This window comes from Sorex fumeus, unplaced genomic scaffold, assembly GCF_029834395.1.
Source record: "Sorex fumeus unplaced genomic scaffold, SorFum_2.1 ptg000051l, whole genome shotgun sequence".
NCBI classification, from domain to species: Eukaryota; Metazoa; Chordata; class Mammalia; order Eulipotyphla; family Soricidae; genus Sorex; species Sorex fumeus.
In genome coordinates, this window is record NW_026606108.1 from 32,887,501 (window position 1) to 33,464,216 (window position 576,716).

At 49.1% G+C, this 576,716-nt stretch overlaps 2 protein-coding genes across 3 annotated transcripts; one reads left to right on the forward strand and one right to left on the reverse strand.

Annotated features, from left to right (window-relative positions):
* The first annotated feature begins 1,114 nt into the window (after positions 1-1,114).
* HSPA4 (heat shock protein family A (Hsp70) member 4) lies at positions 1,115-44,912 on the forward strand. Of its 2 annotated transcripts, none has more exons than XM_056124310.1 (19): positions 1,115-1,525; positions 13,202-13,259; positions 17,561-17,701; positions 20,719-20,841; positions 23,071-23,170; positions 23,787-23,920; positions 26,282-26,526; positions 27,412-27,488; positions 28,923-29,074; positions 29,553-29,659; positions 32,183-32,316; positions 33,137-33,318; positions 33,996-34,085; positions 35,987-36,139; positions 37,331-37,456; positions 39,179-39,286; positions 40,632-40,751; positions 41,963-42,124; positions 42,784-44,912. In XM_056124310.1, exons 1-19 carry the CDS (start codon positions 1,419-1,421, stop codon positions 42,985-42,987), a joined length of 2,523 nt encoding a protein of 840 aa, XP_055980285.1. In that variant the 5' UTR covers positions 1,115-1,418; the 3' UTR covers positions 42,988-44,912. The 2 variants fall into 2 exon arrangements, with proteins under 2 accessions (XP_055980285.1, XP_055980283.1); XM_056124308.1 differs by having other exon boundaries at positions 1,276-1,525; positions 33,999-34,085.
* Positions 44,913-136,036: 91,124 nt separating this feature from the next.
* Positions 136,037-440,983, reverse strand: FSTL4 (follistatin like 4). The gene is made up of 16 exons (XM_056124385.1): positions 440,726-440,983; positions 430,884-431,019; positions 403,293-403,326; positions 278,496-278,735; positions 226,300-226,493; positions 222,454-222,577; positions 184,490-184,656; positions 172,775-172,895; positions 158,940-159,101; positions 158,493-158,627; positions 157,677-157,703; positions 153,887-154,005; positions 150,075-150,224; positions 144,969-145,076; positions 138,940-139,049; positions 136,037-137,461 (listed from the first exon to the last, which is right to left on the reverse strand). Exons 2-16 carry the CDS (start codon positions 431,007-431,009, stop codon positions 136,765-136,767), a joined length of 2,514 nt encoding a protein of 837 aa, XP_055980360.1. The 5' UTR covers positions 431,010-431,019; positions 440,726-440,983; the 3' UTR covers positions 136,037-136,764.
* Positions 440,984-576,716: the final 135,733 nt, after the last annotated feature.

Genomic DNA, 576,716 nt, shown 5'->3' on the forward strand with positions numbered 1-576,716 from the left:
TCCCCCCACAACCCCCCTTGCCCCCAAGCTAGGAAGCCGCGCACACTTTTGGGCACCGAAAACCCCCCTACACGTCTTTCTCTCGTTCCCGATGCGTTATTAGGGTTTTTATGGAGTTGAAGCTTAATTCATTGTTGAGGGGCCTTTGCCAAAACAGGAATCATAAACGAAAACATCTCCACGAGAAGTCACCCCCGATCACGGGAGAGTGGGCTCCAGGTCGCTCTTGTGACATCTGCGCGTTTCATTAGAAACGCTTCTGAAGAAACTGCGGGCTGCAAGCTTCGGCTTCCCCTTTTCCACCCAGCACACCCTGCTAATTCTCCGCAGCTCCCTGCCCGGCCGGGGGGTGGGGGGACGGGGGCCTTGCAGCCGCAGCTTCTCTAGCTGTCGTCATGCAAACAGCGTGTCCTCTAGCAACGGGCTCCTCGCAACGGGCTCCAGGCCGGAGCTGCCAAACGTGCAGCGCGCTGCGGGACTAGAGGGGAGGGGTGGGAGTGGGGGGGGGGGGGATCGGGTGGACCCTTTCCGAGCCTGAAAGCGGTTTAGGCTCTATTTTAGAGAGCGGTGGAGGAGGCCAGGCTGCAGGAGAACCCGGCGTGGGGGCAGGGGCCGCGGGGTGGGCCGCCCAGTCCCGCCAGAGAGGGCGCTGTCTGTGACTTTGACGGAGCCCGGCCAAGGCCCCAGCTCCGGGCCGCGTTCCAACGGCGGCCATCTCTGCGGGCCAATGTAGCCGGAGCGCGGGAGGACACGGGGCGCTGCGGCTGCACGGGCGGGGACGCAGGTCGAGCCCGGCCGCCGGGTGCTCCTGAGCGAGAAAAGACTAGCGGACGCCGTGGGCTCCCGGAGCTCCCGCGGCCTTCTTGGCCCGAAGCCGGGCCTCCTGCCGCAGAGGCAGAGGAGGCAGGCTCCGATTCGGCGCCCACGGGGGCGCCCGACCGAGTCCCCGCCCTCCCTTCCTTCAGCCGCCCAATCGCTCGCCCGCTTCTAGCGCGTGGCCCTGACGTCTCCTCGTACGTCACTGGGGGCGGGACCCCGCCTGGCAAGGCGTCCGGGCTGCAGTTCTCGCGAGAACCTCTCTCTCCCTGCGCAGTTCTCGCCCTGCACCTTGAATCTCGTCGCCACGAGATCTTTCGAGATCATCTCCGCCCCCGCTACCGGCGCCCAGTCTGCGGCCGCTGAGCCGGAGCCGGCCCGTCGGCGCCGTCCGCTGCGCTCTCCTTTCCGAGGCCCTCGGTGCTCTGTGGGCAGCCACCCGCGTCTCCCCGACTCCGGCAGCAGCAGCAGAGGCAGCAGCGGCGGCTCCGGCCTTTCCGGCCTGCACCGCCCGCCCTCCGCGTGCAAAGCCCCGCCGCCGGGGTCGGTGTCCCCGTCTCGCCGGCCGGACCCGGGCTCGAGCCCGAGCTGTAGCCGGCGCCATGTCGGTGGTGGGCATAGACCTGGGCTTTCAGAGCTGCTACGTGGCTGTGGCCCGCGCCGGCGGCATCGAGACCATCGCTAACGAGTACAGCGACCGCTGCACGCCGTGAGTCGGGGGAGGGGGGCGCCCAGGCCGGCCGCGTGCACGGGCGGGTGGGCAGGGAGCGCCGGCGCGGGCGGGGAGCTGCGGGCCCGGGAGTCACCTTCGAGCCGAGCCCAGCACCCCGCGGGGGGCCAGGCCTCCACCCGCCGTGTGCGGTGGGCGCCGGGGGCGAGGCCTTTTCCCGGGGCGAGCAGGGGCGGGCGGCGGGGACCTGGGGGGCCGGGGTCGGGTCCTGGGAAGGCGGGCGCACCTCGGAAGTGGGATGGAGCGCGGGCCTCCGAGAGGGCAGAGACCAGGCCCCGAGGAGGGGGGCGACTAACGTTTATTGAGCTCTGTACACCGCAGGCGCTTAATAAAAGTTTAAGAATTGAACGTGTTCGGCGTCCGCCCGCCGAACGAGGGTGGTGCGGCCCGAGGCCCACGTGAGTGGGGGCGGGGGAGCCCGGGGCGTGCAGGCGGCGTGGTCCGGCGCTTCGACTTCCCCGGTGCATCCACCCAAGGCCTAATGAATAAATCCGATACCTCTTTGATATCTTTGCTTCCACTTTGCTTTATTTCCTCCCCCTCCCGCCCCCCCCGTCGTTGCAGTAGCGTTGAGGTCTCGTTCTGCGCGGTTATCTGTGCGCGCCTGGTCCCTTGACAGGGTTCCACTTGCACAGGAATCAGCCGTCCCGGGGTGTTGGCCGCGATTGTTTCGGGAGTGACTCAGGGGCTCGCTCTGGCTTTTAGAATGCACCTATGGTAAGTGATGGGACCGGTACAGACACAGTTCCGAAGAACCATGACTCAGCCAAGGCCCTTCCCGAGGCAAGGAATGAACGAACCTATGTTGTGAAGGCCAAGAGGTGGCCTCAGTTCTTTGTCCTCCTCAGAAATAAAAAAAAAAAACTCCCCGGCAGCTTTCCTGCTTGCTAAGTTCTCAGAGTGACCGTCCAAGGGCCGCTGTTCCCAGGGCCATGTTCCACCATGAACTTTTGTCATACTTTGCAGGTTGCTGGCCAAGCTCCCGTTCTCCACCCCCTTGCCCGGTGTGTGCCCAGAAGGTGCACATCCTTTCCCTTTTGTTTGGTCTGTTTTCAGGCCCCGATTTTAGCGATTTTAGACCTAGTCCAGGTGCTTCCCTTGAAAACCCACCCCAGAGCCCACAGTCATAGCATCTTAGCTCGTTTTTGATTTTAAGTCTTCTAATTTCTCTTGAGTTGTAGTTCACATGCCATACAGTTCACCCATTGAAAATGCCTAGTTTAGTGGTTTTCAGTGTAGTCACAGAATTGTGCAGTCATCACCACAATCAGGTTTACAACATTTTCCTCACTTAATAAACCATGTATTAGCAGTGACACATCCCAGCTTTTTATGTTTGTAACAGTTAGTATGTTTTATATTTAATTAGATTTTCCCTGCCTTTTGAGTCTGCTTTTGATTTTTCTAAGTTTTTAATTTTTGTTTTTTGGGTTTTTGTGTCACACCTTGCGATGCTTAGGAACTATTCCTGGAGGTGCCCGGGGGACAATATGGAATGTCGGGAATGAACCCTGTTTGTGTGCAAAGCAAATGCTGTATTTCTCTGGCCCCTGTTTACCTTAACTTGTGAAGATAGTCTTTTTCCCAGAGACTTGAAAAGACTAAAAGTATATGAGTTAGGCCTTGTAGCTTCTTATTTTCTGGTACCTAGCATTGAACATACTTCAGCTCCAAAAGAAAAAAGACCCCAAATAATTTATTCTTATAGACCAGAGTTACTTATATGCTCCATGTCGGCCCCCAGGGTACCTCAAGGTAGTCACAGGTGGAAATGGAGGGTTGAAGTGTAGAACCAGAGGCCTCAGGAAGGAAACAAGGTCAGAAGGGGTCCATGGTCAAAAAAACACTGAAACCGTCTGAAACAGTCAGACTAACATCCTGTCACCTAGCAGCTACTTTAAAACATTTCACAGGGCTGGGTTGTTCCCTGGTATCCTGTATAGTCACCTCCCAACCCTCCAGGAGTGATTCCTGAGTGGAGAGCCAGGAGTAACCCCTGAACACCTGTGGGTGTGGCAGGAAAAAGATTTCATTATTTTCCTGGATTACAATTTGCTCAATGATGGGTCCTCAGCAGAAGTGGTGCTGGACAATGGTAAAGTGTTAAGCATGACACAATGTCAGTAACAGTATTATAAAACAATGTCTAAAATTGGGGGGAAAATGTGCTACAGAGGCAGGCTGGTGGGTGGAAGGGAAACTGGGAACATTGGTGGAGGGAAGTAGATACTGGTGAGGGAACTGGTGTTGGACCGGTATAATGCCCAAATCTCAGGCATGAATAACTTTGTCAATCATGGTTTCTCAAAAAAAGACTAAGAAGTTTTGACCTGGGAGATGACTCTAAGGGCTGGAGCCTGTACTTTGCATGGGGAGTCCTCATTTCAACCCCTGGCACCACATGGGCACCCATTATTAATAGGAGTGACCCCAAACCAATAAACTTTTCTCTATATTTTCCTGTTTTGATTTTGGGTCACACCTGTCTGCTCAGGGCTTTCTCTTGGCTTTGCGCTTAGGGATCACTCCTGGGGATTTACAGGACCCTATGGGGTACTGGGGTTTAATTTGCATTGATTGCATACAAGGAAAGGGTGTTGTCTGCTGCACTATCTTGAAAGCTCCCTCATTTGGATATTTATAACATTTGCAAAGCCTGATCATTTGCCAGGTCCAGAACACAGGAATCATGGGATGCTAGGAATTGAACCTCAGCCATGTGCAAGGCAGATGCCCTACCTGTTGTAATAAACGTGTCAGCTGTGTATTCTGGATTTTGGGTGGTGCTCAGGAATTACTCCTGGTGGTGCTAGGGAAACTGAATGATATTGGGGATTGACCCGAGGTCAACTCCCCCCCCCCCATTTTTAAACTGTTGGTGGGGGCTATCCCCTGGGCTTTGGGAGCCTGGGGCTGCTTCTGGGACTGGGGAGCAGGGTGAGGATCATGCAGTGCCTGGGTGGAACTCAGCCTTGGCCTTAGTCGCTTGAGCCACATCCCAGGCCCCAGGGCGATCTCATTTGAATTGATCTGGGAGGAGATGAAAGGTGCTCTTTTACTGTTTTTTGGCCACATATTGTGCTTGGGAGCTGGCTTTTCCAGATTTGTAGGTAGAGATGGGAAGATGGGCACCCTAAGGTGCTGGGGATCAAGAGATGGGCACCCTAAGGTGCTGGGGATCAAGCCCAGGACTGCAGTTACATTATGTCAGAGTTCTGTCACTGAGCCACATCCCTAGCCCTGGTCTGAGGATGAGTGTCCATGTAAGGGGAAGCAGGTCTCAGACTGAGACGGGTCATAACTTCTTTTGAGCGACAGTGGGGTCTATCAAGCAGTTCTCAGGAGACTTGGGAGTTACTTCTGGAAATCCTTGGTCAGTTGGGCTGTTGGTTCAACATGGGAGCTGAATGAAGGATGCAGTCTGCGGGCCCTGCAGTGTTGGGGATTATCTGGGCCACTCTAGCAGTGCGTAAGGGGCCACTTTGGTGCTGGGGATTGAACTGGGGTCAGCTGCATGCAAATGCAAGCACAGCACCTTTACTTACTCCCATATTCTCTCCCTCACCTCCAAGCTGCTATTGAGGAACTACTGGAAATAATGAATTGAGTTGAACCTAGGTAGTAATTGGACAGGGCAAACTAGATTGTCAGGACTTTGTGAATCAAGTATTTTTTATCTGGGCGCAGCGGGAAGTGATCTACTTAAAAAATGTGCTGGGTGGGGCCCAGGACTTGGCTCAATGGACTCGAGGGCACACTGCACGTCAGAACCACCTCCTTGCCTGGCTGGGTGCTGGGTCCTGCATAGTTTCCACTCCCTCACTGCTGAGCCAGGAGTAACTTGCAAACTGCCCTGTGTGGACCCTGGCTTCCCCTGCAAACACTCACACAAAAAGTCTGATTTCAGTTTTTTGTGGAGAAAGGACTTGAGCACTGGAGAAGTTGGGTGATGCCTGGGCTGTTGCAGTCCATGTGGGAGTTGATTATGCTTAGGGGTGGTACTGTGAGAGAAGAGTGTGGGTTGCTTTAAGATAAACCTTTTTTTTTTTTCAGTTTTCATTTATAAATGTTTGTTGCTTTTTGGCATAGGCTTTGGAGTACAATGGGAAACCTTTTACATTTAAATTGAGATTGTTACATTAGGAAGGATACTAAAATTTTAGTCTGTAAAGTTTTAGGGTAAAAGTACCAAACATCACAGAAGTTAATTGGGTTTCAAGTTTCCAGTTTCTAGTTAGATAGGAGTTATGGAAATTGTTCCTGGATAACAGTATTTATGGCCTCAGTTCCTGGTGAAACAACGGATTTGGAATTTGAAGAGATGAAATAATCTATTACAACTGCCCTTGAGAGTAGAAGTATGTAGTTTCTGGCTTACTGTTCACCATGTGATAACCTTATTTGTGCAAGAAAATGACTCCTTTCCAAAGTGAGTATCTTTACCGTTACACAGAGCTAGCAACAGGATGACTTGTATCTTTTGGATTAAAGAAAGCAGGAAAGTAGATTTTCTTCAGGCTGAAGGGCTTCAGACTGCTTATACCACTTGTCTCTAATCTTTTTAGTTGCAGAGATGATGAAAGTACTTTTTTTCTCCCTAATGCTGAAGTTCTAAACCAGGAACATAACAATGAAAGTCAACTTTTCCACTGTTGACCTACATTCCCGGCCCAATCTGTTTTAACCATACTGGAACATACGTAATTTATCTCCTTTCACTTAGATTTTATTTTATTATTACTATTTTTATATTGATCCACCATGCGATACATAGTTACAGAGCTTGTTAATGGTTGGGTTTCAGTCATACAGTGTTCAACACTCACTCCTCCACCAATGTCCCGATTTCCTCCCACCCGTTGGCCCCCTCATGGCAGGCACTTCTGTCTTCCTTTTCTCCTCCCTCTCCCCTTTTTTTCCCCCCCGGGTGACACCCAGTGTAGCATAGGGGTTACTTACTCCTGGCTCTGCACTCAGGAATTACTCGTGATGCTAAGGGGACCATATGGGATGCTGGGAACCGAACCTGGGTCAGCCGTGTGCAAGGCAAATGCCCAACCTGCTGTGCTATTGCTCCAGCCCCGATTTTAGAACCTTTTTTGGCTTGGTTTTGGGGGGTGCTCAGGGCAGATCATGTGTGTCAGGGATTGAACTTGGATTTCCTACGTGTAGAACATGCTCTTCAGCCCTTTTAAGCGATTTCTCAAGACCCCAGTATTTCAGATCTCTTACCAACTTACATATATAATAGTTCATCTTACTTCAGTAACCTCCTTTTCTCAAACATTTAGGTTAATTTGAAGTTTTTTTCTCTTTTAGTTGTGATTGCTTTGCAGAGGACGTGTGCCATGGTGATCAATCATTTGGCGCTGGTGCCTTGAATGTGTAAACCGATTGCTTTACCTCTTGAGTCACAGCCTCAACTCTGCCCCAGGTTCTTTTCCTCCCTATTATTTGTCTTTGTTTTTTTTTGGGGGGGGGTATTGTGCCACACCCAGCAATGCTCAGGGGTTTCTTCTGACTCCGTGCTCAGGAATTACTCCTGGCAATATTTGGGGGACCATGAGATGCTGGGGATTGAGCCCAGGTTGGCCTTGTGCAAGGCAAATGCCCTTCCCACTGTACTACCACTCCAGTGCAGGCCCCCCCCCCCCGATTATTTGTAAATATTTCAAGTCTTTTTGTCTTTACCTGGTAATACGCTTATTTTTTGTTGAATAGATTTTTAAATCTGAAATAGTTGGGTGCACATATCACATATAAATATACATGCATGTATGTGCTTGGAATTTACTGAAATCACTTTAAATCATGATTTAAAAGAAATTAAGGGTTTTATTTTTTTGTTATTTTTTCTTTTTGGGTCACACCTGGCGATGCTCAAGGGTTACTCCTGGCTTTGCACTCAGGAATCACTCCTGGCAGTGCGCAGGGGACCATATGGGATGCTGGGAATTGAACCCAGGTCGGCCACATGCGAGGCAAACGCCCTACCCGCTGTGCTATCACTCCAGCTCCAAAATTAAGGTTTTTAAACAGACTTTAGAGTTTGATTTTTTTTAAAAATCAGGAACAGAAGTGACATCTTTGAACTTTGTGAAGATGAATTATAATTACATAAACCATTTGATTTGTTTAGTTTTCAGTACACACCCATAGTGCTCAGAAGCTTTACCTGAATTTGCTCAGGTGTGGCCCCTGGTGGTACTCCGGAGGAACCACATGTGGTCATGGGAATTTGAACTGGGGTGGGATATGTACAGCAAGGCCTTAACTAGTGACCCAGAACTATATAAAGTGTTTATAATAGAGCCTGACTTAAATACTTCCTACTGCCCAGTTATTTGTTCGTATCATTATTACTTTGTACTTTTTTTTTGTTTGAGGGGCTACACCTTTGGTACTCAGGTGACCTTATATGGTACCAGAGATCGAATCCAGGTTGGCTGCTTGCAAAGCAAGAGCCCTTCTCGCTGTACTCTTTGGTCCCACTGGTTTAGATGTTGGGATAGTAAAAAGAAAAATCAATGCCTTGGGGTCATCAGACATGTTTAATTTTGTGTGATGCTGGAGAATGAATTGAAGACCTTATACGAGATATGCTCTACTTCTGAGCCATGTAGCTTTACTTTTATTTATTTAATGTATTTTTGGGGGTTCAGATCTGGCAGTATTCAGGTCATACTCCTGGTTCTGTGTTCAGGGTTCACTCCTGGAGGGGCTTGGGGGCACCATTATGTAGTGCTGTGAATCAAAACCGGGTCAGATGTGTGCAAAGCAAACACCTTACCAGCTTTTCTAGTGCTCTGGCCCCATAACACTTTTTATTATTTTATTTAACATTTTTTACTTTTTGGGTCACACCTGGCGATGCACAGGGGTTACTCCTGGCTTTGCACTTAGGAATTACTCCTGGCGGTGCTCATCCTCCCGATTAGCTTTTTTAATGTGCAAATCTTACTCAAGAATTAACTGTGCTTTAGGAACTTAGTATCTTATAACTAGGAGTTAGTTTGGTTGGTAATGGTTTGGGAGTAGTTTTCTAGCTTGGGGATAAAAAAATAATGAAAGGATATTCCTTGATTCACATGGTAACTATTTTTGTGACAGTTTTCCTACATTACTTTTTAACCTACTGGTAGAGATTCTGTGAAAAGCTCATTTTTTAAAAGATAAATAAGAATAATAGCTGTTCTGAGAGCCGTTCTGATACTGGATTTTAAATGATTTGTGCCTGTTGATGCTGATCATAATACACTATTAGAATGGTCATAAATATTGGTTTTATGAATGAAGGAGGGTAAATTAATATCTTTCTCTGGCTTAGAAAGATCATACTTAGGACTTTGAAGATTCGTTGAGAGCAGTTTTGGTTTGATTTTCCTGACTGCTGGTGTGGGTGTCACTTCCATGTGGGTCTGTGTGGGACTGTGACCACAGAGTCAGGAACACATTGAAAGCGCTCCTGAGTGTGGACTCCCGCCCCCAATAAAATAGTAAATAAGTACAATGATGGACAAGGTTATTACATACTGACTCAATATGAAAGTGAGGGATAGTAAGGAGGAAAAACAGATGTGACTTGAGGCAAATAGACTTAGAATAGGAAAGAATTGGGAGGATTGGAAGACATTGAATTAGTAATAAATGTATGGGATTTGCATTTATTAACTAGGACTTGCTTTAGTGCTTTATAAAATTGGGTCAGTGAGAATTCTTTCCTCCGTGGGAATGCTTATCTGTGTAGAATGCCTTGTGCAGTGCTAGTATGTAGACTTCATAGAAGCTATGGGACATGGGAGCTTCTTGCCCTGTCCCACTTGCTGGGTCACATCCCCAGGGTTGTATCTTGTTTGAGTTGTATGTTATATCTTGGAAGGGGAATATAGGGATTGGATGCAGACTGGGAAATAGTTGATTTGTTTCCTTTAAATATCTTGTCATGTTTGTTCCATGTCAAAATCCTAAATAATCCAGCTAAGGAAGACATCAGAGTCTTTGTCAAAGACAGACAATGGGATGTTTAGCTGGTGCTTTTTTTTTTCCCTCCTGGGGGGAGGTTACACCCATCAGCACTTAGAGACCCAGTCGTGGATAGGACCATGCAGTGCCTGCATCTCTGGCATGAGCTGCCAAAAAGGGCACACTAGCCCATTGAGTTCTCTCACCACCCAAGCTTCTGTTTTTTTTTCTAGGTCTTACCTATATTTATAGAAATAAATACTAGTGGAACTCTGTTGTGGGAGGTGGTGGTTGTGGAATTACAGGTAGTTTTTATATGCGAATTATAGATACTTTTTGTTTTCTAATTTTTTTCAGTGGGCTTGCTTTGGGAATTAGGCTCTAGAATAGGTCCTAAAATGGTATTTCTGCAATTTTGGGCTTTCTTCACTTGTAAACAATAGGATTCCTTGTTTAAGTTTTTGGTCACAGCTGGTGGTGCTCTGGGTTTACTCCCGACTCTGCTCAAGAATCACACCTGGTGGTGCTCAGGAAGCATATTTGGTACTGGGGATTGAACTTGAGTTAAATGGGTGCAAGGCAAACACCGTACCCACTGTATACTATTGGTCTGGTCTTCAAGGCCAGTACTGTCCAGTCAAGGTGGTAGATTTTATTTATTTTGGCTTTTTGTGTCACACCTGGCAATGTTCAGGGGTTACTTCTGGTTCCGCACTCAAGAATTACTCTTGGTGATGCTCAGGGGACCATATGAGATACCAGGGATCAAACCCAGATTGGCGGTATGCAAGGCAAGCACCCTACCTGCTGTACTACTGCTCTGGCCCTTGGTAGTGATTTTAAAGACGATTGACAGTTATAGTGGACAGTTTGAGAAGCTGAAACAGAGCTTTGGTAACAAGCCAGTTTAGTGATTTATATGAAATTAAGGACTAGGGCCTCATTGGAGTGATAGCAGCTAGTTAATTATTATGATGTTCCAATCTCTGATTATGAGCACTTGAAACTTGTATCAATAAATTTAATCTTTATAGCCACCTTGAAGTGTACTTTGTGATTTCCTTCAGAGAGGTAACAACAGGGAGGTAACACAGCTAAGGAAGAGAAGAGGTTTGCATAGATCCAGGCTAATTCTTATTTTTATTTGTTTGCTTTTTGGGTCACCCCAGCTCAGGGGTTATTCTTGGTTCTCCATCCAGCTCCTGGTGCTGCTTGGAGACGTACGGGATGCCAAGGGTTGGACCCGGGTCTGGTGTGTGCAAGGCAAATGCCCTACCTATTGTACTACAGCAATAGTACCTGCTGTACTATTGCTCCAGCACCCATACTAATTCTTGAGCTTTACTCTTCATCATACTTGTACAAATCGGTGAGATTGATGGCAAAAATGGAGCAAGCTGAGGGTTCCTTCCTTCCTTCCTTCCTTCCTGTCATAGAACTTTGTAATTAAAAGAACAATACAGGGTGGAGAGATAGCTTAGTGGTGCCTTGTGTGGAGAAGGCCCAGGTTGGGTCTTTGGCACCTCGTGCCCCCGCCGCCCGCGGGCCCACCCCCCCATTGTTTGGGTGCAAGTGTGGGTGCTACTGCTGAGACGCATCCTTGGCCCAGAACTAGTTTTAGAATCTAATTGGCAATTGATGAATATTAATGTGTTCTGTAGTATGGCAAGTAAAGTTGTGGTATGGCAAGTAAAATGGACTTTGGGTCCATCCCCATGTTCCCTCCTCCCATCACCCCCCACCCCCCAGTTTTTTTTTTATTGTGTGAGGAATTGAATTTAGGGCCTCACACATGCAAGGCAAGTGATCTACTACTGATCCTCCCCAAATTTTGCCATACTTGGGATTGAACTCAGGCCTCATGTGCTCAGTTGCTGAGTCACATTCCCAGCCCTGACTTTGTAAGGGTTATTTATATCTCCTTTGAAGTGTAATTGCTGTGTTATTTAGTGTATGTTGACATTTCTTGTTTCTATCCTTTTTTGTTTTTCATGGTGTGTATGTGTGTGTGTGTGTTTGATTTTTAAGCCACACTCTGTAGTGCTCAAGGACTCCTCCTGCCTCTGATCTGGGTTTGTTCCTGGTGGTGCTCTGGGGATCAACCCCAGGCCTGCTGCATGCAGAGCTTGTGCTTAGTTCATTGAGCCTTCTCTCTGGTTTCAGCAGTTTCATTAATGACATTGATTGCTTTGTGAGAAGTTGGGGATGTGGTTCATTGGTAAAAGCACTCACTTTTGCATGCATGAGGAACTGGGTTCAGTCCTTAGCACCTTGCCTCTCTCCAACCACCTGTAAAAAAGCTAATTCAAATTAGAAATAAGGTGGGTTTTTTTGGGGGGGGTTGTTGTTTCACTGGGAATTGAACCATGCGAGGCATTCACTTTACCCTTGAGCCATATCATTGACTGTTTAAAATTAATTTTTTTTAAATTTTGGGCTGTACACAGCAGTGCGCAGGGAGCACCTCTCCTGGCATTGACTGGACAGTGAGGTGCTGGCCTCATGCATGCAAAGCATGTACTTGGCCCACTGAACTCTCAGGTCCTTGCAGTTAAAAGAACACAATGATGGGTTAAATTAGGGGGAAGATTAGATTAACTAGTACATTTAAACAATTTTTGCAGTATTAAACTAGGAAGAGAAGGTTTTATAGTTTTGCTAGGTTGAGGGAGAATGAGATTCTGTAAGAGTTGTCATAGGAGTTTCTGAGTGGTGTGGGTGAATTTGAGCTCATTTTAACTTGATAGAAAGCTACGTGAAAGGGAGACGAGCAATCTTGAGTTGCGGGAACACTGGGCCAGATAAGTGTGAAAGGGGGAAGTTCATGGTTACTGAAGCAACAACTCCAATAAAACTGGCTTTTAAGACTTATTAATCAGTGTTTAAAAGTAGTATAGCTTTTACAAAGATGTCAGTTTTGCTGTATGAAAGAAACAACACATGGTCAAACCAGCAGCTAGGGTATTACTGACTTGGGAGAATTGTGTTTAGAAACAGAAATGAAGATTCTTGTCAGAAGTGAAATCCTTGTAAACTAGTTGCAGAAAAATTACTTTTTGTTTCTATAAAATTAAGCAAGATGGGCCCAGTGATAGTATAGTGTGTGGGGCACTTGCCTTGCACATGACCAACTTGGGTTTGATTCCTAGTATCTCGTACAGCTCCGGGAATTCTGCTAGAAGTGATCCCTGTGCTGAGCCAAAAATGAGCCTTGTGTACAGCCAGGTATGGCCTGAACTCCCTCCACCCTCTTGTAATAAATATGGCAAGAGTTGAGGTTTGAATCTGTCGTCTTGAGGTTATAAGCTGTTTCTTAAAAAAGCAAGGAAGGATACTGAATAGAGAACATGTAACATGTTGATTTTGAGAGTACATGATTTTATATTGAATTTTGAGCACCAGACTTTTTCAGAATTAGGTTGTGTAAGATATGTTAGCCCACGTCTCTAGATCAAATAGATGATGGTTATTATTTTAAATTTGTGCTTCAGTGTCTGAACGCAGGGTTCTCATTCACAGAGACAGCTTGTTCATTCCAGGGAAATTTTATACATCAGGAAGGTCAACATCATAGACTTACTATGTGCTGTTAAGCATGACTTTAAAAAAAAAAGACTCAAATCTTACATGCTGTGGTTTGCAATATATTGTTGAAATAAAATTGGATGCTTAAATGCTTGTTTTATCTTCTAGGGCTTGCATTTCTTTTGGTCCTAAGAATCGTTCAATTGGAGCAGCAGCTAAAAGCCAGGTAGAGTGTTTTTTCTTTTTTTTCTAAATTTCTATTTATCATTGATTTGTAGCAAATTTTGTTTTTCATAAAATGGCTTGTTTCTCTGACTTTTCCATTCTTTCATCCAACAGCTGTATAAGTGCCCATTTACGTGCCCAGCAGTTGGTATGCCCTTGGTATAGAGTTGAGAGAGATGGGTTAGATCTTTATTCTCAAGTCCTTGAGTGAAAAGCAAATAGCTTTGTTGAATAGCAAAATGTTTTAAGCAAACCACTACGGTGTGTGTTACCCAGGTCTGTGGTTATTTTTTTGAGGGTGGAGGTGGGGTGGTATGCATATCCAGCATTACTTGGGGTTCACTCCTGGCCATGCTTGGGAGACAGTGCAAGTACCTAGGCCTTAACCTGGGTCTTCTACTTGCAAAATAATGTGCTCAACCTGTTAAGCTCTCTGATACCCTCTTGTCCCAACCCAAGGTCATATTTAAAGGTGAGACTTGTGTCTTTATCTCTTCCTTTTCCCCATTGCCCTCACACTGAGGTGCTGGGGAATCTTTGGAACCTTGCTGCATTAGAGCTTGTACTCACTGCCCGCTGCCATTCTACCACTCAGCCGTAGCCCCTGCCTTGATATCTAAATGCTCTTTGTCAGTTTCTTTGGGCCTTTCACCTTTTTTTATATTTGGAGTCATTATTACCTCTAGATTTGATTCAGTTAATTAGGGTTCTCAAAAATGAAAATATACATAATAGTGGTACATTAACTCTTCATTAGTTTACTATAACCCAGGTAGCTGGCATAGAGGCTTCACTTCCTTTCCCTTTCCCCCCCCTTTTTTTTTTGTTTATTATTTGGGTGCTAGGAATTAAATCATGGACCTCACATCATGTGTGGCATGGCATGAGCTACAATGTCCAGCCTCATATTTGTTGGCAGTAGGGCCCCACCCAATTATTCCATTATTTTTTTCTGAGGTGGCTGTAACATTCAGAAGTTACATATTTTACCTTAAAGTTTTGGGCCATACATGGTGGAGCCATGTGCCCATGTGGTAGGAGGGAATAAGCCTGGAGATTTGTTTTAACATGTAGCCTTAACCCTTTGAGTTCTTCCATGGCCCTTTTGGACCTCTTTATGATTCAGTCTGCAGCAATTTATACATATAATAAGTAACCTTTGTTTCTAGACTGTGTAGTACCTAAAGTTGATAATCCTAGAGAAAGCACTTGGCCAGTTGAATTTTATTTAAATTTGTGTTTCACAATTTTTTTTTTTAATTTTTGGGTGCTGAATCCCGGGACTGGCATAATCTCATTTTTTCAGCTGTTCAAAATGTTTCTCTTATTTACTTATTTGCTATTTTGAGTCATACCTGGTGATGCTTTGGGGTCTGTTCCTGGCTCTACATTCAGGAATCACTTCTGGTGGTGCTCATGGGACTATATGGGATGCTGGGAATTGAGCCCGCTTTGGCCGCGTCTTCGGCAGATGCCCTACCCACTAAACTATTGCTCCAGCCCCCTGTTCAAGATGTTTTAGAGAAATGTTTTCCTTTACAATAACAATGCATTTCTTTTTTTAAATTTAATTTTTTGTTTTATTGGCCACACCCAGCAGTGCTTAGGGTTTACTTCTGGCTCTGGGCTCACTCCTGGTGGGCTTGGTATTGGGACTTGAATCTGATTAGGCCATGTGCAAGGGAAGTACCCTGTCTGCTGTACTTTCTCTGGCTCCCACAATTTTTTTTTATAAAAAGCTTTAAAAATTACTTGTTTTCAAGTGCTGATTCATTATTGAGGGTATTTATTAAACTGGCTGCCTTGTTCTAGGTGTGCTGAGTTTCTATTTGGCAGCTCACCGAAGTAGGGCCTGAATTTGGAAGTCTCCTTCTGTTCTACAAAAGGGCCTCTGTGAGGCTTTGCCGCAGCTGATGCAGAGGTTCTCTGCAGCTTTTCCTGGAGGGCTTGCTGCATTTATTCCTGGGCGGGAAAGATGAGCCTATACATTTTAAGCACAAGTTCATTCTTGACAGTTTTAAATCCAGAACTTTCCCTCATGTTCAATTATAATAGTTTATGCTGAAAAAAACTAGGAAATACAGGTTTTTTATTTTACATTAAATTTTTTTTAATTGGAAATACCACTTTATTTATTTATTTATTTATTTTTTGCTTTTTGGGTCACACCCAGCGGTTCTCAGGTTACTTCTGGCTCTGCACTCAGGATTACTCCTGGTGGTGGCTTGTGGGACCATAGGGAATGTCAGGGATCGAACCTGGGTTGTCCCCATGGAAGGCAACGCCCTACCCACTGTACTACCACTCCGGCCCCCTGAAAATACAAACTTTTTAAAAAATTTTATTAGGTAATGAAAATACGACTTTTTTTTTCTTTTTGAGTCACACCTGGCTATTCACAGGGGTTACTCCTGGCTTTGCACTCAGGTATTACTCCTGGCAGTGCTCAGGGGACCATATGGGATGCTGGGAATTGAATCCGGGTTGGCCGTGTGCAAGGCAAACGGCCTACCTGCTGTGCTATTGGTCCAGCCCCCAAAAATACAACTTTTAAAGTAGGAATAATTTGGGCTGGAGAGATACTGCAACAGGTAGGGTACTTGCCTTGTACATGACTGATGCAGGTTCTTCTATTCTTGGCATCACATACGAGCCCATGAGACCGCCAGGAGTGATCCCAGAGTGTATATCCAAGAATAACTGTTGAGTATCTTGGGGTGTGGGCATTTCCACATAGGAGGAATTTGGAAATTGTCTGTTCTGCCACTATTTAGAAACTGGGGGTGGTGGAGGTGGAGGGGATGGAGGGGGAAGAGATACCAGACCAGAAATCCAACTGACCTGTATGTATGTATGTCATGTGCTCTGCCACTGAGCTGGATGTTTCTTTCAGTATATAACCTTTTGTACTGTTTGAATTTGTTTTTGGGGGAGAGTGATGCGAGAGACAGGCCTCATGATGTGAGGGGCTACTCCCAGCTGCTGGTGATGGGAACCCATTCAGAGCTAGTGATTGAACCTGGGCCACTTGACTCCTAAGTGATATGCTTTATAGATTTCCTGTCTTCTAATATCCAGAAAAATCTTACATATATATGAAATAATATACTTTCCCGGCCCCTTATCGGCCGTTCAGGCTTTTTTGTCTAGTTTTCTGCTATTATAAATATGTCATTACATTCTGACATTCATCTTTGTTCTTTGTGCCTTTTTTCTTTTTTCCTGTTTCAGTTAGTTTCTTTCGTTAGAATTGCTGAATTTATAAGTATTACCAAATGGACGCACAAATTTGGTAATGTTTAAAAGTAATTTTAAGTGTTGATTAGAATTTTTTTTTCCCCTTTGGGGGGCGGTATTTGGGTTACGCACAGCAGTGCTTATAGTTTACTTTTGGCCCTGTGCTTAGGGATCACTTCTGTCGGGGATAGGGGAACTGGTCCTGTGTTGAGGCTCAAACCAGGGTTCATCATACGCAGCTTAACTCCTGTATTCTGTCTGGCCCTTGATCATTAGAAGTTTTTAGTTAAGAAGATACTGATTTTTTTTTTTTCTCCTTTTGAGAGTTAGGCCACACTTGGTGGTGCTTGGTGGACCTATAGCAGAGCATGGGATTAAAACCCGGGCTCCCGCATGCAGTGCATGTTCTCCAGTCCTTTTTTTTTTTTCTCTTTGGGTCACACTCGACAATGCACAGGGGTTACTCCTGGGTTTGCACTCAGGAATGACTTCTGGTAGTGCTCAGGTGTCCATATGGAATGCTGGGAATCGAACCCGTCTCGGCTGCATGCAGGGTAAATGCCCTACCCCCTGTGCTATTGCTCCAGCCCCATGTTCTGCAGTCCTTTGAGCTATCTCCCTCAACCCAAAAAAACACTTGCTTATGAATTGCCTGCACAGAAAAACAAGGGCATGTTGAGTTCTGGCACGGCTGCTCTGTGACTTATACATATCCCTCATTTCACATGGTAACAGGTATCATTCAGGAGTTATAAGAACATTTGAGGCATAAAAATGATACTAATCTAAACTGTTAAAAATTTTCTTAAATTTCTCTTAATTGCTTGTTATTCTTTTCTTTCTTTTTTTTGGCTTTTGTTTGGGTCACACCCAGCGATGCACAGGGGTTACTCCTGGCTTTGCACTCAGGAATTACCCCTGGCGGTTCACAGAGGGCCATATGGGATGCTTGGAATCGAACCTGGGTCGACTGCATGGAAGGCAAATGCCCTATCCGCTGTGCTATTGCTCCCGCCCCATCTTTTATTCTCATACTCTGATTTTTTCTTTTTCTTTCGGTCTTAGGTAATTTCCAATGCGAAGAACACAGTCCAAGGATTTAAAAGATTCCATGGCCGAGCATTCTCAGATCCGTTCGTGGAGGCAGAAAAATCTGGCCTTCCATATGATATTGTCCAATTGCCCACTGGACTAACTGGTATAAAGGTAAGAATTTTGAGGTGATACCTTATCTTTTAAAGATATTTTTGTAGGGACTATACCTGGTGGTGCCCAGAAGGTACCTGGGCCATATCTGGCAGTGTGTGTGTAAGGCCTGGTGGTATTGGGGATTGAACACGAGGCTTTGCACCTGTTAGGCAGTTGCACCTGCACTGGAGGCACATCCCCAGCCCGAAAGCTGATGCCTTATGATTAAAATGCAGCATTTTTTATTGCCAAGTCACCGTAAGTAACATTTTGATTTCAAATTTGAATGAAAGGGCTTTGGAAAAATGTTTGCTAGTAAAGACTACTTAGAGTCTTTCTTTTTGTTTGGGGAGGGGCTTCACACTGTACTCTGGTGTTCAGGGAATCATATGCAGTGCTAGGGATGGAACCAGCATTGGATATATGCAAAGCAAGTTATTTACCTCTAGCCCAGTGTTTTTGAATGAACTGGTATTTTTTGGTTTTGCGTTTTTGGCCACGCCTGGCAGTGCGCAGGGCTCACTCCTCGCTCTGCATTCAGAAATCACTCCTGGCGGGGCTCTAGGACCATAGGGGATGCTGGGGATTGAACAGGTAAACTGTATGCAAGGCAAGGTACACAGTCATATCTTTATTGCTGTATCTAGTAGTGCCCAGGGCTTTCTCTTGACTCTGCTCAAGATCACTCTGGGCGGTGCTTGGGGGACCACGTGCACTCTGGGCGGTGCTTGGGAGTTGCTAGGATTGGAATCAAGATAGGCCACAAGCAAGCAGAACCTTAACACTCTTTTTGGCCCCTAGTCATTCTTGATGCAGGACTTAGATTGGAATGTTCCTTTGAGGAAAAGGGAGTTTAGACTTAATCTTTAAGATATATAGAAGAATTTATTTATGAAGTGTATAATAAAATGATCACACAAATGATGTGTCATCCAGGGGTGGATCTTTTGATCTCAGGAATGTTAAGAGGAATCTTGGAGGAAGATTGAGCTTTCCAGGCATGTGGATTTTAGAGGGGAATTGGTGTTTGTTAGTACCAGTTAGAGAAATGAGGGTCACAGGACCAGGTTTGAAAATTTAGAGAAAAGATACGGTGTATTACTGCAGGTGGTGATTTTTTTGTTGAATTTCTTAGTGAATCTGATAACTGAAGAATGTTCACTGGGTTTACTTAATCTATGGCATTAATCTCAGTAGAATTTGAATGGCCTTAAAATGGGTAAATTTTGAATGCAGAAAGAGAAAGGTGAGGAAATGGGGGTTACTTAAATAAAGAAGCAGGGAGGCTGGAAGGTAAGGCAGCGAGCTCTGCAACGCAGTAAGGCTCCTGTCCTTGCCGCCAAGTTTGAGCAGTGCTATGAGAAAATGTGTGATAACTGGCAAACACTGCAACTTAAGTGTGTAAGTACCCACAGCTGAGTTCATGACAGCCACATGTGTGACCTTGGTGAACACTGCAGCCAGATTGTGTGGGCATGCATCTCAACTAAAATGTGTGATCATGGCAGTAAAGAGAAGGGGAGAATGAGAATGGTTCCTGGCAGGATTAGCTTATGCATTGCAGGGGCCAGTGTGGATGGAGATAAGGAAGAATAGTTGGGAGAAAGAATATCCAAGTTAAGAGATACCAGGGAAGAAGAGGCAACCTTGAATGAAGTTCACCAGGAGGGCTGTTTGCCTATCTTTATCTTACATAAAGGTAGAAACATTTGCTGTTGTATTCAAAACCAGAATCAAGGTAGTGTGGGAATGAGGAAGTAAGGAGAAGGTGACAGTCTGCCTGAACTTGAGTAGCCTGTGAAAGGAAAGAGTTAGGACTAGAAATATGATTCAGTGGTGTAATTTCTGGTTTGAATTGTATTTAGGGAGTAATGGCATTTAGGATAAAGCTTATCCCAGGCATTTTCAGCACTTTAGGTTTGTTAACTTGTGCCGGCATGTAGTTGATTGGTAGTGTTTTCTTTGCTTGCTTGAGGCACTGAATTCAATTCCTGCACTAAAATCAAAACCAAACAAATTTTTGTCAAAGTTGAAGACATCCATTATCTGGGATTGTATATGTTAGCATATATTTAACCTGTTTTACTTTTAAATTTAACCAGTATTAGTGGCAATAAAAAGAAAAAATGACAAAACACCCTCAGATTATCTTGCATCCTAGTTGGGGAGGTGATAGTAAAGTCAACACAGTAAACATAAACAAGTATATATGTGGTATTACATGGTGAAATAGCTTCTACCACTGATCCCTGTGCTCATATGGGCTTTGGTGAACTACACAAGTTTGTTTGTATGAGGTAATTGTCTGAATCTTTGGTAGTCATGCATAGGTACTGGAGTACATTTTCAAATAAAATACTTGGCAAATATTGAAAAGCAGAAGCTATGGGCCAGTGCAATAGTATAGCGGGTAGGATATTTAACTTGCATGTGGCTGACCTGAGTTTGATCTCCAGCACCACATTTGGTCCCTTGAGCCTGCCACATCCTCTGAGCACCACTGTGTGTGGCCCAAAAATTAAAAAAAAAAAAACAACTAAAAAAGTGGGGAAAGTGGTGCCTATGAGGATCACAGAGATAGCTCAGAGAGCTAATGCACATGTTTTGTATGCTGTAGTAGCATCTCTGGGTACTGTAGCACTGTCCTCCCATTGTTCATCAATTTGTTTGAGCGGCCACCTGTAATGTCTCCACTGTGAGACTTGCTGTTAATGTTTTTAGCATATCAAATACACCTCAGGGAGCTTGCCATGCAGACAGGGTACTCTTGCTAGCTTGCTGGGCTCTCTGAGAGGGACAGAGGAATCGAACCTGGGTCAGCCGCGTGCAAGAAAAACGCCCTGCCTATTGTGCTGCTCCAGCATCTCTGGGCATGATCCCAAAACAGAAACTTAAAACACCTTTAAGCTATTCTTGTTCCCAAAACTAGCTTTCTTTAGTTCTCTCTGAGAAGTATTTCATTGTGAGACATTAGTTTAGCTTTTAGCATTTGTAAGAAAGTAGCAAATCTTCTAGATATTTGTATTTTGTTGCAGGTGAAATACATGGAGGAAGAACGGAATTTTACCACGGAGCAAGTGACTGCAATGCTTTTGTCCAAGCTGAAGGAGACCTCAGAAAATGTTCTTAAAAAGCCGGTCGTGGACTGTGTTGTTTCCGTGAGTTTGATCCTTACTCAGTGTGTGCTTGCATGAAGAAGCCATGAGAAGAAAGCTGTTAATTTCAGATAAAAGTGGTTTTTGTCTTTGGTTGTGAAGGCTATTTTAGATATTTATCAAACGTCATTGTTTTGAATATATTACTGTTTTTTGGTCCATACCCTGCTGTGCTTACTCCTGACTATCTATGCTCAGGGATCACTTCTGATTGGCTCTGGAATTTGGGGATCTAATCTGAGTGGTTGCATGCAAGGCAAATGTCCTGCCTGCCTTGCCTGTTGTTCCGCTGGTCTCATGTTTTGAATATTTTTATCTGGGCTTTTATGATTTTGCTTAGTCCTATATTTCTTTTTTTGGGGGATGCCTGGTAGTGTTCAGGGCTTAGTTCTGGCTCTGCACTCAGAAATTACTCCTGGTGGTTCTTGGGACCTTGTGTTGTTCCCACTCAGATTCAGAACAGTGAAGGCTAAAACCAAGAGAAAAACTTGGAGGAAACCAGTTACAAGCTTCCAAGAGTCCCTTTCCTCTAGTGACTGACATGCGTTAAATGCCATAAAGCAAGGAATTTCTTCCTGAGTCCAGAGTTTGTATTGGGCAGGGAAAGGATTCAGTAACTTGGTGTTCTTAGGCTAAGCATGTAGGAAAGTAGATAATTAGCATGAAATAGATTGTACAAACAGTTCAGTACAGTGAGCTCTTGGTATTATTAGGAAGAAATTTTCAGTCAGTTCAGGAAACTTTATTAGCCAGATTCTTAGATTGCGGAAGGTTTTAAGCCCACAAGGAGGCCTCTCTTTCGGCTCTGCTACAGTCACTAGCACTTGGCAGTAAAATACATTGGACACATGTGTCAACAAGCCTAGGGTATAGTTTGTCTTTTTTTTTTTTTTTGGTGAGTTGATTATTGCGAAAGCATTAATTTCAGAAATTGTAATTGTTGTGACAAAGGGTGGTGTATTTGTAATTTCAACATTAATTGCCCCTTAAAGATTTGTACTAATATACAACTTCGTCAGGAATGTTTGGGAAGGGTTATTTAACAAACCTCATCAGTTGAGTTTATTGGTATAGTAGCTAATTCTGATCAGTGAATAATAGTATATATGAGATAGTAATAACAGTAAACATATAATAATAGATGTGATTTTGATAATTTACTTACCAGTTAAGCAGTCAGTTAGAAATTTTTAATAGCCATTTCTCATTTCTCCTTGGGGAAATTTCTGTCCTTTTCTAATTTTGAGTCTGATCTTCATTTTTATCAGTTCCCCCCTTTATTACAGAGATTAGCCCATGAATGGTGTAAGTTGCATGTATTTTCCCCCCATTAGGTCATGAGAATTTTGTTTGGGCCAGAGAGATGGTACAGGGGTTTAGGCACTTGCCTTGAAATCGGCTCACCCTAGTTTTATCCTTGTCACCACAAAGAGTAATCCCTGGGCATACAGCCATGAGTAAGCTGGATATGGCCCAAAAATAAAATTAAAAAATACTTCGGGGGTTGATTTTTGGAGGCCACATGCATAAGTGTTTGGGGCTACTCCCCGACTAGATACACAGGACCAATCCTGGTGGTGCTTGGATCACTCTTGGGCAGTGCATTGGAACCGTATGTTGTGCCAGGGATTCAGCTGTGTGCAGGGCAAATGCCCTACCTTCTGTACTCTCTCTCCAACCCTATACACTCACTTCCAAACTCAGAATGTTTATTGGGATAGCTTCTCATACATCTTGATTCAAGGTGCTTTTTGGGAAGGAGATGTTTTGATATTTGGGCCATATCTTATAAGGTTCAGGTGCCAATCCTGGCTCTGTTCAGTGCTCAACCACAGGCGTTTGCACTTATTTGCCTTACCGTCTGTCATATGTGGCCAGCCCTGATTCCAGGTGCTGTTAGGGCTGCTTCCATCCAAAAGAAGATCCTTCTTTGGGTAAACCATGGTTTTCTTCCTGTAGCCTTAGAGAGGACAGTACAGCAGCCAACACAGAAAAAAACTCTGTCTGGCTAAACCTGGGTGGTAATTGTGTACCATCTCGGGCATTTCATATCCATGAAATAGGAACTAGGCTTTACTCCAGTGGTTGCTCCTTGTGTTTCCTCATCTGGAGAAGGATGAAGAAAATGCTTTACCAGCGGTGTGTTTCATATGGGGAGGGTGTCACTGCCAGAAGAGGCAGGTACATTTTAAGTGAGGAGTTGTCATAACACGCACTTTCAAATGTGTCTAGGTTCCTTGCTTCTATACCGATGCAGAAAGACGGTCAGTGATGGATGCAACACAGATAGCTGGACTTAACTGCCTGAGATTAATGAATGAGACTACTGCAGGTAAGAGGGATTAGTCGAAGTTTTGATTTACTGAATTTTAAGAGTTGTATTATCTTTAGTAAGTCCCTTAGGCTTTTTGTTCTTTTGGGGAATGCGTGCCATTTGTGTGTTGTGGTATTTTGGGGTACTGCTGTTATGTAAGAAAACTATCTGATCAGTAGTTTTTACGTATCCTTGATTTGGTATTTTATTACATTATTGTTTAGAAAGGAACACACTTATTGTGTGTTTGGAGCAGTGCTTTTGTTTAAAAATAGGCCCTTTGACCTATGGATGGCCTGGTGGAGCAATAGGAATGGGGTGTAAAGCCACATCTTAGGGACAGGATATGTGGGAATGTTGAAATAACAAAAAAAAGGAGGAGAAATCTGGAAAATATTTTTAGACAGTAGGAAAAGGGTTTGGGAAAAAGTCACCAAAGTCATTGGAATTGGAAATGTCAAGGGGGGTTGATGTTCTTCATGAATAAATTATGCAAAGCTTATAATTTGCCTCTAAATCAGCATGATTCCAGCTCCATTCATAAAATACGAAATTGTCTTTTTCTACTTAAGTGAGAATTTAAGCTTATTACTTAAGTGATGTTTATATTGATATTGAATTTTTTCTTACGTAGTTGCTCTGGCATATGGAATCTATAAGCAAGATCTTCCTGCCTTAGAAGAGAAACCAAGAAATGTAGTTTTTGTAGACATGGGGCATTCTGCTTATCAAGTTTCTGTATGTGCATTTAATAGAGGAAAACTTAAAGTAAGTATATTTTTTTCAGAAGACTAGACTGTCTTACAAGTATATGGTAATTAGGATATCCTAAGAGTCAATTTAAATAATTGACTGGAGAATTTAACTAATGGAAACTTGTTAAGAGTTATCTGAACTGGAAATTAGGTATGTTGGGGTGGGGTGGGGTGGAAGCCCAGAATGTAGAAATCCAGAGTCATTTATCAGGAGTTGATACAGTTTTAAGCAAAGGCCAATAGACTAGGAGAAAAGTGCTGAGATTACTATTCCAGCTTCGCTCCTTCCCTCTTTTGGGCTAAGGCTCCAGCCCATGTTTTTTATTATTTTATTTATTTTTTTTGCTTTTTGGGTCAACCCAGTGATGCACAGGGGTTACTCCTGGCTCTGCACTCAGGAATTACCCCTGGCTCAGGGGACCATATGGGATGCTGGGAATCGAACCCGGGTTGGCTGCGTGCAAGGCAAATGCCCTACACGCTGTGCTATTGCTCCAGCCCCATGTTCTTTTTTTAATTTTTTTGCTTTTTGGGTCACAACCGGTGTGGCACAGGGGTTACTCCTGGCTCATACACTCAGTAATTACACCTGGTGGTGCTTGGGGGACCATATGGGATGCTGGGAATTGAACCCCGGTAGGCCGCATGCAAGGCAAACGCCCTACCTGCTGTGCTATCGCTCTAGCCTATGTTCTTATCCATGTGAAACACATGCTGTACCACTGAGGAACATCCACGAACCCTCATTTTCTTTCTCATGATATAGTGAAAATACTTAACCTTTTAATAAGATTTGTTGAGATGTAGTCCCTTGGTTTAAATGAATATCAGAGCTGTTAAAACATCTTTGTGCTTTTTAAGGTTTTGAGTGTTCTGAGAGAAGGATGGAGGGACTAGAATGTGGATGGCCAAAAGAAACCAGAGTAGGAATGCTAGCCCAGATTCTTGGGAAGCTTAATGCCCAAGAGAAAGTCATTTTGTGCACTGAGGATTTTAAAGGAATAGAACAGCCCAGACGGCGATCATTGTTGTAGTTGAATTTTCCAACATAGGCTGGTTCCACCATGGAATATGAACATTTTATCTAGAACTTAAAAACAAGAATTTTTTGGTTTTGTTTTGTGTTTGCTTTTGGGCCATGCCTGGTGGTACTGGGAACTACTCTTTGTCTTTAGGGTTCCTGGTGGTGCTTGGGGGACCACGCTCTGCCAGATACTGAACTGGGGTCAGCCACATCAAGGCAGTTACCTTGTCTTTGACCCCAGAAGACCAAGGCAGTTACGGTGTCTTTGACCCCAGAACAGAAAATTTTTTCTATGTTGTTTTTTTGTTTCGTTTTATTTTTATATTTGGGCCACATCTATCAGTGCTCAGATCTTACTCTGGCCTCCGTGCGTAGGGGTCATTCTTGATGGTGCTCAGGGAACTTTATGTAGTGCTGGAGATGAAACCTGGGTCACCTATGTGCAGTAAATACATAGTCCCACCTCTTGACTATCTTTGGTCTAAAGAATATTTTGTTCTGTTTTATTTTTGGCTCATACCAGTGCCTGGATCTACCACAGGCAAAGGCAAACTGCTATATGCCCTGCTATCCTGTCCCTGTGCCCTTCAGAGAAAGTTTTGGGGGGAGGGGCACACCTGGAGATGCTTAGGCCACACCTGGAGGTGCTCTGGCTCTACACTCAGGGATCACTTTGGCAGGGCTTGAGGGACCATATGGAGTGCTTGGGACTGAAATCTGGTTGGCCACATGCAAGCCAAGCACTCTGGCCCCTTGTGTCAGAATTTTTGGTCTATGAGCTAAAGGAGCTTTCTCTTCCCCATTTCCAGATTGGTAGGACTGAGACCTTCTTAGGAGTATTCCAGAGCATTTATTAGATTTGTGGGCTTATAGAAGCGTTTTTGCAGTCTTGCCTCTGCTTCAGGGGAGAAGGCTCACGTGGCAGCGTTTGGGGGGACATGAAGTGCTAGGAATGGAGCTGAGGCTCCCCATGCAATTTCTGCCCTTGAGTTACCGCCCAGATCTTTGTGCTGTTTTGTGATGGCAGGGAGGCGGTAGCTGTCAGGGGCCTTTACTATACTGGGCCTTGTCAGTGTACTTGCTTGCTGTTTGGAGTTGAATTGTTCTGGTAGAGGTGCTTTACAATTGTTTTGACTTTCTCTTTTACTTAACTAGCTTTGTGATTTTTAAATTAGATCTGTCTGCCTCTAGTATTCCCAGTAAATTGGGGATTACAGTGTTGGTTTGCACAGCAGTTGTAATAATAGTACAATGCGTGTTGACTTGTTCCCCCATTTTCCTCTTCAGTGAAATAGCAGTCATAATAGAAAAAAAAGTGGTTAATTTATTAAATTACCTTTTTTTTCAAAGGTTTTGGCCACTGCATTTGATACCACATTGGGAGGCAGAAAATTTGATGAAGTGTTAGTAAATCATTTCTGTGAAGAATTTGGGAAGAAGTATAAACTGGACATAAAGTCCAAAATCCGTGCATTATTACGACTGTCACAGGAATGTGAGAAACTCAAGAAATTGATGAGTGCAAATGCTTCAGACCTCCCTATGAACATTGAATGTTTTATGAATGATGTTGATGTGTCTGGAACTATGAATAGGTAAACATAATACTTTGGTGTTACGCTGACCTTTTTTGCTTGAAGTAGCCCTAATTGCTAAAATTGCTAAAATTACTATGATGGTTAACATACGGTTTTTGTTGGGGGCAGGGGTGCAGTACTCTTGGGGCCACTCCAGTGAAACTTATCTTGATGTGCTTGCTTGTTCATTCATACCCAGTGGTGCTGGCAGGCACAAGCTCTGTGTCTTTGGGACTGGATGTTGCCAGAGATCCAGCTGGCTCCTGCATGGCTGTAGTCCTTTCGAGCTACCTCCCAGCCCTCTTCTTTCCTATTCCCCAAATATTACTGTATTTCATGCTGTCTCTGTCTCTCTCCCTCGCTCTCTCCCTCCTCCCTCCTCTCCCTTTCTCTCCCGCCCCTACCCCTATCTCTGTCTCTATCTCACTCTCTGGGAGGGCCCAGTTTATAGGGATAGTCACTGTGATCATAGGGACTGTAGGATCAGGGTGTAAACCTGCAGCTCCAACAGGCAAAGCAAAAGTATGTGATCCAGTCTTTTGAGTCAGGGCTTACCCCTGTTGCTACCGGGGGACCATATGCCGTGCTGGGTCTTGAACCCAGGTCTGCCATATACAAGGCAAGTGCCTTATCTGCTGTACTATTTCTCTGGTTATTTGAAAATTTTTGTTTTTGCTTTTGGACCATACCTAGCAATGCTCAGGGTTTACTCCTGTCTCCGAGCTCAGGGATCCCTTCTGGTGGGGCTCAGGACCATATGAGGTGCAGGGGATAGAACCCAGGTTAGGTACCTACAAGGCAAGCACCCTACCTATCAAGTTTTTCTCTATTTTTGTTAATGCTTGTATCTCTTCGATTATAGATACCCATTCAATGAAAAGAATGTGATCTGCTTTCTTTCAGAGGGAAATTTCTGGAGATGTGCGATGATCTTTTGGCTAGAGTGGAGCCGCCACTCCGCAGTATTTTGGAACAGTCCAGTAAGTACTTTTGTCGTTGAATCGTTTGTGTCTTTAAAACTCTTGAAAAGTGCTTATTGCTATTTTTTTCTGGTTGTATTGATTTTTATGTTAGGGACTTCATTACTATATTAAGCATTTAATCTATAGTATTTTGATATGTTTTCAAGAAATGTAATTTTTACATTAAATGCAGTCCTACAAATTGTCACTTTGTAAATGTGATTGCAGTTTGTGGTTTTGTTTTCCTGGGTTTATATCTTTATTTTTTATTTTGTATATCCTTTTTCATTCCTGATATGGAATATGGACTTTGAGTTTGGGAAATGCAGCAAAGGAAAAATAACTAGACAATAAATAATGCTTAATTTCAGAATAAGTGGCAAAAGTTTAATTTAGGGAATATGTTTTTTATTTTTAAAAAGCTGTTTAAAAAACCTTTGACAGTGAGCATTTACTGAATTCGTTGTTGTGCTGGTGTTGACCTATTTCAAGCGCACTATCAGTTCCACATTGGCTCAGTTCTTAAATCAGTGATTAAGAACCAGGCTTGTTCTTCTGACACTGGAAACACCCATTTCTTTAAATAGTGCTTAACGGAGTGCTAGAGTTTATAGCATAAAACGTGACCAGGAAAGCAGGAGTTACTAAAGGGTAGGTACTTTATGAGTGACACCAGAACCTTGGTATGCTCCTTCTTTTTGATAGGCAAAGGTATTCATGTGTTATAATCTGGACTGTTTATGGTGTGGATCCATTCCTGGACTGACTAGATTGCTTTTGAATGCCTTTTTTCATGCCTGTGGATAGTACCCTTCCCCTTCCTATTTGAGCCCTCTTATTTTCCTCATGGCTGACTTAACTATTCCTTAAGCTGTTGATACTTCAGCTTATTTTTGTGTGTGGGATTGTTTTAGCGATTGTTTACAGATGGATATACCTGGCCCTCGTATGTCCTGACATTTTTCCATACTCCCCTTGTCCCATTATTTTTATTTATTTTCAGTGTTTGGGTTTTATTTGAGTCCTGATTCATATCTAAAATGGAAACTCATTAGACCATTAGGGAAATTTTCACACTGACTAGATTTCAGAAATTTCAGAAATTGTTGCTTTGTAGATGTGATAGCAGTTTGTGGTTTTGTTTTCCTGACTTCATATCTTTATTTTTTATTTTATATTTTCTGGTATTGTTTTTAATCATTCAGTGTTGAAAATGGGCTCCATTGGTTTGACCATCAGAACATACCAGCTTGTATCCAGCTTTAATGTGTGTAAATGTGCACATTTGTGCGTTTGTGGTGCTGATGACTAAGTGGAACTTGGGTTTTTGTTACATATCTATTGAGGTCATGATATATTCTCGTGATGAGATGTTATTTTATGCTTTTTAGAAAAACTGTAAGGCGCTTATATTTAAAGATTAAGTAAATCTAAATGTCTATAATTTTTTAGAGCTAAAGAAAGAAGATATTTATGCAGTGGAGATAGTCGGGGGTGCAACACGAATCCCTGCAGTTAAAGAGAAGATCAGCAAATTTTTTGGTAAAGAACTTAGTACAACACTAAATGCTGATGAGGCTGTCACTCGGGGCTGTGCGTTGCAGGTGAGTTTCTTTTCTTTAACAGAATTGTCATTGGTGGTCATTGTAATGGGACAGCAACAGTTTTAGTTACCAGATAATGGCATGTTACCTCAGGAAGTCTGAGGATTTAGAATTTTAAAGTTCTGTTATAAAATAAGTATCAGATGGTATTCATAAATGAATTGTACTCTGTAGCATGTAATGAGATGAGTTCAGTTATTGAGATAAAGGCAAGCCTGAAATACTATTTAAATTTTTCATATTTCCTTATATTTACAAAGTGGTGCTGTGCATCAAATAAAAGTTGGAGTTAATGGGAAAATGATAAGGAATAACTGGAACACATAGGTAATTTGACAAATGATAGTTTGTAAAACTGCTCAGGCATCATTGATTCTTAATGTAAATATTTAAGAGTTACTGATAATGGTCTTTTAAACTCATATGACTTGTTCATGTCTATATTTGTCAAATGAAATTTTAAAAATTACTATTTCAGTGTGCAATCTTATCACCTGCTTTCAAAGTCAGAGAATTTTCTATCACGGATGTAGTACCATATCCAATATCTCTGAGATGGAATTCTCCAGCTGAAGAAGGGTCAAGGTAATAGTAATATCAGTTTGGGAGTGGGGGAGGGGCTGGCACACTGGGTGGCACTCAGGTTCAGTCCTGGGTTTCATTCCTGGGGTTGCTTTAGGGATCTGGTCCCTGGGCTTCCCCATGAGCAAAACATAGGCTCCAACCCTTTTGGCTATCCCTCAGGTCTGGTGTCAGTCTTTTTTTTTTTTTAAATGTAGGGGTACTGCTATTTATTCAGCCACTGATTGGGCTGATTGAATTGTGAATGAATTCCACCTTTTTTTTTTCATTTTTTTTTATAAGCTATCAGTGACGTATTCAATATGCCAAAACACAGTAACAAGTCTCAAAATGGAGATGTTACTGGGCCTGCTCGAGCAAATCAATGAACAGTGGGAGGACAGTGTATGTGTGTGTTTGTGTGTGTGTGTGTGTGTGTGTGTGAGAGAGAGAGAGAGAGAGAGAGACTTATGACTATTGAATCACCACCATGAGAGCAGTTACAAAGCTTTCAGGTTTAAGTCTTGGTCATACAATGAAACACCTCAGGTTTAAGTCTTGGTCATACAATGAAACACCCGTGCCTTCAGTGCCCATTCTCCATCACCAAAAAATCCCCCCAGTATATAATTAAAAGAAAAAAAGTATACCCCCATCCCACACTCTCCCCCTACCTGTGGGGCAGATGATTTCCACATTACTCTATGTTTATTACATTCAATATTTTGACACCAGACCCACCGTTATTATTTGGGATTTTACCCCAATAATCAGATCTGCCAAAAAGGCAACAGTGGACAGTTTTTGTTTTCTATTGCTGGTTATAAACAACATACGATGTTGCGTAGCTGCAGTAGTGGCCGCGCGATTTTGAAATTACAAAATTTTAACAATTAAATCTGGAGAGATTTCTGCCAAAATCTGCTGGGTTCTGAGATTTGTTCCTGAGTCTCTGGGATCGTAGCTTGATGATCAGGAGCCAGATAGGCCGCTTGTGGGCAGCGACTCGGGGTCTCATTGGGGCAGGGAGGAAAGGACCGGCTCTACCCCCATACCATGAAGCCTTGCGTGGCTCGTCACTGAGGGCCCAAACCTCACTGTCCAAAGGCCTCTGAAGGATGGTGGCCACCAAGCCGGCAAGGGAGAGCAGGCGGAGGAATAGCATCCTTTCTCTTCTGGGGTGGCTCGGTGACAGTAACCTACTGCAGGGTCTGGACCCATTTTTGCCAAAAGCCGCTGGATTTCGAGATTTGTTTCCGAGTCTTTGGGATTATGGCCATTAAGCAGCTTGATCAGGAGCCAGAGACGCCGTTCGTAGGCGGCAACTTGGGGTCTCATTGTGGCAGGGAGGAAAGGACCAGCTCCACCCCCATCCCGTGAGGCCCTGCATGTCTCGTCATTGTGGGCCCAAACCTGATTGTCCAGTGGCCGCTGGAGGATGGTGGCCACTGGGCCGCCAGAGGGAACAGGGCAGGGCACGAAACCTATTCCCACCTGGGTGGCCCGGCGCTGGTAACCTACTACAGGGACCGGACGCATTTCTGCCAAAAGCCATTGGATTCCGAGATTTGTTGAGTCTTTGGGATCATGGCCATTAAGTGGCTTGATCAGGAGCCAGAGAGACCGTTCATGGGCAGCGACTCGGGGTCTCATTGTGGCAGGGAGGAAAGAGCCGGCTCCACTCCCATCCCGTGAGGCCCTGCGTGTCTCGTCACTGCGGGCTCAAACCTGACTGACCAGTTGCCTCTGGAGGATGGTGGCCACTGAGCCGCCAAGGGGGAACGGGGAGAGACAACACCCTTTCCCCCCTGGGGTGGTCTGGCACTGGTAACCCATTACGGGAAGCAGACGCATTTCTGCCAAAAGCCGTTGGGTTTTGAGATTTGTTTGTGAGTCTCTAGGATCATGGCCGTTAAGCAGTTTGATCAGGAACCAGAGAGGCCTTGCCTCCAATTATATAGCTGAGCCAGAGGTGGTTTGTGAGTGTGTCTCCCACATACCTAACTTTTGGCCATTTACCTTCTTGGTAAACTGCCCCAAGTTTTTGGGGTCTGGCCAAAGGCACAGCAGCAATTTTGGGGTATCTGGAAGTCTGAGATGCCATCAGGCTGCTGATGCACTCACCTCACACGTATAGATTGACCTGCTAGTGGCACCATAGCTCCATGGTGTCAATCATTTTTATGCTAAGTAAAATATTTGCCCTCCATTTACACTTAAAAGTCGAATACTGTTAACAGTTCATGAATAGTGATCAGCCTGTAATCTTGTTACGGTTCATAAAGCAGGGATTGCTTATTTTAATCCATGGAATGAATTTGTATCCTGAGTTTCTACTTAATTCTACTGAAATAGCTGGTGTTTTGTATGTTCTGATAGAAATATGTTGATTTTTAAATCTTCCAGTAAGCTATCTTGAAACTTGTAAAATCTGGAAATATTGCCAGTTGAGAAGAGTAACTAGAGCTGTGCTAAAATTATAAACTTAATACGTGTGTAAGAGATTGACTATCTTAAATCTGTTTTTTCTCTTTTTCTTCTATTCAGTGACTGTGAAGTGTTTCCAAAAAATCATCCGACTCCTTTCTCTAAAGTACTTACATTTTATAGAAAGGAGCCTTTCACTCTTGAGGCCTATTATAGTTCTCCCCAGGATTTGCCCTATCCAGATCCTGCTATAGGTAAGTTGGTAATGAATCAAAATCTGCATACCTGAGAGAACTAGTAGCAGAGTAGCTAGTATCCTGAAATTATACTTTGGATCACAAAAATACTTCTTGGTTCAAAACCAGCCAGTTGGCCATTATGTAATTGCATCTCCTGTTGTGTGTGTAGCATTTCTTAGCCAGTGTACTTTGTGAATAATGTGCTAGGTTTAGATTCTACAGGAAATTAAATGCAACTCTGACTTCAGTGTACTTCTGAGATGTCCAGCATGTATAAGGTAGAGTTATGTTGACTAGAATATTCTTAGCCTCTAAGAAACTCAGTTCTGGAACAAATGATAGTTGAGTGAGCAATTATAATTCCAGACCTACAATACATGGGTAAAATGGAAAATACACTGAGTGGTACTTAGAAGCTGCTGAAAGTTAATAAAGATAATTCATATTTTGCAGAAGTTTTTACAGATTCAAAACCTTAAGTAAATATAGTAACTGAATTTAGACAAGGCTATTTCTTGATAATTGTAGAAACAGGGTGGAATGATCATTTCATTTTTTTTCTTTACTCTCCGTAGGTTAGTGTGTGACAGATTAGTTTTAGAGATTTGGGAGAGGCATATGCGTATTGGACTTAGAGGGTGAGATGTTGGGATGAGGTTGACTGAAAAGAGAAAGGAGCTGTCTGGTTTTGTAAGATTCTAAAAGTAGCTTCTCAGAGTGTCCTGTTACTTGACCCACCTCTGAGTGTGGGTGAATGGGGCAGTATGGGCATACATTCATAATTGAATTCGCCCTCTCAGGTTGTCTGTTCTCTCTGTGTCTCATGTATCCCTAGCTCAGTTTTCAGTTCAGAAAGTCACTCCTCAATCTGATGGCTCCAGTTCAAAAGTGAAAGTCAAGGTTCGGGTCAATGTCCATGGCATTTTCAGTGTGTCCAGCGCATCCCTGGTGGAAGTGCACAAGTTTGAGGAAAATGAGGAACCTATGGAAACAGATCAGAATGCAAAGGAGGAAGAGGTAATCTGGACATTCAGTACCATTTTACACCAATCAGTGATGGCTCAGAGGTGTTCTTTTTTTCTGGAAATTGTAGCAAATAGATTGGCTGACAAGGGCAAAATGATGTGTTGGAATGGCCAAGAGTGGGTTTGTGTGTGTCCACTTCATAGACCCACCAGGTTTCTCTAATGTGCTTTTGGCATTGAAATCACTGTCTGCAGGTACTCTACAAGCTTCTTCCTTCTTTATTCTTATTGCCAGGCTTTGTTCTTTTAACAGAATTCTCAAGTGTTTACCTCTCCAGGAGCACGCAGTGGCTTTGCTTTTGAGGATGAAAGTCTGATTTTAAAAGTGCTTGAAAATGTTAAGAGTTGAGAGAGATGTACTTATGAGGAAGCTTGGAGAAACTCAACAGCTCTCTTCGGATTCTGTTGTGTTGAATATTGGCACACTGTGTGCTATACTTGATGGTCTCTAAAGCAGTCCTGTGGCCGTTCTTGTTGGTATGAAGGTAGGGCAGGGCAAGTGTCCTCTCCACTGTGCAGATGCATTAACTGAAATCCACAGATGGAATTTGGCTGTAGGTCTTCCTATTGCTGGTAATCAAATTTTTATGCCATTTCACTGTGCCATTAGGTTGCTTAGTCTTTGCTAGTATTTCCAAGTTTCAGGTTTTGATGTGACCTCTTTTTCAGAAGATGCAAGTGGACCAGGAGGAATCACATGTTGAAGAGCAGCAGCAGCAGACACCTGCAGACAGTAAGGTGGAAGCAGAAGAAATGGAGGTATATTTGTGTTTCACAGAATGACATTCCAGCTTTCACATACATAGGTGTTTTTTTTTTTCTGCTTTTTTTGGGTCATACGCGGCGTTGCTTAGGGGTTACTCCTGGCTTTGCACTCAGGAAGTACTCCTGGTGGTGCTCTGGGGACCAGATGGGACACTGGGAATTGAACCCGGGTCGGCCGTGTGCAAGGCAAATGCCCTACCCGTTGTACTATTGATCCAGCCCCCACATACATAGTTTTGAGGGAGACGGTTAATTGTATCTTGGAATGTAGTTACTAAGAATTCATTTATTTGAATGTTTTTTTGGGGGGGGGCGTCACACACGCATACACACACACACACACACACACACACACACACACACCCCTGGTGGTGCTCAGTACTACTCCTGGCCCTGCACCCAGGGATGACTCCTGGTGAGCTTAGGGTTTATGGAATGCTGGGGATTGAACCCAGATTAGTCATGTTCAGGCAAGAGTCTTATCCACTGTACTTATCTGGCCCTGAGCAATTCATTGTTTTTGTTTTGTTTTGGGGCCACATCTGGCAATGTTCATACCTTATTCCTGGCTCTGTGCTCAAGAATTTCTGCTGGTGATTCTCATGGGACCATATGGGATGCCTGGGATTGAACCTGGGTCAGCAGTGTGTAAGGCAATGCCCTGTTTGCTGTACTGTCACACCACCCCCATTGTTTTAAAAATAAAAACTGGGGATTTCTTTTTATTTTTTCCTTCTTTTTGGGTCACACCCAGTGATGCATCAGGGTTCCTCCTCGCTCTGCACTCAGGAATTGCTCCTGGTGGTGCTCAGGGGACCATATGGGATGCTGAGAATCGAACCTGGGTTGTCTGAGTGCAAAGCCAATGTCCTACCACTGTGCTATTACTCCAGACTCAAACTGGGGATTTCTTGAAAATAATTTTACTATTACTATTTTTGTTTAGGGCTACATTCAGTAGTGCTCAGGGGCACTTTGCTGGGTGGGAGGGGAGGAGGACCACTGTGCAGTGCCTGGGTTAGAACCTGGACATGGCAAGCAAAGCATGTGCTTCTAGAAGCGCCTCGCTTTCTCTGGCCCTATTACTGTTTGATTCCCCTTCCTTCCTTCCTTCATTGTTGATACTGCCCCTATCAATGGGGGTTGCACATACATATTCCTGATAGTGTTGCTTTCACACCTTACTTTTTTGTGATATTCACTGGGTGTTACACTCCTTTTGTTATGCTTAACACACATTTCTCAGAAATGGCTTGCAGCACCGCTTGGGTCCTGTGGTATGGAGTATTACTTGGGCCTTGCTAAACTTGATGGGACTCATGAGACCTTGTGGTGCTGGAGATCAGGCCCAGGTTGAAGCATTTTATGCCCCCACTATTTTCTCCTGCTTACTCTGTGGTGCCGTTTCCAGAGCTTGTTTTTCCCATTCCTTTGTTGCAGTGACCAGCGGTCACATACACTGGGTTGGGTTGCTTGCGTATTTGGTTGTGGTGCCAGTTAGGGGTCACACTCCTTTGCCTTCGGCTGTGGCACTTGTATATCTATGTGGTGCACTCTGGTGCCTGCAGACTTTTTATTTTTAAATCTTACTGCTATTTTCGCTGTACCTGGTGGTGCTCAGGGCTTGTTCCTGGCTCTGCAATCAGGGGTCACTTCTGACCTTGCTTCGGGAGACCATATGGAGTGCTAGGGATTGAACGCAGGTTGGTTTTGTGCAAGGCAAATGCCCTGTCTGTACCATCACTCTGCCCCCCTCATTTATATCTTTAACTTTTTTTTATATTCTCAGTTATTTAGATCATCAATACTAAAGGAAAAGCCTTCTGAAAGGGGCCCTGTTTTGAAGTCTAAGCCTTTGTATATTCTTTTTCCTCTAATTTTCTCTGTTATCTTAGACTTCTCAAGTTGGATCAAAAGACAAAAAGACGGACCAACCTCCTCAAGCCAAGAAGGCAAAAGTGAAGACCAGTACTGTGGACCTACCAATTGAGAATCAGCTTTTATGGCAAATCGATCGAGAGATGCTAAACTTATACATTGAAAATGAGGTGGTTATTTTAAGTCTTTTAGAATATTAAGTAAAAAATTAATGTGGCTAAAGGGTTCAGTGATCATGCATTTTTGGTGGTTTGGAGTTGGAGAAATAATATAGGTTTTCGGTTACTATACAGACAAGTAGATGTCATGCATTGTCAAAATTCCTTCTGATGATATGTTACATGTGGCTGTTAAAAGTTTCTCTGATAGTTCTTAGGGGTGGGTATTAGTGGTGATGGGGCACGTTATTTATCTTTTTTAATTTTTTTATTAGATTATTTTATGGTTGAGGTGGTAGTTTATAGGAATTGGTAGGAGAATGGTGAAATAGCAGCCTTAATAGCAGGGCTCTTTACTTTTTTTTTTAAAAAAAAATATACACTGCCACTGTCACTGTCCTCCCGTTGTTCATCGATTTGCTCGAGCAGGCCCAGTAACGTTGTGAGACTCGTTACTGTGTTTGGCATATCAAATCATCACGGGTAGCTTGCCAGGCTTTGCCGTGCGGGCGAGATACTCTCGGTAGTTTGCCGGGCTCTCCGAGAGGGGTGGAGGAATCGAATTCGGGTCGGCCATGTTGGCTGCGTGTAAGGCAAATGCTCTACCCACTGTACTATTGCTCCAGCCCATTTGTACACATTGAACATAATTCTAGTTTACATGTAGCTCTTTTTTTTTTTTAAATTTTGGGTTATACTCCTGGCTCTGCACTCAGGAAATGCTCATGGTGGTGCTTGGTTGACCCGTTGACCATATGGGATGCCTTAGATTGAACCCAGACTGGCCTTGTGCAAGGCAAATGCCCTATCTGCTGTACTATTGCTCTAGACCAATATGTAGAGTAAGGCAAGATTTGGGGCAAACTTGAATTGTGAGATTTCCTATATCTTTATTGTATCTTAAATAATTTTGTTTTACAAAATGTTTATCCTATATGAGTAAATTATATTTCACTTGGTCTTCCAAAGGAATTATTATAGTATAGCATGCTAACTTGTGACATTGAGCTAATAATTTTTAAATCTTTTCCTTTTGTGTTTTCTACATCTTGTTATTTTGCTCTGTTTTTCTAAGTGTATCCCTACAGAACTTACTTGATTTTCATGATTTATTGAGGAATAATGCTCCCATCTTCCTTTTTTTGAAGATATTACCAGTGTTGTTCTAATATCTAACCAAAGTACACTTTATATTATTTTCAGGGTAAGATGATTATGCAGGATAAACTGGAGAAGGAGAGGAATGATGCTAAGAATGCAGTAGAAGAATATGTCTATGAAATGAGAGATAAGCTTAGTGGTGAATATGAGAAGTTTGTGAATGAAGATGTAAGTATGTGCCACATTATTTGTTATCAAGAAGTATCCTAAGATGTGTTAGAGGGTCTGGAGCAATTGCATAATGGGCTGGGCGTTTGCCCTGCATGTGGCCAACCTGGTTCAATTCCCAGCATCCCAGGAGTCATTCCTGAGTGCAGAGCCAGCAGTAACTCCTAAGCATCTCGAGGTGTAACCCAAAAGCAAAAAAAAAAAACAAACCAGATGTGTTAGTAGTTTGCATATAGGTGTATATTGAGATGTGAGATGGTTAGAAGTGTAGTTTTGGGGCTGGAGAAATAGCACAGCGGGTAGGGCGTTTGCCTTGCATGCGGCTGACCCGGGTTCAGTTCCCAGTGTCCCATGTGATCCCCTGAGTACTGCCAAGAGTGACTTCTGAGTGCAGAGCCAGGAGTAACCCCTGTGCATCGCCAGGTGTGACCCAAAAAGCAAAAAAAAAAAAAAAAGCGTAGGGTTTTTCTTGGGGGGAATCTCATGGGACAACTATATTTTACAAAGCACATTTTTCAAAACCCTTATTTATGTAGTAATTTCCTTTATGTAAATATGCAGTAAATTTCTTCAGAGACTATTTCCCTACCCCCATTCTTTGTGGATTTTTTTTTTTTTTATATATCACACTTGGCAGTGCTCAGGGATCACTTCTGGCTCAGTGGTGTCAGGGATTGAACCTGGGTCTGTTACATGCAAGGCAAATGCCCTACCCACTGTATCTTCCCCCACCCATGGTGCTTACAGGCCTGGGGTCCAGTCCCATGTGGGCCAGCAGTTGCATGCTAGGAAGGGGTCTTTTTTGGGTCCTAGTGCCAGGGACCATCAGGATCATGCTGGCAGTGCTTGAGGTCTACAGGGCCAGACCTGGTGATGCTCAGGGACCTCAGAATTATGAGGCCCAGGGGGCCACGTATTGCCAGGGATTACATCAGGATTATCCTTGTATCCTTGTATGTACCCCAACCCTTGTGCTCTTCACCCCAGCCATATTTGTTGCTTTTTTTCCCCCAAATTTATTTTTTAAGGCCACATCTGGTGGTATGCGGGGCTTATTTTCCTTTTTGCACTTAGGGATCATTCTTGGTGGGACTTGAGGGATTATAGGGAATGGCAGGGATCGAACCCTGATTGGCTCTTGCAAGGCAAGTACCCTCTGTACTATCAGCCCCACTCCACTAATTTTTTTTTTTACGTTGTTCATGATTGAGTTTCAATTGTACATTGTTTCAACACCCATCCCTTCACCAGACCTTTCTCTAATTTTTAAAAGTAGTTTTTAATTAAGTTTCCAAAGAGTCTTCTGGTAGCACTATAGCACTGCCCTCCCGTTGTTCATGGATTTGCTCGAGCGGGCACCAGTAACGTCTTCAATTGTGAGACTTATTACTGTTTTCATTACTGTTTTCAGCATATTGAATATACCACGGGGAGCTTGCCAGGCTCTGCCGTTCGTGTGGGTTACTCGGTAGCTTGCCGGGCTCTCCAAGAGGGATGGAGGAATTGAACCCGGTCAGCCGTGTGCATGGCAAATGCCCTACCCCCTGTGCTATCAGTCCAGCCCCTCTCTTCTGGTAGAGGGAATAAGTACTAAAACACCTGTGGCTATCTATCAGTATTTGCTGATCTTGTTTTCTCTCGCCCTCATTTCTACCACTGAGCTGCATCCTCAGCCCTCCCTTACTTTTTACTGAACTGATTCAATATTTTATTCATCTTTAGGATCGTAACAGTTTTACCTTGAAACTCGAGGACACTGAGAATTGGTTGTATGAGGATGGAGAAGACCAACCGAAGCAAGTTTATGTTGATAAATTGGCTGAATTAAAAGTAAGTGACTCTTGGGCCAGAGTGATAGTACAGCGGGTAAGGCACTTGTATGCAGTTGACTTGTGTTTGATCCCCAGCATCTCATACAGTACCCTTAAGTTTCATCAGGAGTGATCTCTGAGCACAGCTGAGTGTGGCTCAAAATCAAAGTGTCCTTAGCCCCATTACAAAGGAAAAATCTCTCAAAATTAGTAAGGGTTTGTAAGTGATACAATGAAGGTAGATTGAAAGTGATTGAACAGCTGTCATCTTAATCATTTAGGTTCGTAATCTTTTTGAAAACTTATACTTAAAGTATTTCACTGAATTGGAGATTGAATACTTCAGCAGTGGCAGGATAGAAAAATAGTAAGATTTTCCCGTTTCAATGCACCTGCAGTGTTCGGGGCCAGGTTGTGTTTAGAACTTTGATTCTCAGTAAAGCACCTGGTTTTTGTTATTAAGGAATCTCATTAAATCTTAGGAATAAAGAGTTCAAAGAGGTATCTAAAGTGGAGACTCTTTGCTTGGAAAGATGCAAGCAGTTCCTCTTTCAGTTTGTTTCTTGCTACATGGGGCTATTGTGATTACCCTCTGGGTTTCCTCAAGGACAAGTACCTGCACTCGTCATTCTGACAAGAAGAGCAAGCCTTCCATTGAGATTCTTACCGCTGATTTTTTGTCTGATTGTACTTTTCATTATAAGAATTGTCAGTTGTGAAAACAGAATGATGGACTTAACTGTTGTCAATTTACAACTAGTAATTTTGTCTTCTAATCACAGTTACTTGGAAGCATTATGCTTTGTCTATATCAAGGGAGGGTTTGAGCCACACTTGGTGGTGTAGGAAATGTTGGCTCTGTTCAGGAATCCCAGTGGTGCTGAGGGGACAGCTGTGTGGTAGTGAAGATTCAGCTTGGGCCTTCTGCATGCAAAGCATGTGTTCATCCTTTTGAGTCATTTTTTTCACAGAACATCCTTCAGCTATTTATGATTTTAAAACATTCCAGTGTATATTTAAAAGAAAGTGTAACCTTAAATTGTACCATTATACTTAAAAGTTTAATTATATATACCAGTTTTTAAGTTCCAATTATTACATAAATGTTCTTCATCTTTAGCATTATATATTGTTATTTGGAGATCAATTTGTGGTTGTCTTCCATTGTACTTTGAAAATGAGGGCTCAAGTAACAAGTGGTGCCACATGAAAATTCTGTTTTCATTTTTTAATGGTGGGGGGAAATAACTGGTTAGTGCATTATACTTAATAATTAGTCTCATTTTAATAATAGATACAAAACTTCTTAATCTGATAGAGTTTTAGTTGTCTTAGTAGTAATTTGCTTCTCTTCTTCGTTTTAGAATCTAGGGCAGCCAATTAAGATACGATTCCAGGAGTCTGAAGAAAGACCAAAATTATTTGAAGAACTAGGGAAACAAATTCAGCAGTATATGAAAATAATCAGCTCTTTCAAAAACAAGGTAATTTTCCTTCCTTCCTTCCTTCCTTCCTTCCTTCCTTCCTTCCTTCCTTCCTCCCTCCCTCCCTCCCTCCCTCCCTCCCTCCCTCCCTCGGTGTCAGGAGAGGGCAGTGCTTTGTAGTCCCCGGGCCACACTGGCTCTGTGCTCAAGGGTCACCTGGAGGCACTTGGGGAACTGGATGCAGTTTCAGGATTGGATTCAGTGTGGCCTGATGACGCTTGGCATGGCTTGTTGGTCCGTATGTAGTACAGAGCACTGCACCTGTGTGGGCCACATGCAAGGCAAGGCAAGGACCTACCTGCTAGACTGTCTTTCTGGCCATTTCAGTGTTGTAAGAGTATTATTTGGAGGGGGCATGCCAGGAGTTTGGGCAGAGTGCACCACCATACTTATCCAAGGTGGAGTTGCCTGTTGTGGGCTTGGCTCCCACAGACCACATTGGGGCTCCTCAGCTGCAGAGGCTCAGGCTCTCTTCTCTGGTATCTGAGTGGCCTCAGGCAGGATTCTGTGCAGCATGCAATTTCCCCGACTGATCACTGGGGAATGCAGCAGTTTCCCTCTTGGGCATTCTTGGCCCTGACCATCTCCTGAATGAAGTCTTTGTCAGGTTTTGAGACTGTTGTTAGTGCTGGTTCTTGAATTTCTTTCTTAGTGTTTTCTCAAGACATTTTTTTTTTTAGAGTTTTTTTTTTTTTTATTAGTGAAACACCATGAGGTACAGTTGTAGATTTACAATTTTTTGTGCTTGGGTTTCGATTATACAATGATCAGATGCCCATCCCTCCACTAGTGCCCATTTTCCACCACCATGGATAATATCCCCCCACCCCCATCCCCCCATCCCCCCTCAAAACATTTTTTTAAGAAACTTTTTTTTCCCCAGGAATCTTAAATAAGTGACTTGGATACATTAGATTATGAAGATCTGTGCTTCATATTTTGAAAGAGTGTCACTTTCTGGGCTGAAATGATAGTACATAGTGGGAGGGCGTTTAGCCAACCTGGGTCCCATCCCCAGAACCCCATCTGGTCCTCCGAGTTCTGTCAGGAGTCATCCCTTGAGCGCAGAGGCAGAAGTAGGCCCGAGCACACAACTAGCTGGATGGGGTCCAAAATTTTTAAAGAGAAACAGTATCACTTTTTGGGGGTAGGCGAAGAACTAAATAACTGAACTTAAAGAGCATTATCATTTTACATGTTTCTGGTTGCAGGAGGACCAGTATGAGCATTTGGATGCAGCTGACATGGTGAAGGTTGAGAAAAGCACAAATGAGGCCATGGAGTGGATGAATAACAAGCTCAATCTGCAGAACAAGCAGAGTCTGACCATGGATCCAGTTGTCAGGGCAAAAGATATTGAAGCCAAAATTAAGGTAATAGATGGATTTTCATAGAAGATTTACTTTTTCTTGCCACTCTTTTTAAAAGTACCATTATTAGTAGTAGTAATGCTAACGTTATCTTGGGTGGGGGGGTATAACTTGAACCTAGGTTCATGTGAAGCTTGTGCATTTTGGGGCAGTGGTACATACACATCCGGCAGTGCTCTGTTTACTCCTGGTTCTGCATCATCTCTCTTGTTACTCTGACTATGTGGTGCTGGGGATTGGCTGCACGCAGAGGCAAACTTGCTGTGCTATCGCGCCAGCTCCCAATGAAACCTGTGCTTTGCCACTTAATTCCATGCCAGAGCCACTCTGGGTAGTCCTTAAAGTGGCATTTAGGAGGAAGTTATTTATATTTGGGTCTTTGGCCATACCTGGCAGTGCTCAGGAGCTGCTCCCAGTTCAGTGCTCAAAGGTTACTCCTGGTGGTACTGGGGACCCTGTGGAGATCCTGGAACCTCGGTCTCCTGCATACAAAATTTTGGTCCAGCCTTCCCACCATCTCTCCAGGCCTGCAAATTTCATGATTGCCTCTTAGCTTCTGATTTGGGGATTGGTGGGAGGGGTCAGGCTTACTTGGATTTTGCACTTGATATGAAAATCGTTAATTTATAAGAAATCACATCTCTTAATTCCTACCTTCTTAGGAGCTGACGAGTTTCTGTGGCCCCATAGTTTCAAAGCCTAAGCCCAAAGTGGAACCTCCAAAAGAGGAGCAAAAAAATGCAGAGCAGAATGGACCAGTTGACGGACAAGGGGACAACCCAGGCACCAAAGCTGCGGAGCAAGGCGCAGACACTGCTGTGCCTTCGGATTCAGAGAAGAAGCTTCCCGAGATGGACATTGATTGATTCCAACAATTGTTTATATTAAAACAGACTATTATAAAGCTTTAAGTTGTCAACTTTGTTCTAAATATCAACTAGAGCAATCAAAATACTGGAGATTTCTTAGTCAGTTTCTAGGGGACTTTCGGGGAGGGGGATATAGGTAATGTATGGAGCATTTGACTTCTAAATAGTTAGATACAGAAATTTAAGTGCATTGTATCTTTTTCATAATGGTACTATTTAGAAGCTCAGTTAGTCTTACTGAACTTATGCTTCACTCCTTTTATGTTTAATCATGCTTCTACAAAATAAGTTTGTTCTGGAAAGTTGAGCTATAGCAATGGTTATAACTAGCTATCAAACAGGCTTTTCATTCTGATACAGTGGCAGGAGCTCTCATTGTGCTCAAAAATCGATTGTGGATATTGCTGAGCAGGCTCGCCCCTCTCGCTGAGGGCTGGAGCATGACCTGGTGTGGACTCCTGGAGCAGAACAAGGAAATGCTCTGCATTTTTTCGCCTTTCACTCCCCCGACCCCGACTCTCCCTCTTTGCCCAGTGAAGGGGCCCCATTTCGGATGCCATATGCTGCTGTGGGGAAGCTTGACCTGGAGCAGGCTGTTGATTGAGGACTTTAGACCCGAGGCTCTTCCTGGGAAAAGTGTGTTGCTGAAATACCTTCACGAACACCCCAAGAACTAAAGTCTGATTAATTTTCTCTTTGGAAAGTTAGAAATGGGTAGATGTATTGTCAGATGTAGAACTGGTAAATTTAACAGAAGATTCCTGTTAATTATGGTGTAAAGATTTGTATTCTGGCCTGCTTCTCAGGTGAAAGATGTTCTGTGTAAATCTGAGGTACAGCTTAAAGTGCTAGGACAAGAGTTCTTTGCTGACTCAGTCACTGTCATCATGTGTTAAGTGTTAATCTGTCATGAATCTGCCAATTTGTATTTTCAACAGCTGACAGATGATATTCAAGACTTAACATACATTGGATTTTCTGGACGAACCTGACTTAGTGTTAACGAGTGTGGTGCAGGACGCGAGCACACCTCACTCTTCCCATGCGCCCGAAGTCAGGAGCGCCAAAGCATTTCCTAGGATGGTTATTTGAGGCAGTATTCAAAGAAATGAGGCATTTTGGGAAATCTAAAGGAAGCCTATATTAGAAGCCAGAGCTGGTACCTGCCTTAGAAACTGTTCATCTTTGTTGGTTATATTCTCTGGATCCTTGTAATAATTGTTATTCTGTATAACAGAGTGCCCCTCTGTTCACTTTGGCCTATGTTGTTAGAAATAAGATTATACCTTGCATATTTAGAATAAGTTTCTGTCCATCTTTGCACTGAAATATTAGCGTGTACATGCTCTGGAGTGCTATGAACATTGCTTAGAGAGAAGGAAGACGGAATTATATTTATGTTGGTGTGTAAGCATGCATGGAAGCCCGTGGCACCAGGACTTGGCCTTGTTCTCAGAGCATCCTCTATCCATCCTCTACCTGTCATGCTTCAAGAGTTCCACCTGACCTGCTGGGAGGTCAGGAGCGATTTGGGAGTGCTGGCTTTAGGGTTAAGCCAATTCTTATGCAACTGACTCAGTCCTTAATGGCCATTTCTTCTTAAGAAAATTATTGTGTGTGTGTGTTGGGGGAGGGTGTGGGTGTCGGGATGGGGGGTGAATTTGAAGTTTCAAGTTGAAATTAGAAATTAGAGGATGCAGTCTGCTTGCTCTCAGTTTACTCAGGCTTTAAGACCAATTGGATTTCTGTGGAGGCTAGGCCAGAGAGTGCGCGACCAGTGGTGACTGTGCAGACAGCATTTATCCAGGTTGTGATACCCAAGTTGGTTTGTTAAAGCTCCAGGTCACATTCTTACACTAAGAAAAATTCAGTAAACCATGAGAAGTTTAGGAAAAATTAATAAAAGAAATCTGTCAAACTCAGTAATCGTTTTCGTAATTTTATAATGAAGATTGTGTGTGTGTGTTGTGTGTGTATGTGTGTGTGTGTTTCACAAAAATTTTATCCAGAGGCAAGAGCCCTTTTAAGCTAGCTATTGCTTGGATGCATTTGCACACATATTCTCGTGTGTGTTTGTATTTTAAAGTCTTTTCTGCAGAGGGAAGACTGCTTAGCTACATTTTGGGCATCAGTTTTTGTCAGCTCTCCAGTTTGAAGAACTGTCAAGGCAGCATGGATGCCAGAATGGGTCATGACCGCGTAAAAGCTGGTGGTGACAGGGTCAATGCCTGCCAGAACAGTGCGCTCCCCACAGGAAATGTTCGCAGGAGCACATGGATCCATGTATGTGGTGAAGCAGGGAGTGTTCAGAGGGCCAGACTCATCAGAAGGGACAACTGAACAAGGATAGGGGCTAGGTGGTAGCATGATCCTTAATCCCTGGAATTGTGCCCTAGTAACGAACTGTGACCTACCACTGGACCTGCCCTGGCTTCCCTTAAGAAACACCTGTAGGAAGGGCTGTTTTCTCCCAGGGCTGCTAGTCTTGGGGTACATAGAGATGCTGCTGCTGAGCCGGACTAGAGCTGTTCAGTAAAGGTGTGAGGGAAGCAAAGGGCCTTGATTCCAGCGTACTGATGTCCTGGGGAAGTGGGTGTTGGTTCTGAGGTGGAGCAGCTCAGTTTACTGCTGAACACTCCTGAGAGCTTCGTAGTTGGGAGGATTCAAGACTCAAGAACTTCAAGATGCTCCTCCGTTGTCTTATGTTCTGTAGGAGAGCTATTGGGATTACACAGGGCATCTGGTATTGGAGTATAGGGCCATGCATTTTTTTTTTTTAAGCCTGAAATTTTTTTTTTTAATTTTTATTAGTGACAAACCCAGAGGTACAGTTGTAGGCTTACAAATTTCTGTGCTTGGGTTTCAATTATACAATGATTAAGTACCCACCCCTCCACCAGTTCCCATTTTCCACCACCACCGGTCCCAGTTCCCTCTTCTCCCCCCCACCTCCCCGAAGCCCACCCTGCCTCTGGCAGGGCATTCCCTTTCCTTCTCTCTCTCCTTTTGGGTGCTGTGATTTGCAAAAGAGGCATTGAGTGGCATTCATGTTCGGTCTATAGTCTACTTTCAGTAAAGCCTGAAAGTTTTAGGGATGTTCCGTTTGCACCTATTGGGATGGACCTGGAAGAAGTTGGGGGGACTCGAAGGCCACATGTGAAGGACTGAGTCAAAGTGGGGAATCGCAGGTCTCAAGGTCTGGAGGCCGAGGGAAGATTACAAAATAATTCTTGTGTAGTTGAGAAGAACCCTTTGGGGTAACAGGGCAGCCCCTGGTTAGCTTGGGGTCCTGTGTGGTAATGCCTTTCTGTGTATTTGGTCAATTCCATTTTTCAATGACTTGCAGACCTTTACATTTTTATATCAGAAACGAAGGTTAAAAAAATGGTACAATTCAAGAGCAGGATATATTGGTATCAAAAGCAAACTGGGGACTGGAGTGATAGTATAGCTGGTAGGGCGTTTGCCTTGCACACAGCTGACCCAGGTTTGTTCCCCAGTATCGCATTTGCTCCCCTGAACTCTGCCAGGCATGTTCCTGAATGTAGAACCAGGAGTAATCCCTGAGCGCTGCCGTGTGCCCTCCCCCCCCTACTTCCTCCTCCCCCCCCCCCCCCCCAAATGGCTGGAAGAATGTTTAGGTTTCCTTCCAAAGGAGATTATTAACATGGTTGGCTGTTGAGGTCCTGGACATTGGTGCCAGAGGTCAAGTGGGACAGTAGATGTTCCAGAAAAAAATAGCTCAAATAGCCAAAGGAGAAGGCACCTTTCTGCATCCCACTGGGAGATGTCCAGATAATCACAAGGATCAGGAGAAGGTGGGCTGGGAGCGCCCCTCCACAGTGGACACTGACTGGCAGGTGAGGGGTTTCTTCTATCCATTCCTGCCCTCAAGTGTTCAGTGCGCTTCAGCTGAGGTCCTGGGACAGCAGTTCTCTCTCTCTCTCTCTCTCTCTCTCTCTCTCTCTCTCTCTCTCTCTGTGTCTCTCTCTCTCTCTCTCTCTCTCCCCCCTTCCCTCCCCTCCCCCCCCCCCCCCGCAGCCTCCTCTCTCCCTCTCTCCTCTCATGCTACCCATTGTGGCCCTTTCCAACCTTATTTTCTTCCTGTGGACCCCTGTCCTACCCATTGATCCCTTAGTCTTGTGCCCTGACTCTCCATTGATGAGATTTTCATTTGTGGACTGTCCTGGGAACCTACATGGGGCCATATCTCTTGCCACCCCCAGATGAGAAACTAGATCACAGGTAGCCCCTTCCTCCAGCATGAAATGTGGAAAGGCTCAGAACACACTGGAACACAGCTATGTGGTTCTTGAACCACCTTCTGCTCTGTAAGTGAGGAAGAGCTGAGAGGGGCATGGCTCGGCCCCTGCTCCGCTCCCGCTTTTGGGAAGGACGCTAATATAGAAAGTTCCATGGCTTGAATATGAGGGTATTGCTCTCCAATTACTTTGTATTTTTTCCCTGAATATAGCATTATTTGGAGGTGCCAGTGGCTGCTTGAGAATTGGATGGCGCTGTCTTGATTTGGCTGAGTGAACTGTAGTTCTAAGGCTGCCACGTGGGGGCGCCATTGCCCTTGGCAGTGGATTCTACTCAGCTGAACCGCCGCTCCCCGCGCATCCCTGAGTTGGGAGAACATAACCAACCGTCTCTTCTGCAGGGTAATGCAAAGCAAAGCAGGAGTTAGCAGAAATCTCAAGCTAGAAAGCAGAGATCCATTTGTTGATCTTTGCTAGTAATCCTCAGTCCTTATCCCTCTAAGTGAGGTGCCACTTGTTATAAACTGATCCAGGGCAGACTCCAGATCTTGGGTGGGATCCTGATCCAGGATTCCTCAGGCCCAGTTGGGATCTGGGCTCCTACCTCATTTTGTAGTTGCAAGTGGAACGTGAGCATCTAGGAGTCTAACAGCCTCGTCAGCAATGCCAATCAGACAAGGAACCTTCGTTTCTTTGCCTGTTGGACGAGGGACATCATTGCATAAGTTGACAGATGTGAGGTGACACATAATGTGAGATGACAAATGTGAGGTGATGAATGTGAGCTGATGGATGATGGACAGATGGACATGAGATAACAGTTGAGATGATGTGAGATGACAAATGTGAGTTGATGGATGATGGGCATATAAGAATATGTGTGATGACTGACAGAAGGTGATGTGAGATGATGATATGAGGTGACATGCGAGGTGATGGGTGATAGGGTGAGGTGACAGATATGAGGTGATGGGTGATGGGTATGAGGTGACAGATATGAGCCATTTAAGACAAGAAGAAAGAGTTTAAGGAACCCCTGACATGTAACTACCAGGGCAAGGAGCTACTGATATGGGCATCTGCAGTTCCTGGCTGCTGAGAAGCGTCCTTTTATTTTGGTGTGTGAGCGCGCGTGCGCGCGCGCGCGCACGTACTAATATTGGGCCACACCCAGGCGTGATATTTGGGGCTGCACCCAGCTGTGCTCAGGAATGACCATTGCTGGTACCCGGAGACCAGGTGTGGTGCTGGGGATTCAACCTGAACGATGCAAGGCAAGTGCCTTAACCTGGTACTATCTCTCTGGCTCCGAGACCCTCTTTCTTGTCCTTACCCGGGAGCCCAGGGTGCTGGGAGCTGAAGGGCGGCCTGGGGAACAGACATGGGCTAGCTTTCCCGGGGGGGGGGGGTTTGAAGGGGGAAGGGTACGCCCAGGTCCTGGCTTGGGGAGGGAGTGTTGCTTCAGAGCTCCCACTGGCTTCAGAGGGGGTGGGGGCTTACTTAGCTAGGGAGAGACTCCCTGGAGGCAGCTGTGGGGCTCTAGTGTGGGTGCCTGCTGCAGAGCAATAGGGGTGACCATGAGCCCCTAACCCCCTTTATCTGTGCTTGTCACCCACCATGGAGAGCCCCAGTCAAGCTGTAGAGATAGGGCATTTCTGTGATGCTTTACAGGATGAGGTGGGCTGGGGCCGGAGTTGAAGAGGCAGGGGAGGGCACTGGCAGAGCCCTTACTGGGGGTCTGTTCTGGGGCAAAGCAGTGGCTCAGCTGGGTCTCTGAATCCCCCTGCCCCTGTGGGGGGACCCCCAGAGGTTTAAATTAGGAGGTAAAAGGAGTCCAAGAATGTGCATTTCTTTTTTTGTTTGCCTTTGGGGTCATACCTGGGGGTACTCAGGACTTGCTCCTGGCTCTGCGCTCAGGGATCCTTCCTGGTGGGGCTCAGGGAACCAGAGGGGATGTTGGGGCTAGAACCCGGCAGGCAGCGTCCCAGGCAGGTGCCCTCCCCGCTGTACTATCTCTCTGGAAGGGGCGTGTGTTTCTAACAAGCTCCAGGTGATGCTGATGTTTTGACTAGCAAGGGACTCTGGGTAATGGGTCACAAGAACTGCTGATTGGCACGCGGCACAGCTGAGGCGGAAGAAATCCTGCTGGTCTGCGGCGGGAGACGAAGACACAAGTACAATTGCTCGCAAGCCAAAGGAGGAAGTGGTCCTGTCTCCGAAGATGAGCAGCCAAGTTTGGACTTTCTCTGAACTGACTGCCACGGTCAGGACAGAGTGCCGCTGAGGGTTCATGCTGCTGCACTGGCTTGGGGCTGACGGGCTCGGTGCTGCGGGGGCAGCTCTTGCCTGGGACCCAGTCTTCAGCTCGCCTGGGCGCATCCCAGCTGGTGCTCAAGGGCAGGTAAGCTGCTGTCTTTTTCCCTGTATGTTTTGTTTGGTCGCACACAAGGCAAATTGTGCCCTCCCTCCTGGCCCCTTGGTTTGTCTTATTGAGTGAGCTGGCTGTTTGCGGGGGGCGCCTGAGTGGTAGAAGGGGAACTGGAGAGGAGTATAGGGCCAGAGCAGGGTCCTGGTCTGTGGGAAATGCTGAGTCTGGGCCTAGGGGCTCCCCGAGAGGTAGGAGGTTGGGTGGGAGGTTTCATGCAGGGATCCATCCTTCCTTCCTTCCTTCCTTCCTTCCTTCCTTCCTTCCTTCCTTCCTTCCCCTCCTTCCTTCCTTCCCTCCTCTCCTTCCTTCCTCTCCTTCCTTCCTTCCTTCCTTCCTTCCCTTCTTCCCTCCCTCCTCCCTCCCCCTTTACCTTTTCCCCTCCCTTCCCCCTTCCCTTTTCCCCCTTTCCCTCTCTCTTTTTCCCTCTCTCCCTTCCTCCCTTCCTCCTCCCCTCCTCTCTCCCAGGGCACTGCCTGTGCTCACCACACACAATAATCCCTGTGGAGTCTCTCCAGTCTTTCCAGTGCTGGTCAGATGCTGATGAAACTCCCTTTTCCTTCTGCCCTACTTGGTTGAGGGTCCCCGTGAGAAGGCTCCTGAGGTCTGTGGCAGAGGAATGCTCTGGTTGTCACCTGTAGGAGCGCTGCACCCCCACACAGTGACCTGGAAATGGGAATAGGGCATCAGAGGGGGAGCGTTCAGGGAACAACTGCCCGAGAGTGGGCTCGTGTGTGTCCTGTGCTGGGCCCCCCCTGGGGAGACCCTTGATCTGAGCAAAGTCACTCCCTGTGTGGGTTTGGGGTACCCTTGGCTGAGGGGTTCTGGGATTGCCCCCCTTACTGCCAGAGGGAGGGTGCCGAGGAGGCTGTGCTGTATTCTGGGGAGGGTCCTACCTGAGCCCAGGAATCCTGAGACCCAGACAAGCCCAATGCTGCTGCGGTGCTCAGGCGCCCCCTCCCCACTTGGCTGGAATCAATGTGGACTGAGGCCGGGCAGGTGGTACGGCGGGAGGGCACTTGCCTTGCATGCAGCCAACATGGGTTTGGTCCCTGGCACCACATATGGCCTCCTGGGTCCTGTCAAGGTGACACCTGAGCACAGAGCCAGGAGCAGCCCTGAGTACCGCTGGTGTGGCCCAAGTATGTGCCCCCTCCCCTAATGAAAGGCAGACTGACACGGTTTTGAGGGCTATGGGGTAGGCCTGCTAGTTCATGGTTGGGCATGAAGTCTGCACTGTGGATGCGCTGGGCTGGTGACCCCAGTGACCTGAACCCCAAGCCTATCGCTTCCTTCCAGGGGACCTGTCTGTCTAGTACTAGAGTTGCAGAACAATGGACAGTTCACAGCCCCCCAGTGAAGCCCGGCTCAGAAACGGCAGCCCCACCTTGCCCAGGTGGCTCTTGCCGTGGTTCACGTTTTTGAGTATAATAAAGGGAAGGTTGCGGTTGTATCTACAGTCAGATGTTCAAACATGGCAGAGTGTTGGGAAATCACCTCGCCACCCCACCCTGCTGCACTTGTCCTTAAGCCACCAGTGAGGCCTCATGAGCTTTATTAGCAACTCTCACGGATTTACCAGCAAACATTTGGGGAGCCTGACACTGCCATGGGGCAGCCAGGGAATGTGAAGGGTGGGCCTGGAGCTGCTCCTGCCTCCCCCAGCCCCAGCTGGGACGCGTGACGGGGGAGGAGTTACACTGAGAGACAGAAGGACAGACAGTCATGCTCTGCAGGAGGCCCCGCCTCTGGGAGAAAAGAAGGTGAGGCTTAATGGCGGGCAACACAAGTGCTGAACCCCATCTATCTCTGTGGCCCCTCCTTGGGGCTCAGCCGTGTCCTGTGGGACAGGCTCTGGTGGGATGTCTCTTGTACCCTCCTGGGACCCAGGCTGACCTCTGGGCTCCCTATCTGCCACCTCATGGTCCCCTGAGCACTGTCAGGTGTGGTCCCCAAACAGCCACATGTACCTATGCATGTATCTTTGTAGATCTATGTATCTGTCTACGCACGTGCAAGTATACACACAACATGTATATACACATACACTATGGAGATCGATGTATCTATGTCTACACACATGCAAGCACACACATACATGTATATACACACACATATATATGTACACAAACATATATACACACACATGTTTCTGGAGGGTTGGCTCAACGGATTGAGGGCTTGCTTTGCTCGTGGGAAGCCCAGGGATGATTTTTGTTTGTTTGGGGCCACACCCAGTGATGCTCAGGGGTTGCTTCTGGCTCTGCACTCAGGAATTTGGCCTGGCAGTACTCGGGAGACCATATCGGATGCTGGGGATTGAAGCTGGGTTGGCTGCATGCAAGGCAAAAGCTCTACCCACTGTACTCTCGCTCCAGCCCCAGGAAGCCCAGGAGTGATCCCCAGCACTGCCAGGTCCTCTGGGCACTGCTGGCAGTGATCCCCGAGCACAGAGCCAGGACTCTGGGCTCTGACTGTGGGTGCCCAGGTGCCAGGGTGACAGATGGGAAAGCAGTTAGTAGGTGACTGTGAATGGCCCCAGGTGGGAGAGGTTGGGGACTTGGCTGGGGAAGGCAGAGTGGAGGGAGGAGGGTGCTGACTTGGCCTGCAGGAGAGCTGCTTGTCTCCAGGGGGAGCAGTGGAGGGCAGCCAGGGCTCCAGCTGGGGCTGGCCAGTGCGTCCGCTTCCCTGGGGTGTCCTTGTCCTTTTCCTCCTCCTCTTTGGGGCTATGGCCTGCAGTTTCTCTTGGGAGCCATTTGTGACCGTATGGAGGAGTACAAGAGGTCATGCAGGGCTGCAATTGGGTGTCCCTGCCTGGAGCTGGGGGGCAGCCCAGGGAATGTGCTGAAGGCCACATGTCCAGGAGGGCAGGAGGCCCCACAGACCCAGGTGCCAGTATCATCCTGCTGCCGGCCTGTGTGTCTGTGCTGTTCCAGAAATGTGAGTACTGGCTGGGGCAGGTGGTTACAGTGTGTGTGTGTGTGTGTGTGTGTGTGTGTGTGTGTGTGTGTGTGTATGTGGGTTTCTTGGTGGGGGGTCCTGCTCATCTCTTGAGAACAATGGCTGGATTTGGTGCTGGTGTCTAGACACCCCTAGAGTCCATCTCTACCTGGCAGTGGCTCCCAGCCCAGACAGGACCCCATTGACATAAACAGCCTGTTGAGTCCAGAGGGTGCTGCTTGGTCCCTCTCTGGGGCTTTTGGTCCCTCTGGTCCCTCTGGGCCTCAGCCAGGAGGGGCCGCGGCGCCTCTTTCATGGTGCAGAGAGGACGGAGCTGTAGGCTCCTGCGGGGAGACCTTGCTTCTCCTGCCCATCCTGGGGGGCTGTCATGGCTCCACCCGGGGTTCTTGCTGATGGGGAAGATCGTTAGTGCTCAGAAGAATAAATTTCTCCGCAGGGCTGAAGATATCCCTTCCTCTTTTCTTTATTCATTGTTATGAATTGCAATCAAAGACAGTTTAATGGTGAAATTGCTATAAAACGGCGGAGAAAACATTTCTTTGGGTATTAGTTTTGTTTTAGTAAATTACAAAGTAGTGATTTAACTTGCCACCTTCAGGATTATTTCTGCCTCTCAGTGGGGTAATATAATCAGCAAGATCTACTCTGGTCTTCATTTTCTAGAGAACACAGATAAATAATTCCCCAATATGTTTTTGAGCTAACTAAATTACCTGTGACTTTTGGTGTCTTACATACAGAGCCAAGGTGGGGGTGGGGTGGGTGCTGGAGGCCTTTTGAGGGTTCTGGGTGGGGAATGAAGAGACTGCGGGGTCCCTGAAAGGCTGCTGCAGGTCAGGCCTGTATGGACACATGTGTGCTGGGGCTCCCCACTGACTCCACCACCTGTGGCCAAGACATAGCTGCCTGGTTACACCAGTCCTGGAGTTGGAGGGGTCGGTCCACCCACTGCAGGTTAATTCACACTTATTAATTGCCAATCATTACTGGTGATTGAATAAACGTCTGGAGGGTCTTGCTGGCAAGGTGACTCGGTGGTTGAGCACTTGCTTTGCATGTGTGAGACCCTGGGTTTGATTCCCAGCACCTCTTGGTTTGGTTTGGTTCTCTCAGCACTGCCATGAAAAACCTCCACATCCCACATTGCTGGTCATGGTCCCCAAACCCCAAACAAGGGCGTTTCACCTCGGTGCTAGGCCCCCTGCTTGCTGGCCACGACTCTGCTCACGGGCAGATGGCCAGAAGGGCCCCCTCTGATGGGGGTATGATGGTGACTGAGAAACCGAGTGGTGGCTTGCAGGGTGCGCGGCTTTGGGCCTGGACTGAAGTGGCTCAGGAAAGCAGAGGAAGTTAAGATTCAGTCTGGAGCCCTCAGTTTCTGACTCTGAGGGTCAGCAAATATTAGCTTTAAGAGGCCCCACATTGATGCCATAATCATGACGCCACACCCTGCACCAGGCTGTTTGATCTGGGGCAACCTGAAAACCTCCAGAACTCAACCACTGCCACGCTCAGGCTGCTCTCCACATGCTCGGACGAGCCTCACCCATGAGTGAATCTGTTCCTGGATTGCATGGCTGCAGCATCTCATACTTTACACCAACAATATACCAAGAGTAGCTACCACATTTGATTGGGTTTAAAGTAGAAGGCAACCAACCTTAGTCGGTAATATATTTATATAGACATAGATACAAGCACACATGGCTCAACCTTTAACAACATGTTACTAACCTCTTAGAGAAGGGCTTATTGCTCCTGGGTGAAATACAACACTCTTCACACACTTTCCTCTAAGAAACGTTTTTTGTCTCATTTTTAGTGGATTATTCATAATAAGCAATACAAAATAAATTATTTTGGTTCTGCTTGGGGGCCAGAGTTTGGGGTTCAGGATCAAAATATGGTGGTGGGAAGGCATAATGGTAATGGTATTGGTATTCAAATATTAAATGTAAAAAATATTGCGAACAACTTTATAAAAAAATTAAAAAAATAGAGGCCCCAATTAACCTAGGGATGGCCTCATGCCTTAGTCTGGCTTTTAAGTGGGGGTGACAGAGCACTCCTTATGGTACCGTCCAGCCACCTGGGCTACTGTGTATTTCCTTGTGGCTGACAGGGCTGGTCTGGATGGAAACAGGCAAGGAGCACCAATGGCAGTGCCTGGAGTTCGAAGAGTTGGTAATAAAAATGGACTAACGAGAAGAGACAACTGGATAAATAAGCTTTGGTATGTCTATGCAATGGAACACCATGCAGCTGCCAGGAAAAATGAAGTCATGAAATTTGCTTTTAAATGGATGGACATGGAGAGTATCATGCTGAGTGAAATGAGTTAGAGGGAGAGAGAAATACATAGAATGATCGCACTCATTTGTGGAATATAAAAAAACCCACACAGTATAAGATTAATACCCAAGGGCAATAGAAATGATGGCCAGGAGGATTGGTCCATGGTTGGAAGCTTGCCCTAAGTGGTGGTGGGGAAGGCAGTTAGGACAGAGAAGGGACCACTATGACAATTATAGTTGAAAATGATCACTCTGGACAAGACCAGAGTGCTAAAAGTAAGTAAAGGGACAAACATGATAACCGTTCTCTACCTATAGTGCAAACCAAAATGCAGAAAGGGGAGGGAGAGGGAGAAGGAAAGGAAGAGGGGGAGAGGGAAAGGGAGAAGAAGGGAGGGGGTAGAGAAGGGGAGGAGAGGAGAAGAGAGAAGAGGAGAGGGGAGGAGAGGAGAGGAGAGAAATCTGCCATAGAGGCAGTCTGGGATGGGGGAGGGGCAGGCAGGAAATTGAGGACATTAGTGATAGGAAATGTACACTAATGAAGGGACGGTGTTGAAACTTGTATGACTGAAGCCTAATCACAAACAGCTTTGGGTTTATTTATTTATTTATTTATTTAGTTTGCTTTTTGGGTCACACCCAGCGATGCACAGGGATTGCTCCTGGCTCTGCACTCAGGAATTACTCCTGGAAGTGCTCAGGGGACCATATGGGATGCTGGAAATCAAACCCGGGTTGGCCGTGTGCAAGGCAAACTCCCTATCTGCTGTACTATCACCCAGCCCGCACAAACAGCTTTGTAACTGTGCATCTCACGGTGATTCAATGAAAAAAAAATTTTTTTTTTTAAAAAAGGGCCCAGTGTGCCTAGTGCCAAGGGAATGAACTCCTCAAACCTTGTGAACCTTGTTTCTCATTGTTAAAAATAAAGTGATGATGTGAGATATACTGGAATAAGTAAGCTATAGTAATTTCTTCCTCTTTTTTTTTTTTTTGCTTTATGGGTCACACCCGATTGATGCACAGGGGTTACTCCTGGCTCTGCACTCAGGAATTACTCTCTGGTGGTGTTGGGGGAACCATATGGGATGCTGGGGATCGAACCCGGGTCGCCACATGCAAGGCAAACTCTGTACTGTATCTCCAGCCCTATTTTCCTTTTCTTAAAAAAATAAAAAAAAAAACTTTGAAGATTAGGCCGTGAAATATGATGCAGCAGCAGAATGCCTGTCTTGATGGGACAGGTTCTGGGTTGGATGCCCAGTCCTGCAAACTGTCACTATCACTGTCCTCCCATTGTTCATCGATTTGCTTGAGCGGGCCCAGTAACATCTCCATTGGAGACTTTGTTCTTACTGTGTTTGGCATATCGAATACATCACGGGTAGCTTGCCAGGCTCTGCCGTGCGGGCGAGATACTCTTGGTAGCTTGCCGGGCTCTCTGAGAGGGGCAGAAGAATTGAACTGGGGTTGGCCATGTTGGCTGCATGCAAGGCAAATACCCTACCGCTGTGCTATCGCTCCAGCCCCTAGTCCTGCATCAAATGGTAATGAACTCTTTCAAAATAGTGGAATTTGCAAAAACTCCCTTCCTCTCTGCCTCCTTCCTCTAAAACTGTTCTAAAAACCGAAAGTCCTGCAAACAAACAAACAAACAAAAAAAAACACATCCAACAAGCCCCTCAGCCCCCACAACAGCTCTGCTAAGTCTTGGTGTCCAAGTATGTGGCTCCGTGTAGGGCTGCTGCCTTGCAGGCCTGAGGTTGCAGATTTGGGCCACATGTGCACACAGTCCTGGCACAGCTTTCTGATCCTGACAGCTCTAGAAACTGTGCTCCAATCTACCATGATTAGGTAATGTGAGCCATGCTCAGTTCAACAAGAGAAAAGGGAAGAGAGGAGGAACATTGACACAAACAAATTAGCCCTTTGGAGCTGGAGCTGTACCACAGTGGGGAAGCATTTGCCTTGCGTGCGGCCAATCCAGGTTCGATCCCTGGCATCCCATTTGGTCCCCTGAGCACCACCAGGAGTGATTCCTGAGTGCAGAACTAGGAGTAACCCAAGAGTATTGCTGGGTGTGGCCCCCAAACAAAGACGAAAAACAAACCAACCCCAGCAATCAGGAATTTGCTCGTGTGGTAGATGAGTAAGGCTCTCTCACAGCCTTTGAACCCTGGCACCCCACTCACCACACAGCACTGCTCTGGTGACCCTTGAACAATGTGGCCAGGCTGAGCACTGCCATTTATACCTCCTTTTAAAAAACAGCAACCCCAGTTCCAAACCCAATCCCAGAACACAGAGCCAGGAGTAAGCCCCCAAGCATTCCCAGGAATGGCCCAAGTCTCCCAAACCCAAACAATAACAACAACAAATAAAGACTACTAGAAGACTCAGCAATGAATCCCAGGAGACAGCAGCTTGCTGAAGTTTTCTCCGGACCTGGTGCCTAGCTGATTTCACCAGGGCAGCTCAGATGGAGCAGGTGTTCCCTCTGTGCCTACTCTAAATGAAACCCTGGGGCCCACAAACTTCCAGAAGAAAAACCCAGGTATGTGGGACCGGGGACTGGAGACTCCAGGCCACATGGTGACAGTAGGGATGGGCCGTGCCTTCCTGTCAAGGCCCACTTGGGGTCTTGACTGTAACACCCATGAATTGCCATGGGTGCCCTATAAACACATCAATGACCTTGATCCAGAGACACTCAAATGAATCTCAGAATGGATTAGCTCCCTATAGGGATGTCTTCAGGCCCCAATCATTTACAATTTTAGAATTTCAGGAGTGCACGACTGCTTTTATGGCCATGTAACCTCCCATGATATTCATAATAAGCAATAGAAAATAAATTGTCTGGCATCATCCAGTGGCAGGCAGTCTAGAGAGGTGGTGGGAAAATTAAAAAAAATAGTGGTGGGTAAGTATAATGGTGGTGGGATTGGTGTTGAAATATTGAATGGAATCAATATGACAACTTTATGAAAATAAAAACCTAAAAATTAAAAAAAAATATGGCTGCTAGAAAACTCAAGCACCTTCTTGAGTGACCTTCTCCCTTCTGTAGACTAGAGATGGAGGGAACCCTGATGTGGACAAGAGCTGGTGTTCCCTGATCTCTGCTCCTGGTCTGGGCACATGCAGCAGCTCTCGGCAGCCCCTTTGGGAATTTGCCTTCTGTGCTGCTGGGAATCATCCCTGGGCTAGACCAGACTTTGAAAGGCTGGGGCAGCCAGGAAGCTCTGCTTGTGGTCCCCAGAGGGCACAGTCAGGTATGTGGGGGCGGTCACTGTGAGGTGGGGTTCACGAAGCTCCTCTCTTGTTCCCCAAACCTGGCATGCATCAAGTGGACAGCAGGTGAGTGGCTGTGTGGAGGAACTGAATGAACCGAGGGATGGAATGGACTTCAGGTGATGGCCCAGGGCTGACGGACAGATGGACAGTGGGGCAGAAAGGAGGAGGAATGAATGCTCGGATGAGAATGGGGGTGAGTGAGAAAGGGAACTGGTGGAGGGAGTGAATGGTGTGAACCAAAGGAAGATGGCCGACTGCCCGCAGGGGGGCCTGAGCGAGGGTAGAGGCTCATGGCAGCCCAGCATCCCTTTGGTTCTCGGGTGGCACCTTTCTCTGCCTGCGCCGGGCTCTGCCCAGACATGTCTGGAAGGTCTCTGGAGGGTTCTTGTCGCTGTGGTTCTGCTAATCAAGGCTCTCTCTCTAATTAGAACTGTCAGCTCCCTGGTGGGCCCCCTCAGTCATTTTTTGGGGGGCAGGCTGGGACATGATGTGTGTGTGGGGGGGTGCTGATGATGGGTATGTTAGATGGTGTGGAGAATTCTTTATAACAGGCCAACCATCTTTCTCCACAAATTTCACAGGCCTTTACAAAAAAAATTAAAAAAAGGAATCAAGATTGTGAGTGAATGAGACAGAGAGAGGAGAAAATGCCTTGAAGGATCCTGAATGGACAGGATTGGACGAGAGAATAACATTCCCTTTCAGGACTCATTCCTAACCCACACAGAACGCAGGTGTAACGTTGTAGGTGTAACCTTCCAGAAAGTGCTGATGCGCCATTCTCCTTTTTCTGTGGTCCGCATAGGAAGCACGTGTCCCCTGGGGGAGGAGAAATCTCAGAGGAAAGGAGCTCTGGGCTGGAGCACTGTCTCTGGAAGAGCAGGGATGAGGGGCTCTAGGACAGGAGTCGGGAGGGTGGAGAAGGGACACCAGGTCCAGCCACCCCTCAGGCTGCCTCACTGCTCAGGCGTGGGAGCAGGAGAGGGAGAAGCCGGCGGATTTGGTTCCTTGCGGCTCTGGTTTTGTGCACCAGCAAAGGCTTAGATCATTAGGATCATCAGTCAACTCATCCCTGCCTGTGGAACTCTGTTTCGGGCTGGATTCCTGGATAGGCCGCATTGCTTGGGATCCGGGAGCACGAGGGAAGCCCCCTGGCCCTGCCCACGCAGCTTCTGCTGCACTGAGACGGGTTGCTTGTTGGACCATGCAGAACCACCAACAGTAACTTCCTGGGCAAACATACCAACATTTTTCATATATCTATATCTATATCTATATCTATATCTATATCTATATCTATATCTTTATCAAGCTTCACCCCCACACTTCGGCAACTCATTCTTTGCCCCCTGTGAGGTCAGCCCAAGCCAGTCTGAAAGACTATTCGAGAGAACACACAAGATGGCTCTGAGGTGTGGCAGGAAGGTAATGAACATTCCTGCTGGTTGAAAAGGGAGGGGAAGGGGGAGAAGAGAGGGATATGCTTTGGTCTCTAGGGGCCCATCCCAGTAATTTTCAGCCAATCCTGGTGGTTCAATTTGAATGTGAGGATGTGTTGCTGAGGGTCACCTGGGCTATCCTAGTGGTGTTTAGAGGTCTGCAGGGCTGTTTTGGGGGATCATGTGCTCAGAGTTGTGCCAGCCACACCCCTGCATCTCTCCAACCATGCAGGTTTTATTTTCCCTTTTTGCTTTTGGATCACAACTCGGTAGTGCTCAGGGCTTATTTCTGGCTCTGCGTGCACTCTTGGCGAGGCAGCTGCTTTCCTTGCTGTATCAGCCCTCTGGGTCCCCTGAGGTTTTTCTTTTGGGACTCCCAACCAGGTATTTCTGGTTGCTTTCAGAATGACCCCCTTTTCCTATTTGTCTCTGTGAACACAGACCTTGGGGAGCTGCTCAGTTCTTCCTAATGTGCCCAGTCTCATGGCAGCTTGCTCCTACCACTACTTCTTTTAGCTCCAGTCAAGATCCTTTAAAAAAATTTTTTTTAAAATTGAATATCATAAGATAGATCATTACAAAGCTGTTCATAATTGGGTTACAGTCACACAATGATCCAGCACTCATCCCTCCACCAGTGTACATTTCCCACCACTAATGTCCCATTTCCTTCCTACCATTCCCCAACAACCCACCCCTCCCCCAAGCCTCTCTCTATGGGAGGCACTTTCCTTCTTGTGCTCTCTCTCTCTCTCTCTCTCTCTCTCTCTCTCTCTCTCTCTCTCTCTCCTTTTCCTTTTGTGCATTTTTTTGCAAAACAGGTTCTCAGAGGTCATCGTGTTTGTTCAGGGCATTCAGTATTTTTATTGGGATGGTAAGGTTGGAGTAGCTTTTTAACTGGGTGGCAGCTTTGGGGTGTGGATATGACTGCTGAGGCTTCTGGAAGTACAGGGAGATGGGGGAAGGTATCCCATCCGAACCCCAAGAAAGCCTGGAGATTTCAGTCACAAAACCTGCATACTTGAATTTTCAGCAGATTATATCCCAGTGCTATCAAATGTAGCCTGCCCACAGGGCAGCGTCTGGCAAACTCCCCGTGGCGTACCAAATATGCCAAATACCAGTAACAATGATGGGTCTCATTCTCCTAAAGAGCCTTGAATATAATCTCAGGGCTAGGATGAAAGAGACGTTACTGGGGCCTGCTCGAGGCAATCGACGAATAACAGGATGATGAAATGAAAATATCCCAGTGAGATCATCCTGAGATAGTGGAGTCAGGCAGGGGGTATGGTAACGATTTTGAATTATGAAAGCAAGCGACTGCTAGGGGCTCTGCTTGGGCAGGCACCAGTCTGCCACCGCCCCCCCCCCCCCTTCTGATTTACCCTGGTCTGTTCAGCCATGCACTGGGCCAAGATTAGCTGTGGCTTTTGATCTCTTTCGAGATTTATTTATGTGTCTCTGAGATAAGGCTGATCAATGAGCTTGTTATAGCCGAGCTGGAGGTGGTTTGTGGGCATGGTTCCCATATACTTAACTTTTGACCACTTAGTTTCTTGGTAAACTTGATCCTTTTTTAAGTTGCTGGGGTCTGGCCGAAGGGACAGTGGCAATTTTGGGTATCAGGAAGTCTGAAGGCACCATCAGGCTGCTGATGCACGTTGGGTATAGGTTGACCTGCTGGCAGCACTGTACCACCAAGTTAAGATCTTTCAAGCAAGATTTTTGTCCATATTTTTGTTGTCACAGCTGCAGCTGCTGCTGCAGGGGGTATGGAGTGGGTCTTATCCTTGTTGTGAGGCTAGAGGTGGAGTGCACACTTGGCAATGTGAAGCGGTGCCAGGGAACAAAGCAGGGGCAGCACTGTCCCTGGATCCCAGCTCCAAAGCACTAACTTTACTTTCAGGGATGACAAACTGATGCATTCTGTGGAAGGTGGCCAGGTGCTCACCAGCTCTCGCCTATCCACCTGGCCCTGCTCTGACCTGCCTCACGACAGCTGGGATCTCACTCTGTGCTACTGTGGCTACATGTGCCAAGAAGGATTGGAGTGGAGATTTGGACTAGGCTGTGCAGACTTTGTCTGGGGTCCGTCTCTGGGAAGGTGCTGTGGATGTCAGTCAGGAATACTGACTGGGAAGCGCCCAGGGCATCTGGCTTAACTTTGAAAGTTCTGAAGAGTAACTCTGCCAGGACTCTATCAGCAGAAACCCCGTCAAACAAGTTAATGGGATATTCAGGAGGACCCAGGGTCTGGAAGGAACTGGAGATGGGGAGGAGCTGAGTCTAGGAAAGAGGATGTTGGGGGCTTTCTGAAGTCCCACCCCACAGCCTCTCTCAAGGGCGCCCAGACCTTCGCTCTTCCTGGGCTTCTGTCACACATGGAACATCTACTTTCTGAATTCAAGTACCTGATCATCCCTTCAGCCAGGAGGCATGGCTGCAGCTGCCCAGAGGCGAGTCTTGGCAAGATGGGAGGATTCATGTGCTGGGCGGGCAACCCTGGCCGCCAATGGGAGTCTCATTGCTGTTTAGTTGTTGATAATCAAACTATGTAAGATTTTGTACTTGAGCATTGTTGTCTTATTTTGTGTTTTGATTTTTGGGGCCACATCTGGCAGTGCTTCGAGTTTACTCCTGGCTCTGTGCTCAGGGACCACTCTTGGTGGGGTTCAGGGGACCAGATCTGGTGCCAGAGCTTGAACCACAGTTGGTCACAAGCAGAGGAAGAGCCTTCACCCCTATGCTATCTCTCCAGCCACCTCTCTCTCTCCCTCCCCCTATCCCTTCCATGTGATGCTGGGGCTAAAACCCAGGCCTAGCACATTCCTTGTCCTGCTTTATTGTCTGAACATTTCCCCCATGTTATTACAAACATTTAATAGACTTCAAGTGGTTTTATTGCAAATTACTTAGTGAGTTTCTCATCATGGAACAACTAAGTTGTTTACAATTTTTTTCATCAGTTAAGATAATGTAGCCATAATAATAATTATTATGTATTAAGACTCATCTTAGGTTTTGGATGATGTTTTTTTGAGATAGATGGCTAGAGGTGAATTATAAACTGAAGTTCTTTATTTGCAAATGAGACAGCCACTGTAGCTAGTTAAGCACAAGGGAATCTTTCAATAATAGACGAGAAGGCTCTGCGGGCTAGGTGGTAGTTCAGCGATGAGAGTTCTATCCTATCATGGAACTTTCTAAAACACCACTGTTGCCATTGCTGCTGGTTGGCACCTATGACTCCCCAGGGATTGGACACTAGCTCTGCTACTGATGCTACTGATTTTCTAGAAGAGGTTTTTTTTTTTTTTTTTGCTACACCTAGTGATGTTCCTGGCAATGTGCTCAGGAGTTATTCCTTGTAGTGCTTGAGGACCTGTATGGGATGCCAGGAACCAAACTCAGGTTGGCTGTGCGCAAGGCAGGTTCCCTCGACTCTGTGCTGTGGCTTCTGCCCTTAGAACAGAGCTTCTCAAGTACCTGTGTTGGCATATGGGGGAAAAAGAAATAACAGCTGCCTTAAATGTGAGCTGAGAAAAACATTTCCTCAAGTTTGGCTTCTATAAGTTAGAATTAAGCATGTGAGTACCTTTTGGGAAAAAAAGTATTAATTAGAGAACCGGGGAATAAACAAGGCCAGAGTCCATGTCTTTGCACATGGAGGCCCCAAGTTTGATCCCTGCAACTACATGAGCCTCTTTGCATTGTCAGGAATGATCTTGGATTCCATTACTGGGATTGCTGGTCTAGCCATTGGTGGGCCTTTGCTGGGCCCAAGCACCAAACCTTCACACAGTCAGGAGTGTCCCCTACCCATTGAACATTGTTTGGGAAGCCCCATGGGATGGACCCCCATATAGTGATAAATACAAAGGGCCCTAATTCACTTTCATTTATTTTTTAATGCACATTTTAAGATTCTTAATATGTATTGCCAAGTTGTTTCTGAAACGTTTGTAGCAACTTACACCTGTCTTGACAAGCCAGAGTGCATGCACACTGGGCTGCTTGTGCTATGGTGAGTGGGAGCGGGAGCGGGATTGTGGTGCCCCTGCCCTACCCCCGAAGCTGCGTGCTTTAGCTATGTTCCCACATATTTGGTTGCAGCACCCTGAAGAGAACACACTTTTTTGTGGCATCCGTTATCCTGAAAGCAGTGCCCCTGGGATAGTGCCCAGCATGTGGAGCAGTGCTAGGCACTGAGCTTGTGGCCTCTGCCACTGTGCTGTCCTCGGCCTATCTCCCCCAGGCTGAAACTCCTAGGCACCGGATCCGGATGTATCTGTCTAACCACATCCTTGCCAACTAGTGAGTGTTGCTTATTTATACTCATTTATATTTTATTTATACTCAAATATTCTTTTTTTTCTTTTTGGGTCACACCCAGCCAATGTACAGGGGTTACTCCTGGCCCTGCACTCAGAATTACTCCTGGTGGTGCTGGACCATATGGGATGCTGGGAATTGAACCCGGGTCAGCCACATGCAAGGCAAACGCCCTACTCGTTGTGCTATTGCTCCAGCCCCTATACTCAAATATTCTCATTTATACTTATTTATGTCTCTTATTTGTTCTGATAAATTTTTTTAGGTCAAATTGTCTTGACTTTTATAGGATTGTATTCTTTTTTGACGCTGCCGTACGCTGCCATATTGGAGGCTCTTTCAGGGTTAGGGGAATGAGGCCCATTGTATTTACTGTTTTGGGCAAATCAAATATGCCACGGATAGCTTGCCAGGCTCTGCCATGTGGGTGGGATACTCTTGGTAGCTTGCCGGGCTCTCCAAGAGAGATAGAGGCTTTTAGGGTGGCCTCTAATCACCCTTGCAGGCGTTCTCATGGTTAAAACCATATTTGAACCCTATCAAATATGGTGCAGTAATCTTGGAAGATGGGTATTAAGTGTCTTATGATGTGTCATGCTGCCGAGAAGTGGCCACGCGGTCCAGAAAGTGGCCTGGAGCGTGGCGGTGGCTGGGTAGTGGAGGTAGTGGAGGTCAGCCAATGAGGTATTTTCTGGTACTGGCAGAGTGGGGCTTCTGGGTGTGATCCCTGGGTCACCGGAGGTTGGTCGGAGCAGGCAGAGGATCTCTGTTTCTGGGTCCCGTTGAGCCTGGAGTCCAAGGTCACAAAGTTCCACTTATCTGGTTCTGTGGGGCTTCACTCATGCATGAGGCAGCAGTTATGTGTAAGTAGGTTGAGAACTCAACATGACGAATGACCTGGCAGGTTGCGCAGGAGGAGGAGAGCGGCTTGGAACTCCTTCAAGAGTGTCAAAGAAATAGCTAAGAGGACGAAGAACCTCTGGCTCCAGGCACATCTCTTTGACTTCACCATTCTTCCTGCATTAACATATGCCTCAGAGACCTGGGCCCTATGAAAACAGGATGAGAATGCTATTCAGGTTTCCCAAAGAGGAATTGAAAGAGCTACGCTTGGAGTATCATGCTTCACTCAAGTGAGAGAAAAAATCCGGAGTTCCGACCTCCATCGATGATTGAGAATCAGGGATGCTGTCTCATTTGCCAAGGCATCGAAAATCAGATGGACTGGACACGTAATGCGATTTTTGAGATGACCGCTGGACTAGAGCTGTTACTGACTGGATTCCACAAGATGTCAAAAGATCGCATGGCCGCCCACCTATGAGATGGTCAGACTTCTTCGTCAAGACCCTGAACAATCGGTTTGAGGCTCTTTGTGTTCCTGGAGTGAGCAGACGCCATTGGGCTACACTAGCACATGACAGGGATGAATGGAGACATTATTGGCGCTCAGCAAATCAATGAGTAACGGGATATCAAGTGATCAAGTGATTCTTTTCTGAGGGAGGGCTTGGGGTCAATCCTGGTGATGATCAGGGAATCATATGGTGAAGGGTCTGGAACCTGGCTTGCATTTGAACTTACTCCCTGACCCCAGAATTACATTCCTGCCATGAGCAAATCAATGAAAATGGGAATATAAGGGCTGGAGAGCTAATGTATGGCCCTATCCCACCCTACCCCGGTTTGTTCTTCAGCACCTCATATGGTCCTCTAAGCACTACCAGGAGTGACCCCATAGCTGGGTGGGTGTGAACCTCCTCTCCCCCAATCCAAAACAAAATAAAAATGGGGGAATAGTCTCTCTTTTATTGGTCGCATATTTTAGAGTAAACAGTGCGCCATGTTTCCGCCCAGTTTCGGTTGCATATTTTAGAATTCCAGTTCTTATTATATTGTTAGTATTTCCAAGCTGTCCTAGATAATGCAACAATGAGCATACCTATCTTGTTCTTGATTTTAATGTCAAAACTCAAGTGTCATTCTGATAAGTCTGCTGTGAGGTATTCATTTGAGGTGTTTTATTTCCTCAAATGTAAGATAATGGTTTTAAAATGCACAAACATAATGATAGCTTAGTGGGAAGGGGACGAAAAAGATGACTTCACATTAGCCTCACACACTGATTGAAAGGTACTGTTTCAACAGTGCTGCTTGTGGAAGAAATGTAGCTTAGAATCTCAGAGTAATCAGGGGGAGAAAACACACACACACACACACACACACACATATTTTTTCCTTTGAAAGTTTTATATAATGAAAACACAATCAGTTGATGTAACCAGCACCATGGAAGATACATTATACAGTTTTGTTCAATTATGTTCAGCAAGTGTTATTCTGTTCTCAGGTTTAAGACTTCCCACGAGGAAAGGACGTTGAAATTAAGGAGCAGACGTCTGAGCATACAGCTCTCTCAAACACATTTGATGTCCTTGTCAGAGAGGGACTCTGTGACTAATTTCCATTTGTGAGATCCTGTGACACCTACCTTACTATGATTTACTGTTCTGTGGAATTTGACTTATGCTATTAGATCTAGGACAATTATACTGAAGAATCCATAGTTTTGGTTGGTTTGTTTACAGTTTCTATCAGAGTTAGAATAGTTTCATGAAATAAATTTGGCTGTTGTCCTCCTTTTTCTATGTGGTAGTCCTTTTGGTTTTGGTTTCGAGGCCATACCTGTCAGTGCTCCAGAGTTCCTCCCCCTTAGTACTCGGGGACCATATGGTACCAGGGATTGAACCCCAGCCTCCCACATGTGCTTCAGCCCTTTGGGCCATCTCCTCGGCCCTGTCTTAGCAGCTATAGTTTAGAGAGTTTAGTTCAACATGTGGACCTAAACTTTTGGGTTGAAATTATACCCTTGAAAACTTTAAATTTTTCTTTGATAATTTATTTTAAAAATTACTATAGGTTGCTGTTGAAAATCAAGATTTTCCCCAGCAACATTCATAATCTTGATATCTTCAAATCTGTAAGTAGAAAATAATAATTACCTCTAACAATTCCCAAATGATATTTGGAAAATAATTCCACAGGCAGGGAGTGGGCTTTGCTCTGCTTCTCTCTGATGTATCCCGAGCACCCACTATAGCTCCTGGTACATGGTTGGAGTGCACTGTGTGTCTATAGCCAAGTGCAAGAGGGAATTTGGGACATGGGTGGAGGTACTGGAAGCCTCCTCTCCCCAGAGGCTTCCTGGGACTCAGGGTAGAGGAGACAGTCCTTGGTGTCTATAATGGGGAGATGCCTTGATGGCACTCCTATACCTTCTCCTTCCGGAGCCACCAGGTCTCAAGAGCAAGGGCAATTGGAGAGAAACAATGAGCCACGGTGTGTGAAGGTCAGTCTGGCTGCAGACCTGGGACCTCTTGATTTAAAAAGACAATTGGAGCTACGACTTAGGATGGTGCTCCTCCCTTTGACCTCAGACACATACTGTTTACCAATTCTGTTTCTTTTCTTTTTTTTTTTTTTTTTGGAATGGGGTAACACTCAGCAGTTGTGCTCAGGCAGGCCTTACTCCTGGCTCTGCACTCAGAGATGACTCCTGGTGAGGCTCGGGGGACCATGGGGGGATGATGGGAATTGAATTGGGGTTGGCTGAGTATAAATCTAAGTCCTAGCCTGGATACTATCTCTCTAATACAAGAACCAAGTCTTTAGGGGTGAACAAGCAAGGGCCCGTTCTTACCTTGCCTTACTCCTCTGACGAGTGAAGCAAGAGCTCTGCTCACTGCCTGCTCAAGGCAAGGCCATCACACAGCCCCTGCCCCTGCCCCCAGCTCTGTTGGACACAGGGAGAAGTGTGGACATGCTTGGCAGGGCCTGAAGCTGGCCCTTATGAGTTGGACAATGGGGGGTTTGGACAGGAGGCTCCCCTGAAGGGGTGAGGTGGGTGAGTATGCCCTCAAGGAGGGGGCAGAGGTTGATGGTAGCTGGATGGTCACCAAGGAGGGGATGTGAAGCAGCTGGATGGCCAGGATCCTCCCTTTTAGGCATAGTCTTAGAACGATTTTCAGAAGCTCCGAAAGACCAAAAGATGATTTTTAAATGTCTGGGATTACTGAGTATCTTATTTGTTACAAAATAAGCTTTGGCTGGTGCTGGAGGACCAGAGATGTAGTTCAGGGACATGCGAAGTCCTGATTGAATCCCTGGTACAGCCTGGTTCTCAAGCATATCTAGTTGTGGTCCTGAACACCAATGGGTGGGGCCTTCACAATTAATGGAGAAAAAAAAAAGTCAACACAAAACAAAACTTGGGGAAGTCAGGAGTGGTAGAAGTTTGTGTTACCCTTTGACTAGACTCATTTATTTCTGGCAGAAGGTTAAAAACTATACAAATAATTTTAATGGACATAATTAAATGTTCCCATCACAAAATAATGTGGCACAGTTCTTCAATTACTCAAAAAATGATCATTGTGTGAACAGATATTAATTAGTGAATAGCTTTGGAAAAAAATTTCAATAGATTTGGAAAGCATTGTTAATAACCCATTACAATGTGTCTGGGGGTCAAATCACTATGTCATGTCAAAACATAGATTTACGGCTCTATTTTTAATCATTTCAAAATAATTAAGAATGTGCTGTGCATCTCACGGGGCTGAGTAGAGGCACAGAAGCCATATATCTGCATTAGGAAGGGAACGGATCATTTCCGTCCGAGAGAGAGAGAGAGCGAAGCTCCTTCAACATCCATTTGGCGAGATCTACGTGTGTTTCATAGTTTTTCAGAAAGTCGCAGTGATTTTAGAGAAAGAGCAGCTGCTTTCTCACTCCGTTTCCCCGCCTTCTTCCCAAGGCACGAGAGGAGAATGACCAAATGTCAGGAACAGCCGACCCTGACTTGGGACTGGGGCTCGTGCAGACATCCGGGAGTTCTGAACGGAGAGTGGGCATTTCACTTGACCCCAGAGCAAGTTGGGGGAAGCAGCACTGCTTACCCATCCCAGGAACCCCTTTATCAGTTGTGGGGACTGAGTGCCAGAATTCCCTTAGCATGGCAGCTGTCCAGTCTCTCTGGAATATAATGGCATTTGGAGTGTGTTGGTGCAACGCGACCTCCTGGATTTCCCCAAGACCTGTTTCCTGTTGGGCAGGAAAAGGGAGGTAAGGCTCTCCGAGCCCCTCCGTATGCCAGCCCCTCAGCCAGGCACATTACTTATGTTAGCTAAGCCCCGTGGGGTGCAGGTATGCCATTCCTGTCTTTTTTTTTCTTTTTTGATTTTTGGGTCACACCTGGCAATGCACAGGGGTTACTCCTGGCTCTGCACTCAGGAATTACTCCTGGCAGTGCTCAGGGAACCATATGTGATGCTGGGAATCAAACCCAGGTCAACCGCGTTCAAGACAAACGCCCTATCTACTGTGCTATCACTCCAGCCTTGCCATTCCTGTCTTACCAATGAGAAAATGGAAGCTAAGAGAGGTAAGGGGTCCTCCAGGGTGTCCTAGGAAGAAAGTCCAAGGCTGGAGAGAACTGTTCAGCCAAAAAGTCACCTGCTATTTGCCTGCCTTATGACTCGCCTATGGGGAGACCTACTTGCCATACTCCCCACCTCTTGTCCCAGGGTGCTAGCTTCCAAATGGACAGGTCTCTGCCACGTGGGTCATGACCATGGAAGCTCATGGTCAAGACTTCGCAGGCATCGAACGGAAAAGATGACAGTTTCCCTCTGCGGCTTGTTCTCATGTTTCAGAAGAAACTGCTATTAAGAGTGTATCTTTTTCAGATATCTCCTTTTGCTGGTGAGCACCTCATTTTTTCTTGTTCTGTGGTGAGGTTCGCAGCCAACGATGCATTGTGGGTGTCTTTTCAGCTGTGTCTCTGCTCCTGCACAGCTGTTCTCCCTCAGCCCTCCCTGCTCTCAGGGGCTCTCCATGGTCTAACCATTCTACCACCTGTCCATGGCCTAGCTCTAACCTGCCTTGTTTGCTCTGTTGACTGCAGACTGACCCCCACTCCCTCTGTTGCTTATGTTGTCTTTGGTTGTGGTTCTTGCACACATTCTGGCTGTGTGCTCGTTGGGCTCACTACTTGCTCACACAGGCTTTGTGGGATCGTGCTCCTGGCCACAGTGCTCACACTTCCTTTTAGCTGCAGTGCTCTCTAGCAGGGGTGCCTTTTAGCCGTGTGCTTATCTTCATCTGATTTCCATGAAGCTGGGAGCCACTGGCTCTGTTGGGGCTCTTAGATGACGCCTGTGGAAGCCACGGGGCTCTTGGCCTTGCCCTTGCAGGCCAGTGCCCTAGCCCTGACCCTCCCTAGGCCCTTGCTCATATCCCAACCTGTGAAGCTTTGCTTTCCCAGGTATTGCGGAATCTACTTTGGAACCTTCTTCCCAGGGAATTAGGTTGCTCCTTCTCTTCCTTCCTTCCAGAGTTTGAGCTCAAAGGTAGTAACCATCTTCCCTGAGTTCCCCTTTATGAATTGATGGTTTCTGAAGGTGGTTAAAAACAAAAACAAAAAAGTGGGTATGCTCTGAGTCAAAGGCAGTGTTATACTTAGTGATGATGAAACAACATAGCTTACTTAGTGATGGTGAAACAGCACAGCTTGGCAGTGCTGAAGGGCCAGCCCATGTCAGTGGGCACTGTTTGAACTCCTGAGATTTCCCCATTCTTATTTCTAGATCTGGGGGCACTTGTGTGTTCCAGGAGAGCGGGCACCCTTGTGGTGAACATGGGGTTGTTTTCTGGTAGATGGGATGCTTTGGCGGGAGCAGGGCACTGGTGCTGGTTGGCAGGTAGGCTGCTGCTGGACAACAGGCCTGCTGCCTGGGGAGAGGCGGTCACTGATGCGCAGCCGTCGCCCGCAGAGCGAGAGCGCCTCCTAATTGCCTTATATGTGTTTTCAGCTCTCAAATGGAAAACCATTTACTGCCGGGAACAGATGTTAAATTCGGGACGCTTGTCAATTGTTGGTGCTGTACACAAAAAAGATGCTTAAAATTAGAAAGCTGATTGCATTTTAAGTGCAGTGATCACAGTGGTTGTAGCGAAAATCATCACGACAGTAAGCAGCAAATAAGTGGGAGATGGGACCGAGTGATGGAATGGCTGAAAGTTTGAGATAAGATATGAAAACTCCCAGGCCCCGAGTGAGGATGAGGGTGGGGATGCCACAGTAACCAGTAAGTTAATTAATACTTAATTGTAATCAAAACACTCTAACAGTACTTGGGGGTGAGGATGCCCTATTGCTCATGACTTAGGTGATGGTAATGAAAGGCCCGGGATTCAGTAATAATTGTAAGAATGATGCTGTCATGCATTGGGCATCTCTTAGGTGCCAGATCCTGGACTTGAATGTTTATATGTCTGATTAATGCCTAGACTCTTGATCATTCTCCAGGATGATTTCCTGTTTGGACAATTTATTTAAAAAATTAAATTTTGTTTTTGTTTTTGTTTTTTGGGTCCCGCCTGGTAGTGCTTAGGGCTTACTCCTGTCTCTGTGTTCAGGGATCACTCCTGGTGGGCTCGGGAGCCATATGGGGTGCTGGGGATCAAACTTGCATCCTACTGGCGGTCCTGTTGCTCTGGAATGGACAGTTTGCTTAGGTTCCCCATTTCAGGGGGCCCGGGATAGATGGCTCCTGCAATGTTTCACTGCTAGTGAGATAGTCTGTGCATGGGATTGGGGGATTGGCAATGTCAAGCTGGGAGGACCACGGGCCACCCTGCTGGTGTTTGGGAGACATCCAGTGCTTGGGATTGAACTTGGGGCTTTGGGCCAGCAAGAGGGTGTGCTCCAGCCCTTTGAATGATTTCCTTGGCCCCTGCTTGAACAATGAAAAACAATGGGGGCTGGAGAGATAGAGGGGTTAAAGTGCTTGCCTTGCATGCATATGGTTTGCTCCGGGCACTGCATAGGGGCCCCTGAACCCCAGTGGGAATGGTCCCTGAGCATTGGGTCTAACTACTCCATCTTGGGAAAAAATAAAAAGGAAAAATAAAAAGGAAGAAGAAGAAAAGAAAAAAAGAAAACGATCGTGGTAAAAAGTTTACAGCATAGAGCTTTCCATGTTGACTGCTTTGATGTGTATACAATTCAGAGAGATAAATGAATTCATGGTATGACACAGTTCTCTCTACTGTGTGTTTTCTTCATCCCAAATAGAAATTCTGTTCCCCTTAACAGTAACTCCCCAGCAACTCCACCAGCCCTGCCCTCTGCCCCTGATATGGGTATTCTTTTTCCGCTCCCATCTCTAAATGAGACGTGGCCAAACTGGCTAGGGTGCTGTCCCCACAGTCTCATCCATGCCCTGAAACTGCCCCAAGAAAGCCTGCTCTGTTGTCTTCACTGTGCTGACCAGGATAGGTTCCCACCTCAGTACAGGGAGGGTACTGTCCCCACAGGGAGACTGGCTTGGGCCACGTCTGGTCTCAGAAGGGGAGGTGTCCTGTATGGCTGTGGTAGTGTCCTTCGGCTCCTAACCCTGCTGGTCTTCCTTCAGCTTTTGCACCCATCTCTGCAGGCCAAGCTGCCTTGGCACCATTCAGGTCCCAGGAGGCCATTTGGATTTTGCTCTTTGTGTGATGGGCTTTGCTGACCCATGGTCCACCCGGAGGCCTCTGCTTGCTGGTATCTCAGCTCTGCTCCCACTGGGCAGTGGCATCTGTCCATTCCGTCTGTGTCAGGGGCTGAGGGCTGTGTGAGGGTCCCTAGTATGTGAAGACTCCAGAGAGCTGGAAAGAGTTGCAGTGGGGTTCTGAGATGTGGAATAAGGGGGTGGAGCACATGCCTGGCATGTGTTGCGTCCTGGGTTTGATCTCTGGCACCACATGACTCCTTACATGTGGCCATCAGCATCTCCAGGTTCTGAGTACTGTAGCCAACCTGGCCTCACATAGTGGGGGGGGGGGGGGGGCTGGTCCTCCTCCCAGCTCAGAACCACTGGGTGTGGCCTCGAAAAAAGGGGCAGAATCAGACCGGAGCGAAAGTACAGTGGACAGAGCATTTGCCTTGTATGCAGCTGACCTAGGTTTGATTCCCAGCATCCCATATGGTCTCCCAATCCCGCCAGGAGTGATCCCTGAGTGCAGAGCCAGGAGTGACCCCTGAGCATTGCTGGGTGTGGCACCAAAACAAAGCTAACAAAAAACTCCCCAAAAAGCAGAATTTCAGTGGGCAGCCCCTTTGCCATCTACTCTTTCTCTAGCCTTGTTCCCTGGCTCCAGTGCACAGACAGCTGGGGTTGAGTGCAAGGATGCAGGCAGCACATGTGCAAAAGTGAGCTGGAAGTGGATCACTGATCGCTGCTCAGTTCTGTGCTCGGGGGCAGTACTGTGGTAGTGGTGTTTGCGCTGGGTGAGTGGTGTATATACAGACTTAGTTTTCCCATGCCCCTCAGAGGTTTGCTCCCCAGTAGGAATTCCTGTCTGCATTCCTGGGGCTTGTTGGGTATGGCCGCCATACTGGGCTATGAGCCAATCAGAAGGATGTTTCCTTAAGCCTACATTGTGGTTTCATTTTGAGATCAGAGAGTCTTTCCTCTGTCTTCCATGTATTTTGCACGGTGAAGGGTTTTTGCATCATTTCATCACTGTTGTGTGTTGGGTTTGTGTCTTGCTTCAGGTTTTCCATGCCAAGGGTCAGCTCTCAGGCCCACCTGGGAAATGGCTGAACAGTCTGGAACATATGATTTGCATGGAGGAGTGGTGCTCAGGGCTTACTCTTGACTCTGTACTCAGGGATCTCTCCTGGCAGGGCTTGGCGGGTGTGTGTGCTGGTCTGGAGATCAAACTCGGGTTAGCCATGTACAAAACAAGTGCCTTACCCACTGTACCATCACCTGGCCCACAAGATGCGGTTTTGATCTCTACTATCACGTGATCCACTGAACACTGCAGGAGCAAACACCTGGCACCCCCCGCCCCCCACCCCCCCACCAAACATGTTTGTATGTGGCAGGGACAGATATAAAGGAACATGATGTAGCAAGCCTGGGGGACTCTCTGCTCACCTCTGCAGGAGAAGGATGCAGGTACTGCACCTGTATGCACACACATGCACATATATAAGTGTGTATGCAATGTGTGCATGAGGAAGTGTTGTCTGTATGTGCACGTGTGTGAGAATGTATGCATGCATAAGGGAGAGTGTGTGTGTGCAGCCAAGTTCCTCCATGCTCGCCCAGGGCCAGGGGTTGTCCCCTTTGGCTGAGGTTGACTTCAGCTGCTGTTGTGACAGATGTTCTCTTGTTCGAAGATTCACTCTGGGGTGGTTAGTCCTCAAACTTGTGAACAGTTACTGCATGAAACCATGCAGTAACTGCGTTGAGCGTTGATGCACAGAGAACAGTCCTGAAACAGACTGGCCCCTTCGAACACTGCAGATGCCCGTGCGAGCACTGGCTGTGTGGCAGCCCTGCAGGGCTCATGAGACAGTCTTGGAGTCTGGACCTCATCCTGGCCTCTCCCTCTGCCCCTGAGGGTTTTGCCAGCACACAGGGAAGCCTGTGAGCAGTGGAAGAGGGAAAGCATGGAGTCCCGCAGCCGGCTCTGCTGTGTTCTTGCTCTTTTTCTTTCCCTGGCCACACCCGTATTGCTGCTTCTCCTACCTGAGTCTTCAAAGGTCCCTCACTGTCCCCTGGCCCCTTGCAGAGAAGTTCTGGCCTTTCCCTTCCCTCTTGCCCCTCCCTCCTTCCCTATTAACATTGATATTTCAGTGTGTACTCTTTTTTTTCTGCTTTTTTTCTTGGGTCACACCCTAGGATGCTCAGGGGTTACTCCTGGCTCTGCACTCAGGAATTACTCCTGGTGGTGTTCAGAGGACCATATGGGATGCCAGGGATCAATTCCGGGTCGGCCACATGCAAGGCAAATGCCCTCCCCGCTGTACTATGGCTCTGGCCCCATCGATGTGCACTCTTACTAACACCAAAGTGCCTACATCCCCCCTTCCGCCACCCCCCGGCCCCCTGCCTCGATGTCCCTTCTGTTTGTCTCCTCCTCCCTCGGTTTGGTCATCCTCGGTTTGTAATCCAGGGCTGAGGGTTCTTCCTAGGTACTGTCTAAAAAGGTAAAAAGGTAAAGGCCCTCCCGTTGATCGTCGATTTGCTCGAGCGGGCCCAGTAACGTCTCCATTGGAGACTTTGTTGTTACTGTGTTTGGCATATCGAATACTCTCGGTAGCTTGCCGGGCTCTCCGAGAGGGGCGGAGGAATCGAACTCGGGTCGGCCATGTTGGCCGCGTGTAAGGCGAACGCCCTACCCGCTGTGCTATCGCTCCAGCCCCCAGGTACTGTCTAGTCCCTCATTTTGTCTCCCTAATACGGGTGAGTGAGGCTGACCCGTATTTGGCCCCCTCCCTCTGACTCTCACTAACACGGTGCCCTCCAGGTCCTGCCTGTGAGCTGCGGTGAGCTGCAAGATTGCCCCCTTCCTTGCAGCGGCATCTGTACTTACCTTCTTTGATAGATTCTTTCTCCTTTTATAAGGAGTCTCACCTCGCAGTGTTGGGATGGGATGTGGGTACTAATAGTCAAAACCAGGCTCTTGCACATGCAAAGCTTGTAGGCTACCACTGTTTGAGCCACACCCCTGCCCTATGTTCTCACTTCTCTTGGTTTTACTCAGGATTTACTCCTGGCTTTGAGCTTAGGGGTGACTGCTGGACGGTCCAGGGGATCACGTGTGTGGTGCTGAAGATGGACCCTGGCGAGCATCTTACCCCCCTGTGCTCTCTCCAGCCCCTCCAGGTTCTTATTTTAACGTAGAAGCTGCAAGGAAGAATCAGAGGCCACAATCTTCCACGGAAAATCCTATTGCTGTAATCAAACCAAGTATTTTTTTCTTTTAAAAAAATCTATTTATTACTTACAGCATTATAGGATTTCAGGAGACTAAACTTCACACAGTGTTTGTGTAGGATATGCTGCTCCACAGCGGGAAGCACCTTTGCCTCCCTCCCCTCCCTCCTGTACCCACCATGTTCACCATATTTCCAGGGATTAGGGTTTAGGAGTCTATTTTATGTTTGCCAGTTTGCTTTTTTCCCCCCATATGAAACATGGGAGTGATACCATCAGTCTTTCACTTGCTCAGTTAATGCTTTGCATACTCACTTCAAGTTCTATTTTGTCCTCACATACACAATTTCATCCATTTATTTTAAAACTAAATTTCATTTTAGCAGAGTGGTAGCCAGCCAAGCACAGACACCACAGTGGTGTGCCAACCTCTTGTTGAATGGGCATTATGATGGACTCTAGGCCAAACAGCAGAGATTTTTGTTTGATTATTTTGGGGGGCCACATCTAGATGTGCTTGGGGCTTTTTCCTTGCTCTGTGCTCAGGAATCACTCCTAGTGGGGCTCAGGGATCGAACCCGGGTTGGCTGAGTGCGAGACAAGCCCCCTACCTCCACTGTGCTATCGCTCCAGCCTCTCAAACAGAACAGTTTTAAGCTTGCGAAACTCAAGCTCCAGCAGATGAGATGTCCAGGTTCAGGCCTCTGAGCCCTTGGTCTGCAGCAGTAACTATTCTCAGAACTGTCACAGGTTCAGCATCTATGAACCATATTGATCCACACAGCTCTTGTGTTTTATTTATTTTTAAAATTTGATTTTGTCACCATGGACCACAACATTATTCATGATTAGGTTTCAGTTATGCAATGCTCCACATCAATGCTTTCACCAGTGTCCACTTCCCTCCACTGATGTCCCCATCCTTGCCTTGTATTTCCTTCCCACTGACCAGCCTGCCTCTACAATAGACTCTTTTTTTCTATGTATATAATTTTGGACACTGTGGTTTACAATATTGTCACTGATCAGGTATTAGCTCTTCTTTTTTAACCCAAAGGACCACAGTGTTCTGCAATTTGCATGCACTGCCCCACTGTATTATCCTCTTGCCCTTATTGCGTGAACTTTTGCCAATAAGTCCCAAGAGTAAATTATTTCGGTGTGTGAAACTCGAAGGTCAAAGTGTGTCCCTGGCTTTATTTTGATAGATGTCATCATGCTGGAACCATTTGGCCTTTGCAGGTTTTTTCTTGTCAACATTTATTGTTCACTTTCTTGCTTTTTCTTTTTGATCTTTTGCAGAAGCTCCTTCTGACAGTACTGTGGGTGGGGGTGTGAGAGGGACACAGGGTTCAGGTATTGAACTGGTATTAGACATGTTCTCTGTCTCTTGATCCATCTCTCTGGCCTTCTCCCCTCCTATCCCCCCCATATTTTTGCCCAGTGTTGGGGATTGAACCAGGGCCTCCCATGTGCAAGGTGAGTGCTCCATTGTTCTCCCATCCAAGTACTAACCAGGTCCAACTCTGCTTAGCTTCCGAGCTCAGAGGAGAACAGGCACCTGCTGGGTAGTATGACCGTAGACCATGCTCTGTTGTTGAACTATATTCCTGCTAATTTATTTTTACTGAAATTTTTTCTTTATTTAATTTGGGGGGGTTCCCATCCAAAAGAGGTGCTAAGGAGATCTGGGGTTCCACAGGCAAGTTTCAGCCAACTGGGCTTGCAGTTCCATGTAGGGGCCTGAGGATGTGGTGCTGCTCATGCCCTGCTGTGCCCAGGGTGCCTGGGGCACCTGCCAGTGCCATGGGGGGGCTCCTCAGGGTTCAGGAAACCACAGAAGAGGGGGGCTAGAGAGGCACCGCGGTCAACATATGTGCAGCACATGCCCTGAGTAACCACTGCACCACAATACCCCTTTAAAAAAATAATGTAGGAGTACTGCTATTTGTTCAGCCACTGATTAAGCCCTGACCCCCTTATTGTGTGCCTGTGTGTCTTGACAAATTCACCAGTCCTCTGTTATATGTATTTCTTCTAAGTTTCCCCACTTCATTCTTTGGGTGTGTAGATAAATTTTAGTCTTCATTCAGTCAAGTGACTCATGCCCATGACAATGTTTAGGGTTAATGCTTTTGCTTGAGTGGCATGTGGCTGTTTCTTCTCTGGGCTGCTGGGGAAATTGATGGGTCTTATGATAAGTGTATCTTAGAATTTTAAGAAATTTCTGGGGGGCTGGAGTGATAGCACAGCAGGTAGTGCACTTGCCTTGCCTGTGGCCAACCCAGGTTCGATTCCCAGCATCCCACATGGCACCCTGAGCACTGCCAGGAGTAATTACTGAGTGCAGAGCTAGGAGTTACCCCTGAGCACCGCTAGGTATGACCCAAAAAGTAAAAAAAAAATTGCTGGACTGTTTTCCAGGGTGGGGGCTTCTTTGTACATTTCCACCAGCAGCATAGGGGAGTTAGTTCCTTGAGCCTCTATGGGCAATGCCATTTCTCTTTCTACCCTTGAGTATTCTAATTTCTACTGCCCTCCTGAAACGCAAAATTTTTTTCTTTTCTTTTTAGACTTTTTTTCTTTTTAAACTTTATTTTAGGCATCATGGTTGACAATATCATTACTGGTAGAACTTCATGGCTCACACATTCCCCTGTCACTCCCTTCCTGGAGTGTCCACTTCCCTCCATCATTGTCCCCGTGTCCTCCTACCTCACCCTGTTCCACCTTCCACCTCTCTCCCTTGTGGTAAGCTTCTTACAGAAGATCAGTTTTCATTTTCTGTTTTTTGACACTTGTTATTTCCTCACATTGTTTCTTTATATTTCACATATGAGAGAGATCTCTCTGTGTCTGTCCCTCTCCTGACTAACCTCATTCAGCAAAATACTCTCCAGATCCATCTGCATAGCTGCAAATTGTATGCCTTCATCTTTTCTTAGTGCCAAATAGTATTCCATTGTGTATATAAACCATAGGTTCTTTATCTAGTCATTTATTCTTGGGCACTTGGGTTATTTCTAGATTTGGGCTACTGTGAATAGTGCTGGCATTAAATGATCTTCTACAAGATTATTGTTGGAGATTTTAATACCAAGATAGGACTGAGAAGATCAGCCAAAGAACTCCACATCGGGACCCATGGCCTAGAATGAAACGAACAGGGTGAGAGACTGAGTTCATCATGTCGACCAAGACCATCCATGGGTAACTCACAGTTCCAGAAGGCCGAATCTAAACGTTGGACATGGGAGTCTCCCGGTGGACAGTTCCACAACAAAATTGACCACATCATATTCAATCGATGGTCTTGCCTGACCGATGTCACTGTTGTCCCAAAGTTCCAAACAGGATCTGGCCACCATCTTCCTTTGTGCAAAATTCTACTTCACAGAACTGGGAGAAAGGGCTGCAAAGTTTTAAGAAGAGAACTCCCAGAATGACCACCAACTGGGAGCTCTTTGGCACTATTGCTGCAACATGGGAAGATGATGTAGTTGACAACATTGAAGAGGAATATGATTGACTGGTTCAGCACCTTCATGATTGTGCGAGGAAGGCCAAGAGAGAGATAGCCACAAAAAAACGCCTGTCTTCGAAAACTCTTGAGCTTATTCGTCAACTTGTCTTGGTACATGCCTCAGGCAACCACAAGCAAATGTCTGAGCTCGCAAAGCAGTGCAGAGATGCGATAAAGGAAGACCTCAAAGAGAGAAGAGCAGCAGTGCTGGTAGATGCAGCAGAAACCGGGTAAAGCATTCATAATGCCTGCCTGTCCTTCGCCAACTACAAGACCAAGATGACTGCCCTCTGATGTCCTGATGGATCTATCATATCTTCCAGAAGGGCAATGGAGAAGATTATCCATGACTTCTACTCAGATCTCTTTGATAGTCATGTCTACTTGTCCACATACCAAATTCCGCAGGATGGATATGTCGTTCCCAGTGTTCTCCCTTCCAAAATCTGACATGCCATTTCGTCGGTAAAGAAATGTACAGCACCTGGCCCAGACAAGGTCAGACCTGAACACCTGAACAACCTGCCATCAGTACTCATCGATACACTGGCTCAGCTCTTCACACACTATCTGAATGCAAGGTTTTGTCCCAGTGGAAAACCAACAGGACTGTACTACTGTACAAGAAGGGAGACATGCATGACATTGGCAGCTATCGCCCGATCTGCCTATTGTCTGTTATCTACAAGCTGTACACTTGAGTCATCCTGAATAGAATTGGCAGAACACTAGATGAAGGACAACCATGCAAGCAAGCCTGGTTCCACAAAGGATTCAGCATGATCGACTATATCCACACGATAACCAAGCTCATTGAGGTTTCTTGGGAGTTCAAGATGCCACTCTGTCTAACATTCATTGATTTAAAGAAGGCCTTTGATTCTGTTGAGATGAAAGCAGTCATTGAAGGCCTAGCCAATCAGGGCATTCAAACTCAATACATTAGGATCCTCCATGAGCTGTATTACGGATTCACTACCAAGATCTTACCATTCTACAAGAAGTGATCATAGATGTCAAGAGAGGGGTTCAGCAGGGTGATACCTTTTCACCAAAACTCTTCAGTGCCACCCTCGAGAACATCATGCGTTGACTGGAATGGGAAGGAATGGGAGTGAAGATAGATGGTCAGCAACTACACCACTTCCGCTTTGCTGATGACGTCGTTCTAATAACACCAAACATTAGCCAAGTGGCACAAATGCTAGCTGACTTTGACTGTGAGTGTGGAAAGGTCGGACCCCAGCTGAATCTCACGAAGACAATGTTTATGAGAAACAGTCTCGTTCCTGACATTCCATTTGCTCTCAACAGAACGACCATCTTCAAATGTAACAGTTATGTGTACCTAGGTCGAGAAGTCAACATGACGAATGACCTGGCACCTGAGTTGCGCAGGAGGAAGAGAGCGGCTTGGAACACCTTCAAGAGCGCCGAAGAAATAGCTAAGAGGACGAAGAACCTCCGGCTCCGATCACACCTCTTCGATTCCACTGTTCTTCCTGCATTAACATATGCCTCAGAGACCTGGGCCCTACGAAAACAGGATGAGGACGCTATTCGGCTCTCCCAAAGAGGAATCGAAAGAGCTATGCTTGGAGTATCACGCTTCACTCAAATGAGAGAAAGAATTCAGAGTTCTGACCTTCGTCGATGCTCAAGAATCAGGGACGCTGTCTCATTTGCCAAGGCATTGAAAATCAGATGGGCTGGACACATAATGAGATTTGGAGATGACCGCTGGACTAGAGCTATTACCGACTGGATTCCACAAGATGTCAAAAGATCGTGTGGACATCCACCTACGAGATGGTCAGACTTCTTCATCAAGACCCTGAATGATCGGTTTGAGGCTCTTCATGTTCCTAGAATGAACAGTCGCTATTGGGCTACACTAGCACGCGACAAGGATGAATGGAGATGTTGCTGGTGCCTGCTCGAGCAAATCGATGAATAACGGGAAGTCAAGTGATCCAGTGAATAGTGCTGCTATGAACATAGGAGTTCAAATGTTATTTATCAACATTTTATCTTTTTTCTTGTTGTTGGGTCCACACCCAGCAGTTTCAGGGCTTACTCCTGGCTCTCTGCTCAGGGATCACTCCTGGAGGGCTCAGGGGACCATACAGGGTGCCAGGATCAAACCCAGGTAGGCAGTATGCAAATTAAGTCTTATACCCACAGTACTCTCTCTCCAGCCCCTCTCCCTGATCTTTTTTTCCCCATATGCTTATTGGGCATCCCCCTTTTTTGTGAAATATCTCTTCCTGTCGACTGTTTTTTCAGTTGGAGATTTTATTCTAGTGGGAAGGTGTGTTGGAAGATACACTTAATTTTTGTTTTGTAGTTTGGACCACACCCTTGAAATACTCAGGGCTGCTCCCAAGGATGGGATTCTTAGATGCTGAGTGAATCCGGAGTTGCTGAGGATGGAGCCCAGGTCTCCTGCATGCAAACGGTCCAGCACTTTGAACTCTCTTTCCAGTCCTTACCAGCAAAAGTTTAAGAACTTTTTATTCCTAGGCTTAATCACTACAACTCAGAGCATGTCAGACAGTGTACTTCAAAGCTCTAGATTCCATTTCTATAGCTGAGAGACATTGTAAGACAGTACCATAAATATTTACTCAAGCTTTGCCTATATCAAGTTTTCTGCTGACCCATGACCAAGGCAAATTACATGGCTAAGCCCAGAGCCTCTCTGGGCAGATAATACAAAAAGGCATGGATTTAGGGATGCAGAGAAATTGAGGCCTCAGTGCAATCCATCTCCCATGAAAGATAATTTTAAAAAGTTTGCTGTGGTTTCCTGTGTGTGTGTGAGATGCTATATGATATGATTATTATATCCTATTTTTGCTCAGTAATTTCTTTTTTGGTAATAGTTTTCTTTTAAGTGCTATAAGAATTTCATTTTGTTGAGCCATTTGCATGATAAATGAGCAGTTAGGCTATTTCCATTTTTTCACTATTACAATATTTCATATAGTTTGAGGTGTATCCTTTTTTAATTTTATCATCTCTGAAATCCGTGCTGGCTTACAATGATTTTTTTACTGATATCTTAAATGGGTGTATAAATTAATGATGCGTTTCTATGAGCAGTGTGATCTTAGATTTGGCAAAATATGGGAAAACATTGATAAGCCTGCAGTGACCTCCCGATCAAGTGCAACCTCTGCCCCTCACTGCTTATTGACATCTTGTTAGGCGTTTAATGTATCGCCACCCTGGTCAAGTGAAGTGATGTTCCATGGCAGCTTTCAGAGCATTTCCCTGACTACTAGTTCATTTAAACATCGCTTCATATTTGTTGGCCATTTTTATTTCTTTGCTGCTAGTTGCCCATTTAAATATTGTAATGGTTTTTCTTAGGAGTGTCTTTTTCTTTGATGCATGAGAATTATTTGTCCATTACAGATTCTACCCTTATTAGTGCATCTCTCAGTACAAAATGGAGCTTTTTCTTTCATTTATAGAGTTTTCTGTATTAGATAATTTAAATGTCAATGGAGTTGACTTTAAAAATCAATCTTTTTGGGGGAACTTCTTGGTTTCTTTTTTCCAAAGTTTTCCAGGGCCAGAAAGAGCAAATAGGTCTAAGTACATACTTTTCAGACAGGAGACCTGGAATTGATCCCCAGCACCTCTTGGTCCCTCCCAGCACCAGCAGGACTTTGAGTACTGAGCCTGGAGTAGACCCTGAGCATTGTTAGGTGTGGCCCTTTCCCAAACCTCAGAAAACAAAGTACTTTAGTACTATTTGATTTTTCTACCAATAGTGACTAGCACTGCTTATTGAGCAGTTATGATGTAACAGACATTGATTTAGAGCTTTACGTATATTTACTGATTCAGTAATTACAACCCTATTAGTTATTTTGAACCCCATTCAATGCAAAACTAGGGTCACTAGCCTTTGGTAGGTTGACCAATGCCCTCTCCATCCCACAAAGAGATTCATACTTGTATTCCTGGAAACTGAATGTCACCTTATCTGGCAAAACGAGGAATAGCTAAGATCATTTGGACACTGTATTTATCTGGCAGACTTTGTGATAAAGTTAAAGTTTTTGAGGTGGGGAGAGTAATCTGGGAGAACTGGGGCCACCTCTTATGAAACTCAGCCTGGGGCTACAGGTTCGACAGTTTTGTGTTCTTAGAGTTTCATCCCCAGTGCTGGAGACTGAATCTGGGGACACCCAGTTAGGGATGGGCTTCACCCCTTACAGCCATTGTTCTTGATACACTGCTTTTGTCATTTGTACTTTTGTTTTTGTTTTTATTTTTTTGGTCACACCTGATGGTACTCAGGGCTGACTCCTGGCTCTATGCTCAGGATCACTCCTGCGGTGCTCAGGGGACTTAATGGGATGCTGGGGATCAAACCCTGGCTGGCTCTGTGCAAGGCAAACATTTTATTCACTGTACTCTGTATCTCAGCCACCAATGTTCATGCTTTTATTTAATCAAATTTATCATTAAAAATTTATGTATAGGGGGTATAGTGCCGCCGGCAGGTCAATCTGTACCTGTGAGGCTAGTGCTTCAGCTGTCTGATGGCGCCTTCAGGCTTCCAGATACCCCAAAATTGCTGCTGTGCCTTTGGCCAGACCCCAAAAACTTGGGGCAAAGTTTCCCAAGAAAGTAAACAGCCAGAAGTTAGGTATGTGGGAGGCACACCCTCAAACCACCTCTGGCTCAGCTATATAATTGGAGGCCTGGCCTCTCTGGTTCCTAATCGGACTGCCTAATGGCCATGATCCCAGAGTCTCAGAAACAAATCTTGAAACCCAATGGCCTTTGGCAGAAATGCGTCCAGTCCCTGCAGTAGGTTACTGGCACGGGCCACCCCAGGTGGGAATATGTTTCGTGCCTTGGCCTGTTCCCCCTGGTGGCCCAGTGGCCATTATCCTCCAGAGGCCACTAGACAGTCAGGTTTGGGCTGCAGTGATGAGACATGTGGGGCCTCATGGGAAGGGGGTGGAGCCAGTCCTTTTCTCCCAGTCCCAAGGATACCCCAAGTTGCCACCCACGAACGGCCTCTCTGGTTCCTGATCAAGCTGCATAATGGCCATGATCCTAGAGACTCAGAAACAAATCTCGAAACCCAATAGTTTTTGGCAGATATGCGTCCAGGCTCTGCAGTAAGTTACTGTCGCCGGGCCACCACAGGGAAGAAGGGTGCTGTCCCTCCGCTTGCTCCCCCTAGGCCGCTTGGTGGCCACCATCTTCCAATGGCCATTGGACAGTCAGGTTTAGACGCACAGTGATGAAACATGCGGGGCCTCACGGGATGGGGGTGGAGCTGGCCCTTTCCTCCCCGTCCCAACGAGACCCCAAGTCGCTGCCCACAAACAGCCTCTCTGGCTCCTGATCAAGCTGCTTAACGGACATGATCCCAGCGACTCAGAAACAAATCTTAAAACCCAATGGCTTTTGGCAAAAATCCCTCCAGATTTAATTGTTAAAATTTCGGAATTTCAAAATCGCGTGGCCTCTACTGCAGCCGTGTGACATCATATGTTATTCATAACCAGCAATAGAAAACAAATTGTCTACTGTTGCCTTTTTGGCAGATCTGAGTGTTGGGGTAAAATCCCAAATAATAGTGGGTCTGGTGTCAAAATATTGAATGTAATCAAAGTAGAGAGAGAGTAATGTGGAAATCATCTGCCCCACAGGTAGGGGGAAGGTGTGGGATGGGGGCATACTGGGGTTTTTGGTGGTGGAGAATGGGCACTGGTGAAGGTATGGGTGTTTTATTGTATGATTAAGACTTAAACCCAAAAGCTTTGTAACTGCTGTCACGGTGATTCAATAAATAACATTATAAAAAATGAAAAAAGAAATAAAATTTATGTATAGATCTGTGATATAAGAAGACTTTCTCTGATTTACACACATTTTCCACTCATAATAATATTGTTGCTTTTTAAGATATTTGGCTTTTGGGGCTGGGAGGATGATGTAAAGTACTGGTGCACATGTGTTGGATGTGGGAACCCCAGCTTCTGTCCCTGACACTCCAATGTTTCCTGAGCACTGCCCAGAGTGCCCCCCTCCACATCTTTAGGCCTTACATCTATTTGGAATTTATTTTTGGGAATAGTATGTAGGGTTATATTTTTATTTTCCTGAAACAAACACTCCTTTCTTTCAGTATTATTATTAAACAGTACAATTTTTCTCTCATGGATTTGAAATGCCTCTATATCCACCTGGATACATTTCTGAGATCTTAATTACATTCTTCTCATGTAGTCATCCACACTTTATTTGATACAAATGATATTCTGATAGTTTTACAAGAATATCAATGTTTTTCTGTTTGGTAGAAGTATGTTGAGTGTCATAAGAAACCACCCAACTGTCTTCCAGGTGGCTGTACCATTTTTTCAATTTATATTTTTACATGCACTTTAGAAACACCTTATGCATTTTTGAAATTAAAAATTGTGGCTATTAGAACTGTGGTTTCCTGAATTTATAGATATGTGAGAAAATTGATTACTTTATTATAATAAATCATCCTATTCTCAAAACTGTTTTCCTTTGCAGTTAGATAAGTTTTTATTAACCTTTACTAAAGTCTTATAGTTGCATTATTTCTTGTACATTTCTTCTGTATATTCCAAGATGTATTATGGTACTGGTATGTCTCTTTTCCTACTATATAGTATAATTGGTTAGTGTGACTATAAAGGAGCTATTGATTCTTTGTCATACAGAAATATGACTTTCTTACTGTCAGATTTATGGGTTTGTTTTCTTCTTTAATTGCTTCTTGGATTTTGAGTCATAGTAAGAAAAGTTTCCCCCACTTTTTCCAATCATGCTTGAAAATCAGTCATATATTTTCTTAATTGCATGGTTTTGTTTTTCACTTTGTTTTGCATGGTAATTGCATGGTTTTGTTTTTCACTTTTATGACTATGACTTGTTGGAATTTATCTTGGGCTTTGGTGTAAGAAACTGATCTAGTTTTATCTTCTTCTATATGACTAGTGTACCAACACCATTTCTGCCCTCCACAAAGCTCATCTTTCCCCTGATGATTGGAGAAATTGCTTTAATATAAATGAACATTCACATTTATGGATTTTCTCTTTTATTACATTAGTTTGTCTAGTCACACACAGCTCCACATTGTTTTAATCATAGACACTGTGTAGTGTTCTTGCAGAGTTGGTGTGTGTGTGCATGCATGTGGCTTGTGTGTATGCCTGCGTACATCTGCATGTTCTTTTGTTTTGTAAACAAATTTTGTTCCTGAAGGCTTAGTTTCTTTCTCTGATTTTTCCTTTGTAGTTGTACATGCAACTTTCATCTTTCTATTCCTTGGTGCTCTGTTCTGGTAGTGTTTCCGGCCTGTGATTTACTCTTAGTTGTGTCCATTCTGTAGCTGAACCCTGATGTTGAGTCTTTTCACTATCAACCGTTCAATATTGATGGACTGGCACTTGTCTAGCGTCCATTATTTTTATTTGATGGATGTGCTACTCTCATGTTATGTGTGTCTGTTTACATTTTCTTTTTGTGGGGGCAGAGTTTGGGCAATACCTGGAAGTGCTTAGGGGCTGCTCCTAGCTTGTTGTTTGGGATCACTCGGTGATTCTCAGGGGACCATGTGATGATGGATATCAAACTAGGGTGAGCGGCATGCCAAGACAAGTGCCTCAATCCCCTTAACCTGCTCTCTTTTCAGAGTATCCAAATGCACACACACATGTATATATATATACATGCACACATGTAAATGGATATATGCATATATACATAAATCATACACATGCACATGCACTATATACTATGTATATAGTGTGTGTGTGTGTGTATATATATATATATATATATATATATAGTTTTTTGGGTCACACCATGCAGTGCTCAGGGCCTATTCCTAGTTTAGTGCTCAGGCTCACTCCTGGTGGTGCTCAGGGGACTAGATGCAGGGGACTAGATGCACTAGTCCCCATTGTGTGTGTCTTGTGGGGGTCAGCATATTGCCTGTGCCCACAAGGGTGCCTTGGGGTGGATCTGCTGCCACCAGTGCATTGGTTGCATTTTTACTGGTGTCTCCTTGGGATGCTGCCCTATCCCTCCCTGTCCCTCGATTCCCCTCTCCCCGTGTTGTGTATCTGCAATGCCTCAGGGCTGCATACACTTTGTCCTGGTGCTCTCTATGTGTTACACACATTAGTTGAGGTGCTTGCACTCACTGGGTTTCAGGGTGCCAGAGGACACACAAATGTGTGGGGGATCTGAAAGAGCAGAGCTGCTGGGGTGACATATGGACATGTGGATGACAGCAGGGACTGAACTCTGGGCCCAGTGTTTGCAAGACAGGCATTCTTCCCAGCTCTCCTGGGCCCATCAACCTGTCATCCCCCCACCCCCCAGTTCAGTTCTCAGGGTTTTTTTTTTTTAGCTTTTTGGGTCACTCCCAGTGATACACAGGGGTAATTCCTGGCTCTGCACTAAGAAATCACCCCTGGCGGTGCTCAGGGGACCATATGGGATGCTGGGAATCAAACCCGGTTTGGCCGCATGCAAAGCAAATGCCCTACCTGCTGTGCTATCGCTCCAGCCCCCACTCAGGGGTTTTTTAGACTTCCTAGGAGGTCATTCAAATTTCTTCTTGTTCTGAAGACAGCTATATATTTATTACTAGAGACTTTATCAAGATTTTTATTGGCTTGTTACAGGAAGATTAAATCAAGTGGCCTTGATTTGGTTCTTCATTTAGAAACCAAACTTCATTCTCAATTTTTTCCTTCCCTTTGGAAGTTGGAAACAAATTTATGTTCATTAGAAGGAGAAGATCAGAAATTTTCCTTCAATATTTGAAGAAAGAAGAGATTATTGCAGTTTATGGGAACTACCAGTTTATTTGTACTTTAAATAATACAAAGGTACTCATGAGTTTCTGTTGTAAAATAGGAAATAGGGGAAAGCATAGAGGTTGGAATCTCTTAAGATTCTTAAATTATCTATGGTCTGGATCTCACTTAAAAATGTATTCATTATAGAGAGCGGTATGTTGTAACTATGAGAATGTATCGTCATCTGCTACTCTGCTCTGTTTAATATCAGTACTTTGCCCTATTACCACTTTCCTGTGCTGCGCTGATGACATCTGTGTGCTGCACAATCTGGTCATGCTGCCCATGTGCATTGGCTGTACAGGCTCTTTGTCATCCTCTTGGCTGCAGTGTTGGGGTTCCCATCAGAGAACTGATGTGATGGTTCTTGGTGATACTGGCCAGAGCTGGGCCTCCTTCATGGAGTCAGATCTCCTGGCCCATTGCATATATTGTTTTCTTTTTTCCTTTTGTCAGATTTTTTTTGTGTGTGTATGTGTGTGTGTATAAAATTTTAAACCATTTTAATGAAGTACCAGGATCTGCAATACTGTTAATCACATTTTTCATGCATACATCATTCCAACCCCATCACCAAATGCCTATTTCCCTCCACCAGTATCCCAAGGACCCCTCCTAAACCACCTTCTCCACATAAGCTCAATTTACTAGACAAAATCTTTAGTTCCAATGACTTTGTGGTCAGGTCATATTTTAAATACAGCAAGGGCATCCACTTATGGTGCTGGAATTTTATTTCCTTAAATCCCTTGCCCCACCTTCTTTATTTTTATTTTTTGAAAACTTTTTTTTATTGAATGAGATTCTGTGATTTGCAGTACTGTTAATGATGGTTTCCGGTGCACATAATTTCAACACTACACTTATTGTCAGTGTGCTCACTTCTGTCCCCCAAGGACCCAAATGCCTCTCCCCTTCAATCCCCCAAACTCAGCTGTGTGGCTTTGTTCTCCCATAGTGTTGCCTTTGGTTCTTTGTTGCTACCTTGCTGTGCATCTTTTAGTCCGACATATGAGAGATTATTCTGTCTCTGTCCCTCTCCTCTGCGTGACCTCACTCGGCATGATATCCTCTAGTACCATCCATGTCACGGCACATTGCATGGTTTTGTTGTTCTTCCCTAGGGCTGCATTGTGTACATACAACACAACTTCTTGATACTTTCATCTGCCATTGGGCATTTGGGCTGTTTCCATGTCCTGGCTGTTGTTCTAAGTGCTGTGATGAACATAGGTGTGGATATATTCTTTCAAATTAATGTTTTGTGTGGATTGAAAAATAATAGAAGCAATGGATATGGTTGAAGTTTCTTCCTGTATCCTATTCTCTTCACTCTCACCCAGGTAAGATGGTTTTTGGGTTTGTCTTTATTATGTATATTTTATACTATTCTTATACATCAGTGTAGCAATGGACAATATATATTTTCCATGTTTTCAAATTTTATGTCATCATATGCATATCTTTAAGTAATTCAGTCTTATATCTTATCTTTTGCCATTTTTCCATGTTGTTAATATGATTTTTGTTTCTGGGGACACAGTAATGTTCAGGCTGCTACTCCTGGCTCAGTGCTCAGGGGTCATTCCCAGCAATTCTTTTTTTTTATTTGATTTTTATTAGTGAAACACCATGAAGTACAGTTGTAGATTTACAAATTTTTGTGCTTGGGTTTCAGTTGTACAATGATCGAATACCCATCCCTCCACCAGTGCCCATTCTCCACCACCACTAATCCCAGTATCCCTCCCACCCTCTGTCCCCCCATCCCACCCTGCCTCTGTGGCAGGGCATTCCCCCTTGTTCTCTGTCTCCTTTTGGGTGCTGTGGTTTGCAAAAGAGGCATTGAGTGGCAATCATGTTCGGTCTAGAGTCTACTCTCAGCACGCATCTCCCATCCTGGGAGAATCCTCCCAACACCCTTTATTTGGTCCTCCCTTCTCTATCTGAGCTGCCTTTTCCCCCAGTGTGTGCATTCCCAGCAATTCTTGGGGGACCATGTAGTGCCAGGAATTGAACCCAAGACTCCATGTGCAAAGCATGTGCTCCGCCCCTTTTAGCCATGTTATTACAAATAATTTTAATTTAATTCACTTACCATTTCTTCTGGGGGTATACTATACTTTATACTTCCGTTGATGGTCATTTAGGTTGTTTCCAATTTTCTTTATTACAAACAGTGGCACTGTAGACATCTTTAAATTCTTTAAATGTTTCTTTGTGCTTATGTACTAGAGTCTCTCCAGGGCATACACTTGGAAATATTACTGCTGGATTACAGGACATACTCATCTTTAACTTAATTAGATTTGGCCAAATTGCTCTCCAAAGTGATGGTGCCAATTTTCACTTCCTCTGGAAGTGAACGAGAAACCCGTTTCCTCAGGAGCTCATCAGCACCGGCTATTATCAGCTTGTTAATTACTGCCACTCTTATGAGGGCAGAATTGTATTGCAATGTAGTCTTAAATAGCATTTTCCTGATGATTAATGAAATTTAGTAACCTTTATTTTTTTAATTGGCTGTCAGGTTTCACTTCTGTAATTTGTATGCTCTCTTTGTTTTTTATTAGCTCACTGTTTAAAATTTTAAGTTAAAGGTATAGAAAAATTATTGTCAGATGTGATAAGAAATTGGTATTTGAGGGGAAACCATGAAAGGAATGATCAGGCATTACAACGGAAGTAGGGGGTTCCTTGTTCCAGTGCTCCTCACCCTCTCCCCATTTCTCCACTCCTGGTTTCTCTCCAGTAACCACCTGATTCTCACCAAGTTTACAAGTTCTATTTAACTTCTGGCTCTGTGCTTAGGGATTACTCCTGGCAGGATTTGGGGAACCATTTGTAGTGCCAGAGATTGAAGCCAGGTTGGTCCCTTTGTAAGGCAAGTGCCCTAGCTGTTGTATTAGCTCTCTGATCAGTATCTCATATTTTAAATCCTGTTATAAATTAATGCGTCATTAAAAAATTACATTTTTTATCAGTCCAAGGGGTGTTATTATATAAACTCCCAAAGGACTCTTCAGGATCTATTGGTTAAGTTTCAAACACATTTCTTCTTAATAGTGTGTTCTTAGAAACTCTTGAAGCTTCCACATATATGCTATAAACAATGACATTTACTTTTTGTTTTCAATCTTATGGCAGTCTGCCACCCCCTCAGCCATCCACGCATCAATATCCACCAACCCATCAATTCATCATTCTTAACACTGTACTTGCTAGAACTTCAAAACCACTCTGAAAAGAGAAAAGATAGGGAGTGTTTCTGACTGAGTGCTGACTCTCAAGGGAATGACCTTCACATTGACCGTAAGCCTGATGGAGAAAGTTTTAGTTACCTTCATTAGTTAAGGCAGCAATTAGTTACTGTAAATGGGAATAAGCCACCAAGCTTCAGTGCTTATAAGCAAAAAAATAAATTTTTTTCTTTGTTTTGGGGGGGTTGGGTCACAGCAGGTGATACTCAAGGGTTACTTGTGGTTCTACACTCAGGAATTACTCCTGGTGGTGCTCAGGGGAGTGGGGGAGCATACGGGATACTGAATATCAAGCCCTGGTTGACCATGTTCAAGGCAAGTGCCCTACCTCTGTACTGTTGCTTCAGCCTCCTCTTCCTCACATTTCTAATCTTATGTTTCTGATATGTGGCCAGTCCTATACCTAAAAACTGCGGGTTTTGCATTCCACAGTCTCAAGTGCCAGCCAACACTGGGAGGGCATTCCTAGAGAGAACCCTGAACTAATTTATTCCTAAGGGAGTTTCCTTCTATACCTAATTTGCTATGAGTTTTTCTTTTTTCAAATCCTGAATGGACGTTATACTACATGCTTCTTCTGTCTCTTCTCTTGTTCCCCCCCTTCCCCCCCCCCCCCCCCGCTTTTTGGGTCACACCCGGCGATGCACAGGGGTTACTCCTGTCTCTGCACTCAGGAATTACTCCTGGCGATGCTCGGGGAACAATATGCGATGCTGGGAATCAAACCTGGGTTGGGGAAAGGCAAACGTGCAAGGCAAACGTCCTACCCACTGTGCTATCGCTCCAGCCCCTTTTTGTTTCTTTTTTTATTAATTTTATTTTTATAAAGTTGTTCACAATATTTGATTACATTTATTATACGAACACCAATCCCATCACCATTACACCTTCCCACTACCATATTTCCATCCCGAATCCCACACCTGCCCCCCAAACAAGCAGAACCGAAATAATTTATTTTGTATTGCTTGTTATATGAATAATCCACTAAAAATGATCCAAGAAAGGTTTCTTAGAGGAAAGCATGTGAAACTTGTTTTGTTATGTTTTTGTCACACCTGGTAATGGTCAAGGGTTACTTCTGGTTCTGCACTCAGGAATTCCTCCTTCTGGTGGTGCTTGGGGCAACATATGGGATGCCAGGGATCAGGTCCAGGTCAGCAGTGTTGAAGGCAAATGCCCTCCCTGCTGTGTTATCACTCCAGCACCCTCTTCTGTATCTCCTGAGTGGATCATAGAATTTTTCAAGTTTAATGTGTGGATCTAATCATTCCATGAATAGACTAGAATTGAATACGTGTCTCATCCTAGGATGCTAATTTTTAAATGGATTATTATTTGAAATTGCTAGAGTTTTATTTAGAATTTTTTGGGTCTTTTATTTCTGGCCCACAATCTTCATTATTTTTACTGTTCTTGTTGGAATTGGTTTTCAGAGTAACTGGTGCTATAAAATGACTTGAGACATTTTCCCTTTTCAGAATCATTTCGTTTATGAGGAAATCTCCTCTTGACCCAGCTGGGTCAGGTGTTCCTGGTTTTGTTTTTTTGTGAGTAGATTAATATTGATTTGTTTTCCTTTTATAGGCTGCTCTAGGTTTTCCATTTCTCCTGGAGTTCATTTTGGCAAAGCATTTTTCTAGGACACGGTCCATTTCATTGACGTTTTCATATGACTTCCCCATTGTTGGTCATTGTAATCTGTTATGTTTCAAAATTCCGCTAATCTGTGATGACTGAACTCTTCTCTTTTTATTCCTAATATTGTTTATGCTCTTTTTAGATCTCTCTTCTGTGACCTTGTTATCTTATGGTGTTTGCGAAAAATCAGTTTTTGGATTATTAACTCTTCAAAAAAGTATCATTTTCTTCCTATTAAATTTTTACTCTCACCGTATTTGTCTACCTATTTTCTGGGGGCTTTTCCCTTATTGTTCTTCTTGTTGCTTATTAAATTGGGGGATCAGATCTCTGATGTTCTGATGTTTTTTCTTTTTTTCTAATGCTCATATTTTCCTCTGTAGGTTTATGTGCATCAAACAGGCTCTGATCTGTGTTGCTCATGCATATCAAGTAATGCATAGAGCTGTGTCTCTAACACATTAATCTGAAATATTTTTACTTTCCATCTTGAATTTTTCTCGGGCTTAGGAGTTATTGACAGTCATACATGTGAGTCTCCAAGTGTATCTTCTCGCTTTTGATTTCTGTTCTAGTGCATTGTGCTCTGATGATCTTGATTCTGTGCTATTTATTGAGAAATACTTTTTGTGATACAGTACCTAGCAGACAGTTTGTGTTTTGGTCTGGTTTCATGTGAATTTTAAATGATTGTGTTTTCCCTAATTGCTTTGTGCAGAGTTTTATGTACATCTACGTATCAGGCTTGCTTATTATAGTGTGGTTTAAATCTCCTTACTCCTTAGCCAATGTTTATCTGCTCAAAAATGATGACTGAGAGAGCTACGTTAGATAGCTCTTGCCATGATGATAGATTTTCAAGTTGGTCCTTGTAGCATTATCAATTTTGTCTAGATATTTTGAGGCAATGTTTTTAGAATCCCTTTGCTCTGTCTGGTGAATGGCCATTTTTATCATGGAGAAGCTCTCGTCATTCTTGCTGTTTGCTGTAAAGTCTCTTGTCAGGGATTAATGGAACCAGAACAGTTCTTTTTAAAACCCTCATATTTGACTTATACTTCCAATTCATTCTTTAAATTTTTTCTTTATTTTTTTATTGAGATATAATTCACATACTGTAAAATCCATCTGTTTAAAGTGCACCGTTGAGTGGTTTATAGTGTATTCACACAGCTGCACAACCATCACTGCTATCTAGTTCCAGAACATTTTCATCAACCCCCAAGGAAATACTATGCTCATTAGCTGTCAACCTCTGTTTTCCTGTCCCCTTGCTCCTGGCAACCACAAATCTACTCTCTTTTTCTGTGGTTTCACATATTCTAGACATTTTGGCTAAAGGGAGTCATACAGTATGTGGACTTTGGTGCCTGATTCCTTCCACTAAGATGTTCTCATGGTTCATCCAGGTTGAGCATTGGTCACTGTTTATGTTTATGGCTGGGCAATGCTCCATGGCCCTACGGTGTCTGCCTCTTCAACAATGTTGAGCATTTGGATCTGCTGGTCTGTGATTTTTACCTTTATATTAACTTGTGTTTCCCTTAAAAAAAAGCAGCAAATTAACATCCAACCCCATCCAAAAATGGGGCAATGAAATGAAAAGAAACTTTCTCAAAGAAGAAATCTGAATGGCAAAAAAGCACATGAGAAAATGCTCTACATCATTAATCATCAGGAGATACAGATCAAAACCACAATGAGATAGCATCTCACACCTCAGAGACTGGCCCATATTCAAAAGAACAAAAGCAACGGATGCTGGCACGGATGTGGTGAGAAAGGGACACTCCTTCACTGTTGGTGGGAATGTCGACTGGTTCAGCCCTTCTGGAAAACAGTATGGACGATTCTCAAAAAATTAGAAATTGAGCTCCCATTTGACCCAGCAATACCACTCCTGGGAATATATCCCAGAGAGGCAAAAATGTATAGTCGAAGTGACATCTGCACTTGTTTGTTCATTGCAGCACTCTTTACAATAGCCAGAAACTGGAAGAAACTTGAATGCCCAAGAACAGATGACTGGTTAAAGAAACTTTGGTACATCTACACAATGGAGTACTATGTTGCTGTTAGAAAAGATGAAGTCATGAAATTTATATACAAGTGGTACAACATGGAAAGTATCATGCTAAGCGAAATGAGTCAGAAAGAGAGGGATAGACATAGAAAGATTGCATTCATCTGGAGGATATAAAGTAACAAAATATGAGATTAATACCCAAGAGTAGCTGAGATCGGCACCAGGAGGATTACTCCATAGCTTAGAGGCCAGCCGGGCATTCTAGGGGAAAGGGCAGCTCAGATAGAGAAGGGTGTTTGGAGGATCCTCCCAGGAGGGGAGATGCATGTCGAAAGTAGACTATGGACTGAACATGTTTGCCACTCAATCCCTCTTTTGCAAACCACAACACCCAAAAAGAGAGAGAGTACACAAGGGATTGCCCTGCCACAGAGGCAGGGTGGGATGGGGGTATGGGGGTGGGGGGGATATTATCCATGGTGGTGGAAAATGGGCACTGGTGGAGGGATGGGTATCTGATCACTGTATAATCGAAACCCAAGCACAAAAAATTGTAAATCTACAACAGTATCTCATGGTGTTTCATTAATAAAAAAAACGCAGCAAATTAAATTTATGAAATTTATTCTGCCTTAACTGACATTTTTTTCCATTGTGATTTATTTCTAGCATCTTATTTAGGCAAGGCAAGTGCCCTACCTACATACTACCTTTCTAGTCCCAACACTGTTTGATGCAAAGCAAGTATTTTTTGTTGAGCTACATCTCCAGACCAGTTTTTAACTTTTCAAATATACTTTTTGTTCTTTTTGGGTCTTAGATGGTAGTGCTCATGACTTATTCTTGGCTCTGTGTTCAGAGATCACTCCTGGTGGTACTCAGGATACCATATGTGGTCCTGGGGATTGAACTGGGGTTGTCTTCATGCAAGGCCAGTGCCTGAAAAATCTTATATTTATTTTCAAAGTATAACAATATTTCTAAATAATATGAGAATTTATAAAAAATTTTAGCTTTGATTACCTTTTTCATGTTATATCTAATTGTCCAGTGTTTTAATTCCACTTGGATTTCATGTCTCACAAGTGAATGATTCAATTTCACTTATTAAATATGCATATCAATTTCTTTTTTTTATAGTTTATTTATTTATTGAATCACTATGGGAAAAGTTACAGAGCTTTCAGGTTTAGGTCTCAGTCATGTAAATATCAAACACATTTCCCTTGACCAATACTTATTTTTAACCGCGAACCCCAATAGAACCCCACCTCCCACCCCTCCCAATTCCTGTGAGGCAGATGAGTTCTAGTTAACACTCTATCTACTTTGACTAGATTCATTGTTTCGATAAAAGATGCACCATTATTATTTAGAGTTTACGACCCCCCCCCCCCAAATCAGACATGCTGAAAAAGCGTTGTGAAATGATTTGCTTTCTACAGCTGGGTTTTAAGAATTAAATGATGTCGCGCGGCCGCGCGGTTTTGGATTTCTGCTATTTTACTTATTAACCCTGGAAGTATTTCTATTAAAAGTTAGATAGTTAAGAGATTGGTTTCTGTGCTCTGGAGTCGTGGCCGTGCCGGAGAGCCGCTCGTGGGGGGCAACTGGTGACCTCGGTAGGGCGTGAAGGACGGACCACAATGACCCCCTTCCCATGAGGTCCCTGCCGCCCCCACCCCCGGCTCAAACCTGCTGTCCACAAGGCTCCCGTGTGGCCGCCATCTTTGCATATCAATTTCTTATGCTTAGGTTAATGTAGGTACTTAAGTAGTTTTTTTTAAAACTTTTTTTTTTATATCACTGTGAGATAGACCCTTACAAAACTGTTCATGATTAGATTTCAGTCGTATTGTATTCCAACACCCATCCCTCCACCAGTGTACATTTCAAACCAGCACCAGTGTCCCCAGGTTCCCTCCCATCACCCCTCCCCCACCCCTGCCTGCCTCTATGGCAGGTATTAAGGAGTTTTTATCCTGGTGATAATTTTAGGATAAATTTTATTTTCTCTAAGCATTATAATACTGTTGACCCATTGTTTGCTGTATTTTTCTATTGCTGTTGAGAAATTGGTCAGTTTGCTGTTTGTTAATAGATTATCTTTTCTCTTTTGTTAGTTTGAAGATCTCTTTGGTGATTAACCATAGCATGGATTTATTTTTTTATTAGTGTATCACTGTGAAAATTTCAGGTGTACATATTAAAGTTTAACATCTGTGTGTATTTCGTCATGATCATCGCCAAAGTTGTGGGTCCCACATGGGCCTCTAGATGCCCTAGAGGGACCCCCCCCCCCGAGTCCAGCATCATTTTTATGTCTATCACTTGGAGGTTCAGGAACCACTGAGATAGTTTAAATTTTATAGTGTCATCTTCAGTGGAGCATTTCCTCCCACCTAGCTTACAGAATGAGATGGTTTTCCTGTTTCCTCTCAGCCAATGGGTAAACCTTTCCCTGGAATCCCTCTTTCCTGGAGGATACATCCCTTTGATGATCTTGGATTTATTCAGAGTGAAAGTTTATGGTTCCTCCCCTTGGTTGAGTCCAAAGCTTGAGTTCCGTTCCCACTCATGAATCAAAACTTAAGCCTAAATCTGTTCAATTTATCTCCTGATTTTTTCCCTGCTAATTTTGTTTATCTCAACTATGCTTATTATCAACTTACTGTTATTATTATTTTTTGATTTTTGTGTCACACCCAGTGATACTCAGGTGTTACTCCTGGCTCTGCACTCATGAGTTACTTCTGGCAGTGCTCCAGGGACCATATGTGATGCTGGAAATTGAACCTGGGTTGGCCGTGTGCAAGGCAAATGCTCTATCCATTGTACTATCACTCCTGCCCCACTTTTAAGAATGTTTGTTCCATTGTTCCATTTTCTCTTGCATCTGTGGAAAATGGGATGCCTCCCCCTTCCTTTGGCAACAGCTTCTCTAACTGCCAGGAACAGAAGTCTTTTAATAATTTTTGTTTTATTGGGAGGTCACACCCAACAGTGCTCATGGCTGACTCCTGACTCTGTAACCAAGCATCACAGGTTCAGGGGACCATATGGGGTGCCAGGGGTTGAACTCGGTTGGCCACATGCAAGGCAACCACCCTACTTGCTGTACCATCTGCAACTCTTGTAATGTAAGAAAGTCATAACCTAATACAGAAAAGTACATATGAAATAAACAGGCAGTCAGATGAATATAACCGGCCCTGGGACAAACAATAGAGCATCACCAGCCCCCAAGAATCTCTCTTTGTATCTTTTTTTTGTTTCTCTTCTCTCTCTCTCTCTCTCTCTCTTTTTTTTTTTTTGCTTTTTGGGTCACAACTGGTGATGCACAGGGGTTACTCCTGGCTCATGCACTCAGGAATCACTCCTGGCAATGCTTGGGGGACCATATGGGGTGCTGGGAATCGAGCCCGGGTTGGCCTTGTGCAAAGCAAACACTCTACCCGCTGTGCTATCACTCCAGCCCCTGTATTTCTTCTCAAGATAAGTCTCTTCCCTTCTCTCATGCTGTGATAATTTTTCCCCCTTTTCATTGTTTTGTTGCTTAAATGTGTTTCTGACCAAATATGATTTAGTTTTGGCTATTATTGAACTGTCTACTCCTTTGTTCAACATTATGTTTATTATATTTCATGTAGCCATCTTTTGTTCATTTTTCTGCTGGACTCCATTGTGTATTCCACGGCTGATCCATTCTACTACTAAAGACATCTGAGTTTCACGTGTTTTTTTCTTTTTTTGCCTTGTACAATACATGCTGCAATGGCTTTGGAAAGGCATGAATCCTAGTAGATGGGGTCATGAGTTTCAAGTGTAGAATTGCTGCTAGGGGTTATACCCTGGAGTTAACATTGCTGGGGCATAGATTATATGTATATTCAACTTTTATTGGGGAGGGCAGTCCAAATGATGGTGTCAGGGAATTCTAGGCATACACTTTACCTCATAAGCTATTTCCCTGGCCCTATATCTTCCACTTGTTAAAGATAATGCTGAAATGTTTCTGAAAGTGGTTGTACCAATGCACTCTCCTCCCAGTGTGGGGAGAGTTCCTGCTGCTCTACAGCTACCATCATTTGTTGTTATTAGTCATCTTAATTGTCCATTGGGTTGTAACTGTGTCTCAAATATGCATGTTGCTTGACTTTATTTCCTTGCTATTAATGTGAGTGAGCATATTTTTATATATTGTTGACTACCTGGATTTCTTCTTGGATGAAGCATTTTTTCTTTTTTTCTTTTTCATTTTTTCTGATCACACCTGGTGGTGCTCAGTGCTTACTCCTGGTTCTGTGCTCAGGGGTCACTTCTGGTAGGGGTTGGGGGAGCATATATGGTGCCAGGGATCAAACCCGGCTAGACTGTGTACAAGGCAAACACCTTGGATGCTGTACCATCTCTCTAGCCCAGGAAAGTGTTTGTTCAACCCTGTCTTATCTCACCCATTTTTTAAAAAATTTTTGGGTCACACCCAGCAATGCTCAGGGGTTACTCCTGGCCTTGAACTCAGGAATTACTCCTGCTGGTGCTTGGGGGACCACATGGGATGCTGGGAATCGAACCCAGGTCGGCCACATGCGAGGCAAATGCCCTGCCCTCTACTATCACTCCGGCCCCTCTCATCCATTTTTTTTTAAAATAAATTGTATGTCTTTTTCTTACCAATTGGTCATAGTTCTTTATATATTTTGGGTTTTTGTCTTAACAAACGTTGGTTATACTAACAAATGTCTTCTTTCACTTTATTCCTACTCTTTACTTTCTTTGTCTTTAAATGAGTAGAAATTGTCCATTTTAATGTAGCTTGGACTTTTTTTTTGTTTAAGGAACCTTCCAAGTGGTGATTATAGCCCTCTTCACCCCCACCCCCCCTGCCCTGGGCCCCTCCAGTGATTCTTGGTTGACAAGGCCTTTTGGTTGAACACTATGACCCAAGATGCTTTGTTGCTTAGGATCTGAGGTACTTGAGACCACCAGAACCACTCTAGCAATACTTTGGAAACTCTGGGGCTACACCTGGTGATGTTTGATGTATATATGAGGGGGGACGTGAGGGGAGGATGTGGTATTGGGAATCAAACTGGGGCTGGGTACATGCAAGGCATACACTTTACCGTCATCCTATCTCTCCAGGTCCTAATTTTTGATTTCTAATCTGTTTCTTTTAGATCTCATTTCAGGAATTCTTACTTGAAGGTCACAAAGATATTCTTTATTTTCTTCCAAACATTCCTTTTTTTTGAAGCAGCACTGTATTAGGACATTATGTGCATCATTACAAATTTGCATCTGTTCATGCTACATTAAGTTCATGACTAAAAGTCCAATTCCATGCCTCACTGTACATTGGCCCCCTTTCACCTCCTTTCTCCACCCCAATCTCGCTGATAATCAGTAATTCATCTTAGAGTTTAGAAGCTTAGTTTTGCTTTCAGTTGGTCTGTTTTTATTTCATTTCATACACCACACATGAGGATAAGCACATTGTGTTTGTCTTTCTTTTTTGGACTTATTTTACTAAACATGATACCTTTTGGGTCCATCCATATAGCTGCAAATGGCAGGAGTTCCTCTTTTTGTAGTCGAGTAGTATTGTATTATATATGTATGCTGCATCTTTTAACCACTCATGTCTTGATGGGCAAGTATGTTTTCAGTTCTGCTGGTGCAAATAATGCTTCATTACATCTGGGGATGAATGTGTCTCTTCAAAGTAGTGTTTTTGTAATTGATAAGTAACAAATGGTATAAGTGGATATTGTGAGATTTCCGTTTTTAATTTTTTTGAGGGCTTTCCATCCCTCTTTCTATAATGATTACATTAATTTACATTCACACCAGCGTGTATAAGGGGCCCCATATCTCCTCTTCAGCATGAGTTCTTTTTTTTCTCTTCTTGGCTAAGAGCCATTCTCATCAATGTGAGGTACCCCTACAATTTTGCCCTAACAATAAGAGAAGATGAACATCTTTTCATGTGCCAGTTGATAAGTGTCTTCTTTGGGGAAGTGTCTGTTTGGATCTCCTCCCCATTTTTAAAATGAGGTTTTTTTCATTGTTTAGTTGCATGAGTTTATTATGTATTTTGGATATGAAGCCCTTCTTTCAGGTGGATGATGTACAAATAGCTTCTCCCATTCAGTTGAGCATCTTTATTTTGATGAACGTTTCTATAATGGTACAGATGTGTTTTGGTTTGCTGTAGTTCCACTTGTTTGCTTTTGTTTTTGTTTCCTTTGCCATCAGCACTGAGTCCTCAAACACATTCAAAAATATCTCTAATGTCATTTCAAGAAGGGCATTTTCTGTTTTATTCTATGAATTGGTGGTCTCAGGTCTTAAACCCAAGGCTTTAATCCATTTTGATTAATTTCTATCAATGGGGTCAATGGTCTAGTTTTGTTTCTCTGTGTCTGTCCAGTTTTCCCAGCACCACCTATTGAAGAGACCTCTGCTGCGCCATTTACGCATAAATTATTTGTCCATATATTATGATCATGATCATCCTCTTGTTCATTGATTGTCTCGTGTCATTGATTGTCTCGAGCAGGCATCAGTAACGTCTCCTCCTACCTAGCCCTGAGATTTTAAAAGAGCCATTTTAATGCTCTTTCAGGATTAGGAGGATGAGACCCATCATTGTTACTGGTATTTGGCATATTGAGTATGACACGGGAAGTTTGCCAGACTCTGCCATGCGGGCAGGATACTTTTTGTAGCCTGCCAGGTTCTCCAAAGGAAAGATAATAAGATGTTGCATGGCTGCAAATGTGGCTGCGCAATTCCGGGAGCTGGGTTTTATAGTCTCTGCATCTTCGCTGTTGATGGGACCAACCTGGCGCTGGCGGCAGCTGGTGGGTGTGATGCCTACCTACTGGAAGAAGGGGGGTCTGGGTGGAGAAGGCCCAGTCCCAATCCGAGTAGGCTTGGAGACCTCAGCCCCGGGACTGCATGCCTGGGTTCCTCTGCCAATTCTTTCATGCATGAGGCCCGTCTGGACGTGTGGAGAGTGGTCCCAGCATGGCCGTGGCTGGCTCTGGAGTTCCTCAGCTGCTGGGGCTCTGCTTGGGGTGGGTGGGTGGGGGGGGGGGGGGAGAGAGAAACTCAACTCCTAGAGACTACCCCTTCAAACCACTTAAGGTTGTCCATATATGTGTGACTTTATTTTTGGACTCTCAACTTTGATTCATTGTCCCGTGTATTTGTTTTAATTTCAACATTATTCTGTTTTGATAGCTGTCACTTTGGAGTATACTCTGAATTCAGCAGCATAGACTCTCCATTACCCCCTTCTTGTTGTTCTTTAAATGTCTATGGGGTCTATAGTTGATTTTGCACATTTGTTTGCTGTACTTAATGAGCTTCTTATATTTTTTCTTTTTTTTTTCCCGCCTATTTTTGGGCCACACTAGGTGGTGCTCAGGGCTTACTCCTGGCTCTGCACTCAGGAACCACTGTTGGCAGGGCTCAGGGCATTATATGCAGTGCCTGGAATCAAATCTGGGTGATCTGCATGTAAAGAAGTGCCTTACCCACTGTCCTATGTCTCTAGCCTCATGGAATTCTCATATTTGTGATGCTTGCACACTTGGTTATTATGTTGTTTGAGTTCACATATGTGGTTATGTTGTACTGTGGGTCCCAGTAGAAGTGGCAATGAGTATATCTGATGGTGAGGGGTGGTAGCAGCAAGGAATGAACTCAGCCTTATGTGTGCAAGGCTGGTGCTAGAATACTGAGCCACATTTTAGACTCACTTCCTACATTTGTTGTTCTTTTTTTCCCCCTCAGAAATAGTTTTTCCAATTGAGGTCTATCTTTGTAGTTTCAATTTCATGAGTTTTTCATCTATTTCTATGAAGAATGTCACTGAGATTTTGATAGGAATTTCACTAAAATCTGTATATAGCTTTAGGTCATGCAGCCATTCATGATGATGTTAATTTTTCTAATCCATGAGCACAGAATGTGTTTCCTTCACTAGTGTCTTATATTTTTCTGTATATGAATTTTTCACTGCTTCGGATAAATTGATTCTAAGGCATTTAAGTCTTCTGTGGTTATAAATGGGGTTGTTTCCTTGATTTCTCTTTCTGCAGTGTTTTATATGCATAGAGAAATAGCAAATTTTTGTATATTAGTTTTGCATTCATGTACTATACTGCATTCATTATTTCTAATGTCTGTTGCTGAAGTCATTGGGATTTTCTATACATATTTCCATGTCATCTTGCAAATAGTGGGCTGGATCGATAGCACAGCAGGTAGGGCATTTGCCTTGCACGCCAGCAGACCTGGGTTTGATTCCCCCATCTCTCTTGGAGAGCCCGGCAAGCTACCGAGAGTATCCTGCCCTCATGGCAGAGCCTGGCAAGCTCCCCGTGATGTATTCGATATGTCAAAAAACAGTAACAACAAGTCTCACAATGGAGATGTTACTGGTGTCCGCTCGAGAGGTGTACAGGAAGTAATGGGGGGCAGGGGTTAAAGGCCTCACATGCATCGGTGGTGTGGAAGGTGGTATGACCAAATATCCAATCCACAGAGTTGACAACACTGAAAACATAGGATCCAAACTACAACAACCAAAATGTCTTTGTCACGGTGGCAGGCTGGGAGGGTGGGAAGGAACCTGTGAATACTGGTGAAGGGAAGCTGACACTGGTGGTGCTGAAACATTGTACATCTAAAACTTGACTATGAGCAACTGTAAATCACAGTGCTTAATAAAATTTCAAAAACATTTCTTCTATACCCATTTTGTTGAGGATTTTTTGTCATGAAAGGATGTTGAATCATGTCAGATTCCCCCCCCCCCCCCCCCCCCCCCCATCTATGGGGCTGGTCATTTGATTTTTGTCCTTTGTGATGGGTCTATGTGGTTCATTGGTTTGCAAAGGGCGAACCATCCTTACATCCACACTTGGTCATGGTGTGTGATTCTTTTACCGTGTTGTTGGATTTGAATTGTTAGCTCTGGGTGGTGGGGAGGGCCTTAGGAGCACCGAGTGGTGCTCAGGAGGCCCAGGGGCCCTACTGGCAGTTCTTGACCAACTATACCTGCCGTTCATCACAAGGGCCTGAGAATCGGGTGCTGCTCAGGTCATGTGGTGCTGGGAATTACCTTTGCCACTCAAAGTGTGCTCGGGGCCCCTATGACTGCAGCTAGCAATGCTGAGGGTCTCTAGGTCCTCGACCAGCCCAAGTGAAAAGAGCTGAAGCAGGGTCAGTGGGCAGGACTAAGAAAAATAGATATAGTAGGGAAGAGCACAGGGCCAGGAGTTCACAACCTTCCATTCTTTATTTATAGCCTTAAACCAACAATTATCTAAAGAACTAGGCGGGTATTCTACAGACATCTGCTTATCTTTGTTGATCTTAAGAAGGCTAAGGCTTCATGGGACACAAAGGGCAAAAGTCTGGAAAGTGGATTAACCTCGAGGGATTTTTCCTTTGGGAGAAAAAGCAGAGATAAAGCTGTTACAGGACAACCAGCTTCCTGCTTTTTTTTTTTTAATTTTTATTTATTTATAATGGAATCACTGTGAGCTACGTTACAAAGCTTTCATGATTGAGTTTCAGCCAAAAATGATTGAATACCCATCCCTCCACCAATGCACATTTTCTACTGCCAATGTTCCCATTATCCCTCCCCCCACCCCTACCTGGTCCCACTCCCTGCCTTTGTGGTAGGCACCTTCCTTCTTACTCTCTCTCTACTTTTGGGCTACATGGTTTGCAATACAGTTACTGAGAGGCCATTATGTTTGGTTCTTAGTCTACTTTCGACACACATCTCCCATCATGAGCTATCTCTCCAACCATCATTGACTTAGTGGTCCCTTCTCCATCCCAACTGCCTTCTCCCCCAGCACATAAGGCAGGCTTCCAAACAGTAGAGTGATCCTCCTGACCCGACCTTGACTCTACTGTCCTTGGGTGTTTGTCTCATATTATGTTATTTTACATTCCACAAATGAGTGCAATCTTTCTACCCTCTTTTTCTGACTCATTTCACTTAGCATGGTACTTTCCACGTCTATACACCAATAAGCAAATTTCATAACTTCATCTTTTCTAAAAGCTGTGTAGTATTCCATTGTGTAGATGTAGCATGGTTTCTTTAACCACTTGTCTGTTCTCAGGCACTCAGGTTGTTTCCAGGATCTGGCTATTGGTAATAGTGCTGCAATAAACATCATGATCACAATCACGATCATCCTGTTGTTCGTCGATTGATTGCCTCGAGCAGGCACCAATAATGTTTCCTTCATCCTAGCCCTGAGATTTTAAAGTGCCATATTCAAGGCTCTTTCAGGGTTAGGAGAATGAGAACCATCATTGTTACTGGTATTTGGCATATTGGGTACACCACAGGGAGTTTGCCAGACTCTGTGGGCAGGTTATATTCGGTAGCCTGCCAGGTTGTCCAAAGTAAGAATGAGATAATAAAATGTCGCGTGGCCGCAAATGTGGCTGTGGGCTTCTGGGAGCTGGGTTTTGTAGTCTCTGGGTCTTGGCTATTGATGGGATTACACAGCGCCGGGGGTCAGTTGGTGGGTGTGACCCCTGCCTACTGGAAGATGGAGGATCTGGGTGGAGGATGCTCAGCCCCGATCTGAGCAGGCTTGAAGATCTTAGCTCTGGGACCCTCATGCCTTTGTTCCTCTGCCAGTACCTTCATGTGTGTGGAGAGTGGTCTCAGCATGGTTGTGGCTGGTTCTGGAGGTCTTCAGCTGCCAGAACGATGCTTGGGGTGGGGAGGGAAACTCAACCTGACCCCCTGCAAGGGGCCCCAGTGAGGACAGCCAGGCGTGGGGGCAGGAGACTCTGCGCTGTTCTCTTCTGCAATAAACATACAATAAACATACAAAGATGTCATTTCTACTGTGCTTTTTTGCATCCCTGGAATATATTCCCAGAAGTGATATTGCAGAGTCATATGAAAGCTCAATTTCTAGTTTTTTTGAGGAATGGACATTGTTTTCCAAAAAGGCTGGACTGATCGGCATTTCCACCAATAATGAGAGTTCCCCACCACCCCACCGCATCTGCACCAGCACTGGTTCTTCTTATTCTTTTTTTCTTATTCTTTTTGATGTGGGCTGGAGCGATAGCACAGCGGTAGGGCATTCCCCTTACAAGCGGCCAACATGGCCGACCCGAGTTCGATTCCTCCGCCCCTCTCGGAGAGCCCGGCAAGCTACCGAGAGTATTTGATATGCCAGACACAGTAACAACAAAATCTCCAATGGAGACGTTACTGGGCCCGCTCGAGCAAATCGACGATCAACGGGAGGGCCTTTACCTTACCTTACCTTACCTTTGATGTGTGCCAGTTTCTGTGATGTAAGATTATAGCTCATTGTCGTTTTGATTTGCATCTCCCTGATGATTAGCGATGTACAGCATTTTTTCGTGTGCCTTGTGGCCATTTGTATTTCTTTTTTGAGGAAGTTTCTTTTCATTTCTTCTCCCCATTTTTTGATAGGGTTGGAAGCCTCTTTCTTATAAAGTTCTACCAGTGTCTTGTACATCCTAGATATTAACCCTCTAGCTTTCTGCTTTTGCCTGGCTTTCCAGATAGCCCCCATAAGTTACCCATCCAGTCCTTCTCAGTTTATCTGACTTAACCCTTTGTTCTCAACATCTAGGGCTGAACACTGCAATGCTCCAGGAGCCCTGTGCGGTGACCGTGTGTTGATGTATGCTAGGTACACACCCTTGATGTAGGCAGGTAGACAGGGAGGGCCCCCTCCCGAGGCAACGACAAAAGCCAGCCCTGCAGAAAATAGCAAAACAGGAACTAAGGCTTGATAAGACCTTAGCCTGGCTCTAGCAACAGACCCAAAGAAGCTCCTCTAGGAACAAAAGGCCAGAAAAGGAATTTCAAAGAAGACCATCACCACTCCCATCCTCCCTGGTAACCTCCTTAGCAAGGGGCATTTACCTGGGAAAAAGCCCCACGTGGGGGCTGGTTGGAGAAACCCTATAAAGGCCATCTTGAACAAAGGAAGGGCGCGCATTTGCTGCCGGAGCCCATGTGCTGCTTGCGCCCACGTGGCCGAGCACACGTGGTTCCCGAGCACATGTGTCGCCCGCATCTCCCCTCTTGAGATGTGTACTTTCATGCTTTCGTGTCTAACTTTACTCTCTCACTCTCTTTCCCTCCCTCCATACCTAAAAATCCTCCAAATAAAATCTATTTACTTCACTGCTTGTCTACTCCTGAAATTCCTTTCTGCGAGGCGAGACAAGAACCCAGCAACCCTGGGTCCCGAGTGGCAGAGGCCAGTGGGGAGAAAGTGACTGTCTTTCTCCTCCCCGCTTCACTTAAGTCACCCGTGGGGCCCACCGACATCACCCTGACCGCTGTACTATCTCCGCTCCCTGACTTGTTAGTATTTTGTTGAGGATTTTTGTGTATCTGTTCATCAGAGATGTTATTAATATATATATATATATATATATATATATATATATATATATATATATATATAGTATTCTTGGTAACAGAGTAACAGGTTATTTGTTACTCTAACTTAACCACCCCGGAAGTGCCCAATATGCTCCTCCACTGTCCTTGTAGTCTGCCCATTCCCCTGCCTTAGTCCACTACTTGATAATATACTTTGTAATCCAAGGCCAAGAGTTTGTTATTGTTTGATATCTGTTTCTATCTGTCTTTTATTTTTGGGGAAAGGCTTTTGATTACTGTTTCAATTTCCTTAGGTGTTATGGGTATATTCAGATTTTCTATGGTCTATTCCCTTGTTTTAGCTCTATATGCCATAGATTAGTGAAATCATCTACTATTTGTCCCTCTACCTCTGATTTTTGTTTAACATTATAACCTTCAGTTCCATTCACATTGTAACAAATTGTAAGACTTTATCTCCTAGTAGCATAGAAATCCATTGTGTGTCTATACAAACACACACAGATGCAACTTCTTTATCCATTTGTTGTTGAACATTTGTGTGTTTTCATATTCTAGCTACTATTGTGTTCATCACTTCAATGAGCATAGGCATGCATATATCTTTTCAAACTTATGCTTTGTGTTTCATGTGTAGTTGCCAAGAGTAGAACTACTAGGTCACATGAAAACTCCATTATTACTTTTTTGTTGTTGTTTTGTCTTGGGACCATAAGCCGTGCTCAGGGCTTATTTCTGGCTCTGCTCTCAGGAATCACTCCTGGATGCCAGAGATGGAACTGAGGTGGTCGGCTTGCAAGGCTATACTATCACTCTGGTCCCACATTATTACTTTTTTGAGAAGTCTCTGTGCTGTTTCCACAGATACTGAACCTGAGAACATTCCCACAAGCACTGAAGGAGGTTCCCTTCTTCACTGCATTCCCATAACAATGGGTTGCTTCCAGTCTTTTTGATATGTATCATTCTCACTGGTGTGAGGTGATATCTCATTGTTGTTTTGATTTGCATTTTCCTGATAAGCAGTGATGATATAAACATTTTTTTCATGTGCCTACTGCTCATCTATATGTCTTCTTTGGAGAAGTGTCTGTTTATTTCCTCTCCACATTTTTTGATGGGGTCATAAATGCACCACTTACTGAGCTTTGTAAGTGCTTTATATTATCTTGTTTATTAGCCCTTTGAGGTATGGTGTGCAAATATTCTCTCCCATGCAGTAGGGCATCTTTTGGCTGTATAGCTTGACTTTTCCCTTTGGAATCAGGTCATCAAGGACCCTGTTGGGGTCTATGTTCTGGAGAGTTCTGCCAACTTTTTTCTCAAACCATTTTATGGATTCTGGTCAAATTTTAAGGCCTTTAATCCACTTTGAATTAGTTTTTTGAGTAAGGTGTGAGATATGGATCCAATTTTCCTGACAAAATTTGTTGAGGCTTTCCTTGCTCCATTTCATGTACCCACCTCCAGAGCTATTATTTTATAGTTTTCTCTTTCTGTGATGTCTTGTCTGGCTTTAGAACCAGAATAATATTTCCTTCATAGACTATATTCAGAAGTTTCCCTTTCATTATGTCAGCCAGTAGGTTTTTAAAAATTTTTTTTTCATACTGATAGACTTGACTAGTCTATCTGACTTTTATATTTTGGAGAAAGGCTTTTGATTACTGTTTCAATTTCCTTAGGTGTTATGGGTGTATTCAGGTTTTCTATTTCTTTTTAAAATATAATTTTATTTATTCCTTTTGACATATGAGATAATGTCATGAAAATGACAACTATGAAAGTGAGAAATTACATGCAGACAAAAAAGCAAGAAAAAATCCAAATGGGGTTTGGAGTGTTTATGGTGTGGTCGGTGAGTCATGAGCAGAGGGGAGGCTGACAGGCATTCGTTCTGACTGCCCTTTGACGTGAGTAAAGGAATGTGCACTTTAACTGTGAGTGCCATTTTATGGTGAAATGAGTTCATATTGGCGTTCTTGCAGAACAACTATGCACTACCAAATATAAACACCCTCTCCCCCGCCCCATGACAATTATCTGAAGTAATTGGTACATATAAAAAGGCAGATTTTGGAAGGATATCAGGACTTGGCAGAGAAAAGGGTACGGGGTGCACTTCTATTTGTTTCTGTCCTGAGGGCCGGACACATTCAGCACAGAGGGTGACTGAAACTTCAGATGAAGACTTGACATCTTCTTGGCCTTGGAAAATCAGAAGAGAGTTTGCGACAATTAGAGCAATTGCAGATTGAAAGGTGGCGTTGTACTTCAGTTGAGACCTTGGAAGCAAGGGTGGTGAAAGTTCTTGGAAGCTATAACAAAGTTGCATGTGCCTAAATATTTAAACTATGCTTAAATATCTTTTAGCCCCCAATGTAGATACATATTCTGGTCAGGATAGCATCCAGTGAAAGATGAAAGAACTGAGAGGAATGTGAGCTACCACCCAAGAGACAGTTTGCAGTGTGAGTTCAACTGAGTTAAAATCTGAAAATAAGGCAACAAAACTAACATTTTCCAGAGGAATGAAATAGGATCCAGAGATTCAGAAGGGACCATATAAAATATCTGGGATACAATCCAAATGCATTCAACAAAAGAATCAGGACAGCACGAGTTATTCTTGAAAGAAAAGAAAATCAATATAGATCACCCCTGATTTGAGTAAAATGTGGATCTGAGCAAAATAATATTAAGAATCTATTATAACTATATCCAGTGATAGAACAGAAGATAGGCTAATAATAAATCTATGTGAAATCTTGAGAGAGAAATAAGATCTGTTTAAAAGAACCAAATAAACACTTTAGAAGTGAAAAAAATGCAATATCTGAAATTTAAAATTGTTTAAATTTAACACAGTGGAGATAACAAGGAGAGAATCAGTAAACTAAAAAGAAATAATCCCCATTACTGCTCTTCTTCTATCCCACATTTGTTTTTTTTGTATCTTATAATTTCCAAGTGGAGTCTTTTTTCCTTTCATAAAATTTTCTTAAGTATTTTGTGCATGGCTAGTTTTAGGGTAACCAATTCCTTTAACTCTTGTTTGTCCGAAAAGCTCTTTATTCCTCCACTGAATCTTAGTGCTAACCTAGCCGGCTAGAATGTTTTTGTTGGAAATCTTCAATTCAGCCTCTTTTTATTTACTTATTTTTTGTTTTGGGGCCATGTATAAAATCTCCGAGAGTAATGCCTATTGTGCCTTGTGGGATTGGTCCCTTTATACCAGAATTAATTTGTGGTGACACTGGGCAGGGGTTATAGTAACTGTATCAGGGCAGGAAATATCCAAGGTTTCCTGCCGTCACTGGCTGCAGCGATTATAATGATTGGAGCTCTGAAACTCCATACTGGGGAGAGGGGCTGCAGCTGGGAACATCCCCTGATATTCTGGGACCTGGGGCTGGCACCCTTGCAGGTTTCCCGAATTGGGGTCAACAGCTGCATCAAAATTGAAGCAGCAATCTCTGGCCCAATGATTTCCCCTCTTACACCTGGGACAGGGCCCAGGAGGTTCAAGTCTGGCTCAGCAGTCTCTGGCCCAGTGGCTTCCCTTTTTACACCTGGGACAGGGCCCAGGAGGTGCTCTCACAGTAGCACGTTTGGGAGATGCCCTGCAGTCCTTACAAAAGTGGCCTGGTGGGACTGGAGCGATAGCACAGCGGGTAGTAGGGTGTTTGCCTTGCACGCGGCCAATCGGCCAATCGGGGTTCAATTCCCAGCATGCCAAATGGTTCCCTGAGCACTGCCAGGAGTAATTCCTGAATGAAGAGCCAGGAGTAACCCCTGCGTATTGCTGGGTGTGACCCAAAAAGCAAAAAAAACGAAACTAAAACATCTTTTCTGAGCTTGTCTTTGTACAGTATAGGCCTCAAAAGCCTTCATCTATGCCTTATGTCTAACGGAACCAACATTCCTGCATGCTTTCAAATACCCCATTATATCTTCCTTCTCTTTGATAGGGTGCAGAATGGCCTGGCAGTCCTCATTAGCATTTTCAAAGGCTAATTGTTTACTCAACTGCTCCTGAGTTTCCTTACCCTTAACCTGCATGTCAATGGCTTCCATCAACCTTCCTATGAAGTCTGCATAAGATTCTGAGGCTCTCTGGACAATCTTTGTAAAACTTCCCTTAAATTCTGCATCTGCATCAGTCCTCTCCCATGCACGCAGGGCTGTGTCACGGACATGAGCAAAAACAGTATGAGGCAAGGTGACTTGCCTTTTTGGGTCATGCCATTTCCCTTCACCTATTAACATCTCATAAATCAATTTAATCCCTGAAAATTTCCATCCAGCATGGCCTAGGCCCTGAAGCTTTGCCTTGGTCTCATCACTGAACCACATCCTCCACTGCATGTACTGAGAACGGCTTAAGCACGTCTTAGCAACCATGTGAAAATCTTGAGGTACCCAGTAAACCTTTTTACTCCAGTCTGTAAGATACTCCCTACAGTACAGAGATGTAGGCCCATAGGAGGCACAGGCCTTTTTGAAATGACTGAGAGAATCCATTCTTAACCTGCGATAAGATGGAAGCCTGGACGGGACGATTGGGAGCATGTCCCGAGTGGTCTGGAGGCCGCTTTGCTGAGCTACTCTCGGACTCATAATCCGAGTAAGTGCCAGCAGACTCATAATCCGCATCACTTTCATCTGATGTACTGGAAGTGGAGCTATATTCACCAGCCTCAGAAATATTTTTACTATGAAAACCCTTTTGAGACTTAGGGACAGAAGGAGCTGAGGCCGTTTTATCCCTAATATCCTCTTCCTCCTCAACTGTGCTTTTCCAAAACAGGAGAATAGAATTAACAATCTCCCATGTAACTGAGAATTCCATGGGGATTTTAGTCCCTTCCTTAGATGCCTGATAGACATTTTATTTACTTATTTATTTTTTTATTAGTGAAACACCATGAGGTACAGTTATAGACTTACAAATTTTTGTGCTTGGGTATCAGTTATACAATGATCAAGTACCCATCCCTCCAACAGCGCCCATCCTCCACCACCACGGGTCCCAGCATCCCTCCCACCCCCCCATCCGGCCCCCCCCCCATCCCACCCTGCCTCTGTGGCAGGGCATTCCCTTTTGTTCTCTCTCTCTCCTTTTCCATCCTGTGGTTTGTAAGAGAGGCATTGAATGGCAATCATGTTTGGTCTATAGTCTACTTTCAGTATGCTTCTCCCACCCTGGGAGGATCCTCTCAACACCCTTTATTTAATGCTCTCTTCTTTATCTGAGCTTCCTTTTTCCCTAGCACGTGTGGCTGGCCTCCAAGTCATGGAGCAAAATTCCTGGTACTAATCTCGGTTAGTCTCCCATTTTGTTGCTTTATGTTCCCCAGATGAATGCAATCTTTCTGTGTCTATCCTGCTCTTTCTGACTCATTTCACTTAACATGATACTTTCCATGTAGTACCACTTGTATGTGAATTTCATGACTTCATCTTTTCTAACAGCTACATAGTACTCCATTGTGTAAATGTACCAAAGTTTCTTTAACCAGTCATCTGTTCTCGGGCACTCAGGTTTTTTCCAGATTCTGGCTATTGTAAAGAGTGCTGCAATGAACAAACAAGTGCAGATGTCACTTTGACTATACTTTTTTGCCTCTCTGGGATATATTCCCAGGAGTGGTATTGCTGGGTCAAATGGGAGATCAAATTCTAATTCTTTGAGAATTGTCCATACTGTTTTCCAAAAGGGTTGGACCAGTCGGCATTCCCACCAGCAGTGAAGGAGGGTCCCTTTCTCGCCACATCCACGCCAGCATCGGTTGCTTTTGTTCTTTTGGATGTGGGCCAGTCTCTGTGGTGTGAAATGATCACTGTATCACTGTCCTCCCGTTATTCATCGATTTGCTCGAGCGGGCCCAGTAACGTCTCCATTGGAGACTTTGTTGTTACTGTGTTTGGCATATCGAATACATCACGGGTAGCTTGCCAGGCTCTGCCTTGCGGGCGAGTTACTCTCGGTAGCTTGCCGGGCTCTCCGAGAGGGGTGGAGGAATCGAACTCGGGTCGTCCATGTTGGCTGTGTGCAAGGCAAATGCCCTACCGCTGTGCTATCACTCCAGCCCATTGATAAGGGGTGTCCAGAAAAAAATTCCTGCTGTCAATTTAGACTATACCAATTAAAATGTAATCTATCTATTAGTATATAAACTTTATGAAGAAACCCTAACCTTTGGTTAGCTTTAAAAATAATCCCTATTGTTTACTTAACTCGAGGATTAAAAAAATAAAAACCTGCTATAATACTGGAATATAAATGCCCCCGTAGGGGGTGTGAAATGATATTTCATTGTTGTTTTGATCTGCATCTCCCTGATGATTAGTGATGTAGAGCATTTTCTCATGTGCCTTTTAGCCATTCAGATTTCTTCTTTGAGAAAGTTTCTGTTCATTTCCTTGCCCCATAAGATGGGGTTGGGTGTTTTCTTCTTGTGGAGTTCAACCAGTACCTTGTATATCCTTGATATCAACCCCTTGTCGGATGTGTATTTGGCGAATATCCTTTCCCATTCTGTAGACTGTCTTTGTATTTTGGTCACTGTTTCTTCTGAGGTGCAGAAGCTTCTTAGTTTAAGATAGTTCCATTTGTCTATCTCTGTTTTCACTTGCTTGGCCAGTGGCGTGACATCTTTGAAGATACCATTAGCTTCAATATCATGGAGGGTTTTGCCAACTTTGTCTTCAATGAACTTTATGGATTCCGGTCTGATGTTGAGGTCATAAATCCATTTTGATCTTACTTTTGTGCATGGCACTAGGCAGAGATCTGAGCCCACTTATTTGCATGTAGCCATCCAGTTTTGCCAGCACAATTTATTAAAGAGGCTTTTCCTGCTCCATTTTACTTTTCTTGCCCCATTATCGAAGATTAGATGATCATATTCTTGGGAAGAGATGTCAGTATATTCAACTCTGTTCTATTGGTCTGCAGCTCTGCCTTTGTTCCAGTACCATGCTGTTTTAATTATTACTGCTTTGTAGTAGAGCTTGAAGTTGGGTAGATTGATTTATCCCATTTTCTTTTTCCCAAGAATTGCTTTAGCTATTCGTGGGGGCTTATTGTTCCATATAAATTTCAGGAGTGATTGTTCCATTTCTTTGAAGAATGTCATGGGTATTCTTATAGGGATCACATTGAATTTGTACAGTGCTTTGGGAAGTATTGCCATTTTGACAATGTTAATTCTCCCCATCCATGAGCAGGGGATATTTTTCCATTTCCTCGTGTCCTCTTTTATTTCCTGAAGTAGCGTTTTGTAGTTTTCTTTGTACAGGTTCTTTACTTCCTAAGTTAAGCTGATTCCCAGGTACTTGATTTTCTGGGGCACAATTGTGAATGGGATTGTTTTCTTCATGTCACTTTCTTCTCTTTCACTATTTGTGTATAGGAAAGCCATGGATTTTTGGGTATTGATTTTATAGCCTGCCACTTTACTATACAAGTTTATTTTTTCTAGGAGTTTCTTGGTAGAGGTTATAGGGTTCTCTAAGTATAGTACCATATCATCTGCGAATAGTGAGAGCTTGATTTCTTCCTTCCCTACCTGGATGCCCTTAATATCTTTTTCTTGCCTAATCGCTATTGCAAGTACTTCCAGTACTATATTGAACAGCAGTGGAGAGAGTGGGCATCCTTGTCTTGTCCCTGATCTTAGGGGGAAGACTCTCAGTTTTTCCCCATTGAGGATGATGTTTGCTGTAGGTTTGTGGTAGATGGCTTTAACTATATTGAGGAAAGTCCCCTCTATCCCCATTTTGGTGAGGGTTTTCATCATAAATGGGTGCTGGATCTTTTTTTTTTTTTTTTTTTTTTTTTTTTATATAATTTATTTATTTATTGAATCACTGTGGGAAAAGTTACAGAGCTTTCGGGTTTAGGTCTCAGTCATGTAGATACCGAACACATTTCCCTTTACCAATACTCATTTTTAACCCCGAACCCCAATAGACCCCCACCTCCCACCCCTCCCAATTATTGTGAGGCAGATGAGTTCTAGTTAATACTCTACCTACTTTGACTAGATAGATTATTTCGATAGAAGATGCACAACTATTGTTTAGAGCTTACGACCCACACCCCCCCCCCCAATCACACATGCTGAAACAGCGTTGTGAAATGATTTGCTTTCTACAACTTGGTTTAAGAATAAAATGAGGTCGCGCGGCCGCTATCGCGGCCGCGCGGTTTTGAATTTCTGCTATTTTACTTATTGACCCTGGAAGAATTTCTATTAAAAGTTAGCTAGTTAAGAGATTGGTTTCTGTGCCCTGGAGTCGTGGCCGTGCCGGAGAGCCGCTCGTGGGGGGCAGCTGGCGACCTTGGTGGGGCGTGGGGGACGGCCCACAAAGCCCCCCTTCCCATGAGGTCCCCGCCGCTCCCCCGAGCCCGGCTCAAACCCGCTTTCCACAAGGCTCCCGTGCGGCCGCCATCTTTCTTTCCAGAGAGGAGCAGGCGGGCTGGTCAACGCCCTTCCCCCTCCGGGCAGGCTTGGTGGCGCGGATCAACACAAGTCCATTTGCTTTTCTGCTCCAAGCGGCTGGTTCTCTGTGCTAAGTCCTTGTGCCTCCGGGGCCGTGGCCGTGCCGGAGAGCCGCTCGTGGGGGGCAGCTGGCGACCTTGGTGGGGCGTGGGGGACGGCCCACAAAGCCCCCCTTCCCATGAGGTCCCCGCCGCTCCCCCGAGCCCGGCTCAAACCCGCTTTCCACAAGGCTCCCGTGCGGCCGCCATCTTTCTTTCCAGAGAGGAGCGGGCGGGCTGGTCAACGCCCTTCCCCCTCCGGGCAGGCTTGGTGGCGCGGATCAACACAAGTCCATTTGCTTTTCTGCTCCAAGCGGCTGGTTCTCTGTGCTAAGTCCTTGTGCCTCCGGGGCCGTGGCCGTGCCGGAGAGCCGCTCGTGGGGGGCAGCTGGCGACCTTGGTGGGGCGTGGGGGACGGCCCACAAAGCCCCCCTTCCCATGAGGTCCCCGCCGCTCCCCCGAGCCCGGCTCAAACCCGCTTTCCACAAGGCTCCCGTGCGGCCGCCATCTTTCTTTCCAGAGAGGAGCAGGCGGGCTGGTCAACGCCCTTCCCCCTCCGGGCAGGCTTGGTGGCGCGGATCAACACAAGTCCATTTGCTTTTCTGCTCCAAGCGGCTGGTTCTCTGTGCTAAGTCCTTGTGCCTCCGGGGCCGTGGCCGTGCCGGAGAGCCGCTCGTGGGGGGCAGCTGGCGTGGGTGCTGGATCTTGTCAAATGCTTTCTCTGCATCTATTGATATGATCATATGATTTTTATCTTTTCTTTTATTGATATGATAGATTATGTTGATTGATTTCCGAATGTTGAACCATCCTTGCATCCCCGGGATGAATCCCATTTGGTCATGGTGTATGATCTTTTTGATGAGTTGTTGAATTCTATTTGCTAGTATTTTGTTGAGAATCTTCGCATCCGTGTTCATCAGGGATATCGGCCTGTAGTTTTCTTTTCTTGTGGTGTCTTTGTTTCCTTTTTCTATTAAAGAGATATGGGCTTCATAGAAACTGTTTGAGAGAGTTTCTGTTTTTTTAATTTCCTGGAAAAGCTTGAGAAGAACTGGCAATAGGTCCTCTTTAAATGTTTGGAAAAATTCGCTAGTGAATCAATCTGGACCTGGGCTTTTGTTTTTAGGAAGACTTTTGATTACAGTTTCAATTTCCTTGATGTGGATAGGTCTATTTAGGTACTCTATATCTTCTTGATTCAGCTTTGGGAGATGATAGGAATCCAGGAATTTATCCATTTCTTCTAGGTTCTCTTGTTTCGTGGCATACAGACTTTCAAAGTAGTCTCTGATGATCTTTTGAATTTCTTTGGTTTCTGTTGTGATATCCCCATTCTTATTTCTGATTCGATTTTTTAGGGTTCTCTCTCTCTCTCTCTGTTTCTTTGTGAGTGTTGCTAGTGGTTTATCTATCTTATTTATTTTCTCGAAGAACCAGCTCATGATTTCATTGATCTTTTGGATTGTTTCTTTGGTTTCCTTGTCGTTGATTTCTGCTCTAAGTTTTATGATCTCTTTCCTTCTGCCCAATCTTTCTGTTGATCCTTTTCTAAGATCTTGAGCTGTGAAGTCAAGTTGTTTATGTGCATCCTTTCTTCTGTCCTGAGATATGCTTGCAGAGCTATAAATTTTCCCCTTTAAAACAGCTTTTGCTGCATCCCATAAGTTCTGGTATCTCGTGTCTTCATTCTCATTTGTTTCAAAGTATCTTTTGATTTCGTCCTTGACTTCCTTCCTGATCCACTCGTTGTTAAGCATTGAGTTGTTTAATTTCCAGGTGTTTGATTTGGTTCTCTGTGTCTGTGTGTGATTCACTTCTATTCTCAGTGCATCATGGTCTGAAAAGATTGTTGATACTATTTCCATCTTCCTGATTCTATTTAGGTATGTTTTGTGGCCTAGGACATGGTCTATTTTGGAAAATATTCCGTGCGCAGTCGAGAAGAATGTGTATTCTTTCTTTTTGGGGTGTAAAGGTCTATAAGTCCTTTCTCTTCTATTTCTTCTTTCAAAACCAGTGTTTCCTTGCTGAGTTTGTTCTTGTTGATCTATCCAGAGGTGATAGGGCGATGTTGAAATCTCCAGCTACTATTGTATTGCTAGCAATGTCCTCCTTAAAATCTATTAGCAGTTGTTTTAAATATTTAGCTGTTCCCTCATTAGGTGCGTATATATTTAAGAGTGTGATCTCTTCCTGTTGTACGTATGCCTTGATGAAGAGAAAATAGCCTTCGCTGTCCCTTCTAATCTTTTTCAACGTGAAATTAATGCTGTCGGATACCAGTATGGCCACCCCAGCTTTTTTGAGGGAGCTGTTTGCTTGCAGGATTGTTTTCCATTCTTTTACTTTGAGTCTGTGTTTGCTCTGGCTGTTGAGATGAGTTTTTTGTAGGCAGCAGAATGTTGGGTTCTGTCTCTGAATCCATTTTGCCACTCTGTGTCTCTTAATTGGTGAATTTAGACCGTTGACATTGAGAGAGATTATTGTTATGGGATTTTGTATCATCTTTCTGTAAGGCTGTGTTGTGGTTGTAGGGTTTGTCTTGTCTTATAGTAGCCCCTTCAGCCCTTGTTTTAGGTTTGGTTTTGAGTTTATGAAGTTCCTGAGCTGCTGTTTGTCTAGAAAACAGTGTACTGTTCCTTTGATTTTGAGTGAGAGTTTAGCCGGATAGAGTATTCTTGGTGAAGCATTCATTTCAGTGAGTTTTTTCACTATATCTCGCCACTGCCTTTGGGCTTGGAGGGTTTCCTCTGATAGATCTGCTGTGAATCTAAGGGGTGCTCCTTTGTATGTGATTTTCTTCTTTGACCTTGCTGCTTGCAGTATTGTGTCTCTATTGGCAGCATTGATCATTCTAACTATGATATGTCTTGGAGTGTTTTTGTTAGGGTCTCTTTTAGCTGGTACCCTTCGGGCTCCTTGAACCTCAATGGCTGCATTGTGGAGCTCTGGGAATTTTTCAGCAATGATTTGTTTAACCGTGTTTTTTTGTTGGGATTGTTTCCCTGAACTTCTGGTAGTTCAATGATTCTAATGTTGTTCCTCTTGTGATCATCTGCTAGGACTCTGATTCTCTGTTGAGCTATTTTGAAGTCCCTTGCCACTGTTTGTTGTTGTCTGTTGGCTTGGTGCAGCTGATCTTCCAGCTCACTGATTCTCTCTTCAGCTGTGGTCATTCTATTGTTGAGAGAAGAGACTGAGTTTTTAATTTCATCTACGGAATCTTTTAATCGTGACATTTCTGCTCTCATTTCTTCGTGTAATTTGTCGATTTTTTTCTGTCATGTTACTGGATGTCTGTGTGACTGTTTCATTGAGTTGATTGAACATCTTCATGACTTTGTGTCTGAATTCTTTATCAGAGGGGTCCCTTAGGTGAGCAGTATCGACAGAGTCTTCTGGATTCTTTTCATTGTCCTCCCCTTGTGGTGGGGATTTGTGTTGTTTCTTCATATTGCTGTGCAGGTTGGGGACTAGGTTCCTTGGGGGCGAGGTTCCTTAGTATGGCTAAACTACCTGCGGATACATGAGTGTTGGCCCGCTGAAAAATAGGCCATGCCCACTTCTACAGAAGCCACACCTACTTGTGAAGAGGCCATGCCCCCACGGAAACCTGGGTTTGGTAGATCAGCGCGTGAGGAGTGAAGAGGGGAAGGCAGATGCTCAGAACTGCTTTTCTCCAGGCGTCTGGAAGGACGCCTGGGGTCTTGCAGGGAGAGATCCAAGTCCCGGGTTCAAGTACCGGCGGATGGACTGACCTGGGTTTGGGATGAGATCAGCGCAGTGTGAGGAGTGAAGAGGGGAAGCCAGACACTCAGAACTGCTTTTCTCCAGGTGTCTGGTAGACATGTTTCTTAACTTCTTTCCAAATCTTGGTATCTAGAGTCCCTTCATCCAGGAACCATGGGTTTACCTCACAAACTACTTCAAAGCAGGACCGGAGCTGGTCTCTGGAAATGCAGAGTTCTGGGTCCCCTTTTCTGTGGGAGAGACACTAAATCAAATCCATAAATGGTTTGGCCTGTTCAGTCTGGTTCGAGAAACTATGAAAGATTCTGGGAAGACCCAGAATCTGCCCCATCTTAGTGGGGAACTGCTTCTAGGATCCTAATTCCAAGCACACTAAAAAATCCTATTCTCCCAATCACTTTCTAGAGTGGGATGCACCAAACGCTATTCTTACCTTTAGTTGGTAGTTCATGGTCACTCCAAGGATGCCAGCTGTATAAAACTCCGAGGGTGGCCAGGGGGTGGCCCCTACAGCTCTTCCCCTGGCCACCCAGGTTCTGGGGGGCCTGGGCCTCTCCCCCCACCGGGGCAGCCCGGGCCATGGGGCAGACTGTGGAGGAAGTGAGGGCCAAGACCGTTTATTGATCAGTTGCTGTTTATTCCATCCTCATTCCCGTTCACTCCTGTCTCTCTCTCTCCTTCTCTCCCGGTCCCCCGATCTGGGACCCTTTTCTCCTTCTGCCTCTGGCTCTGGATCCTAATCCTGATTCCCCAGCCCACTCTTACAGTCTAGTTAAATCCCAAAACCATGAGGGGCTGGGTTTACAGGTCAGTGTGGTCACAATCAGTAGAATTAAAGTTCTTTCCCTCCGGAGGTGCTGCTTCTAGGATAGATTCTCTTTCAGCAGGATGACCCACCCAAGAGTGGAATCCCATGGGTGTGTTTCTCCTCTCCTTGTCCAACAAACATATAAACATTCATAATATTAATCATTTTGTATTTTAACAGTAAGAGATGCATTAAGCTTATAGAATTGCTCTCCTGGGGTCATCCTGATCTCAGACTACAGTGCTCAGGCTAGATTAGTCTTTCCTATCCCTAGCAGGTTCCTAACCTCGTTGTTAATTTTGGATCATGACAGCATTTGTCCATGATCAAGCTCTAAACTTATAGTTAAGAATTGTGGCACTTTGGCCAGTGCCCATCTTTTTTTTTTTTTTTAATAATTTATTTCTTTATTGAATCACTGTGGGAGAAGTTACAGAGCTTTCGGGTTTAGGTCTCAGTCATGTAAGTATCAAACACATTTCCCTTTACCAATACTTATTTTTAACCGTGAACCCCAATAGAACCCCACCTCCCACCCCTCCCAGTTCCTGTGTGGCAGATGAGTTCTAGTTAATACTCTATCTACTTTGACTAGATACATTGTTTCGATAGAAGATGCACAATTATTGTTTAGAGTTTATGACCCCCCCCCATCAGATATGCTGAAACAGCGTTGTGAAATGATTTGCTTTCTACAGCTTGGTTTAAGAATAAAATGATGTCGCGTGGCCGCAATAGCGGCCGCGCGGTTTTGGATTTCTGCTATTTTACTTATTAACCCTGGAAGTTTTTCTATTAAAAGTTAGATAGTTAAGAGATTGGTTTCTGTGCTCTGGAGTCGTGGCCGTGCCGGAGAGCCGCTCGTGGGGGGCAGCTGGTGACCTCGGTCGGGCGTGAAGGACGGCCCAGAACGCCCCCCTTCCCACGAGGCCCCTGCTGCCCCCCCGCCCCCCGCCCCCGGCTCAAACCTGCTGTCCACAAGGCTCCCGTGTGGCCACCATCTTTCTTTGCAGAGAGGAGCGGGCGAGCGGGACAACACCCTTTCTCCTCCGGGCAGGCATGGTGGCGCGGTTTAACACATAGTCCATTTGCTTTCTGCTCCAAGCTGGTGGCTCTCTGTGCTAAGTCCTTGTGCCTCTGGGGCCGTGGCCGTGCCGGAGAGCCGCTCGTGGGGGGCAGCTGGTGACCTCGGTCGGGCGTGAAGGACCCCAGTGCTCATCTTGATGCCAGGGTAGCACATAGCTTACCACTTGCCCTGGTTCCACCCAGTCCCTCGTTGGGACCCTGCTTTTGGGGGTGCTAGGAATTGAGGGCAACTGAGGCTTAAGTTGAGAAAGCAGATGACCGGGAATGAATAATATTTGAAGTCAATTAAATCCCAACTTACAAAAGCATAATATTGTCTTCTTAAGTCTATAGAAAAGGACATTGCCTTAAAGTAAACTATTCAAAAGATCTGACCTTACAAATTAACAGAATCTGATTAGGGGAAAAGGCTGATTAACTGGTTGGGGAAGAGAGTATAGAGAAGTGGTTACAGATAAATAAAAGAATGGGAGTGACTCGGGAGCACTTTGATGAGTGTGAGCCAATAGACCTAAGTTCCTTGTGGCAAGGGAGAAAGGACAAAGCAGTGTTATCCTACAGGGTCACACAACCTGGTACTCAGGGGCTGCTCTTTGTTCAGGGCTCAGGTATTGTTCCTGATGATCCTGGTAGGGGTGGTAGGAGGGACACGTGGTGCAGGGATTAAACCCTGGGCTCAGGCGTGCCAAGCCTGAGCTGCAGCCCATTGGTCTGTTTTCCTGGCATCTCAGCTATCATCCTGGCATATCATGCCACTTCCCTCTGGACTGTAGTTAATTTAAAAAAATCTGCTGATCGTCTAATGGAGTTCCCTTCTATGTGACTCTGATTTAATCTTTTCAAACTTCTTATTATTTTTTTTATTTTTGTCATCTTAAATATAATATGTCTTATTGTTCCTCTGTTTGGGTTTATTTATAATTTGAGTCTTCAGCACCTGGGTGTCTACTCTTTTCTCAACTTAAAAAGCTCTGATCCCTCCCTCCCTTCTTCCCTTCCTCCCTTCCCCCCTCCCTCCCTCCCTCCCTCCCTCCCTCCCTCCCTCCCTCCCTCCCTCCTTCCTTCCTTCCTTCCTTCCTTCCTTCCTTCCTTCCTTCCTTCCTTCCTTCTTCCTTCCTTTAGCTGCTTCTCTCTCAAACTATTTATTTCGCTGTGATAATGTTGGTTTACAAGACTGTAAGTGTTTATATATTTTAGGGGTACAAAATCACCACACCATGCTCACCATCAAAGTACCAAGATCTCTTCATCTGTGCATTGGACCCCTCCACCCATTTTACTTTTGTGTAGTCAGAGTCTAGGATTTGATTTTGTTTGCCTTTGTCTGTTCCTTTGCTTTATTTCTTTACATAACACACGTGAGATCATCCAGCATTTGTCTTTCTCTTTATTTTGCTTAGTGTGGCCCCCTCAGTTCCTGGTGAGTTTCGCATCCAAACTCCAAACTCACTAATCCATGATGTTACAAAAGAAATTTCATATCTTCTTAGAGCTTAATATGCAGCATTGTCTTTAATCACTCATCTTCTATTGGGTACTTGGGTTGGTTTCAGTTCTTGGCTATGATAGACATAGGTGTGGATGGATCTTTGGATTAGTGTGTTTGTTTGGACAAAACCATAAGAGTAGAACTGCCAGATCACATGGCAGTTCTATTTTTGAAGTTTTGAGAAATATCCATGCTGTTTTCCTTAGGGGCTGGACCAGTTAACATTCCCACCAATAGTATATGAGGGATCCTTTGTCACCACATCCTTTCCAGAACTTTTTGTTCTTGGTCTTTGACCCAAAATGACACAGGTCATTTTGTGTCACCATGTGAGGTGACTGTGATTTTTGGTTTGCATTTCTCTAATAATCACTAATGTTGAGCATAAAAAGGTTGAGCATATTTTTTCAAGTGCTTGCTGGCTAGACATCTGTATGTCATCTTTGGAGAATGACTGTTCAGTTCTTTTCCCCATTTTTGAATGGGCTATATGTTTTTATGTTGAGTTTTCTGGGCGTTTAATAGATATTAGTTATTATCTCACCTTGACTGTTATTCAAGTCAGAATTATGCCCCTTTGTAGGCACAGTGATTGAGGCATATTGACACCCTGATGGTTGGTGTGTAAACCTTAAACATTAACGTGAATACAATTATAATCATGATACTTGCAATAAAAGTTATAAAAAGAAGTATGAGCGTTTCTTCTTCTGGCACCCCTGTGATGGGAATATTATTCCTTTTGATGCTGCCCACAGAGATTTTTATGTTATCTCTGTGATTTTCAGTTCTTTCTTCATTTGGAAGGTGTTTCATTGAATGATTTCTACTATTTTATCTCTGAGCTCACCGATTCATTTTTAGCTTCTTTCATTCAACCACTAATCCCCTCTATTATAATTTTTTGTTCAGTGACTATATTTAGTGCGATGATTTGTATTTGAGTTTTTCTCAAACCATCTCTCTGCTGAAGTTCTCTTCCAATCATCTCATTGTGGAACACTGTTTGGGCATCTTGTTCAGGTAATGTATATAATTCTTAGTGTTAGGAATTCTTTTCCATCTTGATCCATGGGTGTAGATTAGTTCCTCTGTCTCTCCATTATTGGTGCCTCACCAGGGCCTTAGAGGGTGAGGGAAATTAGAGTTACACGTGTCTGCCCTGGCTGTGGTGTCAAGTTCAGGAAGGCCTGGGCACTCACCAGGAGTTTGAGATGTACTTAGGGGTCACCAGTTCACCAAGCTCCAGCAAGCCTGGGTGTCCTTTTTTTTTTTTTTCTCTTTGAGTCACACCCGGTGGTGCACAGGGGTTGTTCCTGGCTCATGCACTCAGGAATTACTCCTGATGGTGCTCAGGGGGCCATATGGGATGCTGGAAATCAAACCTGGGTTGGCGGCATGCAAGGCAAATGCCCTACCCTCTGTGCTATTGCTCCAGTCCTAAGCCTTGGTGTCTTACCAGTCTTATCAGACTGGTGTCTGAGAACCTGTAGAAGGGTGGATTTAGGAGCAAGTGGGGGCCTCAGTTGCAGTCAGTGGCAGAGTGCCCACTCCAGGTTCAAGGGCCGGAGTCTGTAGGCAGAGAGCACCCAGCTGATTGCCTGTCCTTTGGGAATTTGCACAGAGCTTCTAGTCTCTATGGGGCGCAACTTTCTTGCTCACACACTGGCTGACCTGGATTGGTATCTTTGAGGCAGAGTCTGTCTTCATTGGTCTCTCTTTCTTTCTGATTCACTCCTAGAATGTATAATTATGGATTTCTAAGGATTTGTCCTTTCTTCTGGGTTGTCCACTGTGTTGCCATGTAATGATCTATAATTCTACAGAATCTGTTGGAACGTCTCTGTTTCTTTGTGAATCTGGCTAACAGTGTTCCCATTGTGATCATCTTTTCAGAGAATCAGTTCTTGGGTTTGTCGAGCTTTAGAATTTCCACCTTCTGCTTATTAATCTTATTTCTGAGCTCATTCATTTGTTCTGAATTTCATTGTGGCTCTTTCTTTGATAATCTTTTCTGTGGCCTTGAATAACTCTTCACTTGCTTCCTAAGTGTTGATCTAACTCTTTGACTTTTTTATCACAATTTTGAGTTTTCTATGTGATGGGTTTATCTGTGTTTTTGAGGTTGGGTTTTGGAGAGTTGTTATTTGAGGGAGGGCTTTCCAGCAGTTCCCAGAGCACTGGGGACCGCTCTCTGTGATATGTGGCATGTCAGTATGGGCCTGATGCTTCTGTGCTCCCAGCTGAGGATGTGGCACTGCTCAAACCACCAGGGCCACTGCCAAGGTGCTCTGGGGGGGGGGGGGAGTCAGGATACAGGGGACTGAACTTGGAGCATGCCAGTGTATGCCTCAACAGTTTGGGTTAGTTACCTCCTCCTGTGCTTAGGATGCCAATTCCTTTGTGATTTGATGTTGCTATGTTACGTTTGTCTATTTGTAAATAGCCCATTTTGCTATTATTTTTTTGTGAGGGGGTAAAGGTCTACCCAGCACGGCTTAGAATCCTCTGCTCAGGGGTCATTCCTGGCAGGGCCTTTGGGGGAACATATACAGTGGCAGTGAACTGAGATAGGCTGTATACAAGGTAAATATCGCAACCTCAGTACTATCCAGCTCTAGAATTAGAGTGCGTGTGTGTGTGTGTGTGTGTGTGTGTGTGTGTGTGTGTGTGTGTGTGTCTGTTTAAAGGAATTGACTTGGGGACGGAGCAATAGTACAGCAGGTAGGGCTTTTGCCTTGCATGTGGCTGACCTGGGTTTGATCCCCAGCATCCCATATGGTCCCTGGAGCACTTCCAGGAGTAATTCCTGATTGCAGAGCCAGGAGTAACCCCTGAGCATTGCTGGTTGTGAACCAAAAAAGAAAAAAAAAAGGAATTGACATGTATAGTTGTGGAGACTTGACAAGTTCTGCAGTGTCAGTCATCCTTCTCAGGAGGTTGGCCTATTTCTGTGATGGCTTTCAACTGATTGCAAAAGGCCCACCACACCCAATATCAGCAAATCTACTCAAAAATTGACTGGGCCATATCATCAGAAAGCACCTTTTTGCAGAATTGTCTAGAATAATGTTCGGCCAAATATCTGGGTCCTATGGCTTAGCCAAACTGCTCTCCCGAATTAGCCAAAGACGTTCAATCTTTTACCATGGAACTGAACATTAGCTTTATTTTGCAGGTGCTTTTCTCTTGATTGTGATGGAATTGTATTTATTTATTTTCCCACTTTTGAAATTAATTATTTTTTAAACAAAGTTGTTTATGGTTGGGTTCCAGTCATACAGTATTTCAACACCCATTCCTCCACAAGTGTACATTTCCCAGCACCAGTGTCCCCAGGTTTCCTTCCATCACCTCCCACCCCCTGTCTGCGTCTATGGCAGGCGCTTTTCTTCTCTCTCTCTCTCTCTCTCTCTCTCTCTCTCTCTCTCTCTCTCTCTCTCCTCTCTCTTCTCTCTCTTCTCTCTTTCCCCTTTTGGGCACTGTGATTTGCAATGTTGATACTGAACGGTTATGAGGATGAAATTTTATTAAGCTATTTTTTTATATCACAAGATCTTTTTATATTTTAAAGCTTGTTTTTTAATATAAAAATTTCCAGTCAAGCCCAGAGATAGCAGTGAGTCCTGGAAGGCACCACAGCACCGGAGATTTCTTCAGGCCCCACACTGAGCCAGTTTCACTGAGGTAACTCAGATGGAGCAGGTGCAGTCTCTCCACCTAGTCCAGATGAAATCCCTGAGACCAAGAACTTCCACAAGCAAGGCTCAGGTATGCGGGCTCCAGGACTAAGTCTCTAAGCTGCATGGGCGCAGCTGAGTTGGGCGCGCCACCCGACTTCCCATTCACTCTTGAGGCAGGATGTCACACCCACAACCTCCCTCAGGGCACCATCTTAGTGCACCAACAGCCAAGTTCAGAAACTCCCAATTGAATCCCAAAATGGATTAGCTCCCTACAGAGATGTCTCTGAAACCTAACCGTTTACAATCTTAGAATTCCAGAAGTGCGAGGCTGCTTTTGTAGCCGTGCGACCTCTCATGATATGCAGAATGAGCAGTGGGAAATAAATGATCTAGCGTCTGCCCCTCGTAGGCAGTTTTGAATGGTGGTGGGAAAATTCAAGCAAAATATAATGCCCCAAAGTGGAGAGAGAATATTGGGTAAATTGCCTGTCATATAGGCAGGGTGAGGACTGAGATGGGGGAGGGGGGATAATGGGAACACCGTTGGTGGAAAGTTTACACTGGTGGAGGAATGGGTGTTCGATCATTATATGGCTGAATCTCAAACATGAAAACTGTGTAACTGTATCTCACGGTGATTCAGTAAAACAATTTTTTTCCCATACATTTCTAAATGTTAAACTAGCCTCCCATTCTTGGATAAATCTTACTTGGTTATGATATATTATTGTATTATCTTTTATTTGATTGAAAATGTTAAAACATGTTGCTAAGGAAGCTTTTAGCTAGTTTTGTTAGTTTGTTTTTGGACCACACTTGGCAGTGCTCAGGGTTTACTATTGGCTCTATGCTCAGGGATCACTCTTGGTTGGGGGTGGGAGATGGACTCTGGGAACCATATGGGGTTCCAAGTTTCAATCACATGAAAGACAAGCACCCTGCCTGCTATACTATCTCTCCAGCCCCCAAATTTAATAACCTGATTTTAAAGCATGTAGAGGATACACCCAGATGGTTCTGTGCTCAGGGATCTCTCCTGGAAGTGCTTGGGAGACTGTATTTGGTGCCAGAGATCAAACCTGGGTTGGCTCATACAAGTCAAGTGCCTTACCTTCTGAGCTATCTTCTCCAGCCTGAAAATTTTTATCTGTGTTCTTTAGAGTTACTGTTCTGGTGTCTATCCGTCCTTCCTTCCCTCCCTTCCTCCGCTTCTCTCTCCTCCCCTCCCTTCCTTTCCCCTTCCTTTTCCTACTTCCTCTCCCCTCCCCTCCCTACTGATTCCAGTCTGGCTTTCTTTGTGGGATGTGTTCTAATGATGAATAATTAAAATATTATTAATAGGATAGAAATTTTTTCAATAGCTATAGAGCTAGACAGGTCATCCACTTTTCTTGAATGAGTTGTGACAGCTTTTCCATTAGGTATTTAAGTGTGAGTATGAATTGTGGAGACACAAACGTGCATTTATATTGACAGTTCTTGGTCATGTTTAAATGACAGGGCTTTTTAATTTTTTGCAGCTTCTCCTTACAAATCTCTCCTTGTATGCTAACCCAGCTCCTGTGACTTCCTGCTCAGTCTTCATGTCCTCTCTGGTGGTCTGTCTTCTCACGTGGCTTCCACAGCTGCCCTACTGTGGTTGGAAGCTATCACCTGACATAGTCTTTGTGCCATTCTGGCCTTGAGTTGTGAGCAGAAATACTATTTCTCTGCTACTTTTCTTCAGTCTCAGCAACAGTGAACATATAAGAGATCTATTTTTTTCCCTCTTTATCAGCCTGGATCCTGCAGAAAATCCAAGGACAGTGCTGCCACCTCATTGCCTCTACAGGCATGTTCGAGAAATAAATCTTGATTTTGTGACAGCACAATCTCATATCCTGATGAACCCTATTTCTTTGTTTTATCCTGACAGATGCATAAGATAGTTTAAAAATAACAATACAAACAACAATGACATTATTATTGCAGTACATATTATACATAATAATATTAGCAATTAAACTAGAGTGGTGCTTGATAGTTTTTGTTTTTTGGGGGGAGTGGTGGGTACATCTGGCTATGCTCAGAACTCCCAATTTGATGCTTGGGGTAACATGTAGTATAGGGGATCAAACTTGGGCCTCCTGCTTGCAAACTATGAGTTCCAGTTCTTCCAGCTCTCCCCAGAGCCTCTTTTGTAGTTATTATTATTATTATTTTATTGTTATTGTTATTTTGCAGTGGGGATTGCTCCAGGGGGTACAAGGAATTGAACAGGTCTCCTGCGTGCTTAGCATGTACTCAGAACCTTTGGGCCATCTTAGCCCTTCTTTTGTGGATCTTTTTGCTCCTAGAAGACCTACTAAGGACGAGCTAACGTTTTCTTTCTGTGACCATGTTACCCGCTTTTGGGGGTTTATTTGCTTTTGGACCACACCTGATAGTGTTCAGGGCTTACTCATGATTCTGCACTCAGGGGACCGTATGGGATGCTGGGAATTGAGCCCGGATCAACTGTAAGTCAAACACCCTGCACTATTGCTCCAGCCCAAGTTACCCACTTTCTATGTTCCCGGATATGAGACTTAGGGATTTTGGATCATGTGAGGAGCTTGGATTTGGATCCTCTGTACAGGGTGGATCCTCTCAGGGACCTTCCCCCTCTGGGAAAATCCTGGGCTGCACGAGTTCAACTAGTTGAGCATCCTGAGGCTGAGTGTGGACCCTGCACTGTGGGGAGAATGTGTCTGTCCCTTATGCTCCCGCAGAGAAGTTCCTGACTATGTCCCTGCCAGCCCCAGGATAGTGAGACTAGGCTTGCCTCTCAGCAAGTAAGGTTCATAGGTCTGCTTCTGGCTCTGGTTCTCACAGGCTTCTTTCTGCTCACTGGGGACAATCTTCCTCCTTAGGAGGTTGAAGAGCAGTACTGTGCGTCATTGCAGTGGTCACCTTTGTGAGTCAATGTGGCAAAGTCCAGCTGTAGTGTTGGATCAGAGAGTTATTGGTCTCATACTATGCTAGATGTTTCTATAAACAAACCTTTTGTTAAAGAAATGAACATTTATTATTTTATTTTGGGGGACCATACCCAGGAATGCTGGTGTGAGTGGGAGGGGCTAATCCTGACCCTGTGCTTCGGGGGTTGTTCTCAGAGATACTTGGGAGACCCTGAAGGACTGGGAATCCAATCTGGGCCTCCAGCTTGCAAAGCATATCCTCATCCTGTTGAACTTGCTCTCTAGTCCCCCAAAGGAACTTTTTGTGTTGGTTTTTGGGCCACACCCAGAAGTGCTCAGAGGTCCCTCTTAGTAGGACTTGAGAGTCCATAAATAGTGCTGGGGTCAAACCTGTGTTGCCCTTGTGCAAGAGTCCCTGCCTGTCAACGTATGGCTCTGGCCCCCTGAAGGTGACATTGAAGTCAGCAGTTGCCCAGCATAGCAGATGGGCCTCTGCCGGGTGGTCAATGGTCTTACTAGAACAAGTGCAGCCCTGCCTGGGGAAGAAGGATGTTGAACCACTTGCCTTTGAACTAGAAAGGTGGTTCCTCCCTGCTTCCCCACTGCCAGACTCTTCCACCTGTGACAGCTTGCAGAACTGTCTTGCCTGTGACAGCTTGCAGAACTGCCTAAGTCAATTGCTGCAACTAAATCTCCCTGGCAGGGTCTGTGTGGGAACCAGCACTGATAGGGCATCGGGGCCCCTGTCCTTCACCCACCAGCCCTCTGCCCCCTCACGTTGCTGGCATCAGGAGGGGCTCTTCATGGGATGCTCGGTGATTATCCAGCACTTTCTACAGCCCGGATGGGGTGAGCATATTGCCCTGGTGAAAACCAGGAGACACTTCAGAGTCTGGGGTGTATGTTGAATTTTTTTTTTTTTTTGCTTTTTGGGTCACACCTGGTGATCGATGCACAGGGGTTACTCCTGGCTCTGCACTCAGGAATTATCCCTGGCAGTGCTCAGGGGACCATATGGGATGCTGGGAATCGAACCCAGGTCGGCCGCCTGCAAGGCAAACGCCCTACCCACTGTGCTATCGCTCCAGCCCTGTATGTTGCATTTTAATGGTTTGGCAGGGCAGGTGGTAAGAAGGCTTAACACACACACACGTGTGTGTGTGTGTGTGTGTGTACATATATATGTATATACATATAATTTAAAATTATTTATTTTTAGTTTTTACTCTTTGGGTTTTGGGGCCACACTCAGTGATGCACAGGGGTTACTCCTGGCTCTATACTCAGGAATCATTCCTAGTGGTATTTGGGAAACCATATTAGGATGCTGGGGATCGAATCCAGGTTGGCTGTGTGCAAGGCAAACACCCTACCTGCTGTATTATTGCTTTGTCCTCCTGGAATTTAAAAAAATTGAATCAAGGTGAATTACAGAGTTACAAAGTTATTCATGATTGAGTCTCAGGCATACCATGTTCCAAAACCCATCCCTTCACCAATGTCCACTTCCTCCATCAATGTTCCATTTCCCTCCTGCCACCCAGCCTGCCTCTTGGCAGGCACTAGTTTCTTTCTTCCTTTTCTCCTCCCCTTTTAGAAACCAGAGTTTATGCTACTGTTACCAAGAGGGTGTCATGCATGTTACCTCCTTGCAACACCTGGTCCTGGTCCAGAGAGACCACTTTAGAGCCAGATGTTTGGTGGTGTGCAGAGACCTGGGGTACTGCCACCCTCCCCCCTCCCCAACACCGTGATACCCAACCTGGTGGTCTGGCAGTGCAGACTTAACCATTTGTGCCTGTGCAGACAGTGTGATACTGTGGCGGGGTGCAGGTGTGTGTAAGACAGAGAAGTGAGCTCAGGGATAGACACAACTCCAGCCTGAGTGTTACCTCCCAGCCCCTGGGCTGTGTATCTGGAAGCAGATTCTTTTCTTTTCTTTTTCTGGGGTCACACCCAGTGGTGCTCAGGGATTACTTCCGGTTCTGCACTCAGGAATTATTCCTGGTGGTGCCTGGGGGACCATATGGGATGCTGGGGATCGAACGTGGGTCAGCTGTGTACAAGCTGTGTACCCTCCCCACTGTACTATTGCTCCAGCCCCAGGAGCAGATTCTTTACCACATGGACAACAGCTTCTGGGTTCACTGGCAGGTAGGGGTGGGCAGGACAGCCCCAAATTCCTGCCTTTATCAGCTCTCCTGAATAGTTGTGGACATACAGGTACTAGAAAACAGTCACGTTTCTTGGGTTTTATTAAAAAATCCTCAGAAAAAGAGCATTTACAGTGACAATACTCAATGATAATCTGTGAATCATCTTTCTATCAAGTGGAGAGACCTGGTATGTCCGCTACTGGGTGAAACATCAAAGTAAACACAAACTTATTTCAAACATCACGTCCGGCTCCTGTGTCGGTACAAATCTCTACTAAAGTTGATGTATTAAAAATAATTTATATATATTTTATAAATAAGGAAAAATTCACATGTATAGTAATTCCAGGAGGGCTTTTGAGAAATACCAGTGATTACAGAAAATATATTTTGGAGTATACACAACTGCTCAAAATAACGTGATTTGCCTTGACATAAGAGATTGGAGATTTCTGAGGTGGGTGGGGTGTTGGGGGGTGGGGAGGGATCTGAATGGGACCTATGGTGTGTATGACTTAGTTAGCTCGAGGGTCATTCAGCAATATGACAGCACGAAGGTGTGTGGGACCCCGCCAGCAAAACTCCATGCCCAGTTCTGCTTTGAGAGCCCCTCACACGGCCTTCCCAAGCACAGGCAGCGAGGGAGAGAGGGGACAGGCTGGGCTGGGGACGGGGTACTGGCTAGTCACAAAGGCCAGCAGGTGTGGGTAGGGGAGCCAAGAAGCGGGTGCTGTGGGTCTGGACTGGGGCACCTAACAGACTGTGGCCCCTCATCTCGGAAGCAGCTGAAGTCACAGAGGACCAAGGACTTTTATGCCTCTGGCAGTGGTCACGCCAGCCAGTGGATGGTTCTGGAAATGTTCTCCTCTCAGAGCTCATGACAGTCTGACTACGAGGGTCAGGTCAGCCTTCTTGGAGACGAAGCTCTGTCATGCAGAGGAGGTGTGTGTGTGTGTGTGTGGGGGGGGGGTGTCTCCAAAGGGTCACGTATACCCCTCTGGCCATGTTGATGGGGAGGGCCTCATGCTACCAGACTTGGGGTCAGGGTGATTCATCATTTATTGCTTTGTGGGGATACAAGCTAAGCCCGCGGAGCCCTCTGGAATATGATGCGTGTCGTCTGGCCCATGTGGAAAAGGGAAGGACCTGTGTCAGTCCAGGTGGCCTCAGGAAGAGGGCATGGGAGCCATGGCTCTGGACAGAGATGCGGACTCCGGAAGTTGACACACTGGGTGTCGTTGATCCTCCCACGTAGCTGCAGACTCATAGGCCGTTGACCTGGTTTGCTGTGCTCCGATCCTCAAGTGGTTTAGCAGGCCCTCTGGTGTAGAAAGTAGGCAGAAGTGGGAGGCCCTCTGGTGTAGACAGTAGGCAGAAGTGGGCATGTTACCAGTGGCTGGGGTTCCACGGTCACATCGTGGAGACAGGCATTCTCTGCCCCTGCTCTTGGATCCTTTAAGCCTCAGCCTGTGAGCACTATGATTTTGGAGGGAAACCAAGGCAGCTAGAGGTTTTCTTGAACAAAACTTGCTTGGTCTACCTTGGTCTGTCAGTTGCGGGGCAAACAGTAGTATTTGAGAGACTTCTAACTTGGACCCCAAAGTGGGGTACCAGCAGGGGCAAAGGTCATGGGCCCTCTGTGGAGGTGAGGTCAGTGTGGCCCTGGATTGTAGGTGCTGTTGTGGCAGAGCAGGGTCAGCTCGTGTCCCCACAGGAAGAGGGCCCGGCTGATGTCATGGTCTCCCCACTCCTGTCTGGCCGCTCCTACCCAATTGCATTTGGTTTCCTGACACTCTCCAGGTCTCCGTGGCCTAACTTGGGGATGGTAGGGGGTTTGGGTGTTGGTGTAGCAGGTGGGACACTGGGCAGCAAGGGGCTGTGTGGTTCTGAGTGCATTTGGAGTGGGAGCTGGCACGGGACTTCCGTGTTGGCAGTCAAAGTCACCCCACATTGCCTCTCTGGCCTACGGCTGGTTCTCATCTGCAGGTGATGTCAGTATGTGAGGTAGATTGTGGATGAGGGGCAGGGGTGGGGTGGGGAGAGAGACGGTCGAGGGTCTGCGGGGTGGGTCTGAGTGAAGCGCAATGGTGAGAGAGGAGTCCATGACGTTTGAAGCCCCTCATAGAAAAATATATCCAGACTGAATCTGTTTCACATCTCAGTTCTGAAATGTCCTTTAGTTCACAGGTTCGTGGTCAACAGAAAACAAGACGTGTGATGCCGGGAGCCACCTCCAGGCTGCTTACTAAAGGTCCAGGCAGGGTGCACTTTGCTTTATTGGGGTTCAAAGCTGGTTCCCAGAACCCGCCTGGGACTGGAGTGTGTTCATGCGCAGAGGAAGGAGTCTCGGGAGACTTCTACTGAGCTGCTTTCTTGAGATTCTCTCCTGCAGAAGGCCGGGGATTAGGGAGCAGGCGGGGTGCAGCCACGGCCTGTGGGTGCTGCTCAGGGCAGCTGCAGCCTCTGCTGGGGCATGGGTTCCTGCCAGGCCGCTCTGCAGTGGTCCGCACTGGCTCACACCTCCAGAACCCCTTCTGGCCGACTGTCCTTCTGGGACCTAGGATCTGCAGGCAGGGGTCAGCTTCCTGGGCTGGACCGTGAAGGCGTGGTTCAAATCCATACTCTCCTAGCAGTATAGATTATTATTGGGGTGCTATTATGAGTGAGCACAATCTGTGTTTTTAATTTTTTTTTTTGGTGAAATTTTTTTTCTAAGGTCATTTTTTAAATTCACGGTGTCAGTGGCTTTGGGGGTGATGTTTGGGCATCAGGAAACCTTCTGTGGTGAGAAAGAGCTGGTGACCACGGACCTTCGGTGTTCATGCTGGGGTTACTGCTCATACCTGCAGGCGTGACTTAAGCAAGTGGTCATCAAATTAAACTGTGACTTGGGGGGCTGCAAAGGAGCGGCGAGGAACCAGGGCCTGACGGGATTTCCTGTGCTGGTGGCACTGCTGAGGAAACTCGACTCTCCTCCATCCTCCAGTCTTTCATAAATTTGTCTCCTGGGCTGTGTCCAACTGCTGTATCCTGGAGCTGGCGGCGACCTGTAGTCTACAGTGATGGTCCTGCCCTTCTTAAGCCACTCAGGAAGGGCAGGGGTGGAGGCTGATGGGCCCGATTCCTCAGAAGCCCCTCCCTCGACAAAGCTGTGTGGGCAGGTGTCGCATCACTCTGGAGCCGGGGGTGAGGGTTCTCTTCACAGGGCCACAGAGACTGTGTCTGCCAGGGGCTCCCTCAAATTTCCATGAGTTTTCCTCCCAAGGGAGAAGTTCATGAATGTTGGAGACTTTTGTTGATGAAAGTAGGGGTTGGGACTGAGGCAGGGATGAGAAGCAAGGCTGGGCCCTTTCTGTCTGTGCCTGCATCTCCTCAGAGGGGTGAACCACGAGTGCTCCCTTGGTCCTGCTCTGGGTGATGGGATGCAGCAGAGGTTGGGGGTTGGAGGGTTGGACAGTCGGGGGGTGGTGGGGGGCTGTGATATTGAGTGTGAGGCAGACTCTGTGCTGGCTTTCCCCGAAAGGGCTCACACCTCAGCTGGGCAAGAAAATCAGGACCACGGTGCAGGGGGGCCCTGCCTGCTGAGGGGTCTGTGGTGGGCTCCCTCTCCCAATGCCAGGTAATCTGAAAGAGGATGATCCCAGCTGGAAAGTGTGTGTGTGTGTGTGTGTGTGTGTGTGCGTGCCTGACCTGAGGAAAAGGGATGTTTGGGAGCCCCAGGGAGCCTCCTTGCCAAGACACTCTGTTCTGCTCCCCAGGGGCTGGGTGGGTATGTGATACTGGGGGAAACTGAGGCCCCTTGGGACATGCAGCTGGGCTGGCCCCAGGTTTCAGGGTTGTTCTGTGGGCTGGAATGTTGTCAGTGGGTCCAAAAACACTGAGACAGGCTCTTTGTATGGGTGAGAGGAGGCAGCGAGCAGCGGCAAAGACATTAGGTTGGAAAGGGTGCACTTAAGAAAACCGTGTACACCCCACTATGTCCTGGACGGGGGTGTTTCTGCAGCCCCCCAGCTCCGTCAGGCAAGCACAGTCCTGAACTGGGGGTGCTGAACCCCACTCAAAGAATGTTTCCCTTTGGTGGTGAAAAGCAGGCCCCTGGGGTCTGTCCCCGTGTCCGCCCTATGGCGGTCAGCCTGAGGGTGGTCAGCGGTGTGGAGACAGGCAGGCTTGTGGACCAGTGGCAGGAAGCTGGACCCCAGAGTGCCTCTTTCTGCTGACTAGCACTTGCAATTATAGAAAATTAATTTTTAATCAAAGTTTGCAAAATAAAGTGATGATTTCCCCACCCCACTGAGGCAATGACCTGCTGGTTCTGCCTCAGGTCCAGAACGAGTCAAAAGGAAAGAGAATTAAGAAGCAGCTGGAGAGGAGAAAGTGGGGCCCAGAGGAGGGCGCGGGTGGTGGTGGAGGGGCGCAGGGACGTGAAGGCCACAGGGGGATAGGTGGGACACTGCCCCTGGGTCCGCAGGGACAGGCAGAGCAGCTGGTCCCTTCCCTGGGCACCAGGGCTCTCGGCACAGAGGATCAGTCTCCCCGGGGGGGCACCCCAGTTTCTCTAGCAGTGCAGGCCTCAGCCTGGGACACTGCAAGGAGACCAGTGTGGAGCCACGAAGTGGAGACAGATTTTGCTTTTGTCTGTGAAAATGTAGAGCGCGCCAGCTTGGGGGTTGGCGGGGTCCGGACCAGGTGGGCCTCCTTTTCTGGGGAGGCAGGGGGATCTTGTCTTCGGGCGTCCCTCATACCTCGCCCACCCACACCACCGTGGTCCCCCTCGGAACGCCGGCCACCTCACACCGCAGGGCCTTCTGCCTCCCGTTGATTAGAAACAGTGATGCCTGGGCCGGTGTGAGGAGGTACTGTCCAAACAACCCACTGTCCCTCACGATCCTGTGGGGCGCTCCCCGGGGCCGGGCAAGGTCCTGGGGTGGCTCCTTCAAGTTCTGCAGCACCCCCGCCTTCCCTGTGGCCAGCTCCACAAACAGCAGCCTGGGCTCGGCCTCCAGCGTGGCGTAGGCGTGGTACTGGTTGCCCTTGGTGAAGGAGCGCTGGAAGGCCACGTCCCCAATACCCCCGCTGGCTCTCAGAGTGTAGAGGGTCCGGATCTCGCCTCGCACGGTGATCTCTTGCACATGCAGCTGGGGGCTGCCGCTGGCGGCACTGACCACAAAGCGCCCATCGGGGGACGTGTGCGGGGTGCCGGCAACGTGGCCGTTGGGGCCCACCACAGAGTCCGTGACGCTGTCCAGGAGCAGCTGCGGGGCACTGCCCTGACCCGGCTGGCACTGGATAAAGTAGTAGCCACCCAGGTGTGTGTGGGCCATGGCCTGGGGCACGCAGCCATGGCCCTCCAGGCTGATGGTCTTGACGAGCACCAGGCTCTCCAGGTCTACTTTGTGAACAGCGGGGTCCGACTTGTTGAAGATGAAGCCAAACCTGTGTGGGAGGAAGGGCTGTCAGGGGTTGGGGGGGCTGCCCTGTCAAGGACCGCAGCCCTTCTCCAGAGCCTGCAGCAGGCAAGCCACTCAGGGGGTCAGGGATGAGTGTCACCCCATGGGCTGCAGTGGTCCAGAGATTTACCTCCTTGGATCATAATAAAGATCTTGAGAAAGGTAAAGGGGGGCCCAGGGGCCTCTTTGGGGTTCCTTTTTTTCTTGTTCTTTTGGAGTCTATCTGGAGGCACTCTGGGGATACTCAGAGGTTGGGGGTCCATGCAGTGCTGGATCTGAGGTTCCTGCATGGGCTCAGTCCTCCGAGCCCTCTCTCTGGCCCAGGGTGCTCTGAGGTCAATCTGTGGGCCTTGTGCTGGAGGGAGAGGGTGAGGCAGAGCAGGAAGAAGGAGCTGGTTCTGCTGAGTAGACAGTGATGGTCTGCTGTGACTGGGAGCTGGGGGGGGGGGGTGTGGGGGCTGTCTGCCTCTAAGCAGGCATGGGGCCAGGAGCTGCTCCCCTCTGGGTTTTGTGAGCCCCCTCTCTGCAGGCTGTGTGTTAGCTGCACAAAGGCCTGACTCTGACAGGACTTCCTGTCTTGCCCATGGATGCCTTTGGGCACTATGTATCCCAACAGAAAGTGAGAATACTCTTGTCCAAAATCACGCAAATAATAGTGCTTCTGAGTGGGGAAAGTGCTCACAAGAAAGTATCTTCTAAGAGTGGGAGAGACGTGCTATGTGCTCCCCTCTGTGCACTCAAGCTTGCAGGACTTGAGGGGTCTCACCACTTACACCTTTGGGGCTCTTCCAGGACTGGTGTGTGTGTGTGTAGGGTGGGGAGGGGCTACGTGCTCATTTTCTTCCCTTGCAAGGATCCACGGGCACTCCCTTCTGTTTGAGCCCAGCACCCTCCTGCAAACAGACCCCCTTTCCTGGCGGTGATTGAGGTAAGATTATACTCCTGGCTTACAGAAGACTTACAGAAAGGGGGGGAGTGGTCTCTGAATGAGGAGCAAGGAAAGATCACGTGGAACAGAGCTCATTTCCTGGTGGGGACCCCCTTCCCCACTGTGATTGAGGTTCCTAAGAGCAACCCCGGGCTGTGGAGAGCAGAGAGCAAGGAAGAAGCAGGGTCAAGCTCTGTGGGTTCATTGTATATGCTTCTAGCTGTGTGATCTGGGTCAGTGTTTGAATGTCTCTGAACCCGTTTCTGCCTCTGTCAAACCCCTCTTTTGGTTCCCCTCATCTGGCAAGCAGAAGGTGAGCCGGGTCCCATCTTGCCTCTGGGTTCCTCATCTCCAGGCCAGGTTTCCTCATCTTCACGGACCTTTTTCTTCACTCTGAACCATGAACATCAGGGAAGGACTCATGCTCTGTCCCTTCCCCAGAGGGCCCAAGGACAACCTGAGAGGAGCAGGTGGGAACAGAGACAAGAGTGGGACCCCGCTGAGGCGTGGGGGACCCCGTGGGAGGCAGCTCTCACCTGACATGGTTGATGATGAGGTTGGTGGGGGGGATGAAGAAATCCTCCACTCCAGAAAAGGGCACACGGACCAGGTGCTGGCCCTGTCCGCTGCTGGCCTCCGTTAGCACCTACAAGAGAGGGAGTCTGGGGTATCCATCTGTCCTATAGCTGCTGGACACCAGAGACTGGGTATGCGAGGGCAGGGGTAAGGCAGCAGGCAGGCTGTCGGAGAGAGGGGAGGGCCAAGCCTCATGACCATCCCAGTCATGAGGGGGTGCAGGAAGGGTGTCCCCAGTGGGTCAGGTCATCAGAGCACGCCCCATGTGGCTTGGTGGGAGGCCCTCAGAACCAGACTAGGACTCAGAGATAAGTGCATGGATCCCTGCCTTCTCAGCACCTGGCCACCTGTGAATTCTTTTTTCCTTTTTCTTCTTTCAGTTTTTGGGGTGATGCTCAGTGGTCACTCCTGGTTCTGCACTTGGGAAATGTGGTGGTGGTGCTTGGGGGACCCTATAGGATCCCAGGGATTGAACCCAGGTTAGGTGCATGCAAGGAAAGCATCTTCTCCACTGGACTATCCCTCCAGCCCAACACCTGTGCATTCTTTTTTTTTTCTTTTTGGGTCACACCTGGCAATGCACAGGGGTTACTCCTGGCTCATGCACTCAGGAATCACTCCTGGCGGTGCTCGGGGGATCATATGGGATGCTAGGAATCAAACCTGGGTTGGCCGCATGCTAGGCAAATGCCCTACCCACTGTGCTATTGCTCTAGCCTCTGTGCTTTCTTGAGGGAGGAATGTGCTGCTGCTCTATGTCCCTTTTGATGTGGGTGCCTGGTGTTCCTGGGACTCAAGAAAGCAGGGAGGCCTTGCAGACTCCCGCAATTAGAATGCAGAATCGTTTCCAGTCCCCCAGGGGTCCTGGCTGGGAAGAGGCCCATCCATTGTACAAATTGGAAATGACAGAGCACGGCTGCCTCGGTTTCCGGGAGGAACCCTGCTCTCCCCTACAGATTAGCCCTTCTTGCTGTGTGCACCTTGGGGAGGGGAAGGTCCAGGGCAGAACAGAGCTGCTGAGGGATGTCTCAGGTTAGACTGGAGGTGAGTTCTGGAGGGTCTCCAGGAAACAGCCTCCTGAGGTCCGGCTGGGCCAGCTCAGGGAAGGGGGAGGTTGTGAGCTACCCCCTTCCCCCTTCACCCCCCCTGCCAGCCTTCAGCCTACACTCAGCCAGGAGGAGGTAGAGACCGAGGGGCTTCTTCTGGTGCGGGGGAGGGGTCTGGTACACACAGGCAGGGGCTGGACCTGCACAGCCTGGCCCAGCCTGTGTCTTCAGGCCTGTGGTGCTGGCTGCCTCCCCTCTTGGGGAATGGCCCTGCCTTCTCATTTTGCTTTGAGGGCCAAACAAACAGCACCTGGCCTGCTGCTCCCGCTAGAGTGGGCTTCTCTCAGATACTTCCCAGGGGGCCAGTGCTGGAATGGAGTGATGAGAGTCGGGACTCCCAGTCCTGGCGGCTCTGAAGCACTAACGTTCCATTAGATTATTTTCCTATGATTTAAAAAAATGGCCCAAAGACGCTTCTCTGGCAAGCCCGCGGGGGGGGGGGGGGGGGGGGGGGGAATGCATAGCATGGGGCGGTCAGGAAACAGCAGCATTAGGAAAGCGGATCTGAGAGTGTCGAGGGGAAAAGGCCAGAGAATTCCATACAGTAACACTGGGCCCTGCTTGATCCCAGGCCTGTCATTTCCACCTCTAATAGAGATGGAGAAGCACAGCTGTCAGCAGCCAGCATGGTCTCACCTCACCACTCCTACACCCGGCGGTTCCTTAACCAGCATGCATTACTCTGGCCACTGACCCCCAGGAGAGAAGCCCAGTCAGCCTCATTTGCCAGTGGGCCATGCACACACCCGTGTCCAAGGGGGAAGTGCTGACCTCCCCTCTAATAGGTCAGCTTGGTTAACACAAGCAATGTGAGTCCTCAGGCCACGTGGCAGTTAGTTAGGGTGGGCTCAGAATCCCCAGAGGAGAAGTGCTGGAGGGGTGAAGTTCCCACAGGCCCCTACCTGGATACTGCAGGGAGTGGGCCCCAGTTACAGGCAGTCGCGAGGACATGGTTTTCAGTGCTTTTCCAATGTAAAGGTGAAAGGTAAAGGCCCTCCCGTTGTTCATCGATTTGCTCGAGCGGGCCCAGTAACGTCTCCATTGGAGATTTTGTTGTTACTGTCTTTGGCATATCGAATACCAATGTAAAGGATGCTGAAACAGGGAGAGTCGGTGCAATCTCTCAGTCTCGGTGATTGGGGCCTTGGGGGGTGGGGGGTTGTGGAAGTTGCTGGGTCAACAGCACTGTCCTGAGGTTCTGGTTCACCTATCCTGGCTGCTCAGAGCACTGGCCCTGCTGGTTGACATTTTTTCTGGGAGCAGTTTTTCCAAGTACTTATTACACTCGCCCGGCCCACGGTGATGAAGGCAAGTTCCGGCAATCTAGTTCATTTTCTTGTCCTAGCACATTTCCTAGTCTTTCTGATTATGATGATGGCAGGCATTATGCTCTCATTCCTAATATTAATGAAAATGCTTTTAGCATTTTGTCATTTAGGCAGAATTTACTCTTGGTTTCTGGGAAGTGTTCTTCATTCTGTTTAAGGAATTTCCTATTCACATTCTTAGGTTTTTTTTTTGGGGGGGGGGTTGTTGTTGTTTTTTTGGTGTGGAATGTCTGCTGTTATTGAATTAAAGGATTTTCTAGCATGTACTGAAAATAGCATAGGTTTTTTTTTCCTCCCTGTTGTTATTTTGAAGAATGTTCCCTGATTTCCTGAGAGTGAATGCCTGTCATTGCTTCCTGGGAATTTGTTCCCTGCTTGGGCATTTAGATACATTACTGGACTATTTCTAATCCAATCTAGTCTGTTTCTGCATTCCTAAGATCATTGTTTTATTTATATATGCATGTATATATACATGCATGTATATAAACAGATACAAATCCCCATCCCCCTATTTTTATGTATTTTTTTAGGCCTCAGGAACAGTGCTTAGAGGCTTGGGGGTCACTCCTAGAAATACTTGGGGGCTGGAGCAATAGCACAGTAGGGCATTTGCCTTGCACGCGGCCGACCTGGGGTTCGATTCCCAGCATCCTGTATGGTCCCCCGAGCACCGCCAGGAGTAATTCCTGAGTGCATGAGCCAGGAGTAACCCCTGTGCATTCCGGGTGTGACCCCAAAAGCAATAATTAAATAAATACTTGGTTTAGTGCTCAGATCCAACAGCTCAAAGGCCAGTAGGGTTATCCTGGCATCAAATTCAGGTCCTTCTTTGTGCATGCAAGGCCTGTACCCATGAGTCATTTCCCTATTCCTGTTTTTATATGTTCATTTATCATTCCCTCTTGTGGTCTGAGACTGTTCCAATAACATTAAATTTATATTTTGAAGGCCTAAGAAAACCAAGCTATACATTTTTCTTTCCTTTCCTTTCCTTTCCTTTCCTTTCCTTTCCTTTCCTTTCCTTTCCTTTCTTTTCTTTTCTTTCTTTCTTTCTTTCTTTCTTTCTTTCTTTCTTTCTTTCTTTCTTTCTTTCTTTTTTATTTTGAATCACACTGAGCAGTGCTCAGATCTTATGCTGGGATCGGAGGACCATATGGGGTGTCAGAGATTAAACCTGGGTCGGCCTCATGTAAGGCAAATGCCCTACGTGCTGTGCTCTTGCTTTAGTCCCAGCTGTACAGTTTTCCATAAAAGCCTTTTCCTGTGGCAATTGCTCCAAATCAGGCTTCCCATAGATCAATCAGTGTTTTTCCGCTACATTTTGTAAGCAATCATCCATTCTTTCTAGGTTTTAAACTGTCCCTCTTGTATCTGTACAGTGCACACTCTCTTTCCTCCTCCTGTCTCTTTCTGTAATCAGGCTTGTGAAAAATTTACTTATGTCTCAATTTGTTCTTTGTTACTTCCAGTCTTTTTGTTGATTTCCCAAGCGACTTCTTCTGCAGGCTTTAAGGCACTACTTCCCCTAGAGGCCCCACATGTGGAGGATGATGCATCCCATAGGTAGCTTCTGAGGCAATTTGTAAGTTCCATTTGTCTTGATGGCCATTTAGGAGTGTTTTCTTACTAGGGCAGGTTTTATGTTTTTGGTCCCCGCCCTGAGATACTCAGTGGTTAGTCCTGGTGGTGGTTGGGGGACCAAATAGGATTTAGGGGATCGAACCTGGGTCAGCTGCATGCAAGTACCTGCTGTACTATTGTTCAGGTCCATGTTCTACTTATTTTTTAATGGTGAGATAACATAGCTGATAATTTCTATTTTTGCAAAATTTGTTGTTTTTCCTTGTAATTCTGTCTATATGCTTCTGCATTATGTGCTCTGTGCTTGTTAGACCCATATTCCTTACTCAACTTTCCCTGACTCTGCTTGCTTTATATATTTAATCGTATGTTTGGTTTAATTGGTCCTTTATCACATGAGGCTCTTATGCTATTTGAAGCTTTCATCATTCCCACCTTTTTAAATGAAATCTTTTACCATCACTTCGCTTTAGGTGTGTTTCTTGTAAACAAGTAGAGCTGTTTTTCACCTTTTAAAAAATTGTGGGAGGCATGTGCTGTACCACCTGAGCCTCATTTTCTTCTTTAAGCCTGAGCTGCTCAATCTGTTTTCACCTTTAAACTGTTTTCACACATTTTGTCTTTTTTACTTTTCTTTCCTCCACTCATTGTGGGATAGAACTATGATACCATGAATGCAAAGCGTGCCCTGCCCCTCCCGCATGTTGACTGTGTTAATTTGTTTTTAGCTACATACAGCCTGGTAGACATGACTCTCCTAATTCAAATATCCTATGTAGCGCTTACTAGATGCTTCTGGATCATCTTCCCTCAAATACCTTTGTTTTAGTTAAGCCCTTCTTTAGGGTCATTACTTTTTTGGGGGGAGCTGGGGATTGAACCTGGGTAAGTCATGTGCAAGTCAGATGCCCCCCGCCCCCCCCCCCCCCCCCCCCCGCTATACTATCACTCCAGCCCCTCAAGGGTCACTAGTACCTTTCCTGAGTGGGACTCGTGGGTGAGATGTGCAATGCCAATCTGGCTGTTTGTACAGCTAATAGCATCTTCCTGCTTGGAAATGTTTTCCCTTTGTTTTGTGGCATTCTGATCTTCCCCCATGTGGACTAGAACTCGATTGCTCTTTTCACTTGCACAGAAACTGCTCTCTCTCAGCTTGGAAATTTTAAATGTATGTAATGTTGGATTCCAGGATAACTGTTAGCTTTGCTCTTTTGAAACTTTGGAGACTCCAACCTCTTCAACTGTTCTATGGTTTGGAAGAGTTTTGTGCTTTTAGTCTCTCGAAGGTCCTCTTTTGTGTTTTGGTATTTTGTGCATTTTTGTTGTTGTTGTTGTTGTTTTAAATGCAGCTACTGCGATTTCAAGGTTGAAACTCATTTTTGATTCCAGAAATTAATTTTGGTGACCTTTCCCCAGGCATTCCCTTAAATGATTTCTTGGCACTGCTACAGGGACCATCAGCGGAGAGTGACCTTGTCAAGGCTCGAAAGCATCTCAGTTTAGAGGAGGTGAAAGGTTGTCCAGGAGCTGCCGTCTGTAGCCTCCTTGATTCTAGGAGAAAGTTAACCCCCAAAATGTCCACTGTCTGTGATTAATATCAGTGGAGCCAGAATGGTTACTGGCCTGGAGCTGGAAGAATTGAAGAAAAGGGATGATCATGCTGAGCCGAGCACAGTGGGGACAGGGGTGGACGTTCCCCATGTGGGCTGCAACCCCCTTTGATGCTCAGTCCTGGCACACCCAGCCTGCGGGGAAGAAAGTTCTGTCTCCCTTCTCACTGCCTGCACACCAAGAAAGGCAGGAATTGGGCGGGGGGGAGGTGCTCCCACAGCAGCCTTTTCACTGCAGGCCAGGCTGAAATACCTGCTAATTATCCATGATGGACTGGTCTTACCTGTGTCTCTCTGGACAGATGTTTGGTAGCAAGGGAGAAAGTCTGAGGGGGCAGTCAGCCCCCAGTGTTCAACTTACCTGGAGGCTTGGCTGGGACTTAGGCCCATCACCCCGGCTCAGGACCCACACTTGGTCATGTGACTTGTCGTAGGACAGCTTATCTGGCACAGGGTCCACACCTATGGACTTGAGCAAAGAGTGACAGGTTGGTCACAGTTGTAGAAGCTAACAAGAGAGAAGGTGGGCCGGAGGGTTCTGTGAGCCTCTGCTGGCTGGAAAGTGCCTCCTGTGTCCTCAGGGGTAAAACACTGGTGTAACTTCTCCTCTTTCTTTTTTTAATCTTTTAATTTTTAATTTTTTATTTTAATGAATCACCGTGAGATACACTTACAGACTTACAAACTTTCATGATTACGTTTCAGTCAAACAATGTTCAAGTACCCATCCCTCCACCAGTAGTGCCCATTCTCCACCACCAATGTTCCCAGTATCCCTCCCCTCATCCTTACCCCTTCCCACCCCCTGCGCCTCTGTGGAGAATATCATGCTAAATGAAATGAATCCTCTCTCTCTCTTTGGCCTAGTTTACTCAAAGGAGACCCAGACTATCACGTCAAAGGCCTCAACACAGAGACTTCCAGCTTTCTACAGTAAGGAGGAGTTTCATAAGTCTCTGGGCAAGTGCTCCCAGCCCCCTGCTCCACATCTGGGTGAGGGGGGAGGGTGACAACAGAGCCCTGAATTCACTTCTCCCACACTCCTTTCCTGTGGGAGCTTGTATTCATCTGGCTACCCAGAGGCCAAGATCCACTGTGCCCTTCAGAGTGTGCCTTGTGCCGGCCTGTCCCTGCTAGACCACCCTGCATAACCTCAGCATTACCCTGCCCTGTGCCTCTGAATCTGGCTTTTACCAGCCTGCCCCCCCCCCCCCACAATGCAGTGATGGAATCACCCTGAAAGAGGCAGCCTCGATTTCCCCTTGCCAGGAGTGGCTCTGTTTTAGCTGTTGCTGTCCTACATTTTTTTTGGCTCGGCTCTTCACATGCTACCTGTCTGAATGCAAGGCTCCATCCCAGTGGAAAACCAGCAGGACTGTACTACTGTACAAGAAGGGCGATATCCACGATATTGGCAACTATCATCCGATCTGCCTGTTGTCTGTAATCTACAAGCTGTTTTCATTCGAGTCATCCTGAATAGGACTGACAGAACATTAGATGAAGGACAACCATGTGAGCAAGCCAGGTTCCGCAAAGGATTCAGCATGATCGACCATATCCACACTATAACCAAGCTCATTGAGGTTTCTCGGGAGTTGAAGATGCCACTCTGTTTAAAATTCATTGATTTAAAGAAGGCCTTTGATTCTATTGAGACTGAAGTGGTCATCAAAGCCCTAGTCAAACAGGGCATTCAAACTCAATACATCAGGATCCTCCATGATCTGTATTATGGATTCACTACCAGGATCTTACCATTCTACAAGGAAGTGATCATCCATGTCAAGAGAGGGGTTCGGCAGAGTGATACCATTTCACTGAAACTCTTCAGTGCCACGCTTGAGAATGTCATGCGATGACTGGAATGGGAAGAAATGGGAGTGAAGATAGATGGTCGGCAACTACACCACCTCTGCTTTGCTGATGACATCGTTCTAATAACACCAAACAGTAGCCAAGTGGCACAAATGCTGGTCGACTTCGACCGTGAGTGTGGAAAGGTCAAACTACAGCTGAATCTCACGAAGACAATGTTTATGAGAAACAGTCTCGTTCCTGACATTCCATTTGCTCTCAACAGAACGACCATCTTCGAATGTAACAGTTATGTGTACCTAGGTCGAGAAGTCAACATGACGAATGACCTGGCACCTGAGTTGCGCAGGAGGAAGAGAGCGGTGTGGAACACCTTCAAGAGCGTCGAAGAAATAGCTAAGAGGATGAAGAACCTCCGGCTCCGATCACACCTCTTCGATTCCACTGTTCTTCCTGCATTAACATATGCCTCAGAGACCTGGGCCCTATGAAAACAGGATGAGGACGCTATTCGGCTCTCCCAAAGAGGAATTGAAAGAGCTATGCTTGGAGTATCACGCTTCACTCAAATGAGAGAAAGAATCTGGAGTTCTGACTTCCGTCAGTGATCAAGAATCAGGGATGCTATCTCATTTGCCAAGGCGTCGAAAATCAGATGGGCTGGACACGTAATGCGATTTGGAGATAACCGCTGGACTAGAGCCATCACCAACTGGATTCCACGGGATGTCAAAAGATCACGTGGCCACCTACCTACAAGATGGTCAAACTTCTTCATCAAGACCCTGAACGATCAGTTTGAGGTTCTTCGTGTTCCTGGAGCAAGCAGATGCCATTGGGCTACACTAGCACGTGACAGGGACGAATGGAGACGTTACTGGTGCCCACTTGAGCAAATCGGTGAGTAACGGGATGTCAGGTGATCAAGTGATCAAGATCCTACATTTTAAACATATCTGCAATTTATGGGGGTTCCCCTTAAGACTGGGAACCCACATTTTTCTGAGGGGCATTCCTTGGACCAAACAAGCTGGGTCTTGGCAATGGTCAAATATGTATGTACTCTAAACTGTCTTAGACAGCCCCCACCAGCCTGAGCGGGAATGCAAGATATTGATCTCATTTTAGCAACATAAATAAGCCCTAAGTTAACAAGACATCTCTGGGAAACAAATGGGAATCTCCAGATACTTTGATAAGAAATACATTGTGGCAGAGCAAGGGATGGTTAAGAGCCATCGAGAGTCTCTGCACTTCCTCATGTGGGGTGTTTGGCAATCAAAGTGGCGATGCAGACTGTGCCAACCCAACAGAATGAACTCATCATACATAGGCTCTCTCAGAGCTCCAAGATGCAGCAGAAGGTGGGCCGAGTGGAGAGGCTGCAAGAACACAAACAGAGTGAAGTGGATAGAGATGTGGGGGACACTAAGGAATGCTCTAACCTGTATTATTATTTCTTTGTTTAAACAGAATTCCCAGAGACAAGTATAAGGCCACAGAATAGCTGAAAGAATAAAGGCTGAGAATTTTTCCTTCAATGGAAGATGAATTCAAGAATGTCTGCAAGCCCCAAATCAGAATGAATACAAAGAACATGATAGTCAGGCACATTATGTAATATGAATGGATCAAATATTCCAGGTAAAAGAACAAGATTATTAAACTAGATAAAACCCAAACCCAATCACTGGAGGCTTTATAAAAAAAGCCCTAACTGTATGGCCAGAGAAAGGTTTAAAGGATAGAAAAATCATGCCACTTTAACACTAATCAAAATAAATCTGACTTAATTATCCCATGCTTGTAGTTAAGACAAAAATAAGACTGAGGTGAGAGGGACTGCCAGAGATGAAGAGGAAAGAATAAAAGAGTCCCTAGGAAAGGATTACAATTTAAGACAGAAACTAACTCAGAGCTACAATCACTGCACAAAAAAAAAACTCACTTTGACGAAGAATCAATACTGTGAGGGAACTGGACCGTATTTACAATATTATACAGACACACAGAAATATAGAGGTGTACAGCACTGCACCGTGTGTGTGTGTGTGTGTGTGTGTGTGTGTGTGTGTGTGTAGAAAACACTGACCATATGTTCATGTTCAATCCAACAAAGTAACTTGCTTTTTGCTAGGGCAAATAGTTCAGATTTAGGATCAGATAATCCTCTCAGTGGCCACCCTGGACCCCCACTTCACTCCTGCTCAGCCACTGTGGGGCCTGGAGTTGACTCCTACCTGATTTAACAATGTGGAAGAGATGGAAGAAGAGGTTAAAAAAATTTGGGGAGAGGGGTGGCAGGTCTCTTAAGTAGGTCCCAGGGACCACACCTGGAGATTCTTGGACTCAATGGGAGGGCCTGAGGATGTGGTACTCTGGATCTTGTGGTACATGCAAGGGATTAATTGAAGGAGTGGGGTAGGGGGCTCAGGCACTGCATATGCCTTAGCCCCTTAGACTAAGCTCCCTGGGGAGGTGGACATTCTCCTTAGATCCTTTTCCCGGTGCATCCAGCTTTATTCAATTTTGCAGCAAAACTCACAAGGATGGTCTGTACTTACCACCTGCACTTGCTCAGACTTGCATTGCTCCAGCTGCTGTGTTCCTGCCAGTGTCAGCCAGCAAATGCCCGATGGTGCCACTGACCACTTCTGTGCCCAAGTCATCCCTCTTCCCCTCCAGTCAGTCCCTTGGAGTCCTTTTGCCTCAGCACCTCACATATCTAACTCTCTTGTTCCAGCAAAGGACACACCTAGTCCTGCATTCAGGGCTAGCCTGGATACCTTCCCCCAGGCCCTGCCCCATTGCAAAGCCATGGAGGTGGACTCCCTGGGCCCCTCCTCGGTCACCTGCACAGAGTAGAGTACTCTGCTGTCTGACAGTTTTTGTTGATGTTTTTAAAACTTAAAGCAAGGATTTCTATTGCTCAGACCTCATATTCAATCCAACAAAGTAACTCTTGGGTTTGGTATATTAAGAAAGAATCAAGAGGGGCCAGAGCAATAGTATAGCAGGGCATTTGCCTTGCATGCGGCTGACCTGGGTTCGACACCCCCAGCATCCCATATGGTCCCCCCCGAGTACCACCAGGAGTGATTTCTGAGTGGAGAGCCAGAAGTAACCCCTGAGCATTGCCCTGAGTGTGACACAAAAATCTTGATGGCTTCTTGCCATCCTTTCTTGCCTGGATGATTTTGGGGACCTCAGCACTGCAGTTAGACTGACACGAACACTTGGGAAATCACACGAGGTCATTCCCCGCCCCCCCACAAATTCCCCACAAGACCTCGGCCTAGACCCTTCTGATCTTTCTGCCCCCAACACCTGGGAATTCCACTTGTGGCCCAGATTGCATATTCAGGCTGACTTAACAATCCATGTCTGGTTCCTTTGTCACACAGAACCAATAAATCCTGTTTATTACACACAACTCCCTGGGATTCTAACTTTGTCTGGGTCTGTTTAGAAGGCGCATCTTGCACAATGCATGGCTAATTTCCTAGAACAGTGCTCACACAGGAGTTTTCTTTGTCCCTTACCCCTGCCCTTCTGGTCAGATGTCCTGGGACCATGCAGAAAGCAGGAGAGTGGCAGGCTGTGTGCATCCCTACCCCAAAGCCCAGCTCCCTCCCATAGAGAGATGTACCTGTAGGACCTTCTGGGCTTGGACGTCGATCACCAGGACTCTGCTCAGTGCCGGCTGGGCCACATAGATGTACCGGTGCCTGACGTTCACGGCTGATGCCCACTGGCATGGCTGGAGGGCCTCACCATCCCCTGGAGGGCAGATTTCTTCCTGCAGAGATCACAGGCTGGTTTAGAACTGTAGAACCAGCCATTTTTCCCCTCTCAGAGAAGTCCCTTTTTTGGTTTTGGGGCCATACCCAGCAGTGTTCAGGGCTTACTTCTGGCAATACTGGGGCGACCATATGCAGTGCCAGCGATCAAACTGGGATCTGCTGTGTGCAAGGCAAGCGCCGGAACCTCTCTTCACTCTCTCTAGCACCTGTGAACATGACCCATGGACCTTCCTGAGCTGATGGCTCCCTCTGCATCGTCTCCAGCAGCCAGGCCCACAGTCTGATCCTCTTGATGCACCTTCTCCCTCACCCCATCACAGAAATCACTCCTGTCAATGTCCAGGTCTTCTAGAACCTTCCCCATGCTCTCTCTTTTCCCTGTCTGCTCATCTGCTCCAAGCCACTGGTTTGAGCACGTCACCTTCCAGCAGGCAGCCTCTTCCCATGGTCCAGGCTGATGCCCTCCATTATGACATGAAAGTCTCACCAGCATGTCATTTGAACCTGGGCAAACCATTGGTCCTTGTGCCTGGTTCCTGCCCTCTGCAGTGACCCCATCCAGGTTGGTGATCAATATTTGAGGGCCCAGGATTCACATTGGACTTTTTTTTTTTCTTCAAAACTCCACCCTACGTTTTCTCTTATCCCCACCATTTGCTCTCCCAAGACACCCTCCAAACCCATATGGAGGGTCTCTAGCTCTTCTGGACCCCGCAAGCCACCAGCTTAGCTGGTGACTGTTAAAGTTGAAGTCTATGTTGGACAGATCCACCTGTTTCAGTGCTCAGGCAGCTGCGCCCGGCACCACCCACCTCTGCCCAAGGCTCGGGTCTATCCCACCGCCTCCCTGTGCCCTGGGTGCCAGACTCAGCTTTACTTCCAAAAACACATGCAGAGTTTGCCTCTCTGCCCTCTGCCTTCCACCCTGTCATCCTGACTCAAGCCACACTGCCAGTCACCAGAGCGAGCGACAGAGCATGTGCACGCTGGTGCCTGCTCCCTGCTGGACAGGCCCCACAGAGCCGCCTGCTGAGTACAACACTGGCCTGCAGCCCTGGGGAGCTCATTTCAGCAGCTGTGCATTCCTCTGTGAAACTCCAGCCCACTAACACCCTATTCTGGGGGTGGGATGGGAGTCCAGGTCTTTCTGGAAGTCTCTAAGACTCTGGCCATTGGCCCCTGGCTTCTCTCCCCCTTACCCTGCACAGGTTCCTTCCCGGGGGCCCTTGGTGGGGCTATTCTTCCGACATCATGTACCCTGCAGGCCTCATAGCTCTGCCAGTGACTCTGACCCCACCAGGCCTGCTGTGCCCTGGACAGCTGCCAGGAGCCTTCTCACGCTGCCCTTCCCACCCACCATGTGGCCGGAAGCCTCTTGGGCTCTGGCTCTCCTTTTTGCCTGTAACAGGAGAGGGTCTCCAGTGCCCTGCTCTGTCTCAGTGCCTAGCACGGAGCCTGGCATGCCTCTGGTGCTGCATGGATTGAAGGCTGGCCAGGCTGTGTAGGGGGCTTCTCTTCCTTAGCCTAACATGGTTTGCTCGCTCAGGCTTTCCCTCCCCTATCTGACCCAGTCCATCTTGTCTGTGGCTGCTCCTGGGCTGCCCCTGACCACAGAGGACTGGAGTTCTGTTCTCAACGACCACATCAACTGCACCCCACCCCCTGCTGCCTCTGCCCGGGGGAGCTTGGCAGCCCCCACTGTGCTCACATCAGTCCTGCTCCCAGCCCAAACTAGCTCAGAACCACTTTCTGCAGTTTCCACCTGGACCGTCCCTCTTCCCTAGATGTCTCACCCATGTGTCACAAAGGCATGAACCTCAATCTGGGTGCCCTTCACCACCAGCTGCCAGGCCCTAACAAGATGCCCTCAATCTCTGGCCTCACTGTGGATCCCCATCTCTCCCAAGAGCCTGCCACGGCAACTGAACTATATCTCCTGTTATCCTTGCCCACCTCTGAGCCCTTGAGGTGCACAGGTGCTTTCCGTGTGAGAAAACCATTCTTTGGGACTGTCCCATGGTCTGATGTTCACAACCTCTCCCTGTCTCCTGTTCTGGTGTCTTTAGCCCAGATGACTAAGCCCTGGTTTGGATTTAAGAGATTTCCCCTGAGTTATGGGTTACTGGCAAATATAGAAGAAATTAGTGCCAAAGTGACCGAGCGCCATTATTTAAGGTTAAGTGCTAGAAATTAACTAGGACCCCATCTTTCGGATGGTTTCACGGTTGTTAGGGGGCAGGAAAGTACATCAGAGGTAATGCTGTAAAAAATGATTAATGCAGATGAAATAGCCTGGAAAACAGCTGTTCCCGAGCTACACACCAGAGAAATACAAAGCCCCGGTGACCCCCCCGGCAGAATGGCCACGCCACACATTGGCTCAGGAATGGCTCAGGAATGTGCTGGCCTATTTCCCCAGCAGCTCCTGGCTCACTGTCTGTGAGGCCTCAAAGAGAGGCCTGGAAGGGCCAGGCTGTGCACACTTTTTTTGGGGGGGGGCGGGTACTGGGCCCCGAGGAGCACCAGGTTCATGCAAAAAGCCATTCAGACAGGCCAAATGGGATAGCAGTTGGAGGCACAGAGCCCCCAGCTGATCTCCAGCAGTGGGGGGCAGGGGACACACAGCCCGGGAGTATATCCAGTCTCCTGCTGTCACTGACCCCTGCATGGGTGGTAGCAATGCCCAACCTCAGCTCTGGGAACATGTGTCTATGCTTTGTCCCTGAGATCCCTGAACAAGCTCCCCAGATCACCATGCTCCCCAACTCTATCACCAGGCAATGCACCCCTTCCTTGGGGACTCTGATGTCTCCCAGCATCCTGATGATTATTTGTGTCCTGCTGGACTTCCAGGGTCCCTCTCCCTGGCTCACCATCCCCCTTTCCTCTCCTGCCTTCTGTAGAGTTCTTATATGGTCCCACAGCCCTCTCCGGCTCAGCAAAGGCCAGCCACATTCTCAGTGTAGGGTGCCCCCCTGTCTGGCACCTGGCCATGCCCTGGTACTGAGCCCATTATGACAAGAATTAGCCCGTTCCCCACTACCCTGGCTTAGCCCTGCTCCCCGCCTGCCCCCAATCATCATGGAAGCCTCTTCCCCCACCCTTGTGCCTTGAAGCCTGGCCCTATCAATGCCCTCCCTATGGCCTGCAACAGTCACCACCAGCTTCCCTGTGCAGTTCCCTTGGGGCTGCCAGAGCTGTCAGGAGTCTATCAGAGCCCACCTCACCCCTCACCTCAGGCCCTTCCCGTCTCCACCCTGCCCTCCTGCGTCACACATACCTTGCGTCTGTGCTTCATGGTGTTTTCTCCCAACTCCATTCCCACATGGAATCTGCACCCTGGCTGGGCACCAGCGCCAGTCAGGAGCCTTCCCTGGCCTTGTCCTCTGTCTGGAGAGCCCCCGGGGATGACCTGGCAGCCCTCACAGGCCTTCCCTCGGCCCTGGGGGGCAGCTAGCTGTTGGCACTGCCTGTCTCTCAGAGACCCAGCTGTCCCTTGTGCGTGGGCACAGAGCAGCTCTCGCCTCCTCTGCCCCAGGCCTTGGATGCCACAGGGTGAGCAGCCCTGGGGGATCAGGAGTCAGGTGCCCTGGGGACAGTCCTGGCTGAGGGAGTTGGTGAGTAGGACAGAGGAACTGCCCGCAGCACAGACACTTACAGAGCTCATGAAGATCTTCTCTGTGGGCCTGAGGTGCCTCTGAATCTCACAGTCTGCAGGCTGGAGGACAACGATGCCATCGTCGGAGAAGACGTAGAACACATTTCCCACACTGAGGCCTGGGAGGAACCAGCACAGCCCCGTCAGGGTGATCCTAGCAGCGCCCCCTGGCGGCCACCACCACTCACCCATCCGCATTCCAGGTGCATCTTGGTGCAGAGCCCAAGTACCGCCAAGGTGGGAGAGAGGTGTGCAGGGTGTATGTGCTGATGTTTGGGGTGTGTGTACTGGTGGTCTGTGTATGTGAGTGTTGTGGGTGGGTATGTATTGGCGATGTGTTTATGTGGGTGAGTGTTGGTGTGTATGTGGGTAAGTGTTGTGTATATCTGTAGGTATTGTGTGTGTATGTGGGTGGGTGTTGGGGTGTATGTATGTATTGTTGATGTGTGTATGTGGGTGAGTGTTGGGGTGTGTGTGTGTGTTGATGGTGTATTTTGGTGGGTGTTGGGGGTATGTGGTGAAAGTGGTGTGTGATATGGCCCAGGGAAGACCGTGGATAGTATGGCACAGCACATGCAGGCCTATGATTCTACCACACAGCACATGCCATCCCTGTCAGCTAGGGCTAGCTTTTAACCTTGGTTCAGGAAAAAATAAAATCACTTAGTGTCCTTCTGGAACTCTACCTTCTTTAAGCAAACAAGCAGGAAATGCCTCTCAATTGTATCTGAGGATCATTCCAGAGCCCCAGGGTGGAGAGGCAGCTCCCCCTACCCTAGGAGACACTACAATGGATGATGCCCCCAAACTAAAGTCACTTATTTATTTCAGTTTAAAACTGTTTTTGTGGTGCATTGGATTCAGCCCAGGGTTGGACACATGCAAATATTCTACCACCATGCTACAACCATGGTCAAAAGCTCTTATTTTTTGTTGGGGCCCATGCCCTGTAATGCTCAAGGGGTTATTCCTTGCTTTGCACTCAGGGCTCACTCCTGGAGGTGCTCAGGGGACTATATGGAATGTCAGGGACCCAACTTGGGCTGGCTGTGTGCAAGGCAAGCGCCCTCCCCATGGTCTTACCTCCTTTAGCCTTACTTCCTGGAATGTGGGATTTTAGGAATTTGTGACAAGTTCTTCTGTGTCCAAACCTGGGCCTGGCCTCTCTGAACCAGTGAACCTCAGCTCCAGGTAACTTGCTCCAACCTCTGTACCTCATGCCCCATCCCCATCCTATCCCCCCACCCCCCACCAACTGTGGGGCATCTGGGAAGAAATCATCTCAGCTGACTCAGACACCTTATTTTAAAGAGAAAAAAAGGGAGACCCATGAGGGGAGTGGCCTGGCGGAGACCAGTGCTCCAGCTGGGGTGGGACCATCCTTCACTCCTCCCGCTGCATCCATGGCAGATGAGAGTCCTCCCTCCTTCTCTTCCTCCTCTCCTTGCTTTTGAAAGTGAACTATTCCTACAGATTTAAGGAAACAGTGCGTGCAAGACCCTTTCATGGCAGGCCTGTGTCCTGATTTCACTGACTGGGTTAGGACACCAACATCAAACAGGAGTTGATCTTCTGCTTGCTGCTACTATGTCTGCAGGCAGTTTTGTGGGTCTGGAGCCCTGGTGTGTTGAAGTACAAGTGTGGACTTCAACCTGATTCCATGAGCAGCCTCCAGGCCTTAGGACTGTGCTGTGTTGCACTAGCTCAGCAACTGCCTCTCAGAAGTTGGGACTGTCTGGGGCAAACTGCAAAGCTCTGCAGAATCTGAAATCTTGGGGTGCTGGTCAGCTTGGCCTCAAGCACCAGACAAAGCTGAGCACCGTGAGTGCCCTCCAACTGAATCTCTGGTGTTCAGAGGGAGGCGTGATGGCAGGTGTTAGCTCTGATTCCTTCTCTCTTCCCCACAGCAGGACCTTGTCTCACTCAACCTGGCAGGCGAGTGGTGGGGGAGGGTGTGTGTGTGAGCAAACTACCCGTGGAAGCCTGGGACCCCAGGAATAGCCTACCAGGGCCCCTTGGGACATCGATCGCTGGAAGCAGCAGCAGAATCTCGCAAGCTTGGCAGAGTGTGCGTGTGTCTTGCTGCAATAGCCCTGGGTCAGGCAGGGCTCAGTGCCTGACTCACAGCAGGCAGCAGAGCCTGAGGCTCAACAAATATTCACTCCACAAATAACTGACTTCCCAGGAATCCCAGCCACACACTCCAGCCCCCAGCAAGCTTCTGCCTTAGCTCAGTGTCTTCTAAGGGACGTGAAGAAACTTTCTTTACTTTAGCTAAGCCCTTGTCGTCTTAGTCCTCCCGTGGAACCTGAGAGTCCACGGTGCTTGCTTTTTCCCCTTCTGCATTTCTGCCTCTCCAGGCCTTGAGTCTGAGTAGCAAAGGGTACAACATCTGGCTGTCCATGCATAGGGGCGTTTGTTCCCCACTGGTTGACATCAGTGCCACATCTGCCAGTCGGAGCCCCTGGGGAGCTGGCGGGTTGGTACTCAGCGGGCATGTGGGCTTGTGGGTCTATATTTCACAGCCTCGAAACTGCCTCATTCTCTGCAGATGTCTGAGCCCTGCTTGCCTTTGCTGCAGCGTCACCTTGAAAGGCGAAGGGAAAGCGTTCTCTGCGTGCAGCAACCTCGGAGCCAAGGGGCAGGGGACAGTCTTCCCATTAGCAACTGGTGCTCTGCCTCATTCCTTGTTCCTCCAAGGACTCCCAATGCCTCCAGACGGAGGCTCAGTTTCCTGGCTCTGCCTTTGTTTGACCACCGGTCTTTGTGAGCTTTTGTGGGGGTGCCTATCAGGAAACTGTTTGGGGTCTGTACATGCGCACACAGGCTGGATGAGAGCTGACATCCTGCCAAGGGCTTGAGGGAAAATCAGAAGGGAAAAGTACTGCGTCAGAAGGAGGAAGATGTAGTGCTTGAGCCCAGAAACCCCTCGGTGCACTCTGCTGCCTGCCTGCCCCCAGCCACCTGCCTGGAGAAGTTCCCAGGGGATTTGGACTCTGCTCTGTGCGGGGGCTCAGGGCTAGAGCCAGGGTTCACATGCCCCCCTGGGGTCACTGCAGCTGGGTCACCCCTCTGCCTGACATGCCTGCTATTCTCTGAACTCAATGGGATGGTGACAATTAGAGCTTTTGTTATTGTTTAGAGGCCACACCCAGTGAGTGCTCAGGGTTTACTCCTGGCTCTGTGCTCGGGGGACCCTTTGTAGTGCTTGAGGTTGAGCCTGGGTCGGCTGTGTCTAAGCCAAGTGCCCTGTTCTCGGTACTATCTCTCTGGCCCAAAAGACCATTTCTGATCCACAAAAATGACAATTCTATAGGACTCAACCTAACATCTAATGACAGATAGGGGCGGATTGAAAAAAAAAATCTATTCCTGGCTGATGTACCTGCAAACACACATCCATGGAAAACATACTCTCTTTAGCGTCTCCTCACACCACATGCGACACTTGGACATGAATAGCAGCAGCAGGAAAAGTGTTTAAGGTTCAGGTATGCCCTGAACCCTTGGCCCAGCAGCCTGAGGCTGGGAAGGCTCAAGGGGCCATGGACAGAAACACCCCCCATTTAAATTCCGAATGGACGCGTGTCCATCAGTGACACTGGAGGGTGACATGCCTGTCCCTCAGCATGTGCCCCAAAGATGGACAACGAGCTCCCCCCTCCCACCTGGTCTGGCTTGGGGCTCCCTACTCTTGTGAGAGCCACTTGGTGTTTACAGAGCTACAGTGGCCCTGGGAAAGGCAGGCTGCCAGCTAGCACAGATACACATGAGGGACATGAGCTCATACCTTCCTCTCGCCAAAGAATGTTTGCCACTGCCCCGGCAGCAGGTTTGGAGAGTGGGAATGCGATGGAGGGAAAAGGGAGTGGGGGAGAGAAAAAGCCAAGTTAGAACCTTTTGTGCAGTGCAACAGTTCCAAGCATAAGGCATCCCACGGGGGCCTCTGAAGAATCTGCCCAGCGAGAAAGCTCGGGGGACGCGGGCAAACCTCCTGGCTCTTAGGGCCATTTCAAGCTCTCATGGAGCTTAGTCCCAGGAGCACAGCTGCTAATGGAGGACTCATGGTCTATGGGCAAGAATGACTCCAGGACCTCCCTCCCCACCTTCTGAGGTCACTCCCAGGAAACCCCGAATTTTCAGCTAGTGTTTCGGGCAGGGCCTATTGTGAAGCACTTCTGATGCGTTCCTTTGGGAACAGTCTTGATGTGGAGTCTATATCCCCTGTGGCCTGCAGGCCTGCTCGGGGATGGACATGTTGGCATTGATTCAGCAGCTCTAAACGAATGGCTTGTGCTCAAGTGCAGAGGCCAGATCCGGGGTGGCAGAACCCTTGGATGGGCAGGGGGAGGCACTTGAGGTCCTACTATAGAACAGAATTGAGGCTTCCCTGGAGTGCTGAGCTATCTGTGGACATGAGTTTCTCTGTCTCCAGAACCATTGAGGTGGCCAAGAAACAGTTGTGCTCCCTTGGGACCCCATCCCCAGCTCTGCAGAGAGGGAGACATTACCCCTTTCTTCAGACCCTTCGGTCCTGATGGGCAGTTCCCCTCCCTCTCCCCGCCAGCCAGATCAATGAGGGGCCCCAGGGCCTGGGAGGACTCACGGGTCTTCCTGGCTGAGTCCTCGATGAAGAGTGAGGAGATATCCTCATCCACGCCCACTTCGTTCCTGGCGATGCAGGTGTAGGCCCCAGTGTCCTCGTACCGCACACTGCCCAGGCGGAGCTCGCTCCCATTGGCTGTGGGACCATCAGACTCAGGATGGCCTGCTTGGTGGGGAAACCCCCCTCCCTTTCTTCACAGGGTGACTGTGTGTACGGGTGTGAAAAACATGGTCCTGGTCAGGGCTGGTGGGCACCCAGGATGGCCACCTGTAGATGCAGGGAACAGGGGCTGGCCTGGACCCCAGGGACCTCTGGGCAGCCATGAGCAAGAGCCATCGGGGAACACTGCCCCCCACACCTGACTTACAAACTTCCCTCCCACCTGCTTCTCTGGGGATGTCTTGGAGTTGAGGGGAAGAGCACAGGGACCCTGCGGGTGGCTCTTACCTAGGAAGGAGAGCTGCTTCGACACGTGGGCCGAGATGTCCATGCCATTTTTTAGCCACGAGATTCTGGGGACCGGAATGCCCTCGGCGTGGCACCTCAGGCTGGCTGCCACCCCGGGCTCCTGGGCCTGAGCCTCTGGGTAGACACGAATGACGGGTGGCACTGTGGGGACAGTCAGCTCTGATCAGAGAGGGCCCGCTGGGGAGAGGGCCTGTGATTCAACCCTGAGACCCGCACCCCCTGTCCCCAATCTGGGTACGGTGTTGGGATGCCGAGAGGCACCTCCGGAATTCTCTTTATCACCAGCGTACAATCGCTCTGTTCAGCAACTTACGCCCTAAAAGAAAGAGCTGTAAAATGGATTGCAGGCAATAAACATGTCAGGCTTGGAACCCTGTAATTCATGGCTTTCATCAATATTCCAAATATGATCAGAAAGACATCCAAATATTTAATAATGTTCAGCTGCTCCATGTAAAGCCCAACAGCCATGGAAATTTATTTCTAAATGAATAAAACTCAGATATATTATTCCTGTTATCAAAAAGTCATTGAATAAGGGCTCACAGGAAGTGCTTTGCCATGTGCTTCTGGGTACCAACTGGCCGGGCTCGTGACAGCATCCCCACCTCGGTAAAGCCCATTTCCCAGGGGCTTCTATTTATCACACCATTCCTCATCCCACAGAACACAGGGGAAAGGTAAGCCTGCTACCCAGGGTCTTGTTTCTTCGTGTATCAAATGACAAGCTTACTGCAAGAGAGTAGCTAGGGAAGTGGAGAGTTCAGATCAGACACATCAGCAAGGCAAAAAAGCGCCATGATCCTAAAGATGCAGGTTTGACTGTCTGCAGGAGCTGGGTATAGGGGAGTCAGGAGCTGCTGGGGCCAGGGCGGCCTATGCATCAAGAACGCGGGGTATGTACTCACTGTCCTTGTCAGGACTGGTGGGGATCTGTGAGTCGAGAGCACCCGTGATCGGGAAGACAACTCATGTTGCATCAGACTCTCACAGAGCAGCTGTCAACTGTCCACAATACAGCCCCCAACCCCCAACAAAAACCGGGAGTCCCTGAAAGCACTGGTGCAGAGAGACACAAGCAGGCTTTGGAAGGATGGGCAAGACTGAGAAGAGAAAGTGGAGACAAACCTTGAATTCCTGAGCAGAGGTGCTTGGGAGCAGGGCGAGGGGTAGCATAAGGGCTGTGGTAGACAGGCTCTGGGGGGCTTTGGCGGCAGTGAAGGCATAGTGACTGCACATAAGGACCATGAACATTCATACTATGGGATTCATGTTACCTAAATCACAATTTTAAAAAAGTAAAAAAAAAAACCCTCAAGCCAAAAGGGTGAAATAATTTCATATGTGATAACTTCGAGGCTCTTTGCTTCACAAAAGAAATCCATAGAGGCAGGTTATGAAAAAAACAAAGTGAATGATGAAATAGAATGAGAGGGAGTTTTAGACTCTGACTACAAAATTGAGGGACCCAGAGGTGACTCAGGACTGGCTCGGGAGATTGGCTTGGGGCAGGGGCAGAGAGGAATCATCAGTGGGATGAGTTCACTGGATGGTGGTGAGCAGAAACTAATCTGGTCTGTATGTTTTGTGAGCTCAGCAAAAGATGAGCTGATGGCACATCAATAAAAACAAAGTAGAAAGTGGTGCATCAGAATTGGTCTGAGTGGCAGCTAGGGTCACAGTCCCTCAGGGCTGGGAGGTGGCCTGGCCCAAAGCAACCAAAGCATGTGCTGCCCAGGCCACAGCTTCCTTCCCCGCACTCTGGCCTTTCACAACCATTGTCCACTGTCCAGTGGGAGGCTCCTGGAGGAAGTGTGGACTGTCTGAGGACCTGCTTTCAACCCCCAGCTCCGTGCCTAGGGAAACTAATGATCATTTTACTATGATCGTTAGTTCATAGGAAAATTAATGATCCTTTTTGATGGAATCAAGAGTTCTTAATCATACATTTTACTTTATAGACTTCCAGAAAAAAAAGCTGTGAGAGCTTTTTTGGGGGCTACACCCAAGGGTGCTCAGGGCTTTCTTCTGACTCTGCACTTGGGGATAACTCCTGGTTGGGCTTAGGGGGCCATCCTGGGTCCTAGGGCTTGAACTGGGTTCAGCCATGTGAAGGCAAATGCCCTACCTGCTGTGCAGTCTCTCTAGCCAGCACCTGGCTAGTAAATCAGAACACTGAACACCTTGGAAAGGTGAGCTCTGGCTTCTTTCTGAATGGGCACTGTACTCCCCAAGTCTGCTGGAGGCTCCTTTGTTCCATAAAGCAAACAGCCAGCACTTTAGGAGTCAGATTTTTCTTGAGACTAGAGTGCAGAATAAGTTGGTACTTCAGCAGCGACAGTGATGGTATGGACCTGGGCCCGAATGAGATTTCCAGAGACCCAGTTTGGAAGGAACAATTCTACCTGCTCCTGCTGAGAAGCCGAGACTGCTGGCTGTGTGGGAACCCTCAGGAGGTGGCAGAAAAGCTCATCCATTTAGCCCATTTCACATCTTTCCTCCTTTTGCCCCATGGGGAAATGTGGGCTGAGGTCAATAAATAGCCAGTGAAGAGCAAGAACACCTGCCTGCCTTCAGCTGCACTTGGCTAGGGCTATTTTCTGAACATGAGCTCACTTTGCCTCAGTTTCTTTTTGAGGTACCGGGGAGAGTTCCAGGGTATGGCAGAGGGCACTGACATCCCCAACCCCCAGGCCACCGTGGCTGCAGGAGACAAAGGGAACCAGCAGATGCGCGTCCAGGGCACAGGACAGATCACCAATACAGAGGCGCTGGGTTCAACGAAGAAAGAAGATTGTTAGGAAAGTTTCCTGTGTCCTCTATGTGCCGGAGAGAAGAGGATTGGAGTTCAAGTGGAGTCGATTGTGGAATTCTGGTGAGGAGACTAGAACTCAAGAGCATACAGAATTAGGGTGCCTGGGAGTCGAGGAACGCTGGTGGTGAGGTCACAGATGCGAGAGAGCCTGAGGTCTGGAATGTGAGTGGTTCTTAATAGAGCACATTGTGTCCATACAAGCCAGCCAGCAGCCATAAAGCAAACCTACAGGAAGTGGGGGGAGGGATCAATAGAGTCAGAAGTAGAAATGAATGACTCAATTAGCCAAAAAGATGGAACTAACAAATCTCAGAATGGGTTGATTGCAAAAACCAATAAAATGGTCATATTTCTGGCAAGTACAATCAATAAAAAATAGTCAGGACACAGTAGAGAATAAAAAGCATGAAGATACCATATTCCATTATGGGCAATAAATGAGAGAACCTCAGGCCAGAGGGAGCTCCCAGGGCTGAGGTCATTCCTGTCACCTCATGCTGCCCTGAGCACCACCAGAAGTAACCTTGGAGCAATGCCAGATGCGGCCAAACCTATCCACTTTATGGATCATTTAATAGGAAACTTCATTTATTGGGGTCCCCAGTGAATGAGGGGCCCCAGGGGCCATGTGCTATGATACTCGGCCAGCTCAGTGCTAGGCTCTGATGATGCGAAGTTGCTCAGGTCTCTGGTGCTGGGGATTGCCAGCATTGCCTGGTTGCATGAGGGTCCCCCAGGACCACCACCTAGCCATGTGAATGAGTCTGTTTTATTTTCAACTTTCGGCACACAGAGCCTCCTCCTGGTGCAGTCCTCAGGGGTCATGTGTTAGGGATCAATCCAGGCTTCTACATTCAGATGTTTAGGTCATATTCCAGACCCCCTAACGGGAAATGTAAAAGCAACAACATTGAATCAAAGACCAAAGATTTAGTAGCAGTATAGTTTGGGGCAAGGTCAAGATGGCCAAATAGACAGAGCCTGCATTTGTATCTTCTTATAATCATGGCAAAATCTATACCCAAACTTACATTAATTTACCTAGAAACCTATTGAGACCCCAACCAGGGAAATTTGATTTCCTGATCAATTCATAGCAAGCAATGATCAGGAAGAGGTTTTTCTTTCCTTCTTTTTTGTTTTTTTGGGGCCACACCCAGCACAGGTATTACTCCTGATTTTGCACTAAGAAATCACTGCTGGCAGGTTCAGGGTACCATATGGGGTGCTGGGGACCAAACCTGGGTTGGCCGCATGCAAGGCAAGTGACTTACTATACTATTTCTCTGGCTTTCAGGAAGAGGTTTCTAAAGGGAATAGTACTAGGGGGTACTCAAATCACTGGAACCCTTGATGCTATAATACTCCACTTCCCACAGTGGAACAGGAGGCAGAAAATTCAGTGGGTCAGTTGCCAGCAGGCACCACCTTGGGGACCTTTCATAACCTCACTGGGCGTGCATGAGCTCTGGACAGCAAAACTCCACTTTGAGGGCTGGTGGTACCACAATCAAAACACAAGTTCAAGGGGCCAGAGAGATAGTAGAGGAGAGCACTCACTTGTCTTGATGTGGCTGACTCAGGTTTGATCCCTGGCACTGCAAATAGTTCCCTGAGCATCACTAGGAGTTACTGCTAAGCACAGAACTAGGAGTAAGCCCTGAACACTGCTGACTGTGGTCCCTAAACCAGATCAAATCACAAGTTCAGCATACGCCTAGGGGAAACCACCTCTCAGGCCAGCACACCAGGGAGACTATCATGCCTATCATGCAAGTCGCTTCTGAGCCACAAGAAGAGACTGTCCCAGGCTTAAGCACATGGAGACAGTCCTCCCCCATGCTGAGTGGGGTATGTGGGGGTCCTATAAGCCCAGACAAAGGGGAACACTGGACCCATTTCTCTTCTGAGTAAAGCCCTACTTGTCTCATGCTTCCAACCATCCTGTTTCCCTGTGAAACATCCTCTGCCTACAATCCTCCCTGTGAATTCTTTCACGAATCTCTCTGTCTCAACAGTGGACACCAGAATGGAAAGTGCTTCCTTAGTGACCGACCCCGCAGGCAAGTCCCTTCCAAGGCTACCAGCTGCTGAAGGGGCTGAGGGACACCCACCCTGATGCCGAAGCCTCACAGACAGCTCTGGTCCCCTCAGTCCACATCTGCTGGCAAGCAAGGAGCTCCCCTTCAAGCAGAGACCACCCTTCAGGTCCCCTAAAGCACAGCCAATTAGCAAGGGTGGCACCAGTGTCTAGGGTGTATGGTCGAGCACCCGCCTCCTAAGGGGCTCCCCAGAACCCAGGTCTGTGTGACTCAGCAGCCTGGAGGCTGCCAGCCATGCCAGAATCATCTGGTCTACACCCCCACCCTGGTCCACTGGCACTTGGGGCAAGGTGCCCCAGAAATCTGCATTCATGCACCTTAGGTTGTGTTCAAATTTGGCACAGCACTGCTACTGGTCATTTGTGACTACACATTCTGTCACCTGTGACTGTCACTATGTGAACCCGTGTAACCCTAGTGTACAGGTATCTCTGGGCCCTTGCAATTTCGAACATTTGTTCTTTTTTGTTTGTTATGGGGCCATACCTAGCAGTGCCAGGGATTACTCCTGGCTCTGTGCTCAGAGAATCACACTTGGTAGTGTTTAAGGGACTATATATGGTGGCAGAGAAGGAACCAGGGTCAGCTACCTGCAAGGCAAATGTCTTATCTCTGTGCTATGTCTCTAGTCCCACAGTTCTGAACTTTAGGTGGCAGCCCAGGGTGACTCATGCTTGGTGCCACAGCTCTTGCCAAGTACTTGTGACCTCTCAACTCAGGATGCTGCCTGGGTCTGCAGGACCTGGCAAGAACCTGCTGCCAGGTGCTGGAGAAAGCGAATCTCCTAGCCAAACAAAGGCAGGACAGCCACACTTACAGCAGACAATAGAAATTCCCAACTGAAGACACAAATAAGAGGCAGGGTTGGTTGACATCAGAGAATGATTAAGGGAGCAATAAGAGTTAGTACTCATTGTCAGACACATACCAAAGAAAGGGCATCAAAATATATGAGAAAACAGCTATTAAAGGAAAGACATAGATAGCAACACAATAGTAGAAGATGTTAACGTCCCTCTCTCACCTCTGGGCAGAGCAACCAGACAGAAAATCAGCCAGGAAACAACTCCTTTAAATAAGTGGGAAAAGCTGAGCTCTTCACCCCATACTAGCATACATGGAATGTTCTCCAGGACTGGATACATGTTGGGCTGTAAAGCAAAAACAGTACTGAAAGAGATGCTCAAATACAAGCTTACAAAGGGAAATAAGAAAATGTTCAAATAAACAATATAACCTCATACCTCAAGGTACTAGTAAAAGAAAAATAAATGAAATCTAAAATCAAAGGAATGAAGAAAAGAAAAAAACTAGAGTAAAAATGAAATAGAAATAAAAAATACAATACAAAGGATCAGGGAAACCAAGTGCTAGATTTTTGAAAAGGTGAACAAGATAGACAAATGTTTAGCATCAAGGCTTACCAAGAAAAGAGAAAAAAAAACCTTAATAGGATCAGAAATGAAAGAGAAGTTAGACGGATACCACAGAAATACAAGTGTTCATAAAAGGCACTGTGAACAATTTGATTCCACTAAATTAGAGAATCTAGAAGAAATGGACAAATACTTAGAATCCTACAACTTCCCAAGATTGAATTAGGAAGTAACAGAAAATTTAAACAAGTAAGTTATAAGTAGAGAAGTTGAAATAGTAATCAAAGTCTCCCCCAGGGGCTGGAGTGATAGTACAGCGGGTAAGGCATTTTCCTTGCATGCAGCTGACCCAGGGACAATCCCTGGCATCCCATATAGTTCCCATGCACTACCAAGAGTAATTTCTGAGTACAAAGACAGGAGTAACCCTTGAGAATCACCAGGTGTGACCCCAAAACAAAAATAAGACTCCTCCCAAAGCCAAGATCCAGATGGTTTTATTAATTTCTGGTGAGGATGTGGAGAGAAAAGGAATCCCCATTCACTGTTGGTAGGAAAGTCAGCTGGTTTCTATGGAAAATAGAATTGAGATTATTCAAAACATTAGAAACAGAACTACCATCTGATCTAGCAATTCCACTTCTAGACTTTTATCCAAAATACACAAAGCACAAACTTAAAGAGATCTATGTACACTTGTGTTCACTGTAGGTAGGAAAAAAATACAAGTACCTAATGATGTAGTGAAGGTGCGAGGGAGGGAGGGAGGGAGAGAGGGAGGGAGGGAGGGAGGGAGGGGAAGAGAGAGAGAGAAAGAGAGAGAGAGAGAGGGGCAGACAGACACATAGACACACAGACAGAGATACACAAATTCACACAAACAACAGAGAGGGAGAGAGAGACAGACAGACAGACTTGGTTGCATGCAGCCAACCCTGGTTCAATTTCTGGCACTACATAGAGTCGGTCCCCCAAGCACTGCTGCCAGGAGTGAACTCTGAGTATAGAACCAGGAGTAATCCCTGAGCACAAGTGGGTGTGGCATAACCCTCCCTCCCTCCCTCCCTTCCCCACCAAGAGGAAGTTGTAGTATGTATACACAACAGAACACTACTCAATTATGAGAAAGGACAAATTATTGCTTTCTGAAACAACATGAATGAAACTAGAGGGCATCATAACAAGCAGAGTTAGAAAGAGAAGGAAAAATAATGGATGATCTCACTCCTGTGATGCACAAATAAAGCAAGAAAAAAGAAACAGACATGGTTCAGTGGAAAAAAAACCTTTGGACTTTGACTACAGAATTAAGACCACCAAGGTGGGGTAGAGGGCTGAAAGGGTCCAGTGTACTATGGCGGGCAGTGATGGGCACTCTGGTGATGGCTGTGGTATGGAGACACTGCACCTCTAATGCATATAAATGTTTTCACTCTGATAAACGTTATTGCAAAAAAAAAAAAGTTCTAAAGTTCCACTTGTCAGTAATGCAAGATGAATAATTTCTAAAGATCTGCTGACAGGACAGTGCTCAGAGCCACCATACTATTTATCACCTAAAAATGCAGAATAGGGGCTGGAGTGATCTCCCAGGGGGCAGGCTGCTTTCTTTACATGCTACTGACTCCAGTTCAATCCCCAGTATCCTATGTGGTCCCTCAAGCACCATCAGGAGTAATTCCTGAATGCAGAGCCAGGAGTAACCCCTGAGCATTGCCAGGTATGGCCCCCAAACAAGCAAACCCCCAAAAACTTACCAGAAATTTTACCAGAAAACAAAATGAACAAAAAAATTACCAGAAATTTTATCAGAAAACAAACAAAACCAACCAACCCCTAAGGCTATCCAGGGACTTCTGGAAAGGATTTGTTCCCTTGAATGTGGCAATGGGATCTTGGGTCTCTGCCTGTATCTGAGATCATCAGATTATGTGCATTAAACTTTCTAGTTTGGTGTATCAACCATTCCTCAAACAGTAAAACTGAGAAAGCACCACTAAAGCTGCAGGTGTCCTGGGCTGCTCTTTTAAGAAAGGTCTTTATATTTAAGTAGTAAATAATTGCTAGAGCATATGACAGAAGATTTGGATGGGGAGAGATTGTCCACACCCAGAGGTGCTCAGGGGCTGTTCCTGGTGGTGCTTGGAAAATGAGATGGGGGAGGAGGTCAGGGATGGAACATCTCCAGCCCAAGATGTTCTAAAGTACACCACAAAACTAGTTATAACCTGGGCATCAAAACCTGACAAAGAGAACAGACAAAAATGACCACACTCCTATCAAATCTGACACCAAGCACCAGCAGATGAAATTTAGCATGATATTCAGAGAACACGGTGTGATACCTATAATACATTTCAATGGCCAATAATGAGGAATCTATCATTAATCATAGCCAAGGCCAAAGGTGACTAAAAATGAAAAAGTCATTTGATTTCTCTTGCTAGAAACTGAAAGTACTTTTGGAAAAAAAAAGACAAACCTAAAATCTATTTCTTGGTGTGTGTGTGTGTGTGTGTGTGTGTGTGTGTGTGTGTGTGTGTGTGTATGAATAAAATAGCAACAGAGGGCTATTTCCTTCCTACAGCGAAGAATCTCTCTATAAGAAGGGAAAAACAGCACGATTCTTTCTAGAACAGTGAAAACGTTAAGCCTGGAAAAAAGAGAACAGGAGGGCAGTGAGTCTCACCAATATCCTGTTGCTATGGCCCTGAAGAAAGGGGGAGACGGCACCTCGAGGATGGGACAATGACATCTGGTCTGCTTATGTGCAAGACAAAATGTCATGGGGACTGGGGAAGGGAAGGTCAGGACACATGAGCAGGGGAATAGCATTGACCAGACAGAGAATATGTGAACCAAAATGAAGAAAATGGTGAAAATCTCACTCAAGACAAAAAAGACCTGCTAATTAAAGAGAGGGAGGGAGGAGACAGAGTGGGAGAGGGAGACGGAGAGAGGGAGGGAGAGGAGGAGAAGGAGGGAGAGGGAGGTTCTTGGATAGGAACACTTACTACTATGAAGAAGCAATTTCAACTAAAATGAACCAGAGGGAAACAGCTATTCTACAGCTCATCTAGAATGTGCAATAACGGGACATGGGCCTGGAGAGATAGTACAGGAATTAAGATGCTGGTTTTGCATGCAGCGGACCCTGGTTTAATTCATGGCACCACATATGGTTCCCTGAGCACCACCAGAAATGATTGCTGAACACAGAGACAAGAGCACTGTTGGGTGTGGTTCCAAACGGACCCCCTTTATACTCCCTCCCCCACTTCCCCATCCTCCCTTCTGAAAAGAAAAGGACATTTTGGGAAACCAGAGTGGTCTGGCATGCTATCTACCATGTGAAAGACTGCAAAAGGGTCAAACCACCAAATGCTATGGGGCTGGGCGTGGGGAGCACATCCCATCTCCGCTGACCTTACACAGCTGAGCAGCTCAGATCTATGCAGTACCAGCCAAAGGTTTGGCATGCTGGACAAAGCTGAGATGAAAAGGAGCCTGTCCCTGCCTCTGGACATGCTGCCTTGGAAAGGCCAGAGAGAAGCACCAGGCGAAGGCAGCTGTGGGTGTGGGCGCAGGGGTGAGGAGGCCAGGCCTGGGCCGCAGTGGGCAGGGAGGTGGCACATTTCCATGGATTCTGTCCTGGGCAAAACAATGGAGGGTCACAGCGACCCTGCGGTGCCCTGGCCTTGGAGCATTCACTGTCTTCCCAAACCTCCCGGGCCTGTTGCCAGCTGGCTGTGCCAAATCCTTGCGTTCTCCTATGAATGTTTCATCACCTTCTCAAGTAGAAAGTGACTGGTGTTGCTCTTCCTGTGGTCTATTTTTTTGGGGGGAGGGGACAGCCCCTTGGTGTTTGGGGGCTACTCCTGGCTCTGTGCTCAGAAGACTTTGCAGTGTTGGGGATCAAACGTGGATTGTGCACATGCCAAGTAGACAAGGATCCTTTGAGTCCCCCTTTGCCCTGGCCCCTTCCTGTCATCCCTGACTTCCTGTGGTCTTCCTGGTTCCTGCTTGCTTCTCTTCTTTCAAGATACTTATTTTGTAAAAAATTTTTTTAAATTTTATTTTCAAGGAGTTGTTCACAACAATTGATTATATTCAATATTTCAACACTAACCCCACTACCATTACACCTTCCCACTATCATTATTTTGAGTTTTCCTACCACCACCCAAGCCTGCCCAAAAGGGATATGCTAAGTAATTTATTTTATATTGCTTGTTATGAATAATTGACTAAAAATGATCAAAAAGGTTTCCTTAAAGTGTGTGAAAATTGTTATATATCATCTTGGAGCCATTTAGCTCTTGTATTAGAGGTCATTAACATGTTGTTGGAGTTTGAGTCTTGCGTGCTAATATATATATTTATGTACATATATATGTACATATATAATTTTAAAAATTAAGATTGGTCTTCAACCTTACACTTCATTAAATGTGGTGTGCTACTCTTGGTGTTAGTTCAAACACCAAAAAGCCTCTGAAATTCACATTTGCTTTCCTTTAAATTGGCAAAACTACCCTGTGACCCAGTGAGAACATTTGGATCTGCACCATCAAGGACCTGACCTCCTTGGGAAATTCCATCCATCATTTCCAAGGGTGTAACTGTACCCCAATGATGGTGCAGCCACCCAAGAGCCACCCTGGAGGAAAGGGGAGATTTGGGCGATCGTGGCTGCGTTTTCAAGGTTGCGTGTGTCGTAGAGGAATGACTTGCTATCGGCCTGAGCCATGGGGAGGTCTCTGGTATCTGGAGTGGAGGAATCATTTATGTTTGAAGTTCTTGTGCCTTCCTGGGAAGGAGGTATGGGAGGTCTGCATGAAGTTTTAAGACATTTCGGGAGTTTGGCCTCCCCCTGAGAGGCCTGGCTGGGGAAGCTGGAATAATTAGTCTGGGGGCAGAGCCCCAGATGGACAATGCTAGCCTGTAGGGGGCTAGGAGGCCCTGCCCCCAGGGAGTGGGGCATCTCTGGGGTGAGGGTTGGTTTAATCAGGGTGAAAGAGTCTCCAAGTTTGATGATGCTCTCATCTGTACCATTTCCTGGAGGCTCTCTGTGGGTGATCAGCACTGACCATCTGTGTCCAAACCCAAACCTCTGCTGTGTGTGTCCCAGCGTAGACCCCACAAGTCATCTGTGCCCCAGCCTCTCACCCATGCCTCCTCTCATTAGGCAACCTGGGAGCAGACAGGAGCACCGTTCCCAGAGTGTTTCCTTGCCCGAGACTAGAACCGAGCTCACGTGTGTCTGGCTTGGTCACGCTTGTGGCCCCTGTCAGAGGCATTGCTGCCTCAGGTGTGTGCTATGTCCTGGCTGGGGCAGCCCCCACCTGGCCCCTGCTCCAGGCTGGGCAGCCCAGGTGTGAAGGCCCCCAACATATCTGCCATCTGGGACCAGCTCCTGTGTGTGTGTCTGAGGTTGTAAGTCCTGGTCAGACATGAGCTGGGGGGCATGCATGGGTCCCTGACCCATGACCCCTCCTCCGCTTTCTCCCCAGCCTCTCTGTCCATGGTGGCCCCTCTGGGTGCCATGGCACAGTCACCCCTCCCCATGGGAAGAGGGAATCGGGACAGACTCGGGGGTCTGCACAGTGACCCACGGGGCCCCACCTGGAATGGGGTGACACCAGGTCACATGTGCAGCCCACCTGCTTCGGGGTAGAGGGGTCAGTGCTGACTCAACACCCACCCACTGCTTTACACCCCAAATCTCCAGATTCTCTGTCAGAGGCTGGCCATGTGCTGGCCTGGGGCCCACATCTGCTTTTCCTGCCAGAATTTGGGTGCTCCCCACCCCGGCCTGTGACACGCTGTGTGGTCCCCATCTTCCTTGTTTCTTGCTTCTTCATTGAACAATGCCACTCCCTCACTCACTGCCATCACTTCTTTCCCTAGATCCCCAACACTGACCTGAACTTCTAGAAAACCTCTGGTCCACTTCCTGGGTTGGCCGACCAGGGCCTTGGGCAGCAAAGAGGGAACTTTAGTCTGAAGTTCCCTAGAGGGAGCAGGTTAGTGGGCACAGACGCAGGGGTGGGAGGGGTCTGGGGGCCAGTGAGGAATGGCATGAGGTGGGGTCTGGCACAGAGTCTGGTGTCCCCACATGCCTATGGCAGTTGACCCTTAAGCCTTTGGGCAATGAAGAGCCCCTGGCTGGCCTCTGGGATCCCAGCAGGAAGGAGTGGCAGCTTAGGGTCCTGCAGGCCCAGGCAACCCCTTTGGAGCAGACATCGCTGTGCTGGTGGTGGTTGGCATTGAGTGGCAATCATGTTTGGTCTATAGTCTACTTTCAGCATGCTTCTCCCATCATGGGAGGATCCTCCCAACACCCTTTATTTGGTGCTCCCTTCTCTGTCTGAGCTGCCTTTTCCCCTAGCCTGTGCGGCTGGTCTCCAAGCCATGGAGTGAACCTCCTGGTACTGATCTCGCACATGCCAGTTTTAAAGGTGACACAGTGTTCTCCCTGCAGAGTTCTTTCCCATCTGTGACCGCACCCAGACCAGCCTCTGAATCCCAGCTGAGTTGGCTCACCCAGGAAGTTCAGAAACCCTGGGCTTTTTTCTTGGTGAAATTCAGGGGTGTTGACATGGGCCTGGAACCAACTCAACACATGAACACATGAAACTGCAAAGGGCAAGTAGGTCCCCGCACAAGAGGGACAGTAATAAAATGTGGTTTAGGCAAGCACAGTTGGAAAATCCCTACCACCTGCCATGGATGGACACAGAGGCCAGGCCAGCTCACCCAGGCCTTGTTAAACAGCTCCTGACCCTGAATCCCAGACATAAGCAGAAAGAACTCTCGCCAGAAAACTACTCCTGATGCTTGGCTGACTTTAGAAGTACAAACCCTGAAGCGGGTGACTGGAACGGGTTGGGGGTCCCGCTGCTGCCGCCACCCTGTGCACTGGGCCCCCTGCCTTACCTGAATTCCACCCTCCACACCATGGTGGAAGCTTCCCACTGCCCTGGGGTAGTGGGGGAGGGGATGTCCCAGGCTGTCAGTGTGAGGGCAGGAGCCCACGGTGAGGATACCTACCAGGGTGTCACCCAGTAGGTCCTTACCCAGAAACTTGTCCCACACAGGAGGGTCACAGTACACTGACTGGAAAGACCCCTGGGCCTGAGTAGCAGAGGTGCCGCATACTCTGGAGGCCGGGACAGTTGGTGTAACTAGAAGGGGCTTGTTCCCTCCAGGCCCCATCTGGGGCAGGGTGCAGGGTGCTGAGAATCTCAGAAAAACCTCCCAAGCCACTTGTGCTCCTCTGAGCTGGGCCTCGTGGGGAGGGAGACGCCAAGGAACCCAGCCGCCAGCCCGGGAGGAGCCGGCATCCCACTACTATCACGGGGTCCACTGCCTCCCATCCTGTGGCACTGGGTGGGGGAGGACAGGCTGTCTCCTTACCCCCGACACCCCCATTAATTCCTGAGAGCCCAGATGTTTAAGAAGACAGATACTAGTGTTTGGGACCGCTGGGAGGGGACATGCATGGAGCCATTTACTAACCATTCACCTGCAGGACGTGGGTCTGGAACAGCTCCTCGTGGCCGGCAGCATGGCAGGTGTAGTTGCCCATGTGGACCGTGGTCACCTTGGTGATGTAGAGGGAGGCATCCTCTCCGAAGTCCTGCATGGCGAGGAGACAGCGATGTGGGCACTCTGCCAGCCCACTGCCTGCTGGACTTTGCAGTGAGGGCAGGGCAGCAGTGTCCCCTCTGCTTCCACGGGGCTCCCTGGGCTCGGCCTCACAGCGTGGCCTCCACATTCTCTCTATTCTGGCCAGCACGCTCTCCCTCACTGACAGAGTTGGGTTCACCTGGCTCCCTCAGCCTTCTGCATCCCCAGAGCCCACCTGCTCTCGGAGCTTAGTTAGAGTCGGTGGCAATGAGCGTTGCCTTAAAGGGCCAGAGAGCAAATCTTTTCTAGGTGTTAGGTCAAATCTGGCTCCTGAATTGGAGTCTGTGGAGCAGAATTATGATGCTACCTGGATCCCCACGTAGTCTGTAATGTGTGGAGGTGCGCAGAGGCCAAGGGAAGAGGAGGAGAGAGAGGAGAACAGGGCAGGCAAGAACAAGCAGAGAGACCAGAATTTGACCCAGGCAGCCTGGGCTAGGGCTCCCATGAGAGAGGAGGGGGCCTGCCTGCCTGGGGAGCTTGCAGGCCCCGTTGGCTATGGGGGTATGGTGTCAGGCATAGTGGGATGCAGGGGGGCATGGGGTGCTCAGGGGCCCTGCAGAGCATGTGGGCCCTACATGTTCCCTGGGACTTACTGGTCTGTATGTCCAGCAGGAGTGGCCAGGCACCCCCTCCCCCAGACACTCACGCCAGAAGGTGGGGATGGAATCAGCTGATGACATGGGGCCCCATCAACAGGGGTGCAGTGTGAGAGGTGGGGGAGGGCCTGAAATCCCTCCCAGCCTTATGGGGCAGCCCAGAGCCAGGATGCTGAGACTTGGGGCTCTGCTGGACCCTGTCACTGAGCGAACACCTCTGACCCTGGTTCCTCATCCTCTACCCTTTGGGTACCTGGCACCTGTTCTGATGGGGGGTGGGGGGATGGCATATGTGAGTGTGTGTATGTGTGTGTGTTGCTACTGGCATTGCTTTTATTTTTTAATTTAATGTTTTTAGAGTTGGGGGCCACAGCTAGTCATATTCGGGGACTATTCTTGGCATGTTGCTTGGGAATCACTCTTGGTAGTGCTGGGAACGGAACCCAGCCTGCCAGCATGCAAAGCCTGTGCTGGGCCTTTGACCTGTCTCTCTGGCCTTGATATTGCTATTTATTTTTTTCTTTTGGGTCATACCTGATGGTATTCAGGGCTTACTGCTGACTCTGTGCTCAAGGTCACTCATGGTGGTGCTCAAGGGATCAAACCAAATGCCAGGGATTGAACCAGGATAAATGACTTGCAAGGCAAGTGCCTTAATGTCTTTTTTTTTTGGTGGGGGGGGGGAGGTCACACCCAGCAATGCTCTTACTCCTGGTTCTGTCCTCAGGAATTACTCCTGACGGTGCTTGGTGGATGGACCATAAGGGATGCCGAGGACCGAACCCAAGTCAGCCACTTGCAAGGCAAACACCTTCCCTGCCGTGCTATTGCTCCGGCCCAAGTGCCTTAATATCTGTCCTATCTTTCTGGTTCTGATCTTGCTATTATTGACAGAACATGCGCCTCTGGTCTCCCTGGAGCTCCCCTCAATTCCTCCTGCCCCATATTCTTTCTAAGCTTCCCTTTCACACATAAGCATTCAGGTGGGAGGTGCCACTAGCCAGTGTCCAAGGGTGTCCTGGGGGCAGCTCGAACCCTTGTTCCTGTCCATCCTCCCTGCCTCAGCCTTGCTCACCACCTCTCTCCTATAAAGGTGCTTCTCTGTGTCCTGGGGCTCAGGTAGGGGCAGAGGCAGGAGGGGGCAGGCTCCAGGGCACATGCCCTCTCCAGCATGCTCTGGGCAGACTCCAACACTGAGGCGGGATGCTGAGACCCTTCTCTGGTCCCAGGAAAAGCCCAGTTGCATTTATGCTGGCAGCCTCCATAGGGAAAACCCAGTTCCAGCTCGCGATTGCTTCAGCATCCGAATCACAGAGGACTCAGAGGTCAACCTTTAGGGAAAGTCAACTGTCAGTTCCCAGGTGAAGGGTCTCTGGGCTAAGTTATTTCTCATGTCCACACCTAAGTCTGAACAAAAGCTTTCCACCCGGAGCCTGGGGTGGAAGGGGAAGAGGGCAGGGAGGTGGGGTGCAGGCCCCACCTTGGGACTCCTTTACCCACTTCCCATGCAGGGCTCTCTGGATGACTCTACCCAGAAGTGCAAACGAGTGATGTCCACCGGAACCCTGCCCATGGCCTTCCATATCACCTTCCGGAGCCTATACCCCACCACCCTTCTTCATGGGAGGCTCTAGGGTGGCCTCGGTAGCGTGTAGCCTGAGGCACGGCCTGTAGTGTGTGTGGGCTGAGACACCCCCAGTAGCCCACTCTGGACATCCTTAGGGGAAAGAAACCCTCCTAGCAAAGGCACCAGCTTCTCTTCGGGGGCCACTTCTGCACACTCCCCACTCACTCAGCCCCGCGCTGGCTCCTTCCACCCAGCATCAGCAACACCCCATGATGGTCTCCCAGTCTGGCCTGCTCCCTGCTGTCTGAGCCTCGCCCCCCAGCCCTCTGCTGGACTTCTCTGAGGACCAGGTAGTCTGGGAGCTCCCGGGAGGCCTGACTCTGCCATGGATGCAACTCTAAGTCAGGGGCAGCGAGGTGCAGCTCATGGTGGTCCCAGGGTTGCCGCAGAGCTCTGAGCAATTCTCTGGGTGTGATGACTGACCAGCTGCGCTTCTATTCACCCATCTCACAAGGCTGATCCCAGAGATGTCTCCACTTGCATTAACATGCATGACCGTTGTCCCCGTGTGGCCATCTCACAGGGTTAAAATGTGGCAGCTGCGGGAAGGGCAGAGACTGGTGTCCTGTCTCAGTCTGTGTGCTCACCCTCCCCTCAGGCCTAGGCATGTGGAGATGGACAGGCGTGAGGCCACGCTGGGCACCAGGCAGTGAAGGAAAACTGCAGCTGTTTGTCTACGCTGCACACAGCCACCGGGGCCCGCCATCTGCCTTCCCCATGCTCTGAGGACCTGAGCGGGGCTTTTAAGTTGAGCAACTCACTCAATCCCAACCTGTGACTGACGCTCTGGGGAGAAACTGACTCTGTAATAAATAAAATAATGTCTCTGGGCTAAAACAAAAGGCATTGTATAATTATAGAACAAAGTGCATATTGTTTTCTAGAACATGAATACTGGCTACAGAAATCAAATTTACCTCATTGGATGTGAGGAAATTACTTTAAAAATTGATTTATAAGAAGCTGCAGAAAACTAAACCTGCAATCTTTTCTCTCCCGAATGTTCTCAGCGATGTGTCTGAATACGGCTATCAATGCTTGATTGCATCTCTGTAATTGTCTTTTTATGGATGGCTTTCTTTTTGTTCTGATGCATAGAAATGTATTAGCGAAATCAAGGTTCCTCTGAGAAATAAACAGATGCCAGATTAGACCATTCTTTGTGCCGTCTGCCCATCCATCTTTGGGAAAGAGACAATTTTACTTAAAGACATGGATTTCACCTTTTAAGAAGCTATTTTCTAAGTACTGGCCCTTAATAAAGTAATTAAGCGAGACTTGAGCATTAAATAATGTCTGGGCGGAGAAGTGGTGGGGGGTTGTCATAGTGACACCCATGAGTCAGATCTGAGTAACGTGAAACTAAGTTGTCAAGGCTGGAAGATTTAGTCACTTAGTCACTAATATCCCACACCGGGATGTGCTGACAGAGGGGTTGGGGCTAATGATGCCATGGCTAGTGCAGGCTCCAGCTCGCTGTAGACACCCTGATTCAGAGTTCCCCTCTCTGGGGACCTCTGACACTCTGTGGGAAGGATGGAGAGTGGATCCCCCAGAGCTAGGTGTATTTTTGGCCCCTAGAACATCACTAACAGCTGACCTGATGGGACAGGGGCACAGAAGATCCTGACTCCCCGTCTGGCTCAGCACTGACTGAATTCGAGCGACTCCCACGACTGTGGTCCCGACCAAGCAAGAAGCAGCCGCACCTTCAGTGGGTGACCACGCCACCCTGTGGCACACGCCAAACACATGTGTGCCTGCGGCCCTGCCAACGCCGGGCTCCCGCTCCCCACCTGCCCTCCCCCGCCCCCCCCACCGCACTCTCGGTCTCTTCCTCCCCCTGCTGGGTCCTGTCCTTCACCGAATGCTCTCAGGAAGCAGCCTGGGCCCGGAAGGGGTCAAGCTCAAGTCACTGGAGTCACTTGAACCCCGTGGTTGAAGTGTAACGTGAGGGCGAAGCTGCAGTGAGGGGCCTGGCATGGGCCTGAAATTTGCTCCGTTCCGGAGTGATGGACAGGAGATGAAGACTGAGGGGAGCACTGCTGGCCCCAGAGAGTATGTGGCCACTGGCCCTCTGGGACTGCCTAAGTGATCAGTCTCCTCTGAGGGGCCCTCATATGCCTGAAGAATCATGGGCTCAGTATGGGCCAGTGAATGGGGCATATTCCCTGGATGTACAGCTTCTGGCAGAGTCCTGCCCTCCGTTACTGAAAGGTGACACTGAGCTTCTGGGCAAATGAGGGGCCTCCTGCCACAGACCCTCTGTGTGGCTTGGGAGGGGGGCTTTGGGCACACTCTGTAAATTCAGACTCCCTGAAGGCTCACAGGTTGGGGCCAGCCAGGAGGGCAGCAAATGGCAGAGGGAGTATGAGTGATACTGCAGGCACCCAGTCCAGGGCCTCTGTGGGGACTTCTCTGTGTAATTCTCTGGCCAGGCTGGGTACTAATGTGTCTCGTGCCACCTCTAGGAGGGGGCAATCGAACTCCAGGGTCTGTCTGGGCAGGAGGGAAAGCATAGCAGGAAAGCTTCCACCCCAGCACCCCAGAAGGTCCCCTGAGCCCCGCCAGGAGTGATTCCTGAATGCAGAGCCAGGAGTAAGCCCTGAGCACCACTGGCTGTGGCCCTACCTGCCCCTCACGACCCCCACCCCCACCCCAAAATAAAAGGAAGAGAGAAAAGAGGAGATGCCAGAGAGGCTTGTTAAATGAGACAATACGCCTTCTGCACTGTGGGAGAACAGGGGAAAAGGGGGCACACTGACTTTCAGGTGCCTCTTTAGCTCAGCTGAAATAAGGGGTACCCCAGGAGGTAGGATGGGAAGGTCAGTGGGGGCGTCAGGGAAGGCACTGCACAGAGAGGGTCCCACACTGAAGTTCTGCCATCTCCATGGAAAAGCAAAGGAGATCCCCTCCCTGCCCCCGCAGAGAGGGCTGCTGTGTGACTACCTTCTCCGAAGCCTCCCTCCACCCAGCCTGCAGAGGAGGACGGGCAAGTCTTTCCCTTGCTGCCTTTTTCTTAGCACACCCAGTAGTGGTGCTTGGGGGTCACTCCTGACTTGGGGGACCATATGCGGGGCCGGGGATCGAACCACAGTCGGCTGCATACAAGACCTGGCCTTAACTCTGGACTGTCTCTTTGGTCCTGAGTTGGGTAGTGGCATTTATTCTGCCTCCTTTGTTGGGACACCAGGCGTCTGAGGCTGCTCCTTAGTCTCCCAGCACACGCTGAGTCTGAGTCCACAGTGGGACCTGCTGCACTTGCAGCTGACTTCACGCAGGAGGTTGTGTGTCTGCCTTCGGAACTAGCGCCCTAACCCAGAGCCCAGGACCCTAAGCCAGGGAGGTGGGTGCCGAGCAGGTGGTTGGGAGCGATTTCAGTCCTCGCAATGCTCAGCTCGGGAACCCTATTCTCATGCTCTGCAGGACCCCCAGGGTGTCATTTGATGGGTGCAGCTCATGGGGTGCCAGACGGGGCCCTGATCCCACATGTGCTTTGGCAGAGCTACGTGACCACACAGGCGGGATGGTGGTGGCACTCAGCTACAGTCCCAAGTCCCCCCAGCCTGCGGCTCCATCTCGGGGCCTGGATCAGCAGTCCCTAGGCCCAGCTCCTGGAGCCCGACCCACACGCAGTTGACAGCCGCCTGGCATTCTCGCCATCCCTGCAGCTCTCCGGGGAGGATGTGATTAACTTTCCTTTCAAGGCTCATTTCAGGGAGCAAGAAGGCTTGTGATCAGGAATTTTCTCCTGCTCTGGCGTTGCAAACTCTTTATCCACTGTGGGTGGGAGCGTGACTGAGCTGTGTGTCTCTGTTCATCGTCTGAGATGCGGCCTTTTTGCAGGGAGATGGTCCAAAGCTACAAAACCCCATGGTTTAAGCAGGTGCCGACCCTTGGGCTCAGCACCCCCCTTCTAAGAATTGCTCTTGGGCCTGTGGGATTTTTGCTTCTGTTTCGGGAGAGGACCTTCCTAAGAGGTCCATGAACTGGACTGGGCAGGTTCTGGCCCCTGCAGGAGTCAGGGTTCTGGGGCTGGAAGCTGGAGCAGGTCTCTCTGGAGGAACCAGGGTCTAGAACTGGTGCTTGAGCCCCAGGGAAGCCCTGAACCAGGACTTGAAGAGTAGGAGCCACTGAGAAGCAAAGGTCAGCAAAGGAGACTGGAGCCACAGTCCATCTGGGAGCAATTGGCTGTGCCTGTGAGCCAGGGGTTTAGACCTGAGCCAGAGAGGAGTGGCCGAAGGCTCCGAGCGCTTCACTCTAGTGTTTTCCCAGATTTTAAAACAAAATGTACCCAAGCGTTTAATGAGATTATTTTAATGCAGGAGCTACGACCACTGTCTGTGGCGTTGCAAACAGCTCTCTGTGCTAATCAAACGCCTCTCATCTTTCTCACAATGCATTCGTGACTGGTGCCGATGAAGACAATAAAAATCAAATGAGTCATGAGCTCCTAAATCATTCTCTTTGGGGCTTTTTAATAACTCACTTCCAAAGAACTGGCTGGGAGCGTATGCTTCATTAGAATTATTTGTTCCTGGTTTTACACCATTTAGGCATGGGGGTAAAGGGAACCTTTTAACACATCCTTCAAACACCAGCATAAATACTTTGTCCTAATGGGATTTGTTTTTCTGCTTTTATCACTGTATTCTGCCTGCCGACAATGCCCCAAACACGGAGGTTTGGTGAAAGAAAAACCAACAAAAAGGGGTGCTTTCAAGTTATTTGAAACACACTGGGATGGCTACAGGCTTTTAAATATATATATTTCAAAGAACACAATGGGAAAACGTTTCCTCACCCATGTACCCCAGCTGACAGGTCTGCGTGCTGGCCCCCAGCCCAGACAGGGACACTGCTTGGTGAGACCTGGAATCCTTCACCCAGTTCAGATTTTGAGCAAGGGGAGCACTTTCAGCCCTGAACCTCAAAGCACTGAGCATAAGGCTGGGGTGGGAACTCTGTTTGGCTCAGCCCTTAGGAGAGGGGTACAGGAGAGGTTTCAGGAGGGGGGGTATGGGGAGGTCTCAGGATGAGGGTACAGGGAGGTCTCAGGAGACGGGTCACCTCAGCCAACCTCAATCACCTCCAGAAAGTATACCAGGTCCACAGGGAATCTGAGGGACACTTGGATGGGAGATCTGCTCCAATCTGAAGGTGCTCTGGAAGAGGTTAGCAGGAAGAGAGAGCTGAGGAGCAGTGTGGGGGCAGTGGGGTGGGGGAGACGTGTTGCTGCCCTCCTTTCTGGGTCCTGTAACTTTGGGTGCATGTTAGATCTGTGACTGGAAGGAGCCCAGGAGTCCCATTAAACACACTGACCTGGCAGCTCCTCTTGGGGTCCCCAGCCCCACAGGAAATGACCTAGATTCTTGATGTTCATGTTCAGGGTCTAGCACATGCCACATTCCCGCCCCCGCTGGCACCCCAGGCTCTCTTAGTCCTGTTCTGCGCCATTCCCCCTCACCCCACTACCCCACCCAGGACTCTTTTAGCGCCGCCCCCCCCACCCCTTGCTATGGAACCTGCCCCAGCAGCCCTGTGTGTGGTCATGAGACCGTCCTTGCTCTGGGGTTTTGTCACAGTGTGTGCGCAGGAATGTGTGTTTCGGGAGGGAGCCCAGAGTCAGGTTCGGGAAGTTCGGGGATGGCAGGTGAGCTGGGGCTCCCAGGGACCCTGACTGCTCCAGGCGAAGGGGTGTGTTTTCCTTCTGATCAAAGATGATTCTGATGCTCGAGGCTTCCTTGATGCTGGCAAGTCAGAAAAGTTTAATTACATGTGTCATTAGGACGGCTTTCTGTAATGGATCTGTGACGGAGTTCATTAACAGAATTCTTAATAGATAAGACAAGACAAATTAATATTTTGTTGCCCAGGAAAGCTTCTCATTAAGAGAGTAGTGGAGAAGTGATTAGTGCGTTGTTGCCAATCAAGGTGTCTCATCTAAGTGACAAGGAGAGGAGCCCCTCACCTCCCTGGCTCTCATGTTCCCGCCCGGGTGTTCTACAGGCTGGTGGGCTTCCTGGTCCGTGGTAATGAAGATGTGCCATGAAGGCTGACTGTCAGCTCTGACAGCAGGGGCTGCGCTACAACGCCTTCATACCTCTGGTGAGGGACGTGGAGATCCCACCCCCCATGAAGTCAGACTCTATCGCGTTCTCCTCGTGGGCCCAGGCCTGGAGCACCTGCTCTGCACGCAGGCACCCAGGGTTAAGTCCTGGGACTGGATGGTTCCCCCAAGGATGGCTGGGAGCAAATTCTGAGCACAGAACTAGGAGTAGCTCTTGAGCTCTTCCTGGCAGGGGCCCTTGAATTGGATGGCCTGGCTGTCTGCTCTCCAGCCTGGTTCCCTCCTCGGAATGTTTCCCTCATGCTCCTGGAGATGGGCTGCCACTGATGAGCATCTGTAGGGGGCTGGCCTGGGGGCACTGTGCCTCTCACACACAGCACCCCCACTCCTACCAGGCAAAACCACAGCTGAGCTGCACTCCTGCAGCTGGCTGACATGCATGCTGGTGTTTGGTCCCCGACTGCAGGCTGAAGGGGCACCCCAGGATCCTATCTGCCGGACTGGGGAGCCTCACTGGGCTGCTGGCTCCTGCTTGCCATGGGGCTAACAGTGGCAGCAATAATAATGAGTGATAATAGCACAGAACGCTATATGCATAGAACCTTCCAAGAACCTCATCATTTCATCCTCACCATAACCAGGAGACAAGAGCTCATGCCCACTCTGCAGAGTGGGGAACTGAGGCTCAGAGCAGACAGCTGTCCTCTTACCAGGCTTAATAAGTGGCAAAGCTGAAACTAAAACCCAGCTCCTGGGGCTGGAGCAATAGCACAGTGGGTAGGGCGTTTGCCTTGCACGTGGCTGACCCGGGTTCGATTCCCAGCATCCCATATGGTCCCCTGAGCACCGCTAGGGGTAATTTCTGAGCGCAGAGCCAGGAGTAACCCCTGTGCATTGCCGGGTGTGACCCAAAAAAAAAAAAACCCAGCTCCTTCTGTCTGTCCCTGCCACAAAGTGCTGCCTCCTGGCCCTACCCTGTAGGGGGCAGGGATGCGTGTGTATGTGCATACATGTGTGTATGTGCACAGGAAGAGAAGGGACATGTGTGTATGGGAATGCATGTGTATGTGCATACATGTATATGTGCATGTACATATGTGTGCATGCATGTGCGTATGCATGTATATATGCACACATGTGCATGAACGCGTGTATGTATATGCATGTCTATGCATGTATATATGTGCATACATGCAGGCGGGGGCATGTGTGTATGTGCATGCATGTGTGTATGCATGTGCATGTGTTTGCATTTACTGTGTGCTTTAATTAAGGACCCCCATCCTTTCTTGTACCTTTGCACGGTGGGTTCTGAGCAGTGCCGGGCCCTGCCTGTTAGCAGGAAGCTGACTTGGCCATGAGCAGCAAGTGTTCCCCAGGAGGTAACGAGAGGCCATTAATCTCCAGTTGCACCCACAATTACCCAAATTGCTAACCTCACTGAGAAAAGTAGAAATGCAATTGAGTTGGTGCTAGAGGCATGTTCGAGGGAGGGGAAAAAACACTCAAAGTAATTTAATTAACTGATGGCAAGTGCATTAAGAGGATTCTGCCTCGGCCTTTCTTTCTGGTGTCTTTAAATAGAACCCCAAGAATTGCCCATGACGCCAGACAGTCCTGAATCCATCACCCCCGCCCAACACAGTGAATGTGGACACTCTACTTTGAGTACCCACCTGTGTGCCCCAACACATGTGTATGCACACCCCTCACTGTCCTCTTTCCGACAGGACACTGCCTGCCCTGGCCAAGACCTGGATGTGCCCTGGTCCCCTAAGGGCCAGATGACAAAACTGCTGGTCATCCTTTTCTGGGCCACAGGTTCTGCTCAGGGACATAGTCCTGTCAGGTGTCAAGGATGGCAGTGGCCCTGCTGCCCAGCTCTGCCAGGTGGGACCTCCAGGGTGGGCCCCTCCTCCCTCTGCTCCCTCCATCTTCTTCAGGGTGCACCCAAGGCCCAGAGAATAGCAGCATCCCAACTTTGGGGGTCCTACAGAGCTCCACACTCTCCCCCCATAAAGCAGTTTCAGGGTGGGAAGACACCCATGGGGCCACGGGGTTGAGCTGCCTTGAGGCAAGCAGCATCCCTGAGCAGGGCACGACTGGTGCTAGTATGCCTCCATAGATGGGGAGCTCACTACCTAGGGTGGCTCCCTCAGGCCTGGTGGCTGGAAGGATGCTTTGGCAAAGTGGCCTGAATATATCTTTTGGGGGTGCACAGAGCCCAGGATAGCTCCTTCTCCGATCACCTCAGTGGTGGTAGCGGGTGCTGGTCACCTGGGTCTTCCTTCTCAGGGCCAAGCTACCCTCTCTGAGGCTGACCTTGAGGATCTAAGGACCCAGGATCTTCACCTGAGACTTGCATGGCTGCAGTTCTGTGAGCAATGGGGAGTCACCTTGGGAGGCCCTATGTGGCCGATATCAACCTGAAGATAGTGGTTGATATTACTATCTTCTAATGTGGGCTTCTGAGAAGCCGTCTCCCCCTCACCTTGTGCCGACCTGGGGCCAGTCAACACCCCTCCGTACTCACGTTTAGTCTTCAAGGGAGTTGCTGCTACTGTGACTTTTCTAACAGATTGACCCATTGAGGGTCGAGTGGATTAAGAAATTGTTCCCCAAAACTGCTCAAAGTCAGAGATCCAGTGTGAGGTGGTGCTGGGGCCCCCACCTGGGCTGCCCAGCTCCCCCAAGTCCAGATTTCCCTGCTGCTTGCCTTAGTCTCATCTCAACCCCACTGTCCGGTCTGGTCCCTGAGCCCTGTCTCACCTGCTCTCCTGTTCTTTTCCCTCCTGCCTGGCCCTGCACCCCACCAGCAGCTCCCCTCTGCCCTCGCAAGGGGACACCTGCTTCTGTGCCCGGCTATCGAGACTGAGTTGCCCCGGGTCCTCTGGCCAGATGATCACTGAGGTTGGAACCTCCAGTGGAGAGCAGCTGTGCCCACCTATGGTGCCTCCCCTTGAGCTGGGGGGCAGGGGCAAGCTGCAACACAGTCCACTCCTCTCACGTCCTACCCCCATGCTAGCTCTTGGCAGAATGGAGCTCTCTAGCCCTACATGTGGGGTCTCCTGGGCATGGGCAGGCTTTTGGCTGCCCCCTTCCCTCTCTCTCAGGGGGTGGCACTCTAATACTCCCAGCACTGCAAGCCCCAAATGAGGCAAGTCAGGACCAAGCGCTGTGGCCTCAGCACGGCACCCGAATTCCCCGCCCCCTTGCTGGTACCTGGGGGCAGTGCCAGCCCCGGGACTCACATTGATGTCTTCCAAGTCCAGGAGGTTGAGGGCCAGCCCGTGGCGCTTCCATATGATGGGGGGCCGCAGGTCTCCATGGATAGCGCAGCTCAGCACCGTGCTCATGCCCACGGTCACAGTGGTCACAAGGACCCTCTCCTCGGGGGCCAGGCTGAGCTGAACCACCTCTGCAGGGGCAAAGGAGAGGGTGTTCAGGCACAGGTCTGGTGTGGGGTCGCCACTCAGGCACCCTCAGAACTGCCCGCGGTGTGGACAAGACAGACAGATGAGACAGACAGGTGGACAAGATGACCAGATGGACCTGTGTCCTGGGGGTGGGGCCAGCACATCTGAAATGCTCTAGGGAGTTTCGGAGCAAAGAGCTCAGGGAGGGGGATTTCTGGGCAATGGACCTAATTCTGGAGTCCAGAACAGAGGCTGCCAAGGTCAGTGGCTGGCCTCTCCGGACCAGGGAGCAGATGTGGTGGTGGGGGGGCTCTAGAGCATAGGCTCGGGGTCTAATGAGGGCTGGGCCTGGCCCGTGAGTGCCCGAGGCCAAGAGTGGGGGTGCTGGTTCCCTGTGCAGAGGTCCATGGCAGGAAGAAGGAGCACATGAGGCGGTGTGATGGATGCGGATGCAGCCACGTGTACTCTCCATGTGCTGCCGTCTGTGGCCCAAGGGTCCCTTCTGTCTGTTGCTGAGGAGTCCCGGGGGCCCTGTAGCAGGCCTGGGCTGGCCACCGCAGGGTGGGGACCAGGGCACCTCCCATAAGGGTAGCTTCTCAGTGAGCTGATAGTCCTGAACCCCAAATTACCTAAGGGAAGGAGAGACAGTCCCCTCCTTTGATGGATGAGTCACACCATGCCTTGGCCCCCGTGATAAGGCTGTATCCCCTGGAAAAGCATGGGACAGGGAACACCCCTCCTTGAAAGAGGAGCTGTGAGGGACAAGGAAGGGACAAAGTTGCTCCAGGAGAGGCACCCCCCACCCCCCGTCCCCACTGTGGTGACCACACAAGGCCAGGCAGCGGTTCCTTCCAGCACCGCCAGAGTCTTCTCTGTTCCTGGGTGACAGGGGGCGGGCAACTCCCCCAAGGTCCCTGGACCCTCCACTTGGGCCATGGGGTGCACTGAAGCTTCCTTTTAGGGGCTGGCAGGGGCTGCCCCTGACCTGGGGGTATCAGAAGGCCCCCTGAGGGGGCGGGCATTGGATTCTGACTGCCAAAAGCTGAGTGTCCAAGCATCCATCCACACACAGTGGCTGGGGATGGAGATGCATAAAGGTTTCATTTTGTGGTGACTCAGGGTGTCGTGATTTTCAGCCGTTGAGTGTGAGACTTGTGGCTGTGCTGCAGCTGGACCCTGCAGTGCAGGAATACCCAGGCGCCGAGACAGTGCTGGGGGCCTGCCCACCGCAGTCCACGATGCTGGGAGTGGAGGGTCATGCACTGCAGGAATCAAACCCAGCTCAGGTGCGTGCCAGTGCCAGCCTGTCTGGTAACTGCCTTGCTATCTCCCGCCCCTGATAAACCTCCTGGTTCTTTCGGATTGTTGTTCGTTTGGGTCACACCTGGCTGTACTCAGGACTTACTCCTAGCTCTACACTCAGGGATACTCCTGGTGGGACTTGGAGACTGTATGGGGATGCCAGGGATCGAACTCGGGTCAGCTGCAAGCAAGGCAAGCACCCTACCCACTCCCCAAAGTGTTTTTCTTGACTAGAAAAGTGAACCTGTCCATCAGCAGGTGGCAGCCTTCCAAGGGCTGAGCACTGAGTTTCCACCTCTGCTCGATGGGGCTGTTGGGAGGCACTGGTGGGTTGGGGGATGGGAGTGGCGCTTGAATCCCTTCTCTGAACTCCTGAGCCCCCCTCCCTCCTATATCAGATGGGGAGGGGGAAGATGGGGGGTGGCAGCTGATCAAAACTTAGACTTTTGCCGCTTGCCCCCAACTCTGATGGGTTAAACCTGGGTTTAACAATGTCTGCTCCACTGAGGTGTTGGGCGGGGCAGGGCCTGCTCACTAGGCTGGACACTGGACTCTCCTTTAAAGCCTGTGCCTGTGCATAGGAGGGCCCCCTCCTGCCTGACACACACACACACACACACACACATACACACACACACACACACACAGGAGGCAGGGTCCCTGACTCAAGCTATATGAACATTCACACTCCCTGGAGGGTCCTGGAACACAGGTGAGCACCGGTGTACTCACAGGCCATCAGCATGCGACTCTGCAGATGTGAGCCTGGCAGCAAATATTTGGATCATTTAAAGTTTAATGAAATGAGTGTTTTATTGGATTTAATTCATGTCAACAGTCCCTAGCCCCTGTGAAGATTCTGAAGGGTGGGATGAACCCATCCCTGATCCCCATCCCTCATCCCATGTTCTCCTGCTCCCCTAGAACCCCCCTCAGAAAGGGACTTCCCAGGGTGGGCCCCCCAGGGGCAGTTCTGGCTTCAAGACAGGGGACCAACCCCACCAGCCTGAGGCTCCAGACTCTGTACCCCTAAACACCCACTCTGCTGGGGACATGCCAAGGGGCCCTGGGTGAGTCCTTCCCCATCCTGGACCTCAGGTGAGCGAGGTCTTTGTAGAATAAAAGGAAAAGGGCCTGGGGCCCCCCACTTTCAGGCTCTGGACTCTGAGCATAAGCTCAAAAAGGGTCCCCCGTGGACAGAATGACTGAGTGGGGACACTAGAGCGTACAGGTGGGCCCCTCTCCTGGATCCTGCTCCAGCTTTAAGGATCTTCTTTGGAAGCTGTTTGGAAGTCAGGAATCCAGGGGTCACTGTGGGGTCTCCATCCTCACATGGAGTACAGGGCTCAGTGTTAGGCACACAGGGGTGGGCTGGAGACTCTGAGGGGCTGACTCCCGGGAAGATGCCCCCTAACCAGAGCAGTGGTTTTACATTGCATTCCTGGTTCCCATCGCTCCTTTTGCATCCTCCCTCCTGTTTTTGACATGGAAGGTGGGGGGAGCCTCCTAAAGGTACAGGGGACCCAGGGGCCACTCTTGGTGAGACCAGGTCCAGCTGGGCACGTCTCAGGGTTCAATGTTTCCAGTCTTGTGGTGGTGCCAGGGATGTCCCTGACCCCCTCCTCCCTCAATTCTGGCAGCTGGGAGAGAGGCGGCATGGCAGATGCGCGTGGAGTCCCCACCACCAGGCCAGGGTTTCAGTTCTGTAGGTGCTATTTCTCACGCTAATCCAGGTTCAAAAAGACGACCCCAAACCCACCAGCATGTGCCATCCAGAAGGATCCCATGCTCAGGGCCTGGGAAATTTCTCAAATCTTAGCCAAGTTGCTGTGAGCTTCCTGGAGTCAGCAACACACTCACAGAACACATCCCTGCCATCTTGCCTCTTCTCTGGTGACATTCCTGGTGTCTCATGCCCACAGTCAGTGTGTGCTGGACGTGGGAGCAGACCAACCTGAGGGCCAGCCTGGAGGTCAGGGCAGAGAGCCAGGCCTGGCATGGAGGTGCATGAATGGCCACAACTCCTTTCCATGCTCGGCTCCTTAGGAACTGGCTTCCCCTGCTATAAACCCTGAAGGTGGCCAGGGCCTCCCTAAGCCAGCGTCCTGCTCTGTCCTGCACCTGTGAACAGGGTCACACAGGGAAAGGGTGAGGTTGTCACAGGCAGGCAGATAGGGACACCCCCTCCTCTTCCACTCATGCCATTGAGCTCCTGGGAATAATAAAACCAACTAAACCCGAGGCTGCCAGGATCCACCTTGTGGGAAACGAGGCCTGGTAAGACCATTAATTGGAACAGGAAGAGGCCCAGAGAAAGTTGGATCCACTCAGAGGAGCTCCAGCAGGAACAAGGTCAGGAAAGGAACTTCAGCGAAGACCTTCCACTGCTCCCAACTCTTCCCCTTGGCAACCACCCTAGCAACAGACATTGACCTAGGTAAAAGCTCCACCTGGGGCAGGTTGGGAGAAACCTACAAAAGCCAACTTGGAGCAAAGGAAGCACATGCCTGTGACGCCCGTGCTCATGTGTGACCGGGAGTGAATGCTACCCCATTTCCTCTGTTGAGACTGGACTTTCATATCTTCATACAACCAGCAATGTGTGCTGGTTCTCTCTCTGTCTCTGTCTCTCTGTCTCTGTCTCTCTCTGTCTCTCTGTCTCTCTGTCTCTGTCTCTCTCTGTCTCTCTCTCTCTCTCTCTCACTCTCTCCCTGCCCCTCTGGAGAAGCCTGTGTTCTCTCTTGAGCGTATCTTTCTCTCTGTCTATCTTGCTCTCCCCTTCCTCAGAACTTCTAGACAAAACCTGTTTTTACTTCATTGCTCCTCTCATCCTGAAATTCTTTTCTGAGAAAAGCGGGGACCTGAAAGGCCTGGTAAGGCCTAGGACTGACTTTGATTTCCTGCAAAGAGTAAGGCTCACAGAAGACTCTTATCGGTCCCAGGTTTCCCAGCCATTTCGGGCGGCAGAGATGGAGAGAGAAAAAGGGGCAGATCTCCTTCTCCAGTCTGCTGCCTCTCCCCTCCCCACTTCACATGAGTCACCTGGAGACCACCACCATCATCAAGGGGGACAGAAACAACGATCTGTGCTCACTGCTGCCCTAGTGTCCCACATCTCCCAAATGCCACAGCTCAGCCAGCAGTTATAGGGAGCGGCTCTGTGTATTTGTGTGTGTGTGTGTGTGTGTGTGTGTATTGTGTGTATATTGTGTGTGTGTGTGTATGTGTGTGATGGTGGAGGTGTTGCTTTGCGCTATCTGGCTTTCATTAAGGCCTCTGTAGAAACAGGAGGGAAGTGCGGCCAGGCAGAGTTGGACTCTGCCTCCAGATCACTGTGCTTTGCCTTTGGGGGTACCCTGTAATACAGGGGGCTCAGAGCCAGCCTGTTTGGCACATAAGCACATCTTATTCTTTCTGAATAGTGGATTCCACTTTCCTGCCACTGTCCCCTTCCTCCACTGGTTTCCTTCTGGAAAGCACAATGCGCACGCTCACCAGTCATCACCTGTAGATCCTCCAGGAACTGGCACTTCCAATTGGCTTAGGTGGCCTGGCAGCTGCAGCTGTTATTTCAGCTCAGTTATCACTGCTCGCTGGTGTAAACAAACACCCTTGCACGCTGCAGACGGAGACCTCTCACGACAGCCCCTGTTTAGCCCCAGCACTGGCTACATTCCGAACGCATGGGAGGGACTTAAATCATAGGTGCAAGTAAGAAAATAATTCAGGTCCTGCCCATTCTATAATGACTTTAACTTGTTTGTCCCCCCCTCCCCTCCTTGCTGTTCTGATGTCCCGAGGTCACACACACACACATGGCCTGATGCTGAATTGTGTTAGGCCCCTGTGGGATGGAGCTGGGGATGGACCTCAACCCCGTGCTTGCAAGGCCAGTGCTCTGCTACTGAGCCATCTCAGGTCCCTTAGTAATCACTCACCAAGCACCTGCTGAGTGCCAGGGTACAGGGGGACACTCTGGCCAGCAGAGCAGATCAGTGTCTGCTAACCTGGAGCTCAGTCTAGCAGGGAGGACAAGCATGAAAGAGGGAGCTTATATTGGGGGAGGAGCATGTGGTGCCGGGGATTGAACCCCAGTACCTCCACATGTGAAGCCTGGGCCCAGCCCTTTGAGCCATCTACCGAGCTCTGATAGAAAGGATTTTGTGCCCAGGAGGTGGGGTCTGATGTGCACACTCAAAGGGACCCTGGCTGCTGTGTAAACTGTTGTTTACAACAGTCTGTTGGCTGTGAGTGAGGAGGGGATGTTGGGCGGTTGCTTAGGAGGCAGGAGAGTGGCTCGGGTACAAGCTGTTCAGGAGATGGGGGGAGAAGAGGGACACATGGGACCCACAGTTTGCAAGGTAAGGGCAGTGACAGTGGTGCCCCTCTTGCTCAATGTGGCTCCATGTTGGGAGGAAAGCTGGAAAGAACTGTCTGGGGGGTCCCCCCACCTCTTCCCCCCTCCCCCCCCGCTAGCACACTTGGGTCTGCACTGATGGCCTCTAAGACTTCCTAAGGCATGTGATCATTTGACCGAGAGGTGGATGACATGCTCTGGGTTTCTCGGCTGAATGGGATTTGAAGATGGCTTCTAGCTGGTAGTAAAAGAAGAAGCCTCAGTTTAGCCCTGCCAGCTGCTGTGAGCAGTCCTGTTTTTGACTGCCCCCCGCCTTTTTTGGTGCCACACTTGCTGATGTTCATGGGTTTCTCTTGGCTCTGCACTCAGGAATTATTCTGGGTGGGCTCATGACCATATGGGAAGTCAGTATTGAACCTGGGTCCACCATCCAAGGCAAATGCCCTTCCCACTATACTATCAGGGGGCCTATATTCTACATTTTTCACTTCCTGCAAATTCCTGGATGCTTTCTGATAATTGGGAAGTTAAAACTTCATAAATTTTGCCCCAGAATTTAGGCTTACCAGAGGCTAAGATAACGGGCACATGTCCAGATAGTCCTGTGGGATCCTTGCATTCTCTGTAACATTCTTGTCAATGGATAATAAGTGCAAAGAGCCCAATTTTCACTTAAAAGGGCCTACAGAAAAAAGAAATCCTTGTCTTTAACTTCTCTGCATTCTCTGCAACACAAAGACCCAGTTTTCCTATTAAAACTCCACAAAACTAGCCATAGTTAACTTAGTCCTATAGTAAGTGATCCTATAGGAAGGATCCTTCAGAAGGAAGTTCTTTTTTCTTTCTCTTCTACTTCACAATTAACTTTCCTACTTTTCAACTCTGAGTCTAGTACCTTTATTATTCAATATTTTCATTCTTGAAAATACTGAAGGTCTGGGAGCTGCAAACCGGCACAGAGCACTGCTGTCACCACGCCTGCACCACCAACACCCCTGTCACTTAGCATGAAGTGACCAGACCAGGAAGATGGTCAGTTAAGCTCCCTCTCCCCACACCCCTGGGCCTCTCCCAGGAGGAGGAGCTCCTTGTATCTGCAAAGCGCCTCGCCTTGCCCTGCACCATGGAGGAATCACTGCGGGGCTCCCTGGGTCACCCTCAGGCTCTGCTGCTGACACCCAGCTTGGGGGTGCCTCAGTGCAGGTTGGGGGGTCTAGAGCAGAGAGAGCCTCAGGAAAGTGGGTGTCATAAGCTCCTGAATGGTGAATGGCGGGCGGGAGGTGAGGAAGCTGCTTCTGCCTTTGGGATCTTTATCTCTCTGTCTTTGTGTGTGTGTGTGTGTGTGTGTGTGTGTGTGTGTGTGTGTGTGTGTGTATGTGCGTGCATGTGCACACGCTCTGAACCACCCTCTGGGGAGCACTCCCATGTGTGCCTTGCCCATGGACAGATCTCAGCGTGTGAGACATATCTCCCGTCTCCTCTGAGCCTGTCATCTGTCAGTCTGGAAGTCTCATCCTGACCCACAGCAAATTGCCTCTGGCTGCTGTGCCTACGTGGTGCCGGGCCTGTGGCAGCTGCGGGCTGGCTGAGTGAGTGGTCCATTTTAGGGATGAATGAGCCCCAATCTCATCCGCCGCGCCTATCTTTACAATTACAACCAAACCTCCTGTGTGTCTTCTGAATCTGTCCCGCTTTCTCCCTCCCCTCCAAGGTGGCTCCCTCCTGGGCATGGCCTCATTACAGGGGTCAGTGGCAGCCACGTCCTGGGGATGGCTTCAGGGACACCTCCACAGGCAGGCCTTCCCCCCCGCCCCCCCCCCCCCCACACCTTAGGACTCTCTTCGCAAGTGCCCAGTCCTTCCCACACTCACAGTTTCCAGGGAGGGGCTCAGTGTGGTTTAAACACCCTTCCCCAGCTCCAGCTCTGACTGGGAAAGCTGGTGGGAAACTCCCGAGAGGGTCTGATGCCCATCTCACCCACTTTTGGGGATTTAAGGGGTGTAGCTGTTGCCAGGATTTAGAGCTGACTCCAGGTGCCATCTTAGCACACCAACAGCCCTGGCCCAGAGACTCCAATTGCATCCCAAAATGGATTAGTGTTATACACCCTACCCACTATGCTATGGCTCCTGCCCCAAAATGAGCACTGTCTGTAGCACTGTCCTCCCGTTGTTCATCGATTTGCTCGATGTGAGACTTGTTACTGTGTTTGGCATATCAAATATGTCACGGGTAGCTTGCCAGGCTTTGCCATGTGGGCGAGATACTCTCGGTAGCTTGCCGGACTCTCTGAGAGGGGCAGAGGAATTGAACTCGGGTCGGCCATGTTGGCTGCGTGCAAGGCAAACACCCTACCTGCTGTGCTATTGCTCCAGCCCCGCTATGTGTCTGCCCCTAGCAGAAGGCTTGAATGGTGGGGGGAAATTTCGAGCAGAACAAATGCCCCAAATTAGAGAGAGAGTATTGGGGAAATTGTCTGCCATAGAGGCAGGGTAAGGACTGGGATGTAGGTAGTGGAAAATGTGCACTGGTGGAGGGATGGGTGTTTCATCATTGGCTGAATTTCAAACGTGAAAGCTTTGTAACTCTATCTCATGGTGATACAACTAAAAATAAAAGTAATGTGGAGTTCATGCCCAATTCAATCAGCTTAATCAATGGCTAAACAAACAGCAGTACTCCTACATTATTATAAAAAAAAAAAAAAGATTCAAGGCTGGCTCCAGGTCTGGCCCTGGAGCAGGAAGGAACTCCAAAGACCCCAGGAACCACCTGAGAACTCCCCTGCTGGGTTTGGAACTTTGGGGTGGGGGTGGGCTCACAGCTCCACTCACTGGGGACTCATAGCTGGGGAGTGGGAATGCGGGCAGATAGGCTTGGTTACCTGGGATCCCTGTAGGCCTCCCTGAGGCCACTGGCAGGCCTGTGCCCAGGTGGATGGGGGACAGAGACTTAGATGGCAGTGCCTGCCTTTTCCAATGGGGTAGGAGGGAGAGGTTTCAGGACAGAAAAGTTCCAGGATAGAACCAGAACCTCATCCTCAAGCAGGAAACACATCCAGACAGAGCACGTCACTTCTGAGCTAACTGAGGTGACCATGAGCCTCTCAAAGCTATCAGGGAGGATGAGGGAGGCCCCGGGGGTGGACACCACTGCTCCAGGCAACATGGGGCAAGTGATGTTCCTCTACCATGTGCTGACTGTGGTTCTGGTTCCACATAAGTTTATGACTGAGGAGGTGGGGTTACTGCAGGGCCATCTGTGCCGTTGGCAGAGCAGGGGGTGGGCACACCTGAGGCTTGAACAGGGGTCAGGCATGGCTTCCCACCTGTGTGGGGTGCTCGAGTTGAGGCTGGGACTACAGCCCGATCCACGCAGGACCACCCCAGGCCCAGTGTCTGTGTCACTGGGGGCTGGGGAAATGGTGCCAGACCTGGGGGTGCCAGCACGTCACATGTGTGAGGCCTGAGCACTGTCAGGGTGACCATGGGGGACCCTAATATGTCCGATCCCAGTTGGCCAGGTCTCACTGGGGGTGGGGGCTGCCCCGCCGGAGGACTGCTTGGAAGCCCCCCACCCTGAGCAAACAACAACAGAACAAAACAGGCTCTGAGGTGTGAGTGAGACACAGAAGATGCTGCACGTAGATACCGCAGGGCCAGCACTGCCTGGAGTGGCAGATCGCCCTCCCAGGCCCTGACCTATATGCAGGGCTGTCACCCAACAGGGCGGTCCTTCTGCAACTTGGACTCCCCCATCTGTGCCAAGTGACCCTCCTTGCTTCTCTTCCCACCCCAGTCAAGCCCAGCATCTCAGCTGCTGCCCTCCCCACCCAAGGCAGTGAGGAGGGAGTGGCTGTCGGGCTGTTCAATCTTTCCTTGACTCTGGAAACCAGAAAACAAAAAGAAGACAGACAGAGGAATGCGGTTCCTCCGGGAGCCTCGTGTGAATGTGTCTGATGGACCTGAACCAGAGCCAGTTACCATATTGTCTGTGGTGGTGAACCCAGATTCAACCTGGCAGGGCTTGAGCACCCCATGCAGAGCTGCTGGACCCAGAGAATGGCCCAAAGCATCACATTCCAGCCTTGAATAGATGTCACTGTCTGACTCATAGAGATAGTTGGGAAACCTACTGACATGACCTGATGGGTTTTAGGTGAGGAAACCAGCCTGAATAACAAGCTGGTGACTGACCCTCAATCATGAAAATATCAGTACGGGTATCTGTGTGTGCCCCAAAGAAAGCTAAGCTGCCCCCGCCCCCAGGTTAATCTTTCAACTTAACATACAGCTATATAAAGTCAGCATAAATTACTCTGAAACAATACACTAGGTTTGACTCTGGAACTCTTGGGGGTTAGAGGCACCAACCTCCCACTCCCACACGGTTGAAAATTCATGTATAGCTTTTGATTCCTCCACGAAGTTTACACTAATAGTCTGTTGTCATTCCAAAGCCTTACTGATGACACAGTTGATTAGTGCTTATTTTATGTGTTGTTTGTAATATATACAGTGTAATTACTAGAAAGTGAGCTGGAGAAAAAAATGCTAAGAAAATGATAGGGAAGAGAAAATAATTCATAGCACTGCAGAGTATTTCTGGATACTGTTGGTTGATGTGATGGGGTGACAGGAAGATCAATGGTAAGTGGCCCACACAGTTCAAACTTGTGCAGTTGGGGTGTGTTGCCTTTCTTTCTTTCTTTCTTTCTTTCTTTCTTTCTTTCTTTCTTTCTTTCTTTCTTCCTTCCTTCCTTCCTTCCTTCTTTCCTTCCTTCCCTCCCTCCCTCCCTCCCTTTCTTTCTTTCTTTCTTTCTTTCTTTCTTTCTTTCTTTCTTTCCCTCTCTCTGTTTCTTTCTTTCTATTGACTTTTTGGGTCACACCTGGTGATGTCCAGGGGTTACTCCTGGCTCTGCACTCAGGAATTACTCCAGGCAATGCTCAGGGGACTATATGGGATGCTGAAGATTAAACCTGGATCAGCCATGTGCAAGGCGAAGGCTCTCCCCACTGTACTATTGCTCCGGTCTTCTGTTGCTTTCAAGATGGAAATGAAACAGCCATCAGGGGCATGTGGCTGTCTCAGATGGGGTCTGTAAAGATTCACACTCATTTGGGCTCTGGAGGAAGTCTGATGATCAGATCCAAGCCTCCCCCACCCCCTTCCATCTAAGGTTCACTGGACATGTAGCTGTCTTCACATTTAGCCTTTACAGATGTTGGTGTCTGCAGAATTCCACAAAGCATGGTGGCATCTTGTGGGGGGTGCTGACTGCAGAGATGATGGCAGAGGTGGTTGGGATGTGGAAGAGCACTGGCTCAGGGAGCATGATAAGTGTCAGGCTCAGAGTTAAGGTGCTGGAGACCATCTGTCATTCCCTCACTCCCAGCTTCCAGCAGAGCGCTCTGACCCATGCCATGGCTGCTCATTTTCAAGCCTTCCTTCAGGTCAACCTTCCCTGAGAGCCCTGAACTCCACCAATGTGTGCGTGCTTTGAGCAGTGCTTCCTGCACCACCCAAGAGACTGGCTAGACTGAGGGATTTCATGGCGTGTTTTCATGATGGATGGCAAATGAACAGTGACCCCAGGTATGAGGTGCTGAGCTGACACTGGCAAAGCACAATCATGCATTTCACGCAGCCCGATTTTCCTCCTTAAATCACTGCGCTGTCGTTTTTATGAGGCAGATCCAGCGATTGAGGCCACGGGACTGTGAAATGTCATATCAAGAAGCCAATAAGGAAAAAAAAAAACCAACTAAGTTGCAGGGAACGTACATTAGCATTTCCAAAATGCCTGGCTGCATTCGCCTGTGGTTCTTTCTCTGTTTTGGGCCCTGAAAACCTGGATTATTGGAGCCTGTCATCAGGAGATAGACCCATGGGATGCATTCACATTCCCCTGCCCCCCAAACAGCACAGTGGCTAAAGGGCTAATGGTGGTGAAGTAGATCCCAGGTTCAACTTGGCAGGGGTCCAGCACCCCAGACAGGACACTTCTGACCCAAGGTCCAAGCCTGCATTGGGGTTCAGTGGGCACAGCCTCCAGGATGGGTGGCTCATTCACAATGGCCTGGGTCTCCCTGGGTCTCAGAGACAGGGAGGCTCTAGAGAAAATTACTCCTGTCTTTGCAGCTCAAACCCTCAGCTCTCTGGGGTCACCCTACATCCTCATGGGGAACAGCCCATGGAAGATTTGCTTCTGGCCTGGACTCTGGGGCCTGAGTTGGCCCCTGCCCCGCCATGGGGTGGAGGCTGATGTGGGAGGAAGGTCCTCGAGTCATGCGCTCACTTCTCTCTTTTGGATAGCTATGGGAAGGCCATTCTTTTCTGTGCCTCTGAATTTGCCAAATTGGGGAAGATGGATCCAGTGCCCTGCAGCTGATTAGACGGAACCACTGAGACAATTGCAGCACTTTATCTGGAACTTTTCAGAAGGCTGACTTTTTCTTTAGCAGCCTTGGACTTAAATGTAATCCCGTGGCACGATGTTCCAGCATTATGTGCTTCAAAATGGGTCTGGTCAGCACTTCCACTCAGGGAATATATTTTCTTTTGAGAAGAGGCCTCTGCTGGGCTTCCTCAGCCCTGGCTGAGGAAACATTGGCTTCTCTATCCCCCTAGGGGGCTGGGGAGCCAGCACGGTGGAGAGGGGTACCAGAAGTCCTAAGCTTAACAACAACAACAACAACAATAAGAACAGGAGCTGGAAAGATAGTACAGTACACAGCTTGCCTTGCACATGGCTGACCTGGGTTTGACCCCCACATTGGCCCCCAAAACCAAAAAAAAAGTGAAAAATAGAAACAACAACAAATGCCCTTATTTTAAAGTATGAGTCCAGCAAGTAGAACTCTTCTGGGATTTGAACTAGATCCTTAATGAGTTTTTATTTGGTTTTGTTTCATTTTGGTTTTGGGGTTACACCTGGAATTGCTCAGGGCTTATCCCTAGCTCTGCATTCAGAAATCACCATGAGAGGACTCAGAGGACCATAAGAGGTGCCAGGGATTAAACCCGGGCCAACCCATGCAAGGCAAATGCCCTACCCGAGAGACTATTGCTCCTGTTCTTGGTGACAGAGTCCTCGAGAGTTTTTCTGAGAGCCAAACAAAACTTTCCACTGTTTTCATAATAACAGCTCAATAACTTTCCTAATAACAGCTCAAGCCATAACCTGAATTTTTATGCAACTAATTATGAGTGTAACTTGGGCATGAAAGATTTATATGATCAGAAAAGAAACGACCCGTGTTATCTCTGGGCAGGCAGGGGGATGCGTCTGGGCAGGAAGTTAATCAGTTTTCTAGGTCAGACAGAAGGCATCCGTGGGCCACAGGCTAGGGAGGCCAGGGGCTGAGGGACAGAGGGGGCAGTGCAAGGGGAGACTCCCTCCGCTGCTCGCTCCTCCTGCACCCTGCAGCAAGGCTGCAGAACCCCCACTTTCTCTGAATATACGGCATTTTCTCTCCTACTTCCTAAGGCTCAGGAGTCCAACTCACAGGGCTGAGCAAAGGAAAGAAGGAGGAGGGGCCCAGTGATGGATAAGTAGGGGGTGTCACAAGAAGTGGGGAGCACTGGGAGGTTTCATTTCTGTGGAGCATGGCAATGGGCACTGGAGCAGATAAGACCCGACCTTGTAAAGTGGTCCTGAAGCAAGGACCCTCAGAAGGGAGTAATTGGACAAAGTTAGCAAAACAGGGTGTCAGCACCAGGTGTCAGACCTTGAGCCTCACTCAACCTCCTAGTCACATGTGCCTAAGACACAGAAATTGTCACGTATGCTTAGCATGTCATCCTAATGGCAGCATCTAGCCTTGATTGGGATTGGACCAGGGCAAAGCAGAGTAGGAAAGGTGATAGGCCCATAATGCTAAACTTTATGTGACTGGATCTTTCTGTAAGCCGAGACAGACCCTCTATGAAAATTGCAATAAAGTGAGCCACCATCAGCTGCTCCTGGGGCGTGTTTCTCCACACACCCATCATCCTTCCCCCCACGTCTGCTCAAACCCAGTGCACAGCGTGTCTGGGCACCATGGGGAAAAACAGTTTCCCAACACATTTCAGTTCAAAGCAGAAAAAGAAAATGACCAATGTGGCCTTTTCTGAAAGTCCACGAGTCAGGGATGAAGTGTTGGCTACACAACAAGCCATTGCCCTCACTCTATCGCTGCAGGAAGAGCTGCTGGCCGGGTGGGAGAGTCAGGACTACAGGAGTGGGGATGCATGAGAGGTTAGGGCCATGAATGGCATGTAGTTACACGGCCCTCTGCCTGGGCCCCAGGCGGATTCATATATACAGGCTTGTTCATTTACTCAGCATTATGTTTAATCATTTAATTTCGCAAGTTTTCAGATCTTTTAATCATCCTAATATTCTTCTTATTGCAACATATTACTAAGCCGTTAGTTCAATTCAATTAAAAAGCGTCATCCAGAAGTAATTTATTCTACGTGCGTCGTTAAGTGGGTACCCCAGATATGTCTGCATTTTAGAGGAATCATAATTCTTCCAGTTTATTAGTCTGTGAACGACCGCACTGTGTTCACACCAAGGCTGGCTGGGTGAGCTGCCAGGGACTCTGCGCACAGAGGTGGCCAAGTTGCTGGGACTGTCTCTCTCCAGTTGGAGCTAACGTGAGGGAGAGAATACGGCAGCTTCAGTCATCGTTGGAGGCTCGGGGGGACTTTCTGATTCTGATTGTATTTGTAAGGGCACAGTCTCAGAGTTCCCTTGGTGCTGTGGACATAGAAACTTGTGCCACAGGCCCCTGGGGCTGGGCGGGAAAAGCACCTCCCATCAGAGAAGGTCAGCCCCTTCTCCCGGGTCAGAACTGTAACTTTCCCATAGGACTCAGGGTATGGATCCTCTGATCTTGCCCAAGGAGAACCGTCAGAGGGCTGCCTGGGAAAAAAGCAATGCAGTGCCCATTAAATATAAGGCCACATGGGTCTGTGCAAATTCCCGAGCAGTTACATGAAAGGTTGGCGGAACATATGTGTCACTGATCTCTCCATGATTCCACTTCATGGAGTGTATGAAGAAGGTGTGGTTTACATGCATGAGGAGACATGACTCAGCTATGAGGGAAAGAGAAAGATAAGATGAAACTTTACTTTTGGCTACCATGCTGGTGGCATGGTGGGTGGGTGGGTCGTGCTAAGTGGAATGAATGGAAAGGGGAAAGACAAATGCAGGATTGTCTCACTCAAGTTTTGAGCTCCTAGGAAACTGAGTGAGAGAGCAGAAGCATCTGTGAAACCAGCCCTGGGACTGGGACAACAGAGCTGAGGTGGCCAGCGAGGCAGGGGGAGAGGAACCGACGGTGGAGGGGGCGAGTTTGGCATGGGACATACACTCTGAAGGGTCGTGAAGTTGTACCCCAAAACATAGTCATGTAAACAATTGTTTTCTCGATAAAAGGTCACTTCCTTATGCAGCTGATGTAATAGATGCTCCACCATGCCTTGGGCCGGCTCCCCTCCCTGGAACCCCGTCTTTTTTCAGATAAGTAGTGCCTGTGGAGTGGTGAATTGGGGTGCAGCTCCAGAGGCCCTGGGAAGGACCCTGCAAAGCCAGGCTGGGCTCCTCACTCTTTTCCTACCCGAAGTTCAGGGGAGGGGTGCAGCCTGGGATCAGGGTTACCTGGGGGATCTCCCTGGGAGGTTTTCTGCTTCCATGGGGCATTGCTGCTTTCTGAGGGCCCAGGAAGGGGTGGCTGATGGAAAGGAAGGAGCCATGACAAAGGCGCCCCTCAACCCATGTTCTTGTCCCTAGCTCTTGGCATAGCCAAAGGAAAGCCAGGAGGAACAGCACAGCTGGGAGCAGGACCCACAAGTCTCCCTCGGGAGGGGCAGGAGCACATGGGGAGCAGTGGACAGGGGGCAGTCCCTGTGCTCCCAATAGGAGACCAGCCCCAAGCACTGACTGCCAAATTCAGGAAGGAAGCTTGGTTCTTAGTCTGCGTGTTCCCCAAAGCAAGTGCACACGATTACATCTCACAGTCTTGGAGATGAGTGCCCTTAGGATTGTCGGATGCACTTTCCTGCCCAAATGTTCCATTTACTTCGGCAGCACCCTCAGCCCAGCCAGGGACTGGGGGACCTGCCAGCAGAGATAAAACCTGAGTCTGGGCCAGTCACCAAGAGCCATTTTCCACACCCTAGAATGCAGAGGGTGAGTGCTCTGGGCCCTGGGTCTGTCCACTTGCTGCATAGTCTTGGGACATCAGTACTAGACCTCAGGGAGACTTCCCCAGCCTTGCGGGCTCTTACAGAATCCTATGCATACTAATATGCCCCTTTTGGAAAAAGCCTAAAGGTGCTGTTTCTCAGTAGTGCAATGAAAGGAAGGAAGGAAGGAAGGAAGGAAGGAAGGAAGGAAGGAAGGAAAGAAGGAAGGAAATTAGCCACTCCCTGTGAGCTTCTAATCCACAAGAGCATCAGCAGCTCCACATTCTGTTAACTCAAACCCCAGCCACTGCCACAGACTTAAGTGATTTCACAGAAACATCAATGTTCTACCCAGCCATATTTTAACTCTTGTTATGCTAAGAGACATTCAGACTGTCCAGGGGTGTGGTGCAGACAGCTGGTCCTGGGTGAGAGAGAGGTCAGTGTGTTGAGTCTTCCCACAGATCTGGAAGACTCATTCCCCTGGCAGTGCTCCCTTCCTCCTCTGCCCACCCCCCTCCAACCCCTTGCTGAGACATCTCCCCCCAGAGCACACTTTGGACTCAGGAGCATGTCTAGAGCAACACCAAGCATGCCGTGGCCTCTCCTGGCTCTGGTGAGTGAGGGAAACTTTGGAAGGACAAGGACAGATGAATACCTAGTGATAGTAGCTGGCAGGATTCAGTCAGCTGGGTGGCTGGACGTGGTGCAGATACTGGTCCAAAACCAAACACCCACAACTAAGTGTCTTAAGATAGCCACAGCCGAGCGTGAAGCTCCCACAGGCCCCCTGGGTGCTGGCTCCTGAGCTGCTCAGTCCGCGAGGCCAGCCCTGACTCTGACTCTGCACTGCAGCATTCAAGGCTCTCCCAAGAAACTTCCATCTCTGCCTCCCAGATGAGCAAGGGGCCAGGGAAATGCAGCAGCTGCTGGAACGAGCTTAGCAGCGGTCCGACGGCATAACCTGGAGGGAGGGATGGTCCCTGCCCCACTGGAGGGCAAGTCATGGCCGTCCCCAGAATGGCTCTAAGCTGCCCCTGAGTTGCACGAGGAGCGCTGACTTGGTTTTCTGAAAACGGCACCATTTGCCCCATTAAATTAATGTGGTTAATTCGGAGTTTATTGGTTTTGCAGTTTGTTTTTTATTTCGTTTATAAATTTGTTTTCTCTTTATGGTTGCAGAAGAGGCTCCTTGGCTACGGGAGGTGTAGCCACCTTTTATGCCTGCATATATTTAGCTAACGGTACACTCGACGTGATTAAAGGCAATGGAGGGAAGCCACAGTGCTTCCCCTTTCAGTGGGACCTGCCCGCTACTCAGGAAGGGAAATGCATTTCTGATCCTCCACTTGGGGAGCCACAGGAGATGCTCACAGCCTTGCCCCTAAGCTGGGTAGACACTGGGGAAGAGGGAAGGAGGAAGGACAAGGCCCACAGCCCCTTCCCTTGACCCAAGGTACCCGTGTGCATGGCTTCTCACAACAGGAGCACATGTGAACAGGAAATGCCATGCCGAGAAACACAGCCCACCCTGGCTCCCAGGCTTCTGCCACACCCCAGCTACACCTTGGATCTGTCCCCACACGGGGCTCTGGGAGGGCGCCCTCTCTGCTGTGACTTTCCTTGCAACCGTGCTCCATCCTGGTTGACATCGCCTGTTCTGTTATGACTCAGACATGTCATTCTGTCCCCCTCCCTCCAATCTAGGGGAGCCAGGCCAGGAGGCCTCCCACAGAGCCCCCGGGAACTTGGAGGAACCAGGAGGTTCTCTGCAGAAACCAGGGCTCCAAGCACGGGATTCAGAAGATGCAGCAGGACCAGCTCTCTGTGGAGCAGGGCAGAGGTGCTTCTGAGGGGCTGCCAGGCCCCCACACCTGCCTTTTCCTAGCAGGTGAGCATCATTCTTCAGATACCAGGGCTGGTGCAGGAGCACGCCCTCTTCCCCTGGAGACGCTTTAGAGTCCCTCGTATTCTCCAGACTTCGAACCCCAGTACCTGGTCAGTGTCTGGGCCAGTCACTGCTCACAGCTCCTGGGGCCCCTTCTGTGAGATGGGGAACATGGTACCAGAGTGGGATCCCTGGGGACAGGACCAGGTGGGCACATGGCAGGTGTCCCATGCCAGCTTCTGCCAGGCCTTCCTAGGTAGAGACTAGTGTGTGCTGAAGTGTCCACCAAATCCATGGTGATGGGGCTCAGAAGAGGACATATCTGAAGCAGGATGCTTGCAGACGGCATGACTTAGGGACACAGATGAAGCCGATTTGACTTAGTGGGGCTTGGAACCCAAGGCCTGAGGAGAGAATGTGCAGACAGAGGAGGGGGTGCAGGGCCGGTGGTGGCAGAGTTGCAGCCCCATAGCTGTCACACAGAAGTGGATGCTCTGGGGGGGAGGTTCCGAGACAACCCCCACCCCCAGAGGCTCCCTGGGGTGGGGGTCTTGGCTGTGGAGCATGCTCACAGTCTGACCCTGTGTGCCCCCAACTCATGTATCTTTCTTTTCCCAAGCCAATTTTTAAAAAATTTTTATTAGTGAAACACCATGAGGTACAGTTGTAGACTTACAAATTTTTGTGCTTGGGTTTCAGTTATACAATGATCGAGTACCCATCCCTCCACCAGTGCCCATTCTCCACCACCACTAATCCCAGGATCCCTCCCACCCCCCATCTCCCCATCCCACCCTGCCTCTATGGCAGGGGATTCCCTTTTTTCTCTCTCTCTCTCCTTTCGGGTGCTGTGGTTTGCAAAAGAGGAATTGAGTGGCAATCATGTTTGGTCTATAGTCTACTTTCAGCATGCTTCTCCCATCCTGGGCGGATCTTTCCAACAACCTTTATTTGGTGCTCCCTTCTCTATCTGAGCTGCCTTTATCCCTAGAGTGTGCGGCTGGCCTCCAAGCCATGGAGGAAACCTCCTGGTTCTTATCTCAGCTATTCTTGGGTGTTAGTCTCCTATTTTGTTACTTTATGTTCCCCAGATGAATGCAATCTTTCTATGTCTGTCCCTCTCTTTCTGACTCATTTCACTTATCCAACCCAAATTTAATTTAATTTTTTCTTTTTCTTTTTTAAATGAATCACCTTGAAGTACAGTTACAGACTTACAAGCTTTTGTGATTATGTTTCAATCAAACAATGTTCGAGTACCCATCCCTCCACCAGTGCCCATTCTCTACCACCAATGTTTCCAGTGTCCCTCCTACCACCCCCACCCCTTCCCACCCCCTGACTCTGTGGCAGACACATTCCCTCTTACTCTCTCTCCTTTTGGGTGTTTTGGTTTGCAATATAGGTACTAAGGAGCCATCATGTTTGGTCTATAGTCTACCTTCAGCACATATCTACCATATGGAGCAATCCCTCCAACCATCATTTACTTAGTGGCCCCTTCTCTGTCCCAGTTGCCTTTTCCCCTAGCACATGAAATCGGCTTCCAAGCCTTGGAGCATCCTCCTGGCCCTTATCTCTAGTATCTTCAGGTGTTATTCTCCTATTATGTTACTTTATGTTCCACAAAAGGCAACTCAGGCATCTTAAATAATCAGCTTTCGATACAGGCAGAGTAAACCGCACTCTCTCTTGGGGAGGCCTGCCCCACGGCTCCCTCATCCCCGCCCAACTCACTGCAGCAAGCACTCGGGCCTCTCTCCCAGAACTGCTGGCCAGCTGTGCCTTCTCTACCTGATGCTGCCTCCCAGGGGCTGTCCCCCTCCTTGACCACCCAGCTCTCATAGGTCTCTATTGCTTTTCTGTCTCTGAAAGATAGCAAGTTCTCTGGGGCCAGAGGCCACATCTGATCTGGTCACCTCTCCTGTGTCCCCAAGTATCTGCACACAGAGCATGCTGATGTGTGAGCATTGAGGCCAGCACACAGGTGTCTGAGTCTGGGACACCCCCAAAATGCTGAATCAGGGTGGGGGACACAGCCTGCCTGTCCACCAGTGCCTTCCACCTGCACCCCCCCACCCACTCACACACACACCAGCCCCATACCCTTTCCCAAGGCCTTAAGCCAGTTAGCACTCCTCAGTTTTGATCCTGGAATCTGGAATCAACATGAGTAGCTCTGTAGCTTCTTGATGTGTCCTCAAAAGGTCCCTGATGATTGTTTCTAGAACATTCTTTCTAGGGCAGTTCTTCCCACATTTACAAGGGCCAATACTGTTGGTAACAAAGGCTGCATTTTCTGCACTTCCTGCCTTATGCTTGTGTAAGCTGTCCCATGCAGCATTTCCCTAGCCCTGGGAGTGACCCCTTGAGGCAGGGCCCCTTAGGACACCCACTAGGCAGAAGGGAACCCTATGGCAAGAGGCAAGGGGAAGCAGCTCTGGACACAGGTGATCAGATGCAGTGAGGAGGGCAAAGAAGTGCCGAGAGGAGGAAGAGGAGGAGGAGGAGGAGGAGGATGAGGAGGAAGAGGAGGAGGAGGGGGAGACGGGGGAGGGGAAGACAGAGGCTTTGGGGCCCATGGGGTTGGGAGTGCATGGTGGTCTCTGCAGGGCAGCATAAGGCTGCTTTCATCCTTCTTACAAGTGGGCAAGGCTCTGTTTAACAGGCAAGTGGGAAGTGTGAGACATTTGCAATGGGCAGAGAAGTGAAAGCAAAGAGAGACACCAAGGGGTCGTGGACCTCAATCCTGTCTGGGTCAGGATCTCTGCTTTGAGCCAATGGGTGGCTAAACCAGGGCAGACAGCAAAATACAAGGAAGGTTAGTGCTTGCCCAGAAAGTTGACTGAGCACCACAGGCTCCGGCTGTTCTGGGCCCTGCCACCTCCCCTGGGAAGCTGACAGAGCTGCCTTGGATTTTCTCTCCCCGCGTGTCAGGAATAAACTCAGGCCGAGGAGAGGGGCTGGAGAGAATAACTGATAGCATCTTTTCTCCTCTGGAAAGTGGCGTCATTGGAGAAAGTTCCCCCGATGGGGGTCCTGTAACCGCTCTTATCTCTGCTACCTCTCCCAGAGAAGACCATTAACTCACTCTAGAGACCCTCAGTCGCGTATTTCCTATTCCCCCTCAGTCAAATAGTTCCTGTTGACTTGTCTTAGCTTAGCCTGGTTAGGTTAGCCCAGAGAAGCAGATGTTTGTAAATGATCACCCTTGCTCTTCCTATGATTGTAGGACAAAGGCAATCAATAAAAAACATAAAGGGGAATCAGGACTCTTGGTGCAGAACTCTATGAGCCCCCCGACCCAGGGTTTTTTCTCTTTCTGTCTGTATTGTTTTCTTACTCCTGGCAGGGCCCCTGCTTCAGACCCACTCACTCGGACTGGTCCCTGGCACCCACAGAGTTCAGAGAATTATCTCCCGGGCCGCTCTGTGTACCCAGGACACAGGTGGAGACTCCTGTCACCCAGAGACTCCTCTTGCAGACATGGCCTTCAGACTCTGGGTTGGGCCAAGCACAGCCTTCTAAGATACAGCTGGAGCAGGGGCTGCCTCGGGTTCCCTGCTGGCCCTGGAAAGGCCCCCCTCCCTCCCCACTGGCTCAGCCATATCCAGGCACATACTGATGATTCTGCCTTTGGATTTTCAACTCTTGGGACTGACCAGGGCACTGAGCATGGAGTCAGGGATGGAAGCTGGACTGGGGGTTCCTGCATTCAGGCTGCCCATGACTTAGCCCATACCACACCCCATCTGGGGGCTGCAGAACCCCGAGGACCTGCTTCCCTGCAGCCAGGGGATAAAGTGTGAGTCGGTGGTGGGGGGGGGGGGGTGGGACGTGGTTGTCATACTGACACTGTGACGTGACCTGGGTCTGATGCTATTCACAAACCCAGCCTGACCCTTCACAGGCTGTGCCACCTTAGGCAAGCTCCTTAATGTGTCTGCCTCTAGAAAGCAGGAACCTTCCTCAGCTGCCAGCTCACTTGTGGGAGGGGGGGGGGGAGTCAGCGCTGTGCCAGGCTCAGGGGCTTATAGTCTGTGCTACTATCCAAGACCCCCCCACATCCAGGTAAAAACACTTAGGGGGCTGGAGAGATCATATAGCAGGTAGGGCTCTTGCTTTGCACTTGGTCAACCCAGGTTCAGTCCCCAGTACCCCATATGGTCCCCTGAGTATCACTAGCAATAATTCCTGAATTAAAAGCCAGGAGTAACTCCTGAAAATTGCCATGTCATCCCCAAACAAAATTAGGGGCTAGAGTGATAGTTTAGCAGGCAGGGCACTTCCATTGCACATGGCAGACCTGGATTCAATTCCTAGCATCCCATATGGTTCCCTGAAAATTACCAGGAGTAATTCCTGACTGCAGACCCAGGAGTAACCCCTGAGCATCTCCAGGTGTGATCCCCCCACTTCAAAGGCATTTGTGCCTCATCTCACTCTCCCTTCAAGTGCTCTTTTAAAATTATTATTAAAGCTTTAATTTTTAAATGATAGTTTAGGGACGCCACTTCCAACATGGTTAAAGCTCATGGACATGGTGCCACGATCCTACTTTTGAAGGCCTTGACTAGTGTCCATCCAGCCTCTCCTCCAAAATTCATCCTCTCCCTCTAGACAAAATCCCTTCCCACCCATAGGCCACCTGATGTCTTTGTTACTGTTCACAAAACATCAATTCTGAGACACTGCTGCTTGGGGTGAATTTGGGATTGGGGGATTGTGGAGGTTGTGCGGTGCTCTGTGCTCGAGAACCCTGCGGCTGACCCCCCCTCCCCGGTCTACAGAACCTGCCTCCTGAGAGCCTCAGGCCCCTCAACCCCCACCCTGGCAGCAAGAAGGGGACAGAGAGGGGCAGGGGCTCCCCCACGAGCCTTCCTGCTGCTTCGCAGACACATCTGGGTTCTCTGTTTTCACTGCAAGCTCAAAAGCGCACGGATCTCCCTGCTGCCCTCAGACCTCGTGCCTCCTTAATCCCATAAAAGGAACACCTAATTCGAAAAGTATTGATTCAATTTTTTTTCCCCATCTCATTTCTTTGAAAACATTCCTCAATCTGGGGTGGCCGCGGCCTCGCTGGGTGCTGTAGACTGGTCACCCCTTCCTTTATCACCCACACAGCCGTACTCTGCAGCAGAAATTCTGGTCTGGAGCACATCAGAGCTTCAGAGGGGAGTTGCCTTGGATGGGGGTTGGGGGCAGGCTGGGGGGCTGCTGGGGCCTCCCTTAGCCCCATAGCTCTTCTTCCTCTGATAATTTCTTTCGGGGTCACACCCAGTGATGCACAGGGGTTACTCCTGGCTCTACACTCAGGAATTATCTCTGGCGGTGCTTGGGGGACCATATGGGATGCTGGGAATCGAACCTGGGTCAGCCGCATGCAAGGCAAATGCCCTACCTGCTGTGCTATTGCTCCAGTCCCTCTCTGATAATTTTTTTTTGAGGGGCAAACTTGGCAGTGTTCAGGACTTATTCCTGGCTCTGTGTACAGGAATCACTCCTGGCGGCTTGGGGAAGTATATGGGGTGCCCAGGTCAGCCGTGTACATAGCAAGTGTCTACTGGCTGTCTCTCCAGGTCCTCAGCTCTTCTATTTTCAAAAAACAGAGAGCCCAGAGAGATAGTACAAGGGTTAAGTCTCTTGCTTTACTGTGGCTGACCCCAGTTCCATCCCTAGCACTGTGAACTGGTCCCCCCAAGCATCACCAGGAATCACCCCCGTAAGAACAGAGCCAGGAGTCAGCCCTGAGTCCCACCGGTGTCAGCCCTAGTCCTGTTTTCAAATAAGAAGCGCAGTCACGGCTGACAGTACTGGTGATGGGCAGCGCTGCAAGGTTAGGGAGCAGACTAAGGACCACACACATGCCAGCACAGCTCTGCCATGTGAGTCGCATCCTGAACCCAGCCCAGCGTTGCTCTGGGGACATATCTAACCATCATGGTCACTTTCTCTTCTAAGATTCAGGCCTGGAAGTCCTATCGTCCAGAGCTGTTCATGTGGCTGCTGGCTGGTCTGGTGCCCAGGACCATGTACTCTGGCTGCCTAACGACCTGGTTCTCACTGTTCCTGCTGCCCTGACCCCAGGAAGGCCGTTTCCCGGGGGTGTTTCGTGCTTCCAAGACTCTGCATCTGTGCTCACAGGGTTCCACCCTCATTGCTTTGACCTCAGGCCTCATCTCAGTGCTGCTCTCTCCTCCAGAGCTCACTCCTCCAAGAAGCCTCCCACCCCTACCACTTCAGATGGGAACCACTCATGTCCCTTCCTCCTTCCTCTCCCTTCAGGAGCCAGAGGTGTGGAAATGCTACCTGGGCTTAACCCAGCTCTGCTATCACCTGACCTTGGTACCCTCCTCTGTAAAACATGGGGCTAAGAGCATCATTCAGGAGCCACACAAAATAATCTGTCTGTGGAGCACAGTGCCTGACACAGAGTAAAGGCTTAGAGAGGAAGATTTTAGAAAAATAATTCTTGTCCTTTGGGCTACACTTGGCAGTGCTCAGGAGATTTACTCCTGGTTCTGTGCTCAGGTATCACTCCTGGCAGTGCCAGGGACCCATATGGGATGCCAGGGACCAAACTAGGGTGCACTATGCACAAGGCAAGACCTCCCCCACCCCACCTCCCTTCTCTGTTCCAACTTGCTAACTCCTGGGTCATTAGCAGCCTGTGTCTTCACAGAGAGAGTCCTGGGTCTATCCAAAGCCCTGAGCTGCTGAGTGGAAGGTGGGGGCACACCATGCACAGGTGGTGGTGGGAGCACCAAGGCCACCAGACCCACTGGACACAGCTCCTTTCTCGCCACGCTCCCCGGCCATTTGTTTACACGACGAGAAACAGCAATGGAGCAAATGGCTTCTGAAATGGGAAAGGATTTGGTCTCAATTGCATTTGTATTCAAATGAATGAAATAAATTCCAGCAGCTTCCCGAGAGTGCCAGGCAAGGCGGGGGGGGGGGGGGGCTCCTGCTTCGGGGTGCTGCCGGCCATCTCTCCTGGAGAGGGAGGCTGGGATGAAAAATGAGGCCTCCGAGCAGACCTTCACAGTCCATCTGTTAGCTGTGGCGGGTGCAGCACCCAGAGGGACCCGGGCTCTGGCCGGCATGGCCCTGTGCCCAGGCGCTGGTGATGAATGAATGCCTGCCTGGGCCCAAGACCGCGTCGAGACAGGAGAATGAGTGAGAGGGAATTTTATCTCTTCGTGCAACGGGTGGGACGCTGGGCCGGCCATTCACTGCTTTGGAGGGACCTGGCATTTAGAGTCATATTTGTCAGAGGGCACATTTGTGTCTGCCAGCACCTACCAGACAATGCAGCTCTGAGGCCCCCAGGAAGCCTGAGGCTTCCCTGGTGACTGGTGGTCCTGCTTCCCGGCCACTTGGTGTATCTGTGAAAGTGGCCGTGCTTGAGGCTGGACTTTCTGTGGGGTCAATGGGGTCCTGGCATTTTTGCTTTGGGCATCGTGGCTGGGCCTCAGCTGCAAGGACACACACAGTCAAGGCCAGGTAGGCTGGCATCCCTGGATGCCTCCTCTAGGGGTGTAAACAGAGGCGGGCCTGGCAGGGAGTGACTGGACCACAGTTCTTGGCTACCCACCCTGTACCATCTCTTCCTTGTGGCCGGTGATTCCCTCCACGGCTGCCTTTCCTTGCATGACAACTCTGTGGGTGCTCCTGGAATCCGAAAGACCCCAACTAGCTTGCTCAATGGCTCACCTGACCCCCACAAGCCTTCAGAAGCAAGAGCCCCACTCATTCCAGCACCTCCGCCTCCTCCTGTACCCCCACACCCAGCTATGTCTCCCTACACCAAGAGCTTCTCAAAAACAGCCCTCCCCCCACCCCCACCACACACACACACACACACACACACACACACACACACACACACAGCTGGCGAGTGAAGTGTCTGAGGAAAACTGTAGACAGTATGCCAGGAGGATGGGGAGCTGGTCACACTGAGTATGTGGTTTCCACAGACAACGACCAAGGGGACCCCAGGGGCCACTGAAGACTGGTGGTGTTCAATGTGGTGACTGCAGGCGTGGGCAGGCTGAGGGATACAGAGGCCAGGAGAGAGGCCCAATGAGTGTCTCAGGAGGGGTCTTGTCAATAAATCAAGTCTTCCAGGACTGGCCACACTTGCTGGTCCACAGTGACACATGAGTTCTGGGTCAGAGGCCAGTGAGGACATGGCTTGTATAGCCAAAAATATTTACTCCCTGGCCCTCAATGTCCAAGGTCATGGAGAAGGTGTAGTTGAGGGAGGCAAAGAGAAGGAAGGCAGCTGGGAGGAGGAGGGGGAGAAGGGCTAGGTGCTGAGGGTCACAGATGGATGGTGCCTGCTGGGTCACCACAAGGGGTATACCTTGTGGGCCTCAGTTTCCTCATCTGTGCCTGTGTGTGGTGAGGGAGGGAGGGAAGGGGATTCAGAGGGCAGAGTCTGGAGTTAAGGGGAACCAGGAGGTCGTGGGGCAGCACCATGGCATCGGGGGAGAGGGGGCTGTGGAGAGGGCGCCCAGCTCTCCTGGCCACTTAGAGCCTAGTTAGAGCTTAGACACAACAGCTTTTCTAAACTAGTCAAGTTTGATTTCTAGCCTGTCCAGTGCACTTCTCAGGTGCCCAATCTTCATCCTCAGAGTGGGAGGAAGATGAGGACCAAACAGATCCAGAGGCAGATGTTGGGGGATGCTCTGAATCCAGCTCTGGCCTTCCCGGGGACCAGTACATGTTGCCCGTTTCCCGTACCAGGGCTGAGTAATGAAGGGCTCTGTCTGGGTCAAGACTCTGTCAGGGCAGCACCTGTGACCTGGGCTTCCCGCCCCTTCTCCAGGGGTCACAATGACCTCTGGTTCAGCTGGCCAGTCCAGGCCCCATTTCTCCTGCCCTGGAATGGTCCCTCCCAGCCCAGAGTCTGCACCCAGTGGAGACTCTGGGGCTTCAGCCCACATGGCACAACCTGAGTCTGCATCCCACCCTGGGGGGGTTCAGGGCACCCTTCAGCCCCTGAGTATGCAATCAGGATCCATCCCAATGGTGCCACAATGAGATGTGAGGCCATCCTGGCCATCACCACAAAATGACCATGAAGTTAAGTAGCAAACTTATTTGAAATGCTCACATTTGCCTGAGATGATTCTCATTAACAGAACACCTTCATTTTAAGAAAAATCCATGTTCACAGCCTGCACTGTAGAGCCTGTGCCCACAAGTTATGATTTATGTTTTATTACAAGGTGGAAAGAGATGAAAAAAAATTCTTCACAACAGGGAGAGGGGAAAAAAAAAAAACAAAACAACAGCCCAAAACCAACCCAGGGACTCTTGAGTGCAACTCCCAGGCCTTTGATTTAAAGGGACATTGTCATCTTTAATGTTTTCATCTGGAGGAATTAGAGAGTACCCTGTGATAATTTAGAAGCTCCTGATTTAGGGGGCAGCCTCCATGGTCTGGTTTCACTGTATTTCCCTTTTTATGGTTCCAGAGAGTATTTTCTGAGAGATAATAACGTGGGGTGATATTTCTCCTTTGTCATGTGGAGGCCCAAGGAAATTACAGCAGGACTCTTCCTCCAGCTAGTGTGGCCAGCACAGATGGGGAAAGACAGTCACCCACCACAGATTCTTCATATCCCCCAGGGCCGAGTCCACCTTTCTGGGCACTCTGGAGACCTGGAGGTCACGTGGGTTGCTGGGAAGTCACAGAAGAATCTTCCATGGATCAGTTCCTTTCTTCCCAGCCCTGCCTCTGACAATCCTTGTTTTCCGTGCCGTTTTTCTGCTCCCACCTCCCCAGTTAGGTCGCGATGGACCCTGGAGGGCACATGGCGACCATTTCTCCTATGAGTTAGGCCAGCCCTCCTCCTTCTCAGTCTTGTTGCTTCTCTTGATTTCTCTGACTAGCCATACTCCAGCCCAAACCCCAGCAGCCTGGATGCGGGGACTTATGTTAGGGCGGCAGCTTGCCCACCTGGAAAAACTACATATCCCAGCTGCCTCCGCAAGAGTGTGTGGTCATGTGACTCATTCTGTCCAATGGGAAAGAAGAACACACAGACCCGCCTCCCTCTCCCCTCAAGTCTTCCATAGGTTTCAAAGACATCCTGCTTTCTGTTCAAAGACTCTGTGCTTTCTGTGCCCCAGGGAACTGGCCCCTGCTTACACGAAGAAAGAATCTGAGGCCCAGGAACAGAAGATGAATGTGCCTGTGTGTTTGTGTCACCCTGTGACAACAAACTGAAGCACAGCATGGAGCTGTCACCTGAAGGAGAACTAAATCTGAGTTACCCCCCAAGGACTGGGCGTGATGTGGGAGCAAAGTTAAGACTTCTAAACCAACACAAGTCCTTGTCCTGCTTATCCTGGCGCTCCCCCCCCCACCTGGATCTCTCTCTCCCTTTCCTTCTCCCCCTCCCTCCCTCCCTCCCTCCCTCCTTCCCTCCTTCCTCTCTCTCTCTCTCCACCTTCTGCTTTTCTCTTAACGAGCTCATACATCAGGGGCAAATGAGCAAATGGTCAGGGGTCTGCCTCCTCTGCACTCTTGCTTAGGCTGCCCAGGACAGGATGCCTTTCTTCATCCCTCATCTGTCTGTGACACTGCCCACCTGTTCTGTGGACACACTGTCTCCGCTGCTGAGATGCTGGGCTGCCGTCCTGTGCAGCCACTGGGGCAGATAGGCCTCCTCTCTGGACATGGCCATGCCTCCCAGTGTCCCCGACTGTGGGTTTGGATGAGGCTGGAGTCCAGGAGTCTTGTCCTTCTGGTGCTTTGGGAGGTTGGGGGACATGCCACCTCCTGGGATGAAGGCCCCCCACTGCCACTGGTCTCAGAAAGACAGTCTGGATTACAGGTACCCACGAGGGCCTGCCCTTCTATCCTTCAAGGGAGCAGGCGTGGGCATGCAGCCATTTTATTTTTTCAGTGGGGGTGCAGGTGCTGAGGGGTGTTCCAAATACTTCTCAGGAGGCCCAGGAGACATTACTGGTGCTATTTGGCCAACTGGGCTGGACAACACGATACCAGGGCTGGAGGACGTGGAGCTGCTCAGGGCCTGCACTGTGGGGACCACCATGGTCATACTTGATGGTGCTCAGGGGCCATGTGGTGCCAGGGTCCCTGTGCTGTCTCACCCTCCCTGAACCCAGGTCCTCTTAAAGTTGGGCAGCCCAGATTTCTGTGGGGATATGAACACTTCCTTTTATTGGGGCGATAAGTGGGGGGAGTGGGTTTATGCTACCATATGGTAGTGCTCAGGGAATCCTAAGTGATGCTGGGGATTTGACCCCTGGTTCGCCACATCAAGGCAAGCTTTCAACCCCCTGCACTCTCGCCCTGGCCCCAGGGCTATGAACAGAACGTCTGCCCTCCCAGGGCTGCCTGTGGAGTACCAGGGGTCCACAGTATGGGGTCCAGGGGCTGTGCCTGCAGGCTGTGGCTTAGCCTTCACCGCAGGCAAGATCAATAATGTCTCCTGACTTCAAACAAGGTGGGCACACGTGTGCAGAAAGAGGCTCAGGCAGGCAGAGCCTGGCCCCACCCTCAGACAGACAGCCCAGCTCCTTGCCTGCCCCGCACCTGGGTTGCTTCTCATTCCAGTCAGGCCTTGGCTAGGAGACCACCGGGAGTCTGGGCATAAATAATCCAAAGTAAATAGGTGGGGTATGAGTGATTTTGTGTGTGTGGGGGGGGGTGGCTGTCTGGGCTGGGGGGATGCTCTGCCCACCCCATTCATTATTCAAAGGGTTCCAGGGGAATATCTGGGGTGGAGGGACCCATGGGTACTCCTGCCTAATGAGATGCTGTAGCCAAGGGCTGACCCAGGAACGCAGCTATCCCTCCTCCCTTGTCCGGGACAGCAAGGGCCCAAACTGGGCCTTGCGGCTGGGAGCTGGCTATGGCTGAACCTACTCAGTAGGTAGAGGCTCCCACTGAGGCCCATGAGAGCAGCCTCAGTTTCCTTTGTGTACCACCCCAACTCCTGTCCTTTTTCCAGATCCCAACCTTCTCCCCAAGCTCCAAAGCCATGAGCTTCATGGGTAGTGCTGACCTTCGGTGGCCTCCATCCCACGGGCAGTGGTTGCCCTGCCCCAAATCCAGAGGCACAGCCTCCCCGTGGGCACCTTCCCCTCTTCTCCATGTGGGAGAGAGTCTGAATGTCACCAAGTTTCCCGTCCACTCATGCATAGAGGTTGGGGGGCTGGGTCTCAGCAGCTGAGGGAGCTCCTGGTGTCTCTAGTACTTTCACTGACTCCAGCCCACCTTTTTGTGCTTCCTGAGGTCCCCTGGGCCCCGAGCACTGGTCACCCCACACAGCACTGCCTGGACAGGTTCCAGCTAGCATCCCCTTGTTGCCTGCCCTGAGTTTTCAAAGAGCCCCTGTTAAATAGTCGGGATGTGGGGGTTCTCTGTTCACCAATAAAGCTATTGAGACTATTGTTGTCTAGGTTACAAGAGGGCTGTAACCCTACAGGTCAATCCTTCCTCATAGGAAGAAAGACAGTGAGGGATCCCCCTCTGCCTCTGCCAGGGGAAGCCAAAGGTTTACTGGAGAGTCTGTGAGAGGCCACTTTCCTTGCGTGTCCCCTGCTGAGACCAGACAAGGAACCCTAAGTGTGGGAGGCAGGGTTCTCATTCCAGCTCTCAGCTGGCTACCATGACCAAGCAGGGGACAACATGAAAAGTGTGGGGCTCCCTGAACCCCAAAATCTGAGCAGCTGGTGCTGGAAGTGCGGCTCAGAGGAAGCCGAACCTCCTTGTCGTCACCCAGTCTGGGAGCCTCAGAGACATTTGCTCTGGGCCCGCCTTGCCCCTGCCCTGAGGGACATGTGGGAAGGTAGTTCTGGGGGACATGTGAGCCCCACCAGGACCACCATCAAGGAAGCTGGCAAGCTGAGGGATGATGGGTGGGGGTGGCACCTCTTTGCCAATCTCTTCTAACTTAGGGCCCCCTGGAAACAATGTGGGCCTTAGCCTGGGCTGGCACCCTCAGGGACAATGGGGCCTCCTCCACCCAGGAGAACCCCCATGTCACTGGAAACTGCCCCAACTGTTCTCAACTTTTGGGCTCCACTACAGTAAAAGCCCCGCATGGTCCTTTCTGAGGTGTCTCAGGCACCCACTTAGGCTGAAGGGTGCCCTTAGAAAAGCATCAGTTCCTGCCCCTGCCCGCTGCCATGCCCCTCCTGCTCTCAGAGGGCGTCCCACTGTCCTTTCATGCCTCCTTGGGGGGGTAGCTGCCTCGTCCCTTCTACTGCCACATGTCCAGGCTCCCTGTGCCCACAGCCTCCACCATCTTCTCTCAGCTTGTGCTCTCCCTCAGCTTCCAGGGCCCCCGGTGTGTGTGTGTGTGTGTGTGTGTGTGTTTGTGTGTGTGTGTGTGTAGGGGGGCACAGGGAGGTGCTGTGTGTTTGCGGGGCATCGGGGGGTGCTCTCTGGGCTGGAGAGGCACAGAGTGACCATCCTGAGGAGGGAAGTGCTGCAGCAGGGCACTGCGAGGAGACCTGAGGGGGTTGACCAGGCCCGGGGGCTCTGAGGACCTCCTCACACATCTCCTGAGGGCCCATGGCAGGCAGGAGTCTGAGCTTGGCTTTCTCCCCCCCAGCCCCAGGACATAAGTCTATTACCCCTTGATCTGGCCTTGTGTCCCCCTGACTCGGTCATCTCCTACAGGGCCCACCTAGCTGCTGGCACTGGGGAGCACGGTGCCACAGAGCAGAGCCCTCTGTGTATGTGTGTGTGGGGGGGCGGGGGGGTATCCTAGCCTTGCAGCTTGTGCTCTGAGCAGCCGCAGTGTGGCGTGGGTGGTGGGCACTCGTGACTTGGAGCCCGAGAAATGAGCTGAGGAAATGGCTGGAATGAAGGAAGGACCTGGAGTCAGAGGAACGGAATCTGGGTTCAGTGCTCTCCTGAGCACCTCTAAGAAGCGTGGGGGTGGGGGTCCGGGCCCCCTTCCTGGTACACTGGGTGCCTGCAGGCAGCAGAGATTGCCCCTTGCCCAGAGGCCCCAGGTCACGGGCACTGCGGGGGCTGCACCTGCTCTCCTGGCCCCCAGCCTGGCATCTGAGGTGCCCCCTTGGGATATGGACTCTGGCAGCTGGGGCACGCACACCCCATGCTCCCTGCAGGTCTTCACCTGTAGGGAGCAGGCTTGCGGGGGGGGGGGGGGGGGGGGAAGGGCTGCAGGGCTTCACTGCATGGCGAAGGTCTCCAGATCCTCACAAAAGCTCAGGGAAAACACTCAGATTTATGAGGATAATTCAGCGCTCACCGGGTAAAAAGCTGACGTTGAAATGTTTCCATGGTCTGTCTCGGTAATGAAATTCTTTGTCTCCTCTGCAGCCTTCTCTGGGCGCTCAGCTGCCACCCAGAGCAGGCTCTGCTCCATGCAGGATTTGGAGCTTCTCCCTAAGGCCCAACCACAGGCTGGCCAGGTGCTGTGAGGTGCCCCCATGTGAGGTGCCCCCATGGGCCCCAGGCCCTGGCCAGCCACGCTGATGGTGGCGGTAGTCACCCAGAATGTGGAGGAGCAAGTGATGACAGTGCCCACTTCCCTCTGAGAGGGGTTGAACACCATCGCATCCCACGCTAATGAGTTTTCTTTGCAATTTGTATATAATAGATTTTCAATAACAACCTGTAATTAGTTCATTTTCTACTATTCAATTGCTCTGCGCTGAGGCCCTGGACAGCTCCCAGCTGGGGTCTTTAAGAGGGAAGCGCTGGAAGATTCAGTTGCAGACAGTGGCCCCGAGGAAGAATGGGGTCTGAGCCCTCCACAGGGAGGGTGAGGGTGGAGGACTGGCCATGGCTGCTTCTGCCCAGCACTGAGCTCGACTCAGAGGAGTAGAGGGGAAGGACTCTCCGCCCAGAGAGACCCCATGACCGTGCCCCCTGAGTGGGGGCTCCATCCTGACCCCACGGCACTCACCCAACACCCCCATCCCAGGACGCTGTCTGTGCATGCAGAGGGTGGTAAGCAGACCCTCAGTGGTGTGCGTGTCCCTTCTTAGCTCAGGGGGAGCTGAGACAACAGCCCTGATGACCACACAGGCATCTTTGGAGTCTGATGGCTTCAAGGCCACGTTCACTCCCCAGCTGAGACTCACTGTCTCCTCCCTGGCCAGCGCAGTCCAGAAACTCAGCAAGGTCCAAGTGGGGGTGGTCTGCCTTCTTCTGGGTCTGGTTCTGCCCTTGGTGCCCCCTGATGGCCCTGCCTCTCACACCAGCCTTCTCCTCACCCCTCCTCACGCCGTTCCTAGGCCTGGACTCTAGTGTCTCTGAGGTCCCCTCCTGTCCCCCACATACTTGGTCATTCTCTGTCCCGGCTCCAGCTCTGGCTGCTTTCCTATTTCCTGCTACCTCCCCGGAGGCCCCAGGCCCTGTGCCAGGAACAGCATGGGCTCAGGGGGCCCACCTCTGAGCCAGTGTGACCCCTGAGCTGCCTGCCCTGTTTCTGGACCTTTTCACTTCTCCTTGTGCCATGGCTGGTCAGTCTTCCTGTAAGTGGACAGCATGCTCCAGGGGTGCCTGCAGAGACGAGGGGGCAGGTCCCATGGAGGATCTTGCCCCTTCCAGAGCCTGGCCCAGCCTGGCATTGGGGGCAGGCACCGCACTGCTATTTCCTTTACAATTTCTGATCCCGAGGGGGCTCAGGTCTCTGTGCTGTGCCTTTGTTCAAAGAACATGCCCCCATCCATCCTGAAGCATGCTACAACCAGTATGGGGGCCCCTGGCTACTATGGGGGGCTCTAGCTACTACAGGGGGCTCCAGCTACCACGGGGCTCTCGCTTTCAGTAGGGGATGGGATGGGCTCTGCTGTGACAGGGCCTGGGGTTCCTCTAAGAGAAACAAACTCACATGTATGCTGAAGAATATTCCCTCCTAGTCGGGCATGGCTACAGGGAGCAGGCTGGGCCTCTCTGCACCCACAGGGCAGAGGTGGAGGAGGACAGGAAGACACTGATGGAGGTTGGTGGCCCCGGGCACAAGAGGCCCTGTGTTCACTTCTGGTATCTCATCTCCAGGGATTGGCGTGCCCCTTCTGGCCTCACTGTGCCTGTCCCACCGTGGAACCTCTATTAAGCCTCTGGAGACACGCAGAGGCCCCCTGGTGCCCCAGTGACCCTAATGTGTGTGGCCCCCTGGGCTGGCCCAAGCACATCTCTGTTGATTTCAGCTCCTTCACTGAGGGACTCTGGGTCAGACCCCAGCAGGGGGAGAACCCAGTGAGCACATCTGGCAGCCACTGAGCTGGGACCTGCAACCAAGGACAACAGGGTTGTGGGGGCATGGGGGAGTTCTCTGCCTTGGAGAATTAATGCTGATGAATCACACCAATCGTGTTTCAATGATGGAGAGGCTTCTCGAACCAGACACTGGGTTCAGCTCCACCTCTGCTAAGTCCCCCTGCTGGCTGTAGGCTCTGAAGTAGCCACAGTCTCAGTGTCTTCATTGGGAGAATCAGACAGAACACAGGGACACCCGGGGCTCCAATGTGGACAAACTAGAACCATACTGACAAGGACTCAGCGCATACTGAGTGGCTTCCGGGTATGGGCAGTGGTGCCACACCTCCTCCTGGAAGCACCCCCCTCTGCCTGAGGAAGGGAGACTCATGGCACCTTTTCCTCCTATGGCCATTTCCAAGATCCCTCTGTGCCTTCCGCATCTAGGGGCTGGAGCAGCCAGGACCCCCTTGGCCTTCGGACTCCACCACGTCAGTGGCTGTACCAGTGCCCAAGTCCTTCCAGAGGGACACTCTCGGGGGGAGGCTTACAGGGACCCTTTTGCTCCTCTCCAAACCCAAGAGCAGAGTCCTAGGAAATGCTGACAGTCCCCTGCCACCTGCAGGCTGGCTACTCACAACTCAGGCAGTAGACAGAGTGGGATAAAGCAGCCGGTGCCTGAGTCCTGTCTGGGCTCCCCTGGAGAGGACAGGCATCGGGGGGTCAGGGTGAAGAATGTCTGTGCTGTGTCACTGTGCTTCTGTCCCTGCTGGTGTGACTCTCTGGCTGTGCAGGCAACAGGTGTTAGCCAAAGTCATGGGGCAGGATGTGTGTGTGTGTGTGGGGGGGGGTGCCCCACACAGATGTTGATGCAAGTAGTGGCAACAATGTAGCACATCTACCAGGCAGAACCAACCTGGGAGCCCCCCACCATCTTCCGCAGTGGTGTCTGGGGTACAGTGGGGGCCTACACACAAGCCCAGTGAGGGAGGGGTTCATGGGGCAGCACCCTCTGCGCAGTCTGCATCTTCCACACGGGGGTCCCTGAGCCCACTCCGCACTACCCTTTATCCCGCGCCTGGAGCTGCTGCACTAACCCAGGCTTTGCCTCCCACCCATTTGCTGGGGCTGCTCTCGGAGGGTTAATTAAAAGGACAAGAATCTGTCTTACAAAAAAGCCGGAAGAAACCTGGAATGAATTTAAAGTCAGAGAAATAGCCTCACTTCAGCAACATGTTTCCCCCATGACCCCAGTCCAAGCAAGCAGGAAAGTGTGAAAACATACATTATTGAAAGGCTTCTTAAAGGGACAGCCTTCCCCTTAACGCCAGCGGCGATCAGGCCAGACCTGCGCGTGAGTGCTCCAGCGTCTCAGTTGCCACTGCAGGGAACTGAGGGGGCCGGGGTGGGGGCGCAGAGATGCCAGGAAGGGGGAGACATGTGCCTGTGGCTCCGAGAATCTTGAAGTGATACGTGCAGAAAGAGAAGATGCCATGACTGCCTTTCCAGGGAGTCAGGAGGGGGAGGGTGCAGCTATCCTGCTCAGCTGGACATGGCAGCCTCTGGCCACCAGCCCATGGTCACCCTCGACCAGCTGCAGACACCCATCAGCCTCACCCGTGATAGAAAATGCGATTTATGAGACTTGCCAGCCCCCAAACTTGTACATGCCACACATTGCTCCAAAGAAAGTGACTCTGAGCCCCACCTTTACTGAAATGACTCAGCCACAGACCTGCCCTGCCTCGCCCCAGCCCCTGGCTACAGAAACAAGAACAGAGATGGCTATTTCAGGCATGACCTCTACCCACACTCTCAGCTCTAGTTTTTACACCTGAACTCAAATGCTATGGCTGGTATTCGGCATTCAGGGGTTTTGGTGAGACTTCTCTAAGGTCCGTTGGTTTAGGGGTAATCTGTCTCATTTCAATGGCCTCGCTAACACTCATAGAACCATAAGTTCATGCCCAGAGTGATGGGAATGTGGTTTGGAGTGGCCGTGACTATGAAAAGCCACTGCGCCAGGTAATCGGAGGGACTGTGAGCTCATTCTGCAGTGTCCCTAATGGCTGTGAGCTTCCTTTTTATTGCATGTCTGTTCCTCGGGCTGGGCTGTGACGAATAGTTTGGCAGCCTGGTTCAGAACCAGGCCAAGGCAACGACGGCAGCATCTAATTTGCTTTAAAGATGATCACAAAGCTCTGCAAAGAAGCCCGGAGTGAAGGGGAGGGATTTGGCATTGCTCTGCACAGGACACATGACCAGTGATGCTGAGGCCACCTCTGGCCCCTCCCTGGGCAGTGCAGACTCACAAAGACTCTATCAGGGGGGCTGCTTTTCCTCACGTCCAGCCCCATGTCCTCAGCCTGGGTTGAAGAGATGGCCAGGAGCTTCCTGCTCTGCTCCAGCACCCAGAGAGGGGCTCCTGAGCAGATGCTCCATGGGGCCAGCGACACAAGATACTGCCCAGTGTCAGTCCCTGCTGAGAGATGCCACAGAGGATACAAGTGCTATCTCATGGGCACCAAGTCCCAGATGCTCAGCCCTGGCCCCTGGCTCCGTGTCCTTCACAGCACCCTCTGCAGCAGGTTCCAGAACCCTCTCCAGAACACAACTGGCTGCTTTCCTGACCTGAGGGTGGAGGCGGGGGCAAGCAAATCCCGCAGGGCCCGACCCCACAGCTCACTTCTTGGCCATGTTCTAGGGGATGAGCATCATTCAGGGGCCCAGGGTGTGGTGGGAATAGGTAGATGCTGAGGACAAGGGCCAGAGGGCTTGCTTATGCTGTTTCGGGTTAGCATGTAACAGTGGGCTCTGTCAGATGAGAAGCCACGACCCCCCCACCGGTTGTCAGAAGTTCAATGGAACCATGATTGCATCTGCATGCACACATGCACACAGGCACGCATGCGTTTACTCTGTAGTAGAGAAACTGAGCTCAGGGGAAGCGCAGGGCCTAAGGCGCAAGGCCCTGCCAGATGGTGCGGACAAGCACTCTTGGCAGAGGAGACTGGGGGGCCCCATACCACAGCTGCCAGTGGGGCGGGGCCTGGGCTGCCCACCTCTCTGGTGAGCTCAGGGTGTCTTCCCGGGTGGCCCACCTTCAGCCATGTAAGCACATGCCCTTCCCATGAGTTCAACTCCCAAGGACCCTTCCTGGTGTTCCTCCCACCCTGGTGCTCAGCAGGTGGTGATGGTTTGGGGGACATCAAGGAGGGTCTTAGGTCAGGCCGTCCACTCATGGCCTATACCTGGGACCCCGGGGGTCCACTCAGACAGAGCACCCACTTTCTCTTCTCTAGAGAACCCCACCTTTCTTCAATGTGGGACCCCATTCTTGAGGGGTAAGTGCTCCCTCTCCTCTGGTCAGGCCTCTGGAACTCTCCTCCAAGTGGGGTCAGGTCACCTCTAAAACCTCTGCCATCACATGTGGTCATCTTGTCCCGTCAACCTCGGTGTGCCTTCCCAGACTTACCTAAACTGCAGTTCTGGGCTCCCCCCAACCACAATGAGGACCTTTATCAGAAAGGAGCAGTGAGACTCCCCATTCCCGCCACATGCCACACTTAATCACTTTACCCCTATCTTTAGGAGAGGTGGTTTGGGCTTACTCAGGGATCAGGGAATCACATGAGGATCAAACCCAGGTTGGCTGCCTGCAAGGTAAGGGCCTTGCCTTTGTATAGATTGCTATACAATCTCTGGCCCCACTTAGCCCTTCTCTTGACACCCCAGGCTTGTTGCAAAACAAAGTCAGCTGCTTTTGCCCCGACAAGCCCTGGAGGGCCTAGGGCAGAGTGCCGAGCCCCAGTGGGTGGGAGCCGTGTGGCGCAGTGTGGACTCACGGAAGGCCGTGTAGAGCTCCTGCAGCGTCAGGGACCCGTCGCTGTTGTAGTCATCGAAGCGGAGGAGATCGCCTGGTGAGCACCCCAGGAAGTCTCCCTCCTGGTCCTGCTCCTTCAGTTCGTGCTGCAGGGAGGAAGGAAACAGGGTGTTGGGTGAGACAGGAACTGGGGGCACAGCTGGGAGTGACTCAGGCATGTGTGCGTGAGTGTGCGTGCATGTATGTGTGTGTGAGTGTGTGTGTGTAGCTGCGTGTGTGTGCGCATGCGTGTGTGTGTGTGTGTGTGTGTGTGTGTGTGCTGAGGACTTTAGCAACAGCTGAGCCAACAATGGCAGCACCCACAGTCCTTTGGTTTCCTCCTCTCTAACTCTCACTCCATAGAAAACAAAACTGAGGCCCAGAGGATGTCCGGGTGGTTACACAGTAGTGGGGCCAGAGCTGGGATGAGAGTTCCATTTCATTGACTCTAGAAGAGCAAAGAGAACTCCCCAGAGCATCCATGATGGGCACATTCACCGGGGGCCAACTGGTCAACCTCTTCATGTGGGGATGGAGGAACCAGAAAAGAAGGGTCTGAGCAAATATACCCACTGAAAATGTCACAAATGAGCTCTGGTGGTAGGAAGGTCACAGATCCATGCCCTCCCGCCCTCATGAGTCTTATCAGTCGAGGGGCAACACCTCTTACACAGCAACCCCATTGTCCCAACCTATGTCCTACACAAGGCACTGATGTCTGCCCTGGGGTCCATTGGTTGGTTCTTGGGGTCACTTCTCGAGTATGGCCGGGGTCACAGGACACTAATGCCTTCCAGCCTAAGTAACTGGAAGGAGGCTGAAGACAAACATCCTGGGAGCTCTTGCCTAACTGGAGCTGGAGGGAGGCCTAAGATTTGCAGGAAAAATGCTCAGAAAGACATGCTTGACTTTATTTTGGGGGGTGGGTTGGTTCGGAGGAGGCTGGGGGAGAGAGGCATTTATTTTCTTTTATCTGTCTCAACTTGGCCTGCTATGTTAAAGGCAATTTAATGTGATAATGTGGTTTTTTTTTTTTTAAGAAAAACTAACAACAACAAAAAAATCCTGGCCCTTCACCCAGTGAGTATGAGCATTCAATAAAAGGGAGATCAACCGTAACGCCTGAAATCAATCTTCCAGAGACGGAAATTTTCCTTTGTCTATTTCTACATTGGAAATTGATTAACTTTTCATGGGTCCAACAAGTTTCTCCTCGACGCCTGTGATTCAGTGTCAAGGAAAGGTCCACTTGAGCTGGGCTCTGCTTGGCAGATTTATGAAATGGATTTTAAAGATGTTAAATTTTAAAGAGGAAATCATCATCCAATTACCACACTGGTTAATGGTCTCGGCTGCCCGGGGGCACATTTCTGCCAGGTTTGAGCAATATGCCCTGGGATGGCTCTGTTTACATGGCAGGATCCTGGGGAACTGAGATGCTGTTCTGCATGCCCAGTCCTGGAGTTGGGGAAGGCCAGTCTGCTCTCCTGCATGGAAACTCAGGCTGCTCTGGGCTAGCTGTGCGGTCCTGGCCCCACTTGCTCTGTGGGTCTTAGCCAAAACTGGGCTGAGTATCGAAGGACAAGTGAGCTGGCTTGGCTGGCTCGGCAGAGATGGCTTGGGTATAGATGAGCTGAGCTGGGGCGGCCAAGGCTTTTAGTCGGGGGTTTCTAGCCTGTGTCCAGAGCTGACTCTCAGGGAGGGTCTGCAGTGGGGGCTGTGGGAGGGGACTCTGCACTGAAAAAACCTCTAGTGATGGCTCCAGATTCTGGTTTTAGGGGAGTTGAGTGTTGCTGCAGACCTGGTGTCACCTCCTCCTGATGGCAGGAATCTGTTGGGGGAGCTGATGTGCCTGGCCACCAGCCCACCCGGGTCAGTGAGCCCCGCTGTAGACACCCTCTCCCTGCCCCCCCCCTTTACAGGCACACAAGAAACTCCACTTCCTTGCTTGTGAAGTGGGGTAACATCAGGCCCTACTGTATAGCAGAGGGTGGCCCAGAGGATAAGAGAAGAAACACTAATCCAGACATTAAAAATGGAGGAGATAACGACCATGATCACTCTGATCTCTTGAGAATGTGGGGTGCCAGGCGGCACACCCATGTCTCAGCTGGTTGAATCTCCTTCCCTGTTTGACCCTAAGGTCTACAGACAGAACTGAGGCCACCAAGAGCAAAGACCCAGAGATGAGCTGGGCCACTAAGATGCCCTAGCTTAGACGCAGGTGGGTGGGTTGGAAGTCCACATTCTTAGGGCCTGTATTCCATCATCGGGGCGCTCTAGGGCATCTCTTTCTTTTTGGGAAGCAGGAATCCACTCAGGAGATGATCAGGAGATATGGGGGACCCACTGGCAATTATCACCCACCTTGGCCATTGCTTGAGCACAAGGGTTTGAGGCCCTGATAGTGATCCGGACCTGCAAGTGCCATAGATACCCAGGTTCTCCCTGTGGTACTGGGGCTTCCAGGACCACACCTGGCAGTGCCTAGGGGTCTGAAGGGCCACACCTGGCAGTGCCTAGGGGTCTTCAGGGCTACACCTGGCAGTGCTGGTGTGTGTAGGGGACCGTCTAGTGCTGGGAACCAAACCTGGGTTGGGTGCATGCACCCTAAATGCTGCACAGTCTCTCTTGGGGGTTTCTGATGTTACACTGTCATGCATACCCTGAGAATCCAGGAAATTCTGGGGTGCTTCTCACCATGCCTCGTGCCCTGTTGTGTTCTGTGGCATTTGGAAGGCCACTGTGCCACATCAAAAATTTCTTTCAGGCTACCCTGTTCCTGTAACCTTTGCGCTAATGGATGCTCTGGGGTCTCTGGAGGACAGTTGCCCGTTCCTGACACCCCGCCTGGGGAGGCCGGCCTCTCTACTTGTAATTCTCTGCACTCACAGGCATAACCCCCAGAGCAGGGCAGAGGGCAAAGGTTCTGGGGTCCCCACCTGTCACCCCACGGGAACCCATGGGCCCACCGACTGCATGACACTGTCCTCATTTGGTTTTATGGCTACATAAAAGGCCATGTCTTCTGCATTTGTGGGTGGGGTGGACCCCAGGACCCACTGGAACTGTCTTTCCAAGTGAAAGAGCAATGCTTGGGGGTGCATGTGGGGCTTCCTGGAAGCAAGCAGGCTGGGATTTGGGACCTTGATCCCTGGAAACCAAAGAACGGGGCATCATTGGGGAGGGCATGGATGGGTATACTGGGGACACTCACATTATAGCTCCAAAGGTATGTGGACAAAACCAAATCTTCTTTTGGGGGCTGTTCCTGCTAGTGGGTGTTCCTGATGGTGCTCAGGGCTTATCCCTGGCTCTGTGCTCAGGAATGACTCCTGGCAGGGTCCAGGGGACCACACAGGGTGCCAGAAATCAAATTGGAGTTGGCTCTGGCCAAGCAAGAACCTTACCCACTGTCTTACAATCTCTCCGGTCTCTCAAACATTTGAACATTTTAACATCTTGAACATTTTAACCTTCCTGCAGAGACAAGGAAGGGGCTCAGGGAGGAAAAGGTGGAGCCCTGAGTCATGGCATCAGAGATAGCCCCAAGGAGTCTACCAGCCAGTGGAGAGTGAGTGTGCTTGTCTGTGAGCAGAGGCTGGAAGTGGCAGTGGGAAGGAGACCCGGCATGGCTTGGCTCATCACGTGGCCTCAGAGGCTTGACCCCATGCTCTCCAGCCCCACTGTGGGAGACGCCTCCCCCGTGGGCACCTGTTACAAATGCCTCCCTCCTTACTGATACTCATCCTGGAAGTGGGAACCCATCCCATCCCACTTTCACGGGGTGGTGGGAGTAGGGGTGGGGAGGCTGTCGTCTTCTTCCTACCTGGGCTAGCTCTGAACCGCCCAGGTGGCCATCACCATCGGTGTCCAGCTGCTGGAACAGCGCTTCCACCAGCAGGCGTTTCTTCGAGGCAGGCTCCTGCCCATGGCCCCCACCCCCCAGGGGTTGCAGGCGGGCCTGGAGCACCAGAAGGGCATTCTTCAGGCGGGCATAGTCAGCCACGGAGCATGGGTCACCTGCAAGAGAACACGAGGTTACACAGACTCACCCTGGCTCTTGTGAGAACATGCCCTGCAGCCCCCTTGCATCCACATGGAGCAGTGCTTGGTGGCATGGCCGCCGGTGAGACCTGCGTGTCCATCTGTCCACATGTCCACCTCAGAGTAGTCAGAGAGCCCAGACCATGTGCCAGGGTTGGAGGTGAGTGGGGAAGGCTCTGCCAGGGGGAATGGGGAACTCTCAGGGCCGAGCCCGGCAGCGGCTTTAGGAAAAGCGGCCCCAAGTCTCCTCGTGAGAGCTGCTCTTTGCTTTAATCCTTCCCCAAACGCAGCTTTGGAATACTTGGGCTCACAGATGAGGGAGTTTTAGTTAACAGGACTAATAAGCCTTGTGTAAGTTAATTAGGTACACTCCCAGGGCTGGATTACTTCAAAACAAACATATGTACACAAGAAAAGAAAGCAGCCGTTTAGGGACTGAAAAGCCACATGCATGGCCTGGCCTGCTCTGGTGTCCCAGAGTGGCCTCCCAGCACCCGGCAGGTGGCCTGGCCCAGACCCGCATGGGATCACCCAGTAAACTGAGGCCCCTTTCCTCCTCCAGCTCCATTTCCCCACGTCCCTGCAGGATGGGGGTGCTTTCCAGCCGTGGCTTTGCTGAATCCTGGGGTTTGGGGCTGAAGTGTTTAGAGCTCATACCGAGCAGAGCCGACCGAGGCCAGCCTGCGGCAGAAGTTCACTGTCCAGGCTGGGCCTTTGTCTCTCCACTCCAGGTAGTGTCTAAAGCAGGGTGCAGAGCGCTGGCTTTGAGGTACCCTGCCTGCCGCTGCCTGGGTGTGTAACCCCAGGAAGGCCCCCTTGACCGTGCTGTGTCCCCGAGGCCTCTCTGAAGGGAAGTAGAGCAGAGCCTCCAAGGCTCGGCACAGCGAGGCACCCCCAGGGGGCACCCAGTGGGAAGGGAACCTGGCTATCCCACCCGCACCCGCACAGCCCCACCACTTCCTCTTAGGCTTATTTGTGTTTCTAGATTTTCTTCCAATTTGGGGTCAATTGATTCTCCTCAGAAACAGATGCTGGGACCATTTCCTTCTGCATGTTTATTTAGGAAAAAAAATCAATTGTTATGTTCGATACAATCAAATCTATTTGCTCCCTGGGAGTCTCTGAGCTCTGCCAAGAATGGTTTACAGTCCCCTCGCAGTGGGCCTTCCATCCTCCTCCCCCGCCGACTCCCCTCGTGCCCAGGCCTGCTGTTCCTGGCACCTCAGAGGACACCCTGCTGCAGCACTCCCCCTCCTCACCCTGTACAGGCCCCAAACCCAGCCACTGCCCTGAGGGAGCTGGGGGCTCTGGGCCCTCCTTCCAGGGCTCAGTTACGCTCACATCTCACTTGCTAGACCCCGCCAGGTGAACTTGAGCCCAGTAAGAGTGGAGTCGGGCTGATGGGGCCAGGCAGAGCATGGGGCTGCGTAGATCTGCAGGGATGGTACTGGGGATCCTGCCAGGTTTTCGTTTCTTTCTTTCTTATTTTATTTTTTAATTTTTACTAGTGAGACACCATGAGGTACAGTTGTAGACTTACAAATTTTTGTGCTTGGGTTTCAATTATACAATGATCAAGTACCCATCCCTCCACCAGTGCCCATTTTCCACCACCACGGATCCCAGTATCCCTCCCACTCCCCATCCCCCCTGTCCTACCCTGCCTCTGTGTCAGGGCATTCCCTTTTGTTCTCTCTCTCCTTTTGGGTGCTGTGGTTTGCACAAAAGGCATTGAGTCTGCCATGTTTTCATGGAGAGGGGGTCTTGGGGAGGGGGTGTGGGCCTGTCTAGAGGCTGCAAGGCCAAGTACACAGTGGACAGACCTCGCAAAGGGAAGGCTCCCGGAGGCCACCCAGCAGGCCACTGAAGGCAGACAGGGAGAGGGTCACTCCACCATCCTGACTTTCGAGAGCAGAGCTGCCTGTTGCCCCAGGTTCTGCACACTGGCCAGAGCTGGGGTCCATGGGTGAGTTACGGATCTCTCCCATCCCCAGCACCCTGTGCTTTGGCTTGGCCGTTACAATCGCATCCAGATAATTTACCCAGAGTTCCCGCATGTCCACAAGGTAGTGTTCCATGCCCACCTCCCCTGCAGGAAGCTCTGCTCACATTCAGAAATTGGTATGCGGGATGGGTGGGTACCCCTGTCTCCAGGGGGAGCTTGCTGAACCCCTGGACTTGCCATTGTCCCTTGTATTTTGGGTGCAGTATTTATTGATACCCTGTGTGCTAAAGGGAGGCCCACGGATGTGTGCGTGTGTGTGCGCATGTGTGTGCATGTGTGTGTCTGTGTGTGTGTGTTTCTTTCTTGGGCTGCAGGCCAAGGGAGTCTGGGAGAGACAGTAGGGCAGGAACAGGAGCGGGGAGTGGGGGCAGGGATCAGAAATCAGGATGCCAGGCTCCGAGCTCACACTGAACAGAACCTCATTGAACCCCCTTTATCCTCCCCTTTCCTGACGGTTGTCATTGTGCCTGGCCTCAGCTGGGCCCTTGGTCCTGAGCTGACCCCATGGGTTTTCAGAAGAGACACTTTTAAATTCCTCGTTGTCCCAGGAGCTCTCAGCATGAAACAAGGCTCAGGAGAGTTTAAGGCTGAGCTACGAGGGGGTGGGGGGAAATAAACTTCATGCCTGAGTCTCTTGGGGGTCGTGGGCACCTGAAGAAAGCCATGCTATGAGAGGTGTATCTGTGTCTCCCCAAGGTGATGCATCTCTGACACCCCCGTCCCACAGACCCCGCTTCTCTGCCCACATTCATGATTTACTAGCCAGCCATGTCCTGGTCTGACTTTGCACCATATGCCCCTGGTTTTGGAAGGACTTGGAGAGGAGCAGATGGCATGTGGGCACTGGTCAGCCACAAGAGAGAGCCAGCGGGGCTGCAAGTGTGCAGGAAAGCCACTCCACCCCGCTAGCCCTGGTATCCCAGTCACCAGCATGGGGTGGGGGAGCACAACCTCTCTCTTGACCGCCCCCCATTTCCCACCTCCAGGTTCCCTCCATCCAGGCACACGTGTCCACACCCAGGCTTATCCTCATCCTGCCCACCACCCTGAATGCTTGCAGGGACTGGGAGGGGCCGCTCAGCTGCGCTGCTCCCTAGCTAGGCTTCTGCTCAGGGACTTGTCCCTTACAGTGCCCTCCATCTGAAACATTCTCCACCCCAATCTCATGAGTGTCTGCTGCTGAGACACCAGTGATCTAAACTGGGGAGTTCCTGTTCTCTGAGATTCCCTGGAGAGGAGACCTGTGTCCCAGGGAGGAGGGGTCCACCTGTCTTTGGACACGGGCAGAATCCAGTCCTAGCCTGGCACTAGGGACCTCAGCTTCTATGGGGGTAAGGTCTGGGGGACTGGTGAAGGATTGGGGGGACCCTGCCTGGCAAGTGGCCCTGAGGGTGGGAAGGGCAGGGCAGCTTCCCCCTGAGAGAGCAAGGATGGTGAGATGTGCAGAGGGGTTGGGGAAGGGGAACGAGGACCACGAGGGGCCAGCATATGGGGGAGGGGCCAGCACACGGGGGCAAGGGGGTGAGTGTTCTGGGGGAGGGGCCAGCACATGGGGGCGCAGGGAGAGCCTGGGGGAGGGGCAGCTGCCAGGAGGTGCCAGGCATCACTGATGCAGCACACTGGTGAAGTCACAAGGCCATTTCCTCTGAGCGTTGGCAGCTTCTAGTCAAGAGAAAAGGGCTTGGGGGTTTCCATAGGATCTTGGAGGCCCTGGGAGCACTCCCAGCAATTCTTGGCCAACAAGGCTGGTAGATCCTGAGCTGGTGTGGGGCTTCCCAGGCCCTGGGGTGCTGGGGACACGGTCAGCCCGGAGGTGCTCAGGGGGCCATGTGTCGCTGGGGTTTGAACTCAGGTCCTGTTGCATGCAAGATACATGTTGCTGGCCACTCTGGCCCCAGGAAAGGATTAGAGCAATTACTTGTCCCAGGAAAGCCTTGTCATAGATCCTGGGAGCATTCTTGGGAGTCTCTGTCCCACCCCATCCTCAAGTCACACTCCTCTCCTGCTGCTCTGAGCAGCACCCCAGGGACAGAGCACCTTGTATCAACCTCTCCCCTCACTTTCCTGGACTCTCTTGGGGGTCACTCAGCCTCCTGGCCCAAAGCCCTGGGCGCTTCTGCTTGGTTCCCAGCCAGCAGGAGCTAGGGGGAGGCTCGAGCAGACGCTCTCTGAATTTGGGCACCTGCAAAGTGTCTCCCCAGACAGAGGTGTGGGGTGGGAAAGCATCTGGTGGTGACCCCCTAGAGGAAGATCACAGGAGGACTTGGGGAGACTGCCCAGCACCCCCGAGAGTGTGGGGAGCAGCACCATCCACCACTGTTCTCACCTGCTCTCTGGGTGTTTGATGAGCCCCTTTGAGTTCCTCACATGAGCATCCAGCACAGGCCTGAGGCCGGGAAGTGCCCCCAGGCTGACAGGGGGTTGCTGCTGTGTGAGTGTCCCTGGCACTGTCCCCTACGCAAGGCCCCACAGATTCTCTGGGGCTGACCAAGTGACTCTGGATGGGGTGTAAGCAGCCTCTCTGCAACCCTCCATGAGACAGCCTAGCCCCACTGCAGTTGCTTGGCACAAATGCTTATTGGACGCAGAGGTTAGTGACGCAGAGTGGCTCAGCGCGGGGTCAGTGCCACGTTCAGCCCCAACCACATGCCCTGTCCTGCCACGCCAGGCTGATGTACGTGTGCTACCTCAAGCTCCACTAAGCGATAACTGTCACATGTGGCAAGCTGGATGGAGCCCACCATGGGGTGTCTACCACCTCTGACCGCAGGACAGGCAGGGTCCTGTCAGCAAGACCATGGAGTGGACTGTGCAAAGGTCCACTGGCTGCACTGTGATTACCTTGGATCAAATGTGCTCCATGTCCCAGACATAGGACGTGACTCTCTTGCCTTCATCCATTCTTGTGTCTGATGCTGGCATGTGGCCCAGGCTCCTAGGACATCAGGGCCTGTTGGGCCACAGAAGCCTGTGACATCCTGCTCTGGTGACAAACATCGCTGAGAGGGCCCATACCTTCCGCCAGCCCAGATGCCCTCCACTTAGCAGAGCCAACCTGGTGTCCAGCCATTGCATGTATGTATATGTACGTGTGTGTGTGTGTGTGTGTGTGTGTGTGTGTACATGCATGTGTGTGCCCTGCCTGTTCCCAGTCCATGCCTGGTCTGGCAGATAAAATATTGATCAGACTGCTGCGGAGCCCAGAGTACGATCCTATTTTCATGTCAGAACTTGGTAATGAACTACATTTATCAAGACCATTCTCCACGAGAAAGGTCAGCCACGGATCTGGCTAAGTTGTTATGACACCTCATTAATCTAGTTCCCTCAATAATTGTCCCTCTTTGAAGATCCCTACAGTTCTCCCCTTCCAGCCCTGCTCCCTGCACGCAGAGGGAGATGATTAGAGAGCGGGCGGGCGGTTGCTGGATTCTTTGAGGCGAGAGATAGGAAGCAGGTAGCGGGGGCCCCTGGAGTGAAATGTCCATCAAAGGACGCTTCCATCGCAAACCACAGGGAAACAAGGGGCCAGCGTGGATGTTTCACTAGCACTGTACATGATGCTCCCTCCTCAAAGAGCCCAGGGGAGCTAGGAAGGGCCTCCCCATCCCGCTCAGCACAGCAGGAGGAGAGCCCCCAGACTGATGGCAGGGACCTCAGGTTCTGCAGTGAGACAGCCAGGTCTCCAGGGGGCCTCAGAACCCCAAGACGGAGGCTCCTGGAGTCTGGAACACAGTTGGCACCTCTTTCCCACAGCCCTGTGCCAGTCCTACACCAAGTCCTTGAAGCCTCAGGTGGGCCCTTTCCTGCCCTCCGCTGGCATGTCCCTTCCCACTGGACCAGGGGTTGCAGGTTGTGAGTGCCCCGCTAAGGTGCCCAGGGCATATCTGTGGGATTCCCATGGAGACGGGCTGTAGGAGTCTCACATTCTGCAGTGTAGGGGGTTGGGGTGGTAATGGGGGCCATGTCACCCATCCTCATCCCCTGGGAGGGGACCTGGTGTAAGACATGGGTATGGAGACATGACATAAGCTCATGGATGCCCTGGACTAGCCCCAGGGAGTAGACCCCCCTCATTGGGCAAGTGACCCCTAAATCTGAAGAGTGGGTTCAGAGTATAAAGGCTGACATGGTGGTGAGCCCCAGGGGCATTCCAGCTTCTGATGGTGCTGTGGTGCTGGGACTTGCTCTACAGGCCAGCTCTGCAGCTTGCCAGGCCTCTACGAACCCCAACACACTAGAGACACAGGACTGGGTTTCTCAACATCCCAAGAGGCTGCTCTCTGGAGGACCGGGGTGTGGACCATGGGGATGGAGTGGAAGGCAGGACATGCCAGGGTTGGGAGGGCTAGGTTCTGAGATCCCCACTGGGGCTAGAGTGATAGTAGATTGTGTAGGGCTCTTGCCTTGAATGCAGCTGACCTGGATTTGATCCCTGGCATCCCTGGCATCCCTGAGCTCTATAGGAATGACCCTGTGTGCAGAGCCAATAGAAACCCCAGAGCATCACTATTGCTGGGTGTGCGCCCCCCCCACCCCCACCAAAGTAAATGTATGGTGTGAGGACTTCACCTCTGCAGAATCCACATAGCAACCTGCCATACTCTCAGCCATAGCTCTGGACCCCAGTCCACCCCAGACACCCTCAAGGCCTCCACAGGATGAGGGAGAGTCTAGATGTGCCTGGGTCTTGTTGGCCAAAGTTGGGTGCTGATGGGCAGCTTCACAGCTTCCTCCACCACCCAAGATCATCTGCATCACTGGGGCTCACATCATCCTTGACAGACAATTAATGTCACTGCTGCCGGCCAACACAAACACGCATGACCTCACTGCCCAGGGCTGATGTCAGAGCTGCCAAAGGTCTGTTCTGAACCCCCAGAGTGGTGCACAAAGCAATAGGTGTTTTACTCCAGATCTACTGTGTGAGTTACTGTGACCTGACCAGAATTTAAGAGGAGCAGATTTTTTTTTTTTTTTGAGCCATACCCAGTGGTGCTCGCCACTCAGGTATCACTCCTGGCGGGCTCAGAGCACCATATGGGATTTCAGAGATCAAATCAGGTCGACTATACACAAGGCAAGCAGGCTACCCTGGCCCCAAGGGGAGAAGATGTTTAATTTGATGTCAATGTATGAACAAGAAAAATCCCGGGGCTGCCATTTCTGAGAAAATTCAATTAACAGTAAATGCCCAGACCAATAAATTAATCCTTTTTTAGATTTTTTTTTTTTCAGATTTTTGGGCCATACTCAAAAGTGTTTGTGGAGTCTCTCTCCACAGTGGTGGGGATTAAATCCAGGTCTTTCGGAAGCACTCAACCCTGAGAGTCATCTCCCTGGCCCCCAACAGGTTTATCTTCAGGAATAAATAAAGTGATTAAGTTTTCCTGATGGTGTTGACCAAGCCATAAAGTTTGACAAGTTCCAGGAGATTGTTATGCATTAATGAGAGGGACTCCCCTCAGAACCCCAACACATGAAGACCCAGGTCTCAGTCAGATACCTGGTGACCCCTGCTGGCTGGCTGTCCCCCTGTGGGGCCCAGGACTTCTGTCATTACTCCTCACATTCGTGCACTCTGAACTGTCCTGCCTGTTACACAGGTCCCGGCCAGCCACAAAGTCAGGCTGGACTTTGCCCTACAAGGCCTGCCCAGCCCGACTCTGCTAGAAGGGGTTTCTCCTGCCCTTGCAGCCACGTGGCCCGGCACCCTGGGGCTTTCTCCTCTCCCTTCTAATGCCTCCAAGGACCAATGGCGTAGACACCCCACTGCTGCCTGCTCTAGGTGCCAGCCCTGGAACCAGCTCCCGTGGCATCCTGCCGGCCTCCTGGGGTTAGCAGCAGGCCCAGCAGTGTCCTTGGTCTACGACTCTTTCCCTAGAGTCACATCCATCGTCCCCAGTGTCAAACATTTTGGGTTGAAGTGATAGGGTCCACTCTGGACCCACAGACAGATCTGAACACTGGACAGCTGAAGTTCCATACGGTCTTCAGCCCTGCCCATGGAGTGGGTGACCCCTCTTCCTTCCCCACTGTTCACCCAGATCCACCTGCACCAGCTTCAGATCAACCTTATTCCCACATCCGGTGGACAGGAAAGGAAGGGACCCCCCCACCCTCCAGACCTTTGTTAGATAAACGGCACATTTGCTCATGAATGTCTGCCTCATTTGATGTTGCTCCACACACCGCAGTTTGACATTTACAATCCTCTCTGCTAGTCCTATTAGAGAAAGCAAAATGGGCTTGAGTCCTGGGAGAGGGAGTCATGGAGTCTCTTTACGGCTGACTGGCACATCCACAGGGCGGCCCCAAGCAGAAGAGTAATGTTTGGAAACACCAATAAACCTGTAGTCTCCTGGAACAAGGGGTTTAATTTTTCTTTTGAGTTCCTGGTTAAGTCACACATAATAGTTTGCTTTACAAGTAACCCGTCTCTCGGGAAGGGGGACCCCAGCACCTGCTGCCCGTCAACCCTCTCACTGACCCGGAGGAGAAGCAGCAGTGCCAGCCTGGGAGGAGTCGCCAGATGCAGCTGAGAGGTACATGGTTCCATTCTCTCTGCTCCCGAGCCAGCTCTGGATGCTTCGGTCCCCCCTAGCATCTAACCATAGGCAAGAGTTACATTGCTGAAAGGGTGAACAACAGAGCTGCCCTCCTGCAGATTCAGGCCTGATGCAGTTCGCCAGTGCTGTCTCCAAAGCGGCCTCAGCGGAGGGCCAGGGATCGAACTCGGGCGTGTCCAGTACGGGCTCTGCGCCCAGGGTGACACTTTCTACTCTGGAGTCATGGCCCTGTGCACTGAGTGCTCTGAGATTGCTAAGTGGAACGGGCTGCGCCTTGTGGGCAGAGGACAAGGGGCGCACCCTCCAAGTTGTTCCCCTCAGCTGTTCCCAGTGGCCCTGGGGTGGTGCTGACCATGCAGCCAGCCCTGTCCTCGGAGCAGCTCCTGTGGCCCCACATGTGTCCTCCAAGACTGGCTTCTCTGGCTGTCATATTCCACCCTGTCCTGTCTCCCATCTCCGAAGCCCCCCTACACGGGACCACCACAGAGCAGGGGGCTGGGGGCCTCTCAGTTTCTCTGGCTCAATGTCTGCCTGGGTTCCTGAAATGCAGGGCTCTTTGGGGACTCTGTGAGGACCAGGGAGACATAAGCTGGACGGAGGCTTTAGGTTTCTCCTCAGTCAACTCTCAGACCCCAACAAGGGCCGGAGCAGAGGGAGGTGCTCAAGGCCTCCACACACGGCCGGCCCACACATGCTGCTGCTGATCGGGCCCTCCCACTGCCCCATAACCCCATTGCAAACTCCGGGGGCTTCATGTGGCCCAAGCTGGACCCACACAGAGATGGTGCCCTCCTGCGTACCCCACCTGGACATCTTGCCCAACCCGTCTGCAATCCAGGTGCCTGCACCTGCCTTCCGGCTTAGGCTCCATAGCATCACCTGACAGGTTCCTCCCTGCATCTCCCTCTCCTCTGAGGTTGGGCTTCAAGAGGAGGGCCCACCCCAAAGAGCCAAAAGATAGCAGTCTGGTCTCCAGGGTCCTTGGGGTAGGGTCAAGCTACTCTTCTGGGCTCAAAGAATCTGGTCCTCACCTGCCTCCCCTCACCTTCCCGCATGCTGGGTCAGGGCTCTGGAGTCGCCTGTGGGGTCCCCAGCAGGCCAGGCTCATCCAGGTGTCATGAGACCACAGCATTACCTGGCACCCCAGATAAATACCTCTTTTCCCTGGGGACCCGGGGGAGGGGCACTCACAAAGTGACTACAAAGCAAACAGAAGTTGTCCAGCTTCCAAGCAAGCACATCAATACTTGGTAACGACTGCCATAAACCCGCTTTCTGCTCCCTGCTAATAAACACCTCAGCCCCACTCCACACTGGCAGGATCTCCAAAGACACTGCGAAAGGCAGGGGAGCCATAAAGCTGCATAAAACACACTTGCGGACGAGCCTCCGACTCATTTCTTTGAAGCTTAATTGATGGGAAAAGCTTCTGGCCCTAGAGAAGTTAAAGGCCCATGGTGCGGAGATTAGATGAAGCGCCCCGAATTGCAGGCCACATGGAACTGGAAATCATTCTGCAGTAATTGCAAACACATTAATAAAATGATGATGTGGGTTTGCTCGGGACATAAAAGTGGGAATAAAATAATTCACTCAGATGACTCAACACAAACCTCTGATCTGGAATCGCGGGCTTTGAGGGCTCAAGCTCAGCTACCCTCTGGGGCTAGGACCTAGGTTGGGGTGTTCCACAGTGTTTTAGGGAGAACACGTGGGCCACTGCTAGGGGCTGGGGCCCGAGTTGTCAGAGGGGCCCCCGAGGCTCCTACATGCATGTGGAAGAGCCCATACCAGGGCCCTGTTCAGGGCCATGTGGAGCATCTTTCTCTGGAGCCATAGCGGAGTGGGCAGGACTCCAACCACGTCTGCACAGATGGTCTAAGGCCTACCCACGGCAAGGCCCCACTGACCTTCAGAGCCCAGGGCTCAGCTGAGAGCTCCACCAGCCCCCGCAGCTCACTTGCACCCTGTCCTAATACTGACTCACTGTGGTGTGTGTGTGTGTGTGTGTGTGTGTGTGTGTATGGGGATTCTGAAACATAGTCTTTTTTAAAAAGTAAAAAAAAGAGGGGATAGAGACAGTGCCTGGGCTACTGCACATGCCTTGTAGGCAGCAGGTGCTGGGGCCGTATCAGCTCCACACAGTAAACCAAGCATCACTGGGTGCAGTTTTGGAGGCCTCCCCCCACCCCCAGCACTGCTGAGGTGGCCTTGGCAATCCACTCACATCATGGGTTGGATAAGAGTTACAGGGAAGGGCCACTGCGCCTCCCAAGCTTTGGAGACCACCCCCGCTCCCCAATCTATCTAGAAAAGGGAAAAAAAACCATCACTATCTCCTCTACCTCTATTTCCACACATTGTCCTTGACAGTTGCATTGTACCTTCAAGTCTGGGGTGTGTATTTGCATGTTTAAACCAGCTTGTGGACCCCCAGGTTTCTGGTTGGTTCCTTATGGATTGTTCCCCAAAAAGGAAGCAGCTTCCTACCGACCCTGAAGTCCCCCCTCCCCTCCCCACCCCTCTAGTCACGGTCCCAGTGCTTGTGAGAGGAGAGGGACCAGGAAGCTGCCACCCACTCCTCATGAAGAAGAAATCCTGCACCACATACGTTACAGCCACACTCTCAGGCCTGATGCTGAGCACATCTGAAGGATCCGCATGTGTCAGTGTTTCTAATGGGGGCTGCGGTTGGGTGGTATTTGGTTGTGTTGCAGGTTGTGAGGGTCATTTGCATGAGGGTACAGATCCCATTCACTGATTCAAACTTACTCTGCAAGTCCCGATTTTGTACCGCTGCTCGGAGTACAATGCCACTGGAATTCAATCACTAAATTGTGAATTTCCTCAAGCCATGTCTGTTTAGTCAAGGGCTGAATATTGGGGAGTGGTAATAAATTCTGAAGTACAGGATTGTGGGGGAAGCAAGATAAAGTCAAATATGATTATTGACCAATGCTGACCTGCCTTAATCATCTGTACGCTAATTCCAGACATATATACGCACATATTGACAGTTCCATTACATAAATGCATTGACATTTTCAGCTGAGAAAATGCATCGAACAATTTAAAATTGCAATCTTTGGAGAACAGTAAGTAAATAAAAATATAGTAAAAGGCAGTGAAATCCTGGAGGGATGAGTGTTGGTGGGTAGAAAGTTAGCTCGGTGCAAGGTCTCAGCTGTTTAATGCAGTTTTACCATAGTTTTGAAAGTAATGCATGCAAACCCCAAACTTTAAGTAATTTATAAAGCCCAATTAAGTGATCTTTCTTCACCCTTCATTGATCCCTCTGACTTAACAGTCCACAGTAAAAAAATCTCAAACTTATTTGCTCCACCGCTCCCTTTATTAAAAAAAATTACTCAGCCTCTTCCTGAAATCCACATTCTTTAGGTGAACAAACAGGAGCTCTCTCAGTTGCACCTGAGGCTACTACTGCTTCCTTGGGTGCTTCCAGCATTAATTTCTTTTGGGCAGGGGAGGCTCCAAGAAGTGCTCAGAGGCCCATGTGGTGCCAGGGCTCAAACTGGCATCCTAGTGCATGGCAAAGACCCCGACGACCACTGAACTTTCTTCCTGGCTCTTACATTAATTTCCCCCTGGAGCGATGGCACAGCGGTAGGGCGTTGGCCTTGCACGCAGCCAACATGGCCGACCCGAGTTCGATTCCTCCGCCCCTCTCGGAGAGCCCGGCAAGCTACCGAGAGTATCTCGCCTGCACGGCAGAGCCTGGCAAGCTCCCCGTGACGTATTCGATATGCCAAACACAGTAACAACAAAGTCTCCAATGGAGACGTTACTGGGCCCGCTCGAGCAAATCAATGATCAACGGGAGGGCCTTTACTTTTTACTTTATTACATTCACCATATGGGTACTGGAGAGATTGCACAGGAATTAAGCCACTTGTCTTGCATCCTGTTGACCCCTATTGGAAGCCCTGGCACCATGTAGGATGCCCCCAAGTACTGCCAGAGATTGCCTCTGAACAGAGAGCCAGGAGTAACCCCAGAGCAATCATGGGTGAGGCCCACATTTTAATGATACACTCATGGTTCAGCCAGTGGCTCATCCTGGCTTTTTCTTCCACATTCTTGGTTGTCTCTGAATGTCTCATACCCCGCCTGTCTGTGCTACTGAACCTGGTTGGGTGTATGAGTGGCAGTGTTGTGCTGCTTTCCCTGGGAGAGTTGGCAGAGAGCTCAGCCTATGGGGATGGTCACCCCAGCTCCTGTGAACACACAGGCAGGCAGGGAACAGACTGACGATCTGCCCTGTTTTATCTGCTGGGATGTTCAGTTCAATTCCTTGACTCACATCAGCACCATAGACTTTCTTCTTAGTCCTCAAGAGGACCCTGAACAAGACATTCCCAAACCAAGCAAACAGCCGACGCCATTCACTGACCCTGGTGCTCACTGCCAGTGCTCACATGTGGATGTGGCTTAATTAGTCCCCATCACAGCTCCTGTGGCAGGGCTTCTTTTCAGAGCCAGGCATTTCACAGTTGCTTTATTTCCATTTATCTCATTTCCTCAAGCAGCCCCTGTCTTTACTCTAGAGATAAGAAAATAGACTCACACAGGTGTAAGTAAAGTGGCAGAACCGGAAGAGTTCAGGGCTTGCATCTACCCACCATGTGTTCCATGCTTGAGGCCACACAGACTGGTGCCCACCACACCTACCCCCTGTCCCCTCCCCGAGTGCATGATTTAAGAGGGCAGAGAGAGAGGCATTGTGAGGATCCTGCAGATCTGATCGTGTGCAGACTCAGTTTCCCTGCGACGGGGAACCATGGGGGAGGCTCCTTACATCACAGTTGACATCACAACCCAGAATTCCAGGTCAGACATGGCACCTCCTAATAGAGATAGCACAGCGGTATCTTGTAAGGTGTTTGCCTTATAAGTGGCCAACATGGCCGACCCGAGTTCGATTCCTCCGCCCCTCTCAGAGAGCCTGGCAAGCTACTGAGAGTATCTCGCCCGCACGGCAGAGCCTGGCAAGCTACCCGTGATGTATTCAATATACCAAACACAGTAACAACAAGTTTTATGATGAAGACATTACTGGGCCCGCTCGAGCAAATCGATGAACAACGGGAGGACCGTGACCATGACCGACCCTCCTGGGGACACTGGCGCCCAGGATTCCTCTCTGTCCTTCAGCAAGGGGTGCTATAGCTTAGAAGATCCTGGCTCAAATGTCCCCAGCATCAGTGCAGACACTGTCCCCCCCAAGTGCCCACACCAGAGCCTACTCTGCCTTATGAATGTCAGGAATCAGAAGATGAACTCTTGGCAGAAGACAGAAAGTGGAATGTTCCAGCGGCAGCAACCACAGCAATAAATGATACAAGAAACTTTCTAGAATTTTTACAAATCATAGTTTACAAGTCAGACTCTCAACAACCCCCAAACTACCTCCCTACAGATGCTGGGGGTCAACTCCCCCTCGAAGACAGGCCCTGGATTGGGGCTGGGCTTGTTCATGCAGACTTAGAAGGCCTAGATGATGCCGGGCTTCCCTGACTTCTACAAATGAGGGGGAGGGGTATCAGAGACAAAGGGGGGGGGAGAGAAAGAGAGAGAGAGGTTCAGGGAGAGATGTGGAAGCAGAGAGAGATAGAGGCAGAAAGAGAGAGAGATAGAAGCAGAGAGAGAAACAGAGAGACAGAGAGACCCATGCTCACATATGTCCATGCTGAAAGGGCCCAGATATCCTTCTGGAACACTGGGCTCATAAGTCATCCTGGCTGGGAGGGATGCAAGAGACACTAGTATGTCCAGCTCCTCACCAGAAGGCAGGCACCCAGGGCCAGGCCTAACTCAAGTCACAGGCAGGCAGGCAGGAGGGCTCTGTAAATGGTAGCTACAATGATGATATCTTTAGTAAGCTCGTCCACCATTAGACCAGACATGAGGCTGTGTGCTGGGGGCAAGTTTCATGCACAGAACTGAGACAGAGCCTATTTGGGGATCCTGAAACTCTGCAGAAACAATGAACTGGAAATGAAGAGTTTCCATTTGTGGAAGATAGGGCTTTGGAAAAACAATTTCTAAAGCTCCAGACTCTTGACTTTCAGTAGCAAGACACAGAGGTCTGGGTGCTGGAGAGAGAGTACAGTGGGTTAAGGTACATGATCGACCAAGGGTTGGTGCCTGGAACCCCATAGGGCTCCCGGCACTGCCAGGAATGATCCCAGAGTGCAGAGCCCTGAACACCACTGGGTATGGCCTCAAAACACAAAAAACGCACAAACAAAAAACAAACAAGACAAAAAGAGAGGGTCTGGCGGCTAGAGGGGCCTTTCCTGGAGGGGAAGAGCAAAGCCCTGAGAAAGTTGGTGGGGCCGGGACAATGGGAGTGTGTGTATGGAAGGTGTTGCCGCCCTCAGAGAGGCACTGTGGGTGCAGGGGAGGAGGGAGGACAGGAGGGGACCTGCAAGAGGCTGTGGGACCCCTCGGCTTTGCCTCCTCCACCTCACTTCCAAGTGACTCAGCTCAGAGCCCAGCTCGGGTTCCCTGCCTCCTTCCTGGGTGGGCAACTTCTCTCTGGTGGGGGAGGGAAGTCCTTGGCAGGAAGCCCACCACAGAGACACTGCCCCAAATGTCACAAACTCACCTAAGTGAGTGGAACTGGGTTCCCCGCTGTGGGCTCATACAAAGGGCTAAGCCGTAGTCGACTCGCCAGCACCTGGTAGCAAGAGCTGAGAGCCAGGACATGGGAGATGGTGGGACATGGACATGGGTCACTACACCTCGCGAAAGTTCCCAAGAATGTGCAGGCCACAAAAAAGAAACCCCATGGGGACAATGTCCTCTTCTCTGCTGAGTGCAGAGCCCTGCTCTGTGGGAGACTTGGGGGCCCCAGAGAGGAGCAGTGAATGGGGCCACTGACCAGCTGCTGGGAGATCACCGCGTGCGTGTGTGTGTGTGTGTGTGTGTGTGTGTGTATGTGTGCATACAGCTATGGGTGTTTGTGTGTATACACATATAGGGTGTGTGTGTGAGTGTGTGTATGCGTGCACATATGGGTGTGCATGTGAATGTGATTGTGTGAGTGTGTATGTGTGAGTGTGTGTGTGCGTGTGCACATATAGGTATGTGTGCATGTGTAGGTGTTTGCATGTATGGAATGTGTGTGAGTGTGAGTGCATGTGTGTGCACGTATGGGTGTGTGTTTGTATGTGTGAGTGTGTGTGCATGTGCACATATGGGTGTATATGTGCATGTGCAGGTATGGGTGTGTGTATGCATGAATGGAATGTGTGTATGAGTGTGTGAGTGTGTGAGTGTATGTGTGTGTGAGTATGCATGTTCATGTATGGGTGTGTGTGCTTCTTGTCATTCCTCCTGCAGCACTCTGTGGAGCTAAGCACAGTGTAGCACTTCTGATGGACAGGACACAGCCCTGCCGCCCAGAGAAGAGGAGAGTGGCAGGGGCAGCTGCCAGACCAAGAGGGTCGCTGGGCACTGTCCTAGCCCCAGGGTCACAAAGGATGGGCCAGTTCTGCCGCACTGTGCATGTCTGGCCAGCTGGAAGGCATGGGCAGGCCCTGGCTTCCCTCTCAGCTGGGAGAACGTGGGTAGTTGCCCACAGCTCTGGTCTCCAGGTGCCACCCGCCAACCCTCTTTCCCTCTCAGGCTTCTCTCAAGAGGTCTGGGTTCATGCAAAGGTAGTTTCGAAGCTCAGATTAGACTTTGCCAGGGTCATGCCCACAGTGCTGTGTCCTGGGGAGAGAATCAAGAGGTAGGGCTGGAGAGACAGGACAGGGGTGAGGGCACCTGCGTTGGATGCAGCTGACCCTGGTTCCATTTGCCGTATTCACGATTCCCCAAGCTCAGAGCTGGGAGTAGCCCCCGAGCAAGGCAGAGTGTTGGCCCACTGCCCTCTCCCCAACCAGGAAAGCCCTGCGACCCCACGGCAGGCCAGGGGCCCAATTCTTGGTGCTGCTGTGCTGGAGCACTCCTTGGGTCTTGAGACGGAGCTGAACAGCCAACACCCTCCTCCTAGGAAGCTGCATGGTGGGTGGCAGGGGGGGCGGAGGGGCACCCTATCCCTCCACCTCCCCATCAGTCATCTTTCTGGCACCTATGGGCACTTAAGCTGTCTCCTGTTACCCAGTGCCCCATGGCAAGGGCAGCTAGTGGGAAGGGCTTGGTGTGGAACACCATATGCCTGAAATTCTGTCAGCAATAACTTTGTAAATCAAGGTGCCTCAACAAAAATACATTTTTAAAATCTGGGATGCTTCCCCCTCTGTACCTTCCACCCCTATACCTCGGGGTCCCTCATAAACAATTACCAAGGGATAAGAGACGGAAAGAACGGCTTCCCCAAAACCCCTCCATGCTGGTGGACCTTAGCTGCAACACTGCCCTTCCCTCAGCCTGGAGCATCAGAGCTGCTCCCCCACCTCCTATCCCCAGCAGGTGGTAGGTTCCATGAGGAGCAGGTTCCTGGATGCTTCCTGGAAAGTCTGGTCCTCCATGAGGTGCTCAGGGATCCCCCATGTCTAGGCAGTCGCATCCCCTCTTTGAGCCCTATCCTACACCGCCAGGACTGTCTCATCTGTTTCTCCCCCAAATGGGGGGAGAATTTTAGGGGAGCTCTCCCACCAAGCACCGAGCCATTCCCTGACCTTTTAAAGCCTGTTTTACGGGCAGAAAGAACGAAGCCGTCGTTTAATTCAGAGCTGCCTCCAACACCTGACCTTATCGCATGGAAATGTGTTTTGGTCCAATGATCGCTGAGCTGAAAGAAACTCAGGTTGAGAATGTTCTTGCCTCCAATCTCCAGTCAAGAAACAGAAACACAATAAGAGCGTCTCTGGGAAGCTGCTCTCTGGGCAGCTTAGGGCTCCGTGGAAGAGCCTGGCTTTCACTCTCGGTGATCAGACCTTCAACCCACTCATGTGGTAGGCAAGGGAAGGAGCTGAGAGCAAAGCATTTTAGAGGAGACGCCTGCTGATTTGCTGAGGGGTGCGGGGAGCGAGCAAGCACATTTGAGAAGGGATTTTCTCTTCACAGCATCCAGGGATGCTCAAGAAGAATAAAAACAAGGTCCAAGAAGAGACTATGCTTTACAAGTCCATTTTAATTCCAGACAGTAAAAAGCAGCAGTGCCTTCCCCCTTCCATCTAATAATTACAGTGACCGCATTGCCAAGAGCTCATCATCTCTCCAGAGATGGCAAGGACCATCTCTCGGGACGCCCGGTCACCTCTGTGAGTTGAACCCTGAACCTGGTGGTTGGGGGCGGGGGGTGGGGTGTTAATTGCCATCTGACCTCCTGGTGCATTTCCACCCCCAAGATAACCAAGTTTAGGGAATTAAATTTCTGCAAATAAAACTGTTCAATCCCAATAACACAATTGTGTATTAACTTTTCTCTCTCCTTGGAGTTTATAAACCTAAAAAAAAATGTGGCCTTGAGCAAGAAACCAATTTTAGAAATGAGTTAAATGACCCAGAGAAAGAGCCTATCAGATTAACTTCTCTCGGGCCTCTGTGGCTGACAATGACACACAGCTCTTCACCTCTCCGGCGCTAATGAATTTTCCAAGAGGGGTGCACATTTCTGGTCTGCTGTGCTGGGTTCTTTCCTGAGCTTTCTAACAACTAGATGAAAACCACTGTGTCCAGATGAAAAGTCCCTGGGGGGACTGGAGCCCCCAACCTTTGACTGCCACAGGTCATCCTGAGATTTTACGGGTGGTAGATGCCAACAATCGCTTCCGTTTATTTCACTCAAATTGAGCTGCGTCCTCCTTCTTGTCCTCTGCTGCTCCTGCCAGCCAAGAGCAGACCTCTTGATCATCCTGGGTGCCCACTTTCTCCCCCTGTTTCCTGCCCCTGCTGGAATCTGCAGGGCATTCATGTCACTGTCCGTGGGCTTGCAAGAACCCCAGTCCAGATTCGAACTCAAAGGTCTGTGTGGTAGGCCGACTGTCCTCTCCCACTCAGAAACATCTGTATTCCCCCTGAAATCCTCCCTGTGCTACTGAGGCCTGCACCTGAGGCCAGGTAAGCATGAGGTGGCAGTGTCCAGGGGGCTGGCCTACTCCCAGCATTTCCCCCCTGGAACTGACCCAAGTACTTTTAGTTGTCCCAAAGTCTGGTGGAGATGGGGGTGGGGTGGGGTGATGGACAAGAACTGGGAACACTGGACACCCCGCACTGTACAGGCTGGTTCTGTCTACCACAAACTGTTCCGTGCCCCCCTTTGAGAAATGTCTTATTGGGGGCTCAGGAAATGGTCTTGGGGTTAAGGTGCATGCCTGGCAGGACTCTGGGTTGTGATTCTGGTACTACAAGGCCTCCTGAGCATTTCCAGGAGCAGCCAGAGGCCCTCCGCTACTGCTGTGTGCAGCCCCAAGGACCTCTGAGCACCGCTGGGATGGTGCTCTGTGACCCTAATCCTGCTGGACCGAAACAGCACATTTTCAGGTCTTTGCACTGAAGCAGTGGGATTGCCCGAGCACCTCGTGGGAAACCCCGCCCCAATTCTGTTCCATTGACTGTTTTTTTAATTATTTGAGCCTAGAACCAGACTTTGATGATCCTTAAATGCAAAGAGTTTTGTGCATGAGCCTTTCTAGGTTTGGGGGTTTCCTCGGGACACGGGTCCCCTGAGGGGCGGGGGGGGGGTGAGAAAAGAACTCATTGCTTTGCTCAGCACTGGACGTGAGGTGTCCACTGCAATTCTGCCCAGCACATGAAGCTGAGTGTGGCCTACCTCTGTTCCCACCCGGCTGCCTCTGTGTGGCAGTGCCTGGGCACCCACCTCCCGAAATCCAGCTTCACAAGTCCCTTTCTGTGACTCTCCCCACGTGGAAATTCCCTGTAGGAGCAGGCTCAGTGGTCTTCTCCTCTTTACTTCTGGCTATCAAGGGGGCCTCAGGAATGTGCCTTGGAAAGTGGGTGCTGGGCCTGAGGGTGTGGGGAACCGTGCTTATAAGGGGGTGGCCTCTGTGCAGGGGCCCACAGGCTGGGGGCTCTGCTGACCGGTCCTCCCCTGTACCCCGCATGCCCAGTGCCAGCTCCCCATGTGTCCGTGCATGAAGGATGTCCGAGATGGACCAGGGGCTGCTGTGTGCTTGTGGATAAAGGGGGGACTTTCTCCCTGAAATTGGCAAAGAAGTGAGGGTATGTCTTCGACCTGCTTCTCCTCATCCTCTCCTTCCCCGGCGACCAGCTCCCCCCGCCCACCCCCCACCCCCCATCCCCCACCCCCGCCCTCTCGGCAACAATTTCTTAACCTTATTATTTTATATTGCAAATCCATGATCTCATACTTTTATTTTAACTTCACTAATTTCCAGGCTTTTTAACCCATCTCCCTTTTTAATACATTTTGAAATTCAGTCTTCCTTTTTTATTCCTCCTGCCCCCACCCTATTTTATCTCAAGTTTAATATCTGGGATTTAAATTCTTGCCTTCTAATTCTCTCTCTCCCATTTCCATGTCAGCTTTTTAAATCTCTTATTTTATAACTCATCTGTTTCCCTGAGTCCCCTCCCATTGAACACTTCCCATTTTACTTGCATATGGGGGTTTTCTGCTCTATGAAAAAAATGCCTAAGGGGAAAAAAATCACCCTGCTTTAACCTCGTTTGGTTTTAAGTTGGGTTGGAGTGATAGCACAGCGGTAGGGCGTTTGCCTTGCATGCAGCCAGCCCGGCCGAGCCGGGTTCAATTTCTCCACTCTCTCAGAGAGCCCAGCAAGTTACCGAGAGTATCTCACCCGCATGGCAAAGCCTGGCAAGCTACCCGTGGCGTATGCAATATGCCAAACACAGTAACAATAAGTCTCAAAATGGAGATGTTACTGGGCCCACTCGAGAAAATCGATGAACAACGGGAGGACAGTGTTTTTGTTTCTTTTGGTTTTAAGTTTTCAGGATGAACCAGTTGAAGACCGCAGGTGGCAGGGCCCTGCTGAGTGGGCACTGGGTGGGGTCAGCAGTGCAGGGACTGGACACCCATAAGAGAGTGGCTGCCCTGTGTGTTCTAGAAAGTTCCAATCCTCCTCCTTTGGGATACATGAGACATCGGACAAGATCATTTGCTGCAGTCCCCACTATCCATCTTTGCTCTCCTGGTTACCCTGGAAAATCCCCCCTAGATGATTTTTCTTCTCCACCTGAGCATGGCTTCTTAGAGCAGAACCACCGAGGGGGACCTTGGAGCCTGGACCTCCCTGGACAGCTGCAAGCAGAGCACACAGGCCTACAGTATTTGCTTTTTGTTGCTCTTATTTTTTTTATTTCAAAACAACATTTGGAGGCTGGAGAGACAGTGCACAGATTGTACATTACTGAACTGGGCTCAATCCCCAGCACCACTTATGGTCCCCCAAAGCCCTGCCAGGAGTGTTCTCTGAGCACAGAGTCAGGTGCACCACCAGGTGTGATCCCCCCCCCAAAGAAAAAACCAAAATAATTTAAGAAATAAAAAGACTCAAAACCAAACTAACAATATCTGGCATTTCACAGGGGAGGCCGGGGCCGTGGCCCTTCCTGGGTCTCTAACTGCTGCAGAGCTGGAAGGAGTCTTGGGCAGGGAGTGGGGACATTTCAGGGAAGAAGCCCTCAAGAGAGCTGCCCCTCCAGCTCAAGCCAGCTGCAATGTCACACACACACACACACACACACACACACACGTGGCCTCAGTGAGGGACATCCATGCCCCTCCCCGCCCTCCTTGCTGGGCACACACGCAGCTCTGCAGGCCTCTCCCAGTGCCACCACTGCCTCCCGCCGGTGCCCAGCCAGGGGGACTGAGGGCATTAAAGGAACCAGAATCTCCTGCCTTCCTTCCAATGAGAATCCACCTCTGGGCTCTTGTGTACATGATCATGAACAATTCTTTGAATGACCCCAGGTTGGGGGCCGGGAGGTGACTTAGTGGCTAAATCTTGTGAGTGTGAGGCCATGAGTTAGACCCCCTGGGCTGCCCACAGGTGCCCACTGCCATCCTGGCTGCTCTGCATTTGTGCCTCGCAGCTCTGAAGCCTGGAGGCCTCACTGCTCTACGAGCACCTCAGCCGAAACTGGTGTGGCCCCTTTGGGCTGATAAAAATAAAGATGACTGATGGGGTCGGGAGATGGCACAGAGGACTAAAGTACATGCCGGAGCCTGAGTTCGAGTCCCTGCATTGCACAGTTCCTGAGCAACATACTGGGTGTAGCCCCTGAACATCACTGGGTGTAGCAACCCCAGAACAAATAACTCCTCCCCAGAGGTCTCCGAGCACTACAAACAAACATGGGCAGTACTACCCAGTAAGCACGCGTGTGAGCACCAAACATGGACAGCCCCTGGTGACCACTCCAGGCCCGAGCAAGTGCAACAGAAAAGGAGTATGACCCGACAGACGGGCACCCCAGCCTGAAGTCCGAGGCTCGTGGCTCCTCAAGGGACACCAAGTGTGCCCTGAGCGGTCAGGGACCCCCATGCTCATGTGGGGTGTTGGGGTCGTGCAGGGGGAGGAGGAGCAACAGGAGCCTCTGACTCCTGTAACAGTCTCTGCAGCCTCCTGGGGAAAATGCACCCCTGAGCCCCGCGCCCCTCTGCGCTCCTCCCAAACACACATTAGCAAGCCACATTTGGGAAATTGTACGGTTATAAGGCGGGCGCCTGAATGAATCCTGAAGGAGATGGTACATTTTTTTAGCCACTTAATTGAATCTGTGGCAGTAAATCTTTTAGTCTTCTCTTAGCATTTAGAATTTCAATTTACTCCATGGATTTTTGTGCCCAACCCCCAGCGAAAATGAGCATTTGTGCCGAAAAGCTTTTAATCAACCGTTCTCAGAATGTCAGTACCCCTTATCTCCGAAGCCGACTGAAATCTCAGGGCTGATGGTTTTAAAGCGCGTCATTTGGTGGGGACGCTCCCACTCTCCCGCCGTCACACCCTCTATCCTGGTCTCATCAGACTCGGTCTTGATGTGCCCCCATCTCTTAATCTTCCTGGATTTCTCTTTTAAGGTGAGATTTCCACTTCAATCTGGCTGCCGCTGATCTATGGAGATTCTCGGCGGCTGCCGTCTCACAGATGGAGATCTGGTCCTTAGAAGCCGGCTCATCCGCATGCAGACGGTGCATGGCACAGCCTTTCATTAAACTGCCACTTCTCTGACGTTTGTGGAACTCCATAATAAAGAAGCCAGAGCCTGTCCTCATCGTTGGAGTCTAAGTTTTGAGTGCTCTCGCTCATATTTATTTATTTATTCATTTATTTTGAGTGGGGGAGGCTTTATGGTCACAGCCAGCGGTGCTCAGGGGTTATTACTGGTTCTGTGTTCAGGAATGACCCCGGTGGTGCTCTGGGGACCAGATGTGGTGTCTGGGTCTGAACTGGAGGGCTGACTGAAGTGTCCACAAGCAAGGCAAGTACCTTATCTCCTGTGATAGCTCTCCAACCCCATCATTCTTTCTCCTGGTCAGAATAAAACTAACTTCTAACAGTATCATAATTGGAGAAGATAGATATTTTTGCTTGCTTTTTTAAAAAAATAAACGGCAACTGTTTGTTTTATTAACTCATGGTTCAGGAGAAGAAACTTGAGGGGCTAGAGGAGGAGTAGGGTTTAATGGTGCTCAGGACTTACTCCAGGCTCTGTGCTCAGGAGTGACCCCTGGTGGTGTTCTGGGGACCAATAGGTAGTGCCAGGGATTAACTGGGGTCAACCACATTAAGGCAAGTGGCTTAATCCTTATACTATTTTATACTATCTCTCCAACCCAGAAAGGTACCCTTTTTTATTTTTTTGCTTTTTGGGTCACATCCAGCAATGTACAGGGGTTACTCCTGGCTCTGTGCTCAGGAATTACTCCTGGCGGTGCTCAGGGGATCATATGGGATGCTGGGAATCAAACTAGGGTCAGTCGTGTGCAAAGTAAATACCCTACCCGCTGTGCTATCGCTCCAGCCGCCAGTAAGGTACTTTTCAACAATTTGGTGACTTACCAGATAAGACCCCCCTGCTATAGTTCATGCATGGAGGCCCTTCCCCACCAGGGGCTCCTTCCAGAGCCCCCCCCTCCCCCCCCCCCCCCCCCCCCCGCAGCGCTCCTCCACATGCTGGTGCCATCAAAGTGACCACCAGGGGGCAGCACGACCCCCCACCTGCGGATCAGCTAATCAGCGCTTCTGCTGCCCTGACCCCCCGCTGGGGGGAGCGGTGCTCTCCCATCGATTTCTTCCTGGCCCTCTGATTTCCGATGAGCCTAATCAGCTGTGCAGCCTTCAGTCCTGTGCTCCTTGATTTGTCAGGAGAATGAGTTATCTGAGCAGACGGTGTCTGTGATTTGTAGGTTGGAGGACTCAGCTGTACTGTGGTGACCTTTTCAATATTCTGTTATTAGATGGGTTGGCTATTTCAACTTCCTCCTGAACAAAGCGTCATCCACATGTGCCGAAGAGGGAGAATGGCCAGTTAATCAGAACACCCGAGGCTGAAAAGGTCGAAGCAGGGCCGAGGGTATTAACATTCACGGCGGCTTGAACATCTTGCAGCCTGCCGAGCTCATGACCTGTGGCGTCTGGGGGGATCAGACAAGGCAGGAGGCTTGGAGCTCCACGAGGACCCATGTGTGTAGCCCTACCCACCCCCAAACCTTGCTTAACGAGGCCCTTCCCTCCCAGTCCTCAACACCTTCCACATTTGGTTGATGCCCCAGCCAGGCTGGTGCCTCCAAGCCCTACCCATGCCAAGCCCATGCCAAGCTCCTCCTCCCTCAGGGCTGGGCAGATGCCAGGCCTTGACTTGAAGAGCCCTGGCTTCACATTTGTGCCTGGAGGCTTCCTTTCCCACACCTGGCTCTCAACTCAAATGCCCTCTTCTCGCAGATGCCCATGTAGGCCGCCCTGGCTGGGAAACGGCCACCAAGATTCCAGTCCCCTCTCATGCCATAGTACAATGTCACAGTGTGTCAATGACTGGACACCCCCACCCCGTGTTTATTCCCTTCCTGAACCAGAGTGACTCAGGGGCAAGGACACTGTCCATCGGGGCTGTCACATGTCCCTGGTGCTGGGCACAATCTCAGATATTCAGCAGGTGTCCCAGGAATGCAAGACTGAGGGTTGGGCCTCCCCCACCCCCTGCCCCTGCCCCAACCCCATTCATTCATATGTTGAAACCCCCAACCCACCATAGGGGGCTGTTGGGAGGTGACCAGGCCATGAGCGTGGACATCCCCAGTGGGCTGGGCCTCATAAGGGGCAGTGTACTTGCCAACTACCAGGATGCCCCTTCCACACAGGAGTTGCAACCCCTTGATCCAGGGCCCCCAAATCCTGGGATTCGTGAGGAATTGAAGTTTCCTGTGGGAACCACTTGATCCATGACCCTGGGTCAGAACAGCCTCCTGGCCTGGACATGTCTTCCACACGTGCTTCCGCCTTTCTCTCTCCTTGGCCCAGGAGCCCCTCCTATGGTGCCTGCTCTCTGCCTCAGTTGGGGGAGATGGCAGTCTGACTCACCATGGGGCAGCAGTGATAGGTCTGAACGTCAGACTCTCCCATCAGCAGACTGCGGTGACATGCAGAGCCATGCCCATGCTCTGGACCTGGCCAATGGGCTCCCCCATTACCCCCCCCCCCCACCAGCCCCAATCCTCTAAGTTCCCTTGGCCCAATTCTGGAGCAGGGCACTCATGCTACAGGCCATGTGTACAGCAAGAATGACATCCAGCCGGGCCAGGCTGTGGGGGAGTCACTCCGGGGTTCCCGGCTGGGGGCACCTCCATTCTTCCTATCTTCAGGAGCCTGTCTGCCTGTCTCAGGACTGAGAGGCCGGGCAGAGCCCCCAGGAGTCCCTGCCCCAGGCATCATGGGTATAAGTGACACCATGTTGTGGGTCCATTTATCGGGTGCCCAGTGAGGTCTGAGACAGTTGAGCCATGGCTCCTGGCTCCCAGGTGGAGCAGGAGAGTGCTCACAGCTGGGAAGCAGCCATATGTCACCTGGTGTCCAGGCAGGGCCAGTGCCAGGAGGTGGAGGGGCTGTAGGACCCTGAACTGGAGGCTAGATTCAGAGCATGAGTGTCGGGGGCTTCCCAGCCTAGGACCATGGGCAACTCTACCACTGGCCCCCATCTGCTATTAGCTATGCCTGGACCCTCCAAACTCCACCCACTCTCTCTACCTCCTGGCTCCCCTTGTGGACACCCTGCCAGGGGTCCAGCCGCTCTCGCTGTGTCGTTTCACCCAGTGGAGACTGGCTGGCAGGAGGGATTTTTCCTGGTGCCAACTGGCTTTTCTGCAACAGGGGATTATCCAGCAGACGGCGCTTGGGGACCTGGATTCTCTTCTACGGGGAGGATTCTCTTCATGGTGTGCCTCAGACGGCGGGAGGAGCTACAGATGTGGTTTCTGTGTAGCCTCGAGCTGCTCCAGGGGCCTAGCTGCTCACCTGCTCAGAGTGCCCATGCCTCGGGCCGCCCAGGTCTTCCCTTGGCTTGTTCACGCTAATCTCTTTCTGTCTCTGGAGCGCCATGCCCAGCTGGCCCGGGAGAACTGGCGGAAGCCAATTGTGCCTCTTGACAAAGCGAGAAGCCAGTTGATGCAGGTCGCTGCCTTTGGCGATAGCGCTTGCCACTGTGCACCAGTGGCCTCCCCTGGGGGGCAGAACGCCATGGCAGGAAGGAGCTGAAAGATGCCTCTCTCCCCACTGCACAGGAGAAACTGAGTCTGCCTGCCAGGCTGCTCCTGGTCCCCACCCCATGGGCACCAGGGCCCCCTTCCTGCAGCTCCCACACCTACTTTCTACCATCCACAGTGCTCAGCTTTGTGGGGCACCTCTACATTCCACATGGGGCAAATGTGGGCACCCTGTGGGCAACTTTGTTGCAGGAGACAGAGGCTGGAGCACAGTTTGGTGCTGGGACCTGGACAGCAGGGCTCAGCTCAGCCTCTGCTGCAGTCAAGGAGGCCCCGCTACTCAGATCCTGTGAGGGGCAGGGCTGCACCCACCCTCCAGGGAGTCCCCTCTCCCCAGGAACTCTCAGGGACCTGGGTGGAGTGAGCACCCCAACCCTCTGGCTGAGTGACACCTTGAACTGGACCCAACTCACCCATGAGACCAGCTCTTGTGCAGAGGGGCGTGGTCACTGTCATTCTCAGCTTGGGGCTGAGGGAGGCCAAGGGGAGTAGGGGGGTGCTGCATTGGGGGGCAGGTGGGGTGCAGGCCGGGCAGCAGAATAGGGAGCCTGAGCAGACAGCAATGCCACTGTAAGGGACAGTCCCAGCCTGTTGCTCCCAGCAGCCCTGCCGGACAGAGACTCCTGAAACGGCAGTCCTGGTGGACTTCGGGAGCCTGGAGGAGGCTACCTCAAGGCCTGTCCAGGTCTGAGGAGGGACAGGGTGTGCCTGTGTCCAGGGCTAGCCAGGGTGTCAGCTGCTCTGGATTCCTGGGGTGAGGAGGGTGGGGAGCAGAGAGCCTGGGGACAGGAAGGCTGCTCGGTGGCTGGTGTGGCGGCTGGTAGGGGTCAGGGGGTGGGCATAAGTCCAGGCATGGAGCAGCCCTGAGGGAGCAGAGCTGCAGCTGGGGGCCTGGGCCTGACATCCAATCTCCATGTAGTGACCATTTGGGGCAGAGTTCACAGCTCCCCCCCTGTCCCCATCCTGTGTGGGAAGTCCTGACCAGAGCCTATTATAAATATATAAAGAAAGCAGTAGCAAAGCAGCAACTATACAGCACCACCAATCAAGGTTTTTCTGCCTTGACTGAAGGAAGAAAGCCTTACGCTAGCTCCCCACCATCAGAAACCAGAGGGCACACGGCAACTTGAAGGGCAGCAAACAGGTGAGGAGCCAGAGCAGAGCTGCTTGGAAGCGGGTGCTCCCTGGTGACAAGAACGAGCTCCCCTCTCTACTTGCTCCCTGGAGACAGCTGCTCTGTGTGGCCGTGACCCCAGCTGCCGACCTGTCTGGAGCTTCCTGTCACGCCATTGTAGTAACAGACTCTGAAGTTGATTGGTGTCCTTCTCATTCACACACTTTCAGTTAAGGTTGACTCTTGTGGGAAAGGAGGGGACATGCTCTGGGAGAGCAGGTGTCCTGCTGGGATCAGCTGACACTCAGAGCAACATCCATGGAGCGACACACATGGTCTTTGTGCCTAAGAGACACTGTCAGATCCAGTCATCAACTTGTCCCCAGGAATGGCTAGTCATCAAGTTGTCCCCAGGGAATACATAGATTCAAAGCAATGAAAATTGAATCCTCAACAGGGTGTGTGCATGAGCTGGCTGACTCGATCCCACAATTTACAGACACAAAAGGCCAAGGCAGCCATACCAGGGTCTGAGAGGAGGACCAAGAGTCTGCCCGTGTGTGAGACTCTAGCACTTACAAAGCTCTATTAAGACTGTGTGGCTGGCAAAGGAATAGAGCAACAGAATGGATGGAAGGGCTCCACAACAGGGGACCTGAAAAAATGAAAAAGGAACATTTCCTCCAGGACAGAGGTGTTATTGTCAGCCTCTGGGGGAGCAGACAGATCAAGAGGGTCAGCACAAGTTAGAATCTATGAGAGAAACAAAACTAGGTCTGACCTTTACACCACACACACACACACACACACACACGTGTGTGTGTGCGCGCACACGCGTAAATCCAGAAAGACTGAAGAAAACCGCACGATCTGATTTTGGTTATAGAAGAATTTGTGTTTTTTAAAAAAAAGATTTAAAAGACAAATCACCAATCATTAGGAAATTTTCCTTAGGGCATTCAGTACATGAAGAAACCTTGTTTTAAATGAACTAAGCCTCAGAAAGAAGTGTGAGCCTCATCAGAGCCAGGGCCCCTTACCCTATCCCAGCCCTGGTCCTGTGGAGAAGGCCTGTTTAGTGCCTTCTCCCTCTCCCAGGCCAATCTCCAGGGAAGGCAGAATACAACACCAGCACATCTCAACACCCAACTCTGCACCACAGGTGCTCAATTCCAGGCCAGTGAGGTTGGAAGAGCTGGAGCTTTCTTCTCTTGTCAAGTCAGTTCCATGACTCATAGGAAGGAGGTTGTGTTGGAGAGACAGGCCTAGGACACTGATACCTTCCCTCCCTTCAGCCCGCTCATGGGATGGAGGGTCCACGCTGAGAAGCAAGCTGAGACAACGAGAGGCAACCACTCCTGTCAGCACCCCACTCATAAACTCAGGTTTCCACTTTGAGCATCTTAGGTCATTATCTCCACCTCGACACCTGAGGCATTGGCTTGGAAAACCTTCCCAGTGGGAGAAGCAGGCCATGAAAATAAGAAACTGATGGCAAAGAACTGGCATTATTGGAACAGAGTGTGGCGAAGTCCAAGGGTGCTCTTATAACACTGGGAATGTTGGTGATAAGCAATGACGAAGAATCTGAATATGGGTGCATTAAACTAGACTCCATGCTTTATAAGAGGAGAGAACAAAGTGAAATGAACAATACCTAAAAGAAATGTGGGACACGATTAGACACACCAACATATGTATAATTGGAGAACGGGGGGTGGGGTGGGGGGGAGGACGTGGGGGCGGGAGAGAAAAACAGAAAGAACTAATGGCTAAAAACAACCCCAATTGACAAAAACCATTAATCTACACAATTGAGAACACAACAAACTTCAAGAAGAATAAACTCAAAGAGGTTCTAGTAAAATGATGAAAGACATAATACAAATGATGACAGAGAAAACTTTGAAAGCATCAAGAGAAAATGACCCCAAGGAACCCCCAAGATATCTAACAGCTGACTCATTAAAAAACAACAGAGGCCATGAGGCAGTGGGATGGCACAGTCAAAAGTGCTGAGAAAAAAAAATCTGTCAACAAAGAATGTTGTAGCCAACAAAACTATTTTTTCAAAAATGAAGGGGGAAATAAGGACATTCCCAGATTAAAAAAAAAAACTAAAATAAGCTGTAGCTATCATTATGTGCTTTACAAGAAATACCAAAGGAAGCTCTTCAGGCTGAAAGCAAGTGGCCCCAGATGGTAATTCAAAGCTATACACACAGGAAAGAGCACTGACAAAGGTAATTATGCAATTACAGATGATGGTCTAAAGCACAGTTCTCCTCCTTGCATGCCTTAGCTGATTTACAAAGTAATTATAGAAAACAACATGCCTATAATTGTACCCTATAACGTGTGTGTCCTTATAACAAAAATATAATCTATCTGGCAAGAACAACGTGAGGGAGGTGGGAGAGAGCAGAAGTCTATTGAGAAAGGAAATGACACCACATGTGACCTGGGTTCACAAACAATGAAGGGAGTCAGGAGGGATGGATAAAAAGGTGAAGGCCCCCAAAAGGAGAGAGAGAACAAAAGGGAACGCCCTGCCACAGAGGCAGGGTGGGATGGGGGTATGGGTGTGGGAGGGATACTGGGATCCATGGTGGTGGAAAATGGACACTGGTGGAGGGATGGGTATTTGATCATTGCATAATCGATACCCAAGCACAAAAATTTGTAAATCTACAACTGTGCCTCATGGTGTTTCAATAATAAAAATTTTTTTAAAAAAAGGTGAAGGCCACACACTGCTTTAAATATCTACTTGTCTCCTTTCTTCTCTACAAATTCTCTGAGTAACATAAGATGATAAAATCAACGATTATAATGATCAATCACTGGGTTCATAATGTAGATGTGTTTAACAATAACAGAAGAAAGATAGGAAGAAAAAATAAAGGTAGACAGGAGTACTATTTCTACATTTCACTAGAATTTAGTATGAATCTGAAGTAGATTCTGATAAATTAAGAAGTATTTGGTTAGCCTAAGAGCAAATACTAAGAATGTAGCTACAAAAATATTGTAAAATTTCACTAAAGGACTTCAAATATTACACTAGAAAATATTTGATACCAAAAGAAAGCAATAAAGGAGAATCAGAAGAATGAAATGATTCAAGGTAAAAATAAGGCAAAGTAAAATGTCGGCTGTAAGTCCAACTGTATCAATAATATCATTAAATGTGAATGGATAAAGCAAGCCAACAAATAAAGCAAAGATTGTAGAAGAATAATCATAATCATAATAAACAACCAAGATTCAATTATGGGCCCTACAGGAATACAGGTATTTTGGGCTACACCTGGAAGTGCTCAGGACTTAGTGCAGGCTCAGTGATCAGGGATCACTCCTAGTGAATCCCAGGAGACCATCTATATTCCCACACATCTGACCCTGAGGATCAAAGTGCAAGGCAAGCACTTTACCCACTATATTACTATCTCTCTCACCCAGAAACCAAATCATTATTTTTCTTTTTGCCACACCCAGTGGTGCTCAGGGCTCACTCCTAGCCCATTCGGGGTCCTGGTGTCATGCCCATGAACTGCCTCCAGGCACCATCTCAGTGCATCAGCAGCCTTGATCCAGAGACTCCCAAATGAATATCAAAATGGATTAGCTCCCTACTGGACCCTAATCATTTCCAATTTTAGAATTCCAGAAGCATGTGACTGTAAAAGCGGACACGCAACCTCTTATGATATTCATAATAAGCAATAGAAAATAAATTGCCTAGCATCTGCCCTTAGCAGGCAGCCTTGAATGGTAGTGGGGAAAATTCAAGACACTGGTGGTAGAAAGGCATAATGGTGATGGGATTAGTGTTGAAATATTGAATGTAATCAATTAATGTGCAAAACCGTTTGAAAATAAAATTTAAAAGTTAGTCAAATATTTAAGCATCGATAAATGAAGTCCAAGAAGTACAAAATTTTTTACATCAAAAACTACAAAAAAGATGCTAAAGATGAACAAAATAAATGAACAGACATCCCATGGTTATGGGTTGGAAGACATAATACTATAAAAAAGGCAACTCCACATACACAGACCTACCTGTTCAGTGCAAAACTTAGTAGAATAGCAAACTTGGGACTATATAGAAAGTAACAAGATGGTTTGAAAATGTATATGGAAATCTAAGAGACATGGAATAACCAAAGCAATCTCACAAAAGTGAATTTAAACATCGGAGGATTCACATGCTTAGTTTCAACAAACTAACAAAAAATACTTTATGTCACATCTAATGGGAAAATCTAAATCTAGAAAACCTAGAAAACATAGAGGGAAATCTTTGTGGCCTAAGGTTAATCTTCTTAAATATAAAACATCCTTCTTATACAAAATATCAAAAGCATAGATGACAAAAGAAAAAATGATACATTATACTTGACCAAAATGGAAAATGATTTTGATTTAAAGGCTAGCCAAACCAAGTGAAAAGAATGGGATGGGAAGCAAGATTTGTAAGGCTTATACCTACTAAGATTTGTACTCAGAATTCATAAAGAATGATTGTTGCTCAATAACAAAATAACAAACTGCCCAATTACAGTGGATAAAAGGACCTGAAGAAATAGTTATTCAGAGAAGATAGATGGCCAATAATCAAATAACCAATAATCACTTAAAGTTATATTTAATAAAATTATGCTCCAGGGAAATGTAAATTAGAATGACATGATATACCACATCATGTCTACTTGGATGACTAACAAGATTATTAACAGTGAGCCTTAGCTAAGATGTAGAAAAGTTGAAACTCTCAGACACTGCCAGTGGGGTGTAAAATGGTGCAGTCACTTTGGAAGACAGCCTGGCAGGTCCTCAGAGTGTTGACCAAGGAGCCACCAGTTCTACTCTTAGATAGATGTGCTTGACAATGCTTGACATGCACCCATACAAAACCCTTACACAGAAAAGTGTATATAAATGTTTCTAGCAGCATATTGATAAATTGCATTTAAATGGAAAACCTCCCATAAATAGTATTTAAATGGAAAAGACCTAGATGTGGTGGATGGATAAAATCTGGAAAATCCAGGTGATAGAATTTGGTTTGATAATACAAAGAACTCATGCCACAACACAGTGAAGGCATGAAAACATGGTGCTAAAGCCAACCACAAAAGACCACACATCACAAAATCATCAATTTGAAAAGATATGTGCTCATTGATGTTGACTGCAGTGCTTAATCCAATAACCAGGACATGGAAACAGTCCCAGTGTTCACCAATAGCTGAATATGGATAGAGATATTGTGGTATATAGTCACAAATACAATACACTGCAGCTTGAAAAAAATTATGAAATCATAAGTTCTCTGCAGCCTGGACAGAACTGGAGGGCATCATGCTGAATGAAGTAAGTCACAGGAAGAAAGGCAAAAACTGGATGTTCTCACTCATCTGTGGTACACAGGCTTGGAACGGAAGACAAAGGAATGGAAGCCATCAATGGTGATGGTGTCAATGAAGTATCAATGATGGCAAACCCTTTGCTCTGGAAATGCAAATACCAAGGAAAGAGACGTGGGAGAACAGAGGAATGAGGCAGTAGACTTGGAGATAACATAAAGGTATTGGTTCCAAGGGCCTTAGATATTTTGATGGTTTGGAGGTGAGGTAACTCTGCATATCAAACCATAGAGTCAACACCATTATTAACAAATGACTCAAATTAAGTAAATTTAAAAGAGATTTCTAAGGAGCTGTGGTGGGGAGGAGGGAACCAGGGGCCACTTGTGGAGGGATTGAATTCTGGTGGTGTGTTTGGAGTTGGAACAATCAATGGCCAACAATTGATGTAAAAAAAAAATTAAAGACCACATACTTTGAGAAATATCTAGAAGGGGAATCTATAGAGACATAATAAGAAGTACATTAGTGGTTGCTAGATAAGAAAGAGAGAGACTGTGTGTGTGTGTGCGTGCGTGCGTGTGTGTGTGTGTGTGTGTGTGTTGGAATGGCAAAAGAGTACTAAAGGTGCAGCGTTTCTTTATGAAAGTGATGGGAATACTTCAAATTGATTACAGCTACGGCTGTGCAACTTAGTGGATATATTAAAAACTACTGAATTGTACATTTTAAATGTTTGAATTGAATGGTATTTGAATTATGTATCAATAAAGCTGTTATATTAAAATGAAATGTGAAAAGAAACATATAAATAAAGCAGATGATAATGTAGAATAATGCAGGGCCTTGGAAGCAAGGGAAGATTTATTTAAAAGGTAGAAAATTCACTAACCACCAGGGAGAAGAATTTTTAGTTTTAATTGAGATATAACTGACATTGCATCAATTTAAGGTGTACAACTTGCTGATTTATACATTAATTTTTTTGTATTTACATACTGCAATGTGAGAGGGATGTTTGATAAATGAAACTAGACTATTAAGAACTTTCAGGGCTAGGAATGTAACTCAGTGATAAAGCTCATGCCTACATATATGCCCTTGATTCAATCCCTAGGAAAACATACAGAAAATTAAGGGGGCTAGAATGATAGTATAGTGGGTAGGGTGCTTGCCTTGTACCTGCCAACCGTGTTTGAACCCCTTATGGCCCCCCCAAGCACGGTCAGGAATGATTCCTGAGTGCAGAGTCAGGAGGAACCCTGCGCACTGCTGGGTGTGACCAGAACAGAACAAAACAAAAAATTAAGAACTTTGAACCTTAAGAAGAGACCTAGAGAAAGTAAAGAGTCAAGTCATAGGCCAAGGAGAAGGCTCAGAGGCTGGAGCACAGTCTTTACACGGTGTGTGGAGAAGGCCCATGACTGGTCATGGCACCTCAGTACCACCAGAAATAATCCCCAAGCAACTCACTGACAACAGCCCCTGAGCACTGGCAGGTGGGTCGATCCCAAACTATAGCGAGCTGGGAGATAGCACAAGGGGAGGGCGTGTGAGCCTGACCCAGGTCCACTTTCTGCTAACACATGGTCCAAGCATCACTGGCTGTATCCTTGGGGTTCCCAGCACCAGCAGGATGACTCAGGCATCCCCAGCACCACACGGTCCAACCAGCATCTCATCCTCAAGTTTTTGTGTTGAACCATTGACCCAGTAGACCGGGAATCACCGGTGGGGGGCCCCAGACTTTCCATGCACTGCTTGGGAGACAAAACCAAAAGCAAACAAAAGTCAAACCAACCATGGAAAAATATATTTGTTATATATATATTATATGTATAGCCGCAAATGCAGTTGTGCAACCTCTTATACTCTAGCCCACTTACTTACCCAAAGTAGTACACATTTGTTCGGTTTTAACATATTGCTGTATTCTCTTATATACGGGCTTAAATGGCTCCAGAATGAAATACAACAAACAACATTCACATACTTCCCTCTCATAGTGGTGGGAAGGTACTCGGTAGTGGGATTGGTGTTTGAATATTATCTGTAATGAACTACTTTTATGAAAAGAAAATATATAAAAACTGCAAAAAAATACATATAATCAGCAAAAAGAAAAAAGAAAGAAAAGAAAAAAGATGCTGAACGCATAAAGAACTCCCACAAATCAATATGAAAAAGGACAAACAATTGAAAAGAAAAAATGTGCAAAAGACTCAGGCAGGCACTTGAGAGAAGAGGAAATAAAAAAAGAATCAGCAAGTGGAGTGGTGCTTAGTCTCACCAGCAATCAGGAAGAACCATTTCACTCCCATCAGCAAGGCTCTCCCCAGGGCCATCCTGAGGGAGGTGGGCGGGGCAGAACTTGTATGCACCACTGTTCTCAGGCTGAGCTGGCCAGTGGTTTTGGAAAACAGTGGCCCAGTTATCAAGTGTGGCAATCAATGCCCCCATTCTAGGTCCTGCCCTGGAGAACCACTTCCGGTGGGGACACAGGACAACGCTGCTAGACAGCATCGAGACAGGAGCCCTGGGAACAGTTGGCGGGGACCCAGGGAGAAGTCATGGTCAAGTCCTTCACCGGGTTCTCCACTCTGCAAACCCACAAGCTGTAGCTCTTCTCAGCACGGTGGAGGTTGGCCAATAGAAGGGTGGATGAAAGAAATTGAGAAAGGATTTCCAGAGCATTTATACAAAGACTGAAACAGGGAGGAGAAAAAGCAAGCTGAGTTTGGCCTCACACGAAGGTGAGCTATCTGTCCAGGAGAAACAGACAGGGTGCTGCCAGAAGCCCAGGGCACACAGCAGGGTCACCACCTGGCGAGGAGGTGAGTGTGGGGGCCAGCCCCTCCAGGAGGAAGTGTTCTCAGGCACACACGACTGGCCAGAGCACGGCTCTTCTCTCAGTGGTTACTCTCAGACTTGCATTTCATATTCCCTTTGGCATATGTAGTGATTAAAAAAGTAAAAGACAAAGATTATGTTTCCGACAAGTAGATTTCCTTCCAGTCCTATAAATGTGAATTGCCAAGATGCAGAGAAATGGGGGATGGGGGTGGGGACCAAGCTGGGGTTTGAGACTTTCTGGAACCCCCAGTATTACCCTGTATGACTGTGGAGCATGCTTTGTGGAGGTTTTCTCGGCCCCTCCGCTCGCTCTTCTCTCCTGCCCCTCCCAGGCCAGGGCTACATAGTCCTGGCCCCCACGCTCCCTGCAGGATTATGATCCATTGTCCTTGCCCACCTGTGGATGAGAGTCATGGTGGGCCCAGGATGCCACAGGAAATGTGGCTCCTGTCCACTCGTGCTGGTGACACCAGCCCTGCTGATACCTCAGCAATCAGCGCATAGTCTCTTAGTTTCATCTATGAAATATTAATATCACGGATCCTCATAAACATTTAGAGGCTGCAGGGAACTGAAATCTGGCGGTGAGGAAGCATTTGTATATGACCAACGTCAGTGCTTTTATAGGCTGAACGTTTCAAATGGGCCCAACAGGAAATATGAAAGAACGGTTTGTTTTTGGTGGATTCATCCTGGCTTAGCTGCTCCGTCCCAGGGAATCTGCAGGGTTAAATACTGATGGAATGGCTGGATTGAATGGACTGAGTGGATACATTGTGTGTGGGAGGCCTGAGTGAGCTGCCTGATCCTCCAAGCACCACCAAGCACCCAGGGCCCAGGGTAGCCCCTGAATACTGCTAGGTGTAGCCCCCAAACAAAACCACATAACAGTGAGTGGAGAATGAAAGTCTGCAAAGAGGCAGCTTCAGAAACACACGCGCTGGAACTTGCTGCTCCAGGTGAGGTGCCATGGCTGAAGGTCCTTACGTTGCTCCGGGAAGGGGCTTCCCAAGTAACCGTCACTGAGTGGGAACTGCAGAGAAGAGTCATGGTGTTGGAGGGGCATGGGGCTCTGAGGGGCAGATAAGCAGCTGAGGGAGCAGCTCCCCTTCTTGGGGTATCTGAGGGGGAGGTCACTGTCCCCTATGGCTTGGCACATCTCGGGGGCCTCCTCTGTACAGAGGGGCTTGTGCCCGCCCCTCCTCGCATCTGGGCAACCACTGGCATGAGTAGTACTGAGAAAGAGGTGCGGGCTTGCCTTCTGCGTGAGCTGTTTCCATCCCCTCCCCACGGACAGCCCAAAACACTGCAGCAAACACAAACCTTACTTGGAGTGGACATGGCCACACACCCTGATGGCAGAGCACTTCTGTCCTCCACCACCATGCTGGGGTCAGGCTGTCCAGGGAAGTGACACAAGTCATGACTTCAACCAGGCCCAAACACGAGTTAGTCAGTGAGGTCCTTCCATAAGAAATCAGGGTGAGGGGACCAGTGTAGTAATATAGTGGGAGGGTATTTGCCTTGCACTCAGTGAACTGGGTTCGATCCCAGCATCCCATAAGGTCCCCAGAGCTTGCCAGGAGTAATTCCTGAGCATCACTGGTGTGGCCTAACTACCTGCCCACCCCCGATAAAAAAAAAGAAGGATGAATAGTTTGGGGGCCTCAGTTACTCATGGTTCTCAGAGGAATGTGTTCTTTTTGGTCATTTATCTTGTGTTCGTTCTCAAATCAGACATAATGGGCAGAAGTGGTGGAGGGCAGTGGGGAGAGAAGATGCAGAGGAAACAGGTAGAGTTGGAGGCATAGGGAAGAGAAGTGAGAGAGAAGGAGGAGGGGAGAACAATTTAGGGGGTAAGAGTGTGGGGAGAGAGGTGGGTGGGCTTTCCTTGGAAATGGTGGGACCTGGGGCCTCACACACATAAGGCATGTGCCCCTCCACGGTGACACCATGAGCCCTCTGTCCCCCGAGCTCTCAATCCTGCAAAATCGGGCTCCACATGCCACCTCGCGTTCTCGACACTCATCAGCCCTTGGCCCTTTGGGAAATCAAGCTTCCTGCTGGCACACTGCCAGATTAGATGGTTCTCAGTGTCCCCCACTGGGGATGACACTCCAGTCATAGCCTACCATCAGGCACTGTGGATGGAGACAGGAGCCTGTCTGAAGGTCAAAGTTCAGGCGGACACAGACCTGAAGCCTGACCAGTGACAGACCAGTGTGTCGGTCCCTGGAAGGGGACCATCTCTGTGGAACGAGGTCACGCACAGCTCATGTGAAAAGGAGCAGCCCTTATGATCTGCTTCCTTCCTGGAGGGGTGAGGCCTCCCTGCTGGCCCCCGCCACCCCACCTACACAGGTTTCTGAGGAGTCTGATGGCTCCTTGCAGATTGCGGGATTCTCTGAAGGTGTCAGGCTGGGCACAGCCGGTATGATCTGTACCTTCGGTGTCTCCAACATCTAGCACCTTCCTCCCACTGATTCCATTTCCCGCCACTCTTCTCTCATTTACATATTTAAAGATCATTTCAAACAGCCCTTGTTTAAACTCTTGAGCTGGTAGGGGAAAAGAGAACTTTCCTAGGGAACAGTATTGGGCCCTGGGCTATGCATTGCATCCCTGGCCCCAAGGCTTTCCTGAGTGCTGGCTGGTTGCAGATCAGGGTGGAAACGCCCCCTCGCCCCAGGTTTCAGCCCTCCAGGGATGTGAGCTGAGACCCCAAAGAGAGAGGCACATCCTGGCCTGACAACGAAGTGGTGTTCCTTTCAAAACCAGCACTGGCTCTCTGATTTCTGGTGTGTGTGTGCACGCGTGTGTGTGCACGTGTGTGTGTGTGTGTGTGTGTGTGTATGTGTCTATGTCTGTGTGTGTCTGTGTCTGTATGTGTTGGGACTGTACTCCAATCACCTCAATCAGGCACAGTCTGGTTCCAGTGCAGATGGCATGCTCAGTTCTCTGAGTGGAGGAGGCATCACACAGTCCCACACTTCACCGCATAATCGCTGTACCCTGCTTTTAGGTAATGCTGGCACAATTTTCATTAGCTTCACACAATGCAATGGTCACACCCTACTTTCCCTCCAACACCAAAAAATACCTGGCATAAAACCTATGATGCGTGCTGAAGAGATTACAGAAGGTGGGGCGCATGACATGTGGTCCCTGAGCTATGCCAAGGGTAAGCCCTGGGCACAGTTGGGTATGGCCCTAACCCCGGTTCCCTTAAATCATGGGGGGAACATTTATTAAGTTAACTTGGGGCAAACGGGAGGTGTACACGGGGAGCAGGAAGAGCGCTGAGGACATGGGGCTCTGTCCACACAGCCCTGAATCTGGGCCTTACAGGTGGAAGGCGTGGGAAGGGGAACCGTTTCCTTCAAATGACTGCCTGCAGCAGACACTACATTCTCCCCCTTCCCTGCTGGGGTGCCACAGCTGCCAGCAGGCGTCCTGAGGCAAGTCGGGGCTTAGGAAGGAGGCAGGGACGCCTTGGGGTTGGGGAAGTGAGCCGAGCTGCCCTCAGCCCTCACGCCGGCTGTTCAGGTCCTGACCACTGTCCAGGGTCAGCTCAAGTCCTCAGCCTACCCGACCTCAAACCCTGTCTGTGGAACCCATCCCTCACTTGATGGGTGCGGTAGCCCCTGGCATTGGGTGACAGAGGGGTGTCAACCTCAGCGCTGGAATGGCCATTTCCCAGCTGAGTTACTGGGCTTGTGATTCAGTCTCTCTGGGGGTGATGGCCCCTGGGAAGAGCCTTCTGTGGGAGGACTGGGGGTGTGGAATGTTCTATGAATGGCAGCCAAGTGTTCCCCTTCCTCACTGTGTAGGCTTCCTCTATGACTCCTGATTCTCTTGGGGTCTCTGCTCACCCCTCACCTCCCACGAGACCAGTTCATGCACCTTCTTTGGCAACAGGGCTTAGCCCCAACCTGTCTCTTGCTGATTAAAGGCATTTTCCCCAGGAATATCAGGGTCAACAGTCCAGGCATTCCCTGTGCCCTGACCATGTCCCTGGGTTCACTCCCTTGGGTCTTATTGCTCATGAGACTCCACCCAGACACAAGCAAGCTTCCTGGGGTAGTACCGAGACCCCTGCACTGCCCTGAGTGTGTGTGTGTGTGTGTGTGTGTGTGTGTGTGTGTGTGTGTGTGTGTGTTGGGGGGAACTCGTCCAGGGTTGATCCTCTTATGACCTGTGGACACACAAAGGCAAGAACAGAGTCTCTGGGGATGGCTGGGAGTAGCGGAGGCTGCATGTTCGGGGCCAGTATTGGGTTCAGGCTGGAGGGAATCAGAAGATCCTTGCTGGGCTGAGCGATGCTTCTTAACAGACTTAATCAAGAATTACGCAGGATCTGTTGGGATTCCGGCAAGTCAGTCAGGGAAATGAACAGCACTTAACTTCATCTTTACGCGTTATAAGTGTTGCTAACTCTATTTGAAGCCACTGTCTAGCTCACTTGTCACGTCAGGGGTCCCTGTGTGCACCTCCAGGCTGCACAGGGAGGATGAGATGATGCGGGGGGGGGGGGGACTTTACTGTTATTTTGCTTTAAAGAAGGTAGTTTTTCAGGGGGGCACTGAGTGATTTTCTCTTCTGAAAAGGGGGAGGCTGGCCAAATACGGTTAGGAAGCTCTGCTCTAGAATCATCTCTGGGGGTTTACCTTTCAGTATCCCCCCGCCCCTGCTCCCCGCCCCACACCCCCACCAGCTCCAGTCCAGAATACACAGGGGTGGGCTTGGGTGGAAGAATAGCAGGTGAAACTTTACCCATCAGGGACATTTCTGTCCGTCAGAAATCACCCCTCACAGGCCATAAAATTCTCAGGCACAGTTTTTATCACTTTAAAGCCCTGTGGACACCCACTATTGGCTTCATGCTTCCTGGTACTGCAGAGGAGTCGAGGGCTGGGGTCATTTTTCCTTCATAGAAAACTAGACACCCCCCCTCCCCCACTCTACTGGGATACTTCACACATAAATATATTTTTAATGTTGTGAAGTCCTGAAGTGATAGCAGTATTATTTGCACTTATTTTAGGAATCTTCCAGCTCAGGGCAATTACAAAGATTCATCTTATTTTTTTTTCCTCTTTTTGTATCCACTGGATGTGCCCTGGGGTCTTTAGCATGACGAGCCCATCTATCATGGCTCTCCTCTGTTATTAGTGTTTAACTCTTTTCCTTTTGCCTGTGTCTCTGGGAGAGGTGATGAGCGGCTGCTCCCACAGGAGCAAGGCAGCTGGATTTCCACTTCATGACTGAGCAGGGCGGTGCAGCAGGTGGGCTGCTGAGCTCCGGGGGGACCCTGTCCTTACCTCCAGCCTCCATTTTAGTTCTGACTGTGACTCGGGCAATGTAGAAGCCCATTTCTCATTTCATTTCAGAGTCCCTGTTTTCTTGACTAGTGCGGAGAGTATGGTGTTGTTGGCTGAGCTTTTGTCTCTCGCCATAATGTCCCCCCAAAGTGTACATTTCCTTAGCACCATGGCTGTGGGGTTCCCAGGCTGTGCTACAGACACCCGCTTCTCTCACACTCATGCCAATGGGTCTGTGCAGGCCGCATCTGCCCTTATTCCTAGACTTGGGAGACCATCCAGATCAGCCAGGGAAATTATGGCCTACTCTGGGGTCACTGCCACCGACGTCACCACGGAGGGGTCCTGCCTGCCTGAAACCAAGCCTGGTGGCTGCATGTCAGAGAGGCACTGCCACAGCCGGAGCCCCAGTCACAGGGGAAGGGCAGGAAGCACCAGGCTCCTTCTACAGAACTGGACTGTGTTGGGGCTGGAGCAATAATACAGAATAGGGCAATTGCCTACACACAGCTGACCTGAGTTAATCCCGAGCAACCCATACAGTCCCCCCAAGCCCAACCAGGAGTGATCCCTGAGGACAGAGTCAGGAGTAAGCCCTGAGCACTGTGGGTATGACCTAAAAAACAACCCCCTTAAAAAACAAACTGGACCCCGTACTGCCTGCCCTACTGTCATTGGCCCCCAATTCCCTCCTACCCCCACCTCCAAGTCTGCTCCTGAAATTGCTTCCTTACTTTGGGGGCATTTATTTATTTCCATTTGGGCAGCTCTGCAAAGAATTCGGGTTCAGTCCCTTTTCCTGGAATCAGCTCATCAGAGGAAAGGTTCAGACGCACCCCTTCCAGCATCCCTCAGTGTCCTGGGCAATATCCTGGGCAGGCTCAGATGTGGGAAGGTCAGTTCCAGCTCCCAGGGCTGCACAGCGCTGGGCGGGGGTAGTGGGGGTGGGAGATAGGTCTCCACAAGCTTTGCGGGAAACATTTTGAGTTAATACCTAGGAGAAGGGTGAGAGAGGGGTGCGGTGGGCTCCTGGGCCCCTTGCTGGACCTACAGACCAAGCCAGGCCCCAGGGTAGGTGGGGTGGGGCAGCACAAGGGCCCAGTCTTGGAAGAGCAGCAGACAGCAGCTCCCAGGGCCCTGGTGACCTGCCCCCCAAGACAACATAGGGAAATAAACACAGGACTCTGCTGGACAGTAGGAGGGGACAGACTTCACAGTGCCCGGTTACCTTAATGGCTCACAAAGCCAAGTAATGGCACTGCTGCTTTCATTTAGAGGCGCTTTGTCAAAGTAGCTTCACGGTGATTATCTTCCCTAACGAGGGATAGAAACGCATCAAAGCAGAAGGAACACAAGAAGAAAGGCAGAGGGTGGCTCATCTCCTGCTCCTGCTCACTCTGCACCCCCATCCCATTCTCCAGGGGTGCCTGGTGTCAATGATGGTTGGAGGGATCACTTGGGGTGGGAGATGTGTGCTGAAAGTAGACTAAGGACCAAACAGGATGGCCTCTTAGTACCTGTACTGCAAACCATAATACCCAAAAGTAAAGAGAGAGTAAGAGGGAACTTATATGCCATAAAGGCAGGGGGAGGGGTGGGACCGGGGATTAGGGATGACATTAGTGGTGGAGAATGTACACTGGTGGAGGGATGGGTGTTGGATCATTGTATGATTGAAACTCAAACATGAAAATTTTGTAACTGTATCTCACAGTGATTCAATTAAACAAACAAACAAACAAAAACAGAACCTGACTCTGGTGGAGATGAGATCCCCCTCAGGGTCCCTGTGAAGCTCTGGGTAGCTGCGACCAGTCTCTGATTTATGCCACAGGCTTAATCAAGTCCACCTGGACCAAACTTCCCTGGCCAAACAGCCTGGGCACAGGGCTGCGGAGAGAGGGGCTGGCGGACCCTTGGACCCTGCTAACTCCCTCCGGCTGGGCTGCAGAGGCCCCTGGAGAGCGGGCAAAGTCCCTGGTGTGTGCAAAGCGGCCCCCTACTAGGCAGAAAGCACTTTCAGGCTGGGACCCCGAGTCAACACGTCTGCGTCGTGGCTGCTCTGACAGCTGCTGAGTTTGTCACACGGATAATTAGATAAACTGCTTGAGCGCAGAGATTCAATATGCAGCGTCGTTTAGCGGCTGCTACGCGGGGGCCTTGATCTTAATTGAAGGCGCAATAGGGGAGAACCTTCAAGAAATCCCGAATCAACTTCCTCTCGCTCCAGTAATTAGACGCTTACCTCCAGATCATCAGCCGACCTCCTGCGCTCGGCCCACGCCTTCTGCCCCTGGTTCTAGGCGGCCTGTGGTGGCCGCACCCTTGCCTACGCAGGACCTTCTTGAGTGGCTGCCAGAGGGGAGCTGGGAGACAGGAGAGTCCATGCTGCCCCCTTCAAGCCTCTTAACTCTCGTTCCCTCAGCATCTTTGACACCAGCCCCTGGCCCGGGGGCTTCCAACTCCTCTTTGAGTGGGGTCCCCCTCTGAATCATTATCCACCTTGCTAGAAGGTGGGTCTCTAGCTTGAGTCCCCCATTCTCTCTCTCTCTCTCTCTGGGGATCCTCTATGGGGTGGCACAGAAGCTGTGTGGCACACAGTCATCAATCCTGTATTCCTCTCAACAGTTCCCCAGGAACACAGCCACATGGCACAGCGGAGAATGGGGAGTGGGGAATGGGGTTAAAAACCACAGTTCCAAGCCCTGCCCACCACTGCGGGAGGAAGTTCAGCTGGCCATAGATGGCCTGTGCCCTCAGGGTCAGGGGGATGGCTCCTGGCAAAGGGCATCTGCCTTTCCAGTTTGAGGCCCTGAATTGTAACCCTAGTGTTGCCTGCGCCAACCAGAGATGGTCCTAGCAGCTCTGCTCTCTGGCATCACAGCAGAGCTGGGTGCAGGCTGGGTGTGGGTGAACACTCAAACCAAAGGCATGAGAGCACTGTGGGACCAGGGGTGCAACCCCAGGTGAGCCCCGCAGCGATGCCCACCCTGTTCTTGGGAGCACTATGGCCAGGGGTGTGCCAGCATCACAGGTAAATGTGTGTGACCCCCACCCCCCTGCTTTGGGCATGTGTGCAACCCCCAGTAAGTATTAGACTGGATATGACCTCTGCCCCAGCATGCATTGCAACCAGTGTTCGAGCCCAACCAACACCATCACGAGGGGCAGGGGGGAGGGCTATCAACAGATACAGACAGTCAAACTCTGGGAGTGCTCGGGCAGATGCTTGTGGAAAAGTTGTTGCTTCCAGTCACATGACCCCCTCACAGAGGATGGTCCCCTCAAGGTCTTCCTGGGGGTGGGGGTGCTTAGAGGATCCATCAGAAATGAACACATGGTTTGAGCCCCCAGTGCCCTTGTGGATGATTTGCATCCTCTGGTTCCTGCTTCACTTCCTCCCTGGCTTCTCCCCAAACACGCCAGGCTAGTTCTCCTTTCAGGATCTCACATTTGCTGTTACTTCTGTGGGTGATCACGCTAGCATTCAAGGGCTCCCTAGAACCCCACATCACTTCTCCTGTGAGAAGCTGCCGCTGGCTTCATTCACTGTGTTCCGAGTCTCCTGCTCTGCCTCCATCCCACACGCTTGATTTCTTATCTTCCATCTGTCTCTCCAACAGGACCCTGTGGCCCTGAGAGCAGGAACCCTGGCCGGTTTATTTTTATTTTCTATTTTTCAATGGAATCACCATGAGATAGACCATAATAAAGCTGTTCATGATCAGGTTTCAGTCATACAATGTTTCTAATCCTATTTGAAACATTATACATTTCCCACAACCAATGTCCCCGGTTTCCCTCCCACCCCCCCACCCCTACCCCAGCCTGCCTCTACATCAGGCACTTTTTTTCTCTCCTTCTCTCTATCAAAAGTATCCTGCATGCATGGCAGAGTCTGGCAAACTCCCCGTGGCATATTCAATATGCCAAAACCCAGTAATGATGATGGGTCTCATCCCCCTGACCCTGAAAGAGCCTCGAATGTGGCACTTTCTAAAATCTCAGGGCTAGGACGAAGGAGATGTTACTGATGCCTGCTCCAGGAAATCGATGAACAACAGGGTGACAGTGATACAGTGATACTTCTCTCTGTGTCTCTCTCTGTCTCTCTCTCCGTCTCTCTCTCTCTCTCTCCTTTTGTGCATTATGGCTTGAATACTGGTGCTATGAGGTCTTCCTGTTTTCTCAGGGAATTCGGTATTTTTATTGGGAAGGTCTTGAGATGACCCTCACTGAGAAACTGATGGGCTGAAAATTTGGGTATGAGGGTTTTGTGACTGAAATCTCCAGGCTTTCTCAGAGGCAGGATGGGCTACCTCCTCCAACTTCCCCATACTCCTGTAAGCCCGGTAGTCACCCCCCTCAAAACAACTCCAGTACTACTATGTAAGCTCTTCTACCAGCCAGGCTCCAGAAATCCAAAAATCTTGAAAGAGATTAAAAAGCTGCAGTAAATCTCATGACTGCCGCACCTGGCTGCCACCTAGTTAAATCCTGGCGGGTTTTGCATGGCTGCTTCCCAGGGTCCAGGGCAGTCCTGTCTGCTGAGTAGAGCCATGACGTTCCCTGCTAGGCAGGGCTATGGTTGAAACTACTGCCTAGAGAATGCGCCCTGAAAGCCACATGAGGTACAGGGGATCCTGGGCAGGAGCTGCGAGCAAAGCTGGTGGGTTCCCAGTTGTTCTGGACTGCCTGACTCAGGAGAGAGCCAACACTGGGGCCAAGAAGGGCAGTCAGAATCCGGGCATCACAAGGGAGGAAACTTGGCAGGTTTTCGATCTAAGGGTTCACCGGCAAGGACTGAAGGATGGGGCAGGCTGTATGTTGCTGGCACCCCTGAGTGGACACTGAAGAAGGAAAGGATGCCAGGGGTAGACAGAGGAGGACATGATGTGGTCACTGGGACACATGGAGCTTGAATAGGCCCTGGGTCTTTGGGGGCAGGTCCTGGGCAGCAGCTGGAGACAAAAGACTGAAACCAAGCTGCAACCTAGGAGGGGTGGAATGGAAAGAGGAAATAGTGGGAAAAGTCAGGAGGAGGGACAGCAGGGAAAGGGGCGGAGCCTGCGAAGGGGCGGGGCTGGCAGCCGGCTGGAGGTGCTGGTTGGAAGAATGGGACCATTAAGGTTGAGGAGAACTTTGGGTTTGGGGTGAGAGAGCCTGAGCAATGAGGACTGTGTGAGGGGGTGCTGTGAGAGGAGGAGGGAACGTGGGGGTGGGGCACGCTGGCTGAGGTCCAGATGCGACATCCATGCAGCGTGAGGCTTTCTCAGTTCAATAACTGATTAGCACATTTTAATTACTGGAATGTAATTAATTCATCCAAAGTGTGGGGCGGGTTCTGGGGAGTGCGGCACAGTGCTGAACTGATAATGTTCTCGCAGGTTTGCTGGGGGCTCACGCCGAGGCCTTTCCTGGCACTAAACCTAAAGAACATATTCAGAGGGCTCAGTACTTGATTGAAACCACGTGTTTCCATGATCCGGAGGGACTGTGAGCTGTGAGTCAGGATGGCAGCTGCACTGGGGGTCTCGTCCCCTCCCTAGTCACCCCAGCCACCTACCCTGAGGCCTCTAGAAGGACCAGGGGAAGGGGTCCAGGCAGGAAGAAGTCCCGTAGACTCTCCTGGTCCTGGAGGTTGTGGCGGTGTCTCTGGCTAGAGCAGCCCCTCCTGATGGCCCACAGAGTTGGGGTGCTGGGAACTGGAGCCAATGCTCTTTGGCTGTCAAACGCACAAGCCTGGGCCTGGCCTCTCCGTCACACTGGCAGCTGCAGTCCCTGCCCAGTCTCGGCTCCAGCCACGTCAGCAAAGCTGAGTGACATGGTGGCAAATGGCCCCTGGAACTCACAGCAAAGGCAGAGGTGGTGCAGAGGGCAGGAGAGGCAGGACAGAGCAGGGTGGCAAGGACAAGGTGACTGCGAGATGGTTTGGCGAGAGAGCAGGAGCTGGGCCAGCAGCCAGGCCAGGTGGGAAGGGACCCTTCCCACTGCCTCCTCTGACTTTCCAGCCCCTTCTTCAGAGTGGAGAGTGTCTGGGGATCCTGGGAGGCTGCAAGCCTCTGTGGTTTCCCTGGCAAGGCTTCTGCGGCTGCCCTGCAGGCTTCCCAGCCTGCAGTTCTTCAGCTCTAAACCATTTTTCTGCAGCAGTCTCCAGGGTCAGGACAGGGCGAGAGAATCTGCCGGTGGGACAGCCCCCAAACTGAGACTGCGGTGGCAGTGCCTAAGGCAGGCCCCAGCCCTCTCTGGGCCTCGGAGTCCCCAAAAGGGGACCAGGAAAAGAGGACCTAGCTTAATGTTGGCTATGGCAGCACAGACACTAAAACCGGAAACTTCCAGAAGGCTCGGCATGGCCCTGCACAGGGATGGCAGCAATTCTGCAAAGTATTCTATATTTCCCTCCCCACAACTAAAGTAGGACTAGCTTACCTGGTACCCCCCCAGGCCTGAGCTCAACCGGCTGTCTTACTTGCACTGACCACTTATCTGTTTTACCCACAAGTGCCCCCGTGCCCCATTGGGTGTCTCATGGTACCAATGACTCACCTGGAGTCTTCAGAACTTCACCCCTTCCTTCCTTGCCTCCCAACAAGCCCTTCTAGGTGCACCTGGTGTGTCTCTTCCTAGCCTTTTCTCATCCTCGGGCAGCTGGATTCCCTCCTTTGCTCAGCTGACAGTTCCCCAGTGCCACACATGCATCCAGAAACTTCCTTTAGATTCCAAATCAGGGTCTGTTTTCTGACTTCTCTTCCAACCCACTGGGTGATCCCTGAATCAGCCAGCACCTCATTCCAAAGAGCAAAAAGGGCAAGTTTTCTGGGGAAAGAGATCTAAATATGACAACCAGGTGACCAAGCCCAGCCCCTCCTGAAACTCTCTGGAGGTCATGCAGCGGCATCCCTATGAACTCGGGCTCCCAGGAGAGCTGGCAGTGTGGCCTACACATGCTTGCATCTGCCCCTGAGACACCCCTGGTGTCGGCCATGGCAGAGCCTCACCCCGAGTGAGCTGGTGTGGAGCTGCCAGCTGACACATGCTCAGAGCTGGTCCACAGGGCTCTGAGTGGAGTGTTCCCGTGTGCCTGGTGCTGCTGGTACCTCCTCACGACCCTGAAAGAGGCTGCCCATTTAAGGACCATTCCCACGTACAGCATGAGTAAGCAAGGTGCAGAGACAAGAGCCTGTGGTAGCCCCCACAAATGATCCCAGGATGATTCCTTGGAAGTTGCAGCTCAGTGCCCCAGTCCAGTGACAATCCCTCTGGTCATATGCCAACAGAGTGACGAGAGCACTCGGGCCTCCTGACCCCAGTTCTCCTGCACCCACTAATCTACCACAGATGGGGGTGCATGCTGGCACTGTGATTGGTGTTCCACCAAGTATGGACGTGCCCAGTCAGTGAGACTTAACTTTCCTCCTAAAGAAATAAGGCACAAAGCAATAACTAAGAAATACTTAAAAGAAAATAAAAAATAAATCCGGTTGGCAGCAAGATCTCTCTGCTCTGCTCACCTGCAGCAAACTGTTGAATTTTTCACAGACTCAAAAGGATACTCATGCACCTAAGTTCACAGCAGCACTACAGGCACTAGGAAAAAGCTGGAAACAACCCAAATGACTAATAACAGATGAGCAGATAAAGGAACTGTGGTCTACACACACAATGGACTATGCCTCAGCTAGATGATAAAATGAAATCTTGTCTTCTGCTATCACATGCCTGTAACTAGAAGGCGAATCCTGGCAAGTGAAGTAAGTCAGAAGGAAAGAGAGAAATACTGGATGGACTCACTCATCCATCGGATATTAAAAAAAAAAAAAGCAAGAGGACAGACAATGCCCGAAGCAAACACCCTTAGACTTGGTGGGTGTCTGCAGATGGTGGGGGAGGGGTACTTGTGCTTTGTTGGAGGGTATGGTATGGGACAATGTAACCCTACAACATAAATATTTATGGTCTTGCAAACCAACGCTACCTCAATAAAAATACATCTTCTTGATGTTTTTAATTGGGCTGGCATTTTAAAAAAAATAAAAGGCAGGCTTTTAATTTCTGTGTTTAGATTTGTTTATCTGTCCATACATTCTTCATGTATGCCTTTTTTTGTTTGTTTTCAAAGATGGAAATGATTTCCTTTGGGCCCATGAGTCTGGGAAATCCTCCTGGAAGGACAAACTGCATCTACAAACACTACGGGAAGCCCAGGGCCTGCCTTGAGCTCAGCCTCTGCCCAGCTCCTTTCTTCCATAATTTCATGGTTTGTTTGGAAAACTGCCCAGCTATGACATGGTATCATCTGGGCTAATACGGCCCCAGCTCAGTGAGTGATTGCTGACAGGCAGGCTTGTCTTCCCAAACAGCGCAGGAGATAAAGCGTGGATTCAAAACCGAGTCAGAAAAATGATTTCCAAAGCACCAACAAGACCACAACGAGAAAGGCTGTGCCATGTGGGGACGTTGAACCAGGCACTGGAGAAGTCGCAGGTTACAAGACGTGTCTCTTGCTGTCCCCACTCTCTCAGGGGCTTCTTGGCACTGAGTAATCAAATAGTGACGCCAGGAGGAAAAATATGACACCTCACTCCCCTCGGGCAAGGCCTTGGTGAGGACTGGCATGAAGCCCCCAGGTATGAGCTGAAGTGATGCTTTAGTTCCATTCTGGTCTCCTTACATGTTACTGATCCTCCGTGATACTGTGCTTTATTCTGCATTCACGAGAAATCCCATCACCATAGCAACCGGAATGTGGCACCAGAACTTTTCTTGTAAATGGGGCTTAGCCTGTGGCCTCTTGTTCCTAGCAGACATGGGGTAGGGGGCTGTGTCCCCAGGCTCAGGAGACCCCACCCCCCCGCTCCCAGGGGCAGGGCTCTGGCTTAGGGGACACACTCCAGAGGGCACCCCATCCTTCCAGCCCCATTAGGGTTGTGTGGACAGTGACTTCACTGGAGGTGGGAGTGGGCAAGGGGCACAGATGAAGGCCCAGAGAATGAAGCCATAGCTAACTTCTCTTTGTAAAGTTTGGCAGGAAGAGAAAAGAGAAGCTGGATGATTTTACAATTTTTCTGGCATAGGATAAACATTGGGTATTTTTCATTTTCTTGTGTCCAAGACTCCCTGAAAATTGGGAATATATGTCCCATGGTCACTGGGAGCTCACAATGGCACTGAGTATTCTCTGGCCCTGGTGCACCCCACGGGAGTTAATCTTCACTCCCTCCTTTCTTCCCAGCACCTGCTGCAGGATGGGATGCCCCAGCTTCAGGGGGTACCTGCAGGTCAGCATCTGGGCCAGAGGCCCAGCATCTTCCAGGTCCTCTACCCGTTTCCGGGCAGGGTCCCTGCTCCTGCTACTGGGCTCCCTCTATAGTATGTGTCTCTGCAGCAGGCCTGAGGCTGCTCTGGGTTCAACCTGTGAGGATGATGATACCATCAGCACCCACTCCCATGCCACCTTGCAGAGCCATGGGCTGAATGTTCTCAGAGCAGCATGGCCCTGGATGCTCTCTACAGCTGGAGAGCAGGTGCGTGCAGCCAACTGCCCCATTTACAGCCCAGGAAAGGACCCTGGGAGGTGAAACGAGGTGTCCAGAAAGAGGAGATGCAGGGCTGCCACCCCAGGTCTCCCCCCAATGAGAAATCATCAGACAGTGGCTGTACCACACGGAGCACGTGGGAATTCACAGAATCTGTGAAACACTCAGTGAGTCAGGCAGCTTCAGCAGATAAAATTCCATCAGCTTGACGCAGCATCAAGCTCTAATCTGCTAGCCCCCAGCCTCTCCAGAAACCCCCCTTACACACACACACACACACACACACACACACACACACACACACACACACATCAGCCCTCACACCCGCAGGTTGCGGTGGCGGTTTGTTCTCTCGCCTAAGATGAGAAATGCTGCTTGAATAACAGATGGGGAGGGATGCAGAAATAAAACCCCTTGGATGGATGCATCTTGGGGGAGTGTCGGAAAGTGTAGAACCGAGTGTGAGTCTATGAAATTCAACACAGTCAAGAAAGCCAGAGCAAGCAGGCTTGTGCCCCCACATGCAGGAGGTGAAGGGCACTCACACCAGCCACTGACTTCGGGCTCATCGGCATCACGCCCACAGAATGCCTTGTGTGCTTTGATGCCCTCTGCACCATCACCCTGACCATGGCCATCTGGGGGGCCAGGACCTTCCAGAGCTCACCCCCAACCCCACCTCTGCAGCCCACCGGGGTGAGAGGGGCCCTGATGTGGGTGAGGTGGCCTGGGTGGATGTTGGGGGGGGTGGGGAGGAAGGCCTGTCAGAGTGAGGCTGGAGCTGGACCCTTGGGGCAGCAGGCTCAGATTTGCTTTTTTTTTTTTTTTCACTATCTTGATGCCCCTATCAGGCCTTGAACCTTGGCCGCTGCACTCGGATGCCTCCCCCAACACCCCTCTGCCATCTGCTCCCCAGCCCTCATGCCTCATGCATGTCCTCACTGTGGTCAGGCCATGTGGCTCTGGGACCACAAGCATTTCCACGGGGGCTGCATAGTGGAATGCTTCAGCACAGGACTCCCAATGCAGGGGTTTCCGTAGGTGCCACAGGGCCTCCTCTTCACATGATGCACTGGGTGAGGCGTGGAGAGCTCCCAAATGCACAGGAGCAAGAGGGGCAGGGGAAGCTCTTCCTCTCTGCTGACTCAGCCCCTGCACAGACCAGGAGCCCTTTAACCCCTCCCCCTCAACCCCTGACTGCACAGGGGCGATGCTCTCACAGTATCATAACTGCACCCCACCCCTGGGGATGGTGCCCTGGGACCACAATCTGTGCCCAGCCTGGCCTCCTGATGGATGAGACTGTCAGACAGGGCAGCGATGCCCTCACTGAGGGCCCACCCTGTGTGAGGGAGCTGGCAGGGTCTGTGTCTGCTGCCCACCAATGCTTCCAGGGTGCCCCTCAGTTATGCATCCCCAAAGGGCCTCTGGACAGCAGCAGTGCATCCCCAGCATCCCCGCGCCCACACAGGCTCCGTGCCTGCTCTCCCCGGCCCTCCTTCCTGGGCACAGTCCCCGCGGGCCCTACCTTTGAGGAAGCAGTCCCTGCTGCGCGCCGCCCAGATCTTCCTACCCTGCAGGCAGGCAGTGCGGTGCAGCTCACAGTGGTTCTCATAGAACCTGCCGTCGGAGCCACACACGGGCACGTAGCTGGGCCGGCAGGTCTGCAGACAGCGGCACTCGGGCCGGCCGGTCTCTTGGCTGCGCACGCAGCTGCTCCCTCGGCCACAGAGCTTCCCGCAGGTGGTCGGCAGCCCAAGGTCGAAGCCTGCAGGCACACAAACACACAAACACAGCGGGTCACTGGGGCAGGAACATGGTGGCTGCTCTCTCAGCTCGCTGCACGCACAGCTGTTGGCTCATGAAACTGAGACCCGGGGCTGTGTGTGTGTGTGTGTGTGTGTGTGTGTGTGTGTGTGTGTGTGTGTGTGTTGGGGGTGGGGAGGAGTTCTGTCCCTCCAACTGGGGTGCACCATGGGTGCCAAGAGCAGTGTTGTGGCCATGCTGCTCCTCCAAACTCCTCAGACATGAGCCCTGCCTGTTCTGGGATGGAGCAGTAAATAGGTGGGGTACACAGAGGTGGCCAAGTCTCATTGTGCCCACCCCAGGTGTGGTGCCAGGGTCTTAGAGAGTTGAGAAGGGGGATGGGGGGCTCTGGTCTAAGATGAGAGGCATTCAGGAGCCATCATGGGGGCGAGGGCATGAGGAGAAAGTGGGATCAAGGGTTCCGAGTGGAAAGGGCAGCCCAGGAACCTTTTCTTCTGCGGCACACATCCTTAGCAGAACCAGCAGCCCCTCTCCTCACCTCTGCCCAGTCTTTCCAAGCACAAAGCCATGCTGGGTCGAGGTGGAGCGAACCTTGGCCTCGCAGACACTACACTGATATAGGTTGCAAGTCTGCCTCATCCCCTGTACCCATAAAAATCTCAGGTCCAGATCTTGCCCACCAAAGGAGACAGGGCACCTGGCAGAGTGCCTTACTGCTAAGAAGGGCTGGAGAGAAGGCCACTACCACCTCCAAACATGCCATCATAGGATCTGGAGACTTGGAAGAGTGCCATGTGACATTAATGATGATAGGAAATGTAGATTTCAGAGGGACATCAAAATACAAATAATTAAAACAAGCATGCAGATTTTCATGGCCACAGAAGTCTTTGATTAAAGTTTTAATTAAATCGCCTTCAAAATGCTCAGCAAGACAGAATGGCCCTGGTAGTTAAGACTAAACTTTGAACCCCAGCTGCTCCCCCATGGGATCAAAATATCTGCGGAGGGGGTTGGCAGGGGATTGGGGGTGGGGGAATGACTTCCTTTCCTTGTTTCTGGTTCAGTCTGCTTTTCATCATTATAGATCTGAAAGGGAGGGAATCAGTTATTGGTAGATTAACTGCTGGACTCAATAACTCATTTAAATTCCTCCAGCCTTGGCAAGCTAAGAAATATTGACTTCTTCCTGAATCATAATAAACCAGAAGGTCAGAATATCTATGGGTTGTGTAAAAGTGCAGATCCTAAGTGGGCGTGTGGATCTCCTTTATCCACTTCGCTAATTGTTTGCAAGGCAGCATGGCCCCTTGGCAGGCACCGCTCCTCACCCGTCCACGCTTCAGACCGCTGCAGGGAGACAGCGCGGCAGGGCTGGGGTGCGAGGGGGAGCTGGGCTGAAGGGTCTTCACCCGGTGCTGATGCCAGAGTGAGTATGCTCAGCAGGGTTCATCTGTGGGCTTGGAAAGAGGGTTAGCCTAGAAAGTGCTGGTGGCAACTAGAAGAAATGAATACAGTTCCCCAAAGAACCTGTTTACTTTCTGAGCCGGCCAGGACAGTATTCTCCAGCCCTCACCATGGACTTGGCTTCCCCGGTGATGGGAAGGGTTGCCACCAGCTGCCTTTGTTTCAAGACACTGAGAATGTTCCAGGTCTCCATTCCTGCCCACCCACCCAAATGCCAGGCAGCCTTCCCCTAGCTGCTTGGGGCGCTGGCTCTCTGGTAGCCCTGTCCTAGTGCTCCCTCTTGGCATCCCTCAGAACTTCTGCTCTAGACTCAGCCTTACTGAAGTGGCCCCGGATGTGTGTGTATATGTGTGTGTGGCTGCAGGCATGCTCCGGTATTTTTCTGAAACACAGTCCTTGTCAAAGCTGGTGCCAGGGTTCACACTGCAGGCTGCGGACTGGAAGGGAGAAGGCCCTGCAGATGGGACCTCTCAAGGGGTCGGAGGGCAGCTGGAAGGTAGAGGCAGGTCCCGGCACCAGAACCTGGAGTTGCAGAGCTGGGTTTACCCAGCCCAGGCCATCATATGGAGGCTCATGGCATGGATGGGTGGGAGGAGGCAGCTGACCCCTTCTCCTTGGAAGCACCCACAGACCTGGACTGCAGGGAATGACAGTGTGGCTGGTAGTCCTTGGCACCAGCAGGCACGGCTCCCAGGCAGTAGCGGAGGGTGCAGGCTGAGAAGGCACTCACGTTCACTGCCATGCTGGTCCAGAACTCTGGTTTCACTGCTCTGAACACTGGCTAAGACTGGGGCTGCCAAGGGATCCTATATGCCACAAAGGCCAAAGTAGCTCCAGAATCCCGCATGGGGGAATACAGATTGGGAGAACACAGGTTCCTGCCTCTGAGACACACTCCTCATCAAACAGAGCTCCCCATTCTCACCCTGTTATGAAAACAGAGTGAGCCCCGCTCCCGTCTGCACCATGAACAGTGGTGGGAAAGGCAGCCGAGGGAGTCTGCAGGACGACTGCGATGTGGGCAAAAGATATAACGGGTTTAATTTACAGCCATCAAGGGGCCGTTTCTCAGGTTAAAAACCCATCCCCTCTCCTAAGACACGGTGCTACGGCACCTAGTGAAATCTCCTGAATACGGGAGGAAAGAGGAATGTTCTCTGGGAGTCAAAGTGGCAGGGGATCCCGCCCTTTGCACAAGGCCAGGTTAAAGGCCCCTCCAGGACTGGATGCAGCTTTTCCCCAGGGGTCCCTGTCTGCACCCCTGCAATCGGCCGGCCCGAGAGCAATGGGAGCTCGTCACTGATCAACTCTGGGCAGAACCCAAGCCCAGGTCTGGGGCCGACACAGCACCCTGTGTCCCTGGACAGGGAGTTTGGATAAGGTCCTTTCTAGCTGCAGAGGAAGAACACAAGTGTCACATTAGACTCCTTGGAAAGTTAGAGCCACAGCACTCACCTGTGAGAGTATAAATGAGCCTGCGGTGAAGCCTGACTCTGCTCATCTGCAAGGGGAAGGTCCCTTTGAAGCCAGTTCAAAGGAAAAGGGGGAGTGTGGGGTCCCAAAGAAAAAGGGCGGGAGGAGGGGCAGGTGACCCTCGGGCTGCCAGTGACCTGCAGGTAGAAAACCATTGTCTTGGGGGTGATTTTCTCCACTGGAAGGAAATAGTCGGCCTCATTATTGAGAACAAGCCTCCCCGCTGCCCAGTCTGGTTTTAATCAACAGTAAATAGTGAGTTGAGCAAGCTGCAGGCCCCAACCCTGCTCAGCGGGGGGAGAAGCCCTGATGGGTGGCCTGGGTGGGGGGATATTCCCCCCAACACCCCCAGATGCCCAGAGGCACCACCCACACAACTGCCCAGCCAAGGGTGGTCAGTCCTTCCTCGGAAAGTCCAAGCCTCACAGATAGCCGAGATCCCACCCTGAGCTGACGGAGGTTATGGGGATGAGCTGAGAGTAGAGTCGGGGGTTCAATGTGTGTGAATGTGGATTCAGGATGTCCTGGTGGGGGGCAGGTCTATGCCCCTGGGTCTCATGTCCTCCTTGTTAGCTGTGTGACCTCAGGCACGTGGAGATAACTCCAAGCACCAGAGCAGAAGCTTTGCATGAGGCAGCCCCAGGTCCCATCCCCAGCAACAATGGGAGAAAATCTTTGAGCACCACTGGGTGTGTCTCCAAAAACAGAACACAACCGAGGGTAAAATGAGACGATTTGTGCAAAGAGCCTGGGACATAATGGGTGCTCAGTGGGGACACCCTGGGTGGGGGAACAGGGTGCAGCCCGGGAGGATCAGTTTGGCTTCCTGGATGCATAAGGCCCAGGTGAGGCAGGGGCAGGCCTCTCTAAGGCCTCTCAATGCAAGGCGGAGGGAGCTCATGCAGAAAGGATCGGCCTCTGCCTTGGGGCACCAGGCTCCCCACCTGCCCGCAGCCTGCTGCTCAACTGCACTGGCAGCTGCCCTGGTGCCCGCCACGTCCAGGCCCCCGTTCAGGGTCAGGCTGGTGATGCTCTTCCTTCTGGTGGCCCTTTGAACTGACACCTCTCCATGCTGCAGGAGGACAGGGAGATCCCTGACTCAGGATTTCTAGAGCTTTCTCCCTGAGGCCTGCCACTGGCACTGTCCACCTAAACCAAGCTCCCAGCCACTGGCTGCAGCTTTTCCCAGCTGCTGGAGGGCTCTCGGCTCTCCTCAGCTGTGAAAGGAAACAGCAGGCACAGCAGGGCCTGGGGTAGGACCCTGGGCAGGGCATCAGGACTCCAGAGGCTCTCAGGGCTGCGGGGACCTGGCTGTGAGGCTCTGCTGTCATATTCCCAGCTGAGTGCTCTTGCTGCGGCTGTGGGGAGAATCTGAACCCTGGGGCAGCAGACACCCCCATCAGCGGGACGTGAACAGAGGGCAGCAGAGCCTCTGTTTAGCCTGCCTTCTGCCCTCCCTCCCTCCCTCCCTCCCTCCCTCCCTCCCTCCCTCCCTCCCTCCCTCCCTCCCTCCCTTCCTTCCTTCCTTCCTTCCTTCCTTCCTCCTTCCCTACCTTCCCTCCCTCCCTTATGAGAGAGGGAGGGAGGGAGGGAGGGAGGGAAAGAAGGAGTCAAGTAGTGCCCTCCCCACTTTATTCCAGACTGGGAGCAGGAGGGCATGTTTGGTTCTTCCAGCATCCCTTTCCCTCCCTGCCCCTTGCCAGCCTGGGTAGATTCCAATCTCTCAATGTGTCCTCAAACCAGAGGGAAAACTGACTCTGTTCCCTGGTTATTCTCTTAAAGAGGAGTGGGGGGTGGGAACTCAATGAAAACAGCTAATATTAGCACAAAAATATAGTATTTTGAATCAGATGGTTTGTCAATTTCTCCTCTCCTCTCCTTCCCTCTTCCTTCCTTCTCTCCCTCTCTCTCTCCTTCCCTTCTTCTCCTCCCTCCCTCCCTCCCTCCCTCCCTCCCTCCCTCTCTCTTTTCTCTTTCTCTTTCTTTCTTGTGTTGACCATACCTGGTAGTGCCCGGGGGGAGAGAGAGCAGGTGATGCCAAGTATCGAACTCAAGACTTTGTGCATACATACCAGGGACATGCTCTACCATTTATGCCCTATCCCTGTCCCCTAGAAAAGGATGATTTTTTGTTTGCTTGCTTATTGTTTTGTTTTGTTTTGGGATCACACCTGGCAAAGCACAGTGCTTACTCCTGGCTCTGTGCCCAGGAACTGCTCCTGGCGAGTTTGGGGGACCAGATGGGATGTCAGGGATGGAACCCAGATCAGCTGTGTGCAAGGCAACACCCTACCTGCTAGTCTGTTGCTCTGGCCCTAGAAAGGAATGATTTGAAGGAAGCAGATGAAGTGCCACAGTGACCAGGTAGAGTGGAGTCTGTGGAAAGGCGGACACCGGGTTCCACCCAGGAAAGGGCCGTGCCCCCGTGAGCCTCGGGTGCCTGAGTGGCACCAGGAGGCCACTTCAGACAGACTCCTGGAGACTGAAACCTGGTCTCATGTTTGTGAAACGAGGATGCAGATAAAAACCTGGACCTCAATGTCCTGACCTAAAGAGACAAGCGAGTTGCAATTGCCTCTTTTTCTTTTGACTTCATCTGCCCTCTATCAAGCCCTGGCTTCGGGAGGGTAGTTTCAGACACCTGGTGGGGAGGGAAAGCCGCCTGGGAAGAAAATGAGAAGAAAATAGGAGTTTGGCCCCCAGGGAGAGTTTCTTTTACAAAGTGGTTTGATTTTAAGCGCACTTCCTCCAAACATCCCCCTCCCTCACCTCCCTGTTGGGTTCACACCAGTGTGAGTCCTGGCCAGCAGCCCTGCTCTCTCTGCAGCCAGGCCACCCCCCCCCCCCCCCACCTCCGCTCTCTCTCCCCAGTCCTGGGGCTGAGGAGGAAGCCGAGCAGCTCTCTAGGTCTCTCTGCTCTGGCCGAGACCTCATTACTCGGCTGCTCTCCTGCTTCCCGCCAACTAACGATTGCAGGCCGCTCTGGCTCAGGCTGCCTCCAATTATTATTGTGGAGACTCGGTAGGATCCAAGGGGCGCCCTCCCCACTTTATTCCAGACTGGGAGCAGGAGGGCATGTCTAGCTCTTCCAGCGCCCCTTTCCTGCCCTACCCGCGCTGCCCCTTGCCAGCCTGGGTAGACTGTGGTCTCCCGGAGGGAAAACAGACTCTGCTCCCTTAAAGGGGGATGGGGGATGGGGGTGGGGGTTAGAACTCAATGAAAACAGCTAATATTAGCACAAAAATATAGTATTTCGAATCAGATGATTTGTCAATTTCTCCTCTCAGATATTTTTCCTTTGCTCTCATAGGTTTGCTTGTCAGAAACAGACATGCTGGATAATTAAAAAAAAAAAAACCACACATACGGGGTTGGAGAGAGAGTGCAGCAGGTAAGGTGCTTACCGTGCATGCATCCCACCTGGGTTTGCTCCCCGGCACCTCATATGGTCCCCCAAACACTGCCAGGAGTGATCCCTGAGCACAGACAGGAGTAAGCCCAGAGCACAGCTGGGTTGTGGCCCCCAAACCAAAACACAGCAACCAAAACCTAGATGTCCTGGATGATATGAAACTCAGGAAAATATCAGATAATTCATTTCCTCCCTTTCAATCCCCCTCCCGACCTCTGAGTCTCCTGAGCACATGCTTGCTGAGGTCTCCGCCAGGCGCACTGGGGGCCTGGGGAGGCAGGCTGGAGGGGTCGGTAAGGTGCCCTGCCCTAGAGGCCTTGAGAGTAGGGGTGGGGGACTTTCCTCCCAGAGTCTCTACCGGGCCTTTGCCATGTCCACTTTGACACAGGCCTCGGTCAGCTACTGGATCCTTGCAGGCATTCCTCACTACTGCTGTAGGGTGCTTTGGTGTCTGGTCTCAGACACCAATGAGCAGAGGGTGGGAAATAACAGAATCACAACTGCTGGGCCGGAGAAGGGAGACAGCTTCAGTTAGTGACAATGGAATCGGAATCACCAACTCCAGCAGAGGGCCTTGGAGGGAACCAAAAAGAAAGTCAGAGGAACTGAAGCATACGTGGGTTATTGCAGAGTGAGGACACTTGTTCAAGGCTCAGAGCAAGAACAGAAACAAAAGACCCCCAAATACACTGTTCGTTCCAAAGCAAAACTTCCATGAGGAAAATGAACAGAGGAAAGCTGCCTAAACATACTTAATAACTACCACAAACTGTTTTTGTTTAAAATCAGGGGCCAGCCAGTGGACCTGGTCAGCATCATTTTTATTGAAAAAAGAAGCATAAGATAAGAAAATGAGATAGTTGGAAATTAGAAAAGTCAACTAAGAAGCATCTCTCTCTCTCTCTCTCTCTCTCTCTCTCTCTTTTAAAACAGATTTTGTATTGGCATGCTAAGAAAACTAAGAGACTCTAGTGAAAATATACTAGAATTATAAGAGAATTATGATGAGGTGGTTGGACAGATGATAAATATGCCCAAACTAATGATTCTTCCCTTCATTAGCAATAAATAATTAGAAATGGAAAAGGGGAAAAACAGTCCACTCATAATAATGGCAAAAACCATAAAACATTTATGAATAAATTTAACAAGAAAGCCACAGGACTGATATGAAAAAGACTATAAAATCTTATTGAAGGTCATAAAATAAGATTTGAACAAATGCAAAGACATTTCTTAGTCTTGGGTGGGAAGACATTACCATAAATTTACAAATTTAATGCAATCCTTTCGGAATTAGATAAAATGATCTTAAGGAAGTTCATTTGTACAAATAAGTGTCCCCAGATAACTAAGAAAACAAGGAAAGAGTCTTGAAGGGATACGTATCCCCAGTCACCAGCACAAACTAGAATGCAGCTATGATCGAATCAGTAGCAGACTCAGGAAGTGACAGATCAATGACTACAGGTTTGGTAATGAAATAGAAGAGTAGGTCGGGGGAATAGGAAGATTCCTAGGACAAGAGTGACCATGCATGGGGAGGAGACAGTCAGGGGAGAAATGGTGCAGGGAGTTTGGCTAACTACCTGGAATAAAATCACACGGAGATTCTATTTCACACCACATAAAAACTGAATCCAAATAACTATAAACGCCGACGTTGTTCTTGTTAAATAATGAACAGAAGTAAAAGACTACCTCCTTGCTTGGCGAAGAACATAAACGTGATAGTATAATTAATGAACAGCTATGCAGGCATTTAAAGAGAGGAAGCCTACTAGTTCCCAGATGCCTGGGCTCCTGCTCCCATTCCGTGTCTTTGGTATTCCAGAACTTGGTGTAAATAAATGATTCACGCTGCCTGTATTTAACGGAGACTCAACGTCTTTGGCTCTTAAAGCTATATATTATTTTACCCACATCTTTGTACAGACTGTGATTCATTTTTTCTTGCTCACAGTAATCCCATACATATCATTATTCTTCTGGAAGGTCTAATTAGATGCCTCAGGTCTATTTATCCCCCCCCTTTTGTTTCCTTATTTTGGATAGAATGTTTCCCCCTCTTCATTCTCTCCACTTCTAATCATATAAAGATTAAATGTATTTTTCATTCTTTTACTGATGATACCATTAGACTTTAAAAAAATACGCTTATTAACTCAGAGTCTAAGTCAGATTACACAATCACCCTTTACATAAAGTATCTGAACCCCAATCCTTCCATTCTTGACCTAAATGCATGGCAATGGCATATATTCTGCTTTTATTCACCACGATTCCTGTTCAGATCTCAAATTCTCAGTTATGTTTGTCTAAGGTGTCTGCTTTAGTCTGATTCAAAGGCTTTTTTGTGCTGGATAAAGGATTTCCAGTGTTCACAGATGCTCCTTCTCAACTCTGAGCACCGTCCCTGGCTCTGGCATCCATTGTCGGAGAGAGGCGAGCCCGTCACTGCTGTATTGCTTTGTATGTAGCACCGCTTTTCTCCCTGGATAAGCTCTTCTCTCTGTAAGATTTTTTCCTTTGGTTTTCTGCAATTTCTCCATGATGGAAATATGCATTTTTTCTTTGATTCACTTTGCTTGAAATTTATTGGCTTTCCTCAGAGTGAGGATTCATGTTTTTCAGCAATTCTTAAACATCTCCCTGGCATTTTTGCCTCTGTACCCTGATTCCCATCTGGGCGTTCCGATTAGATATATGTTACACGGGCCCGTTCCTGCCCTCCCCATGTTCACACCGCCCCCCCCCCATCTTTGTTTATCTGTGCTGAATTCTGTGCAGTTCCTTCAAAGACAACATCCTGCTCTTGAACTTTCTCTTTAGTGCTTTCTAACCTACTCTCAAAAAGTTTTTCTTAATTTTTAGAAGTTCTAGTTAGTCCTTCACAAAGATGATTACTCATTTGTATAGCCTCTTAATATTTTATCTTTGGGGTCAGAGATACAGTAATATGCGTAGAGCATTGCCTTGCATGTAGCTTACTTGGGTTCAACATCCTGCACCATATATAGCCCCCAGAGCCCTGCCAGAAGTGATCCCTGAGTGCAGAGCCAGAAGTAAGCCCTGAACACTGCCAGGTGTGGCCCTAAACACATACACACACACAGAGGCATGCATGTGTGCGTGCATATATATAGTCTGTATTTCATATTCTGTGCCATTTTTCTGTATATCCTTTTTAAAAAAATTTTTGGGTCACACCCAGCTGTGCTTGGGGGTTACTCCTGGCTTATGCACTCAGGAATTACTCCTGGCGGTGCTCAGGGGACCATATGGAAATCTGGGAATCAATAGAACCTGGGTCAGCCACGTGCAAGGCAAATGCCCTACCCACTGTGCTATCGCTCCAGTTCCTGTATATCCTAATTCTTATATGGTGCTTCTCTCACTGCATTTTGAGATACTTAAATTAAAAAAAGTAACTTCTCTTTTAGCAGGCCCCAAGGCCTCCACCACTCTGAGGTTAAACTGACAGCTGAGACTTTGCAACACCCTTGAATCCTGCGGGATGTGCAAACCTGAGTTGAAGATCACCCCATTTGGCAAAATCCTCAAGAAAAAGCTGTGCTTGTGTCTGCTCTGCCTCTCTGGACCCCTACTTCTTTCACCTGCTGGTTTAGATCCCCAGAGTTCCTGGTTTTCTTGCCAGCACATCAATAAAGGACTTAAGACATATTTATCTACCACTCTACCAGAGGCAAAAGTCAGATTATGATTTTCAAAAATAGAATCCAACAATTAAGCACATTCTGAAAGAAGCACAGGGATATTACTGCTCCCCCCATCACCCTCCTCTCCCCCACCTCTCCTGCCATGTCTTCAACCCTTTGGAGAGAAGCTGAGAAGAGCTTCATCTGCAGAGTGGAGGCCAGGCATGGTCAGACAACCAATCTGAATTCCCCTTAGTCCACTCACATGGTTTGAGCACATTTACATTTTTTCTGTCACTTGGGACTTAACTAATAAAGGAAAGTGTATTCATGGGGCCTAGTGGGGAGACCATGACACAGATGCCACCAAGAAATCAGGCCTCTGTCCCTGATGCCCATACATCCCGGGCTTTTTCCCACTGGGAAAGTAGCAGTGGAGTGTGAGTCCTCGCTTGGGACACAGAGGTGGCTGGGGACAAATGCGAGGTCAGACCTGGCCCCTGAAACTTCCTCTGCGACAAGGAATACAACAGTGCACTGAGCTTGGTGCAGTGCTGAGCGAGCAGAGCCTGTTCTCAGCACTGCGCTGGCTGCAACCCCGCCTGGGTGCTATCTCAGCTCCAGGCCATCATCGCTCGGCTCTGCCGAAGCCCAAAGGCCTGCTCTCTGTGGCATCAGAAGAGGGGAAACTTCTCCCCTCCTGCCATAGTCCCACCCAGAGCCTGGGCAGAACGAACTCATTAGATGACATCAAAAACCAAAGTCTTATCACCAGGTGAGACATCAAAAAAGCAAAACAAACGAACGAACAAACAGAAAAACCCCAAAGTCTTCTTTATCAGCCCCAAATAAAATGATCTAAAACAGACCAGACTTCTTATCTCAGCTCTATACACAATGGCTTTATTTTTATTGCAACAAGAAAAATGTCTGACAATGTTTCATCTTCAGAAAGAAAGAGGAAGGCAGAAGAGCCCAGTGGTAGGTAGCCAAGTGGGCCCACCCCAGCCCAGGGCAGGGACCCAGGGGACAGTGGCCTTGCTGGCAGCAAGGTGGGGCTGGGACTGGCAGTGAGTTGCTGCTTCTCCACTGAAGGGGACGCAGAAGTGAGCACACTGAGGACAGCACGGAAGCTGAGCATTATAGATATGAAGGGGAGATGGAGGAACAAGCCCAGGGTGCACAAGGCACAGTGATACTGATGCATACACCCATGCATACACACTCAAGCTTCCCCCAGAGGAACTGCAAAATCCAAGTGGCAAGAAGCCCGGTTAACAATGACACCTTGGTTTCCTTTCTTTGGTGGGTTGGGGGTGGAGGTGGGAAGGGCACACAACTGTTGACAGTGCTCAGGGGTTACTCCTAGCTCTGCACTACAATTATTCCTGGTGGTGCTCAGGGCATTGGATGCAGGAAATCGAACCTGGTTTGACTATTAGGCAAGCACCCTACCCCTGTATTATCTCTCTGGCCCCTGATGTCTTGGTTTCTACCTGTAATTCGCCACTCAAGAGAATTGGGGTTCCTTGAAGACGCAGCTTGCCACAGGGCAGAAGCAAGGAAAGAAAAGATTATCCCAAAAACACCAGCGACATTTTTATAGCTCATGGGACTGAGCAAATGCACACAGGAGCCAGCGGATGAGCCTGCCACCAGCCAAGGCTGGGACATACTGAGCCTGAGAATAAATACTGATAATAGATAATACCCCATGGGACCAACAGAACACCAGGGACCCATGCTGATTTTTAAAGAGTAAGCAAGTATATGGGAAAAGAGAAAACTCTAATAGTAGGATTTCAACATTGGAATAAGATGGGAAGAATGGGAAGATTGATAATGGAAAGTTGAAAGTTTTTTTTTTTTAATTTTTTCCCCTTTATTTTATTTTTTTTTACAGTTGTAGATTTACAATTTTTTGTGCTTGGGTTTCGATTATACAATGATCAGATACCCATCCCTCCACCAGTGCCCATTTTCCACCACCATGGATAATATCCCCCCACCCCCATCCCCCCATCCCCCCTGTCTCTGTGGCAGGGCAATCCCCTGTGTTCTCTCTCTCCTTTTGGGTGTTGTGGTCTGCAAAAGAGGCACTGAGTGGCAAACATGTTCAGTCCATAGTCTACTTTCGACATGCATCTCCCCTCCTGGGAGGATCCTCCAAACATCCTTTATTTGGTGCTCCCTTCCCTATCTGAACTGCCCTTTCCTCTAGGATACCCGGCTGGCCTCTAAGTTATGGAGTAATCCTCCTGGTGCTGATCTCAGCTATTCTTGGGTATTAATCTCATACTTTGTTACTTTATATTCCCCAGATGAATGCAATCGGAAAGTTGAAAGTTTTGAAGTTGGAAGAAAAGAAAATTTTCGTTTGTTCATTATCATAGTATTAGTTAATTCCGGCAAAAACTCCAAACAAAGCAGGCTACAGAGATGGTTTAAGGGGCCGAATGTATATTCAGGGGCCTGGGTGCGTCTCCCCACACCATATGGCTCCCAAGCACTGCCAGGAGCGACTCTGGAGCTTCCAAGTTAGGAGTACCCTCTAAGCTCTGTTTGGGTGTGGTCCTCAAACAAAACCAAACCAGCAAAAAAAGCAAGAAAGATTAACAGTAGGGGGCAGTGGGGGGGGGGGGGGATGACAAGTTGTTTATGTAGCTTCAAAGCATTGCATCATGAAACATTTATGGGTTCTAAGGGGAAACGGAACATCATGACAGTGAAGAAAGCTGTCGCATTTCTCTGTGTTCCAGAGATCAAAGCTCAAAGGACCAGCAATGACACCTGTCCCCACCTACTGGGAGGAGACAAGCACAGCACAACTGCAAGTGTGGGATGGGGGGGTGGGCGGAGGGGGGAACAGTCCTGCCCCACATTCTCAACTTAGTGTCCTTGTGCGTGCCCTACACTGGTGTGAGGAAGGTGACTGTGAGCAGACATGGATCTCTCTGTCTCTGCAAGACCTGACCCACAGGTAGCAAAACCTCACTGGGGTCTCTGGCCAAAGGATGTAAGCTCATTTTCTGTTTGGTTTTTGTAATTTTCCAATAGCATGGGGGGAAATAGGGCCTCTAAAATTTCAAAGGTGGAATTCGCTTCTGGCTAGATGGAGAAGTTGGAAAATTACTGTTTTTCTCATTAAAACGATAAGAAAACCCCAGGTAAGCTACAATTCATATCTTTTTAAAAGTTGTAGGCTAGCCACAAAGGAATGTAAACCAAATTTGGAGGAGGAGGAGAAGCTCTGAATAAAGCCCCAATAGCTAACACCTGAACTAAAAGATTTATAAAACAAACTTTAATAAGACCAGGAGCTGAGGAGACACAGCAGGGAATAGAATCGATAAGTCAAGTATAAGTAAACAATAATGAAGGGACAAATGAAGCCAACTTTTGGACTATCAGATGAACTGCTGATTCCCACAGAAGAGGCAGAAGGGTAGATGCAAGAAGCATGTCCAGGGGACATGGGGCTGGTGGAGGGCCAGGACAGACTCATGGGTGCTGATGACCACAGCATCCACTCTTGTGACTGTTGATGTGTGCCCGAAACACACACTGCAGAACGCAAAGTTTCCTTAGTCCGAAAAACCAGGCCCATGCTGATGCCAGGGAAGAAAAAGAATGAAAAAAATAACAAACAAAAACTGGAGCAGATCATTAGTCAATGGTCCAGAAGGCAATGCCTGGACCTGGTGTTTGAGAAGAACAGAGAAATAACAGGGAAGAGGGGATATTTGAAACAATATGGGCAAAAATTTCTTTCTGTGCAAGACAAATGAAAGCCATCAACCCCAAAAGACCAGTGAATCCCAGTAACATACCACACACACACACACACACACACACACACACACACACACACACACACACGGAAACTACAGAGACAATCCTGAATCAAACTGCTCAGTACCAAAGAGAAGAAGAAAATGGAAAACGCAGAAGAAAAAGAAAAGATACATTGCCTTAAACACCAAACAAAACAAGAACAAGATGGAAGCTTCACTTCCTTCAGTGAAGGACTTAGTGAGCACTCCCGGCTGTGTGGAGACTATACCCTCATACGGGCTTAGATAAGAGTGTGGGAGAGGGGCAGGCCACAAGCAAGCCAGGAAGACAGAGGCTGAGAGAAGGGGAGGAGGCGCGAAGGGGTTTTGCTGCACAGAAGAGCAGACAGTGAGGAAGTCTTCAGGGAGGCGAAGCAACCCGTCAGAGAGGCCTGGAGGACAGACCACGGCCCAGTCCCTGGGGTGGGGCTACAGCTCTTCTTCAAGGAAGAGTGTGAGGTGGGCAGGAAGGGAGGAGAGAGGAGAGGGGCTGTAAGGACAGGGCAGGGGCAGGGAGAGACGGGGAAGAGTGTGCAGGGCTGCTGGAGAGCAGGAGCGTGTCCTCAGCCGTGAGGCAAGTCGCAGAAAGCACTCTATGGGATCTGCTCTGAAAAAGCACCCTGATTGTATAACTGAAACCCAAGCACAAAAATTTGTAAGTCTACAACTGTACCTCATGGTGTTTCACTAAAAAAAAAAAAAAAAAAAAAAAAAAAAAGCACCCTGGCTGATCAGCGAGGGAAGGCAGAGAGTGGAGGCAGGAGAAGCAGTGGTGGGGACCAGTGTGGGAGGTGACAGGAATGGGCGAGGGGGTCAGGGGACTATGTGCCTCTTCAGGCAGGGATGGCAGGAGAGGATGGAGCTGACCAGGTGGGGAAAGCCTGATCATGGCACTGAACAGAGGTGGGGAGGATCAGGTTTGGGGGAGGAATAAAAAGATGATTTAACTGCACTGAAATGGGCTGCTAAGGAACTGCATTTCCAGGTGGAGGAAGTCAAGTGGCTGGGGCACCTGGTGCAAAGGAGAGGGGTAAAGAAGGGAGACGGGGAAGTACAAGAGTTTGAAGTCTCTGGGCTCAGAGAGAGAGAGAGAGAGAGAGAGAGAGAGAGAGAGAGAGAGAGAGAGAGAGAGAGAGAGGCTATTCTTAGGCAATTAGCACGTGGGGGAAATTTGTGAAATTTAACAATTCCACCTCTGCCTCAGAAAACGTGTTTAATATGAAAGTGCTGTTTAACAAACTCCTTGAAGCAACTCTAAAAGTAACTCTTGTTAAATTCCTTTTCTCTTCGCGTGCTCTGAGTTAGTAATGCTTAGAAACCAGGCCCGGGCTCCTGGGACCCCAGTCACTGTTCTGGACGGGGCTGCGGGGGGCACGGGGTGAGGAGCTGCACAGGGCCCAGGCCAGCTCCAGCCTCAGTTTCCTCTGCAGTCTGGGGACAGTGAAGGGAGAAAGATGAGTCCGTCGCCACAGGCGGGGGCCGGCACACTGGCCTGTACACTTGATGGGACTCAGCGCTGCTCGACGCAGCTGCCCGATCCCGGGCCTCCTGGCATTTCCCACTGTGCTGTGCATCAGCAGAAACTTCAGTCCAGACCCGCTCAGGCAGCACCTCGGGCAGGCTGGCCTGCTTAGATTTCAGAGGTGGGAGCGGCCATCCCTTCCTTCCCGTGGGGACTTCTGAGCCTTGCCACCTCAGTCATCCTCGCCGTTCCTGCCAGTGCACACAGGGGTCCCCGAGGGGAACCTTAGAGGCAGGAATGCTCTTAATTTCTACTGCAATTTAGGGAAATTGTCCTTGGAGGGGGAAGATGCCCTTGAACCTAGAGAAGGTGGCCTTGAACCCAAGGGAGACAGACTTTCTGCAGAGACCAACAGGTGGTTCCTGACGGCTTTCTGATGGAAAGCAGTCATGGTGGTGGTGGCAGAGAGGATTAGATGAAGAAAGATGAAGAGATGGAGAGATGGAGAGAGATGGGGGAGTGGGGGAGTGGCAAACTGCAGGCTAGGTGGTGGCAGTGAAAAAGGGCTCTGTGACAATGGATTCCAGCTGGAGTGAGCAGCTAGAGGTACGGGAGGGGCTGGTGGCCGGGCCCAGGATTGTAGGGGTTAGAGAAGACTGAGTCCCCCGAAATAGTGCTTTTCTGAGGTCAAGGGGTCCCACATGGGGCAGGATGAAGAGGTCTGAGTGAGCAGGATGACCAGCCCTGAGAACTGATGGGGCATGCCATGAGTACTTTGAATGGACCCAGGCTGAGTGAGTGTGTGTGGTGGTGCTGAGGTGGGCAGGAGGGACATGGGGAGGCAGGAACAGGGCTGGGGTCACACATACTCAGCCACCTGCCACCAGATGGTGCCACTTGCTGGAGGGCAAAGACCTCCACCCCTCCCCTGCATAGGAGTAGGGTGAAGGCTGGAGGTGAATGGTCTTGTGGCTCCATCAAAGGAAGTGTCTGCCCCCAAGATTTCAAGGAGGGGCACCCAGATCTGGGTCAGGAGGTAGTTCCAGTGCATTGGACATTCGAGCAGTTCAAAACGTCAGTGCAGATAGGAGCCAGGTGGGGCCTGTGGCTTCCTGAGGGGACCCAGTGGGGACCATGACAGGAACCAAATGAAAGAATCATGTTATGATGAGAGAAATACAGTCCTGAGACCAGGTGACAATTTGGGATGCACTCAGAGAATCTGAGAAAGGTTGGTTTCAGAGCCAGGGAGGAAACAAGAATTTGTCCAACACTTTAAAGAAGATGGTGCATTCTGATGAGCTGCTTTTCCAATTGTCACCCAGGCCATGCTACTGACAAAATCCAGGGGCCCCTGGGCCCCCCACAGCCCCTCGGACTCTTCCCCGTGACCATGTGGCTGTCAGGCCCAGTGGGTTCAGGGTTCTCCAAGGGGAACCCCCACGACTCGGCTGGTCTGTGAACATTACAGAAGAAGAACATTTGGGTTTGGGGTTCAGTAATATGGACTCCACTTCTGGGAAATTGATGACAGAGGAGAAGCAGGAGGTAAGGAAAGCAAAGCACCCAGCCTTTAGGGAGGATGGGACCCACCCTCCAGGGAGCCCAGGACCCAGTCTCCAGGGAGCCCCGGGCAATGTTTGGCCTCCCTTCCCTACCGGAAGATATGTCTGTGAATTAAACCTGCAGAAACAAAAGGCCCATGAAGGGGCGAAATTTCTCATCCGCATCCACTTGCATTTAGGACCGTGGGTGCCCCTCTTCCTAGTGAATTTGATAGGAAAGATGTATGGGCTGACATTTATTGAGCCTTAACTATGTTCCAGAAAAGCTTTATGTGGGTTTTCTTCATGGCTGATTCTGTTACCAATGTCTAAAAACACTTGACTCCATCGTTTTTGGTTGGTGCATCTTTTTAGAGCAGAATTTCATTAATGTAATAGAACGAAACTTTAGCTAAAGCCCAAGATTGCTCCTAGGAGCTGTTCTCCAGACCTGGTGCATCCTGGTCTGGTTCGAGGGGAGTCTCAGAGTCGGGCTGCTCAGATCCAACGGGTGGCACGTGACCACTAAGCAGAGATCCCTCCCGCCCCAGCCTGAAAGTCATCAGGAGATTCCTATGAGCAAAGATATAAATCCATGCGGAACTCTCCAGGTCCCGGTAGCCCCCATGTTAACAGAAGCTGAGATGTGCCTATATGAAGGGTCCTCTGGTTCCTCCTCTGGAAGGAGAAGTCTGAACTTCAGAATGAAGCTTGCATTCTGCAAACATACATCCCCATTCTCAGGGGGTTCTCTGCTCCCTCAGTGGCTGGGACTCTGGGTTCTGAGCATGCATCAGGAGGCAAGACAGGCCGGGACCCTCCATCAAAGCCCAAGGTGCTATCCTTGGCAGCCACACACAGTGGCGCCCATGTGGGTGATGAGACCCAGGGCCTCCTCTGCTTGCCTGGCCCTGTGTCCCCATAAAGGGGTATCACCTTCAAGCCAGAAACCCACAGGGCTATTCTGCCGGGTGCTCCATGCCAGGCCCACCCTATTTCACCCACACTTCTTGACCTGATAGTGGGGACAGGGGCCTCCTGCAGTCCTACCACCGACCTGGCCAGGGCTGGGTCTCTGAGGAAGGACAAAGTCATAGAAAAGAGTCTAGAAATGGGGGGAGGGGAGCAGGCAGGAGTGACACAGGGCTTCATTCCTCCAGTACGTGTGCTGAGGACTCCCCCACTGGCTTGGCCTAAGCTCTCTGTGTTTAGGGGCTCAGGAGGGGGGCAGGTAGTAAGATCAGTCCCTGGTTTCCCAAAGTCCCCAGCTTCCCAAGGGTGGGCCCGTGACATCTAAGAGGTGAATTCCCGGTGAGAACTCTGGTGGGCTCAGAGTAAGCTGTGAGAAGAGGCATCGGGGCCAGTGCACCCCACCACAGGGGATGCCGGAAGGGAGGCTGTGCTGACCACAGCCCCCTAACATGGGTGAGTGCATGGGGCTCAGACAGATGGACAGCACAACCTTCCCACTCCCTAATTGAGGCCGTCCTGAAGTTGGCCTCCCCTGGAGATCATTAGGGGGAGATCTGAACAATCCTGATTATCTGGAATGTGGCTCCTAGGATACATAGCAGCCAAGGATCCCGAGCAGGTCGGGACGCTCCAGTCTGACTTCGGGACTGCTGGCGGGGGGGTGGATGGATGGGCAGCCAGCAGTGGCGGCAACTGGCAGAAGCTCTGTGGCTGTCCCCACCCCAGCACGGCTATGTACCCAGGCTCATTTTCTGTTTGTTTGGTTTTTGGGCCACACCCGGCAGTGCTCAGGACTTACTGTGGGCTCTATGCTCCCGGATCACTCCTGGCTGTGTTCAGGGAGACCATACGGGATTCTGGGGACTGGCCACATGCAAAGCAAGTGATTTACCCGCTGAATTATCTCCACAGCTCCCGTTGTGCTTAGCTTGAATAGACCTCAGTGCGCCTCTGTGTCTCTTCTATAGCAGCTAAGGGCCAGAGCCCAAGGTCCAGCACTAGCGTCTGCCAAGTCGGCTCGTAGGAAGCCCTCAGTCCCCGGGTCCTGCCACATTCTCAGGGCCAGACTTATGCATGTTTAAACATCCCAGAGATCTAGATACTGAATGAACTGGAGAAGACCGTGAAGTTCCTTTTTCTTTGGTGGGGGCCATACCCAGCCACGGCCAGGGGGTCTTCCAAACTCTGTGCTCAGGGATGAGCTCTTGAGGTGTTTGGGGATGCATAGGTAGTATTAGGAGCTAAACTGAGCAGCTACATGCAAAGCAAGTGCACTGACTCCGTTTCTTCAGCCCCCAAAGTCCCTTTGTTATATACCTGCCCCCTGACAGGTGAAGGACCCCCATGATGCCACCAGAGCAGGGTCTGGAGGTCCTGGGTGTCAGTCCTAGCTGAGTGCCCACAGCAGCCTCTGAGCCTGCTGTCTGCAGACGCAGCCCGGCCTACTGCTACGCCCAGGACTGCAGATGTCCCCCCCCCCCCCCGCCCTCTAACCTTCATAGGACTCTCTGGAGGGGCTCTAAGGGTGCTAACTGCTAAGCCCCCAGCCCAGAGCTGTGCCCACTGCCCTGCTAGTGAGTCAAATGGCAACTGTGCTTATTCTCAGCAGTCTCAGCCGTCACTCAGAAACCACCACTCTGCGCCCAGCAGCCTCTCTCTTTCTGTTTTTCCTTCTCTCTGTGTATCTCTGTCTCTCTCTTTCTCTGTCTCTCTCTGTTTCTCCCTGTCTCTCTCCGTCTGTTTCTCTCTCTCTCTCTCTCTCTCTCTCTCTCTCTCTCTCTCTCTCCCTCTCTCTCTCTCTCTCTCCCTCTCTCTCTTGCCTTAGAGGTGACTCTGAGGGAAGCCACACATGTGGGGACCCCAATTCTAAAGCTAATCCTGGGAGAACTGGACACCTTTGCAGAAGCGTCCTGGCCTAGGTCAGGGATGGGTGATTCAACGGGTTTATCCCTGAGTGGTTCATGTCTGGGGAGTCCTAGTTTCATCTCTTAGGGGTTCACTATGCCAAGGAGTTGCTCCTTCATGCCCAGCAGGGAGACCTGGGCTATAAAAGGTAGGTGCTTGGCTCTGTGCCAACAGCCTGCTGGGCTCATTCCCTCACTACCAGTCTCTTGGGGAAGTGTCTTATACCTGTGTCCCTCAGGCAGAGTTCCAACTTGCCCCCCCTCCCCGGACCAGACTGTATTCATGATCAGCACTGGGGGCTGATGGGAAGAGCCATCCCGAATATGGCTTCCACAAGAGGGGCTGAGTCCCAGTTCATTTGCATCCCAGTAGCGGCTGTGCTCAGTTAGACTGGTCCTGTCAGCATGAATCTCCAGGTTTCTCAGGGCTGAGACATGCCAGGTCGTTGGGTTCACTGGATTGTGGGTTTGGTGCCCCTGGGGCTATAGAAGGGATGTCAGGGATATTGCGGGATCCGGTCCCTGTCAGCATCAGTAACTTGATTCTGGGCAGGTCACTACCCCAGAGGGAGCCCCTGGATTCCATCCGTGCACTCGGCACCCAGCAGTGACTCAATTAGAGTGAGTCCCCTCACTCCTCTCGAAGGCTAATTGGGAGTGCACAGGAGTTCACACAGTCCTGCTTTCAGATCTCTGATTACTGATTAATGGCACGTCATTGGTTCCAGACACATGCTGCATACCACCAGCTTTTGAGACGTGCGTGATAAAGAAATGCTCATCATTAGGGCCCTAGGAAGGTTGGACAAACACGAGCTGGAAGATGCCTGGCTCAATTCTTTTCCCAAGCAATTTCCCAATTCAAAGTCTGAAGCTTCTTGGAGGTGGAATGTAAGTTGGAAGTGAGATTTTCGCACTAGAAGCAAACTTTACAAGAGAAGAAACCACTGAAGGAAAAGCAATTGAGTTAATTCTCTTTGTTGCACCTGCTGCTTGCGTGTCTTCGGAGACAGACATTCTTCTTCTGATGCCTAGTCTGGCTCCAGCCACGGAGGCCCTGGGGAGGGGGGTCGCACTGCTTCAACACATGCTTTGACATCTCCCATGGGGCAGAGCATAGCAGGAAAGTGGTATTTGCAAAGGTTTTGGGGAGTGGCCCTGGAACAGTGATGTTTGTTGCCATGGAGATGAATACAGAGTCTGGGGTTCATTGCTGTCTTCTCGGCGGGAACCATGAGAGGAATGGCCAAGTCACAGACCTTCCAAGTTTGGTACTAGAGATGCATTCACAAAGTAGCCAAAGCAGCGGGGACAACTGTTCAGGCATGCCTTAGCTCACTGTGCATGTCACTTTAGTCCAACTCATATCAAAATCTTAATGTTCAGAGCAAAAGAGTAAATATGGCTGTCCAAGAGAGTGAGGAGTTAGATTTCCTTCCTTCCTTCCTTCCTTCCTTCCTTCCTTCCTTCCTTCCTTCCTTCCTTCCTTCCTTCTTTCCCTTCCTCCCTCTTTCCCTCCCTCCCTCCTTCTCCACTACTACTATTACAATCATCTCAGTTCCTAGTGGACTAATGATAAAGGCAATACCCATGAATGGGAATATTGGTGCCCAACTTAGCTTTGACTTAGCCAAATTCTAGAGGGTCATCAGCAAAGTCTTCTGCAAGGGTTCTATGGACAATACGCAGAGCGGAAAGATGCCTGGTAAAGACAGAACATTCCCAGCACACATCTTAAGCCCCGTTATGCCTGTCAAGTGCTAGAGAACAACAGTAACATCCTTCATGATACTACCTGCATCTGACAATAGCTAAATGCAATCTGAATCCAGTGTTGAGACCATGAAACTCAGTAACAGTCTATCATGTTTCTCCCAAGCTGCCCTAGGCAGATGATCCCAAGAGATTCAAGTGGCAACATTAAGTGCATCACACTCTCCTTGGCGTCTTCGAGAGGCCATCGCTGCCCTACCTTGGCACCCAGGCTAGCTGCAGTGACTCACACAGTAGCAGGATGTGACTATCTAATGGGGTGGGTGCATATGTCTTCTTCACAGGGGCATCTTGGTGCCACCCAGGTCTGCCTCTCCTGGGGGAGACGCTCTATAAATGCTCTGAGACCACCTGGTGGGTGGGGAACAGGGGTCCTTCCCAGTCAGCCCTTGAGTGGACCCTGTAGAGGTAGCAGAGATGTACAGATCACTGTTGAGTGCCCTTAATTCTGACCATTCCAGCAGCTAGACAACACCAGGTTACCCCTTTTATACTACCTGGAGCAGAAGAGCTGCTGGGATGAGCCCTGTCCACTTCTTTGTGATTCCTGCATGGTAATATAATGGTTTCTGGTTTCAACTGAATTTCTGTTTGGGGGGTGGGGCTTACTCTATAGCTCATTTGTATACCATACAGCTGGTCAGTATTGGTTAGCATGGGGCTAGAGAACAATGCATTCAGGGCCCAGCAGAAGTCTCTGGTACCTTTTACAGTAATCTGTTATGCTTGGAGTACCACTACTTGTAAGACACACGATAACATTTTTTATGCAGTGACTTACCTGTATACAATCATCCAAGGATAGAGAACCCTGCTTCCCTCACCATCCCCTGTGGCAACAAACTACTCTAAGCACAGATGGCCAACCTCAGGGGAGAATTACAGAGCAATTCAATTCCCTTCAGTTCCCTCATTAGTACCTCAACCCACTATGCCACTATGAGCTAGGCAGGGTGGGATTCATTATCCTTTTTGGGAAACAGTTGGGGAAACAGATTCAGAGAGAGGCTGTTTGTCCAAATACTTCCTAGTATTGGCTGTTTGTCCAAATACTACAGGCTGTTTGTCCAAATACTAGAAAGTATTTGGACAACTTAAACAGAGGTATGACAAGGCCCAGACACTCGGTCTCTTTGTATCCTGTACTTCTCTGAACCCAGAGAAGCTGGTCAGTAGACAGAGGGCAGTGTTTCTGCTTCTCCCTCTGTGTCTGCTCCACAGAATAAGGAGCAGAAAATATCCCTGTAAAGAAGGTCAACAGTCAACTAGAGTTGGGTCCCATGAGACATTTGTAGCCCCTAAATATCCCTGTAAAGAAAGTCAACAGTCAACTAGAGTAGGGTCCCATGAGACATTTGTAGCCCCTAAATATCCCTGTAAAGAAGGTCAACAGTCAACTAGAGTTGGGTCCCATGAGACATTTGTAGCCCCTAAGTTCTCACAAGTTCTCACTATAAAAGCCACCAGGTGGGGACATTGTGACCACGAGCATCTTGAGACAAGGCAGTAAGAGCTGTGTCAAGTGACCCTCTCCACTCCCCACTCCCCACACCACCACAGCTTGCTTAAGTGTCTGCCTCCCAATGCACGGGTTGCTTTAGGCACCAGGGAGCCAGCAGAGACCAGAGCAGGTGGCGGTGTGTGGAACTTCTGTCCCTATCACGTTCTATGCGAGGAGGGAGGGTAGGCTCATAAGGGAGAGTGACTGGAAAGGCCCACTCACTAGCTCAGTGGTGTTTCCACACAGCAGCCTGGGGCAGCACCAGACTCAAACTGGTGTCAAAGCAACAGAACACACTTGAGCCCTGTGGGGAATCTTCACAGAATCAAAACCACGAACACAGAACACAGCTCTTTCAATGATGCTCTCGTGCCCTGTGGCTCATCATCACAGTTTCGTTCTTGTGCTGAGAACAGGGCTGAAGGCCTATGCATGCTCCCTATCTCAGACCTCCCAGATTCTCTCTCTTTCTCTCTCTTACACACACAGAGAGAATCTCTCCTACACACACACACACACACACACAGAGAGAGAGAGAGAGAGAGAGAGAGAGAGAGAGAGAGGAGAGAGAAAGAGAGTTTCAGTGAGGCCTAAAAAATAACCTCAAGAACAAGACGCTGAGTTGCTCTAAGTGAGCCAGAGCTGAGATGCAGCGTGTTTAAAAGCGAAGCTCATTGGAATTCACCAAAACCTGGACCAATTCCCCAGAGGCCTGCAACAGCCTAATCGCGTGATTTGTTTCTGCAGCGGGGGGACACTGCAAATCCATTCCACCTGCCCACCCACATTAATGTCACTTTGGCTCTGGGAGGTTAGCGAGGGCAGGGGGTGCTCACTTGCAGGTCCCTGAGCACTCAGGTGAGGGAGGGCACACCTGCCAGCCTGCAGATCTCCCAGGGGTTGCATTTTATTTTTTGGAGAATTTTTGGTACAAGTAGCCTGTCATGATCTAGTTTTTTCAGTTTTGCTGCAACATGGTTGGCTGCATTTCTGGCTTCTGTAGTGAGTGTTTAAGGCTGTGTAAGGTGGGGTGCTGAGTGTCGAGCAGCTGTGATAGGGTCAAACTTCTAGTGGGGGAAGCTTAGACCAGTGTTTCACAGCACTTTGACACCTGTGACAAGCATTTGCCAGCAGACCACTCATTTAGACACCAAAGAAATAGACCTACACAAAGAAAACAGGCCATCGTGGGTGCTATGTGGAGAACTGATATGTGTGGGCCTGATCCAAAGGTCTTTTGAAGGTGGTGATCCTTAGGTGGAGGCCTGGAAAGGAGGAATCAGCTATAGGAGGAGTGGGCAAGGTGTCCCAGCAGAGAAGGAAGGGGCAGCGGCAGGCCCGGGAGGGAGAACTAGAACCTTGGGGGCAGAACAAGGAGGAAGAATGGGTCAGGCAGGCAGATGGGGTCTCCTGGGCCTCAGGGATGAGCTCGGGGGCTTTGTTACAGGTGTGATGGGAAAGCTGGGGCTGGGGGTTAACAGGGATCATGACCCCTCTGCCCCTGACACTGCGATCAGGCATCTCTGCTGAGCTCATGGAGATGAGCTGGCACAGGGCCAATGGGGAGACAGGGCATCCCTGGGAGCTTCTGGTTTGGTTTAGGTGAAGGTGGTGGTGTGCTTAGGGGCTGTGGTGGGATGAAGAAAGGCCACGCCACAGGGTTGTCTTTGGATATGGAGTGGTAGTCTGGGGCGGTGATTCACTGAGGAGATGGAGGGATGGCTATGAAATGAACAGAACACTTCTCAGGGGGAAAGACTCCACATTTTCCTAGTTCTCCCCTCATCTTTTCCAGTTACGTAAACATATGCATGTATTTTTATGAAGTTGGAATCTGGATGTAGTTTTATACCATGCTTTCCAACTTAACATTCTTTCTGTGAATATTTCCACAAGTCATAATTTTTAATGGCTGCATAATCCCTCCACCTCCAGGGCATAGCTTCGCTCCTTTAACCAATCACTGCTTGATACCTGGGCTGCTTCCAATGTTCCAGCCACTATAAATAAGGCTACAGCAAACATCCCTGTACATAAATCTTTAGGTAATCTCTGGAACCACCCTTTCTCTTTTGATAAATTGCCCAAAGTAGTATTTCTGAGTCAAAAACAATTTTGTTTATTTGTTTGATTCCAGGCTATACCTGGTGGTGCTCAGAGCTTACTCCTGGTTCTGCTCTTAGGGACCATTCCTGGAAGTGTTGGGATGCTGGGGCTCAAACCCAGGTTGACCACATACAAGGCAAAGTCCTTACTTGCTATACTATCTCTCTGGCCCCTCAAGGGCATTTTTCACACAAGCATCTGATGAGTCAGTGGGCACTGCCAGGAGGCTGTCAGAGAGGTTTCATATCCCACCCAGTAGTATTTGGCTTCCAACTCACCTCACCTCACGAAGATGGAATATTATTAAAAATAGACAATGGAAGAGACCCAAATGTATCCACAACTGTTTGCTTCCACTCCTCTGGGGTGTTGGTCCCAGCTGGAAGTGTTTTCTAAACTTCAGTGAGATACTGCAGCATTTCCAGTAGACAGAGGTAAGCATCATGAATGAATTCCTCAGGTCCCTCTCCACCAACTTTTCTACCTGAATGAGCATCTTTATATTGATTACTAAGAGCACTTTACACAGAGAAACCTCCTCTAATGCTACCAATTTTTCCTCAAAAGTTTTTAAAATTTGCTTTCTGAGAATCAAAACCTTACAGATTTGGAAAATCATTTCCCTAATTGTTCCCTTTTATATTTGGTTTAGGAGAGCCCTGAATAAAAGTACAAAAATGCCTATGTCTATTTATCTGAAGTCTTTTATGATTCTGTTTTCTTTTTAAATCATCACTGCCTGAGTCATTTCTGCAGAACATAAAATGCCAGTCTTGTAAAATACTGAGGTCATGTATTCTGGGGACAGTGGGCACTAGTGTTCTTTCTCTAAAGTGTTGAGTACACAGTAGAAGAATGTATAATTCAGAAATCTGTTTGCCTTGATTGAATGCAGTGCAGTCTGACTTCCTTGGCTGCAGCACCCTTTACCTGCTATGATCATCAATGTTGTAAGAAACATGTGTCAGTCTAAATGTGTTATAAAAAGTGTGTTGATCCAAATGGCACCTGGGCAAAGCACTGTTTCCAAACTATCTTTTAATCATTTGAGACACCACTTGTAGACAAAAAACTGTCCCTTCTTACGGGTTTGAAAAACTGTCCTTGTTTGTAGTTAGGTCCTGAGGTTTATTCCTGGTCTTTTAAAAAATTTTATAAAGTTGTTCACAATAATTTGTTACATTTAATATTCCAACACAAATCCCTCCATCATTACACCTACCCATCATATTTCAAATGTTTCCACCTGGATCCTCAAACCCTGCCCCCAAAGCATAACCTAAATAATTTATTTTGTATTGCTTGCTATAAATATGATCCAAAAAATTTTCCTTAGAGAAAAGTATGTGAAGATTGTTGTATTTCACCCTGGAGCCATTAAGCCCTTGTATAAGAATGAGATGTTATGCGGCTGCTAATGTGGCCACATGCTCCAAGAATTCTAAAATTTTAAATACTGTTATACAGCTGAGGTTAATTAAAAAAATTTTTTTTAACAGTATGGTGACTTTGGGGTCCAGAGGCATCTCTATAGTGTATAATTCTGTGTTTCTCTCTTCTGAGAGATTTGTGAGTCTCTGGATCACAGCCATTAATGAGCTTATATGGTGCCAGAGGCAGTTCTTGGGGGTGACTCCCAGTCTAGTAGAAACACAGGGAGATGGGGGGAGATCGCCCATTCCCAATTCCATGTAAGCCTGGAAATTTCAGTCACAAGTCCCACATGCTTGGGTTTATTAGCAGATTCACTCATGGTTGAGGCTCATCTGAGCCTGTGGCAATCAGCCGTGAGCATGGCAGTGATTGAGTTCTGGAGGTTTTCAGTCACTTGGGCTCTGTTGGGGCGGGGAGGGGAACTCACTTGCCCCTCTTCTATTCCTGGCCTTTCTTTCCCATTCTATTAGAGTGCTGAGGCCTTATATGGCGAGTGTGTCCCTTTTCTCTCTGAAAACCACCACAGGTATGACTGGGTTCATAAAGTCCCACCACCATTGACATCTTCTTTATTGTTCATGTCAGTGTGAGAAACAACCTCTTTTCTTCCCCCACAATGTTTTCTCCTGGAATTCGACTTTGCCTATAAAACCACTGTCTTCCTTTTCTTTGATGTTTTAGCCAAATAGACTTGCCCGCTCTGTTTTCCTTTAACCTCCGCATGCCATTGGATCTGCAACATCTGTCTCCTCTCTCTCATTCATCAAGCACATACCTGGCATGTTCCTGGGTTCTGTACAGTAGGCCCTGGGGAATGGCACCAGTGATCATAAAGCCAATGTGCACTGACTCACACAGGAATGAGAATGCAGTAGGAAAGAGGGACATGAACCCTGTCTCTTCAGTGTAAATGAAACAACCATGGCACCTGGGTTTCATGGTCTGCATATTATGAGCCACTAAATGTAAATGGTCAAAGGATGAGGGCAACGCCCCTGGAAGGTGTCCATGAGCAAGCAGCATTTAGGTCATCCCTGAAGGATGTTTCTAGCCAGACTGGGCCAGGGACTTGGGGCTGGAGCACTAGGAGTGTTTATGACCGAGCCTGACCCTTTGGTGGATGGAAGCTTCTGCTGGCAGGAGGGGCTTGGCTGCAGAGCAGCAGGGGGACAGACAGAGTAGGAGCTGTGGGTGCAAAGGTTACTGGGGTCAGATCAGGAAGCATCTCAGAGGCCCTGATGGGGGTATGAGCCTAATAAAATAACAATGTGAAGTCAGCTGAGGTATATGTGTGGGCAGAACGGTGTGTCTCTCTCTGGTCTCTCATTCCTCATGGCCCATGTGGTGATATTTCCACCAGGGACACCAGCAGACCTGTCTGGATGCCCCCCCCCCCCCCCCCAGCGTTCCACAGGTGGAATGTTTACAGGCTTCTCCACCAACCACATTTTGAAAAGATTATCACCCTAGATTTAGGCTGTAGGAAGATTTGGGTAGCAAAAGGGGTTGCAAGCACACTGGGGTAATGAAAGTCGACTTGAGTTGGGGAGCTGCAGTGAGCTGGAGAGGGGAGCATGGGAGGAGGCCCAGACAGACCAGAGAGCTGGGAAGATGTGTGATGGCCTGGACTGGGCAGCAGAAGGAGACAGAGTGAGGTGGGCTCCCCCAGATCGCCAACACATGTAGGAACATGTGGGCTTCCAGAGGAGCAAGGGAATAAGTGGGGTGGAAATGAGGAGCCTGCCTGTTTTGCAGGGTCTTCTTCTGCAGGGTTGTCTGCCCAAGTAGGAGGTTTGCACAGCCTGAGTCCAAGCTGCCAGAGCAACTGTTGAGCACATAGGAGCTGTCACATGAGCCACAGCAAAAGGGTGGCCCTGCTGGAATGACAGAATGGTGGGTAGGGCATTTGCCTTACACACGGCCATCCCAGGTTCAATCTCCTGCATCTCCAGGAATAATTCCTGAGTGTAGAGCTGGAGTAACCAATGAGTGTCACCAGGGGTGACCCCAAAACAAAACCGAAATGTGGCCCTGAAACTTGGGGTATGGGTGGGTGGCTTGAGAATGCAGGATGGGGAGGGGCAATGATCTACAATTAGACACTGAGGAAAGAGTATTTAAGAGCCAGTGCCATGCAAACAGCACGCAGTGAGCTTGAGAATCTGTTCTTCCAGACTTCGTCCTTAGAACTTAATTTAACATAGTTCATTACTCCTGCTACATTTCCTTGCTTTGTCTATTAGTAATATTATTATTTTATCTTCAGCTCCAGAGGCCAAGTTTTCCTCTTTTTCTTTCTTGCCCCCTCTTTTCTCTTCCCTCCTTTTCTTTCTTCCTATTATTGACATTATTTTATGGATGGGGTTTGGGCCATACCTGGTTGTGGTCATTTCTGGCAATGCTTGAGGGTCCATGTGGTTATTTCCCCACAATTTCCACTTATTTCCCTAGTGGCTGCACTGCCTAGAGGACATGTAGATCAAACCTGAGTTGGCTGCATGAAAGGCAAAAGTGCTTTACTTCCTATGCTATCTATCTTTCTGGCCTATTAATAAATTTTAACACATTACTCTAACATACAATTTATTATGTAATTGACTCATTTGGAATCTCATTCTTTTATGACACAATTTCTGTTCCTGAATTATTTATTTGGAAACATGTACCAGGTGGGTGGAGCATGATTTTAGACACTTTCGTTGGTGAGAAAGAAAAAGCAGAAGCTGCCCTGTGTATCTGAGACAGTTTTTTGACTCATCCGTTGGGGAAAGAACAACTGATTGTAATCATCAGCCCTTAGACCTCCTCCTGCCAGGCTGGGGTCCCAGGGGATTCAATATTTGCAGCCAAGGAGCCAGGAATTGATTTGATTTTTCTTCCAGGAGTCTAGTAGAATTTCTCTCTCTCTCTCTCTCTCTCTCTCTCTCTCTCTCTCTCTCTCTCTCTCTCTCTCTCTCTCTGTGTGTGTTTCAAAGCCTCTTCCATGATTTGTCTATTGAGTAGACAATGCTTTCTACAAGAAGAATATAGGAAGGATGGATGTAGATTAGGGGGTGGATACAGATAAGCATCTGTGAAGTCAGGGACTCACGGACAGGCCACTAAGAGAAAGGGGAGTGGGGAGGAGGTAGGTGTGGTGGGCACCACAGATTCTCTACACTGGGGGGTTCTTCTGGCCTGAAATCTGCACCCCGGGATTGTGGATGTGTGGGGCACACAAGGCATCTGACACAAGGGAGCATTCTCAAAGGCGGAACTGTCAATCCTTCCTCCACACTGTCTTGACACTGGACTCATGTCTCAGCGATGCTAGAGGGACACATCAGACAGAGGGAAACTGGAGAGAAATAAATCTTCAGGGATTAATCAACTGAGTTCTGAAATGAGACTTGAGTTTTGAGGAAGGAAGAAGGGAGAAAAGTGAAGCTTCTTAAAACAACCTCCACGACTAAGTTATAAAACACAGATCATTTACATGCGGGAGCAGATGGCAGCTGGACGCAGCTCTGGGCAGACCACGTGTCCCCGGGAAGCACCTGCTATTGGGTTCTACAGGTTTATGTGTGCTTAATAAACTGATGCCCACCTATGACTGATGGCAAAGCATAAAAATCCTGCTGGAGCAAAGCATAAAATTCCCCACTGGAGACCCCAGAGCAGCTGAGTGCAATTAAGGCAGGTTTGGGGGCTCCCTGGTCCCTTTCTGTTTTTCTGATACACTGTCATTGTGTCTCCTGGCTAAATCTTCCTCCTCCCAGGGTGTACCACAGTTGGGGGAGGCTCCCCCCACACCCCATCCCTCTGGCCGTGAACCTTCTCACTAAGGCAGGAGTAGTGGACTTTCTGGGCAACCTCCTCCCAGCACATCCCTTCCCAGGGTCCTACTAGAAGGTTCCAATCATCCCTGCAGGGCCTTCTAGCTGGGCCCCGCCTGGCAATGACTTCCCTGGCCGGTGGCCCAGCTCCTCCTGTGTCTTCCTTGGGTCTCTGCTTTTGGTGCTCCCACCATGGATTTGGCCATGGAGCCAGAGAGGGGCCTCAGGGAGAAAGGATTTGGAGCAAGATTTGGGCTGGTGGTGGGCACAGGGGGGACAGGGAGCACGGAGGCTGACAGAGGAGCAGGACTCGGCAGTAGGCAAGGGGATGCGTCTTACCATCTCACGTCTGAGTAGCACCGTTCCAGTGACAGAAATGGACATACCACGAGCAAAGAACTCACCCGAGGCCAGCAGCGTCACCTGGTCCTCAAGCATCTCCCCAGGCCCCTGTGTTATTTTGTGATTTTGCTTTTCTGGAGTAATCCAAGAAGCTGGCTGCAAAACTCCAGGAAGTTTCCAAACGGTGTGCTGGGGAGCAGCGGTCATTACTTCCTCCCCCGGCCTACACACACACACACACACACACACACAAACACACACACACACACGCACACACATACACACGACCCCCAGCTCAGGTTTCCACACTTCCGGGACCATGTCAGAGAGTTCCAGGGAGCCCACCAGGGTGGGGGACACAGCCTCGCTCTTTATTAAAATACCATGTTGGGGTGAGCCACGCAATGCAACCTTTCCGGGGGCCACTTCCTCATTTTCCCACAGAATTTTCTTTTTCTTCTCCCCTTCCTGGAACAGATGGTGAGATTTTTACCACAAATAACTTCAAGGAGGAGATGGTTATTTCTGCCCCACCCACGTTCGGGCACACGGCGTCCTGTACCGGGTCTGGTGGTTCTCGAGCTCTGATGGTGCCAGCACTCAGCGAAGGGACAGTGTGGGGAGGGGCGGGGAGGCTGCTGCAAGGGCCCTGCAGAAGCCACACGCTGTCCCCTCCTTGATGCCCTTCTGGCTGCTCCTGCCTTTTAGCTGAGGTTTCTGCCCGTCCTTGGGGACCCCGACGACACTGTTGACAGCACCCACCTTCCGGGATAAAACGTCCAGGGTCCCTCTGCCAGCACACAGATCACCCCAGGAGTCACTCTGTCCCCTCCTGCCCTCCCAGCACCCACAGCGGGTGGTGGGCATCCTGGCAGGCCCAGCTAGAAGGCCCTGCAGGGATGATTGGAACCTTCTAGTAGGTCCCTGGGAAGGGAAGTGCTGGGAGGAGGCTGCTCAGAAAGTCCACTACTCCCGCCTTAGTGAGGAGGTTCACGGCCAGAGTCTCTGAGGTTTAGGGTTAAGATCCAGGGGGCTGGGCCCCAGACTCAGGCGCATGGAGTTCATGATTTAGGAAAGGGGTCAGGAGTGATCCCCACCTGGGGAGAATTGGGCCAGCAGGCAGCACCAAGGACAGGCCAGCAGAACCTCCCTGCAGAGGACCCACAGTCCTGACCTTTCTGCAGCCCTTGGACCCCCCAGAACAGTTTCCACGTTTCTTCTCAAGGGGCTCATCACCCACTGGTGCTCAGCCCCACTCCTGTCTCAACACTATGGGGTTATTCTCTACTTCTGTGCTCTTGCTCAACTGGGCAAAGTCGGGACGCTAGAAGAAAAGGAAATGGGGAGCAAGTGGGTATCCCCAAGTGATGAAGTCCCTGCCCCCAGCTATAGGAGATCCTTTTGGCTTTTCCCAAGGATAGGTCATGACTAGCTCAAGGGACCATTCTGGTTCCACTTTGGGGGGTGGGGTGAGGTCCAGTTTCCCACAGAAAGGCTACGGAGCCCCAATGTTGGGTGCCACGAGACAGGCAGCTTGGGATTCGTACTGACTTCCTAGATTTTAGAGGAAGTCCTTTTGCAAGGAGCACCCCTGCTCCGACTTTCCACCAGAAAACCCAGCTCTGCCTGTGCTCCTCTTCTCTGCTGGCACTGACATCCAGGCCACAGGTCCATCCTGGCTGTGCAGGTGTGTGGTGTGTGAGTGTGCTGCCCCCTCTTATTCACCTTTCACAACAGTCTGGACCTCCTGAGGGGCAGTGGTGGGGCAAATCTCCTGGACCCAGAGAGCGGGGTGGCAATGGGGAATCCCAGGGGTCACCTGCACAGACAGTCCCAGCCCTGCCTCTGCACCCTCATAGCCCACCGGGGCCAGCGGACTCTGGGCAACTGCCTCAGGCCCATCTGGCTTGTCTATCTGTCATAATTCAGTAAAAAAAATCAGGGTTAAAAGAAAATCAAGTACCAGCGCCACTGGGCATAATTTATACGCCGCAAGTGGACAGGCTGGCATCCTCGCGCACCATAAAGTTTAAATAACGGTGGTTTAATGCCAGCTGTAAGTGCAGCTGTCCTGAGCGGAACGCTATTAGCTGTCCCCGTCCCAGTCCCCAGGAAGACTTCACACCTGTCATCTCAGCACCAGCGCCACAGCTGCCACGGCAATGAGTCTTTCTCTCCAGTTCAGACCCATCAGGGAGCTTGGGGCTGTGGGGGGCGTGGGGGGGGAGGGACAGGGCCGCAGCTGGGTCTTCCCAGGTGACCTAGCTCCTCACACCCAGGGTAAAAGGAGTTTGGTGGGGCGGGGGGGGGGGAGAGGGGGCATGCCATAGGGAGTGGGGGGACATGCCCGCTGGGCTGAGCTGGACTTCTTGAGAGCTGGCGGCAGGGACTGCGCGCATCCTTTGCTCTCTCCGCTCGGACCCATGGCCCGTGTTTCCCTTCCAATCAGAATCTACCACGGGCTTTGCTGCAAACAAAAGAAGCCCAGACGTGGCCTGAGCAGAGAGAGGTGCTCTGCAGATATGGACAGAGCCATCAATCTTTCTGCTTCCATTTCCGGGATCTGTGCATCCCCGTGCAGGGACAGAGTTGGATCAGGGTAGGCCAGAAACTGACCACGCTGGGGCCGGGGGCTCTGACACCCCTGGAGTCTTGCAGACAGCTCAAGTCACTGAGTTAAGGAGGGAGCTGTGAGCACCTGGCAGCTCCGCCACAGAGAGGACACTCACTAGCCACCCGCCATCACCCACCCACTCTCCCCCAACCACTCACTGACCACCTGCCCTGTGGATGCAGGCTGAGTGCATCCTGTCCACCTGGTGACTGTGAACCGAGCTTGTCTAAGAAGACAAGAGTCCGACGCCATTTTAAAGGAAGACAAAAGTATCTGCATGGCACAAGCATAGATGAGGATAACATACATGTGTGCTGCTGGGCCTGCAGCTGGGGGATTTTCCCGAGCTCAGAGATCTAGGTACTGGCAGGTCTCACAGACGTGGCAATGCCTCTGGGCACTATCCACAATGGACATGGAGAGGCATCATGAGCACGTCAAAGAGCTGGGAGCTGTTTTGACATGCACATGTGTATGTTCTCTTGGTCCAGGGGCAGCCAGGACTCTCCCCTACCGGGTTCCACCAAAAAGGGGCTCTGGGCTCAGGGAGGTGAATGGTTTTGTTAGGACCCACTGTCTGTGCCACGGGTGGGTTCCATTAGCACAGTCCCTAACCCCCGTGTTGTCTAGAGCTGGCGGGAAGGGGGTGGTATAGCTTAAGAGGCCTTTTAGAGAGTCAGTGTGGAGGAGCCCGGGTAGGGACGCCTGGAAGGCTTTGTTTACTGAGGTTTCTACATCCTGCCACTGAGGGGGTGAAGGGGCCTCTTGCCACGGCTGTGGGCAGTGAGAGGGGAGTCTCCCCACTGTAGAAACTACACAGTGCCCTACTCTGCTGTCTTCAAATCACACCTGGAAGCCACAGAGGCGAGGAGGACCCTGTCTTTCTCTATCACAGTCACTCTGTGCCATGTCCTGTTTAGATAGTTCCCTGCATCATTCTAAGAGACAACAAGGAGCAGAGGTGAGATGTGGGGTGATGCGGAGAGAGGTAGAGCTGGACCCCGAGTGCCCAGGACAGTTCCTGAAGCATATGACTGCTCAAGGGTGAATGAATGAATGAACGAATGAATGGATCAGATGCAAGCCCTGGCACCCCCTTGGTGTACTCCACTGCCTTTGTTGTCTGAGGGTGGGTGGATACTTCTGGCACTGCTCAGTCAACTGGACTGGTGGGTCAGTGTGAGGGCCTGAGGCTGGTCCCGTGCAGGCCTGGCAGTGATAGGGGCCACAGGGCCCCACCGGCAATGCTCAGGAGTCCATATGGTGGTGGGCATCATACCTGGGTTGGGGACATGCTAGGGTTGTGCCCTCAGTGCTATGCATCTTGCTAGCCTTCCATAGCCTCTTCCAAACTCCTATGTTTCATACACAGTGACCGGGAGGGGACAGGAGGCAGGCAGGAAGTGGACCTGTTTTTGGAGGGCGGGCAAGAGGGGCTGTGGGGGCTAAGCCCCTTCAAAGACTCATTCACAGCTGGTCTGCCACCCTTCTCCTGCCCTATATGAAGAGCCCCGGACTGGAAACTCACTCTCCAAGTTCCTCTAAGAGCCGGACTGCTCAGGCTTGGGTGATGGCACATAGGCATGGGCAGAACCTCAGTCCCCCAGCACAGGAGCCACCCCAAGGGGCTACCCCTTACTCCTCCTGGCCAGGAAAAGGCCCTACTGGTCTCAGGCTGGCAACAAGAATTTGAGAGCCTTGGGCTGACCCAATTCCCAGCCATCCCCAGCTGCCAGGTGGGAGGAGAAAGGAGAGAAGGAGCAAGCTGCCCAGCAGAGGTGGCCGGCCATGTCTGGAGCCACAGCAGACACCCAGGTGAGGGGCCCAGTGGCATTTGGGACCACCATGGGGAGCACAGCTAGTGCCAGCAAGGAACTGAGAGTCATCTCATGACTAAGTGGGGAGAAGGGCTGGGTTGAGGGCTGGAGGCTGATGGAGGTGGGGCTGGGGGGGGAGGGGGCAGTCCTCAGAGGCAGCGTCTGCACAGTTCTGAAGGTGCCTGCAGCATTTTTATCTCTCACCAGGCGCATGCACGCTGGAGTCGGCAGCCCGAGGCATACCAGCCACCCAGCAGCTGTCAGAGAGGAGCATAAACCATGCACAGCATTAGAAATACCACACTTTTGCCTCAATCAGCGAGTTTTAATTTATTTATCTAGCCAAGCTGTGATGGATACAGTCTGCCCAAATATATTACACGGGGATAATGCGGTCTCTTATCCAGAACACCACCATATTATAGATACCATCAAGCTACTTTCTCAAAAGTGTTTGGTACCCTAGCAACCGAAAAAAGGAAAAAAAAATAATCTAAGACATAAAAATTACATTGCATCTGCAATAGTTGGTTAGAATTGGTTTTGCAATAAAGCATGTATTGTAAAAACAAAGGTTTAATGATATATCAGTGTGGGGGAAAATCTGATTACGAAGCAAAATCTCACATGCATCCAAGTAAAGTTGCAGAGCTTTTAAAAATGAAACTTGGCCAGGGAGTCTGGGGCAGGCTCTGTCTGAGAGGAGGCCGGGTCTGCACCCAGGAAACCCCACCCACTCACATACCCCTCTGGGACACCTGCCTGCACCCTGAATCAGAACTTGCACCTGTCCAGTCTGCAGTCCATGAGCTTAGCGAGATGGGGCAGTTGGGCTGCCTTCAGAGACCCACAATCTGCCAAGGAAGCAAAGTCTCTTTGTCCTCAAAGGCTGCATTTCACTTGCTGTGGCACTACACAGATTCTGGAACACCAGAGGACCAACAACATGGCAATCGGCCTGGGAAGCAGCCATGCAGCACTGGCGGTGCCAGGACTCCACACCTGGGCTGCCTAGCATCAGCCGGGGTGGAAAGGCTTCTGTTTTGATTCAGCAACTAGCTTGAGCCTGGCACGGCAGAGACCCCAAGGCACTCTGTCCCACCTGGGGCCCCAGGTCTCCACCTGCACTGGGCTCTTCTCAGGAGAAGAGGAAAATTGAGCTTCAGAATTTTCTCTGCTGTCTATTTCCTCCATGGTCAGGATTATCTGACCCTGCGTCTGTGCCCAGCACGATGCTTGGTACCCAGAGGGCCTCGCTCGGCGGAAGCTTCTCACACACACGCATGCATGCTGGGCTTCCTAGCAAGGGCAGGGGGCAGATGGATGCAGGGGACGGTCCTGCCCTGAGATGGGGCGTGAGGTGCACATGGCAGCTTTAGCAGCTCCCTGGCTTGGCCTGTCTTCCCTTCCTTAAGGCACCGTCCCTTGCTCCTCGCTCTCTTCTTAGAGAGAAAGGAAAACGCCATCCCATTAAAATTCCAGGTCCAGACTCTTGAAGGTGTTTTTCTTTCCCGAGGAAATCACTGGCGGGGAGGGCTCACCCTAGAAGAATGCCAGGCGCAGAGCCCTGGGCTGGAAAGGGACACTGGCAATGGCTACAGCTGATGCTAACGTCGAGATGCGTGTGTCCCTGCACCCGCTGCTATTGCCTCCCGACAGCTCTCAGTTGCCTTTGCAGGTGTGCGGTGTGGGCCAGCTGGGGTGAAGGGCAGGGACTCTGTGAAGGGCATGTGTGCAGGAGAGAACAGAAGGGAACCTTCAGGGTAGAGTGGAGCCCGTGGGGACCAGACCCAAGGTGGCTTCCAGAGAGGAAGGGGCTGCTCCAGAAAGCTGAGTCAGAGAGCTGGTGACCAGGCTGCTGGCACCTACCCACTCTGTCGGGGGGGGGGGCACACTCTGGGCAAAGCGGGCCAGGAAGGGGCAGCCTCCAGACAGGGCATGGCATCAACCCAAAGGCCCTGGAAGCCACCTCACACTCCCTGGATGCTGTTCTGTGTTGTGGGGTGGTGCCTCTGCCAGCAGCAGCAGGAACAGCTGAGGGGGTGCCCGGAAAGACCCTTGGTCACAGGGATCAGACTGAACCCCAGGCCCTGCCCGGAGCTCCTCCACTGAGCACTTTATTCTTGCACACACAGCTGGGCCAGCAGATGGAAGTAAGCCCCACCTCACACAAAGCAACATTGTATCACTAGTAACACACTCCACAAGCCCAAGCACATCTTCCCTTGAGATTGGGCGGAACAGTGACAGAGAGACAGGAGCCAGGAAATGCCCGAGCACCCGCGGCCACTGCTCTGGATGGGGCACACGCCCAGGGCTCCACCATCACCACCCCCGTCTCCATCCCCGCCACCTCCCGTTTTGCCCTTGGATCCCCGTGCAGAGCCGACCCGCTGGTATGCATGAAATATGACATGGGCGATTCCATGCCTCAGACCTTCCTCTAGGATCCAGCCAAATGTGCTGGGCAGGATTTACAACCTCCAATTTTCGGTAACATTGTTCCCAGGGTGGGGAGGTAGAGAAGAAAAGAGGGAAAGTGGGAGGGGGTTGGGGGAAGGAAATATAATTTCAAATTCATTCATGATTTATCTGTTCCCTCCCTGTGCCGCAGGGGGAATTTTAACTCCGCCACAGGCTGGCCTGGCTGTGCTGCCGCTAGGAATTTCATCTCTGTGACTGGTGGCCACTCCTGCACCTGGCATGGAGTTGATCTCAGCAGCTGGGCCGGGTGGCAAGGCCTCCTAGGGTGGCAGGTGGGTGCCCCCGGCTCACAGATAGAATCGCTCCATTCCCTACCCATGAAAAGCCTGGGAGCCGGCACAAGGCAAAGCGCCCCAGGAGGTCTGTGTCCAGCCCACCTCTGCGGTGTTCTCCTTGACCCCGTGAGGGTGTAGCCCGTCTGAGAGACACTTGTTTCTACTGCCCTGTGACTCTGCAGCGGGACCCAGCACACGGTGGCCTGTTGCTCACCCTTGGCTGTGTCTGAGCTGCAAAGGAGCCAGCTCTGGGCTCCCATGCCCGTATGGTTGGAAAAAGCCCTTCCTCCCGCCTCTCTCTGTTCCACCGCTCCTGCCATTTAATCAAGGGTCTTTAACTTCCAGAAGAAAGGGGACACGGGGACCTTGGAGGGAGTAGTCGGGCCATTAATCAACCGTTGTTTCTGTGTGCACGGGAGCAGCGGCCAAGCTGCAGCTGAGACTCAGGTTCCAATTAGTGCCCAGGGGCCTGGGATGAAGGGGTTAATGTCACTGTCACCAGGCCAAGAAACTCGGGGTCTTGCCTAAGGACCACTATCCTATATAGTCTGGGGGCTTTCCTGCCTCCCTGCCCCCTCCTTTCTATTCTGTTAAATAAAACCTTTTCCAGGCAAAGAAAGAAACACAGGGAACAGTCCTCCCCGCCGGGCCTCCCACAGCAACCACCTGTCTGTCTGCCCATCTGTCTGTCCGCCCATCTGTCTATCTGCTCACCTGAGCCTCCCTTTCCACACGGCGCCACGAGCGGGCATTGTTTAAAGATGTCATGATAATCACTGGCTTTTGCAGCAAAGATATGAAAAATGTATTGCAAGATGAGAAGGATGATACTGTCTTCTGGAAGATTTCACATTCCGCCCACAGAAAAGGCTAATCTGATGTCCTCGGAGAGGGACGAGGGAAACGCTTCCAACACTATCACTGCTGTATTTCATTTCTTAGGGTCAGCGCAAGAGAACGGTTATTTATGTATAAATAAAAAAGAGTGATATTGTCTTTAAGAAAACTCTAATGACAGCTTTGCCATACCTGCCGTGGGTGTGACAATCATGGTCACTACCAAGAGGCAATGTGGATGCCACCCCCAGCCTTCCTAGGGGGCACATACAATCCTGGGCTTTCTGTCTCCAAGTCTCCACCCCACTTTCAGTCTCAGGATTAGTCAAGGAGAGGTGTCAGTGCGCAGGCCTCACCAAGAAGGGGCTTTTCCTGCTGGAGCGCAGAGAGGGGTCCTGGGCATGGTATGTTGCCCCTCTGCATCGGCCAAGCCCCTTCTGTGAATCAGGATGATGGGCCTCTGTGGGGTGCTGCAGGATGACAGCGGGGTCTGCGGGACAGGGAGAGGACATGGGCAAAGTCCAGGGCCCTCAGAGGTCGCCTACAGCTGTGTCCTGGAGGCCAGGCTGTGTGCCTCCTGGGAGGGACAGGAAACAGCCCTGAGGTGTAGGGACAGTGGTGGGCGGGGTGGGGGTGGGGGACAGACCTGGTCACACCCTAGAAAGGGCCCTTGGCGACTGTCACAGGGCATCAGGTGTTTGGCTTCTGTGGTGTTGAAAGCCGGGCTGTGCTGATGGACAGTTCAGTCCTTGGTTTCTCTAAGGAGGGGTGGACCTCACTCTCCCATGACCCTCGGAAGCCGGGGCTAGGGGTGGACTGCTGTAGAGAGCTGAGACACACAGGGGCCTGGTAGCCAGAAGACTTCTAGAAACTGGAGTTTCCGTCTCCTTCAGCTTCTTTGGGCCCCAGAGGTGAAAGCAAAGGGCACCTATGTGTATCTGGAGGCTGAGAATAAAGAGCAAGATAAACGCCCAAAGTGCTCCCACCGCCCCCAGATCCATCAGCACCCCCCTGCCCCTGGCCCTGTCAGGGTCTGCTGCACACAGAGTGATCACCTCAAGGAGACCACCGGCCCCTGGGACAGCTGCATGTGATGACTGGGTTTGCAGAGATATTAAAGAAATGTGTCTCGGACTCGGGGGACAAATGCTCAGTTTTGTTCTTTTAAAATCATTGCTTCGCTCTCCGAGATCTATGTGAAATCAAGTCCATTAGCTCCACAGTTGCCAAGGGAGAATTCAAAACCAACCCAGGTTCAAGCAGCCTGCAGTTGTTGGAAAGGTCACACAGAGGGTGACAGGGGACAGGGCGTACCGGGGGCTGCGGGGGCCCAAGCTCACACCACGTCTTGCAGAGGCTTCGTGGTGTGGGAGGTTTGGGCTTCCTTTGACAGATCAGCTTCCCTTCTCTTCCTGGGCACCATGAACAGCAGGTCACTTAACTGGGCATCGTCGGGACCCCCGGGTCCCTCTCATTCACTGTGCCCCTTGTCCTGGATACTTGGTAATGCAGGGAGGTGACAGGGCTGTGGGTGACCAACAGCGCCACCTGCGGGCGGCTGTGAGTCCCGGGGAGTTGGGGGGGGGTTGGGGGCCAAGTCCCCCACCATTCCCTCTGGGCTGGGAGGGGGATCCACTCCACACTCCCTGTCGGGTCTCTTGCTCTTTGTAGCTGTTAGTTGCAACTTGCCGTGTCTTACACAAACATGCATTTCTTCTCTCTCTGTGAGGGAAGCTGTGAGCTCCAGGGCTTCACTGCTGGGGAAGGTTAGGGAGTAGGGGATGGGGGGTGGTGGGAGTGACTGTCGGTGGGGATGGAGCCGCAGTAGTAACAGAGGTAGTGACAGCAGATGGCGGGAGTAGTAGGTAGTAGTCGTGATGCTAGGAATCCAGAGCCGCAGTGACAATAGTTGGTGACAGTAGTAGAGACGGGGAAGGGTAGGAGCAGAGCCGCAGAGATAGCTGGAGCTGGGAGCAGCTGCCTGCAGTTGAGGCAGGGAAGAGCTCGGTGGGAGGAGGAGGGCGTGGTGGCAGGACCAGGAGCAGCAGGCGGCAGAAGCCCCATCTCCATTTTTTAACTGGAGGCAACAAACACTGGCTTGTCCAACACTGTATGTTTCAGGGATATAATTTTACATATCTTCAAATGTTACCACTTTAAGCCCCCCACCCCCCTGAGGTGCATGTCCACCTTTAGAGTGTTTTATAGTGGAATGGGACATACCAGGGGACCCAGTACACCCTCTTATGGAGCCCACAATTCCTCTGGAAACTTCCCACAGGCAGCCCTAGGCCATACCTCCCAAAACCTCAGTTTCCCTACAGGACAGGCGAACCCAACTACCCCTTATACTCCACTGTGACTGGGCCAGCTGCCTACCCACTCTGGGGGACACCCAGCCAGGAAGGGCAAGCCTGTTTCCTCGCCAAGGTCACCGTTTTACATCTAACATGTTCCAGTAAACACACGTGGAATATTTCAGCCACCTACAAGGTTAAGTAAGGTTTCAGAGTTTGGTTTAGAAATCAGCCCACATTTGGGGGAACACACCGGGGGTGGGGTGGGGAGTATTTCAGCTCCCATAAGCCCAAACAACGGCCTGACAGCAGACTGCTGGGAACAAAAACCTCTCGTGAGTTGTGGACTTGCACAAATCACTTACTCAAATTCCATCTGTCCACACTGCTCTGCTATTAAAATTTCCAATCTGGAGGGGAAATGCTGTAACTAGCGAGGGTTTCAGTGCCGTGTCTCAATATTGGGACCTACCATCCATCCTCGCTGTCACACAGACTGATTACCTTCACAAGAGGCTCTTCAAGATGATGGGGGGTAGGGAGTTGGGGAGGGGATTCTCTGATTCTCAGCACTCTGGCCTCTTGCAAGGGACTTAATTCAGTTCCTAAGATGTTTGCCAGGGCATTTACAAATCTCCTGTTCCATGTCCCAAGTCCACGTTATAATCTCCCAGTTTTGTGTCACCTCTGTTTGCTGCAAATCTGTCCTTGAGACATCTTGGGATGGGTGCAGATTTGATCCATCCCCCCACCCCAACTTTGAAACCCTCTCCCACAATTCCAGAGAAAGGCTACTGACTCTGTGGGTGTCTAAGCAAGAAAATCTGGTTCCAAATCACATTTTCACCTGGTGTCCTTGGAGGAGGACTGGGCACCTGAGCCTGGTCACTGCAAGGCTCTTGGCCCTCTGTCAGCTGGTTGAGTTATGATGCAGTCGGATCAGCCTAGGAAACACCTCGAACATTTTTTTTTCTTTTGAAAGTGCCACCCTACTCTGAAACACATTTAGAAAGCTCAGACCACAGGACCCAGGATATTCAAATAAGACAATCTTGACACGTTGTCACACCCATCCCTCCAAACAGGCAGGTGGCCGTGAAGTGACGTAGACACAGCTCAAGGAGGCAGGGTTGGGGCCACGTGATTCCGTGGGCATCTCTCCTGCCCCACAGGCTCTGCAGGCACAAGTGTCCTCTCAGACACCCTGCCAGGGAAGGGACTGGCTCTGACCAGGTACTCATGCGGGGGCAAGGCAATGCTCGAAGGCCAAGGCCACCAACTCCATGGCCCCTGGTGCTGTGGGCCCTGTCTTACTCTCTCCTCCCCACTCTACCTCGCCATATCTCTCTCTCTCTCTCTGTCCCTCTCTCTTCCTCTCTCCCTCTCTCTCACTCTCTCTTCTTTCTCTCTCGCTCTGTCTCTCTCTTTTCTCTCTCCTTTCTTCTCATGCAAGATGAAGCAAACTTCTCAGGCATCCATGAACTCTGCACTCTATCATCCTGGCATTGAGAACCCCACAGCACTCCCTCTCCCCTACTGAGCGTGTGGGGGCTCCCCGAGCCAGCGGCTGGAAGGAGACTTCTGTTCCAGCAGCTCAGTTTCTCTCTCCAGTGACAAAACCGTTTTTCTCTGCTGACTCTCCATGCAGATATTTCTGGCTCAATAATGAGAAACATAGCACCCCACCTCCCAAACCCAGGCTTAAAATGTTCCTGTTATTCGAAGGAAATTGCTCTTTCTTTCACAAAAGGAAAACAATTACTGGTTTACAAGAAAGTGTCACCAGAGGGGCCAGCCCAGAGGGCCAGATGACTGCAGGGGAGCTAAGCACCTGGAGGCTTCTTGCCCTGCTTTGTCCCCCAGTCCTCTCCTGAGACCCCTCCCCACCCCAGAAGCTGAGGTAAACGCTTACCCAACCTCAGATCTCCACAGGCTCAATTGTCAAAGGTTACATGAAAGAAGAGGTTATTTTCTTCTGTTTGATGCTTTTCCTGACCTTTCCTTTGCCTGACCTGCCTTTACTGAGAACTTGGGGTACAAAACCATCCCCAGGCATCACACCTCTGCTGAATACTCACTTGCCAGCCGGGCTTCTGGACCCTCCAGCTAGTCCCTGGAAGGGACCTTGGCGTGAGCCCTGTCCCCTCCCGGGAAGCACGTATCCACTCCACCCCACGTCCAAGCCTAGCTCAAGGTCTGACGGTCACTCTAGCTACGTGTCTGTGTGGAAGGGACCCACACAATGTGGGGATGCTGCTGGGCATTACCCCGTCCCGGCCTCTGTGTGTGCAGACACCCATCCCTCCACCAGCATAGCTTTCCCGCCACCAATGTTTCCAGTATCCCTCCCGCCACCCCCACTCCACCCATGCCCTGCCTCTGTGACAGGCAGGCATTTCCTTCTCTCTCTCTCTCTCTCTCTCTCTCTCTCTCTCTCTCTCTCTCTGCTTTGGGGCCTTATTGATACTGAGAGGCAATCATGTTTGGTCTTTGGTCTACTTTCAGCACACATCTCCCATCCCAAGTGATCCCTCCCACCATCATTGAATTAGTGGTCTCTTCTGTTTTCCAGCTGCCTTCTCGCGGGGCTTCCTTTCATCTGCTGCCATCCCCCACCCGCAGCCATCCCAATACCTGTTTTGGTTGGCCACCTGTTTGATGGGCCAGATTTGAAGTGCTGAACCAAATGCCCTTGGTGCGCCACCCTCCCCCTGCACTGTGTCCTGTGCTCCAGTCGTGGCCTCGGTGGGCACCCCTGGGGGCTCCCCAAGACACTTCCCTCAGCCACTATGGTGTCTGTTCTTTGAGAGAGACCCAGCATATAGCTGTCGGAGGCTGTACACTGGACTGGGCATCATGACACACGAGTGACGTCAAACACACAGGTCAAGGAGAGGCCTGGATATTTGGGGAGGGGCCTGGACCCATCTACTGACACTGTACAATAAACTCTAACTCTTTTTTTTAATTGAATCACCATGAGATACAGTTACAAAGCTTTCCTGTTTGAGTTTCAGTCATATAATGATTGAACATCCATCCCTCCACCGGTGCACATTTTCTACCACCAATGTCCCCAGTATTCCCTCCCCCCATCCCAAACCTCCCCCTGCCTCTATGGCAGACAATTTCTTCCATACTCTCTCTCCACTTTTGGGCATTATGGTTTGCAATATAGATACTGAGAGGCTATCACGTTTGGTCCTTTATCTACTTTCAGCACACATATCCCATCCCGAACAATCCCTCCAATCATCATTGACTTAGTGATCCCTTCTCTATTCCAGCTGCTTTCTCCCCCAGCTCATGAGGCAGGCTTCCAACTATGGGTAAGCTCTAACTTTTAACCTTCCGCATTTTGCATGCAAATCTTTCATATAATTCTCAAGAACCCACGTTGGTGCTCACAGACAGGACAGAATTTCCAGAGGGGACCAAGAGCCTGAATTCTAGTCCCAGGCCCAGATGACTCTGCACCAACCTGCCCCAGCTCCAAGGTCATGTCCATGTCCCCCCAGCCCACCTCACACAGAAACGGCCCTGGTGTTGGGGTAGGTGCCTGGCATTCTACGCATCTATCACCTGCAGCTAGTGGGTGAGTGAAGCAGTGGCCGGAGGGATGGTGCCACGGTGTGGGGACGACAAGAAAGGAGCCTGATGAGTACGTCCAAGTGGCACAAGGCTGGCATGACTGAGATCCAGGGGACTTGGGATAGCTGGGGGGCATGGTGGGGAGAGAAGAGCCATGAGTCTGCAGGCTGGTTCCCAGGAGGCCAGAGAGCCGTGCAGAGGCAGCATAGTTCCTTACCTCTATAACCTGCCCAGCCCTGCTCAGGGTCTCTACAGAAGAAGCGAGGGTCCAGGTGGGTCTCCTCCTGCCATGGAAACAGGAGGTAGTTGTCCCCAGTGTGGTGACCAGGACAGCAGTGGAGCCCTGGCCGTGCCCCCCGCAGGCTCCCCGGCAGGCCATTTGCCCACCTTCCACAGGTGATTTTGTCCTGTGATCGGCTGGCTCCAGCCTGCAGAGCTGAACAGCTGAGCTGGGCTCCTGGGAGAATGCACTCTGCTCACTCCTGGGGAGTGTGCGGACAGAGAAGGGGTGAATGTGGCCCCGCCACTTCCTGTGCTTTCTCTTGGGGCCTCTCTGAAGCCCCCTAAGAGGCTACCTAGGGCCCCAAAGGTGAGTCCCCTGTGCACTCACTGGTGTCTCATCTCTCTACCACCTCAGCCCCCAGATGGCACAGGGGAGCCTCTCTGTGAAGCCCACCCTCAGCTCTCCTGCAGTGCTGGGAAGCTCCCTGCCAGCCCCTGAGCTACAATGGTGAATGACATGGGCAGGGCTTCCAGGACCACCCTCAGCTCCGGCTCTCAGAGGTCTGTGGGGAAACACAGCAGCCCCCAATTCCCGCTTGTAACCAGCACAGTTGCTTTGGGAACCAGAAATAGATGCAGGGAGAAGGGGCAGAGAAGGTGTTGATGAAGAGGGAGTCCCTTAATGGGCAAGGGTTCGGGAGGCCTCCCTGGAGGAAGGAGCATTTAACCCAGGCCAGAGCTACAGGATGCAAGGAAGGTAGAAGAAGGAAAGGGGCTCCCAAGCTAACAATGCACGGGGCAAGGAGGTGTGTGGGCTCAGGGGATGGGAGGGAGGAAGTCTCATGAGGGCAGGGGCAGAGGAGAGCAGAGCAGGGGAGGCTGGGGAGAGAGCTTGGGTGGAGATGTCATATTGGACAATAAAACCAAGGCATTTCCAGAACAAAATTTCCAGAAGATCAGAGATCAGGTGAGACACGCACTGACCCCAGAGGTTACAGAGCTGATGAAGTTTTCAGAAGGAAGGCAGAGAAGAGGGAACTGTAAAATGAATTTGGTTACTGCTTCTGGGAGAGGAAGTCTGTTCTGGGTGGGGGTCGGGGGTTGGGTTGAGCGGGAGTTGGGGCAGGGGCAGGAGCAGCCTGTGACCCAGTCACATCAGCAAGAGAATTCACAAGACCAGTGACGTTGCCTAGCTGTTGTTCTGTTCATCACAGACCCATGTGTAAATTTTTTGTGTCAATTTTTATTTTATAAACTATGACATTAAATGTTTTCTTGGGAGGGAGTCATACCCAGTGGTGTTCAGTGTTTATTCCTGGCTCTGTGCTCGGGGATCCCTGAGCTTGGGGGGGCCATATGGGGTGCCAGAGATGGAACCTGTATCAACCATATGCACAAATAGTGCCCCCACTGTAGTATCTATTGCTCCAGCCCTGACATTGTGTGTGTGTGTGTGTGTGTGTGTTTCTTTTTGCTTTTTGGGTCACACCTGGTGATGCTCAGGGATTACTCCTGGCTCATCCACTCAGGAATTATTCCTAGCAGTGCTTGGGGGACCATATGGGATGCTGGGAATTGAACCCAGGTCAGCTGTGTGTAAGGCAAACGCACTACTCACTGTGCTATCGCTCCAGCTCCTGACATTAAGTTTTTATCTTGATTGCTGCATTCTGAGCTGGAGACAACTGACTCAGTGACCTCAGTCTGTCCCCAGCCCTGAGAGACGCTGGCAGAGATGTTGGGCATAAACTAGAAAAGTCAAGGTCCGACCTTAGTGGACCTTTGAGGGGATAAAGCAATGATCGATCCTAAGAACTCCCAGATTAATAGAGGAGTCTCACAAGGAAGGAAAGCCCTTCTAGAACGGGACTCTCTAGCCCATGCCTTGCTTCGCCCTGCTTACAGACAGCCCTTCCTCCCATCCCCCGGCTTCCCCACAGGCCCGTCTGTCTGACAAGCTATCCCGGAGAACGTGTGACTAGAATGATGTGTCATTTCTGGCCTGGGTCAGTTAAGAGCTTTGTACACACTCTCCCTTCCTCACCCACAGGGACCGTGGAGGCCACACAACTGAAGGGTCCTTGAATTTTTATTGTTTGGAGCAGACAAGTCTCTGCATCCAGCGGTGACAGGAGGCCGCAATTGGCCCTGTTATGCTGCTGCGACTGGGGTTTATTACAGCATTCACCCTCCTTGCTCTGCTAATGGTACGTTTTCCACTTGTCCTACATAGCCTGCAGATCTGTCGAGTGCAAAGACTGAATAAAGGCATTTGTGGATATTGGGGAACTAAAGGAGAGTTGAACTCCTACATGCACGCATGCGCGGGTGCGCACACACACACTTACATAAGGGTGCACTATAGTGCAAGGGAGGGGCAAGCTGAGCGAGGGAAAGACAGGCAGGTCTGAATAGGGTCAGATCACCCACAAAGGATGTTCTGGATTGGAGCAAGGAGAAAAGCCCTTGGAAGAGATAGTTCCTGGGAAAAGATAACTTGTGATAAATGAGATCACCTGAGTGAATGTTAATACTCGTGAAAGGCATAGATAGAAGGACAGGATAGAAGAGGGATGGAGAGATAGCACAGGGTTAGGGGCTTGTCTTGAGTGCAGCTGACCCTACTTCAATCCCAGGCATCACATATGGTCCCCAAGTACTGTGGAGGAGTGACCACAGAGCCAGAGCCAGGGGTCAGTCCTGAGCCCTGCCAGGTGTGGACCAAAACAAAGACACACAAATAAAGCGAGTGATAAGCTGGAGAGACAGGGTGAGTGAAAGAGCTTGCCTTGCAGACAGCTGGTCCCTGGCACTATATATGGTTTTCAGAACACAGCCAGGAGTGGATTCTGAGTGTGGAGCTAGAAGTGGGCCCCAAGCACTGACAGATGTGGCCCCTCCCTACCAGAGAGAGTGAGTTTGAACTTGATTCCAGAAGAGCCTTCAGCATGCTGGATGAGGACGAGTAATGGGGCAGGGGTGGTTCCCTAGGGAACACCCCGGGATATGCTGAAAGATGTCTGCCTGGCAGCCTACCCACTCCCGCTCCTTCAAGGACTGGACCAAGGGGCTCATCAGGCTGCCCAGTCCACAGCTTCCTTGTCCTATTTTAATTTCAGGCACTGAGATCAACAACACTGACAGTTGATGGGTGTCACGTGTACAATATCCCAGAGCCACACCCTCCACCAGCATTCTCCCCACACGGCACCCCCACCCGGCACCCCTACCAAGCACACTCCACACCCAGCACCCCCACCCAACACCCTCACCTGGCACCCCTACCAAGAACCCCCATAAGCGCTAAGCTCCATTCTCAGACCAGTTCTCAAGCTCCTTTTCTTTTGGCTTTTGCTATTCCCTTCCCTGTGGTTTCTCATCCAAGCAGTCAGCAGACACCACGATCGGTCCCTGCACTCCTGACTCAGTCACTGCCTGGATCTGGCCCTAAGCTTCAGACACAGTCCCTAACCCATCCCTCACGTGGCACCTTGATTTCCACAGGGCTTCTGGGCTCCAGAGCACCCTCAGGCACATGCTCACAGCCTGTGCTCAGGGGCCGCCTGATGGCGTCCAGAGCTTGGGCCACCCGGGCAGTGCTGGGACTCTGTGCACACACACGCCGGGAAGGCTGGGCATGACACTCACTTGGGAACACAGACCAGAAGCAGGTGCTCTTGCAGAGCCACCACCCCGGCTGCCCAGGGGGGAGGGAAGGACGGCCACCCAAATGCCACTTATAATTTAAAATTCATCACTGCGAGGGCTCTGCACTGACGGTCCAGCTTCAATCACTTCAAAGATGCCAGTCCAGAGGTGGCCCCGTGTCTGGAGAGAGGAGGCTGTGTGAGCTCCCAGGGGCCACTTTCCCGCCTCCCTGCCAGGCCCCCTTGTCCCCCGGCCACAGTCCTCCTGTCAGAAAGCTATTTTATCTCTGGAGGAGTTTTATGCTGGGGATATATGACCAGAATACATGAAGGTCTTTTAAATTTATTTTCAATGGCCCTGCTTCTTTCTTCTCTATGAAATATTTAGCATTTAACTCGTTATTTCTGCTGCTGGCAAAAGTCTTGGGTGCAGGTGGCTTTGTAGAGATGGCAGAATGTCACACCAAGGTAATTGTTTCTCTTTATTTCCTCTAGATAAAGAATAAGTAATAGGCAAGTCTGAATTATCGGGCGGTGCTTCCATCACGGGCTCTGGTGATAACAAAACCAGGAGATTGAATTTGGAGAGGTCTGCATAATCGTCTCTCCCCCCTCACTGAAAAAAAAATTTGCTGGGGACTGAATCTGCATTCTGGAGCCACCTTAGCTTTCTGGCGCGTGTGGAAAGGTGCATGAAGAACTCGCTCCCCTCAGCCTCGAGCCCGCAGCACTGCCTCGGAGGGCCCGTGCTGGAGTGGGGGGGGGGGGGCAGGTGAGCTGGGCCTGACGCTGGAGGGCCCTGTGAGGGGAAAGGATGGGGGTGGGGGAGCAGGTGCCAAGTTCCAGGAAGGAGGAGGAAGAGGACAGGTGAGGGAGAGACAGGTGAGATGTGCACATCAAGGAAGGTGCCCACGCGCAGTGTCACCAGGCGTGAGGAGTTTGGCTCCTGAGGCAGAAAGCAAAGATCATAAGCCCAGACAAGAGAGTGTGTGTGAATGTTTCTGCCCAGTGGAGTCCACGGCCAAACCTGCCACTGCTGCCACTGAAGTCTGGGACCGGGTGTTTGTGATACTTTGTCACAAGGAAGGGAGAGCATGGCCTGTGAGGAACAGGGACTGACGGGTCCTAGTCCACATGCTTCTTGCCCCTTGCCCCTCCAATGTGCACTCAGCAGCAATCCATGACCTATGGGGGCTTTCAAGGGGCGTTGGGTAAAGCACTCGGTTTAGCAGCCCATTGTTACTATGTAATTCCATGGGCTTTTTATCCCCCAGGAAAAAATGTGAGACTGAGAACAAAGTTGCTGTTGTTTTTTTCTCCCCCTCTAAGCATTTTAAGTAGACAAGACAAATATTCATGAGTGGCAGGAGAGCGAAAGAGGAGTTATGGCGGAGGAGAGAGGACAGTGGATTGTCACAGCCTAGCCACTAGCCTCTGGTAAATGGCCTCTCAGAACACGAATACCGTTCTCACTCACATGTCCATTGTCAGAAGGAGAAGTCTCTGCCCCCCACCCTTCACAACACCCCTGTCCGCAGGGTCCAGCAGTTGCTTTCTTTGGAGACTGGATCACTGGAGCAGTTTGTAGATTGATCCTCAGACATAGCTGGGCCTCACTCAGACTCTCCAATGAGTACTGGGAAAATTGTACCTCTGAGGGAAAGGCCCTAGAAAGAAGCAATTCTAGCTCAGGCTAAATGATGGGAACGAGTTCCGTCCCCAGAGCAGATCTCTGCTCTGAGAGACATCACTGAACTTCTACAGAAAGACTCTAAATATCTCTAATATTCAACAGTCAAGAGCTTTCACTCCGTTGTTCATTACCCTCCAGCTTCCTGCTGCTCCTGACCTGGGGGGCCGGTCCCAGTCCCCTGCAGCTCAGGGCACAAGGCAGGACTCACTCTGGATAGGACAGACTCTCTGCTCTGGGTGGCCCAGACTCACCTACTCTCACCCCAGTCTCCACACTCAGTGACACCCAGCAACACTCGCCCACTCTCCCCACACTCATGGCTGAGATGCCAGGAAGCCCACCAGGCACATTGCTGGGGTGTGAGGAACCAGCAGAGACACCCAGAGGGTTGTGGTGAGCAGGGCCAGATGCCACAGACAGTGACCCAACTGGAAACTGATTACTGCACCCTCCCGCTCTCCCCCCCCCCCACACGTGATAATAGAATGTGTCCTGTTCTGTCTTTGTCAGACAGGATAAAGTGCTCTGAGCACCTGCATTAGTGCGGTAATCATCACAAGACCTGCTGGTCACCAAGGCACAGAGTGTCCCCAGGAAATGGCTGGATGCGGGCATCAGGACACAAGGATCCCGAGGCCAGTGAAGGGAGTCCCTGACTCAAGGAGCTTGCATGAAGGGCAGCCCCAAGAACCTTCAGCTTTGTGGGAAAGTGTCTTGGCCCCTGGGCTGTGCCTGGCTCTGTGCATGTCCTTAGCAAGCCTGTTACACAAGATTTTGTCCCTGCTGGCCTAGGCTCATTCCACTGGGGAGCTAGGGAGGCAAAGCCTGACAAGCAAATTTTACCTGCTAGGTTTAAACATCCGGTTAACAAGACTTCCTGCTCAAATGACTCACTGTTAGCAAGGGGGGAAATCTAGAAGGAGGGAAGAAAGGGAAGGAAGAATGGAGAGGGGGGTAGAGAGATGAGGGGAAGAAAGGGAGGGAGGGGGCATTCAAATCTCTTATTACCTTAGTTGGCAGAAGAATATCACTCATGTTTCTCAGGGGAAGGAGTTGGATTTCTCATAAATGATCTATCAGCTGTTCTATCGCCTTTCTCTGCCAGTTCCTGCTCTTCAAACACAATTCCACTCTTTGAGGGTCTTCTCATAGGAGGAATCCAAGCACCCCACGCTGCTCCTATGCTCACTGATTTTCAAACTCCCTCTTGCCAACCCAAGGTCAACGGGGTTATTGTGCTTCCACCTCGCAGAGGAGGAAACAGACTGAAAGCATATCTGAGGGCTTATCCGAGACCACCAAACCCAGTGAGTTCTAACTAAGAACTCAGAGCTGGAAATCTAATGGCTCTGAGAAGCCCCCAAACCCTGTCCCTTCATTAATCCCCACAGTTTCTCTTTATAGGAAAACGCGGGACAGACAGGCCCTTTAATATTTTATCTGCTTCTCTTCTCTCAAAAAAAGCCAACTGCGATTTTAATTGGCATGGGCGACAACTTTTCTGAAACTTTATCTTCAAAACTCTGCATATCTTTTTTCCCCTCCCTTTTCTCTTCCTCTCTGAGAAGAGACAGTTTTCTAGAAAATTCAGACAGAAGTTGGCCCAGATAATTGATGACTCTTCTCAGGGAGGGGAGCATTCCTCTTGGGGACATTCCCCCATGACTTGATGCTTCAATTACTGCAAAATTCCCATTGTCTGGCCCCTGTCACTTTGGCGGGGAAGACATCTGAGATGGGCGCACATCCACTGACACCAGCGGGACATTCTCTCTTTTAGCATCTCAGCCTCGTACATATTAGGGCACCAGCAAGTTTCATTAGGAAGCAAATGATGTTCTTTCACTGATGGTTCCCGTTGGAACTCAAACCCCTTTTGATGTTCTTCCAGGATTTTGCTAATGAAAAATAAGTGGGGATGGAGTTACAGCACCAAGGCCATGATTTCCTTCTCTTGGTAAAATTTACACTGTGTCAGACCCACCCTGGGGCCCCTGCCTGAATTTAGACGTGAAAAGCTACCTGCATCCTCACGATTTACGAGGTGACAGGGCACACAAACATTCTAAAAATATCCCGGCTGCTCATCTGAAATTCTAATTCTGCTGGTGAGCAAAAAGTCATCAGGCTCTGGTTGGTCCTGCGTCTGTGCCGACTCGGGTTCAAACCACGGGATGGAGCATCTGTAGCTGCAGTATCAGGCAGGAGATAAATAATGCATTTCCAGGAGACAGACTGATTCTGCTGCAGTTTTCGAATGTCCTCCCAATACGATGGGCTTGCAAATTTAATCTTAATTTCTATTGTGATTTTTCTCTTTAAGATTCTCCAGTGGTCCCTGGCGTCAAGCAAATGTTGCAGTTCATCATCTGCCTGATCAACAATGGCTGGGTTCACCCAAGTTGCCTCGTCCATTTTCTGCCATCAGATCAGGACAAGATTTTAATTTTTCATGATGCGCAAACCCAGGGCTTTCTACATGGCCAGATAACTGGGGTAATTTGCTCACACACACCAAGTGTGGCCCCAGCAAGAGGTTCCTGAGGTGCCTGAGCTTCCGTGGATAGAGGAATGGGACAGCAACTGCCTTGTTAAGAGGAAGTGGGGGGTTGGTCAGGGGCTGGGAGCGAGCAATGCTGGGAGCGAGCAACCCCACGAAGAAGTGGGGAGAAGTCACACCCCACTAGCAAGGCAGTCTGAAAATGCCTCCCCGTTTGCAGATAACAATGATTCAGTCTTTCTCAGATCTCAAAACACTTCTCAAATCAGGTGAAATTATTTGGATAATTTCTTTAACAAAACGGAAATGTCGAACGCCAGGGCAAAACTCTAGAAATATATAGATAATATTAAAAAGCTAGAAAAATTCTGTCCTCCTAGTAACCAGCTGACACGTTATCTCTTTCCCTCCAAGCACTCAGCCTGGTATAGTGCTCTGTGAGAGAGACAGCTTGCTGGTGTCTTACGTCACCCCAGCTCCACCTCTGACCCAGCTCTGCCCAGCACAGACCAAGGTGCCCTTTGGGGGAAACCGTGTGTACCTGTGGAGAGAGCCGGTCCCCTTCCCCACCGTGGCCTCTGCAGAACCCTGACAGCTGGTCCATGAGCCTCAGCTTCCAGGCCCTGCTGCCTCCCAAGCGACCGTGAAAAACATACTCCTGCAGGTGATGGGCTGCTCTCCTGGGAAGAGAAACTTGGCTCTCAAATGAGATCCCCGACCCCTAAGGTGTTAGCCTTCTCTTAGCCATGCTTGGAACAAAAGAACAGGCTGTGACTCTGAGACGGGGTTCTCCACCCCACCCCAGCTTCCCTGAATGGAGGGATATAGGAGACCCTGCCGGTGAAGACAGGGGTTGTGGCCCCCCTTGGTTCAAGCATGGCTTGCTCTGCTTAGGTACTGTAGGGTGTGTGTGTGTGTGGGGGGTCTCTCTGACTCATAGCGAGGCTTAGGGCTTTTCTCCTGAAAAGGTGCTTATATAGTCATCTTGGAGAGAACTGGGTGTGTCCAGTCACTGCACATGTATTTCCTGGGGGGGGGGGGGGGGCTGTGGACCCGACTCTGGACCACTGCTGGGATTCCCCGGAGTGAGGACTCAGACGAAGCCCTGACCAGGCTGCGCCCCAGAACTGACCCCATATTTAGAGCAAGTGCAGCTCCTTGGACACATCCCTGCCCACAAGAATACTCGACACCATGGCCCCATCTGCTATGGGCCTCTCTCTCATACTCCCCACAGCCACCCAAACCCTGGCAGGGGGTGCGGGAAACTAGAAGGTGGATCTTGGGGTTGGTGAGTCTCCAGAAGTGGGGAGGCTGACCTCAGCCAGGGAGAAAAAATGTCAGAGACTAGGACAGATGCGAGCCAGTGTCTGCCTGGGACAGGTGCCACCAAGAGGTGATAACATGGCAGGGCTGGGCACTGAGGGTAGGGCGGGGCAGGACCAGGCAGGGTTGGGTAGAGCAAGGTAGGGCAGGGCTGGGTGCTGAATACCAGGGGCACTCCAGGCAGTGCCAACAGTTCCTGTGGGAGCTTCTAGGCCAGTGGGTGCCACCTGGGGTTTGCCTGGGGCCAGCAGCAGTTGTCACATGCTGAAACCCTCAGTGCCCACCCACTTCCTGAGAGATGTTCAGAGGCTGTCCCATTCCTTTGCCCACCGGTGCACACTGCTTCCTGGCAGAGACAAAGTAGGTGACCCAAATCCTGGTCCATGGCACCTCTGGTCCCACTGGGAAACAACCCTTACTCCTGTGAAAGGTGACCAGGGACCAGGGGTGTGCAGAGAGTGAAGGTGGGAGAAGAGAGGGGTGCATGAAGGTGGGGTCCACAGCCTCCCTGGAAGTGTCAGGATCAGGGCAGCCCTCACCAGTACAGGAGGTGGCAGCAGTTTGCCATGGAATGGAGGGCCCATGGTCTGGACAATCCAGAGGGGTCCCCAAGAGCAGTGGGCAGGGGGGTGGCAGCTTTACTAGATCAAAGTGCACAGCCTGGTGTTGGACATGGAGCAGTGTCTGAGGTAGTGCCCTGTGTGTGGACACAGGATGGACAGTGGCAGAGGCGAGGGTCCTCCCAGCCCAGGGTGGGCTGCTCCTGTGAACCCGGCCTGTGAGGCCACCACAGCCTGTGGCAGGCTGCCCTCCTCCCTGCCCAGGGCCCAGTCACCAGCCAGCTTCTCCCTCAGCGCCCCTGTCCCACACAGCCACTCTAGGTCAGACTTCGAGCCCACAAGGGGGGCTCCTGGGGCAGGTGGAGCAGAGGGTGGTTGAGCCAACGCCCAGACCAGTCCTCACTGCCTAGGGCTCATGTAAGTGGCTTCCTGCTGGCTGCAAAGCCACTACCCCTGAGCTCTGCATGGGGCCTGCCAGGCCGCTTCTTCCCCTGAACCCTGAGCCCTTCTACACTCGCCTCCCAGCTCCTGGACTCTCCCTGCACCGGCTCTGCCACAGGGTTACTTTTTTAAAAAAATTTTTATTAGTGAGACACCATGAGGTACAGTTGTAGACTTTTGTTCTTGGGTCTCAATTATATAATGATCAAATACCCATCCCTCCACCAGTACACATTTCCCACCACCACAGATCCCAGAATCCCTCCTACCCCCCACTCCATCCCACCCTGCCTCTGTGGCAGGGCACTCCCCTTTGTTCTCTCTCTCCTTTTGGGTGTTGTGGTTTGCAAAAGAGGCACTGAGTGGCAATCATGTTTGGTCTATAGTCTACTTTCAGCATGCATCTCCCATCCTGGGAGGATCCTCCCAACACCCTTTATTTGGTGCTCCCTTCTCTATCTGAGCTGCCTTTTCCCCTAGCATGTGTGGCTGGCCTCCAAACCATGGAGCAAAATTCCTGGTACTAATCTCGGCCATTCTTGGGTGTTAGTCTCCTATTTTGTTACTTTATGTTCCCCAGATGAATGCAATCTTTCTATGTCTATCCCTCTCTTTCTGTCTCATTTCGCTTAACATGATACTTTCCATGTAGTATCACTTGTATGTAAATTTCATGACTTCATCTTTTCTAACCACTACAGGGTTACTTTTGAATGTCCCAAATTGGGCTCTGCCTGCAGCCACCACTCTGCAGGATGAGCGGGTCCCCTGGGTGCCCGACTCTGGCCCCTATGTGGGCTGGGGAGCAATCCTGGGTCTGATTCCTCTCCCTCCAGGAGAGGCAGCAGCGGACAGCTACGACCACCAGGCTCCCTCTGCAGAAAATGGAAATGTGGGAAGAAAAAAAATCCTTTTGAAAAAGATGTTTCGCCCAAACTCTTTCTCAACAGGACTGTGAAGATCTCACTGGAAGATGGCTATTTTCACAAATGGGATATAATTTTTTTAAACAGACTTAAAATCTCGCTTTCAGTTTTTATTCACCAAGAAAGAGTAGATGATACTAAGTGCTTATACATAAGGAGATTCGTGTTTTGCAGTTACCAGAACTGCCATGTGTTGAAGGAAAGCATGCTTTTGTATAACATTTGAAACAGTTCTCAGATTTTTTCACCTTATTTTTGCCAAACCAGCAAGTGAACCTCCGCTATTCTTATGTCTCTGCTACATGGCATCCCCCTACAGTGCTCAGCAACCTGCCTACTCTCTTTTGAGGGCTGGGGCTTCCCAGCAGTGTCTGGCGGCCAAGGGGCCCTCCCAGTGACACTTGGCTAAGAGATAGTAGGGGACCCAGTGTCACCCCATGGAGCTGGGGCGGGTATATAGAGCCAAGGATCAAACTTAGGGTCCTGAGTGGGCAAGGTACATGCTCTCTCACTCGTGACCACATATCACACAGCCAAACTCATTCGCAGCAAATCTAGGTCCATGTTTTCACTGAGCAGTATAAGTGGTCCCTTCTATAAAATGGGGACTCTTTCTTGCCTGGCTAGCAGAAAGCATAGATGGAGAAAGGACAAAGGAGACAGATTAGCACTGTGTGCGCGTTTGTAAGCATGTACATATATGTGTGTATGTGTGTGTGTGTTCATAAAGAACAACTGTTGCCACACAATTCAGACAGCATCTCCATTCACACCTTAGAGAAGTGTAACTTCACCCCCAAGAGCCGTCCTGATTCTTCTTATTTTTATCTCTTTGTCAAGGATTTTAATATACTGATATTACTCTTGATAGCAACTGTGAATTTTGGTTTAGAAATGAAGTGTGATTGCCCAGGGTGGATTATTTCCCTGCCTGGTAGGAAAAATTCTTTCTTGGGGGAGACATTCTAGACCACTGCCCCTCCTGCTGGCACTGAGAGGAGCCCACACACGTGTTTGAGGCCAGTGTAGAGGCCCACGTGCAGTGGGCTGGCAGGCGTGAGGCTCTGCCTGAAGACTGGGGAAGCAGCAGGAAGCCTTGGGGGGGGGGGGGGGCAGTCACGGTGACACATCCTGCAGGAATCTTCCCTGGTTTAGGCTAATAGAAGAAGATGACCAGCCTCTGGCAACAACTGGACTGGGGAACATAAAATTGTAAAATGGAAACCCAGTTGGGTTTGCAGCCATTCAAACTAGCCTACAAAAGTCTGGCTAGGTCTTGGGGCTCTGCAGATACCCTTTCAACCTTCTTCAGAAGCAATGAATGATTGCTAATTGGGCCTTTCCAAGCCAACACGCAGCTGCAGACACCAAGGCCACTGAAAACACGCAGCTGTTGGGTGTGGGTCGGAGGGGCCGCCCACGGGCACTGCCACTGGCTGGCTGGCTGGCGTCAATCCTCAGTGGACCCTGTGTCCCCAGAAAACTCAGCTAACCCCAGCTTTTCAGATGCTGTGCGGTGGGAGAGGCTGGCATGTGGTGGTTGGCTCAGCCTGGTGCAAGCTGGTCTTGAGCCACTGGGATCTGCGGAAATGATCCTCATTGCCCTGGCAAATGAGAGGCCACCATGGGTGTCATATGAAAGACAGACACCCCTTCCAACAGCAGATGGTAACTGTGGTGTATGCTTGTCTTTGTTCCTGAGGTGAGCAGGGACGGGCATCAGGCATGGCAGGAGGTATCACATTCATGGACACTCAGGATTCAGAGTCACACGTGGACCACAGAGCCAGTGAGTGAATGAGGGGTGTGCGTGGGGGGGTATTGGGGAGAGGGTGAACAGACAAGGAGAAAGGGAGGAAGCCAAGGGAAGGGAGAAAGGATTCTAAGAGAGAACGAGAGCAAGAGTGAGTGAAAGCGAAAGAGAGGAGAGAGGAGAGGAGAATGCACGGGAAGGGGTACCCCAAGGGAAACTTGGAGTGCTTATGGGAGAGAGAAGAAACTGGAAGAGGTCAAGAAAGAAAGGCCTTGAGGAAACCTTGAGAGAGACACCGAGACAGACTAAGGGACCTCAAGGAGGAGCGGGCAGAGGGGAGATGGGAGAGGGAGGGAAAGATTGATTTCTCCCAAGAACTGGAGGAAAGGACATAATTCCCACAAACATTTCCTTCCCCTGTTCTGTCCTTCAGTTCCTTAAAAGTAGTTCAATCATCAGCCACGTCTGAAAATGCTCCTGAGGAGATAAGTTGAAGAAAAATGTGTTTCTCTATGAAAAATCCATCACCCCACACAAGTTAACTCTACCAGCGTCCCAAGATGACAAAAACAACAGAAATGAGTCTCCGTCTAGAAAAGCCTGTGACCCTTGCTGAGGGGCCGGATAGCCACGGCTGTACAAAGCGGGCTTGAGTGCCCGTGCGGGCTGCGTGTGGGCAGAGAGCCGCCAGGGACCACCATGCACTGTGCTTTGCGCTGCCTCCAGGACGAAGCCCCCCACAATCATGCAAAGTGGTTGCATGATATCCATTGCACAGGAGCAGGAAGTGGAGGCTCAGGGGGGCCCCTGACTTGCAGCTTTGCAGGAGGTGGGGGGTAGGGATTGGGAGTTGACCTGCAAGGGTTTCTCTGAGCTCTTCCCTGGAAGACAGCTGTACAGCTGTGCCGTCAAAGACTCCTCTGGGGTGCTGATGTTGCTCCTGACAGTCACTGTGCAGAAGAGACAGAGTATGACCTTGGGCAAAACACAGTGATGCCTGCAGAGGGGCCGTCAGAGGCGACCCACAGAAGGTGGGTATCTTGGTGCCCTGGTGGCCGCAGCTCCAGAAACCCCTCTACTGAGCTTGCCCCAGCTTTGCACTCGGAGCCCTGCAGGTGCCACTTCACTGGATTTCCATTTCTGGGAGGACCCTGGGACTTGATGGTAGGATATGGCTGGTCAGTACGTGGAGCTATTTTGAGACTGTGCGTGAACCACTGCCTGAGTCTCAGGTTTTTCACTATTCAATGCTAAAGGCACACCTTGTCCGCCACCATTCAGAGAATGTTCCTGGCTGTTGATGCGAGCCATTAAGCACCTATAAGCACCAGGGCACAGCAAGTTCTCTCTCAGGAGTGCAGAGTCAGCAGTGGGAGGAGGAGGCTGCAGCACTTCTGGAGGGTGTCCCACTATGGGCAGGATCTCCACATGCCATCTTCACCTTCTCAGAGGATGTGAAACCAAACCCAATGCTTACCTCAGCATAGCCCTCCATAGAGTCCCACTAAGGACAAGGCTGACTCTGGACAGTCTTGCATCTCCAGAAAATTCCCTGGCAATGGCCTAGCCCTGCTTCCAGCCTCATGCTGCGGGCTCTCAGAGAGCCCCAACTTCGCCATGGTCAGTTCTGGCACAGTGTTCGGGTCCCTTGCTACCATTTTTGAAACCTATTCAATGGGTTCTCTCCAGGTTCGTTAAGAAGTGACGGATGGGCATTGCCATGGGGTTTGGGTGGACAGAGGTGCTTTGACATATGCAGAGTGGGGCTCAGGGTTCAGCTAACATCTGTTGTCCCACACAGATGCAAGAGAAAGAAAAGACACAGAAAGATGAGCAGCCTCTCTCGGCAAGGAACATGCTCAGGATTCACTGTCTTAAACAACTTTCTACACAGCGCACTGTCGTTTTAGAGATGGATGATCTGATGATCCAAGAGGGAAGGGCTTTGCTCACACAGATGTAATGAAGGGACCAGAATGCAGCAGCTCTCGTCTTATACCATGGGGTTTTAAAGGATTGGAAGTGAACTAGAATATCACACAGACACACACACACAGACACACACACACACTTTGTAACTTTGGTTTTCTTTACCTCATTTGTTATTGAGGATCTTGGGGGAAGATGGGCCAGTCCCCCTGCCCACTCCCACCTACATCATGGAGATCATATGTTCATCTCTAGTGAGAAATGTTATAAAAATTGTGAGTTTGGAAGCCAAAGGCCCAAACTATTGCCATTTTTCATTCTTGAGGGAAACTGAAAACACTCAAACTGAACTTTCTTGTGGGGTGACTAGTTGGGCGGTGGTATGCAGATTGTAGGGGAGCCTCCTTTCTCCCTGATCTCACGGGCCCAGGATACCCCTTTCTTCTCTGTGGCAGCCCTGCCCCCACTCCCAGCCCCCTGCTTCTCCCAGTCCTATGAGGCCCAGCGCTCCTGCAGCAAGAATTTCCCTGCCAGCACCCCAAGTCTCCTACGGGCAGAGGTTCAGGGCACTGGGAAAGGCCCCATACAGCAGGGAGATTACTCAATGGGCCCCATTGGCGGTGTGGGCCCCAGCTCCTCTGTGTCCTGCCCTGACCCAGGCAGTGTTCAGGTTTCCAGATAAATCAAACCCAAGGCCTCTGCAATGCAGGGCCAGGCCTCTGGGGAAGCATTTTCCCCAGTCTAGCTGGTCCATGAGCCTCTGTGCAACTGCCTTAGAGCCATGCAGGGCACCTCTGTTCTCCAAGTGCAGTGGTGCCCAGACTGGCCCAGGCTATCAACACAGCCCCTGGGCCCCGTGGATGGAGAAGGGATTACTGAATGTATAAGGTTCCAGGGCAAAGGTGAGGCTTTCTAGAACCCACAGCACAGTGGGTCTCGTCCCAGGGAGTGGTCCCTGCTACATACTGCCCCGGGGCATAAGCAGCCCACAGCCCTTAGCCAGGACATACTTGGGTACACAGGCTGGAGGTGTTGAGGCAGGGAGGGCTGCCCTCGGCCTGGACACAGGCCCTTTCCTGAAAGCTGCCACTGGGGCTGACCCCTCTGCCAGGAAACGCTCATGGCCACATTCAGAGGAACAGGCAGGAGCCAGTGGTCCTGCAGACACTCAGTCTACCTGTGTCCTCCCTCTTCAGGGTATATTTTGGGGATTTTCTGCAAGCTCCCCACCCACCCTTTCATCCCCTGCCTCAGTGTTCTTTGGGTCCTGACTTCAGATTTGGGTCCACTTAAGAGCACCCAGGAGCACAGGCCCATCCCACACGGCAGGGTTAGGGGTCACAGTGTGCCGGAGGCTGAGTGGGAATTAATCCATTATCTGCCTCTCAAGGTACTTTGATCTTTATGAGAATTAAAATACACAAGGTACACAAAACAGCCCATGGCATATATGACTATTATTCTCCTCTGACCACAACTTAATGTGTTCAATTAGTTGTGGGACTTTTGTCCCCTTTTTTCAGAATCCAGATTTGGTTCATTTATCCCAATTGCTTCATTTTCCATTAATTCAGACTTTTACCTTCCTGGTTTTCAAATTTCTTTAAGTTGAACTCTGGCCTTTTTAATATTCAACCTATCTAATATTTTAGCATTACCCTGAAGGCTATAATTTTCCCTTCAAATATCACTTTATCAATGCCCAGTATACTTTGATATATAATGCATTCATTATTGTTCAGTTCTAAGCATTAATTTGCATTATGATCTCCCCTCTGACCACTGAGTTATTTGAGGTATATTTTTAAGTTTCTAAATGCCTGCATTACAGTGATTTTTTGTTACTAAATTTATATAATTTTATTGTCTATTGATCAAAGGATACTGGCTATCAATTACTTGGCATTTGTTACAAATACTGACGAAATTTAGTTTATTATTATGCCCATTTTTCATATATTTTTGCTGGTATGAATGATCGTTTTATGAAATCCATAGCACAGTTTCTCAGCATAGTGCTAAATTTGCTGGTTTGGCCTATACGTCTCTAGGCTTTGTTTTATGTCTACTCAACACCTCATTTAAGTGCCTCTAGGTTCACAACTGGTGAATTGTTTCTGTTGTCATCGTGCTGTAAACCCAATAATGCTTTTATTCCTTCAAGTATATTTCTATATCAATGCTACCATAGTCTTTCCCCCCACCCCGTTACTATCCCCTTATTCACTGATTTCATTTCAAATTTTGTGTCATTCTCTTTAAGTCTGATTTGTGTAAATAAATATATCTCTAGGTTAAAAAATTTCAATCCAGTGGGCTAGAGAGATAATACAGTGAGCAGGACACTTGTTTTGCACACAGCTGACCTGGGTTTGATCCCCAGCACCCCATATGGGTGAGCTCACCCCATATGAGCTCTTCCAGGAGTTATCCCTGAGTGAAGAGCCAGGAATAAGCCCTGAGCACTGCTAGGTATGGCTCCAAAACAAAACAAAACAAAATTCAATCTGAGGATTTCTACTAATAGAAGAATCCAGTCCATTAATAACAATTAGCAACATATTCACACATATTTTTGCCATTAGTAAAATATTCACACTTATTTCTATCATCTTATTTTGCGTATTAATGCATTCCTATTTTTTAATTTTTTATTTTTAAATTTTTATTAGTGAGACACCAGTTGTAGACTTACAAATTTTGTGCTTGCATTTCAATTATACAATGATCAAATACCCATCCCTCCATCAGTGCCCATTTCCCACCACCACAGATCCCAGTATCCCTCCCACCCCCAACCCCCTTATCCCACCCTGCCTCTGTGGCAGGACATTCCCTTTTGTTCTTCTCTCTCTCTCTCTCTCTCTCTCTCTCTCTCTCTCTCTCTCTCTCTCTCTCTCTCTCTCTTCTTTTGGGTGTTGTGGTTTGCAAAAGAGGCATTGAGTGGCAATCATGTTTGGCCTATAGTCTACTTTCAGCATGCTTCTCCCATCCTGGGAGGATCCTCCCAACACCCTTTATTTGGTGCTCCCTTCTCTATCTGAGCTCCCTTTCCCCCTAGTTTGTGTGGCTGGCCTCCAAGCCATGGAGCAAAATTCCTGGTACTAATCTCAGTCATTCTTGGGTGTTAGTCTCTTATTTTGTTACTTTATGTTTCCCAGATGAATGTAATCGTTCTATGTCTATCAATGCATTCCTATTTTATTGCTATAAATTACTACTATATTATGCTTTTACATTACTTCATTTTATCTATGTTTCTGATTCTATTGAATTGTTTGCTTTATTTTTCCAACCTCCATTTTATCCATTCTCTTGGAAGTTTATTCTATTTTAATTCTCTTCTGTTATTTATTTGTTGGTTTTTGTGTCAACCTTGGCTTTGCTCAGGAATCACTCCCAGTGGGATGCTGGGGACCATATTAGGTGCCAAAGATCAAACCCAGGTTGGTTGCATTCAAGGCAAGCAAGCACCTTACCCACTGTGCAATTGCTCTGACCTCTCTCTATTTTTTAAAAAAAAAATTACCCATATGTTTTTTTTCCCTTTTGCTTCTGTTTGTTTTTGGGCCTCCCACAAGTGTCTGGGGAAGTCAGGATCTCCTCCTGGTGATCCTCAGCCAGTGGGGCTGGTGCCCCATGCTAGAGCTCATACACTGCAGTGGTGTGGAGGTCCATGGTGCTGGTCGCCACTGAGGTCACATCTGTCCATGCCGGGGAGGGGTACACAGGGCCCCATACTGCCGGGCATGTCTTCCTGACTCTTGGGCTATCTGTCTGACCCTTCACAGGGAACCCTTAACTTTTAGTGCATTTTGACTTAAAATCTAAAGTTCATGGAGGCTATTATCTTATTAACTAACATTCCCCAAAGTGCAATGCTTAGTACCAGCATTTAGGACCACTTCCCATCTCCAATTTATATTTAAAATCACCAAATCAGCAGCTTATTTTCTGCCAACTCTACTTATATTTGCCTGTTCCCTTCTGAACCAGTGTTTTCTGTTCCATGATTTTGCTCATCATTCATCTTCCTTTTAAGCTATGTCCTCTAGTGGTTCTTTAGTAAGATTTTGTGAAGAGTAACACTTCAATCTACGCCAGAAGCAGTTTTGTCCTAAACTCTTGACCAGAGTTTCCAAATTGACCATTTTCCCTCTTAATTTGGAAGATGCGACTTGATGGCCCTATAACCTTGGCTGTGGTTAGTGAAACATTTGTAATTGCAGGTCATCACTTTTTTCCTCTCTTAGAATATTACCTTAGATCTTCTGAAGCTTGATGATTTGATTTTGATGTACTCTCTTGGGGATTTGATGGGCTGCTTTAATGAAGAGACTTAATTTTTATCATCTTAGGACCAGAGAGATAGTTCAGGGGTTAAGGCATTGCCGTGCATGCAACTAACCTTAGTTTGATTGCTGGGACTGGAGATGACCCTTTCCCCAGCCCTCCCCCAGCACTGCCAGGCGTGGCTCAAGTCCCCATCCCCCCAAAAATCATTTTTAATATTCAATTAGTGATGGAAAGTTCTTAGCGTGAGTGCCTTCAGGTTTCTACTCCATTCCCCCTAGACTTCTCTCCCTTCTCTTCAAGATCCTAAAATCTTGACATTTTCTACTTACTAGTATCTGTTTTGTACTTTCTATTGCTGTGCCTCTGAGCACCATGCTTCATTTTCCCAGAGCTATCTTCTAGTTCAATAATTCTCTTTTCATCTCTACTCCATCTGCTTTTAACCAATCCACTGAGCTAGTATAACTTTTGATTCTTTTAATTTCCAGAAATTCTACTTTTCCAAACTTCCTGGCACTTGCTTCTCTAAAGTCATTTCTTTGCCACTCTCTTTTTATTATTCTAATCATGACACACACAAATTTTTAAATCATTACCGGTTAATGATCTGAAGATTATGGAGACACTGGCCCTCCAGTGCATTGAGTCTATTAATCCCTTCTCATGACAAATTACTTTCATAAGGTTTACAGCTGACGTTCTTTTGCCCTGAGAATCAAAGACATTCTAGTGTAGAGCATTCTTTAAATGGGGCAGTTTGAAGGGATGGGCCTCAGACTTTGAATGTGGGAAGCCCTGAGTTTGATCCCTGGCATCATATGACTCTCTGAGCTCCCCAGGGCCTGACCAGTACCACATCACCACATCAGGCCTCACCTGGCAGCAAACAATTAGGCCAATACCACAGAGAATGACCTGGAGTGGCCTTTGGGGCCAAAACACCACTAGGAAGCACTCCCAAAACAAAAATTCAAATGAAAAAAAAAATTCATCTCACACATTTCAGGATCTGCTGTGATTTGGTGGACCAGGGGTCTATCTTTATACTAATTTCTGGATTTAGGATATTGACTCATGAGCTTTCAGTGTAATTCGGACCCCACACCCATGTGTGTGCATGCCCTGCAGGTCACAGAAATGTACTGTTTGCCTGGCTTAGTAGATCAAGTTCTTAGTCCAGAGCAGTGCCTGCGGGTCTTGGCAGTGTGTAGGGGCTATCATGGATTATACAGACTCAGACCACACATGCTTTCCTGGCAAGGAAGCTAAAGACCCATTACTCTCTCCGATGCATCTGTCCAGTCACTCAGTTACAGGGCCATGACCCCAGCTTACTATCTGATCACTGCCTTTGCAAGTTCTATGTTTCCATTTGGTGCCAAACAATTTCCCTTGGTTTCCAGTTCAGTCACATACTTAGCAAAGGGGCCCACATTGCCTGCAGTAAAGTGCTCTCCAGCATTTATACATGTTTGGAGCAGGAACCCCAGAAGAAATCTTCCCTCTGGTGTCAAGTCAGATCATCCTTCTGCCAGAAGCTCTGCCTTCCAGCACTTCGCTCCAATGCCTGCTTTCCTCTGCGTCAAACCCAGCCTCCAGCCAACTCCGGCTTCAAAGCTCACAAAGTTAAAAGAAAGAAAACTGCAGCATGCTAACGCACAGGTAATGGCCAGCACAGAGCTATGCTGCCTGGCACAGTACTGGGACCTTCTACCAGACTGGTTGGAAGTATGATGTTACAACTGCACTATGAGGTGGGCATGGAGAGCAGCCCTGCGCATATGCACATGTACATCAAAGCAAGGGCAGAAGGGAGGACAGAAGGATGGGTCCCTTCTTAGGACAGTGCAGGGTTTGGGACATTTCACAGGGGCCTTACCAGTGGGTTCTCTTGCCCTTGCTAAAACTCGTGGTGATGTTTCTTTGGGTTTTCCCCGGTGGTTTTTTTGGGTTTTTTTTTTTTTTTTTGTTTTGGAAGATTCTGTTGTCAAGAGTGTGATTTCCTTGAAACTGAAATTCCTTGAAAGCATCCCCAGTCGGGGAGGCACTGCTGGGAGAGCATGAGGGATCTACAGATGTGAGTACAATCTCACAAACACCAGCAAAGCTCACGTTTGCAGACGAGAGGCCACTGTTTCTGAAAATGATGCCTCTGACAACCTCTGTCTGTAGACTTTTCGGAACCAAGCACAGAGTAGGATCAACTCTGTCTGAACTCCACGGGGTGGGTTCACACGGTTGCTGACACCAGTGAGGTGCTGAGGTTCCTCTCAGAGAGCATGGGATTGGGTGGTTCACGTGGCATTTTCTTCCCCTCCTGCACCCCGAGAACACCCATGGGCAGGGCCTGTCCAGCACACAGCACTCCTGAGCACAGGGTGCGGGGCATACCTACCAAAGCATGGGCGAGTAGGCACTCACCAGTTGGGAAGCAAGCTGTGATTTTTTTTTTGTCCATCCTGGCACTGCAGGTTACTTTAGTGAATATTGTGACTGGCGAGGCTGAAAGAACTGTCTCCACTCTGAGGCAAAAAACCAAGCATGTCCGTATGAACCAACATGGAGGACAGGAGGTTTCTTGCATTGGCACAAAGCACTTCGATGGGAATCGGTCTTGGAGACAAGCAACTAGAATTGCTTATGAGATGGATCAAAGACTGGAATGTGTTAGTGTGTGTGTGTGTCCCAGTGTGAGTGTGTGTGCCTGTGTGCCTGTGTGTGCATGAGTGTGTATCTATGTGTATGTTCCTGTGTGTGTTTGCCAGTGTGTGTTATGGGGGAGGGGTTGTGTGTGTGTGTGCACACGTACATGCTGGCAGCTGGGGTCAAGGGCTGTCCAGTGAGATGCTGCCATCAGTAATTGAGGCTTTTCCAGGCATCCCGGGGAAGGCAGGGTTGTGGGGTTCTGAGTGCCCCTGGAAACTGTGCTCCCACACCCTGTGCTATGGGTGAAGGAGCACAGTGCTCTGAGATTGGTGCTCCCCCTAGAGAGCAGCTGTCCCTTAGCTACCAGTGAGGGAAAAGTGCATGAACCACAGCCTAAAACAGAGATGCCTCAGGGAGCAAATCACCTGAAACCTGAGATGAAAAACTTTCCATGGTTTCTTGGTGCCTTGGGGTACAAACCCCCATTGAGTCCCTTTTGCTGGGTCATCTACACTTCTGGTACCTTTGCAAAGAGAGAGCTGAGAACCTTTGGGTTTTGTGCAGAGTCAGACATGACATGGGCAGCGGGGACCACCCCACCCAGGCCTTATTTCAGGGCCACCCCCAAGCCCGATGAGGTATGGGAGGTGCTTTGCACCGACTCCAGGTACTGTTCAGTTCTGAGCCCATCCAAGGACAGCACCATCTGCAGGGAGGAGGAGGTGGGGGGGGGGGTCAGTGTGCCCTACTCAGCCCCATGGGGGCACTGCCATGTGTAGGAGAGAACTCGGGGTTCCATCCTCCCAGCCATCCACTTCTATCTGCAGCGCATGGCCTGAAATCTACCATCTATGTGAGCGTCCCTGGAGCCATCGGGGTGGGACATGCCCTGCTCCTGTGTCAGTGCTTAGACTCCATCTCTGCTCGCCATGCGATGTCTCTCGCAGATGCTACCTGGGAGATGGGACGCAGCCTGCCCACTGCCGTGCCAAGGCCCCTCTGGGGCACAGGTCTGCAGAGTCAGGGTGAGGAGCCACAGGTGACTGAGCAGCTCTGCCAGCCCTCACCGCATGGGCTTCCCCCAAGGGAACTGAGGGGCCCTGACCCAGGAGGCCCAGGAGAAATCTCCCACTCCCTCTCTGAGGCCTTGTAGATTGCAGCCACCCCAGGGGAGTAGAGAGGCTCCAAGGGAGACTGGCCACTCACTGCCTCTCCCAGCTGGCACAGGGCATGTGCCACCTGCTACTGCTCAGGGCCCTGTTTCTCCTGACTGCTGCCAGTGGAGGCAGCCAGAACCCTGGTGTTTACTTTAAGGGAGCTCTGACATCGGAATCCTGTTGCCCCTCACAGATCCTAATTCTGTCCACTCCCAGATCTGAGCCCTTGCTCACATCCTCCCATCCACTCCAGGCCCTAGGGCCCATGCTCATCTCCTTGTCTACAGGTGATCTCCCTGCCCATTTGGCCCCGGGCACACACCTTCCAAGCCACGTTCCAGGTCCCATCCCTGTGCTGAGCATTCCGGGTCTGGTCCCCATCAGTGAGCATTCCTGAGTCTGCTGCTGCTCCGCTCACCCCTCCTGCCAGAGTATTAGCCCCAGTCCCCATAGGCTGGCACATGAGGCCCAGTGTGAGTGGTCAGAACTGTGTCAGCAGGGAATGGAGAATCAAGGGCCTGTATGCCCCCAAAAAAGCCTTTAGGAAGTTGGGAAGGACCTTTCGCAGACTTGATGTGATTTTGTCCTGCTGTTCTTGGGTTGGGGGGGCCATACCCTCCAATGCTCAGGGCTTCTCCTGGCTCTGTGCTCAAGGGACACTGCTTGTGGGGCTCAGGGAACCATACGCAGTGCTGGGGAACTGGGGATTGAATGGCAGGGCTTGCGGGGGGCGGGTATCTTACCCACTGCACCATCTCTCCAGGCCTGTGGTGCTGTTTTCAATGGACACTGATGCACAGGCCACCTGCCAGCACCCTCCCAGCTCTTCTGAGCTGCAGCATTCAGCAAACAAGAGCGCAGCAGTGGCAGCCCTGCAGTGGCAAACCCTCTGAGCTTTGCTGAAGGGGGAGAGAAGAGCTGTGGCACCCGCCGAGATTCATTCCAGAAGGTGGTGTCTAAGGGGTGATCCTGAGGCCCCATGCACAGCAGTCCTTCTGCTTGAACAGGGGAGCTATTGCTATGGGGGCACAGAAGGGTGGTCTGGGAGAGCTGCTATCACTCCACTGGCTCATCCCTCAGCATCAGGCATGTGGTGACAGACAGACCTCCCCACCCCCGAGTCCCAGACAAGTCCTGTGGGACCAGCACAAGGCCCTGCTAGCTAAACTCCCTTGTGCACATCTCCTTCCTCTGAATCTTTCTCAAAGATGCTTTCTTGGGAGCATCAGCCACTTAAAAAAAAAGTGAAGATTGCATAACCACGTCCTAGCATGCCTTCCGTCTAAGGCGCAGGAGAGCGAGCGAGCAGTGGGCAGAAGAGATTCGCATTCTAAGTTTATCACAGATGCTGGAAGGCACCGCCTCGTGTGCTCCAGCCCTCCCTGCTCCCCGCCACCCATGGGCTCTCACCCCGGCACCCTGGCGGCCAGTCCCCCCGGCTGTGGGACCATGGGGATTCAGGATCTGAGGTGTTCTTTGAATCCAGGGCTCTGGGGATGCTGGCAAAAGAGTTCTGCCACAAGCTCATCTGTGCCCAAGCAGAGCTGAGGGGAGCTGAGATTCCACCATCCTGCCCCGTTTCCAAATTCCCCTGGCCCTGGGAACAACAGCAATAAGCATCAAGCAGCCAGAGCTCTGTGCGCTGACCCTGCAGGGGTCACCCAGTGTCCTCACTGATAGCCTAACCCCCTCCAGGACACCTGCCCCCTAGGAGGGGACACTCCAGGTGGTGGCCAGTTCAAGGTCACATGGCGACCTTAGGGACAGAGTTAGGATTGGGACCTGTCTCAAGGCTCCAAGCCCTGCTCCCTCTAGGGAAGCTCCTCCTTAGTGGAGAAGGTTCTGGAGAGTTCTGTGGTGGACCAAACCCTAAAGTTGGACTCAGCCACACAAGGGTCTGGGTATGGGGGCGGGGAAGCTGGGTGCAGGAGAAGAAATTTCCATTTTTCCTGTTGATAGGAAATGCCGGTACATGCACCACATGGTGATGTGTGAAAGGGAGGGAAGAAATTCTCCTAACCTCCCAAATCCTAGCCTGTTCTCAGTAAGTCTCTCTCTCTCTCTCTCTCTCTCTCTCTCCCTCCCTCCCTTCCCCTCCCTCTCTCTCTCTCTCACACACACACATATATACGCTCTCACACACACTCACACATACACATGCGCGCACACACACACATGCGTGCACACACACAGTGCTTACACACCCACATGCCTGCAGTTGTGTGGCCTGCATGCTGGCCTGCAGGAATGGATCCCAGCCTCAGACCCACATTCAGCCAAGCTGGATGCAGCTGGGTTGGTGCCAGCTCCTCTTGTGGCCAGGTCTGAGTACTGTTCCCCAGGAGGGCTGCTCTTCTGTCCTTTGCTATCCCTGCCTACTCTGGCCCTGGGGGACTGCCTAAAGCTGGACAGACAGCTCCACAGCCGGAGGGATCCAGCCCCTTGAGTAGAGCTTGTCACGGTGCCTCTCACCCAGGGTCCCAGGAGGTTCCTTCTGGAGCACAGAGCAGAGCCCAGGAAGATACCACCCGCTGGGGCGTCGGGGCACTTGGGAAAGGCCAGCATGAACTGTGACTGCCAACCACATCCCCACAGTCAAACTCAGGGATGAAACCACTCTGCGGGCTGCGGTGCAGGCGCGATTTGCTATTCCTAACAGAGACAACTTATATTTGCTTCAGTGAAGCATGCGCTTACATGATTTTAAATTCCTTCTGTGACTGAGCAGGGCGCAACTGATTAATCCCGCGTTGGGGATTTGGGGCCTCTTGACATGCTGCTGAGGCTCCACGGCCCCTCATCTCTCCTGCCCTGCTCAGAGGTCTCCTCAGGAAACAGTGCTCTCTGCCCTTCCCAGCTGCCAGGGCATGTGGCGGGCATGTGGCCAGCTCAAAGGAGAACCCAGACAGATGACAGAACCTAAGGTCTGTCTTCTCATGTTTGGGTTGGCGTTCATTGCTCCCAGTGCCCCATCTGTGCCCGCAGGGTGCAGGCTCTGTCTACAGAAGAGCGGGGCAGGGCAGGTGTGGGGTGGGAAGGGGTGCACACCTTGCTATGTGTTTTCTTTGCCACCTTCCCCGAGCCTGCAAGGGACCAGAGGTGCCCAGGGCACTGCAGGACACCCAGAGCACGGAGCACACAGTAAGGTGGTTGCAGGGAGAGCCAGGGCAGTATAAATGACCCCAGTGGGCTCCCTTTTGTGTGGGTGCCTGCTGCCTCCTTGCTTTCCCAGACACTGACTCAGGGGAGCTGCCTTGATGGCCTTGCCAGAGGCTCTGCCCTAAGCCCTCCACAGAGTAAACCCAGGCGGTTTCCCTCAGACCAGCTGTGCTCCGAGGGGACTATCTCCCCTTTGCTGAGCCCTGTCCCCTGCTGACGCTGTGCAATATTGCCGCTGAGCAGGGCTCAGCTTTCTGCTCAGGAGGAACCCTTCCTCCTCCCATCCTCATCCAATGGGAGGGTGTGCAATGCTGTGGCCCTGCTGGGCCTGGGTGGGAGCATATGCACCTGTAACTTTGCCTCAGTGAGCCCAGCACCGTGGCCCCAACTGGCACGCCCTGGCGGGGTGCAGAGATCAGCATGTGGTCGCATAAAGATCTCATTTCTCCAAGTGTGCATGCACAGGAGGCTTCATGGACGATGTGTGGTTTGGGAAAGCCTAACGGATTAATAGGCTCACCGCTTCAGATACGGAAGTTAATAAAATAACCAAGCCCCTTCCCCACGAGGACATCCTAATGACAGCTTCCACGCTCTCAGCTCTCCGGTGATGACTGAGTGTTATGAAAATTTTCCTAAGGGGCCCCAACAGCAGAGCAGGGCCTGGACATACAGTGGGACGCCCCTGGGCACTCAGGGCTCCTGTCGAACACAGACACTGGCCGAGCTCCTGTTGGTGCCATGAAAATGTGTGCTTTAACTCCGGGATCTGCTTGACATCTACAGCAGGGGAGATAAAAGGGAGACTTGAAGTGCTGTGTCATTTTGCCCGTCACTCACAGACGGCGTGGCGGCCCCACCAGTGAAGATGAAAAGAGAGGGCAGGGCGCAAAGTGTAGGGGGGAGGGGGGATGGTTCCAGCAGTACAAATGTACCCTCTGAGTAAGCCGCCGAGTGGGGTGCAGCAAGCAGCGTCCTCCCACCAAAACCACAGGAGAGAAAATGGGGAGCAATTTGTCACACATGTCTCAATCTTCAGGAGAAGAAATGAAAAAGCAAAAGGAAAAAAACAGAGTAAACTTTCTTCAGCTGAGGTTGGAGCACAAAGTGGATAGTGTGGGAAGGAGGGGAGAGGTTTGGCGTGTCTTCCTGTAGACCCTCTGGCCCTCAGCCCTGTGCTTCCCCAGCTCTTGCCCAGGAGACAGTGGTCAGCAGAGAGCCTTGGGGTAGACAGACACTGGGGGAGGGGGTTACAGAGGTAAACTGAGGATAGCCAAGGAGGGGCTCCAGGCGGCTGGTAAGTACATGAATGAGATGATTCCTCTATGCAGACAGAGGCAGGCAGCAGTCTAAGTGGGCATCCCCCCCACCCCCCACACAGACCCTTTGGCCATGTTCTAATCTCCAGAACCTGTGACTATGAGGAACCTGGGTTGTGAGACATGGCACTGTTGTGGGCTGAATGTCTGTCACATAGCTGCACTGATGCTCTAAGCCTGGGTACAACCAGTGTGGTATTCTGGAGCCAAGGTCTTTGCAGATGTTGTCCCATTAGGAAGGGACTTCTATGGGACCCAGCACCTCCACTGCTTGGCAGCTACTCAAAGGGCCCAGAAACACTGTTTCAGAAAGACATTTACACTTCGATGTTCACGATAGCCAAGATCTGGACACGACCCAAGTGTCTGAGAATGGATGGCGAGATAAACAGAGTGTGGCACCTCTACACTATGGAATACTACTCAGCTCCAAGGAAAGACTAAATCATGCATTGTGCTGCCACACGGGTGGAACTAGAGGGTATCATGCTGAACAAAGATAGTCAGAAGGAGAGGGACAGACAGCCTGATCTTTCTCCTATGCAGGAAGTAAAGAAATGCAATGAGGGAATAACAGATGGTCAGAAAACAGAACTAGGAACTAATTTACAGATCTGGGCTTCTGAGGGTTGGGGGGTGCAGAGTGTGTACAGGAGAGATACCCGAGACAATGGTGGCTGGAAGGGACCCCTCTGGAGGAGGGTATGGTATGGGAATGAGACCCTAACATGAGTGGTATTGTACATCACAGTGTTTCAAATAAGAAAAATTCTTTAATATTAATTTTTTATTTTATTGAATCACCATGAGATAGAGCATTACAAAGCTGTTCATGATTGGGTCATACAATGTTCCAACACCCATTCCTCTACCAGCGTAATTTACCAGCACCAGTTTCCCAAGTTTCCCTCCGGACCCCCTACCAAACTCCCCCCATCCCAGGCTGCCTCTGTGGCAGGCACTTCTCTCTCTCAGAAAGAAAAATTCTTAATCAATATAAAAATATAGTGCTTAGAAAGTTAAAAGAACAAAAATGTCTGATGTCAACATTTGCCTGTTTTCAGCTTTAAGCAGCTGCTCAAGAAATTCCTGCAAATTTCCATGGCACAGGGGGCCAAGTACATGCTGGGTCCTGCAATAGAAGCCAAGAGCAGAGAGAAGGAACTGAACTAAAGGAACAAAGACAGATAGGGGCCGTGTACAGGAGCTGGGCCGGGGGGCTCAGCCACCCCATGGAGCCCCTCCTGGGCCTGTACTTCGCCCTCTGCTGTCCAGTCCCAGATGGCTCCTGCCACCCAGGCCACCAATGCTCTGCCTTCTGTCCTCCCTGGTGCTGACCCTGCCAAGTCAATGGCCGGGGTGCCCTCTCCTTTCCCACCCAAGTCCTCCACCTGCCCCCAAACTCCTTGTCCTCCCCTTGGATCCCCATCATAGCTCCACATGTTCCTGTTAGCTACAAAGGTCAGAATTTCAGGCTGCCTCCTGGTTGCCTCGCTAGCTTCCCAGAAGGCCGTCATGTCTGATACATGGGGTGGCACGGGCAGGAGGGGGTGTATCCGTTTCTCCCACCTGTTCTTATTCCATTCCAAATCAACAGCAGGATCTTCTGGCCTAGTTTAAGGGCCCTCCTCACTCAGCTTCTTGCTGCTCCTCCACAGGTCCTAGTCTTTACAAAGCAACACCCCTTTAAACTGGAACCTTGACTCCAGCCCTTGTGAACAGCACAGTTCAGCCCAGCCAGGCCTGTCTCCTCAGCTCTGAGGATAAAGCCAGCATCCTCTGCTGGGCTCCAGCCTTTGCCTCCTGTTCGCTCGCAGAGCACATTATTCTCCATTTCCCCACGGCACGGATCTCTGCTCATACAACAATCCTGCCCTCCTTCATAGCTTTACCTACAAGGCCAGTGTAGTGAGTGGGTCAGTTCTGCCCCCACCCCAGGAGGCACTCAAAGAGGCAGGGGGCCCTGGGGGCCTACTGTGACCTCTGGGTCTAGAGAGGCAATATATATATATATATATATATATATATATATATATATATATTTAAAATGAACATTATACTGCTGCCAAGTAAAACAGAAAAACTGGAAATCAAAGAGAAGTTAGAGAAAAAGGCCGGTGTTAAGGAAACCAGCTGGATGCAGTGGCAGAAGGTGCTGGTTATATGCAGGGGGCCGGCAAAGCCCTGCTCTGCTCAGGGCGGGCTGTGGGCTACATGGCAAGTCCACACTCCTCTCCACGGACTTTCACACTATCCAAACTTTCACAAGGGATATTTTGTTTTTATAGCTGCGAGTACACAAATTGTGAAGGGGACTGTGTTAAAATATAAGAGCAGGGGTGGAGAATGAATAGCATTTGCCTTACATGTGACTGACCTGGGTTAGATCCCTGGCAGCCGATATGGTCCCCCAAGCCCCAACAAGAGCGATCCCTGAGCACAGAGCCAGGAGTGATTTCTGAGCACCACCACTGGAGACCCAAATCCCTCCTCTCCAAATAGAAGAGCAGGACAGAAGGTTGTGGAATGGTCTATCCCTCCCTCTTCATGGTCCAGGTCTGAGGTGGTGGCATCACTGACCTGAGCGGAGAGCAGGCAGCTGAGCAGACGGTGCCTCCCAGGAGGCCCATCTTTGCAGTTCCTCTTAAAGCCCAGGGAGATTCTGAGCCATGAAGCAGAATTTTAAATATATTTTGATAAGAATTATCTCATTCCTACCTGAGTGCCCAAGAGCAGATGACTGGTTAAAGAAACTTTGGTACATTTACACAATGGAGTACTATGTAGCTGTTAGAAAAGATGAAGTTATGAAATTTACATACAAGTGGTACTACATGGAAAGTATCATGTTAAGTGAAATGAGTCAGAAAGAGCGGGATAGACACAGAAAGATTGCATTCATCTGGGGAACATAAAGCAACAAAACGGGAGACTAACACCCAGGAATGGCTGAGATTAGTACCAGGAATTTTGCTCCATGACTTGAAGGCCAGCCACATGTGCTAGGTGAAAAGGAAACTCAGATAGAGAAGAGAGCACCAAATAAAGGGTGTTGTGAGGACCCTCCCAGGGTGGGAGAAGCATGCTAAAAGTAGTCTATAGACCAAACATGATTGCCACTCAATGCCTCTCTTGCAAAACACAGTACCCAAAAGAAGAGAGAGAGAACAAGGGGGAATACCCTGCCATAGAGGCAGGATGGGACGGGGGGGATTGGGGGTGGGGGGGATGCTGGGACCCGTGGTGATGGATGACGGGCACTGGTGGAGGGATGGGCACTTGATCATGGTATAACTGAAACCCAAGCACAAAATTTGTAAGTCTATAACTGTACCTCATGGTGTTTCACTAATAAAAAATTTTAAAAAAAATAATTATCTTATTCCTTAGAATGTTGAAAAAAGAACATGCATTTTGTTAAAAAGCATCCACAACTGTTGCTTTTATTTCTCTTTCTCATTCTTTCTCCTCCTCCTCCTCCTTCTTATTTTTTTTTTTTTTTTGTGGCCAGTGGATGAGAAATTGCAGCCCTTACATCTAGGTGATGAATTAAGGTTCCCACTAGCAGATGCACCCAGGGATGGTTGTTTATAACGTTATTACTCCTGAGGTCTGAAATCATGACATCAGGTCTGCATATCAGCGTCTGGCAGAAACAAATCAGTTGGGAGATAGAATCCAATAAACTACATCTCTCGATGCCCATCAGAGCTACCCAGCCCTCCTGTCTGGGAAGATCATCTTCCAGTTGGTTTGCTTCAGATAAGACAAATGCAGAACTTCAGGGAGCACACAAGTGGCGCCCCCACCCAAGTCCTGACTAGGTAGGGGCCTACTGCAGCTGGGCCATCTTTGCTAGATAAAAGATTGCCAAATGCTGGAATAATAGTACAGCAGTGAGGGTGTTTGCCTTGCACGCAGCTAACCCAGGTTCAATCCTTGGCATCGTTCCTTGAGCTCCACCAGGAATAATTCCTGAGCATTGCCAGGTGTGATCCAAAAAACCAAAGGAAAAAAATAAAAAAGGATCGCCAAAACTGTCACCCCTCCATGCCCATCTCTCAGGAAGATGCTGTCCACTCACTTATGAAAGAAACAAAGCCAGGTCTGTTTGTGCAACTGTCCGGGGGCTGAGAACATGGCAGAGGCCAGAGAGATACTCTCACCCATGAATATGAGGATGCTTCCCCACCACTGCCCCACCTAGTTTTGGCTGCCCTAGGGTGAGCTAGGTCCTGGCATGGGAACCAAATTTGACAGGCCAGAGACATAGTGCCCAGTTGCCGGGGGAGTGCAGTGCACAGCCAGGGATGGGATTTGCTCCCTCCAGGCTTGCAGGAGAGCTGAAAGGGTCAACCTTTCCCTGTGAGAAACCAATGGCTCACCTCAAGGGAAGGAATGGGAGTAGCTGCTTCGAGCTGATGAGCAGAAAGATGACGAAAATGACAGCTGGACGCTACTGGTGAGGCTGGGGGGTATGCAAAGGGAGACACATAGAAGCGGGAACATTCTTTCAAGTTTCCCTCCGACTTCAACTGCACCCCCAACACCAACGTGCTGCTCCCAGTTTCATTCTGCTCACCTGACCACCCCCAAGGCCATCTGCTCAGCAGTGTCTGGGAGAACAAGTGCACAGGGGACATGCCACAGGTCCGAGGCTGGCCAGCACCAAGCTGAAGGCGGAACTGTTCCATATTCATCTCCGTTCTCAGACCAGAACCATGTCTGGCACAGTGAGACCCTTCAGAAACTGTCTGTTGGGCTGACAGCTTAGCTGGATACGTAAATATTTCTGCCGGGTACACCCGTGACATATTCGATATGCCAAAAACAGTAACAACAAGTCTCACAATGGAGGTGTTACTGGTGCCCACTCGAGCAAATCGATGAATAATGGGAAGACAGTGCTACAGTGCTATGTCTGAGATCAACTGAATGAGAGTGTCAAGACAGCAGGTTCAGGTAGGTAACACAAACAAGGGTCTGTTCCGCTGCTTGGGTGCCCCCTAGACAAAGCTGTGTGGCATGTAACAGTGTTCGTGAGATGCTGGAGCATGTCTTGGGGCCCTGCCTGCCTAGAAAGCAGCTCATGCCCTGCCTGAACCTGCTTCGTGGCCTCACATACCTCTTGGGAAAGCTGGACCGGCAGAGGAGAAAAGACCATGCAGCTTCCCCTTGTTTCCTCCTGGAAAGCCTCATGGCAGAGCAGTGGAGCCCTGTGGAGAAGGCACTCAGTTTCTTCCATCATGGGAACAGGCTCAGCATCACCGGAACACAAAGTGGGACGCCAGCAAAGACACCCAGATGACAGTGAGCTGTGTGGGAATTGTCGCCTCTGTCCAGTGCCCAGGCAGGGCCCACAGACTGAGAGGGCCTGGACCAATGTTAGCACCAATCCAATCCACCCTGGCACATGCACAGTCAGCAGGTCAGAACTGCCCATTGTGCCACTGACAAAGGAAGCTAAGGGAGCAGTGGCTGCCACATGCCAGGCCGTGCCAGGGAGTCTCTTTGTTGTCTCCTGTGAGGCAGATCCAGGATCGTTCCCATTTCACGGTTGGGGAACTGAAGCTCCCTGTGGTTAACTAACCTGCTATGAGTTACCTGTCAGGATGAGGGAGCCTCGTTGGCTAACCCCAGCTCCATGTCCACCCAGTGAAATTCCCATCCAGGAGGCTAGAGCCACTGTGGCACTGGCACGCAGTGGCACACTGCGGCACGGCTAGCATCAATATTGACATGCTGCTCAATGCTGCGCCAACCACAAGAGGCTCACACCTGAATTTGGTTTAATTAACACAAGTTGCAGTGCTATTAAGAAAAGCCACCAAGGCAGAAGAACAAGCGCCAGTCAAATGAGGCACAGCCATTTCTGTACTGGAATGACCTCTCGGGCCCCAAGGTCAGTGCAGGAACAGCACAGGACAAGGTTGGGTGGGCCAGGTATGTACCCAGTGCCTACCTGGGGCATTCTGTGATCAACAGAGGCATCTGGAGTTGATGGCACCTTAGTGAGGAGAACCCAGTTGCCCCCAAGTCAGCCACATAGGCTGCAGGAAAATTAATTTTCACAGTAGAAGGAGAAAACACAGACTCAGGTCCCAGTGCAGATTTTATCTACTGTTCCCAGAGGACTGGGAGAAAACAGGGCATTTTAAAGGCCAACAGGGAAGAAACTCAGAGCGTGTGTTCCCGAGGGCACCGTCCCAGAGTACTAGGACCTCTCTCTGGGACGCAGCAGGCTCTGGGAGCCATCTCCTGCCTCTGTGGGCCGCTATCCAGGGTGGTCCCCAAGTGGCCAGAGCCCATCTGCACCCCACTGTTCTCCTGCAGCTCTGCCCTCAGCCTCAGCCTCTCTGTGAAATGGGAAGGTGAGAGAAGCCCCCACTCCATCTCAGGTCTCTGCAGTGCCAGGGGTCCACAGAGAGTCTCTGGGGGAGCTGAGGGGGCTGTGCCCGGAGTGGATCATCTTTCAGCTCAGTCTCTGGGGCTTATTATACGTCAGCTCTAGTCTGGGACATATCCCCTACTTCCCTCAACGCTGGGAGACAGGACACTTCTTAAAAAACTAGGAATTAAGCTTCCATATGAGCCAGCAATTCCACTCTGGGCATCTACCCCCAGGGCCCAAAAGCACTACTTAGAAAAGACGCTTGTGCTTATGTGTTCAGCACAGCACTATTCACAATAGCCCAAATCCGCAGTACATTGCACAGTGGAATACTGCCCGGCGCTAAGGAAAAATGAAAGCATGCAATTTGCTGCCACGCAAATGGAGCTGGAGAGTATCCCGCTGAGGGAGGTGAGTACGAGCAGGACAGACACAGGATCACTCTCATCTGTGGGATATGAAGAAACAGAACAGAGGAATAACAAATACTCATAGGGAACAGAAACAGAACTTATCTTCAGTAGGAAGCTTCCTGGGGGCGGGGGGTGGGGAGATGGGTGAGATGGGTGACACAGGGACAATAGTGGAGGGAAGTATACACATAGGTGGAGGGTATAGGACCTCAGGGAGCATACAGGTGGCGCCCCCATCTCTGAGTCCTGACCAGGTGGGGGTCTACTGCAGTTGGGCAAGGCCCTTTCATATCAGGAAGTCTTTGCTGGATAAAAGATTGCCAAAAGCTGGAACAATAGTACAGCAGGGAGGGTGTTTGCCTTGCATGCAGCTAACCCAGGTTCAATCCTTGGCATTCCATATGGTCCCCTGAGCACCACCAGGAGTAATTCTTGAGTGCAGAGCCAGGAGTTCACGTATGAAAACCTGCTAATAACAGTTTGTAAGCTGCAGAGCCCAAAATTTAAAAACAAACGAAAACAAAAACAAACCTGTTTTTAAAGGTGTGAGAAGCACCTGCAAGCCCAGCCAAGCCAGTGGTGGGCCAGGCGCCTCTGTCCCCACAACCCTGGCTGACATGTCTGCAGCATGATGTCTGGCTTGGGCCTGACTCCCTGGGCTGGCATGAGAGAACCCGGAGGTGCCCCGCTTTCCTAGATGGAGTTATGTTGGGAGTGCAGCTGTCTAACCAGCCCCTGAGGTCCTTGACAAGAAGAATGGAGACTTCCAGGTTTGTGCCAGGACCCCCCGGGGCGAGCACAACTACCCCCACTCCTGTCAATCACGGCCGGTACTGGCCCCATGGCCCCTTGGAGAATGGTGTCCAGAGACCCAGCAGAGAAGGGCCTCTAGGTGGTCACAGAGAGCTCATAGACCTGGGGAACAGAGGGAAGCCCCAGAAGCATCTCTGAAGGTTCACCAGTCACACCTTCCCAGAGGTGAGCCGAATCAACTGGACTCTGGTTTTCTGCAGTGTAAGTGGATCATATGCCGCAGGGCAGGCTCAGTCAGCCTCAGAACTAAGTTGTGGAGCAGGAGAGAGCAGAGATGGTTCTGAGGAAGTCAGGGGAGCAGCAGGGCCGAGCGGGTCTTGGGGATGAGGCACCAGAGGAAGCCACAAAGCAGATGGGCAAGAGATGGGCAGAGGGGGCTGTGGCCACTGGCAGGGAGACACAGGAAACTGGGCTGATGAGTGCTGATGTCCCACTCCAGGCCCACCCGGAGCATGGCTGTGGTGCAACATCTGCTGTGGCACCGGGAGGGCTGGGCGCGCACACAGGTGGGAGATCCGGCCTCTCCATCAGCGGCTGCACAATGTAAGCATCTCCCTTTCTTTATCAACAAGCAGACTTGACACAAGGATGTGAGCACTTCATCCAATAATTTTTTTTGATGTTTAATGTTTTTATTTCAAATATTTCTTTTACAATTGCCAGTTTTATTATATCTTACGTGATTGAAAAGTATTTTTAGAGTTAAATCTATCAATAGGAGATTAAAATATGGCTTAAAAGGTTTATTACACAGTAACAACAAAGTCTCCAATGGAGACGCTACTGGGCCTGCTCGAGCAAATCGATGATCAACAGGAGGGCCTTTACTTTTTTTTTTTAATTTTTTTTTTTTATTAGTGAAACACCATGAGGTACAGTTGTAGATTTACAATTTTTTGTGCTTGGGTTTGATTATACAATGATCAGATACCCATCCCTCCACCAGTGCCCATTTTCCACCACCATGAATAATATCCCCCCACCCCATCCCCCCATCCCCCCCTGCCTCTGTGGCAGGGCAATCCCCTGTGTTCTCTCTCTCCTTTTGGGTGTTGTGGTCTGCAAAAGAGGCACTGAGTGGCAAACATCTTCAGTCCATAGTCTACTTTCGACATGCATCTCCTCTCCTGGGAGGATCCTCCAAACACCCTTTATTTGGTGTTCCCTTCTCTATCTGAGCTGCCCTTTCCTCTAGAATGCTCGACTGGCCACTAAGCTATGGAGTAATCCTCCTGGTGCTGATCTCAGCTATTCTTGGGTATTAATCTCTTATTTTGTTACTTTATATCCCCCAGATGAATGCAATCTTTCTATGTCTATCCCTCTCTTTCTGACTCATTTCGCTTAGCATGATACTTTCCATGTTGTACCACTTGTATGTAAATTTCATGACTTCATCTTTTCTAACAGCTACATAGTACTCCATTGTGTAGATGTACCAAAGTTTTTTTAACCAGTCATCTGTTCTTGGGCATTCAGGTTTCTTCCAGTTTCTGGCTATTGTAAAGAGTGCTGCAATGAACAAACAAGTGCAGATGTCACTTCGACTATACATTTTTGCCTCTCTGGGATATATTCCCAGGAGTGGTATTGCTGGGTCAAATGGGAGCTCAATTTCTAATTTTTTGAGAATCGTCCATACTGTTTTCCAGAAGGGCTGAACCAGTCGACATTCCCACCAACAGTGAAGGAGTGTCCCTTTCTCGCCACATCCGCGCCAGTATCGGTTGCTTTTGTTCTTTTGAATGTGGGCCAGTCTCTGAGGTGTGAGATGGTATCTCATTGTGGTTTTGATCTACATCTCCCTGATTATTAATGATGTAGAGCATTTTCTCATGTGCTTTTTTGCCATTTCGATTTCTTCTTTGAGAAAGTTTCTGTTCATTTCATTCATCCAATAATTTTATACATTAGATTCATCCACATATGTATTATATGTGTCATCCAACCATATTTTTACATGAACCATACTTCAGGCATTGTGCTTATCCTTTTTATCCCTTTTCACTTTGCACCATAAATTATGTATTATGTGCTATGAAAAGGTAAATAATGTACAGCCACACACAGACATGTGTGTGTGTGTGTGTGTGTGTGTGTGTACATGGTGCTCAGAAAGACCAATGTGTTGGCCAGAATGTTGCCATAGCATTAGAAACACCAGCTTAAACAGAAGAGGGATAAGATTTCTAGTTTCACAGTCCACAGACCCCCGCCTCCAGAGATCAACATCTTTCCAGGTTCTCTTTTCTAACCAGCATTTTGCTTTGATGAGGTCTACTCCTAAGCTTTACTGTGGCATCTGGTAATGTCTGTATCTCTCTCTCTACATACATGTATGTGTCTGTGGGTATAGAAACACACACATACCTATGCACAAGGCAAAACTTTCTTTCCACCCATAGGCATCAGATGCTGAACAGTATAGAGGACCAAAGTTCCAGAGGGTCTTCTGGCCAGAGAGTAAGCATGCGACACTTAATTTTCCCTGACATGGCAGGGTAAAGCAGAGATCCTGCAGCGGCCCCGTGCCCACCAGTCCCACGGCGAGCATGAGGGCAGTCAGAGTGACAGAAGACACGCTGGGCTAGACAGCACTGCTCCTGCTGAGTTCCTGCTCCATCTCCTACAGGAGCTGCATCCCAGTGGCACTGTCCTTGGCCACCTACCCGGCCAGCTAAGAAGCATGAGAGAGTCTAAAGGCACACAGAGGGGATGGAGCAATAGCACAGCAGTTATGGCATTTGCCTTACACGCGGCCGACCCGTGTTCGATTCCCAGCATCCCATATGGTCTCCTGAGCACCTCCAGGAGTAATTCCTGAGTGCATGAGCCAGGAGTAACCCTTGTGAATTGCCGGGTCTGACAAAAAAAAAAAAAAAAAAGAATAAAGGCACACAGATCCTTCACCTTCATGGCCCTGGATCTCTTCTTTCAGGGGCTAAGTCAGGACTTAAAGCCAGCCTGGGACCAGGAGGTGGTGGCTAGGGGGAAGCAACCATCTTCTCAAAGAGCCTTACCAGAAAGCAGCTGATTTTAGGATTTGGAAGGAAACTTAAGGAAGCTTATGAATCTCAGTAGAATTCAAAAAGTTCTGTGTCTGAGGAGGTAGCAGCAATGTAGAGACAAGACGAAGGGATGAAAAGATCAGAGAGCAAATCAAACACTCAGCAGAAGAGGATGAAGGGTCAGAAGGAGGAGGAAATCGAAATCCAGGGAGGCTGGGAAAAGCAAGACTGCGAGAGCCTGGGCCTGGGCCTGTATGAACAGTCGAGGATGAGGTCTGTATGAGAGTCAGGGATGGGGCCTGTATGACAGTCAGGGATGGGGTCTATGTGAGAGTCAGGCCAGGGCCTGTATGAGTCTTAGTCACATGGGAGGTGGCAGGCGAGGGGTTGGGTTAGGATACAAGCCACCACACACACATCTCAGGGCCACGGGAAGGAACCTCAGACACCCCCTGTAGAAAAGGGGAGAGAAACAGAGGTGCACCTTTAATCATTTCAGAGGACCCTCACAACAGATAATTAAGACACATTCCAGGAAAATCAGTCTAAACACCAAAAATCACAAATTAAATGAGTTCATCATGTTCCAGAAGATTTATGAAAATAAATCTACACTCATACTTATCCAAACAAAACACCTGAATAACGTATATAAAGTACAAGTAGTTCTAGCATTGTAACAAAAAGAAAAAAAAACACAAGATTTTCTGTAAAAAATCTAAAGTATGCCTCCCTTAGATTTTTATTCTGGAACACAGAGTTCTAGAAGATGCTTATATAGTTTTAAGAAAAAATAGCTTATTTAAGTACTGTAATATTTAACTACTTTAGCCAGGAAGGTTGCATTCTATTAAATCATCTATTATTATATATGCAACATTTAAGATAATATAAAACTCATATATTATTTAAGCAAAAGCATGTCTTTAAAATGGAGTAGCAGTACCATAAACCCAAGATAACCATCTCTAGAAAATATAAAAGAACCCACAATAATCCATAAAAATCAAATAAACAACAGAGAAATCTGAGTGTTACTATGTTGGTTGACGAAGTAAAACAATCAACTATTTTGAAAAAGATTGGTGCTTATAAAAACAATTTTTGCTTTAAATCTTTCATAATAGTAAGAAAAACCCAAAAGTAAGTAAAAAAGATGTGGAGAGAAATTGGAAACAGGAGAATAAAGGTCATTTAAATAAATTAATTTTAAGGTTCAATGTCATTGTTTCCATGGGTTTTAAAATTAGAGAAAATAGAATTAAAATGCTTAAAAATTGGTGCTGCTGCAGAGATAGTTCAAATGGCCAAGTACTTGATTTACAGGTGGGAGACCCGGGTTTGACCCAGTACCACACGGTTTCCTGGAGGACCACCGGGAGCAGCTCCAGGCAATGAGCAGGCCTCATGTGCTAATGGTGTGGTCTGACCTTCCCCTCCCCCAAAAGGGATGCTAAATCCTGCAGCTCCATCTCATTAAAATCTGTGCAAAGAAAAAAATCCCAAACAAGAAAATTTCCAATGAAATCTCACACTAAGCTTTTAAAAAGTTTAACACCATCAAAAAAGAGATCTAACCCTACTGTTTTATGATCCATTCTTTGGGAGGGATAAACTTCACACGTAGAGCAATAATAGCAGAAGAGCTAATGCCAATATTAACTGAGGAACTGCACTGTTCTAACTTAAAGGAGAGCAAGTCAACACACAAAGAGATTAAGGATTTGTCCCAAACCCCGAGTTAGAAAATGGCAGTGTTATTTTCCCATCTGCATCTAAGAGTTTGGATCCAGAAAATACCTTCTAACCCACTCTGCAGACACTCAGTGCACCCAAACGGAGGGAAGCAGTTCATGGGTACAGAAAAGCCCTTGCCGAGGTGTCTGAGTCGTTCCTAGTGCCGAGTTCCTGCTATAAGTTGGGAATATGCTGCTTGTTTGTGTGATCTATACTACCTCCTTCAAAATCCAATGAGCACCATTCCACACGGGGTACACAAAGGAGAGTTCCTTTTATGTCTATAATTAAGATAAGATTATGACACTGTTTTCCGCAAGGAGTTGTAATCAGACAAGAAAACTTATAGTCATAAGACTTTAAAATGAAGGGAGAGACCAATGATTTTCTTTTCTGTAAAAGAAGCTATAACTCCATGAATTATAATGAAAACATAGAAAGACTTAGCAGCAACTGCTTATAATATAAATTATCAAAAAAAAAAAACCCCACAGATAAAATGGTAAAATATAGGAGCCAGAGTGATAGTACAGATCTGGGTAGGCACTTGCCTTGTACGCAGCTGACCCAGATTCCATCCTCTGCATCCAGTATGGTCTGCTGTGTACTGCCAGGAGTGATCCCTGAGCTCAAAGCCAGGAATAAATCCAGGCCACTGCTGGGTGTGGCTCCAAACCAACAGCAACAACACAAAATAAACACCAATGTAAACAGCAAAGAAAAATACAAAATGCCTATGAAGCATGCCAAACGTATTTGAAGAAAACTAATGGGCTTGCTGGGAATAAACTCACAACAACAAAAAAGACTAAAGAGACCACTACGTCTCTGAAAATAAAAAAAAAAAAAAACATTTAAAATTGTAAACATTTTGATTTTCCTTACATTAGCCTGTGGCATGAACAAAATACCAGTGAACCTCCAATTGTGTTTCTAGAATAGAACAATGATCACTTATGGGACTGGAGCGATAGTACAGCCAGTACAGTTCTTGCCTTGTACACGGCTGAACCAGGTTGAATCCCTGGCACCACTTATGGTCCCCAAAGCCCCACCAGGAGGGATCCCTGAGTGCAGAGCCAGGAGTAAGGCTGAGTACTGCTAGTGTGACCCCAAACAAAAAATAAAAAGAAGAAAAGGGAGGAGGAGAAGGAGGAGGAGGAGGAGGAGGAGGAGGAGGAGGAGGAGGAGGAGGAGGAGGAGGAGGATTATTTAATTTCCTATGAGAAATTTTTCTCAAAAATATTTCGGTAAGATTGTGTGGGGAGACAACTTACCTATCACTGAAGCGAATTGTAAAACAAGAACTGAAATTATAGAGGAGAGCAGACAGACCAAAGCAACAAGATGGAATGCCTGTAACTGAGAAGTGTAGCTTTTCAAAGTCAAAAAATAAAACTATGCCACTCAATTTGTGGTGTTGGGACAAGCAGCTGACCACATGGGAGATAATTAAATCTCTGCCTTGCAGTAAACGTTCAATTTCTGACTAAAAAAATGTAAAAACTGATATAAAAATAGTACGAGAAAAGTGTATATATGAATATTTATATCATCCTTAGTTTGCAAAGTACTTTCTAAGCATAGAAGTGAATACAGATACTATAAGGAAAAGAAAAAAAAACACATTTGGCTATATCAAACCTACTGTAGATAAATCTAAAAGGTAAATGATAATTGGGGGGAAATATGGCAAAATACATATTGAGAAGCTAATATCTATTTTATATATATACATGTATATGTACACCATATATACACACACAGTATGTGTACGTGTATGGTATATGTGAGAGAGTTTTGTTTCACAAGGTAGTAACTAAATGGTAAATTCCATCAACAGGAAGAAAAAAAAAGCCAATGCAGAGAAAACAAGTTTGGCTAAACAAGAATTTAAAATATCCTTGGTATATCAAACCTACTGTAGATAAGTCTAACAGGCAAATGACAATTGGGGGAAATATGGCAAAATACATATTGAGAAGCTAATACCTATTTTATATATATACATGTATATGTATATCATAGGGCTGGAGCGATAGCACAGTGGTAGGGCGTTTGCCTTGCACGCAGCCAACATGGCCGACCCGAGTTCGATTCCACCGCCCCTCTCAGAGAGCCCGGCAAGCTACCGAGAGTATCTCGCCCGCACGGCAGAGCCTGGCAAGCTACCCGTGACATATTCGATATGCCAAACACAGTAACAACAAAGTCTCCAATGGAGACGTTACTGGGCCTGTTCGAGCAAGTCGATGAATAATGGGAGGACAGTGACAGTGATGTACATCATACACACACACACACACACACACACACACAGAGTGTGTGTGTGTACGTGTGTGTGTACATGTGAGAGAGTTTTGTTTCACAAAGTAGTAGCCAAATGGTAAATTCCATCAACAGGAAGGAAAAAAAAAAAGCCAATGCAGAGAAATCAAAGTCCACCATCCGATAAACCATCCCAGGCCTGGTTTATCATCACCAGCAATCAAATACAGAAAAACACATGAAGCAAGGGTGAACCACTTTGCTCCCTGAAAAAAATCCAAAGACTTTTAAACATGTTAACACCTAGACAAGGGCAGGTGAGAGAGGAGCAGCATTTGGTTACATTTCCCCAAGATATAAAGTGGCAGTGGATACTGTGTCTCAGCATTTAACACTCTGTGCCCATCTGCTTCCAATCACATAAACTCCACAATTGAAACTCTATGCTCAGGGGGAAAGGAGGACCACAGAGATGAGGGTGTAAGCACAGAGGTAAGCAAGCTTGTTACTCTCCTCCCATCCTAAGAGCTGCAGCCTGGAAGGGGTCTGCAGGGCTGTACCAACAAATACTCTGTGGCAGAGAGAGGACACTCTGCAGACCTGAGGTCTGGGGTTAGTTCCCAGCTCCGCCAAAAAAAAAAAAGAAAAAGAAAGAGAAAAAGAAAATCCTTAGCCACATTTCCCAAATTATCGCTAATACAGTGGTATGAGCTTAAAAATCAAAAAAATTTAAAAACTTTTTTAAAAAGTGAAAAACTCTGTCCAAGTTAAATGAACACCCTAACAATAAATAATTTTTGTTGTGGTTAGTTCTTTTATTATTATTATTATTTCTTTATCAAATCAGAGGACAAGAAATATTTATTACCAGCACCACTACCTGGTAACAGAGACCTAGTAAGAAAGATGCGTCATTTTGTAAGACAAGAATCCCAGGTGCCCTCAGGAGAGGATGGGGTGCCTCCCTCGCCTCTGCCCTGCCCTTCCACGCTTGGCCCTTTCAGCTTAATGTTTTTGGCATTTCCTGGAGGCTGCCATTAGCTCTGTGGGTGTGAGAGCCCACCATTCAGCTGCACTCCCGCTGTGTGCCACTCCCTGGACACGCACTGTCCAGGCAGCTCCTGCTGAGGCAGCCGCTGAGCTGGGTGCAGGCATACAAGGGTGGAGCTGGTCTCTGCAGCAGGTGTCAGGACCGGCTCCCTCCTTGCCAGTTGCCAGAGGGCATACTTCTCAGGGTCAGCTCTCCAGGAAGCAGCAGCCACCCAAAGGAGAGCCCCCGGGACCCCAGGCCATTTCTAGGTGGCCAGGAAGTGATCCTGTCTTTCTAAGGAGGATAGTGATCATGGGGCATCTGTCTGCTGCTCTCTGCGCTATTACTAGCTGTACTTTCTCAACCAGATATTACCACTCCTTCCTCCAGCAAACTGCCTTTTATAGAGAATTGCGTTATTTAGCAAGAATCACTTGTGCTCTGAGAGGCACAGTCGGGAATGCGAGTGTGAAATAAGTCATCTCTGAGATTTTCTAATCAGAGGGAAGGGACATGGAGCAACCCCTCCTCCACACATACCCCTTCCCACCAGGTCCACTCACTCTGGGCATAATTACAACACTTAGGCTTGAGCCCCAGCAAGGGGGGGGCTAAGGGAAGATGGAGAGTCGATTCTGCACAAAAAAGAACTGCATACAATTACGTTGGATAAACAGGCACCACTGTGTTAAAAGGACACTATCCCTTAACCCCTGCCCTACTCCACCTAACCCTTCTCCCCTTCTCCCCCACAGCAGATGGGTGTTTAGAAGCTGGAGGGACACTCCTGCCCCTGCTCTATCCCTCTTGTCTTTTTTCCCTCTTGCCTCTTTCTTGGTGCCTCTCTCTTCCCTCTGACCTCCTGGTCCCTCCCATATTGCTGTGTGGTTGTGTTGCTCATGTAATTAATGTAATTGAAAATAAGAGTTTGGGGGCAAAGTGCATCCAGGCAGAGTGGTCTTCAGAGAATGCCCCCCAGACTTGAAAACAGGGGTCCCATTTGGGCTGACTGGTGCCACCATCCTGCAGACTCTGCGGGGCCAACTGGGAACCCTCTGGTGAGCTCCACACTGGCCATGACTCCCACATACTATGGCACTGATGGCCACCAATGGCCCACCAATGGCCATATAGTGCCAGGTGCAATCCTCTATTGCTGCCTGTTGGGAGGCTGGGCGGGGGGGCGTATAGACTGCAGGACAAGGGGAGACAAAGCAGAGCTGAGCAAGTGAGCGGCAATGGTCTCACAGGACACTGAGCCGCGAAGGGAGTGCAGCCCATGGGGTAGAGAACAGTGCCCACCTGGCCTTCAGCTGAGGAGGATGTGCTGCATGACTGGCTCGGGGCTGGAGGGGGGGGCAGCATCAGGGCACTGGGTGTCGCTGGGAGGAGTGGAATGAGTGTGGGTGTGGGTCAGGAGAAGCGGAGGGTGGAATGTGTGCAATAGATCATGGCTTTATAGGAAAAGTGTGTGTGTGTGTGTGTGTGTGTGAGACTGTGTGTATGAATCTATGTATGTGGACTATGTATACATGTGTGTATGTATATGAGTGCATGTGTGTGTACGTGAGCATACACCTACACATATGACTGTATGTGTGTGAATGTGTCTGTGTATGTGTGTACGAGTGTATGGGTGCATGTCCGTGAGTGTGTGTAAGTATATGTATGTGAGTTTGTGTGCATATGTGTGTGAGTGTGTTTGTATGTGTATGTGTGTGCTATATGTAAAATTTTCTTTCCACATCTAACAGAATTAGCGTTACTTTAGGAACGAAGACAGGAGCTATCTAGGTACTAGTGGGATGCGAGGGGTGGGCGGTGTGCAGGAGGTATAGATGGGGAGGAAGGTAGCATCTCTGTGTGGATGGGCCAGCATGTCAGGGGACCCTGGGCACTGCCCTGCTGCTGCTCTGGGCATTGAGTGCATGGCCGAGACATTCTCACTTTTTCCTTCCTGAGAAATGGATTAGTGGGGAGTAACTGCATTTGTGGATCCCTCTTAGGGTAAGGGCAACCCATCTCTGCTGCAGGGTACCACCTGGCCCAACTGGGTATGACACCCCCACTCCCAGTACTTGGGTGCGATCTTTGCTTCTCTCAGGAGGGGTGCAGGACTGAGAGGCACCCGAGGGGGTGTGCCAGGAGCAGGCCTGGCTGTTGCTGTCTTTTGCTTTCCCACGTCTCAACCCCTTTCTGGTGGGGTCCACTTGCCATGGGAATTTTCTACTGCTTACTTCTTGCTCCCTGTCTCCATCCACTGTGGCTGGGTTTCTGTTGCTTGCATCTGAAAATGCTAGTTGCCAAGGAAAGGCCAGCTCCCTAGGGCAGGAGCTCAGCACCAAGTTTAAATGCCTGGGAGAGTATGGGGCATCCAGCTGGGAACCAGGAGTCTTTGAATGACATAAAACTTTTGCTTTATGTGAACAGAAAGACGATTCTCAATAAACATAATTTCCTTGTTGCCCCTGGACTGGAGCGATAGCAAAGTGGGTAGGGCACAGCGATAGCACAGTGGGTTCGATTCTTCCGCCCCTCTCAGAGAGCCAGCAAGCTACTGAGAGTATCTTGTCCCCACGGAAAAGCCTGGCAAACTACCTGTGACGTGTTCGATATGCCAAAAACAGTAACAAGTCTCACAATGGAGACATTACTGGTGCCCGCTCGAGCAAAATTGATGAACAATGGGAAGACAGTGCTACAGTGCTAGCTACAGGCTATACTATTTTGTTTCCCATTATCCTGTATACTCTTTTTTTGTTGCTGTTTTTGTTTTTTTTTTTTTTTTGGTTTTGTTTTTGAGCCACAGGGCAGTGCTCAGGGCTTATTCCTGGCTCTGCGCTCAGGGATCATTCCTGGCCGGCTCGGGGGACTATTTAGGGTTTCAGGAATCGAACCCTGGTTGGCCACATGCAAGGCAAATGCTCTCCCTGTTGTACTATGTTTTTGGCCCCATCTGGTAAACTCTTTCTAAACTAACTCCCAGAGTGGGGCCCTACTGACTCTTTATGGCCATTGATGTCGGGGGGGGGGCGGTATTTATTTTTAACTGAGTTTCCCTTCATGCAGAGGCCGAGCTGAGGCATCAGGACAGACACTGTATCTGTTGTTAGGCTCTAAACAAAGTCAGTTGCTAGATGGCTTGGTCTGAAAGATGCTTCACACATCATCTGTTCTCATCTGCTGTCAGGTCGATGGATTTTTAAACTGCAGGGCTGTCCCGAGGCTGTCCGGAAGCACAGGGCTGCAGCCGAGTCAGCCACTGAGAGGCCCAGTGAGATTCTGTGAAGCTCCTTTAGGACAAAGACACCGACGGTTCAGGAGCTGAAAGCAGAATGAGAAAGGGCTAACGCTGCATAGGTCCCCAAATGGTCAGGATGCCAGAGAGAGAGAGAGAGAGAGAGAGAGAGAGAGAAAGAGAGAAAGAGAGAGAGAGAGAGAGTCTCAGGTAATGACTGGCTGGGACAAATAGCGACAGAGACCCTGTGTGCTGCCCACAGTTCTCCAGCGGGTCTAATTCAGCGCTTAATCACTCTAAAAGTCAAAACGATTACTTCTTTGCCTCCTCCACCTTTCTTTTGCTGGACCTGAGCCCACAGCTCCTATTAAATTTTCCCGAGAACACTAAGCAGCTGGTCAGCATTCTCCCTTTAACTGCCCTAACAGACAGTAAACGACCCATTTGCCATAATCTCTTGGGCATTGGGATTTAAAAAATAAAAAGCACCACTCTTATCACTTTCCCTCATAGCATCATTTTCTCTCCCTTAATTCAACCTTGTTGTTCATTTCTGGAGCCTCTCCAGCTTTTTCACATTCTGCTAAAATTTTCTGGAGGCCGAAGCATGACATACTGCTGATGCAGACATCTCCCGGGGGTGACCTGCAGCCTAAACAATTTTCAGTAGCATCTTTCACGTTTAATATGTCAGTGGCTGCCAATTTTGAATTAAGCTAATGGATTGCCCCACTAACATATCTCTGGCAAGGTTCTGCCCAGTATATACCCCCTTCCCCAATGCCAGGGGCTTCCACAGGGGCCAGAATTCATTTGCAAGCACCAAGCATCATTTACAGGGATTATAAACTGATGATGATTCAAACCCAAAGTTCCTTGAGGGCAGGGGCCATCTTTGTTAAATATTTGTTAAATATTCAGTTTAAGGCACTTACTGGAAGTGTTCATGTGTTCATCACTGGGTATAATTAAGAAGGAGGAGGGACATTTTCCCACAGAATAACTGTGTAATCCCCTCCCCACAACCACACCTTTAATCCCTCTCTATTTGGAGATGGTGGTTGTAGTGAATAAGGCCTGGTAAGCCAAGAGGTAAGGGACCGAGAGAGCACATCCGATTCAACTTCACCACCTATTCTGAGTGGTGATGTATGAGAGACAGAGTGTATAGGCCCAGGCCCAAGAGACCTATGCCTGAATTGAGGCGATTCTGTTTGTCAGAGTGACAAAGAACACATGAGTCTCATGGTTCCCATCGGTAAATGTCAAGGTTAGCACAAAGCACTTGGGGTTGGAGTGATGATGAAGTATAGGGAGCTGGTGTACAACCAGCATCCACTCATGCGGCCGTTCATTCAATAGCCTGCTGGTCACCTTGGGTACAGTGACCACCTGCCTGACAGCAGGCTATATTCTAGCCCACTGGGTAGCCATGACATCATGAATCAGCTAATAGTGACAGCTGCAACTCAAGTACAGCAGAGAACTGGGCCACAGAGGGAAGAGGGGGCTTCTGGAGGTGAGGAAGGCAGCAGCTATCAGCCATCACAGGAGATCTGCAGAAAGACCCTGTCAGAAGAGGGAACCACCTGAGCCAAGGCCCAGGGACACAACAAAGCGGGGGTGAGAGGGGCAACTATGGTGTCATGGCGTGGGGAGTGGGAGGGCGAGGAGAAGCGAAGCCGAGCTGCCACACAGGAGAGAGATCACAGGGGGAGAAATCATCCCATCTCTTCAGCGTCCTGGGAGGCCACTGGAGGGCATGAGCAAATCAATCAATCATTACTCTGGGTTTTCCCTAACCTGTCAAGACAATGGGAAGAGACACGCAGCGGGGACCAGTCTCGGTCTCAGCATGTGAGGGGACCAGAGCCACGTGCCCTTGCCACCACCCTCACAGAGTTTCACAGCAGCACCCAGTGCCCGCCTCTGGGTCCTGGCCTCACTGGCTGTACCCGGGGCACCGAGCTGACAGCTAACTTGAGAGCTGAGCTGACAGCAGATGAGAACCATGGGGCCCACACAGCTATCAATCAGCCACGAAGCAGGAAGTGCCCAGAGCCAGGTGGCTGGAAGATCCTGAGTTGACCCCAGTTCTGTGGTGCTCACCTTAGGGAGACCTCATCACTGCCCTCTGCACACAGGTTGCACCATCCTCCTTGCCCCTACGTCTCCCTAGGGTGACTCATCAGGCACCAACTCGGACCCACTGTGGGTCATCATCAGACTGAAAAGGACCTCAGTCCTCTTGGAGCTCCCTACATGTGCTGATCTGCCTGCAAACCTGTTGGCGAAGGTAGAGGCCCGAGCAGCACTAACCTCATGGATCAAACAGCCCTCTGAAATGCCACCGTCTGCCCCTGCCCTGCAGTCTTTCCAACAGATGGGCGCTCCAGTCTCTCTACTGTCCTTTCTGACAAAATGGGCCCAGGCCGATCAATCCATGTCCGCTTGATGTCGGGAGGGCTTCCATAAATTATGGATCCCTTTAGTTAAAAATGCAAATGATCCCTGGCAGTCACTTAGATCTCTGTGTGAATTAGCTTATCACACAGTCCAAGTCCATACTCAGCACGGTTTTTGATGCGGCCTGGGCTCTTGGGAGCCCTCCTCTCCCTGCACTGCCAGGTCCTACATCTGGCTAGGCTGTGCCTGGCTGGCGGCCTCCTCCCGAGCAAACACGGGCTACCTCTCAGAGTGGCCACCTCCTGCCAAGCTGTTCAGGGAAGAGTCAGCATTCAGACAGCCTCAAGGAGCTCAGGAGATGACCCGCCTGCATCCTGGGCCCACCAACTCCTTGTTTTCTGGTATGTTTCACTCTCCAAAAGCCTTCTCCTTCCAGTCTCTGCACTCCTAAGATTGGCAAGTGGTCACAGGCAACCACATGGACCTTGGCATGGGGTCATCCTTGCTAACAGGCTGTGCTGAGGCTGTTGATCTACCCGTGGTAGAGCACTCTCTCCCACTAGCCCCTTCAGGGCACCCAAAGCATCACACATGTCCCAGGGTTCTGGGTGGGACTGGCCACTACCCTTGGTTGTGTTTTAAGGACTACAAAGGAGCACCCTCCCCCAGGAGCCCAGGACAGGCCCTTCCTGTGACTGTTCACTTTGGCACATGGGTCATTTCCAGTTGAATTCAACTGCAGGCTTGGGAAAACACGTTCATCACCTCACTATTTAGAAGACTAAAAATTGAGGGTATTTACCCAGAACTAGGAGTCTTTGTTTATAAATCAGAACCTACTGAGAAAGTGTACTGCCAGTTGCCAGGTTCCACCTTACATCACACTATTTCTGAATAACATGCTGGGAGCAGCCCCTGAACACTGTACAGGTGAGGTGTTTTTGTTTAAAAACAAAGCCGAAATCCCACTGTCTTCCAAAGTAGTTCTACCATCTTACAGTCTCAATAGTAATGTATGAGAATGCTTGTCACTCCACATCCTCAAAGCATATGTGACTGTTAATAGGCGCAATATACATATATACATATATAAATATATACACATACACACACACATATATATGAATAGGCTCTAGACAAGTACTTCTATAAAAATAAATCTGGGATAACTGGGATAACAACAAAGAACAAAGTGCCGAAATTACCTAAAAATTGTAGCACACTGCTGAAACCACTGTAAATCCAGTCAAATATGAAGGACATATCCAAATCTTACAGGGCCTGGAGCGATAGCACAGCGGTAGGGCGTTTGCCTTACACGCAGCCAACATGGCCGACCCGAGTTCGATTCCTCTGCCCCTCTCGGAGAGCCCGGCAAGCTACCGAGAGTATTCGATATGCCAAACACAGTAAAAACAAAGTCTCCAATGGAGACGTTACTGGGCCCACTCGAGCAAATCGATAATCAACAGGAGGGCCTTTACCTTTACCTTTACCTTACTGAGAAAGACCTAGCTGGATGTCAGGGTGAGCTTCCAATCATGACACCTCTGGGTTTTATGCTCAGCACCCTTGCCTTTCTCTCCTGGGGCTTCCAGCCCCAAGGACCTGCCTTAGCTTAGGGTACAGACCCTCATTCTGCCCATTGGTATTAGAATCCACATCCTTGTGGCTTCTCCACACGCTTGTGATTAAACCTTCATCTTTCTCCTACTAGCCCAAAGTCTATTCCACTGTCAGGAAGAATCCAGAGTCCTAGGGAACAATGTCCTTTTTACCTCGCCAGGAGTCTGGGTCCCAGGCCTTGACTTCAGATCCCTGTACTCACTCTTCAGGCACAGCTAGAGTGAGCTACTGATCCCTGCAAATAGGTAAGACAAGCCAGAAAGAGGTGTTGTGAGCCACGCCCAGCACCTGGATTTTAGGGAAGACCAAAGGGTGTATTCATTCTTCCAGGAACTCTCTCTCAGAAGCACATCTAAAGCAGGGGAAGTTTGGCTCCAAGGCAGCCAGGATAGTCAAAGGGAGCCACAGGTGAAAATCATGAGAGTGGGAAGCTGCACTTGGGACTAAGGGGCCAATTGGTGTATATGTGGGTTATGGGGCGGGATGTGGGGGAATCAGAGAGAAGGGAATAGGTCAGAGGGGACAGGGTGCGACAAGCTTGCTCTGGAGCACCAATCTAGGCTCGGCCTTCACAGTAAAGTGCGCCCATCCCACAGTGGTTCACCGACTATGGTGACCCCCTGACACTCACCTGCCTCTGAGCCACTTAGGGTTCGGATGAACCAGACGGTCATGCAGGTGGCCACACAGTGGGCAAGTTTGAAGGGCAGAAGGCAGAGAGGAACAGAGGGGGCCTTTGTAGGGGACTGGGATGGGGTAAGTGGATCTGAAATCAGGGGAGGAGCAGACGCTGCCCCCCTGAATGTGGCAGGCATGGGCCCTCGGGAACTTATGGGTGAGCTGTGATTTCAACTCACGTGCACAAAACTGCTAATGGCTCCCTCCACGGCTACTGGGGCACAGGGAGGAGCTTCCCCTCCCCACCTCCTTCGCACTCCACAGAAGGACAAGAGGTGGCAGGCTGCTCTGGGGGGTGCCTCGGAACCTAGTTTCACTGGACATAGCGATGACCCCTAAGTGAGTGTGCCCCTGTCTGGAGAACCCCATGGAGCTCTTGCAGCAATGACCAAAGCAGATGAACGTGGTCAGCTCCCTCACAGCTGCCAGCTGTGTTTCTCTGCTGGTGGGAAATAAGAGGTTTCAGTGGGAAATGAAAAATGCTCCTATATTTTGGTTCTGGTTTTGAACACCTTCCACTTCAAAATGAAGGGTCAATTTTGGTACCTCATCTAATGCACAGCTATTGGCACCAGAGAATCCAAGATTAATCAAGATACCAGGAAGACTGACGGTCTGGAGGCTTCACAGTCATATGCCATCGCTATCACCAAAAGCTGCCTCTGAGCCCTCAAAATGAACTATGTGTATATGTGTGTATGTGTGTGTGTGTGAGAGAGAGAGAGAAAGAGAAAGAGACAGAAGAGACAGAAGAGACAAAGAGAGAGAGAGAGAGAGAGAGAGAGAGAGAAAGAGAGAGAAAGGAGACGGTATACTCCCAGTATAAGGACCAACACCATAAGTATTCCCGACTCAGAATGCTGTTAAACAGCCAGGAAACATCTCTGCAAAGGCAGGTGTGATAGTGCTGGGGAGAGCTAGAAACGGAAGCACAACAGCCATTTACAGCCATTTACAGCTTGGTGATTCCCCGCCACCCTCTGCTTGTAAACATCAGGATGCAAAATATACATGTGCACACACGCATGCACACATGCAACATGCAAGCACGTGTGGGGCAAGTGGAGCAGTGACCAGAGACTGGCCAGACATGAGCAACACTGGTCCCAGTAGGAGGGGCGCAGAGGTCACTGAGGGCCACACAGCATCAACTATCTGCTCTGCAGCCCTGGCTTGGCTTGGCCTCCAGCTGGCCCAGGGGCAGGTCTGGGGAGGCACAGCTCTCCTGAGCTCAACCCCCCCCCCACAGTTGGCACAATCCCTGCTGGAAACAAGGATGGACCCGAGATCTGATCTCACTCCCCACCTGGGTGCCAGGAGCACCGTGGCATAGCGGTGCTCAGCTCTGGGACACATGCACGCAGATGGGCAGCTGAGCCACACACTGAATGCACTTTGTGGCATCATCTCCCTTGAGCCAAGGAGGAAACGGAGGCAGCCTTGTGTATAAGTGAGCAGCAGAAACAATCTGAGTTCAACCCTCTGCGGTCTCAATCCCCTGCACCTCCTAGGCACTCAGGGCCAGCTGCAGCCCTCATGGAGGCGAGCCGCTTCCGAGCTGGGCACTGCCTCGGTAGGAGGTTTCTGTGTGCACTACATTGACTGTCTAAAGGGGAAGGTCAAGGAGGGTCTTCAGGGAACTGCCTGCAGGAGCGTGCTTGCACCACGGCACCCCTCGGCTCCATGGGAAGACAGGTAGAGGCACCCACCTTTCAGAGCGGGACACCCAATATGCTTTTTGGGGTTTTCTGCCACCCTCCTTCTCACTCACTCTCCGCGTTCCCCAGCTCAAATGCCGCATTCTGCATATTTCCTTTTTGTTTGAAGCAAATGGCTTTGAGAGTTCTGTGCCAGCCCTTGAGACAACTAGAGACGCCCTGGGGTGCCGTAAAAGCCAGAGTGGGAGGCGCTGAGCCCGGGGAGAGAAGAGAGGCACGGGGGAAGTGGCGGGTCAGCATCTCGGGAAGCTGCCAGCCGCGCCATCTGCTTGCGCTCATTTCAAGGCGACACTGGGTTACAATGCCGTGTGGGGCTCTGTGCACCCTCAGCCAGGCCATCTCAGCTCCCTGGGTCCAGCTGGGGGCCAGGTGAATTCTGAGCCATGTGGCTGCACATAACCCAATTGTGCACCTTCCAGAGAAAGACAGGCAGAGGAGCCCGGGTTAAGCAGAAACACTGTCCCCACAATCAAGATGGGGGCCACCTGGGCAAGAGACAGGAGTACAGTGACCGTCCACAAGGTCTGCAGATCTGCATGGCACTTGGGCGAGGAGAGTCCAGTACTGTTACCCCACAGCCCCAGGCTCCCTCCCAGTTGCAGGGGAGCTGAGCCCCAGTGTGACCGACAGCACATCTTAAGGTGGGGTCTTTGGGTTTTAACCACTAACACCCATGACTCCCAGTCTGGAATGGGACCCCGCTTACAGGAAACACAGCCAGCAGGCCTGCTCCAGGGCCTGACATGTGGCTCAAGCCTTGAAAACAGTGCCCAGACTGGACCCGGGGTCAATTCCCACTCCACAAGATGATGCTGGCAAGGAGACTGAACCCCTGGGGAGCCCCAAGTCTTCTCTGATAAGCCCGAGACATCCTAAGTGACCCTCTCTCTGAGGGTCTCTCATGGGACCTTGCTTTTGCCCTGTTTATTTCAGTAGCTCTCCTTCAAAATATGTTTTTTGTTGTTTTGTTTTGGATATTTGAGGGCCAGCAATACTCAGGGATTACTTCTGACTCTGTGCTCAGGGGTCACTCCTGGCAGTGCTGGGATGCTGGGGATAGAGCCTGGGTCAGCTGCGTGCAAGGCAAGTGCCTACCTGCTGTACTATCTCTCCAGCACCTTCATCAAAATCCTCCACACCTTGCTACTAACACATTCCTTTAACAGTCATAAGATACCATTTGTGGAGATGCCCCCCCACCCCCACCTCACCTGCTCCCACCCAGTAAAGCAAAGTAAAGGCCCTCCCGTTGATCATCGATTTGCTTGAGCGGGCCCAGTAACGTCTCCATTGGAGACTTTGTTGTTACTGTGTTTGGCATACGTCACGGGGAGCTTGCCAGGCTCTGCCGTGCAGGCGAGATACTCTCGGTAGCTTGCCGGGCTCTCCGAGAGGGGCAGAGGAATCGTACTCGGGTCGGCCATGTTGGCTGCGTGCAAGGCAAACGCCCTACCGCTGTGCTATTGCTCCAGCCCCAGTGCTCCAGAAATGAGGAGAGGCCTCACGGGGAGTCTCACAATTATTCCTGCTGGAGGGAAGCCAGGAGCTTCTGCTGCTGCAGGGCAGCTTGGAAGAGCTGGGCCTAAACCGACATGGCAGCTGGGTGGCCTGGGGACACTGCTGCCCCCCTGTGTGGATGACCCTTACACAGCCCTCGAGGGGGTTCACTGACTCTGGGGAACACAGCAATGGCATGTGCAACCCCTCCAACCACAAGCTACACTCTGAAGCAAATCAGTGTGAAATGAGCAGACAGAAAGGGAAAGAGGATCCTTTCCAATGGCCAGTCAAGCTTTAGTTTACAAGATCACTGGGGAGCGATGGGCATGGAGCTTCTCGGTCATAGCCAGAGTCCCTATTGGGCAGCATCAAAACCACTGCAGTGAACTCGCTCACGGTGGTGGCATGGCAGCAGGTGCCCATGGTCTGTGCCCCATAACCAGGGGAGAAAGGAAGAGCCGAGGCTGCTCCAGGCAAGGCACAGACCAGAGAAGCACCTCAGCCTCATCCCAGGCTCCAGTGAACACAAGCAGGGTACATGGAGGAAGGATTTCGCAGGTGAAATAGAGCTGAGGATCTGGGGGTGTGGAGGGAACCTGGTGCAGCCATGGGCCATAGGAGAGGGAGGCGGGAGAGGTGGCATCAGAGGCAGGGCTGAGACAGCACATGCACAGGCAGGCACCAGGTGAGTGTTCATGCTGGACAGTGCACCGATATGGGCTTTCTCCCCATTCCTTCCAGGCCTCCACCCTTGAAGAAGCGGCAGAGAAGGAATCCATGACCTGGAGGGACCCATGTCCACCACACCTGCCCAGCCGTCCCCTCCCCAACACATGCCATTCAAACAGGCAGAGCGCACCTTGGCGAGGATCCTGCCCTGAGGATCCAGACTCTGTCTCCCAGGGACAGGGGAGACCCTGGGGAGCCTCCGGGCCATCACAGTTGACAGCACAATTAACCCAGAATTTCAGGTCAGACACAGCACCCTCATAACAGTGAAGCCTGATCCTCCTGGGCCCACAGACGCCCAGGACTCCAACCCTGAGCCAGGTCCTCTCCGCCTCTCAGCATGTCTCATTCCCGGACCCAGGAGCAAGAGCACATGCAGAGCCTGGTCCATACTAGGATGAGATGGTCTGAGACTTCCTTCCTGCATCTGCTGGTGTAGCCCATGGTTCTGACCTCCTTCATAAGCAATCAGGGGAACAGCCATAGAAATTAGGTCAGAAATCATGGGATGTTCTTGGGGGATGGAAGAAGAGGCAGTGAACATTCCTGCATGAATGAGCATGTCACACAGTGTCATAATAATAAACAGGACAACTGCATGATTATCTCCGCACACTCTTGACTCCTCCGGGGCCAAGAACCATGCATGCTGTGTACTTTCTTAGTGAGCGCCAGGCACACACACAACAGATGCTCTGCAAATCCACAAGGAAAGACACAGGAACAAGCAAATGAATGGGTGAGTGAACTGAGCACTTGGTAGAATGTGTTCTTAAACCCCAGTCTTGGTTCAGCATATTTTATCTCCTTACATTACAATTAACATTAGTACACTGTTAATTGTGGGAAACTATGCAAATAACTACATGCTCATTAATAAAAATCAAACTACTACTGAGAAATAAAACTTCATTTTTTCTTTTATTTGTTCTTTATTTATCTCATTAAACATTTTTCCCAAATAGTATTGTAAGAGTACAATGCTTTTTTTATAACTTGTTTTGTCTCTTCTAACCAGGACATTGTGAACAGCTTCCTGTTTCAATACATGTTTTTTGTTCTACAAACTGTGCAAGTATTTGGACAACACTTTTAAACTGCTGCTTGGTATGCTCTGGCATGGATGTACCGTGATAAGTCAATTACTTTTTATTATCTAAAAAATTATTATAATCAATGCTGTGAAGAATGCTTTTAAGTGTATTTAAAATTAACTTCTGAATAGAAACAAGGTATAAAATATAAGTAGCAGATAAAATGAACATAAAAGCTCACATAAGTGATTTGGAGTTTACATATAGACATCTTTTATGTAGTATTTTTCAAATACTCACTTTATGCATTATACACTATATCATGCTATCGCGCTGGAGCGATAGCACAGCGGTAGGGCGTTTGCCTTGCACGCAGCCAACATGGCCGACCCGAGTTCGATTCCTCCGCCCCTCTCAGAGAGCCCGGCAAGCTACCGAGAGTATCTCGCCCACACAGCGGAGCCTGGCAAGCTCCCCGTGAAGTATTCGATATGCCAAACACAGTAACAACAAAGTCTCCAATGGAGACGTTACTGAACCCACTTGAGCAAATCGACGAACAACGGGAGGGCCTTTACCTTTACCTTTTATCATAATTTAATCTTATATTTTTCTAGTACAACACCTTTAGTTTATTTTATATATGTAATATATGATACATATTGTGTCCCAAATATATATAATTGCATATGATATATAATTTATATACTACATACACATATAATTTATATGTGTGTGTATCCCAAAAACCTATATACATAAATATATAGAAAACATATATTAACACCCAACGTGCTTACTCATGAATTACTCCTGGTGGAGCTCAGAGGACATGGCCATGTGCAAGGCAAGCGCCTTACCCACTGTACTCTCTCTCCAGCTTAAATGATTATAAACAAAGCTGCTAGAATTTTCTTGTGTGTGTCTCTCAGCATACACAGGCAAGAAATTCTCTGAATATATACATGAGTGGGCCATGTCTAGATCCCGGGACGTCAGCATTATCAGCTTCAATAATAAGACCCCAAGGAGCCATACACTCTACATTCTCAGCAGCAGTGGACAGTAGCCTCCCAATTTACGCCTTTTCTTCAGAAGAAAAGAAACTATTTCTGAACTGTTTTTCCCACACGAATTTTAGAACCATCTTGCCAAAGTGCATATACAGAGACATCTAGTAGAAAACTAAAATACAGGTCATTTGGGAAGAGAGTAACTTTCTTCTAGACTGAGTTTTCTTATTCATTTATCTCGGCAAATTTTCATAACTTCTCCCATTACTATATTACATTTTTGTTACATTTATTCTTTAAAATTTTATATCTTGCTGACATTATTTTATCATTCAAAAATACACTTTTCTGCCAGTGAGAGTCCAGCAGATGAGGCATTTACCTTGCATGTGACTAACCCAACTTTGATCCCTGACACCCCAAATGGTCCCCCAAGCATGACCGGAAATGCTCCCTGAGCACAGAGCTAGGAGTAAGCCCTGAGAACCACTGGGTGTGCCCCTCCCCCAAAAAGCAAACAAAAATGTCACAATTGGGGCCAGAGCAATAGTACAGTGGGTGGGGCATTTTCACTGCATGCAGCTGACCTGGGTTCAACCCCCAGTATCCCATAAAGTTCCTGGGCATTGCCAGGAGCAATTCCTGAGCACCGCCATGTGTGACCCCCAAACAAACAAAATCACATTTTCTTAGTGTTGTTGTTACAGAAAATATGACTTTTATATTTAACTATATAAAAGTTGCGGCTAGAGCGATAGCACAGCGGTAGGACGTTTGCCTTGCACGCAGCCAACATGGCCGACCCGAGTTCGATTCCTCCGCCCCTCTCAGAGAGCCCGGCAAGCTACCGAGAGTATCTCGCCCACACGGCAGAGCCCGGCAAGCTACCGAGAGTATTCGATATGCCAGACACAGTAACAACAAAGTCTCCAATGGAGACGTTACTGGGCCCGCTCGAGCAAATCGATGATCAACGGGAGGGCCTTTACCTTTACCTTTACCTAATTCGATCTTGGCTCTATACAACCATATCATTGGTAAATAATGATTCTTTTGTTTTTCACTCTGTTTCATTTTCTTTACCATTTCTGGAGCAGGCAGAAGTGAGTTAGCAAGCACCCCTACCCTGCTCAGGATCTTAAAAGGAATACTTTCGACTTTTCATTAGGGCCAAATGATTTCAATCTTTTCATTAAGAGTAGTTTTTACTATAGGCTTATTACTTTTTATTTCAATGTAACTTCAAAGCTATAGAAAAAAATGAAGAAATATATGAAAAAAATTTCTACTTTTGATCAGTTTCACCATGTCATCTGATTTTCTCATCATCCCACTTTCTCTCTTCTTCCCTCACCCCCAAATCTCTATCTTTTATCTACATACATACTTAGATATAAGTGTATATATGCACATGTACTTTGGGGGACCAAGCTAAAGACATTGTGTGCTTTAACCTTAAAGCGTTTATTTCCTGAGCTCAAGATATCTTCCTCTAGAGTATAACTATAAAATTCCACATTGCTACAAGACTATGATCTAATGAACAATCCATACTCAATGTCTGTCCACAGTCCAATAGTGTTATTTATATTCCTCGCCTAGGCCAGGAGCCAGCCTTGGAGTGCACATTGCATTTATTTGTTATGCTGCTTATGCCTCCTTTCATCTGGAACAGTTCCTCAGTGTTTCTCTATGTTTCTTGACCTTGTTATCTCTGAAAAGTGGAGGCAGGTTATTCTGCAGCATAGATTTGTCTGATGTTTTCCAAGAGAAGATTTGAGGCATAAATTTGTCACAAGAATACCACAGAAGTGACTCTTTGTCCCTCTCACCACATCATATCAAGGAGTACTTGGTTTTGCTCATCCAAAAATTTATGTTCCTCTCAATCACTTGGTTTTGGAGTTATCAACCAGTGTCTCCATTATCAATGATAATTTTCCTTTTGGAACTGAAAATTAGTGGTGAGGAATACTTTCAGAATACATAAATATTCTATCCATCATATTTTGACTTGATATTAAACCTCTACTAATGACTTTTTTAAAACTTCCCTCACATTCCTTCTGTATTTCTTATCTGACATTCCATCATAAGGAAGACTTTCCTTATCTTCATTTACTTACTCATTTACTTATCTAAGAATGGAGCCATGGATTCCTATTTTATTCAATAAACTGCAATCCTGTGTTAATTGTTGTTCACTGTGTAATCAATCACTCAGAAATCTAGCGCCTAGAAGCAATCACACCTGTTTCTTTATTCCTGTGCTTCTGTGGGATGGGACTCCAGAAGTCAGTTGGGTGTTTCCTGTGGTGAGTCTTCAGCTGGAGCTGGGGGGAGGGGAAAGAGAGGAGAGGGGGAAGGGAATGTTCTTCTAGGAGTCACAGCATCTCCCAGGGTCTTCCAGGCTCCCTTGGGTGTGTGCCCCCCACGCCCCCAGACTGTATTTTGGGTCTTTAGTATCTTTGCACACTAGTTCAGGGCCTTAGCATGAGTGACCCAGCCAGGGGGAGACTGCTGGCTGCTTCAATTACACATTCCAAATTCTGTGGCCTGGCTGCTGCTCTCGCAACCAGACTACTGGATTTCTGGGGACAGGAGTGGTCACCATGAAGATATAAAGAAGAGCAAAGCCACACCGTAAGACATGTTGGGAGAATGAGCTTCTTGGCGATGAACCTTCCCCAGCTCTGCCCCTGCACACACCCACTGCTGCCTCCAGAGCCTCTGCCCAGAAGCCAACACTGAACTGGCTCCTCCGCCTGGTTTTGCTTCTTGAGCACACTTCCTCCTAATCTGGGATCCTGGAGCTAAAGACACACCTACCAACCCTGCTTCACCCTCGCCCCCATTTCCTGCTTTTAGTAGAGGGATAAATATAGGATGACTTTCATAGAGTTTCCATTAAGAGTGAGTTGTGGGGTGAGGCATTTGCAATTACTGGTTCACAGCCATTTGGAAATCCAGTCAGTGCCTGCAGCTTGCTCCCCGACCAGGACTCAGGTCTCCTCCTACTCCGGCTGCACCCTGCAAATCAATCTTCTTTTCCACAAAAGTAACCTGTGTTTGTACTTGTACTTGTATTTCTCTACAGATGGCTTTTCTGCACCTAGAAGTTAGAGGGTTCCTCATTTTGAACTCTGTCCCTTTTCGTCAAAAACTAGTTAATCATTTACAAAAAATAGTGTGGATTTTTTATTTGGTTTGATGCTGGCAACACACCCAAGCATTGCTCTGAAGATCCTGGGATGCGAGGGATAAAACGAAGGCCTGACCTCCTGCATGCACAGCATACGCTGAACTATTTAAACTACCTCTCCAGCCCAATGTATGGATTTTACAGGTTATTTGCTCTGAGATTTGCGGTAAATCTGGCAATGCTCAGGGCTTGCCCCTGGTTCTGTGCTCAAGGAATCACTTCTAGAGGTGCTTAGGGAGCCAGAAGCATTGCAGAGATGGAATCAGCGTTGACCGCCTGCAATTCCTGTACTACCTCTCTGGCCTATTTGTTTGGGTTTTTGTTGTTTTACTTCCTGTAAGGGCTGGAGCAATAGCACAGCAGGTAGGGCACGCGGCCGACCCAGGTTCGATTTCTCCGTTCCTCTCAGAGAGCCCGGAAAGCTACCAAGAGCATCCCACCTGCACGGCAGAGCCTGGCAAGCTCCCTGTGGCGTATTCGATATGCCAAAAACAGTAACAACAAGTCTCAAAATGTTAGAGACGTTACTGGTGCCCGCTCGAACAAATCAATGAACAATGGAAGTACAGTGCTACAGTGCTGCTTCCCATAAAAAATTATGGACAACAATTCACAAAGTTGTCCATAAAAGATTTATTTCAGGCATACAATGTTCTGACACCAGTCCCACCACCAATGTCCCCCTCCCTCCACCAATGTCTCCAGGTTCCCTGCCACCCTCCTTGGCAGGCATATAACAAACTTATTTCACAGTACTCGGTCTGATAAAACTTACATAAATGGCAAATAGAATTATCAGAAAATAAACCAATAAAAGTCAATTTATGGTGATTAACTGCTATATATTTCTAACCTTCCTTAATCTAGTAGAGAACAACCATGTGCACCACTAGTGCCATACTCAATGCTGCATGATGGGAAGTTTCTCCTATCCTTGAAAGGTGCTCTTTTAACACTTCTTACAAAACTGGCTTCAAAACTATGAATTCCCTGAGCTGTATACACCAAGCTCTGTGTAAGTCCCTCAAATCTGAGTGATAATCTCAAAAGAGTATTCTTGGTGAGGGGTTCAGTTTGTTAATTTTTGTGCTGTATCTTTCCATATTCCTCTGGCTCACAAGGCCTCATTGGATAGATCTGTTGTAGATCTAACGGGCTTTCCTTTGTCCATAAGTTCCTTTTTCTTAATGCATTCAATATTCTGTCTCTATATTTGGAGTCTGTCATTTTGAGTATAATGTGTTTTTGAGTTTTCCTAGTTGGGTCTATTTTCACTGGGACCCTTCATGCCTCATGGAGCCCCTTGCAGATATTCCTTAACTCTGAGGAGTTCTTGTCAATGATTTCTTTAACATTGTTTCTTCGCCACATTTGCCTTTCTATTCTTCGGAGACTGTGATGAATCTTACATTGTTCCTCTTGAACTCATCCCATAGCTCTCTGGTAAGCTGTTCATTTCTTTTCAGACTATTTTCCACCTTCAGCTGTTTCCCAGCAGTGTTCTCTTCTCATCTTGGAGCTCCTCAATCTTTTACTCAGCTTCTGTTATTCTGCTGTTCAGAGATTTTGTTGACTTTTTTTTTTATATCACCTACCATGTTCTTCATTTCTGTCATTTCTGACTGTAGTAATTTTTTTCCATTTCGACTTACACTTTCTTGTGCTTTGCTGGCTACCTAAGCTGTCATTTCTTTGAACTCATTGAACATCCTCATCGTAGTGTCACTAAAGACACTGTCTGAGAATTTGCTGGTGTTGTTTATGTCTTTGGTGATACTGTTTTTGCTCACTGAGCTTGGTGGGCTTTTATGTGTTTTTCCCCTATTGGTTTTCTCATGTTCTTGCTGTGCTGGGAGTGAACTCATATCATTACCTGGAAGATGCTGAGGGATTAAGCTGGAGGTTGCTCTTTGTTTTCTTCTCTGCACATCCTCCCAGTATCACAGGAAGAATAACTGAGCAGCATGTAATTTGTTGAGTGAGTAACTTCAGGAGCTGTGGTGTGGGCCCTTAATATGGCGCAGGTCAGGTGTGGAGGCTGCAGACCCACTTGGTAGGGAGGGGCTCTGCCTCCCGTTGCAGAATTGGCCCCATGATGTCAGCCAGAGGCAGGCCTCACCCAGGATGGTGGAGCAGCAAGCAGAAGGTCAAGCTGTTCCTCACGTTTTTAATGAAACTATTCATTTCATAATTCATCATTCAATTTACATATGGATTTTGGCTAGGCCTAAATTATGGTTAAATACTTTTCAGAATGCTTCTCTGAAGACATTTCGGGGATAGGATTGATTTTTAAACTGGTGCAGGCTGAGCAGGGAGATGGAGAGCTATGGGGTGGGCCTCATCTGGTCAGTTGAAGGCCAGAGCAGAGCAAAGCCTGAGGTCTTATACGTTAGGAGAAGCTGGCCTGTGGTGTTGGGGGTAGGGGTAGGGGTAGGGGCAGGAACGGCTGGTCATCCTCTCCTCAACCCACCCATCAGAGTTGGGGACTTTTCAGCCTCCACAATCGGGTGATTTAATTTCTGAGAATAAATCTCCTCCTCTGCAAATACATCCTGCTGATTCCATTTCTGCAGCGAAGACTGACGAACGCGTTCTTCCACAGGGGAGCCAACTCTGCAGGTCTCTTCCAGACAAGCTCTCCCCCCCACCCACCACCCCAGCTCAGGCTGGGGTCTGGCTGTCACAGGGCAATGTTCAACAGATACTCCAAGTCCTGCTGCTTCACGGGGAGTCTCATCCTTCAGATCCTTTGAGCGCCTCTCTACGTCTTCTTTTTCTTTTTCTTTTTTCAGGTTGGGTCTTGTATTTCTTTTTTTCTGACATTGTGAAAAGGATCCTCCAGGCCCTCCATGGATTTGATCTTTGCCCCCAGAACATTCCTGTAATTCTGACAATTGTTTTGCTGTCTTTGAGAAGCTGGGAATGAGAAAGTCTTATTTTTAAACCCCATGAGTCCTGGCCTTTATGCTGAACACTTTTCTTCCGCTCACCTCTCTCCTCTCAGGCTTTCTCAGAGGCACATGTTGGCCACGGGGGACTTTCAATATTCTGTCTGATAATCTCTCTGGTTCATGTGCTGTCATTCCTCGGGTACCCAACCATCTGCTCCCCCACATCAAGCTATGTCGGTTTTCATCCGACTTTTCCTAACACTTTTTCTTCTTGCTCTAAGTGCTCACTTACAGCCCCTCCCCTTGCAGCCCTCCAGATCTCTGCTAACACTCTCACACAAACTCTTCAAGCTCTTACCATCTCTTCAAAGGCCCCTCCTGCTTCTTCCTGCAGTGCAGCTCCCTAGTGTCACAGGGAGGGAACCACCCAGGTGCCCAAATTGATGACAATCATCTACTGCTCCATAATAAGTCATCACTAAACCCCGTACCGCGACAAGCTGCATTTAGTTATTTCTCTGTCTTTTCTCTGTATGGACCCCTTCAAGCCTTCTGTATCCCTGTTATACCCCTTCTGAGAGATGCAAGCCCTTCTGAGGATGCTTCTGCCTATGATTTTTGTGAATCAGCCCCTTCTCTGGGTGTCTTGGTTTCCCTCAGTCATGAATTTGGATGCTGATGAGTTTTCACTGCTATTGGGGGATGAATAGGGTGAACCCTCCTGATCATCTTGGCAGACAAATCCAGGAAATGCTGTGTGTGTACACACACACTGAACCCTTCCATCCACAAAGTGTACATGTGCCCCAGATTTTGCTCTTTCCATAACTGCAACCCCAGTAAAAAACCTGGTACTCATATTATACTTAATATATTCATTCATTTGTCTGCTGTTGGGTTTAATAAATAATGCCAGGCTAAATTCAATAAATTCAGTTCTATTCTAGTCCTCTTTCTCCAAGCAAACTGTGTGTAATTATATAAAAATTAGATTATATAGATATTAGTTTCAAAAAATGTGTTTCTTACTTATACCGAGTTGCTCACATGAGTTCTTAAAATTGCTGGTGTAACAAAACAGACCAAGGAATTTCTAATGGCAACCATACTGATATAGTTTATTTTCTTTAACTAGCAAATTGCTATATTTAGTTTGCTAATTTTTTTTTGCTTAGGACTTTAACAGCCACATTTATAACATTGTTCCCCATACTATTCTTTTTGTTGTTGTTGTGTTTGGCTGTTTGGGTCACACCCAGCGTTGCACAGGAGTTTCTCCTGGCTTTTGCACTCAGGAATCACTCCTGGCGGTGCTCGGGGGACCATATGGGATACTGGGAATCAAACCTGTGTCAGCCACGTGCAAGGCAAACACCCTAGCCACTGTGCTATCGCTACAGCCCCTCCCCATGCCATTCTTAACAGATTTGGGGAACAAATTTATTCTAGCCTCATGCACATACCCCCCCTTTTCTGCATTCTAAAATCATTCACTGAGATCAAAATCCATTGTTCTTTGAATGTCTATAGGACCTACTGATATATATTGCAGTGCATATTCCACAAATACACCACCTTTGTGGAAGGTTTCTAGTTAGAAATTGGATTCTATTCCTCTAATGATTCTAAAACTGGGTGGGATTTTAATTTCTACTTGAATAAGTTTAGTCAAGTTCTTTGTTGCAGTTATTAAGTAACATGATACTGAAAAAACTTCTAATCTACTTGCAGAATAAGATTTTATTATTGTTTTATTTTCACAACTTCAATATCTATCACCTCTTTATTCCTCATATGAAGCACTTATCTCTCCTTTTCTTTCTGTCCATCTCCCTCCCTCCCACCGTCCTCCCTCTTTATTCTCTTGTAGAGATCTGTCAATTTTCTTGTCCTTTCAAAGGATCAGCATTTGATTCTGTTGATTCTTTCTGTTCTACCTGTTCATTCAATTTCATCCATTCCATTTTAGGAATGCCCTTTTCAATTTACTTCCTTCTACTGTGCTTTAGATTATTCTAATCTTTGCTTAACATGTGACCCAGAGTTTATTACCTGTGGGTCTTCTATTCTACTGGAATCATTTAAGACCATACATTCCTCTCTAATTTCCACTTTAGCTGCATTCTATAAATTTCAGTATTTTCTACTTGGGGTTTAGATATTCTTATTCCCCTCACCCTTGAATCTTCAAACACATGAGAATACTTCTACTTTGTTCTCTATTTTATGTATGCTAATTTTGGGCCACCCCCAGCAGTGTTCAGGGGCAACTCCTGGTTCTCTGATTGGGGTGGGGTGAGGGGTCCAAGGGACCATGTGGTACAAGGGATAAAACCTGGGTCTCCCATTAACAAAGCCTGTATTCTAATCCACTGGACTACTTCTTCAGTCCTCAAGTCACTTTTTTACAACTTAAACATTTAAGGACTAGAGAAATAGGACAGGGGTTCAGTTAAGGTGCTTGCCTTGCATGCAGCCAATGCTGGCTTAAACTCTGGCACCACATATGTTCCCCAGAGCCCTGCCCAAAGCAAGCACTGAGTAGACTGGGTGTGACCCAACCCATCCCCCTCCCCAACTCCACCCCCCCCCAAAGAAACCTTCCAACTTCACTGCATTAAGGGAAGAGGTTGGGTAAGAATTACTTTATGGGGACTGGAGGGATATTAATACAGTGGATAGAGCACTTCCCTTGCACACAACTGACTTGGTTTTGATCCCCAGCACCCCATATGGTCCTCAAAGTCTGCCAGGAGTAATTCTTGAGCACAGAGTCAGGAGTAAGACCTGAGTGCCACTGGATATAACCCTATACACCCCCCAAAATAATAATTACTTTATGGTAAAACTTGTGATAATATCTTTAGACTTTCACTGTGAACTTGAGGACTAGGTATTTGCCACTTGAGTATATTCCACATTATATCTTCTGATCTATTGTTCTATTTAATCTGCTGTCATATTTATCCAATGGTGTTTTAAAATTTAAATCATATATTTTTATTTCTAAAAATTAGTTATTTTTCTTTTTGATTCCTTTGTTTTTGTTTTGCACTTGAGCCATACCCCGAGCTGCTTAGGACTTACCCTTACTCAGGGATCGCTCCTGGCATAATTTCTTTTCCTTTCTCTTTTCTGGTTTTATGCTCAAGGGCTGTTCCTTGTTCTGTGCTCAGGGTGCATGTGGTGACAGGGGCCAAATCGGGGCCTCCTCCATGCAGAGCATGTGTTCCAGCCTGTTGAAGTCTCTCCCTTGTCCACAGCTACTTTTTAAAGAATCAAAAATCATTAATTTGTAGACTTCCTTTATTCATATTTTAAGCTTCTTTTTATAACTTTTTCTACATGTTTTCCTTATTCTGTCTCTATTTACTCTAATATCTGAAGTTTCATTTCTACTAGCTTTCACTCAGTGTTTGCCAACTTTTAAGTTTCAAAGTTTGTTTTTCCCCCCACTTTTGTCCAGCAATCCACAGTCCTTAAGAGTGCATCCTGTCACCATCCCTTGTACCCTGTATTAAAGCAAGTTCTTGGAGATGGAGCCTGCATTTGCTCAGAGAAGGTGTTTGGGCTTCCCCTAGCACAGAGTTCAGAGGTGGCAGTTTCCTCCCCCACCTCTGAGGACTCACTTCCCTCCCGACCCAGGACTAGAGAGGCAGCTCACTGACTCTCAGCATTGGAGTGATGTGTTTTCCGACTGACTCCCGAGATTTGACCCCAGTTCCCCGTATCTGTTGAAATTCAATAAACCAGAATAGAGTGCCCCCCGACAGTCTGCCCTGGGCATTGCGGAAACCCACCCAGAAAATGAGAGCCCACAACCACAGCCAGTGTGAGGCACTGGCAGATGGGGCTGTGGTAGGCAAGCTCATAACCCCCAGCGGGACAGCAAGCACTGAGGTTCCTGCACCCCATGGGTGCTGACCACCATGGTCACCTTACAGTCCCCATGCTCGGGACCAAGTGCATGGGCTGGTGAGGCCCAACTCTCTAGATCCCATGCACACCCTCTCCTGGGTCTCATCTAAGCCCTCTCCCATGGCCCATGGGGTTGATCCTCCCAGAGGTAAGAGGCCAGCCGGTACAGCTCCGGCTGAGGCTGCCCCATTCCCCACTCCCCTAGCAGGTGATGCAGAGATGCCTGCCTGCTTCTTGCCTCTGCTAATGACATTTGGGGGAAAGCAAGTGTGGGAGGGATGCAAAGTCACAAGACGATCTTTATAAAATGACTAATAAAGAAGTAATGAGATCCCAATAACTACCAATTACAGAGGCAAGGGAAATAATAAAAATAATAACGCAGAAAATGTACAAAGCAAACAATTAAGACTACTTTATGGAAACAATGCTTGGTGCTCAACAAGCATTAATTCTCACTAGGGCGGTGACAACTTATCATGGGAGTTTTACACAGGAAGAGAATGACACAGAGCCCCTCTGAGCCCGAGGACACTAGAGACCCGATTTGAGGTTTACCCTCTCAGGCTGAGGTGTCATCTCTCATTAAATTCTAAATCAGCTCAGAGAGCACACCACAGTTATTATTTTCCCAATATCATGTGACCGATTCTGGCGGAACCAAGAGAATCATTGAGATGAATACACTGATGAGAAAAAGATTTTTTTAAATCTCTTTGTCTTTTTAGCTCAGTAGACCAAAATATATAAATCAGAGTTATTCTATTCTAATGAGTATTGTAAATATATAGTTGAATGTAACAAAATATCCGTGGGAACATCTTTGGAAAGTAATTATAATACATGTGGACTTTTTTTTTTAACACTTCGAGCTACTGATCCATTTTAAAGACATAATGCATAGAAAGTGGCACAAACATTAATTACTAGCTGGAAATTCTCTTGCAAACTCATAGCCTGAAGTGAATGTTTGTAGATCAAGGCATAAATATCAGAAAATATGATTGTTTAATGGAAGACTTAATCGCTTAAGCCTAGCTCTCACTTCTAGACAACAGCTTCACTTCTGGGGGTGGGGGTGGTGATAAAGAGAACTTCAGGCTCCACTGAATACCCCCTCCCTTCTCCCTGCCCCCACCTCTACTGGACTATGATAATTTGAGTTTGGCTATGTTCAGGGGTTGCTCCCAGCAGCACTCAGGGGACCATGCCATAGGTGCTGGGAACTAGAACCCAGGTTTCCTCCATGCCCCGAACCATCCTATGCTATTATTAATTTTTTTTAGTATAAAACAGAGGCACTCAGAAAAGCTATTAAATGACACTGGATCTTCTGGGGTTTTCATTTGTTATATTTATTTTTCAAAACTGCCCACAACCCTCGATCTCAGTTTCAAGAAGCCGCTTGGAGGGTGGTGGGGACTGCTGCTAAATGGTGAGTGTGTGTACCCTTTGGGACATGGCTGCCACCCCAGTGTGCTATGGCCCAGAAGTCGTGTGGGCCCAGGGCTAACAATGCACTCATCTTTCTAAGAAAATCAGTCTACTTGGGTTTGCGTGGAAAAGTTCCTTCTATTGACAGGGAGACAGATTTTTCACATTAAAATAGAAACCCAGCACCCCCTCCAGAGGCTGCCCCAGGAAAGCTGAATGGAACACAATCCCGGGAGTCTGGACCGTGGACATTGTCTGTTAACAGGTTCCACAGAACATAGCAAGACAGAGACCTGGGCTTGGAGGTAAGGAGTCCATGTTTGATGATTCCACAAAGATGCAGATGGGACAGTGGGCTCTGATGGGGCTCTCCGAGGCTCTGTAATTCCATCAGGGATAAATGTGACTTGGGGTGCCCATGAGGAAAGGGCAAATGTAGCACTGGGAAGCAAAGAGTGGTCAGGGTCCACGTGTAGGAGGCACAGTTCTGCGAGTGGCCTTCATGTGGTGACAGAGCATGGGGTCCCAGAGTTCATAGGGGACAGGACCCCTGTGGGCAGAGACTCCTGCTCCTCCATGCTGGGTCCCACCACCATGGACACTGACCCCTGCCATCCATGAAACTTCTCAATAGTGTGTGAGAAAGCCCAAGTGTGGGTGAGGCACTCTCCAGCCCCATCACCACACACACAGCATCTCCTCTCTGCGCCCAGGCACTGCTGCCCTGTCGTTCCCTTCTCACTTCCCCAGCCTCTCCACTGCTCCCCTTGGGTCCTCAGAAGGTGCCTTCTGGTCTCAAACTCTACAAAGGTGGCACTTAGACATGGCCTTGAGGATGTGCTTGAGAGCCGAGCATCTTCAGGATACAGCGTGGAGACAGAGACACTTCATCACAAAGGACTCTGGAGATGCTGTTTTTGGGAGGATCAGCTGAGGGTCTGGTAGCCAGGTACTGAGGCAGTCCCCACCAGACTGAGTTCTCGACAACCAGAAGTGTCTTATGGGTCACAGGTCACAATGGCCGGCCACAGCACTGCTGCACTAGAGTCAGGCTCACACTGCAGAGCCCCTGTGGGCAGTGGGGATGTGCACAGTGACAAGTGTCAAAGAGCCCCTTCCCTTCCCTGAGAGAAAAATGACCAATTTCATATCACTTTCAACAATAGTTAAAGAGAGAATTTAGTGAAAGAATGCCTCTGGAATCTCTGCCCGCAGGAAATGGTAGCTCAGTTTTGAGTCTGTTGAATAGTGGGCACCCCCTATGTTGAAAGGAGAGCTTCAAACCCCAAGGTAGGATGAAGGAGAAGGAAACCCCCACAGAGGATCCTGAGGGTCACAAAGACAGACTTGGGACTGTGTCTCACTTCCAGTGCTCACCAGCCACCAGACTTCATGCCAACCACAAGACTTCAGGCGAGTCACAGGACTTCATACCAGCCACAGGACTCCATGCCAGTCATGGGACTTTACACTAGCCATGGGACTTCACCACATCATGGGATTTCACACCAGCCACGGGACTTCACGCCATCATGGGACTTCATACCAGCCACGAGACTATACACCAGCCACAGGACTTCACACTAGCTATGAGACTTCACACCAGACATAGCACTTCATGCCAGCCATTCACCTGCCCACAGTGCTATCACTCTCAGAACAAGGGTGTCCAGAAAGGACCTGGCAGGGAACCTTCACTGATGGTCCCTCAATCCTCCCAAGGGGAGTTGCAGGCAGGCTGTGTGGTGGTAGTGTGCAGCCATGACAACTGTCTGTGGGGCTGGATAAGAAACCAGACAGCAGTAGGGCGGGGGTCTGGGCCGAGGCATGCTCTGAGACCAGCGGAATGGGGGCTGCTCTCTCCCTCTAATCCAGGGTCTCTGATCCGTGACTCAGGCGTCCTAATGGACTGCGCTGTCAGCGATGGGTAAGCAGCAAGCTAATAGATGTCAAATAGCATTTGCATTTCGGAGATGGCTTCATCAGCTCCCTCTCCCAGAGCGCTCTAACCTGAGATTCACAATTCAGAGAGGCAGATCTGCGGATCCGCTCTGGACAGCGGCTCCCCTAGCAGTGTCTTGCGGATAGAAATAGCGATTGTATTATTTCCCAGACAGACCTGCAATGAGCTTATTAACAGCCCCTCCCCCACAAGAGGTTACTTCGCAGTATCCTCTGTTCTGGGGAAGCCTGCCATTCCCTTGGAGATGCACGGACATACCGGCCTCTGACTGTTTAAGGAGCTTTCAATCATTCACAGCACACTTTACAATGAATTAGCTTGCTCATGAGAAATTCTTCAGCCAGATTGGGTCAGGGAGGTTAGCATTTGGAGCATGACGCTAAAATCACACCCTGCTACTCACCAAGCCCCCTCTGGAAGGGACAGAGGGTAAGAAATGAGCCCCTGGTTTTCACTTTGGTCCCGTGGTACTTACTGCCATCAGGAGGGGGTACATAGTTGCGTCTTAGGAGAGTCTAGATTGGGAGTGATTCTACAGCTGCACCCGACGTGGTAATAAATGGATTTTAGATTCTCTCTGGCTCTGCTTTCAATGGTGATTATTTTATTTATTTATTTATTTATTTATTTATTGGTCTTTGGGTCACACCTGGGCAATGCTCAGGGATTACCCCTCACTGCGCATTCAGGAATTGCTCTTGGCAGGACTTGGGGGACTATACGGGGTGTCAGTGATTGAATCCAGGTTGAGTGCATGTAAGGCAAACACCTTACCTGCTGCTCTATCTCTCAGCCCCATCAAGTGTCATCATTTTAAACCAGGAAATACGTCAAGTGATAATTAGACCTCGTTACCAACATGTACTGTGAAAATTTACCATTTTTCCCACATGCGTCATGAATATTCTCGATCCCCAAGGAATGGGATGATCACATTGACAGAAAAATTGTCTTTGTGATGATTTATTTTTAGAAGAACCCAAATAGTACTAAGAACGCTGCCCACTGGGCTTTTGCTTGAACGTCTCAGGTGAGAGGAAGAGTGAGGGAAGACGGGCCGAATGGATGGCACTGAGCTGCAAACTGAGGGCCATGGACCTGATGCCTCAGTCTCCTCATCTGTCTGATATCAGGGACAAGAGTCCCCCCCACACCCCACTTACAGGTTTCCTTACATACATGCATTGAGAGGTCCAACAGGAAACTCTGAGCACACCAACCCACCAGGGAATACTGTTCCGGTATCAGACGTGATTGTTTGAAATTCCTCATACAGGGAACTGTGACATGCCAGCTCAGCTTTACACACCTGCTGTCTTTATATATATATATATATATATATATATATATATATATTGAGCAAAAACAACTCATTTTATTCTCTGCTGAAGTTTCTAACCATGAGATTAGATCTGACCCTATCAGATAAATGTCTCTCTTAGCCACAGGATTCCCATTTTGTGTCCAAATATGCCGTGACTCACATAAATGATAAGAATTCAAATGAAGCTACCCAGCCTCTGGTTGGGAATGCTACTTTCAGCAAAAAGATAGAGCAAAGGATGGTTAAAATGAGTAAAACAAACATAACTGAATCCTATTTTTCACTCCTGCAACTCCTTCTTTATTTTCAAGGCCTAAGGCCAGGAAAGTGGCTCTGGACATCCCCAGAGCCGGGACTCATAGGACTCTGAACCCCTCTCTGCCGCTTGTACCCTGCAGAAAGTTGGAGCCCTGGCCAGGCATGTGAACATCCAACCAGGAATGACTATGCTTCATTACATTTCCAGGGAGCTTGCATTCCTCAACAGTCTCTGTTCAGCCAGGCCTTGCCACCCCCTTGCAGATGGCTACCCCTGTGGGCTCCATTTGCACAGCAGCTGAGATTGTCAAGGCAGGTTAAGACACAACTGCCCGTAAGAATAAGGCTGGCATTTTACTGTTGGTAGGAGAGTGGTGGGGCCATAGAGGTGCAGGGCTGACTCCTGGCTCTGTCTCAGCAGTTACTCCTGGCAGGGCTCAGGGGACCGTAGGCGGTGTTGGAGGCCAAACAGGGGCCAGCATCATGCAAGGCAGTGCCTTAACCCCTTTACTGCCTCTGAAGCCCAGAAGGCAGCAGGGGGAGTTGGGGGTGAGGTGGGGGGAGTATTTCATTTTTCAATGATGAACTAATTCTGATGACAAAAAATTAGAACATAATGGTCAGCTGGATCTGTACCTCATTTCCTAATAAAGAAAGATTGCTGAGCAGTAATGAGACAAAAGAGACAGAAACAAATGGTTTCTACTTCACAGATAATTAGCCCCAGAGACTTACCCAGGGCGCATTAATGTGGTGGGGGCAAACAGCTTAATGGGTTTGAAAAGGGCACGGGGTGTTTATATGGAGATCATTTCAAGGGTTCCTGAGAAGCAGAGGAAACTCCTCTGGTGTGGGAGCCAGCCTTGCAGGCATGGTGGTGGTGGTGGTGGTGGTGATGATCTGGGCTCTCAGCTTAAGGGGACAAGCCCAGTGGTCGTGGGCACTGCTGTCCTGGAAGGGCAGGGCTCACCATCCTCCTGGCAGACCAGGGGTGGTCCGACCATTGGGGGTTATGACCTCAGAGAATGATTCTTACTCTCCTCACACCAGAAAGGAAACTACGGCAGAATTTCCCTAAGCCGCCCCCCACCTCAGGCCTGCAAGCACAGCTCTTGGCCGCAGTTTGGAGACCCACCAAGCCCCCATAGTCTGTCCCCCACCCCCCGCCACCACACATGCTAGCTATGGGAGCTCCTTCTTTGTTCTTCCCCACCAGAAAAGCTCTCTGAGGATGGTCATGAAGGGTAGGGTCTTCCAAGGACTCTGTGGTGAAGCGAAAGCCCTACAGACAGAAGAGGGGTATCCTGGGGTAATGGGGGGACAGACCATCAGCAGGCAGGCCTCACCCCATGATTTTGCCGCTACCCCCCCCCCCCCCCGTAATGCAGACGCAGCAGCGCTGAGGGAGGCCTGAGAGAAACAACTCATCCCACGGCATGGTGGGGAGGAGGGTAGGGGATTGAGGGTGTCCCGTTCCTGCCATTCAGACAGGAGCACAGGATCAGGGCTGAGGGTGGGGGTCCTTCATCAGCCCTGCACTGCACCAGCCAAGTCCTGCTTCTTTTCAATCCCAGGAGAGCATTGTGGTCAGCCTGAGAGGAGGACATGGGGGTCACCAGTCCACAGCCTATAAGACCTTTGAGGGAAAGAGATCAGTATGTGCTCAGCCAGAGTCTGGGTCCCTGAGAGAGGCTCAGGTTGGGCCCTTCTCTTCAGCCCTAGGGGTGATGGCAATGCAGTCAGAAAAAGAGGACCTGAAAGGTTCCACAAGAGAGCCCTAAGGGCCATTTCTTTTATTTTATACTTTAATTTTATTTTTTATAAAGTTGTTAACAATAATTCATTACATTTAATATTCAAACACCAATCCCACCACCCTTGCACCTTCCCACCACATTTCAAATGTTTCCACCCCAAATCCCAAATCATGCCCCCCAAAGCAGAACCGAAACAATTACTTTTGTATTGTTTGTTATGAATAATCCACTAAAAATGGTCCAGTAACGTTCCCTTAGAGGAAAGTGTGTGAAGATTGTTGTATTTCATCCTGGAGCCATTAAGCCCTTGTCTAAGAGATTACTAACATGTTTGTTAAACGCCATCAAATGTTGTATGCTACTCTTGGTACATCAGTGGTGTAGAGTATGAGAGGAATTCTAAAATTTTTTAGAATATGACTATACAGCAGATTCACTCATGGGTGAGGCATGTGCTGCTCTCTCCCGAGAGTTTTCTGAGTCTCTGGATCTTGGCTGTTGGTGAGATTTTATGGTGCCAGGGGCAGTTTGTGGGTGTGAATGCCCAGTACTGGTAAACTTGGGAGATGGGGAGAGGAGGCCCAGTCCCACTCTGAGCAAGCTCGGAGGTTTCAGTCATGAGTCCCGCATATCTGGGTTTTTCTGTAGATTCACTCATGAGTGAGGCTCATCTGAGCCTATGGAGAGCGGCCATGAGCATGGCAGCGATTGAGTTCTGGAGGTTTTCAGCTGCCTGGACTCTGCGGGGTGGGGAGGGAAACTCACCTGCTCCTCTCCGATTTGCCTAAGGTCCATTTCTGACCCCAGACCCCCAAAACCTTGCAAGCCAGGGAGAGGTTCCACCTGTGTGTACCCTGAAGCCAGCAGCAAGAGGAAGGCTGCTGTTTGCCTGGCTTCCTCCTGCAGAATGAGAGAATCCTGACAGCTGGCAGGGGCAGAAGCTAAGCTGAACATGGTTCTCTGTGGCAAAGGTGCAGGTTGTGGCATGTGGAAGTCATTTCAGACACAGAGGAAGGCATCCGGACCTACAATCACGGGGTAAGAAGGCCTACAGTGGAGACCCCTCCCCTGCCTCTCTGTTCAAGGACTCTCCACACCACACCACTCCCTCCTCCCAGCACCCCCAGGAGCTGATGAGATGCTGCGCAGCCTCCTTCCTCCCAGGGCTGAGCCTGTCTCCTGTGACAGGCCTCTGGGGAGCGTGAGGGGGGACCACGTGATGGCGCCCGACCACCACGGCCTTCCCTCTTTTCCCTAACACAGGAATGGGTTCTGGGTTTAAGTCAGAGCCCTGCTGGTGCTGTTCTGGTGTCCATCCTAGATGACAAACCCCGAGGACACTGCTTGTCACCTACCTTCCTATAAGACAGCATAGCATGGGAGAGGCCAACACATTTGATAAGGAAGGAGCAGGAGAACCCAGGCTCTTTGCCTAATGGTTTTTTTTAAAATTTTTGGGTCACACCCTTTACACAGGGGTTACTATTGGCTCAGCACTCAGGAGTCACCCCTGGTGGTGCTCAGGGGACATATGGGATGCTGGGTATCGAACCCAGGTTGGCCGTGTGCAAGGCAAATGCCCTACCCGCTGTGCTATTGCTCCAGACCCTGACCAGTGTTTTGTTTTTTTTTTTAATTTTCATTAGTGAAACACCATGAGGTACAGTTGTAGACTTACAAATTTTTGTGCTTGGGGTTTAGTTATACAATGATTGAGTACCCATCCCTCCACCAGTGCCCATTCTCCATCACCACTAATCCCAGTATCCCTCCCACCCCCCCATCCCCATCCCCCCATCCCACCCCGCCTCTGTGGCAGGGCACTCTCCCCTGTTCTCTCTCCTTTTGGGTGCTGTGGTTTGCAAAAGAGGAATTGAGTGGCAATCATGTTCGGTCTATAGTCTGCTTTCAGCATGCATCTCCCATCCTGCCTGCCCAGTGGTTCTTGAAGCCAGTCAGAACCACCCTTGGATTCTCCCTTTCCATAAGCCTTTGAGGTTCCAGCCAGTACAAGGTGGTTTTCTACAATCCAGAGTTGGGACTAATGGCCTGTGTTTTTGTACACCCCTCCCCGCACAACACCCCCCCTTCCCCCGCCACCATCGCCACCCTCCTTTGGAGATTAAAACTGAGCAGTTTCATGGTGAGTTAAGCGCAGAGGTGGAAGAGTCTACTGCCTGCTTATTGGTCGTGATCAAAAACTGGGAACTAAATCATTGTCTCAACCAGAACAGACCGTCCACTTCCCTCTCCAGGCTGGAGAATTCTGGCAGCCGAAAATGGCAACACTCGCTGGGAAGTGGCAATTTCGGCAGGGTGAAAAGTGCAAGGAGATGGAGGCCTCTCCCGGCTGCTGGAGCCCAGTGACTGTAGGAGTGTTTGCTTTTCCTCTGTCTGGGAGCAGGGGTTGGGGGCTTGGGGGGAGTCATCTCTTTCCCCAGCTGGCAATTCCCCTTGAATTGAAAAAGAACCCGTTGCCTCAGGCACTGTCAGCTCTGGATGGCTCCCTTTTAAATTCCTCACATCTGCAGCCCTTAAAAGAAGCTACCTCAGAAGAACCTGGGAGTTTTATTAACCTGTTTTATCCAGAGTCAGCCCACTTCATATTATAGCAAGATAGCTTAGGCAGGCAACTCCAAGATCCAGAAAACATCTGCTAAACAAAATCAGAATTAATGGTAAACAGAACGCACTCCTTGATAGCTCAAGTTCACCCAGATGCAGGGAACTATAAAGGGGCCATTAGAGGCAGCTGCCAATTAGGGCCCAATTCCAAGGGTTTTTTAGAAAGTGAGGAGTGAGCTAGCACTCAGGACTGCGTGTGTAGGTCGCATAGATCTGCATGGAAAAAGGAGTCGCAGCCATGCTGGGCTGGTGGGGAGAGTGTGACCCTTGCTCCCTTCATTGTCACTTCTCCTGAGACAGCAGCACCCCCACCCTCCTCCTTTACGGGGTGGCCAGGGTGGGACTGCAGCAGGTGAAGAGGGAGGGTGGGTAATGTAACATGGCACATTCCCACTCCCAAACACACAGCCCCCTCATCGCAGCACAATCACAGACATCTGGACGCTCACACATCATCCCGAGGCCTGAGGGAGGACTGCTGTGGGCTGAATTATCCTCACTCAAGTGTTCTCTCCTGGCTGTAATTCAGCATGATGGGGTGGGTAAGAGACAAGGACTGGTCTGAGGCAGTCACAATCAGCACAGCGCCTTCCTGATGCCCACACCAGTGGACTTGGGTGTGCCCAGCAGCCAGAAGGTGAGCATCTCTTGCTAAAGCTTCAGAGAAAGTTGAAATGGGGTTTTCAGTGTCTGGAGGGAGGTGTCGAGACACCTGTGACAGAGCACAGCTGCACAGCTGGAGTGCGGGGGGTGGGGGGGGGACGGGCGTCTGGGGAGTGGGGCAGGGACAAGCAGGACTGCCTGCAGGAGAATGACCCATGTCTGTCTCCCAAGTTCATCCAACAGCCTGGCTGTCCTCCCATCACCTTGGGAACTGTGACCCCCACCCCACCCCACCAGGGCCCCTGGGAGTCTTCACCGCACATCTAACCTAGGCTCAGCACTCCCCTAGAATTTTCTCCCAAGACTCCCTCTCGGGGCTCTGGAATTGGTCTAGGACACCATGCACCAGAGCCCTGGACAATGCGGAAGGGGGAAGTAGCTAGTGCGAGACAGGTCAGCGCATCAGTTGATGCACGCAAACCACAGGGAATGGATTCCAGCTGAAATCAGCCAAGAAAGGAAGAATCAAGCGACTATGCAAGGTGCTACCTGCTCCGCTCAGGTCCTTGCTCACCAAGAGTCAGGGAGAGAGAGAAAGTTCTCTGACAGCTGCCAATGCAGTGATATTTGCCTCCTTATTCCTACACCTCACTGCTCTGTCCTTGCGTCAACACTGTGGGGTCACTAGAATCAGGCACTGGAGTCTTTGACCCAGGCCCTGAGGTGTATATACCTCATTTTTTGAACTCTCAACAGTGGTTTTTGGAAGGGACACTGCGAGCCTATAAATGCCAGCCCCACAATAACTAAAATCCACACAATTATTTGCATTGTTTTCTCCTCTTTCTATTCCTGAGCCAGAGCTCAGGAACCAACAGTATTGATTGCTAGATGATTTTTTGGGTATGAATAAAGGTTTACTGACACACTCATAGCACCTCTATAATTTTTAAGCTCGACCAGTGTCCTGGAGAAGATTAATAAGCCCATTGCCTAAGCCAGTGAATTCTCGAACCCATAGTACCCAGAACTGATCTGCAAGTCCCACTCTTCTTTCTTGCCTACCAGACTATCAGCTGTGACATTATGGTATTAGGTACTTCAGGAACTCCCAGACACCCACTTTGAAAGAAATCAGCAAGAAAGACATCAGTTGACAATAGAAAGAAAACATTTGTGTGATAGTCAGGACATATTTGCTAGTACAAATCTAAAGCATATGCTTCAAGCCAGCCCGCTGAGAAAGCTGCTCCTGAGAGGAGGCACTGCAGGAATACAAAAGAATCTACCACACCTTGCTGATTCCTGCATCCTCTGCATCTTTGGGGGAATTTGGAATCTTATGTCCCTTAGGCCTTTGTATGACTCTTGAGCAGAAATATGCCTGGCTCTCTCACACCTCAGCTTTTCTATTTAGAGACATCTTCTAGCACAAAGATCGTAAGATTTCAAAACTGCTATGCTTATCTGTGATTCCATAATGCAAATTAATTACAAACACTTACAATAAGAGCTACTAACATGCAGACACTCGCATTCAAACTGAGTTCTCATGACAACTTCTCTACTGAATGCTATTTGTCAAATTTACAGGGTCATCGCAAAATTGTGAACATGCCTTCCAGTGAAAAAATTGTAGAGGGCTGTCCCCCCTGCACACCTTCGTCCAATGTCACCTGGTCTTGATATCCAAATAAAGTAGTTTAACCTTTGGATGCAGTTCACTGGCCACCGAGTTCAAGAACCAGAGCAGTGGTGAATGAGAATGGAAGCCTGAAAGTTCAACTTCTGGTGGGAGTAGCCAAATCCACCACACCCAGGGTTTCAGAACCACCAGTAGCAACAAACAAGTCACACCACCACCCTATAGTATGGAAAGCATAGAGAAGCCCAGGTTCAAGAAACCGACTTTGACAGCATGACTCTTTTATGGGCTTCACTGTTGTACTTGAGATACAGAGTAATAAGGAGGGGTGGATGTGTTCAGCTTAGGAGTCAATATGGTTACAGGTTTCAGAGAAAGTGCCAGGAAGGATATGATTAAGGATTAGACCAAAGACCAGACTCTAGACTGAGAATTTAGTTTGTGTTCTGCCTTTCTTCTCCCATCCCTGCAATACAGAGCTGATTGGTGATATTTCCACGAATCCTAAAAAGACATTACCCTATTAGATACCAGATACTGCTGGAAGTGAGGAATAGAAACTTCAATTTGCACTAAAAGATTTCAGAAATTACCCACCAAATATACTTACCTCAAATACCAGAAAACAAAAGTGCTGGAGGAACTCTGGCAGGGAATATATAACATCATGGAATGGTTTTCAAAGGGGAAATTAATTGCTTATTTCTATTTCAGCTTAGCTAAAGCAGTAAAAATCTAATCATAAATACTTTTCACAGTGGCATCTCTTCCCAGATATTGAAATACTTCAAACCATAAACCATTTTTTATTGTTGATGTTGTTGCTTTTTTTTTTCTGCCGGATGAAACTAAATAATTACTTCAAATGTCACTCAAAATGCTGCCTATATTAGAGAGTACAAACATGATCACGAATGAGCCAAGTCCCCAAACCCCACCTCTAAAACTTGAATGTAGAAGAACATAATCCCCACCCACAAACTCAGTTCTTACAGTCCCTAGAGGCAAGTGCCAAATAGTCAAGACCCAGAAAAGGCCACATTTCAGAGAACAGGCTGCCCACGGTCTGAAGCACATCTTGGCTTCAGCAAACTACTTTCAAAATGTCAACATGAGAACAAAATGGGTATGAATGCATTTCCCCTACCTTCTCTTCTTGAGACTGCAAATCTTCTCGGTTCCTGCAAGAAAAGAAAGGCTTTGTGTTTTTGTAGAATAATTCACGATGTGAACATACTTATAAACACCTTGCCTCCCACAGCCATTAATTCACACACAAAAAAGGTGAACACTCACATAGGAACAAGACATTCAGCAATGTTGCATCATTTAAACTCTTAACAAACATATACAGCTGTACAGGTAAACATGTTTTTTCCCTTTGGCATTTAGGAAAGAAATGTATGATATTCAATCAAACAGTTCTGAGTGAGCATATCCCACCCTCAAGGTCTTTATGTGGAATCTGGGTTAGTGCAAGAGTTAAGAAGGCTTTATTCAGGGTTGATGGCACCCTTCTCTTTAGGCTGTAGGTACTTCTAGGACCTGGCGGGAACATAAGTGGAAAGGGGTCAAAATTATCAGCCCAGCAGTGAGCTCTGCTCTGTGGTGACAGTAAAGACCACCACTCCTCCTCTGTGGATCAATGATCGAGTGATTATGTTTAACTCAGTTGTTTCCAAAAGGTGGGCTTTCCTGGACAATTTGGACAGCCAGCCCAGACGGTTAGACTCACTTCATACATGAAGCCCTTTGTTTCCCTAATCCAAACCTGTCTTTTTTTCTCCTGCTATGTGCAGAACAATAAGCGTGCATTTCAGAAGGTACAGAGGTGAGACAGTCTCTGAATTAATGATATTCACAGCTGGAAATAAGACCCAGAATAAACACAAGTTAATGAGAACTAAAGTGGTGACTTTTGTCCTGATAAATACCAGTATATTCACGTTCAATTGGAAACAAAAGGAAAAGGGATTTCTCAGAAAACCTTTGAAAATAGCATTGAAGAACCTCAGATTTTTACAAAGGGAAGAGGGAAGACAATACCAGAAAGAATGGCTTCAGAAAAGCAGGTGGGAGGGGAAGACAGAATATCCTCGGGGAGCAGGAAAGGGCTCAATGAGAGAAAGAAAACACTTGAAACAGACATTGTGCGTTCAGAGCTGGCAATAGACAGCAACAATTCCCTGTGGATGGCCAGTTTAAGGATAGACAGTCCCAATGATGAATAAGTGGGAAATCCATTTTATTATCAATACAGCAAAGACAATAAATAAAAAACCAAACAGGGCCCCTTCCTCACCATCATAACCAGGATGATCACTCGGCACCAACGATTTTAAGACATTATTTTCCACAACTTAGCACTCTTCTCTCGGATCATCTGGGAAACAGAATGAGCTAATGTTCATACTGAAACAAAGAGGCACTGAAAGATTTGGACTCCTCAAATCATGCTCTCAGGTGCTCTCTGCTCTGAGATGAACTAAAAGCCCAAGTGGAGAGAATTAGAAGATGCCTATCACAAACCACCAGCCTGTCCAAACAAGCTCCTAGAAATCAGGCTATGGATGGGCAGCAGCTGGCTCCGAGGACAGCACGGAGAGTGGGAGGTAACGAGATGCACAAGTCACTGAGACATCAGGCATAGAGTGAACCAGCTCCTCCCACACTGCAGCTCATCTCCCTGCAGCACGGGCTGCACCTCCTTCCCTGGAAATAACTAACTCAGAATCAGCTCTAACAGTTCCAGAAATCTCTTTGTGGAAGTTTTATTATAAATGCATAAATTAACTCAAGTAAAGCTCCGATCTGTGTAACTTCTTATCTAAAGACAAAGTGTTTTTTTTTGTTGTTGTTGTTTTTGGGTTTTTTTTTTTTTTGTTTGCTTTTTGGGTCACACCTAGCGCAATGCACAGGAGTTACTCCTGGCTCATGCACTCAGGAATTATTCCTGTCAGTGCTGGAGGACCATATGGGATGCTGGGAATCGTACCCAGTCAGTTGCATGCAAGGTATATGACCTACCTGCTATGCTATCGCTCCAGCCCCGACAAAGTGTTTTTAATAATTATTTAAGTCTATTTTTATTTAAGATAATTTTATAATTTATGGTATATATTTTGAATATGTATTATTCTTTCTTTCATTTAAAATTTTTTTTGATTTTTATATTTTTGCAATGCCAGGAATTGAACACAGGGCTTCACAGATGTGAAACATGCATTCCATCACTGAGCCGCATGACTAACCCAAATGAAGTACTCTGGTTTGTTTTTGTTTTTCTATTACCATAAATAAAATTTCTTGGTTCAGCGAGAGAGTACAGTAGGTAAGGTGCTTGCCTTGCATGCACCTCGCTTCAGTCCTCAGCACCACATATGGTTCCCAGAGCCCTACCAGGAATGATCCCCGAGCACAGAGCCAGGAGCATCACCTGAGTGTGGCCCCAAATTCAAAAAACAAAAATCCAAACAAAAGTAAATAAACTTTTTTCTTCAGTATATTTGCTAACTGGTTTTGTTTGTACTTAGTATGGTGATTGATGGGCTAGAGCGATAGCATAGCAGTAGGGCGTTTGCCTTGAACGCAGCCAACATGGCCGACTTGAGTTTGATTCCTCCACCCCTCTCCGAGAGCCTGGCAAGCTACCGAGAGTATCTCGCCCGCACAGCAGAGCCTGGCAAGCTCCCCGTGATGTACTCGATATGCCAAACACAGTAACAAGTCTCATGATGGGGACATTACTGGGCCCACTCGAGCAAATCAATGAACAACGGGAAGGACCGTGAAGGATGGTGATTGATATTTATGTATTGATTTCATGACCATCCACTCTTCTACTGATTCTTTGGAGGTGTCCATTTGTAGATTAATACAATCTGCAAACAGCAATTTTTCTCTTTCTTTCCCATTCTGGAAGTGTTCCCTTGTCTTAGCACATTACCTGATTTCCCGACATGATTTTAAATGTTGTAGACACAGTGGGCACTTGAATCTTGACTCTGACTTTAAGAAGTAAACTGCTAGTGCGTCCCTAGTAAGCAAGATGTTGGCTTTTGGCCCAAGGTATATTTATTCTTTTAATAAAAGCCATGCATATTTTATTGAGCCTTTACAAGAAATATTTGCTCCATCGTACCCCTTTCTGGCGCATTTATTGGCTGTTTCTCTCCACTGGATGTGAGCTGGGATAGGGCCAATGTCTGTTTCACTCTGGATCTTCAGTGAAATTTATCAAGGAGCAGATGCTCAATACATATTTGTTGAATGAAAAATAAAATAAATGTGTGTTTAATTTTATGAAATACTTTTTTATTTATGGAGAAGATCAGGATATGTTTCTCTTTGGCTCTCTTTTAATAAGATTTATCTAGCAAATTTCGTAGTACTCAACCATTCTTGTATTTCTGGAATAAGCTTTTTTTGATCGTGGTTGCACTTTGTCAAACATGTTGCTGAATTATGTTTGCTATGATTTTAAATATGTTTTTGCATTAATATTAATGAATAAAATGGTCTATTTTAGGTGTCAGTTTTCTCAGATTTGGAAACCAACTTTGGGTCGGAGAAATAGAATAGCTGATAGGGCATTTGCCTTGAATGTGGCCCAAACTGGGTTCTATCCCGAGCATCCCATAGGGTCCCCGGAGCCCACCAGGAGTGATCCCTGAGCACAGAGCCAGAAGTAGGCCCTGAGTATTGCTGGATGTGGCCACAAAACAACAATGACTAAAAGGAAATTAAAGTAACTTCATAAAGTGAATCTGTAAGTCTTCATTTTATTATACTCTGAAAATACTTAAATAAATGTGGGATTAGCTGATTTCTAAAGGGTTCCTCACCTTTATTCCTCTGATATTGATTAATATTGAGAATCAGAGCAGCCAATGCATTCAAGGTCTCACATTTGGTTAGTTTCCAGCAGGGATTTTAATTCCAGAATCTAACTCCAATGTCCATGAACAAGACATGTTCCATCTCTACTTTATTCATATAGTAAGGTATTGACTTATATGTGAAAATCAGATGGAACAGACTTCTGCTTCGAGCTATGAAAGAAGATCTTGTATTAGGCCTCCCTTTCTGCTAATAACAACTACAGAAGCTGGATTTCAAAAGACAAAAAGTGAAGCATGTCAGAGCATCACAGGGAGTCAGGACTTGAAGAGTCAATAATTGGAGATAAGAAAGGCTCACTGAGGTGAGTCCCCATCTACTGCCACATTACCCTGGGGACATCTTCTGCTTTTCCTGGGAAAGAAACAGAAAGGAATTTTCTAAAATTTAAAGAAGCCTCACTCAGTCGTGAGGTTCCTGAGTTGAGATGACAAGAGAAGCCAGAACTTCAGGATTTTCTTGCTAAAGCAAACAGAAAGTGAGCTCAGTATTTATAGACTGTGCCCCCTTAAATTATGTGATTATGTCTGAACTGCATATACATAGTACAAAAGGCTAAGAGAAATCAAAATGTAGTCTCAAATAAGCTAAAAATTTAAGTATAGATTTTGATCATTTTATGACACCAAGATGACAGGAATTACTTTTCAACAGAGAATGGCTCTCATAAATGCACCAGATGCTCATTTAAGATCATGGATGTTCAAAGGACTCCTGAAGATGTTCTGCGAGTATCTCATAATGATCTCAAGATGACCCAATATTTCAATCAAACAGGGACAAACAAATCCTCTATAAAAGACACACACTTTATAATGTTTTCCCATACCACATCCAATGCAACCTTATTATACATGGCAGGAATCAGGATCAAATACTGTCACTGTCCTACCATTATTCATCGATTTGCTCGAGTGGGCCCAGTAACATCTCCATTGTGAGACTTGTTGTTACTGTGTTTGGCATATTGAATACGTCACAGGGAGCTTGTCAGGCTTTGCTGTGCGGGTGAGATACTCTAGGTAGCTTGCCGGGCTCTCTGAGAAGGGTGGAGGAATTGAACCCGGGTCGCCCAGGTCGGCTGCATGCAAAGCAAATGCCCTACCTGCTGTGCTATCGCTCCAGCCCAGGATCAAATAAATAAACTAATAAAATAGAGAGCAGAAACACACCTATAGGTTATCAAGATTTCACAGACACAAGCTCTTAAATAAGTATGACTAACATGTTCAAGAAAATCAGGGGGAAATAGACTAAATTTAATCATAAAATTTAAATCAGTATCCTCCACCTTAAAGATTCACCTATACGTCAACCTGAGGTGTATCCTCTCAGTTTCTTTCCCTCAGAATAAGCCCACATCTCTCTTGCACTTGTCTCTCTCTTTTCTCTTCCTCTCCTCTCTCTCTCTCCTCTAACCCCCACTCCAGTTTATATTTTTCTAAGTAGATTTCTCTAACCGAAGCTATTTAACTTCACTAAAAAGTATTTTTAAAAAGGATCAAATAGATTCTAGAATTTAAAAGGAAAAAAAAAAACATAATGAAAAGACTTCAACAGATGGACTAGGGGAGATTAAATACAACTAAAGAGAGGAATAACAAGATGGAATCCATAACAGTAGAAAATAACCAGACTAGAAATCTATATGGAGAAAGAATAAAGAAAAAGGTATAGGAGGGATGATAGGGAATGATGGAAAGGCTGATGGACACACAAACAGGCAGAACGAAGGGAGAGAGGAAAAATAGGCAAAATCAGTATCTGAAGAGACAAGGTTTGAGAATTTGCAAAAATGTCTGAAAGGCTTAGGAATATCTACAAACCACAGGCAAGATTTTATACAAAGAAATATAGAGTAGGTACTCAGAGAAAATAGTTGAATTTTCAAAGGAACAACTAAGTCTTAAAAACAGGCAGAGGGTGGGTGGTGGGGGTGGAGACAACAAATTACTGACAAAGCAGCAGCAGTGAGTGAGAGCTGACTCTTCAAGAGAAAGGAATGGGACCAGGAGAGAATACAATGACATCTTTAAAATTCTGGGGGGAAACTTAGAATTTTACACCCAGTGAAAATATGGCTATTCATAAGTTAAAATAAAGGTAGATCTTGAAGCTTTAGGGACGAAGAGAACATTTCAGCTCAAAGTAAAATTGTGCAGAAAAAAATAAAGAACACCAGAAAGGGTTTTAATGGATCATTCTAATTTTGATTTCTTGCATAATGATCATATCCCTAAGGCAATAATGTTTGTACAAGTTAAGTGACAATGTGATCTCAAAAGGCCAAGAGACCTAATGGAATTGAAATATTATAATGCCCTGTTACTATTCTAAACATAGTAAAATTAGTACTATGAAGTGAAAGGAGTTGGATAATAGTTAAATGACCAATCTAAATTTTTTTAAATAAAGGAGGTAGAGAAAGAGGAATAAGAAACAAAGAACAGTGTGCTATATTTAAATATATTTAAATAAGAGTGGTATGAATAATCTAACTAAGATATAAAAAGTGACAGTACACAAAACAAACTCATGTATTTGCTGCTTTTAAGAGATATAGTATAATTAGAGAAATAAAAAAAAAGGAATGTAATATAGGAAAGACAAACCATATGAAATCCAACCAAGAGACCTCTCCCCGCCCTGACGAGACCCCGAGTTGCCGCCCACGACTGACTCCTCCAGCTCCTGAACAGCCATGATCCCAGAGGCACACAAACCAATCTCAGAACGCAGCAGATTTTGGCAGAAATGCTTCTGGACTGTAAACTATGGCCTCGTGCCACCCTGAATGGAAAAGGGCATTGTTCCTTCTGCCTTGTCCCCTCAGCGGCAGCATGGTGACCACCATCTTTCAGAGCCTATTGGACAGAGAGGTATAAGCTAGCAGTAGTGAGACATGCAGGGCCTCTAGGGATAGGAGTGGGGAGGGAACGGCCCCTCTCACCACCCTGATGAGACCCCGAGTTGCCACTCACGACTGGCTCCTCTGGCTCCTTAATGGCCATGATCCCAGAGGCACACAAACCAATCTCGGAACCCAGCGGCTTTTGGCAGAAATCCCTCCATACTTAATTACTAAAATACCAGAAATCCAAAATTACATGGCCACAAGAGCATCATATGCTCTTCATTATCAGCAATAGAAAACAAATTATCTAATGATGCCTTTTCAGCAGGTCTGATTGTTGGGGGGAAATTCCAAATAATAATGGTGCGTCTTCTGTCAAGAGTATCTCACCCGCATGGCAAAGCCTGGCAAGCTCCCCACTGCATATTCGATATGCCAAAAACAGTAACAACAAGTCCCACAATAGAGACGTCACTGGTGCCCACTCGAGCAAATTGATGAACAATGGGAGGACAGTGCTAGCAGTAGTAATCAAAGTAGAGATAGAGTAAAGTGGAAATCATCTGCCACACAGGCAGGGGGAAGGATGGGATGGGAGGCATATTGGGAACTTTGGTGGTGGAACATGTGCACTGGTGAAGGAATGGGTGATTGAAGATTGTATGACCAAGACTTAAACCTGAAAGCTTTGTAACTGTTCTCACGGTGATTCAATAAAAAGGGAGTTGTGGGGGATCCAACCAAGAGAAAGGTATAAAATACAAAGCAAAAATGGTTGTGGGATCCAAGAGGTAGTACAGTGGGTAGGGCATTTGCCTTGTAAGAAGCTGATCCACATTCAATCCTTGTCACCCATATGGTCCCCTTAATACTGTCAGGAGTGATTCCTGAGTGCAGAGCCAGGAATAACCCCTGAGCAATTCTAGGTGTGACACAAACACCAAAAACAACAACAAAACAAATAAACAAACAAAAAAACAATGGCAGTGTGAGAGTTTATAATAGTAAAAGGAAAAACAATCAGGAATATATAGCAATTCTAAATCAGTACACATCTAGTAACACCGTCTATAAATAGAGTTTAGAGTAAAATAAAATAGAAAAAATTTATAATAATAATAAGGAAATTTTACAAAAGCTTTGTCAGGGGGCAGAGTGATAATACCGTGGGTAGGGCATTGCTTTGCATGTGACCAACCCAGGTTCAATTCCTAGTACCCCATATAAGGTCCCTTAAGCACAGCCAGGTGTGATCCCTGAGCACAGAATCAGGAGTAAGTCCTGTGCAAAGCTGGGTGTGCCCCTGCCCCTCCAAGAGTATATTTGTCACTGAGAGTTAAGAAAAAAATCATAAAACTACAAAACATTTGAAAACCATAAAGAACAACTTTACACTTCTTTACAAATTTCAGACACTGCACCCCACTATTACATATTTCGCATTCCTCTTAAGTTCTCGTTCACACTGATCATTTGCTGAGCCATCTGGGTTTCAACAAGTTTCAAAATACTAAAAATAATAGAGGGGGGGAAAAGTACTTCTCTGAATAGTGAGATTAAATTAGAAGTAACAGGAAGATACTGAGTGGATCTAGATGCATCATTTCCAAGGAGAAAACCGGATGACAACTGAGTGACAGCATTTCAAAAATTGTGGCGTGTGGCTGAAGCAGTACTTAGAAATTACAGACTTAAATGAAACTGTTTGGAAAATAATCAGAATTGGTGATATAAGCATTTTCTCTCTTGCTCCAAAAATAAGAAAAAGAAAAATTGAAACTTATGAAAGAAGAAAAAAAGAAATATGTCAGGAACATAAGTTAATTATAAAGGGGAAAGTACACTATAAAAATTTTAAGCCAAAAGTTGGTTCTTGAAAAGATCAAAGACTTCATAGACCCTCTGAAAAAAGGCTGCACAAGAAAAAGTCAAAAGAAAGAAGAAGAATTCTAAGTCAAGAAACAAATGCACATTCCCAGATCCTGGGCTCTGGACCAGTGTATCTACGAGGCACTATGGGAAAATGACATGTCCCCCCTCTACAGATGTGCTGGGTCCACTGGAGCTCAGAACACAGAAGGATGCAGACCTCCTATAGCACAATACGCATCATTTCCAAGCAGACTGTGCATCTGAATGTTGAGGGATCAAACAACTTTGTCTCTAAAAGATGCCACACTAGAATATCATCAGGACCTGTACATAAGTGAGATGCCTCTTATGGGATGTAAAAGCAGCATCATAAAAGAACCGACAGGCTGGACTCCATGAAGATTTCTGTCCACTCAAAGGCACTGGGTAAAACAGTGAAAAATCAGGCTACGTAGGAAGTCTGGATGCAACGCATGCTCAGACCTGACAAAAGACTAGAATACATGAAACACTGTTGAATATTGATATGACAAATACAAATAACCTAACTGTAAAGGAAGCAAGAAAGCTTGAATAGAATTTGAGGTAAAAACCACAAGGTGATACCATGATCCCTGCCCTCCACCCCCCCACCCCCACCCCCACTAATAATAACACTGAAAAATCCAACCCTGATCTTATTGAGTATTTACAAGAACATGGAGTAAAGATGACTTTTCTCTCTCAGGGAAATCTGCACAGCAGGGACCCTCCTCACTGATCTGGGCCCTCGGGCCTGGGAGCCCCCATGAAGAAACAACTTCTTCCTTCCCCCTTTGCTCTTTATTATCTCAGGGACTCATTCTGGTTTTTCCTTTCCCAATTTAAGCCTTCAATGCTTTTTTTAAGCAGTGCCTGCTATCAATTCTACTAAAATAGCTAGTGTAATTTCTGTTTTCCTGACTCAGTGATCTCTCTCCCAGGTGAATGTTCAGCGTGAGTCTATCCACATGAACACTGGAACAGGAGCACAGGGCAATGAGCTCAGCATCCTCAGTCACAGGCAAGAATGGGGTGGGAGTTGGGGGAGCTCCTAGATGGAGAAACACAGTTTGGCATATCCAGGAGATGGAAAACTTCACAGCCGCACAGGGCTGCTTAGGCAAGCACTTAAATGACTCTCACGAAATGGAGAGGAAGGAGAGAGATGCAAAGTACAATCCAGTCTCTTATTTTTATGAATTTCAGAAACAAGCCCAAACCACCTGTGATGATACATGAATGGCATTCTCTAGAAAAAAAATGACTGCAGGGATTCAAAGATGGTTTCTGGGGATGCTTGGAAGGTTCTGAACAATGATCTTGGTGAGGATCAACTTTGTACACTGGCGTTGTGAAAATTCATTGACCTGAACATTTTCACCTGGGTGTGCTTTCCCATCTGGTTTTAAAAAATAGGATAAATTCCCATTAGGACATACCAGACACTTGTGAAATGGAGAAAATAAATCTCGCTACCTAATTTAAACATGAGGAAAAGTTCTACCAAGGTGAGGAGGAGGGGAGTAGTTGGCTGGAACCCAGGGAGCCCAACCCTCTGCTATCTTGATCCAAGCACTCAGTGACCAGCCACAGGGCACCTATGGCAGAGGGGGAGTTTGGACTCTGGACTGGGACAGATCCCTGCAGAATTCTAACTGACCCTGAGCCACAGTTGGCACTGTTCTATGCACCCCATAAAGCATGCAGGAAATTGGAACTCCCTACCTGGTGTACCATGAGGAAGTGATAGAGTAGCGAGTCTGCAAGTGTGCACCCCAAGCCACACATACATCAAACCATGCTCACCAATGACCCTCACTCAAGGAGAGGGGTTCTGAGAAGCTCGTTTGGAGGTGGTGAATGAGTTCTGAAGCTCCATCAATTACTGAAACTAAAAAAAATCTGTCTTCTGTCTTCCCAGGACTCAAGAAAGCGACCCCCCACCCCCAGGCTGTAGCTGAAGTGCACAGAGTGATCCACTGACGTCAGTGAGACCAAGGCCCCGGATGTGCTGCCTAAGGAAGAAATTATTTTCTGCAGAAGCTTCAAACCAGATGGTTATAAATGAGAGTTAGCGCACGGGCATTACTTAATGACTAAATTTCTTTAACTAAAAATCTAATTTTATTATGGTATAAATCATACTTTCTTGAAGTAGGGAATTAATTTTAGATTTTTCATTCACTGTTCATAACCTTTCCACGAATTTGACAGCCAAATCATTTTAAATGTCATTTAACCAATACAATACAACAGCTTTATTCCTCATTGTACCCTTCCTGAATCCATTATCTCCCAGCATAATATAGAAGAACTTTAGCAAAAAATTACCATCCCATAAAGCTGCATTTTACTGTGCTGTTAAACTGCATAATCTTTATTTTTGAATCAATATAATGTGAATGCTGAGTAATATTTTTCATAATCCAAAAATCTATCACAGGTTCTGAACTACCAGAAAATAGTTCAAGAGCTGCTAACTTCTCCCAACTTCCTTCCCTTGCCTCTTTCTCAGCTTCATTTAAGACTCAAGAAAAGAGGGGTGCAGTTGACCACAGACAGAAGTCACACCCCACTCCCGCATCCACTTTTTCAACCACTGTTGATGAGAAGGGAGGTCTCTGTCTGTACTTGAAATACTGGGATTTAGTGACTTTGAGAAAGATGTTGGCCGTTCCATGGGGTGGCGAGGTGGGCAAGAAAACATCTGATACTCTGCAGAGAATGACAATCAGCAGACCAAGTACATGTAAGCCTGGCACAGTGGGCATCTGTGGCCCCTCTCTCCTCTCTCTGTCCACCCCGAGTCCTCTGGGGAGCCCAAGCTAGGCAGCACCTCCCACCAGCACCAGCAGTGCGGAGGAAGTTCCCTGTTTAGCCCCCAAGTGCCTGAAGAAGCAACAAAGGAAGTCTGTGGGCTCAGGTCTGAGCCACCAGACCGGCGTGGATGAGAGAGAAGCGCGGTGAACAGCATCAATTGTAACTGAAATCATGACATCTAAATTCTCAGTTGTTCAGATTTGAGATGCTCTTAAAATTAATGCTTCTTTAACAAGCCTTTTTACAATTTTTCACTTATTCATTTGAATTTTTAAAACTTGACTCAAACCACTTTCATCTTCGCTAGCAAGACATCATTCTGCAATTAAAGGCTTCACTTGGGCTGACAGAATCCAGCTAAATAAAGCGATGCCTTATGTAGCATGGATCCCATTACCGGCGCCCGGTGAAGGCGCACACGCGCGGCACGTTCTGGAGACTTTATCTCGGGTCTGTGGCTTTGTTAAAAAGCAGGAGGAAAACGTGAGGTTGTCAGATTTCTCAGTCTGTCATGTCTGGGTCTGCAAAGCCAGAGGAAGATCCGGTTAGGGTATTAACTCTCCAAACAAAGGCCAGATTCCAGCCGTGCTCAGTAATCCAGGCAACAACAGGATGTCTGGGTGGGCAACAGAGGCTGGGGGAAGACCTGAACATGGCTGCCTTCTGTGGTTGGGGATCATGGGGTGACTGAGGTGAGTGTTCAAGGGAAATAGCGAAGGTGTCAGCTCCCTGGAAATTCCAGTGAGACGGGGCCCAGAGCTCTCCCACCTCCACCCCCAACATGGGCCAAAGGTAATGCCTGACTGGCAGGCACTTTACAGGAGAGCAGTAGGTAGGACTGCCGGGGCCAGCCAGGCCTACACAGGGCACAGAAGCAAAGTGCATCTGCATACCACAGGGCCCCTCATCCAGCCCTGCCCCCACACCACCCTTTCCCCTTTCTCAAGGGACTAAGAATGAGACTGGGGATGCCCTGAAGCCCTAGTGAGACCTGAAACATAGCTGCGTTGTCCCGTGCTCTCAGGGAACCAACTCAAGGCTCCTTCTATGTTTTTCCACACAGAGCTGCAGCAGTGTGAGACAGAGGGGGCTGTTCACAGCACCCCAACATCTGTAGGAACTAAAGCAAAGAGATTTACTGAGAATAACTGAAAATAGAAAAGAAACCTCTGAACAAGACATCTGCTTTCAAAACACTCAGATATGGACTGAAGAGATAATATAGGGAAAATGGTGCTTCTTTCATACTTCCCAACCCACCTGGGTCAATCCCTAGCACTGCAGATGGGCCCCTGAACTCCCACCAGGAGTGATCCCTGAGCACAGAGCCATGAGTAAGCCCAAGCACACCTAGGTGTGACCCCCCCGCAACTACTCAAACCTACCAACTCCTGAGGCCCACTTGCAGGGGTCCTGAATTCTATTATGTCTACAAGGGGTGCTCTGAGATGAGACCTTCCTGGTTTGGTGGAGGGGGTCAGAAACACCTGCTTTACTGGAGACCGACCCACCAGCCTCAACCAGATGGGGCTGCCAAAACACTCCCCCACAGTGTGCCAAGGTGGAGGCACAGAAAGCAATCCTGATCTAAGAGGAGAAGGTAATAATTTGGAAGGCCAGGGAGGACTCAGGAAATGAGAGGTCTTCAGAAACAGAGATTATTTGGATGTTGATTTTATTATTGTTTTTAAGTAAAAAACACAAGATGGGGATTTTTTATTTTTTAGCTTTTTGGGTCACACCCAGCGGTGCTTAGGGGTTACTCCTGACTCTGCACTCAGGAATTACTCCTGATGGTGCTTGGGGGACAATATAGGATGCCAGGAATTGAACCCAGGTCGGCCCTGCGCAAGGCAAATGCCGTACCTGCTGTACTATCACTCCGTCCCCGACTTGGGGTTTTTAAAAGAGAAATCTGGCCTTTATTATTATTATTATTATTATCATCATCATCATCACCATCATTATTTTGGTGTTTGGGCCACATCCAGCAGTGCTCAGAGCTTACTCCTGGTTCTGTGCTCAGGGATTATTCCTGGCAGGGCTTAGGGGACTATAGTGGTGCTGGGATGGAATTTGGGGTGGCCTCATGCAAAGCAAGTGCTTTTACTCTCTTTAACTCCTTTACTCTCTTCAGCCCCAGAATTGGGGATTTTAAGCTCTAGGTATCATTTAACAGCCTGTGTTAGAGGTTATTTGTGACAACTGAGAAAGTTAGATCTGATTGAAGGTGGTCTTCTGTAGCATTTTTGTCAAAGCAATGATACAAATAAACAGCAAGTTACACTTGATGGAATAAATGTCACTGACTAATTGATCACTCCACTTTGTTGAACATGATTGTCTGCACAAGGCAGATTAAGACAAAGAAGAAAAAGGGGGGCACCATCAAGTTTTATCTCCTCGCCAACCCAACAAATTAAAAACTAATTAACTTTCTGATTTGGAAAGTAATCCACATCTCTCTGTCAGAACCTGCCATTCTGGGGTGCAGAACAATCCCAACAGCAGGGTGATCCTAAGGAGCACCCATTCCCCACGACCACATGAGGTGGGGTGCTTGCACGCATGTCTTCCCCAAACGCAGCTAATATGGCAGTGAGTAAACCACAGCAAAAGGACCAGAGCAGCCCCCTTCTCCCTCTGTCCAAGGCCCCGACTCATCTCGAAGCCCAGCAAAATGGCCTGGTATTTGGCCCCAAATGCCTTTACTGCAAGAATAGCCAAGATAAGTACCAGGAGGATTACTCCATGGCTTTGAGGACAACTGCACACGCTAGGGGAAAAGGCAGTTCAGATAGAGAAGGGAGCACCAAATAAAGGGTCTTGGGAGGTTCCTCTCAGGATGGGAAATGCGTGATGAGAATAGACTATAGACCAAAGAAGATTGCCACTCAATGTCTCTTTTGCAAACCACAGCACTCAAAAAGAGAGAGATAACAAAAGGGAATGCCCTGCCACAGAGGTAGGGTGGTATGGGGGGATGGGGGTGGGAGGGATACTGGGACTGGTGATGATGGAGAATGGACACTGGTGGAGGGATGGGTATTCAATCATTGTATAACTGAAACCCAAGTACAAAAATTTGTAAGTCTACAACTGTACCTCATGGTGTTTCACTAATAAAAATTTTAAAAAAGAACAAAAATCAGATCATTTTGAGATCACCTGGCAAGGTGAGAGGAGTGGGGGTGACGAGGGACCCCCATATGACTGGTGGGACACTCGGGGTGTGTGAAGCCTGGCTGCCAACCTTTCCTCTCTCAGGTAGGTCACAGAAATGGCAGCTCTGTGTGATGCCCCATGTCTGGAAGGCTCTGCACGCCCTCATGTTCTGTCCAACAAGCACCTCCCAAACCTGGGTCCCTCTGCAGCAGGGAGTCCACAGTCAGAAGACGACCACCTGGGAAGGACAGAAGGACGCAAGGACTGGAGCCACAGAATGAGGGCGGGGGAGTGCTTACATCACCATGATCCCCTCTACCCTCTAGGTACCCCCCAGTAGAGGATCTGACCCAGCACCGATCTGTTCAACATGATACCCAAGACCTACAATTTTCTTTCTTTCTTTCTTTCTTTCTTTCTTTCTTTCTTTCTTTCTTTCTTTCTTTCTTTCTTTCTTTCTTTCTTTCTGCCTGCTGTAAGGCCCACAATAGGTGGAGAAAACTCTGAATCAAAGAGACTGAAGCAAAGCAAGGAAGGCTGCGCTCCCAGTTCTCCATTCTCATTTCTGAGCATGAAGTTGGGGCTGAAAGTGCCATAGACACAGACAATTTTACATAAAGGTGCCTAGGGTCCGAGTGTCCAGAGCTGTGGTAGGGCCCTGGGTGGGTGAGGAGGAGATGGAAGAGAAGGCAGGAAAGGGGGACTTGACAGCTCAGTGCCTGGTGGGAGCTGACAGCATCCTCTCCCCAAAGACAGAGCAAAAACCTTGTCCCTCAGCATATCATACCTCAGCATCCCACCTCTCATCTTGCTTGTCTTGCCCATAAAGGGCCCCTCAAACCTTCCTGCTGCTCCCACTTACCAGTGCTGCTCCCTGATGCCCCGTTTTCACGGGACTCTCCTACGACCCCCTTCTCGAGGCCTCTTCTCTCTCTTCTAGTCTGGCTGGTCTGATTTTGCAGAGGTATTTTCCCCACACCTTAGGCTGCCTTGTTTCACCATTTTCAAGCCCCCTGGCCCTTGGGCCCTCACCCAGGACTCTTGGCAGAGCTCCCATGCACCTCCTGACCAATTCATTTAGCATCCCTTCTCTGGCACACTCAGGAGCCGTTTCCCAGGCTGGAGCTGCAGCAGCAGCGAGAGAGCCACAGCCCCTGCGCCACGAGTGCCTGATCCTCAGAGGACCAGAAACAAATGAGGACCACCAGCCCAAGAACCCGGAGAACATCCAGAGGAGGAGCATCATGGTCACAAAGCCCATAGGACAGGGGGCTGGTACTTCAGTAGAGTCCTGAGCCTCAGAGCAGCGCGCACCAGGCAGCCCCCAACTCTGCATCTTTCCATTACCAGGAATCAAGAATGAGAGTGGGAAGTGCTGTGGGCCAGGCACAGCAGGAGCATCAGAGCGGTACTGCCCTGGGTTCAGCCCGCTGCCCACTGCCCACTGCCCACTGACCACCCACCCTCCTCGATCCTCCGCCCACACTTGCCGGGGCCTCCACTCTGGGGCAGGCCTCCAGCTTGGTGATCTCAGGATGCTCTCTGCATAAATAATTGGCTGGGGCTCCCACGGTGTCTGCTTTCTAGCCAGGGAGCTGAACCCCCAAATGCACTTTGATTAGCAGGTACTTTCATTGTACCACTCTGAAACTTATATTAAAAATGGGACTTAAAGTAGTTCAAATTAAATGAGTTATATATAATTAAAAAGCCTTTAAGGCACAATAAGGCTGCTTTTCAATTTTCTTTTATAACAGAGTCATAGAGGAAGAGAGGCCCCGTGTTCTGCACTCAGGAGCCACCCAGCCTCAGCCTCGCAGGTAAAACCTGTGTTTCCTTTCCTGCTGCTTCTGCTTCCTGCTCCCCCAGAGGAGGGACACTTTAAAGACCAGAGCATGTTCCGTCCTTTCCACATGGTCAGAAGCCTAGGGTGGGTGGGACAGCAAGCTAGCTGCCCTCAGAAGGGGGCCTTTGAACTGCACCAGCTCTATTTTGAGCTTTGCTAACATCCTGTCACCACAAACACTGCAGGGTCCCCATCAGAGTCTCAAGCTGGGCATCAGACTGCTTGGGGCAAACCCTGAACCCAGGACCTGACTCCAGTCAACCTCAAACAGCTCATGCTCATTAGCAAGCCTCATATCCATGTGCATAAACTAAATTTAAAAAGTAAATAAGTAAAAAGGAGAGTCTTTTTTAAAAAAAAGTCAATAAAGTATTCCATTTAAAGCTTCAACAAAATGGTGGGTGTTGAGTCACAAGCCTTATTGTGAATAACGATGGTATTCCAATAATGCCCTATCTGGCCTGAAAATTTTCATCAGCAATCACCAACCCATTCCTGTCAGGGGAGAAAGAGAACTGCCATTCAGAGCCCCCGCCCTGTCGCGGCCCCAGGCTCCTGGCTCTCAGTTACTTGCAAAGAGGTGTCATAGCAAAAACCAAATTCCTAATGCAACAAGACTCTGCACCTGGCTGGTAAAAAACTCAGCCCCAGTGCTGGGGGCACATCTCTCTCCCCTCCTCCTCCATAGTGACAGGTCTAATTATCTCACAACTGTGAGGATGCTGCTCATTGCACTCCACCAGGGAAGGCGGGACCCCTAACAAGAGACATCTGGTAAACCTGGGTCTCCCCACCCATGCAGCCTCTTTCCTTCCTCAGAACAATCCCAGCTGCCCCTCGTGGTAGCTGCACCCAGGAACTCTCTGCAGCCACAGAGTCAACTCTAGAATCACAGGGCCATGTCCAAAGTCTGTGAGTCATTGGCCATGGATATGGGCTCTGTGAGCCGGGAGCACAGAGGCCAGGAGAGGGTTCGGCCTGCGACTGGGGAGACGTGAGTCAACTCCCAGAGTTCAGGCCTGCCCTCCGGCCCGTTTGCTGGTACGACAGGGTCAGGGAAGGGGCGTGCGCTGCAGAGCTCTGGGACACACCAGCTTGGTGCCCTGAAAGCATGCTGAGTGTGCCAGTCAGAGATGAAGAGGAAGGTGGGCAGGCAATGCCAGTGGAGCCGCAATTGCAGGCCACACAGGCAGGTCTTCCTGCCTGAGCCCCCTTGCACACACACAACAACTCAGAAGAGCAGAAGCTCCATAAAAAGTAGCACTTGTGCAAGCTCAGCTGCACTGCTGAGAGGCTGCAGGCTGGTGCCCCAGAATCATCTGCCCTGCCACCCCCAGGATTCTGCTCCTTAACTGGAGTCACCCGGGCCTACACCCCCAACCCGCAGCTCGGAGCCTCTGCAAGGCCCCTCATATTGGAAGCCTGTTCCCCACAAGCCACAGGCCAAGGGACCAGCACTGATGCTTCTCCGGGTGGAACCAATCACAGATGGGACAATGCCGGAGTATTGGCCCAGGAACGCAGGCACGGCCCGTGGGGTTAGAGCCTCCCAGGAGGGAGAGCAGGCAGGAACGGCCTGAGCATCACCCATTGGCAGAGAAAAGAGCAGGAGAGAAGGAGAGAGGAAAGCAGGAGACAGTGTGGCTGGCAGCTAAGGAGGAGGGATGGGCTCAGCAATGACCCTGCTCTGAGCGTGTCGGGCCCCTTGAGAGGCTCCTTGGGACCCGCCCCCCAGCCCCAGCCAACATACCAACACACTGGGAGGTGAGTCTGCTCCTAGCCGCACACCAGGCTTGGACACCCGGCCAGCCTCTTGTCTTTTCCCCTTCCATGGTTGGGGCGGTGCGTGCCGGGCATATTGTGGTGCTCTACCACCGACCTCACACCCTCCTCTCCTACCTCTCCACCATCCCCTCCGCACTGCCACCCCAGTGCCCAAGGTGGAACTTTGGGACTTAAGAGTCAGTGAGTCAAGAGGGACCAGACATGAGCAGATGGAACCTCCCAGGGAGAGAAATAGGGTAGGTCCACAGCCTTCCCTGGTGGATACGTTCCAGGAAAGGAAGGAGAGAAGTTTGCGGCAGGCTGAGATCCAGAGCCTAGACACTGGCAGACAGCGCTGTGTCCAGTGTGTGGATGAGGTCCCAACATCCTTTCAGCCTCTAACTCACCTGCTCTCCGGTGCCTCATGTGCATGGTGCATTTCCACCTCCCTCCCTAGTTCTCTGCACCCCACTACTTGTGAATCTGGGAACTTAATCCTCCTTAAGAGAAGAACAATTGCCACAGGCATGAAATTCCCTGCAACCTCAGCTCCATCCATAAACCCCTGACTCCAGGGATGGACTCACACCTTCCCTTTTTCCACAGCCTCTTGGCCTGGGAGAGGGCCTGGCACAGAAAGAGTGCACAGAGAGTGCCCATGACACAACCCAGTACCCAAGGTATGTCAATGAGTCCCAAGAAGGTCAGGAGCAAATGTGGCTGGGGCACCAGGCAACACACACACACACACACACACACACACACACACACACACACGGAGAGGTTTGGAAAACCAACTCTGGGGGCTTTGAACCACCCCGACCCTCTGCAGGGGCAAGTGAACTGCGACAGTACAAAGCTCAGAGAGGAGGGGTGAGGACGGCAGTGGTTGCAGCCTTCCCATCCCCAGTCATCCCTGCACAGGGAGGCGTGACCACAGACTGGACACTCAGTGTCCATCCCCCATTTTCTCTCAGCAAACCCTCAAGTTTTCCTCCCCATAGCAATAACACCAGACTATTGCCTTCATTTTCTTTGATGGGGATGTCTGGGATGCAACATACAAAGTCCTCCCATCCCCCCCACAATCTATCACAGAGACAGGCCTGGATGAAGAGAGCCCAGAGCTAGCTGCCCCCCCACCTCAGCAGCATGCAGAGCACTGCAGGATGAGTACCTCCACTCCCAACCTGGCGCTAGGTCTCTCCAGAAGAGGATCCAGATTCACCTGATGGCACCTCTGCTGTACAGAGGCCCGAGAGTGTCAGCCTGCCTGGACTCACACCCTGCAAACCCTGGGCCCCACAACCCCACTGTACTCTGGGCCTCAGATGCTATCTTGGGATGGGACCTGCTTTGTTCAGAATTACAATCTCTGCTCTTTTCTATTTCTTACATTTTTTAAATAATAAACTTTATTTTAAAGGAGAGAACAGAAAAAAAGTATTCAAGAGACAACACAGCTTCTTCAGAGGGAAGCAAGGGCCTCATGAATTGAAAGGAAAGAAATCACGCTCTTCAAGTTAGGACAATTCTGCACTTGCCCTACGCTGCGGTGCTGAAGATGAAGCCCTGTGACTGACCCACAGGTGCCAGGCCACTGGCCTACCTCCGAGCCACATCCCAGCCCCCTGACTGGTTCTTTAATGAAAAAGAGCCTTAAGTCAAAGTATAAATCAAGAGCTCATAGAGATTCTGCATGTTCATTCAGGTCTGTCCTTAATTTTTTGTTTGGAGGCCACACCCAGCTGTGCTCAGGGCTTACGCCTGGCTCTGTGCTCAGGGATCAGTACTGGTGGGCTCAGAGGACCATGTGGTGTACCAGGTCGGCCGTGTGCAGGACAAGCCCCCTACCCACTGCATGATCTCTCCGGCACCCATGAGTTCTGTCCTTAAAATGTTTGTACAGGTCCGGAGGCAGCTCAGAGGGCTGGAATGCATCTTTACCTACAGGAGCTCTGAGTTTGACCCCTGGCACCACATGGTCCCCCAAGCACCACTGAGTATGAAACACGCACCCCCACCCCCACAAGTCATCCCAAAATGCTTGTTCTTCTGCTCTGGGAAGTGAAGAGGCCCAGAAACCACTTCTCTGCCCATAGTTCAGCACAGGGCAGATGTGTGTCTGGGCAATGAAGACGCATCAACTCAAGCTCGTGCCCACCCCTCCCTGACATCAGCGGGGGCCATTAGGGGAGTGCCAGGCATCAGGACCCACTGCTGTGGGAATTTCTGTAGCAGACTGCACTGTTGCTTTGTTGGCTCCCAGGATGCCTGAGGGCCCCTGCTCCGTACCTCGCCCCTTACTGCATCACTCCTTAAATCCTAGGAATGGGTAAAGGGTACAAAATTCCTCTGAACCAGGAAGGTCAGCACCATGCCCTGGAGCAGGCAGTTCTGTGCACCCTCACCCACCCGGTGGTGCTCCTCAGAACCACCTACCCCTCCAACTCCTTCCACCCTTCCCAGCCCAGACTCAGTCTCCATTCCCGACTGACCCCACTACCACCCACTCGGGAACTCTCTTTTCCCCAAAACACGACCTGATAAAACCACCCCCAGGAGAAGAGAAGAAAGAGTGGGAGCAATCACTAGCTGCCCACTCATACCCCCAACCCTGCAACACTGGCCCCTCCCTCCACCAGGTGTACACGAAAGCCCGGGGCCCAGGGTCACACTCCCTGCTGGCCAGAATCACACTCAAGTTGGTTTTCTGAATTTCACAACAATCTTCATGATATCTGAGCACGCAGGCAAGGAGCCATGGGTTTGAGAACCTAAGGGTTTGACTTCAGAGAGAAACTAAAGAAACCCCTTGTGGGTCTGAGCCAGGCTTCAAAGAGGAAAGCAGCTGGTTTCTGTGACTGCGTGTCCTGACACAAGGACCGCCTAACGCATGGGGCAGATATACCCCCCAACCCCCCAACAGAGGCCAGGGAGGAACCAATTTTCTGGTCCTGAGGCATGAGTGACCCACCCAGGGTTCCTGCTGCCCTTTGCTAGGGTCCACCCTAGAGGACGGCTGCCTCCTTGCCCTATGCCTATCTCTGGAGCCAGCTCCAGCTCCTAGGAGGCTGGAGACAAGACCAGGCCTGGCAGCCACACAGCAGAGGTTAGGATGGGGCGGGGGGGGGGGGGGTGGCGGAGAGAATGCACAACCCTGGCTCGAAGGGATCGAGGTGGAGCCCGCTCGTGGGCCTGCAGGGCCCACAACCCCATGGTGCGTGTCTGCCCGGGAAGCCAGAGAGAGGACCTGCCTGACAGAGAGTAGAGAGCAGGCAGATGATGGGGGCCTGGCAGCCCCGATGCTGCCCACTCCTTGAAAAACAGAAATAGGAGTCACATCCCCCAGGCAGGGCCTGACGTCCTGAGCACACGGGGGCAGGTTTCCTAGGAAAGCATAGATTATTTGGCAGCTCAGGCATAAATAAAAATGGTCAGATGTGTGCATGCTAAATTAAGAGGAAGGGAAATGATGGCTTTCTCTGAACTCATGAATGCTCATTTTCCTGGTCATAGAACTTCTCAAGAGCCAACTAAAACTCTGTCGTCTCTGATCTCAGATGGGAGCAGGGTAGGCAGTGAGCTACCCAACTAACCAGCACGCAGGAGACAGATCGTGAGGAGCCACCCGCTCCAAGAACGAAGTCCAGGGACTAAGACCCCACACTGAGCAGCCGCTGGCAGTCGTGGTCCCCCCACAATCTGGCTGAACCTGGTGCCCTGAAGGGTGAGAGGATGGGAGAAGAGCCTGACCCTCAGGACTTAAAAGACCTCAGACACAGCCATGCAGAACCCCAAGTTCAGACGTTTTGTATTTCCACACCCCCTGCTTGCTGGCAGACAGGTGAAAAGGTCTTTCAAGGCACTTATACGATTCTTGCCTCTGAGCTTTCTGCCCTGACCCAAATCCAGCTCCCATGGCGCTTTTTCTGGAATCACGTCAGCCTGCAGGTTCTCTCCTGTCCTTTCTGGTCTGTGTCCTTGTGCTGGTCTGCAGACAAAAGGCCAGAGTCCAAGGGCATATGGATTCTCACAGGGTGTGTACATGGCAGTAGTGAGGAGGCAGAAAATAGTTCTAGGGTTTTCTAGTCCAAAGGTTTTCCAGGTCTGGAACTATGACCATCAGCAGCTCCTGACGACTGAAGATTCTCCTCCATCCGCAGACCTCCTGCCCCAGCACATCCTCTCAGGGGGTTAGGGCACATGCCGTGCATGCTGGTCAGAGTCCCAGCACCACACAGCCCCCCAGTGTCATTGTTAGAGCACTACCCTGGGGGCCCCAAGCACCACAGGGGGTGGCCTGGGTCATCCTGGTACTTTGGGGACCCCACATGGAATCTGCCCTGTTAGCTAAGGGTTCTGGGAGCCCCCAAACCCCTTTCCTCACCTACTCCAGGCTTCTTATGTTGGGAGACCAAATTAAAGGCACCCCCTGGCTAGTCACAAACATGGTGTCACATGTTGGAAGGTGGGAAGCTGCTCATCGAATGCCAACCCCCATCCTAGCCCTTTGACTCACCTGGAGAAAGGCTGGCTCTGCTCGTCCTGCCTCCTGGTCTCCTGATCTGATGCAGGCTGAAAGCTGATGGGCATGGCCAGAACTGGAGGCCCAGACAAAGGTCCTCCCTTTCTCCCACCCCATGACCCCTCCTCACTTCTGCAGCAGGAGCCAGGAGCTGCTCTGAAGCGGCAGTCACAGCTCTGAAAGGAGCACTCCCACCCCTAAGGCACTGTGTCCTGAAGGCGCTGATCCTCTGAAAAGGAGCCAGTGCTGGGAGTCACCGGGAATGCTGAGGAAAGGCAATGGCACAGAAAAGCCAAGGCCTGGGCTACAGGAAGCCAGAAAATGCTGAGTCCCCACCTACCCAGCTGTCCATGGGGAAAGGAAGCCAGCTGCCTCTGCACCCAAGAATGAAGAGCCCAGATAACCCTGGGCCCAATCCACTCCTCAATCAGAGCATCAGGGTCAGGGCGTGGGGGGAGGGGAAGGGAACAGAGGGGAGGGGAGTGAGAGGGGAGGAGCTGATGTCACTGAAAGGGTGAAAGGGGAAACATTGCCCAAATTCAGCCAAGCAGGTGACAGCAGTGATGCCCACTGACAGAGAATTCCTGCTCAGTCCAGACGGCCGAGTCCTCCTGAAGTTGGCCCATCTAGGCAGATACCAAGCACGTTAGCTGCTTCAAGGAAGGCATACCCCCAAGCACAGCCTGGGGCCCCCACGGTGGCTCTGAGCTCTACTTTCTCAGATGGGGAGGAGGAGATTCAAGGCTCCAAATGATACCACATGAGTGTTTTGACCTTGAAGGCTCTCCCGTGAAAATCTGCAAGCACTGAGAGTGCTCAGACCAGGCCTCAGAGCACCGGGACAGAGAGTAAAAGTGCGAAGAGGGACAAAGGAAACATGCTGGCCATCTGGGTGACTGGCTCCAAGACCAGGAACTCTAGGTAAGAACCACATAGAGACAAGCAGGAACAGGCAGGAAGGGAAGACCAGGCTGGGTAAGGACTGAACAGTCCCAGCCCATAAGTGGGCTGGGGACACAGCACTTAGGGCCCAGAGCTGGGGGCCCTCCCACACACACCTGCCACTCAAAACAGGAAGGATTCTTTTAGGGCCACCATGAGTATTTCTTTTCCTACCCTCCCCCTCATCCCAAAATAAAATTCTATCAATATTCTTTTTATACTCTTCTGTGGGCTGGGGTCTAGGAGAAGGGGGCAGATGCAACGTTTTCAGAATTTCTTGGAGTCGCTTCCTCTGAATCCAGAATCGCATCAGTATTCGAGGCCCCGTTCTGCCACTCAGCTGTGACTCAGAGACTCTCTGCCAGATCTGCTCCTTCCCATCTACCTGCAGAGTGAGGGGCACTCCTTGAAGCTATTTCAACTGCAGTCTTTGTACATAAAACAACAATAATTTTTTTAAACCCTCACATTTGCTATAACTGTCTTTAAAATGTGTGAAAACACATGCACACATACTTGGGTCCTTTAATCCTTATTTACCCTTAGGACACTCAAATAATTGGCACAATAACTTGAAAGGGAAATCAAATCATGTTAAAGTCCTCCCAGTACTTGAACAGTCTTTAGTTGATGGACATTTTGTAGAGTGTCACTCTCAGGAAGAAACACACACAAAGAAATATTTTCACACTTCCTTTCTATAAAGGATTTCTGAAAAGGGTTTCTGATGTTTTTATCAAATCTCTGAAAACTGTTGGTCTTGATTCTTCCAGAAATCAAGGCTGAAAATCCTGCAAGTCTGAGGAATCCTTCAAGAGGCAGTTCACAGGGTTTGGGGTGGGGTGGGGACCTGAGCTATGGATACATTAACACCTGCAAATCCAAGAAGAAATCCAAACTCACAAAGTATTAGAACCATCTTAGTCAGATGCAAGCCCAGTTTCCCTGGCCCCAAACTGGTTATAAGTTTTCTGGAGTCCCTTCATGTTCCCACCTCCTACCGCCAAAAAAGAACCTGCCATACCCGTGAATTCTTAATAGTCTAGACCAGAGACAGCAAAGTTATTCTGTCTCACATCCCCTTTCCATAAAAACAAACAAATGTAGTGTCCCTTTGTAAATCGACTTTAAGTCAGAGGTGAGGGAGGTTTTTTTTATGCTAAGGGCCATTTGGATATTTTTTTAACACTATTCATGGGCTCCACAGGACAGACAGATGGGCCAAGGGGCAGAAGACAAGAAGCAACATGTACCAGGACCAGGTCCTTAGGATGGAGTTCTCCACCCCTACTTTAAGGAACAAACAGAAAGCATTCCCCAGTTGCACCAAGGATATTGCCACCCCCCAGGATAATTTCAGTGTCCCCACCCCCCCCCCCACACACACATGGGGAAGACTGGGCTCGTGGGACATCTGAAAGCACCAAGGTGACCTCCCACCTAATCCTGAAGGCTGAATAAACAGATGCACCAAAAACGAAGTAAGTGGCTGTCTTCGCTTGTAAAATTATCAGGCTCAATGAGAAGAGGCTAGACCACCCAGAAATAGAAATATTAGTACTGTAGCACTGTAGCACTGTCCTCCCTTTGTTAATCGATTTGCTCGAGTGGGGCCAGTAACATTGTGAGACATGTTGTTACTGTGTTTGGCATATCAAATATGTCATGGGTAGCTTGACAGGCTTTGCCTTGTGCGGGAGAGACACTCTTGGTAGCTTGCCAGGTTCTCCAAGAGGGGTGGAGGAATCAAACTCCGGTCGGCCAGGTCGGCCATGTGCAAGGCAAATGCCCTACCTGCTGTTATCAGTCCAGCCCAGAAATATTAGATTAAGGAAAAAAAGTTTAAATAAAAAGGTAGGGAAAGACAAAGAATTCAACATATGTGTGACCGAGAGTGTCATAGGAAGTTGCAGAGGAAGCAGTAAGCCCAGAGCTGGGCCTTGGGGGCAGCATGGTGACTGAGAAGCATGGAAAAGAGGGGTGAGAAGCATCCCAGCAGAGGCCCCTAGGAGGAGGGGAGCAAGGCCAGACACCTCATCACTGCAGGGAGGACCAGGCTCCTGGGAGGGCATTCAGTGAGTGAGTTGGAACTCTGCAAATTACCACTCCTTAACAATGAAAAGCCGGGCAGGGGGTGGAGGGTGTGTAAGGGGTTTCTGGGCAGCCGCTCCCACCTTCAGCCTTAGAAGCTTCACTTCCTTTCCCTGAAGCTGTGACTTTTCTGGACCTGGGAGACAATGACCCCTCCTGGCTGAACCTAACTGGGAGTAGAGGGGCTAAAGAGGTGGGGGTGGAGGGTCCGTGAGCACAGAACATACATCCTCAGGGGCAACAGCTACTGTTCGTTCTTACTAGTACCCAAAGTATCAGGGAGCTGACGGCAAAGATAAAAAGGTTCCAGACTGATATTAACTTACCTTCAATTTACTTCCAGCTAAATCCCACTTTAATTGGTTTGACTCTTTTTAATTGAAATAAGTGAATTTAAACTGTGAGGCCAAGGAGGCCCTGTAGTAAGAAGCCTAAATAAGCAGACCTGGGTGTTTGCCGCTTTGCTTTGCTATTAAATATTCAACAATAGATTTGTAGGATTTAAGTGATCATTTTCCCTCTGTATGGATACAAGTATAATGATTAAGCTGCTCCCATATGGGAAATGCTGGGCTCGCTCACTAGCAAGTCAGCCTCCAGACTCTTTCAAAAGAGCATTAAGTTGCGTCCTTCCTGGATTTAGATGGGAGCGATAGTGTTTCTATTTAATCATCTGCTCACCACAAAAGTAAGCCACGCTCGCTTCAGCTGGAAAAGTATGCATTAAATTACTTCCGAAGCTCCCTGAAGATTAAGGCTTGTAAGTTTGGGATTGCATTACAATTAAGTAATAATAAAAGCGAAATCGTGTCTTTTGATCAAATAATGCACTAATCCTACCAAATACCGTGTACTATTAGTCACTGTTGACTTTGGGAGGTAACTTCTTCCTCACTCCAGAGACAGAGAGAGAAGCGCAGCACACTTGGAGGAAGACAATGAAGAGAAGACAGGGAAAGCTCTCTGGCAAGAATTAGTATTCATGGTCTCAAGAGGAAAATACCAGGGTGTTTGACCCGAAGGACAGAGACAGACCCGGGAGGTTTGGTTGGAGGGGGCATGCTTGCACGCAGAGCCTGTGCTCTGAGCCTGGCTAGCGGTGCTGGGCACGGAACTCAGGTCCTCACCCATGGAAGACAAATGCTCAGCTGCTGAGTGACATCCCCTGACCTGGCGTCATTTCTCAAGGTTCAGCAGATACACAATGTTTTCGGCAGAGCTATCACCTCCCTCGTGATCCCCCCGTTGCTGAGGCCGACTTCCTAGCCCAGCAAAGCTTGGGTCTTTGCATCCTCTTCAGCGCTGAAGAGTTGAGTTCACTTAGCAATTAGCAGTCTATGGAGAGTCTCCAGGGAGGGATCCGAGAACACATTTTTTCCGTTTCTGGAGCTCTTTGGAAGCATTTCCCTATACGGAGCATGCCATTAATCATTCTTATCTGTTCATTAAGGCGGACTCCCTCAGGGACCCTACTTGCCAGTTCTTCCTCAGCTTGCGTCTTTTTTTTTTTAATCTATATACCTGCAAAGGAGTCCATTTATTTTAAAAACATATTTTATAATTAAAAGACTTGGTTATTTAGCATGGGTGTGCTGTACCAGTGAGTCTGCATTTTCTGAGTTTTATTAAATATACAGAAGGGCTGTTCTCTGGTGGGTATTTGTAGAAGACCAGCCATCAGCAAAAGCTTGGTCTGGGACAGGCCTGGAGCAGGAGAGATTTTAGCACACTCCTTCCAGCCTTACATGCTCCCCTTCCTCTCCATGTGAGTGGCTTCGTCTCTCCCCCTTCCCCATCTCCTGTCCCCTCAAGGACGCACTTTCCATTCACACTTGCTCTACTCAGCACTGCACAGGAAGAGGATCACATGGAAGACTGTAACAGTGGCAAGCGAGCAACCATTTCTAAACGTCATATTGGCTGTAAGTTGAGATACCTCTGCCGGCGGTTCCCCCATTCCTGCGGCCAGTCCTCGGCTGGTTCTGGGGTCCATCCATCCCAATGCAGCGGTTAGGGAGGCTGCCAGCAGAGCGAGGTGCAGCCCGAAGCCTCCCAGTGCCATTCTGTTGAGTCTGTTGAAACATGAACAAAAACCACTCAGAATGAAACATTGTAGCATCCAGACGTGGTAAGGGTTAGGAGGTTAGTGCTGGTATTACAGAATCAAGTTTAAATCTGAGTGATCTGGAACCATAGTACAGCAGGTAGGACACTTTCCTTCCATGCACCTGACCTGGGTTTGGGATCCCCGACCCCCGAAATGGTCCTCCGGGTCCTGCCCAGAGTGAGCGCTGAACACAGAGCCTAGGTTGAGACTTAAACACTGTCAGGTATGACCCTCAAACAAAAATGAATAAATAAGACCTGGCATCCCCCTCAGCACTCTTTTGGAGAAGTCCTGTGACCTCTGAGTGTAAGTTCACTTGCCTCTGTGATGGTGACAATAATTGCACCTCTCCCCCCCCTTGAGTCCCCCCCCCCCCCCCCATGGAAACTGCCAGGCATCCTCCAGAACTCTGTCAACTGCAGCGGTTCTGCAAAACCAATTTGCAGTGTCACCCACCATGACATCTCTGAAAACCGGAGGAGCGAACATGCCCTCTGTCAGGTCATGTCGATGCTCCTGCTCCCTCAGAAAGCACGGGATGGGAGTGTCTAGACATTGCATTAGCACTGGGTCAGTGGCGAGGAGGAGCCCCCTTAATTCTATGTCCCCCATTTGTAGCTGAAGCCTTAGTTTACCAGACTGTGAACTTCAAAGAGGCATGAAGAGGTCCCATATTTGTGTTCCCAGCCCAATCATCCTTGCAGCAGAGTTCAAGCATCCAAGGAAAATGGGCTTGCAATGACCTTAGAGGGCTGCTTGAGGCTCACTTGACAAATTGACTAAGGCCCTCGAAGACAAGGAATGGGCAATTCAAATAATTACATGGCTGAGAGGACTAAGGGGAAGCTACTACAAATACTCCACTCACTCTCGTGTGCTGGGCCTTAGGCTGAGAGGACAGAGACACAGACCAGCCCAGTGAGCTGCAAACATAGTCCAACCTCCAACCCACTCTCCCAGGAGCAATCATAGACCAGCAGGTGGTACCCACACCTCTTCCTTGAGGAAGTTCGTGGGGCGGGGGGAGGTAGTGACTTCTGTGAATACCGCAGAATTCATTGCTCCATTGTGTGTGTCCATGGGGCATCAGGACCATGGCTGAGAGGGGAATGTGCTGAGTTTGAACGTCTTGGAGCCCAGCAGCTCTCATGATCTGGCCCAGGGCTGGTCCAGAGCAAGCATCTAAGTCACACCTGATTAGGTGTTTAGGGAGCATCAAAGTCTATTTGAGGAGCTTACCCTGGCACCCTCTTTACACAACAGTTTTGGAGGGTCCCTAACTTTAAACACAAGGGGTTGTAGGTGTCACACAGTGCCCAGTGCTGACCCCACAGCTACGCACTAAACATGCTCCTGCCACATCCCAGGTTTCCTTTGGCTGCCTTCCACCCCAAATAGAGCTGCCTCTTTACATTTGCTTTATGTGAGACCAAAATGCCCAGAGGAAGATGTCAGGCTAAAAATTGTGGGCATATAACACAGACCTATGAAAAGCCAAGGTTATAAGTTATGACTATCTTTTAAGAGAAGGTGTTTCATGTCTTAAAAGGAGTCCAGAGGCTCCCGCTCCTACATCTGTTCCTTTTGCCATTCATCTTTGACATCTGCTGGCAAAGCCAGTGCTCCTGGGGAAACAGTCTGAGTGGCCTGAGAAAAGCACATGAAGGTCATACAGTCTTGCTGCCATCAGCATGAATTCTTCACTCTAAAGAAGGCAGAGGGGGACCCAGGACACCCAACACAGAGATGGGTGCAACCTCCCCAACTGCCACTGACCAGCCAGAGCTGCAGCCCCGTGGGTAAGCTCTTGGGGACATGAGTGAAAACCAGGCAAAAAAAAAAAATATCTCCCCAACATCAACCAGATTTTGTAGAAATAAATTGGACAACTCCCTATTCTCCACTGAGTCTCTTTGTGACATGGAAATTCTTGCCCCAAACGCTGCAGAGAGCCAGTACTGGATCTGGCCATCTGTAACCAGCAAAATTACTCTAATTAAAAGAGAGAATTTGCTGCTTCCTCCTCCTCCTCCTCCTCCTCCTCCTCCTCCTCCTCTTCTTTCTCCTATTATACTCTTTTCTATTTATCCACCAGCAAACAATACTCCTGGGCCACAATGCATATAAATAGTCTTTTTTTCCATTTTCTTATTTGAGGAAGTTTCTATTAATTTCTTCTCCTAATTTATTGATGGATTGGATTTTTTTCATTGTAAAGTTCTACAAGTACCTTTTATATCTTTGATATTAAGCCCTTATCAGGAGGGCATTAGGTGAATAAACTTTACAATTTCATAGGCTGTCTTTGAATCTTGGTGACTGTTTATTTTGAGGTGCAGAAGTTTCTCAGTTTAGTGTAGTCCTGTTTGTTTATCTTTGTTTCCATTTGATTGGTCAGTGATGATTCATCTTTGAAGATAGCTTTAGCTTCAATATAGTGGAGGGTTTTGCCTACATTTTCTTCAATGTACCTTATGGATTCTGGTCTGATGTTGAGTTCTTTAATACATTTTGATCTGGCTTTTGTTAGATAGAGGTTTGAGTTCTTTTTTATTTATTTATTTTTTGCAGGTACCTGTTCAGTTTTCTCAGCAGCACTTGTTAAATATGAAAAATGCTTATCACTAATCAAAATGGAGATGAAAATCAAAATAACAAGGAGATATCATCTCACAGTACAGAGACTGGCACACATTCAAAAGAACAAGAATAACCAGTGCTGGTGTGGATGTGTGGAGAAAAGGACTCTCCTTCATTGTTGGTGGAAATGCCGACTGGTCCAACCTTTTTGGAAAACAATATGGACATTCCTCAAAAAACTAGAAATTGAGCTTCCACTTGACCCAGAAATACAACTTCTGGGAATATACTCTGGGGGCCCAAAATCACTCAGCAGAAAAACCATCTGCACCTCCCACATTCATTGCAGCACTATTCACAATCACCAGAATCTGGCAACAACCTAAGTGCCCAAGAACAGACAAATGGGTAAAGAAACTATGGTACATCTATACAACAAAATACAATGCAACTGTTAGGAGAAATTAGGTCATGAAATTTCCTTATACATGGATGGACATGGAGAGTATCATGTTGAGTGAAATGAGTCAGAAGGAGAAGGACACCTGATACAGAATGACTGCATTCATTTGTGTTATATAAAAATATATAGTAGAAGACTAATATTCAAGGTCAAAGAAAACAAAGGCTAGGAGTACTGGTCAATGACTGGAATCTACCAATCTACCACAAGTGTGGTGGGGGGGCAGAAGGTAGGTAAGACAGAGAAAAGACCAACATAACAATTATAGTTGGAAATGATCATGCTGAACTGTATTAAAAGTAGGTAAAGGGATATACACAACAACCTTTCACTATCTGTATTGCAAACCACAATGCCCAAAAGGAAAGAGAGAGAGAACAAAAACTAACTCTAGTTAATGTACACGGATGTCAATTCCTGGAAATATAAAATATTTAATCATGAAATCCAGTGCTGTGCTCTCAATCTGCCTGCCATGTAGTCTAATTATGGATGATGTTTTATTACTAATGGAGAGCACAAAAAGAAAATCCATTTATTGCCATATTTATTTTATCAAGTGTCAACTCACCCATTTACCAGGGGCATGGCCAGACCTCCAGCATTAAATGAGCTGTTCTGACTTTGCAGTGCAGGGTCACCCCCACTTCAACCCTAAAGCAATGGAGTAGGCTTGTTTTTTTATCCAGTTGGTGTTGCGGTTCCCTGTAAGATTTCCTTTGACAGCAGGGCTAGCCATGCACCAGGCCAACCACTGGTTTATTTCTAAGCAGCCTCACTTTAAAGTGTAGCTCAACCGGGCCACACCAGCTGAGACTTCATTTGCACGGTGGATGCATCTTAGATGTCATCTTACATCCATGGTGATTGACAATTCATTACATCCACAGCAGCAACAGCCTAGAAATTTACAACTCAAGCATTATGACAGTTTGGTTCATGAAAAAAAATCCAGAATCAATTTGGCCTAAATCAATTGTGATGATCTGTCTAATAACCAAATAGATAGTATCTATTTGGTTAACATTTATATAGCAATTACCACATGCCAGGCACTATTCTAAATGCTTCACAGGTACTAATCTGCAAGCCTCTGTTCTGCCCCCATAAAGAAGATGACAATTATCCTTCAGGCAGATGACATAGTGCTGGAAATTAACCCTAAGTGTTTTAGGCTTCATCAGTGAATTGCCCCTTTTCCTCCCCCCACAGAAGCTTACAGTGCTCTTATGAGCACCTCTAGTCCCTGAGTTTATCTTTAACTTTCCTTTGTGCTTTACCTCTCATTGTTACATTCCCCAAGTCAGTTCTGCTTATCTATAAGTTAAACTTTCTGGTAACTCTGGGCTTTGTATTTGTAGTGAATTACTTGCTTTTCTATTTCCCCTATAGCCCTTTCATATTTTATTAGAGCAATGTTCTTTGCTTAAACACAGAAAGACCGTTAATGCTATGCTCCTAATATTTGGGAGTTCATTGACTCTGAAATATATCTACTCCTGGGTATATGTCATAATTACTTGACTCAGGTTTCAGTTGCTGTAGTTCCTAACACCCCAAAAAGGAGGGTCCCTCTATGGGCTTTGGATGGACCTGAGGAGGGCAGAAAAGCTACCCTGGCATCAAAATGAATCTTGAAAGCATGCTCTTGATGCAAGCTGTTATGACTTAAAAAATAGGACCCCCATGGGGAAGGACAAGCTGAACCAACCTGAGGACTTAGTCTGGGACCTATGATTTGCCCTCAGAGCCCAGAGAACTAAGTTTTGAACTCTTACTGTGTTTATTCAAATAACTGGAAATATTAATCAGATGCAAACTTAATTCTTTAATATGTATAACTAAAGGGAAAGAGAAAAGTAATATAGATACCCCTGGGAGACAGAGTGCCTCCTGAGTTAATCCCCCCAAGAGAACTGCCTCTGTTGAAATGTTTTACCTCTGTAAATGATCGATCACACCTACAGGCAATGCTGTACCTCAAAATCCCTCAGATGTGCTACAAGTATGCTAATAGCTTTGCAATAAATGGGCCATTTTGACCATCAGTCTGTGGTCCTCCATCTCTTGGTTCCTCTGCTGGGAGGTCTAAGGAGGTGGCTCCTCACCACACATTGCACACCCACACTTTTGACTCACAACATAGGAGACAGGCCATCAAGAGAGTAAGTACCCAGAAAAGCCAGGTGCCAAGGAAGTGACTAAGCTGGGACTCTAAGCCAGGCTGTGAACCCAGGTTCTTAACCACCCCCTTCTGCTGCCCCTCAGTCCTTAGCAATAGTTTACTTGTTGCATGGTTGTTTCTAAGATGAAGGGGAAATCCATATGGAACCAGATAGAAGCCCCATGTCTTTCCAGCCCCTGGAGGGCCTCTAAGAGACACTTCTCTAGTTCTCATGCCTCCAAATGGGGCAGGAGCAAGATGAGAGAGCCAGAGTATCCCTCCTGTAGCCCGAGCCCAGGAGAGCCGCCAGGGCTGCTCTCCTCAGCCCATACTACTGCTGCCTTCACTGGTCCAGAGTGGCTAGGGACAAACTAAGGTGCACAGAGAAAGCTTAAGCCCAGGTGCCACAGGAGTGATGACATGATGCAGGAGGGAGTGGGGTCTAGGTACAGAGAAAGAGTCATCAAATCCAGGCTACCCTATGGTCTTCAGCAGGCATCCGGAATGTGCTGCCTCAGAGACAGGAAGCACTACCCAGCAGGCTAATGGTCCCTTCCCTCCCAGTGAGAACAGTGCCATCTTACATGCTTTACTCTGTCCATGCTAGAATCTCTGGATGGGCTGTAAATCCACCTGAGACTGTCCTCTTATGAAGAGCTAGTACTGTCTCTTCTTCCAAGGAACTCATAAAGCACAAGCCGTGGAGTTTAAGCTGCATCCTGCACCCAGAGCATCCCCAGCCTCACAGGAGAAGCCAGGGTGGCTGGCTACTGTGCAGATCTGACCCACATACCCAGGGCTGAGGACAGCTCAGGAAGCCATGGCCGTGGCTAGATCTAGACCACAGCCTACACAGGCTGACCCCAAGGTAAAGATTTTTTAATTGAATTACCATGAGATAGCCCACTACAAAGCTGTTCATGATTAAGTTTCAGTCATATAATGTTCCAATACCTAAGGCAAAAAGACTTTGCTCTTGTACCATCACTAGCTAACTTGAAGGGAAAGTTGTCCTTGACTTCAAAGCTCTCCATGTTATTGTTTTAGCTCTTGCTTGCTCCAGGAGTGCATTGACAGCCCTTAGTGGGGCTATTTGTTAGTATTTAAAATTACAGAGATTCCATAGTTCATATGAAGGAATATCCCAAGCACTGACTTGCTTTTTGAATAAAGTTGAAAGAATGTGACCCAAGAATGCAGAGGGGCATAGGGAAATTGGCCTAAGTATAAAAATGCCAGTATCTGTCTACCGGACCAGCATGGAAGCATTTTTGGAACTGAAGATAAATAAGTGGGCAATTTGAACACACACACACACACACACACACACACACATCCCTTTTCTCCTTCTAGAATTGGCCCTGGTTGTAGGAAGACTGGGAATTGTAAGCCCTGAGGAAGAGAGCTTGCTAGTTCTCCTTCTCAGCCTCTCTCCAAGAAATTGGTAGCGTTCCCGGACCAGACATTACAGATGAGCCTCCTTTCTGTAACCAAAAGGACTAGAAGTTAATGAAGATATTCTGGCAGAAGCCAGTGACAGCACCAGCCTTGCCCAGACAGTAAACCCAAGAGACACCTGCACTGCCAACCTTTCTAACTGTCAAGGCTCATGACTTCAGGTGTACTGCATTCTACACATGGGGCACCAGTGATGAACACACCAACAGGGAATGATGGGATTCCCACAGACCTCTACTGCTCATCTGCCTGATCTTAAAAATAAATACATTTTAAAAAGCCCTTTCAAACCTAACCTAAGCCCCAGAGACCAAAAGATGATTTCTTCTGAAAGCCTTTTTATTTGGGATTGTTTCAGGGAGAAAAGAAAGAAAGTGATTTAAACTTCCTAAATGGTCCCTAAAATGCCAACTCTGAGAACTTAGGGAGGAATTATGCCACATTCGTCCTGCAGCAAGCACTAATGAAGTGATTTGCATTTCCTATTATTTATCTACTTTATATGTTCGGTTACTTGTCACAATTATTTATCTACTTTTATGTTTGATAGATCAGATTTCTGCATTAGCTTGTGTGCTGAGCATCCATCTACAGCATTATTACTTACCTTTCAACTACCAGATGTCTTTCAGTGTCTTTAGTACCATGACCTTTCAGTGGTGACCCTATTTTACATGCTGTTTCTTGCCTTGTGTTATGCATTCAGAGACAGAAGACTCAAGGAAAGATGTAAGTCTCAAAATAACGACCAATTTTCTTAAGTTAGCAAACACATAAGCAATCACACATGAACTAACACATAGATGTTGAGCGTGCAGCCAAAAAAGAGGCAAAGTCGGAATGAAGGTGGTTTTCAGGAAATCTTGAGCGCTCGGTGCCAAGTTTCTGGACTAGAGAATTAAGTCAGAGTGTTACAATGTGAAGGTCACTTTAAGTAGATGCAGAAAAGAGCCTGGGCTGACTGGCTGGTTTAAGAGGAAAATCCAACCTACCAGTGCCCAGAACACCAAGCTGGCTCCTTCCGCAATGAACAAAACCTGATGGTAGTGTTTAAAAGATGCAACAGAGCAAAAGCACTTGCAAAAGCAGCAATTTTAATGCATTCTATGAACGCAGGCTATTTTCTTGTGTGATTTCTGGCTAAATCTGAAGTCCTGTGGGAGGGAAAGGGTTTTTTTCCCTCCATGGGATGCTATTATTCAGTTGAGCGTGTCTAAGCAGACATGGCCCGGAGCTGCTGCAATCTTCTCTCCAAACTAAGACCCCGGGCAGACAAGGAGCAGCAAAGCGAGGGCTCAGCATCCGGGTTTGAGCTCTGGCCTCAGTAGTGTTGGGGACATGATCACAACAGCTACATCACCCACTTCCTGACCATCTGTTTCCCGAATGCCTGGCCCCTGCCCACTGCAAGATTCGGAGGGTTCGATAAACAATAAAGTCCCCTCTGGGTTGTTCCTAAGTGTAGTAGTAAGAAAATACACTTGGGACTTTAGAGATCCCGCTCTGCTCTCAGATGGGGCATGAACTACAGGGTCATTCCCGAGACACGGTTTGATGAGCAGAGTCCCCTATCAAAATGCTGCTCTGCTTGTCCCAGGGACCACGGCCAGGTGTCTGTATATCGGGGGCCCGTGGAGCACAGTTCCCGGAGCTCAGGCTGGCGATAAAATTTCAGAAAGAGGGACGGAGAGCAAAGCTGCGGGCGCTGTTTCTCACTCGCCGGAAACCGCGGCGGAAGCGACACCTAGAGGGGAGCGCAGGGTAGGCTGCGGCAGCGCGATCCATCAACGTCCGCGACAGCTATCCGGAGCGAGGGCGGGCTGGACAGCGCACGCCGGACCAACTCTGCAGGCAACGCCGCTGACCTCGCCGAGCCCCCCTCGCGGGTCTCCCCAGGAACTTGCCGCAGCCGGACGTGAGCACGGGCTGCCCGTCACGTCCCACATCCCGGCCGCGTTGCGCATCCCCGCTGCAGCCCGCGGCTTCTGCTCACGCGGGAGTGGCGGGCGCCCGAGTCCTCAGGTGGCAGGCCTCTGCGAACCCACGCGCTCCGGGCGCCGCTGGATCAGGGGCCCCTGCCCCCCAGGCTCGCGCCGCGCTCGCTCGCCCCCAAACTCGAGCGGAGCGCTCAGCGTGCCAGTCGCCCGGGTTCCCCCCAAACTTGGAACAGGTTTCCTTTGCGGATGCTCAGGGTCTGGGAGGTCACCCACGGTACAAGCTCACTTGGGTTCCAACCCTCGGCCTGAGCGCGGCCAACATCCCTTCCCTCGACTCTCCCTCTCCAAACAAACTGCTCTCCAGTGACTCCCTAGCAGGGAACCCGGGTCTCTCGCCCCGAAGACCGATTTGACGGGTTTTAGAAGGGGTTTCTCCGAGCCGGTTTGGATGGCAGGGTCGTGCCCCTCACCCGCCTCCTCTGCCAACCAAGTCCAAGCTCTCCGCACCGGCCACCGCGGACCTGGGGCAGGAGAGCAAGGCGCGGCGCCGCGGGCCCTGGAGGCTGCAGCGCGGAGACGCAAGTTTCCCTGCAAGCTGGAGGGAGCTGCAGGGGAGCGCGCCCGCCCCGCACCCCAGCTCGAGGCCAAGGGCACGAGGTCCAAGGCGACGGTCCGCCGCTCGCCCGGCTCCCAGAGACCGCTCTGGGGCGGGCTCCCAGGAGCGGTGCCTGCAGGGGCTGGCGGGGAGCGGGCGCGGGCTGCAGGCTCAACCCGAGCGGTTCTGCGCCGCGCTCCGCGCGCCCGCCGGCTCTCCCGGGTTCCCGCTGCAGCCCGGGAGCACGAGCCGCGGGCCCCGCCGCTCGCGCTGCTGGAGCCGGGTCCCGCGGTCCCTTGCCTGCCGCCGGCCGCGCGGGCAAACTTGGCTCTCCGGGCGCAGGCGGCGAGGACAAGCAGCGCCCGCACCGGGCCCTGCAGGGCGACGCACGATCACGGTCACTGGGACCCCAGGAGGAAGCCGCGGGACCGGCGGGCACCCTCCCCGCGCCTGCTCGGGAGCTGCGCGGCGTACCTGGGGCGGCGGGGCCGAGGTGAAGACCAGGTGGCCGGACTCGGCAGAGCGGGAAGGAACGCCCGGGAGCGGCCGCGGTGACGGCCACCCGAGCCCGCGTCTTTCGCTGGGTCTCTCCGGCTGTCGGTGGGTCCCGGGCGCGCGGGAGGCTGTCACGGCTCCAGCTCTCCGAGCCCGCCGCTGCCCGCCGCTGTGCCACCGCCGCCGCGGCTGCCCTATTTCTGCCGCCGGGACCCGAGCCCGTGACGTCACCGTCCGGGCCCCGCCCGCCCAATCGCCGCCACCTGTGCGCGCCGCCCTCCTGCCGCCGCTCGGCCCGCGCGGGGCCCGCGGCAGGTGCACCGAGCAGCCTGCGCACACGCGGGGCGCGAGGACTCCCGGTGTGGCACGGCTCGCGCTGCGCCGCTAGGGAGGGGGCACGGGTCAGCACCCTCAGTAGCAGCCCCGGCGCCCCACCGCGCGCGCACGCGCGCGCGCGAACACACACACACACACACACACACACACACACACACACACACACACACACACGCACACACACACCTCCTCTCCGTGCCGCCTTCCCGGCCAAGTATCCCCCAAGCTGCGCTCTCTTCCGATGCAACACTGACCTCTCCAACAGAAGCGCGGTTCCTGGAGTCAGCGTCGGGGAACACAACCCTTGCCGAGCTTCAACTATCTGGCCAAAAAGCAGAGTTTTTCTTTCCTCAGAATCTGCTTTCTCTCACTCCAGAATCAGGAAATTCTGGGGCAGGGGCCTCCCTGGGTGATGCGTGTACCAAGCCCGGCCAGAGTGTGACCACACGGTCTCTAGTCCCTTAAAGCAAGACATTTTCAAGACCCTGATCTAGCTCCTAATTCTGGGGCTCACAAATCTTTCTGAGACCCTTTTCAATATCCATAACTTTTGGAGACACTCCCTTTTCACCCCTGTGAACTTCTTGCTCTTATTAACTGACCTAAAGATCAGTCTTGGTGTATAAGAAAAATGGAAACACCTCTGAAACAACTACAGTCGCCCACATGGCCAGACTGTAGCTCTAGCCTGGTATCAGACTTAGAGGGCACCCCCAGCCAGGCTCTGCTGGTGGCAACCCCAATGGGCAGCAGTCTTTCTGGAGAGATGCCTGTCAGCTCTGTCAGTGCAGGCACCTGGCACCTTCCTGGCTTAGAGAAACAGAGTGTCATCCAGGTGCCCATGATCTCAACTAGCCTGGAGAAAGGGGCAGAGGGTGTTGTCCAAGGAGGAAGCCAGTTAAGTATCAGGAGATGGGGACTGATAGATAATTGAAGTGTTGGAAGAGGTAACACATTTGTTCTTGGCTGAAACAGATATTCGCTGGACCCCTCCTAGGCACCAGGCACTGTACTGGGGATGCAGCGGTGCCCAGGCCAGCTGCTCCCTGCCTTCAGGCAGGTGTGGTAGTGGACCCAGTTGGCCATCTTCCACTGCCCAGTTATGACATGCAGCACCTGTCATGTCTATGTGATAGTTATTAGTTTCCCTAGCTATTAAATGAGGGGTTGGTTGGGACCTGGATGACCTTTACGTCCCAGCCTGCTAAGACTTCTCACTTGGGAACCCCTGTGTAGGCTCAGTGGGGGAAAGGTGACTCATTCTCAAGACCCTAGGCCTCTGCCCAGCATGACAGGCTCTCAGATTTGGACCTGAGTCTTAGCCGTGACCGAACCTCCAAGGCTGGCCGGGGGCCAGAGGCTCTGCAGCTGGCACAGGGAGGGAATGGCACTTTCCATCCTGAGGAAGAAGAAAAAGAAAGGGAAGATTGGGCAGAGAAGGAAGCAGAGCCGTCTGGAGACAGGTTGGACTTCCTCTGAAACATCCCTCTAAGCGGAGCTCGAGATGTACCGCATCACAGTGGGGGGCGGGGGGGCAGCTTCTGCTCTGCCCCAGACAGGGAGCAGTTTGGAAAAACAGGTTTTGGTCTTCTGATCTGAGCACCACCACTGCGGTGCAGTCTCGTGGCCCCATTATATAACCAAGGCAGGCCAGGGACACGCGTCCCTAATAACTCAGGGTCCTATGACAGGCAGGTTCTGCAGGCTGGCCACAGTCAGAGGAAGCTCTGTTTCTTGCAGGGACTGGGGATGGGGCTCCCACAGACTTCCTCTGCTGCTACCCTAAGAAGCAAGGGACATAGCTGCCGCAAAGCAGATGTAGGAAATATCCCTCAGAGAGCACGCGAACATCTGAAGTGAGCTATTGTGACTACAGAGCATAAAATAAGAGTGGAAGGAAAAGTCACCTTGGAATAGAGAAAAGGTGAAGTGTGAATGACGGAATGAAGCAGGCCTTTGGGGAAGAGCGTCAGATGCCAGCAGACCTTGACACCTCTCTGAATTATTCTCTGCTCTCACCTCGCAGGGCCGTTCTTGGCAATGCTCCCCAACTGGAAAACAGGCTAGATTTCACACAGAGTTGAAAGTGTCTGGAACCCGATTTTAGAACTTGCAAGTATGCTGATGGTCCTCTGAGCCTAGTAGGATATTTGTTTGTTTTCTTTAAGGTTAAGTTTTGGTTTCATATAATTCAGTAAGTTTGGGGATGGGGGAAGAGAGCTCAAAGGATACCAAGCATCACATGACCGTCCCAATCAGGAGGTCACTGGTACAGCCAGGCAGACTCCAAAGCAAGCTGGTGAGACAGTGTCACAAGATCAAGACATTTTAAAAAGGGGGCCAGGTGATAGTACAGCTGCTCCCCTGGGTTCAACCATGGTACCACATGGACCCCCTGAGCACTGCTGGGTATTGCCCCCGGCCCCCAGAACCATAGAGTCTGAGTAGCACTGCAGCCTCAGCCCCTGCACTGAATTACCAGTCCGAGGTGGCCAATGGAGGTTCTCAGACCTCCTGAGCACTACTTGGGAGAACACTGCCAAATTCTCTCTCTCTCTCTCTCTCTCTCTCTCTCTCTCTCTCTCTCTGTGTGTGTGTGTGTGTAATTTGAATTTTACCAGTTTTTGAAAGTTCTACCTTATGTGTACTGTTACCAGAAACACAGTCTTCTGGGCAAAAATGCTGCAGTGGTGTCACTCCCTCAGACCACCAGTCACTGCAACTCAAGATGCACAAAGGTGACACTTAGTCATGGGGATTGGGAAGAAGGGAACCTCCAGATTCACCCCAAAGTTTCCATCACTGGGGCATATGTTACCCCTATGGTCATCAGGCAATGCCAAGAAATTCCCACTAGAAGCTAAATAGGGAGGTGAGTGTGAGTGCAGGAAAGTGGGAAATGGGTTTCTTGTCTTGCAATGAGACATTCTGCAACTAGTCCCCGAAATTTCTTGGAAAATCTTCAGACTGAGCCCCACCACTGACTGAAGAGGCCATCTCTGCCTCTGAAACCTGGTCAGTGGATAAAGGCTGAGTCCCTCTCCACCCATTCTGGGCCCATCTCCTCCTACTCATGGGTTTGGGGCAGGGGTGAATACCAGAGTCATTTCCAATTCTAGTAGTGTAGACCTTTGCTCTGCTAGATTTTTGCGAGTTGGGGTGTTTGATCTAAAACAGACTTGTGGGTTTGGGGGCTTCCCTTGGGTCTAATACTCATCCAGACCTCTTCAATGGGTAGTCCAACCATCCATTGGTCAACTTGAAGTATCAATGAGAAACCCAATGGTCAACTAGAAATTAAGGGAAGGTGGACAAGATGGCCAAAATCATAGACCAAAAAGCAGAGCCAGAAATAGCTGTTTCTCACTTAGATTTAGGAAGATACATCAGCCTGGACATCAGGTATTCATTCACTCAAGAGTTGTGATTTGGGAAAATTTTCTTTCTTTCTTTCTTTTTTTCTTTTTAATTATTTTATTTTATTTTCATTAGTGAAACACCATGAGGTAAATTTTCAGGGCAGTAAAGGACTGGCGTTGAGTCAGGATTTTGATGAAGAATGGGGAAACTTATTAAGAATGAAGAGTGTTGGGCAGGGGGCTGTGACAGATGAGAGTGGAAGGAGAGGACCAATAAAACCCCTCTCCTTGGTGATGTGCCCCAGAAACGAGTCCCACTGAGCACCCAGAAGCCCGAGAAAAAAAGCAGAGATAGTGGGAGGAAAGGGGACTCAGGCCTGAGGAACACCACATGCACAGGGAGAAGATGGGTGAGCAGGGAGAAGATGGGGTGAGTAGTTTGAAGCATCGCCTCCTCCTGGGAACGAGGAGGACTGCGTCCAGGAAGCAGAGCAGGAGTGGCGGGAAGAGGCCAACCCCTTTCACTCCACTCATCTTCTGGCACCACAGTCCAGAACGGCCAACAAGACACAGAGCAGAGCCTTCTGGAAGCCAAGCACATCCCTCATGGCTATTTCATTCTGGTGAGGCTGTTCTCTGTCTGAAGGGACATGCCACAGGGACTTCTTTCTGGGCATCCTCAGTACCTGGCCACCTGGATTTAGTCTAGATGACACCCCAATTATGAGAAGCCACCCTAAACTGCTTTGCCCCACATCTCCACCCTCAAAGTTCAGGGCCACTTGTCTTGGCCAGAGGTGCTCTGTCAGCTGTCCAAGAGCTTCAGGCTCAGCCCCTCTGCGAGACCAGCTGGCATCAAGACTCTTGCTCTGGGCCCATACATGGCTTACCCGACTCATGGTCATGGCTCATCCAGAGGCTGCCTGGATGGTCATCTCCAAGCCATGGAGGCAGGAAGGAGTTCCTAATGGGCCACTGGAGAGGGTCAGGCAACAAAGTTATGCCTCTTTTCGTGGCCAGTACTCTGAGAATTCATCCAAAGACAGTGTCGGCAGCCAACCCTGTTGCTCTGCATGCCCTTTCTTATCACTGATTTCTGCTTTCCACAGTCATAACCCTCATCAACAGAACATTAACATGTCAAATGCTATCATATAAACTTTGTCCTTGGGTAAGGGACAAGGGCTGGTGGAAAGCAGGATATGCCACTGTTCAGGTGCTGAGTGACCCAGAGTCCTGCGGAGCACATTGTCACCATTCTCGATGCCAGGCCAGTATCCCACACAGGCTGAGGGCTAAGTATACACTGGGCACCAGTATTGTTGCACCCAACCGTCACAGCAATCACCATAAGGACAACCACAATAGCCATAATAACCAGGACAAAAACCATTAGGCTGCCATTTTGAGTTAGACCCACACGAGTGACAGCCCCATCTCAGATCCAACTCCCAGCCTTCCCAGACAGTCCCTGTGACTCCACATCAGCCACACACAAGCTGTGTGCAGTCAGCTAATAATGATTCCTTGGAAGTCACATCCAACAAACAGGTGCCTGGAAAACCTCTCACGGTCTTTACTTGTCTTTATTTTGAAGCCTCTGTCACAGAAAACAAACATGCCGGCGCTCACTTCTTCTCTTGTCCATAGGACGTCAGGTCCATGCTGGATCTCTCCTTCAGCCTGGACTTGACCTGTCATGGCATGGTCAGCCCTCCCCACTAGGAACTGGCCAAGGGGAGTGAGAGGAAGTCAGCATGGAGATACAGGGATGCAGTGGAATACACATTCTCTCTTTTCCCTCTTGATGGCCCCAGTAACTACCAGGACCCCTAGATACTTGCCAGCATCTCACAAGCCCAAGAGCAGCCAAGCTGACATCTGGAAGATGGTGGAACTGGGAGAAGGAAGGCACTGAGGGCTTTGGAAGCTAAATTTGAGGGGGGGTGAGGATGGGGGCATACCTGGCAGTGCTCAGGGCTTACTCCCGGCTCTGGGCTTAGAGATCACTCCTGGAGGCACTTGGGGGGACCATATGTGGTGCCAGAGACTGAACCTATGTGGCCCATGTACAAAGTGAGTACCCTACCAACACTCTGAAAACACATGAGAAAGAAGCCAAAATATAACATGAAAGCCGATGCTTGGCTTGATGAGCTTTCTGAACAAATCACAGCACAGAGGAATGACTAATAATCTCATCCTCCCCCTCTATTTATCCCAGAACCCCAGGCCAGTCAAAGGTGGCCTGAGGTTCCCACCCAGGGCTTGGACAAGGAATAATGTCTAGTTATGGAGAAAAGTCAAGTAGCCAGGACACTCCATGTCGTATCTGTCCATATGAATGAGTGGACATAACCTTCTTATGGCAGGATGTTGTGAGGCTGACCGTGCATGTCCATGCTCCAACATTGTCCAATAGTGTGGGTTGATAGATGCCTTTCATGACCCCCCTCCTCCAAATGTTTGAACAAATTTTTCAAGTGTGACAAAGGAGGGATTTGAAATTTTAAACAAGTCATGTAAGTGCATCACAGTACATATGGCACCGGGAGAGAGAGGCACCAAGGGCACTGCCTTGGTGTTTAGCAGACCATGAGGTGCAGGGATTGAACTCAGGGCCCACCACTCCAGCCCTTTGTCCTGTAAGCTGCTGCCTGGTCCCCCTACAATTTGCTTTTATATAATCATTAACATTATCTATAATATGGCATCATTACACTCAAATTCCTGTTTTGTTTCACTTAAACAAATGCAATAAATTTGCTTGAAATTAAGTAGTAAGAGAGAAAGCCTTATTTTTTTGATACATTAAACTAACAGGTCACATCTGGTCTGAAGACTGGATATACACCAAAAAACGGACTTTGGGATTTAACTCTAGGATGCAGCACCAAGAAAAGGCAAAACCTTGATTTCTAAGAAATGATGTCTGAAATTACAAAATTTTATACGCAAAACACTTTTATGATTTCTATGCTTTGTTTATAAATGACAGGAGGGGAAGGATGTTAGGTCGCTATTTGCAAGCATTCTGCAAATAGCGCATTGTGGGTGTGGATAGAGCCTTTCTTCTCAATAAATGAAAAGCCAAATTGGATATAATTGTCACCCTATTTTCTCTTCTTAACACTGTTTTTTGAAGTACCAAAGACAGCTTGATGTTCTATATAAGGATATTTTATCAGATGAATGCAATTTGCAGATTGGTGAAAGTAATTTTGAAGTAAGATTGTAGTCTTACCAGTTTTTGCCCTTAATTATCTTGCATTTCATCATCGGGTTCCTTATGTTTCCTGTCTTTAAACACAAATCCATTATGGCACAAATCAAACATAGACGATTCAGGAGAAAAGCACTTTAAAATGCAAGAGCCATCCTAGAAGTCGGGCCTGTTTCTGCCAAGAAACAAACTGCAAGATGGAATCTTGGGTGCCCTTGTCTGACCCCCACCTAATGATGGTGTGTGCCACCTGTCACACCCCGACCTGCTCCAAGTCTTTTATTACACCTGGGAAATAATTAAACAATGTCCCATGGACTGAGTTTTAATGGGATGTTTTATCTTGACATCATTGGAGATTCACCTATAGTTGCAAGAAATAGTGCTCACGGGTGCCTTATGCAGTTTCCTAGAATTCGAGATCACAACCAGGACCCAGAGAGGCAAGATGCAAAAACCTTCCATCCACCACTAAAAGCCTCCCTGGGCTCTTAGATGCAAACGCACCTTTCTTCCTTCTGCTTCGCCTTCTCATTCCTAGCCCCTAGCAGCCACTAATCTGTTCTCATTTTGCTGTCATCTCAAAAATATGATACAAAAAGGATGGAATATATAACCTTTGGGATTGGCTTTTTCCTCACTAAGTGTAATGCCTTGTAATTCATTCACACCACTTCACATATTAAAAGTCTGTTCCTCTCTATCATCGAGTTGTACACCTGCTCTGGAATTTGTTAGTCACCTGTGCTGTTTCCATTTTGGGCTATTGCAAATAAAGTTGCTGTAAAAATTTGTGTACAAGATTTTATGTGAACATAACTCTGCATTTCTCAGAAACAAATGCCCATGAGTACAATTGTTGGAATGTATGATAGTTGCTTGTTTCATTTTTTAAGAAATGGCCAAACTTCTTCAGACAGATTGTACCATTTTATGTTCCCACCAGCCATATAATAGCAATCCCATTTCTCTTCCTTCTGGCCTGCATTTGCTCTTGTCACTATATATTTTTTATTTTAGTCATTCTGACAGGTATACGGTGAGATGTCATTTGTGGTTTTAATTTGCATTTCCCTAATGGCTAAAGATGTTGAATGCCTTTCCATTATGTTTATTTGTCATCAGTAAATTCTCTTTGGTGAAATGTTTCTTAATGTCTTTTGACCATTTTCTAATTGGATTGCTTAAGTTTTTATTTTGTTTGTTTGTTCTGACTAGGATTTTGGTCACACTTAGAAGTGCTCAGGGGAAACTCCTACTTTATGCTCGGGTATCAGTCCTGGCAGTACTCAAGGGTCCAGATGCAGTGCTAGGAACTGAATCAAAGCCAACCACATGCCAGTCAAGTACCTTAACCCCCAGAGTTTTGAGAATTCTTTATACATTCTGGCTAATAGTCTTTTATGGATAAATGTTCACCAACATTATCTTCTAGTCTAATCTCTTTGTCTTCTAAACAAAGGGTCTGTTTTTCAAAACAAATATTTTTTTTAAGTTTTAATCAATCCAACTAATAAGTTTCCCTTTTATAAATTTTACTTTTGCCATTAAATCTAAATCCAAGACCCTTTCTCTAACAAAAGTTTAATAGTTTGACATTTAAACTCACAGGCAATTCTGAGTAGATTTTTGTACAAGTTCTGAGACTAAGACCATAGTTTATCTTCCTACAACCCAAGAATATTCAGGGGCTTCGCAAGCATTTGTTGAAAAGGCTTTTTATCCACTTCCCACTCCACACACACTGAATTGTTTTGCACCTCTGTCAAAATAGGTTGGGCATAAATTGCAAGGGGACCCAAAAACACCAAATTGAGTAAGAAAAAAAAACTGAAGCCCTCAAACTTCCTGATTTCAAAATATAATACCAAGTTACGATAATAAAAACAATGTGATAGTGGCATAAAGATAGGATAGCTATAAATACCAATGGAATACAACAAAGAGTCCTGAAACAAAAGAGCCAAGACCCTTCAGTGGGGGAAAGGAAGTCTCTTCAGGTGGCACTTCAATAACTAAACAACTATATGTAAATTCATTTATTGACCCCCAAAACACACCACAGAGAAAATCTCATTCAAAGTTGATAAATATAACAGCTAAAATTATAAACTCTTGGGAGAAAACAAAGGAAGATTTACACAAGACTGAATTTGGCACAGAATTCTTAGTACACCAAAAGAATTTTTTTAAAAAATGACTATATCAAAATTTAAAGCTTTTGTACATCAAAGAATATTTTCATGAAAGAAGAAAGATAACTTACAAAAAGGAATATCTGCAAATCATATATGATTTGCATAGTTTTATATTTTTGATTAAATCAAAAAGCACATGAAAAGTTGTTTAATCTTAATCACTAGGAAAATGCAAACCCAAACTACAATAAGATATCACTCTACACCTACTAGTGTAACTATAATAATAATTTCTCTTAATGGGAAACACCAAGGATTGACAAAGACATGAAAAACTGCCAATCTCATTTATTGCTGGTGAGAAAGTAAAATGGTTTCATTTCTACCGAAAACGTGCTTTTGAGTGATTCCTCAAAAAGTTAAATGCAAAACAAGCCTTCAACTCACTAATTCCACTGTTCTATTACCTCCCCCGATTGAACATAGGCCCTTAAACAGACTTGGACATAATTCTTTTAATAGTACTACTGACAGCAACAAAGTTAGAAACAATCTGAATTTCCTTCAATAGATGAATGGACATATGTAGCACTGTCTGTAGCACTGTCCTCCTGTTGTTCATCGATTTGCTCGAGCAGGCCCAGTAACGTCTCCGTTGTGAGACTTCTTGTTACTGTGTTTGGCATATTGAATACATCACGGGGAGCTTGCCAGGCTTTGTTGTGCGGATGAGATACTCTCAGTAACTTGCCGGGCTCTCCGAGAGGGGCAGAGGAATAGAACCTGGGTTGGCCAGATTGGCCGCGTGCAAAGCAAATGCCCTACCGCTGTGATATATGTAATATAATATTATTAGTCATAAAAAAGAATGAAGTATCAATACAAGTAATAACATAGATGAAGTCAAAAACAATATGTAAGGCAAAAGGCACCATATACTATAAAACTTTCTGTAGATGAAATGTGCAGAATATCTAGTAAAGGTAATCCATTGAAGGCCAGCAGGTCATTGGAGAAAGGAATTGGGAATACTTAATGGGTACTGGGTTTTGTTTTGGAATGATTAAAACATTTGGAATGACATAGCCGGGTGATTGTAAAGAACTGTGAAGGTACTGAGTGTCACTGGTTTCTTCATTTTGAAATAGTTGATTTTATTACATATGAATTTAACCTCAAGACAAAGAAAATAAATTAGGCATAGTTTGTAGTTCTATACCTCAATCATATATTCTGTCCCAAAGATCTCTATAATGGGGGCCGGAGTGATATCACAGTGGGTAGGATGTTTGCCTTGCACGTGGCCGACCCAGGTTTATTCCCAGCATCCCATATGGTTCCCTGAGCACCTCCAGGAGTAATTCCTGAGTGCAGAGCCAGGAGTAACACCTGCGCATTGCTGGGTGTGACCCAAAAAGCAAAAAAAAAAAAAATACTTCTATAATGTTTATTCTGTTACCAATACTACACAAGTTTGATTACTGAGGCTGTAATAGATGCATCTCACATCACTTCTATTTCAAAATTGTTTTAGTTTTTCTAAGCCCTTTATATCTTCATAGAAAATTTACAATGACCTCAAATACATTTATAAACATACTTACTTGAATTCTAGTAGCAATTGTACTAAACTTACATGCCAAACTGGGAACATCAATAATCAATATCTTTAATATATTGAATAAATCTTTCCTCATTTATATTTTGTTTTATTCTCTTTGTCTCTTTATCTCTGTCTGTCTCTGTCTCTCAGTCTCTCTGTCTCTCTCTGTCCCTGTCTCTCTGTCTCTCTCTGTCTCTCTGTCTCTCTATGTCTCTGTCTCTCAGTCTGTCTCTGTCTCTGTCTCTGTCCCCTCTCTCTCTCTCTCTCTCTCTCTGTCTCTCTCTCTCTCTCTCTCTGCCAGGCCCAATGGTGCTCCTGGCTCTCAGGGCTTACTCCTGGCTCACTGCTCAGGAATTTATTCTGGTGGTGCTCAGGGAATCATATGAGATTCTGGGGATCAAATCTGGGTTGATTGCATGCAAGGTAAGTGCCTTACCCACTGTACTATTTGTCTAGACCCAGAAACATATGATTCCCATATATTTCTCATATATCCTGTAATTTTGCTGAACTTGTTTATTATTTTTAGGATTGTATTTTTTAGATTATTTGAAATGATTTGTGTATAAAATTATATTATCTGAAAACAGGGACCCTATCATTCATTTACAGTATGTTAGTCTTTTCCTTTCTTTCCTTACTGCTTTGGCTAGGTCTTAATGCACTATGTAAAATAAGAGTGCTGAGAAGAGAAATTTTTTTTGTAGGAGTACTGCTATTTATTCAGCCACTGATTAGCTGATTGAATTGTGCATGAACTCCACCTTTCTTTTTTTTTTCATTTTTTATAATTTTATTTATTGAATCACCGTGAGAGCAGTTACAAAGCTTTCGGGGCTAAGTCTCGGTCATACAATGAAACACCCGTACCTTCACCAGTGCCCATTCTCCACCACCAAAAACCCCAGTGTACCCCCATCCCACACCCTCCCCCTACCTGTGGGGCAGATGATTTCCACATTACTCTCTCTCTCTCTACTTTGATTACATTCAATATTTCGACACCAGACCCACCATTATTATTTGAGCTTTTACCCCAACACTCAGATCTACTGAAAAGGCAACAGTAGACAATTTGTGTTCGATTGCTGGTTATGAATAACATATGATGTCGCGTGGCTGCAGTAGGGCCATGTGATTTTGAAATTCCAAAATTTTAACACTTAAATCTGGAGGGATTTCTGCCAAAAGCCACTGGGTTTCGAGATTTGCTCCTGAGTCTCTGGGATCATTGCCGTTGAGCAGCTTGATCGAGAGCCAGAGAGGCCGTTTGTGGGCAATAATTTGGGGTCTCGTTGGGGTGAGGAGGACAGGCTCGGCTCCCCCCAATCCCGTGAGGCCCAACAAGTTTCGTCACTGCAGGCCCAAGCCTGACTGTCCAATGGCCTCTGGAGGATGACGGCCACCGAGCCGCCAAGAGGGAGCAGGCGGAGTGACAACACCCTTTCCTCCCTGGGGTAGCCCGGCAACAGTAACGTACTGTGGGGTCCAGACGCATTTCTGCCAAAAGCCACTGGGTTTTGAGATTTATTTCGGAGTCTCTGGGATCATGGCCTTTAAGCAGCTTGATCAGGAGCCAGAGAGGCCGTTTGTGGGCGATGACTTGGGGTCTCGTTGGGGTGGGGAGGACAGAACCGGCTCCACCCCCATCCTGTGAGGCCCTGCGTGTCTTGTCACTGGGGGCCCAAACCTGACTATCCAGTGGCCTCTGAAGGATGGCGGCCACTGGGCCACCAGGGGGAACAGGCCAAGGCACGAAACCTATTCCCACCTGGGTTGACCCAGCACCCACTTCAGGGACCAGACGCATTTCTGCCTAAAGCCACTGGGTTTCGAGATTTGTTTCTGAGTCTCTGGGATCATGGCCGCTAAGCAGTTCAATCAGGAACCAGAGAGGCCATGCCTCCAATTATATAGCTGAGCCAGAGGTGGTTTGTGGGTGTGTTTCCCACATACCTAACTTTTGGCCGTTTACTTTCTTGGTAAACTTTGCCCCAAGTTTTTGGGGTCTGGCCAAAGGCACAGCAGCAATTTTGGGGTATCTGGAAGTCTGAAGGCGCCATCAGGCTGCTGATACACTCGCCTCACAGGTACAGATTGATCTGCTGGTGGGAACATACCCCCTAGAGAAGAGAAATTTTTATCTTGTTTTAAGGGAAGGTGTGCATGCTTTCACAATAAAGTATGAGACTAGCTAGAGATCTTTTTTCAGAGATGAGCTTTATCAAGTTGAGGAACTTCCTATTGTGGGGGCGAGGGAGGGTATAGGACCACATCCTAGCAAGGGCTGCTGCATGCTTTGGGCATCACTAAAACTCTGCCTGGTGGCCCTTGGGGGCAATGGGATGCTAAGGAAAAACCAGGGCATTGCACACTCTCGGCATGTGAGGTCCCTAGAACTAGCTCCACAGTCCCTTCATTCCTACTTCTGAGAGTTTTATAAGGAATGAACTGAATTTTCTCAAATGCTTTTTTTCGGTATCAATTGATCTAATCACCTGATTCTTATTCTTTAGCCCATATAATATGGTGAATCACAGTGATTTGTTATATTGAACTAGTTTTTCATCTCTATTATAAATCTCACTTAGTCATGGCATCATTCTTTTTACGTTTTGCTGATTTCTCTGTTCATTTTTGTGAAGAATTTTGGTGTTTGCAGCAGGTTCTTGAAGTATTATTTCACCCAATCTTATTATAATTTTGATGACAAAAAAAGAAATCTTGGCCAACACTGTACAAAATATTACATGAGAATCTGCTTTCGTTATCTATTTGTTTTCTTAAAGTCACAGTTTGCAAGAATCTCCCTGTGATGCTGAGAGCTTACTGTACGTCCTGAGAGCTGTGCATCTTCCATTTCCTATTCCCAATGCTTTCGTCTGGTTTTGGTATCAGGGCAACACTGGCTTCACAAAATGAATTGGGTCAAGGGCTATCCTCTTGTATTTTCAGAAGGAAACTGGATAGAACTGCTATATTTATAATCCGTATTTTCTTTTCTTCTCCAAAAAGCATGTACATTCTGTCCTTCCTGGGCACTGCCCAGTCTCTGTTCTGAGATTCTGGGTGCGGGTGGTAGGTTTTGGAGATCCTTGTGGATTTTCTGTGTTGTCCTAACAATTGCAGAGAGGGGATTTGAAGCATCAGCTAGAGCATGGGGCTGTGCTCTTCTTTTTACTTCTCATACTTGGCAGGTTGGCTGTCGGCGTTTTGTACATTGGGGATGCCCTGGTCTGCTAGCGTGCTGGCCCTCTTGTTTCTGTACAATCTCTCTCTCTGGATCTGGCATTTTCTTTGCTCTGAAATCTATATTATGTGGTATTAATTGAATCGCTTGGGCTTTCTTTTGATTAATGCATCATTTTATAGTGTTTCACCATATCATCATATTTGAAATGAATCACTGGCAATCGGCACAGAGGAGAATCATGCTTTCTCATTCACTCTGAATATTTGGTTTTTAACTCTGCTGTATTTAGACCATTTACTTTTATTTGATAAGTAAGTATTCGAGCCTGTCATTTTGTTTTGTTATCTGTTCTATTTCTCTCCCTCTACTTTTGTCTGCCTTCTTATGAATACTCACACAACCTCAAAATTCCATTTTGATTTATGCTAGTATTTTTTAAGGTAGATATCTTCGTGTGCATTTTTAATGGCTACTCTAAGCATAGCATCCTCTACGTATAACATTTTTGTGGTCTCCTAATTTCACTATTCTGCCAGTTCAAGAAAAGTAACCTTTCCTTCCTTTAAATTCTTTTTTTTAAATTCTTTTGCTTTTTATTAATAATTGTCTTGTCTTTTCTATACATACTCTTAGAACCATCAGTGACAGAATTTTTGCTGTAACCATCAAATATCATCTAGAAAACTCAAGAACAAAAGAAATACTCCATTTACCCATATGTAGACATAAAAAGTCTTCCAAGCAGTAGATGGGAGATCCGGAGGACTCTTCTGGTAATCTTGGTCAACCAGTTTGGTGGTTTATTGTAAAGGTCTAAGAATGTGGTCCTGCTTGGATCTTATAATACCAGAGATTATCAGGGCCACTGGTGATGCTCTGGGGTCTCCAGGGATGTGCCTGGCAACACTTGGGGGATTATGTGGTCCCAGAGCTCAAACCCAGGTCAAACACATGATAGATATGTACCCTATTTTTTCCATCCTCCCATCCTTTATTTACCCAGGGTTTTACATAATGCTTTCCTGTTGTGCCAAGATTTCATTGTATCTCCCTTCTTTTAAAAAATACTTTCTGTGGGGCAAGAGAGATAGTACAGTAGGTAAGTAACTTGCCTTGCACATGGCCAACCTCAATTCAATCCTCAATACACCTATGGTTCCCTGAGATCTGCTATGGGTGATCCTTGGGCACAGGGCCAGGAGTAGTCATGAGCAGCGCTGGGTATGGCCCCAAAAATAAATACAAAAAAAAACTTTCTTTAGAGGCTCAGGATATAATCCAGTGGTAGAGTGCATGTCTTGTGGACATGAGGTTCTCGGTTTGTCCCTAACATTCCTCCCTGACACACACACACACACACACACACACGCGTGTGCGCGCGCGCGTGCACGCGCGCGCACATGCACACACACACGCCACATAAAGCAAAAGTGTCCATAGCAAAAATAAATAAATTGGATTGGAAAACTTTCTTTTGATATTCTTTTAGAGTAGTTTTATTGGAGACAAATTCTCTTGGTTTAATTATTTTTTTAATATGCCTTGAGTATACCTTTATTCCTGAAGAATTTATTATATATTTTTTTAGAAACAGGACATTGGAGTGATCATTTTCTTTCATCAGTTTAAAAATGCTGAGACATGCCCTTGAAACCTCCATGGTCTCTGATGCGAAAAGCTCTGTCACTCACATTGTCCCTACCCTGTCCATAATGCGTCCTTCCTCTTTTGCTTCTTTCAAGGTTGCATAAGATTGACTATGATTCCCTGGGTGAACACTTATTTGGATTTATCCCATGAGGGGTTTGACAACCCCCTGGGATCTCTAAGTCCAGTGTTTTGCCTTGTAAAGGGGGCATTTCACCATGATTTCTCTTTATCTCTTTAGCACTGCCCACTTTCCCCTCTTCTTCAGGATGGGTAACGAGTTGTCAATGTCTGTCAGTGTCTCAGGTTCCTGTGGCTCTTCCCAACAGTCTTTTTGTGCTAGGCAGAGAAGAACAACTGGGAAATCCACTGTCCATCTTCATGGCTACCAATGACTCCTTCCTTTCTGCCATTGAGGCCACCACTACATTTCTCGACTTACCTATGAAAATTTCAAAGCTATGAATTTTTCACCTGCTTCTTGATAGCTTCTGTTTCTTTGCTGAGACTCTGTGTTTTCCTCATTTGTTTCAAATGTGTCCATAATCACTCCATGGGATGTTGCTGATGATGGCTGTGGAAAAATCTTGCCAGATAATGATGATATCTCTGTCATCTCTGTGCCGGCATCGACGCTTATCTTTTCATTGCTTGCTACCTTCCCGGTTGTTTATATGATAAATGACTTTTGAATGAAAACTGGGCATTGGGATATTATGTTCTGGAATCCTATATCTTATTTATCAGCTTTATGGAAGCATAACTAACAAATAAAATTGCATATATATCAAGTTTACGGTGTGATGATTTAACATATGTGTATTTTCTTAGAAATGTTTTTATTTTTGAAGCAGGGGCATTGGTCTACTCTTACAGGTACTTGGGGGCTTCTACTGCCTCTGTTCTTGGGGTCCATTTCCTTCTGGCAGTACTCAGGGGACTATTCATGGTACTGAGGATTAGAACCAGGGCCGCGCCCATTGTGGCCACATGCAAGGCAAACACATTACTTCCTGTGCTATCTCTCTGGCCCAACCTACATATACCTTGAAATGGTTCATAAGTGTATCTGTATCTTACTGAAGCCTGCTCTGGCTGGTATCCCCTGGCACTGCTCCAGGAGGAGAAGGTGGCATGGTAGCATCTGATTTCTGCCAAGACAGCAGACATCCCACTCATCTTTGAGTGATAGCTAATGTCAGGAGGACTTCTTTCCACTCCTTGCAGGGGGGCGGGGGGGGATTCTATCCCCCTACAATACCTCTGAGGAAGATGGGGTGTCACGCTACTCATTATGTGGTTCCCCTGAGAGAGTGGGCAATGCCTTATAGTCAAGGGTGTGAGTAGTACTCGCTGTTCCAGGCCCAGCAAAGAATAAAGGGGTCCTGTTCCCCCAATCCCTGGCACTCCACTGATGGGTTTAGAGTCCCCGGCTTCCTACTTGGGCTTCTCTGACACCATTCTGGAAAGGGCACTGGAGAATCTCATAAGAGCCCAATAGAAAGATGGGTAAATACAGGTTTCACACGTATCTTTCAATGGTGTGAGCAAAGGTGGAGCTAATGCTGTGTTTGAATCCTGACTGTCTCAAATCACTGCTATCTCACTAGGCTGCCCCAGTCCTTGGCTAGGAGTGAGCTTTTGTGGAAACCTTTTTGGTCCAACCTGGTGGCATTTCCATTTTATTATCTTCTCCAACTCCAAGTCTGAGACACAATGTGATGAAAAGAAAATGAAAAAGTAGACAGTGGCGCTCAGATCCCTCCTGAGTCCACCTGTTCCTCTCCACTTCTGAGTCCTATTGTATGTTTCACAGAGAAACAGCTTCTGTTTGTACCAAGTGGACAGAATAAGGGAATGTGTATGCCTCATCTTGCTAGAAGTGAGGTTCTGCACACTGACCTTTACATGAGGCAATATGACCCACTGGAAGGCTACTGCTAGGAGGTGGTAGCCACAATGGCATGGCTAAGATCTGAGACAGATTTCACACATAATGGACAGAGAAACTCACTGTACAGAAGGGCCTGCAATTCCTTTACAACCTCTGTATTCTTTTCCAGGGGTGGGGGGCTGGCCACACCCAGCTGTGCTTAGGGCTTACTTCTGGCTCTGTGCTCATGAATCACTCCTGGTGGCTCGGGGGGACCAGATGGGGTGCTGGGGATTGAACCTGGGTCTGGACCATGCAAGGCAAGCAACTCACCTGCTGTACTATCTCTCCATGCAGCCCTGGTTCTTTGTTTGACCTTCCTGAGGTCGGCCCTTTACACTCCACAGCCAGCAGCAGGAAAACTAATTTCCTCCAGGCAACCTGGGCCAGAGAGCATGCCTGGGTCACCGGGAGACTGGTTCTATATATATAACACCGTTCAAGGAACAAGAGACTAGAAACAATGGGGTTTCTTATTTACTGTATCCTTGGTAGAGGGGAAAGGAATAAATAGTTCCTCTACTTGACACTTTATTGATCTCCTGCCTATTTTACTTAAAAAAAAAAACGGCAGAAGCCCATAGACATAATACTGCCGTACCATTTTTCGCTTGTGTCTAGGCTAGAGGGGAAGGAGTCTGAGGCTATTTTACTGGTGACGGCTGCTAGAAGTCATGGCTTTCAGGAAACTCCCAACTGGGTCAGATGCATGATGGACATGGAGGCGCGAAACTCCCCCAAGGGTTGAACATCTGCAACTCAACAGGCCCTGTGTGTAGGGAGAAGACTCAGGGGCCTCCGGAGAGCAGCTGCCCAATAGGCTGAGGTACACTGGGGCAGCAGAGCAGGTCCAGGAGCAGCTGGTGGGCACTGCCCTGCTGGTGGCACACAGCAGGTGTAAGGGTCAGGGGTACTACCAGCTACTCACAACTGCCCTGGCTCCTCCTTCCCATGAGTATTTTTAAAAAAATAAAATGAAAGTATCCCATCTTTTTCCCTCCACAAAATCCTAGCAAACCCAGCTGACGTTCAACAGTGAGAGGAGAAGGTCTGCGATGGGGGGGAGGGGTGCTGTCTCAGATGAGGGGCAAGAGGGGAACTCCACGGTGCCAGTCATGGTGCACAGAGACTCTGTCTTGCCCAGCATTGAATTCTGGAGCCCAGCACCTGGCCTGAATTGTCCCTCCACATGCCACTGTTGAACAAATGAGCAGCTTTGGTTGGCTTCTAGGACACGTGGCAGTTTCAGGGAAGAGTCACTGAATCCTTGCACAGTGAGACAAAGGTTTTAAGACTTAGAAGCCCCCCGCCCCCTACAGCAGCCTGACCTCAAGGAGCCCCTGGATGGCCCCCAGCACTGGATCGGTCTATGGGGAGGGGGCAGCAGGGAGGGCGGTAGGTGGGCTACAGCATGGCAAGGCACCAGGGCTAGGCTGGGGGACTCCTCCGCGCCAGAATCACAGAGCAAACACACAGCAAAGGTTTGCTCACAGCAAATGAATGAAGCCATGTGGTGCCTCACCTCTGAGATGTGCAACCTGAGGCGAGACGCCAGACTCTGAGGCTGGTTCCTTTTCTACAGAATGAGAACAAAAACAGAAGCCTTCGTGCAGGGCTGCTCTGCGGAAAGAGAACTCATTTTACACATAAAATTTAGTACCAGTTTAGGAAGAAGGAAGATTTATTTAAAAAGTTACTAGTGTTTTGTGGTCATTATGAAATAGGAAGAGGGATAAATTGACAGTCTTGAATGAGAGGGTGGACAGGATTTTAATATATGGACAATAACAGGATTGGAACTAGCCAAGCACATGTTCCAACACTAGAATAATGAGGTCACAGACCGTCTAAGAGTTAAGACACCTGCCTTGTGTGCAGTCAGCCCCTGTTCCATTCAGGAGTGATTCCTGAGCACAAAGCTAGGATTAGCCCATTGACGAAAAACCACTACTGGGTGTGGCTCTACCAAGGACCCTCCCCCTTAAAAAACAAAGAATAAAACTGATCACAGCTTATGGAAGACATAACACTTGCATCTTGTTATTTTAACAACCCTATGAGGAAAATATTGCAAGTAAGCCTAGTACACAGATGAGAAAACCAAGGTTAGGAGCTGGTATATGTGATTTACTCAGGGTAACTGAGATTAGGAGGAGTATAGCTATAATCCATGCCGTTTGGCTGGGACAGAAGGGTAAGACGAAGGGAAAGCAAGAAGGAAAGGGAGAGATGGGAGCTACTAGAGGGTTTTGGGAGGGCTTTCCTGTGTGGGGTACAGCAGGAGGAAATGAAAGCCAGGTTCTGGGATAATATGACAGAACAAACTGGACACAAGCAAACCCTTCCTCCAGTGCCACATTCCCTGTTGGCCTCTGTCCTGCTCTAGGGAACCTCCCCACACAGGTATCCATCCTCATCATCCTGCACTGCTCTCCGACAGCCCTGCATTTCCAACAGCTATCACCAGCAGCGTGTTCTCAGTGTCCATCTTCCAGATTCACTTATTCATTCAACACATGGTTAGTTGAGCACCTGCTCGGGGCAGGCCCCATCAAGGGGCTGCAGATCATGCAGAGGACAAACAGGAAAAGGCACCTGAATTCCCAGACCATGCAGAGCAGGAATCAGCGGGTCCAGCCACGCCCTACCAGGGTCACCCCCTGCCTCCATGACCTGGGTAGCAAGGGCTGCTGACCCTCAGTCTGCTCTGGCAGTCTGAACTTCATCTCTTCCAGGAGTTCCAGGTCCTATCCAAGGGTCTCATCTCCATCTTCACTCCTGCACCCTTGGGTGATACAACAACTCTGACACAGGGCCTCTACCTTGGGCCTCACTGCTGAACTCCAGCCTCCAGAGCTTTCCACTGGGCAAACCTCTGGACATTGAGTCCCCTAGGGCTCTGCTCAGAATGCCCCACTCCCTCCCCAGGGCTGAGCACACCGATCACAACCATCCTCTCCCTCTGCAAACCCTGGCCCATGGCCCCACATCCTAACCCAGTCTCTGCAACATCACAGTATGCCTGGCCTCTACAGCCCCTCCCTCAGGCCTCCATTCCCACACACCATAGGTCCTGTCCATTGTCAGCTGCATTCCCTCACCCCTCCCAGGCCTGGTGACAAAACAAAAGCCAGAGCTGGGCCCTGACTTAGCACAGAGGTCACTCCTCTCCCTGCCCCTCCGCAACCCCCCGAGAATGTCTCTCCCATTCAGGCCCTTTGAGAGCACTGCCACCTCTCAGGAGCCCTCTTCTCTCGTCCTTGCTCATTCTGGGCAGTCACAGCAGTCCCCCTATGGAACCTTCCAGAACCTTCCCCTCCCTGAGGCCCCTCTCCTGAGCCTGCCTGTCCAGGAGCCCTTCCCAACCAGCAGCCTCCCTAGAGGACCCCACCCACCTCAGCATGACCTGTCCCTGCCCCTTTGCTCTCTCCAGCCCTTCTTCTTTCCAACACGCTCGTAGTTGACTTATTTCTACTGCCTTTGTCTACCACTCCCCAGAAGCAGGGAAGGCCCCCGATGACTGACACATACACACACACACACACACACACACACCAGGGGCTGTTGATCCAGTTGGATTTTTTTCTAGCTCATCACCATATCCTCCATCCCTAGCAAGGGATGATGTGGCCACAGAGCTCTGGACACCTGTGAGGGGTCAGCTCTCCAGCCAGCTGTGCCAATGTTCCCCACCCATGATACATGGGAGATGTGGGAAACAAATAGGCTACCTTCCTAGTCCTGCCCAGGGAAGACTGGTCTGTCCCCGAAGCAAAGCCAGTCAGTCAAGTGAGAGGATTCCTGGGGCCCCTGCCAGGTAGAGTGAGATAAAAGACAATGCTAGGGAAGGTCCCTGCTGTGTTGGAAGTGCCATGGAGGACCTCAATGCTGGGCTCTGAGGGAGCCTGGCGGTGAGCTGGGAGGGGTGTGGTGTGGCATCCCCACCAGGAGGTTCCCCTCCACACAGCATCTCTGATGGTCCTGGGTCAGGAAGGTTCCACAGCCAAAGGGCACAGGCAAACTCTCACCCACCCCCGGGGAGCTGTCAACCAGGCCTGGTCTGGGCAGGAGACAGGCAGAGCCCACCCAGCCCATGTCCCTTCCCAGGACTTTGGCGGGGCAGCCCCAAAGCAGGGCCATGCTCCAGTCTTACCACCCACAGGTGGGTGATGAGGCCCAGGAGGCCAAGCCAGAGAAAATTTCCCCAAAGCCAAGAAAGAACAGGCACTGGTTCTGATGAAAATCACGACCCCTCCCCACCAACGGGTATGTTAAACAAACACAAAAGTGACAGCAGGCCCAGGTCGATGGCAGCAGTACCCACGGTGAGCACGGTGATGAGGTGCGCCTGGCCTACACACCATTCTTCAAGTCTCTTCACTCTGATGATGCATGAAATTACCCGCCCTGACAGCGCTGCGCCCACATTCCTGCCAACCAGCAGCCTGGCATCCCCTCATTATCCCCAGGCTCGCAGAGCCACCTGGAAGGGGGTGATTAATGAGAATCTCATAAAACCTGGGGGAAACAGCCCGCCCCGCTGCCCCCAAAGAGTGAAATTGCCTTTCTCAGGCCCATACATCACCATGTTCCCATCCTACTTTCTCACTGTCACCCCCTGGAGAGACGCCCCCATGGCCTCCAAGGGGTGACGCCATTTCTAAGACAGCAGTATCTGCTTCTCTGAGGGACTCTGTGTCCTCAACTTCAACACCAGGAAAGAGTTTAGCTCCCCTCTTCCTAGTTCCCAAACTCCTGGCTCTGAGGGCTCCAGGCAGGGGTGGGAAAGACAGGAGCTGGGGGATCCCCTGGGGTGGGGACAGTCGCTGTGATGCATTTCACAGCTGCTCTTTCTGATGTGCCTGTCATTTTCTACACTGCTGCTTCCAATCTGATACTGCTGGGGTCCAGGGGTGACATGGAGAGTGGGGTAACAGATGATGAGCTCCGAATACTGAGCACAGTTCCCCTGCATGGATGGACAATCAATATGTCACTGGGAAGCAGGAGTCATTGGCCGCTGGGCAAAGTTGGGAATGTAAAATGTCACCGAACTCAAGATGCATTTCTTATGTACTTAGGATCTGTCACCGCAGCAGCCTTGCCGCTCCGAGGGGGGAACGGGCTTCATGTTTCATAATCACTGGCCTCAGACAAATGGATTCAATGTCTACAAGCAGAATGAGGAGGCTTTCCAAGTGTCCCCGTGGGTTGACTGGGCTCGGCAGGGATGACAGCCCTATGGGGCGGGTGAGGTGGGGTGGGGCACCATTTCTACAGGAGGCTGTGTGAAATAGCGCCTCCTGCAGTCCAGAAGTCATTTCTGCACAACTGCAGGCAGCACTCCTGTGGCTAGCTGAACAAGTTGGTATTAATGTTCTGAAGGGCTGGCAACAGAGTGGAAGACCCATCACACAGAGTGCTCTATGACACTCAGAAGACTCTCAGAAGAACACAAGCTCTAAGGGCAAGGAGCTTCCCAGCATCAGAGTCGGCAGGGCCAGGGGCCATCTGTTGATTCTTGAAACATGCATGCGCTACTCATTTCTCTGATCTTTTTTTTTTTTCTTTTTTGATGCTGATGATTAGAACTCACAAAATTCCTTTAACCACGATCTATCTTTGTTAAGAGATACTTCAGTTAGCTCAACGGGAAGTGGTGGTGGGTGGTGGGTGGGCGGGGGGGTGGGGGAGAAGATGTTAGGATATGTATCAAAATCTAAGTTTCCTCTATGACCAGAGCTTTAACTCCAAAAAATCAATCCTAAGAAAAAATAACTAGGAACATATCTACATGTTTCTCTCTCTCTGTGTGTACATTCATTGCAGTATGGCTTTTAATAGCAAAATTAAACAAGATGATTTGAATGCATGCTGTTAAAAGATTTGGTAAACGAATAATAGTACTATATACACAAAATGAATATGTATTTGAAATTTTTTATTTTTTAATTTATTTTTTAAAAATTTAATTTAAATAAATAATTTAAAACTATTCACTATGGTTTGCAGCAGTCAAAATAATTCACTATGGTTATTTACACTTATAAGGGATCCCTCCGTGTGTGTCTCTCTCTCTCTGTCTCTCTGTGTCTGTCTGTGTCTGTCCGTGTCTGTCTGTCTCTCTCTCTTTCTCTCTCTCTGTTTTGAAGCAGAAACCTCTTCCCTACTTCCCTGCTTCTGGGCCTCAGATATGAATCTGATTCTTTCCAATGAGGCACAGCACTCAATGAAGAAAAAGGTGGAGGCAGGGGCCGGGCAGCGCTGTGAAAGTGAGGAGAGCATGTCAGACAGCCTGCCCAGACCAAGAGTTTCCCCTGTGAGCTCGAGCCCCTAGACCAGACAAGAGCTGCACTGGAGGCAGGAGAGGTTCTGCCAACATGAGCTGCCTGCAGAACCCACAGAATTAGCTGGTCTCTTATTTAGCCTTTCACCCTCTTCACAGGGGCAAATCCCACTCGGCAATCCCCTGGATATTATCTACCTTCTTCAATCACACATACAGTCAGTGCTCCCCAATTGTACCCAATATTGCTCTCGCCCCCTATTACAATGCCCCTGTGGGTGGAAGAAGTGTCATCCACTTTGGGAAACTGCATGCCCTCAGACTTCAGGGGAGTAATTTCTCATCAACAGCTCTGTCCTACCCAGTGTTCCTCAGAACAGAGCCTGTCACCACCTTCTCCAAGCCACAGCACTCCATGAACTGGCTCCTGCTTTCAGTAACCTCCTTTCCTTGCTGAGTTGATTGTCACCTCCTCGTCAGACACACACTACAGTTTTGTCCGTGGTTTGTCATGTCAATGTTTGAGCATCCCTCACCAGGCACGCCATGGTGGGACCTGGACAGCTGGACCTTGGGAATTCATGAGGTTCCAGGACAGCACATTAGAGAGGACTCACGGATGGCACTACCTGCTGACCCTCAAGAGAAATGGGAGAATGTAGCCTGGGAGAATATAGGATTGGCAGGGATTGGGGGTGATTTATTATATGATATACTTTGGCTTCATTAAAATGGATAACATGAAATGAAATTAAAATGTTGAAATTTATGGCAAGAGAAATAGTAGGGGACTCTGGATCAAATCCCTCTGGCACTGCATAGGGTTCTCTGGGCCCTGATACAAGTATTCTCTGAGCATAGAGCCAGGAGTAATCCCTGAGCACCCTGGGGATGGCCCCCAAACAAACAAACAAATCCAAAAAATGTTAATATTTATAATAGGAAAACAAGGCCTCAGAAAGACATCATCAGGGCCTCGCCCCAGTACAATAACACTAACCTTGGTTTATCACCCACTGGGCACAAGTGTATGTATTTCAAATTCAATGGCAAAATGTAAGAACACAGCATGGAAGGAGGAGCATGAGCTGCCAGCATATGTTAGACTTCCAGACTGCCACCACTATAGATAATGGAGAGTATTATCCACTTTGGCAATTTAACTTTGGAAGTCTTTTTAGAAATGCAGTGGGGGATAGAGGAGGCTGCCATATGTTCTAAAGTAAGGAAGACCCAGCAAAGTGTAGTGGGTTGATCCCAGTTTAAAAACATTGGTATGGTAATGTCTGAGACAGAGGCACTCAAATGCCCAAAGGTCTGCAGTCAGTGCAAGTGCTGAAAACTCATGAACTCCTGGTGGGGAGTGTCAAGGAGAGCCCCCACTATCTCATATAGCATTTGACTGTTTGAAAGTCTGTGGCAGCTCAATGTTGCAGCATCGCTGCCAGCTACAACCCAGCTACCTCCTGCACAGACACCTGGGGAAGTGAGCCCAAACACACCACAGTGAGAGATGTCCAGGAGGAGCAGGAGCAGTTCCCTCAGACAAAGAGCTTCAGGAATAATGAGATGATGATGGAACTCAGCTGGGTCAACAGAGGGTGACAGAAGTCCAGGAAGCGTCCCAACAACATCAGACCATTGTTATCTACCTGCAGAAGACTTCAGAACAAGGACCATATTGATATTTAAGGATCCCAGAAAAACATTTTAACAGATAATCAGAGGACTTGAAGAAAGCCTGACAGTGAAAAAGCTCATTCAAATGGAAATAAAGGAGCTAAGAAATATAGTAACGAGTCCCAGGAGCAGAATGGAGAAAGCTGACAATGGAATCTATGAACCTGAAGAAACAATGAACAGCTCCCCAATGAAGTAGATACAACAAAAGAGAAACTAGTTTTTTTTTTCACTTGATCACTTGAATCACTTATTCATCGATTTGCTTGAGCAGGCACCAGTAACATCTCCATTCGTCCCTGTCACGTGCTACTGTAACCCAATGGCGTCTGTTCGCTCCAGGAACACGAAGAGCTCAAACTGTTTGTTCAGGGTCTTGACGAAGAAGTCTGACCATCTCGTAGGTGGACGAAATGTGTTCTTTTGACGTCCCGTGGAATCCAGTCGGTAACAGCTCTAGTCCAGTGGTCATCTTCAAATCGCATTACATGTTTGGCCCATCTGATTTTCGACTCCTTGGCAAATCAGAGACCCTTATTCTCAATCGTCGACAGAGGTCAGAACACCGGATTCTTTCTCTCACTTGAGTGAAGCGTGCTCATTAACTAGTTTTTTTAATGGAGATAATATAAGAGATATCATTGACAATATTGGGATAAAAAAAAAACCTCAGTCATACCTCAGAAGCAACCTACAAAATATGAGGCAAAAGGAAATGTAGACTAATTGAATAACTAATAGGTGAGAACTTCCCTAACCTGATGAGGGAGATGGGGGTATGGATCCAAGAGGCCAATCAGAGAAGTCCAAATACAACAATACCAAGTCACACTGTGATCAAAATACAGAGAACCTGAGCATCTATGGTGTGTAGTCCAAAAAACAAACAAAAATAGGAAGAACTAAAAACATATTAGAAAGCAGTAAGGGAGAATCAAAATTTTATATACAAGGAAAAGAAACATTAGATTTACAGCAAATATTTCTAATGCGACTTTATGAGCAAGAAGAAAATTGTATAATATATGCAACGTATTAAATAAAAACAACTGCCAACCAAGACTCTTCTACCCAGCAAAGTTATCACTCAGAGTTGAAAGACAGGTAAAACCATTCTCAGGTAAACGGAGTTGGTTGTATATAGTCTCAACCCACTCTGCAAGGATACCAAATGGCCTCATATAAAACAGCAAAAGCTATCAAACTTCTCATAGATACATAGCAACAAATTCCTTAATATTAATAAGTTCTCTAAATGCCAATGGACTGAACTCTCCCATTAGAAGTCACATGGATCAGGACAAATGCCAGGTGATTTTGTCATCTGCAGAATATGGTGAGACAAAATAAAGGAAAGGACAGTATTGAATAATGACAAACTCATGACCTTGAATTACAAGAGTTTCTGCAATCCTAGATGGAGACCTTTCCAGAGAAAACCTTGATTACCAAACCCTGAGAGACACAAGGGAAGGGAAAATGACAAGACTAGAGTGACATAGGTACAGCGGTAGGTAGAGTGTTGGTTGATGGTCCTTTGGTACTGATGTATTACAGTAACTTTGTATAATAATACCAAATACTTGGGCACAAATGTAACCATCTAACCCAAACTGCAATGAAAATAATGATAAAAAATAAACCTTGCATTTAGTTTTTTCTTGACTTTTATCATCACCAAACACTCTGAAAGGCAGAGTGGGAAGGGGAAGGGGAAGTCTCTTCATTATTGACTGTTGTCTAATTTAAAAATACCTATACCCGACCCAATCAGTTCCACCTTCCACTCATCCCAGTCTTGTTTTGTTTCATTTTGGAGCCACACCCAGTGATTCTCAGGGCTTACCCCTGGCTCTGTTCTCAGGGATCACTCCTGGCGATGCTCTAAAAACCATATCGGATGCCAAGGATTGAACCTGGGTCAGCTGCAACTGTGTGCAAGGCAAGCACCCTACCCACTGTACTATTGCTCAAGCCCTCATCAGAGTTTGGACCCTGTAAAGTGACTGAGAAGAAATGAAGGAGAGAGAGAGAGAAAGAGAGAGAGAGAGAGAGAGAGAGAGAGAGAGAGAGAGAGAGAGAGAGAGAGAGAGAGAGAGATCCTGACACTGAAATAACTCATTACTTACTAAATATGCCTTCGGCATAGTGTAGGTTTGTGGTCACTGTCTCTGCCATACATTGAATTCTACAGGTTAAGTTCACCCTCCACAAGAAACAATGACAAAATTGCCCAGAAAAAAAGAGCATGTCCATGTACCCCTCGAATACTACTCACCTGCCATCCAGGGAGCTGAGATCAGGAAAGCCAAGGAGCCAAGGGGATAGACTTCCTGGACTGTCAGACAACCAAAAACATTCCTTCACAATCCTAGATGGTGACCTCTCCAGAGAAGGCCTCTGAAGAAGCACTGCGCACAGCCACATGCCACCATTCCCAGCCTCTCCAAGACAAAGTGGACAGTAAAGAACCAGGAAAAATGCTAGGGTGCACACATGGCCTCACGCTTAACCCAAGGTTGTTGCATTTTCTCATAAGAAATCCAGATACCCACTCACTCCAGCCTCCTCCTCACCCCGCATCCAATCCCCACTCCATGTACTTAACCTCTTAGGTTAAGATCCTGCCCAATTCTAACCACCCTGATGACCTGTTCTCCCAACTGACAAGAGATTTTCGGCAATGACTATGAAAGAAAGAGAACTTCTAGAATTGGGAACCTGACAGTGAGTGGCAACTAAAAAAGTAAAAAGTGTGAGAACAACAGAGCTGATAAAAAGTGTTTAAAAATCCAAGAACTGGGCCCAAGAACAGATGACTGGTTAAAGAAACTTTGGTACATCTACACAATGGAGTACTATGTAGCTGTTAGAAAAGATGAAGTCATGAAATTTACATACAAGTGGTACAATATGGAAAGTATCATGCTAAGCGAAATGAGTCAGAAAGAGAGGGATAGACATAGAAAGATTGCATTCATCTGGGGGATATAAAGTAACAAAGTATGAGATTAATACCCAAGAATAGCTGAGATCAGCACCAGGAGGATTACTCCATAACTTAGAGGCCAGCTGGGTATCCTAGAGGAAAGGGCAGTTCAGATAGAGAAGGGAGCACCAAATAAAGGATGTTTGGAGGATCCTCCCAGGAGGGGAGATGCATGTGGAAAGTAGACTATGGACTGAACATGTTTGCCACTCAATGCCTCTTTTGCAGACCACAACACCCAAACGGAGAGAGAGAACACAGGGGATTGCCCTGCCACAGAGGTAGGGGGGGATGGGGGGGATGGGGGTGGGAGGGATATTATCCATGGTGGTGAAAAACGGGCACTGGTGGAGGGATGGGTATCTGATCATTGTATAATCGAAACCCAAGCACAAAAAAAATTGTAAATCTACAACTGTAAAATAAATAAATAAATAAATAAAAGTAAAAAAAAAAAATCCAAGAACTGGGAAGATCTGGGGAGGAGAGCCAAGACAAGCACACTAACCAGCCGGCAGCCCTAGGGGGCAGCAATGAGATGCTGTGTGGTTTAATGACTGGCAATCCCATGGTCCTGAGAAAGACTGATTTTGTTTTTTGTGGGTTTTTTTGTTTTAATTTTTTGTTTTGTTTTTAATTGAATCACCATGAGATACAGTTACAAAGCTTTCATAATTGAGTTTCAGTCATACTATGATCAAACACCCGTGAGAGAGAGACTTTGAACGTTGCCAGAAGCAACCTTTTTATAGAATCATAGGCCAGTTCAATAAAGTATACCCTTAATACACCTGGCACAGTTCTGAACCTGGAAGAAGCTCAGAGTTCTGGACAGTTCCAGAACTGACTTCTGGCTTCAGGGGAGCTGTTGGGCACCAGCCTTGCAGGTTAGGGAGGGACTTGGTAGTGACTTCCTAAAATAGGAACCAAGGCTTCACATTTCTTCCAGTTATCATTGGTACCCACGTAGTGTTCTAATAAATGTACTAACAAAACACAAATATGACAAAGGCATGGCCAATCAGGAGCAGTGCTCAGAGTTGTCATGGCAACAGCAGGCACCCTGCCCAAATCCCATCTTAGAGGGGTTTCACTCTCTTTCTAAAATTATCCATAGTCCAGGGTCCTAGGTTCATGCCAGATTAAGAGTCCAGAAATTTCTCTGTGAGCGTCGGGTAACAGGGCTTCAGGTTTTAAACAGAATAAGACACATGCAAACACATACACGGACATTCAGACATGCTCGTACACGTGCTCACGTGTTGAGTCAAGCTGGAGGTTGTTCCTGCAAGAAGGACCTTTAGCAATGACGCAGCCCAGCCGCCTCCTTCTGGAGGTGGAAAACTTGGATAAAGGGAGAGGGAAGGAACACATGAACCCTCTTTGGTTCAAGCGTGTCATCACCCTGACTCACAGACTTAAGTCATTCACCGTGCTTTGCTGTGAAGTCTCATCTCCTCTGGAGATAAACTTTCAGAGTGAAACTCAAACCAGGAGGCACCCAGGCAGGGCAGAACACTGAATCTCCAGGAGACACCTCTTTCTGAAATCTCCCTGGGAAAATATCCCCATTGCTCCAGTGAGGGCACCTGCCTAGAATTTTCTCTCTCTTGAAGATTAACTGCTCTGCATTTTAGGCAGGAAATGAGTTCTTTGCTGTTTATTGTGGTCAAATCCTAAAATGAAGTCAATACAGCAGTAAAGGCTGGATAAGCTGATGTCTCTTTATTAATTCATGAGGTACTTTGCAGTCCACCACTGTCCCCACGGCGATGGATGAGGGCAGAAGAAAAAGTATGCACGTTCAATTATGTCTCTGATAACTTCTACTTAACTGGCCTGTCAGGGAGAAGAAGATGGAGAGGCTGTGGTTTTATTCACGTGTTAATCTCAACACCCATACACATACACACATACACATACACACACTCAGAGGCATATAACACGGACATGCTCACACAGGCACACCGAAACAGATGTGCTCACACACATGTCCACACACATGCTCAGAAACAGACATGTACACTCACATGCTAACTCACGCAGAAAGAGATGTGCTCACACGCACATGTTTACACACTCACCTGCATAGTCATGCGCATCTCTACTTACAAAGGCACGCAGACACACAAACAAATACCCATGTGGGATAACACAATGCTGCCCAAGTTGCATTTCAAATGTAGTTCCCACTGTCTGCAGCGTGAAATCAGAGAAAGGTCAGTAGTGCTGGGCCCCGCCTGGGGCTCATTATTCCCAGGTGCAGATCTTCTACATTCTCACCAGCATTTGCTCCCTGACCTTCCCTTATCAGCTTCTGGACTCGCTGAAGAGGGCAGGCAGAAGATGGGGAGGAGCGAAACTCTAAATTAACTGATTTCTAGGCAGTCTGGCAAGAATTAACCTGCATGTGGACTTTAAGCAATTTTCCCAGCTCTGACTCTGCTTCTCATGGGCCAGGAGTCCTTAGGAAAACCTGTTGCCTCTCTAGAATCTCACTGGCCCTGCGGATGAGGGGTGACAGTGGAGAGCTGGGTATTTACATGGGTCCTCTATGTAAAGTCTGAATCACCCCTGCAACCCTTGAAGTAAGTACAATTAGCTTGCACTTTTTACACACCAAAACCGCTAGGCCAATGAGATTTCACAACCTTTCCAACTCCTCCAGGCTAAAGAAGGGATTCTAAACCTAGAATCTGGGCTACAGAAGCCCACATCTAAACCACCTCACCCGAATTCTGGCTCCATGGCCAACGGGGCAATGAACCCAGTACCCAAGCTGCTCTGGCGCCTGAAGGTCCTACCTGTGTTCCCTGGAGGCCAGGATATTTATTTGCTTTTTTATTGGGGGGGAGTGCAGGGGTGTGGCATGAAGACCACACTCAATAGGGCTATCCCTGGCTTGGCGCTCAGGACTTGCTAGGATGGTATTTGAGTATTTTGCAGTAGCGGGGCTCACACAGGTCTTGAAAGCATGCAAGGCCAGAGCCTCACCTGCTCTACTTGTTCTTTGGCCTGGAGCAGGAATTTTCTAACCTGGGCTTTAATTAAGGGCTCCCAGGGCTGAGGGCAGAGCCAGGGGACGGCAGGTATGGAGGAAGAAGGAAGGAAATAAGCTCCATCCTGGATAGGCAGCCTGGTCCAGCAGCAAAGGAAGCCCCAGAAAGGCAGGAATTCCTCCTGGCCCCTCCTGATCACTGGCAAGCATCTGACAGTGCCTGGGATTCTCTTTGGACACAAACTGGCGATCTCTTCCCATCCCCCTGCTTCAGTTTAGTCCTGCAAACCAATATCTCTATGTGGGCACTGGTCTTGATTCCCACCATGTGGCCCCTCTGACTTGGCAAACCCCACCCGGTTCGGTATGAACATCTCCTTCCCATGCCCACTCCCTCCTTTGCTCCTTTGAACTCCCCATCTGGGCTGGAACCAGGTCCTGCCCTCAGGATCTCCCCTCTGTAATCCCCCACCTATCAGCCCCCACCCAACCTTCTTCTCCCCCGTGCTCCCTGTGCAGGAGCTCTGTTTTGCTCCTCTCTTCTGCCTTTGGGGAAGCCAAGAGTCCTCCCCACTAATCCCCAAACCAGGACTCCTGCCTCCCAGCCTGCCACTGCCCCAGCCTCTCCAGAAGGGAGAACTTCTGGAATAGCAACAGTGAATCAGGAAACTTCCAAGCACCAAATCTAATCATGCCCTCCCTCCTCTGTCAACATACACAGCGCATCGGCCATCTCACTGACCGCCAAGGAATTCTCCAAAGGCTCTTCAAGAAGGGTGTTGACTAAGCCATTTGCTCATTGTCTATGGTGAGTCAGGCCCCAATCTAGGAGCTGGACAGCAGGGCTGGACTCACAATTGGTTCTCATGTGGAGAAACTAAGGGTTCAGGTGAGGGAGATGGAAAGCAAAGGATAAACAAGCAGAACTATTGGGAAAGGAAAGTATGTAGTTTCTTAGGGGAAGATAAAGAGAGATAAATAAAGTTTTCAACTATTGCTTCTGAAAGGCTATATTAATCTTCAACTATGGCTTTCAATTTATTAGTTCTTATCCTAGATATGTCCACTGTTATATTAATTTTAATGTTAGGTATGATCAATGACATACATGTTTGTGATCACATGTGTAAAGAAAACGGAAATCAAAATACAAGGAGACATCATCTCGCACCAGTGAGAATAGCGTATATATATAAAAATACTGGGGACAACCAGTGTTGGCGGGGATGTGGTGAAAAGAAACCCTCATTCACAGTTGGTGGGAATGTTCTCTGGATCAGGCTCCATAGAAGACAGTAACCAGTATCACATAACCCAGCATATTCCATTCCCTAGCATCTTATCCAAGAACATAAAAACACTAGTCAGAAAAGACATATGCAAACTTACGCTCACTGTGGTGCTAGTACAGTAGCCAAGATCCAATCCAAGTGCTCAAGGGCAAACGAGTGGACAAAGAAACTGGCCTATATACACAACAGTGAGGAGACAGGATGAAGTCTTTCCTTTTGGGACAACATAGATAAAATTAGAGGGATCAGTGTTAAGTGAAATAAGTCAGAAGGAGAAGGGCAAAAGCTAGACAATCCACTCATCCATGGGCTCTATCCTAAGTAAAGGAAGGAACAGTATCCACTGAAACTTCTTAGACTCAGAACTGAGGTTACCAAGCAGTGGGTTTGGGGCGGGGTGTGGGGAGGGGTGGGAGAGTTGTGGAGTGGAATGGAATAGAAGTGACATAATGGTTGTTAGTGGTGGAGGATTTGAGGCACCTTGGTGGAGATGGTGGTACACCCAAAGCATAAACATTAGCACTATTACAGACTATATTATTTCAATAATAATAACTTTTTAAAATTTAATATTTTGGCAATTTTCAGGGGACACTACTGACTCTGCACTCTAGATTTACTCCTGGGAGTATTTGGGAGACTATATCAGATGCCAAGGAACAAACCCAGGTAGCCTGAGGTCAAGGCAAGTTCTCTACCCACTGCACTATCACTCCAGGCCCCCAAATGAAAAATTTTTAAAAAGCAATGAACAAAGAGAAAAGCTGAATGTGACACCTATGGTCCTCGTCATCCCTGGGCTATAAGCAGAGCACGCCCGGGCATGGCAGGGCTACAATGCCATGCTGGGCATGGAGTCATGTGTTTATAAACAGCCCAGGCTCTCTCAGTACATGTGCCCAGAATTCACAAGGCATATCTCCACTCACCCCTGTGCCCAAGCCGGTATGACCAGTAACAAAAGGCAGGAACAGCTACCAACGTGACAGTCTGGTTCCTGAGCACTTCCCAATGCAGCCTGCCTTCCACATCTGCTGTATCTTCCTTTCTGCCCATGCACCATCTCCACCTACAGCCATTCAGGTGCATCAAGGAAGGAATATGAGTTAGGAAAACTTCTATTTGGGGGGGAAAAGAGTGAAAGCAATTCGCTTTGCTTTGAGGAGACACAGTAAATTCAGGGAGGCCCTTCTCAAATGCTTGCTTTCAGAACAGAGAGGAAAACAATATGGAAATGGTAGAGATGCTGAGGTTTCGCTTTGGAGACAGCCACCTGTGTTTGAAGTCTGATTTTATGGCCAATTGTTAGCATGACCTTGGGGATACCACTGCGGTGCTGAGAGCCGCAGCTAACTCATTTGTGAAGACATTGGTAATAACTCTATAAGGTGGTGGTGAAGATGAAACAGCACCAAGTGTGTGATGAGTTTAAGAACAGAGCCAGGTTTTTAACAAAGGTTCAATTTAACAAGCGTTCAAAGAGGGAGCTAGGGGGCCAGAGGCACAGTACAGTGGGGAGGGCATTTGCCTTGCACGCAGCTGACATGTGTTCAATATCAGGCACCCCACAGGTCCCCCTGAGGGAGTGATCCCTAAGTGCAGAGCTAGCATTAAGCCCTGAAGACCTCCAGGTGTAACTCAAAAAAAAAAAAGTAATTGCTAAGATGCTAAGGATGGGGGGAGCGGGAGATCACTGCCTGAGTGTAAACGTGAGCAGTGGCACGGCTCAATCTGGGAGCCTTGATGAAGAGACAGATACAATCACTATTTTCTTTCATGATAACAGATAGAAGACAGATCCCAATGGGTGCATAATATCTAATCTATAATATTTACCCACTTATCATTTCTTAGACTTGGTCTTAACAAATACAAAGCTTCTCTCCATAAAGATGATTTTGTAATGAAGTGAACGGATTCTGGCAGATCCTGTACGGACTTTCTATGTGGTCTGGAAGCTTGCATCATTTGTTTCATTTAGAATCCGAGACAAGACATCTGCTCACTTTCTTATTAACTTGGGCTTGTACATTCATTTATTCATTTATTCATTCATCATTTATTCAACAAATATTTGTTAGATGCCTATCAGAGAGGTATTTGCACAAAGTAGGCATTCACAGATGTTTGTTGAATTAAAAAATTGATTATATTTCCTGGATCCAGCCTTATATATGTGCCTGCTTGTATTTATGTCTTGAGTTTTTCTTTACTTAACCTGTGAAACAAAACAAACAGTTGACCTCTGGCCAAGGAATTTGTACCTTCTCAGCACTACCTTAGAAATGTAGATTGCACGGAACTTACCAGATTCCTCAAAGTGTGGGAGAAACCTAGAATGCAATGCTATAAACAGAGAACTCACTAAATCACTGCCGACATGCCTAAAACATGAGCAGCCCTCTTTTCTGGCTAATCCTTCTCCATTCTCACATACTTTATTCTTTCCCGTACAGTGGAAATGTTCAACAGCAGTATTAATGCCAGTCAAATCACTGTAGTTATGTTCACTGTGGCTAATCACTTCTGAGTTTACCCAAGTAGAATTGGAATCAGAATTTGTGCAACTTTTCTCCAGATCCAACAGCCAGAGAACACAGACACCCTTTGAAGGCAAACGCTGCAGAGGAAAAGGAGGGAGTTAGGAGAAAAAAATCCATTGTCCCTGAGAAAATTCTTCCCTAAAGAAAAAAAAAAATCACCAGGCTGACAAGTTTAATTACCCTGGGTTTTTATGCCTGTCTTTTGAAAGGGCTAAACACTTTAGGCTATGGGAAATGTTCATGTTTGAGTCCCAGAGGGAATTGAAAGAGGAAGGCAAATCTCTCATGTGTCTTAACCACAGTCCCAGAGGTGGGGGGGCAGGGGTGCAAGACTGTGCTAAGCCAGAAGTACCTCTGATGAGCCCCCAGCAACTGTTCCCACACTCCGGTCCCGGCTCCCTATTCTGGCCGGTGGAGGGAGGGTGGATCTGGTGGCTTATTTAATGGCACATATTGAGGAGGCCCCACCACATTGGCCAAAATCAAGACAGAACATTCAGCCATTTAGGAGCCTGAGACCCAGCTAGCAGAAGACAGCCAGGGGCTGGATGCTGAGCAAAGGAACTGCCCACTTAGGCTGATAGCACAGTGATGGAGCTTCCTCAGTCCCAAAATTACAGAGAGTGGAACAGAGAGGGTCAGTGGCCAGGGTTGGAGAAGATATGATCATGCAGGGGTGATGCATGCTGTTCTGGGGTTTGGAGACCACATCCAGCTTACTCCTGGCCCTGCACTCAGGAATTACTCCTGGTGGGGCTCCAGGGACCAATTTGGATCAAACCAGCACTGTCCACATAGAAGGCAAATGCCCTGCACGCTATACTATTGCACTAGTCCCTACACAAGCATTTCTTTGAGGAAACTGACCAGTTCTATGTCCCAGATATGTCATTATGTCATTACCACAGTCCACACCATCTCCACACATGACATACCATAGAACACACACATATGCATGAGTGCATGCTAAAATTGGACAAACCCCAAGGAGGTTTGTAACTGAATTTTCAAAAGTCTCCCACAAATATCATCACCCTGGTTTTGCCAAGGTTCTGAAGGAGCGTGATAAGCCAGGAAGTAAGCTACGGGCAGGGGAGGGGGCTCTGCACTCTTTTTGTGACTTCTTATGAGTCTTTAATGACTAAATCACTTTTTTTTTCTAAATCACTTTTGAGATAGGAATGGACCACTGTCCCCGACACTTTTCACAGGAGCAAGGGAACAGTTGAACATTTCTCATACGAGAACAGAAGCCTTAGCAGATACCTGATCATTCTCAAGGGCAGCTCCAACACGGGGCTCACTTGGTCACCCCGGACATGCTGTGGCCATTCCAGTGGCCTTCCCGCTGTAACTGTGCCATGTAGGAGTGAAGCCAGAAACAAGGTTGCGCCCACAAAGCTGCTGCAGAGAGGGAGAGGTGAGAATGGAGAAAGTCAGGGGTGGGGGGAAGCCCAGAGCCCAGGGTGTGTGCTGGAAGCGGGGCCCGTGCTTCTGCAGAGGCACTCAGGAGATGGGGGGAGAGGTGTGTGGAGCTGGGTGTGAATGTGGGCTCTGTGGCCAGGTGGCTCTGGGCAAACACCTGCAGAGCTGCTGTGTGGAATCACAGCCAACCTGAGCTCTGTTAATCCCGTGGGCACAGCTCTGCTCTGCAGGCAGGAACTGGATGAAAACAGGTATGAAAGGGGACAAAGAACTGTCCTTCTTTGACAGGGAACACACGCCCAAACTCTGGCAATGACCATGACACGCAGGTCAGCCCATCTCCTGGGAGGATGCTTCAAGGGGAGGGGCCTCTGTCCTACTCTAGGAAGAGGACCCCAAATCTGCATATTCGGGGCTAGAGGGTGGGGGGCTCATCAGAGAAATTATGTAGTGAAGTTGCTTCCTTTAAAAACAAAAATCTCAGTTCTGAAGGGATCATATGGGGGTTAAGGCATCTGCCATGGACCATACAGTCCCCCACCTTCTAGCACCACCAAAGGGCCTCCTAGCAACACACTCTCCCTGAGCCCTGTTTTGAAGGCACAAATAGCCACTTAAAAAATGAAACAAGTAAATAGCTTCAGGAGGTGGGGGAGGGGACGGGGTTCAAGTGACAGAGTCAGGCCGTGTAGGTGTGAGTGCCTGGATCTGGGCTCTGCGTGGCCCCCAAAAACTGCCAGATGCAGCCTTGGTGTCCCCTAAGCATCACTGCTAATACGCCTTCCCCACATTAATTTCATTTATTTGTGTGTGTGTGTCTAGGGTGGCTGGAGCGATAGCACAGAGGGTAGGGCGTTTGCCTTGCACATGGCCGACCCAGGTTTGATTCCTCCACACCTCTTGGAGAGCCCAGCAAGCTATAGAGAGTATCCTGCCCACATGGTAGAGCCTGACAAGCTCCCTGTGGCGTAATCTATATGCCAAAAACAGTAACAACAAGTCTCACAATGGAGACGCTACTGGTGCCTGCTCGAGCAAATTGATGAACAACGGGAGGACAGTGTGTGTGTGGGGGGGGGGGGGGTGCTGGGGGAGAGGTGGTGGTGAAGCAAGAGAGTTTTATTGAAACTTATTTAGAAAGCTGTGAGGGGAGAGAGAGGGAGAAGAATGCATTCCAGAGAGAACACAGGCTTCTCTGGAGTGGAAATAGGCAACAAAGGCACAGTGACACAAGCAAAGGTGCTACTGGCTCAAAGAGCAAGCCCAGAAATGAATTTTAAAGATAATGCTGTTGGGATGCGTCGAAGCAATAGGACAATAGGTAGGGCATTTGCCTTGCATATGTCTGACCCGGGTTCAATCCCTGGCATCCCACATGGTCCCCTGAGCACCGCCACGAGTAACTCCTGAGTGCAGAGTCAGGAGGAACCTTTGAGCATTGCCAAGTGTGGCCCAAAAAAGCTAAATAAATAAATAATAAAGCAAATGCATTTATAAAATACTCATAAAATAAATGCTGTTAGGGCGTTTCTACTTTCTGAAGCCTGTGGATTCTAGGGTGGTTCATACTGTCCCATAAACATCTCTCCTGTGACCAGAATACAAAGACAATCTACAGAGTGGGAAAGGATATTCACCCAATATGCATCTGATAAAGGGTTGATATCAAGGATATACAAGGCACTGGTTGAACTCCACAAGAAGAAAACATCCAACTCCATCAGAAAATGGGGCGATAAAATGAACAGAAACTTTCTCACAGGAGAAATCCAAATGACTAAAAGGCACATGAAAAAATGCTCTACATCACTAATCATCAGGGAGATGCAGATCAAAACAACAATGAGATATCTCACACCACAGAGACTGGCACACATGCAAAAGAACTAAAGCAACCATTACTGGCATGGATGTGGGGAGAGAGGGACCCTCCTTCATTGCTGGTGGGAATGCCAACTGGTTCAGCCTTTTTGGAAAACAGTATGAACGTTTTTCAAAAAATTAGACATTGAGCTCCCATTTGACTCAGCAATACCACTTCGAGGAATATAACCTGGAGATGTAAAAAAGTATAATAGAAATGACATCTGCACTCATATGTTCATTGCAGCACTGTTTACAACAGCCAGAATCTGGAAAAAACCTGAGTGCCTGAGAACAGATGACTGGCATAAGAAGCTTTGGTACATCTACACAATGGAATACTATGGAGCTGTTAGAAAAGATGAAGTCATGAAATTTGCATGTAAGTGGATTAACACAGAGAGTATCATGCTAAGTGAAATGAGTCAGAAAGAGAGAGATAGACATAGGAAGACTGCACTCATTTGTGGAATATAAATTTAAAAAACGGGAGACTAACACCCAAGGATAGGAGAGATAAGAACCAGGAGGATTGCTCCACGGCTTGGAAACTGGCCTCACATGCTGGGGGAAAAGGCAGCTCAGATACAGAAGGGACCACCAAGCAAAGGATACTTGGAGGACCTGCTCAGGATGGGAGATGTGTGCGAAAGTAGACTACAGACCAAACATGATGGCCACTTAACACATGCATTGCAGACCACAACACCCTAAAGTGGGGGGGGGGGGGGGAGAGAGAGAGAGAGAGAGAGAGAGAGAGAGAAAGGGAATCTGCCTTGCCACAGAGGCGGGGAGGGGGGAATGGAGGGTAGGAGGGATACTGGGAACATTGGTTGTGGAGAATGGGCGCTAGTGGAGGGATGGGTACTCGATCATTATATGACAGGAAAGTATGTAAGTCTGTAACTGTATTTCACAGTGATTCATTAGCACAGCAATAGGGCGTTCGCCTTACAAGCGGCCAACATGGCTGACCCGAGTTCGATTCCTCCGCCCCTCTTGGAGAGCCCGGCAAGCTACCGAGAGTATTGGATATGCCAAACACAGTAACAAAAAAATTTAAATTAAATAAATAAATAAATAAACATGTCATGGTAGGGTGTTTGTCTTGCAAGCTGCCAGCCTGGCCGAGCCAGTTTCGATTCCCCCACCCCTCTCAGAGAGCCCAGCAAGCTATAGAGAGTAATTCACCCGCACGGCAAAGCCTGGCAAGCTTCACTTAATCACTTAACTTCCCGTTAGTCATCAATTTGCTCGAACGGGCGCCAGTAACATCTCCATTTGTCCCTGTCGCGTGCTAGTGTAGCCCAATGGTATCTGTTCGCTCTGGGAACATGAAGATCCTCAAACCGATCGTTCATGATCTTGACGAAGAAGTCTAACCATCTGGTAGGTGGGCGGCCACGCGGTCTTTTGACATCCCGTGGAATCCAGTCGGTAACAGCTCTAGTCCAGGGGTCATCTTTAAATCTCATTACGTGACCAGCCCATCTAATTTTTGATACCTTGGCAAATGAGACAGCGTCCCTGATTCTTGATCGTCAACGGATGTCGGAACTCCGGATTCTTTCTCTCATTTGAGTGAAACGTGATATTCCAAGCATAGCTCTTTCTATTCTTCTTTGGGAGACCTGAATAGCGTTCTCATCCTGTTTGCGTAGGGCCCAGGTCTCTGAGGCATATGTTAATGCAAGAAGAACAGTGGAATCAAAGAGATGTGCCCGGAGCCGGAGGTTCTTTGTCCTCTTAGCTATTTCTTCGACGTTCTTGAAAGCGTTCCAAGCCGCTCTCTTCCTCCTGCACAACTCAGGTGCCAGGTCATTTGTCATGTTGACTTCTCGACCTAGGTACACATAGCTGTTGCATTCGGAAATGGTCATTCCGTTGAGAGCGAACGGGGCATCAGGAACGAGGCTGTTTCTCATAAACATTGTCTTCGTAAGATTCAGCTGTAGTCCTACCTTTCCACACTCACGGTCAAAGTCGGCCAGCATTTGTGCCACTTGGCTGATGTTTGGTGTTATTAAAACAATGTCATCAGCAAAGCGGAGGTGGTGTAGTTGCCGACCATCTATCTTCACTCCCATTCCTTCCCATTCCAGTCGTCGCATGATGTTCCCGAGGGTGGCACTGAAGAGTTTCGGTGAAATGGTATCACCCTGCCGAACTCCTCTCTTGACATCAACAATCACTTCTTTGTAGAATGGTGAGATCCTGGTAGTGAATCCGCAATACAGCTCACGGAGGATCCTGATGTATTGGGCTTGAATGCCCTGATTGGCTAGGGCTTCGATGACCGCTTCCGTCTCAACAGAATCAAAGGCCTTCTTTAAATCAATGAACGTTAAACAGAGCGGCATCCTGAACTCCCGAGAAACCTCAATGAGCTTGGTTATCGTGTGGATATGGTCGATGGTGCTGAATCCTTTGCGGAACCCGGCTTGCTCACATGGTTGTCCTTCATCTAGTGTTCTGTCAATCCTATATAGGATGACTCAAGTGAACAACTTGTAGATGACAGACAATAGGCAGATCGGGCGATAGTTGCCAATGTCATGGATGTCTCCCTTCTTGAACAGTAGTACGGTCCTGCTGGTTTTCCATTGGGATGGAACCTTGCATTCAGACAGGTAGCGAGTGAAGAGCCGAGCCAGTGTATTGGTGAGTACTGACGGCAGGTTCTTCAGGTGTTCAGGTCTGATCTTGTCTGGGCCAGGTGCTGTTTGCTTCTTTACCGACGAAATGGTGTGTCGGATTTCGGAAGGGAGAACGTTGGGAACGACATATCCATCCTGTGGAATTTGGTATGTCGGCAAGTGGACATGGCTATCGAAGAGATTTGAGTAGAAGTCATGGATAATCTTCTCCATTGCTGTTCTGGAGGATGTGATGGATCCATCAGGACGTCGGAGGGCAGACATCTTGGTCTTGTAGTTGGCGAAGGACAGGCGGGCATTACGAATACTTTTCCCAGCTTCTGCCGCATCTACCAGTACTTCTGCTCTTCTCCCTTTGAGGTCTTCCTTGATCGCATCTCTGCACTGCTTTGCGAGCTCGGACATTAGCTTGCGGTTGCCTGAGGCATGCGCCAAACCACGCTGGCGAATTAGCTCAAGAGTTTTCGAAGACAGGCGTTTTTTTGTGGCTATGTCTCTCTTGGCGTTCCTCGCACATTCATGGAGGTGCTGAACCAGTCAATCGTATTCCTCGTCAATGTTGTCAACAATGGCATCTTCCCATGTTGCCGCAATAGTGCCAAAGAGTTCCCAGTTGGTGGTCGTTCTGGGAGTTCTCTTTTTGAACTTTGCAGCCCTTTCTCCCCGCTCTGTGAAGTAGAATTTTGCACCAAGGAGACGGTGGTCCGATCCCGTTCGAAATTTTGGGACAACAGCGACATTGGTCAGGCAAAACCTCAACTGAATATGATGTGGCCTATTTCGTTGTGGAATCATCCACTGGGAGACTCCCATGTCCAACGTTTAGATTCTGCCTTCTGGAACTGTGAGTTACCATGGATGGTCTTGGTCAACATGATGAACTCAGACAGTTTCTCACCCTGTTCGTTCCATTCTAGGCCATGGGTCCCGATGTGAAGTTCTTCAGCTGATCTTCTCGGTCCTATCTTGGCATTAAAATCACCCACAATGATCTTGTAGAAGGTGTGGTCTTCTTTATAGAACTTCTCCAGCTCCATGTAGAACTTCTCGATTTCTCTTTCATCATAATGAGATGTTGGTGCGTAGACAACGAAGATAGAAACTGCAGGCAGTGAGCCACATCTATTCAAATGTAAACGTCCGATTCGGGTTGTTAGGCACTCAAATGAATCAATGCTCATGGCCAAGTTTGTGTTGACAAGGACACTGACGCCTCCGATACCTCTTTTATCGCATGTTCTGAGGAACAATTCTTCTCCAGTGTCAAAAATGGCATGGTGAGATTTGTGCCTTCTTGTCTCGGTCAGACCAATGATGTCATACTTGATCATTCGTGCTTGTACCATCAGGTCCTCGATGGATGCATCTGATGCTAGCGTACGTGCATCAAGCCTGACAAGCTACCCGTGACATATTCAATATACCAAACACAGTAACAACAAGTCTCACACTGAAGATGTTACTGGGCCTGCTTGAGCAAATTGATGAACAACAGAAGGAAAGTGCTACAGACAGTGCTCACCTGCCCCTAGCAAAACCTGGGGGTCTCTTATCAAATGTGCTACTAAGCCCACTGCCCCTCCCCAGCACAGAGCATGGTCAGGGGTGCTGGGGCCAGGGTCGGGGCTCTGGGGACATTGGGAACAGGGGAGAAGCTGAGCAGGCCTACAGGACACGGGCACCCGGCTGTCCATGTGGGGCTCACAAGAAGGTGCCCACAGACTGGATGACCTTGGGCACATCCTGGCACATACTGCCCCACCACACACTCGTCTCTCCTTTGCAGTTCTGCCAGGCTTTGGGTTTGCTACTTAGCCCTCAATGAACTGGCATCACAGTTACAGCTCCCTGGGAAAAGCCATGCAGTAACACAGCCAGCACTTTCCTGGCTCGGCTTTTATTTCAGCAAGGTGTTTTATTAGCTTACAGAGTCATGAATCACTTTCCAAGGCAGGGGGAAGAGCAACCAGGGTATAGTGTTCTAGGGGTGATGGCTCTTGCTACTGAAAACCGCATCTCCTTGAGGAGGAGGGAGATCAACTGAAGTCCGTGCAAATGACGAAAAAGGGATCACATCAGCATGCCCTCAGCAAGAAACTGGTTCTGCACCCACCTGGCTGCCACCACCGAGATATCTGTCCTCAAGATTTGAGGTGGCAATGGCCCCTGACTGAGCAGGAGGAGACATCTTTTTTAAGGCATATGTCCTTTCAGGTCCAAACCACATGACTAAGAATGAGAGAAGTTTCGAGAAAGAGATTAGCAAGGAGAAGTTCTGCTGTGTTGCAGTATTGGTAATACTCAAACCCTCCAATCTGTGTGGCTTACCCCAAGCAATGCTTATTTCTCTTTCTCATAAAGTTTCTAATGGGGTTCAGCCAGATCACATTCCATCTCAGAAAATAATCCTGTCCTCTTATATCTTGTTGTAGCAGAAGAGAGGGAATAAATAATTCCTGTCTCTCTCTTCTTCCTTTCTTTGCCTTTCTTTCTTATTTAGACCATGTGAGAGCACAGACAGGTTCACAGCAATCTGAAGTAAGCACAATCCACAAGTCCCCTGCCACTCACACACTCACCCCCTCCCCATTCCCACAACCCATATTGTCCAGCAGAGATGTAGAACCTGAAGTGATAAACCTACACAGATGCATTGTATCACTCACATTCTGGCTTACATCAGGGTCCATTCAATACTGGACACTCATGGGTTTGAGCAACTGCATCCTGCATGTCTCCATCATTACGGTATCTGATATGGCCATTCCCTAGCCCTGTACGTGCTCTGTGCTTCACCTACTCCTCTCTACCTTGCCCAGACCTGATGTCTGATGTCTGATGTCTCTGCAGTTTTTCCTTTTTCCAGAATAACCTGTGAGAATACATAACCCTTTTAGAGTTTGTTGATCTACATATTAGATTATTCCATGTTTTTTCACAGTCTTGAAACTCCTTTCTCTTGAGCATGGAATTAAGTCCTTTTGCCTGATTGGAACCATTGATTATTCAGCCCCTCACTGAGTGAAGACCTTTATGTTACATGCAAGTTTAAGCAATTATGAATAAAGTTACTACAAACATCTCTGTGTGGGGTTTTGTGTGGACAGAATCTTCAGCTCCTTTGAGTAAACACCAAGAAGTACAAGTACTGGTTCCTCTGGGAAGAGGGCAAGAGGATGCTTGGTCTGAGAAGCTGCCAGGCTATCTTCCAAAGCCTTCCCATCTGGGATGAAGGATGGTTCCTGTGCTCAACACCCTCAACAGTCTTGCTATTGTCAGTTTTCTGGGTTGAAACATTCTAAAGAGTAGGGGTGTTTCCTCATAGCTATAGTTTCTCTGAGGACATCAATATTGTGTGTGTGTGTGTGTGTGTGTGTGTGTGTGTGTGTGTAAAGGGGGGTTTTAAAGCAATGCTCTGGGAGTCCAGGGCCCTACTCCTAGGGATCCTCCATCTCATGTGGGGCTCAGTGGTTCAATGCTGGGTCACTGACCACTGGCCAAAACCAGGCCCCTGTCAGGCATGGATCTAGGCCAAGGCACATAAAGGGAGTACATGAGTAAGTGTGTCTCTGTGACAAGAATTACCCCTGAGAAGGATTTGGCACCTGCATTCCATCTCAATGCTGTGGCCATGGGGATCAGGTCTGTTCCTGGGTGAGATCAGCAGTCTCACCTGTGTGATTAAAGAACGGGAGTCCACACCCAGAAAGCCTCTGTGGGCAGCAGGCTCAAAGTGTAGGACCCAGAAACTGCCAGTGGAGCAGGGATCTCATACAGTGGGGAAATGCAGAGCAACAGAGTGCAGCCAGACCCATCTGAGGCCCTCTGCCCTGCAGCCCATGGAGGGAAGTGAACCATCTCGGAGTCAGCAGCTCAGGTACCTGGGCTCCTTGGGCCTGGCCAGGCAGGCACGGCTTTGCTCCCGGCCCTCACTAGCTTGTAAGGTCCAGCAGAGACTCACCTGCCCGTGAGCCTGCCAAGCTGCTCAGGATGTTACAATGGACAATCACAGAATTCCTGTGAGGGCACCTTGAACATCAAGAATCACTTCCATGAGAAAAGCACTTCTTTCCCTTCAACGGGTCACCCATTGTAATTAGAACTGATGAAAAATATAGAGCCCATAGCTTCGTTTTAAAAGTCTAGATGGAAGCCTTGGAAATATCGCTGAATTATATAAGAAATTAACTCGGATACGTTTTTCTCCCATTTTATTGTTCCCTGCAAAGTCTCCGACATGGGATTTCTATGGCTTAGAGTAAGGATGCATTTTTTCTCCCTCAGAATTGGTGCATGTTCAATTATATGTAAATCAGTCCACAGAAATAAATATCCATGGTTAAAGGGTATTTAAACTGTTAAAAGCTTTTTTCTTAACTGCTCACAGTTGAAAAAAGAAAAAGTATTTTCAGAACCCTGGTAGGCTTAAACATCTTCCCCTTTCATGGTACGCAGTGGAACCTTCTCGGGGATTGTAGGTCTTCTGGGCTGTTCCCCTGCTCAAAGCAAGCCTAGAGTGGCAATCACAGTTTGAATCTGATTTTGAAGCATTTCTATGTTAATCTCCCTTTCTTAAGAGTGAAGAAAGTTTTCCCCTTTTCTACACAGTCAAAACACACACTGGGCCACCGAAACAGAATCAAAATTAAGGAAATTGTCCATGTATTTAAAAGGGATTTAGATTGTTCTTCACTTGCTGAAAACTTTACAACAGATTTATTTTTAAAGCACCTCCATTTTCCCAATATCCTTGGGCAAGCAACCCCTCTAGAATCCTGATGCTCCCCATGTATCTGAGTTCAGCCACAGAGTCAGTCGCCTGTTTAACATGCCCATATCCAGCACTGCAAGTCCAGTATGCCCAAGATCAAATTTCAGAATTTCTGCAGATCTGTTCCTCCCCAACTGGCTCCATCTCTTCCAAGGGCAGTGCTGGATTTGTGCATTCCTGGTGTTGAAGACTTAGTAATGCACAAATCTGCTCCGTCCTCTCAGGAAGGGAGGGAAGGGAGGGAAGTAAGACACAGCTCTGCTTCCTAAAGCTGGCATGTGAAGGGCAGAGAAGCAGAACCCCCTCACCCCCACACCCCCCACCACCACACACCCCAGGCAGTGGAGTCTCCTCCAGGCTCTGTGGGCAAAAGCTAGAGTGAGCTGGAAAATCCCCAAGGACCCTCTGAACTGAGGGAGAAGGACCCAGGGTCAGGCTGGCCTGGAGTGTGTGAGATCTTCTGACATGTGGGTTTATGCTGCCCAAACAGTTCACCCAGAGCCAAGACGGCGGGGCCTGGGGACACTCAGCTCTCCCAGAGCATCTCCAGCTCTGGCCACTCCTGGATGCTCTGCCTCTCAGCTTGGTGAAACAGGGGTAAGCAGCACCCAGGGCAGGGATTCTTGGGGACGCCAGGGCACTAAAGCAGATGAGTGTGAGTGCGTGCGGCACACTGCCTTCAGGTGGGTTCGGGGGATTTCCGAGCAGTGATGATTCCTAACCAAATATGCCACAAGCAGAAGGGAAGGGCAAGTCCGGCTTCCAAGTTCCAAGCACTGGCGAAGTGACATCCGGAGAGAAAATGAGTTGAATAAAAGAGGCAATGGCAAATTACGATATTAAAAATTCATTTCCACTTAGCAAATTTGCTATTAGCATCACAATTCAGGGTATTTTAATAATTAGAGCCTCATTGAGGTGCGATAATCCGATGCCTCCCTGATGAGGTTTAAGGAGCCCAAGAAAAATACCTTTTCCCAGATGGCCATTTTCCCACAGTCTGAGGTCACCTGCTTATGCTGGAGCCCCCCAGCACCCACCTCAACATTCCAGGGAGCACCATGGCCACCCAGGTCAGACTCCCTGCGGATGAAGGGGTGAAGGGGGTACTGAGTATGTGTGTGTGTGTGTGTGTGTGTGTGTGTGTGTGTGTGTGTGTGGTAGGCAGGGGACAGGGGGAAACACCTCCTCATGATGCTGTCATCCTTGTTTCTACTCAATAGAGAGAGATCTGGGCTGGTGGCAGAGCATCAGGGGATGGCATAGACCTAGCACAGGACAGGGGGTGGGGTCCCTCAGCTTAGGCCAAGCCCTGGCACCTCCTGAGAACTGGACCATCCAGGCTGCACCACCAGCTGAGCACATGCAGGAGTGGGGTCGGGACCCCCAGCACCACTAAACATTTGGCCCCTAATTTTACAAAAGAGAAGAGCTTTCAGAGGACCATGCTTCCATGAACAGAGAATTCATGGGAGAGATGGCAGGGACTGGGCACCACGACGTGGTGGGGCCCAGACAGCCCCCACCCCACCCCACCCCACCTACCTCCCACACACGTATGGGTCTGTTTTCTGCAGAACTGCTAGAGGTAGAGGCTGCTCCTGGTTTATCTCCAACATGCCAAGTCCACAGGAATTGATTCCCCATTAAACACTGACCCTGGGTGTCCCAGAACCTCCACTTCCCACAGTGTCTCCAGGGAAGGATTGTTTAGGTTGGGGATGATGGCCCCAGGGTCTCACCTCCTCAGAGCCCCCTCACTGCTATGGTCTCTGCTCTCTCCATTTGAAAGTCAGCAGCAAGTTAAATTCATTGATCCAGACCTGCTCTCACTCTCTGCCTAAGAAGTGACAGAGTCCTGCCCATCACAGGCCTCCTCCCATCAAAGCTCCCCGAGGTGCTGCTGCAGACACACCCAGGGCCCCCAGTATGCCCACACCAGTGGGGACCAGCATGTTCTCTGCCAGTCATACCCTCTCTGTCCTCTCACTCATTGGAGCTGTAATTTCAAATAACTGCCAGTCTGATTAATTTCCAAGTTGGGGGCAATGAAACGGGACAATTTTTACCACTATTCTTACTGCTTTTATAGATGAGTCCTTACTTGACCAGTCTGGTACTGCATTGGGTTTTGACAAAGGGATAATCTTTCAGCAAACGTCCCAAAAAATGGATATCCATATTCAATCAGTGAAAATCAAAAGAACTTAAGTCCATCCTCTATACTATACATTTTTTTAAAAATGAGGCAGGGGCTAGAGTGACAGTGCAGTGGATAGGGCACTTGCCTTGCACATGGCTGACCTGTATTCTATCCCTGGTGCCCCATATGGTTCCTTGAGCCCTGCTAGGAGTGATCCCTGAGCACACCATTTGGTATGGCTCTAAAACAAAAAATAAACGAACAAAATAAATGGTTCAGATGGATTAGAGACCTACATGTAAAATCTAAAATTTCTAGAAGGAAGCATAGCAAAAACCTTAAATACAATGATCAATATATCACCCTTAGAACAAATTGATAAACTCGACTTCATCAAAATTCAGAGCTTTGGTTCCTCTAAATCATTTGAAAGAACAAAAAGACAAGCGGCCCAGAGGAGAAAGTATTTGGCAATGATAAATGTCATGAAGGATTTGTATTCATAATATTTAAAGTGTTCTCAATACAAACCACCAGTCGTGATGTAAGTACCACTGGTGTAAGTACCACCAGTTGTGGCCCAAATCTATCTCCCCAAGTTATCAGTGACTACTATATGATTCCATTTATATGAAAATATGGGAAATGCAACTGTATTCTATTTATTCCACACAAACTAATTTATAAAGGCAGGTAGCAGACAGCATTTGCACAGTATGGGATAGGAGCAAGGAAGGAGGGAAGATTCCCAAAGTCGCTGGTTATGATGCATATGCTTATTTTCTTAGTTGAGATGGTGGTGTATTTATATGGGTATTTATATTTTATATTTATATATGTATCAAATATTAAGTTTTTAAGTATTTACAGTTTATTGTAAGTCCATTAATCCCTAACAAAGCTGTTAAAAAGGATGAAGCCTGGGTTTATAATCAGCTCAACACTTGACTGTAAGATCTTTTGTTAAGACATCTTTTTTAAAAAAATCAACACACTTCTTGGTAAAACCTCCCAGATAAACAGCTGAGCTTTAGGTTTAAGGATAAGATCCACAAAGCCTAACCTCACCTATCATAAAGGGTCCCTAAAAAAGAGAGGCCCACAGATATGGCATCATTGTGGGGCTGGGGTTTCGACCATGAAGTCGGTTATCATAACTTATATAGAAATTCTACCATGGTTTTAGAGTGAGCTGTACTGGTATACAGGCTGGTATGGACTAAACGGAACCAGGACTGCTCAGATTATATAAAGGCCTCTGGACCTTGCAAATTCAATGGCCAGGAAACAGACTGGCTGCCAACAAAGCCACTCTCCTCTGAAGTAGGCATACAGCGTGATGGAAGAGGAAGCTGGGTCTTGGGGAAAAGCCACGGGTGGTGAGAGACAAGAAGCATGGGGCAGCATTTCCAGGAAGCAGAGCTGTATCAGAATGAGGGGCAGTCCCCATCTGGGAGCAGAGCTTGGGTAGCCCCTCTACCCAGCAGCAGTGTATGGTAAAGGGTCAGTGGCTGCCCTCTGTGCTGTTGGGCAGCTGAGCCTTTCACCTCCATCTGCTGTATCTCCAGGAGACAGCTCATGGCCACTTTGTGTCACCAGGTCTGCAGATAAAGAGTTGAACCTGGACTGCATGCAGAATACAAGATCCTGGATTCTGAGCTTTGATGCATGACTGAATGAGTATGTATGGGGCCAGGCGGGCATCTGTAGAGGGGATGAGTACATTTTGCAGGTAGCCATTCTGGCCAGAGGGCAGACTTCAGGAACTTGATTGCATGAACAGTCAAGGTTCTTGAACCAAAAATCTTTTATACAAAGGAAATTTTGCAGTTCCACCAACAAATTGTAGAATCTATCCCCAAAACCCTTTGGACTGACTGTCCACTTCCCCATTCTAATCCAAGGCTTCAAGACTGATTCTGCTGCCCTCTTCCAGGATTGCTTGCATGAACCCACACCTGGGCTGGCTTGCTGCCATCTGAAAGATTTGGGAGAAAAGAGTGTGGGGCTTCAGCTCAGCCACACACACTCCAACAGCAGTAACTGGGGAGAGAGCCCAGGTAGGACCAGACAGCTGGTTCAGAGAAGCCCCACCTCAAAAGGCAAACTGGGAGCTACATGCATGGCACTAGGCAACAGGGACCTGAGTCTTGTCTCTTTCTAGCCTCACAGCCACAAAAATAACTGCCGCTTTGCTTACTCCTGTTTCACAGTTAAAAGGAAAGGTAGAGCAATTTGCACGGCCCAGTGCTCACTGCCCATGAGTTCTCTGAGGCCAGAGCTCTGTCCTGCTCTCAAACCCAGGCTCTGTTCTCCTCCCAGGCACTCGATGAGAAGCTCGGCTGCAGCAGGGGCTCAGGACTAATTCTGTGCAATGAAACCCCAAGTGGAGGTCAAACATGTTACTCGCAGGACAAAGACTCCACGAGAAAAGCCAGGTTTGCCATGTTACCTTCTTGCCACAGTGGCCACCAGCTGATGGCTGTCAGCCTCCAGCAAGTCCAGGGATGGTCCGTGTGAGCGTGAAATCAATGTTTGGGTCTGAGTCCCTGAGATGTGGGATTATCACTGCAGCGTGGCTGAGCCCACCTACACAGACAGAGCGGCTGAGCCAAGACTAAGCCTCAGATCTCTGTCATTCCAGAGCCGGGCTCTTCCTTGCCAATGAAGGGGTGAATAAATGATTTGGGTCCAAAGGACAAGACCCCCAGGGCTCAGTGAAATGGAAAAGGGGGAGGTGGAGAGATGAAAGACAATAAATCGATGCTCCTGAATAAGCTGAGGTCAGGGCTGCTCATTCTCTGCAGGGTTCAGAAAGGAGGCAGAACCCCTGCAGAGCCCTGGAAAACTGGATCCCTCCTGCCACCTCCCTTGAGAGTAGTGTTGCTGCTGCCTCCCTGCGGTTGGGTTCTAGAAGAATTTGCTCAGAACAGGCTCTGCAGGGTGAGGGCACAGGTGTGGAGTACAAACCTCTGCTACAGGAGCTCCACTGGTCCCAGGGCCACCAGGATACACGCGCACACACACACACACACACACACACACACACACAATACACATATACATGCATATACACACATACACATATTCAAACACACACATACACATATATGCACATATACATATATACACACATACACACATATACAAATATACAAACACACATACACACATATACACATATACACACATACACACTTATACGAATATACAAAACACACATACACATATACACATATACACACTGTAGTACTGTAACACTATCCTGTTGTTTATCAATGAACATGCTTGAGCGGGCCCAGTAGCATTGTGAGACTTGTTGTTACTGTGTTTGGCATTTCGAATACATCATGGGTAGCTTGCCAGACTTTGCCGTGCGGGCGAGATACTCTCGGTAGAGGGGCGGAAGAATCGAACTCGGGTTGGCTGGGTCAGTCACATGCAAGGCAAACGCTCTACCTGCTGTGCTGTTGCTCCAGCTCTTCACATATTTTACATATACACACACATACACACATATATACACAGACACACACACAGACAGAGTCCTGGCTGCTGTCTCTCCCTTTGAAGGGAGAGGGGACAGGATGGTTTGCTCATCACCCCATGCCTCAACCCTCTCCAATTCAAAACCCACCAAGATCACCTGACTTGGGAGCTTGGGTCCTTCATTCCACATCCCCTGTTGGCCACCAGCAACTGGATATTCAAATTCAATTGATCGGCCCCTTCTATGAATTCGCCAATTGCATTTTCCAGATATCAAACTTTAATTCTATGCAAATCAACAAATGCTTATCTCCAGCCTGTAATGTGCACAGAGCGATGGCTGAGAAATAAATAAAACATCTTCCTTGCCTCCAGGGACTCACCATCTAGGGGAGGAGAAAGATAGGAGAAAAAGGGGCCATAACTCAAGGCAGAGTGTGATAAGAGGTAGTGAGAGAGGGACGAGAGTGACCAGAAAGCATGAAGGACCAGACGAACTCTACAGGGCGCAGAGCCAGATCCTACTGTTTGTGTTTTGCTGGAATGTTTCTACTGTGCAATTCTTATTGTTTTGCCTCGACAAGGAGCAGTTCTTAGGAACATAATTAAACTTCTGTGATGAGCTGGTTGTCGCTGTGGCAGTAATTACTGTGCAAGGTGACAGTACAGCCGCAGATGCCGCACTGTGGGAAGAAAGGGGCCTCCCAGGCTTCCTCTGCTGAGCTCCCCTGGGAGTGGGGTGGGGCCGGGCACCCCTGATGGAGGCCTCTGCTTCCAGCCACAGACTTAGGTCACGTTCAATGCCCAGAAAGCTTGGAGCTGCTCTGTCTCTCCACGACAATGAGTCCCTCCAGGAGACATTTCTCTTACCCCTCATCCATGCTTTCAGTGACCATATTGTACAGCAGCCTCCCCACCCACCCAAGGTGGGGGGGACACACTGCAGCACCCACCCTCAGAGGCACCTGGAACCATGAATAGACTGACCCCAAGCCCAAGACTCCCTTGTCCACGTGTTTTCCTCTCCACACTCTTATTCCTGTGATAATGTTTGCCAGATCAATTGGGTGTGGCACGAGATGAACATCAACTAATAATAAGATGGTATGTGGTACAATCCACAGTTATATGAATATGGTCTCGCGCTCAAAACACCTTATTGCATGGAAATATTTCAACCGGCAGCAGCCCCAGGTGACAGAAGTTGCCCGAAAAGCAAAACCTTGTCCTGGAGGAGAACTGCTAGATTAGCATTTCTAACACCAGGGGGAGTGTGGAGAGCCACATGGAGTCAGCAGGAGGGGAAGAGAGTTCTCTAAGGATCATAATCGAGTCTCAAAGCCACATTTCATTCATTCATATCCCAATAAGCCAGAAAAAAAAGGCAGCTTTGACAAACTGCATGAGGAATGAAGCAGGAAAGACAGAGCAGACACCTGTAGGTAAGTGGATGTGTACCTGGGGGTTAATGAAACAGCACCAGCCCTAGGCAGCACACTCTTCTGCTGCTGCTTGGAGACTAGGCCTGGTGCACAGTAGGTGCTCATTAAAGGCAAACCAAACACACACACAGAGCAGCCCCATGAGTTGTGTAGGCAAAGAAAAGGGAACCTGCTCATAAGCATCCGGGAAGAAAATTGAGTATTGTTCTTAGCACAGGCAGGCCGACTTCTCTTTATAATCACAGCCATCGATTTAGTCAATAAATCTATTCAATCCATACTCACTGAGTGGCTGCTGCATCTCAGCATGAGTCTAGGCCCCAGGCTTTCTTTGGTGATTAAGGGCCCCTGGAGATGCTGCTGGAACGAAGGTACAGGGCATCAAGGTAGCAATGGGAAAACCAGTCTGTGTTTTGCTCAGAGAGCATATAACCAAAGGGTCAGGGACGCAGTGCAGTGGTAGAGCCCACGTCATGCATTGGAAGTCCTGGGCTTGATCCCCCTAGTACAGGGAGAAAAAGTGGCGTTGGGGGATAGAGAGAAAAGAAGGAGGGAGGGAGAGGGGAGAAAGAAGGCGAAAGAGGAAGGAGGAGGAAGGGAAGGAAGGAAGGAAGGAAGGGAGGAAGGAAGGAAAGAAGGAAGGAAGGGAGGGAGGGAGGGAGGGAGGGAGGAAGGAAGGAAGGAAGGAAGGAGGGAGGGAGGGAGGGAGGGAGGGAGGGAGGGAGGGAGGAAGGAAGGAAGGAAGGAAGGAAGGAAGGAAGGAAGGAAGGAAGGAAGGAAAAATGGGGAGCTGAAGAGACAGCGCTGTGGATAAGGTGTTTTCCTTGCACATGGCTGACCCAGGTTCAATCCCTGGCAGCAGGAATGACTCCTGAACCTTGCCAGGAGGGATTCCTGAGAACAGCCAGTGTGGTCCCTCCCTGCAAAAATGGGAACCAAATCCTGGATCTGCTTCTCAAGGAACATCTTAAAGGGCAATGGAGGATAGAGAGATGCCCCGCAGTCATGACAAGGGTGTGGGGGGGCAGGGGTAAGGGCTGGGGGAGTCCCGCTATGGGCCCTGATCTGCAGTACTAAATTGAGCCAAGATTTGAGGGGCTCAGAACCTGAACCCAGGATGTCTCCTTCCTTCCAGACACCCGCACTCCCTACCCAGAGTCCACAGTCCCGAGTCCGGGGCTGGGGCACTGGCCAAGATGCCATGAAACAGAACGTCCCCTTTTCTACTGGACTTAAGGCAGAAGGGGCATTCTGGAGATGGTGAGGGGATTTGTAGCTGTTCAGCCTATTTGTTTTCCTAGAACTATCTTAGCCTAAGGACTTAAAAACACACACTTTCTAACTCTGAAATTACTATGGAAAAGAATGTTCCCTCTTTCTCTTTTGTTCTCGTTGCTATTCTGTAGCCTCCCGAACTAACACTGCCTCTGGGATTTTTCTGCTCCCTTTTCCTCACTTGCTACATGGGAAAACCTTATAACAATACCTTTTGTTAAGAACACTTTAAATCCCCCATATTCTTGGCTCTCTGAAAGTAATCCTGCTTTTAACAAACCCCTGTATTAATTAGTTTCTTCTTGCAAGATTCCAGTTCCTCAAAAATGCTTTGTAACTATTCTCCCTGCCTTTCCCTTTTTCTGAGAAAAGCTTTCTCCACAGCCTTAAGAGCTTGATAATAACCAATTTGGAGCTTAACAGCAAAAACATTCGTATTAATATTGCCAATTTTCTATTACATGAAGAAGAAAGAACACCAGGAGATTTTGACTTTGACAAAGCTACAGGCTCCGATGTTTAAAGGATAGATTGTTCTTTGGGGCTTCTTAGGATAAAATAAAATTGAGTCAAGTTTGTGTCAGTCTGAAAATTAAATCGTGAACACTGTCATAAATGGGAATTTCTTACGTTGGCAAGCCAGTCCCTTATCAGAAGCTGGGCGGGAGAAGTGGGGGGAGGCTATATATCCCCTTGCCTACCCCCTTGTCTAATTCTGTATTCTCTTTAGTCTTTTGATGCTAATAGTTCAAATTATTCCGAGTCCTTTCCACCATGAGCACTCCAGCCCTGCTTTTAAACATCGACAGATACAATGATGAGCTTCCCCAAATGCCATGAAAAGTTTTATGAACTCCTTTAGAACCCTTCCCTGGAGAAGGTGAATTTAATAGAGGGAAATGTCATGTTTCATTAGTACATCCCTGCTCACACAAATTTAGTCTTCGAAAAAGGTAGTGCTTGTAAAACCAAAACCAAAATTGACAAATTGTGCCTCTGTTTAAAAGCTGAAATCCTCAAACAGAGAATCACTCTCAACACACGTCGGCCTGAATCCATAAAACATGTACTTTGCCTTCAAATAAAAATTCTTCTAAGACTCTTCTCCGGCTGGACAAATCAAGGGACTTGATTCCTACAGCCTGGAGGTGGTGGAACCGAATTCCCGGGGATCTGAGCAGCTGTAGCCAGGGACAGCCTTCAGACTGGTCATCTCTGACCCCCAATGCCAGTGGATAGCCCACTAAGAAAGCTTTCCTAAGCCACTAGGAGAAAAACAAAAGATCCTTAAGCTCGGGAGCAAGACAGATCCTGTTTAGAGGAGACAACGACCTCGGGCTTATGAAATGTCTCCCGCAAGTAAATTCAGTTCTGTAAGTGAGGCTTTGCAGCCTTCATTTCCAATCCCTGGAAATATTCGCTCTGGCCTGAGCACCCGAAAAAATACACACAGAATACAGGCGCCTCTGGTGGGGCTTGACAGGGCCCCTTTGCAGCACAAGGACATTCAAATCCACAGCTGTTACTGAGTGGCAGAGTTCCTTTCTTTAATCGCTCTGAGTTATGATGGGTCATTGTAGGGATGGAAGAAGATGTTGTGTTTATTCATTGATTTCTTCAGCAAATAACCACCAAACCCTGCAAGTGCTGGAAACTATCTGGACACTGAGTAGGCGGCCGAGAAGAAACCCACGAAGCGTAGACTGCAGCTCCCATCACGTTGCAAAGGCAAAGGACAGAGAAAGAGCTGTCCATGCAGCTAGAGCTGATGATGGCCAGAGTCGGGAGCAGCTTATGAAGAGGTCAAGACTGTGGTGCCAAGAAAAGAGGCAGGAGACATGGCAGAGGGCATCTGGGATAAATAACACACACACACACACACACACACACACACACACACACAAAACCTGGTTCCAACACAAAAAATAGAGGGGACAATAGTTTAGCAGGTAGGGTGTTTGCCTTGCATGCAGCCAACCCGGGTTTGATCCCAGGCACCCCACAGGGTCCCCCAAGCAATGCCAGGAGTAATTCATGGGCACAGAGCCAGGAGTAACCCCTGAGCATCACCAGGTTGTGACCCAAAAATAAATAAATAAAGGACCTATAACCACCACCAACAAAAACAGGAATAAAGCTGCATAGCCAAGAACCAGGTTGGAGCAATATCATAGCAGGTAGGACATTTGCCTTGCACGTGGCCAACCTGGCTGACCCGGGTTCGATTCCTCCACCCCTCTCAGAGAACCCGGCAAGCTACTGAGCTACTGAGAGTGTCTTGCCCACACGGCAAAGCCTGGCAAGCTACCTGTGACATATTCAATATGCCAAACACTGTAATAAGTGTCACAATGGAGACATTACTGTGCCCGCTCGAGCAAATCAATGAACAATGGGAGGACAGTGACAGTGACAGTGACAGTGACCCAAGAACCAGTCAGGCTCTGGAAGGTGATGATGGCAGTATACTGGGGAGCTTGGGAATAGAGTGTAAGAATAATAACAAGGGGCTTGAGAGACAGTACAGTGGGTAGGGCACTTGCCTTGAACACAGCAAACCTGGGTTCAATCCCCAACATCACAATTGGTGCCCCAAGCTCTGTCAGGAGTGATCCCTAAGCACAGAGCCAGGAGTAAGCTCTGAGAACTGCCAGGTATGACACAAACCTGAAAAGAAAAAAAGAGATCAAAAGTAAGAAAACTCCTGAGAGTGTGTGCAGATGTGGGACGTGGGTGCTGGAGACTGGACTGGGGAATCCTGGAAAGGGGTAGGCCTGTGCATGCACACAGAGCACGGGAGCATGTGTGCGCATGTGTGTCCCTCCAGGCAGGTGAATTCCTGGTTTGGACAGTCATTCTGAGACAGCTGTTTGACATGGGGCAGGGGGACAGAGGAGTGACTGGGGCTCCAGGGGAGCAAGGACAGGAGATATCTATATATGAGAATCATCCTCAAGACCAGAAGGCACCGCTGAGGGCTGGGGTGTAGGCAGAGGAGAAAACTCTGGGGACTGAGGCTGCACTGATGGCAGAAGCTGGCCAGAAGAGTTGGAACCACACTCAAGGATGAGAGGTGAGGGACTGGGGCAGGGTGCACAGCCAGTGAAAATCACAAGTTATGGAGGCTCCCAGGAAGACTGGCATCTGAACGACAGGATTCTCCCCCCAAAATGAGCCTCATCTTTCCAACTGTGCTCATGCTCCCTCTTCCAGGCAGGATTCCCTGGTGTCCCTGCACTCAACCTCAAGGAGCCCATAGCATGGGGCCTCGTTCTTGCTGATCAGTTTCTCAGCTCTGATCTCAACAGGATCCACAGAGAGCAAGAAACAACTGCAGGCAAGCTTCTCTGGCCAACAAATAAAAACCCTGGCGTGGCCCAGAGCCAGGTCCTTAGGCAGGCACCCCGCCTAGCTCTTGGTGGAGGGGAGGGGTGGATCCAAAGGCCACGGGGACTCTGGTCCCTGCAGAATCACCCCAACATCACTCTAGCCTGTGCCAGACAGACAGACGCTCTCCATGCCCTCTGCTCATACAGTCACCCCTTGTCCATAAGCCATGGCTCATCCCCCCACCTGACAGACCAGAGGTGATAACCTCTCTAGGCTTGGGGGCTAGTAAGGGTGAAGTGGGAAGCCAGCCATCTCTGTGGCCACTGGAGCGGATGCATGCCCTGGGCTGCTGGCCGTCCTCTCTACTGAAGTTGTGTGGGCGGGGCCAGAGGACAGTGCCACAAAATGACCTCAAAGCCAGCTTTCTCCTATTCCGGGTCACCAGGAGGGCTAGCAGCAACTGGGAGTCCACAAGCTCTTCCCGGACACTCTAAGACATACCCAAGATAGCTGGACGCAGATAATCAGAGGGGAGCTGATAATCAGAGGGGAGACTGGCTAACCGCTGGACTGCCGAGGTAAAAGGGGGAAAAAAACACCAAACATCCAGATGTGACAATTGTCACTGATAACACCAAGTCTTCACTCGCGCCTCCCTCATTCTGATTACTGCCAACTTCTGATGGAAGAACTGCTGCTAATCAGGAGGCATTTGGCGAGGGGACCCTTTCCAGGAGAGGATCAAGGCCAGGGCACGCCCCAACTCTTTCTGGAAAGGCATCTGTCTCAGTATGTCCCCTGTCTCCAGAGGGAGTCAGCAGTCCCGACTCAGCCTGGGACACTGTTGGACCAAAGCAGTTGCTGGGAGCCACTCCTTGACCCCAGCAGAGGTGATAACTAGGTTAATGCAGGGGTCCTGGGACCAGACGTCTGAAGTCAGTTGCAGAGTGGGGACGCGAAGAGTGGGGACGCACAGGGTGCAGGCAGGCACTCCAAGTGTGGGAACGTGACTCTTGCTCTGAGTCCCAGGCACTATGAGCCCATGGAGGCGAGCCCTGAGTCCCGCTGGCAAAGGGGACAGGGTGGGCCGTTTATACTTCCAGGCACAACAGCCTGGTGCCTCCTGTCTGACTCCCATCCCCTGCCCCGTGGCCATGTGGGTCTGGACTCAAAGGGACCCAAGGGACTCTGTGCAGCTAGCACCCTGGTGTGGCACCCACCTGTCTGGCTCTTAGCAGCAGAGACCCCTGCTCCCATGTCCCCATCACAGATGAGCAAAGCACTTCCTGCCCCACTCCAGCACTGCCCAGGAGAAGGAAGGGGGCGTTGCCCATTGAAGGAACATCAGGACAGATGGACCTGCCTCTGCCAAGCACCCAGTGTTCTCAATAGCCTCTGCTGCCTACAAGCTGCAGTGCCACCTGTCCCTGGAGCCCTGACCCACACCTGCTCACAGCCTACAACACTCAGCAGACACAGTGGGGACTGAGATGGGCAAAGGTTTGGGGGAGGGCTGGTGCGGGGCAGCCTGACTCCACCTCCCACCAGCAGGCCAGCTGCTTCGGGAGAGAGACTGGGACATCAGCTCCCTTTCTCCCAAACCATACACTGTGACCGGGACCCCCAAGTCTTCCTCCCCCAAGTGGCTAATGTCCAAAGAGAGGTTGGTCCCTCCTGTGCTCATCACAGACATGCAGGGAAGGGAGAAGTGACGTGACCCATATTTCCCCGCTCATTCTCCAGGCACATCTGCGGGAGGTGGGGGGAGAGGGCGCACAGGTTCGCGTGTCTGAAGATCAGGCAAGGAAAAGTCTAATGGGAAGAGATGAATGTTATGTTTGGTATGCGGAGAGGGCAGCAGCGGACAGTTACATCTGCCAGCCCCTAAATTAGAGCTATTTGTTCTCATAGAATTAATTGCAGAAATAAATAAAATTTATCTTCAATATTTGGCATGTGATCTTAAAAATTAGGATTCATGAGCCCACATTTTCGATAACTCACATATAAATATAGACAAACGGATGTTTTAATGCAAATTTAATATACAGTAGTTAAATTAATGATTTTTCTCGGTTTGCTTTTAATTGGAAAAAAAAAACGCTCACAGCCACACCGTATAAATCAAACTCACCCCACATGCGGGTGTGATAGAGAAGTCGGCACGTTCACGGGCCATGTATCAAGATCCGATTTGCTTAAAATAAATGGCTCCTGCTTCAGCTCCAAAGGCGGCATCATGTTAATGCATATTCATAACTGGGCATTTCTTTGCTATTTTTTTTAAATTCCCCCTCTTTTGTGTTTTGTATTTTTCAGATTGAAAATCCAAGCAAGGACATTAGCTCTCAGGAGCCAACTGGGTCTGGAAGACAGTGCTCCCCAGGATCCGAGACCCGGAGAGCTGGGGATCGGTGCACAGGGGGCACGCCCCCAGCTGGGGTGGGGACACGGAGATGGGCGTGGGGCGGGCGCAGAGACGGTGAAGGACGGGGGCTCTGCGCCTGCACTCCGCTAATTGCTCCTGCTCAAAGCTCACCTGGCCCCGGTCGCGATGATTGCCTCTTGATTTCATGCTGAATGGCATTACTGCTACCAGGAGCCTCTTGGCGAGTTTGTGGACCGTACCAAAAAGGCATTTTTATCACCGGTTTAATGCCCCATGGCTGACAGGAAACAGGCGCGCGTGAGAGAAGTGATGCTGCCGAGGCTCGGGCATGAAAAGGATCATTAACGCAGCGTTAGGGCAAGGTCTTGTTTTCAGTTCCACGCCAGGCTGAAAGTGACGGGTAAGCAAACGATGGCGGGTGGAGGCTCACCTTGCCCTGCCCCGCCAGCCTCCACCTCACCCGCACCTCCCTCCCGCCCTCCTCGTAGGTCACCCCGGGGAGGACGCAGAGGACAGCAGCCGACCTGGCCCGCCCTGAGGCTCCATGGCAGGTCTTGCCTTCCTTCCCTCCTGCATTGCTTCTTCCACCCCAATCTTCCCAGGTGCAGGGAGACCTCCCCGGCCCGACCCTGTCCTCCAACCTATGTGGCCACAGAACCCTGACTTCTTCTTGCTCACCTGTGCAGAGGCCCTGTCCGAGCCCAGGCAGAGAGAGGCAGGCATTGCCCCTCTGCAGCCGGCTCTGTCCGTCTGCCACCTCATCACCAAGACGCAAGATTCTTCAAACAGAAACATTCAGCCAAGGGACCCGAGCCTTTTGCCCCTGGGCTGCTGGTATTCGACTAGCAGGCATGTGGGTGGTGCCCACAGAGAGGGTGGTCTGAGAGAGTATCTAGGGCAGCGTGGGCTCTGCCTGGTTTAGATGACCTGTGCATCTTCCCTAATGAGCATCCCTGAGTTCTCCAGCACTGTTTTATTAGGCAGCCTAGTTCTTCCCAAAGCAAAGCTCCAGGAATTGAGATACATTGATGATAAGACTTAAATGGCAGCCACGGTGCTCTAGTCTTACACCCAGAAGACCTGTTGCAAAGAGCCCATACATTCTCCTCTAATGGAGCGCTAGTAACACTGGGCTCTTGACCAGGCTTCCAGCCCTAGATAGGTCAGCCAATCAGTGGTGACAGAAACAGAGTTTTGATTCTCCAAGGGCAAGGATTCCAGTGCCCAGGGGTGAGAAGGGGCTCCTGGGAATTCAGTGACTCTCCTGGGACAGGACCATCCTCTCTTCCAGATGGATTTCTGCAAGCAATCTGCCTCTCCGATGCCAAACCCTCTCCCTTCTACATTCAGTTCAAAGTCTGTGGGATTTGAGGGGTCAAGGGGCTAGCAAGGGGGGTCAGGCCCTTGTCTTGCATGCAGCTGTGCCCAGTTTGATCTTTGACACCACACAGGGTTCCTGGAGAGCCCACTGAGAATGATCTAGAGCACAGAGGCAAGAGTAAGCCCTGAGGACAGTCAGAAGTGGCCCAAACACCCTATACACATGCACACACAAAATTAAGAATAGAGGGGCTAGAGCGATAGCACAGCGGGTAGGGTGTTTGCCTTGCACGCAGCCAACATGACCGACACAGGTTCGATTCCCAGCATCCCATATGGTCCCCTGAGTACCGCCAGGAGCAATTCCTGAGTGCATGAGCCAGGAGTAACCCCTGAGCATCGCCGGGTGTGACCCAAAAAGCAAAAAAAAAAAAAAAAGAATAGAAATAGCACATGATCCTACTCTTCCACTGCTGGGTGTATCAGCGGAGACTGAAAATGCTTATTCAAAGGGACACGTACAGCCCAGCATGCAGACCAGCCCTGCCACAATAGCTACAGAGACAAATCAAATCACAGATGAGAGGACAAAGAAGATGTGGTATATTACACAACAGAACATGACACAGCTCCAAAACTAGACTAAGATAGAATGCGCCCATATTTTTCCCCACTGGTGCTTCTCCCAGCACTATTTGGGGGGAGCCCCTGTTCACTCCTGGAGATGCTCAGTCTGGCAGGGCAGGGTGAAAGGCTCGGTGCTCAGGCCTAGAGATATTCAGGGTCCAGGGATGAAACTCTGCGTCCTCACACATGTTAGGTCTGTGCTCCAGCACCGTGAACCATCTCCCCAGCCAGACATCTTCCTATCTTTGTCAAAGATGACAGATCTCGGCGGATTATGCTAAGTGAAAGAAATCAGATGGGGAAAGACAAATACAGTATGAGTTCACTCATTTGTGGAAGATAAAGAAACCAAGCAAACAAGCCAACAAAGCACAACAAAAGCAAACTCTTAACTACCGAGAGCAGATCCATGTTTAGCAGCAGGAAAGGGAATCGTGGGGGGTATGTAGCCGTACGTTGGGGGCACCAAACCAGACTTGGCACCGCCTTGCACACCACAGGCTGGAATCCTAACAATGACAGCAACCTACATGACTTCAAAGTAATGTTTCTAAGAAAAATGATCGTGTGAGCTAGACTGGGGCTTGGGAGAGGGCCTGGCTTGAAGAAGACAACCACTGCAGAGTCCTCTGCTACACAACCAGAAACACAAAGCGCCACGAGCGAGACACACGGGACTCCCTACTCTGACCCCGCAGGAGTGGGGCACTGCCACCAGGGTTGGATCCTGAGAAGCAGAGGAGAGGGTGCCCAGGAGGGAGGAAGATGGGCTTCCAGGGGGGAGAGATGGGCTTCCTCTTTCCCTTGGCTGCTATTATTGTCATTTGGCAGCACTTTCACAGCTTCAAATTTGTGGTTCAGATACGCCATTATACACACACCCCACTGCCACCCAAGTCCCCAAGACTGGGCCAAAGGGGTGGTGAGAGTGACTTTATGGGTGAGTGTGGCTGAGGGTGCAACCCTGCCACAAACCCTGGAGAGTTTGTTTCTCCTCCATGTCATGAAGCACCCCTGCCTTCCCGCCCAGATGCTGAATCTGAAGATGTCCAAGTTGCTAAACCAGGAGGCAATTTCCCTCCATGCTGTCCTCTCTCCATCCAGGCACCTGCCACAGGTGAAGGGAAGACTCATGAGGAGATCTCAGCCAGCAGTAGGGACTGCAGCATGGTGAGGGCAGCTAAGCGCAGGGTCCCAAGGAGCTCCCAAACTGACCAGGAACCCAGACTCCCTCCCTTTGACTATACCACCATCCCTGTTGGGAGGACGCCTCTTCCTTGGGGTCCCCAACCACCATGTCAATATTCCAGATACCATGGGAAGTTAAAGGTCGGGGGGCGGGAGGGGGGGTCCACACATCTCTGAAGTCCGCTCTTAGTGAATGATCCAGCAGGCTGGGGGGAATGCAACAAGCCAGTGTCCCACTTTCAAAGGATGCTTCCAGAAAGGAGGATGGACGCATTCTGCAGACTAGTTCTCCCTGGCCCGAACTATAAAGGCTTCCAGAAGTGCTTTGTTGTGCACTCGAATGTGCTGAGCCTCCAAAGCAGCTGGCATGCTCTGCTCTCTCGACCCAGTCACGTTGGGACAGAACCAAGCTTCTCCTGGGCCGAGCTCACATAAGCAGGAAAGAATCTGCACAGGAGAGCCTTGGGTCTGCTCTCATTGCTTCACCCCGGCTTCCTCGGGAAACAGGGCATGTGGATGCCACATTTCACATCACGGTTCTGGGGTCCGGGGGAGGGTGCCTGAAGCAGGCAGGAACTCTGTAGGGGCCGACTTTCCTTGACTTTTCTGCTTTGCCCCCTGTACCCCCTCAGCTGCCACTGGGGAGGGTGAAGAGACAGGTCAGGACTACTCAATTTCCCCTGCAGGCCAGCGGTTTTCAGCTGCTGGTTCCCCACCCCCACCCCGCCCAGTCTGTCTGCAGGTGCGGGGCCTGGAAACAGCTACCACTGACCCCCACGCACACACCTATAGGCTACTCGGTATTTCAGTGTCTGCTGAGGGGGACAGCCTCCTCCACAGGATGACAGCAGCCCTTGCTAACCACCATCACACTCCCAAGGAGAAGGGGAGGAACACCTTGACCTGGGTGGTCCCTGCGTGGTCCCTGCACAAAGAAGGACATTGAGACCTATGACCCTTCCTCTGCTCCACACCCCACCTTCCCAGACTCTACACCCCAATGGTGGTGACTCTCGCTACCTTTCCACACTGCCTTTGCCTGAGCCCCATAGCTGGGCTACCTCCTCTCCTACAGCCTCTACCTGGGCCTGACCTGTCTGACCTCTAAGTCAGAAGATCCCTCCTCTCCCCAGTCAGATTCCTGTGCTGGACAATAGCTGTTTTTTCTTTTTTTTTTGTGAGGGGGGGGGCAGATAGGAAAACACTGTCTGAGATAAGTTATCACATTTACTCCTGGCTCTGTGCTCAGGGGTCACTTCTAGTAGGAACCAAGGGACCATATGGGGTGCTGGGGACTGAATCCAGGTGGGCTGCATGCAAGGCAAGTGCCCCCTCTGCAATACTGGGGCTCCGACTCCCAGTTCCCAGAATTTTTTGCGTGAGCTCACCGGCTTTTCACAAGAGCCTTGCTGCACCCAGGATGGTGTGGGACCTGCATGACAACCATCAATCCTCAGTGTGCAGAGACCACTGTGCTGGGCACAGACAGGAGCCCCCCCCCCCCCCCCGCCCCAGTCCCTTCACTGAGGGAAGACTCTCCTTAAGGAGTCCGGGTACCCGTTCACACACAAGTCCTCCTGACACAGTCAAGCTTATGATCCCTTGCTCCCAAAACAATACACAGCCACTAACACGCCTCACTTCTCCATGCTCTAACCCTCTAAGCCCGCTACCCCCCCAAAAAATTCACTCCCCTTCACACCAATGCCCTGCAGTGACCATGCCCATCTATCTTCCTGCCCGAACACTAAGGAAACCCTCTTCCCATTCATCATCTCAGATTCCATTCAAAAGATCTGATGTCGATTCAGTTCTCTGCCTCCTCCTAGAAGCCTTCCTGGCTGTACAGCCCAGGTCCTATCAAACCCCAGTACAACGTGGTCAGAGTGAGTGAGAGAGGACTGAGGGGGAAGGACGCGAGCTTCCAGACTGTCCCTCACACCTGAGTCCACCGATTCCTCCCAAGCTAAGAAGCAGGACGTGTGTCTGGAGTGGCATGCGTGCCTGGTACCAGAGATCAGTCGCACCTGAGGGGCTGATTACAGTTATCGAATGCTGAGCAGTAGATTACAGCCATTAGAGAAGGGGTAAATCACTGCCGGTCCCTGTCTGCGTGCACACAGCAGGCCCCACAGAGGAGATGCCAAGCATCTGGATGGGTGATAAATTCTAATGCTGGTCCAGATGTTTGGGATATAAAGACGCAGGGCAGACACCCGTGGTACAAGATCTTGACTCTTTGAAAGGATGTTTGGGAGCTCTGCATCACCCGTCTGAAATACTTTCTCTAAGTCCCTCCCCATAGGAGGGTAATGGGCCCCACCTCCCCTGCGACTCCCCACCCCCCACCCTATGCCAATCATCCTCTCTGGGCCTCTCCTCCTGTTCGTCTGCTACTGGGGGTTGCCCATCACTGAGTATGACTCTAAAAGAAAAAGCTGTGCCCGGCTGTCACCTTCCCTGCACCCTGATGGGGGCAATGCACAGCCTGGAAGTTTCTTGAAAGATGAGCTCTCAGGGGGTGCTGGGGGAGACAGGAATGCTCTGAGCCCCGGGGCATCGCAGCTCACCCACCATAAACCTGGCCTTCCCACCCCTGAACCACACAGGTGTTCACAATTTCTCTGAAAAATCTATTTGGAAAGGCATGGGGGTGAGGGAGGGGGGGCCCAGCAAATAAAATTTTGTGGCTGAATTTTATTTAGAGAAAAATGTAGTGCTTTCCATAAAACAAAAAAAAAGCAATTTGATTATATTACAATTCCATTCCTAATCTGTATTTCTGATGCCAAGGCAATCTTTAATGGATGAGAAATACGTAATTGCCCACCGTATACTCGCCGTGGCTTCCAGAAACAATGTGTCTCTAATGGCTGCTCTCCGGGGCCTGCACGGCTGGCACCGCTCAGCCCACGCTCCCGCCAGATGGATGGTTCCGTCAGCTGGCCCAGGCCTGCCTGCAAGCCGCTCGCCGCAGTGGAGGGGCCCAGACAGATTCCCCTCACATCATTTCCCGACTCTGGTTTCTCAATCCCTCACCTCTCTCCTGGAAAAGACTGGAGGCAGAGCCGCCCACCAACTCCCATTGGGCTAAAGTCTCCAGATGAAGCTGTTTCTCATCCCTCCCTGTGTGACTGGACGCTCAAAACTGGGGGGAATGCAAGACCCTCTCCTCCCTGACTAGCCGGCCAGCAGAGAAACGGGAAGGTGGGGGGTGCTCTGTCCTCACGCTGGCCATAAGATACAGCCCCAGGGGGAGAAAGGGCCCAGAACAGCAGGGAGGGTCCAATCATGGAGGTCAGGAAGGGCTCAGGAGGAGGTGGCATTTGAACTGGGCAAGGGAAGGATGTGTAGGTGTTCATTGGATGAAGACTGGAGCCAGGGGAGAGTAGGGCAGGGGTTAAGTTTCAGATGCAGGAAGAGGTTGGGAGTCTTGGGAGTTGCAGGAGGCAGTCCACAGCCCTCACCTCACCCCCTCCGCCACCCAGACTCTGAAGAGATTGTGTGGTGCCAATAAGACAGTCTCACACTTGGTCACATGGAACTTAAAGCACAAACCAACACAACGCAAACACTGATTACAGAGAATGGGAGAACTATGCTGGAAAGGGGCGCTTTCCAGCCCATGGCTGTCTCCAGGGGCCTAACAGAAGATCTGACTTTTCACCTGAGAACAGAAGCCTAAGCAGGAGTTTGCCAACAAAGTTGCCAAGAAGACAACATTAGGAGGGGAAGACACAAGTTCCAGGGAGAGAAGGTGGCTGTGTAAAGGCCCTGAGAAGAACGAGAGTGGCACCCTCCCAACTTCAGGTATCTGGAGTGTACAAGAGCAGAGGCCCTGGGACCCGGGGCACACAGAGGCTCTTGGGGTCTGAGGATGGGTCCAGCATAACCTCTCTGGGTGGGGGCAGACCGGGTTTGAGTGGGAGCCTGAGGCCATTGGATTGGTGCTATACATAAGTCTCTCTGGCTGTGAAGGATGGCGGTGAAGCAGCTGTCAGATCTGGTTGTTGTATGGCGAGATGCCATGGGCACACAAATTAGATTCAGTCCCCAGAGCCACCGATTTCTGCAAGGCAGCCACCAAAGTAACAGAGACCGTGTGGTAGAACCTCTTCCTGCGTCTGGAACTTAACCTCTGCCCCTCTCTTCCCCACCCCCAGTGTTCATCCAATAAACTCCTACACATCCTTCCTGGCCCAGTTCAAATGCCACCTCCTTCGGAGCCCTTCCTGACCTCCCTGATTGGACCCACCCTGCTTTCCTCTGTAGCATGCCTCTCATTCCCGCTGCTCATGTCTCTCTCCCTCTTTGGGGAATGCCATGATGGCCCGTCTCCCCCTATCTGGGCACAGTGGGTGCTGAGAGAATACTGCCTCATGATTATAGGGCACAGGCAGTCACGCCTTGACTCGGGCAATGATGCTTTCCACAGAACCATTTCCATGCAGGAGAAATCCCTCTCATGGCCACCAACTGAGAGGCCTGAACTGGCCAGGACAAGCCAGACCCTCAGAAACGCAGAGAGAGCAGCACCCAAACTCAGTAGGGGCTCTCATGAAACAGATTCCAAACACATTTAAAAAAATATTTTTAAAGACTTTTACAGACGGAATGTTCCAGAGCCCAGAAAACATCCTTGCATAATTAGAAGATTAGAGGGCCTTTCATGAGAACACAGCTATAATCACCATGCTCTATTACAAGGAATTACCTATGAATTAGACGATCATGAGACACTGGTGGCATCCACCAAAATCAGGGGCCCTGTGTCTCTCCTGGGGAGAAGCGTGTGCTTCCCCTGGGAAGAGGGGTGCGAACTGGACAGACTGAGGGCTCAGCAGGAGTCCATATGGGCCCATTGTCCATGCACTCTGGACAGGCCTTCCGGGCCAGGCCATGAATAGAGGCAGAGTCACGGCTCCTGGGCCTGCAGGACCAGGAGAGGCTCCCATGGATGCCAAGTGTGCGCAGAGAAAAAAGGAAGAGAGGGAGGTCTTGACCTCCAAAGGGGTCACCTGCCTCCCACTGACCCTCGGCTCCGGAGGCTCATCTGTGTGTGCCACAAAGATTCCCGCAAGAAGGAGCTTTGTCCTGGCTGGACTGACTTTGCCTTGAGGTCGGCACACACTCTCCACCCCCACGGAAGCCCCCTGCCCCTGACATATACCCACTCACAGACACACAGGGGCACCGGCTAAGAACCAGGTACCTTGCTGGGCACTGGAGGTGCCAAGGGGGCACTGAATCCCCTCCTGCCCCCCCGAGAGCCAGATCTAATGCATGTCCCCCCAAATGCCTCATCAGGAGCCCCCAGAGGCTGCAGGCCCAGGGCCCACCTCTGGTCCTGGCCCCAGGCCCTTCAGCGTCTGCCACCACCATCCCCCCTTGCTTGCAGCCATCTCCAAGTGGCATCCTGAAGCCAGGACACTTGGGAGGCTGGGGGGGGGGGGGGTGGCAGGGAACAGTGAGGCAGCCTGGGAGTGACCAGCTGTGGCACACACCCTTGCTCTCCTGTCCCCATGGTCAGGGCACACAGTACAAGAGGGCCCCCTGCATGGCTAGTGAGTAGCCGAGGCCATGCAGGGCAGGGGTGAGGGGTAACTCACAGGGGTCCCATTCAGGCCACCACCACCATGAGGAAGGACTCAGGAAGCCAGACCCAGTGCTCCCTGGCCAGTAGGTGAGACAGCCTATCAGAGCTGCAGCTGCCTCAGGCTGCCTCCCCGTGGGCTGCACAGGCCAGGTGGCAGGTGGCTGTGGACGCCCCCAGCTGCCCGTGCTCACATGTCTACCCCAAGGAAGATGCCAGAGCAGGGGAAGGTTAGGCTCACCCTGCTCTTCCCACCCCAGTTCCCATGGAGACCCCTCACCAGCTGATGAGAGCAAACCCCAAGCCCCACTGGTAAGATTCTTTCTCTGCTTTCGGCTGATGAGCACACACAGCCTGGGTGGGGGGTGTGGGGGGATGGATTGGGGGAGTGTTGAGCAGCATGGCCACCTGCCCGGGGATGCCGGCTCTGACAGGCCGTCTCACCTGGGGGTGCTGGGGATGCTGTCCACAGTTCTGGAGAGGAGGTCACCCTGACAGATCAGCTGGGAGACCACCTACCATAGCCTCAAAGGCAGAGATAATGGGGGAAGGGAGGGGACTTGTTCACAGCATCACCAGGGAGACACATTTGCAGAATAGGATACTGGTCTCATGCCCTCCTGAAGCCCCACAGTTTCACAGCAGTCTCCAGTGGTCTTCTGGTCCTTTCTGAAGGCAATCTTGCTTTCCTTCCTTCCTTCCAACTCAGTAGGGAACACCAAGAAAGTGTGCGCAATTGTAGGAACCAAGCCAGGGCGTTGGGGGTGGGGAGACGAGAGGAACAACCATCCCTGATGCCAGTGTCCAAAGGCAAAACACACAGAGAAAGCCACTTTCTCCCGTCACTCACCTCCTGGCTCCCTGAAAGCACTCGGGTTACCAGGAGAAGCCCCAGGGAGCAATGTTCCGAGAGCCAGAAGCTTTCAGAGACAGCACAAGCACCTCCAATTAAAGTTTGGACCTCATCTGACACATTCCTGGGAGGAGAAACGACCCAGAAATGCCCAGAGTGAGTCACTGGGCACCAGTGCCCTCAGTGCACATCCCAGCTGCGGATGCCAGGTCAGCACAAGGGCTGAAGCTCAACACAGCCTTCGGGGGTGGGGGGTGTCCCATGACACTGGCCCCAACGATGACCCAGACTCTGGGCCCCCACTCTCTGATCCGCTGTTTCCTCCCTGAGTATGACAGTCAGAACGCTAAGGGACAACACACAGCCCCCAAGGTGCCACCCGCACTGATTGATCAAACAGAATATGAAATCTGCCTCAGCCTGTGGCGGGGAATTCTCTGGTGGGACACCCCCACCCCACCCCACCCCCATTGTGCTGAATAAGGTTCTGAGGACGTGGCAGGTGATACTCCATTTCCTTCAGTGGCACCCCCTGAAGAGCAGCTGAGCTCACCCCATGGGGGTGACTCTCCCCAAGGGACACAGACAGTGCAGGACTAAAAGCAGAGACAACTGGAAACCAAGTGTGGTGAGGCTCCCTCTCCCAGCCCAGACCCCGGGTCAGAGAAGGTCAGACCCCCATGGCCACAGGGACCACTGCCAGGGCTAGACCCGGCTGATGGCTGATACCCTGGCTCACAGGAACACACAGGGAGAAAGGGGAGCCCCTCTGGAAGGCAGAGCTCCAAGCTCCCCAAGCTCTTCCCTCACTTCCACCCCCAGTTTGCCTGTCTGCCACCTCCAAAGGAAACGTTTGCACATTTTGTTTTCAGAGGGAAAGAGGAGCAGGGATCAGCTTTGGGGTGAAGGCAGCAACGCTGAGGTATAAAGCATGAGAGGGAACAGGCCGGGGGACACTCTTACCCCACAGAGTGCCCACGCAGACCCCACTTGGTGCCCAGGAATCCCAGTCCTCTGGGCCTTCCTCCCTCCTCCAGGCTCAGCCCCCCGCTCTGCAGAGGGGGTAACGGGTGTCCATCCCAGTAGCTATGGAAGCCACTTAGCATACCACCCGGCACCCAGAAAGTGCTCTGGGACTCTGGGACTCTGAGATTCTACTGCTAGGAGAGCCACCCGCCTCCAAACCCACTCTCCAGCTCTGACAGAGGCCCCGGGCAGCAGACCTCCGTCCACCTTGTCCCCGAGGAACCCAATTTCGTGCTCAGCACACAGGCCCTCAATCTGATTTCAGGCATCGCTGTGTAAACATCTGACCCTTTAATTCCATTTCAATTCAATTATGCAAATCGAATCACACATTCAGCACCAGACTATTTCTCTTTCCTTTCAGAATCTGTCCACCAGCGACTAATTAAACCCAATAGGACCCACTAAAGGCGAGCAGCGCCCCGGCTCTCCCGCTTACCAGCTGAGGCAGCCCACGTCCTGCAGCCTGAGCCGAGAGCCAGAAACCCAGAGACTGAGCAGACACTTCATGGGGCGCCCACCTAGGGTCCTGAGAGACTTGGGGCGCCAATGGGAGCAGCCAGGAACCCAGAACCCTGAGCTCTGTTAACCCCCCACTCCCCATGCAAATCACCACTTGCTCTTCCAAATACTAGGGGGCCACAGAAACTTTGTTTGGAAGAAAGGGAACTGCTCATTGTTTTTTCCTGGCTTTGGGCTGTTCCCAGGAGCTGCTCCTCACTCAATGCTGGAGAAGTCCCTTCCAGTGGTGCTTGGGGGACTCCGAGGGGCTTAGACCCTGACTTCCTCCACACAACGCCTGAGCTCCTGGCTGCTGAGTAACCTCTACAGCCCGGAACTTTGGATTTTATACTCAAAAAGTTAAAACAAAGAGGCTGAGACCTAGCACAGCTGGTAAAGCATTTGCCTTGTATGCGACTGACCCGGGTTTGATCCCTGACATGCCGTATGGTCCCCTGAGTGCCCCCAGGAGTAGGTCCTGAGAACCATTAGCTGTGCCAACCCTCCAAAGAGAAAGGGATGGAATGGGGGAACTGAGCTGATGAGAGGGAAAGGAGTTTGGGCAGACTCTCAGAGAGACGTGGCAGCCTGAGCCCGCTGCATGCTGCTTGCGCTGGCACACATGGCCCAGCTGGCACAGGAGAGGGCAGCACTGCCAGAGTTGCTGCCCAGACCCAGGCAGGGGCACCCCATGCCATGACTCCGTGGTCTCTCGATGTGGAACTGGAGCAGGTGGAGGGAGGAGGCAGAGGCAGGCGGCAGCCACGTCCGTGCCCCAGGGGCAGGCACGGGGGCCCACGGTGAGCTTGGGAGGCCTGCAAAGTCTTAATATGCCCTGTCTTAGCTTATTAACAGGAGATGGATAATATCTGACAAATGACAGGAGATAAATTGTTAAGCAATATGCAAATATGCCTGCAGCAGAAATGGAAAATTACTATACAGTAAAAGCTTTTATGGCTGCAAGAAAACTCGGAGGTAATTTGTCTGTGCGTCTCCTCAAATTCCAATTTTGCTGTTCGCCGGGCAGAATGCTACATCCGTTACCATTCCAATTAGACCATGAGAAAGGGGCTCCCGCCGAGACATCAACTTTAAGGAGCCGGTGAGGGAAAGGCAATTACGAAGGCAGGGTCAGGCTCCCGGGGTTCTGTCCCTCTGTCTCTGCACTGTCACTCAGGTAACAGCCAAATTCTATTCAGGACCGTCCCTGCAAATACACATCTCTCTGCAGGGGATGGCTGAGTGGCCCTTTTGCCACTCCAGTGGGGCCTGCAGGTCAGGTCAGTCATGCCAAGGACTCCTGTGCCCAGGCCAGTGGCCAGCTGGCTGCAGGAGGACTTTGTAGTGTCCAGAACAGAGACAGAGGTGACTGTGAGCACAGATCCCACAGCCCCTTGAGGATCTACTCAGCCTGACACCAAACAAAAGTTGAGAGGGAAGTTCCGTGGAATTCTGAAGAATGAAGAACGTTGCAAAAGCCACAAACATGGGCGCACAGGCTGCACGTTGGGGCGGGGGGGGGGACGAACTCTCTCTCTCTCCCTCTCTCTCTGTCTCTGTCTCTGTCACATAGAGAGAGAGAGAGAGAGAGAGAGAGAGAGAGAGAGAGAGAGAGAGAGAGAGGTGGGCAGGAGGAAGCAGTTCTGACCTGCTGTTCAGATACTACCAGCAGCTGCCCAGGGCAAGGAGCAAGCCTGAAGGTGCTGCCCAATGACCCCGACCAAGCCCAGAGAAATGACGCCTGCAGACTCACTGCATCTCCTTTCTCTCCCTGGAACAGCCCCCCTTATCTGTCCCAACCACCAGCAGCCTCTGGGGGTCCTATTCCCCTCCAAGCTCCGGGGCTGCTTCTGATGGGCCCCTCCCAGGATTTACACCAACCATAGCCTCCTCGAGGGGCCAGAAACCCTGCTGGGGGCTGCTCTGGCAAGTTGAGGCTCTGGGGTCACACAGAACCCCAAAAGGTGAATCTTCAGGGGGTCATTTCTCTGGTCTTGGCTGGGTCATTGGGCAGCACCTCCATGCTGGCTCCTTGCCTGGGGCACAGCTGCTGGGATCCAAATTCCCAGGGCAGAACTGCTTCCTCCTGCCCATCTTCAACCTTCTTGACCTCCCTGGGCCCTAGCCAGAGTGCCCAAGTCCCCTCTTCCAGAAAGCCTCCCGGTCTATAGGCACATACTCATGCACGCACCCCACTAACACAACTCAGCTATTTGAATCGTCCCCCTGATGGGCATCTCCAACACACCTCTGGTGTTTCCTTCCTCCTGCCTGCGCTGCCACATCCCAGGCTCACTTGGCAGCCAGGCCGGGTTGCCCCGGCCACTCCCACAGAGCTGGGCCCCATCATGGCTGAGCCACATGTCCTGTGAGTGGGCACTGTGATTTGTCACAGAGGGATCAGATAAGGCGAGTCTCTAGGCCTGAGGTTCTTAAACATTATTTACACTCATGCCTCTCTCTCTCTCTCTCTCTCTCTCTCTCTCTCTCTCTCTCTCTCTCTGATAGTGCTCACTGATCAATTCAAGAAAAGGTACACAAAGCAAGCAATGGCCCTGGTAACACCTCTCAAGAAAAACACTTACAATCACTTGTGTATCCCCATTATAATCCGTCATGGAAAGATTGAGCAGTACCCGACACGGAGATGAAAGAGAACAGTCTGCTTAGTTGTCCAGCTGGCTAGGGAGGCTCCATGGGGCTGCCACCATAGGATGGCCAGTTTCCAAGGAACAAAACAAAATACAAACCAGCTTCATAGTTGATGAATGTGAAGCCATTCGGGATTCCCCGTTCATCTCTGGGAATCCTCGCTGAGTTTTCAGCGGCATTTTCAGATGGTAGGGAAGATCATGTGACCTCCCCTGGGCAAACCCACATCTGCCCACCCCAGTATGCCAGGAACACGGGTTTCCAGGCAGACCGGGGGTCAACGCCATGCAGGTGTGGGGGCCAGTGGGTTCGCTGGAGGACAGGAGCAGCGAGTGCACAAAAGCCACTTCCCAGCCTGATGCTCCCTGCACGAGGCCAGGGCTGAAGGTGGAGAGGAGACTGCTGCTTCTGGGGAGGCGTGGACGCCTGACACGACCGACCTCCCGAGCCTGAGGACATGCCCGGACTGACCTGCAGGACAGGCTCTGTGCACCCCAAGCTCCTCCCGAGCATGAGGGTGTCAGACCAGGTCAGACCTGCGCCAGCCATCCTGGGCTCTGGCCACCTCACCACCCCCACCCCCACCATTTCCAGGTGTGAGACACTGGGGAGTTCTGGTGCCTCGTCCCTTCTGGGTCCCGGAGTGCTTGGTGGCTGTCTACACTGACAGAAGAGGGTGGATGAAACCACAGAACCCCGAGAGCTGGAGCAACGCCTGACATTTTCAAAGGTCAGTCAATCACGCCGCCGCTTCCGGGAACACAATCATCTCCTGGGACCTCGACTCAACAATAAAGCCAAATAGCGCTGAACAATCAGGGCAAATGAGTGACGCACGCATTGGGGACGGGGGACGGTTGGCTTGGAAACTGACCCCACAGCCTGGTAGGGGCCCGCGGCCAGAAGCCCAGACCCTGAGTTCGGATCCCACTTCTGCCACTGGCCCACTCTGTGCCCCCCCCCCACGCCCCCCCCCCACCCGCCACGGGCCACTCAAGGCCTCAGGAATAAGACGAGCTGGAGCTGAGCAGGGGCTACCCCAGACAGAGATAGAAGGGGGCGTCCAGGAAGGAACCCAGGGGTCACAGAGTCGCAGAGAGGAACATGAGGCAGGAGAGGGGGCGTTCCAGGGCCTGCCTCAGACTTGGGGAGCAGCCCCTCAGCCTGATTCCAGAAAGGTAAGAGTGAGGGACGGGGGAGACAAGAGACAAGGAACCTCTCTCCTCAAGACACGAGAAAAGAACTGTCAGGTCAGGAATTTCAGTTGCCCCAATGCTTGCTGACCCGCCCAAACCTCCCGCTTTCTGGCTTGTGGAAAGGCTACTAGGCCTCCCGTCACGCCCACCCCCAGCTCTGACCTCCAAGTGCATGCAGGGCTCAAGGGAATGTGCCTGACACCAGTGGGAGTTTCTGCTGCCTTCATTCTCCCTCTCTCGCTGCCCCTCCCTTCCTCCACTGCTCCCTGTCACACTCACAGCCCTCACCCCGGGACAGAGCGCCCCCCGCTCACAGTGCTCTCTCATTGACTTCACCCCTTCATGTCTCCACAGGGGCTGCCCTCTCCTCTCCCCGGGCTCCTTCGCTCAACTGTGAGGTCATCCCTGTGCTCAGGCTACACGCACAGGGCCACAGTGAAACCTCCAGGTGCGTCGGGGCAGGCTCAGAGGCCCCACCCCGGGCTTCCTCTGGGAGACGCCTGCTCAGTCCTCCCTTCACCTGGCCCTCACCCTGTCTGTGAATCCAAAGGAGGGACAGTGGGGAGGGAGGGAAGGGAAAAGGAAGGAAAGGAAGAAAATGGGAATGGAGATAGGAAAAGAAAAGGAAGGGAAAGAGAGGGAAGGAAGGAAGGTAGGAAGGAAAGGGAGGGAGGGAGGGAGGGAGGAAGGAAGGAAAGGGAAAGAGGGAGGGAAGGAGGGAGGGAGGGAGGAAGGGGAGGGAGAAAGGGAGAAAGGAATGAAGGAACGAAGGAATGGAGATAGAAAGGGAGGGTGGGGGAGGAAGGGAAGGAGGGAAGGAGGAAGGGAGAAAGGAAGGAAGGAAGGAAGGAAGGAAGGAAGGAAGGAAGGAGGGAGAGAAGGAGGGAGAGAAGGGGAGGGAAGGAAGGAGGGGTGGAGGGATGAAGAAAGGAAGGAGGGAGGGAAGGAAGGAATCAAAGGAGGGAAGAGGGAGGGAGAAAGGGAGGAAGGAAGGAATGAAGAAATGGAGGGAGGAAGGGAAGGAAGGGGAGGGAGGGAAGGAGGGATGGAGGGATGGAGGAAGGAGGGAAGAAGGGAAGGAAGGAAGGAAGGAAGGAAGGAAGGCAGGGAGGGAGGGAGGGAGGGAGGGAGGGAGGGAGGGAGGGAGGAAGGGAGGGAAGGGGGAGGGACGGAGGGAGGGAGGAGACTGAGTTGATCACCAATCCTGGAGGTGTTCTCCTCCCTGCTGCCGACAGTCACTGCGTATTTCAGACACGGGCCTCAGTCAATCTAAGGGCCTCCTGGCCCTGCCTTATCACTTTAGGAGTTGCCCTGGCACGCCCCACCTATGTGTGGCCCTGCTCTATTCTGAAGTGTTTAGGGCTGTAGTATAGCTTGACCCTGGGGTGGGGGTGGTGGGTTCTGTCCTGAGATCTGTGCCCTATGACGCCAGGCCTCTCACTGCTGCCATGATGTCTGCCCCCATCTCTGCAGCTACACCCACGGGAGGGGCCACGGCACCCAGGAAGGCTGTCACGAGCCCTCGGCTTAGTGCATGACACCCCCTCTCTGCTAGACGGGGGACACCCAGGCAAGCTCCACTCCCAGTGAAAGGAATGTGCTGGGCCAGGGCCTGCACACAGCAGGTGCCCAGAGGAGGACCGGGTCACCCACAGCCCCTGTGCCGAGTCATCCCAGGCTCAAGACCAGCACCATATAGAACAGCCGCTCCAAAAGATCTGGGGCCCTGCCTGGGGGCCAGTGTGATTCCTGGAGGGGGAGGTGAGGGGCGGGGGAAGGCTATTTCAGGGGCCCTGCGGGATCTGGATGAACAAACATCCCCAACACCAGTTCAGTGCTTCGCTACACTTGCTCCAATCTTGAGCCCAGCAGGAAGTTTCATCGGAGAAGTCGCAGCCACACACACAGGCAAACACACAGTCTCACATACACATGCACTCACACTCATGCTCATACACTCACACACTGTTACATTCACACCCACACTCTCACATACACACTGCACACACACTATCACACACTGTCAAACTCACACTCACACTCACACACACTCATGTTCACATGCTCTCACATATACACTGCCACACTCACACACTCACACTCATGCTCACATATTCACACTGACACTAACATTCACACATTCACACTCAAGCTCACACAATCACTCACACATGCACTTGCACTCATACACTGCCCCCCCCCCCCCCCGCCACACACACACGTGGTTCCCCTTCCCCAGGGCCCAGCCCTACCAGCGTCCATGCTCAGAGCAGTTTCCTGCCTGGGGCAGGGGCAGGTAGGCGCTGTGGAGTGGCTGACCCAGATGGACCAGCCGCTGCAGTCCACACCTGCTCTGGGCACAGTGGCAGCTGAGGGGTGTCTGCAACTGAGCACAGGTCCCACTTCTGGGGACAGAGACCATCCTGATGCCAGGTCCCTTCCTTCTGTCCTTCTCTCACTGCCCAAAGCCAGTCTAGCCACCAAAGGGCAGAGAGCACCCCCCTGATTCTGTCCCTTTCCTGAGGTTCTTTAGCCCAGGGGCACTCAGGTGCCCCTGAATGGCCACCTGCTGGCTGGACAGAGACCATCAAGGTCATTATTATGGCTGATATGAAGGGACTGGAACACAGCTTGGTGAGTTCCTATAAGAGCAAAGTCCCCCACCCCGACTCATTTCAGTAGGACTAGAAAGAGCCCCGGGAGAGGGTTGCTCCCCACCAGCCCTCTCAGACCCCCAACTCCTGGGGAAAAGTAAAGGACACCATCCCAGCTCCTCTCCTGGGAGCTGGCCAGCTGCAGCCCAGCAAACCTGCATCAGAGGGCAGGGGACGGGGCAAAGGGGCTGACGCCTGAACACTGGATGCTGCTGTCTGAGCGCTCAGCCCAGATACCCGTCTCCGCAGACACTGCATGGAACCCAGCATCCCGAGACTTTGCTGCTAGTGGTGAACATGTCCTGCCCCAGTGGACCTTAATGGGGCGGCTGTCAGTCAATGTCCCAACAGTCACACCGTCACTCACGTGTCTCAATACTGAGTAGTCAGTTCTGCAGGCACCAACAAACCCCCACCCTGGGGCCCTGGCCACACGCCTCTCATTGGAGAGTGTCCACAGTGTCCACCCTGCCTGCCCGGGCAGAGGCGCCCAGAAAGCTGGTTATAGAGCATGACCTGGGTTTGGGTCCCCGCGGTGCTGGCTGCCTGCCTGGAACCGGCAAAAGTACAGCAAGGGAGTAAAAAGCTGAGTGACAGTTGAGGCTTGGGGACAAGGGCACAAGTCTGTGTGAGGACACATGGATGTTCAGCAAGGTGAGGACTGACAGTCACCAAACACCAACATGGGTACCAGCATGGTAGGAACAGTCCCATCTGCAGGCCAGACAGAGGTGATGTGTGTGGGGACAGGTGAGCACACACTCATCCAAAGACAGGGTCCCCGTGCCCACACTCTCCACTCCTGGGTTGGCACATTTCCCAGGCAACGACACCCATGGCCTCTGCCCCAGAGGGGACATCGGGGAAGGGGAAGACGTACTGAAGTGTGCGGGATTCAGAGTCCCCCCCACCAACTGCACTTCTGTGTGCCCCAGGTCGCCCAGCCTCAAGAGACCAGCCCAATACCCAGACTTTTCTCCCCAAACCACGACTTGCTCCAGAAAGTTCCATGCTGATCGTGGGAGCAGGAGATGAGAAGCACCAAGGGCCTCGGAGCCCTAAGGCAGTGCTGGTGATTTATGCAGACACTTCCCATTAGCTTTAATGGACGGGGCGCATAAATCTTGGGGCGCAGCTCCAAACAGGCTCCTGGGATGTAAATGCCACTAAAATCGATGACATTGTCCCAGTATTGATATGGCAATTACGGCGATTCCTGTTTGGAGGTGGGGGTGAATGCTATCCAGTCCAGACTGTGAGTCATGCTGGACTTCCTGGGGTACAAATTGAGGGGCCCGGAAGCAAGGGTTCCAAGCCAGGGGGCCTGCATCCATCCCAGACCTTTTCCGAGGGGCCACACCCAGCAGGCCCAGGGGCCTGGGTCTCTCCCCAGCTGAGCAGCTGAGGGGCCTGAGGCCCATCTCAAAGTGGACAAAATGGGGAGACCACATCAGCTTCTGGCCCAGGGGGGCACTGGAAGGGCTGCCACCAAGAGCCCAGGAGGGAGCTGAGGGTTTGTCCTGGGCCCGACTTTGTCCTCCTAGACCTGCAGGCCAGGTGCCACACCACAGCCTGCTGGGTCGAGGGCCAGGCCTCCGAAGCCACAGTGAAGCCAGTGCCCGGGCTATGCAGGGCCCTGGAAGGGGGAGGGCACCGGGGTGCAGGGACAGCAGGGGCACAGCGCCCACTTGCAGGGTGCAGGCCCTCGGGCTACAGTCTTGAAGGGGGCCTGGTTCTTCTAGCTCTCCATGGCTGCTGCCCCTGCCTCCTCCTCCTCCTTCCTTCTTCTTCTTCCTCCTCTTCCCTCTCCCTCCTCCCCTGTTCCACTGCTCCCTCCTCCCCCTCCCTCCTCCTTTTTTCCATCTTTTCCTTCTCCCCCCTCTGCCTCCCCTTCCCCTCCCTTCCTCTCCTCGCCATCTCCCTGCTCCTCATCCTCCTCCCCCCTCCTCCCCCTTCTCCCCCTGGCTGGGGACAGAGCAGCTTGAAAGAATCTGGATCTGGGCCTGACAGGAAGACTGTATTAGGTCTTACTCTCAACATCAAGGTTTCAACCTGTGTTTGGCAAAAGAAATCTGAGGCCTCTGCTCTGTGGGGGTGACATGTGACCCTGGGGACTCCTGCTCAAGCAGGAACTAAGCCTACAGGGGAGGCTGAAGAACAGCTTCTATCGAGGCTTCAGCCTCGAGATTCAAACTAAAATGCATAAATGTACATTTATTTTCAGCTAATCTTTTGTGTTATTTATTTAACTTGGCTTTGGGGCCACACCCTGCGGTGCTCAGGACTTACTCTTGGCTCTATGCTCAGGGATCACTCCTGGTGGAGCTCAGGGAACCATATAGGCTGTAGGGGACTGAACCCGGGTCAGCTGCATGCAAGGCAAACACCCAACCCATGTGCTCTTGCTGCGGCCCCTATTTTTAGCCCCTGTTTTAATCTTTTAAAGGCATGTGATGGAATCAATGTGTCTTGCCAATGGACAGAATGAATGAGAAACGAACCGTGGGTTGGTACCATCATGCCAATATCTGTTCTGCACAAATCCCAGAGGAAACAGAGTAAAACCATCATCCAGTGGACAGGCCATGGCTCAGGACCCCTCAGTGGCCTGGCTGCAGCTTTCCACCACAGCTGGTCTACTCTGAGCCACTGGCACCTTCGCACCCACTGTCAAAGCAAGCAGGGGTGTGGACCCCAGAAGCCTGAGGTCCCAGAAAACAGTATGGATGCACTGAGCCCAGAAGCCAGGACCTGCAATGAGCTTCCAGACACCTACTGGGGGACCCTGGCATCTTCCTAGGATGTGACACTTCAGCCAGTCCATCCCCACCCCTCCTCCCACCACTGGCCCCTCCTGCCACGTGGGCTGCTGTAAGCCAAGCCGAGATGGGGAGAGAGGAGAGTATGGGGATGGGGGGAAGTGTTTGCTCCCCTGGCTGAACAACAACTGGGGGCTTCAGAGCAGAGAAGCCACAAACCAGGACAGGCGTTTGTTCAGCTTCCAACTTTGAAGGCAAGTGAGCGGCCATGGGCTGTATTCCAGCCCTGCCTATTGGGGGTGGGTGGGGGCACACGAGCACAGGTATCGGCCACCTCACCAGCTGTGCCATCTGGGACCCCAAAGCCAAGGGGCTTGCTTCCTATGAGGCCCGTGCTAATGGGACACCCCCAGGAGGGGGACCTGCTCCCCTCGTCCATCCCTTGTCTCACCCACAGAGGAAGAGAAGCTGCCAACAGTGCAAGGTCCAGGTCCAGGGAGGGAGGGAAGAAGGAAGGAAGGAAGGAAGGAAGGAAGGAAGGAAGGAAGGAAGGAAGGAAGGAAGATAGATTCGAGCAAATTATAATGCCCAAAAGTAGAAAGAGATTATTGAAGAAATTGTCTGCCATAGAGGCAGGATAAGGACTGGGATGGTGACGGGGAGGATACTGGGAACACTGGTGGTATAAAATATGCACTGATGGAGAGATGGGTGTTTGATCATTGTATAGCTGAATCTCAAACATGAAAGCTTTGTAACTGTACCTCACGGTGATTTCAATAAAAAAAAGTATCTCTCTCTTGGCATTCCTTGCACAATTATGGAGGTGCTGAACCAGTCGATTGTATTCCTCATCAATGTTGCAACATCTTCCCATGTTGCAGCAATAGTGCCAAAGAACTCCCAGTTGGTGGTTGTTCTGGGAGTTCTCTTCTTAAACTTTGCAGCTCTTTCTCCCTACTCTGTGAAGTAGAATTTTGCATGAAGGAGACAGTGGTCTGATCCTGTTTGAAATTTTGGGACAACAGTGACATCGGTCAGGCAAAACCATCAATTGAATATGATGTGGTCAATTTTGTTGTGGAACCTTCCACCGGGCGACTCCCATGTCCAGCGTTTAGATTCGGCCTTCTGGAACTGTGAGTCACCATGGATGGTCTCAGTCAACATGATGAACTCAGACAGTCTCTCACCCTGTTAGTTCCATTCTAGGCCATGGGAAGTCCGATGTGGAGTTCTTCGGCTGATCTTCTCGGTCGTATCTTGGCATTAAAATCACCGACAGTGATCTTGTAGAATGTGTGATCTTTATAAAACTTCTCCAGCTCCATGTAGAACTTCTCAATTTCTCCTTCATCAAAATTGGATGTTGGTGTGTAGACAACGAAGATAGAAACTGCCGGCAGTGAGCCACATCTATTCAAGTGTAATCATCCGATTTGGGTTGTTAGGCATTCGAATGAATCAATGCTCATGACCAAGTTCGTGTTGACAAGGACACGGACACCTCTGATGCCTCTTTTGTCGCATGTTCCAAGGACCAGTTCTTCTCCAGTGTTGAAAACGGCGTGATGTGATTGATTCCTTCTTGTCTCTGTCATACCAATGATGTCATACTTGATATTTCACGCTTGTACCATCAGGTCCTCGATGATGCATCTGATGCCTGTGTACGTGCATTGAAAGTACAGACAATAATAAAATAAAAAATAAAAATAAATTAAAAAGAGAAAGACAGAGAGAGAGAGAAAGAAACAAACAAACAAACAAACAAAAAAGGGAAAATGATCTTCATTTGAAGGTGAATTCACTGTTCTTTTTAGGTCAAAGCTCTACAAATCTCCATAAAGATGCCTTCTCCATCTTATAAGCGACAGTGTCATGCCCTTGGTGTCAGGCTGGCCAGCCCTCCCCCCCCCAGGGTCTCACCAGAAGACTGGGACCCAGCTGCTCTGGAACAGTGTCTGGCACAGAGTAAACAGGCAGAGACTCCTGACACCTCTGCTGAGTCCACATGCCAGAGTCTGGGAACTGTGAAAAATAGATAAAAGTCACGGGGCAGACAATGTTAGCTTGGTAAAAACTTCTGCTAGGCCACAATGCCACCCGTAAATCTGATGGTGTATTTGCCAAGGAGGGAACTTATCAGAGCCTTGTTTTTCTCTCCCATTACTCTCCTGCTTTGCACTTTTATATGTGACACGTGATTCATTGAGGAACATCTGTTTGCCCCACTAGGGTATTTGCCAGCACCATCTCCATGGCTGGGACCACGGAGGTACACAGAGCATCACAAATACGATCCTTAGTGAAGAAATAAGTGACAAGCAAGGATAGTGGTGTGGCTGGACCCTGGCCAGGAAATTAAGAGAGTTGGCAGAGGAGAGAGGGAGCAAAGAAGTGAGGAGAGAGGCCTCAAGAAATGAGATTTCAGGCCAGAGTGACAGTACAGTGGGCAGGGAGCTTGCCTTGCATGCAGTCGACCCGCATTCAATCCCCAGCATCTCACATGGTTCCCTGAGCACCATTAGGAGTAATTACTAGGTGCAAAACCAAGAGTAACCCCTGATCATTTCTGGGTATGGCTCCAAAGAGAGACAGAGAGAGAGAGAGAGAGAGAGAGAGAGATTTCTACACCAACCAAGAACCCCAAGTCCTTCCAGGTCTCCCTAAAGTCCTGGTGGTCCTGCTTGGTCCAGCTCGAAGCCTGCAGTGTACAGAAGCCTGCAGTGTAAACTTCCCTCTCTCAGATTTGCCAAACGTGCCTCCTCTTCAATCTGGAAGTCTTGTCCCAAACAGAAGAAAATGCTCAACCTATTTTGCCTTTCAAATAAATGAGCAAAGATCCCCTGAATTGTGAAAGCAAACCAATTAGGGCAGATCTCCAAATAATCGCATCAACTGCAATTTCCTATGTTTTAACATAAACATCAAAATAATAAACTCCGGCATATATGAAGTGGAGAGAAAAAAAAAACAGTCTGATGCGGTGGCGTTCTTTAGGAGCTGAAACCTAAATGACTAAATTGGCAGTTTATTAACAGGAAAATTATGCTAAGTAGCTTCATGTTGATGTCAAGAATTTTATGCAGCAAGTTATGGCGTGGTACCCTGAGTGCCTCATTTGCATTTTCTCATTTAGAGAGAACAATGGCCCCAAATGAGTGCAGCATGTTCACATTACACACCCAAGAACATTTGCACAGACGGAGAGGCAGATCTTGATAGCAGAGTGATTAAGCCTTTTGTTCAGGCGGGGAGGTCTTGATGCAGGGAAGAGGACAGATCACTGTCACTGAGGCCAGAGCTCCTACACCTCTCAGAGGACACAGCCACGGCCCACACAACTCTGGTTTTTAGGGTTCATCTGGTTGGGTTGTGCTCAATGAGAACTGAGGGCTAAGTGATAAATACCAGCCCTGCCTCCTTGAGTGAAAAGTCTCATAAAAAACCACCCCAACCAATTGGCAAGAGTGACCGTGGATGGGCTGGACCACACCTGCTGGGCACCCCACTCCCTGGCTCAGCTCAGCAAAGAGGATGCTGCCCAGAGGACTGTGCAGGGGCGTCTGTGAAAAACACAAACTCACTGAGCACCTGCCTCGTGTGTGGTCAGGGACCAGTGTCCAGTGACAGACCTGCTGTCTCAAAGCTCTTGGGGTTGCCCCATGACTGTTCCTGGGAGGGTAGCATCATGCGGAACCTTATAGTCAGCTACAATCAAGTCTCAAGAGTGGAAGGCAACCGCCAGCACCTGCAGGCACACAGACAGGACGGCGCCAACCCTTAACTGAACATCTATGAATGGGTCAATATTTCAGTCCTCTCAACAAGAAAATGGGGGGAAATGAGCACAGGTGAGGAGCTGGAGTGATGGCATAGACAGTGGGTAAGGGTCTTGCTCTGCATGTAGCCAACCTGGACCCTGAAAGTCCAAGTTTGTCCTCAACCAGAACCCTTCTGTCCCCACCCAGCCCTTTCCTGGTCTACTTGAGGTTCTCTCTGGTTCCGACCTGGGGGCAGGGCCCGGGACTCTATTATTGCAGACAAGATTCCTCCAAGGGCCTGGACTTCAGAAGGCAGCAGAGCCTCTGAGGTAACACACACCTTTATGTCATAGTTTCCTCAGGATGGTAGAAAGGTTCTGTGTTTCCAATGTGCTTTAAAACTTGACTTCATGGGGTCAAAGCACTAGTACAGTGGGTGAGGCGCTTGTCTTGCATGTGGCTGATCCAGGTTCAATTCCCTGCATCCCATATAATACCCCAAGTACCGCCTGAGTGATACCTGAGCACCACCAGTGTGCATCACCCCCCCAAAAAAGAAAAAAATTAACTTCACTGAGAGAGAGCTTATATCCAATAAACTGCACATATTTCAAGCATCTATTTTGTTGAATTTCAACAAATCTAGATAGTTCTATAGTAACCAACTGCAATCTAAATATCAAAAGTCCCAACACAATCAAAAGTTCCTTAATGTCCCATCCCAGTCAACCCCACTCATCCTGGGAAAACTCTGATCAGCTTTCTATGTCCTCAATCATATCTGTCCTTTCTAGATAATACCTAAGGTGGTATATTTGCATCTTGGGTACATTGGCTTCTTCCCCGCAGTGAATTTTTTCCCCTTACTTTAACAAGGATCAATAATTCACCCCTTTCCCTTGGCAAGTAATAATCCTGTGGACAGGTGAACTGTCACAATTTGCTCAGTCACTCACCCATTTAGATTGTTAACAGCATTTTAACTCTTCCCAGCTAAGCTGCTGGGAGCATCCACATCTTAGGATGAACCAATTTTCCTTTCACACAGGTAAATATTTTGGGGTGGGACTCATGGGATGGTCTTTTGTTCCAGCCTTATAAAACTGACAATCCTTACACAGTGGCTACACCAAATACTTCTCACAGCCAGACACAAGGGCTCTGCTTGCACCCTCTCCTCTCCAACAGGGAATTCTTTCACATCGGCTACTGGAACAAGTGTAACACATGTGGTCTAAGTCTGCACGTCCCTACTCACACGTAACACGGAACATCCTTGCACATGGTAATCAACACTACGTTATGTGTGTGCACACATGTGCATGGGTGAAATTCTGTTCTCATTATTTGCCTCTGAAATGTTAGGTTGTTCACCTAATATGCCCATCCTCAGGTGAGTAGATAAAGATGTGGAATAGAGACATAATGGCAACAATTAAGCTCTTTTTCAAAAAGACAGAATGCTGCCACATGCAACCTGGATGTACCTATGAGGCAACATGCTTAGTGGAAGAAGTCAGAATGAGAAAGAAACACAAAGTATGATTGCACAGGCGAAAACAAAACTCATGAGCAAATCAAACATGTCTTAACCTTTAAGAACAAAGTGATGGGCATTCGGAAATAGTATGGCAGGTAGGGCTCCTGCCTTACATTCGGCCATACCAGGTTTGCCATCCCTCGCACACCAAAAGATCCCCTGAGCCCACCAGGAGTAAGCCCTGAGCACTGCTGGATGTGGGCTAAAAAAATAACAACATAGTGATGGTCACTGACTGGAAAGGATGGGTTGGAGGAATGGGTCAATGTCATGGTGATAAATGAAAGTAGCCTTTTGTTTTGGGGGAGAGAAAAAAGAATATAGAGAAGAGAAGAGTGCGATTCAGTGGTAGAATGGTTCATGCCTCCTAACTATGAGCCCCCAGGTTCAATCCCTGGCACCACCACCACCACAACAAAAATGCTGATTTATAATGCCACACCCCTGAAATTTATATAATGTTATAAGTCAATGTTGCTCCAATTTTCTAAAACATTTCCAACAATAATAAATATATATAAGTTAGGTTGCTCGTCTCTGAGTGTTACATGCTCCAGTCATTCTGGAGACAAGATCTCTGGTTGGAAATGTATATTTAAAATATTCCCTTTCCCTCTAAGTGGCTTGCCTCCTCATTTAGTGAAAAGCTTCTTTAAAAGAGCAGCAAGTCAAATGTTGATGCAATGCCATCGATTTTATCATCTCCATTTGGTGATTTCTGTGTCATTTAAACCCTGGCCTCTCCCGAGATCATGCAGAGTTCCTGCTAATTTTTTTTCTGGTGCTTTTAGAGTATTAGCCTTTACATTAAAACACACGATAGAGTCCAATTGAGTTCATTTCTGTGTATAAAATGAGGCAAGGGTTGAGGATCCTTTCTCACCCCATAGTATCCTGCTGTTCCAGCACCTTGGAGCCGATCTACATTGAATCTCCTTGGCTTCGTTGCTCGCCAATGGCATCCTGTGCATCCAGACCCAATTTCACTGATCTGTGTATTTGTATTCATGCCAATACTACACCATCTCGGTGACCGTAGAGCTGCAGGAAGTTTCACACTCAGGTAAGAGGCCCTCTGATATTTCTCTTCTCCTCACAATTTGTCTTCATAATTTTAGGTCCCTTCGAGCTTCATGGAAAACCCAAAATTCCATCCATGGTATTTTGGGGTGGGGTGGGGTGGGGGTTAGTTTGGGAGCCACACCCAGAAATACTCAGGTCTTACTCCTGGCTCTGTGCTGCTCAGGAATCACTTGTTGTGGGGCTCGGGGGACCTTATGAGGTGCTGGGGATTGGCCACATGAAAGGCAAGTGCCTTCTCTGCCACACTATTGCTCTGGCTCCAAATACGATATGCATTCCTCTGTTGATCTGGCCAGAGGAAACGCTCAGACTAGCTCCTGAGATGAAAACTCAGACACGGCCTGGAAGTGGTTTAGCTCTGCAGTGAAGTGGAGAATGTTATCTGTCAGGAACTGCTCCTCAGGCTGTGTTCTCTGGGAGTCGCCCAGTCCTCGGAGTGGCAGATCTTTCAGACATACTGGCCAGGCTTTTAAATTGTCTAAGGGAGGCCAGCAGCCAACCAGGCCCTGCCCCTGCCCCTCTGCCCCTCTCACAGGATCCTGGCTCCCAATCTGGGGTCACAAACTGGCATCCTCCCAGCTTGCGTCTGGATGCCCCTGCGCACCCAGAAGTGGAAACCTGATGATGAGACGCTAGGGATGAGATTGGGAAAGGAGGGGTCCAGCACCCATGGGAGGGGATGATGCCCAGGAGAGATGACTTAGTCCAGGTCTGAAAGTCAACATCAGTCAATCACATGAAAAGAGGATATTTGCCTTGTCGGGCATCAGGCAAGCCTCCATTTATTGGAGACCCAGTATGGAAAAAGCAAAAAGATGATGTCTAAAGCAGAAATTTTGTCAGGACCCATGTCTCCTTTTAAGAATAAAACTTTAGGGGCTAGAGTGACAGTATAAGGTGTTTGTCTTGCAGATGGCTGATCTAGGTTCATTCCCTGGTATCCCATATAATCCCCTGAGCACCACCAAGAGTGATTCCTGAGCGCTAAGCTCTGGGCACTGCTGGGTGTGGCCAAAAAAATAGAAAGAAAGAAAGAAAGAAAGAAAGAAAGAAAGAAAGAAAGAAAGAAGGAAGGAAGAAAGAGGAAGGAAGGAAGGAAGGAAGGAAGGAAGGAAGGAAGATAAAGAAGAAAAGGAAGGAAGAAAAAAGAAAGAAGAAAGAAAGAGGAGGAAAGAAAGAGAGAAATAAAGAGGAGAGAGGAAGGAAGGAAGGAAGGAAGGAAGGAAGGAAGGAAGGAAGGAGGGAGGGAGGGAGGGAGGGAGGGAGGGAGGGAGGGAGAGAGAGAAAGAAAGAAAGAAAGAAAGAAAGAAAGAAAGAAAGAAAGAAAGAAAGACAGGAAGGAAGAAAGGAAAGAGAGAGAAGAAAACTTCAGGGGGCTGAGGATGTGACTCTGAAGTAAAGGACCCGCCTTGCACGTGGGAGGCTCTGGGACAGATCCTGAGCAACGTGCCCATTCCCCAAATAACAGCAAATAAACTTTAGGTCCAGGAATATGACTTAAGGGGGAGGGTCAGCATGTGTGAGGCCTTGAGGGTCCAGCGCCAGCATTGTGTGGCCCCTTCAGCTGTGCTGAACGTTACTGAATCTGGCCCCCACAACAGCAACAAGATCAATGGCTCCTGAAAGGACCATGACATGCATCATCTCTCCAGAGTCCTTGGTCTGTGCCCAGGACCGGGGGTCAAGCAACTCAGGACAAAGTGCTCACGTGTCAGCCTGTTCCTCCTCCCTCCTCCTGACTAAAGGCAGTGCAGGGAAGTTAATGCACCCCCATAAGGGATGGATGGACCCCTCATAGGAGATAGGCAGTGTCTACCAGCTGACCCCTGAGCCAGGCCCACCTCTCCAGTACACACAAGACGGGAGTGGGGCTTAAAAATATCTAGAGTCTCTTTCAGTGTAGCCATGCCACCCCTAGGACACATCTGAACCCCAAGGGACTGGGAGGCATGGGGTGTAATTGTTATCAAGAGGGGACACACACATCCAACACATCATCACATATGGTGCTCCCCAAAAGAATTCCCTTAGTGCAGTGGGAAGGGCAGCTTCCCAGCCAGGACCTAGGAGGGGGCTCATCACCCCACCTCCTAGTCACCCTCACTCTGCTCCAGACAATGTGGCTTCAGTGGAAACTTCCCCATTTCCCTCATCCCTGTGAACAGGCTACAGGAAGCAATGGAAGTAATGACTCTGGGGACATTTCTTTCCATTGTGGGGTTTAACATATTTTAGTATTGTGAGCACTGGCAATGATGAAAGGATGGATTTCGAGATGGGGGGAGGGAGCACTCAGCTTCGAATAAAGTTCCTTGTGCAGGAAGAGATCCCAGCTGAATAATACCCCTTTAAGTTCCCAAAGTATGAAGGGATTCAATTTGTAAAACCAATCCGACTTCAAATATTGAAAATAAAGCCAGTTTGAACAATTCTTTCTTTTTCTCCTGGCTTTGCTGAATGAAATTAAGAAAGGCATACCACCACTTCACATGCAAGATAAAGCACTGTTTCATATCAAAGAAGCTGCTTTTTTTTTAAAGTCCGGAGCCTCCTATGTTAATGTTTGAATTATTACTGAGCTGCAAATTGAAGTCAGTGGTGTGTCAGGGTGTTAGCTCGACACCAGAGAGCCAGTGGCAGGTGGGGAAGCATCACTTTGTTCTCCACCGTGGCTTCCCATTTTACATACCATATCCCATACCCAGAGTTAACTGTACCCCAGACAAAGAGACCATGCAGGAGTCCGAGAGCCATTCGCTCTCAGAAGGAATGGGGGAATGGAATGGGAAAATGCCAACAGGCAGCAAAGTTGGTGACAGGAAAAGGCATTTTAATGACTAGAAAGAGAATGAACTTGATCTTCCTTGACGGGAGCTACTACCAAGGTGGCCGAGGCATGGTGCAGAATCAGAGCAGGCCTGAACGGTACTTAAAACTTTTAAAGAAAAAATCGACCACCACCTCCTTGGGAACACTGAGCAGACCATGGACTTTAAGCAAACAAGTGTGGAATAAACAGTGGCCCAACCTGACCCCTCTTAGGTTGAATGTCTATGAGGGGAACTGAGCCCTCACAGGTCCAAGTCCAGGGGTCCTCTGGAGACAGGAGCCTGGAAACCCCTCCTCCCACAAACACCCAGCAGCCCCAGCAGAAGGAAGCCAGAAGGAAGCCAGAAGGAAGCCCCTTGATTGTCTCATCAGCCACCCCAGGTGGGAGTGAGTTGGGAGCATCCCAAGTTATCAGTGAAGCAGGAACTCACATTCCAGAGGCCTGGAAGCCTGGAGGGTGGGACTGGAGAGAGACTGGAAGAAGGATAGGACTTGGGGGGCAGGGCAGGTGAGTGGGGGGGGCAACTGCTCGGATATGCATACAAACAGTACACATACCATCCACATATCACATGGTGGCACTCAAACACATGATACACCTCACACACCATCTACACACATACCATACACCATACCTCTCACACATAATGCATACCCTACACACAACGCCCAAAATACACACACCCCCACATATCACATACCCAACACACACACTACACCCCTATATCCCCCATCACTCATACACCACACACTCCCCCCTACACAAAACACACATGATGCTCACCTCATAACTCACATACACCAACCCCCACACCACACACATGCCTGCCCACACAGCCATGGCAGACGACTTCGCAGTCACACTGTTGAGCTTTAACCCTGCTGGGCCCGTGCCCGACCGAGGGGGCGCTGACACCTTCTTGGCATCTCTTTCCTCATACAGAACAGGGTGCTGGGCCAGAGCCTGAGATGAGGAAACAGTGTGCGGGGAGAGCACCGACCACGGAGCCTTCCCACACCCACTTCCCAAATGCTTGATCCCCTGGGCCCCCAGCTCGTCCCAAGTCAGAGCTTGCTACTGCGTCCAACCTTAATCCTAGCACTCCGGGCGGCCTCATTTCTCCTGTCTGCACATCCTACCATGCACATGAAATAGCTCTTTGGCGGGGACAGTTTGGGGGACTTGCTTGATAGTGTTTGGGAGTTTCTCCTGGCTCAGTGCTTGAGGGCCACTCAGAAGACCATGTGGCACAAGTGCGGTCAAAGGCAGCCCTCCCACAGTTCAGAGCAAGCGCCGAGCCCTCAACGCCCTTCTCCAGCCCCTACCCACCCACGGCCAACACACGCCACAGATTGATGGGAGAAGAGAAGAAAATGGTGATGACTCACAAAGCCAGGGGCTGCAGCTCGGCCCGTGCACTCCTCCAGGGAGTGTGGGTGCCGCTGCCGAAAGGCCCAGCCGGATATCAGGCAGCAAAGTGGGAAAGGAGGGCTCAGCAGGGACTGCCCTAAGAACACCCTCCTCCCGGGATCTGCTTCTGGACTCGATGGATCTGTGGAGCACCTTCCTGACATGGAGAGAACCACCCAGCCTCAGCAGAGGCCACCAAGTCCCTGGTCACTTGGCCGCCACCTGGACCATTTACAATGGACAGATTGAGTTCCAAGCAAGCCTGATGAATGGCACGGGGGCACCATTCACCATAGGTGGAAGTCCTGGGCCTGGGCATGGAAGAGCAAAGAGGGACGTGGCATGGAAAGACAAATCATATCTAGTTTACCTCCCCAACTGTGGCTGGAGAGCTCCAGTGTGAAGAACAAGGGTCAAGAACCCCAGTCCAGATGCTGGATAACCAGAGACCATCAATCAACCAGTCCTTGTTCCAACAGGAACCCGCAAGCCCTTCTCTGCAGCAGCGGCCACACAGGAGCCACAGAAGGAGAGGCCAGTTTGGGGAAGCTGCATCCTGGACGGCCGGTGGCCCCCAGGGGTCACATAGGGTAGGCGTGAGACAGAATGATCCAGCATGTCCAAATCACCTCCCAGTTCTACACAAGTCAGGGAACTCATATGCTGGCTGGTCATTTCTGGCCAAATGCCTCCTTTGTTACATCCAGCAATGTTGCTCCACACCTTCTAGGGGAGGCACAGCCAGGCCCAGATGGCTTATGAAACAGAGGAAGCACCTGGGATGGTGGACGGGCCACAGAGAAGCGGCAGGCAAGTGATGGAAGTGGCATAGTCCCCCTATGGAATCTGAGGTGATGTTGCAATTTTGTTTTGGCGAAGGAACCAGGCCCATCTGTCTGGCTCCTGGAGCAATTAGAGATATGCCCCAGAATCAAAGAGGCAGAAAATGAAGCAGAGAGTGAGGAGCACTGCTGGGAAAGAGAAGCGAAAGAGCCTGGAAGGGTCTTCGGGACCACAGGGGGAGGTATCCTGACGGCAAAAGCAGCTACTGCAGACCCTTCAGAGCCCAAGGAGGGCAGTCCCTTGTCCAAGCAGGATCTGCAGCTGCCTGTGAAGTAGACAGGATAGAGAAGCACCCCGGGGACAGAAGGGTGCACCCCCCACCCCAGCATCCTGCCTGTACCTACCAAGGGAGTGGGGAGGGAAGAGGGCCAGCAGCCCTTCCTCTGGCACCCCAGAAGACCTGCACTTCATGCTCTGGGAAAGGAAACCTAAAGGGCATGCTTTGACTTCTAGAAAATTCTACAAAACTCTTCTGTCTACTGTGTGGAAGATGAATTGGATGAGGCAGGCATGAAGAATGGGAGCCAGCTAGGAGACTGACCTGAGGCCAGGACCTTGGTTATCACTCGGCTCCAGCAGGACCAGGCCCCTCCTACAGCATTTCCTAAGCTCAGACACCGTGTCAGTGAGGGGGTCATGGGCGCATGCATGGGGATGTTCCTTGGCAAGGTCTGTATTTTGCTGGGCTTGGAGCAACCTGCCTAACCTCAGGGTGTGCTTCCCTGTCCCATCTGCCCCTGGGTCCCTGCCGTGCCAGTGAGAGACTGGGCCTCATCTCCCAGCCACTCTAGCGCGGCAGAACTGCGGTCCCAGTGCAGATTTATCAGATTACTGGCTTCCTAATTCCATTTCCATGGAATCTGTTCTCTAAAGAGCTGAGTGCTCTGGATGGAGAGGTCAGGGGAGCTGGTGTGTCTTTGTGAGCTCCTCCCACCTGGCTGCTCTGCTCTCCGACGTTAGGTGCACTTCCTGGGGTCTGGGCTTGGGGACAGGCGGTGCCCGCTCTCCTCCTTCAACCTGGACACTTGGCCAAGGTCACACCCTCAACCCTAGAGACTCAGGCCAGCTCCCCGACCTGGGGATTGGGAGAGGCTCTCTATGGGGCCCTGGGGGACCACAAGGGTGTGGAGACAAAGGTGCTAGGCCAGAATGGACCGCTGTCCCTGGGTCCCTGGCACTGACCACAGGCTTGGGGCTGCCTTAAACTGCCTGCTTCCTTATAGGAAGGCCAATCATTTGTCTGAGAGAGCAGGTGGGAAAGAGAGACAGAGACAGACAGACACACAGAGATACAAGGAAGGATTTCTGGGGACAGGGGTGAGGAACCACAACATGGACTGTGGGAGACTCCCAGAGCTCAAGTCTGGCTCAGGCACAGGTGTCACCAGGCCAAATGCAACTGACCCATGAGTGGCAGCTCCCCACTGGCCTTCCCCACCTTGCTCCTCATTCCCACCATCTCTCTCCACCCAGAATGCAGTGAAAGCCTCATCCAGGAGCTGTCGAAGCCTTGGGCAAAGATGAGTCTCAGGCTGGGGCTACCTAGGCAGGGTTCCCAGAACCACCAGGGTGGAGTCTCGGGAAAACACTCACGATTGCTTTTCTGATTTCTGACCAGAACCATGGAACATGCACACGTGGAGAAAGAACCCAAAACTCCCCATATCCAGAGGACCGGAAAGTGAAGAAACCAGGGCTCTGGCCTACGTGGTTTTTATCCACCATGAAGCACTCATGCTACTGAATCGGGCTTGGGTGCTCAGGGAGGCTGTGGGTAGTGGGGGTGTTGGGAGGTGGGGCAGCAGGGACACCATGCCACCAGCTACCACATTAGCTGTCACGTTCACACACCCAGTGGCCCAGAGTGCCAGGAAGGGGCCCCAGTCTTGTCCATCAGAGGACCACAACCCAAGATTAAGTCCATGAGGAAAACTGGATTTCTGAGAAGAAGGTCGGCCATTACTGTCATCCTGCTATCCTTGCTGGGGGCCCTTCTGAGTGTCCACACTCATGGCGTGGGGGCGACCCACGGGAAAAGCGGACATTCATTCCATGCCAGTTCGCTGTGACCACATGCTCTGCAGGGAACTTCAGGATAAGCTCAGTTATCACCTGCTTTTTACCAGCATGGAAACTGAGGCCAAGAAAGGTGAAGTAGCTGCTAAAACAGTCACTCAGAATTCTACCAAAGAGCAACACTGAAATCTGGCCCAGAGTTTAAGCCATTCTGAGCTCAGCCAGACCAGCTTCAGTGGGTGTAAGAGAGTTGTTTCCATCTGTTTGATGCAGGGATTGATGGTCTCCAAACATGGTGTGGGGCAGGGTTCTCCCCCCCAACCCCCCACCCCCAGCATGGGTTGGAACCCTGCTGCTTCCACGTTCATCCATAAAGGGATCCAGATCCATTTTGTTAATGCCTCAATCTTGACATTAAAACACTTGTGACATTCTAAACCCATATCCTCGGCCTGGCACAGATAGCAAGTGTCGACCCGTCCCCCCACGCCCCCCTTCCCCACCCTCCTCACCGAATCCCACCGCAGGCCACGCAGTGCTCACCCGCTGATTGAAATAATGCAATTAGGGCATATAGAAAATCCATTCTGCACGGTGCCATCTGCATTCTCTTCTGACAGCTAATTTGATTGGCGCTCTGTAATCAATAAAGCACTCACGCGGCAGCCGGATAATTCACCTCGGTTTTTCCGACATCGTTTCTAAGCGAAAAGCTCCTGCGCCTGCTTCTGCCAGGGACCAGGGGCCAGGTGTGTCTGGCACTCCTGCTCGGGTGGGGTGTGTACCGTAGGCCTGACCCTTGCGTTGGACCCACAAGGTACCCGCTGCACCCAAAGGCATATTCTGGTGGGAAGCCGGGGTACCCATCCTTCAGCTCCCAGCCCCCCGAGGACGGAAAGGAAGGCTGCCCTGGGAGGTCAGGGTGACCTGGGGCCTCCCACAGGGACCCTCGATGTGCTTGCCCTTTCCCCCACACAGGAGGGCATGAATAAAGGGGGACGGAGGAGGAGACTGGCGAGGTAAAGGACTGGGGCCACGGGGACAGGTTAGTGGACAGATAAGGACATGGAACAACAAGGGAGGAGAAAGACGAAGGGCCGAAGTGGAAAACCGGATGGCATGACTGGAACGGATGAGCTCCCAAGCCCCAGGTTAGAGTCCCTCGGGCTGACACTGCTCCACAGCCCCATCTGTGAACCCAGAAGCACCGGGACCTGGCCATGGGATCTGCTCAGTCAGTATTCTAGGGCACATTTATTAAACTCGGCAAATATCCCGGGAGGCAGGAGGAGCAGGCCCAAGGCAGAGCTGGCCTGGGACTTCAGTCTGAGCCTAGGGATGAATGGTGCAGAGGCTGTCACAAACTGCCCCTATGTAGGCTGAGAGGGATCCTCAAGGACAGAGCCCCAAGGAGCCCCTGAGTACCACCAGGTGTGGCCCAAACACCAAAACAGAAAACAAGCCAATGAGGCAGAAGCTGAGAGTTCGAGTTCATTTGCATGGAAAGTGGCTGGGCTCAGTGAAGGCGGAGACCAGGGTCTTGGGACCACTGAGAGGAACAAAGATGCATGGGATCCAGGAATTTAATAAAGTTCTCTACAAAGGTCAGAGGGTTCAGCCAAAGAACTTGAACCCCTCTGGATGGGAAATCCTGAATTATGTTTAATGGGGGAAGGGCAGCATCCTGCCTTAAAACGAAGGATTTTTCCAAAAACTTGGGGCAAAGTTTACCAAGAAAGTAAATGGCCAAAAGTTAGGTATGTGGGAGACACACCCACAAACCACCTCTGGCTCAGCTATATAATTGGAGGCATGGCCTCTCTGGTTCCTGATCCAACTGCTTAATGGCCATGATCCCAGAGACTCAGAAATAAATCTCGAAACCCAACAGCTTTTGGCAGAAATGCGTCCAGTCCCTGCAATAAGTTACAGGTGCTGGGCCACCCCAGGTGAAAATAGGTTTTGTGCCTTGGCCTGTTTCCCCTGGTGACCTGGTGGCCGCCATCCCCCAGAGGCCACTGGACAATCAGGTTTGGGCCCGCAGTGATGAGACACGCAGGGCCTCATGGGATGGGGTTGGAGCCGGACCATTCCTCCCCACCAAAGCAAGACCCCAAGTCGCCACCCACAAACGGCCTCTTTGGCTTTTGATCAAGCTGCTTAACGGCCATGATCCCAGAGACTGAGGAACAAATCTCGGAACCCAGCAGGTTTTGACAGAAATCCCTCCAGATTTAATTGTTAAAATTTCAGAATTCCAAAATCGCGCAGTGCAACATCATATGTTAATCATAACCAACAATAGAAAACAAATTGTCTACTGTTGCCTTTTCAGCAGATCTGAGTGTTGGGGGAAAATCCCAAATAATAATGGTGGGTCTGGTGTCAAAATATTGAATGTAATCAAAGTAGAGAGAGAATAATGTGGATATCATCTGCCCCACAGGTAGGGGGAGGGTGTGGGATGGAGTATACTGGGGTTTTTGGTGGTGGAGAATGGGCACTGGTGAAGGGACGGGTGTTTCATTGTATGACCGAGACTTAAACCCAAAAGCTCTGTAACTGCTCTCATGGTGATTCAATAAATAAAATTATAAAATATTAAAAAAGTAAGGTGGAGTTCATGCCCAATTCAATCAGCCAATCAGTGCCTGAATAAATAGCAATACTCCTACATAAAAAAAAAAATGAAGAATTTTTGTGACACAGACAGACCTGAGGGCAAATGTTTTTCTCTACCACTTGCTGCCTCTAAGATCCTGGGCAAGTCACTGTACTTCTCTGTGTCTGAGCTTCCCCTGTTGTGAATGGACTTATATTAATGCAGGATTCCCCAGATCATGGGCTGGAGCGATAGCACAGTACGTAGGGAAGTTTGCCTTGCATGCGACTGACCTGGGTTCAATTCCTCCATCCTTCTTGGAGAGCATGGCAAGCTACCAAGAGTATCTCGCCTGCACAGCAAGGCCTGGCAAGCTACCCGTCAATATGCCAAAAACAGTAACAAGTCTCACAATTTGTTGTGAGACATTACTGGTGCCCACTATAGCAAATCAATGAACAACGGGGAGGACAGTGCAGTGCTCCCCAGCTCAGGGTTAAGCATTGCGGTAATATGTGTTTTGGTTTTGGTTTTTGGTTCTCTTGTTTTTTGTTTTGGGGTCACACTAAATGATGCTCACACTAAATTATTCCTGGATCTGCACTCAAGAACCATTTCTGGCAGTGCTCAGGAGACCATCGGGGGGGGGTTGGGGGGGCACATGGGATGCCAGGGATGAAAATCAGGTCTACGGCATGCACGGCAAACACTCGACCCACTGTACTATCATTCTGGCCAACATATGAAGCATTTTAACATACTGGAAACTTTTCACTAGAACAGCAAATTCCCAAGTGAGTGGTAGCTGCTGCTGACATAGATGAATCCAAGTTGTGGGCTTACACTAATTTTCTGCAAATAGATACTGCCAAGCAAAGACATGGCCAACCCAAGTCCTGGTCTTCGTGAAATTGTGGTGAATATTTGGAGTCTGTCCTCTGGGTTCTATTCTCTGTCAAAAGCTTCCAAGTTTATGATTTCCCCAAAGCTCTACCCCAGTGGCAGAACCTATAAAGTGCTTCTGTCTACCAGCCATTGGTTCAGAAACGGTCACGTGAGCCATGCCAGGCCAATCAGAGTGAGACTCAGGGATGCTGGTAAAAGGTTAAGAAAAGGTATTTTTGCCTTCCTGCTAGTCACTAGAGGAAGCTTGTAGCCCAAGGACTGCAGGCAACCAGCACAAGCCCCTCTGGGAAACCAGCCAGAAAGTGACACCAAAAAAGTGAAAAGAAACTGAATCCTGGGTGACATCCTCAGTTCCCAGACCAATTCTCACCAGAACTTAGAACTGGAACTTTTGGCTAGCTGAATCCCCAGACTTACTGCATGGGTTAAGTCAGTTTGTTTTTTTTTCTTCTTCTTCTCTCGCCACTCTTCCTTTTACTTCTCCTCTTCCTTCTGCCTCCTGCCCCCAACCCACTCGGAACGCAGAGATTTATCATCGCTCCTGACATACTGATGGCCTGGCGTGTCCTCTCTGTGTCTGAGCACAGCTGGAACTACTCTCGTCTCAAGAACACGCAGCATGGGATCCCCCCCACACACACCTCTTAGACCCCCATCAGGGGTGGATTCTGGGGCGTCCAGCCCTGTGTCAGGCACAAGCCCTGTTCCCACTGGGTGACAAGAGACTCTCAGAAAGAAGCCTCTGATTTTCTGACACCCACGCGCACTCCTGCTGTGCCACAGGGCTGTCACCAGGTACCAGCCCTCCCTCTGTGTGCCCTGCAGGGCGCCGAGCTGGGGCCGCACCACGTGGTGGAGCAGAGGCAGGTCTAACCACCCTCAGCTCTTTGCCCCCACAGAGATCCAACCCTGGACATCACACTCTCTTGCTGCATACCCCACCAGGTATTCCCAGCTCATAGGCTTCCTTCCAGCCAATTCCCCTACAGCCTGTCCGCAGAAGGCCCACAGGCCTGCAGAGGCCCCCCTTCCTGCCCCGGGAGGTGTCCGTGGATGTAGGACTCTGAACGAGACATCCCCCCCCCAAGAGAATTTTAAAGATTCCACTTGGGTTTCCATGGTAATTTCACAGAGCCAGCACTCAGGAAGTGTTTGCTAAATTGAATTTATTGAAGAGTAGAGTGAAGCAGATATTCTTTCCCCAGCCAGCTGCACCCCCCCCTCAAAGTCCCCTCACCCAGCCAAGGGACAGGCTGCGGAGAGGGGACGTCTACAGGCTCAGGCTCAGAACCACTATCCTCCACTATCCTCAGAAATGAGCACTCCGCTCGAGCCCTCTTGCCCCCCTCTACTCCAGGAAAGGAGCACTCAGGCAGAAATCAGGCTGCCTTCAGTAAGGGTTTTAATTATCGTATGTGTGAGAGTACATGTATGTGTGAATGTGCGTGTGTGTGAATGAATGTGAGTATGAGTGTGTGTGAGTATATTTGAGTGTGTGTACATATGTGTGTGACTGTGTGAGTATGTACATGTGTGACTGTGTGAGCATGTGCATGTGTGAGTGTATGTGCCTGTGCATGTGTATGTGCCCGTGTGTGTGTGTGTGTGTGTGTGTGTGTGTGCTGGAGATTTAATCCAGTGCCTCTGTCAGTTAAGGCTTGTGCTCTGCCCTTGCATCACCTCCTGGGTCCAAATGCTCAATTCTTGGTGAACTCCTCCAGTTCGGCCCCTCTGACCAGGACCAACAAGATTCCCAAAAGGAGACCAAAGTACCCGAATGCCTCCTGTCAGGGAGGCTCTAGCTTCCCTTCCAACAGATGAGCCTCCACTCCAGCTTTATTGGAAAATGTTTTAGACCCAGATAGGAACTTAACTGGTTGAACTGCTGATAAGAGCAAAGAGGTCCTTCCCCAACAGGGAATCTATAACACACAAGTCCTCAGGTAGCTGATAGGGGCCGAGAAAGAAGGTTGTCAAAAGGGTGTCAATCCATGGGAACTTTGCACCTGGACTAATGCTCCTCCCCTCAGTCCACACAGATGCCACCTGTGCCTCGCAGACAGGCCAGCCATGGGGTCTGCGCTGCACCAGCGCGTCCTCAGCTACAATGGTGACAGGTCCACCCCAGGTGCCACCCTCCCACCCCTCACACTAATCCACTGAAAACTTGCTCAGGGCCATTGCAGCCTGGAAAATTCCTCCCCAGACCAAATCCCATTTTATTTGTCACTTGTGGGGCCAGAAAGATAGCAAAGTGAGTAGGGGGTAGTCCTTGCATGTGACTTGGGTTTAATCCCTGGCACCCCAAATGATCCCCTGAGCCAGTGAGCAGTGATCCTTGAGCACAGAACCAGAAGTAGCCCTGAGCACTGCCATGTGTGGCCCCAAAACCAAAGCAACAACAAAACTTGTCACTTATCAGCATAGTTAAAAACAGCAAACTGTCACTTTGCCGATAGGGGACAGCCCACTTCTGAGGTGAGATCGATTCCAGAACAAAGTTCTGAGTGACAACATCACCCCTGGAGGGGCTCCAGGGGCTTTCCCTTGTGCATCCCCCTCACGTTAACGACAAACAAGTTCCCCATGATGGATATACCTGCAATTAATATTGAAGGGACAGTTAATGATTCCGCCGCACCGTGCTACAGGCCTCATATTTCAAATTTAAAACACTCCTTTCAAAGTAGGATTAGTTTTCAAAGCCTAGAAATGAATGCTAATATATTAGGCAAAGTAAGTTTTTTTCCCAATGGCTCAAAAAATAAAGCAAGGAAAATTAATATTAAGAACTCCACTCAGATGAGACAACCCCATTATCCTTGAAATCCTCATAATGTAAGACTCTGTACTAGAGAGCTGTCTTGGCACTGCCTCTTCCAAAGATTCGAGATCTGCAAATCATAGACTCGTGGGTGTATAGTAAGGAAGGGGATGGGGCTGAAGAGCACAGCAGTTAGCGAGCAGGTCCTCAGGGCTTCCAGACACTGCAATTCTGAGTGAAGTCTGTGAACCTACAGAGCTTTGTTCTTTCATACACATCTGCAGACAACTATTCGTGCATCTCTTCTAACATTCTATTAGATACTTAAAAAGAAAAATACATTTGTTTGGGGGTTTGGGGAGGGGGTTTTGCTTTGGGGCAACACTAAGTGGTGCTCAGAGCTTACTCCTGACTCTGTGCTCAGGGATCACTCGTGGTGGGGCTCAGGAGACCATATGGAGTGCTCAGCATTGAACCCAGATCATCCACATGCAAAGTAAATGCCTTACCTGCTGTCCGATCACTCCAGTCCCTACAAAACAAAATAGGTCACAGTCACGGTCCTCCCGTTGTTCTTCGATTTGCTCGAGCGGGCCCAGTAACGTCTCCTTCGTGAGACTTGTTGTTACTGTGTTTGGTATATTGAATACGTCACGGGTAGCTTGCCAGGCTCTGCCATGCGGGCGAGATACTCTCGGTAGCTTGTCGGGCTCCCCGAGAGAGGCGGAGGAATCAAACTCGGGTCGGCCATGTTGGCTGTGTGCAAGGCAAACGTCCTACCACTGTACTATTGTTCCGATATTTAAAACCTAAATCATAAAATCAGTTTGGTTTTGAATTTGGAATTTGCATGTGTTTGGGGTTTTTTTGTTTTGTTTTCTTTTTGAGGTAAAGGTACTGGAGCGATAGCACAGCGGGTAGGGCGTTCGCCTTACAAGCGGCCAACATGGCCGACCCAAGTTCGATTCCTCCGCCCCTCTCGGAGAGCCTGGCAAGCTACCAAGAGTATTGGATATGCCAGACACAGTAACAACAAAGTCTCCAATGGAGACGTTACTGGGCCCGCTCGAGCAAATCGACGATCAACGGGAGGGCCTTTACCTTTACCTTTACCTTCTTTTTGAGGCCACACCTAGCAGTGTTCAGGGTTTATTCCTGGTTCTCGCTCACAGATGATTCCTGGCCAGGCTCAGGGAACCATGTGGTGCTGAAACCTGTTTGGCCACATGGAAGGCAAGTGCCCTACCTGCTGTACTATTACTCAGGCCTCTGAAAATTGTTTTCTAAGTAGAATAGCATCTTTTCTCCAGCATTAAAAAAAAATACATGGCCTAAATATCAAACACTTAGCAATTTTCAATAATACAGCAATCCCAAGATAAATGCCTAGAGGCCAGAGAGGTAGTGCTGTGGGTAGGGCACTTGTCTTGCATAATGTTGAACCTGGGTTCAATCCCTGGCACTCCATATGGTCCCTTAGCCCCACCAGGAGTGATTCCTTAGCACAGAGCCAGGAGGAAACCCTAAGTACCACTGGATGTGCCCCCTGCCAAAAAGATAAATCTCTAGAGAACCAACGTAGAAAAGCAAAAAGACACATATACTAAGGCAAAGAGCTCTGTTCTGTATTTAGAAAAAATTTAAGACTTAGATAATAAAAATGACCACATTAATTACTGAAAATAATGGTATATTATTGCCAACTGCTAAGGACCAAGTCCAACTTGGAGAACCTCAAAAAAAAAAATCCCCCATCCCAGGCTTTTGGGGGTGGGGCTTGCAGGAGTGGGAGACAGGAACTTGGAGTAACTCCCCCTAGCCAACAGGGGCGCTGAAGAGTCAGAGGGAGAACTATCTGACCACAGAACACCAGGTGAGAAGTCATTACTGCACCCCGCCATGCTACCTTTCAGTTTATACTAATGTGACCTATCCTGCATGTCCCCTTTGTAGCTAGGGGACTTTGCCCTCTATAACCACAGGAACCAAGGAAGAGGGTCTGAAACTTTGTGGTCCAAGGGTAGGACCATGCACTAAATTTTCTTTCCTTTTTACACTATAAAGGAATCAATTTCCCCTTCCCAAGCTGATGTTGACAGGCCCATGGAATCAAAAGAACTACCTCTGAGAGCATAGTCCAATGACTCTAGCAGAGCTGAGAAGCTCTGTAATTTAAAAACCCTTTATTGCGATTCTGATCAACCCTGATTGCAAGTCCCACAACACTAAGCAAACACTGCTGATGACAACTTATCCGACATGTGGAGGGAGATCTCTGCTTCTCCCAGACTGATGTTCACCATAAACTGCCCCAACTGCCCACCCCAGCCAGATGTATGGTCCAACGGGAGACTCTCGAGGTCTACTAGCGCCAATTAAAAAAAAAAAAGCTGAAGAGAGAATGTACACCAAGACAGATCATGTAATCAGGTGCTAATAAGATCAAGTGATTGGAAAGTGAATCAGGGTTAATGTTCTTTTTGTTTTTATTAGCACCAAAGAGCAGCTGCAAAGCTTCTGGATATCCTTGGCCGTGTCCTGTTGTCTGGCCTCAGACCCTGCCTGGGTCCTGGGGGCAACCAGGAGTGGGACTGGTGAGGGGCTGAATCCCCAGAACTACTCTAGGCATGTTGATCTGGGGAGTAATGGGTGGGTAGTCCCAAGAGCGGTTAAACTGCTGAGGCGCAGAGTTTTGAACCCCTAAGCCCTGCCTTCAAACAACTGCTCCCTGGCCCCTGTGGAGTCTCAGAGAGGAATTTCTGCACAGAAAGCAAAAGCAAGTTTCTAAATTGCAAACTGGGGATTTGCGCCTGCCGCACCCCCAACCCCCACCCCATCCTCCAGCCACCAGCCGCACAGGTAGTGGAGCAGCTGGGTGAGGTGTGCTGGGGCAGCAGAGCCAGAAGCCTTCTCCTTAGAGACAGTCAAGCCCGACAATATGGACCCACCACAGAGCCTCCTGGAGCAGGGGCAGCAGCCCAGGCCCAGCCTACCCAGCCATAAGGGTGAAGGCCCAGAAGTAAAAAGGGGTGAAGTGTAAGGGGAGACACTGACACAGACAGGGCTAAAGGGCCACAGCAGAGAGCAGATGAAAGGCCCGTGGGCATAGATTCCCAGGCCTCTCCAGCACCATGTGGGGGGCAGGGGATGCAGTTCAAACAGGGGCTGCTCTGATAGGTCAGCACTCCCTAGTAGTGGCCAGAAGCTGGGCTCCAGACCATATACAAAGACTCCACGGGGCTGCATGGAGAATCTGGGGCAGGAACTGTGTCCAAACACGGAGTCAGAGTTCGGGGGCGAGGGGGAAAGGAGGGGATGGGACGGGCGGGGCTTCACAGGTGGGACTTCTCTGAGGTCAGTTTCAGGGGTCCCAGCCAGAGCCATCTTCCCATCCTTTTATATGAATCAGAAAATGTACCCCTCTCAGCAGACGCAGCCCTGAGGACCCACAACAATCCAGCTATTAAATGAAGTCAGGCCATGGGCTGAAAATCACGGGCCCAGACCGGAAAAGACATTGATCCCTCCTGCTGTGAGCTGCCGAGTTGGTGAGGCCAGGCTTGCTGCCCCACTGAGCTGACCAGGGTGGGTCAACGACCACCCCGACTTTCTTCCCCCTAACTCTGCTACCCTCCTCAGCTGGTGACAAGTGGAAGCATGAAAAGAAGACAAGATCCTATCATTGCTCAGTCACCCTGGAGCTTAAAGATGATTTGAGTAGGGCTTAGGGCTGAAATACTTAAGCTGGGTATTATAACCGCTCAGGAGACACGATGAAAGCTCATCCCCAGTTTCTGAATCCACCTCGTCCCCCAGGTTACTGAATCCGCCCCCTGCCAGCTTACATGTGCTCCACTGAGGGGGACAGATGTCTGCTCTCCAGGGGCTTCCAATCCAGACCGGTTAGGAGTCACTCCAGCAGGGGGTAAGCTAAAGATTACTGGGGTGAGCTAAAGATTACTGGTGAGCTAAAGATTATAAAAAATAATATTAGAATAAAGATTACTCTGAGCCAAGAACAAAGTGTGTCAGGTGAGAGCAGCACCAAAGGAGACAGGACCCTGAAGGACCCCCACAAATCCTCTTTCCTTACTGGTGCCTGACATGCTAATTACCAGAAAATGGAGAGTGGGTGCTTGTTGTGTCAGTGAATTATTCAGAAAGTCCCAACATGGTGGGAAAGTCAAGCAAAACGTTTGTTTCCTTAGTAGGTGGAAGGTGTTCTGGGGGAGAGTCACTATCCAGCTCTGAGCAGAGAGAGATTTCCCTCCCTCCCTCCCTCCCTCCCATCTCAGCCCATACCCAGAAGGGACAAGTTGGGGGATGTCCCATGTTGGGGGGAAGAGCTGGGGGGGCAGTGCAGGGTCCCCAGCTCCAGGTCCTAGAGAGAAGAACTCCCTCCACTCTAAGAGAACCCCACCTCCAGCATGCTCAGGGGCGCCTGCCCCAGGCTCCTGGTGCTACCTTTGGCCTTACTGATTCTTTTATCTCATGCCTCCAGGGTCACACAGGGACCCTCTCTGGAGTGGCCTGAGGTGAGTATACATCCTCCCTCCATATAAGCACTTGTGACCACAGAGCCACGCCCCACCGCGAGTTTCCACCCACGAGGGCCCACACTCTCCACAGGTGCCTGCAGGCTGTGTCCAGTGCAGGTGGCTGTGAGGCCCAGGTCTGTGGATACACAATAGGGCCATGGGGAGAGCATCCAATAGGGTCCTCAGAACGTATCCCAAATGGGAAAGGAGCCGGGACTATCCATCTTGGCCAAGGTGGGACAGCAACATTCCTGAGAAGGCCTGCAGAGTGCACCACTCCCTCAGGTCTTGACTGACCGTGCCCGGGGTTGGCTATAGGAAACAGGAAGAATGTTACCCCCATATCCAAGACCCCTCCCATCTTTCATCACCCTCTGTGCACCCCACCTCATCATGAAGCATCTCTGACTGCTTCCCCCAGCCCTAGGGAGCCCTCAGAGCTCTGACAATGCTGAAATATACCCCAGAGACTGTCCCTGAATTCTCTCTCTTCTCTCTCATCCTCTCTCCCTCTCCCTCTCTCTCATTGTTCCTCCTCTCTCCTCTCTTCTATCTCTTCTCTCTCCTCTTCTCACTCCATCTTTCTCTCTGTCTCTCCCACTCTGGCTCTCTCTCTCTCTCTCTCTCCCTTCCTCCCTCCCTCTTTCTCTCTCTCTCTACCAGGATGCAGGCCCCTGCTTCTCCCTCAAACTTCTGGGGGTCCTTCAGGCCATGAGCAGGACTTCAGGAGAATTTCCACCTCGCAGAGCTGGCGCCCGTTCGTCAAAGTCAATATATGGCATGTTCCAGAGCCATTTGTCAAGCTAGCGGCCTAGTTATCAACTTCCCATCTTGTAAATATATTCCTCGGGGAGGAAGAAGTGCTTCTTTTTCGTTATCTGAGGAAATTGTGAGCTACTAGTGCTCACGGAACAGTTGTGAGATCTGGCTGTGGAGTGCCCCACAGAGCAGAAATTAAATGTTTTCCTCATCTCGCCATATTGAGCCGCCGAGGTTGCCGCGGTCGGTCATTAGAGACAGCTGCTCCCCTCTTCTGTGGGGGGGCTGCAGCGAGGGGTGCGAACGTGAGCCTGGCAGATGGAGGGGGAGGGAGCGAGGATCATTGTTAACAAGCTGGAGTTGCTGCCTGTGTGAGTCAGGCACACAGCACCTGGGAGAAACCGTCCTCCTCCACTCTGGGACAAACAGCAATAGTTCCAGGTCCCCAGCATAGGGCTCCCTGAGAGGCGACCACAGTCCAGTGTTCCCCATGGAGGCCGCATGGGGTCAGATGGATGTGGGGACTTTCATCTCCTCGAGTGGGTCTGTTGCTAACGATGTCAAACAAGGGCTGGAGGTGGAACATCTTTGGCTCCACCATGGCTACTGCAGGTGCAGGGCTCATGGGGTAGGAAGTTGCTGGGATGCTGAGGGCCCATGGCACGCCCCTGTGAGACTGGGCCACCTGCCACCTGCCACACCAGCCAACACCGTCCCCAGGGAGCTTTACAGAGCAGCAGAGACTCTGGGGCTCCCCGAGGCAAGACTTGCTCTAAACCCCCTAAGAGACCAGGGATGGGGTTGGCAGCCCAGCAGGCAGGAGAGCAGGGAAAGAGGCACGTCGCCAGCCCAAAGAACGAAGCCATCAGCGGCCTCTGCAGGATGGAGCCAGTGGCCAGGCGCCTCCCAGCCAGACTCCTGGGAGGAAGCAGAGGAAGCAGCACAGACAGGCCACTCAGGCAGACCCCACAGGCTGTTCAGGGAACTTCCCAGCCATGCTGGTCCCTGCATGCACACCTTCCTCCCACGGCCAACAGAAGAGACTGAAATGAGGAGACTGAGATGGGGAGTCTGAGCATCTCCTTCCAGCCTGGCATCATCATGGCCACTTGTCCCTGTGTGGGGCCACGCAGATCAGTGAAGTCTGGGGCGTGGGGCCACCAGCAATGCCACATGCAATGAGGCCAAGTGTTTCATTACTTTATTCTTCCTGTTCTGAGTCCAATACTTTCTTCCTGTGTATGAAGTGGGTGGAAAATGGCACCATGCCCAGAAAAGAAATGTGTCCTAGCAACATAGCAAAAATGCCACCCTCAGGGTCATTACAGGGCCAGAAGGACTGTGGGGATCGTGCTCTCGGAGGACGAGAAACCAGCTCAGCATCCACCAACAGGAGAGAGCTGGGGGCCCACTGCGCCTTCTCGTGGGTAACATACACTCATCACAGGCCCTTTGCACACACTGGAAACCAAGGGAACTGGGACTCAAGAGTCCTCAAGGCAACTCACCCCCCAAGGATCCCCTACATGGCGACCACCCAGTGTGCAAGCAAGCTTACCACAGGAACCCAGCCCGGGGCTGGACAGCAACCAGGGTTTTGGCCAACCCAGCCTCCAGAAGGTCCGGCTCTCCCTTCTCTCCCTGAGCCTTGAAGGGGAGACATGCTGGATGTGTGTGAGTATATGGGTTTTAGCATGTCTGTAGGGAATGTGTATGTTACTGTGTGTGTTGGTGTGTTGTATGGTATAAATTATTAGGTGATAGTGTGTACTACTTAGCTGTATTAGTATGACTTAGTGTGTGTGTTAGCATGTGCTAGTTGTATTTCTTAGTTGTTAGTGTGTTAGTGTGTTAGTATGTGCATTAGTTTGTGGGTTAGTGTATGAGTTAATATGTATGAGTTAGTGTGTGATAGTGTGTTAGTGAGTGCGTTGGTGTATGTCAGTGTTTTTGTGAGTGGGCTAGTGTATGTTACTATGTGTTACTGTGTGAATTAGTGAATGTGTTTGTGTATAAGTTAATGTGTTAGTGTGTCAGTGAGTGTGTTAGTATGTAAGTTAGTACTAGTGTGTGTTAATTTGTATTAGTGAGTGTGTTAGTGTGTGTTAGTGGGTTAACGTGTTAGTAGTGTATTAGGTGTATGAGTTAAGGTGTGTTAGTGTGCTAAGTGTGCAATCTAATGTGTGTTAGGGTGTCAGTATGTGTGTTAGTGGGCTAGTGTGTGTTAGTGAGTGTATCTTAGTGAGTAAGTGCTGATAGGGAAGGTTCAGACCAGATGCCATCTGACCATACCCAGGTCCCAACCCATGGGCACCATGAGTTCTTCAGAGCACACAAATCAGTGAGACAGAGAGTGACCCGGAGATTTTAACTACACACACAGGGTTCAGATAAACCTATGTTATCTTTCCAGTCTCCTGTCCTGAGTGTGGCCCCAAGGAAACCCCACCAGAGACGACCATTTATGGACAGCCCACAAAGTCACCAGAAACACAGCGAAGAACCAGACCTCAATTCAGCTTCCCAGACCTAGGCAAGAGAACAAGCCCAAACCATCGAGAGTCTGCCTATAACACTGCAATAAATTAGTGAAGAAATTAATATAAGCCATCAATCTTTTATCCTAGCCATGATGAATTGTATGAGAAGGAATAACCTCAAAATCGAATCGATAATGGCCCAAATTTCATACCACACAATTTAAGACTGTATGTGTGTGTGTGTGTGTACATATATATATATATATTTGATAAAATCTAGATCTGCAAATATTTGTCCAGGAAAATTGGATTTCATAGAAACAATGGTCACAAAAGAAAATCCATACTGTCATAAATTATAATGGATACAATGTGATAGGTGCAGTAAATCCTTTCTGTACAATTCACACAAAAGTAAATTCTTTAAGAATAACTTAAGAAAAATGAAAGTAAAAAAGTATTAGGAATAAACTTCCTAGACAAGTAGGAAACTGGTCAAGGCCTTAGACTGGGCTAAGGACCCACTTCAGAAAATGCAGTCCAGCACTCATCTGGGGAATATAAAGTAACAGAGTGAGAGATGAACACCCAAGAATAGTTGAGATAATTACCAGGAGGTCTGCTCCATGGCTTGGAAGCCAGCAGCACATGCTGGGGGAAAAAGCAGCTCAGATAGAGAAGGGAACACCAAGTAAAGGGTGTTTGGAGCACTCACTCGGGATGCGAGATGCATGCTAAAAGTAGACTATAGACCAAACACGATGGCCACTCAATACCTCTATTGCAAACCACAACACCCTAAAGGAAAGAGAGAGCAAAAGGGAATGCCCTGCCACAGAGGCGGGGCGGGGTGGGGAGATTGGGGGAGATGGGAGGGCTACTGGGTTCATTGGTGGTAGAGAATGGGCACTGGTGGAGGGATGGGTACTCGGTCATTGTATAACTGAAACTCAAGCATGAAAGTTTGTAAGTCTACAACTGTACCTCATGGTGTTTCACTAATAAAAAAAAGAAAATGCAGTCCATCTGTATTTGCAAAAGAAGTCCTTGGCTGGGCAAAAACACCCTGGCCATCAGCCAGGTCCATGCCTTGGGGACAAAACATCAGGTGCCTGCTAGAGGGCATGTCCTGAGCACAGTGTGCCTGCTGGACTTTGCTCTAATGCTAGGGTCTTCCTTTGACTTCTGCCCAGTCTGGGTGTCCCGCACTTTTCCAGATGTTGCTGTATCGGTCTCCCACCTAGTGACTTTTCCAGCCTGGGTTCCTGCGCTGACATTACTCCCTTGTTCCTGGTAGGTGACCCCACACCCTGCTCCCCACCTCTTCCTCAGAACTAGGCTCCAACTCCTCACGGCCTCCCACGTGGCCTTTGTGTCCCTGCAACTCACCCCCTTGCCCTCATTAAAGTTACCAGGGTCCATTGTGCTGCCCACCCCAGTGAAAACCCCCTGACTGTCCTCCCTGTCCATCCCACTATCTTCCTGGTAACTGCATCTCCCCAAGATCCCAAAACTCAGCAATGCTTCCTCAACGGAAAGACCCTGACAGCATGCAGCCTGAAACCTCACCAACCTACACTGAGGAAACAGGGGCGACAGGGGCCTCAATCCCGAAAGAGGAGGTTGAGCGGTGCCCACCACATGTCTTACCTCAACAGCTTCCAAACCCAGAGCCCTGAGGTCCCAGCCATTCTATTTCCAGACTTTCTCCTGATAGTCACTGCCGAGGTGAAGCTGTAATCCCTCCTGACCAGCTTGGTCTATTCTATTGCATCCAGGCCTGAGGGGGAAGAAGGGAGAGCGATACTGAATCTAGTTCCTTAGCATGGGTAGGGCTGGTCCACCAGTCAGCTCTTGAGTCAGATCTCCAGGAACCCACTCTGCTTTCTGCCTGCTCTGCCTGGATAAGATCCAGCATGGGAGGATGAGCAATAGCACAGCAGAGAGGAAACTGGCCTTGCATGCGGCTTCAAGCTCATGCTGCAAATGAAAAGTAAAAGTTATGGCTGGTGTCACCCATCTTGAAGAGGGCAGAGAGGAGCAACAACTGTTCCCTGGGAAACAACAGCACCTGCTTTCGAGACAGGAGGGGACCAGGTCCAGGTAAGGCAGAACCACATGGGGAGGGGGTGGGGAACTGCCAGGCCCCGTCCCTGGCAATTTCATGGTCAGGGACTTAAAAAATTATCTTGTAATCTTCAATGTCTGGAGACTGTTCCAACTTCCCAAAATACAAACACTATGGAAATGTATGCATAACTCGGTTGTTGAAACAATACAAACATTCTCTTAGTGATGGGTGGAGGGGTGGTGGAGGGGTGGAGGGGGGATGCACTGGGAAGGGCTCTGCAGAGCACTGGAGCACTGAAGGTGTCACTCCTGAGAAGAGACCCCTGCAGTGGTGCACTTTAGGAGGGACACGTGGTTTGTGCCTGTTTGCTGGCTCAGGGCTCCATTGCAAAGCCGTCAAAGGCAATGAAGGCATGAGCAGCCTTAGGCCAGCCTCCCGAAAGTAAACCAGGACAATGATAAACAATGATAAATACAGGCACGCAAGGGGGATGGGGAGTCCCTTCTCGGAAGTCTGCCCCATACCCTACTTGCCCTCATCCTCCCCCACACTCTGGCCTTTGTGGGGTACACGGAGGTGAGTCAGGGACAGAAAGGCAGCTGTGAGCAAGCAGGACAGGATGAGCCTCCTCTGTCAGGACAGGTGGTGGCTTTGCTTTCCAGGACCATCCCCTTTCCCCTGCAGCTGGCCTCTTTCTGCTGGGCTCTGCCCACAACAGCCAGTGCCCTGAACAAGGCTGGCATCTCCACACTGGTCCTTTCCTGCTGTTTGATAATGTTGTTGAGATGGGGGGGGGTGGGCTCTCAACTTGCCACCACCACCCCCGCCCCATCTGACTCTCTTTACATGGTGTCTCCCATCTGGCTCTTAGAGCCACAAAGATCATAAGCAACTTGTCCCAACAAACTCCTGAATCTCCAGGCCCCCTCCTCCATGCCACCCCTTCCTTGGCAGGCCCCACACCAATCTCCTATCCTGCACCATGCCCAGGAAACACAAGAAAAATGACTGGACATTATCCTCTACTATGTTTCAAAAGGAGCAGATAAAATGCAAGTTAGGGGTCGAAGTGATAGAAGCATGTAGGACATTTGCCGTGTACACAGTTGACCTGGGTTCAAATCCCAGCACCTCATATGGTTCTCCCAGAGTCCCACCAGGAGTGATCCCTGAGCTCAGAGTCAGGAGCAAGCTCTGAGCACTGCCAGGCATAGTCCCAAAACAAAACAAAGCAAAGCAAATGCAAGTCAGTTATTTGTTTTCTTTAACCCAATATAGCGAAAGTCTCCGCTGTTTGAATATGCAATCATGATCAACATTTCCTCAGGGCTATTTCTGTCTCTCTTCTGCATACCAGATCTTCAGAATCCAGTGTCTGCTGGATGCCTGCATGTTCCATCGCAGAACCCCTCACCTGCCTGGGGCTACCATGCCAGACCCACAAGTACTACTCTTTGCTCAGAACATGAATTTATTCTCCTCCTAAGAGGTCTTAACAAAACTCAGAGAAAACAGGAAAAGATGTGCCTAGCATGGCCTGATGCATTTTCTGAGCAATCAGAGTGGACCGTGTGGGTACCTGCGGATACTTTCGTAGCAGGGTAGAGCTCAGACAGGCACTCAGGCGCTGGGTAATTTGGAGATGCCTCATTTGCATGGTTTCTACAAACATTTGAATGCTAAAGACAAATGTAAGTGTGGAAGGGACAACTCCATAAATGGACAATATAAAATAAGGTGAAGGAATCTGCACACCAGGGGATTCAAAGCCCAGGCTGGGACCCAGAGAAAAGGCACCAGAGCTCCCTGACTCCAAGGACCGAGGAGCTGGGACAGCAAGGCCTTTTGTGGATTCTCAAGCACATCCTTGAAACCTCAGGATGGCCACTGTGAGTTCCAGAAGTAGCTAGGTCATGCTTGATTTCCTCCTCTGGTTATTAGTGACAGCAAGAGCAGGTCTGGCACACGGCCCACTGACCATGTGTCAGGAACCGCATGGCACCCTCGGCTTGGATTGTCTGATCACATCCTCATAACCCAGCACCAGTCCCATTTCACAGATGGGGCAGCTCATGTCAGTTCCCCAGGAGGGCTGGGAAACAATGCATCCCAGAGTTAGATTTTCACTATTAAATTAGCAGCCCTATCATCCACAGTCAGAGAGGATCAAGCAAAAAATATATTTAATTTGCAATAGCAACCAAAACTTTTTTTTTCATTTTAAGTCCCAAGAATATGAGAAAAACCAGAGAGAGTGCCTACCTAAGCAAATAAAACCACCAGGTTTATGAAGGGGCATGAAAGAAGATTTAAATCCATGTTCCTAGAGAAGAAGAATCAATACTGTCCTTCCCAAGTGAAAATAAAGATGCTACTTCTCCCTCAAATAATTATAAATTCAAGGCAGATTCAAATTTTCTAAGGGGTAGCTGCAACATACATCTACAAATAATTGATATCCTTAATACATCAAAAAACCCTTGTTCTGGGCTCCTGGACCTGATTCTAGTGCAGCTGTATGCCGGCTTCACCATCATCAGTACCCGGCAGCCAGTCAGGGTATCTTTGAGAGAACAGGGACACTCAACCTTTCTGGAGCCCACAAGAACTACTGGTCGAAGGTGATGCTCAGGTGCAACACTAGATCATTCTGTATTCTGTAGAGGAGATGAGAGGTGCTTGGGGGTGCAGTGCCCATTGTGCTTTCTTATTAAACAACCATGGTGGTGAGTAGAGTGTGTAGGGGGGAACAGAAGCACTGAATAGAAGGAGCCTGTGTTCTTGGCTGCAAGAGAGCAGGCAGGCTGACTGCTTCCTTTTCAGGCCCGAACCTCCCCGCCCTGCCCCACCCCAGTTCCCTGGGCCTTGAAAAACACCTGGGAGGGCAGAAGAGAGAGGTGGTGTTCTGAAGACCTTGGGGGCTGCCAGAGGCTGGGGGTCCCTACAGGAGCAGAGCAACTGAGGCTACATCTTTAACAGGCAACAGGTCCTAGAAGGTGGGACAGGGGATACTAACAGGGCAGGTGTCTGCCACTAATCCCTCCAGGGGCGAAAAAGCCACAGAAGGGACCAGGATGCCATCCTGGAGCCCAGCCCTGCCAGTGTCATCAGAAGGAGGCGCTTCTGGAGAGGAGGTAAGCCTCTACTTCCCAGGAATGTCTGAATGACCATGACCTGTGCCCCTCCTGTGCTGTCTGCAGACGTTGCAACTCCCTATTGGGGACATGTCTCCTACCTTTTGGTTCCCAAACAGAGCAAGCTCCAATTAGGAGTTACAGTTGCCACCCCACCTTTTCCCTCAAGTCCTATTCAAAACCAAGCAAACATGCAGCTACCTTCCTCTGGCATCTTGGCTCACATTTCCATGGAGGAAGCCCCCAGCCTGCTTGAATGGGCAGAGGGGCAGGATGATGAGCAGGCAGGATCCTGGCCGCAGGCTGTGCACTCCCAGCCTTGAAGGCCAAATGTATCACCTGAGCATTTGCTCACCCACCCGCCTTTGGGTCCCAGTCACAGCATTAAACAGCAAAGAGGAGCTTGGCCAGCCCCTGGCAGGTGGGGAGCACCAAGAAGTGACCTTCAGGCTCTGTACCCGCGCCTGAACCCAGCCGTAATTGATCATCAGAGCAAGTCAATATGAGTGAGGGCCAGGCCCAAGTGCAGCGCCAACGGACGTCGTAATGAAATAGGAGCTTGTGAAGTTTCTCATTTTTGTACTATTCTGACATTTCTTGCAATGTGATTAAAATATAATAAGATCAAATAGAAAATACTATTTGCTCAATCACCTCCAAACCTAACACAGTCAATAGTCCAATTCCATCCAGGAAGAAAAGTCATTTCCCAGACTCCATAAAGAAACCTACATTTAAATTTCATGTTCTCCGCTGTTACTGTGAAAAATTACATGTTTTAAATATAGGACAAATACAGGGCAGGCCAATTCTTGTGATAATAAATTTTATTCCGACATTCTCGGTAAATAAAATCACCAAGCCGGCAGCCAATGAGAGGCTGCTTCAAGGCTCGCTCGATAATACATAATTCCCGTCCAAATAATCATTTGCTCAATTCCTTTGAAGTCTAATTCAAGCCCCACTTCCCCTGGGAAAGTCCTGCTCCCATCCAGTTTCCCTCTTCCACATCTGAGGTTGTTGGCGGCTTCTGAGGGGGTATTGACTGGTGAGTGGGCTTGCCATTTCCCACCAGCTGGGAGGGTGTCTCCAAGGTTAAGGAATGAACTTTCTTCTTCAACATCTTCCCATGCTCCCGGGGTTTCTGGGCCACCCGCCCTATGCCATGAAGGCTGCTAGGGCACAGCCATGCCCTGACTGAAGAGCCAGTGCTGGTGGCCTTCAACTGCTGCTCTCTCTCTCTCCTGTGCCCCAGCCCACCTCCCACCAGACCCTCCAAGTGAAGATGCGCCATTATCCTCGGAAACCTTGGCGCACGTCGTCATTTTACACGTTGTCAGCTGCATCTATTAATTTCCTTGCTGTCAGAGGCAGTTAAGGGAGCTTTTGTGGAAACGTCGGAGGATTTGTAAAACTGAAGCCTGTTTGTTTGGCTTCCCCTGACATACAGGCTTAGGAAGTACCAGAATGAGCGCACAGACTCATGGATAATTAACTCCAGGAGAGAAGAACACAACTTAGAGGGGATGGATGTTGCAGCTCACCCACAGCTTTCCGAGCACACACCATCGGAAGAACAAACTCAGATTTTCAGCTTGGATTCTTCCAGGTCGGGGCCAGTGTTTCTCAACCATTTTCTGCTGGTGGCCTTTCTGATCTAGCTTCCTTCCTATGGCTCTCCTATCCTACTGGTTGGCCCTCTTCAGTCAGGGCATTGGCTGTGCCCCATAGTACCCCACTGCAAACCCCACCACCACCTACTTATATTATTTTTGCCTGTGGTCCCCTTGGAATATCCTGGGGGGGGGCCCAGAGGGCTAAAGTGAACCTGGTTGAGAAATGCAGCTCTAGACCATGTCTCAGCTGACCCCCAATCTCAGTGCCCAGCCCTGCTAAGGCAGGGCTTCTCTGCGCTTATTAGGGCATCTCTGGGACTGTACCCACGTGGTCTAGCTCAGTCTCCAGCACTCCAGCCTTCAGACCCGAAGCCTGAGTGGCCAACTAGAATATCACTCACACACACACACACACACACACACACACACACACACACACCTGCTCGTTTCTGGCCCCAGGACATACAGCTGACTCCCAGGATTGAGAGGTCCTGAAAACTCCACTGTCTCGTTCAAGTCTGTTAGAAAGGCCTTCACACAGGAATCAGGAAAACAAACCAACTCAAGCGGTCTCCAACGACATTGGCTACTCGGTTCACAACTCAGGAAAGTGCAGCTCCATTTCCCGCCTGCTCAGCTCCCAGCCCCATGTTAATCTTGTCTGCAGAGCAGTTCTCTCATGTGCTCAGGACCGCCCCGTTCAGGCTTCCCTCTCACACCTGAAGGTAAAGAAATGCTGCTCCTCAGTCCAGCCCACTGCAGCCTGGCACTCTTGCTGGGTGGGCTGTGTCCCCCTCTCTCTCCAGCAAAGGCGGGGGTCTTGGCTGAATAATCAGCTCCTGCCCCCAAATCAGGTGGCTCCAGCAGGAGAGTGTGGAGTAGCTGCTTGCACAGTGCCACTTGCCCACTATGTCTTGTTTGGGACAGGACAAACTGGATTGATAAAACTGCCGCCCCACAGGCTCTCCTCAGGCTCCTAAAGTCTCTAATAGCTCCATTTTCAGTGTCATTTTGTTTCAATCGAGTGCCAGGAGTGCTGTGGGCAGAACCACTCATCCCGTACCCCCAGCCAGGATCTGAATGAGGAGAGCCGGGTTCACTTGGACACAAACTGCTATAGGAACTTGGACACAACTATTGCTCTGGATGGGCCCCGTCCACATCTGCCCTCAGGATGAGCCGGCCCAGCCCTGATGTCCTGGGGTGGGCCTGACTCCTCCGGCAGGTTCAGCATTTTAGGATTAATTAAGAGATTCTAATAACAGGCTCTGGTTCTCTGGAAAGGGCCAGATCATCAGTTTAAAGCACAGATGGAACCCTGGTTCCTCCTCTCTCCTCTTTCTTGACAAATGACTCTTCTTGTGCATTTGGCTGCGTAACGGATGAGCCTCCTGTGAGAAGCCCACAGCCCCTCCAACTTCCCCCTCCCAGATCCTCCCCGGGCTCCCACGGGCTCCCAGGCAGCACTGGCCCACTGGGACCAGCTGCATGGCCAATGGGTAGGATTATACACACCCAGGCCCCAGGCAGGGGGACCCCTGTCCAGCCATCAGCTGGACCCACATCTCCCTCAAGTGCTCTGTATCTTCTGCATCTGATGCAGAGAAGCTACCCCGGGGCGAGTCAACATGGAAAGAGACTGAGATGCCCAGGAGGGACTCAAGGCCTGAGTCAGGCCAGAGCTAGGGCCCAGCACTCAGGCTGTGCTCCTCTCCCACTCAGCACCTGTTCTCTTGGCAGCAGCCTGGCCCGGGCTCTGCCCTGGGCAGCTGCTGTGAGACACCACCTCAGAGAGCATGAACTGTACTTGCTGCCTGTCAGACCCGAGGCTGGTCTGTGCCCACAACCTCCCCAGGCTCCATTGTGACTGCACAGAGAGAGCGCCTCAGAAAAACCAATTTGTCTTTCGCCTCGCAGGCTCTGCTCTGGTTATTGCTTTGAGATTTCTTTCGCAGCGATTTGGGGCTTTGGTTTGCACTCTGTGTCTTCGGTGAATAGAGTCTTTTTTTTTTTCCTTTCTCCCATGTGCCATCCCCAAGGCCAACTGTCCTGGGAGAAGACAAAGTGACCTCTTTTCCTTTGGGAGGACGGGCCAGAAGAGGGCATGGTCAAATCCTGATGTGGGAAACTGAAGGAATTGTGTACATCCCAGAGAGATGCTAGCGTGAGCTCTGTAGTGAGCACTCTGGCATCCCGCAGAGCTCGGGCCAGGATCCCCCTCAGGACTCCCCTTAACCTCTGAGATGGTACCAAATTGCTCAGTCCTTTGGGGCTCCCAAATTCTTTTTGCTTGTTATTATAGTGGGGCCACATCCAACGATGCTCAGGACTTACTCCTGGCTCTGCACTCAGGGATCACTCCTGGCGGTGCTTGGGGGACCATTATGGGATGACGGGGATCGAACCCAGGTCAGCCGTGGGCAAAACAAATGCCCTACTCACTGTACTATTCCATGGCGTCCTAAATTCTTTTGCAAATCCAAAGTCCTTGACTCTTTCGAAGAACACAAGTAGGGACAGGAGAGACAGTACAGTTAAAGCCTCACATCCCCCTAATGACCCTGGTTTGATTCCTGGCATCACCTGTGCCCCTCCAACACTGCCAGGGGTCACTCCTGAAGATGGAGCCAGGAATACAACCCTGAGCATCACTAAGAGTGGCAAAAACCATCCCCCCCACACACAAAAAGGAAAAAAAAGCACATAAGCATGCTTACATATAACCACATACCATCCAGAGGGCTGTGGGCCCCTGAGACCACAGGGGTTCCCTCCGGGTGTGAGAAGAGCAGGTTAAGCAGCTCTGAGCAAAGAGAAATCAGATCTTCAGCCGCGCCTGGTGGATGGAGCTATCTGAGGATTCTGTTCATATACCACCATGATCTGTTGAATCCCTGCCGTGGATCATAATCACATTCGACCCAAACCTTCAGATCTTGACTTTCCCGCATTCCAAAGCCCAAGTCCTACAGGTAAGCTCCTTCAGATAAAAGCGCTGGGGAAGTCTGCATTCTGGAAGGTGGGCTCCCTGCCCTGTGGGGTCTGCTGGGATAGAATCCACATCCAGACTTGCAAATGATCTTTACCTCACGAACGTGCAGGAACAATTTTCGCCAGGTTAGCATGAATATGCCTTGCTTTATGCACTCCCCATGCTCCCGGAAAGTTAGACCTGTATCAAGCATCAAACACCTGGCGGATAAGACCACTGAAAATACACTTGGGGGGTAGGGGGGCACCTGCTTCAGAAAAATTGGCGATGTATGATCCTGCAAGTCCAAGGAACTGATGGAGGCAGTGGATAGAAGGGCCCTTGTAGGAGTGGGTGTCTGCAGAATGGGTGATTGACCAGAAGGGAGGAAAGCTGGGGGGGGGGGGGGCATGGGGGAGGGAGACAGGCAGCACGCAGACTTCAGGCATCATGGCTTGCCCCATTTCCCCCCAGCCACTTCTTGCTATGGCCATGAGTGAGGATTACTCGCTTGGTTGCAGTGGGGAAGGCCTGACTGGTTAGCAGTGTTGGGGGCTAACCTTGAGCCTCATGCCTACAAAGCAGGTACTCTCCCACGGGGCTGCATCCCCGGGCCCTGAAGTTACAGGTTTCTATCTGTAGGTATCTGTAAGTCCCCCACAAAAAAAAAATGCTTTTCCTGGAAAATTGATTTTTTTTTTCATTTTCTACTGCAAAACCAGCTCAGCCAAGTGTGTGACTCGGAGAGGCATGCATGCCACAGCTGTACTTCATCACGAAGGCGACCCCTATGGGGAACATGGGGGCACAGCCCCAACTGTGCCAGACAACAGTGCTCATGGCAGCACTGGGTGGCAGCCAGCAGGCAAGCACCTCAAGAGCACAGGCTGGACATGACGACAGGCTGACTGCAGGGTCTCACCATGCAGAGGCCTGAACAGCAGTGGGTGAGGACTGTGAGCAGGCAGACCTCTGAGGAGCTTCGTAGAGCACTGTCTGGCAGCAAGGAGAGTGAAGCAGAGGGTACAGAGACAGCTCAGAGCAGCTAGGCAAAAAAAAAAAAAAAAAAAAAACCACAATGGGAGGGCCAGGGGTGTGGCTGCAAGTGGCAAAGTTCATCCTGGCGTGTGTGATCCTGAGCTCAATCCTTGCCATGACATACCCCCTCCTCATTAAACACCATTAGGTATTGGCTTGGTGACCCCCCAAGCACCAGTGGGCTAAGAATCAAACTGTTAGAAGAGTAAAGCCAGTGTAGCCCCACAGGACAGAGTCCAAGCATTGCCGTTGAGGCCTCTGTAATATTTTGTTTGTGGGGAGTCTTCCCAGGCAGTGTTCTGGAGGCCCACCGGCCCCGCTTGGCAATTCTTAGCCAACAGAATAGTGGTTCAACACATGGGCCCAAGGATACTATCCTGCTTGGGCCCTGCAGTGGCAGAGATTACCCAGCCCACCCTCCAGTGCTAGGGCTCTCCAGGACTCCAGAGCACCCAGCGATGCTCAGGGAGGGACCACTTAGTGCTAGAGATTGACCCAGGGTTGGATGCACGCAAAGCATGTACCTTAACCCCTGCACAATCTCTCCAGCCCCCTGTGTTTGTATTTTTGACCTGGGAGATGGTTTAAAAGACTAGAGTGCATGATTAGTGTGCAGGAGCCCTAGGTTTAGGTTTGTCCCCAGCACCTCCCAGAACCCTGGCACTACCAGGAGAACCACGAGCCTGCTCCCCGCTGCCCAGGACCACCAGGTGTGTGCCAAATCCCCAAACCGCCAAATCAGTATTACAAGAGGACATATAGCAACTGTCAATGGGAAAAGGTCAAGAATCAGGGCTTGATAAAAAAAAAGGTTCCTGTGGAGTCTGTCAGTTTCCAAACTCCAAGCAGATGTCAGACCATGCCATCCCCAAGAAAGGAGCTGTATAATACAGCTACATTATGTCACTGTGAGAACACAGAGAGAGGCACAGACACCAACCCCTCCTGGGGCCTCATGTAGGACCATGGTCAGTGCTACATTAGTCACGTGGACTTCTCAGGGGACAGGGACCTTCCAGAGGAAGCAGTTGCCAAACAGGTGGTGAGCCTGTACAGAGTGAACCCCCATCAGCAAGCAAAAGGACATGGGGCTGACCAAAAGTAGGAGCCAGCAATCAGCCTGTAGACCAAGTTCAGCTCCCAGCCTGACCCTGTGTGCCTGAGAACTCAGAGTGATTCGTCGCTTTTTTGCACAAAAGGAGGAAGAGGAGAAAGACGAGGTGACAGGGTAGGGAGGCAGAAGTGGCCAGCATCCCCCAAAACCTGCACCACCTCCTCCTTGGTCCTTGACAGAACAGCCAGCCTAACCTACTGGACAGAGGGTTCAGGCCATACTTTTCCTGGCTTGGGCGCAGCACATCAAGGCCTGCTCCAAGCAGTCAGACTGGCTAGCTGAGAGGCTGGACAGCCCATCCTGGCCTCTGGTTTGAGGACTGCCCCATGGAAGAGACAATGCATCTCTGAGGAAGTAAATCAGAGCCCTGCTCCCTGCATGTCCCAATGGCTGTGGTGGGGAGGACGGTAGAGAGGAGGGTAAGGGAGAGGGGGAGGGTGGCCATGACAGGAGTCGCTGAGGTACCAGATTATGCCAATGGGCAAGCTCCAGATTAGAGGCCTATTAGGATGAAAGCATTACCCAGGCCTCATGCCTCCAGAGGAGACAGGGATCTGAGTGGACACGGGTGTGAGCAGGAGGCGGGGTGGGAAGGCTCCCCTGGAGAGGCTACCTCATCATTGAGCTCAGAAGTGGTGTATTCCAGTGAGGACACATAGCAAGGGGGAGGGTTTCTAAGACTGACAGACCCAGGAAATGGAGGTGGCACTACAGGGGGAGGGCACAGCTGCCAGGGTAGGGAGTCCAGAAAGCTTGGCTTGTGACATCATCTGGATTCCTCCAGAAGCAGAGCCTAAAGACTTAAGGGTAAGTATCATTTTGTGTGGCGGGGGATCCCAAGAAACACAGTTCCGGGAACTACTGAAATTCCCCAACTGGCAGCTCTGGGAGTCAACGCAGTTATCCCTCAATGAACCAGATGCTGGGGCTTTGGGGAATGCATACATCCTCTCCCATGACTCATTACACCCAAAGGACTGCTCTCCGAGAGCCTCTGGCTCCCAGCTCTCAGCCTCTCCCGTACTCTGGCAGAAAGGACTCAGGAACAATAACTGCATGTTTGTGCTTTGGACTCAAGACACGGCAGATACAGGCAGGGGGAGGGGCCATGTGTATTGGGACCTCAGGGAAAAGAGTGGGTGGGCAGAGCCTGCAGCTGACACAGGGTCTATAGGCACACAGGAGGAGGCACTAAGGCCGAGAGGTCGTCACCGAGACTTAGAATATGCTTCCAGAGACCAGCAAGCTAAGAGGCACATGGAAAAATCCCATCATCTTCCAGGAGGGCAAGAACAGAGCTGAAAGTGGGCCACAGTGTTCGGGGTGGAGAGGGGACATGCATGTACACACAGTGACACCTCGGAGCCATCATAACAGCTCCCCCTCTTCCAGCCCACAGCCGGCAGGGAGAGAAGCAGGCGTGAAGGCGGCCAGTTTGGAGGCATCTGCAAGGCAACTGCAAATGAATCTGGATCCAAGAGAGTTCACAGCGTGAAAAACTCAGTTGGAGAAAACCAGCAAGAAAGGTCAAGGGCTGGTGAGCACTGCTCCGGGAGAGGGCTGAGAGGTGAGACCAAGGCTGAGAGCGGAACGTTGAAAACTCTCTGTGTGGATCCAGAGGAGTTGGAATACTGTAGTTTGCTTTGTCCTTTCTCCCTTGCCACAAGGAGCTTAGGTTTATCAGGTCACATCCATCAAAGTGCTCCCGAGTCACTCCCATTCTTTTGTTTATCTGTAACCACTTCTCTATGTTCTCTTCCCCAAACAGTTTATCAGCCTATTCCCCTAATCAGTTTCTGTTAATTTGTAAGGTCAGATCTTTCCAGAACACTGAACTCGCATTGTAAGTTAATATTGCCTTTGTCCTCTCCTTATGTCTTTTGAATAGTTTACTTTAAAGCAATGTTCTTTTGCATAGACACAAGAAGACAATTAATATTATGCTTTTGTAACTTGGGATTTTTATGACATCTTTTTATGACATCTTATTATCTCGTTCCTACTTTGGACAAACTTGCAGGCTATCGAATGTAGCCTAGCCACAGAGCAGAGTCTGGCAAACTCCCCGTGGCATACCCAATATGCCAAATACCAGTAACAATGATGGGTCTCATTCTCCTAAAGAGCCTTGAATATAATCTCAGGGCTAGGATGGAAGAGACATTACTGGGGCCTGCTCGAGGCAATCAACGAATAACAGGATGATGAAATGAAAAAAACTTGGGATTTAATTGGCTTCGGATATTATTCATTCCCAGGCATCTGCTTTCTCAACTTAAGCCTTAGTTGCCCTCACTTCCTAGTGCCCCCAAAAGCAGGGTCCCAACGAGGGACTGGATGGAACCAGGGCAAGCGGTAAGGTATGTGCTACCCTGGCATTGAGATGGGCCTGGCCAAAGTGCCACGATTCTTAACTATAAGTTAAGAGCTTGATCATGGACAAATGCTGTCATGATCCAAAAGTAACAATGAGACTAGGACCCTGCTAGGGATAGGAAAGACTAATCTAGCCTGAGCACTGTAGTCTGAGATTGGGATGACCCCAGGAGAGCAATTCTATAAGCTTAATGCATCTCTTACTGTGTCTATACAAAATGATTAATATTATGAATGCTTATATGTTTGTTGGACAAGGAGAGGAGAAACATACCCATGGGATTCCACCCTTGGGTGGGTCTTCCTGCTGAAAGAGAATCTGTCCTAGAAGCAGCATCCCCTGAGGGAAAGAACTTTAACCCTATTGATTGTGACCACACCTATGTGTAAACTCAGCCCCTCATGGTTTTAGGGATTTAACTAGACTGTAAGAGTGGGCTGGGTCATTGGATCCAGAATGAGAGCCAGAAGGAGAACGGGGTTCCAGATAGGGGACTCAAAGAGAAGGAGAGAGAGAAAGAGAGAGAAGTGAACGGGGAAGAGAATGGAATAAACAGCATCTGATCAATCAACTGGCATGACCCTCGCTTCCTCCACAATCTGCCCCATGGCCTAGGTCACTCCAGCTAGGGGAGCGGCCCAGGCCCCTCAGAACCTGGGTGGCCAGGGGAAGAGCCGTCGGGGACACCCCCTGGCCTCCCTCAGAGATTTTAGACAGCTGGCATCCCTGGGTGGACATGAACTACCAACTAAAGGTAAGAATAGCGTTCGGTACACCCCCACTCTAGAAAGTGAGTGGGAGAACAGGAATTTTTAGTCTGCTGGGAGTTAGGATCCTAGCAGCAATCCCCCATTAAGACGGGGCAGACTCTGAACCTTCCCAGGATCTTTCATAGTTTCTCGAGCCAGACTGAACAGGCCAAGCCATTTATAAATTTGATTCAGTATCTCTCCCACAGAACAGGGGACCCAGAACACTGCATTTCTAGAGACTAGCTCCAGTTCTGCTTTAAAGTGGTTTATGAACTAAACCCATGGTTCCCGGATGAAGGGACTCTAGAGACCAAGATTTGGAAAGAAGTTAAGAAAAATGTCTATAAGGCATCTAAGGAAGGGACTAAGATCCCTATTGAATTCTGGGTTACATGGGAAATTGTTAATTCTATTCTCTTGTTTTGGAAAAGCACAGTTGAGGAGGAAGAGGATATTAGGGATAATATGGCCTCAGCTATTCCCATACCTAAGTCTCAAAAGGGTTTTCATAGTAAAAATGTTTCTCAGGCTGATGAATATAGCTCCACTTCCAGTGTATCATATGAAAGTGTTGCGGATTATGGAACTTTGAAAACTCCCTGTGTGGACCGGGAGGAGTTGGAATACAATGCCATAGGGCAAGAGGGGGACCTCTGGGAAGCCAAGGGAGGGACCCCCCAGAGAGTAAATCCCTGAGCTATAGAGACACCTCTCCACAACATCCCAGCCCAGCACTCACCTTTCCACAGCAGCTGGCAGGAGTGGTGATGCTCTACCCACAGCTACCCAGGACCATACTGATGACCTCAGAACCAGGGCCTCCAATACTGGTTCTCTGTGTGCTCTGGTCCCATGGCCGTCATGATTACAGAGCCCAGGCACTGTGCAGAGATGAGTCAGCATGGATTTGTTCCCAAAGGTCCAGGAGCCCACCCTGGAGGAGGAACCCGGCTCAGAGGACCCTTCAGTGGGTCCCCCCACCCCAAGTCTACTGCCTCAGAAGGATACGAGGTAGGACAGCAAGAAAGCCAGCCAACCAGAGACCGCCTTGAAGGAACATGTATTCAGTCTGTCATAATCAAACAGTTAACACTCTGGTGTGGCCTGCACATCTGCAATGTTCCCCTGGACCCAGCCCCACCCACTGTGGGTCACGCCCACCACCAATGCTCATCTGCTACTCCCAGACCCCAGCCAGCAAAAATGACTGCCTATTTCATCTACAGAATCTTTGATTCATGACATTTCTATGTGTAGCTTTCCAATTTCTGCTCTCATTTCTTCCTGTATTTCCTTGATTATCCGATCCATTGTTTCTTTCATGTCCTCCTTCAATTTACTGGATATCTGTCTCACTGTTTCATTGAGTTCATTGAACATCTTCATTATTTCATATCTGAATTCTTTCTCAGAGTCCCTTAGGTGAGTAGCACCTATTGAGGCTTCTAGACTCTTTTCATCATCTGCCCCATGTAATGTAGATTTGCATTGTTTCTTCATGTTGGTGTGGAAGTATGAAGACTGAGATGTTACTTGAGATTGCTGGGTATGAGTAGATTACTTGCAGCCTGCTCAAAATTAGGCTATGCCCGCTTCTACAGAAGCCACGACTGCTTGTGAAGAGGCCATGCCCCCTAAGGGTACCTGGTGTGGGGGGGGGTACAACCTGGGGGCACAGTGTTGGGGACAAACAGGAAGAGGCTCAGGGATGGTGAGCATCTCAGGGTCCTAGAGGATGCCTGGGGCACGTATGTGGAGAAAGCCAAGTCCCGAGTTCGAATACTGACAAACTGACCTGGGGGAGGAAGAAGCCTGGCACAGCTTTGGGGACAAACAGAAAGAGGCTTAGGGATGGTGGGCATCTCAGGGTCCTAGAGGATGCCTTGGTAACTCAGTCTATGCCCTCAACAGTAGAATGGCCACAGCTGAAGACAGAATCAGTGAGCTGGAAGATCAGCTGCACCAAGCCAACAGGCAACAACAAACAATGGCAAGAGTCCTCAAAATAGCTCTAGAGCAGTCAGAGTCCTAGGAGATGATTCCAAGAGAAACAACTTTCGAATCACTGGAGTACCAGAAGCTCAGGGAAACAATCCCAATGAAAAAGCCAGAGTTAAACAAATCATTGCTGAAAAATTCCCAGAGCTAGACAATGCAGCCATTCAGTTTCAAGGAGCCCAAAGGATGCCAGCTAAAAGAGACCCTACCAAAAACACTCCAAGATATATCATAGTTAGAATGATCAATGCCACAGATAAAGACACAATACTGTAGCAGCAAGGTCAAAGAAGGAAATCACATAAAAAGGAGCACCCCTTATATTCACAGCAGACATATCAGAGGAAACTCTCCAAGCCCAAAGGCAAGGGCGGGATATAGTGGAAAAAACTCACTGAAATAAAGACTTCGCCAAGAATTCTCTATCCGGCTAAACTCTCACTCAAACTCGAAGGAATGATACACTATTTTCTGGATAACCAGCAGCTCAGGAACTTCATAGACTCAAAACCAAACCTAAAAAAGGGGCTAAAGGGGCTAATATAAGACAAGACAAACTCTACTAGCACAACAGACCCTTAGAGAAAGATGACACAAAACCCCATAACAATAATCTCTCTCAATGTCAACGGTCTAAATCCACCAATTAAGAGACACAGAATGGCAAAATGGATTCAGAGACAGAACCCAACATTCTGCTGCCTACAAGAAACTCATCTCAACAGACAGAGCAAACATAGACTCAAAGTTAAAAGATGGAAAACAATCCTACAAGCAAACAGCTCCCTCAAAAAAAGCTGGGGTGGCCATACTAGTATCCGGCAACATAAATTTCAGGTTGAAAAAGATTAGAAGGGACAGCAAAGGCCATTTTCTATTCATCAAGGGATACATACAACAGGAAGAAATCACACTCTTAAATGTATACACACCTAATGAGGGAACAGGTAAATATTTAAAACAACTGCTAGCAGAATTTTAGGAGGACATTGCTAGCAACACAATAGTAGCCAGAGACTTCAACATTACCTTATCACCTCTGGATAGATCAACAAGAACAAAACTCAGCAAGGAAACATTGGCTCTGAAGGAAGAAATAGAAGAGAGAGGGCTTATAGACCTATACAGGGCTCTACACCCCCAAAAGAAAGAATACATATTCTTCTCCAGTGCACATGGAACAGTTTCCAAAATAGACCATGTTCTAGGACACAAAACATACCTCAATAGAATCAGGAAGATAGAAATAGTATCAACAATATATTCAGACCACAATGCACTGAAGATAGAAGTGAATCACACACAGACATGAAGAATCAAATCAAGCACCTGGAAGTTAAACAACTCATTGTTGAACAACGAGTAGTTCAGAGAGATCTTCTTGTTAGAGAGATCAGGGACAAGACAAGGATACTCACTCTCTCCACTGCTGTTCAATATAGTACTGGAAGTACTTGCAATAGTGGTTAGGCAAGAAAAAGATGTTAAGGGCATTCAGGTAGGAAAGGAAGAAATCAAGCTCTCACTATTTGCAGATGATATGATACTATACTTAGAGAACCCTAAAACCTCTACCAAGAAACTCCTAGAAACAATAGACTTGTACAGTAAAGTGGCAGGCTATAAAATCAATACCCAAAAGTCCATGGCTTTCCTATACACAAATAGTGAGAGAGAAGAAAGTTACATGAAAAAAACAATCCCGTTCACAATTGTGCCCCAGAAGATTAAGTATTGGAATCAGCTTAACTAAGGAAGTAAAAGACCTGTACAAAGAAAACTACAAAACGCTACTTCAGGAAATAAAAGAGGACATGAGAAAATGAAAAGATATCCCCTGCTCATGGATCGGGAGAATTAACATTGTCAAAATTTGTACAATACTTCTCAAAGTATTGTACAAATCAAAATTTGTACAATACTTCTCAAAGTATTGTACAAATTCAATGCAATCCCAATGACGATATCCATGACATTCTTCAAAGAAATGGAGCAAACACTCCTGAGATTCATATGGAACAATAAGCCCCCACAAATAGCTAAAACAATTCTTGGGAAAAAGAAAATGGGAGGAATCAGCCTCCCTAACTTCAAACTCTACTACAAATCAGTAATAATTAAAACAGCATGGTACTGAAACAAAGGCAGAGCTGCAGACCAATGGAACAAGGTTGAATATACTGACATCTCCCTCCAAACATATGATTATCTAGTCTTTGATAAGGGAGCAAAGAATGTGAAGTGGAGCAAGGAAAACCTCTTTAACAAATTGTGCTGGAAAAAGTGGACATCTACATGCAAAAAAAAAAATGGCCTCAGATCTCTGCCTAACACCATGTACAAAAGTAAGATCAAAATGGATTAAAGACCTCAACATCAGACCAGAATTCATAAGGTACATTGAAGACAAGGTTGGCAAAACTCTCCATGACATTGAAGCTAATGGTATCTTCAAAGATGTTACACCACTGGCCAAGCAAGTGACAACAGAGATAGACAAATAGGACCATCTAAAACTAAAAATTTTCTGCACCTCAAAAGAAACAGTGACTAAAATACAAAGACAGTCTATAGAATGGGAAAGGATATTTTCCCAATACTCATCTGACAAGGGGTTGATATCAAGGATATACAAAGTACTGGTTGAACTCCACAGAAGAAAACATCCAACCCCATCAAAAAATGGGGCAACAAAATGAACAGAAACTTTCTCAAAGAAGAAATCTGAATGGCAAAAAGGCACATGAGAAAATGCTCTACTCACTAATCATCAGGGAGATGCAGATCAAAACAACAATGAGATATCATCTCACACCACAGAAACTGGCCCACATCCAAAAGAACAAAAGCAACCCGTGTTGGCACAGATGTGACGAGAAAGGGATCCTCCTTCACTGCTGGTGGGAATGCCGACTGGTTCAGCCCTTTTGGAAAACAGTATGGATGATTCTCCAAAAATGAGAAATTGAGCTCCCATTTGACCCAGCAATACCACTCCTGGGAATATATCCCAGAGAGGCAAGAAAGTATAGTCAAAGTGACATCTGCACTTGTTTATTCATTGCAACACTGTTTACAATAGCCAGAATCTAGAAAAAACCTGAGTGCCCGAGAACAGATGGCTGGTTAAAGAAACTTTGGTACATCTACACAAAAGAGTACTATGTAGCTGTTAGAAAAGATGAAGTCATGAAATTTACATACAAGTGGTACTACATGGAAAGCGAAATGAGTCAGAAAGAGAGGGAAGATATAGAAAGATTGCATTCATCTGGGGAACATAAAGTAACAAAATAGGAGACTAACACCCAAGAATAGCGGAGATAAGTACCAGGAGGTTTACTGGCTTGGAGGCCAGCCACACATGCTAGGGGGGAAAGGCAGCTCAGATAGAGAAGGGAGCACCAAATAAAGGATGTTGGGAGGATCCTCCCAGGATGGGAGATGCATGCTGAAAGTAGACTATAGACTGCACATGATCGCCACTCGATGCCTCTTTTGCAAACCACAGCACCCAAAAGGAGAGAGAGAAAAAAAGGGAATGCTCTGCCACAGAGGCAGGGTGGGATGGGGGGATGGGTGTGTGGGAGGGATACTGGGATCATTGGTGGTGGAGAATGGGCACTGGTGGAGGGATGGGTACTCGATCATTGTATAACTGAAACCCAAGCACAAAAATTTGTAAATCTACAACTGTACCTCATGGTGTTTAATAAAAAAAATTTTTTAAAACTTCCTAGATGCTTTCCTCTGAGAATAGAAATCTTCTCTGGTGCAGATGGAAAAAGAGGAGGTGGAGGCTGGTTAGAGAAGTTTAAAAGGCATTGAGATGCTTTTCAAACCAAGAAACTTAGCTCTGCAGCTGGGGCATCTTGGCCCAGAGTGCCGGAAGTGCTGGGAGCCCCAGCAGAGCCACTGCTGATGCATCTTTCACCCCATGTCCCAGGAGCTCTAAGATCACGGAAGCTGGTGATGAAATCATACAGCTTCTCCAAACAGTCCCATAGAGGCATCACCCCAATTACCAGAAACAAGGATGCTCTTCAGACAGGATGCACAGGAGAGGAGAGAGAGTCTGCTCACAGCTGAGCTCTGACATAGAAGTCTCCAGAATCGTTTCCTCCACCTTTTTTGAGACAGAAGAGAAAAATCCTGGACCCAGAGGCCCCAAGGCCTCTCTCAGGTCTCACAGTCCTGGGAGCTGAGTCTCTACTCTGGGCAGAGGTTGGGGGTTGGGGGCAACGGGTTGGGGGCAAGGGGTGGAGGGGACTGCTACCTGCAAAGCCCTTGCAAGAAGTAGTAAAATCAGAGTGGGACCAAAGATGGCACCCCCTGCTCTGCCATAAATACCCATCTGCAAACTGGCGGGTGGCCACAGATGGGAGCAGGGGTTCCATTGAAAGGATTTCCATTCTTTCAGAAATAAAGTACTCTGTACTGGACCATAAAAGAACAAGAACTGCAGTGAGTAGTGGTAAGACTTGCCTGCTAACCAATCCATTTCCTAATCTGTTTGCAACTAAGCTGAACAAGTGCTAACTGCCATCGTTTGATCATTGTGCTTTTTACACAGCTCGTTCGCAGCCAGACCTGATTCCATTTATGCTCACAATAGACCACTGGTTAAAGGCACCTGGCACACAAAGCGCTGATGTGGAACCCAACAAGTGAATGAAGAAACCCAACAAATAAATGAAGACCATCCAACAGGCAAATAATTTTTCAGAATCATCCCAGGATGATATTGTTGATTTTTGTCACGTAAGTGGCAGTTATCAGATTGAACATCACAGAGTGTACTCAGCACTCTCCCTGGGACTTCCAAGTGTGGGTGTTTATATAAAAAAAAAAAAAAAAAAGGAAATGCTGACCAACTCCAATTTGACTCTTCCACGTGGAAAAAGCAGAACAAAGCAGAACACTCAAACATGCAGTGAGACGAAGTGCCCCCCAGAGATGGGCAGGGGACCACCCCACTTCTACCAGTTTATCAACACTCCATCTACACTGTCAAAGCATCTGCTTTTTTTTGCAAATGCAAGAAACAAACACCAGGGCAGGAAGGCAGCTTTTGTCTGTTTGATGTTGAACCATGTAAAATTTCAATCTACATCTTCAAATCTATTCAATCCCTACTCAGTGTGATAGATGCCAGCATTTATTTATTGGTGAAACGTGTTCTTTCTTGCCTAATTAAAAAGAAATTAAATTAACAAACGCCTGTGGAGCATTGACTATGACACCGAATACAAAGAAAATACAAAATAAATGCTAGTCATTATTTTTATTATTATTGAATTATTAGCAGTTGTTAAATGGGAAGACATTTAATCTGTCCTAATATATAATTCATATTATTGAATGCTATTTGTAGAGTAAATGTTAGTGCTGATCTCAATGTTAAATATAAATTATGCTTTCATTATACACCACTCAAAAAATGATTACATGATTTTTAAAAAGTTCTCTTGGGGGGCGGGTGGTCTGAGAGAAATCAGTTCAAAAAGAAATTTATGTGATGACAACAACCAAGAAAACAAAGGGGAAAAATGCCCTGGAGCCTAGTGTTCATATAGGGGTTAAGATGCTTACCATGCATCCCACCAACCCTAGTTCAAATCCCTGGGACTACATACGACCCTCTGAGCCAGAGTGACCCCTGAGCACATAACCAAAATCACTCTGATCAGCATGTCCTGCTTCCTACATTTGCTCCATGCACCACTGTTTGGTAGGAGAAATAGGTGCATGTAACTGCCTTCCACTTCTGCTTGCTCTTCCAGGGCAGCCCTCTTAGAGCAGCTTCATTTCTACCTGAGGCAACAGCCATGCCAGCCATCCTCTGCCCTGTGCCCAGCTTTCACCTGGCTTCCGGGAACAAAACTGCCCCTGTCTTCCCTTTTGGGTGGAGGACCACGGCTTCCTGCTCTAACTAGCTGCTGGAACCTTCACCAGCACCTGACTGACTCTCCTCCTCCATGCCCACCCCTGTAAGCTCTCTCTCTCCCCGTTTAAGCCTGTACCAGGACAGCGCCTGGTACAAGTCAAGGTTCCAGGAACAGACCCTCCTCATGGGAGCTGGAGGGTCCCTTCTGTAGGATAACATTGGGTTTGTCCTTTCACCCTTGCCACAGGGAACTTAGTTTGCCTTAAAGCAGTGCCCTTTCTGTATGAACATAGGAAGACAGTTAATATTATGCTTTTGTAACTTGGGAGTTGCTTGACTCCAAATAACATTTACTCCTGGATATCTGATTTCTTGGTTCAGTTGCCCTCAGTTCCTAGCACCCCAATAGCAGGGTCCCAACAAGGGACTAAATGGATCCAGGGAAAGCTGTGAGCTACCATGGCATAGAAATGGGCCAGGCCAAAGCACCATAATACTCAATTATAAATTGAGAGCATGGTCATGGACATGATCCAGAAATAATGACAATATTAGGACCCTGCTGGGGTTAGGAAGGTGAGGACTGTGGTCTGGAATACAGTAAGATGTCCTCAGGAAGAACCAAACCAAACTTTAAGTTGATATATCGCTTACAAAGAAGTGATCGTTGATGTCAAGAGAGGGGTGCGGCAGGGTGATACCATTTCACCGAAACTCTTCAGTGCCACCCTCGAGAACATCATGCGACGACTGGAATGGGAAGGAATGGGAGTGAAGATAGATGGTCGGCAACTACACCACCTCCGCTTTGCTGATGATATTGTTTTAATAACACCAAACATCAGCCAAGCAGCACAAATGCTGGCCGACTTTGACCGTGAGTGTGGAAAGGTAGGACTACAGCTGAATCTTAGGAAGACAATGTTTATGAGAAACAGCTTGTTCCTGACGCCCCATTCGCTCTCAACGGAACGACCATCTCCGAATGCAACAGCTACGTGTATCTAGGTCGAGAGGTCAACATGACAAATGACCTGGCACCCAAGGAAGGCACAGGAGGAAGAGAGCGGCTTGGAACGCTTTCAAGAACGTCGAAGAAATAGCTAAGAGGACGAAGAACCTCCGGCTCCCGGCACATCTCTTTGATTCCACTGTTCTTCCTGCATTAACATATGCCTCAGAGACCTGGGCCCTATGCAAACAAGATGAGAACGCTATTCAGGTCTCCCAAAGAAGAATAGAAAGAGCTATGCTTGGAATATCACGTTTCACTCAAATGAGAGAAAGAATCCGGAGTTCTGACATCCGTCGACGATCAAGAATCAGGGACGCTGTCTCATTTGCCAAGGTGTCGAAAATCAGATGGGCTGGTCACGTAATAAGATTTAAAGACGACCGCTGGACTAGAGCTGTTACCGACTGGATTCCACGGGATGTCAAAAGACCGCGTGGCCGCCCACCTACCAGATGGTCATACTTCTTCGTCAAGATCATGAACGATCGGTTTGAGGCCCTTCATGTTCCCGGAGCAAACAGATGCCATTGGGCTTCACTAGCACGCGACAGGGACAAATGGATATGTTACTGGCGCCCGCTCAAGCAAATCGACGACTAATGGGAAGTTAAGTGACTTAAGTGATTAAGTGGTCTCTTACTGTGCTCACACAGAATGACATTGCTAGAAATATTAGAAGTAGACAGTGGTAGGGTGTTTGCCTTGCATGCCGTCGACCCAGGTTCAATTCCTCTGTCTCTCTCGGAAAGCCGGCAAGCTACCGAGAGTATCCTGCCCACACAGCAGAGCCTGGCAAGCTCCCTGTAGCATATTCAATATACAAAAAAAAAAAAAGTAACAATAAGTCTCACAATGGAGACGTTACTGGTGCCCGCTTGAGCAAATCAGTGAACACAGAATGACATTGCTAGAAATATTAGAAGGAGACAGTGGTGAACAACGGGAGGACAGTGCTATTTAAGTGGATTACTAGCTGAGGAAAGAAGAAAGCGACATACCCTGGATGGACATACCCTGGATGGGATCCCGTCCTTAAGCAGATCTCCTAGTAATCTGGAGTAATCTTCTTAGATGAGATTTTGCCCCTGAGTTAATCTCCTGGAGAAGTGGTCTTACCCCTCTTTGTTGATTTGTTAATGTTCAACCCACCACCCTATGTGACTGCTATATAAACTAAGACTGTAAGATCAGAGGGGGCTCCAGAGAGAGAAGCAGAAGGGGAATCAGAAGAGAATAGAGAGGAGATTGGAATAAACTGCAATTGATACCGACCAGCCTGGCCCTCATTCCTTTCTTTGCCTGCCCCTTTCCAACAGCCATCCCTATCCAGTCCATACACAGCAGCTCGAAAGCACTGAATGCAGGCGGCAAGAGAGAGCTGCCTAGAGAGCCCATGAACACACACATCACCCTTCCGCAAGAGTGTGTATTTTTTACACCCTTCCTCACCTACTCAATGGGCTGTGGACAGCCACCTTTGTAAAGGAAGGCAGAAAGGGGGACCCACAAGGCAAGCAATGACTCAGGGGCACAGAGTCACTCCAGGGGGCACACCAGCCCAGAGAAATGCAGTTTGTTGGTACTGGAAGCAGCTCCAGCATTCAGAATGACTGTAGGGATGGCAAAGCCCTTGGGATGTGCCAGCTGCTCTGAGCACTGTTGCATACTCCAAAAAAAGAACAAAAGGAAAACCTGAATTCCAGAGTGAAAGAAGGCAGAGAACATTGGGGAAAAGTCCTGGGCCATCCCTCACTGTCTATAGCTGCAGGGCTGGTGCTGAGGGTTTAGGATGAAGCCTAAAGACCAATGGGCACATATCCTGGCCCAGCCATAGTGTTCTCTAGCACAGTGGTTCTCAGCTGGTAGCAGTTTGCCTTGCAGAGGCCACCTGGCAATGTCTGGAGGTGGGAGTGTCATGCGGGTAGACAGTGGAGAGAGGCCAGAGATGTTGAAAAGATGGCGAAGAGGAGGGAGGCCACTTTGAGGCCCTTCCCTGCTGCTAGGTAACTAAGTCTTCCCATTTCTGCGATTGTTCTGAATCAATACCTGCTTCTCTGGGTAGTCCTGGCCATAAGTGTCGTTGTTCCTTGGCAATTCAGCACATCCAATTGCACTAGGAGGATCTGTAGTGGAAAGAGATGCTACTGAGTGCCTCTAACAAGCCCCAAAAGGAAAATTACCGCACAGAGCCTGCAGTTTTAGAGGGAGAATTCTGCTAATGATAGTACTCCTTTTGGACGACTGCTTCTGTCACCCTGGGAGGCCTTCCTTCCATGGAAAAGGGACTCTAACACAAACCCCCTGTCAAGACAGAAATGTCCCCAGCCATGGGTTCCTAATGCTGAAGTCACAGACAGCAGGATGCCACCATCCCAGAATGACTCGCGGAAGCCCCAGCTGGGCCCAGCAGGTGAGAATAGATGGTACCCCAGGAGCCTTAGTGGGCACAGACTCCAATCCCAATCCCTGTTCCTCCACTTCTCTCCTGCTGGTGCAGCCCAAACCTGGGCAGAGAGTATCTCAGCACTCCACAGGCAGCGGAGGGACAGCAAGATGGTAGACTGGGAGTTTGCACAACATGCTGGAAAGGGTCACAGTGAATGGATAAGACATTGTGATACCACCCTAAGGTTCCATGTCCAGAGCCACCAGGGTGAGCAGAAACTCAAGAAACACAACACAATTGTCTGTCATATCGCACAGAAAGATGAAGGACTGAGTGCTGAGTCGACAGGCTCGGAGCCGCTCAGAACAGGCTGCTCAGAAACACAGCCGGAGCATTGGTGGTGTAGGGACAGGTGAGGGGAGAAACAGCTGGGCAGGTTCTGAGCATGTAGGAAGCCCCCCACCCACATCCCTACCTGCAGGAAGACTCGCCAGGCCTCTTTCCAGCACCACCAGCTCCCACTGCCACACAGGGAACTCCTTCAAACATCACTCACCCGCTCCCTCATTCAACCAGGTCACGGCCTTTGGGCCCAAGTCTCAAACTGACTGTGGTAGCTGCTGGTGAGCTGTGGTGGCTGTTTGTGAGCTTTAAGCAAGCTTGGGGCTGAATGAATGCATGAAACTGGAAGCCACCAGGTTAACAATAAATGAACCAACATGTGTGGTGGTGGGGATCATGAAAGCACAAAGAAGATGGGCAAATGCCAAAGCCCTGGCCACGCTGTGGTCAGAGCAACAGCAACACCACACATGGTTTACGTGGGACAGGCCCTGGTTTCACCCCTGACAGAGCAAAACAACAACACAGCCCTGCGCTTATTGCCTCAAATGCCTGGGGAGCAGCCTGACTGAGTCATGCATGCCCACGACCTGGGTTAACTGGCCACTGTCCTTCTAGGAGGGCACCCGGAGCAACTGACATTTTAGCTGGATCCCTGCAGGGACAGGAGCTGAATTGGCCTCACCACATGAGGAGCCCTTAGTTGACAGGACTCAGTTTCCCTTGGGGGACAGGGTGGGACTTCACTGTTTCCCTGACACAGAAGAGCTAAGCTTCCCTGAACCCCAGAGGGCTGGCCCCAGTTGACACTTTCCCCAGGAGCCCCTGTTGAGTCTGCCTTCTGGATGGCATTGTGCGTGGGCAGAGCTGGCCAGAGAGCAGGGAACGGGAGGAGAGAGCTCCTGGGGTTGACTCCCCAACTCTCTCCATGACAAACCTCAGTGACAGGAGTAGCTCATGGCTCTGAATTCTGCCCTGCAGACTCTTGCTGGCCCTTTGGCTCTTCCTGAGATTCACCAACTGCTCCCTGCCCTTCCTCAGCAGGCCCATGGGAAAGGAATGTTCTCCCCCAATCACTAGCCTGGGGAGGCCAAGCCCCAGGCCCCCTCTGCCACATCTCTTCAGTGCTGCTCTGTGTTTTCTCTCTTTCCTCAGAGAGAGAGGCTGATATAGCAGCTGCCTAGCTGGGAGCAGAAAGCTGGGGCCTGGGGTTGGGGAGGGCACAGCCTCCCCCTTATGCCACAGAGCCCCCTAGTCATCACCACCCCATGGACACACCTCTAGAAACCTTTGCTGTGCTCACACCACAAATAGTTTACAGGTTGCAGAAAGAGTTCCCAAAGAAGGAAACAAGG

What these genes read in the sequence shown, in the direction of transcription:
- HSPA4 (XM_056124310.1), top strand. Translation starts at nt 1,419, where the DNA reads ATGTCGGTGGTGGGCATAGACCTGGGCTTTCAGAGCTGCTACGTGGCT. An exon ending in TGGAAGCAGAAGAAATGGAG is followed by an intron (nt 34,086 to 35,986) that starts GTATATTTGTGT and finishes CTGTTATCTTAG; the next exon opens with ACTTCTCAAGTTGGATCAAA. An exon ending in ATAAATTGGCTGAATTAAAA is followed by an intron (nt 39,287 to 40,631) that starts GTAAGTGACTCT and finishes TCTTCGTTTTAG; the next exon opens with AATCTAGGGCAGCCAATTAA.
- FSTL4 (XM_056124385.1), bottom strand. Translation starts at nt 431,009, where the DNA reads ATGGCACTGGGAGGCTTCGGGCTGCACCTCGCTCTGCTGGCAGCCTCC. An exon ending in GCGGTTCAGAGCTAGCCCAG is followed by an intron (nt 222,578 to 226,299) that starts GTAGGAAGAAGA and finishes TCCTCCCTGCAG; the next exon opens with CACGAACTGAAGGAGCAGGA. An exon ending in CCACGTCCTGCAGGTGAATG is followed by an intron (nt 159,102 to 172,774) that starts GTTAGTAAATGG and finishes CTGTCCCCACAG; the next exon opens with TGCCACCCGTCATTCGTGTC.